The sequence below is a fragment of the Vicugna pacos genome, chromosome 24 (genome assembly GCF_048564905.1).
Source record: "Vicugna pacos chromosome 24, VicPac4, whole genome shotgun sequence".
Taxonomy (NCBI): Eukaryota; Metazoa; Chordata; class Mammalia; order Artiodactyla; family Camelidae; genus Vicugna; species Vicugna pacos.
The window spans coordinates 13,094,846-13,671,561 of NC_133010.1; the positions used below are offsets into that span (position 1 = coordinate 13,094,846).

At 40.8% G+C, this 576,716-nt stretch overlaps 5 protein-coding genes and 1 long non-coding RNA gene across 12 annotated transcripts; 2 read left to right on the forward strand and 4 right to left on the reverse strand.

Moving 5' to 3' along the window:
- Positions 1-7,957: 7,957 nt before the first annotated feature.
- On the forward strand, positions 7,958-188,186 carry KLHL14 (kelch like family member 14). 4 transcript variants are annotated; one of them, XR_012063850.1, is made up of 10 exons: positions 7,958-7,985; positions 105,064-106,055; positions 131,884-132,005; positions 167,319-167,408; positions 172,578-172,656; positions 180,214-180,404; positions 180,486-180,644; positions 183,667-183,824; positions 186,045-186,960; positions 187,823-188,186. XR_012063850.1 is itself a non-coding variant. In XM_031690320.2 (9 exons), the coding sequence occupies exons 2-9, from the start codon at positions 105,106-105,108 to the stop codon at positions 186,183-186,185; spliced, it is 1,890 nt and encodes a 629-aa protein (XP_031546180.1). In that variant the 5' UTR covers positions 7,958-7,985; positions 105,064-105,105; the 3' UTR covers positions 186,186-188,186. The 4 variants fall into 4 exon arrangements, 1 of the variants encoding a protein (XP_031546180.1); XR_012063853.1 differs by having other exon boundaries at positions 186,045-186,526; XR_012063852.1 differs by having other exon boundaries at positions 186,045-186,521.
- On the reverse strand, positions 109,457-313,360 carry LOC140688924 (uncharacterized). Its single transcript, XM_072948892.1, has 4 exons — positions 313,149-313,360; positions 312,490-312,979; positions 310,534-310,637; positions 109,457-109,537 (listed from the first exon to the last, which is right to left on the reverse strand). The coding sequence occupies exons 1-3, from the start codon at positions 313,358-313,360 to the stop codon at positions 310,614-310,616; spliced, it is 726 nt and encodes a 241-aa protein (XP_072804993.1). The 3' UTR covers positions 109,457-109,537; positions 310,534-310,613.
- Positions 313,361-313,553: 193 nt separating this feature from the next.
- On the forward strand, positions 313,554-476,212 carry GAREM1 (GRB2 associated regulator of MAPK1 subtype 1). The gene is made up of 6 exons (XM_006205071.3): positions 313,554-313,686; positions 373,152-373,292; positions 446,989-447,119; positions 458,722-459,894; positions 473,586-473,752; positions 475,115-476,212. Exons 1-6 carry the CDS (start codon positions 313,566-313,568, stop codon positions 476,007-476,009), a joined length of 2,628 nt encoding a protein of 875 aa, XP_006205133.1. The 5' UTR covers positions 313,554-313,565; the 3' UTR covers positions 476,010-476,212.
- LOC140689000 (uncharacterized) lies at positions 453,669-458,884 on the reverse strand. The gene is made up of 3 exons (XR_012063854.1): positions 458,793-458,884; positions 455,594-455,710; positions 453,669-453,947 (listed from the first exon to the last, which is right to left on the reverse strand). It is a non-coding gene; the product is annotated as an uncharacterized lncRNA (long non-coding RNA).
- A 25,457-nt stretch (positions 476,213-501,669) lies between the features above and the next one.
- On the reverse strand, positions 501,670-527,898 carry MEP1B (meprin A subunit beta). Its single transcript, XM_072948893.1, has 14 exons — positions 527,760-527,898; positions 523,244-523,288; positions 523,116-523,159; positions 520,339-520,417; positions 516,679-516,796; positions 515,771-515,949; positions 513,998-514,216; positions 513,226-513,378; positions 511,707-511,922; positions 508,641-509,084; positions 506,981-507,160; positions 505,485-505,611; positions 504,656-504,860; positions 501,670-501,796 (listed from the first exon to the last, which is right to left on the reverse strand). Exons 1-14 carry the CDS (start codon positions 527,896-527,898, stop codon positions 501,782-501,784), a joined length of 2,163 nt encoding a protein of 720 aa, XP_072804994.1. The 3' UTR covers positions 501,670-501,781.
- Positions 527,899-544,425: 16,527 nt separating this feature from the next.
- On the reverse strand, positions 544,426-569,686 carry RNF138 (ring finger protein 138). 4 transcript variants are annotated; one of them, XM_072949051.1, is made up of 8 exons: positions 569,471-569,686; positions 568,732-568,924; positions 558,082-558,247; positions 556,472-556,587; positions 548,372-548,428; positions 547,433-547,544; positions 545,805-545,912; positions 544,426-544,611 (listed from the first exon to the last, which is right to left on the reverse strand). In XM_072949051.1, the coding sequence occupies exons 2-8, from the start codon at positions 568,839-568,841 to the stop codon at positions 544,543-544,545; spliced, it is 738 nt and encodes a 245-aa protein (XP_072805152.1). In that variant the 5' UTR covers positions 568,842-568,924; positions 569,471-569,686; the 3' UTR covers positions 544,426-544,542. The 4 variants fall into 4 exon arrangements, with proteins under 4 accessions (XP_072805152.1, XP_072805154.1, XP_072805153.1 ...); XM_072949053.1 differs by having other exon boundaries at positions 569,397-569,554; XM_072949052.1 differs by lacking the exon at positions 569,471-569,686 and adding an exon at positions 569,240-569,325.
- Positions 569,687-576,716: the final 7,030 nt, after the last annotated feature.

Here is a 576,716-nt window from a genome sequence, read left to right on the forward strand (position 1 = left end):
TGTATATACCACATCTTCTTTATCCAGTCATCTGTCAGTGGACATTTAGGTTGCTTCTGTGCCTTGGCTATTGTAAATAGTGCTGCTGTGAACACTGGAGTGCATGTATCTTTTCGAATTAGAGTTTACTCTGGATATATGCACAGAAGTGGGATTGCTGGATCATAGGGTAAGTCTATTTTCAGTTTTTTAAGGACTTTCCATACTGTTTTCCACAGTAGCTGCACCAAACTGCATTCCCACCAGCAGTGTAAGAGGGTTCCCTTTTCTCCACACCTTCTCCAGCATTTGTCATTTGTGGACTTTTGAATGATGGCCATTCTGACTGATGTGAGGTGATCCTTCATTGTCATTTTGATTTGCATTTCTCTGATAATTGTCAATGTTGGGCATTTTTTCATGTGCCTGTTGGCCATTTGTATGTCTTCATTGGAGAAATGTTTGTTTAGGTCTTCTGCCCATTTTTAGATTGGTTTGTTTGGTTTTTTGGTTATTGAGTTATATGTGCTGTTTGTATATTCTGGAAATTAAGCCTTTGTTACTAGCATCATTTGCAAATATTTTCTCCCATTCCATGGGCTGTCTTTCCGTTTTATTTATGGTTTCCTTTGCTGTGCAAAAGCTTATAAGTTTAATTAGGACCGATTTGTTTATCTTTGCTTTATTTCTGTTACCTTGGTAGACTATCCTAGAACATTGCTACAATTTATATCAGACAATGTTTTGCCTATGTTCTCTTCTAGGAGGCTTCTTGTCTTATGTTTAAGTCTTTAAGCCATTTTGAGTTTATTTTAACTCAAATTCCCCATCAGGTTTCTTTATGGTTGATATTTAAGAACTACAATGTAAGCTTTTCTTTAAAATGTTTACTCTTAAATTGTTATAACTTATTTGATTAAACTAAGACTGAAATAATCAAATAAAAAACAACTTCCATGGATCAGGGTTTCAGGAAACACTCCAGACATCTGCTTTTCGGCAGACACTGTGCTAAGTGTTAGGGACGAGGAGACCAACGTGAGGCTCTGAAGTTGGTTTCAATCTAATCTGGTTTCGCAGACACTGTGCTGAGTGTTAGGGACGAGGAGACCAACGTGAAGCTCTGAAGTTGGTTTCAATCTAATGGGCGAGTGAAAAAAAAATACAGCACAATCTATTAAATGCTCTATGATATACAATCAGAGGGTGTATTTTTCCTGAAAATCAGGAAGATGGAGAACGCCATCGTGCACTTTTACACTTAGGCCAAAACCGTCCCTTGGCTCAGTGATTGGGTTTCTTTGCAAATCAGTAGAAAATAAGGAAGTTCATGCTCTAAATATAAGTAGACAAAGGTAAAAACCCCACCTCCCACACTGCTGTGTATCTAGAGCAAAACAATGGACTTCTCTTCGTGTCCTCCATGGAAACAGTACAATGTTCCTGCCTCCCTCGGAGGTTCACTGTTCTAAGGGAGATGCTACGCATTAGCAGCTCAGTGCAGCGCCTGGCTTGCAGCGCGTGCTCGGGAAATGCTAGGTGGCGGGACGATTATGGTTCATAGAGCCCAGATGCTTACTCACTTGACCTGTGCCTCCAAGAGTCAGGTGTGGACAAGGGCAGGGAACTCCCTCTGACTGCAGGACACGCTTCCCTCCCCTCATTGGAGCAGAGTGCAGTCAGAGCGCTCCTGCAGAGTTCTCACCTGCATCACTTCCCCCCACTCTCTCTCCTCATCTGATGTGTTCCTTTTGCCCACTTTGCTCTCTCCCCATCTGTAAAATTAAATTGCAGATCATGGGATGGCGGATTTGATAAAAAGCATCCACATATACTTACGGGTCAAAGTGGAAGTTTGTTCCATGTATTGCATGTGAGGTGGCCTCAGCCATGTCACGTGACAGCTTTGAAGCTCTGTTTTCTGTTTTACCCTGGAGCTGTGGTTCTCTTGTCTTTTCTATGTGAATGAGTACATTGTGCTGTTTTCCTAGGCACCAATCAGTGCATAGTTGCCTGGTCTCTGGCAAACTGCCAGGGTTCCGAGCTGAGACCTCTGGTCTCTGCATTGCCCCAGGCCCTGTGCTAAGACCCGTCCCCCCACGCTGCTCTGACTTCCCACAGTGCTGATGCCAGGTTTTCCGGTCTCACTTCCTTTGTGTCTTAGTCCATCCAGGCTGCTATAACAAACCCTGAAGACTGGCCGGCTTATAAACAGTGTTTATATCTCACAGTTGTGGAGGGTGGAAGTCCAAGATCAAGGCACCAGCGGAGTCAGAGGCTGGTGAGGGCCTGACAGTCTTTTCACTGTGTGTTCACGTGGCAGAAGAGGGGAGGGGGCTCTCCGGGGCCTCTCTTCTAAAAGCACTAATCTCATTTACGAGGACTCCACCCTCATGTCCTCATCAGCCCTAAAGCTCCCACCTCCTAACGCCATCACACTGGGGATTCAGTTTCAACACGTGAAATTCAGGGAGAAACAAACATTTAGTCAATAGTACTTCCTTTAACTAAACCATTGTCTCTCTCTCACACACACACACACACACATACTCCCCACACACTCGACTCTCCTCATCAAAACTCTTAGAGACATTCATTCAACAAATATATTTTGAGTGCCTTTGTGTGCCAGATTGTACTTAGCACCAAGAATTTAAATTAAGCCAGAAAGAACTTGGCCTTGAGAACACTGAGTGTATCCTAGGCAATAGAGGATAAGTAGCAGACAAAAAGGGAAATAGATCATAGTCTAAAATATTTTTAGACTCCGACTAGTGCTTTGAAGGAAATAAACAGGGTGCTGTACCAGAAGGTAAGAAGGGAATTTACTCCCACGATGTGGACACGGAAGATCTCACTGAAGAATGACCCAAGAAAAGACTCAAAGAATGAGGAGAAGCCAAGAAAATGATGAACAATAGGGGAAGACGTCTCAGGCTGGAGGCACAGCAAATGCAAAATCTTCAAGAATGGAAAAGAACCGGAAAAGTTTCAACAATCCTGCAAAATTCAGTGCAGCAGCTGGAGTCTAGTGAGGCTGTACCCATTGGAGAGAGGTAGTCACAATCCAGAACGTGCAGGGTCCTGAAGACCTGGGGGGACGAGGGATGGAGAAGAAGTGGGCTATGTTCCAAGCAGGATGTAAAACAAACACAGGATAGTAAACAGCAGAGAGACTTGCTTGTCTCTATCATATGAAAAACTCTAAAAGTTGAGTGGAAAGGGGGATATGGAAAAATCAGGCTTATAGCAGAGCAGCCAGTTTGGAGGTTATAGAAGCTTCCCAGAAACTAGGGTGTGAACTCAGGCCAGGGCAGGAGGTGGCTGTTGAGGTGACGAAGATTGAGTTGATTGAGGATATATGGAGATAGAAACGAAAGAACTTAATGACACATTTGGGGGGAAGGGGTGGAGGGGACAGGATGAAGGAAATGAAAGGATTTCTGATGACTCCAGGTTTCTAGACTGAGTAACGGGATGGAAGACATATTGTTTACTAAGAGGGAGGCTTGGGAGAGACAGTTTTGGGGATTGAAAGTAAGCATGTAAAGTGTAAAATGCCTGGGAGACATCCAAGTGGAAATGTCAAGGAGGAGAACCCTCCAACAGGGTCTGTGGGTCCCACCTGCCTGGTCACCAGTGTGTCAGTATGGCTTACACTGGAAAACTTAAATGTAATTGCCACCATTTTCTAGGTGACGAGTTTGATCCCTTTGGGGAATAATGCCTCTTTCGTGTATTGGCTAAATGAGACATTGATACATCAGGATTGTTCCTTACCATCAGGACCAACACACAAAGTCTGCCGTAATTAATGCTCATTACGGAGCTCAGATTAAAGAACGTCTAGCCAGGAGACTTTTGCAAAAGGCAGAAGGGATGGCAGTGCCAAACCCTTAAATCACTCAGGAGGTCTCACGATCTAGAATCTGAAAAATGAGAAGGAACCAACAGGAAAAGAGCCACTTGGAGAGATGTGACATAGTAATTGCCTATAGTATGCTTTGGTAAGCACGCTAAAGTGGTCTCCCCAGGTTCCAGAAATGTCAAACCAAAGATACCTCCTCTAAAACACAGATCAAATGGTGCAGCGTAGAGAAAAACATCGGGAGGGAGGCAGGCGATGGGAGGAAAATTCCACAGTCACATCCTTGATTCTTAGAAGGGAGGAACATCGCAACATGCAAATGTTATCAGAGAAATCTGGATAAAATGTTGCAGAACCATTCCTTTCCAATGAATATAAGATGCTAATTGGTGATGTATGTAGTCCCAGAGATGCTTGACATGCAAGGAGTGAGTGGAGTACGACAAAGCATTTGCGCGGGCCATCTGGAAGGGCATACCGCACTCCTGCATGTGATGAGGACGTGGAATTAAATAGAAACTTTGGGAACCAAGCTCTAAATATGCATGGCGCTGGATGCTTACATCTTTTTTCACTGATCAAGACCCTGGTGAGAGGCCTCTCCGTGCACCTACAGACCGTGGCGCACAATTGGAACAGAACCCAACTCTCCCCTGCATGGTGAGGATGACAGCCACCCCCTCTGCAGTCTGCAATCTGGACATTGCTTCCGTTTACCAAGCATGCAGGTTGTGTCACTCGTGTGCTTCAAATGTGAAACCTAAAGTTTTGCCCTGGATGATTCCCAGAAGCAGGAATTTGATCTCATATGAAAACAAACATACACAGTGTTGAGACTGCTAAGGTGACAATGCTTTCTACACGCGTGCGCACACACACACACACACGCAAATATTTTCTATAAACATCAAAGATCCTATGCAAAATTGGCATGTTTATTTCTGCTCTATAACTGCATGAAAGAATTTTTTAATTGTTCACCCCCAAAAAGTAAAAACATGAACTACATTTTTATTCATTTCAGCTCTGGGACTTTCAGAAATTAAACTTGAGGGTAATATCTCTTTGGGATAAAAATTTCCCTAAATTTTGTGTGAATACATGTCTCAGTCTGTGAGGAGGACTGGTCAATTTTTAAAGACTATTTGATAGCAAAGAACTGGCCTAATGCTTGAAAATGGGCCATAAAATTTGGTGATCCATTTTTAAGTTAATGATTTGGTTTCCAGGGAGGAAGCCACAGGCAGCCGGAGTTGTTGAGAGACACAGCAGGGGAGAGAGCAATTCAAGAGAGCAGAGATCCCCCAGATTAGGAGTCTGGACCCTCAGTGCCGAGTTCTGCACTTCACAGCTTGGGTTTTCTTCTGAACTCTTGGCATTTATGTCCTTGTTCTGAAGGAAAGTTTAGAGATGTCTTTAGCCCACAGCTGGTTAAAAGACAAATGAACCCAAAGCACACACACAAACACCTGAGAAATTGCATCTCTGCAATCAATCTACCTTTTCTTAAAACACATTTTGTTTCACTATCTGAGTGTAAGCCCCCAGGCAAGAGCTGTGTCTTTTTAATGTCTTCCATAGCACCCAGCATATTGTAAAAGCTGAGGCAATGATAAACAATAATAATAATAATGCCATTCAAAGGGAATGCTGACGCAAGGAGCATGGTTTAGACTTTGGAGTTCGGACGAGATAGGTGCTCAGATTAATGTATCTAATTCAAATCTGCTTCCAAAATCTGAATCGTTCGCTCCTCTGGGTGGCACATTTTAAAAACTGTGATTATGAAGGTAGTATTTGTCCATACCCCCCCCCAAAACACTGTAGGAGAGCATAAATGGATTCACCAAATATTTACTGAGCACCAACTATGTTCACCATATATTAGGCATTAAAGATACAATGGTGAACAAGTCATAGTTCCTAGTCAGGTCCTGTAATTTATGGGTGGATCATGAAAGAGTTAAGAGAAGGGGGAACTTGGAGATTTTTTTTTTAATGCATTTGTGAAAAACCTGTAGATTGTAATGAAATGTACTCATCTGAAATGGATGGTCTGCTCCTGAGAACAAGCTGCGTGGGGCAGCTCTTTGGAGGGAAGATGCAAGGCTGATTTTCTACACTCAGGGAGTAGGGCATTTATCTGAATTGTTTATCGCAGTAGTTGCCATCTCCCCAGAGGAGGAACCTAATAGAAGGAGACAGAGGATGCATAGGTTTTGATGAGGTTAATAGTGGGATCTCAGAGCCTCAAGTGGGACCAGCACATTTGTGAGACAGATACTGAAAAGAAGTAGTAAGCAGGTGCTTTAAGAATGGGATCTGGGGGAGAGTCGGTAGAGCTCAGTGGTAGAGCGTGTGCATAGTGTGCACAAGGTCCTGGGAAGAAATGTAATTACCTTCCCTCTTCAAAAAATAAACAAAATTTTTTAAAAAAATGAATGGGATTCAGAACTGGAGTTAGAAGAGTCGGGGGAACTCAGCTACCTCATCTAATTTATCCAGTTCTAAACTTGAAATGTACTTCAAGGTAGATTAGGCATAACTCAATATTCTGAAACTAAATTCATCTAAATTTGACATAATGAATTTCAGTTTACCAATCCTCCTTTTCTAACTGGAATCCTGAGTGTAATTGCCACTGTTGATTTTTTTTGTGACTCAGAAGATTCAAGAGAATTTCAAGCTATAGAGTCTTAAGAAGCCAAAATGTAGTATGTGTCACCTGAGACCTTTCCACATTCTGAATGTTGTGGACTGAATTTTTCCCCTCCCCCAAATTCATATGTTGAAGCCCCTAACCCCCAATGTGACTCTATTTGGAAGGGGGCCTGTAGAGAAGTAATAAAGATTAAATGAGGCCATTAGGGTGGGACCCTGATCCAGTATGACTGGTGTCCTTATAAGAAAAGGAAGAGACACCAGGAATGTACACATACAGAGAAAAGCTCATGTGAGGACATCATAAGAAGACAGCCACCTGCAAGCCAAGGAGAGAGGCCTCAGGAAACCAAACCTGCCGACACCTTGATCTTGGACCTCCAGACTCTCCAACTGTGAGGCTACATTTCTGCCGTGTAAGCCACCCAGTGTGTGTACTTGTTACAGCAGCACCGGCGGACTTATACACTGAACTCCAGTGATTCCCAAGTAGGACAACTGCTCTCCGTAAAGGAGGAGAGAGTATGAATATACTTCAAGGAAGAAGAGAGACAGTCCCAGCAACTTCGAGTCACAAGTAGTGATTTTCCGCAGGGTGAGCGCAGGGATGGCCAGTGCAAGGGGAGCTTCTGCACAATCCGCTTCTTCCTTCCTTTCAGAAACATACTTCTGAAGCTGATTCACCCCAACACCAGGAGGAATATAGTGAAAATGCTCCTTAATGACTCTAATACATAAGCACCCTTCCTGTTTCACCCTCTTACAAGAGTACACTCTGGCTCAGATGTTCGTCACCCAACTGCTGGATACTTAGAAAATCCAACCGCTGCAGCAGTGACTGTGGCAGCAGCTGTCTGATTATCAGGAGGCCAACCGTGAGCCTGAGCTGTGTGAAAACAGAGTTGTCTTCATCTTCTGCTCCATCTGCAATACCAAAGCAGGACCAGAGGCAACAGGACAAAACCAGAAATGGGAGATGTCTTCACAAGAGAAGAAATTGTCTACCTGTCCAGAGTAGAGCATCTTACATAAGAGATGAAACTTACAACCTTGCCTGTCTTTGGCGATGAGAATTTTAATTGTAATACTGGCCCACAAAGAAAGTAAAGCCTCCTATTGTTGTTTCGTAGTTCAATTAGGCCCCACATTTCTGTGCTTTATTTAGCAGATCTCACCCATGTCTGAATTCTCCTCTCCCTCCTAGGCATTCAGTTAGGCTGCAGCTTTCAGCCTCTTTTCCAGTTAGGTATGGCAATATGACTTAAGTTCTCACCAAAGGAAAATGAGTGGAAGTGACATGAGCTACTTCCAGGCCCACCTGATAATCCTCTTTCTTTTCCTTGCCCATTAGCTGGAGTGAGAGAATCGTCAGAGGACCAAATGAAAGTGACCCTCGTGATGAGAAAAGCCTGGCTCCTTGGATGGCAGCATAGACAGGCAACCCACCAACCCACCCAGATCCAATGGATGGACAGGGGTAAGAAACATTCTTTCATTATAGCAAGCCATTGATACTGGAGAGTTACTTATCAGAACAGCAGACTGACTCTAACAGCGCTTGTTTAATGTAGAGACAGCGGAGAGTTTCGTTCTTTTTAGCCGATGAGATTCAGGATATTTTATTTTATGGAAATGATCATCTGGAGCTAAACGTTTTCTGGTCACGCTGATCTTTCAGTAGCTCTGAGTTAATGCCCACACAAGGCTAAAGGGTAACTAAGCTGATGGACTTAACAATTTTTTGATGGAATGTAAAGCAGGGGTCACGGTGATCTTTACAGCTGAGTGATGTCTTTCCCCAGAGAGGTGTCATGTTGGATTCATTCCATAAGAATCACCCTCCTCTATGGGCCTTCCACGTAGACTCCTGTGATTCTGCTTCCTTTGGAATGAGAGAACCACAGAACACTTTGAGCAGTTACTGGATATTCCTTGATGATTATATAATCATACATGTTAGTGTATGAAAGGCCTAGACTCTGAACTATGGCAGTGCCGTTTAAGTACAGCCTGGACATGCTTGTGAGTTGGTCGCTGAGTTATAGCAAGTGTGTAGGGTTCCGGGACATTCTTTTAAGAGAGCAGTTCTACAAAGAGTGTGTTTGATTCATTTCTCAATCACAACCTCCTGCTTCGTAACCTACATGAAGGGTAGAAAAGACTGCATATTCTCCATTCTCTTTCTCTGCTCCCATCTGGGTTTTTCACACGCTCGTTGGAGTAAAGATATCTGGGAGTAGTAAGAAAGTGCATAGATTACTGATGTGTATCTGGATGTGTGTGTGTGTGTGTGTGTGTGTGTGTGTGTGGAGTGTGTTAACAGCAATGATAACTAGATAGCGGTTCTGGGAAAGGAAAAAAGCAGGGCAGGGAAGTAGCACTGGGTATATGAAAAGTCACCCAATCTCTGGCCTTTTGCAAACAAATGACTGGATAACCCTGTACCGTAGTATCACAGATATTACTAATTAGGGTGAGTCATGTTATTTGATAAATTTTATTATAAACAAGAACTTTTGGACATTCCACGATTAATAACCAATAACAGTTGTTTAGAACCGGATGATCCACAACGCACTTTGCGTAAACATCATCTCAGAGCCGACACTTTTTGTGACCCACATCACATCCACCTGGCCCACCTTTGATTTCAGAGCCGCTGCTATAGACACTTTCACGCACTTATTCTGCCACCACCCTTCCTCAAACCCAAGCAGCGACTTCTCTCCCCTTTTCTAACTGGGGACTTTCTCTAAAGCCACACAAAAAGGTCATGGCCAGGAAGTGTGGGGGTGGGGTGGGGGAATAATATCTGGGAGGCAGGCTAGAACCTTTAACTAATGAGACATAGGCATCAGTGGATACGTGCCCCAGCATCCCGTGTTCTGGAGAGACAATTCTGGGGTGCACCCTCTCCATTTCTTCAGAGGGCCGTCCTTGGGGTTAAGACCTACTTGCCCACAGCAAGAACCAATCAATAGTGCATGTGTATTATTTTTCCTACTTCTCTGTTTCCTTCCTGCTGTATCAAGACTACTTCCAGGGATCACCACCCAGTAAACTCCCTGCATCCAAATCCTCAACTCAGGATCTGCTCAGGGTGTCCTCACCAAGGTATCTCATATAGTCTTCACTACTAAGTTAGACTCCGCAAGCATCATGACATGTACCTGTTACATTTGTAGTTAAAAAGAAAGAGGTGGTTCACGCTCCATCTGCTGAATGCATAGAAGCTGCCAGTTACAGGACTGGCAGAGATGCATGTCATGTCCAGGACGGAAGTGCACGAAGCAGAGCGAAAACAGTGACGTCCCCTAAGAGTGCAGCTCAACATTACCTCACTGTCCCTCCCAGCCACCTTCCATCAGCCAAAAGAAATCACGTGGCCAAGACCAACTTCACTGGGGCGGGAGGGATTACAGGGGCACGCGGCAAAAGGTGTGGCTAGAGAGAGCAGAATTGGGAACAATAAGATAATTTACCACAACTGGTAATTACCATGAACAATCACGCATTTAATAACTTATTTATCGAGTACATGACATGCCAGACACTAGGGATTCAGCTGTGGACAAGATAAACATAATCTCTGCCCTTAATGGAAGTTACAGGTGTGTGTGTGTGTGTGTGTGTGTGTGTGTGTGTGTGCGCGTGTCCAAAAGTCGTATTATTCATAATTCAGCCTTTGTTGACTTGGAAATACACTTGATGTGTCTTAGTGGTCTCCATTCCAAACACGTGCTTATTGTGCAGTATCTAGATGACGAAGATATAAGAAATGAATTGAATATACAGTAATTCTAGGATGTCATTTTTAAGTTTCAATTTTGACTAAATCCCCGACTCCTTACCATTTTCCCCCATTCTACAATGAACCCCTTTTTTAAAAATCCAAGTTATTTTAATCTTACATGCATTTAGATTCTAGATAAATGGAAGTTCAATATAAAAAATTCTCTTAAATGAGGTGAATAGAAGGTAAAATTAGAGACACTCTAACGTCAGGAAAGTGGCATGTTTCTATTGATGAAATAAGTGAGGGCTATGTGATCATCCTCATTCTTTGCCAAATCTCCTGATGCCTTTTTTCCATCGTCTTTTATTCTCAGACAAAAGGGAGCATCCCTGTCATTTCCTCAGTGGCTAGCACAAATACTGAAATATTGTAGGGGCTAAGTAGACATTTATTGAATCAATGCAAGAATGAGTACATGACTCAATCAATAAATCAGTCAATGAGAAGAGAGAAACTGAAGGATTCCCTGCTGGTGTCCATGGACCACGTAGGCTTCCGTAGTCTAAGCTGGTTACATGTTGGGGGCACGTTATTTCTTTGGAGATGAGTTGAGTGGCCACTGACAAAACTCCCAAGTGTCACATGACAGCTTTCCAGTAAGCTCTCTTTTCTTGATGTATTATATCCAACATAGACTCTTACTATTATGAGACATGACGTCATCTACAGAGTTTACAGCAATGTCCCTAATGTTGCGTCTCCTAGGTTTCCACCAGCAGCTCTCTCCTCCCCAGCCATACTGAGCCACTGTTGCTTCCAGAACTTGCCATGCTCTCTTCCACCTGATTGGTGACTATAATGGCTTTTTTCTATTTCCTGTCTATCTTTCCCCTCCTTGAAAATCCTCCATTTCTCCAGTACAAACATATTTTTGTAGTCTTCCCGGACTCTCAGGGCAGACAGCCCCTCCTCCTCTGTGTCCCAGAGACACTTACACATGTGGTAAGTGTCTAACTCTCCTGATGTTATACTGAAATTACCAGCTCTTATCGTAGTTCCTAAGTAGGTGCTCAAATACCTGCTAAAAATAAGCAATAACAAGTTTATTCAATTGGCTAAAGAATTGTCAGCCAACAACTTAATATTAGTTTATTGGGTCAGACATAAAAATGCTATTATAGACATAACACACAGCCTTTCGCAGGCCCTCTCAAACCTTTCCGTCAATCCCACTATAAACACCCACCTCATTGCAAATTCTGACCTCATTTTATCAACAAGCATTTTTGAAAACCTGGGAAACAACAACAAAACAAACAGATGAGCAGACGAGCATGAAATATGCAAAATTCTGTGTTCTTGTTTGAAGGGTTGCATGTATTGCCCTTAATCCAGTTTACAAATTGCGAGAGTTTAGGGTGCTCACCGCCGTTTGTGTTTGATGAAGACACAACTATATATTTAAGAGCTGGCGAGATTACTGAGCCCGGCTGTGATCCTAGTGGTAATTAGACATTTTAACACATATTAGTGTAAACAGCTGTGTAAAATCCATATCAGTGTTAGAGACACAAATGATGTGGTTCAATTAAAATATTACAAGGTTGGTTTTTGAAGGTGGCTGGAAGATGCTGAGGTGTACCTGGGAAGATTAATTGTCCCCACAGAATGACCTAGGCTAACAGAAGTGAATTTAAAGGAAGCGCATTTCAGACAATGCAAACCAGAGATGATGGAGTAAACAGGAGACTCGGGGGCCAGGACTCCTTTTCTACCTCTGCCCCAGTCTTGTCTGAGATGCTCTGTGTCTTGGTGGAGCAAGTCTCACTATTACTCACAGGAACTAAAAGATCTCAGTAATAGTAAACTGGGTAAGACTGCCCATGCTACCTCAGAAAGTTAGCTACCACATTAATCAGGCCACAACTAAACTTTACCATCCTTTATAAGTTAAAAAATATCAGTGAGTAGCTCCTACGCTGGGAAAGCCTCATGACTGGAAAGAAAGCATAGACTTTGTGATGAACCCACCTAATTTCAGGTCTCTGCCCTACTCTTCACTGTCCGTGGGATGTTGAGCAAGTTATTTCAGCTTGCTAGACCTCAGTTTTCTCATCTGCACAATGGGCATAATATCTGTCGTGTATTAAAAGTTACATGAAATTATATGGCTTCTAAAAGTACGATATAAGATCCACGCGATCATGGCTGATGTGGAGAGCCCAAAGAGTATTATTAGCAAGAGACATTAAAATAGACAGTTACCCTACCACTTGATATTTTACACTACACCTAAAGAATCCAGTTCTCCATTGTTTCCACAGCCTTACAATGGTAGGTATGTTGCCAGTGAGGGCCAAGCTAAAGGGTTATCTGCATTCGCCAGCATTTTCTAATAGCACAGAATCCCTAGGGTCAGAAGCAGAATTTGAAGACCTGGATCCAGCTCTACCAAGGCCATCACTGGATAGCAGACAGTCAAATGATCCGGGTAAACCCCTGCTGCCCTTGGTGGGAGAGAGACAGAGACAGAGGAACCCTGCCATCTGTTGACCTAGCAGCATATTGTGCCATTTCTGATATGATCTAAGGGCTCTCCAAGCTCAGAAGGAGGATACAAGATCATTATTTATGGGAATGGGGTTGCTGACTTTCTTCTGCAAACTCCCACCATTCTACTGCGCTTTAAATATTATACGCAGGCTGGTGGAACCAGAGACCCAGGAACAATATTCCCTGCAAGTCCTTTCAGTGCTATCCCACTCCATTCCACCCGAATACCAACGTGATTATTAAAACAGCCATCTGTACTTCTCTGGGGGCACATTCAATAGATTTTTGAAGGTAAATCACATGAACAAAGAAGAATAACTCCAATATATGTCACTAGAAATAAAGGGCTCCCTACAGGGCACGTGGCACTTTTCGCTTTACATGCCAGATCTGTTATCAAACACACAGTATTGATCAAAATTACTATAAATGTTCAGGGGAAGCTGTAGCTCTTGTTCTAAAATATAAATTGGACCTCCGATTAGGTTGAAAACCATATCCTAGAAGTGCAGCTGTATTTCTTGAGAAAAAGAAATCAACAAATCATCATTCCCCTCTTTCTAAGCAGGATTATGTAAGTGACTTTTAGGTCGCCTCTAGTCTGTCCCATTTTTCAAGAGCTTCAGAAATTCCAGTCTCACTCTCCTTTGGGTAGCGTAGCACAGCGGCGGGCTCTGGATGAGCGCCCTTGTGCCAAGCTTCAAGCTTCCTTTTCCTGTTGCCAGTGAGGGCTGGCGTCGGTTAACAACCCCTGTCCCGGAAGAGCTCTCTGAACCTTTAAGACAAGTATTCCACTCGACATTCACGTACTTATTACCGATGACTTCCTTTGTTTTGCTGTGCTGTGTTGTGTTGGTTTGTTTTTGAGGGACTGGGGTATTTTCATCCCATTTATGCAATGAAAAAAAATTTATGTGGTGCCTGTTAAACAATGAGAAAAATGCTGAGTAATGAGAATTCTGGTGCAGTGGGTTGGATATGGCACAAGCAAATACTCAGGTGTGGAAAATGGAGAACTTCTTCGCTCTTTTCTTTATGTCCATAAAATCCCGATTTAAAACCCGCATTTCACCTAATTAAGGACATTTGCTATATAGCGCTCAGTTCGGGTCAACCCAGGACTTTTTTTCCGACCCCTCAGGGTTGTCTCCGTCTCTTTAGGGCAAACTCAGTCCATTCATAAGCCCGTCAATGGTCCCTTTCTTCCTAGAGCGGCATGAAAATTCGCAGGGGATTTATGAGAATTTGGGAATTCTTCACTCTCTGCAAGTTCTCAGCGAGAAGTCCCCATGCTATCTTGTCTCTGGTCGTTTTGCTGCATGGAGATATTTCGGGGCCCGACACAGCCACTATTCCTCAGCTTCTGGTGGTCACTTTGCGACCCCTCATCTGAGCCCCAGGGCTCCTGAGCGTCCCACCAGCCTTCCTGGTGGCATTCCACACCCCTCGTAGAAGCACAGAAACCGTGATGCTGTCCTGCACCTCTCTGGGTGGCTCAGCGTGTGTGCAGAGTTCCTGGCAGCCATTTGCTGTTTGTTTGTTTCCATTACTCTTGCCTGGGGCCACAGAGGACTTCCCCAAGGGGTCTGCCTGGGTTGCTCGTTGCTTCTCGGCAACCCTCACCTCAGGCCCCCTATCTGTAGCAAGCAAAAGGCCCTTTCATAAGGACAGAGCTAAACATCCTTCTGGGACAAGCAAAGCTCGCACTAGCAACTCTTTCCAAACTAAAAAGAATTTTCTCTACCCTAAGGGTCTGAATAATCAGGCTTTTCATTTGTTTACTTACTGTTCTTTCGGGTCCTATTGTACCATTGTACGCCATTCAATACATATCCCTTGAGGCAATGAATGTCAGTGACTCAGTGGGAGAGAAAAGGGTGGGAAATTTGGAAGGGCATTGGTGAGTAAACCAAAATTAACATCTCCAAATGTTATTCCATCACCCATCCAGAGTAATGAAATAGCTTTTCAGGAGCACACACTAGTGAGATTTCTGATTTGACCAGCCTGCAAATTACTTAACAGTCACGTAGTTCAGGTAAAATTCTACTTCCTGTCTCTGTAATTACAGGTCTGTTCCCTGGACCTTCTCCTATCTCGGCCTCCTTCCCTCTTGTGTAACTTCCATCCCTTAAATTTTCTGAGCACACTTCATACATACACAGACCAAGAAAGATGAACATTATTTTGTTCCTCCCAAAATAAGGAGGTCAATCTCAGCATTTCAGCTCCTTCTGACAAACCACACACTCTACTCCAGGGCTTAAATAATGTTTCAGATGGGGACACGAGGAGGTTTTAACAGATGGGAGAAAGAAGGACCGAGACGTATTCTGACAACCGCATTTCAGGGAGTATTACCAAGGACTTGGTCAGCCCCAGAAGCAAGTCACTTCCCGCTGTATCTGGACACTGTAATGGGGTATTTCATGGAGAGTTAAAAAGATTATAGAAAGTCCAACATATCCTCTGAGAGCTTATTTCTTTGTAGTACCCTGAAAATCCTGGAACAGTCATCAGGCTAGAGCATAATATTTCTAGTTATTTATTTTTCAGGGAAAAAGAATGCTCTATATAAGTCCACATAGTGTCTTTGTTGGATAAAGTTGGAAGAGCCTAAAAGGCTTACCGTCACAGCCTTTGATGAGGTGAGGAGGTGTATGTGATCACCCCTCTTTGAAAGGCAAGGACGATGCTAAATCCGGAAAGGCACGTGTCCACCCCGCTGACCACTGCTACGTGCCCTTGAACTAGGGTAAGCCTATGTCCCAGTGTGATTTTTCACCTTCATTCTCCCTCTCAAAAGTCCCTGTTTGGACGATAAATAGTCTGGTTACCATTGCTAGTGTCTAGTGCAGTTTGATGACCAAGGTTTCCCTCCTGTGTGACTCTGAAAACTGCTGACAGCCGTGTGCTGATGCCTCAGAGGCATTCTCCCCATCACCAGAGTGGACCTCTTCCCTTCAGGACTATTCCCGCTGCTCAGCAAACGCACATTATTACCCCTAATAAACTTCCTGTGATTTGCCAGCTTTTATGGCATGATAAAGCCTTTTTTTGAAACACCTACCTTGCTTTTTAGTTAGAACCAAAAGAAAACACGTTCCCCTAATGTTTCTCTCTCCCATGCCATGGCAAGTGAGAAATTGGCCTGTTCTCCCCTCCCCCACCTACTTTTTTTCCACCGTTCAGCATTTAGAAAACTCTGTCCAAGAATATTACTCTCTTAAAAAAAAAACACACACAAAACCATCATCTCAAAATTATTAAAATCTCTGTGGGAATTCATGATTAATTTTAAGGCCTGGCAGATTAAAATACATTATTATGTACACTCTAGTGCATCCTTTCAGATATTTTCAGAATCTGATTTTGCTCTCTTGATACACACCAATGACTCTACATGTATCTAGTAGATTGCAAGGAATAGATTAGCATTAAAGAGGCAGTATTGTGTTGTTAGGTTGTTATATGTAACTTGTGCTCATACATTAAGAAAAATGTACCTGGCATTCCCTCGGACATGACCAGGCCTCTTAAAAAAAGAGACCGAGTGAGAGAGTCATTAATACTTGGTGACAATACAGTTGTGGCAGCAGTTCGGAAATTCTGACCTTTGGAGTATTCATTGATGTTTTTATCCAGTTCCCAGACAGAAGACGGACCACAACAGCCTGCTAGAAAACGGAATACAGGCATTTGTTTTCAGAAGCTGTCACACTTCCTACTTCCCAATCATTAAAGAAAAAACTTGTCCTTTTGGCTTTTCCTAGGTGGTCACGTTTGCAGCTGCTGAGGGAAGGATAAACCTACAATTTCCTTCTCTTTGTTAAGGACAGAGAGTAAAATCTGTGAAAAACAAAAACACATACAAACCTTACCATGTCTCACTTCCGGGGATACTCAGATCCACTGACAAGGAAATGAGCTTGTCTCTTCTTCTAGGAGATGACACGTTCACCGCTTACAGCCTTCCTCCTTGCATGACTTTGAACAAGTAGCACAGTTCTTGGTACCCAGGTGCCGGTATCTGTCACTGTCGGTCAAGCTACCCACCTGCCTCCAAGGTATTCTGTGAGGTATGTGCCATTGTTAACAAGACAGAGGATTCTGACTCAGTTAAGGACTTCACGGGGCTTTCGACAATAGCAGTAACAATGGGTATGAGTGCTTTTTGATCCCAAAGCTCATACCCAACAATAAATTATGTAAAACAAATTTACATTTTCCTTTTTAAAGGAGGCCACCAAATGCACACACAGAGGTGACCTTTGGCAGGTGAAGCATCCATGTGGGACTGTGTCTCTCCCGTCCCCCTCTCCCTTGCCAGACACTCATTCTAACTACCTTCCTCCCTACTTCCAATTGTATAAGACATTTCTGATTTTTGAAAAAAACCCTTGACTTACGGGTTTTCTCTCAGCATCTTCACTTTTGCTCAGTACTGTGGATTAATCCTATTTCAACATGGGTTCCTAGTTTTCCCTCCTTTGAGCTCCCCACCCTCGCTCGCCGTCCACCATCCATCCCTCCTCTCCCTCTTCATTCCTCGTCACCATCTCCTCCTCTCCCTCTTCATTCTTCTCCCGTGGATAGATGGTCTGTGACTGAGAGGGACAAAACAAGGGCCCTCACGTGGAAGGAGTTACTTGTTTGTCATTTGCTTGATTGAGTTGCTCTGCCCCTCAGGAGGGAGGGAGAAGGCGGGGAGGATGAGGCTAGTTTACGCATCCACAAGTGTGTGGCCTGGGGAAAGAAGGGTTAAATGGGAAGAAGTGTCAGCCTGGGAGTGGGGTGAAGAGTCTCCTGGAAATTTGGAATGAACCAGAGGACAGCCGGCCTCCTTGTGCTGTGTAAGTCTGGGAGATTTTCTAGGAAGTTATATAGTATTTTTATACAGTGCGGTCCCCTCTTTTTTTGCCCCCCAAGGGGCCTCATTAACAGGCGTACTATTAATGGCTGCTTCCAGGTGTTACATGTTCGCCACGTGCACTATTCCACGCTCTTAAGTACAGTGAGGAGACTGAATCTCAAAGAGGCTAAATCATTTGCCTAAACTTACCCACCCGGGGAGTTAAGGAGACTGGTTCCGGAATCTGTACTCTTAGCCACTAGAGAGTAGCTTCCAATTCTGGAGTCTGGTGTTTGTTAATTTTCAATGAGATAACATACGAAGAAGAGAAAAAGATACCTCAGGTGTATTCTTCGCACAAGACTAGTGGCCACACTGATCATGACCGTGGCCCTAACTTGTCACGTGCTCATTTCTGGTGATGAACACTTTACACGTGACTTAATCCCCTCTGACTGTGCAGGTAGCTTCAGTAAAGAAACTTTAAGCTCATGAAAGTAAAGTAACTCGAGCCAACACTAAGTGAGGCGTCTCTGTGCCTTCGTATTTCCTGGTTTTGAGTTGTTGCTGCTTCTGGAATGCGACGGACAGTGTGCTGGTGGCAGATTCCATGATCTGGAGAGCCACTAGGGGACTGGTGGCACGGCAGTAGAAGGGACAGAAGTGCTGGGGACAGAGTGATGGTGGGCCTCTTCTTTCTGGTGGCATGCGCAGTCACGGGAGCCCTTTGACTCAGACAGCCAAGTGTCTGCGAAATGCATTAGGCCCCTCACCTGACTGGGGGGCATCCCTGGACATGCATGCAGTCACACCCCCCCACACCCACACCCACACACACCTCAGTGTAACATCCTAACTCTCTCTCCACTTAAACCTACTATTATAACGGACAGCTATGGTGGAAGACAAAAATTCAGGCCTCCTATTCGCTCGTTTCAATTTGCACAGTAACATTAAATAACAATTCGTCAAACAGACTGATTATGATGCGTTTAAGTCCAAATATATTAAGATTTCCACCTGCAACCAGGGTTAAAACCCTGCCCTGATTCTTGGAGACGTCACAGTGAAGTGGGCACTGAATTCTAAATGACCTGCAGTATTAATTCCCCTTTGTATCCGAGGCGGCTTAGCCAGCAGCTTTGGGCAGACCTGTGAGTAGGAAAAAGAAGGAGCGGGAGGCAGGAGAAGGGGGAACCACTGGTGCATGAATTGAGGGAGCTCAGCCATTCACAGGAGGATTCTGTAGTCAACATGTAAAAGGGGTTCTTTGTAAATTCCCCACTCATTTTTTTCCTATCCTTGTCACAAGATTTTATAGTTTTAAATAATGGGGAAACTGTAGAAGAGAATCACCAATATCAAGAAGAAAGTGAATAAGGAGAAAAACAATAGGTTTGGTCACTATTGGGTAAAAATTGGAGGTATTTGTAACCGCAATATCCTGTGCCAGAGAATTCATTAATTCATTTGCTGTTTTATTCAACAAATGTTTGCTAAGCAGGCACAGAGCCAGGAATGGGAGATACAGTACACACACAAAAAAGATGACATTCTTGGCTGTATGGAATTCATAGTCTACTGATGGAATCAATAAACAAGTACATGTTCAAGTAAACTTATGTTCATAAATATTAGGAAAGAAATTAACAGAAAAGGGAATAACCAAAATGTGAAGAATACCTTTGAACTACATTAAATCGGATAGCTGAGACAGAAAACAGAGCAAACCCTGTTAAAAAACAGAAATTCTCATTCAATGAAACATCTCTTTCAACAATCATTCAACACTCTGCCAGGCGTGGGTACATCCTTGGTTTTGATTGTGACCCAGTCTAGATGGGAAAAAAGGAGGAGAGATGGTCACATCATTAACCCCGAGACAGCTGCTCCCGTGGAAGTATCCATGGTATGGAAGAGGCTGGAAGAGTTGAGCGGAGCGATCAGAGAATCCTTCAAAAGAGGACACTTTCGAGCTGGGCCTTGAAGGATAAGCAAAAATTTAACAAATGGTCGTGAGTCTGGGCAGAAACCTGGAATAACATTATTGCGGTGAGATGCACGTCTGCTAAGGAAAGTTTGCTTTGTCCTATTGAGACAGGAGGGAAGGGGGCAGGGCACAGCCGTTAAAGGAATGGCATGGCAACTAGCACCAAGATGGTGAAAAGTCAACTCTCCGTAGACCTTGAGGCCCCAAATGGCGGGAGATCTGACTTCCAGGAGACCTTGAGCTTCATTGTACACTCATTGCAATATATTAGTGTGGCAAATGACACTGCCACAGGCACCAGGACAGTTCGAGGCTAACCATAAAAGGTCACAAAGTCGGTGGTAGCATCCCTGTCCCTTCCCCCAAAGTAGTTGGAATAATCGTCCCACTTGTGAGCATTTGTAGTTACCGAGCCATAAAAACTAACCACCCACATCTCATGGCCACTCTTTTCTTCTGAGTGAGACAGCTTGCACTCTGTCTGTGGAGTATGTATCTACCTTTATTTTAAACCTAGCACCCAACCTTGTACCTCATGGCCTTTCTCTTGCCTTCTGAGTCGGCCTGCACTCTTGTCTATGGAGTGTGTGTCTCTCTGAATGAATCTGCATTTACTCAACTATGGCTCACTCTTGAACTCTTTCGTGTGCGAAGCCAAGAACCCTTACTTGATGGTGCACATCCCTGGGGCTCATCTGGGACCTGGGACATGGCCACCCTCTTGCACCCCATTTTCCTGTATCACTTCGGGCAATGGGGGGCTACAGAGACTTGTAAGCAGAGGAGGGATTCCGTTACATTAACATTTCACCGTGATGAAAGTCAGAGCAGTCAGGGACAGAGCCAGGGAGAGTAGTTAAGAAGTAATCAGGTCACAGGAGAGAGGCCGTTAGCCATGTTCTCTACTGCTACTAGTCCCAGTGGGGATTGTGGGAAGAAGTAGGCTGGAGTAGAGACCACAGCCATGCATAGCTTTTGCTCGGAGGTCTGTGGGCCATTTCTAGGGGTACGTGGGCGTGCCCTCCCAAGCTGGCAGGTGTGAAAACTGTGCAAAGGGAGGTGAGAGGTGGGGGCAGTCCCTTCCCCAAAAGACTGAGCCTACATCTCCAAACCACTACGTGCCTCCGCCCGGTGCAGATACAGGAGAAGAGGCATCTGCATCTATACAGAGCTCTCTCTGTACTTTGGCCCTTACGGCAAGAAAAGAACACACCTGTCACGCTTCAGAAAGACACCTGTGCCATCAAGAATCAAATGAGGATCTTCCCACGTGTATCTAACCCTCCAAAAACTGAATTTCATCTTGAACAAACAGCTCTAAGCTAGTTATGTTTGAGTAGGAAAATAAACCTAGCAGCAGCATTGATCATCATCATTATTCAGTAGCTGTGGTCCCAATATCAGTGTATTTATTTCTAATATATATATATATATATTTTTTTAAACTGTATTTGGAAGAAGAGTTATTTTTAGACTTGCAGATGTCCTCAGTCTCATTCTGTGTCATTTCCTATTTGAAAACTTCAGGTGTGGCTTTCAGCACCTGCTCTTCTTGTCCCGATGATCTGTCACATTGGCATATCAAGCAGGACCCGGCACCTACAGGCCACTGAGACCAGCAGCCAGGAGGGGAAAGATGTATTTTTAATATGCAGAATGACATAGAGAGTTAAACAAGGTTACCCAAGTCCAATGGTAGCACAAAATCCACTCCCCTTTTCTCATTCTAATTCCTGACATTTTCATCTTTTCTGTAAAGACTTTTCTTTCATAGCTCAGTCGCCCTGTCCCCTAATAGAACACTCATGATAAAAAGTATCTTGCTTATGTGGTGGGAGGCTTGTTTTGTTGTGCAGAGAAAAACCAACACAACCACAAATCCAGGGGACACAGTTCTATTTTTTTAGGTTTACCCACAGAGGCAACACAGCTCCTTAGAAGACTGGGAAATGTTTACATCAAGTGAAATTGGATACAAACCACCTCCTTGAAAAGCCAAAGGCCAGAATTACTTCCTGAGAGCATCCTGTGCTTTGAGACTTTCAAACTTACCCCTGAAATGTGAATTATGATGTTTCCCTCCTGTAATTATTTTTCTCTAATAGCTTTTCTGCTTTCCTAGGTCTCTGCTTGCCTTCTCTCTCTAACTCAGAGAGGACGTTCCCAGATCGATCTCACGTGAGTGAGAAATAGTCACCCCAGCCTGCAAACTCCAGTCAGGGAGAAGGTCCAGGAAGGGGTATAAAATGGGTTTTGTCTTTTGTTTTTAATGGAGAGACACTGGTGGGACCTGACGTGGGATTCAATGACCCAATTCCCCCATCTCAGGAAAGGTGCTTCGGTTTACCCATCCTCAGAGGTGATCCACCCAAGGGCAAGGAAGAACAAGTAATAAGGTGTTCCTGTCATGAAGCCCGAGATTTTTAAAACACATTAACTGTAATTTTTAGATAGTCAGAATTTAGTGAACCATTAAAAGTGACCCAGTTCACTGAACTGAACTGAACTGAACAGATGGAATTCCACCCTTCCTATGCTTGAGTGACTCCAAGAACAATGCAAAGTCCTCTTTCAAATCCCTCCTCTGAGCTGCTTACCTCACTTAAGCAAACGTGGGGGATGCTTCAGTCATTTTTGTATTTGTCTATTCTTTTATCGCAGCTGGAAGCTGGGACTCAGACTACGCCAAATTGACGGGACTAAGTATTGTGTTTTGCAGGCTGTTTATATATTGTCCTTTCTTTTTTTTTCTGAATTTGACTCTGCATGTGAGGCTTGACAGTCCCGATCTTTTCTCTTGCATAACCTGTGTCAGATCCAGCTCTCTTTATTTTGTGACTCTCTCCCTTCTTTCATAGTCTCTCTTTCTTCCCAAAACGTAAAACACATAGTGAAGATGATATCCCACCGTGTCCTCCCTCTGCTGTTAGCAGCCTTCCGGGTGCAACTGATGATGGATACTTTGAAAATTGAACATCTATCCTTCAACCTCTCCTGTTAAAAAATGGAGCTGATAGGAACTTTCCCGTGCATCACAGAACGGCAATCCCTACAGATCAGAATCCTCCAGTAACAATGGCTGTACATCTTCTGTTGTTTAAAAAAAAAATCCCAAATATTCTGAAGACCCATATGATACAACCATCAGAAAATGAAAATGAAAGGCCTCTCAGAGCCTCTAGGCAGTGAGGAAACAGTGAGAATATCTCACAGAAAGAGATACATAAAAGGTTAAAATTGTGGCAAAATAAGAATAAAACCCAGAGACCAAAACAGAGCCATCTGTATCTACACAGACTTTCGAAAAATAGAGATTAGAGAGGTTTCATTATGCTGGCTCTCACGTGACCAGGGAAGCCGTAAAACAAACTGTGTTACGGTCTCGGGATGAGGTCTTGGAAGTGGAACCAGAATGGGTGCGCGTTTGTTTATTTTCATCTGTATCAGCTTTAAGTGTTAATTAACACAGTGCACTGCATTATCTCTGTGTCTGTGGAGCAGAGAGGGGACCCACGTTGTCCCCACCCCAGTCCCTGCAGAGCTGCCGTGGGACCGTTTGGTTGGGACTCCGGCCCCAGTGTAGGGCAGAGAGATGCCAACTTTATAGCCAAATGGGAGCTGGGCTCCAAATCCGGGGGTGACCAGTCAATTAACCTGAGCACCGCTAGTAGCGCTCACAGTGGTCCTGAGGACGCTCTGATTGGAAACTAGGTCAGCCGCTGCCAAAGCAAAGGTTGACATCCAAGCTTTTCCTGTCCCTTACAAATCTCAAGCTCTCTGGTCTCTCCGGGCTTCTCTCCCGCCTGCCCTCGTTCCTGCAGATAATCAAGGAAAACAGCCATGAATGCCTTTCTGCAGCCTGACTTCATCTTCTGTGTGGCTATTCTAACATCGTGGCCAGACAAGCCTGAGGCAGGATGACAACACTGTTCCTCATTCATCGGTTAAATATTATGTGTATGCAACTAATCCTACTCTTAATTACATCGAAGTATTCATTCATTTATTCACCGTCTGTCAGGCACCTCCTATTTGCAGATTCGATGGAGACAGAGATGAATAAAGCAAACACTGCTTTAAAAGATGTCTAGAGATCATCAGACTCATGAAAATAATAGTAACAATGCACTGGGTATCTGCAGTTGCTTGCAGTGCAATTCAAAATAATTTTTTTAAAAAGAAACAAACAAAAAAAGAGAAAGTTTCCTACCAAACAACTGAAGTTAAATAATAATAAATTTTCATCTATCTATTATTGCCTTTCAAAAAGTGACATGGACGCCCCCAGCAAGAACTTTTCTGAGAGAGAAGAGTGAGGGTGTTCTTTTTCCAATTATCTTTGTGTCCTTGCCTTAAAATGGTCACAACTGCAGCATCACTGATGTCATCTGGAATTTCTTCATCGTCCTCAAGCTTCAAGATGAGCGCGAGGAGCCATAGTGTGCGTTTTCCTCAGCCGATTTGAAGATTTCAGCAGGGATGCCATCAGCTCCAGATGCCTTGTTGTTTTTCATCTGCTTGATGGCTTTCCTCACCTCATAAAGAGTTGGAGGGATTTTGAGATTGCCACTGATTGGGGGTTGTGGGATGGAGTTGAAAACACTCCCACTGATAAAATAATTTCCACCGAAGACCTTGAAATGCTCTTTTCAATGTGTGTTGACATTTTCTCTCTCACTGAGCAGTTTCCAAGCACCCTTATCTTCTTGATAGCTCTTACAGAGAGCTTCAGCGGCATCAGACCTAACCCATGTGGATGGTGAATCGACTTCGCCATGACATCTCACCATCTGCCCCGCGGGTTGGAGGGCTCCTTCCGTCTCTACCTTGACTTTCAGATGTAAGAACGTCTTCTTTGGGCATCAGCGCGACAATGCCAAATGCGAAAAGATTAAGAACAAGAGCATTGTGGCAGACTTAGTTTCAAGATTGTTATGAGCATTACCAATTTGCATCTACTGAATAATATTTAAGGGAGTCAGGGCTTTAGGGAGAAACTAGCATATTGTGGCCCTTGCAGTGTTCATGTGAGGTCAGAAGATGTGCACTGACTCACATGGGAATCCATCGTTTTGATTTAAAAGTCTGTTCTCAATAGCAAATTGAGTCCAAAGGCTTCTCGTCTTGCAGGAAATCGTTCTGAGAAACTGGCTTTCCTTTGTTCTCTGAGTAGATGCCTCTCTCCTCTTTCCAGATTGTAGCTTCATTTTTATCATGAGAGTGTTACAGCCCCACTGTTGTTCTAGGGCTCTTATATTTTACTATCAGACAGCATCGTTGGGCATAGCGATCTAATGCAGTTTTCTTCCCCTTTTAATACAGGACAGGGATTGTATCCATTGCGTTATGATCACCTCCATCATGAATTGTCAGGACTTTAATTTCAGAGTGAGGAAACAGAATCCAAGAGAAATGAAGTGACAGTTGTTCCAGAGTTGCTCAGCTGAACGGTGGTGGAACCTCTTCTAGAGCTCAGGGCTGGTAGGGCAGAGTTCTTCTAGCCATGATATTCTTTCTCTCCTAAAAGAATTCCGTCTAATAAGGAATAAAATCTAAACCCTTTGTCCTCTCTAATTTCTCTTGTAAACAGTAACCAAGAAGCAGGAACTTGCTGTTATTAGTCTTCATACAATTTGTCAGAGCCTTCAATCTATTATCAATTAAATATAATCCAGCCAGGAACGTTTGGTGTATCCAGGTACGCAGCAGTGTGAAGCACTACAGTCACTAGGTGTGATAGCACTGATGTTAATAATACTTCTTGAAAATCTCGATGTTTAGGGCACTGGAAAAAAAAATACATAAAGACCACTTCATTTCACAAGGAAGAGCAATCAGAATGACTACCAGTATTTTGTTCCCCTTTCCAACAATGAGGAAAGAGCTACAGGAATTCTGTCGGTGGAAACCATAAGGTGTATGACCTGCCAGGCAACTCCCAAGATACAGAGAAGTTTCACGTGTGACAGTCTCAAAGAAGCATCAGGATTAAGAAGGGACTGGTGATCTCCCAAAGCATAAGGGTTGGTTGAAGTGTCTCTCCTGGGCCTTGAACACATTCATCGTGAACCAGCATTGTATACGTCCTGTGAGCAAGTCACAGTAATACTGCCGGAGACCATCAAAGACAGCATGAAGCATAAATCCCTGTCCTTAAGTCACTCATTAACTAAAAGGATAAACAGGACACATGTGAATCAAGGGCATGCAAGGGAGGGTCAAATTATTTCAGTGAAGAGCGACAAATTACTTAATCTTTGAAGGCTAGATCTCAACCTTTGTTCAAAGTATAGAGGGTCTTCTTCTAGGAACATGGTTGGCCCAGGCCTCCTTTCCCTTCACTCTATTTAGCACGTTAGAGCCCTCTCCCCAGCCTGCCACCATACCTCCCCACCTACCACAGCCTGGCCTGTCTCCATTCATTCATTCATGCATTTATTCTGCAAAATATTTAGTGAACATTCCCCATGTAATAGGGCCATGTTTGATATGTCAATGAGAAGGCGACAGTCCCTACCCTTGGGGGGTGTTTAAAGTCTAGTGAGAATGACAGAAAAGAAAAAGATGATTAAAATACAGTATAACAACTCCCTCTGTAGGGCTGGGCATGGACTGCTAAATCATATACAAGCCAGACTGGGCATGAGAAAACATGATATCCAGCCTGAAACTGTGGAAGAGAGAGAATTGCACATTTGATAGATTTTTGAGGATGGAAGAAGTGGAGGAGTGGTGAGAGGCTACTGGAGAATAGTAAGCAGGAGGCAGACAAGTCTAAAGGCCTTGGATGCCGATCTTACAAGGCAGAAAACAAAATGGGGATGGAGGAAGGATAGACAAGAGTCTCCTTATTATTCTCATATCAGTAAGGGAAGAGGGGATGGACTAAGCCGTCCATCACCACAACGTCTTACTGTTATCAACTGCATGCAGGTTAGCAGAGATGCTCAGGGGAAGACTTTCTTTTAGGCTGTGCTCTTCCATGGCAGTGTGCACAGAGACCACCTTAGCTCCTGCCATCTGTTTCTCTCCCCCACCAGCTTCTCAGCCACACAGGACTACCCTCCCAGTTACTTATCTCCTGGTCATGCTCCCGTGTGGACCCCAAGTCTCAGACTCCCTTCACCCCACCAGCCTTTCCCCTTCATGGATGAAAGAGGAGCAGAGAGGAAAGCAGTCCTCAAAGGTTTGGCCCCAAACAAGGTATAAAACCCCAAGACTGTGGCTGCATCTCCCTGACAGCGATCGTGCTTCACGTGCTCCTTTTCCCTGCTCACAGGTGCTGCAGGACAAGCGTCATTTTGTGATCGCTGTAGGTTTAGTCCTAAAAGGGAGCATGTGTTTCGTTCCCTATGAAGATGTGTATGGTCAAGGGAAGACACCCCATGCTGCTGGATTTTGGGTTCTGGCATGCTGCGGAATGTGGATGAGGAATAGCTAAAAATAAGAAAAAGAGATTGATTCCAGCACGAGGCATTCCTGTGCTTGGAACGGCTGTGATCGGATTTGTGTTTTCGAACCCGTCCCCTGGTGACCTCGTTGGAAATAGGTGAGAAGGGGGCGTGACTGTGGAGAAGGAAGACAGTCCAGACTTGTATTAGCTTTCTGTTGCTGCTGTAACAAATTACCACAGCCTTTGTGACTGAAAGCACAAAATGGCTAAGTAGGGCCGCATGCCTCCTGGAGGTTCTAGGGGGAGAACCCGTTTCCTTGACTTTTCCAGCTTCTAGAAGCTTCCTGCGTTCCTTGGCTCATGACCTCACCTCACTCTTACCTCTGCTTATGTTACCACATCTTCTCTCTCTGGCCCTCCTGCCTCCCTCTTATAAAGACTTGTGAACGAATTGGGCTGACCCGGAGAATCCAGGATAACCTCTCTCAGAACCCTTAATCGCACCCGCAAAGTCCCTTTGGCTGTGTCAGGGTCACGTGCTCATGGGTTCTGAGGGTTAAGATGTGGACATCTTTGTGAGTGGGTGTTATTCGGCCCTTTAAAATGTTCAGCCAAAGAAGACTTGGGCGCAGTCGGTGGATTTGAGAGATATTCAAGGAGTGGAATTACGAATTTGGTGGTTGGCTGGTTGTGGATATGGGACAAGACAGAGGGAAGGCCAGCAAATCCTCCTGCTTTGGAGCACTGTCAGCTGGAAGGAGTTGTCCAACTTTTTCCATTTTCTGAGACAGGATATGCAGAGAAGCAGGTTTGGGGAGAGAGGAGGCTAATGAGATACTAATTTCGAGATGCCGATGAGAAATGCAGGTGAGGAGGTCAGTTGTCAGGTGACTGTATGGGTCTGCAGCTTGGGGAGGGAAATGTGAACGAAAAGGTATATATTTGGAAATCATGAGGGGAAAAAAAAAGCCCAAGATAATTGACACAATGAAAGTAGATGAAATCTGTCAGAAAGGGTGTGTAAAATGAGAAGAGATAAGGCCGAGGGACAGAGAAATACCAGTCTTTTCAGTTCTGGCAAAGCTTTGATGATTCTAAAGAGAGAGAGAAAATGTGGCGAAGCTGTTTTCTTCTACGAGCCCCTATGCTTCCTCTTCCGTTTTCTTCCCCCATGGCTTAGACTCAGTAAGTACTCAGCCTTTTTCTGATCTTTAAGGAAGCACTGATTCTGTAGCACCCCCACTAAATGTGACCACTAACAGTCTTGTGGAGAAAATAACTGACATCTTCAGGGAGATGGAAAGAAGGGAGCGAAAAAAAAAAAATGCCTGGAAGAATAACATGCAATGGCTGGTGGGGTGAATGCAGACTCTGTGATTGAGACATCTTTCCTCTCCCTGCCTCCGCCTCTCACCTCAACACCTTCCTCCCTGTGGCAACCATCAAAATTACCCAAAAGAGAGAAGGGTCAAGTAAAAAGTTCTGGCAGTCCCCATGAGCAGGGAGGTGACCCCTCTGGGAGCCGTGGTGGACCATCCTCTTCATCATGGGCCTCTCACAGACCAGACCTCTCACTGCACCATAAATCCTTTGTGGTGCAACTGCTGATGATGGACAAGACTTCCATATGCAAAAGGAAGCTTATACAGGTGGCTTCTGCATGTTTGAAATGTCAGCTCATCATCCTCTATTGTGAGTTTCTGAGAGTTTAGCAACGTCAGTTGGAGGATCTCAGCTCAGGAGGCACAAGGGATGGAAGGTGCCTGCAAACACAGTGTCTCTGAAACACGAGGTGGGAAGACGAAACAGCTCCCACGGTTTTAGCAGGCTCTGAAAAATCTGAAATCAGCCTCAGGCCATAGCTGAGACTCACATCAGGTGTGCTGCTCCGCTGTCTTTATTATATGCTCAGCTACAAATCACGTGCCCATCAACAGCAGGACCCCGACCCACCGCCACCCCAGTCACAGCAGGAAAGGAGAAACGAACTTCTAAGCTCTTCATCCACGCACTCTCTCCAGACCAGGGTCATGGACCAGATGGCTGGGCAGAATGGGAAAGTGTGAGCAGCGGTGGCAGCCCCATGTAAGAGAAGTCAGGGGCAGTCAGAAGGGTTTCTTTCAGCAGCACTAAATTCTACCCCAACAGTTCTCTTCATTCACCTGCTAAGTCTCGCGCATGATCTCTTCGTGGTCCTCAGCCCTGAGTTCAGATAAAAGCAATGAAGGAACTTAACCAAAAAAGAATGCAGATGCCTGTGTCCCACTGCAGACCGACTAAATCAGGATGCCTGGGATTCGGGTCAGGCAGTGCTGTTTTTCTAAAACACCTTCAAGGTGATTTTAACGTGTGGCCAGGGTTGAGGACTACCCATCACCTCAAAAATAAATCCTTTGTGGTGCAACTGCTGATGAGTGAGGTTCAGCTCAGGGGCAGACTGATTTCTATTTTGACAGCAACAAGAAATACTGGCCGCCCCATCCCTCATCCGCTAGCAAACTCCAAACTCCACAGCGGCAACTTCTCCGGGAATATGTGTAGCTGCTTCCTGCACCGTCTCTTCCCCGGGAGGAAACACAGACAGGGCTTCTGGAACCCAGAGATATTAGAGGAATTCTCACTCAGAAACAAAAGAATGAACACAGTCATGAGAATGCTGTCTGATTTTGTGTATGTGGTTAAAACAGAAGTCAATTAATCTATAAAAATAATTTTAAATTAATTAAAAATTTAAAAACTAATTAAAAAAATAGAAATCAATTGCTTACATCCTATCTGCCATGTCTGTCATCTAAGGAAGGGCTTTGTCATCAGTCAGGATTCAAATTGTGCGTCCACCACTTACCCTGTGGCAGGGGCAGGACACAGCATCTCAGAAGCAGTTTCCTGACCTGCACCTCCAGGCATAGGCAGTGAAGCAGGTTGGTGCCTGGCACAAAGTTGGCATCCTTCCCCTACTCCAGGAAGGAAAGAAGAGATCGATAAAGCCAAAGCCCCTGCCTCAAGAAACCTCCAACTGAAATAGAAAATCAAGACAAAACATTTATGAAATGTTCATGCCCACTAAAAATTTACCAAACTATCCACTCAAGGCAGCAGAAGCAAAACTTGGTGAATGAGTTCAGAGGAGGAAGAAGACAACCCATGACTGCAAGGAGGGAGCCTTTATGAAGAAGGATGGGTTTGCTCTGAGTGTTAAAGAATGGGCAGGATTCGGATCAGCTGAGAGAAGAGGGGAGGGCTCCACTGATAAAGGAACCCCGAGAGTCAGCGCAGAGGGCCATCCTCCAGTCACAGGCCTGTTCTTTGTTACCTACTTCACTGAGATGTCATTGGGACCAGCTTCCTGTGAGGCCCACGCTCTCCCTTCAACGAACTCAGATGTGTTTTGTCATATTCTTTTTCACATCACTGTTCGTTTGTTTTTTTGTTACTTGGCCTACGGGGATCTCCCCTTTAGAGAGCCAGGCGGGCCCCAGTGAGTGGCGATCGTGAGTGGCGATCGGACCCCACTATTCTCTGACCCAGAAGTGTGGTTCAGGGCACTCCTCCCGGGGGAAAGTGTCGGCCCTGAGCCCCGCCTGGGGCCTGAGCACAGAGGATTTCAGCCCTTTGCACTGCCGGCGCCCGTGCAGCAGCGGCAGCTTCACGAAACGGTGATACTGATCCATTTCTTGACTGTAATCCCTCTATGTTTTGCCACCGCTTGTGAAGAGCTTTGTGATGCAAAATAGACAATATTAACTGACGTGGGGACGAAGACGGCTTTCGCACGCACCTGAGGGTGTCTTTCCTTCTAGTCCTTTCTCCCTCTCCACGTGATACAGACGAGGAAGACCCTGGATTTTTCGTAGTCCATCAGGGTGAGAATTCGGCAAAGCAGATGAAACCCACCTCTTTGGCCAAAAGTAGGAAGTCCTCGCCCAACATTTGGTGGGAATGGAACCCGAGGGCTGCTTCCCCGCAGAGCCCAGCTCTTGTCTCCTTGAGCCGCCCCCCCACCGCACAGCGAGGGGATTTTAGCCCATTGTGTTTCTGATTCATTTGCACTTAACTCATCAAGATATTGTTTTGTCTGAGCTGCTTGATGTCCGAAGCACCTTATGAGCCTTTTTACGACGCTTTTATCTTAGAAGCCGGGAATTATGCCTAGCCAAGAATAAACAGAGCTCAGAGGTTCAAGTTCAGTTCACAACATGGACCCTTATGTGGGGAAGGCTGGACAGTCCGTCCTTCCTGAGTGCTGCTGTGTTTAATTGGAAAGAGACTCAGAGGCATGTAAGGCCAGGGAAAAAACCAACCCTGACTCCGAAAGGCTTTGCTTCAGTCCTGGGGATGTTCGGCATTCATTAGCAAGGAAAAATGCATCCTCCTGGATGCCCAGCCTCATTTTCAAAGTGATAAGCAGATTTCATTTTGTTGTTCCCTCTGCATCCGTTCTTAATCAGATGAATGAACTTGTTTGTACTAGTTAACTTTGCTGGAGTTTAGGAGTTGTATTTAAAACAGATTTTATCCTACAGTGATATTAATTTGATAGGATCCCTGATCTGTAAACCATTGGTTATCTTGGTCTCTCCTGATAAGGAAAAAAAAAGTGCCGGGGATTTCCAGTTGGTGAGCACATTTGGGCAGAATCTTTCACACGTCACAAATTGCAGATGGGAGGCAGTGATCTCGAACATGCAGTCACATTGCGTGACCATCTGACACCTTCCATTTAGAAAAATAATACTTTCCTCCCAGCATACGCTCCCTGCTGCAACCAGCACCAAAAATTATGCCTGGGAGAGCCGTTCCTCCTAGACCAGGGTCTTAAATATTTCTTTAAAAGATTCATACTGCAGCAGCACCTAGCTCACATCCGAGTCACCCTGAGAAAAATCCCAGAAAGGCGACTTGGCCGAGATGCAGCTGACAACAATGACAACAACAACAAAAAAACATCCACAAAGAACAAAAGGGGTGGGGGTGGGGGACCTGGAAGGAGACGAGAAAATTACACCAGACACATTGGTAAGGTGATTTATTCTTGTCTTCTGTGTGATGCAAGCATATTCATGTTAAAGTCAATGGACTTCTTTGTGGGCTCATTTCTGAGCGGCTTCACAGTGGCAGAGAATTTCGCAGTCCCCAGGAGGGGGACAGGAGTCGCTGGGATTGTATATAACTTGCTCAGCCGCCAGTGTTCTGCACTAGCCCTTGCTCATTTAAGGCGAGGAGGAGCATCTCTGCCCGGCCTCCTTCCCTGTACATTTAATGACCCCTGGCAATAGCAATGGCAGTGATTTCCGACAGACATGTTCAGGCAGAGAGATTTTTAACCAGAACTTCAGAATTCTGATAGAATGTCGAAATGGGCACAGCTTATTTGCTGATTAACAAAGGCCATGGCAAATTCTGTATCCACTCTGCGCGCGCGCGCACACACACACACACACACACACACACACACACATATTGCATGACTCCACGTACAGGCACACACACACACAGACCATGCGTGACTGTTCCCCTTTCTGCCCCAGAATGAAAGCAAACACTTTCACAACCTTCTAGGTTGCTAATATCCATCTTGTAAGAAAGAAGAGGGCCTGAGTAGCTGCTGTCCCATGAGAAACTGTTTTCTTAGAATCTTCAGGCGTGATGGGGTGGGGGGAGGGGCATTCTCTCCATGATCACAGAACAAAGGTGGCCAAAACAATCAACCACCTGCTCTACAAAAAACACGACCTTCTTCCCATTTTCACACTGCCTTAGGTTTCGGGGGATTTCCCAGCAGCAGTAAGTGAATGGTTTTAAGGCTGTATTATATATAAGGGTCTACCAAAATGTTTCAAGAGAAACTTTTCTTTATATCAAAACCAAAATGGTACTTGCAAGATGAGTACCATGCTCTCTTTTCTGACAGAAAGAGGGAGCAGAGACCCTGATAATTATGTGCAATGATAACACCATCTTTCACTTTCATAATGAATAGAAAGTACTTGAAAAGTTACTCCATCAGAGACAGGCAGGTGGGTTTGTTCTCAAGAAAGCTCTAGTGTCAACTGTGGAGAATATGACTTATTTCTCTGTGGCTTTTAAAAAACACAGAAGCAAAACTCATTTGTAAAATCAGCCCCACTTCTGTATCCAAGGGACAAGAATAGCACGTGGAGGATTTTAAAAAGAAAAAAAAAATTAAAAGACAAACCTGCTTTGATCCAGAGTGCCTCTAAAAAAATCCATCACTCTGTAGGTTTTGTATAAATATGTCAGCCTGCTGTATTCTCTCCAGATCTTTTACTGATAAAGCCTGTAACAGCAATAATCTTTGTCTTAAAATCTGTTATTTTCTCTTTTTGTTTCTACTTGCATGTGGATATTCAAACACACATCTTCATACATGTGTACATGCAAGAAATGTAATCAGGTATTGCATGAAACAACAAACAATATAAAATTTCCTGCAGAGATACTCTGTCCATGGGAGCGACACATATCATGACTTTGTAGTAGGACTAAACAGTGTCTGACTGCCTGATGGTGTCATTAGGTGTCTCTTAGAATGGTAACCTCAATCCCTTTGTCTACCAGATACCTGTTAATCTTTATACCATAATTTCAACCTCATTACTAAGTCGATGACAAGGTGTATTGTATTACCCAGAAGAATTAAACAAATGAAATGCCTAATTCCTACGAACTCCCAAATAATTGAGGAAATAATGATTGGGTCTGTATTGTCCAGATAATGGCCAGTTCTCTGTTTAATACTGAACTTGGGAGATCTGTCATAAATGGGAAATAATAAGGAGAGCTCACCCTTATTGAGCACTTACCATATGCCAGACATGGCTCTAAACACTTAAAATGTGAGCAAGGTTCTCTTAGCTTTCTTTACAAATAAGGAACCTGAGACACGACGAAGTTAATTACTCAAGAGATCACGGTTAACGAGCGGAATGTCCGGTAGTCAAGCACTGGCAGACTGACCACCACGCTGGTCCCCGCCTCTGCGTGCACTGCCTCTTTGTGCATCCCCACCTAGGGGTGCTCACCCAGAAGTACCTGGGAGGGCTGCATCTCCAGGCCCAACTCTGATCAGGACGGACCTACATGGGACAGCAGCAACTTCTCACAAAGCTGAAAGGGAGTGACAGTGTACTGGTGCTAGCTTTGAATCTGTTATCTTCATGAGAAAAGCATTTTATGCTAAGAATGGTGGAGCAGAAAGTTGGAAGGAGTCTAGACTCTAAGGACATCTCTGACCCAACCCTGAGGGCTCCTTCCAATCTCTGGACTTCCAAGAAGGACCTAATAAGTGTCCTTATCATCTCTATGACTTTTCTGTTATGTTGTATTAGATTTGAAGTTGTATAGCACATGCAGTACTAGGAAAACCATAGTAACATTATCAATGTGATATGTGTTACATCCCCATAAAGAAGTGTTACTGTTTGTTAATCGACTACACTTCAATAAAAAACAAGAATTAAAGAAGTGTTACTATTTTTGTCTAGTATTTATTTAACCATCATGATATAGTAAATGGTAAAAAAAATATATACATCAGAGATTTTTAACTGTAACAAGAAAAAGCAAACACTGAGTGAATGTTAATGGGGACACTTTTAATTAGAAATCTTAGTGTTATAGTTAGATTCAGTATTTCATGTATGTCTTAAACTATAAAATTGGTTTACATGAATCAGAAAGAATCAAAAACTGCCAGCAATGTATCTTAAGAGAGGAATAGAAAAAAGTAACATATGTATAATGATTACTGTTCGATGCATTTGCCAAATCTGAAGTGTCTTAACCAATTTTGTAACATCTTTCTCAAAACTGAAAAAAAAAAACTGATGTAAACTAAAAAAAAAAATGTAGACTAATCACTTGTCAACTTTATTTTTAATTGAAGCCATTTTGTGGTAGCTTTAAAGGGATAGATCCATGCAACATTCCATATCTTTCCCTTCAATTTCTTCAGACAATCAAACACAAATCTCTTAATACTAAGTTGCGTAGATGCCAAACAGAAACCTTGAGTGGTTGCTTCACTGCCTCTTCTTTGATAAGAAAGGGGAAAATTCACCATCATTCATTCAGCAAATATGTACAGAGTGCCTATTATGTGATAGGTACTGTTCTAGGAACATAGCACTAAATGAAACACAAAAAAACACCTGTCCATGTGGAGTGTACATTCTAGTTAAAGGAGACACTATTAGCAAACAAAAACTAGTAAAATAATGAGTAAGTGAAGTTAAAGAAAATAAAGCAGGAAAGGAGGAATGGCTCTGAGAGTAGGAATTTGTGATTTTGAATACGATGGTCACAAAAAATGGCCCGTAGATGAGGTGAGGTGGCAGCCCCATGGGTATCTAAGGAAAGAGTGTTCCAGGCAGAAGGAGCCTGCAAATGCAAAGGTCCTGAGGCAGCCACAGGCATGGCATTTTCAAGCAGCAGCAGAGGTCAGTGGAGCAGAGTAAGCAAGGGAGAGGGATGGTAGCTGGACGCGAGGGCCTTGAGGTAACAGGGAGCACTTGGGCGGGGGTGGCGCTCCACAGCGTTTGAGATGATCTTGGCTTTAAAATACTCTCATAGAGGTAGGGCTTGAAAAGAACATTTCATCATGGCCATCCTTTAGTTAATACAGATTTTTTTTCTCTATCTTTCATGTGGCCCAGATCTGTTAAGTACAGCCAGGGAAATAAGACCGTTTATCATGTATCAAATTAAAAGGCTACAGTCAGCTTGAAACAAAATCTGTCTAATCTGTTAATTTTTTTTACTGTGATTCTATATAGCTTTGCAAATTAAAATGTTCTTTATGATCTTTTTTAAACTTTTATGAGCTTTTATTTTTGCAGTGTCCAAAAATCTACTGATGTTGTTATAAACTTTAATCTGATAATAATACTAAATGAATTTTAATAAAACTGGCAGAAACTTACCCTCCCCCTTCCCAGTTCTCCTTGAAAACAGGTGTTCTCTCTTTTACCTGCTTCTCTTGGTATTGACCTGTATATTTATTAATAATTTGTTTATTGCTCTGTCTCTGTCTATCACTTTTGACTTTCTGATACCTGCCGCTTCTTCCCATTTTGATATAATTACAACCAAAAACAGTTCAATCAGAATCAGTGTTCGCATTACCATGCCCTGAAGAGTGACATAATTATTATAATTACATTTCTTTTCTTTTATGATTACCCCTTCCTGAATTTTTTTTTGTCTTTGTCTTTGACTTGAATAGATTTTTAAAACAAATTTGTAACTTTTTCCACTATCCCTTTGGAACCACCATACATTTATAACTAGTTAAAAACATTTTTTTTCAAGTTCTCAAGTTCTAGCATCCCCTTTCTCCCTGCCGCACCTCTTTTTCTGGGAAGTTTCTTCCTAGAAGCTTCAGATTTTCTTCTGCATCCTGAGACTGATTGCTCTTTAGCCCTGTGACATAGACAGCATCCTGGGATTTTCACTTCCCAGTCCTCATTAAATGTACATTTTTGTCCCTGGGCCCTTGTCTTCTTTTTCTTCATTTTTTACTTCTTGGTTCTGCCAAAACACATACTTTAGTAGTTTTCTTAAAACTAATTAATCAATTTTTTTGACAAAATACACAGGAGATGCACTAGAAATGGCTTTATTCCATGTCCAAGCTCTTGATTACTAATTTGGGTAGAGAATCCTGGGTTGAAAATTATGTCTGTGCAAAGAATGGGAAGTCTTTCTGTCCCTGGGGCTCTGCCGTTCCCCACGGTTTACCCGGCAGGGTCACTTCATTTCCTTCCGTTGTGCTGAGGGCCTCGAATCTCAAGTTCTTCAGGTCAGAGAAGTTGTCTTTTTCTGGATTACTCACGCCCCTCTGCTTTTTCTGCCATGTTTCTAGATGTTAGACTTTTTGGAGTGACCCTTTACATTTTTTTTTTTAATTTTCCCATCCTTGAACTTTTTATCCTTCTTTTGAAGATATTTTCAGAATTTCATCTTGAACTCTTCTTCTCGACATATTTCATCATTTTTATAGCTACTTCATTATTCTCTTTTTTATGTCTGATAATATTTTCTGGGCAGCTTTGTTTTTTATTTTTATTTTTTGGTGGTTGTGGTGGTGGTGGCGGTTGACTGGTTAGTTGGTCGATGTTTAGTATTTTCTTCTTTTCCCAGAATTACCTCTGTTTCTTTCAAGTTTATGTTTCTGTATTATTTATAAGTTTCTCTGTCTTTCAGATTTTCATCAAAAATGGGGTTATACTTGTCTCAGTTTCTATTTATACTTAAGATTCAGGTAGTAAATTATGTTTAAGCATCGTATGTTCTTAGACAAGATTGTTGATTAGCAAGTAATATTCTGAGTCCTGAGCCTCCCTCTGCCCCTTTTTTCAGAGAATAGGCTCACAGTCTTCCACTTGGTCAAAGGGAAAGCAAAAGACGCAGACTCTACTGGGTAAGAGGGTACTCCTGGGATCTGATACTAATATACTTCTAACCACCCCTGATGTTCAGTACTATCTTCAACCATGCTCTGCACTAGACTGGGAACGCCAAGTCCCAGGTCTCTTAGAGATTCTAAAATGCAAATCAGCTCCCTTTTTCTTACTACCCACCACTGCAAGACCTTTAGGTTTTAGCTTTTTTCATGCTCATGACCCATCAAATGACATTTCCCAAACATATTAAAATCCCTTCTCAGCTGCTACCTTTTCTCCTTTTATCTTTGCTCTTATGAGTCTATTTCATCCCTTTGTTATCTTTTTAGAAGTGACCTAGAGAGAAAGGAAATAATCTGGTCACAACAGCCTTCACTGATCTGTATCTGTGATTTTTTATTTTAAACATTTTCTGATTTTTTTTCCTAAGACTTCCTTACTGACAAATGACAAATCGGAGAATATGTTGTTTTGATTTGGTTTCACATTAAACAATGCCTAACAGAACAGTTACTCATAAACATTTATTTGCAGGTAGTGAATATAATGAAAATATGCTGTAATTTAATGATTACAATATAAAAGATTGTCCACTTACTGAATCTGAGCTAATTCATAGCATCAGGGAACTATTTTACCTTGTCTAAATGAAGAAATATTCTCCTCCTTCTGTAAAATAGCAGGGGCTTTTTTCTTATGAGGCTTCTAGTTAATTTTTTTAGCTTCATAAATGTCAATCTCTTTAGTTCTGAAAAGCCATATTAAAATCATTTAAATAAGGATTTTGATAGGAGACTTGCTTAGGGTTTTCTGGCTGAAAGATGCTGTGTGGACCTAGGACAAGTTACCACCAGATTATATAGTACTATATAACATCAAGTCCCCCATGGAACTATATCCTTTTTTGGTCAGCCTGACCTGTGCTCACTGAGGTTCAGGTCATTGAAGTGTTTGTGCTAAAATCTTGCCATCAAAAAAAAAAATAAAAAAGGATCTCTTGGATTTTTTTTCTCTGACTGACCGCAGGTTGTTTAAAAAAAAAAATCCGCTAATATGGCAAATCTCAACTTGCCCTTAGATCTTTGATTAAGCAAGATAAGCAGTAACATTGACAGGTTGCCTTGATAAATCTCGGAAGCCACATGAAGCTGTTGGCTCTTGGGAATGAAGTCACTGGAGGATGTTACACTCTTCTTAAGGAGTAGTCACTGGAGATTTCCCCAGGAGTCCACAGACTGAACAAAAACTCTTGGCAAAAATAAAATAGAAGGGTGAAGGCAAAAATAAGGGGAAATGTATAACCCAGTGTTTTTGATGTTGTTTGTTTTATGACAGCTTTATTGAGATATAATTTACATAAAATAAAATTCATCCTGTAAAGTATACAGTTCAGGGAGGGTTAGTATATTCAGAGTGGTACAGCTGTCATCCCTCTCTACTTTTGGAACGTTTTTATCATCTCAAAAAGAAACTCCATTCCGCTTACTGGTCACTTTTCCTTCTCCCTTTCCCCAGATGATGGCAACTGCTAATCTACCTCCTGTCTTTATGAGTTTGCCTCTTCTGGACATTTCATATAAATGGAATCATACAGCATTTGGCCTTTTGTGTCTGACTTCTTTCACTAAGCATAATGTTTTCAAGATTCACCCATGCTGTAGCATACATTAATGTCTTTTTCCTTTTTGTCACCAATAATAATTCCATTGAGTGGCTATACCATATCTTGTTTATCTATTCATCAATTGAAGGACACTTGGATTATTTTAGGTTTTGGCTGTTATAAATAATGCTGTTATGAACATTCGTGTACAAATATTTTTGGAGACATAAGTTTTCATTTCTCTGGGTGTATTCCAAGGAGTGACATGGCAGTAGGGTTTAAAGTATGAAGAAAATGCCAAACAGTTTACCAAATGGCTGCACTGTTTCACAGTGCCAGCTGTGCATAAGGGCTCCAGTTTCTCCACATCCTCACCAATACTTTTTATTGTCTTTTTCTAAGGTATTCTAGTAGATGTGAAGTGGCATCTAATTGTGATTTTATTTGCATTTCCCTAATGAATAATGGTGTTGAGCACTTCTGTATGTGCTTATTGACCACTTATATCTCTTCTTTGAAGAAATATCTTTGCAAATCTTTTTATAATTAGGGTTTATTTCTGGGCTCTGAATTTCATTCCATTGATCTATATGTCTGTCTTTATGCCAGCACCACACTGTCTTGGTTACTGTAGCTTTTGTAGTAAGTTTGAATTTAGGAAGTGTGAATCCTCCCATTTTGTTCTTCATTTTTCAAAAGTGTTTTTTGTTCTTTATGTTTTCATATGAATCTTAAGGTCCACTTGTCAAATTTTGCAAAAAAAAAAAAACAAAACAAAACAAAACAAAAGCTGGGATTTTGATGGAAATTGTGTTGAATCTGTAGATCAGTTTTGGGTGTATTGCCATCTTAACAATATTAAGTCTTCCAATCCATAAACATAGGATGCCTTTCCATTTATTTGGGTCTGCTTTCATTTCTTTCAACAATATTTTTCAGTTTTCAGGACACACATCTAGCACATCTTTTGTTAAATTTATTCCTAAGTGTTTTATTATTTATGATACCGTGATGAGTGGAATTGCTTTCTTCATTTCATTTTCAGATTGTTCATTGCTAACATACAGAAAAACAACAGATTTTTGTATGGTCATCTTTTGTCCTGCAACCTGGCTGAACTCATTTATTAGTTCTAATATTTCTGTGGTAGATTCCTTAGAATTTTCCATATAAGATCATGTCATCTATGAACAGAGATAGTTTTACTTCTTCCTTTAAAATCTGTATGCCTTTTATTTCTTGTTCTTGCCTAACTGCCCGGTCTCAGATTTCCAGTACAATGTCAAATTGAAGTGGAGAGAGCAGGCATCCTTGTCTTAGTCTTGATTTTAGATGAAAGCAGTCTGTCATTTACCAGACAGATATTAGCTGTGGATTTTTCCTAGATGCCTTCTCTCAGATTGAAGAAGTACCTTTCTGTTGCTAGTTGGTTGTTTTTATCATGAAAGGGTATTAGATTTTGTCAAATACTTTTCCTGCATCTATTGAGATAACCATGTAGTTTTGGTCTCTGTTCTACTAACATGCTGTGTTACACTGATTGATTTTGTGATGCTAGGCCAACCTTGCATTCCTGAGTAAAACTCCATTGGGCCATATTGTATAATCCTTTTTACATGTTGCTGACTAGCAGTGTGATTTTAGTTGTGATCAAATACTCTGCACACTATTGGGAACGTGGTGACTTAATGTGAAACACTAAGTATAACAACAGTAATAATATGCCTGCCCAGGCCCATGCCAGACACGTGTACATCCACTGACTCAGTCTTTACACCAGTCTGATGAATTGGCTCCTAATTTTGTCCTAGTTTTACAGACTATAAACCTGATTCTCAGAAAAGTGATGTAGCTTGTGCAAGATCATAGTGCTAATGCATGGAGATGCAGGTGTTCTAAACCAGGTAATCTGGCTCTGTAACTGAGCTTCCAGCCACCACATCCCAGGAGTGTGTGTTGAGGATACTCTACCCTAAGTAAGAACTGTATTTTCTCTTTGTATTTTCGCTTCCACCTGGCTGTTGTGCTCAGGGTTCGAGCCCCAGGTGATGAATCAGTAGTGCTGTTTGATACAGGTGTTTGGGGGGCAGGGTTATAGGTTCATTCAATTTAGATTCAGTTGGCACTTACGCACTGTTATCTGTAGGGATGAGAGCATGTGGGATAACTGAAAACAGATGACAAATACACACTGGATTTAACTAGAAAATGTACAACTTTTTTCAGTAAAAGGAAGAATTGTGATATCTAACTCACCATATTTAATATTTGTATGATTCCTTGTTCCTGACATTTAGAAAGAATTTCCTAAGCTTGTCTTACCAGATCTGTTTGGGTCCCTCAGATAACAGTTATATTAAAGACAAGGAGTTTGCAGAGGAACAAAGTCTTAAAGAAAATATGCAAGACTTGTATAGCCTTAAAGGGAAATGGAAGTAGCACATCGGATTGGAAGAACGTTGTTTTCTTTTTCCAAAATACTCTTTAGCATACTCATACTGTTTTACAATTCAAGGAGGGAGAAATATTAAATAAGTGAGTAAATAAGCTAATTTTGAAGAAAAAAAGAGACTGAGATGATAACTTTATATTCAAATATCATTTTGAATCTTTTTTTCTATATTCTTATTTCTATTTCCCAAAGCACTTTTAATTTCTTGTATTTAATAATCTTCTGGGATTTTCCCAGAAAGTACTAAGAAATCTTAGCTGCCAAGGTGAAGAGAAGAAAGGATCTATACCGAAAAAGAATGTTCTACAGAAAATTATCATTCAAATTAAATATGAACTAACATTAATTAAAACTCTTTGTCTTTTTCCTGAGACTGTCTCAGTTCTTACCAGTAGCTAATTGATCATGTCTGAGAGTATTTATGCGTTCAGAATCCCCAGCCCCCAAAAGTAACTCAGACTCTAAGTCTGAAATCCGGGGGCTAATATTTAAGCAGCCATTCATCAGTTTTACTCATATGAATAGAATTTCCGAGAAGCCCTTGTCTATCAGCAAGAAAAGGTGGAAGAAAGGAGCCCAACTCAACTAGCCTTGCCCTAAATTCGTGTGATTCCGGCTCTGCTAGTTCACAGAACAACCCTGTGTGAAGTGTCAGCTCTGTGCTCTCCCCCACTGCCCGTCTGCAGCACTGCATGGCTTTGCATTGCTTAAGGATAAACAGGTTGTAGTTGCATATGGTTAACATTTTTTGTTTGAGCTGGTGCAGGGAGAGATTGTTTAGCATCTGCAGGTCTCACATGGTGTCACGGGCAGTAAAGGAATGACTGAAGTAGTTGCAGACAGCATGGAGTCTACATTCCTCTCTTTGTCTAAGAAATCATGGATAATTAAATTAACATGGATTGAATGCAAAGCATGAGAGCAGAGGCATGAGAAGAGAAACCCCCATCTCAACGTGTGATCGCCATATTTACCTGTATTATATGAGGCAATAAAAACCAGAGGAGAAAAGTAATAAAAGCAAAACAGTAATAAAAACTTATATTTACATAATTTCTTTCTGCCCCAGGATTCCAAAGCGTCTCAGGAAACTCATACAGGAAAACCTGTCAGGGGACATGTGATTTATACCTGGCAGAAGAGCTCATTAGCAATTACAGGCTGGCCAAAGGAACTAGAGACGAAATGCATTTTAGAAAGAGAGTCCCTGCTTTAGGTCTTCTGACTTACCCTGCTACCTTTATGACTATAAATCAGAGTGATCAATTTCAAACATACTCCTACTTGTGATTTGAAAATGGCAAGAATCATTAAAAGGGCACACATTCGCCAGATCACATCAGCCGGGAACGGTGAAATCCATGCTTACTTAGGGAATTGTCAAGTGCACATTTTATTTCCTTTCACCGGCGCCTCCCAGCGTGGAGTTAAAGGACGAGGCCTTCATCTTATGTGCCCAGGATTATCGGGTTTCCCGGGCATCTTTCCTGAGTTGAAATTCACACTGTGGTTATGAAATCAGGCCGGTTTTTGTTACGACTTTGAAAGATTTGTAAGGCACAGATGTTAGCTCCAGCTGTTTTTATCAGTGACCTGCAGGCTAAGGTGGTCTTTTGTAAGCTGTGCTCTTACAAATGCCATCAAAGTGTGTTCTACTAACACTCACATGGTGAGAACCCCATATAAAAATAGATTTGAGAGAGAAATTGTGCTTGAAGCCAAGAGGACTTTTTAAAAGATGAGGCAGTAATAAAATGGCTACTTCCACCGAACACGAGGACTTCTGTGGCGAATCTATTGCTTTTCAAACACAACAAAATCTCTTGTATGGGTCAGACAGATTCCGACTGTACTCATACTACCACTCATCATGATAATGAACGCACACAATGTATGTATTCTGTAATGCCTTTAAACATATTAATTCTCGTTTAAGCCTCAGCAACATGTTGAGGTGGGTGCTAGTTTTATTCCCTTATAAAGATAGCAAAACCAGAGTTTGGGACAGTCAAAGTATCTGTTCATGTCACATAGCCATTTGCAAAGTACCATTAGTTCCAAAATGAAGTCACAATGAAATCATTCTTTAGTATTTGCTTATCTCTAGGAGTCTTATCTCCAGATATTAGGTCCAAGAAGTGAGAGAAGATAAATGCTCTTCTCTCAGTTTAGTTGAAAGAAACGTGGAATAGAATCTCATGAAGTCAGAGATGAGACCAGAGATACAACATCAGCCCTCTAGCTTAGCTGTTAATTTCATATCATTCTTTTTTATCAATTCACCCAACAAAGACTATATACTTTTCATTGTTATGGTGGAGTTCACAACTACACTGTTATAATGCAAATCACATTAGAAAAATAAAGCATAGAAATGTCTGTTGCAAGGGTTTTTATGTTCTGCTTGGTATGACTTCATGAGACAACATATAATAAATGCTATTATCTATTTGCAAACTTCTCCAGCCCACTCATACACTCTGCACACTCCCAGCCTCAGTTTCCCCTCTAAAATCCTCCCAATGATCCCATAATTCTAAGTCGCAGTACTTTTGCAAAATTATGCTTTCTTTTATATTCATGATTTTTAGATTTTTCAGAAGACAAGACACTTAATATTAACCAAATATTCTCAAATAGCCTCGCAAACATTGGATGTTCATTATAGCAATCCTGACTCCAACAAGTCTTCATGAATCAACCTGTTATAAAACAGAGCATTCCAGCAAGGCAGAGAGATATCATCTGCTATAGCTTCTCAAAACATCCTGCATAAATGATGTTTTCTGCTGTGTGATTAGACAGCACTGCCTTAAGGTTAAACCTGTGATCATTATGTAGACAGGAAATAAACACCTCTGCATAAAATTGTGTTCATGTCACTTACAAAGCAGATGGAAAGAATCACAGGGAATGAAGCATTTTCATAACAGCAAAGAATCCTGGCTAATATTTCTCAAACCTTTGCCAAACTGCCCAACACTTGACAGGCACTTCCTTCATTTCGATTAAATATATTCAGAATAACCACCAATCACGGCTAACCTTTCTTGTGCATCCCCTCGTTTAATACAGGAACCCTAGGAAGTAACGAAGTAGGCGACTGATACTCGACTCAACATATTATTATTTTGAATCTTCACATTTTACTTGAATTATGATTCTCAAGTTTCCCCCCATTAACAACAGACAGTGGTATTTGCCCACCCAACAGCTTTCCTCCCCTTCCTCCTCCACTGAGGGAACAGTGATTGGATTGAGGATGCCGATGTGCCCGCCTAAAAACCTCGTTCCCAGCCTCTCTGAGAGTGACGGGTGCTCCTGTTACACACTCCTGACCAATAAGACACAAAAATACTAGAAACTCCTATGTATATGTATAAAACATGAATATATCATATTAGGGTTGAAATGTGTTGATAACTGTGACATCAAAGCAACAAATACTTTGAAGTAACACTTCTTGAACTGTCTAAACTAAATAAAATAATTGAAAGACTTCCGTTAAAAAAACTGGAAAAGTATTTATAACATATGACATTGAAGTTTTACTATCTTTACTATATGGAGGGGTCTTACAAATTAATTTTTTTTAAAGAGCACGTATTCCAGTAAACAAACGAGCAAGGAATGTGAATTGGCTGTAACACACAAAAAGACACGGACACACATATGCAACTAAAGATAGAGCAGGGTGAAGTTTTAAGTTCCAGTCTTGCAGCAAATCAAATAAAGGCTGATTGAATCAATGAGTTTTTAACCTAGAAATTTTACTTTAAAATTGATATTTGAGGATAATGAAGAAATGGTAACACAGAAATCATTAACAGTCTTAGTATACATTGGTATAGCTGTGCTGGATGAAACTTTGAAAAAATATATCCATTTTTGTAATCCTGAAATTGTATACAAACTATGACCCAGTAATTCTTCCTTTAAGAATTCACTGTAAGACAATGACTTATAGATAAAATAAAGATTTATTTACCAAGGTTGTTGATCAAGACACTGTTTAAAATAGCCAAACACATGGAAATAACCTTAAGCCCAACCTTAGGGAGTTGGTTAAATAAACTGTGTATACCCATAAAATAAGAAATTATAAAACCATTATGAATGAGATTGAAAAATCCTATCTAGGGAGATAGAAATTGATTCATGTTATGTTGTGGGGAAAAGTTGCAAATAGTTTATGCAGCATGATTCTTTATTGTAATATTTGTAAATAAGACTATCCATGGAAATACAGAAAAACTCTATACCACATCAGAGGTTATTTCTGGTTGATGATACTAAATGTTTCTTATTTTCTCTTTACCCTTTTTCTAATTGTATAGATCTTCTACAATGAGCATCAATTGTTGTCATAAGAGATTATTATTTTAAAATGTTAATGGGAAGCAATTAGGTAATCAAGTAGTCAAGGAATTAATGAATTTTGATGCAACATGAGAAAGGTGGCTTCCAATATGTAAGAAGGCAGTGTCAGAGCATTTAAATCCCATTGTGGGGCTGGGGAAAGCAACTGTGTCATGGAAAGAATGAATTCAAATAAAGCATGTGTGCAGAGGAAGACAAGTTGAGATTTGAAAGTGATAAAAGGGGAAAAGATGACATTGACTATTAGATAAGGAAGTCAAGAAGCAAACTTCTAGTGCACTTGAGTATTTTAAGTGAACTTGCTGTCATACAAAATAATGTGTTTTTGTTTGGTGCAAATGTGGTAATGGCCAAATTACCTTAAAACACAGACATCTTAAAGGGGAGCTAATAGAGCACTAGAAGCTGTTAATTGATCTCCAGCACGACTGGGATTTTCAGGCTGGTGTTAAGTTTAACAATCTTGAAAGGTGTTTTGGAGTTCAAATGCAAAATAAGTCCCTCCCTTGGAGGGAATTCTGTGAATTAGTTGGAGACACAGGCATTTACAGCTCACAGGTTTCCTCGTTTGCTGGAGGGTGTCGTTATCTTTATAGTTCCATGTATAAAATAGGCGAGTGTCCTAGGTCACGCCTCTTCCCATGAAAAATTGATCATGTGCTGGGGGGCGAAGGCAAGCCCAGAAAAGTCTGACAATGGACAGAGATGCAGAATACGGAACCAAACAGAGAAAGCACATCCATTTAGAAAACCCATGCCCAACCCCAACCATCAAGGAATTGTCCTCTTTGGGGGAAGAGCGTTACTGCTGAGGACTGCTCATGAACACTCCTGGGATCTTCCCGTGTTCCAGAAAAACCACCGCACAGAAAGCTCCACCACACTAGTATTCCCATTTCCTGGTACATAGGTGTATAGAATGTTACAGCGATTGGCTGCAAACTGGACGAAGGTTTTGTGGTTCATGAAACCAGTTTGCCTTGAGAAGCAGGTATACCTGGATTCACTACTGAACTCATCTTCCTTTTATATAGCAAAATTGAGATAAAGACATAGTTGTTTAGAAGCTAAAAGTAAAATTATATCATAGATTTAAATATATTTATTATATTTAATATTTTAATGTATCTACTATTTAATTTAATATTATCATAAATGCCTGGTCCACAATAAACAGTAGCTACCATTGAGACATGTTTCTTGGGCAGAGGAAGTTGGGGAGGGTGTGTTGTGAATGTATAAGACAACATACAGTTGACCCTTGAACAACACGGGTTTGAACTGCGCAGGTCCGCTTATACACAGATTATTTTTTCAATAGTAGATATTGCAGTACTACACAGGTCTGTGACTGGTAGAATCCGAGGATGCAGAATCACAGATTCAAGGATCAACCATAAGTTATATGTGGATTTTCCACCACACAGAGGGTCAGTGCCCCCAACCCCTGAGTTGTTCAAGGATCAACTGTATACGTAATTTGAACTGAAATATGTAATTACAATGGCAGTGTTTTAGTTGATAACTTCTTATCTGAAATGCCCACAAAACTCCAAAGCAAAATCAAATGCTTGGATTTATAATAAAGTTGGAAATTCATTTCAAGTTCATATTTTCATCTAGAATAGCCAGCATTTTAGCGATTATTTTGATTTTTTAGCTCCACTCACATTCTCAGTGGCAAGTATATTTGTACAATTTTTAGACAATCCTATAAATTTAGAGTAGCATATGTGAGCCAACAGGCCTGGATTAATATCGAAAGACTGGTGAGATTATTTTTCTGCTCACAATAACTAGCACATTTCTGTAGTCTCGTTCCTAAATCAGTAAAGAATAAGAAAATTATTAAGACACTGTTAAGATGAATTCCATTTGAGAATTCTTCTTCCTTTTCTTTCTTTTTTTTTCCCCCTTACCTCAACAAAGCAGGTTAGTTTTTGCCTTATTCATACGAGATTTTAGAGAAAAAAAACTTTTCAGGTGTAATAATTTTCAAAGGAAATACCTTATGCAAGCTTATTTTAGTTTATCCTTATAGAAGCAAACTTCCTGAGCCATTGGTTGCATCTTATAACCATTACAATATGGTGACATAAATGACAATGACATGGTCAGTCAGTCAGGAATACGTTTATTTTAGTTGAACAAAATTTGAATCAAGTGCTTTGGATCTAGAAGACTTCAGCCCTCTCCCTTCAGAGAGGGTACTGTTTGGCTAAGGATTCAAAGCCGGTTAACAACAAAACCTGGTTTAAAACTCAGGCATCCAGACTTAAGGTAGAAAGTAAAGTAATGGCACATCTGAGAAAGGATCAGAAGTAGATTTTAATAATCAGCTTTTAAACACAATATTGCGAAGCACAGCACACACGTGATACTGCTTAGCTGGATGGTTTTTCTTGTCATTTCCAAGGTTAAGAGTAGAAAGGAGTTGTTGAGTGAGCCGATAAATACCGTTTAATACAACAGAAACTTTTCCACCTACAAAATGGGAACAATAGCACCTATGTCCCAGGGGAGTTAAGAGGATAAAATGAGACAGATTATGAAAGTAAAATCAATTTGTAAACTATTAAAAAATGTAAAATTGCAAGGGAGTGGTATTATCATTATTAATCAGCTTACGAAAATCCTGGCTCCTTTATTGTGAATGAACTTGATTTCAGGCTCTCACAGCTTATTTCAGCAACATAGCTCTTAGATTTAAGTTATCGAGGGTTTGTTTTTTTTTTACCAGTGGGATTTTTGCTATGCGATAAGAAAATATAAGTAATTATCTAAAATAAGACCATCTAATTATATCAGGGGGTTCTGATAACAGCATAAACCATGAAAGTGGAACCTAAGTGCTTTATTATCAGAATCATAAAACAGAAAAACAATCTGTTATTGCATTATTGCAAATTCCTTATTTTTATAATATAGGTTTGAGAGAGCTTCCCAAATTGTCCTTTTTATACTCAAACACGTTCCTATTAATTTTTCATATTGATATCATTTTGTAACATCATGCCATTTTTACTAATGGATTTTTTTTTTTGGTAAATATACTGTAATTTCTACATTAAAAATATGATGGAGTTGAGGTCTCAGCTGTAGTCATTAATTCTCCCATGTAATATACCAATTAGGCCTGTATCATATCTGTAGAAACATACATGAGGCCATTTGCACATAACTCATACCCATACCTAATAATAACCTCATAAACTGCTTTCCCACCACTGAAGCACACATATGTTTAACTTGAAAATGCGTTGCCAGAAGAATGCCTTTGAAAAAAATCCCACTGCAGATGAAGCCTCGTGAATTGCTGCTTTTTTTTTTCTACTGTATACTTTATGAATTGCCTCATCATAATTAACTCCAACCACTGGAATTAATTACTCCAGATGATTTGGAAATTGGTCTTCTCGATTCTTCTGAAATTCATTGAGATCATCCTACAAAGCGGGAGAAGGGGTTTGAATAACGTGAACACTTGTCTTTGAGAAACCAAACGTGTTTTAGCTTTTTGTTTGGCGTTTTAGAAGAGAATTTGTGCAGGAGGATGACATTAGGCACATCTTATTCCTTTTTAATTTCGTAAAATTATAGGCATTAAGAGCTGAAAGTGACTGTGGTGAGTGGATGGTTCAGCTCCCCTCATTCCCTACACGTGGAGGGGAGGCTCCAAAAGCTTAGGTGAATTGGCCAAGGTCACATGTGGAGTCATAGCTGAAGCTAAGTAAGAACCCAGTGAAATAAGAAAGAAAGATGGTTGATCTCACCAGCTTCCCAGTACAGAAACCACACATGGCACAAAAGGGCTAGGAATGGTGAATTGCATTGAAAACACTTTGCTCAAAAAATCCTAGGATGCTTATTTGAGTAAGTTTTTGGTTTGGTTCAACCCATCTCGACTTTGTCCCAATTGTTTGCAGTGTTGCCACAGTCTTTCCTCCCTAAACCTGTCATAATTAGAGAATAAGCATTTGTATTCGATAGAACAATTCTGTGTCAGTGAACTGCAAAGAAAATTGGAAGATAGTTGATAACAGTTTACAACTTTTTAGTTGTCAGAGGAAATTTTGTCTTTTAAATGATATACATATTCTTTAATGTCAAGTTTTCCAAAATATTAGTGTTCTTTCAAAAAATGCTGAATTTTCTCACAGAAAGAAGTCCATGTGACCCAACCAGAATAGAAACCTGAAAGTCAGGCATTGGAAGCAAGGAGTGTCCCAGAATATGTCAAAAATTGATGATGTAAATGGGGAAAATATGAATAAATTAAAAATAATAAAAGTAGGCTTATTTATTGTTTTCCTATATCATCTCCATGAGCTCCTGATGTAATGAAGTAAAGGGTGATGCAGTGTATCAGTTGAGTCTTCCCAGAAATGGATGCCCAGACAGAGCTAGAAATGCAAGATATTAATTAGGGATAATGACCTGTGACAGATAAGGGGAAAAGGAGCAAGAGCAGTTAGGGAAAACTTCCAGACTCTAATGTGGGTTTGACATTAAGTACGAGGGAGGGAAGGAGAGCAGTGTAGGGACAGCCCCAGCTTGTGATGTGGCTCTGAGGAAGCCTCGGTCAGCCAACGGGGAGCTGCAGGATAATGAGTTCCCAGGGAGCAGTCTCCACTGCCCAGAGATTGCAAGCCCTTGTACCTCTGCTTTGCTCTGTTGTCTTCTGGGGCTGCCATGCCAGTTGTTGGTGTTGGCTCAAAAGTTGAGGTGGATCCCAAAGTCAACCACGCTTAGAGGTTGTTGGCTACACGCACTCCATGGAGCAGGCCTTCCCTTCATGGGATTGCTGAGTGGTGCACCACTAGGCCTCCACTCGCAGGCACTGATCCCTTCCAGTGGGGTTGCATGGGCTGAAATTTATGACAGCCAATCAGATCAGTGCATCAGTGTGGCCAACTTTAATTTGTATGCGTACTCTTTCCCAATAACTTACCCAATTACTTTCAGAAAGAAATCCCTTTGTGAAAAATTTCCACATCTTACCAAGTCAAAAAAATGTTATCATAAACACTTGAAACCCTCTCAGGTCAGGGACTATTTATCCAAAGATGTGCCCCAAACCCCCAGCCCCAATGAAAACACTAAATGGAAGTAACTTTGTGTTTTAGAAAACAACTAATTCTGACGTGTGCTCTTCTTATTCTGGAAAATGTATTCTCTCCCCTGAGTATCCATAGGACATTTACTCATCCTTGATTCTTCTCATTGATTTTGTCTCCCCACAGAAAAGCAACTTCATTTTTTGTCCTGCTGATTTGTTTTAATCAAATTGCTCAGTGATATAAAACACAAAATAAAGGAAGATGAGTTTTGCTTGTTCACTCTGGATGCGTTCTGGAGCAGTTTTGATTTCTGTCTCCCTCTTCCTGGGTTGGGTCTATGTGTGTGACATTCATTGCTGTTGGCCCTTGGTGGCCTCACTGCACAACCCCACACAGGGACAATGCAGGGAGCTGGCCTGGCTCCCCCAAGCCCTACTTCCTAGGTACTGAAGGGTTCCTAATGGTGTTTAAGGCAGGCTGACTCAGAATAAAATTTTTTCTTCTTGGTCAGCATTGAAATTCATGTTATTTCCACATGTATTTGAGATATAAGTGCAGTGTTTTTCATGTAACAGTGGAGGATAGAGCATTTCCAAATTTCATCTTGAGCCCTAAACTCACTCCTGAATTCCAAATTCATGTATTCAACTATCGACATTTCCATTTGGTGAGTGATTAATAGGAAGGAAATCTGAGACTTAACATGACCAAGGCAGAACTCTTAATTTTCCCTCCCAAAACCTTCTCCTTCAGTCCTTCCCCCCTTGGTAAATGGTGACTCTACCCTCTGGTTGCTCTAGCCAAAAACTCTGGGCTCAGTCTTAACTCCTCTTTTTTTCACCTTTGAATCCAATCCATGAATGTGCATTTTGAACCGTTTTCACCGTTACAACCCTAGCCCAGACCACTATCAAGTCCCATCTGGATTATTTCAAACGCCTACTAGGTGGTCCTCTTGCTTCTTCTGCCTCTTTAGTCTTTTTTCCTTTTTGCTTCTGGAGTGGTCGTTTTAAGTATGTCATCTCATTCCCTTTACCAAAACTCTTCAAAGACTTGTCTTCTCATTCTGATTAAGACCTAAAGTCTTTGCCATGGTCTCTGGGGCTTTCCATTATCTGTCCCTTGACCACTGCTCTGACAGCATCTCTGGTCACTGTCTCTCTTCCCCATCCTGAGGACCTCCTTGCTCTTCTTTGATTAAATCACACACTTAAGAGTCTCAGGGTCTTTGCATCTGCTCTCTCTTCTGCCTGGACCAGTCCATCCAGCTGTTCTCAAAAGGACAAGGCGGACAGTTTCTGGAAGAGAAACAAGAGCATGAAAGATAGAAGCAGCTCAGAGGGCTCCCAGCCAGGAGGGACGTAGCAGTGAACAGATACCACGGAAAGTGGAGTTGGAGCTTGAGTCAACTTTCCCTAAGCCTCAAAGCACTGGGGAGCTCCGGTTGCCGGCTCGGCTATACTAAAACCTGGTGAACAAACTGCCCACTCTCTGCCCCTCAGAGGAAATACTTACTGTTGGCTGTCATAAACCAAATGCCTTCCATTTCTTATTCCTGTAAATCCCCACAACAATCCTCTGGGGTACATGTGATTCTTTCACCAGTGTTTCCCTGTCTCACATATGGTGAGGTTCCATGTCACACAGCCAAGGAACAAAGGCAGAACCAAGGTCCAAACACAGTTTGAGCCAACTCCAGATCTCAAGCTTTTTGATTCCGGTCATGTGGGTTCCGGATTAAATAAGATCATTTACTACAATCCCCACAACTTCCCTGTTTATGAAATTCCATCAGAACATCCTCTCATATTCCCAGTCTCTTTTTAAAATCTGACTTGCACTTGCGGCCCAGCTCAAAGCATCACCTGCCCTTCCCCTACCACCATCCTCCCCACTTCAGATAAGAATGAGAGACTCTCCTCCCCACCCTCATGGTTTGTGGACATGGTCGGTGCCTCTCTTGTATCTTCATTGCTATTGGCTGTATGCGTGTCTAACTCCACCCCATCGATTCCAAGAAGCTGCAGATCAGAGCCATATTTTTAATCATATTTTTACCCTTCAACACAGAGGACAGTGCCTTGCACATGCTAGATGCTTGCCAAGGCATTTGCAGTTGAACAGAATTGCATGGGGTAATACTACTGAGCCGCAGTTTGCCGGTCATTGGTAGTAACAGCTAACTTTTAGTGGTCACTTGCTAGGTGCCAGGTGTTTGCTAACCCTTTACATGACCTGTCTCAGTTTATTCCTCACAATAACCTTATGACCTGGGTAATGTTATTGCTCACATTTAACATGGAGTAGAACTGAATACTACAGAGGTTAATTCACGTTACCAGCAATCTCAGCCCTAGGAACTGGCAGAATTTGAACTGCGCCCCACGAGTGAACTGGGTAACACTATCCAAAGCCGAATTCTGTGACCTCAGGAACTGCTGTAACGGTTGCCTCTGTTAATCCAGTCCCGCCCACAGCTGGACCACGTGATGCTACATTGTCTGTGCCTTGCCTGCTTTAAGCTGGGTTTCAAGGGCAGGATCCAGGAGCCAGCGAGATTCGTTTTGTCAAGGGGTGGATGTCATACGTGTGCAACGTGGCTGGAGGTTCCACATCCAAAGCACGTCCCAGAATTTGGAGTTCCCACTTGAGGTCTTCCTTGCATCTACCTGATACCACTGATGGCTGGGAACCAGGCTAACCAGACTTACTCATCCCAAAAATAAATAGTCCTTTTTTTAAAATGCTGAAGATGTGTGGAGACTCAGGAGACCAGTTAATGTCTGTCGTGACTGCGGTTTGGGGCTGCAGTGATCACCAGTCCTGACAAAAATGATGGACGCAGCTATTAAACTTCAGACAAGGGACTGACACCACGGTGCATGCTGACCACGGCCACCCAGTCTCACACCACCGCCCAGATGACAGACTTCAGCGCTGCATGAGACTTCAGCCCTTAGGAACCCCAACTTCAAAATTACTAAATCTCAAAGATCTTCTAAGATGATTGCTGAGAAGTTGACCAAAATTTGAGACTGATTTAAACATTTAAAACTAGCTTTTTTCCCCCGACTTGGGTGTCTGTTTTTCTGCGTCTTAAAAAAGGACAGATACCTTTTCTCTTAATAAATAATCACATTTTTTTAAACTGTACAAGATGGATAACTACTTAACTTGCAGGTGAAATTTAATTTCTTCATCTCAGTTGTAACTGGTTGGATTTCAGTCCTGATTCAAGCACATTCTGTATGACTCCTGCTAATATCATCAGTGATGGGTGGGGTGTTACCTCTCAGACTCGACAGTTCAGTGACAGTGCTGAGCATCTGTCAGTCACAGAGGGAACCAGGAAAGGTCCCCCTATTCGGAGGGAATAGGATTTACAAACTGCAGCACGCGCGCGCGCACACACACACACACACACACACCCCTAGAGATAATACAAGAGGGGGAAAGCCAATGATTTGTTTGTCATTTGACACAGAGCAAAGGGGAGGATCGGTATTGTTTAATTTGAGTCAAGTAGCAGAAAGACTGAATTTAAACGCAGCTCATTTGATTTTATTACCAAGTACATTTGGAAATTATTAGCTCTGTCTCTTTTTGCCCAAGCCTGCTGCCCTGCTTTTGGTCGTTAGATTATTTGACTTGACACCCACCACACAAAAAGGTGGCTCCTTCCGCTCTCTCAGGGCTGATAGGAGGAACGGAGGAGGAAGAAAGATGACACAGCTGGTTGTACAGTGAACCCAAAAATATACAGAAATGTACCAGAGGGAACAGTCATCAACACGAAGTGAACAAGCACCCAGACTACTGATTACATGCTGCTCACAGAACACCAGGCGTTTCTGCCAACTCCTTTCTACGCATACGCTGAACCGCAGACAGCATGCCGTACCTTGCATCATCAGTTTTGATGAATAATGCACTGATAAGCACTGCAGCCAGGATTCCGGGGGAGCTGGGGAGCCAGATGTCGTCTGGCCTTCCGGTAGCTTGAACCCTGGGTCTCTGACAGACACTGCTAAAAACACGAAGCGACCGCTGCAGAGTGGCAAGGCCTCTGCAAGATTCTGGTGACTATTATGGCCTTTTTGGAAAATGAATGAAAATGAGCTTTGGCACAAGCAGCGTTTTTAAGCCTGGTTTAAGCAGGGCATTCGTTACTAAGTGGCATTGATGGCGAGGTGAACTTCAACCTGAGATTTGTCAGGACATCACACACAAGCCCACACAGGAAAGGGCTTTCGAGGGGAAACCATTTTTAAAGGGCTTAAATCCCCTTGGCTGCAAATGGGCCGTTGTGATAAACAGATGGGACAGGGTTCCTCCACGATGGCATTCAGAGGGTGCTTATGACAGATTTGAACGTCGCCTTGGTGGGAGGGAGCCCAGGATCCGACTGGCCCCCTGTGCACTGCATGCTTGAAGCATTTCAGCAGGAGTGCTGCGCAGATCATGTTTTAATTCCATCATTACAGGTAAATGTTCAAAAGGATCAATTAGACACAAGGTTTCCTTCACTCGGTAACTGCAGACCTACCTCACGTTGTTTTATGAGTGAAACCTGGAGTTGGGGCAACAATTGTCTTTGCTCTATTTAATTCTTCATCTAGACAACAGATTTCTCTGACCCTGAATTCAACAGTGGTCTCTGGCTCCATCCTTTCCTTTTCCGCTCCCTTCCAGCCCTTGCTCTCCGCCACCCCGCCTCCTCCTCGCTGCGGCGCTCCCTCGGTCACGCTTTTGTCCCTCAGGCTCGCCTCTTCCAGTATGCTTAGCCTCACCAACCCAAACTGTCAGCATCAAACGCTGACACCAGGCAGATCTACTCCCATAGCTGGATGGACTCAACGATAAATCTCCAACATGGGGGATTTAAGCGACAAACAGCACAAAGCACTGGCTGTTCCTTTGAAATGGTCCCAACTTGGATGTTGCCCTTTTCCCCACATTGTCACCCACTGCACCAGACTGGATCACAGAAGCCAAGAACCGGAGGGGATCCTGGTTACCACTGCCAGGGAGGTACAGGCAAAAACCACGCCAGCTTTGGGTGGCGCTCATAAACACCCCTACGAACACGGTCACTTCAACAACATTGTCACGTAAAATCGATAAACAAGTTCATACTATATATAGCAGAGGGAACTTGATTCAGTATCCTGTAGCAACCTATAATGAAAATGAAAAAGAATATGAAAAGGAATATATGTATGGATATGTCTGACGGAAACATTATGTTGTACACCAGAAATTGACACAACATTGTAACTGATGATATGGCAACTAAAAAAAATAAATAGTTAACTCTGAAAAAAAAATAACCTCATCCCAGGCAAAACTCAGATGAGATCAAAGTCGTTTTCCAAAATCCCTAAAATAGCCCACGAAGAATAATATAAGTAATTTTGTATCTACAAACATGATAGTCTATAAACTAACATTCCCACATGAAATACTGTTATGTAGTGGAGTTTCTCCAGCACGGCAAGAAGATGACCACATGGGAAGCCCACGGTCTCCTTAGCCCCACTCCCTGCCTGTGGTCTCAGTGCAGGCAGGCTCCCCACCTGCACTGGTGTTTTGGGGGGAGTTTTGGTTTTAATTTTACTTGTTATTATTTTAAAAATTCAAACACAAAAGAGTAGGAAGAATAGTATACTGAACATCCATGTGACATTTACTGAATTGTGAAAAACATTAATTTGGGCATATTTGCTTCATCTTTTTTTTGGGAGGGGACAGAAATTGCAACATAAATTATGGATATTATATTTCACCCCCAAAACTTCAGTACCTCTTTCAAAAGAGGGCATTTTTCCTCTCATGGCCCAATTTTATTATCATACCTAACAAAATTTAGAACTACTTAATATTGTCTAGTATCTAGTCCATATTCAAATTACCTATAGGAGTCTTCAAAGCATCTTCTATAGCTAGTTAATTTGAATTTGAATCCAATTAAGCAGCATGCATTGTGTTTTCTTTCTCCTGCATTACTTAAATAGGTATTATTCCTCTCTCTCTCTCTCTCTCTCGTATTAAGTACATTCAAGTAGATTTCATTAAGCTAAAATGTGTAATATGCAATTTGTCTTCATAATATATAGAACATGACATATGTCTTAATAAAACATAGTATAACAATTTTATGGGGAAATGTGACTAAAACAATAAGTATGCTTTGGGGGTTTAATAAATATGTTCAGAAGGTTTTCCTACTCCTCCTTTCAAGAGCTAAAGGTTACTTCCCTTCCCTCTGATGTGTGGGCTGAACTTAGTGACACATTTCTAATGAATAGAATACAATAGATGGGATGGGATGTGCTTCTGGCAGATTGCAGCTTCCATCTTGAATGCCATCTCTCTTTCTTCCTCCCATTCTCTTCTCTCTCTCTTTCTCAGAAAAAATGTCCCAGTGGGCAGCCCCATCAAAATTGCCTTTTCTATTCCTCAGCTTCCCATTTAGAACCACCCAAAGCCTAACAATCCTTCTAGTCAAGAAAGAACCCTTGGTTTCATAATCTCACAGCTCAGCCACTGTTACTACTCTACTGTCGTATCGTGGTTTTAGAAGAGAAATCGGAAAGCAGCCCCTGACATCCAGAAAGTGGTCTGACACAGCTACAACTGCACGTTCTTTGAAGCTGGATTGGGGCCCATAGCTAAGCCACGTGTATCTTCTGTTAAACATAGGTAACCTCACAGACCACCAACGTTAGACAAGGTCACTTAGATAAGACAAGGGCATTTCATAATTTTGTCTAAACACAGATGAAAGCAAGGTCACTGTGCCACCCATGAAATACCAGAAATCCCCCTCTATAGGCTAATTTGAATGGTTCCTTACCAGCCATTACGGCTTTATCTTGACTCAGTGTGCCCTTCCTGCAGACAAGATTAACTGAGATACCCGACTATCATATGACTCCTGCTTTCTATCCAGTCTAAAGTGAACTCCCACTTCCTTGGACCCCTCCCCAGATTACCCAACCAGAGCCCATGTTCTATAATAGGTTCTTTCTAACCCCTCTTACTGAGACACCCTACAGTTCCCATGGTATGTGTGCTCCCTCCACGCAAGGAGTAATTAACCCAAACTTCAACTCTAGATGTGTTTGTGGTGTTCTCTGGCTGGGAAGAACTGAAAGAGTAATAATGAAATATTTCTTCTCCAGCAGGGGCACAGCCCTAGGTTATAATTCTGGCTCTATAACATATTACTTGTATGACTTTAGCTAAGCCACAAATTCTAAATGCCTCAATTTCCTCATTTGTGAAATAAGACGGTATCATAACTAATTAAGCAGTTGTAAGAATTAGATGAGATAATGTGTATCAATCACTGATCATACTGCTTTGCACATAGAAAATGCTCAATATATGGGTTTCCTTCTTATGTCAGTGAGGGTAAAAAAATTATTTTTACAAAAACTAGGAAATTATTTCAAGTTTTGCTAAAATTTAATATCTAGGGTATCTTATATTTTCTACTCACCTAAATAAGTGAAACCAATCTTGTCTATAAACACTTACCCTCCCAGGATGAGAAATTATTTCTGCTTGGTAAACTCTGATGTAATTTTTCAAAGCTTTGACCTCTATAAAGGATGATTTATTGGTTAAAATTGTTTTGGGCTTGGGCGCTTCTTCGAATTGTTTGTAAGGCTGAGTTGGAACAATAGATTCATTAAATGAGTCTAATTTCACCAGTATTTGGATGTGTCAGATCGGTGATTCCTCTAGGTAGGCAGGGTACATACTTTGGGGGTTCAAATGAAAACAGACCCTGTCCTGCTGAAGCAGCCTCTCCAGGGAAGCGTGTCTCACCTCCAAGAGCCACCCCTTCAGGCGCACGCCCTTGGTGCATTCGTTGACCACAGTCTAGGTAGGGGCTGTCATCAGCCTCGCATACTCTGAAACTCCACCTCATCTTTATTCTGGAGACCACCTAACTTCAGGATGCTAAACCATACATCAAAGCTTCTAACTGACTCACTAGCAAAATCTGAATTTTTGTTTTTAATTCATAAGGAGAAAGTTAACTGCCAAGGAAAACTTTCATATCAGCGGACTAAGTAAGCATATGTTTTCCCTGTAGACAAAGCACATAGGAAATCAAGTTATGAAAAGATCAGAGTGGAATCAGAACAAGCCGGTTATAGGATTCTGATGTTTAATAGCATTGGTTCTGAGGGGCTGCAGACAGCGATTCAATGGCGAGACAAAGTGGCCACTTAACTGAAGAGGGCCCCTCCCATGGGCAGGGCCAGGAGGGCCCTAACAAAAGCTGCTCTGCTGGCTCTCCTTTCTTTCCCTCCATGGCTGGGAAGTCATTCCCTCTGTTTGCCACTTTTTTTCTATATGCAGTATGGACATTTGGACGCAAATGACTAACCAAGAAATTTGGAGATGTATCAACATTTCACTAGTTTATGTTTACCTTGTGGGACTTTCAGGCTAAACCACAAACCTGCATGTCTAAACAAGGCTGCTCTCTTTAAGGAATGGATGTCTTTCTTGCTATTCATCCTAAGAGGGGTTCAGTGTGCTCCTATAGAAATGCTATCTCAGGGGATCAATCTTAAATGGAGGCTAGAGAATAACTGTGTGAGGCTGAGTTATTTGCACCCAGGCTACAGAGCCTGGAGAGGTTCGGGGCAGTTCTTGGTGGGGGTTGGGAGGGGGGAGGAAGGGATCGTGGTGGAGGGACAGAGTGAGCTCCTTTCTGTGGATGGCGCGTGCTGTCCACAAGGCTGGAAGGGAGGCACAGGGCCGCCAGCTACAAGACACTAGGGATGACCCAGGTGGAAGAGCTGTATCCTTTTTTCCATGTTGATCTGTTTGATTTCTCTCTAAAACATCAGTGAAGCCTCATTAGAATAAGTATGGTCTGGGTGTATGGGAAAAGATGTCAAAATAAAGCCACCTACCAAAAACTACTAACTAAAAAGGAGAGAAATTAATCTTCACTGAAACACGGGAATCGTCACAGTGCCAAAGCCCAAAATACGAAATGTCCCTGCCAAATACTGTGTAAATTGAGTTTCGTCAAATTAATCAATTGATTAAGAATAATCACATCCCCAAATACTAATCAAGTGGGTGTTTGAATAGAGAGATATGATCTAGGAGAACCAGGGCAGAGCCCATAGATGTGGGGGAAGAAGAGGAGGACCATGACAAAGGAGGGACCATCCTGTCCATCACTTTGACTGTCTACAGCCTGGACAACCATCGATGGGACAGTGTGAGGTGAAGCATGGGGAACCCACATCATGAGATCCTGCATTTCAAAGTCCCAGGTGACACAGGTGCTGTTCTGGGGACCACACTCAAATAAGGCTTTAGAAAACTAACTAAAATTATTGCTCTGTCTGAGATGCACGATTTACAAAACCATCTCAAAAATCAGTTACACAGCTTCCAGTGATCAAAATTCCCTGAACTGCTCACTCAAAAGACAGGGGTTTCAAGGGTGAATTTGAGGAATGTGTGTTGTCAAGTTCCCAGTCCAAAGGAGGATGAAGAAATGATAGTAATCATCTGGCCTGTAACTTAGAGAAAGAGCATCTTCAAAGAATTTCAGGGGGTTCTGCTACTCAGAAATGTTGACAGATTCGGATGATACAGTCATAGTTGTCAAGTCTCCAGAGGAGAATAAACAATGACCAAACGACCATTCTTTTTTAAAAACTCACACAGTGTTTATTGAGAACCCACTATGTCTTAGACCCTTTGCTTGATGTTGAAATTGCAACTGAGATCAAGACAGACACATTACTTTATGCAGAGAGCCTGAGAGGGGATGGGAGAAAACAACAGATTCTCCCGTGGCGTCAGATGCATGAAGTCTGATACAGAAGGTGGATGGACATGAGTGGCCCCTGCCTACCCCTGCAGTAGGCTGGGAGAGAAAGGGGGACCACACCTGAACTTTACCTGGAGAGAGTCTGGGCTTACGAACAGGTTGTTAATTCTTCCCCAGATTTTACACCCATTCCTTTATTCCCAAACCTTACATAAAACCTCCTTAAATTTACAAACTGGTATTTGTAAATGCTATATTGTGGGAAATTGGGGCAAAGCCTGTGCATATTGGGTACAGAATAAAACAGTGATCCTCCCCTGAGGATGGGCTGATGGCCGGTGTAGTCTCCAGTGGAGTTAGCAGCGTTAGTGGGTACAAGACCTAATGAGGGACAGTCATGTAAAATGTAAGTGCATGGTAGAGAATGAGGAGGCCAGGGTAGGAGAATCTGGGATACGCACTCAGAGAACAGGTAGAGCAGAATCTTGGGATGCTCCCTTGGATGCGGGAACCAGTCCCTCTCAGGTGACCACGTGTGCTTCATTCCTCGTGCACCGATTTTCTGGCTTGAGTCTCAGAGCGCCATCTGATTTCCCTTATTTCCAAGTTCTTCCGTGTATGCACCATGTGAAGTCCAATACTAGCTTCCTGGAGTCTTTCTGCAATTCAAGTGCAGTGTGCAAGAAATTCAGAATTTATGAAAAGGTTGAATATTCACTTCTGCTTATTTCTCTGCCCCTCGCTCCCCCCTCGTCTTCTCTGTCCTGTTTCCCCGTAGCATTCACAGCTCCATCTGCAGTGCAGACCGCGAGCACTATTTCATCCTCAGGGACAGTCCTTCTCTGCCATCTGCACCACGGCAGCAATAATTCCAGCAGGACTTGTTTAAAACAACACTATGTCATTCCGAGACAGGAGTTCTTCAAAAGGCTCTTTTAGGGTACGAAGTCTCCTTCAATGATCTCCTTTCCATCTTTCTCTCTGGAATCTGTTACACACACACACACACACACACACACACTTTTTTTGGATAAACTGTAGTGTCTCAAAAGGTCCCGCTTATTCTAGAAGTGGAATTTTAAAGTTATAATTTTAAAATGTGTAGTGTAGTTTTGAAAACTCAACTTGAGATTGTAGATTACTCAAACAGAACCTACTGACCCAAAGTCTTGCTGTCCAGGTTTAGGAAGATGCATGGAATTTAACTTGAGGGTGTTATTAGCAGCTTTGTTAATTTCAAAATTTTATATTCTCTAAAATAATAAGTTCCTTTAGTGGATTAGAAGCACTGTGTCGAATGTATATTGAAATAATGTGTCTTTTGCACAGAAGAAAGGAACCAACTATAATAACAATTCTCAATGAACAGATTACAGATTTAACAGCAAATTCGCTTTGTGGAAGTCACATAGATGGGCACCAATGAAAAAATGTAACACAGCTCGTCAGCAGAAACAGTATATATATTGGCAAGCATCTATTTGTAGGCACTCTGAAATAGCTGATAAATTGTACCAAGTTGTACTCCTGAGAAATGGGAATGTGACTCTCCCTTGCCACCCCGGTGTGTCAGCTCCAAGAGCAGAGGCCCCACTCGGCCAAGGCTTCTCTCCGGAGGAAGATACTGTTGAAGATGAGGGGTCTCTCAAGACTGGTTCAACAGCTCTGACTCAGCCCTGAGGGCAGGGCGAAATAATTTGAGGGAGGGAAAGTAGAAAGAAAATTTGTCTGCTGCAGGCCCACACTAATAGTTAAAAAACAAAAACACACACTGAAGGAAAAAACCAAACAAATAACTAGGGAAACCTGGTAAGAAAGGAACACCCAACTGTTGCTGCCAACTTATTTTACAGTAAGAGAATTTAAGGAAACTTACTATAATTCTCTAGTACTTTGTACTGGTAGCTGAGGAGCCGAAATCTTTGTCCTGAAAACTCATACACTAATATGCATTTTTTAAAGTATACTTCATTTATTTCTACATCAACTTTCCCTTCACCCAACCCTACTCTTGTACATTTTTTTCAAAAAAAATATTTTTATCAATACAGATGCGAGGAAAGTGCACAAATCCTAAGTGTGTAGCTCAGTGAATTTTCACACAATGAGCACACCACCCAGATAGGGAAATAAATAACATCACACTTCGGAAGTTGTCCGTGGACCTTTCCTGAGTCCCTGTCTCTACCTCCCTTCCAAAGATACCATCATCTCAACCCAGATGCCATATATTAGTTTTGCCTGATTTGCAACTTTATATATATATGAAATGATACAGCGTGTGCCCTCGTGTCTGACTACTTTCATTCAACATTATGTGATTTATTCATGTAATTGCATACAACAGTAGTTTGTTTGTTTTTATTCCTGTGAGGAATTCCATTATGTGAATATAACAGAATTTTATTTATTTCTTCTTTTTTTGATAGACAATTGGATTGGTACTAGTTTAGAACTGTTATGAATTGTTATAAATAATGCTGCTCTAAGCATTCATACATATATACATATACACATGTAAGTATAGTGTATGTGTATACATACATCTTTTAGTCAATGTATGTACACATTTCTGTTGGAAGGAAATCTCTTAAGTCACAGGGGTATGAATATATTCAGTTTTAGTAGATAACAATGGTTTTCCAAAGAGGGTGTCCCAATGTACCTTGCCATCAATGATGTATGAAAATTCCAGTACCTCCACAGTCTAATCAATGTTTCATTTCTCAGTCTTTTCCATTTTCACCTTTCTGGTGAATATGTAGTATTATTTCATGGTAGTTTTAATTTTAATCTTCTTAATGACTAATGATGTTGACACGTTCTCACATATGTATCATCAAATGCATATTCTCTACTATGAAGTTCCTGTTTAATTCTTTTGCCTGTTTTTCTACTGGGTTGTCTGTCTTCTTTTCTTCTTGAGTCTTAGTGTTTACATATTCTGGATGTAAGTATTTTGCTGGTTATGTATATATTGCAAATATCTTCTACTCCATGTCTTAACATTGTACTATGTTGGTGGTATGTTTTGATAAATTGCAACCTCATCTATCAGTATTGTCCTTCTGGCTTGCTGCTCTTTTGTGTCATGCTTAAAAAATCTTTACCAACCCCAAGGTCATGAATACTTCTTTCTTATTACCTGCAAGAAACGTTTAATATTCTTTCATATTTAAGCTTACAGTCTTCCTGAGATCGATTTTTCTTTACCACAGAGTTTCTCAATCTGGTATTTGGAACAAGATACTTCTTTGCTGTTGGGAACTTTACCACAAACTGTAGGATGCTTGGCGGCATCCCTGACTGGTACCCCCTAGATAACAGTAGCACTCCCCCAGCTCGCTCATGACAATAATGTCTCCAGATATTTCTGGATGTCCTTGGAGGTAGAGAGGCCAAAGTCACTCCCATTGAAAATGACTGATTTGTGGTATTAAATGGGGATCAAGATGATACCTCGTCAGCCCAGCACTATTATAGGAAAAGCATTCTTTTTCTACAGTCTGCAGTGTCACTGAATGTCACAAACCAAGAGAACACATGTTGTCAAGAGAATGTAGAGTTTTTTTTCTGGACTCTATATGTTCTGTTGATTTAAGAGTCAATCTTTATGTCAATTCCATACTATCTCATCATAAAGCTACTGAAATAAGGTCTTGGCATCTAACACCATACATATTCCAATTTTGTTCTTCTTCATGATTTATTTCCTTTCACTATCACTGCATCTTTGCACTTTCATATAATTTTAGAATCAGCTTGTTAATTTCTACCCTCTCCCCCCAAAAAACCTACTGGAAATTTGACATTAAATCTATAAATCAAGTTGGAGAAAATTGACAATTTAGTAGTATTGAGTCTTCTAATTTCTTTAAATTTTTATGCAATGTTTAAAGGTTATTTTCCATTTACAGTTAATACAAAATATTGGCTACATTCCCTGTATTGTACAATGCATCCTTGAGCCCATCTTTCACCCAAGAGTTTGTACTTCTCACTCTTCCACCTGTATACTGCCCTCACACTGATAACCACTAGTTTGTTCTCTTTATCTGTGAGTCTGCTTTTATGTTATGTTCACTAGTTTGTTGTATCTTTTAGATTCCACATTTAAGCAATATATAGTAGTTCTCTTTCTCTGTTTGATGTATTTCACTTAGCATAATGCCATCTAAGTCCATCTATGTTGCTGCAAATGACAAAATTTCATTCTTTTTCATGGCTGAGTAGTATTCCATACATACCACATCTTTTTTAGCCATGCATCTGTTGTTGGACACTTCTACTTCTTGACTATAATATGTCTACCATGTGATTAAATCTTTAATTTATCTCAGTGTTTTATGATTTTTAGTGTAAATTTCTTACATCTTTCCTTAGATTTAGTTAAAGATATTTGATTCGGTTGATGCTATTGTATATAGTATCTTTTCTTTGAAATTATTTTTTAACAGTTTCTGGTATATAAAAATACAGCTGATTTTTTATGTTAAGCTTATACTAGTTAACTAGCTAAATTCATTTATTTGTTCTAATACTTTATTTTTGAAATATTTTATATTTTCTGAATGCTTACAGTGCTACAAGTAATCACAGTTTTATTTACTTTCTTCCATATTTATACTATTTATTTTTTCCCATTTGCAGTGGCTAAAACTCCTAGTAGAAAGTTGAAGAGATATTATAATAATATGCAGTGTTGTCATATTCTGATTTCTGCAAGGAAAGCATTTCATTTCTAATTGTGATATTTAATGTAGTTTTCATTGATATCTTTTATCAAAATAAGGAAATTTCCTTTTTCATGCTTGGTTTGGTATGAGCTTTTGTCATAAATGATGTTGACTGATCAGATCTTTTTATGCATCCATTGCAATGATAATATAATTTTGTTTTGTTGTTAAAATTGATTTTGAAACATTAAATCAGTCTTGTATGCCAGGAATATACTAATTTGTAATGATGTATTATTGTTTGACATGTCATAGAAGTTAAATGAGGGTATCATTTGTTTAGGATCTTTGCACCTGTGATCATGAAATAGATGGGTCTACAATTCCTTTCTTATGAAGATTTTGTCAAGTTTTGGTATCAGGATTACTCTGGCCTCTGATAGAGGTAGTTTGAAGTTCTGGGTGTTGTCTTCTTCCAGAGATTTACTTTTGCTTTTGGCAGGTAAAGACTACAGTTTTTTAGCAAAAAAAAAAAAATTATAGACAGAAAAAAATAAAGGAAAACATAGGAGGGATCCTTTGTTCCTGAAAAGAGGCTTTTGAGAAATTCCCATCTCACAGCGTCATACCACTATTTTAAATAACATCTGCTGGAATTACTGCTCTTGCAGTAAAAACTGCTTGAGATGGTTTTTTCCTTTTTTGTATGTAAAAGTGACCCTATTTCTTCTGTAAATGTTTGAAAGCATTTACTGACAAAGACACCTTGTTCTGACATTTCTTTGTGAAAAGATGTTTTTTGTAGATTTAACAGCATTAGTAGATATAGGACTGTTTAACTTTTCTATTTCTTCTTATATCAGGTTTATTAAATTGTGTTTCTCAAGGATTTGTCCATTTTATCTGAATATTCAAATTCATTGCTTATACTTAATATTTTTATTATTTATTTACTGACTGAAGGATGTGGAGTAATATCTGTATTGCTATTTTGACAGTTTGAGTTTATTCTCTATTTTTTTCCTTTCATCAATCTTTCTAGGATTTTATCTATTTTATTAGTCTTTCAAATACCCAACTTTTTGCTTCTTCGATTTCTCTATTTGTACATTTGTTTTCTGTATGTTATCTTTTTCTTCTCTGTATTATTTATGTCTTATTTCTCAAATTGTTCGTATCTTCTTGAAATAGGTGCTCAGATCATTGATTTATAACCTTTCTTCTTTTCTGTAATATGCATTTAAGATTAAAATGTCCCCTCTCATCACAGCTTTAGCTGCAATCCACAAGTTTTAATCTATCATGTTTTTATTATCATTAAGTTAAAAATACTTTCTAATTTCCACTTTAAGTATTTCCTTGTGAATTACAGAAGAGAATTTCACAATTTCTAAATAATTTGAGATTTTCTTTCTTAAAAAACAACTTTATTGAGCTATCCTTGATATACAAAAAAGTCGGGCATATTTAATGTAAACAATTTAGTGAGTCTGGATACATGCACTGTGCACACCCCCATGGAACCTTCATCTCAGTCAAGGTTATAAATACATCCATGACCTCTAAAACTTTCCTGCTGCCCTTTGTTTTTTGTTTTGTTTTTTATTTTTGTGTTAAAAACATTAACATTAGATCTACACTCTTAACAAATATTTAAGTATATAATACTTATGTGTTAACTATAGAATATATTCTGTATGTTTTCAGTTTAACTGAAGTTTACTTTATGGCTTGCCATATGTTCGATTTTGGTAAATGATCAAAGTATAGACATATATTCTGCACTTGCTTTGAGCTGTGTTCTATGTAAGTCAACTAGGTTAGGAGTGTTAATCATGGCTTTCTATATCTTCACTAAATTTTCTTCAGGCTTGCTCTTTCAGTTATTAAAACAAATGTGTTTGACTCTGTCAATCACTGTGATTATAGACGTGTCAATATCCCTTTTAATTCTGTTGAATTGGCTTTACATAGTTTGATGCTTTACTATCTGGCACATATAGATTTGAAATTCTTATTTCTTCCTGGTGAATTGATCCTCTGATGATGATCTTAAAGTCCACTTTGTTTGATATTAATATAGCCACTCTAGCTTTTTTTTTTTTTCTTTTTGGTTAACTACTACAGTATTATCATCACAGTTTAAGTCCAGGTCCTGAACTTTCATTACCTGACTCACCTCTTTCTGTTTTGTTGATTGTTTTCTCTTGCTTTTCTGCAACTCGGTGTTTTCTCCTGGTGTTTTCCTTCTTGGTAATTTGTAGTTGTTGTTGAATACCAGACATTGTACATGGTAGTTTGAAACTCTGAATGATGTCATCTCCTGGACAGATGATTGACTTTTGCTTCTGCTGAGCCATGAGAATAGGAATAGTTTACACTATTCCAAGTTGGGATGGAGCTGAATTGAAGCTGAATTTCCATTTTTGTGAAAGCTAATTTTTTTTCACCTCTACTGGTAAAATGTAGGCTTCAGGGGTCTCAACTGAAAAACTGGCATGCTTGTAAGGTCCTGCCTTCTTGGCGGGCCCTGAATTTTCATTTGGTTTCTCCAGGACCACAAGACTGCTGAAATCTACTTGGCTCCCCATCGTCTTAGCTGAAGGTTTCTTCGTGGCTGTCCACCTTCTTTCTTGATTCCCTAGAAAATGTCACTTCTCTTCAGGACTTCGACTCCTCAAGTCCTGGCTGCCCTCACAGCCCTGAATGCGAATTTTCATCTCCCTGGCATTGTAAAATTGTCAAAAACTCTGCTCAGTTTCTCAGTTCTCAAGCCCACCCCACCTGTGAATCGGCATGTTCACTGAGAGGAAATGTGGCACAAAATGTTGGGATGACCTCAATGCAATTCCTTCTCCCTGACTTAATGGTCCCTCAAGCATTGACAGCCTTAGTAGCTAACCCTAGCCCTGACACTAACTCTAACCCTCCAATCAAAGGATTACTGCCCCCAATCAGAGATTTTTTTTTAAACTCTTTCCAGCTTTTCTGCTTGTACTTGGCAGGAGGCTAGTTTAATACAAGGTAGTCTGCCAGAACCAGAGGCAGAAGGACCACTCACACACTTCTGAAATAACATTCCTTTAGAAAATTCCAGTCTCCTTTATCTGTGCCAGGGTGAGTGGAAAACACAAAAAAGATGGCTTTGTTGATTACAATGGTATTGCAGAACGCTCCCAAGTCTGGCTAGGGTGCTGAAAAATTTGGTTCAAGTGGGAAGACCTGAAAGGGAATCTCTTAAGGGAAGCTTGAGTGTCAATGTTACAGCCGTCTCTTCCCATCTGGCTATTTTTCCTTCTAGAGCATAATGGGTATTAGAAAACATATAACTAGCACATAATGACTCTAATTTTACCGCTGCCATTGCTGTGGATTGAAACAGGTAGTGCTGTGATAATCCACTTCAGGCCAACCTCGTACATTAGATACGTAGGGATGGGGGGTCTGGATCCGGCATTGTAAGGGTGATTCACAGGGATTTTCACACTGAACAGAAAGTTTGTGATTCCAAGGGTGGTTCTTCAACTTACCTTTTCCCACACCTTCCCTCTGCCTGGAGTACTCCTTTCACAACAACGTGGCTGTTTTAGCCTGTCTGCCCTCCTTCAAAGTCCAGCTCAAAAGCAAATGCTAGAGCTTCCTGGCTCCTCCAAACACCTCATGCACGTTTCCCGCACTGCTTGCATGGAACTTGAATGTGTCTCACTAATATTGTGTTTCTTAATGAATGTTTTCTCCCACTCAGAATTAAATCTCATTGACGGCAGAGGCTGAAGTGTTTTCATCTTGGTTTCCCCTGAAGTACTTTATGTTTATAAATAGTTGTTGGCAAAATAATTATGTTGAAAAGCCTAACTATAATGAACAGCCATATGGCATTCAATGTAAATCAAAGTACGAGAATAATTCTCTCCACTTGTAGTCTTGGGTAGTTCAGTATACCAAAATGTAAAAGATTAAATAATAAAGATAAAGGTAAAGTATAATCACACTAAAACTGTGGGGTGCTGTGTGTGTGTGTGTGTGTGTGTGTGTGTTGGTAGAAACGTTATCCTTTCCAACTAACGATGGACAGTCAATTGTTGATCATTAATTCCCACAAATTCATGCTTCATTTGTAATTAGCTGTGTTTATTTGCATAAAAACAATTCAAGTAAAATCAACAGACATAATGTTTGAGTTCCTACAATGCAAGACACTGTGTTGAATATTCTAAGAACCACAAAGAAATATAATATATTAATCCTGCCCTCAAGGGGGAAGGTTCTGAGGAGTGAAGACACTAACACATTAAACATTAAAACATTGATAAGAGAATTTTAAAAACCACAATTGAAGAGATGCCACCAAGTAATACATGATGAATTGCCTGATGAATTGTAGAGGCAATCACTGTTTTAGGAAGGGGGCAGGGTGAGCACTTCCTGGGGAGGGGGCGTGATGGACGGCGGCCCCCAACTTGCAGAAGAAGAACATTTGTGTTCTGCACGAAAAGCCCACGTGGGGTGGGGGCAGGGACAGCAGAAATCCAACCCCAGCTCCACTCAGCAAGCCCTCTGCCCTCATGCAGCCTGCTTCAGAACAGAAAGGAAAGGCCTTTTTATAATTTACACAGAGATATAGTACCAGGAGGCTCTGATTGAGCGGAATTTTAGGAAAGGTGTTAAGACTGAACAAAGTCTCGGCGTGTTAGTGCACTGTGCTGTGATTCCAGCAGATGAGAAGTCCCAGGGCGTGTGGAGACCACTAGTGTCCGGGGAGTGAAGTGTTTAGAAGGGGAGTATTTTGAGACAAAGAAACGTATGGGGAAGGTGTTGTGTGAATGTCTGTATATATGAGTGGTTTTCTCCTCCAGCCAAAAAAGTATAGGATGTATTTTATAGCTACTTAGAGCCAACAAATATTTTTGAACAGGTTAAAAGTGGTTGCTGTTTTGACAACATTCATCTGATGCAGTGTGAAGTAAATTGGAGACGTGAGAGACAAGAGTCAGGGCATCTTGTTGGGCATCCTTGTACTTGTCCAGACATGATGATGAGGGTCTGGTCTAGGCCAGTGGCAACAGTAATAGAAAGAAAAATGTGAGAGCAATGCAAAAACGAAAAAAAAAGCAAGATAATTGGAAGCCTAAAGAAAGAATCTTATTTTACAATAAAGGTATTTTAGTTATTAAATGCAATATTTCTTCCTTAAGTTCAATATTCCTTTTCCAATCTTAAAGCAATATGTTCAGCAACTTTTCTTAAAGGAATTTTCCCAGGCCCCCAAAAAAGTCTTTTAAAAATCACATTTAAACTTGTATTTAAATCTCGAGACCAAAGTAATAAGGTTGCACAGTGTCGTATGATGTCTAAAAGCATAGACTGTGGAACTAGACTTCCTAAGTTGTATTGAACCTCAGCACTTGCTCCTTACATGACCTTGAAAAAGCTACTTGGTATTTCAGCACCTCAATTTCATCATCTATACAATGGGGGCAGTAACAGTTATCACCTTGTAGTGTTGTTGTGAGGAATGAAACGGCCCCGGGAACATAGTGTTAGTTCTCATCGAGGTTAGTCTTATCACTCCTTGTGTTTCTCAGACCATTTCAGCCGTATCCTCTCCCTTCCTCAGAGGCTTCTAATGGCCTGACCTCAGGCTTCACTGCTGCCCATCAGAAGCTTAGACATCGCTGATGTCTATGTATGTGACAGTGTGTCCAGCATCCACTTGTGAGAGCTCTAAAGGAACACTGTGGACACTTTGCCATTATCAGAGACACCACTGCCAGCCCCACCTGTAACACTGTCTCCAGCAGTGTCACCTCTAGGACAGGACAGCGTCCTCCTTCGCCTTATGGCTGTCAGCACCACGGCCACTCATGTCAGTGCTGTTTATACCTGGTTTTTACTGTACCTTAGAAATCGGGGAATTGTGCATTGTGTGTTCCCTTGGTCTCCTTTTTCCATGCCTCTCATTCCAAAGACTTGGGTTCACGTCCTGGTGACCAGCCCACTAAACCCTTCACATGACAAGCATGCCGTATGGAATTCCCCTGTGACTTGAAATTTACCTTTTGCCCTTGAACCTCCGTAGGAGGAGTTCTTCCCTAAGAGTTACGTTATCCAGGAGGACAGCAGCCCAACTTTTGGCCGCTCCACCTCCAACAGCATGTCAAAATCTTGGTAAACGCTATATGGATTCGAGTCGGCATTTCTTGTCCAGTTGGTTTAAAAACCAAAAAAACCCATGCCGCATAGAAAGCCCACTTTCTTAAAAAGAATCAAGTTCATAAAAATAAATATTAATGTGAGGAGATATGTTTTCCTGTAACAGAAAGCTAGGCAGTGAACAGGAGAAAAAAAAAAAGGGAAGGCATTCGAGAAATAAAAGTAGTCAGTGTGATGCAGTCTCAGTCCCCTGACAATGACTGATAGGTCACGGGAAGGGAGTCAGACGGATGCTTGTCTCTGAGCGCACTGTGGCAGTGTTCCCTCCCAGAGCTTGTGAAGCAATCAGCAGGACCAGGGGCTATTCTGGACTTAGTCCAAGGAAATGAAAGTAGGTGAAATGAATACTGCAACATGGAAGCTAATAAACCCCTAGGGGAAAGTTATCATAATATCACCAGATTGGAACACACTTCTGAGAATATTTGTGAATGGTAATAGAAGTATAAAAATATTGGAAATGTGGAATGAGTTTTTTTAAAAAAAAAGTTGATTGGAATCAACTGTTGTGCACTATAATGGAAAGGTATACAGTGCTGAGAAAGAACATATGACATTTGCTATCCTGAAATTCAATTCTCATAACAGAAGTCAGTGTAGTCTCATAAAAATGTAGTAATGGAAATCAAAAACAATTTCCTTATTTAAAAATACTACTGGCTTTGATATGGGATTGGATTCTGGAGATTAAAGAGAATGAGAGAAGTCACAAGCAAAATTCAAAAAATGTATTTAAAAATGTAGTTTCAAAGGAGGGTGTATAGGATTGCAGAAAGAACAGGGATTTGGGACCTGACTGTCCTGAATTCATGATGCTCAGCAAGTCGCTTCTCTCATTCCCTCTCTCCACAAAGGTACAAGAATGCCTATTACAATGGAACTATTGTTCACAGGAAGCCAGATCAGTCATGTGAAAGCACTCGCGTGGCTGTGCAAAGGCTATAGGTATACCTGCTTTAATGGAACTATTGTTCACCGAAAGCCAGAGCAGTCATGTGAAAGCATTTGCATGGCGTATGGCATTGGGTAGGAGCTCAGCAAACGTCACCTCCACTCCCTTCATCCCCCTTTACTTCCATCCATGGCCAACAGTGTACCAGGCATGAGTGCTCCCTTCTCACTTTCTTCTTCCTTCTACCAAGATAATAGTAGTCCCGTGGCCAGGTCAGCTCTTTAAGTCTGATGGGCCAGTGGGAGAGATGGAAGAGTGGGAATGGCCTTGAGAACTCTCGATGTGAGACTACAACGCATACATGAACTGCATTATAAGAAGTGCTTTTCACCAGGAGGTGGACACTGATCCAGCGTAGGGTAGCTCTAAAATATAAAAGAAGATCAGCAGGGGCGTGGCCTTTTTTCCCCACGTATAATGGAGACAGTACAAACATTAGATGGGAAAGACCAAATGATTTCTAATTCTCTTTCGTCCCCTTTCTTTTGACTCTAGCCAGACTGACGTGTTCTCATTAATCAGGCATCCAGGGGTAAGGTTGGTAAACCCTGGCAGCTTCCACAGGTCTGTGCCCTGAAAGGTAAGTGGCGCCCCCCGTGGGCACACATGGTGCCACACAGAGGTGCTTCTCAACAGCTACCAGAATTGCATATTTTTAGAGTGAGAGCTCTGTCCAAGCTCACTAAAAGACATACACAGTGAAATCAAGAGAAATCTATCTACCTGCTGTTTTTACCAAGCTCCACTTAGGAGGAACAACCAAAATGTAATTTTATTTGGATCTCCCCTCCTTCTTCAAAATGTCCTTCATTGTGGAGTTTTCCCCCCACCATTAAATTCCCTCTTCAACACATCCCTTTACTTCCGTGCTTACTGTTTAGAAATAGACGCTTCTAGGATTCACCTTAGGTTCAAAACAGTCCCAAATCAACGGGCAGATTCCCATTGCCAGTAATTAGGAAAATTCTGAACTTGTCTTAGAGTTTAATTCTCTCCTGTCCACCAGCTTGGCCAGTTTCAGGAGAGCTGCCTGCCACCTGGAGGGAAGGACACTGGTCTTCTTTGTCTGGAAGAGCTGGTCTGCTCCCCTTATCCTGCTCATTGGCTCTGGTTTCTGACTCCTCCTGGCCTGCAGCCTAGAGGGTTAGAAGCAGAATAGTGGCCTCCAGGAATTAGTATTGCTATAATCTGAACGTAATGCTATCTGTGTCTGGAAGATGTCTAAGCTCACTCCTTCTCTTATAGAGGGTATAGGGGCTAAATTCGGCAAGTCCCCAGCTGGTCCCCTCGAACTCGATCTCTAGTTTATGCTCCTCCTGGAGCTCCCCCAGTGCCCCACCTTGGCCCCAGTTCTCAGATGGTCCATTCTGGAGAGATTTTTCTCTGCTGGAATCCCATTGCCTCTTCTAGGCCACTTTCTTTGCCAAGATATGAAATGGCTTTGGTTATTCCTACATCAAACCCCTTTCTGGTCCCTGGGGGTTGCCTCTTTGAACTCTGGGAAGAAGGAGATGTTACTTTCTGGATGCAGCGGGGACTCACCTCTGCTCACTTGCCAAACCATCTCTCTAACACGTCTTGTCTACATCTTGTCGATTTCCTGGGGTGAAGGCAGACTCAGTCGACTCTGGGCTCAAACCCAGAAGGATAAAAAGCTCTCCGAGTGCCCTTTGTCATTCTCCCTTACTCTGTTTGAGTGAGGGCGGGCATGCCTCCAGCTGCCCCCCCCCCCTTAGGCAACATTCCCTGCGAAATGGTCGTCAAAATGCTCTCTCCCTTCCTCTCTCTTAACATTCTTACATTCCCCACGTGGGTCAGTGTTCCCCTAGGGTTAAGCTCCAAATTGGTGAAACCGGCTCTTAACCTCCAGCTTTAAAATATGCACATTTTGATTCATCACCTCCCTTTGATGTGCAGTATCTATTGTATTGTGAAACCTTAGTCAAAGCTTAAAGTTTAACAGACTATTACATATACACACGCCAAGTGCTTAAAAACACTGGGTACAGAAGAATCCACCACATTAGTATTAGGACAAAATTGCACCAAAGTATGGGGAACTGTGCAACTACACCTGAAGCACTGAGGTTCCCATGCATTTGTTCATTCATTTATTCAATGTCAGTTAAACATAGATCATTGAAGGCACCGTGCTAGGCTCTGAAACCACAGCGGTGACCCTAAAGATGGTGTGGTCCCTGATGGAGAGCTTTCAGTCCACGAGGAAGGCACCTGTCCCTATTTTTGTGTGTCCTCCTCATTTTTCTAATAGAGATTTTATTAAGCTCTTGTATTCTTAGTTCAACATTGAAGACACACCACTTTCTTCAGTGTCGGCTTGTCCGAGGCAGTTAAGTCAACATATAGACAAGACAGCTGGTTCTTGCTAAAAGGTAACTGGAGTACAGATGAGATTGTTACCTAAAGTCCTTGCCAAGGATTTGTGTCATTGAAACCTGAAAGTTCCCTTAATCAGAAGTACTTCTTGGTAAAGCACCATGGGTCAGTAGGTGAAGCACTGGCATGGAAAGGACTCTGGGAACATGAATTTTAATTTGGTTCTGCCACTGACTGTGACCTTGATCACGTCCCCAGACCTGTATCTCAGTTTCCCTGCTGTAAGGGCAGGAGGGGGCTTATAATAAAATTGACTGAGTGACGTGCTCTGTTTTCTTTACCTCTGGAGAAGGTTAAGGTAGCACTCAGTGTCTGTTTTGCATATATTGAAACTGAGCTACCAAAAAAAGAAATCAAAAGACAATTCTAGATTGATATAGTGAATGAGAAACCATCCAAAAATTGGAACTGAGGATCTGTAACTCCCTGGTCTCTCATCTTGGTAATATTCTTGGCAGTGTTAAATAAGAATTCAGGTTTTAGTAGTTCAGTTTCCATTCCCTTTTCTCTGTCTTTCACAGAAAAATTCTATCCTCATTCCTTCCCATCCTTTAGTGAAAGAAATATATAAACTGCGTCTTGAAACCGTATTTTTTTACCATATGGTTTAAGGATGACATGCACAAAGTGAAACAAAACACATACTGTAGCCCTACTATGAGCTAGACACTGCTGGACACCAAGTGTATAAACAGTATGATCCATCAGGGCTCATGGTTGCTGAGGGCTTACTGTGTAAAAAATTATTTTAAAAAACTATTCAACAACTCCTATAGGGTAACAAACAGCCATTTTACAGATAATAAAACTGTGGCTCAGAGTGGTTAAACATCTTTTCCAAGATCACACAGTAAGTGGAGGAAACGGAAATTTTATCCAAACCTTCTAACCCCAAAGTCCATATTCTCAACCACTAACTTACTCTGCCTTCCAGAGATGAATAAGATTAGAGAGAACCTCCTGTGAAGAGGTTCACGGATGAGTGGAGGAGAAAGATTCATAAATAACTGCTCTGAAAGTACAGAGAAATGTGCAATTAAATTTGCTCAGAGCTGAAGCAAATGGGTGCATGAGAAAGTGCTGCAAGCGAGACAGTCTCTGAACGTGAAGGAAGCAAATGAGGGATGAGAAGCAAGCATTCCAGAAACAACAGCGTGGCGCTCAGATACTGGAAATCTGCGAGATGTGTTGAGGAAGGAACTCTGAGCAGCAGTGTGGCTGAGCGTAGCACAGTGGCTCCTTCCTTCCGAGGTGTCCATCTACTCTAAACAAAAGACTTCTCACTAGTCTGCCTTTCAGCCCAAAGCCCACAGGGTAGGGAGAATCCGCAGCTGCGAAGGTACTGCCAAGTCCACCTCAAGCACTGAGAAAATGCCCAGGTAACCAGTTCACTACAGCTCCGTTGGCCCCCAAGTAAAAGCGTAAAATTCTCAGATAACTAATCAATAGATGAATGAATTTAGGAATTTTGTCTGATGGTAGAGCCAGCCACAGACTAATGTCCTAATTGCTTTTAGGACAATTACCTTTTGTCATCGGCATCCAAGCAGACTCCATATGACACCAACGTATAGGCAACAGAAATATATTAGGGTTCAGAAATGCATTTGAATAACGCTGTTGAGGATCAGGCAGTGGGAGGGAATAAGTAGCAAGAATGAGAATGCAAGCAAACATGATGGTTAAACAGAAAGTCACATTCAAAAACATTTCTCAAGAGCCTATGAAAATGCAGGCTTGGATCTAGGCTAGAAACCAAGGATCTTGCCCTTTATTTGATGTTATTTTAATGTTTTAAATAAAGTGTTATGGAAGCCTGTTATGGAGTGGGAAGATAACTGATTTTTTTTTTTTCCCTTGTAATGGCATCCATCAGTTTCTGCCTCAGGAGTCTTCCACATATAGCTGTTTTGTCCATAACAACTCATGGGGAGTAGTCAAAACAGAATTTAAATTAAAATATGTTCTGAACTCTTCCACAGTGGCGCATCCATTTGTTTTAAGTCCTGACCACACACACAAAAGAAAACATTATTAATTTAATTTCCACATAGGAAATCCATAGAATCCCATAAGGGCTCATTTGTGTGTGAAGTTGGGATAGTGACGATGTAAAATGCTTGCCCCGTGATGAGTCATACTTAGAACAAGATAGAGAAGGATTTAGGTCTGCTCTCCCGAGACTTCCAGTCCGACTCCTGGTGTTTCAATCAGTCTTACTAAGTGGGCACCTCTGACTGTGAGCTTAGAGAGATGTTATATAGGGATTTTAAATATATTTCCTCGTAAGTTTGTGTTACTGCTGCTTATCAGGCTTAATAAACAAAATAAGCACAGACTTTTTGAAAGAAGACTGAGTCATTGTGAAGGAAAAAAAATCAAAAGTCAAAACTGTTAACTTTGTAGAATATAATGCTGCATTCTGAAAGGGAAAAGTGTAGAAGTCCTGAATAAAAAAATAGTGAGGATTATTCATGAGGATTGTGATCATAAAAATCATGTCTACAAATAATAATTTTGCATCTATTATTTTTCAGTGTTGAATATTTTGCACTTTAAGATATGTGTCATTCTTATTTTACACTTGAAGAAACCATGGCTTTTGAGAGGTTCAGTGCCTTATACAAGTTCACATAGCTAATAAGTAGCATAACATAGATTCAAGCTCAAATCTGCAAATTCTAAAGAGTGCACTTGAGTACTGTGCTTTACTACCTAAAAATTAAATGGCAGATTTAATCTCCAGGAATATATAAACTCAGAAATCCAGATTTGCCAGTAGCTTCCCAGTTCTGTATTTTAATGCTATCAGAAAATTCTTAATTCTCAGTCCTGTCCTTCCTCTAATCTGAAAACCGCCCTCTTGCAGATTCAAACAGGCATGCCTAGCCCTGTAAGCAGCTCTAGGCTTAGTTCAGAGCCATTTGAAGGGCTGAGAGCCACAGGATCATTCAACATCAAACTCATACTTTCTGTTTACATCCTATGCCTATTATTCAGACCTTTTGAATAGCTCCTAATCTTCTGTTGTTGAGAGATTTTGACCTGGACTCATGACCTCATGTTGCCAAAAACTTCTTTTCTACCCCCTGACCTTGTGTGTTCCGGAATCCTAACCTCAGTGTCTGATCCCTGATGCCTGTCTCCCTGGTTTCTGGTCCTCTTACTTGCAAATCTCTCCCTCAGCTGACCTCTCTGGAATTAATCAATGATCCACCTGCCAGGACTTTCTGTGCCTCCCCATACTCCCAGTCCTGGGCTCTGTGGCTTTCTCTCTGGCCCATTGTCTCCCAAACCCTGTTAGCACATGATTTGAAGAAATGGTCTGATTTTCAAAGACGCAAGATCTGTTTAAAGCTTTACAAAACATGAGCCTTGAAAATAAACACATCTTCAGAATCTCGGTACTGAAGATATTGACATGCTGGTCACATGTCATCAGACCAGAGCACCAGCCAGGAGTGAAAAGAGGCAGGTGAGCCATCCAAGTGTGGATGGCATTTATTTTCAAATGCATAATTGTCTATGACCAGCTTCTCTCTCCTAAATTACTGCCTCCTGGAAAGCCGCATAGGCTTAAACTTTGTTCTGTTTTAGATCCCACTCAACGTCCAGTGTAATGCCTGACAATAGTTAGCTCTCATAGATATATATTGAATTAACTAATTAATTGACTGATGCTTAATAAATTGACTGCCAACAGCTTTTTGATCTCTTGGTCTCCTAAGACAATCTTTAGCCCTTTGATTAGCAATGCATGTCTATAACCATCTCTGTCAGTTTACTTTCCCTGTGCTGTCAGGAGTTTAGAAGCCAAGAAAGGACTGAAATTGTCTATCTTGTGGTCTGGCATTCCTCTGCACTTCCTGAAAAGAAGTGAAAATTAAATAGTAAGTAAGTCAGGCTAAGAGAATAACACGAATCCGTGTTGTTCAGGCTTATTCACACGCATACACACACACAAAATCTCTCAAGGTATCTCTGTATCTGGACAGATACAAGTGAATGACAACGCAGGACAGGATGAAAAGAGAACAAAACATTCAGCCACTAACCTACACTTCGGAGCAAATGGAAAATAACACTGGGACCTTGAAAATGATGGGGGTGGCCATGAGGATTGCAAAATGGACTGCCTTCCCTTCTGCTGGAGCAACAGCCCCATACAACCAAACAAAGAGCTGAGGGGCCACCCGCGTCCCCTCCTGAGCGCTCCCCACGTGCTTGCATCAGTGAGGTAAGCAGCCTCCAGGAGGGGACTTAAAAGAAGCCTGCGTATTGTTCATGGAGCCTTTCAAGCAGAGCAAGGGTGGAATTCCATCTGTTCAGTTTGGTTCAGTGAGCCGGTTCACTTTTAATGGTTCACTGGGTTGTGACACCGAGTAGAAATTACAACCAATGTTTAAAAAAAAAAAATCCTTTGCATGGTCGTTTATGAAACTGTGTGGCATTTGTGAAAGTTGACTTTAGAGTTTTCAGCTCCTTGTGTTTCTGATCTGTTTCCAGGGCATTTCTCTCCTGGTTTGGGGGGAGAAGAAAAAAATAGCTGTAGAAAATGCCACGGAAAGAGGGGGATATATTTGTTGAGCTCTGATTTGCAGACGGCCTTCATTTGTGCCTGATTTCAGACAAACACAGGAAGTTACCAAGCTTTCTCTCAAGGTTTGCCTTCACCTAACCGTGAGCCTTTTACACGTAGAAAGAGCTGTGAATGCCTGTCTCTGCAGCAGCCTAGCTGATACTGTACCTTAAGGAACAGGTAGAATTCCACTCTCCTCGCTTGAATGACTCGCTGAACAATACCAAGTTATTCAGGTGTTCAGCAGCAAGAAGGTGATGGGGGAGGGAGCTCCATCGGATATCTGCTCAGCGGCGTCTCACAAAGAGGCCATGTGCTTGCGTGGACCTTTGCAGGAGGCCAGGCACTGATCAGCAGTGATTATGATCTCAGTCATATCATCGCTGTCGTTTACCTAGAGGAGAAGAAATAAAGGGCAGTGATACGATGAGGTAGAGTGATGGATGGTTATTTGCAGTATGTTTTGCAAACAGTATGTTGGGTGTGATGAAGAGGAAACCTTGTAGTAAGCTCAACAAATAACGGAAGATATCCCCACTACACTTTGAGAAAGCTGCCTCATGCTGTCAGACCTATTGCTCACAGGGTGATGGACGCATGCAACCTAGTGGGAGGAAAAAAAGAGAGAAAGCCAGGAATGCTTAAGGAGGACGTCCACTGCATGCACTGGAGATCTGAAAGGAATGGAAGTAAATCTTTAAAACAGAACTCTAAGGTGCAAGGAAATGCAAAAAGGCTGACCACATCAGGCACTGAGTCCAGCCAATTAGGCCTTCATCATCAAATGCCACATCAGATGTCTCTGTCTTGTGGTGCATCGTATGCTGCAGTTCACTTCAAAAAGTAGCTCCAGCACTTTCATCTGACCGTTTCTCAGGAAAAGAGGGGTATATAAGGCAAAATGGACAAGCCATCCAAGGGTCCCAACAATAGAGAACTTCTCATTGTCAATAGTTCGTCAAATAAAAAGGATCCAGATTTCTTGCCCAACCAAGAAGCAAATACAATTCAAAAAGAGAGAGCTCATTTCAGCGATGCTTTTGCCAGTTTTTACTTATAACTTTTTGGGGTTATTGTACTTACTTTGCAGCTCATTTTACCATATTGCTCATCCTAAGACCGTCCCTTTGAGCTGTGCTTCTGTCTTTGCTCACCACGACTTCAGATGTCATCATGGCCACATCCAAGCAAGTAGGGCAGAAAAGTGTTCACCACAAAGAAACAGACTGACGGGAGCATTTGTTTTTCTAAGGTCTCCTCCTATTTCTGATGAAAGGCTTTCTTGTAGACTTTCTGGCCATCGGTTGTTGGGTGTTTTTGTCTTGGCTCTGTCCATGTGCGTGTGCCTGGTTCTAGACCCCTTACCAGTTCCTCCTCTTCCGTCAGAGTGATTGGATGGCCAGCGTGGAGGAAGGTAGGTCAACAGCATGATCTCTGACAGTTTTTAGAGCAATATCTTAGCTTATTTTCTCTTTACTAACTTCCTTTCCAAACCTTCTCATTTCAAACAGTGAGCTTTTGGAGCAAATCAGGTGAAAAGTAGGTGACTAGGAAGCAGCTAATAGATCATCTCTGTTTACTTTCCATAGCCACTTTTTTTCTTTTAGAAGAGAAAAATGTTATAAAATATTTCTCATGTTAATCACCCCAACAAAGAGTCAGCACCCCAAACCCCCTATAATTGGGACAGAATTTTTATGAAAATCTATACCAGAAGGAGATGCTTCCCTCTAGAAATGAATATGGAAAGAAAAAGAGAAAACTGACAAGTATGATTTTTGAAAGACAAGATGCTTCTGAGGCTCTGGGAAGTACAGATCAGCTGTTTGTGTGTCTGTGGGTTAAATCTTTGTTAGAAACTGTTTCAGAAACCAACCTGGGTGGCATTTAGAAAATCACAGCGTGATTAAAGATTGCTGGCATGCTTTACAAAAAGAGAAGAAGAAAAAGAGGAAGGTCAGGCCTCACTAACTCCTTGGAATTTCTGGAAGACACAACTGACCGTGAAGACAAGAGAAAAGAATGAACCCTCTATTCTTTGTATTTTTTTTTTTAAACAAAGCTTTTGATAGTGGCCTGTGTCAGAGATGATGAAAAGTTTTCCAACAGGTAAACTCATCAGAGCCTGGGGAAGAGTTTAGAAAATGTCTGGTTGTTCCCTGAAAACAAAGGATCCATTTATCCATTCAAAAGGTCAGAGATGTCAAAATGTGTGTGAAAACTGCGAAAATAGAGACAGAAAATTGGCATTTAGTGGACACCTACTGTGTTCCAGGCATGGCACACGCTTGCTCTCATTGACTCTTCATTCAAGCCTGCAAGGGAGACAAGATTGTCCTCATTTACTACATGAGGAGGCTGATGCTCCCCGAGATTAAGTAGATGGCCTCGAGTCACCCAGCTGGTAAGCGAGTGGGAGAACAGGGACTCAAACCCAGGTTTAGCCTGCACCGCTCCGGCCGCTACCCGACACGGGCTCTTGCATCCGGGCTGTTGCATCCTTCAGCCCCTTCCGGACGGGAGGGGCCTCTGCCAGCCTCTCCTTCCAGATCCCTACTGAGCAGAGATCCTGGATTTCTTCATTCACAGTAAGAAACCAATGCTCGATTGCCACGTTGGAGGTATATAGATTTTCCCCCATGTTTTCAGCCTAACACTGAAGGGATTTTGTTCTAAGAGGAAATTTGGGCATCTGCAGGGAATGACAAAAGGAGAGGCCTTCTGACTCCTGGGGACCTAGTCCTGGCTCAGCACACGGCCTCCTTGCTCATGTATACCTTTAAATATGAGCGTGTGCAGTGCTCCGTGCAGAGTTCAGCAACATCTTTTGGCTAACTAGCTGACATTTTGGTGCTTAATAAAAATGGACAGAGCCTGGGGGAGTCAATTACGATAAGGGTACTGAGCTAGAACCTCTCTGGGAAGAAAGAAGAAAAACAAAAGAATAAAGTGGCTAGAATTGAAGGGAAAGTGTAACAGGTGCGCTTCAGTAATGATTATATTAGTTCAGATCATAAGCATCGTCTCTACAGCCATGGATGCCTCTTAAAGTTTTACTGTCCACACCCCTCAGCTAGTCAATACTAGACACCATATTTATACACATATGTATACACACATACATACTTGTATGTACACATCACACACACATCTATAAGAAGCAATCGTAAGTTCAGTATTTATAAACTTTTTTTAAAATGTAAGCAAATTAACGTTATTTGATACAAAGTTTTTTTTTTTTAGTAATCATCCATTGAGATCAGTTTTTAACATCCTGAGGTATCACAAAATCAAAGTACCTTATGCTCCAGTGCTAGAAGTATTTTGGCCTTCAGAGACTAAATGCCCTGAGGATTTTACCAGAGGGACTTGCTTGCAAGGCAGAGTCACTTCTTGCGGATCTTCAGGAAGTCCATTAATGATACCCACCACCATCCGCAGGGATCCCCAGGGACATCCAACACAGCGAGGTTAACCTTGTCCTTTTCATGCCCAAATGTGACATTTGGCCAAGATTGTGAGATCTTCCTCGGAGGGTGTGAGTGAGAAGTCAAAATGTTACCAAGAGTCATTTTCTCATACATTTTTGCTTCAGGAAACTTTAACATTCTTAAAAAATATTGAGTACACCAAAGAGATTTTTGTTCCTTGGTTTATACCTATTTCATAACTACAAATGAAAAAGGAGACACTTCAAAAACATATTTATTAATCTATTTAAAAAGATGAATCTGTTACATAAATAAATCATGATTTAGGAAAAGTAAAGATTAAAATAAATCACAATTTAGGAATAGTAACTGTATTATCCAAAACAAATGAAAATTAGTAAGAATTGTGGCTTGTTTTGTTTTGTTTTGTTTTTTTGTTTTTTTAACATTTTTTATTGATTTATAATCATTTTACAATGTTGTGTCAAATTCCAGTGTTCAGCACAATTTTTCAGTCATTCATGGACATATACACACTCATTGTCACATTTTTTTCTCTAGGTGGCTTTTTAATATGTTTGTAAATCATGTTAGTATCTGGCTTACCAGCTTACAACTGGATTCTCATGTCTGCTTCTACGTTCAGTTTGTCATAATATGTTGCTCTGATAGGAACATATGAAAGTCCAGACTCACAGAGACATGTAGTTAGAAAAGAAAGGGCATTTTTGTGGCCATTTCAACTAATTTTAGATATTATTTTTTGATATTACATCAAAACTCAACAAGTGATATTTCCCTATAATCATTTGCAGTATATGAAGTCATACTAATTAACTTTGGTCCTGTTAGATTAAAATCCACTGGTCTGCCTTGCATTTTTCAGGAATCCTTTACCCCTGTATGATTTTGTATCATCAAAGTTAATATTTAGAAAATATCACTTCACTGAATTATGCAAAGTTTCTAAATGTTGGCACATATCATTATACAATATTTTTTAAAATATCGTCCATTAATGGTACAACCAATCTCATTAGATAAGTGTTTAAATCAAGTTCAGGTGGTTAATACAGGCTTTCCAAAATTCTGTTTTTCACCAGAAAGCTCAAATTTCAGCCTTGGCAAGAAAAACTGTCAGTTGTTTTTCTTAAAGTGACAGATTCATTCTGTTCATTGTCCAGAAAATTTCTGCCGTATATCCAAATCTGAAAATACCTGTCAGTCATTCTTTCAAGTCAAATCATGTTCCATGAAAAAGAAAAAAAAAGGCTAGTTTAGCTTGCAACTCAAACAGTTACACAAGAATTTTTCCTTCAGACAACCATTATGCTTTGGTAGATAGGATAACTTCCCATTTTGTCATACATATTATTAAAAAGGTATGTATTCAAGGTTAAAAGGTAATAAAATTAATATTTTTATTGCTTCATCAAGTATGTTCTTAAGTTAAACTGACAATATTTTTAAACTGGAGGTGCATAGCATTTACAAACACAATAGCTGCTACTTTAGTTTGATGTCACTGCCTCGACTCTTATCAAAACATTGATAGACCCACATCACTTCTTCCCCGTCAGTACAAATGTCAACATGGACATGTTATCTTTGTATTATTATAAAGATAGTTTTGACCTCATGGACTCTCTGAAAGGATTTCAGGCACCCCTAAGGGTCTGCGGATCACATTTTAAGAGCTGCTGCTCTACGTAAATAATCTCTTGTGCTTATAACTACAAAAAAACTTAAGGACCTCGGAGCTGTTAGAATCTCAGCAGCTTTGCCTTTAAGCCTTCTCTGACTGGTGTGCCGATGCTATTGTTTATACAGTGTGCAGAACTCTAAGTTTTTCATGAGAGCCCCTCAAGGTGATTGTGTTTTAGTTAGTGCTTTGTCTGCTGGTTGTTTTCACTCGTCTTGAGTTTTAGCTCTGTATTCAGTGATTACTCAATTCAACAATTATCCTCCTTTCTCGTAAGTCCTGCACAGTTGGATTGCTGAACATTTCCAGAGCAAATATTGTATCTTTTTTGTCTTCAAGTTCCCCCTTCAAGCACACTACACTTTGGAGGTGTTCAGGAAAGACCGGGGCTCAGTGAGTTACAGGATGACAGGCAGGTTGTCTTCCAGGCTGTTAACTATTCATCCTTATTTCACTGTTGTTCCTTTAGAGTAAGTAGTAGATGAGGATGTGGAAATTACTTAAGAACCTAAGGTGGGATTATTTTTGAACACCGTCACTCACTTTCTCTTTCATTTTTATTTTTCTCTTAAAAAACTCAGTGTCACATTCATGTTGCTGAGAGACTTGTAGACCGTCTGAATGTGCCTGTCTAGTTATTTGTCTCTTAGCGTACCAGCATTCAAGAACAGCTTTCTCCTGAATTATTAGCGAATTGTGTAATGAATGGCTTTCTCTCATACCATTTGATGGATAACTTTGGTGTTTCCTCAGATTTGCTGAGTCTTTAGTATGTGCCTGAAGAAAGTCCAACTGGTTTGAATTTATCAAATGTATGCTTGGAAGGAGTGATTCTCCAACTCTAGTTATTTTACTTTGTTTCTGGCAAAAACTAATATATCAGCCAACATTTATGCATTCTCTCATGTTTTACAACTTATTTCATGGACGTTTGCATTTTCTTTCATACTAATAACAGTTTTATAAGAATTTTATATCAAGGACCTTCTGTTTGCCATTTGCGAGGCTAGAAAATCAACACAAGTAGTTCTGTTTGATGTTAACAAAAATTCAATGAGGCAGGTATTAATATCACTCCCAATTTACAGATGAGGAAACTGAGGCTCACTGGGGTAAATAACTGGGCCTTATAGCTAGTAAATTACAGAGGCAGAACTTGAGCCCAGTTTTCTAACACGAAAGCTTGAATCTTTTCCACTAAAGCACACTCCTGGAAATTTAATTTTAAGTTATTCTTATTGAAAATACTCCAAATTCTTTATCAGAAGTTTGCTTCAAAATACTATGGTTTGGGATTTGCTGTTTTTGGAAAGCTTATGAAAAGATTAAAAGTCTCAGGATTGATGCTGTTTTTTTACAAGTCTCAAAGCTAACAGAAAATATTATCAAACCCTGAAATATTTGGTTAGGATGACAATCTTGGAATATGAGTAGAAGTATTTGACTAATGCCTTTAATGATCTTAGCACTTATCTAGGTGTTAGGTTTTTTTAAAGATGTTCTTTGTTTAATTTTCCCCATTTCCTAAAAACAACTTTTAATTTTCATTTTTAATATTATTTTAAAAAATACTACTTAAGCCATATTTCGTAAACTAATGGAGAATAACATCCCAACTTATAGGTGTAATTTTAACATGGATTCAAGAATCATGTAAATCAACTCCTAAATATCATATTTATGTTCTTGAAAAATTATATTCTCCCACATAGTAGAATTTAATAATAATACAGAAAGAAGACTGACCTCATGAGTGTGACCCAATAGCCATCTTGAGTTTATGTTTCCCGTTAAAATGTCAGTCTGTACCGTGCATCTGTAAGTCAGTGAGTATTAACCTTTGTCAAACGTCTTCATGTCTAATTATAATTAGAAAAGGGAAACTTTTCATAGTCTCTCTCTCCATTCAAATGGATTTGGCCTAAAACTCCATAGATTTTTTCCCCCCTAATTTATTAGCATACCACAGTTAAATATCATTCATTTAGATGTTCATTCATTAAATAGTATTATTTTACCAGTATAGTTTCTAATGCTAGAGAACGAGAGATATAAAGAGAAGGATGAAATGTGATCCTGCAATAGTTTGTGTTTATTACTTTTTTCCTGCAATTAGCTTGCATTGGCTCAGATGGTATATTTGAATCCTTTGCATAATGAAATGATGTTGTAGGTGTCAGCAGTTTGAAGACTAAAAAAAAAAAACTTACACCGTGTTTGGTGTTACTATTATTAGTGCTATTTTAGCACAAATTGAGTCACCTTCTTGCGTGGCCCTCTTTTCTGTAGACTGAAGATAGATGAGATAAAAGATATGATTAAATGCTCACTATCCAATATGTAGGAGTCTCTCTAAGATTTCACTTGGGTGGAAACATTAAGAAATATTAACCTTTAAACATTCTTGGTGTATTGACTTGAAGATATGGCCAGACTGACTCTGCAACAATGGTTCTCAGACTTGAATGGACATCAGAATCACCCGAGAGGCTTGTAAAAACACTAGTTGCTGGACCCCACCTCCAGAATTTCTGATTAAGTGGATCCAGGATAAGGGGCCAAGAATTTGCATTTCTAACAAGTTCTCAGGTGATGCTGTTGCTGCCGACCCAGGGACCACACTCTGAGAATCCTGGCTCTAACATAACCAGGGTCACACTGGCTGTCGGAATGTGAAATTTAATAACAAATTATAGTGCAAGCGAATCAGTAGCTGTCCTATTCATCAATGTACCTATAAAGGTAATCATCCTAAAGCACTTAAGGAAGAATGAGAGAGAAAAGGAAAAGGGGGAAACCATCTAAAAAATGATTTCAATGAGTGAGCCAGTGTCGGTGAAGGAAATAGAGAATCTTTCTTTGCTTGCCACACTTGCACATTGTCTTGACAGTAAGTGTTCTAAGTGTATCCCTGCCCGGAGATAAAGACTCGACAGCATCAGATTTGGAACAGAAAAAAAATAAAAATATTAATGAGAGAAAAGGAATACAACCTTTTCCTCTTCAAGGTAAAAGGGACACTTTAAGTAAGCTTTGAACGTCTGTAAGACACTGTGTTTCATCCATATGTAATAGTCCTAGCCTTAAGTCTGATAAAGGTTAACTTCATGGAGCATGGAGGGCACTACTAAGTGATCAATTGCTTTCACAGGCAATCCAGGTTCTCGCATGCACATCTGTCCTTGGGGCGGCCACCCTCCATAGGACCCCCTGCGGCCAACTAACCACTGAAAACCTGTCACCTTTCTGTGGACAACAGCTGGGCAATCACATCCTTTTCTGAAATTCTAAGCAGGAGCAGGAGGAGCCCCTTGACTCCCGAGCTCACAGAAACATAACAAAGTCACTATTAACATTCAGGCACAACTTTAACCCTCACAGTCCAAAAGTATGCTTCGAGGGAAAGTTGGGATCATCTGAAGGCAAAGGATCTTGCCTGGAGTTAGCTCGTGATCCTAAATGGGGTCTGGACTGGTTAGTAATTCATTCAGTTATGAATTACACTGACTCCCTCCCCACCCTAGTATGAGATTAAACACTCAGGTTTTATTCTGTCATGTAAAAGAGGTGCAGTCAGAATCAGTCCAGGACCCGTGTGGTGGTTTCATGAAACCATCAGGGACCCAGACCCTTTCCAGCCCATCAGCCTTGTCTTCACGATCCAGCATGTGCTGCTGAGGCTCCAGCTAATTTAGGCACTTTTTAGGCAGCAGATTGGAGAAAATGAAGAAAAAGGGCATGCTCCCATCCTTTAAAGGAGACATTTTATAAGTCCCGCAGAATAGCCCCTTTTGCATCTAGCTGTGAGGAAGGCTGGGAAGTGACAACTGAGCAGCAAGAAGCTTAGGTGAAAATTAAGGTTTCATTATCAAAGAGAAAGGAAAACATGGATACTGAGTTAGCGAATAGTAACTTCTGCCATCAGATCCAAGAGAATGAAAATTCTTACTTTCCACCATAGAAAGTGGTAAAGGAGTAAAACACACCAGCATTCCAACTGGAGGTCTCGTGCTTGGGGAGCATAAATGCTCCTTGGGGTGCTTGTTGAAGTTCAGGTTGCTAGCACCCAGGAGATTCTCAATTCACACTCTTAATTTTGCTGTTGTGATTCAAGAGGTACCAAGGACCACGCTTTGAGAAACACTGCTTTACGGTTTCATTACCGCTTGTCAGCCATCTGTCTGCTGCTGCCTGGACTGTTATTGATCATCCCTTGATAAAACAAATTCTGTTCAGTTCCTTTTTAACTCTTTTATTCTCTATAATTAGATCTTGCAAATGGGTTAGACACACTCAACCAAAACGTTTGTTCCATCAGTACAGCAGAGTTAGAATGATAAACAGATGGGTTTTAGCAACGCAGTAAGTCCCTCCTCAAAGGCAGGCAGTAAAGGTCTTCCCGGGGAGGAGTTAACCTGGGTTCCAGCGTCGAGTGGCAGGGCCATGCCTTTTGGCGACTCTAATGGCCGGAAGCAGTTGGATCAAGCAGAGCAGTCAGTCTAACCCTGAGTGATTAATCGCCAAGCAGAATCTCTGGAGCTTTATTCCCCTGTCCCTGCTCTGCTTCCTCTTTAACACTCAGGTAAATGTCAAAAACGGACCTGGGGATTATAGCTGACAAGGGGTAAATGCCTGCATGTTGTCCTCCAAAGGTTAAGGCTCCCAGCCTCAGTTGGAAGCCCTAATCTCCAATAACCATCAATCCACTCTACACTGGTAGGAGTGAGCATATTTATGACTACAGTCACTAAAGGGTGAAATAAAGATTAGTTTTTAGTTAGGAACGCAAAGCTTTTGAGATCAATACAAACTCACTGCTGAAATCAATCTAAAGTTTGGAATTTTTAAGTAAAGATTTACTGGCCTTCCTTGTACACTTAATTTTCCAAAGGGAAAAATCAGCCCAGGAATGTAACATAGTAATCAAACTGAGTAAACACTAGTCAGGTTGTAAACTGACCTTGGTTATGCACATAACAAATAAGTGTCTAAAGCAATAAAAATGCCCATAATGTGGATAGTAAATTTGCCAATAAACAGGTAAAACCAAAATACACATATAGATTTACATGATAAAAATTCTAGCAGCTACATTTGCCTATTTGAAAACATAAATAATCAATAGACATTAATAATGAAGTTATTCATGCGTTTCCCTATTACTGTGCATATTAAGTGTTTCAATTATTTCTACTTAGCTGATAGATAAATGTATAGCTATATTTTATGAAAGCCTTCAAAAGGGATATAGAATTGTTCTTGAAAACAAAGGCTACTGTCTGGATGAAAGAGCAAGTGGACTAGAAGGACACAGCTTGTTAGACTCTGGTGTTCATGTTTGGTGCATGTATACAATTTATTATGCAATTTCTTGAGATTTGACAAAGTAATTGTCTGGCAAACCATAGCTTTAATGATTTTTTTTTTCTGTTTCATCTGAAAAGACTGTAGGTACTTTAGGGAAATGGTTTAATAGATCGGTGTCTGTAAGTACTTTTTCGCTTGTTATGTATCTGTAGGTTGTGGAGACCCAGGGATATTTTAAGAGGAGTGTGATTCCATGTAGTAAATTCATTTTCTTCAGCAGAGTAAGTGCATGAACACTTACGGTAAGCTATAACTTCAGAAATTATTTAAGTTACCCTTGGGCCCTCATAGTGGAACTGCGTATCTTCTCAGTAGGGTACATCAGAGAGCAAACAGGAGAGCATCTCCGACGTGAAGGGGATGCTGGAAGCCAGGGACAGTCTCCCATTCATTTCTGGTCAGCCTGTTGTGACAACAGGTTGGTGTCACCTGCAGTGTTTAGAGGGGAGACTCATCAGCCACCCTCTTGCTGTTCTACAGCTCAGATTCACTTGCCACCGTTTGCTGCCTAGATGCCAGAGATGAGCTCTGATGGCCCTTTGCCTAAAGCATATTCCTTCTGTTCACTCCCTGTGCCCGGGCAGAGCTGGACGAGGATTGGATTCTGGGGACTGATGTTGTCCCCTCTGAAATATTTAGAAGGGAGAGCGAATGTATTTAGTTGCCTAAAGTTTGCATCTGCCACACGGTGCCCCGCTCTTGGGAAATATACAAAGCCACTGAGCAAACTGGTGTATATATTCTTGAATAGTGGACTCCACATGGTTCACAGGACACAGGTAATATTTCTTAATCTATTAAAGCTATTACATTGGTCCTAAAACAATATTTTAATAGATCATTCCTTCTAAGGATGGGTAAAGTAATTTGTAAGTTTTACAAAGTGCACATATACAGTAATTAGATTTTCTGTATATGTATGTATGTAGATGTGTGTGTAAATATGTGATTCATGTGTGCACATGAATGCATATGTGTGCGCATACATGTATGCATGCATGCATGCACACATACAGAATCACCATGTCCACCCTGGGATAGAGAATTGGACCGCTAAAATTGTTGTTGAGATGGTTTGATCAACAATATATCATCTTCCAAAATATTTTGGCAGTTTTTTTTAATCACTTTAATAAATTGTATTTTATTAGGAAATTCATTTAGCACAAATTCAACCTCGGATTCTGCCATTGGAATAAAGAAATTTGGGGTGGAGGTTGCTAAATTGATATCATGAATCTGTATGACTTCAAAAAAAAGCCAGGCTAGGAGTTAAGATACCAGAAGAGTGTCTAAGTTTCTGCAGATTTCAGAACCATATTGATAACTGGCAGTGTGCCTAAAGGATCAAATTCTCATACAGCACCAGTTCTGCTACTGCACAAACATCAAAGCATTTGTTCTCAGGAACAACATGTCAGTGCCGATGTCACCTTACACATAGCATTGGGTGTTTGTTGAGTGGTGTGAAGTGGAATCCATCAGCACCACTGGAACAAAGAAGTCCAAGCCACCTAGCCTCAGTGGTGACAAATTAATTATCTACGTGGTTCCAGGTAGCAAGTTGAGCCCTTGGGAGCCGCAGGATTCTTCTAGGCCAGTAGGGAAGGGGGGCCACACAAACAGAAGGAAACTCTTAAGAGGCTCGACTCTTCATGTCACAGGAGACGATTCCTGAAATGCAGAGGCTCTAAATCTATATTCAGCCCTCCATCTTTGTGTGTCAGAGAAATCCATCTACTCTCATAGCTACTTCTAACACACTAGGCAGGATTCTCAGGGAAGCAAATGTGGGGTGCATACTGGAGCAGAAACACATTCTCTGGCGCCTAAAATGACAAATGTTTAAAAGCTAGCAATAGCCCAAACATTAAAAATCCACAAAAATCACAAAAGTTTAACTAAGTAGCTGCCATATACACACCTCCATAAAACTCTTTTCCCTGAAACTTTCTCTTCATAGTCTTCAATTGCACAATGGCAAAGATTTTAATACCATTTTCTAGAGGAAAGAAATATATATGTCAATTAGTCTTTCTAGCCTTTTTTACATGATTGGTCAATTTTTTTTAATATTGTAGTTTAGAAAATATTTTCAGCTTCCCAAGTTGTATGTATGGATATTATGATGTATTTGGGAGAAACTCAGTAAGTTTCTTTCATATACAAGCTGTAAGATTTGAAGTTTTCTTGTGCAGAGAACCCTCTTAAATAATGCCACATTCTTCAGGGACATTCCTATGACAATACAGCTTCCATTCTACACTTCCTTGTCTCTATTTTGTGTGAGTCAGCATGGCGCAAAGTCAGAATATCCCTGGTGGTCATCCTTTCACTGAGAGGTGGGGGAGCAGGGCGGGGCACTAGCAACAAACTTTACTCTACTTGGTTGTCTACGTGGAAGTACAGATGGTCCTTGACTTACGTTCAGCTAACAATTTTTCACCTTTACAGTGATGCAAAAGCAATATGCATTCAGTAGAAACCTTACGTCTGATTTTGCATGTTGATCTTTCCCTGGGCTAGCGGTATGCAAACGATACTGTCCCGAGATGCTGGGCACGGACGGTGAACTGCGGTTCCCAGGCAGCCACGTGATCCTGAGAGTAAACAACCCATAAACTCACAACCGTCTGTACCCAGAACCGCTCCGTGTCTCACTTTCAGAACAGAGGTCAATGCATTACAGGAGAGACTCAACACTTCAGTATAAAATAGGCTTTGTGTTAGATGGTTTTGCCCAACTGTAGGCTGATGAAGGTGTTCTAAGCACGTTTGAGGTAGGCTAGCCTGAACTGTGTTATTTGGTAGGTTAGGTGTATTAAGTGCATTTTCCACTTACAGTATTTTCAATTTACGATGAATTTATTGAGACGTAACCCCATCGCGAGTGGAGGAAGATCTGTAATTGTGAACACATGATACATCCGACCACATCCTACTCTACCTACACTAAATTCCTGATTCACCTTCCCTTTCGCCATCTCTGAAAAATGTTCACGGGCCCTCCAACACTATCTGACATGAGGGAAAGTCCAAGTGGAACTAGAAAACAATCTTAATCGACTGCAATTAAGATGTCTTATTTTTTCAAATTTTACACGTTGCAAGGGCCCAACCCAGAGACTTGGAAGGCACCTGTGCAAGTGAGGACCCTTCCAAGTGGCCTCTTCTGATCACTGAATTGGGGCGGAATGTAACCATAGCTAAACTGAGAGACCTGTCCCTCTAGCTTACTTCAGAATTAACCCAGGCTCTGCATTCTGAACTGGGAGACCATTTCCCCTGCCTCAGTCAGCACCGCAAGGAAATAGAGATTCAGAATTTGAGTCTCCGAGCTAAAAAGCAGCTACACAGTCCCCCCTACTCCACAGATGCTGAAAATCCTTGGAAACTTAGTATGGGGATAGACTTATTTCTCAGTTCTCTTGTGAGTTAAGTATTTGGGGCTCACCAAGCTGATACTGAGTGTTTTCCATGTACAAAGCATTCTCCCATCAAATTCTCACAATGAGGACAAATGAACTCTCACAAATTCTCACAGTGGGAAAAATGAACCCCATTTCACCTCAGAGAAAACTGAATCTCAGATAAATTAAGTTTCTTGACTAAATTTGCACAATTAGTAAATTGTTTCGTTGAGGTTTTAACATAAGTGATCTCCAGAATCACGTTCTTGACCACCATGCTATACCACCTCCAGCTACCTACAGATGTATAATCTCCTCCTATGAAGACAATATAAATAATAATAGTTTTGGATTATTTTCTCAATTCACAAATTACCTTTACATATGTTAGCTTTCTTGGTCATTATACTGCTCCTAAGAAATAAATACGGTAGGAGTTACTACTATCCTATTTTACAAATGAAAAAAACTAAGACTTAGCAATATTAGGATATTTATGTAACCAAGAGTTGGTGGAGGTGATCCTCGAATCCATTCCTTTCTATTCCAAATCCCATGTTCTTTCCTCCTACTCCCACTGGGCGTTGAACTATCAGGTGAACTGTGGCTACAGCCGCCCCTGTTACGGGAACGTCCAGTCATCATCAAGATCAATGGCTTGTAGAGCAAGAGCCGGCGAGACCGGGGCGCTTTTTCTTACCTGTGTTTGAGGTCTCCCTCTCAGGCTGCAGAATCCTGACATCTCTCGTATTGAAAAGATACTGGACAGTTGAAAACATACTGGACTTCAATTGAAAAGTATTCATTTTCTGTGTGTTAAGCTAAAAACATTTGAAATATAACCCTATTAATAGTAAATCTGAAAGTTGCTTCTAAAGGATGTAGTTTATTCCTCCGTTAGAGCCCTTGGTCACATCCTGTGAGAGCTCAGTGTAGCCTCTGGTCTCATCAGCCCCACGTTAGGGTATACTTACTGTTCTGCCTGTTCTTCCTTCTCGTCTGTTTCCCATGTAAGCCGTTTTAGGTAAAATAAAGTCAGCTGGTAGTGGTTTAGAGTTGAGACATCAGTATGAATTCATGTTTGGCTTAATGTAGATGCAGATGGTGACATATAGAAACATGCAGAGATGTATGTACAGCTTACTCTGCCAGCTGGGAGGGTCTAAAAGAAATACCCCAGTAGCAACTACCAATCTAATGCCCAGATCTTTGTTCCTAATCCCATTCTCCAAAAAAGTAAGCAAGGCTCCTTGGAGAAATGGTTACTTCTAGGACTGGGGCATGAAGTAAGACGAACATGCAGTATTTTGCCATGCAGGGAAGAAAGGAAAGAAAGGAGGGAAGGAGGGAGAAAGAAAAATATATGGCAAGAAATACAGAAGCCAACTGAAAAGACTTCCCAATGGTCAAAACTGGAACAGTTCAAGCAGCAAAATAAAGTAGTATTGGATTATAACCCAAAGTACAAAATAAATATCCATAAGGGTCATTCTGATATAAATAAATAAACAGATGCGAGAATAGACAGATCTCCCTTGCGGACAAATTTCAAATCATCTGTGTAGATACTCCACCCTTGGGACCAGGAACATAACTCTCCACTCCTTATGTGTGGGCTCTGGATAAAAACCGTGTCTCCAAAGAGTATAGAATGGAAAGAGGAGTGAAAAATAAGGAGTGCCTTTACTGTGGAGAAACCTGGTGAATACTACCTCAGCAGCCAGGTGATCAAGTTTAATATCTACAGTCACGTTGATCAAATATACCCTAGATATTACGTGAGTAAAATGGGGCTTTACCCCTATGGTCCTCCTCCCCCAAACCCTCAATCCAATATTATAATGAGAAAAACATCACACAAGTCCCAACTGAAAGACATTCTACAAATGATCTGATCAGTTTTCCTAAAAACTGTCATCAAAAGTCATCAAAAGCAAGGAAAGTATGAGAAACTGTACAGCTAAAAGGAGCCTGAGGACGTTATAAACGTAATGTGGTGTCCTGGGTGGGATTGCGGGACAGAAAAAGGACATTAGGTAAAAACTAAGGAAGTTTGAATAAACTATGGACTTTATCCACATACAACGAGATAAAACTGGACAAAATATCCCTGCAGATGGGATTTAAGTCTCCACAAAAAAGCTTAAATCAGTCTTAGTGTTGGGCTCAATAAGATGTAAAGACAAAATGAAAAGGTTCCAGTTCAGATTTATCATGTTGTATTAGCAGTCACTGTGTGTTACTGTCGTATTTGGGGAAAACATATCCTTTGGTTAGTCAGTTATCCTTTTAAAAAAGTAAAATAAGATACAAAATTCTTTGATTATTTGTCACGTCAGCCAACCACCTCCCAAAATTTATCCAAACCATCAGACAGCACTTCAACAATAAAACAATATTAATTCATAGAATTGAAACAATTTGAAACTTTGCTGAAATACTCTGAAATTTTATATTATAAAACAAACAACATAATTAGAAAGAGGATCGGGTATCCTGGGGTAGGATTGAGGAATAAGGAGTTTAAGGTAAAAGGGATAAGACAGAGCAACGGAGAAATGTTCTGAAAATGGAAATTGAGGAAATTTGCTGTAATATCGAAGAAGCTGAGAGCAGAAGTAGGAGATATTTCAAGGTGTAAACAGCCCATCTCTAAGGAAAACTGGACTGCAGTCAAGACAGTATGTCCTTGTAATGATACAATAATCATTAAGGCTTACGCATTTAAGTATTTGACTAAGAAATGTAGGCATTTCTACAGTAAAAGAAGCACCTTCCCATAAACTCCAGCTCTTTGAAAGTTTTGATGCCTATAAAATAATTTATTTGTGAATGTGCTTAATATAATTTCTGTCTCTACACTCAAAATACTTTCAATTTTTGATTTGTTGTTTGTACCCGACTACTTCCGCAAAGATGACTGGGTAAACCCCTCTGGCCTCTGGGCAGTTTTCAGGGAGTAAAGAAATTTTTTTCTTCTTCTGTTATCTAAACCTTCATCTTATTGCACAAGTCACTAGGAAAGTTCCCAAATGTTCTCTGGGGACCATTCACTCTAGTTAACTTCTCAGTGCAACTCTATACAGTAGTTAAATGAAGGAAATGCTGTTTCTCTCCAAATATGCGAAAACTGAGACGTGGGGAAGAAAAATCATTTGTCCAGAGTCACAGGTGATGTCAGAGACAGGAGCTGAAGCACAGCATCTTCCTCTCTCATCCCCATCAGCTTGAAGGCCGAGGGCCAAAGAGCTGCTTTTCAGAATCCAGGAATATATTCTGCAACCTGTCATTAAATTATCATTAATGATAAATATCCTTACTTTTTCAGAATCTGAATTACTCCAGACACGTATGTGAAATACCAAATATCCCCAGAGATAAAACGATGATTTTAAAAACTAGAGGCAAACAAACTAACACAAAATATCTGAAGTGCCAAGTCAAAACTCGTGGGCCTTTTGTTAAAGTGACCAGTTGCTTCTTAAAGAGCATCATGCGTTGTGGCAACTCTTGAGAAAAGTAGATTTCTTTACTCCTTCCCCCATTCAATATTTGTAGAGCACTGGACACAATGTGCAAAAAAGAAAAAAGTCACAGAGAAAAAGAAAAGGAAAAAAAGAAAAAGAAAAAAAAAGATCTCTAGCTACGTAAGTTTATTTTTTATTTAACGTTCATATGACACCCACTCTGTGTCTGGAACTATTCTAAGCACTTTTACAAATATTTACATAAATGTAAGCATCATAAAACCCTAGGAGGGAGGTGCTCCAGTATGCCCATCCTCAAGTTAAAGAAACCAAGCTGAAAGAGGTTAGTTGCCCAAGGTCACACAAGTGGAAAGAGGCAGAGCTAGGATTCAGACGCAGGTGGCCTGCTTCCAGGATCCAGGCTTAGGAAAATGATGCTGTGCTACTTACATTTAGCAGTTTAAAGCTTCCATACAAGTAACTACTCTTTTCAAATATTCAGAGTGCTCTTCGGAGTGATGGTTGCCATAGGTGAAGGATTTGAGGGCAGCACTCACTAAGGTCCTACCAATTCTTATCTACATGCTGTGAACAGTAAACTGTATATTTCACCATATTATGAAGAGTTTATTGATTTTCAGATAGTAGATCAGTATAATCAAGAGATTGTGTGACATCACTTTAGTTAAATCCCCAACACAGTTTCTCTGATTATGAAGTAACTCTTTGTTCTTTCTGCTGTTACCCTTGAAAACTCACTTTTCATAGTCCATCAGTGTATTTATTGAATAAATACTATGGGCCAGATACAGAGCCATGCACCGTGGGGGATTTTATCAGGCGCTAGGCTCTTTCTACCTCAGAAACTTACAATCTGGCCGAGATCATAAAATATATTTCCCTAACTAAGCAACTAACAACACAAAGAAGTAACTATTAAGTGTCGAAAGAGTAAGTACTGTAAGAAAGTCAGGAGTCTGCTCCTTCCTGCCCCAGTAGTTCAGCATCATACCCTTCTTAGAGCAGTTATCACATTGTAATAACGCACTTGCTGTGTCTAATTCACCAGCCTGTCTCCTCCATTAGAATGAAACCCCTTGAAGGCAAGGGTGCAGTTTTATTCATCGTGGTATCTTCTGTGTTTACCGTGTTGTCAGGTCTATAACAAATGCTTAGCATACGCTTGACGAGTGAATAAACTAAGGTCACAGGAGACAGGCGTTGCTTTGGTGGCCAGCATAGCGGAATGGTTAAACTCTGGAGTCAGATCTCGTGGGGTCTGAATCTCAGCTCTACCTTTGAAATGCTGTGTGACCCTGAAATTTTTACGTGACTTCTCTGCACTTCATTCTGTTCATCGGTAAAATTTTGGTAATAGAAACTTGCTTTATCAGTTAATTTTACTGTGGAACACATCACCCCAACAACTAAACGGCAGCCATTTATTTAACTCAGTTTCTGCGGGTCAGTAATTCGGGCTATGTTAGCTCTTCTAACCGTCTGGGCTGAGGTCACATATACATCTGAGGTCGGTTATCAAGTCAGCTGGGGAGTGGCCTGGTCCGTGTCATATCTCATCTGCCAGCAGGCCAACCAGGGCTTTTCCCCACGGCGGCTGGCAGGGCTCAAAGGAGAGTAGAGGTATACACGGTCTCTTGAGACTCAGATTTGGAGTTGGCACGAAGTCCCCTCCAGCACATTCTGTTGGTCAAAGCAAGTCACAAGGACAACTCACATTCAAAGTGGGGTGGGGGGGAAGCGGCAAAGCCACATTCCTGGGGAAGGATGGAGACTGGGGCCACTTTTACAACCTACCAGACTCTCATAGAAGTAGCAAGAGGATTAAGAAAATGAAACATCTAAAGGCTTCAGACTAGTGTCCGCCACGCAAGCAGTGAGCCCAGTAAGTACAGGCTATCATTACTCCACTTGAGGTTGTCAGGAGAACTAGGTGGGATTCCTATATGCAGAGAACCAAGGCCTCTCGTAAGGGCATCAGCACTGTGGGTGTAGGTGGGTTGTGTTCAGAAAACAGCTAACAGTAAGCTTCCCAGAAGCACCAGAATCTTGGGAACCCAGGATGCTGGCCAAGGGGTTGGGTTTGACCAGGCGGCAACAGTAAACCGTTGGCTTTTGACTAAATGCTGAAGGATAGTGCTATTTCTTGTCTTTCCTTGTTATTTCAGATTTTTTGTTCTTTAGTAAGCTTCTTGATGCTAATGGTATTGTGATATCTCTCATCATATCTACCTAAGATTCAAGATAAAACACTAGAACCCTATGAGTTTCATCTGAATTTTGCCACTCTCTGGCTTTGGGGAGCCAAGATGTGCTTCCTTACTCAATTTTATGGTCAAATGGAATAATGTCTCTCCGTCCACCCCATTTTACAATGGTGGCAATCTGAAAGATCAGGACACAGGAAGTAGTATTTACTAAGGGAAAGAAGCACAGAGGAGGCCTGGCTGTGATGTTTATATCACTGGGGGATAACTCATAAATCTTATGCAGAAAAGTCGAAGACAAGAAAAATAAAGTTTTGATGTGGCTGCTCGTTCATATTGGGCAGCAAACACTTCTTGAGCCACTCTGAAGGTAATCTTGAGTTCGCCTAGTCTGGTGAGATGGTCCTGAGTGACCAGAGCCAGTGATGTACCTGGGTCCCCACCACCCTGGAGGCTGACCCGGCCCGCTCAGAGCTGGTGGCAGCTCTAGTTAGACTGCTCAGAGGGAGCAGACTCAGCCTCTTCCCACTGTACACAGTTTAAATGCAGATTCACTGATGAATAATTTTGATCATTCTGTCCAAGTATGAAGACAGCTTGAATGAGACGCCTACGAGATCATATTTAATTTTTTTATAAGACAATTCCGGCTTCTCTTAGACCATGTGAAATCCATCCTGCTGAGTCCTCTTGACTAGTCACGTCCTTCCTGCCATTTTAAAAACAATAGTGGCAGAGATGCAAGCTGCTGGTAGTGCTCAGCAGGACAGATCAAACACACAGATGCAATTTCTGTACGTTGAACAGTGAAGTGGGATAAAATTCAAACACTTACAGTCGCTTAGTAGCTAGCATCTGATTGCTGCAAATTGAATCTTTCATCACGGGATTTATTGTAAAGGGTGTCATATCATTTGTGAGTTCTGCAATAATTTCAGTCAAAGTGCCAGGGCAAGATAAGGGACGTGTGCAATTTACAGGATATAAATGCTAGTTTATGCAGATTCTGAACAAAAAAACATTCTATTATCAACATTCTTTCTCTAATTGCTTACAAAATAGCCATACTTTTCATTTTTCTCTGATTTCTGAGCATTCTCAAATTGGGTAACTTTAAAATCCAGAAGGAAACAGCATTGTCACTTGAACAGCTGTTTCAAAACTACCCCCTTCAACCCCCTCTTCTCCTTTCACTCTCACTGATAAATAAGCATTAAAATCACAGGTAGTTAAAATTTTGGAAATGTGGCTTTTATATTGTTTGGAAACTACAAAGGTCTAGTAATCATAATTACTGATCAATATATCCTATTAGTAAATATGTATTTTTTATATTTATATATTATATATATAATATATATTTATATATATATAAATTCAAGGCTAAGATATTGTGAGGTCTACAAAACATACCTGAATTTCTAGTTCCTTTATGATAAAATGGAATGATGGCAACAATTTAAATGATCAATACTCTTATTCACCTTTGGATTTAGTTCCAAATACTTCATTGGAAGCTCATAAATGATCAACACCCAAAGCGTACTGTACAAATTGTACTTTGCATGTATGAGAGTTTGTGACACTTCACATACTTGATAGCTTTAACTGCTAATGAAACAGAACCCCCAAAAGGCACTGAATTACAGCCACACAGTCTTCCTATTCAAGACCTAAATAAGGGGCATTAAAAAAAAAAAAAACAGTAGGGCCAGAAGATTTGGATAATCTGTTCTCTTTCTTTCCCTTGCTCTAATAAAAAAAAATCCTTTTCTATTATTTCACTACGTATTTGGGCTTTTTTAGTATAAATATGAATATGAGAATGCAGCACCCCAGCAAGATCTGAATAAAGTACTCTTACCCTCAGATAATCTAGGACCTTGATAGGGAAAAGCCCTTGTGAGGGATAAATGCTTCCGTGTGATTCTTCTTCATCCGTTTAAGAGTAAATATCCCATATGCATGTTTATGTCTAGCACTCTAAATGGGGAATTCCCTATTTCTGAACCAAAGAATTTTCAGATTTCCCCCCTCCCTTCAGCAGGTGTCTTTCCATCTCTCACCAATCAAAGACGAAGATAAAAAGGCAGCCTTTCAAGTGGTGCCCTGATGTGTATTTTAATAAGTTTACTGATCAGAGCACATAGAAATTAGAATGAATCATGTTCCTGTATTTAATACCAAACAAAACTCTATTTAACGTATGTCCAGCTTTCATCCATGTTCATTTTATTCAAGGGCATACCTTCCTTTTTCTGCTGCTTTTTTTTTCTTTCTTTCTTGGACACCTCCAGCCCCCACTGACAACCAAAATGCAGGGCTATAAATGTAAGGGCGCAATACATCACGAGATAAGTCTAGGGAACGTGTCCTCTACCAAAATGCACATGAATCTCTGGTACAGCTAAAATTCCAGAGTCATGCTGGGGTTCGTTTTGCATGCTAAGCAGGGTCAAAAATGTGAGCTCTCTGTGACCAACCCTGTATACCAGATGAGCTCCAAAGTTGAAAGGTTACATTGCAGCTGAGGTTCTTAGCACTTGATTCTACCTCCTGCAAATCGAAGACTCCTAATTGAAAGACAAATCTGACAATAGGATAATCTTCCAATAAAAAAAATGGGACTTCTGAACCCTTATTGTTGGGAAGAGCTGACAGAGAAGTTCAGCGATGGTTGTATAACCAGACAAAATGATGGGGAAAGTATGTTTTCCAGCAAGACCATAAAGCTTGAATAGTGCAGGGAAACAGATGTAAAGGGAAGGGCTGTCCTCTATTCTGTCTACCACCTCTCCTTCCACCCACCCCCCTCCCCCCGATTGTACACTCAGCCACTCATCTCTCAGGCAAGGGCTCCTGACTTCCAAGTCAGACTCAAACCCCAAATACCAAGACACTATAAAGTGGCATCGTGGCATACTTTGAGATCAGACGGTTTCTGCATTTCATCGTGAGAGGGGAGGTGGAGGGGGGGTGAAAGGGAAAAGCAGCATACCAATGTAGTGAAATCTGGAAACAACAGCACATATACAGACACACAAAAAAAGTTTGCATATTGCACAGAGCGCTTGAAGATCATAAATCTATGCATGAGAAAGATGTAGTGGAAATTTTGGGGGGATTAGAGTTTATTTTTGTCATCTCTGTGAGACAGCTACTCATTCATCCAGATCACAGCTAAGAAAAAAGCTGGTCACAGAAATTAGCAGTTTCAGCTCAGCAGCGAAGTCGCCAGCCTGTGAAGGCAGAGAGAAATTGACTAATTAGCAATGCGCACTAAAACTTGACGGTTCTTTATAGAGAGAGAGAAGAGAGAGGGAGAGAGAGGGAGCGGGAGGGAGGGGGGGCTCGCTTTTTCCCCTTCTTTCTTCCAAAGATGTTTGAAATCGCAGTCATTTACGCTCGACAATTTTTACAATAGCCTTGAGCCATAATTTTGCGAGTCTCTCCAGCATCCATCCCCCTGTATGGTCTCTCTCTACTGGCCAAGCACGACCGTTTCTCTCCCCAACCGTGGATTTCCTATTACTCTCGTTACGACTCACTGAGCCCCAGGCCCAAGGATAATGATGTGTTGTTTCTTGGTAGCATAATTTGTCACACGTACATTTTTTCTTCTTCTTCTCTTGCAGAAAGCTCTGCTCCCTCTCTCTCTCTCCCTCTCTCTCCCTCTCTCTCTCCCTCTCTCTTTCTCTCTTTTCTCCCTCTCCTACATTTTCTTGCTGTTGCTAATTCATGGTGATCAAATGATGTACGACAAAATAAATTGTAAAGAGTGACTGCCTGGAGTTGGGAACCAGAAGGTGTCCCCCCCCCCCAAGGAGAGAGCAAACCTTTAAAAAGGAAGGACAATTGATTTTTGGGGGGGAGCTTAAGTGAGCCTTGACTTTGCAGCTGGTTGAAAGCAGGTAAGTTTCTGGCCTTGTGTCTGCCTTGTGTGTATTTTGTTCTGTCTTTTGGGTAGTTGGCGGGGGGGAGGGACGGGGAGGGAGTCTTTCAGAGGGGTGGGGGGGTGGCTGTGTGGCAGACGCTCATAAAGAATAAAACTCCTATTGCAAGAAATAAGCAGATGAAGGAGAAAGGCAAGGGAAGAGAACAAGAAGGAAGGGGAGCAGGGAAAGATGGGGGGGAAGACAACGAAGCGGGGAGAGCGAGAGAGGTATGACCGGGTCCACTTAAAGGGAGAGACTCAGGGAGATGTTTCAGAAAAGCCAGAGCTTTGGGGGCGGGGGGGGGGCGGGGGTGCTGCCGGGGGAGGGAGCTCGCGGGAGATGAGGGTCCACCTGGAACGGGATGATAAAGTGAGTGGAGAGGAGCCCAGTCCGGTGTAAATAGGAAGCCGGCGATCCAGGACCGGCGCCAGGCAGGGCAGAGTGAGCCGCAGTGGAAGGGGCAGGTCCGGCGGGATCCCTCTGAGCCGGGCGGCGGCGGCGGCGGCTCTCCCCGGCCGGCGGGCGCGCGGGCGGGATGTGGGCAGAGGGTCCCTTTCTGCTCGGCCCTGGAAGGTGCAATTACAGGTTAAGGACCTGGCGTATCGATCTCCCCTCGCCTCCCCCATCCTGCCCTCCTCTGCCTAGATGCGGGCGGCTCAGACTTTTCACAGAAGTAGTTCCAGGGCCGAGGGAGTGGGGGTGCCCGAGTGGGGGGGGGCTGTGCCCAAAGGCTCTGAAGGAAGCCAGGGCTTCGGGCAGCGACGCGGGGTGGGGTGCAGAGACCTGGCACAGAACTGCGCACCTCCCTCCCCACTGGTCAGCCCCCCTCCCCCAACACCTGCCAGTTAACTTGAACTTCTCATAGTTACTGGAGTTAAAGCCACTGCGCCTGGTGCCCGAGAGGGAGAGCCGTCCACACGAGTCCCTCCGGGCCTCCTGGCTCTTGCTCTAAACCCTCCCCAGTAGCCCTACTTCTCCCCCCCCCATCCTCCTGGGCGCCCCGGGGCCAGGGCACAGGGGAGACACGCCTGAACTTCCGCGCTTTGAAATGCGGGGGGGGGGGGTCGGGGGAGCGGGGGTCTGGGTGGAGGGGACTGAAGGGATTCTCCTGCCAGGTTTAAAGGCGTCTCTGGAAAATTAGCAAAACTGAGTGGTGACGGGGAAGCCAACAGTTTGCGAAGCAGGGAAGCAGGAAGGGCCGGGGTGAGGGAAATGAGCTAGAATTGATAAGGACAGCTCCCGCCTCTGCCGAGTCCACTGAGCTGGTCCTCACCGCGCTCCGCTGCACTTTCCCGGGAGAAGAAAGGGCTTTATCTGCTTCCTCAGACTGTTAGCCTAGGAGTTTCTCGGGGCAGCACGGATAATCGAAAGGGTTCCCAGCTTTTGAAGAGCTAGGAATCGCCCGCCCACACGCTTCTGAGGCCCCCTTTTCCACCCCCTAAAACTGGACCAACTGCGAAAAGCAAAGCTGCTGCCACAAATAGACCTGGAAGCTCCGCCGACGGTCGCCTCCGCGCTTTCGGGGCACCCCCGGCTCCCCACTCTCTGGCCTTGCTCTGCCTCCGGCCCGGCATGGACACAAGCCCACGAGGTGTCTCGGCCTCAGCCGCCACTTGGCCGTCGCTGCTGTCACCGCTGTCGCTGCCAAGAGGCGAGCCGGGGTGGTTTTAGGAAAGTGAGGGACGAAGTGTGTGGGCGGTGGCGACAGAAGTAGCAGGAGCAGAACGGGCACCCGGACCCCAGGCAGGGCCCTTCTGGTGGCGCTCTCGGATCCAGCGCCTTGAGACCTGCCTCCTAGGGTCTGGGTCCGGAGGCCAAGCTGAGCACTGATTGTTGTTCTTCGCCCTCCCCTCCCCTCCACACCCTTCCCCACCCCGACCACACCCCACCCCCTCCACTACCCTTCTCCCCTCCCGCCCATCCCCCACCCCTGTCTGCCAGGTTGGAGGAGGGTTTAAAGCAGGTGCGCCGAGTCAGCTCGCCATGTCCAGATCCGGGGACAGGACCTCCACCTTCGACCCCAGCCACAGCGACAACCTGCTGCACGGCCTCAACCTGCTGTGGAGGAAGCAGCTGTTTTGCGACGTGACCCTGACGGCCCAGGGCCAGCAGTTCCACTGCCACAAGGCCGTGCTGGCCTCCTGCTCGCAGTACTTCCGATCGCTCTTCTCCAGCCACCCCCCTCTCGGGGGAGGGGTCGGCGGCCAGGACGGCCTGGGGGCCCCCAAGGACCAGCAGCAGCAGCCGCCGCAGCAGCAGCCCCCACAACAGCAGCCGCCGCCGCCGCAGGAGGAGCCCGGCACTCCTTCCTCCTCCCCCGACGACAAGCTGCTGACCAGTCCCCGGGCCATCAACAACCTGGTGCTGCAGGGCTGCTCGTCCATCGGGCTGCGCCTGGTGCTCGAGTACCTCTACACGGCCAACGTGACCCTGTCCCTGGACACGGTGGAGGAGGTGCTGTCGGTCAGCAAGATCTTGCACATCCCCCAGGTCACCAAGCTCTGCGTGCAGTTCCTCAACGACCAGATCTCGGTGCAGAACTACAAGCAGGTGTGCAAGATCGCCGCGCTGCACGGCCTGGAGGAGACCAAGAAGCTGGCCAACAAGTACCTGGTGGAGGATGTGCTGCTGCTCAACTTCGAGGAGATGCGCGCCCTGCTGGACTCGCTGCCGCCCCCCGTGGAGTCGGAGCTGGCGCTCTTCCAGATGTCCGTGCTGTGGCTGGAGCACGACCGCGAGACCCGCATGCAGTACGCGCCCGACCTCATGAAGCGCCTCCGCTTCGCGCTTATCCCGGCCCCCGAGCTGGTGGAGCGGGTCCAGTCCGTGGATTTCATGCGCACCGACCCGGTCTGCCAGAAGCTGCTGCTGGACGCCATGAACTACCACCTGATGCCCTTCAGGCAGCACTGCAGGCAGAGCCTGGCCAGCAGGTAGGAGACAACAAAGAGGAGGTGGGGGGAGCCCCAGAGGCCGGAGGGAGGGGAGGGGGCAGGGGAGAGGGGGAGAGAGGTGGGCTAGGCGGGAGGCTCCCACAGGCTGAAAACAAACGAAAACAAACAATTCGGACTGTGTGGGGAAAGTTGATTTCAGTCCCGAAAAGGTCAACAGGAAACTGGCCCCACAGCATCCCTGAGCGCTAGGAAGCCTACGTTGTCAGTATCCCTAGAGCGGGAAACGTGGGACTCCTGGACCGAACTGACAAGCAGGTGGGGCCAAAGGCCAGGCAGTTAGAAGTGCAGCTTTGGAACCCTTTCCATCCGGTCTCCCCTCTGCATCTCCAAATGAGCTTGCTTAAGGAAAAGGATTCTGTGATGAGAAGTCCCCACCCTACTCCACCTCTTTCCTGCCTTGGGCAAGCAGAAGTGCCTGGAAACGCTCGAGGAGGAAAGCTTTCCTTCTTTCTGTCTGACACTCAAGTTATTTTTTGCTTTGCAGCGACTGGGGTTTGCTCCCTTTGGAGGCTAGAGCTCTGAAGGGCTTTGTCTGTTTGGGTCGCTATTGGGAATTCTGGCATCCCAGACCCAGGCTAACTTTTCTATCTCGTGAAAAGCAAGGCCTTTCCTTTTCACTTATAAAGGGGAGCAGAGCGAGAGGTTTCAGGGTTTCGGAGTGAATCCTGCCAAGTAGCTCCCATCTCAAAGGGAGCAGTTGAAAACTGAGAGGAGGGGAGTCGGTGAGCTCCAGTTAGTTCTGTGTGCCTGCTCTGAGGTCACAAAGAAGTTGGAGACTTCTTGTTGTTGTTACTATTTGGAACGTGTCTTGGGTGTGTATTGAAAGTAGGATTTCATGTCAAAGGGGAGAGAGAAACAATGCCTTTTTAAAATGCTGCTGAGATTCTTTTTACAAGACTGTAGGAACTGACAATAGTGTTTTGTTGGCTCCAATTTTAAAACCTTTCTTAATGAGCCCTGGCAGAGGGTTGCTTTCTCTTTTTAAACAAGAGCAGAGGTATCATCCCAGTTTCCCATGATAAAGCATCATCATAAGTGCAGATGTCAGGCTACCCCAGTCTCATCCACCTAAGTGTTTTGTTAGAAAGAACATGGTTTAAAAATCCATCAGGGCCTTTTCCCATTCAGAAGGACGTCTAAAAACTGGGGTCCACTTTCTGCAGCCTCCTGGAATTAAATGTTTATTTTTCTCCATCCTGATGTTTCTACCAGACGTAGGTAACTGAAGTTTTAAGAAATTGGAACCTATCCTCTACAGTTGTTTAGGGAGCAATGGGGTTCAGGTGAGGCCTATGGGAGGCATGGGAAATCTTGAACTTAGAAATCTTGTAAGCTGATTTGTCTAATATTTGTGAGAAGCAAATGAATGAATTGTGGTATTAGAAGATGCCAGTAAGACACCATCACAAGCAAGAATCCAAACTCGTGTGCTTGCATAGTGAACACAGGCGTCCAAGTGACAACAAGAACGTGGATTGTAGTTTCATTTTGTAGGACTTTTCCATTTGTCTAAAGATCAAAATGCTAAGCTTAGTGTGATTAGTGTGACTTAGTGGGCAAAGTCACCACCTCAGTGGGCATTGGTGATTAATATTCTATTACTTTAACTTTTATAACTTTTAAGTGACTTCCAAGTATACTTCATTTAGCATATATCATACATATTCAGTTATAGTCCTAAGCATACATTTATTCATATTTTTAAAACATTTATACAATCTAGTATAAATTCAGAAACCCAAAAGGGTAATAAAGCTAAAATTTAACTTGTTCTAAGAGTAATTTGGAGGAATGAGTATTATAAATTTGACCCAGTAAATAATTTCTGAAGCCCTCAGTGCACTTTTATCTAAGAAGTATGTCCTAGGCTTCAGAGTTAGAAGACTTTCAAAATGCAAAATCCATTTTCCCACATCCGTCTGGATTCAGCACACCAGCTGGGGCCTGCTGGCTCTGTCCTGGTGGCTGGCTGAGATACCAGGCTGCCTGGCTCCGTGACGACACCTTCCAGCTTCACTGGGCCATATCATTTGAAGGATATGTAGTGCTGTCTGACCACTGAATGCTTACAAGTGTCATGGATGCTGCAAGAATCTGATACTTCTGCGGTAGGAAGAAAACTGATATTTTCCTTCAAAAGCGGAAGATGCAGAAAATAGTGTGTGTGAACCTGTTGTTGATCTCAAAGTAATTTAATTTAGATTTCGCTCTATTGTTGGTAACAGTAGCATTTTAATTTTAGGGACTAATTACATCCTTCCAATTTTAATTCACAGAAAGAAAGCAAGAATAACCATCCAGATCTTAACTTTAGTGCAGACAAAAATGCTGTAAGTTGCAACCAGTTGTATTATATCGGCCCATTTATTATAACATCAGCGTGCTATAAAAATGTTCTCTCAGCCTCACATGTAGTTTAACAGAGGGATAAATGTGTTAAACAATTGTTTTTGAAATCGCACCACTTTTATTGAAGACAATTGAATGGAAGAGCATTGCATTTATTACTTTTTATCCACCTGTAGTTTCTAAAGTCTATATATGAAAGAGTCCCTCAAATTCAGAGAAGGAGTTGGAAAATTAAAATTGGCCAGTCTCTTGGAATAAGTTCAAAATATAAGCAAATAGGATAACTTCAAAGGGAATTTATTTATTTAAGAGTATGTTAGCTATAGAAATATAGGGCTATTTATATAATAACAATATTTTAAGCATGTTTTTTCAAATTAAGTAATTTTGAATTTTTATTAATTCTAGAAAAATAAAGCAAGCCAAGCATACTTTGTAAATACTCAAATTAATTTAATTCTTGCCCTGGTTGTTTAATTTTTCTGACTATGCCGTTTATGCTTAGATTCATATTTTATTTTAGCAAACTAAGCATTAAGGATTTTAAAAAATAAGAGACTTATTATCTTATGTTCAAATATATACATAACTAAGTGAAGATAACAGGACTTGGACAAAAATTAAAATATTTGAAGTCTTACTCCTTAATTATTTTCATTTTATTTTATTGCAAGAAATGGGACGCTTAAGAAATAAGTTTTTGAAAAAGCTTCTGGGAGAGTCATTATTAAAGGCTTCTAAAGCACAAAAATAAAATTTAATGAAGTGACACGACGTGCAACATTTAGTGTGTTAAAAGTAAATATCAGAAGACTTACAGTCAAGTTTAGCTTAAGTAACCCAAAAAAGTTTTTTTATTTGTATTAAAATAATTTTTTACATAATTTAGTAACTGTCCCAAATAAATCAAATTGGACTTCATTACCTAACTTCTCTTTTACTTTTTCACTGCATCTCCCACAATGTAACAGTTAAATAAATGTTCATTGAAAGCTGAAGGAACTAAGATTCAAAAGAAGAAAGTCTCAGGCTTACATTTTACGAATATGTTCTTCAATCTACCTTCTTTTTTCACATAACAATAGTCTATTGAGGCTCCTCCAGGAAGACACCTGTAATAGAAAAGCATTCGTAAAAATAATTATATTTTTTAAACATTTAATCACCAGCCATTATAGTCCCATATACAGTCCTATATTGAAGTGTATAGTTTTCAAGAGATTATATTTTACGGAAGATAGAGGACTACCTTACAAAGATTTCCCTTTCTGCAAAATAGTCTATTTAAAGATTTCACATAAATTAATGTAAAAATCTATTCAAACATCAGGAATACTAATTATCTATTTGCTGAAATGACTTGCAGTGCTTAAAACGCCATTAGATTTCCTTAAGGCATAGTTTTAATTCCTGGTTTTGGTGCTTAGAAAGTGTTTCTTTCAATGTAGGACAATATTTTCTGTGGTTTTCTTCCTAAGACCTGAATAACAACCTTAGCAAAGCAAACTAATCTCAAATCCATGCATCCTCTAAATTGTAACTTTCCTTTATATCAATTTGATACCCTCAGATAAGAAGTTGTTATGTAGTTAGATTTCGTATCCGAAGTCACTCAACCATTCAGAATACAATTTGTTTATTATCTGAAACAGGACCATTGATTACAAAATTATGTCACAAGTATGGGAGCCAAGTAGTTACATCCTACAATCAGAAGCCAGTTAGAGTAAACCTTAGTGCATTGCATTAGCTTAGAGAACTTACTGACAATAGTGGACATGTTCAAATTATAACCCATGCTTGTAATTTTTTCCATAATTATGAACACATTGAGGCACACTCATTACCTCAGCTAATTTCGAAGTATCTCAGTTTTCTTAACTTAAAAATACAGTGAAAAAATGTTACTTTATTTACAATAGTTACTTCATATCAGGTGATACTCTAAGCATTTTACAAACATTAACTTATTTAATGCTCATAACAGCCCTAAGGGGTGGGTACTATCATTTGCTTCATTTTATGGGAAAACTGATGCACAGAGAAGTTAAGCATTTTGCCCATGATTGCACAGCTGCTAAGTGGTAGAACCAAAGTCTGAGCCCAAGCAGTGTGTCTCTTGAGTCTGTGTTCTCATCCACGGTGTTCTGCTTCTTACTGTGAGCCTCTACTCTAGCATATAACCTGGTGACTGACCTTAGAGCTACATGTAGACTTAAGATTTCCCTTTGGAAAGAAATTTGTGAGGGTTAAATTTCAATGTATCCAACTTTAGAAGAAGTTAAGGAGTGATATTATTCTGGACCAGAGGTCAGCTTTTTTTCTTTTTTTTTTTTTCTGAAAAAGGTCAAATAGAAATTGTATTTAGCTTTGGAGTCACACTGTGTCTCTTTTACAACTACTGCATGCTTCCTTGGTAACACAGAAAGAGCCATCAACAATATGTAAATGGATGAGCATGGTTGTGTTCAATAAAACTTCATTTGTAAACACTGAAAGTTCATAGAATTTTCACATGTTATGAAATAGTCTTCCTCTTTTGATTCTCTTTGAACATTTCAAAATGTAAAAGCCATTCTGTGTGTGGGGGCTGTATGAAAACAAGAGGCAGGCTGAGTTTGTTCTGTGAGTCATAGTTTGCCAAAACTCATTTTAAGCACTTGGGATAAATCAGTGAACAAAACGGACACAAAATTTTGCCCTTATTCTAGTGGAAAGAAATCCCACTGGTCTTCATGCTTCTGTTTGGAAAGAATTCAAATCTAAATGATTCTACCGTGCCAAGTTAAAATTTCAGCTTTCCATACTAAGACATAAGAAATCAAATCGTGATCCCAATAAGGTAAATAGTGACTAATTAAAACAATGAATGAGTTGCTCATTTTTTTCAAACATACTGAATATAGAACCAATTCACATAGATTGGTCATCGTTCAGGATAGGCTTTAATACCATGTATATTCTATTTAATGATTTCCAGTAAGAAAATAGAGCAGCCAGGTACACTTAACACACTGCTTTCTGAGATTGACATGCACATATCAGATAAACTAATCTAGGCATATAAATGAACATGTGAACAATTATCTTTCTAAATGTCAACCTGTAACTCCATCTGCTGTGATCAAAGGGCATGTGCTGTCTGGTCTCCTGATTTTTACGTGAATCAGCGGGACTGAGTATGTCCATAGACCCTCCCTGCCTTCTCCAAGGTGGGTACCCTCTGGAGGAGCAGTCATGCTGCCCACAGGTCTGGCTTATGGGTCTTTCTCCCCATCTAGATCAAGTATCTGGCCTTGATCCAAAGACATGAGCTCAATGTGAATTGGTATTGGTCTTAAATGTAATTGTGGTGGACGCTTAGGATTTGGTTCAGTTTAATGTGAATTGACAAAGCCAGTGGGAGATAAAAATGGAGGTAATTTTAGAGATAATTACACACACACACATACACATACACACATAACTGCTGTTTGCCAATAATAGTAGCAGCCATCACTAATTGAGCACCCACCGTGAATGAACTTGACATATTACTTACATTCGTTCTAGTCCTTTCAATCTTCTTAAATATCAGAAAATTGAGACTCAGAGAAAATAAGTAATTTGTCCAATTATCTGAATAGTGTTGAGTTGGGAGCTAGTTGTCATCCTCTGAAGAATACTCTCATTATGCGTGCGTATTGTAAATATGGCTTCTACCAAAAGCACACTCTCATTGACACCTCCCCTATCTTTGTTTCACCACAGCAGAGTAGTGATTAAAACTTTCAACTCTCTAACGCTTCTTCCAAACCACCCAACCAATGAAGAAGAATGAGAGGGCTACGGTAGAAAGCGCAGATTCTTTCCTCCTGGTCTACCATACTCAATTGTTAGTTCTGAAATCAAGGTTCTAAATAAATAATGAGATTGCTGAGATTTATCACTATGATGCTGACTTCCTAAAAACAGGTTGAGCCAGTATATTTTAAATAAATCACTAAAAATAAGAACTTTCAGTTTAACTGTGAAAAATAATTGTGAGAATTAAAAAAAAAAAAAAAACAAAGCCTTGGAGCTTGAATTTGAACCAAGAGTTTTTCCCCCTAGATTTCTGTGCACTGGAGGACTCTAGTGCTGTCGGCTTTGTTCCTTGAAGACAATGAAAAGCTATTCACGTTGGTGAAACTTACAGGTGATAAATACAACAGGTAGAAGCCAGCTTTATTAAAATGCCCATATGTTTTAAATAACATAAAATAAGATTACTCTCATTGGAAGTTTATTCTGTTTATATTTTGTTGTAAGAAAATTATTTTTTTTTAATTTTTAAAAAGTAAAAAAAAGATATAATTTTTATTGAAATACCACCAGTTACAATGTGTCGGTTTCTGGTGTACAGCACAATGTCCCAGTCATGCATATATATACGTGTATTCATTAAGAAAGTCATTTTAACAATTGCTATGCTGTAATGTTTATGCCTTCTATCATTCATTTAGAATTTCAGACAATATATTCATTGTTATGTCCCCTCCATTAACATCCAAGATAATTCATAATGCTTGAATTAGTAATAATGATTTCTCTTAAAAAAACAAAACAAACATTATCACGATATGGGCAGAAGAGTGCGTTAACCAGGGAAGGACTCTCAGTTGTGACATATAGTGAATATGTTTATTTTACTGTAAATACCAAAAGGGCTTATTTATTCACAAATAATATTTATGACAATCAGGCTAGAACAATTTGCAACATTAGAAGTAAAGCAGAAGGGTACTAGAAAAACCCTACAGTAGTTGGAAAATGAAAATAACAAATATTTGTGATAGGAAGAGAGAAAATAAATCATAGGGAAGTAAAAGAAAACAGTAAGAATCAACAGTAAAAAAATACAAGGAAATATGGGAATCAAAGACATTATTAAGGAATAAATCATCTGAAAATGAAAAAAAGAGAACAAGCAATAGTGGAGGTTGGGCAAGAAAATTCTGGAGCTTGGAGAGTAGATGTTCAATATTTGTTGGACTAAATAAGCACAGATGAAGAAGCATTCAAATCTCTACATGGTGAACATATGATTTTCAGAGTTATAGACAGAGTTCCACTATAAAAAGGGAAAAAAACCTCGTTCCTCAAAAGAAAAAAAATGTTTCAACAAGAAAAAATGGTCAGTCATGGAACCGTCACTCCTATAATTTGATTCAGTCCAAAAATTATATATTTATAATCTGAGTTAAGATGGTTCATAAATAACTCTTTGTTCTTGCGTTACATGATGCACTAGTTTCAGAAGCGTCAGAGTTCAAAGAGCACAGCCTGTTATACCAACAGGAGGAGAGGAAAATTAACTGCATTCTTCGAAAATCTTCATTTCCAGTATAACTGGAGCTGGTAGCAGACTTGAGAAATAAGGGGACCGTCACCACCTGGGGCAGCTTTGCTAAGCCCATGCCCATGACTGTGCCACACCCACAGTGGGAATCTGGGGTGATGTGTCAAGTTTACCACTAACAGAAGTTCTGCTGTGGAATAGCCCCGAATTTGTGTTGAATGTGTGTAACGGAGAACACACCAACCTCTGTGCTCCGTTCTGAGATACAGAGTTGAATAAGGTGCATTCATGACTTTATGCAGTTTACAGTATAAGGAAAAAGAGTAAATAGTTACACAAATGAATCACACTGGTAATACTAGAGGAGATTAGAAGAGTGTCATTTGCTGGGAGACGGTATAACACAGGGCAGTAACCTTGTCGGGGTAACCAGAGAATTGTTTCTCTACCGAGGAGGTTTAAGATGAATCTTGAGACATGAGGTATCCAGAGTAAGGGGTCGGGGAAGGCAGGGTCTGCAGTTGGGGGAGGCACAAGCCGAGGGAGGAGCAGGTGCATTATCACTAGACAGCAAGGAGTTTGGTACCTTCTGGAGCTGAAAGGTGTGTGTGGCTAGAGTTCATGCAGGAAGGGTCGTTCAAATCATAAGGAAGTCCTGGACCCTGCTAAGGATCAACCACTACATGGATGAATTCCAGATGGAAAAATCAGCATGTTTTTATACTTGCACTGAGTAAATGACCGATACTATATTGGAAACACTGCCATCTTTGAAATCATAAGCCTGGGTGTGTATCTTAACTCCCCTTTGGCTGAGGCTCACATCAGTAAAATGGGTTATAATTATGTTCAACTTCCTGGGGTTTTGGTAAGGATCAACTGAGAACATGAAAAAAACTCCAAAGCGAAAGTGCTATTTTAAATTAATTTTAATTTTAGAAGATACACTAAGCAGAATTGACCTGTGTACATTTTTGCCCATCAGGAAAACTCTGGACCATATTTATGATTTCCCTGATGGCCCAGAAATAGACTTCTAAGGACGTAAGAGTGAAGTCGAAGGGACCCCAAGGTGAACACAAGGGCGTCAGAGGGAAGTGGGAAAATCAGAATTTCTGATGCTCTCAGTAATTTACATGTAATTGCTCAAAGGGGAAATGATGGCCTTTTTAGGTGTAAGAGTCTTCCATTTCTTCCTTTCAGAGAGGAGAGCTCCCCCCACCTTCTTTTTAATCTCATACATTCAACGCAGGGCTTCCTTTTCTGCTGTTGGCAGAGCCTCTGGCTTGCGAGGCTGGCTCTGTGCTCCCAGAGCGCCCGCGAGCGGGTTGGTGAGTCGCACCTGGGCAGGGACCCGAGCTTCCTCCGAGCTCAGCTGGGCCACCGTATGGAGACCGGCTCACTGGAGGCTGCAGAGAAGTGAACTGAAGAATTACAGTCGGTTTCACTTCCCTGCCTTATGTGCCTTCAGGTGCCTCTGAAGACAGGCGAGGCCAGTGAAATGGAGAAGGAGGAGGAAGAGAGACAGGCCTGGGTTAGAGAAGAAAGAGTCCTTGAGAAGGTCAAGGCACTGTTGAAAAATGTGGGTGGATGGATGTGTGTGCACAGCCCCCAACAACGTGCACGTTGTTGGCTGCCAGCGGTGGCTTCTGAGATGTGTTTTTATCAGCTAAAGGCCTATTTTCGGGGGGGAGGGGAGAGGAGACGATCAACGATTCCACAGTCCAGCACTAAGTGAGGAATTATCGGGTCGGGAGGGTCAATTTTTGGCCAAAAAGACAACAGTCAGGTTTGTAAATCCTGCTTAGAACAAAGCAGCAGATGCTGTCTGGCCCTGATTTTTAGCACCCCGCAGAACCAAGCACACCAGAACATCCGGGGCAAATGGAAAGGATTGGAAGAGGGAATGGAAAACCTGTGAGTCAGACAGGGAAACTTGGAAGGAAAAACTTTAATGCTTTAAGATGCACTGTAGGACCTCAGCACTTTCTACCTCGTATGCATTAACGGGGATGTCACTGATGCTGTGAGGGATCCCAGCCAATACTGGTGTATTATAGAGGCAGAAGTGTGCGCCTCGGAGCTCGGACCAATTTGGTGGATTGGTTACTATGACAACTGTACCACTACCGTCAGTGGCAATTCCTGTAAGCTCCCTGTCAAGGTTTTCAGGAGCGTTCACTCCAAACTGACATGTGTGGGTATGAACTACAAAGTTAAGCTAGAAGATATTCTTATCTAGAGAGAGCAAATTTGGCATAAGAGGAGGTACAGATAAAAACGTTATGTTATAATGCAAACATCTTAAACAGTTGGCTCTGTTGCATAGTAACTAAGATCTAAAAGTCAGACAGATGGGAGTCAAATCCCACCTTGACCTCTTAAAAGCTGGCTCTCCTTGGTGTAATTTACCTAACTTGTGTCCAGGTTGCTCACCTATAAAATGTACATAACAACACCTCCGTCATCAGGGCAATCCTGAATGTTGGAAGAACGTATGTAAAACACTTAACATCGTGCTTGACTGTAAGTGCTTAATAACTGATAGCTTTTATTTTTATAGCAATAGTTCTGTTCATATCCAATTTGCTTTTCTGTTCACTTCTTGGGACTTCTACTTTCACACAGTGTGTTTATCCTAGAGCTGAATTCTCGCAGCCTGAGGCCCCAGGGCTGCTCTGAAAGTGACCATGTTCAGCTGACAGTGTCTGTTTTATCCCCCATTGGGAGATTGCAGAGCTTAGGCCAGCCTTGGAGTCTGAGGCATCCTCTTCATCAGTCCATGTGAGCATTTGGAAAAGTTAGAAGAGCTTTTGGGGATTCAGGTTGAACAGCTTTTTTGAGATGTAATTTGCATACAACGCAATTCATCCATTTCAGGGGTACAATCCGGTGATTTTTAGTATATTCATAGAGTATATCCATCACCCACGATTGGTTTTAAAACAGTTTTGTCGCCCCCTCCAAAAAGATCCCATGCCTATTAGCAGTCCACCCCATCCACCCCTGCCCCTTGAAGCCCGAGGCAACCACTCATCTACCTTCCGCCTCCCCAAATCCATCGATTCTCCTACCCTGGATATTTCCTATAAACAGAATCATACAATATGTGGTCTTTGGGGCTGGTTTCTTTTCTGTAGCATACATTTACAGGTTCATCCATGTTGTAGCATGTAACAGTACTCCATTCCTTTTCGTGGTGAAATAGTATGGATAAACCACACCTTATAGATCAGTTGATGGGCATTTGGGTTGTTTCCACTTTTTGCTGTTTTGAACAAGGCTGCTATGAGCATTTACGTGTAAGTTTTTGTGTGAACATATGTTTTCATTTCTCTTAGGCATGTACCTAGGAGTGGAATTACTGGGTCATATGGTATTCAGTTGACATTGAACACATTTAACCTTTTGAGGAATCACCAGATTTTTTTTTTCCAAAGCATCCTTTGGCCATTTTTAGTTGGGTTATTTATCTTTTTCTTACTGAGTTGTGAGAGTCTTTTAGGCATTTTTAGGAGGTCTTCTCATGGTTCCTAGATCACAACTGGTGCCACCTTCTGCAGGAATTGGGTGTTCTATTTGACAAAAATGAAAAGAAAATGTACGCAGATGTACAGTGGGAAATTCTGTAGATACTTTCATGTGGCACATACATCTGTAATTAAAACTCTTGGCGTTTGATGTGGCAGAGGAAAAGAGCTGTGGTTGCTTTTGATCTTGTCTGTTTTCTTCTTCGTGTGATTCTTTTGGCTGTATATTGATTGAGGCATCATATTCCTCAAGTGATCTTCTGGACTTGGGGTAGCAAATCTTTTATTCAAAGAAAAAAATATGTATGACTCCAGTAACTCAAATTGTCTTAACGACACATCAGAAATTTTTATTCAAACTACTTTTAGACAATAATTCTTTGTAGGGAAGTGAGGTAACATTCTTTGACTGCCAAAACCATGATAACTCATAAGAACCACTGCAGAAGAAGAAGAAATATGTTTAAAAAAAAAAACAACCAAAAACCCTGAAAAACAAACGCTCTCATTTGAAAGCGGATGCAAAAGTGTTCCTTCTGGGAACAGCAGGAAACAGCACTGCCCAGGATTTTCAGTCATGGCTGAGATTCAGCTGAGAGCTTCGCTACACACATCACCAAGGCAGCTTCTGACATGGAAAAGCTAAATTCATCATGAGAATAACTTGTCCGGTTTCATCTTCCCTTGCTACAGTGTCCTTGCAATTTTCCTGAGGGACCAAAAAAAAAAAAAAAAAAAAATTACTGCTCTTGACAAGAAATAACTTTTACTACCCTTGGTAGGTGAGGTTACCTGACTCACTCTTGCTTTGAGTGTGTGATGTGGAAGAATGTTCAGCAAATCATTCCCTAAGCTTAATGTTTATGCTTCTGGATGGAACAGGTTCTGTTCTGATTGCGAATCTCTTTGAACCATCAAATGCTTGCTTTCTGGTAAAAGATTCCCATGTCTATTACATAACAGAGAAGGCTCCAGGCCACCATCATAGGTCTGAGTGCCAAGTGGTCGGAAGGTTAATGTGGATTTCTTATCCGGCTATTCAGAGGGACAAAGTGTTATCCAAAGTGTGTGATGACTTTATATTTTGTAGCAGCATTACCAACAGGAAATGCTCAGGAACAGGTCTCAGGAAAGCAGATAATCGCCTAAATTTGTCACTTTGCGCATTTAATCGAAGGCAAGTACCATTTGCCTTCGGTAGAGGTCTTGGTCTCATAGAGAAGGTACCTAATTCCAGGCAGCCACTTCAGAAACCTGAGAACCCTAATAAACTTCAACTTCCACTCAGAGATTCTCACCTTCAAAATTTGGGAAGAAAGAAAGCAGGCAAAGCAAAACTGAAATAGTTCAACACCACTTCCGCGCACTCAGTGAATTCAAGATCTGTGATTTCTCCGGGGTTGGGAAGCAGCGAACAAAACCAGCAGCCAGTAGCCTAAATAAAAATCCGTTCCAGGGAAGGGGCACCCCCTGTACAGGAAGAAGCCCCTCAGGCCTTGCATCAGCCAAGTTCCAGGAAACAATAGTCTTTTTGTCCTAGAAAGAATAATCTAACCTCAGAAAGATTTTTCTGGAGAATGCATCACATTCTTTATGGCAAGGAAGCTTTAGAACCTCAGAGCATGAGAAACATTTCAAATTTCTGAAAACGCAAAGACATGTTAATGTCTACAACTTGATTAACACCGATTAGAGTCCACCACGAAAGCTTACAGGAATCACTTCTCTCCATTCGCGTGTCTGCTCTTAGCCCTCCTGGTCGCCCTCTCTCCTTTGGCACATGGTTGACCATTGACATTTACTGCATGTGGAGATGCTGGTGCGGCGCTGAGCGCCCAGCAGAGGGGGAGGTAAGGAGTCTGCCTCCCATATTTTGGATTCTCCAAAACTGTTGTGTGGTACAGTCAGGAAGATTCTTTCTCAAAGCAGTTGTGCAAGTGTGACCATCGAAGGCGCCTTCTCAAGTGTCAGTTCCCAGAAGTGAGTGTGAGACCCGCCGGCCTCTTTCTGCCGTCCGTTCCCGTCGGCTGGACGGTGCCGTTAGGGGCAACTGTTACTAGTCTGCCTGAGCTGCCGTCACAGAATAACACAGACGGGCCGGCTGACCCAGCTGGGATCTGTTTGCTCGCAGCTCTGGAAGTCTGAGATTGAGATCCAGCAGGGCTGGTTTCCGGGGAGGGCTCTCGTCCTGGTTTTCAGACAGCTGCCTGTGTCCTCGTGTGGCCTCTCCTCTGTGTACAGCAAGCTGGGGGGGGGGGGGGGCGGAGCACAGAGAGAGAGAGAAACAGAGAAGCCGGGCGAGCTTTGGTGTCTCTCCCTCTTCTTGTAAGGACACCACTTCTGTTAGATTAGGGTCCTGCCTTTATGACTTCATTTAACCTTAAGTGCCTCCTGAAATCCTCAACTCCAAATCCAGTCACACTGGGGGTTAGGCTTGGACACGCATACGAATTTGGAGGCAATGCAGTTCCGTCCATACCAAGGACCAGGAGTAAGACTCAAGGAATTATAAAGCAGGTTAGAGAAATTAGCTGAAATGTTACCTTTCAAGCAGCTCTAAACAGGCGGGCTGTTGAGCAAGTATCCAAGTCAGCGATACATTGCTAGCTCTTCCAATAATACAAACCTAGAAAAGAAAAAAAAGTGCAGATCCCCTCTCCTCGGATCCATAAAATCTTGCCTAAATCAGTAGTTCCTTTAAGAGTCAACCACAGGGCTTCGTTTGTAAAACGTATCTTCCCCAGCCCTACCCTAGAGATTCTAGGCTGGTCTGGAACGTGGGTCCAGGAACCTGCACGCTGAGCCGCATCCCAGGTGGCTTTGCTGCCGGCGGGTTTTGGACCACCCTGTGAAAATCACGAGACCAAGCAGATGCTTCTGTTTTCCAATTTGCTACCCGTCTATAGACGGTGGGAGAAAATACTGATAGCGATTTACTGGAAGGGAAGTTTGAGGAAAAGTTGTTGCAAAATTAAAAGAAATCTGATTAACTGACATGAGGGGGAAAAAGGGGAAATGAGTCTTAGGGAAAGTTATTGGAATTACAAGACTCTAGAGGATCTGTTTCCTGGTGATGAAATTTCGGTCCCCCCTGCACTGAAGTATTTTCAGAATAATTGAAGTCACACAGTATAGTGTCCACGATGCAGCTTTGGAGAATGTGGTTAATTTTCCCAGAATTATTTGCTTCTGCCTGTCAGAGATCTGATGATACGGTCAGGGATTGGCTGAGGGGTGGGTCTCAGAGGCTCCTCCAAGTGTCCTTTCCTGGGGGGACGTTGGAGGGCCTCGTGGACCCCACGGAGCCCTCGAGCTAGGGTTTACTTTAGCTCTTAGCCCCTCCAGGGTTGGTGAAGCGGCAAAGAACAGAAAGAACTGACTCCCCACAGGGAAGGGAGGAAAAGAGGAGGAGGAGAAGAGAGTCCTATTTCACCCTCCGCAGCGGGGTGTCCCTAAGCTGGATCCCACAAGCCACACCTCACTGTCTCCACAGCACACCGCCCAGGCTGCCTCGGTCCCTCACTGCTTACCTCCCCCCACATAAGGACACCCGTCATCTGTCTTAACCCTTGCATGATTTCATAACGTTATTCTTCCCCTGAAAATAAATTCTGGGCCCATTTAGAAAGTGACTCCCTTCTCTTGAAGACGGACACCTATTCGTGGCCACGAATGTCCCGAGAGAAGCCCAGAGTAGTACATTCAGTTCCTAACTAACTTTTCTCCCTGTCTCCCTGCTTGGCCACTCCTGCAGGGACTCTCTGACTGGAAACAGCCTGCCTGGCAGGAGGCAGGCTCCCGTTCCTCTGGACGAGCCCCCTACTTTCCCCACGAGAAATCTCTCCCTGGCGTTACAGGAACGGATAAAACTGGTCCCTGAGGTGGCATCTGGCCATTGCCCCACTGCCCAGCCTCCTCCTGAATGGCCGACCTTCCATTCTGGGAGTGTGATTCTGTTCAAGTATTCATTTTCCCCATTAGATCTTGAACTGTCACATTCAAGGAATTTCAGTGGGAGGTATGTTACATCCCGAACGTGGATTTTCAGTGTCATTCTGTGATCTCGTGTCTTTCTGCACTTTTTCTTGTGCAGCAGGTACCAAAATCTCCCCAGGTCAGGAAGTCACTCTTATCTCTTCAAAAAGGCAGCCAGATGGGAGAGAGAGACAAAAGAGAGAGAGAGAGACAGAGAGAAGTCTCAGTAATGAGACTGGTTCTCCAGAGGCAGCATAGTCTAATAATTAGTCTTTATTAGGGATTAAATGCAGGCTTCACTTATGAGTCCATCACTGGCATGAGAGTGATGCTGTATCTCCTTGCAGCGCGAGGCTACCCAGAGCTTGAATAGCTCCTTGGTGACAGGCTGCATGGAACCACTTCTCTCTTGAGCAAGGAGAAGGGTGTTCTCTTGTGACACAAGCATTGGCGGCCCTGCCAGCTGGTTGGGTGGCATCGGTGCTAGTGAGCAGGGAGACCCCGCATCCCACTTGCAGGCAAGGGGATTAGTCTAAAAGGTCATACTTGCCACGCAGCTCCCTCCCAGGGATGTGGGGAAGATTAAGGAGATGCTATTTCCATCGCAATGTATGCTCTTCAGAAAAAAGGCACGAAGTCCCAGGTATTGGAATTAGGAATTCTACAGGTAATCAAGCAAAGGAGATATTCAACTGCTTCTAGTTACTAAAGGAAGCTTTAATGTGGGAGGTGGGGGTGGACAGGGAAAAATGCAGTTTGTATGAAGTTGGCTGGAAGCCAGTGTCCCTCATGAAGCAAAGGACTAAGGTGGGCTGTGGAGTGCCAGGTACAATATTAAGATAGACCCCTTCTCACCCTTGAAGCTTATGGCCTAGGCCTTGGGGAGGCCCTGCATTTCATGGATTCAGATAAAGACCTTAAGGCACTTTGGTCATATTTGCCTCTGCCGTCATCAGCCAGTCTACAGGTTGGTGCCCAGAGAAATGGGGCAAAAACATGAAGTACCCCACTACATGCTGGAGGACCGGGTAACATTCTGAAATCAGTATGTGTCAGTGAGGAACTATGGAAGACCTTGGTGTGCCGCAGGGGCTGGGCTGAGAGTGAAGGATGGGAAGATGGTCCGTTACAGTTGTAACGAGCAAGGCTGCAGTCAGTGAAGATGTTGAGCTTCTTGTGGGCAAGCGTATAGGAAGTGGCAAAGTTGGACTGTGACTCAGTTTTCAGAGGTTCAGATTTTAAAATCCTCGTTTCTTCCATTTATTACAGGGTGTCCTCAACTATGGTTTACCTACCACGTGTTAGGGTGCAAGACAATTCCAGGTGGTACACAAGAAACCATTTTTTTAAATTTATTTTAATTATTAGATTACATATTACTATATTTTAACATGTATCAGAGATAAAACAATTAACCCCTGAAGCCCATGATTCATAATATAGTTGCTAGAACAGTGATTCCAATACTGCTTGCATATTAGAATCACACGTAAAGCTTACAAAGATTTTTTTTAAGAAGCACCAACACTGGGTCTCACCCTAGATCATTAACTTAAAATGTCTGAGAGGTGCCCTCACCCTAAATATTTTATCAAAGCTCTTCTAGGTGATTCTAAGGAACAGCCACTATTGGGAATGATTAGAATCGACTGAGATTAAGAATTTTTTAAGTGAGCAGTTTTAAAGAAGATATTAAGTAAATAATATAGTATGTAGCCATGGCAAAGTTCATGATGGTGCTGTGTTGTGCTAATAACTGAAATTTGGTCAACTTCTCTTGCTCATGGGTAGCTTCTGTTGTGCAAGACAAATCTGATCCCAAAGAGCAAGACGGAAAACAGAGATAGCCAGTAAAAATGATGGACGTGGTGGTGTGACAACAGCAAGACTAATGAAATATTTGGGAATGCGCAAATATAAAATCAAAGGATGAAAGACCGAGGACACTGGGGCTGCGCAGAGTGAGGGGGGAAGGTTAGACCTGGGGTTAGTCAGTAAGACTGTCTATTCTCCAATATGCCAGCCTCTCACTCTTCCATCATATGGTTCAGAAACATGGCTTTTCCTCTTTCCCTTTTGCCTTTTGACACCTGCATCACCACACCCACTGACTGGACCTTAAGACAGAGGAAGAAAATAAAATACATGGTAAGGAATCTGTAATGACATGTTCCTGGAGAGTAGGGATTGCAAATGACTTTGACTTTTTTCACCAATTTGTTCTTTTCTTCATACAGCAAGCATTTATTGAGTCCCTACTCTGTGGCACTAAGTCCTTTCCGTGTTTAAGTATACTTAAAGTTTTTCTCAGCGAGCATCATGGTCTTTACGATCTGATCTAACAAATCTTAGCATTACTTCCATTTTAAGAGAACTAAGTAATGTCCATGACTGACCAGTCGCCACACAGCCTGACTCCGGGCGAGAGGAGGAGGGGAGGCACCAGTGTCAGCAGATGAGAAGGGGAGGCATTTTTCGCACTTTTAGTCGTACCTGAGAGTCACACAGGGGCTGTGGGAGAGAGCCCCAGAGACATTTCCTCTGCGAAATGGAGGAAATAAAACCCATCCTGAGGCTCTGGAAAAGGTGCCCAAGCCCCTTTTCCTCTATTCTCTCATCTGTTAAATGGGGATAATAATACTTGCTGTTTACCTACCTCGGAGAGGCATTACCAGGTCTATTTAAAGGCCCTTCTGATGAAAGCTGCTGTGTAATTACCAAGAACAGCTATGATAAAGAAACCTAAATACAACAGCAAGTCAGCTGGAACACGTTCTCCGGAGAGTTTACTTCTCTGGAAAAATTTAAGAAAAGGGTAGCAGCTCTCTTCTGAGAACACGGGGTACCCTTCCAGCTTCCACCCTTCCAGTTTTCGAGAAAGGCTACTTGAGTTTCCTCCTGGCCACTGATTCAGGATCTTCTTCTGTTTACATTTTCCCCATTGTCTAAGAAGTTTCCGTGTGAAATTCCTCTTTCAAGTTTTTTCAGATCTAAAGTCAGAAACTCTTTCATCTCTGAAAAGAATCTCAAGCAAGGCACTTTACCATGAGAAGGAAGAGTATGATGGAGGCAGAGAGAGACAGAGAGAGAAAAGGCGGGTTCTAATGTGGGGGGTACGGGCATTTTATAGATGATAAGTAATGAGGGCGTCTTGGATAGTTTTTAAAAAGAGGACTGAAGTAATTGATCATTCATGTCAGGCTTTGCTGAAATTCATTTGCCAAAGTGTGTAAGGAGATCAGATGAGAGCAGGAGCCCACAAAGCAAGGATGCTACTATCAGGTCAGCTCGAAAGAGGACCCACCCCGCTGACTCAGGCTCCCGGCAGTGCGGCTGAAATGAAGAGACAGACCGAAGACTCCATAGGATTTGGCAGAACATTGAGTGTAGCAAGAAAATGGGAGGAGAGTTAAGATTAGCATCAAATGTGGTGACTTGGGTTTCGTATGGTTTGGGGACTTCCTTAACAGAGAAGGATGGCAGCCAAGAGTGAGTGGGGTGAATGTACGAGTGAGATCTAGACCAGTAGCACTGTATGAAGCCTAGTGGTTTTATGTTTTTGCTAAATTTGCTTATGCAGTTAATATTCTGACTGTTTTTAAATAGTGCAACCTATGGTATCTGAAAGGCTTCTAAGCAGTGAAAGAAAATGCCAAAATTCCCAAGATGGATTTGCAAATGTGTGCTCTGTAAGATTAATAACGCATAATAATAATAGTTGTCATTTATCGATTGATTACTATGGGAACTACATATATACCTTCAGTATACAAGTCAGATGTCAGCTGGTGGCTTTTCAGATCTGGTAAAGGTCCTGTAAAATTGTTACAAACCTCTCCAATCCCGTGGCCTGTGGAAATCCAAAACCCACCTTTGTATCTGTGAATCCATGGGGGTTTGCATCTTCCTGGCTCTTCCTGCCTCCCAGATCCCTGCTGTACGTCACTGCGGTACGACCAGATGGGAGATTGCCCATCCACTCACTGCCTGTATAAAATACTAAGCCGTCATAGGTTTAGCCAAGTTGGAAAGTCACAGGAAAGAGTCGTGACTTCTTCCAGCCATCTCCAGCCTCTCACCCTTCACAGCCTGGCTGTCCTGCTGTGACAGTAGTGACATTTCTGACACACGACCCACCTAGGAAAGAAGTAACTGCCGTGAGGAACAGGGAACTTATTCCTCTTGTTCGCACCACGATCTTTAGTGTTTAGAACACAATAGAAACTGGAACACAGTAGAAACTCAATTAATAATTGCTGAATGATAAATGAATTGAAACAAAGTGACTAAATCAGTAGCGGATATAAAACATTTTAAAAAGAGTCATGCATTGATGTTTAGAATATTTAACTAGAAAAAATATAGGATAGGGAAAAACCTGACTTGAAAACCTGGCTTTGTGTTTTAAAAAAAAAAATCTATGCTTGTAGCCAGCTGGAAGCTGTACAGGAACCAACAGGGCGTTGTGACAGTTAAAAGATCTTAGACATAATAAATATTAAAAATACGTCACATCACATACTGCATTTGTTATATTGTGCAGTCCTGACTTTTAAAAAAGTCACACTTTTAAAAGGGACAATGGTAGTCTAGAATACACTCAAAGGAGGTGAACAGGGTAACAAGGAGAATGGAAACTTTCTTAGAAAGGATGGAAATGTTCGACACGGAAAAGGGAAGACGTGCAGCACCCGTCTTCCAGCTCCGGAGGGGCTGTCGTGACGCGCAGACGGGCACTCGCTCTTTTTCTCGGAAAGACTCAGGCAGATTCTCAGCTCAGCATAAGGAGGAAAAGATGGATCTAACACAACTGCCCAACAACTTGCCACCATAGAGTGGATTTGAACAACTAAGGCACGTTTCAGTATAAACTTCCAAGTTGATGAGAATATTTATTTATTAAAAAAAAAAAGACTAGTGAAAGGATTTCTACGTTATGCAGAGAACTGGACCAAATCAGTGACCTCAAGTCTGGCTGTGCGTCAGAACCAACTGGAAGACTGTGAAACCTGATGGATTTTTAAGGCCTCATCCCACTGAGTCATAATCTCCTGGAATTCGGACCTAAGAATCTGTATCAAGAATCTTAATTTTTCAATCCCCGCAGATGATTTTGATGACATGCCAGGCTTGAAAATCCCTGAATTAGACTACCTCAGAGTTCTCTTCTAACTCTCTGATTTATTGATTCTTAAAGAATATTGCAGAACATTTTCTTTAATAAATAGGTGGGAATTATTTGTTATCTGTAAGACGGACTGAGCCTTTTTAAACATGGTTAGCTCCAAAGTGCCAGCAGACCCGCCGATTTCTCAAACTGGTTAAAACGCATCTTGCAATCTAGCTAATAAAAACTTTCTTTCACGTATCACAGGCAGGAAAACTTTATCTGGCCTGTTTCCCAATTATTAAGGTTCCAAATCACTGAAATATAAATAAATGAGACTTTACCGTACTTAGAACACCAGTATGATGAAAAATTTGTTTACACCAGGAGGTTTTAGGTCATCCTTCAATCATTCATCCTCGGAACCAAAGTACCTCTGCACACGAGCACACACGCACACACACGCACAGATGTGACACATGGTAAATGTTGGGCAGTTGCTGAGCTGGAACAAAGGAGACCTTCAAATCCCATCGCCTTTTTAACCTTACATTTTTCCACACAAGAATCTAGGAACTCAAAGGCATCCAAATAATATTATTAACTGATACACTCAGCTCTTGTTTAACTTTCTCTAATTATTTACCTTTTAAAGACATTACTTTGGGCCAGGTGATGCTAAGATGAGGAGGAAAAAGGAATATTTCTAAAAATATTAAGGGATTTGAAAGAACCATAATTAATTTTGGCTAAATTGGTTTCCTATGTAAAGAGCTTCTAAAACATATACTATGTTGCCATATGAAGGAACTCTTAATTATTACAATATTGTAGATTTTGCCTAATCTAAAATTAAACCTGTAAGGCTCTGCTGGAATTGTTTAGAAGAGAATAATTGAAACCCCCTTCAGCAAGTTAATTCAGATTCTTCTAATTTTACTTTCCTAGTTCACAAGGTATCGTTTTTCGTGGTGTTCTCAAATGGAAGTTCACACACATCAAATAAATGGCATGATAATCAGAGGTTTCAATATCCAATATGCATTCACTATTATCTGTCATTATTGTCATTGTCACTATTATAATTGCATGTTGTAAAAAGAACGGAAGATTTTCAACAGGAATTATTCACGTGTATTATTTTTCTAGGAGTAATTGAACAGTTGACATTGCATTTATATCAAAGTAAAATATGTGTGGGTTTTTCTCATTTGTTTTATTCTTAAGAAATAAGAAATGTAGAGTACTCTCTATTGGGTCCCTTTATTTGGATCTGGAAAGATTCACAGTTTTATGTAATGTCCAAATGTGTATTTTCTTATAACAAGACTCAAAAGATAACCAATCTAATTAAAGTGATAATTTGCTAAGAACATACAATTGTAAGATAAAAACTGGGTAGTGAAGTCCTCTTAATTACCTTGCATTTATATATATTGAGTTATAGTCATTTTACAATGTTGTGTCGAATTCCAGTGTAGAGCACAAGTTTTCAGTTAGACATGAACATCTATATTCATTGTCACGTTTTTTTTGCAGGGAGCTACCACAATATCTTGTACATATTTCCTGTGCTATACAGTATAGTCTTGTTCATCTATTCTACATACCTTGCATTTATATATATGAACCCAACAAGAATCTCAGTGAAAAATACTACTTTTTTTTTTAACTGATTAGGTTTGGCATAATGAAATAAAGCTCATATTGTATTGTCAATACTGAAGATTGATTAATAATAATTTACCTTAGATTTTATATAGAACTTTTCATTTCATTGTTTCATATGATCCTCATGACAATCCTTTGAAGATGCAGGGCAGTTATTACTAATCTTTTTAAAGATGAGAAAACGTAGGCACCACGAAGCCAAGTAATTTACCCAAAGTCTCTCTGCTGAATAGTGAAATGAGCCCAGGAATTCAGGTCACCTGGGTCTTAATCAGAATTTATGGTAAAATAAAAATTTTTTAAATAAATCTAAATTTTTAAAAGATCATAGAACAACCTAAATGTCCAACAACAGACAACTGGATAAAGAAGTTGTAATATATACATAGAAATACTACTCGGCCATAAAAAATAAAATAATGCCATTTGCAGCAACATGGGTGGACCTGGAGATCTTCATACTAAGTGAAGGAAGCCAGAAAGAGAAAGAAAAATACCGTATGATGTCACTTATATGTGGAATCTGAAAAAAAAAAAAAAAGGACACAAATGAACTTATTTACAAAACAGAAACAGATTCACAGACACAGAGAACAAACATGGTTACCAGGGTCGGGGGAGTGGGAAGGGATAAACTGGGAGTTCAGGATGTGCAGACACTAACATATATATATATACATATACAACAGATAAACAACAGGGCACCACTGTATAGCACAGGAGACATATTTAATACTTTGTAATAGCCTATAATGAAAAAGAATCTGAAAAGTGATATATGTATATAATATGTATTACTGAATCACTATGCTGTACACCAGAAATTAATGCAACATTGTAAATCAACTATACTTCAATTTTAAAAAAAAGATCATGGGCCTGGTAGAGTTAGAAGGCCTAGTTCTGAAACACTGTTCCTACCTCTTTCTTTGACTCTAGGAACTTCCTCACTTTGCTGTAGAATACTTACGATGCAGGGGTGTTTTGAGAGTCAACAGAGAAGATGATAAGAAAGCCCCTCAAATGTGTTTTGTTATTTTTATGTGGCCCTTTTTCTGTGCTAGGCTACTTCTCACATGCTTTATCCTATTTTTGGTTTCTAAGTGATTCACCTGCACAAGATAGAGTTTTAAACTTTATTTAGAATTAAATAATATTAATTCTGGGTTGGAACATTGAATAACATAAGCTTTAAAAACAAAATACCCCAAGTAAAAATGCCATAACTTGAACAAATGATGAGATAAATATGACAATGCAAAAGACTGAGAATGTTCGGTCACTAAGAAGGCGACAGGGAGGAACTCAAAGCACTGCCCCTTCACGGGACACACATGGTAGCTGAGGGGAGCTGGAATCCCCTTTACTTCCATGTAATTCTCCATCACGTTCCCTGAGGAGGCCTCGGTGGCTAGAGACTCGTCTTAGTCGATGTGGAGTCTTCCGTTGCTGCTCGGCCAGCTAGCCCTTTGAATCATGTCTTCATTGGTAGGATAGAAGGTGCTCCCATTTGCCACCTCTTCAGTGGCTTATGCACTGGTAATCTCAATCCATTCTTCGGTGACAGATGGCAGTGGCGAGCTCTCTGGGCAGAGAGGACAGGGGCTCAACATCTTCTCCTCATCTGCCGAGATGGTCCATCTAAGTAGGTGTTGACAGTCACCAATGGGATTGGTCCAGGGAAGCTGGCCTTATCAACTAATGAGACGCCCTTAACAGGCATATTTAAGCCATGCATTTCTCTCCCTTTGTTGCTCATGAAACACATTTTAAAAGCAGCATTTTTACTTAAATATTAAAACAGCGATTTAATTACATTTCTTTGGTCATACCACTAATCCACTGAGTCCTTTCCTCCGTAACTAACCATTAACATCGGTCCGTGTGCCCCACCCGCAGGCTGGCAGCACACAGATGTGTCATGTCACGTCGGTCCGGTTAGACAGGTCTGCCTCCACATGGAAACTGACAGTAGTCTGTAAAGGATATATGCGCTCCTCTTGACTTCTCTTACACTCGCCGTGTGGTTGCTGATTTGGGCTGAAACTATAGTACAGAAAACAGTGTTCTGTCAGTTCTGTAACCATGCATTTAGGGGACTGTATGGCTCATGAACTACGTATGTATTGTTTGCAAGTCAAAGAGAGGTGCTTACTGCACTGGGTTTCCTTAATCCTTCTCAGCCAACCACCCCCATCCCAGAAATCTTGAAAATATGGAGCTCTTTGCTATTGTATTCTGGTTTTCTTCCCCGACTTCTGATCTATAAGGCACATGGATTCCAAAGTTCTTTAAATTCTAAGAAGCTAAGTTTGTTTGTTTGTTTGTTTGTGACAAAATTAATACTGCCAGCGGCTAGTCCATTCAACATTCTCCAACAAGCACAGCTCCCCTGCCCATGAGTCCCAGAGTTTCTCCAGAAGGTGTTTTTCTGCTGAGGCATATGTGATGCTCTCAATGGCACCAGTGTTTCATTAAAGGAATTCTCTTGTTCCCTTCCTCCACATGGAAATGTCGTTAACTAGATTCAGTTAACTCTCCGAATGTTAGGTTCTTAACCAACAAACAGGGCTTCTCCACAAGGGCGTACTTTGCCAAGCGTCTCTGAATCAGAACGAAGGGCTGAATGTGTAATGACAGAATCAGAGCCACACTGGGCTGCGATCATATTTAAGAGGAACCCTTTTCCATTTACTGACTCTTTCCTTCAGTCATGGTTGTTTCGTTTCTTCCACCACCACCTTCAGCCTTTCAGGTAAATGAAAAGTTCAATTATACGTAAAGCGACTGTTAAATCAGCAGGCCCCCTGTGGGGGTCTGGGCCTCCCCGCCTCCCTCCAATCGCGAGTGAGCTCAATCCATTACTGTTCCCGAGGATGGAACATCCATCAGGTCGAGTGTGCCGGCCAGGGTGCATCTCGCAGCTTTTACTGCATATGAGACGTCGCAGGCCTGTTCTCAGGAACCGCCAGGCAGTCTGGGATTCACAGTCACGGTTAACAGCAGCGAATTGCCAGCTCTTGATGGGTGGGTAGTCACTCCTTTCAGTGGCTGCCCCCTGGGGGAGAAGGTAGAAAAACAGAGGGAGGGAATCAGAGTGACTTTGCACAGCTGAGCAAGTTCGTGCCGCTGGCTCAGTGGCAGGCACTGGCAGGGCTCCCCTCTGGGGAGGCTCGAAACAACCTCACGGTCTCATTTTTACCAATTGGTGGCTGCTGTGATGCCAGTGGCGCCGGGGGGGGGGGGGGGCCGGGGGAGGGGAGCCGGGAAGGGGACGAAGGCAGAAGTCTCAGCTAAATTAAACGAACCCAAAGTCCTGTTCCTACCGGCGAACCCACCCTGGTTAGCCCTGTGCTCCTAATTGTCCTAAAGTGGTGTTTGAAGTTCGCCAGGTGATTAAGGAGTTGGCTCACAAACTCTCCGCATAACCTTAATTTTTTCAAGGTTCTTTGAGTGGAGAATGGTTTATAATAATGATTTTGACTAATACGATTTTTGACATGCAACTTTAATGCTTAACCTTAGTACAACTCCGGAGCATTTCATGTGTACTCAGCTGTAAAGAGTGATGATTTAAAGGGATAATATAAGAAAAAGGTCGTTCTAGAATGAACCTCTAACAAATTGCATAAAAGGAGCTTATTATTCCTCGAGTATGGAGATATGCTGCTCTTCTGATCATTTTTCTGCTTGGTTCAAAAAAATTGTTGAGACATGAATGGGAGAAGAAACAGGAAAAAATGAAATAGAAATCTGCCAGCAAGGAACATTCTTTTTGATGGTTATGATTTTGTTGCCACTAAAAAGGCTCTACAGTAATGCGGCTCTTCATCTCCTCTTTTGTTTTGGGTGAAGGATTCGTTCTAACAAGAAGATGCTGCTGCTGGTTGGAGGGTTACCTCCTGGGCCAGACCGGCTCCCCAGCAATTTGGCTCAGTACTACGATGATGAAAAGAAGACGTGGAAAATCCTGACAAGTGAGTGTCCCTCTTTATTTACTCACCCACCTATTTATTTCAGGTTAGAGCTATCTTGATGGATTCAAAAAACATGGTGCATCAACTTAGACATTTTATTGATTGGTTTCCCTTTGGAGGTCTGTTTATGTATCGCAGAGAATTTAAAGACTAACTTAACATTGCAGAGGTGGCCGGTTTGGTAGTTGAATAGACTTAAATTAAACCTGGCCTAAAAAATCACTGAGTTCGTGTTTCTGTGTGTGCTGTGACAGTGAGGGAGGGCGACCGAGATCTTCCAAGTGGAATTCTTCAGTTACGTTGTTGCTCGTTGAAAAGCGAAAGTTTGGTTAATAGCACGGGTCAGTTTTCTCACACTGAAATGGTTGCTTACTTCACTGTCTCCGTAACTCACATACATTTTGCTTTTTAGGCATCTTTGCTTGTTCATCTTTAGTCTGTGGAACCATGTCTATAGAGAAACACCCCCTTGCGTTGCTCCACAGCTCGGATGGGCAGACTGACCCATGCATGGCCCATCCCGGCTGCATTCAATTGTGCCTGCAAACTTCCGCCCAAGATTCTTCTCTCCTCGCCTCCTTAAAGGGTGATTGTGTTTTACAGCAAACCTCTTGCCTTGGGCACTGAGGTTTGGAACTTATTGTTACATGGGTTATGGTTCCCAATCGGACGCAGTCATGGAGGCAAAAACCATCGCTTCCTGAGCGCAGCAGGCTGTGTGCGCCAGTCCCCTCGTGGGCACAGTGGCTGCACTGGTCAATAAAACTAAATTTTAACTGTCAAAATGGCCCAGAGATGTATAGATAAAATAAGAAATGAGCAATTTTGATTCATAAATCAAAGCCATATGTTGAAAATGGACAAAAGTGAAAGTCAGGTTTTCTTATGGGATATCTTTTAAGCACATATATTTTATCAGATTTATCTGATTTTTTAAAATTGTTTCCTCTCCTCTTAACTGAATGCCCTTTAAAATAATAGAAACAGGACAACAGTTTGCCCATAAAAGCAGAAGAGGAGCAAAGATATGTGAGGTGGTGCTTGAAATAATACATTCTGGAGCCGGCCTACCCCAGCGAGACCCGCAGTAGCACTGGCCAGGGACCACACTGAGAAGGCCCCCTGGACACCTTACACTGCGGGTGCAGTAACCAAGCGATGGGAAAGTCGCAGCCAGATTAAGGAGAAGGAAGAAAGGAAAAGAAGTTAGAGATGGCTTAAAATGATTTTCATCCTCTTGTTGACAAAAAAAAAAAAATACCGTTAATAGTCGTTTAAACATCTGAATGAATGACCAAGCTGAATTTTAAAGATTCATCCAAAACTCAAGCTAAAATAAAACCAAATAATCAATTTTCTGACACTTTCTCAATAGAGGAAGCCTACAGAAAATGAGACGTGGGTACCAGGAGGAGGAGAGAGGAAAAAGGGAGGACAAGAGATTCTTGATGAGAGATGACAGAGCAACAGAGGCAAAGGGACAGGGAAACACGAGACCCAAGTGATAAATGATACTCATTCACAAATCCGTCTCTTTTTCCAGATACACTCAGGCAAGGTCCAAGGTTCTACTGGCTTGAAGCCCTTCATTAAAGGCAAAAAGATTAATTCAAGCATTATGAACAATACCTAAGAAAACCTTGCTCAGAGTAGGGTGATGTTCCAATTTATTGTCCAAACTGGGACACTTTAGAGCATGAAAGGGGGATCTGTTAATTATGCTGGGACAACAGGTATGGACTGGAACATAGGGTCACTGCACTTAATGTTTTTCACGTTACCTGATTTACCTCTTTACTTAGCAGGCTGTAGTGAGAAAGCACCAGCTCGAATCAGTCAGACTTAGGTTCGAACCCACGTCTGTCTGTGACCTTGAGCAAGTCATATAAATGTCCTGCGTCATGGTTTCTTCATTCCGTCAGCATCGTTTATTTCCAAAACAAAATCGTGTTGGTGAGTCATCTAGCACACAGCGTGAACTCAGCGAACTGCCAGTGCTGTTGCTCTTGCTGTGACACCAGTACGCATGTGAGCACAGGTCCCCTCCAGCTCTCCACGCGGAGGAGAGATGAGTTGCAGCGTAACAGATACGACACGTCCACCCACGGCTTTGAAGCAGGGAGCCGATCTTCTACAGTTTTCGTGGGTTGGAGGTAGTGATCTAAACACTAAGCAGTGAAGATACGTGGGTTTCTGTTGACTCCGTTCATCAGATTTGGAATGGAAGGAAATAAAGGCATGAATGTGCAGAAAAGTTCTTATGATGGGAACCTATTCAAAGATCCTGAATCTTCTTTCCTATACTCAGGCAGGCTCCTAGCTTTGGAATAAATGTCTACTCTGCTCATACTGTTGATTTCACTGGGATTTGTACTTCAAAAAAAATGGAGTTTTATTATCTGCTGGGCTGTGACCACATGGTCCCAAGTGCAAGCATATTTTTCAGGCTTATTGGAGAAATATAGACAGTTTATCTGGATGATTTCTGCTGTTGGTTTTTATTTTTTAATTAAGACATCTTATTTGGCTGAACTGAATAAGTAAGTCAGGCAACTGGCCGATCACCACACTATTTGGGCCATCTAACAATAAATGAAGAAATGTTTCTTATTAGAGTAAGAAAATACCCAAATTCTCCTTAAATCCAATGAAACATTAGGGATTGCAGAGCTCCCCATGGTCACCTTTTTGACCCGGAAGAACTGCTCAGCCAGCTGGCAGGGAGGTGGGAATGCAGTAACTGCTCAGAAACAGCTCCTGGTGTGGGGTCTGCTTACTGGCTGAATGACCCGCTCCATAAAAACTAACAAATAAGGTAACCAGCAAAAGCTTAAAACCTGAGATTAACTAGGACCTCTGAATCTTAGAATCCTCTGGCCACTTGGCTTGAGCGAACATTCCCCCAGCCTGTCTCACAGATGTGCTCCTTGTAGAAAGATACCACCCTGCAGGCGGGACCACAGATGCCCACTTATGGGAGCCACACTCCTTACACATGTAACAAAACAAAGAATTAAAAGGGAAGTCAGTCATAATTTTCTTTAGCTCTTACTCTGTTATTTATGTTTTAGAAACACTATTTAAAGAGTACACAAATAATAATAAATTGAATGGAGTGGAGGTGAGTGGAAGTGAAAAAGCGGTTCTATGTAACATAAAGAAAACAAAATTCAAGTCAGCCAGTCAGCGGCTCAGCCTACCCAAATAGCAAAAGGAATGATTATTCCCACTGAAAAGACTATTTTGGTAACATGCTAGCACAGGCTTCATTTTTATCCTCTTCTTTGAAAAAAAAATCATTTCTATAACATTATATAACTAAGCTTAAGAATGGTAACAGAGCTCCCCAACCTTTATCAGCAAAGTATTAAAAATTCCATGTAAAAATGACAGTAAGTCCTTTTGTAAGTGTGAAGTGTTAAGTCATAGTAATAAAACTGGCATTGTTGTCTTCTTGACTGTTGATAACGAAAGGGAAGTGGAAATGCGCTTTTGTTCATTTTTATTTTACAGCACTGCTTTTCTTGCATTTCTCGCTCTTGCACGCAGTCTCCCTTTTCATTCTTGACTTATCAGAAAGCGGTTCAGGAGACATGAGTGCTAAAATGGCCAAGGCCAAAAAGCATGCCTCTTGCACTTTGCAGCTCTTAAACCCTTCCTGCAAAGATCAAAGAAAACCATCCCGGCGGCTACTATGTGCTTTTGTGACATACGGCTGACATGTCGAAGTCTGTATGAAGTGCCCTGTGGAAGCAGCTTAGCTGCCTTCCCAGGAGGCAGCAGAGCGGGGCCGTCTGTGCTTTTTGGGTTCCCCATTGACCAGGTTCTTCACTTGGTGGGTAAAGCTGTTTCCTAGGAATCGACTTTCTTTTTTCCTACATTTCTGATAAGAGCTTCTAATTACTAGGTGCTTCTTAATGCTCTCTGTGAGCAATGACAGGAAAAAAAGATTTCAAAATATAGATTTATCTTTCCGTGTGCTAATGATGACTTCCCTTTAATAACGTTAGAATAAAAATTAGATGAACTAGGTTAGAAAGGCGTGTCCCTTCTTTTGGCTACTTTGAGTTCCCTTCATTAGAGGTAGGGGGGAAATTGATGCCTTTTGTTCCTCTTCCTTTCAATTTACAACTCTGTCTTCTACCTGGTAGTGCAAGGATTTGGGAACTTGTATTTTTTCAGTCGTAGATAATAAAGGAAACCATTGTACCTCTGCATGTTTCCTGGGTTGTCTTCTCTGGTCCATGGGAGACATTGAACTTGGTCCCATCCGTGCAGGAACGGTCCAGGCATTGGGTATCACTGGCTTCTTTTAGGAGAGTCACAAAGATCAGAGGCTGGTGGCCTCTTCATTTTTAAATAAATACATGTTTCCCATAAAGAGATGAAGAAAGAGTACTGAGAAAACACATCTTACATAAGATGCTGTACTTGAGGTCTAGAAGACAAATACAGGTTTGGTGTTTATCCAATAGCCGAGCAATGGAGCACGCTTAAATTGCTGGTTATTCAGGGAATAATAAATTCATTCCACACTGATAGTCTCAATCAAACTTTTTTTTTCTTGGTCCTATTTCTTGATTTCAGTTCACTTCCATTCTTTGTGGCTACGTTGGGGCAAAAGTCAAGTCAGTCAAAAATTAATGATCATTTCTTATGATTATTTGCTTTGAAAGAAATAAAGTAAGTTTGACTGAGGGTTTTATATCTGTGGGTTGCCTTTATTCAAATTACCTTTATTACCAAGAACCAAACCCCACAGATGATTTAATTTAATCTCTAGACCGGTAAGTAGAGTGTAGATGGTGCATTCCTCATCGCAGGAGAACCTCAGAAAACAACCAGGGGCTTCCAGAGTGAGTCTGCAAATGCCTGGGCAGAGCCGAGGCTTAGCTGCAGACCTCACTCCTTTCTGGAAGAAGCACTCATTGCAGATCCACTCTGAGCTGGATGGCAGGGCAAAACGGAATCTTGACTCTTCTCAAGGACCTAAGGCAACAAATAGGATAAACTGTGCTGAGGAGCAGACGGGGGAGGCTCAGCCATTATGGGAGCACAGAAAGGGCCCTTCATCTAAACATGGGAGGTTAGGGAGGCTTTCCTAAAGTGACCTTCTGTAAAGCTGGGGGGGAAAAAAGGGTAGGAATTGCGGATGCAAAGAAGTGAATGATAAAATACTTATTTTTCATTGAAGTCTAGTCAGTTTACCATGTTGTGTCAATTTCTGGTGTGCACCATGTTTCAGCCATACATGTACACACACATATTCCTTTTCAGATTCTTTTTCATTATAGGTTACTACAAGATACTGAATATAGTTCCCTGTGCTATACAGTAGAAACTTGTTTATCTATTTTATATATAGTAATTAGTATCTGCAGATCCCAAACTCCCGGTTTATCCCTTCCCACCCCTTTCTTACCTGGTAACCGTAAGTTTGTTTTCTATTTCTGTGAGTCTGTTTCTGTTTTGTAAATAAGTTCATTTGTGTCCTTTTTTTAAAAAAAATTCCACATATAAATGACATCATATGGTATTTTTCTTTCTCTTTCTGGCTCACTTCACTTAAAATGATGATCTTTAGGTCCATTAATGTTGCTACAAATGGCTTTTATTCTTTTTTATGGCTAAGTAGTATTCCAGTGTGTGTGTGTGTGTGTGTGTGTGTGTGTGTGTGTGTGTGTGTGTACCACATCTTCTTTATCCAATCATCAATATCAGTAAGAAGGTTCAGTACTGGGAGTGCCAAAAGGCAAGGGAGAGACGGTGCTTTCTAGAAACTAAAATGAAATTGTGTATCTGTAAGAGAGTCTGAGTTTAAGGAAGTATGTGATGGGGCTGGAGAGTTGACCAAGAACCATATTATATGAGACTGTTTCAAGGAGTTATTAAGATAAATTCAAGAATTAAGAATTGTGACTAGAGATGGCCCTTTATGTTTTGTTTTTGGTGTTTGTGAATACACAGTGATCTAAAGCTTTTATGTAATAGCATGGCAGGTGTTGTCTCTTAGCTTGGAACTTTTTATTTCAGTTTGTGGAGTAATGGTTTCCATGACTTTGGACAAAGAAGAAGGAGAGAGAATTGTGTTGGGGCTTTTTAAATATGTTAGCATCTAATTTTACCTTCAATGAGCTCAATTCTAATTTGAGACACATGGCTGCACATTACTGTATGTCTTGAATTATTTGCTCCTGTATATTCATGCACCAGCGCATTAGTGGATTTTTCATAGATTTTTTTACAAAATATGTGTGGTGGTCACTGCAAATACTGTATTTCAAGTTGGGCGCCTAGAAAAACCAGCTGACTTTACTTCTGGTTTATACCTCCCTTGAATATAGCAATCGCCTTTCCCCAGAGAATAGCATGTGTGCAAATAATCCTGATGCTTTCTTTACACACAAGCTGTGGTACTTGCTACTGAATCTGGCACAAACGAAGTATGAGTCGTACGGGCTGCTTAAATTTGCTCTGTGTCACTCCCAGGCAAATTGCAGACCAAGTCTGGCACACCACTGAATGTGATGAAAGATTAAATGATCTTCTTGCCTAGCCTTCTCATTTTGCACATTAATTTCATTCATTCAACAAATATAATCGATACTATCCACGTAGCCGACACTTTCTAAATACAGAAAAAAACGACACTGAGTCAAAGCAAGTACTGTCCTGTCTTCACCAAGTTTAGAGTTGAGTGGGGGAGTCAGCATTCATAAATAATCCCAAATAGCAATAGATAATACCAAAATGTGATGGAGCTCTGAAGGAAGGGTGTACAGTATACAAGATCTTGTGATGGAGAGGATGGAAGTAGTTCAGGAGTCATGGAGAACATCACCAAAGAATTTGAGCTGAGGATGAACAGAACTGAAGGATGAGACAGAGGTGGCCAGGTGCCCAGGTAAAGATGTGAGAGATGCTCCAGGTCCATTAATAGAAAGTCCTGAGACCCTGCAGGAAGAAAGGGCATAGATGAACTCAAAGCGTGAGGGGGAGAAAGATACAACGTGTGGCTGAGACGTTAGCACAAACCAGACCGTGTATGCACTTCAATGGCAGGTTCGCAATTTTGGCTTTTACTCTAAGTGACTGAACGGGTCGCAGTGTTGTACCCGATGATTTAGTGGCAGAATGAGGAACAGAACATCCGTCTCTGTATTTCCATCAAACAGTGCTGCCTCACGTACCCCACCGATCTGTCTCACCAACAAGTGCTGTTAGTCAAGACTCCAAGCTGATGAATGAGATTTAATCTGCGCTGACCCACTGTCCCCAGGAAAATCTACATGGATCCAGTGCACCCGGCATAGTATCACGCTCAGAGAGTAGAACCAGTACAGGTTAACTGAAAGAACATCCTACTCCTAGACGTCAAGAATATAATCTTGGTTTATGGACTAAAGTGCAAATGACGATGTGTAAGCGATGAAATTTGCATGGAAGATTACTGAAGAGCCATAATTCCATGAAGATTTCTTGACATTTGGGAACACCTGGCCAGCTGAATTTTTGGTTTTGTGTATCATACACAAAATGACTCCATTACTAGGGAATGATCACTATGTGACCATGCCTTAATATTTATTAATTATAGTGCTTTTGATGAAGCAAATGGTTGTGATTCCTAGAAAATACCTTAAGGGCCTGGCTGTGTTTAGCTGGCATTAAAGAGGGTTTTGTGAAAGAGGACTGGTGAGCAGATCCTTTCTTACCTCTGTGTCTGGATATCAAGGCAAATTACTACTCCTTAACGGTGTGTGCTAATTATTAATCCCACTGACATGCCTGGTTTGGTCATTAAGTCTTAATTTCTTGAAAGAAAAAAATGTTAAGATTGAATTCCAGTTATGTAGCTAGAACAATAATCATTGTGAGTCTCAAAGGCCAAAATCTTGCACATTTTTATGTTGAGAACCGCAAAGCGCTCTCAGAAAATCCTACCGCTGAGGCAATGATGTATCACTTTCTCTTTCATTATATGTTTTTAATCAGAGCGTGACTTCACACTAGACAAAGCGATGCTTTATGCATGGTCTCACTTGTTTTTGCTAAAATCTTCTGACATGATTAATTTTATTTTAATGCTTTTGTCTTGTTGTAATGGTAAGGATGATGGGTATAAACCAGGCAAAAATACATGCTTTTCTATTATAACGCCTCTGAGCATTAAAAATACCTTAGATGAAAGGGAAAAAAAATCACAGGAGACTGGTTGGACTGGAATTAAATTTCTTGCTACCTGAACACAGAGTACATGAGATTAAAAAAAAATGATTCAGTCATTGTTTTTAGTTTTATTTTTGGTATTTTTATAGCAATTTATTCATCTGTATGATTAGATCCAAAGAGGAGGAGATTGTAGCTCACGGATTTCTTGATCTCATTTGTCGCTTTGTAGCATTTACCTCCTTCACAGTATTAAGGGACGGAAAAATTAACCAGTTCGATACAAGATGTATCTTGACCAGACGCAGGTAAAGGAAGCCATACTTTTCCATCCTGATGCCTGGCATTGGCTATAGACTAGTTTTCAGTGCTGCTGATTTTCGGTCCATAAGAATTGAACACAATATCCTTTGTCCCAGTGACAGACAAGCAATGATGTGGGTGACTTTAAGGAGAACTAGACCAGTCAACAAGTGAGACTTCCTGTGATCAGCTGTCCAAGTATCGAATCTACCATATTCACTTCTTCTTTTTTTCTTAAAATAAGTGGAGTTGCTTACCCAGTAGGACACTTTCCTTTGTCTACATAACCTGTCTGCTTGTTTTACTTGCCTCCTAAATAAATCCTGTACAATGCAAATATTGTCAAGTGCTGTCCAAGAGAACTCTGCAATGAGGAGAACGTCTACATCTTTACAACCCAGTACGGCAGCCACCAGCCCCACGTGGCTGCCGAGCACTTAAATATGGCTAGTATAACGAGAAACCGAATTTCTAATTTTATTTCATTTTAATAAGTTTAAATGACAAGTGGCTTTTGTATCAACAGCACAGCTCGAGAGAAAGTTGTGTGACGCGTTCACATTTACTCAGGAGAGCCGTCTGATGCCACGACCCTGCTGGCCCGAACCTATTCCCCTCTAAGCAAGAAAAACATTGGTGACCCCATGAGATAACTAAATTCAATGAACACCAGATGAAGCACCTCTGAGCCCTCTCCTAGAGGCTGAAATTTCACCTCATTCTCTCCTCCCACAAAGCCCCACCTTTTCATCTAAGTTACCTGCTGTATTCACGTCCCGGGGCTCCCGTAACAAAGTACCAAAAGCTGGGTGACTTAAAACAATACAAATGTATTCTCTCACAGGTCTGGAGGTTAGAAGTGCAAAATCTAAGCGTCAGCTGGGCCACGATCCCTCCGGAGACTCCAGGGGAGAATGCTTCCCGCTTCTTAGCTGCCGGTGGCTCCCGGCCATCCTTGGCATTCCTCAGTTTATAGCTTCATCCTTTTAACCTCTGCCTTGTCTTCACCTGGCCTCTTCCCTGTCACCCCACTGCGTCTCTGTGTTTAAATCTTCTCTGTTCTCTCTCTTTTATTTAAATTTGTATTGAAGTATAGTCAGTTTACAGTGTTGTGTCAATTTCTGGTGTACAACATCATGTCTCAGTCATACATATACACACATATATTCCTTTTCATATTCTTTTTCCTTATAGGTTACTAGAGGATATTGAATATAGTTCCCTGTGCTATATTCTCCTTCCTCTTATAAAGACGTCTGTCACTGGCTTTAGGGCCCACTCTAATCCAGTATGACCTCATCTTAACCTGATAGTGTCTGCAAAGACCCTATTTCCAAATAAGGTTCATTCGCAGGTCCTGGTGGCTGGAACGTAAACATATCTCTCGGGGGAGACAGTTCAACTCACTGGAGTTGGCAAATGACACACATCAGGGAAAAATATCACAAAACGAAGAGCTATTAAACACTTGCCGTGTGCAGGGCACACATTCTAGGCACTTCACTTGCATTTACTCATTCTGTTCTCACAACACTCTGTGGTGTTGGGCGCTATAATTATTTCTGCTTCAGATAAAGAAGTGGAGGCACAGAGACATTAAGTCATTTGCTCAAGGTCACACAGATGGTAAACGGCGGAGCTACAATGTGCACCCAAATAAAGCTCCGGAGCCCGCACCCTTGTCTGTTTCTCATTACTGGAGTCGTAATAGTGCAAATCGTAAAAAGAGTTAAAAGTGGAACAAGACTAGACTTCCTCATTTTATGAAGAATAAAATGGCGTATTCTCTGCACAAATGGAATATAAGAATATCCTAAACGTGCATGTTTTTCTGTCGAAACTTCCTCTACCCGCTTTGTTGTTAACTGAGCATTAAAGAAAGAAAATTGTACGTATTGGGTTATCTCCAGGTGATAGTTATTTTAGAAAGAGATGGTTTCACTTCCTGGGGCCTTACAACTCCTGCCACTGCTTTCTGTGTGGACCTCCTCACTTGCAAAAAATTAGAATTGTAAGGTCTGTGTGCCAAAATACGTTTTTTTTTAAAAAGGGGAAAGCTGTGCATTTTGTTGTCGGTTGGATCGTCTGATTTATCTTGTACTAACGACGCCAAGGTATTCCTCGGTCTGGGGTGTATTGGTAAATCTCAGATCTCCGTTTCCTGTTCATTCATAAATTCGCTTGAAGTTTTTCATTACCGAAATCATTAACTTTACCGAATATCGGTCGCTGCTCTTGGGTGTGCATAAAACTTCCTAGGATTAAATTGGTTCATCCACGTTAGAGCTTTCATTTTTTTAAAAAATGACAAGTCATTCTCTTCTATCTGTATTCTTGTCAAAAACCTAAGTCATTTTCCCCACCTGAGTGATAATCAAAAGATGTGAGCATTGATGAATTAAGGAGAAGTGTAATGGTTATTTGCTTTCAATTTTTTTATTAAATTTGGAAGGTTTGATATCCTATATTGTGTTTGTCACAAATACACGTAAGTAGGTTTCTAGATCTAATTCAGAAAACAACCCCCAATGGGTCTCGTAATTTATGCGTATCTCTAACATCCAGTTCATTTGCCAATCCCAGCATTGGGGCATCTTCCTCCATGTCTTGCTCCAGCCGGTTTCGGCCCCGAACTGAAAAGCTTGAGCACAAGATTAAGCCAGAAGGCAGGCACTACCCAGCACTTTCATTGGATGGAATAACCTTTATTGACCTTTGGAAAATTTTTAAATTTTCACCTGTGTTCACAGAGAGGGAAATTTTTTTCCAAGCCACGGGCTGAAAATAAATAATTTCTATGCCAACTTTCTCTTTGAGAAAAATATGTTCCTAGTAGTTGTCTATCCAGGAGTCAGCAAACATTTTCTGTAAAGAGCCAGATAATAAATATTTCGGGCTTTGTAGCAGTCAGGTCTCCGTCACAACGACTCAGCTACCATTGTAGCATGAAAGCAGCGTGGACACAACATACATGGATTAGCGAGGCTACGTCCCAGTAAAGCTTCATTTATAAAAATAGGCAGACGGCTGGATATGACCTGCGGGCCATAGTTTGCCAACCCTTGAGTCTAATCTAAGGACATGTCTATGTTATCCACAGATCACACCACTTCGTAATAAAGCAGTACTTGTCACGGTAATCATAAGTAACGTTTATGAGACTGACTAAGCTCTTTAAATGTATTAACTCATTTAATCCTCACAACAATCAATCCAATGATCCAAGTTCTACTGTGACTCCCATTTTATAGAAAAGGAGTCACGGCACAAAGAGATCGAATAACTTGTCCAACACAGTGAGTAACAGGCAAAGCCAAGATTTGAACTCAGGTAGTATTGTTCCAGAGATGGCGCTCTTAAATCACAACCATAATGACCTTCAGGGAATATTTTGTGACCTTCACATTTAACTTCGAGACAGACTCTGTTCTGGACATAAGTGAATCTCTCTCTCAGCCAGCAACATGGGGCAGACATTATATTCACCTTGTTAATTACCTCCACTCCCCTGCCTGGTTCTCAGGACGTGGCCCGCAGACACGGGGTAAATGCTGAGTCAAGGGATTAACTCTTGCACGTGCCAGGGCCACAGGCAAGCACCAAAAGCAGCTACATATTGGTTTATTAGCTCTGGGGCCCTCCAGGAGGTCCCATACTGCTTATGCTAAGACAACGTCAGGCTTTCAAAGGTATGTCCAGCCCTTAAGTGTATGTGGTTATAGATTTTTCTGCTTATCCTAAAGCTATCTTTGAATTTGGAAATACTTAGGTAGACCAGCCTCTCTGTGGCCTACACATGCAAAAGAAGTAAGGGATTGGAAAAAAAAAAAAAACAAGGAAGGGGAGTTTTGATTTTAGCAACATCAGAGTGGTGATGATGGTTTTTAATTGAGCACTAATTATGTATCCTGCATTGGATTAAACACATTACTATATCTTCTTTGGTGCCCTCAAGATCCCATTTTAGGGCAGATATAATTACCCTGATGAATATTTAAAAAGCTAAAGCTTAGAAAGGCTAAGTAACTTGTTCAGACTTGACAGTCAGTAAAGATATGAGTTAATACTCCAAGGCATGAGTTTTTGACTCCAGAAGCTGGATGCTTCACCATCATCCGACCCTGTTCCTTTGAGGGGCTCTCTCTCCAGCTCCTGGCCGAGGCTAACATAGATGGAGAACTTCTGTGTGCGAGAGGCTGTGCTCCACACTTTACACGGATTATCTCATTAAATACTCACAGTAGCAATGTGAGGTTGAGATTATTATTATCCCCATTTTATTGATGATGTGACTAAGGTCCAGGAGTGTGTCCAAGCTAGTTCATGGTGGAGCCAATTTTGAACCCAAGCAGTTGGCTTCAGGGCCTGCCTCTCAAATTTGACATTGCACTGCTTTTATCCTGTCACTGTGACTTTTAAGGATAAGGATGGACTTGTATTGAGGGCTTTCTAGGATAATGAAACTTGATTTTTTTATTTATTGGATGAAGTTTATCCTCATAACCACTCTGGGTTCTGTCCCTATCCAGTCCTTGCAACTGGAAAGCATTTTCAAGTCTATCATTCATTGGCTCCCCCGTTATAACCCTGTGAGATAAACAGGACAGGCATTATTATCACCGTTTGATATATGAGAAAACTAAAGTTCAGAGCGGTTAAGTGACTTGTCAAGGTCATGTAATAATTGATGAATCTGTGACTCAAACCCATGGCTTCTGACCTAATTTAGTTGAGTGTTCTTTCTATTAAGCCATGTTCCATGAAACCTTATTAAGAGTTCTTTGACCTGTAACTGACATTATTTGAACTCTTTCTAACATGGTATTTTTTTTCCAACTGGATTATTTAGAAAAGTATATAGCAGAAGCTTTTAATTCACCCCAGCCGTTTTAAATGGAAAATAATTAAATTCCTTGTTTGCAAATAAGGCAGAGGTGAGCACTCACAGGTGCCATATTAAAGCTAAAGCATATTTGGTGAAAAAACACAGGAAAGAGAAGATGTTTATTTATAAGAGAGCTACTTTGAGAGATGTAGGCAAGCACTAAGAGCACCTCAAGGAACAGTGCGCCCCCTCCCCTGTCCCCCAGTGCTAACGCAGCCCGGCACTGCCACCACCCCTAGGGCTGAGAGGCACAGGGAGGAAGAAGTTACCAGAACCAGAGACAGAGGGCAGTATTGAGATGACCATCTAATAGAAACTTCATTCAAACAAGGAAGGCAGCCCACACTGACCCAGGAGAAGGAAGCTAGGGGAAGAAATAGACTGACCGTTCTCTCCTCCCTCCATCCCTCAGTCTTTTGAAACCAAATCCAGCCAGAAGCCAGAAGAAAGGGACCCCCGAGATGTGGTCAGGATGGCCAGTGCCCAGAAGAGCCAAGCAGGGTCATCAGGGATGGAGGGGGATCTGCAGAGCCATCAGAAGGTGCCCAGCAGTCACTATTCATGATGCTGCTTTTTATTAGACACCAAACTCTGTGATGGGAAATGTCAAAATACAGATACATTTTCTGTTCTTTGGAACTGTAATATCCAGTTTGGCTTATGAAAGCACCTTAAAACCCGAGCTGTTTTTTTGTTTTTTGCTTTTTGTTTTTCTCTCCTGGGTCGAACTGGCCCACTACCAAGTAAACAGCTTGGAGTGGAGGCAGGTAACAAGGGGACAGTGTAGGATGCCACCCACCTGCCCACCAGTTACAGGTCAGGCCTGTAACCAGTATTATCCTAAGCCCGTCCTCCACAGTAAGAATGACCATGAATGTTTATTTGACTTTTGAAAGATGGATGACTTTCTTTCTTCCCCATTATCCTCTCTGCCACGATGAAAGCCGTCTCCATGGTGCACTGTTGTGCTTTGCACACAAGAGTGTGACAAAGGGAAAACTCATGGTTTGACTCCCCCTGATGGCACAAGTGGCGTGTGCAGTGAGAACTGAGACCTTGTCCTCCGCAGCATAGATGCCTGGCGGGCTCTGGGAGCCCCTGGGCACAGAGACTGCTCTGCTGCTGTCCTGTTAGTCTCCATTCTCCCAGGTTCCTTTTGGTCACATCTCTCTCTTTTCTCTCATTGTTGTTCATATCACATTAGACTTGAGGCTTGTTTCTGGTGAAGAAAAGATGCTACATGGCTGAGAGATGGCATAGGTTTGAGCTGAGTCTCTGATGGTCACTAAATGCTGAAGGAAAAAGGCCATTGCTGCTGCCAGGACAGTCCCATGGGAGGGTCCCGCTGTTTTTCAAGGTCAGATGGGTATTTGTGGATCTTAAATGGGTGAATCAGACTAGTGGGTGCACTGTGCTTGTGATCCAAAGAAGGCGTCCCCAGACTTGAATCCACTGGAGAGCTAACTGTCCCAGTATTTTCGAGATTTTCAGGCTGGTAACTGAGGAAGACCAGACCAAAAGAAGAGTTTGGTTAATTATCCATTTAGAAAGAATGTGCCAGAGTTGGGGGAGAGGAACCCTTCCTTAAGTGAACAGGAAACCAGTGAAAGTGTAAATTTCATGAGCATCAAGCCTGAACAAATGCTCAGGGGATGCAGATTTCAATAACGCATCATTTTAAAAGAGTATTACTAACTTCAGTAAAAGTCCAGTTTGAAAGCCGTTCTTTTCCTTCCTTTTACCCATTAAGTAGATGGCTCCCGTTAGGAGGCGCTTACCTCCTACTTTACAGGTGCTTGTGATGCGTGGTACCCGGCTATCAGGGCTGGCAGACAACTGGGGCCCCCCTCTCTAAAACTGCCCACTTACGTGCGGATATGTTTCAGTAGTAAATCTCACAGTGTTGCACCGCGGTGTTTGGTTGAATCCACGAGGTGGAGGAACTGCAGAAACAAAGGGCCGACTGGAAAAAGCACTCAGATTAACCCTCCGCATTGTTCAAAAGTCACTTGTACTAAGATATGCCCAGGTTTCCTCTCGGCAGGATTTGAAATGTGACTTGGCCACTTTTGCTGTCCCCTGCATCCTCATGTTAGTGAAGTGTCCAGAGTCATGGGCTGGGGGGTATAGCTGTTAGAGCAACTCAGAGATTGCCAGCCTCAGAGCCCCGGCACGCTCCTGGCCCGCAGGGGCGCAAGGAGCCTTCTCCTCCGAGAACACGCTTTGTTCTCTGCAGCTGTACTTTTCCTCTTGCCACCGTGCCATCCCGCCATTGTCCCGTGGCCCGTTTACGAAGGCCGAGGTGAAGGGGATAATCTTTAAATGCATGTGCTTCCAAGGGAGGAGAAGCGGAAACGCTTGAGGAAGAGGAGAGTCATGACAGTTATTAACACTGACCCCGTGTGAGAAAGCTTGGGGTGGGGCTGGTCTTGAAATCACGAAGAACATGGAGTGTTTTATTTGGCAACGACTTCTGATCCAGAGAGCATCCATTCGATCCTTCTAGGACCTCTAATACATCCTTCATCTCAGTGAAAATTGTATCTGTGGTTAAATCATCTTCTTACTCCAAAACATACTCCAAAATTTATGAAAAAATGTACTTTCTCTGGTACCTTCCTCAGTGCTTCTTTTTCGAGTTCCTTGATAAGTGCTAGTATTTGGCAGAACTCACCCTGAGCCCTCTTCTCATCCTGAACACCCTCCCTGCAGCGCGGCATCCAGAACAGTTGATGACTAACCACTAAACTGTATTTCCTTCCCAAACCGACTACTGCTTTTCCAGGTGCCTCATGAACATCTCCACTTGGCCTTAAAATCAATATTTTGCTTTCAAACTCAGTCTTTGTTGGTCTCTGCTGCAGGGAATGACATCTTCATCCTGAAAACCAAACTGTCACCCCTGACTTGTCCCTCTCCTCCAATCCCTTCTTCATCCTGTCAACAGGTGCTGTCAGTTTTGTCTTCTGTATCCACGTTAACCCATTTCTCCATCCCCATTCACGCTGTCAACCCCTAGCATAAAATCTTCAGTGAACTCCCAAAGCACACAAGACAAGAGCCAGCTGCTCAGCATGGCTTGCGAAGCCTGCCTCCCCGGATTTGCTCTATGCTGTGTCTCCCACCGCACACCTTCCCTCCAACTTTTCCACACTTCGTGCAGATCCCTGAGATGTGGTCCTTCTGGCGCTGAGACCGTGGCTCACGCCCTTTCTTCTGCTCGGGACATGCTTTAGTCCTAACTCCACGCACAGTTGGGCCACACTTGCTCTCTTTCAAGCTTTGTGCTTGGAATTTGGGATACAAATAAGACATGGCCCCTGCTGTTAAGGTCGCCACAGTTTTCACAGGAAGCATACATGAATCAGGTCTATGTGATGTGACAGGTCAAGATAAAAGTAGGCAGAGTGCTAAGGGAGCACGCACGTTACACCCACCGGGGCTTAAATACCCATCTGCCCAAGCGCCAGGCTAACTCCCGACCCACCGCTGACAAATAATTGGCTTCTCCTCTCGTTGTCGCAGTGCCCTGCCTGTGCCTTCCTTAGAAAGCTTATTTTTTGTTTGTGTTGTAGTGGTTTAAACGTCGGCCTTCTTCCACTGAAAGCAAGAAATACTGCGCCTTATTTATCTTTACAGCCTCTGTGTCAAGTATATGTAATATGACTGAAGAAGTGACTGGTACCTGTACAACAGCAGCTTAAGCAACCCTGGAAATCAATAAACTGACAGACATCAAAATCAGTTTGCCCTCCCATCTTATTCCCATAGTGATCGGTTTGGATGAGCGTTCCATCGAATCGGTTGAGATACACATAGAGTGTTACACAGTGAGGCCCCACCCAGGGGCTTACAGACGCTAACGATGAGAGAAATTCCAACTCATTCTGGTCTTTGCATAGTGGACTTGTGGGTTATAGACGTATCTGATTTGTAGTTCAAGTTCAAAAATTGTGGGACAGCTTTGAAAAGCTGTTCAAATGGACTGTTTATTAAGTGTCTACCACAGTGGCCCAAAACAGGCACTAAAATCTGTGGAAATAGTGTGTTTCCATCAAACTACAGCACAGCATAGTATACATTTTTTTCTATTTTTTTTTATTGAAGTTTAGTCACTTTACAATGTTGTGTCAGTTTCTGGCCTACAGCACAATGCTTCAGCCACACATGAACATATATATATTCATTTTCAGATTTTTTCACCGTAAGTTACTACAAGATAGTGACTGTAGTTCCCTGTGCTATACAGTATAAGCCTGTTGTTTATCTGTTTTATGTATGTTAGTTAGTATCTGCACATCTCAAACTCCCAATTTATCCCTTCCCACCCCCATATTATCCATTTTGATGAAACTAGCAGGCGCTATTTTTACAGAATGTCCATGAACACTAGACTGTACCAATATTGTGAGTGTATTTAAAGACACATCAAGATTAAAAATAGGATGGAGCTTACCATAGTGGACGAAAATGTTCAAATTATTTTAAAATCCTGATAAGTATAATAAATCCAAAGATGTATGGAATTTAAGAATGGGCCTTCTGTGTAAAAGAAGCTCTTAGGTAAAAACATATGGCACCAAATACTGAGGGAAACCTATGTCCCAAATTCATTTCATTCAGTGGAAATTCCCCACCTCAGTCTAGTGCCCACTGGTGTTTAGTTCCTGGCCTCTGTTGCTAATCTTAAGACCCTCAGGAAATCATTTACATGTTCAGAGCCTTGGCTCTTTCAGTTTTTAATTCTGGGACGCGATCCCTGCCTACTTCATGGAAGGGGCATGGATAAGTCGCTGGTGACCTGGAAAGTGACAGACAAATATGGCAAGTCTGACTATTCCAGGCAGAGAGAGAACAGCATGAGCCAAAGCAGAGTGTGACGCTGTGTTTTAAACTTAGGAAACTGCAAAAAGTTGCGAAGTGCTGGAAAGTGGGTTGAGAGCAGGTGTAAAGGGTCAGGGGAAAACCATTTAGATCTTATTCTGTAGTCAGTGGGGAGTCACCAAAAAATCTTTGAGCAGGGAAATGACATAATTAGAGCTTTACTGCTTTAAAAGCCAATTTAGGGTGAATTGGAAAAGGAGAGGCTGGAGACAGGGTAACCATTTATTGCGTAACCGAGGCAGGGGATAATTAGGGCCTGATTTACAGAAATGGCTATGAAAACGATGAAAGAATATCAGAATTAAAACTCATTTCATAAGCTGAATTAAACTTCATTTGGCAATACTGGGCAGTAGGTAGTAAGACACAGGCTGGCTTGATTGGCTAGACTGAGTTGATGCCTTTGCTCAGAAGAAGAAACCAAGAAGAAGATGCAAGTTTAGAGAAGGATGGAATAAGTTTAGTCTTCAGTGTTGGGTTGTGGTGTCCCTATCCATCAGACCCAGCCTTGTGCCTGGCCCATTACAGGTGTTCAATAAGTATTTGGTGACTATATCAATAAAGGAAGGCAGAATTAAAGACTGGGAGAGATTTAAGGGAAGTTATCCAGAAAGGACTGAAAAATATTGGTCTATAGGACAGAGTAGAAAGGCTCGAATTAGAAATTCTAAACTCTGCATGTAAGCAAACAGCATCGTTGAGATCTAAACGGAAGAAGAGATGGAGTGAAAAGAGAATTAAATGACTCAACTCTAAGAAAATAGGGTTATGTGTGTTCAATGCCTGGTGTAGATAGAATAGGGTTCAATAAATAAGTATTTGTTGAGTGCATGAATGAAGGAATGAATGAATACCAACTTTTCAGGAGTAGATAAAGAAAAAACAGCTGGGAGTCTCGAGTCTTGTAGTAGCTCTCTGTTTTGTAGAAGTGCTTCGTCTGAATCATAAGCTAATTCTGCAGTTCATCATCTGGCTCCCATGAGGAAATGTGAATCATATCGCCTGCATTTTAGGCACCACGAGGAATTTCTTCCCCTTGTTCTTCTCCCTTCCACGTGTTTTCATTCCAGTTCAGTGTATTTACTTAAATTCATCATCCAGCTGTAGTTGTAACCAATTGTTCTTTGCTGAAGACTGCTCATAATGTGACAGTGACAGGAACTGAAGACACTTTTTCAGGTACTAAACATCATTTACTGTGGCCCATGTGTACAACCTGTTGCATGAGAGGTTTTGGAGCAACGGGCCCAATACCTTGACCATCACTAATTAAGAAGGCCAGTGTGGAGACACCGGCACTTCAGTCTCAGTCTGAGTCTTCCTTGCTCTCACAGACCCAGCCCAGACTGGCAGGTGAGGACGCAGGATGGATCAGAATGTGTAATAACAATGTTTGATAAGAAATTAAACCTAAAGCTTGCAAGACTCGTAATGCAAAAGGTTTGCATCTACAAAAGCAATATTTGAAAAGCATTAAAAACACAAACTAGATATAAAACATAATGTGAAAAAACAACCTATTTCTCAATATTAATTATATGAGTAAAGGGATAAAATTGATTGGGAGAATTCAAGCAAACTGAAAAACCTCACGATTTCTAAAAATTTAAGCTTATCATCCCATTCCTTCATCACACACACAGACACACACAAAAAAATCAAAGTTTTTTTGTAGCTGATATATGATCAATTTATTTGCATTTACCACTGTCTTTTGGCTTCACCTACTCTCTGAAGAACTAAATAACCAAAGAGCAGGCTGAAAGGAGCTAACGGAAGAAATACTAATACTGGAATAATATATGAACCGGACCACTGGTCACTGAATAATCATGAGTTGCCTATATTTTTAGAGTAGAGTCATCATTTATCATTAGAGTCCAAGAATTCTTGTTTCTCAGTTAATAAAAAAATTTCTGTTAAAATTACTTCTAAATGTCAAGTGAATGTAATTCAAAAAATGAGAACATAAAATTAGTGTCTGTTTTCAGAGCACCATTAAGGCCTTTTGGTAATTTCACTGACTTTTTAGATTTTCCAACTGAAGGTCCACCTATAGACATTTCGTTCATCTCATTGTCGTGCAGTGGAAATGAACTTGGGGCAGTTTTTATCAGCTCAGAGACCCCCGCTGGTTCGAACAGCACTTTCCTCACAGGGCTGATCATATTGATTTGCTACAGTCATCCTTGACTATTAAGGATTCAGAAAGTTAACTGCCACTTGAGATGAGGCGCTATGATTCATATAGGACCCAGGTTAATATGACAAGAAAGAGTAGAAAACAGGTTGAAACTACTTAATCCAAAAAGGATCATCATAGTTTAAAACCATGTGTTACTTGTAAAATCTGGGGGAACACTTTAAGATAAGGAAGAGGACAGGGGAGGGTGTAGCTCAGTGATAAAGCATGTGCTTAGCATGCATGAGGTCCTGGGTTCAATCCCCAGTATCTCCATTAAAATAAATAAATCTAATTACCCCCCAAAATTAATAAAGTAAAAAAAAAAGATAAGGAAAAGGACTTTTTTTTATCATTTCAACTTCTTCACTAAAATGTTTGCTTCTTAACTGAAAGCAGTTTACTGTTTTAAAAGTGAATTCAATAATGAACAAAAGATTAATTGAAACTACTAAAAAAAAAAGTCATACAGAATTAAATGCCTGTGTATTTGTAAATACCTGAGAGAGAAATTTCGGGTAAGAAAGAGGACATTATTTATTCTTTCAGCGTCTCTAAAGTGTTTGCTTCTTAATTTAAAGCCTTTTACCATTCAAAGAAAGCCAAAATCATTTTCCCAACCCTGTGTACACATAAAGAGAAATGCAAGTTTATGTTGATGCATGGATCAGAGTTGCTTATAAGGAAAGGGCAGCAATAAATTCTATTTTATTGCATCTCTGCCACATGAACACTGCAAGACTTATCTGCAGATCTTTTCAGTTACTGGAAAATCGGGCCTATTGTAAAAATCTGTCTTTAACAGTATTAGCATAGAATGTCTCCGCTAAGTATTTGTTTATATGAGTTTCTGAAAGAGAAAATAAACTATTTATATTGCCTTCAGCACTGAAGTATGAAGTTCAAAAGTAGGTTACCATGAATAGCTGGAGAATCAGAGATAGATTTTGTCCAGCTTGGATATTTGGAATTACTTAGGAGAAATGGAGTAAAGAAAATAACGTTGATATTATTCTCTAGCTCAGCATGGTCTGCATCAGGGGAAAAAAAAAAAAAAGAACATCAGAATTTCAAAGCGATCCTCCAGATCTCGTCTTACTGTGGTGGCTTTCCTCTTTGTTTTTGTGGGCCTTGCTTAGAGCCCCATGGCTGAGCATAGTTCTTGATGCGTTTTCTGGGGGGCAAGCAAAGAACAATTTACGCCATCTACTGGCTGAGTTAAGAATTGCAGCACAAGTCCAAGAATGGCGCTTGAGCCTCGGGCGTCGGCAGGCATGGTACTCAGCAGACTTCTTCCTTCAACATTTCTCCAAGTGCCCAAGGAACGCTGAAGTGGTTACCACGAATTCCAGAGGGAAGCCTCACTGCACATAAAAAGCTTCAGCCTGGGGAAGTTAAATAGCCCACAGTTAAAATCCTACTTTATTCTGACTACGTATGAGAACTTCAATGAGAACTTTTTACTTGCCCGCTTAGTAGCAGAATTAATATTACTACTGTAATACTTTGTTATGTCAAGAAGTGAGCAACTTGGATGGAAGAGGAGATAGGTTCCATTGGTGATCAGATGCTAAGTGAATTGCTTCTCTAAATCATCATCAACCAAAGCTATGGTTGCCAGTATGAAGGAGCCGTGGAACTACAAGAACCTTGAATGTACTACAGCCACAAGGCAGATTCTCTTTAAACCAAATATATAACATCTTCTGCATACACTGGATTCACAACTGCAACTCAAAGGTAATTAGTAAAAGAGCATTACTAAATTATCAATAGTTGATTTGTTACATACTTTTTATCAATATATATTGGTATATCACACTCATCTGGGAATCTGGAAAATTATATATATATTTTTATACAAATATATGTAAATTACATAAGAGAGAGATTTTTAGGAAATACAATGGTCCTGACTCCAGCAGCCCCACTTCTAAGAATTTGTTCTAAGGAAATAATCATTCACATGTTCAAAGGTGTTCTCCTCAGTGTTGTTTAAAAGAGCAATTAATTAGAATAAAACTCAGGTGTTTGACAATTAAGGATTGTTGAGTAAGTTTTAGTTTATCCTTACTGAAAAATAGCATACCACTATTAAAAACTAGTAATGAAAATCTCCATTTATTGAAAATGAAATTACCGTACCTGTATTTACAGGTGAAAAGAGCAGATTAGAAAAGCATAAATATCATAATCTATTTTTATTTATTTGTGAGTAGGCAAAGAAAAAGTCTAAGAGGATATCTTTTATCCCATGAGAAATGAATAACTTATTTTCATCAAGCTTAATATAAGAGAGAGAAAAGAGTCAAGGATGCCCCTCAGGCTTTTGTCCTGAGCAAGTGGAAGGATAGAGTTGACCCTGACTTGGGTAGAAGTTTGGAGGGGAAAGCCGGGGGTTGGTTTGGAGGCATGTTATGTTGGAGAGTCCATATGATACCCAAGTGGAGCTCTGTTGATGTTTTTAAAGTCATGTGGCTGGAAGATCATTAAGACAGGGATTGTGGATGGAGGTGAGAGGGTATTTAAAGGCCGAGCTCTCGGGGCATGCCAACATTTACAGACTGAGTTGACGAGAAGCAACTGGCCACGAGTCAAACCAGAGAACAGCCACTCAGGTGGAAGGAGGGTCCAGGGAGCATGGTCTCCTGGAAGGACGCAAGTGAAGGAGGGGCTGATCTATGTGCTAGATGCTGTGGGCAGATCTCATGGGATGAGCGCCTAGGAATGACACTGAGTTTAGCAACATGGACATTAACAACAGCTGTTTGAGTGAAATGAGGACGCTAAAAGCCTAATTAAGAGTTTAAGTGAAAATGGAAGGGGAAAATTGGAAACCTTGATGAAAGGTAACTCTTCCAAGAATTATTTATGAAAAGGAAAACAGAGAAATGGGATAGGTAGGAAGACAAGGACATTGATCCGAGAATTTTTTTAAGGTGGCCATATATAGCATGTTTTTTTGCTGACAGGAAACATCTGATTGTGGGGGGGTGGGGATTTAAAGACTCAAGACATGATAAAATTGCTGGGGAAAATATCCTTGAATAGTTGAGAGAGAGTGGGACACGAATGGAGGGCTTGACTTAAGAAGTAAGTGTGGATGGTCCATCCATCCTTAATAACAAAAGGAAACAGAAGGAAAGGCAGAGCATAGATAATACTGATGCAGGTAATTTGGTCGGTACGATGCTGGGAGACTGTGGGAGTTCTTTTCTAAATGTTTCTATTTTCTCAGTGAAATAGAAAACAAGGTTATCAGCTAAAAGGAAATCAGCGAGCAGATGTTAGAGAGTTGAAGGGAGAGAACGAGGTATGGAATAGACATTTAGGACAAAGGTCAGAAAACTTTTTCTTCAAAGGGCAAGGTAGGAAGGATTTCATCCTTTGCAGGCCATTAGGCCTCTGTCACAAACATTTAACTCTGCCACTGTAGCAAGAAAGCTATAGACAATCTATAAATGGATGGGTGTGGCTACATGTCAATAAAACTTTATTTATAAAAACAAGTTGTGGGCCCAGTTTGGCCCATGCACCATAGTTTGGTTACCCTTGATCTAGCAAGAAAGGGATAATGAATGGTGTAGGGGAACGCAGTGGGAACTTCAGGCAACAGTAACATGAGTTTTAAATGATGGTATAAAAATCAGTTGTGTGAGGCTGGATAGAACCAAGATTTGGTTTTTCCATGCAAGTACGATGAATGGAGAAAGGAGTAAGGGAGCTGAGTATGTGTGCCAGGAAATTTTTAATTACCAAGGGGAGCCTTGAAATCTAAGCTCAGTCAGGAGGGAAGTAAGGACATGAGGGGTCCAGGGTGTGAGGGATGATGGAAAAGAGAAAAGCTCAGATGCTGTTCCTGAGGGAAGACAATTCATTAGCTATTTTATTGGAGGGTAAGAGCTAAATAGTGGTTCAGATTTTGTAGGGTGACAGTGTTAGAGTAGTTAACGTTCTGTGGGGGTAGTTTTATCAACTTGGAGCGAAGGAGAATCCAAATCGAGTTGGAAGTCGTGCTTGAATGACAGTCTCGTTTACAATAATACCTACTTTTAGTTATTAGCACTGCTCCTCCCTTCTTCCCCCAGGTTATTATAAAGATGTTCTTGCCTGCTCCCTCTCCACACGTAATACATGTATACCCACTGTCACGTTTTAGTTAATGGTCTTTTTTCCCCTCTTGATATCTCCCTCTTGCAATTTCTTTGCCTCTTAGCCTTTCTTTACACATGATTATGGTTCCCTTTTTCTGAATCAACACTTGAAGATGCTTACGCTCTTCTTTTTTCTCCCAATAGGCCTTTATCTCTTTTGTTGCGTTTATGATCTTTAAGATGACGGCTTTTTTATTTGAGCAGAAACATACCCAGGTGATGAAAGGATGTTAGCAGGATCTAAGGACAGGATCTAGTCCCTGTTCACTGGGTTAAGGCTTTCCTCCCTTCCCTAAACCTTCACGGCCTCTCTGCTGGGAGCAGTGGACTCTTTGGTACTCAAGGACCTCCATGACTGTGTCTCACGCTGCTTTTCCAACTTTAAATCCCTTTGCTTCTCAACCATTACTTGACATTCAGCCCCACAGAGCTGCCCAACAGTTCCCCAGCCCCCGTGCCTCTGTGCACACAGACGGCACTGCCTGGAGTCCCCAGGCCCCTCTCCACCGCCCACTGCCCACCTTTCCTTCAAGGGCGCAGCACAAACCTCCTTGTATCTCTTATGTTCCAAGACAACTGGAAACATATTATTCTTCATTTGCTTCATTCTTCTCTGTACTCTGGACTTATATCATCAACTACAGTCTACTTTGCATTATATTTTTGTGTGCACGTAAATTTTTCCTCCACTGGACATGAGGATCCTTCTCTGTTTTATACCCAGCATGTGTCTGATATATGTTAGGTAAAAACTAAATGAAATCTCTTATCCTTCCTCATGAAACGTGTGTTGAGAGGAAGTAGTTTAGACCACAACATACCTCTTAATATGTAGACCTGTAACACTTCATCCTAGCCACAGTCCAGCTGTGAATCTTTCAGGAACCATACATTTCTTCCTCAATTAGCCAAAAGTGTATTTTAAGTCTGTTCTATATCAAATCCGTGGTTTAACAATTTCATGCCGAGTTAATATTGCAAAGGAAGGAATTTTGCTTATTTGGAGTTTTTTTTTTTTTCCTTTGTAAAACTAAATTATCTAAGAATATTTAGAGGAGGAACTAAGGAAAGGGGACAATAAAAGAACTAACTTTTATAGTTGTTCTGTAATGAGCCTGGTGCTTTCTATAAGTTATCCAATTTCATTGAATTCTTACAATAGCCCTATGAGGTAGATATTACAATCTGCATCTTACTGATGAAGAAAATCAAGACTTCTAAATGCACACAGCTACGAGATATCAAACCTAGATCTGAATGACACTCTACCGTCTTCCATTTAAAAGGGCAAATTGCACGCAAGTCTCCTGCATCGACCCTGGTAGCTAAAGCCACATGCTTACTGAATTACCGTTTCACCCTAACCAAACTGCTTTACTTTCTCCAGCTGAAAGTTAAAAGTGTCGGCTGCCAGTTACAGAAATCCAATTCAATATAACTCAACTGTTTTGTCATCAACTTACCAAATATTTATCCGCTGCCTTCTGTATACAAGACATTTTTCTAGGCACTAGGGACTCGGGGGTGAGCAAGATAATGGTGCAGCCACGCAGCTGGTGTATGTGTGGCAACTTCTCCCTGAAGCTACAGTCACATCCTTCCTGGTGCTTCTACTGCTCTCCTCCTAGAACACGGTGCGTCCCACGTCTCCGTTCACACGCTCTCTTCCTCTCTGCACCGTGAGCTCTGGAATAGAGGAGCGGCATCCCAGCGTGTAGCCCAGCACCTAATTCCTCGCCACATACGTTTGAATGCAATGAATGAATGAATGAGTTGATAAAGATTCTTTTGACAACATCTCCGGGGTCTTAACGGGAGCCACCAGGGTTCACTTTCCAACATGGAGTATGTGTGGTCTGCACGAGAAAACGCTTCCTCCCAGTTCCTTGTTACACGGCCCGTACCTGCTTCCTTCCTCCTGCCGTCAGTAACTTGGGGCAACCGGGAAGCCACCATCTAAGAGCATTTAAGCTGCTCCAGTCATGTTCGCTGTCCTCTTGCGTTTCATCCAGTGACCTTTGGCTGTTACTTCCACGAGTTTAAATAATATGTGTTGCTCGGCGACTTCCATTCATTCACAGAGTTGACTGTTTTTTAAATGAGCCTTTGTAGGTGTAGAACAGCACAAAAGTGCAATTTCTCACTCCCCCAGGAAGACTGGATCGGGAGGACACTGTTCTGACACTAAGGAAAGAACAAACATCAAAGCACTGGCATGTTTCATCAGCGGGTCTCTGAAAACACAACACTTTATTTAATAGGAAAAAAACCCCTAATCTTTGGACAAAATTGCAAATTCATTCCCAATTTTTTTTTTTTTTACTTTCCAAAAGTGAAAATAAAACTATTTTTAAATTCTAACTAACATGCCAAGATGTAGCCAAAATAAAATAGTGGCTATGTTGTAATAACAGCCATGGTATTGGGAGATAATAGTTAAAATATTCTAATTGAAATAAAAATAGGATCTTGAAAGTCGGTTTGGCTTCAATGGCTAATAGAAGTCCTATTTTAAGTCCCCTCAGCCTCGCTGGTTGTTAGCACTCTCCTCCCTTTAAGTGCTCAGAGATAAAACTGTGAATCGACAAGGATTTATTGAAAACCTTTGACCCTGGCACTGTTAGGCCCATGGTAGTTCCTAAAGAAATGTCACTCTGTGAAGAACTTACAAACCTCCTTGGTATAACGTGTGTATTGCATTGAGGGTGACGTCTTTTCTGGAAGCCACAGAACCCAGATCTAAAGCATATCTTTCTCCCTCTCCCCCCATTCCTTCGTTGACTTCATTCCTCCTTCAGGTACCCATCACATTTTTTACATCTTCCAAAGCAAATTCCACAGTCTTTCTTCATTCACTCGTTCGTGCTACTAACATTTATTGATTCACTAATATTTCTAATGACTCTATTAGGTATAAAAGCTGTAACAGCACCCAAAGCTGCGCTGCCCTACGTTCTGGGCACGGTGCTTAGCGTAAAGCTATAGAGATGACACAGTCTGGCCTCAAAGGAGCTCATAGATCCTCTAGAGGGTGACGCACAAACGACAGGTGATGTTAATACACTGTATCAGGACTTGGCAGGTGCACAGGGAAGGCACGCATGTACTACAGTAGTTACACAGATAGATAACAAAGCAATACTCATCGTCAGGAAGACTCAGGTCCCTGAGACACAGCTTTGAATTACAAAAGAGAAACAAGCCCTTGGTTCTTGTACAGCCTCCAAAGCCTAACACATGAGCACTTTTTTTTCAGATTGATACATCTTGATCTCACTTCAATAACTTTGTCTCCAGTGGGACTATGGGAACCTGGCTCCGTGGGGGCAGAACAAGTTGAGAATGAGAGAGAATGTGTTTGGGATTAATTCAGAACCTCGACCAACTTACTCTTGAATTCAGATCATTTCAGATCATGTGGATTTCTTGTAGGATTTAATTTTCCAGACTAACTATCCATAATGATCAAATTATCCCCAAATTCACAAAACATTTCCATTTATTTGTAAGTTTACAGGGATAGAACAGCCCAAATACAACAGAAAAAAAAAATAACAGAGCCTTTTCGCTGGATTATTTACTCAGTAATTACTATCAAGCACCTGCTTCATGAAAGATGTTTTAGTACGTGTCTGTTTCTATCTCCAGAAAAGCAGTGGCCAAGTTGCTGGATCTTTGCAGAAAGACAGGATGGTAGGATTAAACTAGTAAATTTTTAAACATTTACGTTTCTCAATTATGTTTACTATAAAATCAAAAAATTTTTAGAAAAAAATTCTCTATGATCCTATGGCAAGAAATACTCATTCAAAGTCATTAAAGCGAGGCATCTTTCTTTCAGGTTGCATTTGTTTTTCAACAGCCTGTAATTGCTATTTGAATTCGCTTCAATAAGTAAATATTTCACAAATATATATTCTAGCAATACCATGCTTCCAAAATATCATCGATTTTGCCAGTTTAGATCATTCCATAGAGAAGAGCACTTTAAAAATTGAAATCACATAATTATAGGCTACTCATCAAGGAAACAAAAACCAACAGAAAAATGTAGAAAATACAAATGAGTTTGAAACATATGAAAAGGTGCCCAACTCCTTTCATAATTAAATAAATGGAGATATACATTTTAACTAGACGCCGGTTGTTCACCTACCACGTTGGCAAAGATACAATATAAAAGGGGGTAGGTATGGTGTGATGGTCTCCATCTAAATGCACCCATCCTTTGGCCCAGAAATTTCGCTTGGATGAATTAATCCTATAGATAAACTCCTGTATATGAGTGTTGTGCACGAGGACACTCAGCAGGGGGCTGTTTGTCATAGCAGCAACCTTCAACACACACCCCCTTCCCTCCAACCTCAGCACCCCTTCCTGATCAAGCCTCCACCATCTGTCGCTTGGACCATAGAAGAGCACCCTACCCCATCACCCCCCATTTCCCCCTTTTGCTCCCACAACATCCATAGAAGCCTGAGTGATATTTTTAAAACTTACATCGGATGATGTCTCCCTGCTGCTAAAACCCCTCCAGTGCCTTGCCATCATGCTAAGAATAAAACCCGCATCACTTAGCCTGGCTTAGGAAGACCATGGACCCCGCTTCTGCCTGCCTCCTGACTTCTCTCAGGCTTCCTTGGCCCTCACCCTTGGGACTCTAAACACAGAGGCTTTCTCTGTGCACCTCAAGCACATCCAGCTCATCTGTGCTTCAGAGTCTCTGCCTGGAATCCTTCTGCTTTCTCACCCTTCAAAATGGCCCAATCTCACCCTTCAAAATTTACCTTCAGTGCCCTTCCCCAGAGAGGCCTTCCCCGACCACCCCAGCTAGAGCAGTAGCCAGGCACTCACCCTCTAACACATGGTCCCATGTTTTCCCTCTTTACATAGTCCGTCATCACCTGGCTGTGCTCCTATGCATGCCGTTGTGTATTTGTTTCTGTCCTTTTCTCCCCTGTAACGCAAGCTCTAGGAGATCCGGGACACTGTCAGCTTAGCTCCCTGTGCATTGTCAGCAACCAGAAAAGTGTCTGCACAGAATGAGTGTTCAGTAAATGGTTGTTGAATGAATTAGTAAATGGCCATCATTTACTAATGGCCCCAAAAGGGAATGGAATGTATTATGGGACACTCAATCAAATGGAAAACTGTGTGGCTGTTGAAACAGAATGTGATGGTAGACAATCCAAGTGTTGTCTCTGACCAAGACTGCACCATTGCTGGTCTCAGTCTCCCTCACAGACCTCATTTCAGATCCCTCTGTTCTTAGTCTTCCTGCCGTTCTAGCTACAGTCCACACCTGTGCCCCAGGGCCTTTGCACTTGCTACTCCTGCATCTACACTTGCATGGCTGCCTTGCTCACATCTGTCAATTCTCTGCTCAAAAGTCATCTACTCAGAAAGGCCTTCCCTGACCACTGTCAAAATTCCTCCCCCTGTCCCTTCTTATCCTGCTTCACTTTTCTTCATTGCACTTATCATCGACACAAGAGTACCTATTTATTTGTGTATATCTTTTACTACGTGCTTCCCCTGACTAGAACGTTCCTTGATGCTGTTCATCATAACTTCCCCAGCAGGTAGAACATTGCTTGACATAGAGTAGCAGCTGAACAGATATTTGATTGGGGAGGAATGAATAAATGAATGTATTCTTGAGTGCAAAAATAGCAAGGTACTAAAAAGTGTGCCCATAGAACCTATGCCATTTGTATTAAGGAAAATGATGTAGATGTGGTCTCTCTGGAAGGAAAATCCAAGAAGACAGTAACAGTGACAGAGTCTGCCGGGGGGAACTGAAAGGCTGAGGGCCAGTGATAGGGAGAAAGCCTATTGTTACTGCCTTTTATAAGATTGTGGTTTTACCACGGACATTACTTTTTCAGAAAGATTAAGTATGTCATCTTTGACAGTTTTGCAAATTTATGTATTTGAAGCCAAAAGGAAATCAAGGTCTTCATAAATGTTACATGGAAATGATAAGCATTCAGTAACCATTTATTTAGCAAACCCATAAACTTGACATAGCTCTGTGCAATCTCTTATGTGGATGCTCATGCAAATTTGTGGTTGCAAAGGATACCTATACCTTCTTTTGAAAGAGGTATATATTCCTTAGATATAAAATATGGAAGGAAACAGCAGTGTGGGTCTCTAGCAGATTAAGGCCTTCATAAATACAGCAAGACCCCTGCACACCTGATATGGCAGGAAAGGGGCTTCTGTACCCAAGATACTTTGGATCCGCTTACAAGGTTGAAATGTGCCCTTGTTGTTTGAAAAAATAAAAATAAAAACTCTCTGCCAAGAGACTCTACCCATCCTCCACTGGCTGATTTGGTCAGTGTTTTTCTGGCTCCATCAAATACATAATATTGTACTTTTAAGAAAATCCACTAGCTAAGCAGGTGGATTTATAGAAAAAAATTTTTTAAGGAGTGTCCACTTGCTTTAATTGAAGGATTCCTTTAAATGTGAAAATAGTAAACATCTAAAATATGATTCTATACAAAAAAATTATACAGAAATTTCAGGAGCACCATCATTGAACACACAGGTACTCAGTAATTACTTGCTGGTTGGATGCACATACCTATTGAAAATCAGTAGAGTGAAATGGATAAGAGCGTGGGGCGGGATCCTGCTGTCCCTGTGTTTGGAGTCTATCTCTGCCATTCATTAGCTGAGTATGACCTTCAACAAGTGCCTTAACCTCTCAAGGCCTCAGTATTTCTTACAGAAATAAAATGAAGGTCTCCTTTGTAATTGGTTGTATTAAATAAAAGCTATAGGTAAATAAAATATAGACATATTTTATCATGTATTATAATGTCATATATTTTTCCCTCACACAATTTCTGCCTGAACAGAAGCAAGAACAAAACTTACATTTTCAACTATAATATAGGTAACTAGATACAAATATAATTACATATCTGTGTGTGTATATATATGTGTGTGTGTATATTTGTGTGTGTGTGTATATATATATATATATACACACACATATATATATATGTGTGTGTATATATATATGTTGCATCTGCACAGCGCCTGGCACATCGTAAATGTTTGGCAAATGATGGTTACTATTATGAAAAGTAACACAAAGTACTCTGAGGGTTTGACCCTTCATTTTTATCCACGAAGATCGATTCTGTGCATAATATGCCAGGATATTTTATTGCACTGGTACAGGGAAGGGTAAAAGAATTTGTGTCACTGAGCTTTTTAAGCCCTTAAAATTATGGGGAAACAACGAACAGGTATATAAGTGAATTGTGGCGGAGATTCAACGTGTAGCAATTGGTAACGTCTATTGAGTGTGTGATGACGAGTCATTCTGCAGAGTAAATACTGTGACTTAATATCGTCTCCAGGTTTATTGGATGGTATGGCCTGTGTCCTACTTTCTCAATTTAAAAATACGAAATGTAAATGTTTTATTGAACCCCCCAGACCAGAATAGAATGGCAGGTGTGTGGAATGGGAAAGGCAAAAATGGTACAAATGGCTTCAGATTTAGGGACTAAATGAATGCGCTCCCTCGGATGACGGAAGGTTACTTTGTTTTCAGTTTTCTGGCTTTCCCCCCCTTCCCTTCTAGCACCGCTAGTTTGTTGCATAAAGTCGAGAATTCTCACAAAGGGCCTTATAAACACGTGTTGTTCGGTTTTAAGTGCCTCTCTCCTACTCCCTCCGAGTAAAGTGACCTTTTTAAATGGAGGGAAGTGGGTTTAGATGACAGTCATGATAAATGCGGTCATGTTCACTCAATAAAATAAGGCCCAGTGCATTTGAGGATAAATCAGTGAAATGTACAGCCCCACCTGTCTGTCTCCATCATTCATTTCCACTGTCACTTTCACAGTGGCTGATGGATCACAGTTGCTGTAAAATTAGACAGCCTTTAATCTCATTTCATCCTGATTAGCTTCTCTTTACCCTTTCCCTCTAACTCACTGACTGACACGCTAAAAACTCACACCTCACACCGGCCTGTATAGGAACACAGAGTACAGACTTCTCGGATGATACCTGCTTGTGAGGGCGAGGCTGGCGTCCAGCCCTGGATGGGAGCAGGCATGTCTTCCTTGTTATTTAAAAGACATAAATGCGGTACCCAGTGCCATTTTAAACATGTTTGCTCTTGCTCACTGCCCCCTTTATTTTGCTTTCCTTCAGGTTTAATCAGAAGTCAAAGAAACGAGGTCTTTGGCAAAACTCAAGCACTGATTTCATATAGATTTTTCCCTAATAAATTTGGGGCATTTTACATGCAGAATAAATCTAAGAGTTATTTGCGTGTATTTATAGCCTTTCGATTCATGGTAATAATTCAGAAAAGACAATAATTCAGGAATGAAATTGCTGAAATAGCCAAGAAATATAGCGTATAAAGTTTTAAAACAAGAGAAAAAAATTGGTAGATAAATAAGAATATCTTCAAGTAGCCTTTATATTAGCATTTCAAAGACCCTCTCTTATTTTGAAGGTTTCAATCGTAGGTTTAGTGCAACAGTTTCCTCTGTTTGCATAAAGCATAACAATAGAAGTAATCAAATGAGAAAGAGGCTTAAGAAGAAATTATGTACTATTTCCTTCACTTAATTTCCGCCCGAATGGGAGCAAGTAAATGGCTAGAACAACAGAGTCTGTGCTGTATTACAAAGCTGGACTTCCAGTTAAAAAGAACATAATAACAGTTTTTTTCTTATTTATAAAATGGGGGCATTAAACTGACCAAAAATTTAAAATAAATACTGGAAGAGTGGTTGTCATGAAGTATGTTGGTTGTGGTCAGTGGCCTCTTCATATACTCATGTGTCACGTGAAGAGATGCTTACAGGTGACGATCATCGCTGTACGTTTGCACAGGTGCCACTATGATAAACCAGGGTAAAGCCAGGCTGTTCGTGATGTACATGATATACATAATATATGGGTAGCAGAGTTTTGTGTTCAGTAGTTTGGAACCAGCAGCAAAATCCAAACAATGGTGAGTTAATTTAAGAAAAGAAAAAAAGATGTTCAAAACATATGCCGTCATCCAATGGTAGCTGCTCCACGAACTCAACATACTCTGCCCCAGTGGGCTCTGAGAAGTGAAGTCGGCAGGAGCTGTATGTTTAAAAGCATTTTCTAAGGAGATAACTGAGGGTCAAGAGGCAGAAGGCCATTCCTGAGATGACTCCCTTAATCAAATCGATCTAATTCGTGGACTACACAAATCCACAGCACACCCAATTTCTACATCATCCCAGAAATCAAGGGTTTCCGTACCAAAGCCATCTCCCTTGTGGATATAAATTCAAAAACAATGAATATTCATGGAAAAAGTGAATACATAATAAAATAATTAAAACTCCTAAAATCCTTAAACAAGAGGCTTTAAATGATCTGATTTGTTCTTTCAGAGGCTGTGTTAAAGGTTTCAAAGCTATGCCTGTTTCTTCTTCTTTTTATTTACATATCTTAGCCAGCAAAAGTGCATTCTGAGAAAACTAAAAAGGTAATAAAAACAAAATGAAATGAGAGATATATATCATCCAAAATAAATTGGGTATGAGAGAGGCTCTCTCTCTCTCTCCCTCACCATTGGCACAAGAGTACAAAGTAAGAGCTGGCCCTGACTCATATTGATTTCCCAGTGCACTGGTTTCTTAAGTGCTCTGTTGATCCGTGTCAAGCAATAAGTTCCCTGCCTGAACATGCACATCACCTCTCCATTTGTCCTCACCTAGATTTAAGGTGCCCATATGATGAGCGGAACAAGGACATCATTTTTCCTACTGGGTGTCACTGGGCCCACAGCACTGCGTGTGATAGGATAACCAACGCCGTGTACGTTTACATTTACCATATGATACTGTAACAGCAGAGACGAACGCTGCTCTGCATGCGGGGTGGCGGGGGCGTCCTGTTCCGGTCGTGTGTGTCTCCCAAAAGACAGTGTAAATGAGAACAAATACAGAGAAACCGGGCTCTGGTGGGTTTCGGAAACATACCCCCTCCTTGCAGCCACCACCTTGGGGCAGAGGAGGGCCAGACGAGGGGAACGGATATTTGTGATGTCCCTGGCAGTTTTTATCTTTGTTCCAGAAGAGCTCTTAAGCAGATAGATAGAAAATGTGTGATTGTGCTGCTAATGACATTGTACAGGAAATTAAGCGTATACATTTGGAGAAGGCATTAAATCAGCAGGACCTTAATTTAAAAACTTAAAACTGTATGGAAATTCAGCTTGCTCATTGCTGTGGAATAGAAAGCAACCAAGCACCCTGAGTCTGTTTGTGGAAAGACTGCCAGCCAGCCGAGTTTGGGCAGAGCATCCTCATGGCTCCGAGTGTATGCCTGCTTATTTCTTCCAAGAAGTAAGCCCCTGTCCTGACCCTTTGGCAGTGTCAGTCATGGTTTTAGACTGCGATCCCCCTCATCGGGCAGGTGAAGAGGACTTACGAATCGCAAGCAGCCCGACAGGTTGTTCTTGACTAATCTGCGGAATAACATTATGTAAAATTAATCAGAAGGGGTTGGGTTTGCAGTTGCTGGGAAGACACGGTTGAGCCCCTGTGGATGGTGGGTGCCCCGCTCCGCCGCCTACATGCCCTTCTTCCTTCTGATTTCGTCTCACATTTTATGCACTTTGGTGAGAGCACGTCACTAGTGAGCCAAGGCAGCAAGTCCTAGGATGGAAAATTCACATGTCTTTTTGTTTTCTTTCTCAATTTCAGTTATGCCATACAACAGCGCCCACCACTGCGTTGTGGAGGTGGAAAACTTCCTGTTTGTGCTGGGCGGAGAGGACCAATGGAACCCTAATGGTAACTACTGAACACCTTAATAGCAGGTGCTCAGCAAGCACGTGTGTGCCGAACGGCCATGGTGGCAGCCCATTTTGTAACGACCATGGAAAACGTATTTCGAGCAGCAGGGACGAGTGAGGCAGTCGGGAAGCGGGCTGACGACGGAGGGAGGGTCAGCCGTAGAGCCGGCAGCGGGCGTCCGCAGCAGTGCGTTCACTCGCGGACTGTCTGGGGATTTGGCTTCGCCATGGCGCCCAGCCCCTCTCCTCATCCATCCCCTGAGGACAGCCACTGGAGAAGCCCAGACTCCCTAGAGGCAGGTAGCAAGCGGCAGCTATTAAGAATTCTCGCCACCTTCCCCACCCCCGTTCTCCCACGTTATCAATGTAACAACACGCAGCTTCGGTAAATGAGCGTCATCTGCCGGCGTGCGGTACGTAACCTCAGCTGCAGTTCCTTTGCAGCATCCTTACTTGAAACCCACTCCGGCTGCTGCATCTTTTGCAAGGGCTTCATCCACTGATGACCCACCATCCTCCCTGTTGGGGCGACTACTTCGAAAATGCATCAGGGAGAGAAATGAAACATTTTAATAACTTCCCAAGCCAAACGCAGGGAGAACGCTGCGCCTTGCAGAACACAGCAAAACTATCGAGGTATTTTTGGAAATCTTGCACGTGAAGGAGGAGTTGCAGTTGTAGCCTTCTGTGTAACAGAGATCATTATGACTGAGAAACCATAAAACAGCTTGCAGGTACACATTTTTACTTTAAAACCCCAGAACATCCAGCTGAAATTACATATACTGTGTATATTTTATTGGGAATGTTCCCTTTCAGCATCTGCACCAAGGCAAATTATAGAAAATTGTTACATCTGTTCATTCTAGACAGTCTTAAAGGAAAACAGGGCACTCTCCAAGAACAGTTCTTTAAAGAGAAGGGGACATTTTTTTCTCAAGATCAGCTTTGTGTGTCCATATCTTTCAGTGTCAGAAAGAAGACATTTCCTGGGCTTTGGGAGAAACAGATTTGAATTAGGAACAGAAATGATATTTAGTATCTCTCCTCTAACTTTTCTTTGTGATGACAGACTTGATATGTTATTTTAAAAAAAAAAACAAAAATAAAAATAAAACCCTGGCAGATACACAACGCACTGTAAACTCTCCATTTACTGTTTAACCTCTTCTTCCTTGGAAGTAATCTGAACTGAATGGAGCATTTGTAAGGAGACAGTGCATAGCCAGCAGGTTTATCTAAGAAAGAATCTGCAGAATGGTTTTTTTGTTTTTTTGGTTTTTTTGAAAGCCAAATTAAAACCTAACACATGACAAGGAAGACTGCAAAGTCCTGTTTATAATGACAGTGCTCTCTCAGCCCACCTCCCTTCCTAGGTAAAAGACCAGTCTTGGGGTGACAATTCAGTTTTCACAGAGCACTATGTACCTCCCAGTCCTATGAGACAGACCTTAGACAGCAACACAGAAAATCCGCTCCCTCCAGCGGGGTTCACGGCCCTCCAATGCAACTGCATTCCTCTTAACAATGTTCATCTTCATATACATTTGGAAATTAACCTTGGAATCTATCAAAAGTGACTTTTTTTTTCCTGCAGGGAAATGACTGTAAATTCTACAAAAACATTCTTACAAACATTCTTACGTGACCTTCCTTGAGCTGGAGCCTCTCTGTGGAATCCCAGTCTTTTGGGTCATACTCACTTCTGGCACTTTTAACTCTTTCTGTACATCTCCAGATAAAATTTGATTTACCACCCATCAGACCATCCGAACCGTCCCACGTGGACCTTGGAACTCATAGTCTCACATCAACAAGATCCCTGTAATCCTTAAACTCTCCCCTTAATGGTCCCCTCAAATTTCTTTTCTAATCAAAACCTGGCTGTTCTCTGACAGCACTGTTTTCCCATCACCCTCTTCAATGGGGACTGTGTTCTGTTCCCCGCCCCCGCCCTCAGACCTCATGTTATTAGAGGCATGTAGCTTTTCTACTTCTTTATCATTGCCGCTCCTGCATCCTTAAAACCCACCACCTTAGAGGATGTCTTCAGATTTTACCACCTGCTGTCCCTTTATGTGGCGGCTATCCGCGGTTATCCGGTCTCCTTCACTCTGCCCTCCTCCTTCCCGTGTGCGCCTCCCCTCGTCCTCACTTCCCCCCTTATGGAGGTTACGAGGTTACGTTCACCTGCTCCCCCCATAGTCACATTAGTGCACCCGCCAGGGCACCCATGTCCCTCTCTCCTATTATCCTTGCCTGCTAAAGCCCCAGTTCTGATTAAACCCAACCTCTCTTGCATCTTTCTCCTCCCCCTCAGCAACTAAATGTGGACCTAGAAAACCACAAAGCCACACTGGCTACTACTGACCCATGCTGGCTATGAACCAGCCAACCCCACTGAATTTCCCTGGTCAGCGCTTTCTTCCACCCTCCGAGTTAACTATTTCACACCTGCTCTCTCCTCAAATACCTCTTTCCCCAAGACCTCCCTCCTCCCTCTCAGCTGAGGGCCTTCCTTCTTAGTTTAATGAGAACAGAAGCATCAGAAGAAAAAATTGGGGGGAGGGATATGGCTCAAGTGGTAGAGCGTGCACTTAGCATACACAAGGTCCTGGGTTCAATCCCCAGTACCTCCCCTAAAAATAAAATAATAAATGAACCAAATTACCCCTGTAAAAAAAATTAACTAAACAAAAAAGAGAAGAGGGGGGAAAAAACTTTATCTTGCTGCTACCAAATCCATTGCTACCCAGACATTTTAGGTCAAATATATGCCTCTTATTAATGTTTCTGCTCCAACCTAAAGCCTAGTCCTCAGTCCCTTTTGCCTGCTCAAGGACTTTGGAGTACTTCTGAATTTAAAAACACAACCAACAACCAAATAAAACTTCCTCTGGATGCTGCATCTTCTGGCTATAATCTTTTCATATCAAAAGTCCTAAGAAGCACTGCCTACCCTCTTGCCTCTGCTTTCTTCCACCTTAGTCTCTCCTGAGGTGTCCCCACGCAGGCTTTCGTCCCTCCTGTCCACGGGAACAGCGCTTGTCACGGTCACAACCAACCCCCATGCTTCCTAATCGTATAGTCAGTTCTCCGTTGCTCAGTCCTCTTCTTGAAACCCCGTTGGAAGTGGCTTCCAAAATACCAGACTTTTCCTCCCAGCCCTGAGAATTCCTTTCTTTCGCTGGTTTTTCTTCTTCTCCCCATAGGGCTCACTCCCAGGACTCATTCTCTTCTCTTTCCATACCGTCTCCCAAGAGGGTTTCATCCCGTTCTGATTTTAAACGATATCTCTGGACTGGTGACTCCAGAATTTGCACCTGCAGCCTCAATTAGCCAGTGGCCTACCAGCCACCCACACTTTGAGATCCTACAGGCCTCTGGAGGTTAGGTCCAAAACAGAACTCGTGGCTTCTCTCCTTAACCCCCAACCACTTCCTTCCCCAACTCAGCAAATTGCAGGACATTCCTTCTAGTCACAATGGCTGAAAACCTGGCAGTCCTTTTTAATTACGCACTTTTCCTTATACCAATGCTCAATCTATCAGAAGAGTTTATTGGCCATGGCCATACAGCACATCCCAAACTTGACGGTATCTTGCCTCCACCTTCACTCGAGCCACCCCCAGTTCTTGCCAGGACGATTGTGCGGGCCGCCTCACTCCCAGGGCAGCCCTTCCACGGCCTGTTCCTTACACAGCAGCCACAGTGATCTTGGTAAGAGAGAAATTAGACCGTGTTTCTCATTTGCTCAAAACCTTCCAGGGACTTCCTAATGTTCTTAGAACAAAAGACAGAATTTGACACCAGTCCACAAGGCACACTGTGTCTGGACGTTGACATACTTCTGACTTCTGTCCAAGTCACCCCAGCGTTCTTGCTGGTTTTGAACGCCTGGCCAGCGCAGAGACTTTGTCCTCCCCTTCCCCACTGCCTGAGAGGCTCCTTCCACAGATACCTGCATGGCTTGCAGGAGCCATCCATGAGCAGGTGACCATCCTACTGAAACTGGCCTCCCCAATCAATCCCTGCTTCATTTTTCTTTCTAGAATTCCTCTTCACTTGATAATATGCATATATTTATTTCTTTACAAGTATGTTTATTTATTTATGTATTAGAAGGATGTGGACTTTTTCTTTCTTGTTTACCAATATCTTTCCAGAACCTAGAATACACAAGGCACATACTGAGTGCACAATATATATTGTGCAGTTAATAACTGTGTTGTGTATACATGCTGTGTGAGTGTGCGCATACACACGCACACATATGCCTGTTTATTCCTGTGCTGAAGTTTGGTACCTATATTTCAGTGGTTAGTTACACATGTATTAACAATTACACAAAAAAAGACTGTAAGACCTCAGGTGCTTTAGATGACCGCCATCTCAAAGTGCCACACAGAAAATGAAATCTCCTCTTTTGCTTCTATTTCTTGTTTCGGTGTCAATCTGTATGTAAAATAAGATTCATTTTAATATCTTGGAGGCATTATTGTGTTTCTTCGGCTCAACAGAGAAGATAAGCTGGTTAACCAGCTCTGAGGACTCATGTTTCCCATTTCAGCAAGGGAACGTGTGCTACAGCATAGCAGCCATGCTTCCCCCAAATGCGTGGACAGACTGACATGACGGACATGGACTACAGCTGACTTCCTAGTGCAAACTCTTACTGTAGTGATGGCTGTGATTTCCATGGAGACAGAGTGGACTCTACCACGGTTAGAATTCTTGGATCATTAAAAAAAAAAAAGAGGTTCTAACCAGAGATATCACACAAGGTAGTCCCTGGAACTGATTATTTATAGACAATAACTTCACGTTTTTAAAACACGAAAACACCAAAATCTAGAAATCTTACCCTAACTTTGAGATAAAACTGGTTTGAGAAACATACTTGCTTTTTTTTTTATTATGGTTGATTTATTTTTATTCCAACTCACACCCTGCCAAAAAAAAAACTGAAGGAGTAAAGAAGAGAAAAGGAAAGCCATTTGAGGTGGCACATAGAGTTTTCTACTGACATCACTTCTCATACCATGATAGTCCCTCTATTTAATTCATCTGCTTAAACCTGAGAACAGAAGTATTTTATAAAATACTATTAAACGTGTCAAACAACAAAGGAATCTAAGTTTTCAGTATCTCAAATATACTTTTACAGGAAAACACAGTACAAATTTTGTCAGCCGATACGATCCCCGATTTAATAGCTGGATACAACTTCCACCCATGCAAGAAAGGTAAGTGTTTATTTCTTGTGTCGGAAACATTTGTGGCTGCTTTACAAGAAGCAAGGACGCCGAATGGTTTTCTACGATGAGGTACGCTAAACGGAGCCAATGAAAGATATATGAGGCAAAACGCAAAACTTGACCTGGCCAACTCAGATTAACTGCCTTATTAACTCAATGGAGAAAAATAATTAAATAAGTCAATTATTTCTCCCAATGTAGGAAGAAAAAGATGTGTGACTTGTCTTCCTTTTTTTTTTTAAGTAGTTAAAGCTCATTTTTTTCTTGAAGTATAGTTGCTATACAATATCATATAAATTCCAGGTGTACCATATAGTGATCCACAATTTTTAAAGGTTATACTCCATTTGTAGTTCTTATGAAATATTGGCTACATTCCCCATGTGGTACCGTATATCCTTGTGGCTTATTTTATACCTAACAGTTTGTACTTCTTAATCCCCTACCCCTATGTTGCCCCTCCCTCCTTCCCTCTCCCCGCTGGTAACCACTAGTTTGTTCTCTGTATCTGCAGTCTGCTTTTTTGTTATGCTTGCTAGTTTGTTGTATTTTTTGAATTCTTCATATAAGCGATATCATACAGCATGTGACCGTTTTCTGTCTGACTTACCTCACTTAGCATAATGCCCTCCATGACTCGTCTTCCTTTTCCACATTGTATTGGGGCTCTTTTGACTAGCAGAACTACAGTCTCACAGGGCACCCCACTCTTCTTGCTTATAAGAGATTTAAATCTTATCGTTGAGATATAAATCACCATTCTCACAATGATACACATTTTGATGCAGAAATTTCAGTATGAAATTTTTCAAGTCTCACTATCTCACACACTTTACATTCGCCTCCTCAAAGAGTTTCCTATCATATATTCAAGAACAGCTGATTGGTTAGCTTTGAAACAGAAGTTTTGCAAGGTGACCTCTCAGCGTTATGGTACACAGTGTTTATCACACCCAGTTCTCCTAGCACCAACGAACAAGATGGAGCTACATTTATCCGTATTCAGTTCCCCTGACTGTTACTAGGCAGAAGGCCATGTCTTAATATGTGTACGCAAATTCACATACTAAATCTTGAACACTTGGTTCTTCTCAAATAGTATCTCGACATCCTCTTGAGCAAATTCTCCAGTTGGAACAATAAGCTACAACTTACTTCCTCTTCTCGACTAAATTAAGTAATAATTTCCCTTCTTATTTCCTTCAGGACCCTTCACCTTACCATCTCCTTTTTTTCCCTAAACACTCAGTCAAATTACACTGAGATCAAATGAGATCCTTAATTATACATTCCAAGTTAAAAGGAAATTTTCAGGTCATACCATTCACTCGGAAAGGTACATGACTGCAGAAAGAGCGTATGACTCTCTGCTATACAGAAACTTAATATCTAAGTTTCTGTTCCATCTAAGTGTATTAAAACTCTCTTTGAGGAGGCTAAAAGCTATACACCGAAAATGGTGAGGCACAGTATGTTCTAAGGACCACAGACACTGTTAGGAATGTCTAGTTCAAAGGTACCTCAGTTGCCATCATGACCAGCCTCTCAGTCCTCCTCCTGCGTACGCAGGTTGTACATGAAAGCCTCCTGATGTCTCTCTCCAGTGTCCCTTGTTTCTCTCCATTTGGGGTTATTTTTCTGGTAACATCACTTTACCCTTTAACCAGAACCCTTCCAAAAAGTTTTATTTAAAAAAAAATTTTTTTAATACTCATCAATAACATGTTTGAAATGTCAGCATCTCATCACCACGGTCCCCCTTGCTGGGGGCTGTTCACCACGATAATTAACCTTCACGCCTTGGGTTTGAGAGGCATAACTCACGTCGCGGTCAATTATCTCACTGTAGAGCCCCTAAGGATGAGAAGTATTGCTGCAAAACCTAATTAGTAATTTTTTAAAAATGTGTATTGTTTACTTGATATTCTATAATGACTTCCTCTGAGGCACTATGGCCGATCATGGCAGGGTCCTACTTAGACAATTTTTAGCAGCTCATTGACCTGATAAAAAGACCTGCCATGGTCTGTCGGTGCCCGGCAGCCACCGTTGACAGGATGGACTGTTTAACGTTTCTTTCTAAGTCATTATGGTATATCATGTCAGGTCCCTGGTAAAAGAAGTTTTTTTTTTTCAGATTTAGAACAATCAACTCGATAGACCAAATAAAGAGCTCCTTCCAGAGCTGAATGGGAAAAGGCAGATCTCACAAATGCCCAGTCAATCTTCTGGCTCCGTATCTCCTACGGGTTGGTTGACCCAGGCAACAATCTATAACTTAAAATGAAATTTTTCCTTCATTGTCAAGCTTCCATTCAACATAGCAAGTACGAGTAGTTACCAGCATGGCTTAATTGCTGATTAAACAGAGAAGGGAAAAATACCTAAAATATATGAGACACTCTTCAGATCAGAAAAGAGGTTTCTTGAGACATTTAATTGAGTTAATTTTGCACTGAACAGATCATGAATTAAACTCATCAGAAGTTTCCCACCTCCCTCCCTCCATTAGCTGCTACCCAACTCCTGAGAGATTGTTGTTGGGCTGAGAAGTTATCAAACCAATTGAGAATGCCACCTCTGGAGCCACCCACTCTTACAAGAGCTGGCAGGGCAAATTCCTAAAATATTTTCCCTAACTGGAGCTTCCAGAGGAGCACAGTCTAAGTGCAGGATACCCCCCAGTTCAGCAGGAAAATGGGCGCAAGACCTCGAGGCTTACTCAACAGTAGGTCAGCTCATGAGTTGAATGCCTGCTACCTGTGAGTTCACTGATAGACATGATTAGACAGAAGAACAATTATAAATGTAAAGCTGATGAGTTGCTTCGGTCTCAGATTTAGCATTTGATTCTCCAGTAAGAGGAGGACAAAAAAGAACACTTAGCTCAATAAAAATGCTTTGGTGACTTTAATTTTCTTTTTCAATAAAAGTAGGCACTTTAGGTATCATTCTTAGAGATCTTACCCCCTAGCTAGTCTAGGAAACCAAAAAGAAAAGAAAGGAAGGAAAAGAAAAAGCCATTTAGAGAGCACCAATGACAAAGCTTATGTTTCCCAGAGTAAGTGAAAAGCTAAAAGCAAATACATCAAAAATGTTTCCAAATTTACATAGTTGTTTCTAGCAGCCTTACAAGAAATGATGGGAGACAGTATTCTATTTGAAAAATCTGTTGTTTTTAACATGATGGTGAAAGTCAAAAATTCAAGCTGAGATAGGGTTCTAATAATTCAATCTCACCCTTTAGGATATAAACTAACCATCCTAAGGGTCAGAAAGGACTTGTAAAGACCTGTGCAATCCTCAGGTTCAAAGTAACGTTTGTAGAAGTCACTGGTGGTCTTTTTAAACTTATCTCAGTACGTTGCATATTGTCTCTGGCGTTGGGGCAGGAGATGGAGGATGGAGCAGGGAGAGAGGAACAATTTGAGATACAAATAGTATAATTCCATTAAAAAATCTTCAGCAATCTTGAACTTACTTATCCCCTCAAAATAAAACAGCCTACTCAGGTGTGCTCTTCACGTGAGGAGGAGGGGCAGGGAGCATTCCCAGGAGCACCTGGTATGAACAGTAAAATTTTAGCCCCAGGCAAATGTTCACAGTTGCTGACAGATCATTAACTATCGGCGTTTCTAGAATGCATTTCGTGAATTCTCACTTTGAGCGTACAAGGGAGTAAGTCAGAGACTCAGAACCTTCTATTAGAATTGCTACATATAAATGCACTTTTAGTCAGGAAGTGAAACCTACTGATTTTTTTTTTCTTCCCATTCAGAACCTAACAGTGACACTGTGTGGATAAAGCTAGGAGTACACACGGAGCATCAAATTAGGAACGCCTGGGCTAAAAAGAGTTCTCTGACAGACTCACTCAGGTTAAGAGAGGAAGGAAGGTACCAGATCAGAAAGAGTGAGAAAACTGAACTTTAGACAAATGAAAGGCTTTCACACTGGCAGAAGGAGATCTTTCTCTTATTCTTCACTGTCTAGATTTAATTAAATAGAGGGTTTTCATACCTGTCATGACTATCAGTTTTCTCTTCTAGACCAGAATATAGTCTGTAGAAGAATCTGCCACCTTACAACCCACGCAGTCCAAATTATGGGGCTGGCCCACTAAAGATGGTCCATTAGTAAAATTAGTAAGTTAATTATTGCAGAGGCTCCAAGACCCGTCATAGAATCATATGGAAGAGGGATACTGACCTACCCTTGTTCCAACGGTGCAAAAATAAACCTGTGTTACTTTAGTACAGGTTTTTGTTGACGTGTACTGACGCATGTCAGTTTCTCATTTAAGAACTCTTCCTATCTGAAGTCAAAGACGGTCTTCTCTCTTTGCTTCTAAATGGGTCACAATTTTGCTTTTTCACATTTAAATATTTAGTCCGCTCAGAGGATTTCCTTTTGTACGTGATATGAGGAGCTAATTTTGTCTTAGTTCCACGGGTAACTAGCATTTCAGTCCCATTTGTGGAGTAGTTCATCCTTTTCTGCTGATCTGTAACGCCACCTCTGTCAGATTTCAGATCCACACGTTTTCAAGGGTTGTTTCCAGGTCATCCAGCCTAAAAACTATGCCAACACCAACGTCCCTTTTCAATGAAATATTTGAACTTGGGAAGGTAAACGCAGTAGTTACATAACCTTGACCTATCATATTCAATAAGCAAGCAATTGAAACCTGGTTAGAGAAATGAGAGGAACCAGTGGTCTATCTGTGTGCACTTAATTTTGCAACTGTTTTTAAACTGTATTTTATATTTAGATGAGATTTTACTTCTCCATATCAGGAAATTCCAGATGTTTTAGGTTAGCAATTTCTTGGATAATCTGATTAAAAGCTTCCCCCCAAAATCTTTCTCCAAACATATTCTTCCACAAATATTTGCAACATATATATACACAATATTTTATTAAAATTTTTTTTTTACAATTTAAGAGCTTCATGGACCCCTCAGAAGACATGGGCCCAGGTTAACAACAACCCTTATTTAATGAAATCTGTCTCACCTACTCTTCATTCTTCTTCCAACCTTTATCCATCTCCCTTTTTCCCGTATTGCTCTCTTTCTAAATTTTCCACAGCACATATTTCTTTTGAAAGCATTAGAAAACATAGAAAAAGCAAACATAGCCAAAATATTCTCCAAAATGATCAACGATGCTATCACATCCAGGACTGTCCAAAAACACTGAACTTTACGATCCAGCCACCCCACTTTTGCACGTACAGTGTATCCGAAGGAAGCAGTCAGAATCTTGAAGAGACATCTGCACTCCCATGTTCACTGCTGCATTATTCACAAGAGCTGAAGTACCGAAACGACCTAAGTGTCTGTTGACAGATGAATGGATAAAGATAGTAGTGTATATTCAATGTATGCCATAAAATAGTGTACATACAATGGACTGTTTTTCTGCTGTAGAAAAGAAGGAAGTCCTGCCATTTGCCTGGCAAACGTGGATGACACTGAAAGTGACTATGCTAAATGAAATAAGCCAGACTGAGAAAGACACATACTGTAAGACATCATTTTATATGTAGAATCAATCGTATTTTAAAAGTCAAACTTAAAGAAACAGAGATTAGAATGGTGCTTGCCAAGGGACATTGGTGGCGGAAATGGAGAGAGGTCAGTCACAGGGTCCAAACTTTCAGTTATAACTAAGTTCTGAGGATCTAACGTACAGCATGGTAACTATAGATAATGATACCGTACTGTTACCTTGAAATTTGCTAAGAGGGTAGCTCTTAAGTGTTCTCACCAGGAAAAAAATAAAAAGATTGCTATGTGAGGTGATGAGTGTGTTAATTAGCTTGATTGTGTGAATCACCTCACAACGTACACACATATCAAATTGTCACATGGCACCCTTTAAGTATATTGCAATTTTATTGGTCAATTATACTTCAGTAAAACTGGAAAAAAAATAAAACTGAATACATCACCATCTATAACATATACTATACCTATATGGTTGTAAGTTGTATAAACAAACATTAACGAAGCTAGTTGTCACTTAAAATACTATTAGGAAAAGTTTATATGCAAACATCTTGATGGCTGATTTTAGAAGACTTTTTATCCAGATAATATTAATTGGCAGTTCCTGCGCACAAAAAAAAGTTGGACGCTGTGACAAGCACTTTACATATGTATTCACAACTAGCCCCCTGAAGAAGCTACCGTCGTCACCCCCATTGAGCAACCTGAGGCTGAGATGGGTTAATTAACGTGTCAAAGACCACACACCCGGTAAATCATACAGCCAGGCAACCTGATTCCAGAGACCAAGCTGTTCATCAAGATGCTGTGTCCTGCTTCCCAGAGGTCTTGACACTTTGTCGACACAACTTGGAAAATCTGCAAACAAAACAGGTTGATCTGATGCAAAACTTCTAGGACTCTTCGTTTTATTATTGACCTTGCCTGGAAGTCTTGGTATCAGTTTTTATGAAAACCAATAATTTATCAAACATAAGGTATGCTCTCTTAGAGGCTTGGCAATTCACAATTATACTTTTTCAGTTATTGGACCGCGGTATCCTTATGAAATCTGTTATTCCAGTAGCTTTGATGAAAAAAAAGAAGCAAAAGTTCAGGAATTTGCTTAAGATTTCAACCTAGTCATCCTAACTCCAAATTTTTCAGTCCTCTTCCAACCTCTTTTCTCCCTCAGCTCTCATATCTTATAAGTTACCAGGTCTTACATCTTCCTTTAAAATATTTTGCATCACCCCTTTTCATGTCTTCCACTAAAACTGTAATTCAGGTCCTCAGTATCTCGCTCCTAGATTTTATCCTACCTCCAAGTTGGCCTCCCTGTCTCCAGTCCTTTCAACACAGCTTGCATGTCTTTTCCTTTGATGGCACGGTGTGCTAATTTAATAAACAGTCTCTCTTGAAAAGAGACTTAAAAATATCCTATAGCTTTTTAAGACTCTACACCAAAATGTATGTAGGTAAAATTCCTAAAAATGGTTATATAGGAGCAAGCTTTGAACATTATATTCAGTCAAAAAGTTTCTCTATTTGCAGTAGTACTGGGGGGGATAAAAGAAAAAAAATCATAATTGAAGAAAAATTTTGATGATGTAGTTCTCTTATAAATTGGGAACAATGACCCTTGAAGGACCATAAAGAAAGTGAATGTCAAGATAATTTATTATTGTTACATTATCTACCTCATTTTTCACTTTGTCTTACTGAGCTGTGATATCCTTACAAGGTACCAAATATCCCAAACATTAGTGAACGCTTTACCAGCGTGTAAAAGGCATGATAAAAAGGAGCTGAAACAAAGAGTTGGTGAATTTCTCCTCTACCGTTCTTCAGCATCAATCATGCTAACCAGAATGGGCACTGCCCATGATTACTGCTCAAGGTCTCAGATTTAGAACATGGCTCTAGGTGGAATTTCCAAAGGTCTGCACCGCTTTCTGAAGCAGTATGTCCCTCCTTTCCCTAACTGACTGGGCTCCTTTTGTGATTTACAGTGGGTTGTTTTGTTTGTTTGCATGTTTGTTTTTCATTGTAGAAGAGCCAGTTTCTATGCATGTCGGTTGGACAAACACTTATATGTTATTGGTGGACGGAATGAAACCGGCTATTTGTCCAGTGTGGAGTGCTATAACCTAGAAACAAATGAATGGCGTTACGTGTCCTCTTTGCCACAGCCTCTGGCAGCCCACGCGGGAGCAGTGCACAACGGGAAAATATATATTTCAGGCAAGTCATCCCTCCACTTTCTGTGACAGAGCTCAGTTCCAAGGCGCCTTCTTGACTTGGGTGTCTATGCTGAATTCACAGGGGGTGTGCACAATGGAGAATATGTCCCGTGGCTATACTGCTATGACCCCGTTATGGATGTCTGGGCTCGGAAACAAGATATGAACACAAAACGCGCCATCCACACTTTGGCTGTAATGAGTGATCGCCTGTATGCAATTGGAGGAAATCATTTGAAAGGTCTTTTTTTTTTTTTTAAATCACAATAACATTTGCATCTCTTGTTTCTTGCTAAGGGGGTTTCTCGTTAGATAATCATAGTTAACCAAGTAAAAAACATGTTGACCAAATAAAATCTACTCTGTGTAAATTAGCAGTACCCTTGGGCAGGCACTTGTGTTGGCTCTCCTGCAGACAGAATTATTTTTAAGTTACCGTACACATTAAAGAAATGAATAATGATGTCTACAGAAAATAAAAAATGAGAGCATTAATAACTGAAAAGCACAATTTGTTGTGACAATGAATTCAGTAAAATAAATTATTCCTTATTGCCAAAGTTATAATAATGGATTTTTTTCCAGAAAATTGTTTTGGTAATAATCATAAAGAACTGTAGTCATAGCTGCACGAAGATGCTAATATGAGATTTTTCTTAAAGAAAACAGTAGAATTTCACGTCTAAATTTAGAATTATTTCTTTGAAGAGTTGGATATCAAACCATCTATGCGTCTCAAATTCTCTCCATTTGCTTTTTTTAAAAATAAATATCATTTAAAGTATAGTATAGTATTTAAAGTGTAGTATTTTTAGAGCCATGTTTTGGCTCCCTTCCTTCCATGTGTACGTATATGACTGCAACTTTTTGTAGCTTGTGTGCATGTGTATAACTTCAGGGGCATGTATGTAACACTGAATTTGACAGGAGAGCAGAGGGACCTGCGATGTTGACATTATTGAGCTGCTTTGAGCTTCAGTCTCCTCATCTGATAATGAAGAAGCTGGTCAAGTTGATATCTAAAATCTCCTCCAGCTCTGACTTTCCACGATCCTTGAAACTGAACAAAATGAGAAAAAGGCCATCTGCATATAGTACAGTAGGCCATTCTGTGCATTTATTTTCCAGTCATATACCCATCTTTAAAAAATGGGTTAGCTATAGACTTTTTTCTGTTTTTTTCTAATACATATTTACCCCTAAACAACAAAGCGTGGGCAAGTGTAATTTCTATGTAACTATTTCCAAGTTCATATTCGATTAAAGATGTCAGTACCCTAAGTCTCTGTCTGCTGCTCACCTTAGCATGCTCCCCAGTGGAAAAGACTTTTCTTTACTGCTTCAGACTCTACACTTTTCATTCTTTTCCCGTTCACTAGTGTTCCTTCATTTCAGTCCATACACCATCCCTTTACCTCAACATATTTGGTATCACCTTTGTAGCTTTCTACATTAAAATACAACTTCTACTCATTTCTTTTGCACCAGAGTGCCTAAATCTTTTAGGAACTTTTAGTTTTTAAGGTTATATTGGACAGAAGAGACTTAGTTAATGAAAACCTAAATAAGAAATAGCACACACATCAAAATTAGGTTGGTTCAGGGAGGCACTGCAGCCAGGAGGAAAGGGTATGGATTGTGCACCTACGCCTGGGTTCGACTCCCAGTTATGCACTGACAGTTATGTGCTCTTACTCTAGACATTTAACTCATGTCTATAAAAAAGGGGCTAATTATCCTTTCTTTGATAATTGTGAGGGTTACAGTCAACAGGTGTAATATACGCACTCGGTACAGAGAAGGCACACGTATCCTCCTACAATGCCACTAGAGAAACTTGCCCAAATCCCCATTCCAAGTATACATATGCTTCAAAAATTATCATTGAACACTGTATAGCACAGGGAAATATACACAAAATGTTATGATAAATCACAGAAAAAAAAATGTGACAATGAGTGTGCATATGTCCATGAATGACTGAAAAATTGTGCTGAACACTGGAATTTGACGCAACATTGTAAAATGATTATAAATCAATAAAAAATGTTAAAAAAAATTATCATCGAAATCTTAATAGTAAACGAAAGGGCTATACCACAGAGTTGCAATATGCTCATTGCTCTATTGCTCCCAAATCTGTGTGATTTATGTTATGTAAGAAGTTAGTGGCCTGAAATAATCTGTCCACTCCTTCAAGAATGAAAATTTTCTAACTTTTGATCTATCTTCCCAATTCCTTTGAAGAATTCAGTATGTTGATTAATTTCATATCTGCATTATGATTGTCAGCTAGCCAACATCCGCAGCGTGCGTTTAACTAGGGGAAAAAAAACGTCTTTAAAGATCTGGTCTGCTCAGTGACCCTGAAGCTCCCACCAAGGATTTTTGACTCCCTAAATGAAAAGGCAGGCTTCGATGGAGTCCCGGCACCTGCGTTGCTCTGTGCAGCCTAGTTACTGCCCCAGCCACTGAGAAATTTTACCAGAAGTGGCAGGAGAAGTCCCTCAGTGGAAGTTAACCCCCTCCTCTAAACCATGATCCTTAGTAGATATTAGAAACCATCCACACCATCACAGCTATTTATAAACACAGTCAGACTGTAAAAAAAAAAAAAAAGTAAAAGATTTTGAGGGAACTGAATATACACTTACGAAAAGCAATCAAATTGAGTCTGTAAAAGTGTGACTTTTGAAATCTGTTCTCCTGGCTTCAAATATCAGCTTATCTACTGGCTGTGTAACCTACTCAAGTCATTAACTCCCTCTGTTCCTCAGTTTCTCACCTATAAAATGAATATAATGTTATAAACTACCTATAGGGTGATTGAGGGGATTAAATGAGTTCCTTTATATAAAGCACTTAGAAAACAATCAGCTTATCGCAAACAATCTATAAAATGCTTACTTTAACTATTACTATTTTAAACCTTTTTGATACAGTTTAAGTAAATCTTCACCAATACTCCAAGGTAAATCGACCTTTACCAGTGACTTCTAGCCAGGCATTCTTGCTTTAAGTTCATCCAGAACAGCCAAGGTTGGAGCTTTGAGGGGTTTTGCTTATTTGCCTATTTATTTGTTTGATTTTTAGGTCTTTCTGACATGTCTCCCAGTTTCACCAGTAAATTTATACATGCATGTCTTCAAAGACACAATGACCTACTTCCTGGCTTAAGACATTTTTTAAAAAAGAAACTCTAGCCTTAAATTGGGACCCTGAGAGTTTATTCTTTGGTGATTCCATTTTGCTCTGCCACTTAGGTTTCTCCCACCTTGATGTAATGCTCGTGGAATGCTATGACCCAAAAGGGGACCAGTGGAATATTCTCCAAACTCCCATTTTGGAGGGTCGAAGTGGTCCTGGCTGTGCAGTGCTGGATGACAGCATTTACCTTGTGGGAGGTTACAGCTGGAGTATGGTATGTGTCCACATTTACCCCATTCCCCTCCTTTTTATTTGTGCTTACTTTTTGTTTCCCTCCAAATGTGTTGCCACCCACATATGCACCTTTTCAAAGTATCGTGTTTATATGCAAGCAGTAAATGAAGTCTTAAAATAGAGTCAGTGTGATGGCTACCGGGCTGGCTGGCTCTCTGGTCGGCTGCATCACAGGATGCGGTGGGTCTCTGCTTCTCTCCCGTCTCATCCCGTAATTTCACGACTCTGGCTTTCCAACAAAAAGTCAGACTTAAGAGCTTTTACAAATGTTCTGTTAGAATTGTTTGAGAGAGTCTGAAAAGTTTCTTACCAGCAGGGCATGAAAAATGGAAAGTAATTTTTCAATATCCACAAATTCTATTTAGGATTATGTAACTTGCCATTGCTTTCCACTTTCCCGCCACCTCTTTGTCATGAAAATTTCCAAATATACCCAAAAACTGACAGTGCAATGGATGCTTATTAAGGCACCATCCGACGTCCATCAGCACTTTTCCATACTTACTTCATCTATCCTCCCTTTAAAAAAATCTGGTTGAAGCAATTTGAAGCAAATTCCAGACATATTATTTCACCCTAAATACTTCAGTATTCCTCTAAAAATATCATTTGTTTATGTATACACACTATCAGTATCACACTCAATAAAATGAACAATTCCTTTATATCCAATCCATAGTCGAATTTATCCCATTGACTTGAAAAAAATGTATTTTTCAAACTGACATGTTCAAATCAGGATCCAACAAGTCTCACTTGTATTTGGTTATTGTATCTCATACATCTCTTACAATCTGGAGAACACCACCTGCCCCTCTTCCTGTTGCACGCCATTGACTTGTTGAGAAAGCAGGGTCAATTATCTTATAGACCATCGGACATTCTCAGCTGGCTAATGAGTTCCTTGCATTGTCATTTAAAAATAGTCCTCTGTCTCCGTATTTCCTATAGATTAGAAGTTAGAGATAAGGACTTCATTAAGTTCAGCTTTTTTCTGTTTTTAGTTTTTTTGTTATTTATTTACTATTAATTTATCTATTTATCTTGGCAAGAACACATAAGAAGGTGGCTGTGTAATTCAGATTATATCATGTCAGAACACACATGGGGTCTCGTGGTCTGCACAGTCGCTTTTTAAATGATGACTGTTCCTGTATTTTCCTATTCATATGAGTTGGCTTTGTAAGATTAATTTGGGACTTTAAGAATATTAGTTTTATTTCCTTTGCATCCAACAAGATTATTATATAAAACTTTGAGGAGCTTTAAAAAGTTATTCATTACATGGAAGTGAATACATAGTGATGTATATAACTAGATATTCATACATATGCTTGTTTGCTGGTGCAAATTGCGAGCTGTAGGAGTATTTATGTTTAGGGGGAGGGCATAGCTCAGTGATAGAGCATGTGCTTAGCACGTACAAGGTCCTGGGTTCAATCCTCAGCACTTCCATTGACATACATATATATATAATACTAATTTCCCCCTGCCCAAAAAAGAGTATGTGTGTTTGGAACCAGACACCAGGAGTACACTTTCAGAAAACAATTATGTTGGTTGGGGTTTTTGTTTGTTGCTGATGATAAAAAGCAAAGCTTCTTTGTTTTAGGAAAGGAAATATTATACAATCCCAGAGGCTGACAAAGGAAACAAGACTAAAGATGTTTTTTTCTTTCTCATGTGACTTCTTGAAAATCAATCAATCAATGTGTGAGGCAGTTGGTAAGCCTTCATTTCCAGTTTTAAACTGGTCTTGAACCCCATGTCTGATTCTCAACAGTATTAAAATAAAAATGAAAAAGGGAGGTGACAATCTAGCGTCCAATTTACTTCAATTATTTGAATATTTAAATTGTTCTTTTTCTTTGTTTTTAAACTTAAACCAGCTGGATAATTTCCAGTTTGAGGTCAGTCATCCTAAAGGATGTGTTCGTTTATCATCCAGAGTGTTCTAGGTGCTTGACTTTTATTATTAGTCATACACACATACAAAAAAAACGAAAAAAACAGATTTTGAAATCTTGCCAATCTCAAATTTTCCCTTAGAATAAAACAGTTTAAAATCCACTGCTTTCAGCTGGAATGTTTTATCAAGCGCAGAGAAACAATATTCTCCTCCCAAGGCAATGAGAAATAAGGTTGCCATTGCACTTTTGTGAACAGCCTTCCCTAAATCCTCTCTGCTGTGCAATTCCAGGGGGCCTACAAGTCATCTACAATATGCTACTGTCCAGAAAAAGGCACCTGGACAGAGCTGGAAGGAGATGTAGCCGAACCGCTGGCAGGCCCAGCCTGTGCCACAGTCATCCTGCCCGCCTGTGTCCCTTACAACAAATAACCCCAGGAAACCCTGGAATGAACAGTGCCGCATTCTAGGAAGCGATGGCAGGTGACATCACTATGATAAGAGGGACGATACATTCTCATGGTCCAACTGCCGAAACCCACTCTTGGTTTCTGATGATTTACAAGAAGCTGCAAAAGACAAAGGCCTGTTCCTGAACAGAAGCTGTGTCTGTGACTCGGATCACACCAAACTCCCTGTGGTGACAGACTCTTCCATTTCAGACTGGTTTTAACTTGTCCCAGCTTTACAGAAACTCCTCGTGCGGATCTCAGCTTTCCAAAGGAGACAGAGACAGCCCGGAAGCGTGCCCAGAGAGACCTCGGATCGGTATTGTGCGTTGTCGTCTACCTGCATGTGGTCTATGTTGAAGTTTTGGGGATATTGTGTTCATGAATGATGCAAAATTTGACCCACCCAGATCCTCACAGCACATTACAGAAATGGCCACTTGATTCTAGATTCCTAACCTGTGGCTGTTTCACAGACTCCGTAGGCAACGGTTACAGAAAATCATACAAGATTAAAGAGGAACAGTTTTGTTTCTATATAACTTCATTTCCTATACTTTCTGCCCATTGCCGCACCTCATGGGAACGGAGAAGAGAAAGATAATGGCTTTTGGAGAAATTGCTTTCTGCCCTGTAGATTCCAGGCTAGCCAGAGTCATCATTTCTGTGTCCTCAATTTTATCCGAAAGATTAAAACAAAATACACCGTGTCACTGTTCAGTTTACAGAGGCTCACGCGGTCTCATTTTGGGCAGCACGTAAGTACTGACACACCTGTTATTTGCTTCAAATGTAGAGCTGACAGAGTCACTGACACAATATTGAAGAGAGTCTGGTAATAATGCACCTGACCCAAACTTACCCCCTGATAAAAACTGGGAGATTGCTTTCAGAAATTCGGGGATGAAAAGAAAGTATAATTTCTCTTAAGAAGAATCTCTGTCCCTAAAACACACAACTTTAAGAGACGCAGGAGCTTTTCTTAGAAGCTCCTGACAAAACACCTCCCCCTCTTCCTCACTTTTGGCTCTAGAAATGTCTCTCGATTTGACTCTAGAAAAGCACATACAGACCCTCCTTCTTCCCCCAACTCATCATATTTGTTTATCACCAGAGACACCTGGGCTCAGTTAAGTGAGCCATTCCTAGCGGGCTTGAGCAGCGTGATGAATTTAGGAGCAGAAGGTCAGGAGAGCATGAGACAGTCTCAGTGTGGCCAATCCAAAGAGGAAAAGTAGCAGGAGCTTGAATTCGATTTCCAAGCTCTTCAGAGCTAGAACAGCAACAGTTAGGAGTAAATCAAAGCCTCAGATATTCTGTGAATCACCCAGAGATGTTGTTGAATCCCTCAACAAGTGTGTCATTCAAAAACAAGCACATGGGGAAGCCACAGATTAAAAATGCCCTGGGGATAAGCTTCCACTGCAGGGCACGTCAAGATGGATGGGTGTACTGGAATCCAATGCCGTTTCTACAGTAAAGTGCAATCTTTGTTGTTTTTGTATTTATTTGTATGTTCAGATCCAAAGGATCCGTTGTAAAATATATATATATATAAATATATATATCCAGTGCAATCAACTTTCATTTCTTTTTCCTTGATCGCATATGAATATATAGAAAGAAAGAAAAGTTAACAGTACTTTGTGAGAAGGTCCCAGCTGACGTCATGAAGAATACAAGGTCTCCTTCAGAATCTTTCATCGTCAACTGTCCCCATTTCTTCTGAAAGTCACAGTTTATACAAGGATATTTGCTTTCCTTGGACTTGTTCTCCATTTATTTTTTATTTCTAGCCAAAATAAAGAAAAGCATTTATGAGAACTATAAGAAAAGCTTTCTGTATTGCAGAAAGACGCAAACTATTAGAAAGTGAAAAATGAATAAATAAGTCACAGAGAATGTAAATTTTGTACAGTATTAGAATGTGTAAATGAAGCTTGCTTGGAAGGGGAAAACTTTAAATAAAAACTTTATGTACTAATTCAGCTGTCTTTCATACTCTGACTTACAAAGCATATGTATAAATCTAGACATTAAATTGTTTGAAGGTCTGTAATATGCAAATGCATAAATATTCTTATTCTGCAGGTATGCTTTATAAGTTTATTTAGCTCCCTGGCAGTATGTACAGGTATGTAGTATGAGCAATGCTAAAAATTATGGAATGTTTCCGGAAAAGTATTGTGAGTTCAGAATCATGAATTGAATCTGGTTTTTCCACTATAAAAGTGTTACAGTAAGGCATATTATACAAGATCTAATAACTAAGGATTTATAGAAATCTTTCTTTATAGAAGTCTGAAAAGAAGCCCTGCCAGGCAAGGAAAGGGGCCGTGGAAGACAATAGGGGAAACTGAGGCACACGGCTGCAGGGAGTGGCTGGACAACCTTCCAGGCAAGGAGCCTGCAGTTAAGCTAGAGAGAATTTACCTTATTGCTTCTCAGCCAGATCTACCATTCTTGATGGCTAAACCCATAATTAAAGGATCATTTGAGCCTCCCTAACAGTCCACAGAAGCAAGAGTAATGGAGTTTCTCTCCTCCACTGGATCCTCACCTCTCCATGCTGGTGTAACGGGAAAGGCCCTTCTCTATGTGGCCTCTTCCCCTGAGCCCATGATTAGTTGTTGCAGAACTTCTTCCAAAGATCCTTAGTCACCAAAAGCCCTCGTGCTGACCAGTTTCTACGATCAGTTAAACAAATATACTTGTCTTTTTCCCAGCGTCAAGGGACTAGACTAAAATTGGCTAAAACTAGAAGTGTGAACATAAGGGCCACATTTTAAAATTAATTAAGCTGGGTCTGTGGTCTTAAAATTACTACCTGCATTTGCTCCCATATTAGAGCCAAATTTATCTTTTCCCAACTCCTTGACACCTACTTCACTTAAAAAACTGCCATCTTTCTTCACATTGTACGTATTGAGTATTTGTTGAACATATCCCAAAGGCATCACTGTAAATGCCAGACTTCTGATTAAACTTGGTTCTTTAGGTCAAAATATTTTTAAACGAAGAAGCAGACCAGCTAGAATGGGGTTGGGAGAGCATACCCAAGCCAATCAATACACACCGGTGGGTATTTTAATAGAATGAGGTCCTGTAGATGAGGAAGATCATGACTGATCAAGCCTGACTTTCTAGAAGCACCTGACCTAGAGGACGTTGAAACTTGGGTGGAAAATAAAATGGCAACGAGAAACAGCAGAAAGGTTCGTAAAAGAAGAAAATACCCAGATGCTGAGCAGGTTTGATTTGTACAGTTATACGGCACTGCCCCGCATCATACGTTAAATACGGACCACGGGTTGGGTGAAGTTTCTTAATGGCGTTATTCTATATTTGCTGACGCTACAGGTTTGGTGAGATAACAGAAGGTTCAGTTCTAGAGATCAAAAGGATGTGCTTCAAGAAGGTAACACCCCGGTGTGGGAATAAGGAAAAAATCTTCTACAAATTGAAGCTGGAGTGGCTTATTCTAGTCCATTCTATTCTAGGCTATTGCCTAGCATATATTAAGGACTCAGTAAATGTCAGTTCTTAACATCAGCAGCGGTTGCCTTACCTTAGTGTTTTTAGCTCACTAATGGTATTAAGAACAAGACAGTTGGAATGAGTTGACATTTAGGATTGTCTACACAGGCTCAGAAGAATTTTATCACTTCAAGTAAAGTGATCCTTGATGGTAACCTCCCCTTCCACTTTTTCAGCTGACTCTTTCTCTGTGACCTTCCAAATCTCCTACGGACAACAAAATGACATATGGGAATAGGCAGGGGGGAAGGTGAACATTTGGCTGCAGGACCAGGTCATCCTGCAGTTAGAGAGATGACAGGCTCCTGGCTTCCAATCAAGTCACTCAAATCTGGGACATCTGGGGACTGATTGAATTAAACCAGGAAAAAGGAATAAAGGAATAGGGTTTAGTTATGAATTTGAAGTTATTATATCAGCAATATTATAACAAACAACATAACACTTCCAGTAACTTAGTGCTTCTTATTAAGTCAGGCACTATACTGGGCATTTGAACCTGTTCTCTTATTTATGCCTCTAAACAGCTCTATAAGGTAAATATTATTCATACACTAAAGTTAAGGACACATGCTCAGAAAGGGTAAACTATTTGATAAAGTCAAACAGCTCATAGGTAGCAGAGCTAGGATCCAAACCAAGACTTTCATCTAAGGCCATCTTCTAGCCACCACACTCTCCTGCCCACAAAACAATTAAAACAGCGTGACAATCATATGTAAAGAATGTGAAAACACTGAACCTTGCGCTAAAATAAATGCAGAGATGAAATACATATCAGCTATTAGGATGCAATCGCTAAGTCCAACTTCTAACCTGGCAAAGATAGCTTGAAATCTGGCTTCAGTCTCCTTTTCAAGTCACATTTTTCTTTGCTCCTCTGTTCATCGAGCAACATGAATCCTTGCTTTTCCACAAACACGGCTATGCTTTTCCTTCTTCACCCTTTTGCTTCTTTCCATAGAAAATGCCATTTCATGCTCAACACAATCTATTAAAACCCTGTCCTTCAAGGTCACGTTCAAACTTCACTGCCTTCATTAAGCCTTCATGATCACTACAGTCCTATGTGATGTTTTCACCTGACTTCCTATGGTTCTCTTACTTTATATATTCTACACTATTTGTAAGATTTGATGTCTTACTCCCTTACTAGATTCTGGGTTCCTTGAGGGTAGCGATAATTAGCAATACGTCTTTGCAAAGACCATACAGGAATGAGACATTTCTTAAAGGTACTAGGTTTTTAAATGATTAATATAATATAATCGAGTTATGGACATTTGGGGGATAAAAAAAATTACCTTTACTCTACCACGCAACACAGTAACTTGTCTTTTGGGTTCGGACCTCTGCCCAGGCTTTATCGTTTGCCCTTTTTGCATTCTGTACACCTGAATTGATTTCTTGATCTCTTAAATGTTTAGCATTTCAGAAACATGTTTCCATGTGTCTAGGTGGTGTCACAGTAATTTTTAATAATCTCATGGTATGCCGAACAAACTTTCAAACGTTAGCAAATTTTGATTTATGCACTGTGTCCCATTCGGTCCTCAAACAGCATTCTTATGTGCTCTTTCTGATTCCTTCCCACCGATTTCACTCTACCGTTCCTGTTCTACCCAAGTGCTAGGGTGGTTTACCCATAACGAACTCTGTGGACTACATGAAAGCTTCTGGCTCTCCAGGGACAATGTTTATTCCATCTCTCTGGTCCCTTTCCTCATTTAATTTTTCTATTGAGAAGTGAACGCAACTCCCCCCACCTCCAAGCTCTTCCAGAATTGGTACATTGTACTTTCCTTGTGAATGGACTTAGACCACCACCAAGATCTCACTTCAGGCCAGATGGCATTCACAGAGGTTGGCGGGAAGTTCTTTACTTGTTCTTACAAGTTTGTCTTAAATGCAATTCAGACTATTGAAACCAGCTGTAAATTTATTCACGTCTCTTCCAACATGATTGGCCATGTTAAATGAACTCTCAGAAAAGAAAGAAAAGAAAGCACTTTAAAGCCAAAGTGCTACATGTCTGACGAGCAAATGTAATCCAAGTGTCTGTCTGGGCCATCCCTTGGGTGGTCATCCTCTTTTCTAAATCTTTAGAGTATTTATTATCTGTACTGTTCACACAGCATATATCATATATTTTATTATAGTGACAGTGTTTTATGATGTATTTATGGCATGTTTTAACTAACTCCCTTGGTGTAAGATGGACAATGCTTGAAATGGTAGGTTTCCCCACAATATTTTGCCCATTGTGGTATTCAATAAGTGAGTAGTGGTTGATTTTAGAAGTATTAGAATCCCTGGAGTGGCAGAGTCATTTCCGACTTGAGAATTTTATGCTCATCATCTTGAAAATGTAAACTGTACATGGCTTTTCTTAAAGATAATTCTGACTGCTACCAATATGACAAGCCCTGCAAATAGTCTTTGTCTGTGTGTGCAAGCTAGTCACCTTTGTCATGTTAAACCATGTTTCCCCTATTTAATGACTGTGAAAGCCAGAATTTTTACGCAGAAAGCCTTGTTTCTTTGTATAAAAACTCTACTGTTATGAAAATCTTTGCCCCAGTACACAAATGGGGTCCAACTGGTGTAATTCTGATCCCAAATCAGAACACATACACAAATATTGCTTCAGAGGCAATCTCTTCACAAATGGCAAGGATCAGTATACACGAACTCTCTTGGTACCCTCAGGGTATTATTATGTTTTATTCTGTCAGTCTTTTGTTCATCTATTCCTTCCACTGTGGACAAAGCTCTATGATGTGCCCTAAGAAGAATATAAATATATGTTATGTAAGTAACTATAGTGCAAAGTGCACACGCAATAAAGACATCCAAATAAGGTGATGTGGGAGCTCCAGCAAGGAAGAGGTTATGTCCAACTAGGGGAATCAGGGAGTCAGATTCGGGCAGAGGAAGTATATAAAGTCAGTCCTGAAGAATAAGTAGAACATAAATGGATCTTCTTTCAATTAACGTTTGTAAGATAATCCCTGAAAATACAGTAACAACTACGTAAAACAACTAAGCCGGTTGCATACGGAGAACTGCTAGGTAGAAGACTTTACGACCATCTCCGGATTAGTGTATTGAATGGTGGTGTCATGGATGAAGAAAACAAAAAAAAAATGTGAGGGCAAGGACTGTTCATGTTTAGATAGAATGATTGATCCACAGCAAGCCAAGACTTCCATATTTCTCAAGGCATTAGAGAGCTACAAAAGCAGTTAGGACTAGATGAACTCAAGTTCCAGAGAGGGAAGCAGTGTTCCTAGGTGAACTGATGAGATGGCCAGTATTTATTTTCTCTGGGGATGTTTTTCAAGTCCACATATTGATGACCCAAGTGGAAGACCAATCGTGTGGGAAAGAGAAACCAGCCAACTTTAGCTGTCACACAGAATTGGAGTGACACAATGGAAACTTGAGGAACCCTAAACACATAACCAGTTTTCCCTGGAGGGGAATATTTGGAGTTCCTGTGTTGTACAGGAGGATGAGGAAGGCCAAAACTTCTAGAAAGCAGGGGGAAACTCCCACAATCTCACAGTGCTTAGGAATTAAAGACTTGCCAGGTGAAGAGAATTGCTTCAAGCGCATGACTGCTCACCCCCTTAAGACATCTGCAAATTTTAAAGCTGTGTGAGTTGAGAGGATAAAGAATTAAGTTGAATAAACCTCCTAGAGGAAAACATAGGCAAAACATTATCTGACATACATTTCAAAAATTTTCTCCTAGAAGAAATAAAAGCAAGAATAAACAAATGGGACCTAATTAAACTTACAAGCTTCTGCAGAGCAAAGGAAACCAGAAATAAAACAAGAAGAAAACCTACGGAATGGGAGAAAATTTTTGCAAGTGAAACCGACAAAGGCTTGATCTCCAAAATATATAAGCAGCTCATACGACTCAATAAGAAAAAAAAAACAACCCAATCCAAAAATGGGCAGAAGACCTAAACAAGCAACTCTCCAAGGAAGACATACAAATGATCAAAAAGCACATGAAAAAATGCTCAATATCACTAATTATCAGAGAAATGCAAATCAAAACTACAATGAGGTATCACCTCACACCAGTCAGAATGGCCGTCATTCAAAAATCCACAAATGACAAATGCTGGAGAGGCTGTGGAGAAAGGGGAACCCTCCTACACTGCTGGTGGGAATGCAGTTTGGTGCAGCCACTATGGAAAACAGTGTGGAGATTCCTCAAAAGACCAGGAATAGACTTGCCATATGACCCAGGAATCCCACTCCTGGGCTTGTACCCAGAAGGACATCTACTTCAGGATGACACCTGCACCCCAATGTTCATAGCAGCACTATTTACAATAGCCAAAACATGGAAACAACCTAAAAAAAAAAAAAAAAGAATTAAGTTGAAAATGGCTAAAGGGAAGAGCTGAATTTTCTTTGAACTTCAGGGCTGAGGAGACAAAGACCAGATTCTCAGCCAAAAGCCTGGCAGGGGCTGCCCTAGGACTAGGGACCCCAGCCAAGCTCAATCCATGGCTGTGTTGAGATAATCACCTCCTCTTTCTATCTGCAAAACAGAAAAAGAAGGAAACCTTCTCTGATGGAAGGTAAAGTTATATCCAGCCACTACAGGACGTTATTTAATGCACAAAACAGTGCGTTCAGTCCAAAACTACTAGACATGAGAAAAATGCAACATCATATGCCCTATCATCAACAGAATGAAACAGAGAATGGAAACAGACCTACTGCTGACCCAGATTTTTGAGTCTGCAAACAAATAACTATGATCAATGTGTTAAATAAAATACAGGAAAAGTGGGCAAAATAAATTAAAGGATGGAGAGTTTCACCAAAGTATTAGAATCTACTTTTTTAAAAGAATCAAACAGTTACTTTAAAACTAAAAAATTCAGTATCTTTAATTAAGAACCCAATGAATGGAGTCTGAGATTTGCAGATACTAACTACTATACATAAAATAGATAAGCAACAAGTTTATACTGTATAGCACAGGGAACTACATTCAATATCAAATAAACTATAATGAAAAAGAATGTGAAAACAAATATATGTATGTATATATATAAAAACAAATATATGTATGTATATATGTATGTATATGAAACAGGCTGTACACCAGAAATTGACACAACATTGTAAATTCACTATGCTTCAGTAAAAAAGAATGGAAAAAAAAAAACTCAATGAAGTTGACAGAAAATTAGACATAGCAGAACACAGGATTGGTAAACTAGAAGAGAGGTTAATAGAAAATACTCAAAATGAAGCACAAAGAGAAAAAATAATAGAAAAAAAGTTTATATTAAAGTGAAAGAGATTTCTGGTACTCGCTTAAAATGTCTAACATATATATCATTACAGTTCCAGAAAAAAAGGAGAGAGATGATAGGAAAACCATAGTTAAGAGATATTGGCCAAGAATTTTCCAAAACTGTTAAAGAATATCAACCCACAGTTTCAAGAAGCTCAGCAAATCTCAAGCAAAATAAATATAAAGAAAATCATACAGAACATTACAGTAAAATTCCTGAAGACCAAGCAAGGAATCTTAAAATACAGTAGACAAGAGAGTTACATTATTTTTAAAGAAACAACAATGAGACTGAACTTAGTTCTCAACACAAGTGATGAAAGCCAAAAGACTTTATAATAACGTTTTTAAAGTGCTAGAAGAAAATAAAAGCCAACTTAGAGTTCTATATCTGGTAAAAATATTCTCTCAAAATTGAAAATAACAAAAGATAATTTCAGACCAATAAAAACTGAGGCAGTTTATTAACAGTAGGTCAGCACTAAAAGAAATACCAAAAAGAGATTTTTAGGAAAAAGAAAATAATCACAGATGGAAACATGGAAAAAACAAGAAAAAATGAAGAATACAGAAAATGATACATACGTAGGTAACTGTAAGTGAATATTAATCATACAAAAAATAGTTGTGAATTATTGTGAAATCTAAAATACAGAGAAATGAAAATGTGTAACAAGAATAATTCAGAGGAGGAAGTGGTAAACAGAGTTCAATGTTTTCAGTTCCTGGCAGTATTAGAATTAATTTTAATAAGTCAAGGCATGTTATGATCTCTAGGTTAACCAAAGCAATAATAAATAACAACAACAACAACAATAATAATAATAAATGTTAAAATTAACAAATGAATAGGAGGAAAATAGAATAATGAAAATACTTAATTAATTCTATAAAAAGCAATAAAGGAGAGAAGAAAGAATATAAAACAGACCATATAAAAAGCAAAGAGTAAGATGAGAGATATAGAACTAAATATATCAGTAATTTCATTAAAGATAAATGGACTAAATACTCCAAGTAAAAGAATAAGATTATTAGACTGGTGTAAAAATAACTCATTATATAATCCTTACAGGAAACAAAATTTAAATATAAAGATATACCAAAAGAAAGCTGATGTAGCTGTAACACCAGTAGCTATATTTTTTTTAAAAAGCAGAATAAACAAAGTTCATCAAAATGAGTATGACTTCTTTCTACATTAAAAGCCTAGCATTTCTGGCCTGAAAATATTTTGGCATATTAGATGCTGTTTTACATTTTATAAATCAGTTGTAGTTAATCAGTATTTTAAGAAATTTGAGAAATTATTTGACAGGAAAGCAAAAAGGAAAGAGAAAAAGAGAGATGATAAACAAGTAAATAGACATGATTGATGGCAGATACATAACAGATAATAGATCTTCTTGCCTATTTATTTTACATTCTCCCAGGTTAATATCTGTGGCTTAAATTTCTAACACCTTTAGGCGCCCCCTCACAGTATTGTTTCTTTAAACATGTTTCATAGTCTCTAGGAGGCCTGCCCGCATGGCCCCCGATCTCTGCCCCCCACAAACACATAACTCTCATCAGTCCTTCCAAGCCAAGAGACACCACTATGGCTCCCAAAACCCTAAAACCGTTGTGGGCTAGGCAGTAAAGTAACACTGGGGGAAGGATGACACATTCTGAGAATAAAAAGATAAAAGCTTGTTCTGTAGAAAGTAAATACATAAAGGAATAATACTGTTCATCCCAAAGTGGAAAAAAAAAAAGTCTTGTTTGGGGATAAAAAGCCAAGCAATATGCCTTGGTATATATTACTATGGATGTCAGTTAACTCTGATTCAGGTTTGACTCTAAAACGTTAGCAAAGGCAGACCAAATGGATTGTGTGAGAGGTGAGTAGTTAACGGAAGAGGCAGAGAGTGTTAATAAATTCCAAAGGGCTTGTTCCATCAAGAAAGATTCCACTAATCTGCAGAAGCCTAACTCACAGGACCTCATAAGACATATTCTGTTAGTGTCAGTGTTCCACACCAATTACAGATTTCTGAAGGGCCATCAGAGCAAAACTGTGCCCTTAGTATGTAAGCCGACACTGCTGTAACTAAGATTGCAATTGGACTGGGACAAATCTCTATGATCTTGATATATGAAAATCCAAATAGATGGTTTCCATAGAAATGAATACAAACATTTCCAAATTACTTATTCAGGATTAATCCACTGCAGCTCTGCAAAGCAAATACATTTGATGAGGTTCAGTAAAGCAGCCAATGAAAAATAAACTACAGTTGTCCAATAAGGTAGTTCCCTTCACTGACAGAAAATCCATGCACGGTTAAAATGTGCTTTTAAGCAAAGTGTTATCTTTTAATTTCAAGTGTATAAATCCATAAAATTAATAACTGGAAACATCTTAAAGATTACTGAATATGGTTTTAAATGAATGAAAAAAAAACGAAGACTGTAACCACTGACCTTCTATCTAAATCTTGATTCTACTGTTTCCTAAGCTAGGTTAACTTGGAAAAGTTAGATTCTTCACTCTAAGCCTTAGTTTCATCATCTGCAAAATGGGAGTGATAATACTTCTCTCTTTTAATTTTCTAAAATTTTACATTTTTCAGATGAAGACAGCTTAATGCAGAGTGATGAAGGGTTGTATTCAAGACCATCATTAGTAAGAGAAAGAGATAAATTCAGAGTCCATGTAGTTGGCTTCACGGTTCCAAATCCATCCTCTTCTATTACTGTCCTGTTTTCTTTATGGTTGGGTTTCCATTTATACAAATAAAATCGGCTAGAAACCTGGGGAAATATCTAGACTAAATTATTTTTCTTCAAGTGTCCTGCTGATACAAGTTTACTCTCCCCCCTACCAAGTGTTTTGGTTTCAGATATCTTATATTAAATCAAACACTAAAATTTGAACCCAAGGCATATGTAGTAGGATATTAAACATAATTCTTCCTACTGTCTCAAACTAGAATTTCAGCTAAGTCCTCAAAACTGAAGACAGTTGGCTCTAGAACTTCCAGATGACCTTCTTCAAACCCTGGAGGTCAGCTGGAGGCTGAAAATCTTCCTACCCAATTCTCCTTTTTTCCCTCTCTCTTCACTGTGGTCAGACTTGAATTGCATTCCAGTGTAATGCCATTCCCATCAAAATCCCAGCAAGATTACTTATAGAGACAAGATTGTTCTAAAGTGTATATTAAAAAGCATAAAACCTAGAACAGCTAAAACTATTTTAAAAAGAAAAATAAAGTGGGAGTATGAGATAACAGAAAATAGGTATTTTGGTCTCTGCCCCTGGTTCCTGGCACTGAGCTCCTAAAATCTCCATAATTTCCAAGTGATAAGAACACTTAGAGCATCTCTTGTTCTAATATTTGTCTTTGACGTCATCCCTGACCCAGGGCCCCTAAAACCCTTGTAAGTTCCTAAGTGATAAGAGAGCTGGGAGCCTCTTCTGTTTGAATGAGGTGACTCTGGGTGAACTCCTGAATGGCTCCTAAATTGAGAGCTGGTCACCAGAAAGACCAAGCCACGATTAGAAGCTTGGAATTTTCAGCCCTGGCCCTTATTCTCTTGAGAAGGGAGAAGGGCTGAAAATGGAGTAAGGATGTGCTATGCCTACGTGAACCCCATAAAACCCCAATAATAAGAGGTTCTGAGAACACAATTTGATGAACACATCCACACTGAGAGGGTGACCCACCCCAGCTCTACAGGGACAGCAGCTCTGTGCTCAAGACCCTCCCAGGACCCTCGCCCTCTGTATCTCTTCAGCTAGCTATTTATCTGTATTCTTTATCACATCCTTTAATAAACTGCAAAACATAGGTGTTTCTCTGAGTACTATGAGCTGCCCTAGCAAATCAAATGCAAAGAGGGGGTCATTGGCACCTCTGATCTACAGCAGGTCGGTCAGAAGCACAGGTAGAAACCCAGGCTTGTAACTGGCATCTGGGTGGGGGTGGCCCTGTGGGACTGAGCCCTTCACCTGTGTGATCTGACTCTATCCCTGGGTAGAAACTGTCATAACTGAATTAAACTGTAGAACACCCAGCTGGGGTTGCAGAGAACTGCTCCATGTGGGGAAAACCCTCCTCAAATTTGATGACCAGCAGTGAAGGGTTTTATGTGAGTAGTGAAGGAGACTCACAGGGAAGACACACACCATAGGGAAGAACTGGGATTTTCCCTACATAGGAAAGAAAAAACTAAGTTTTTCCATTTGGGGGAAGAAACAATCTACCCAGTTTCAAGATGTATTATATAGTTACAGTAATGAAAACTGTGCAGTGATGGCAGAGGAATAAACACACAGATGAGCGGAACAAAGCAGAGAACCCAGAGATAACTCACACCAAGCATGCCCAACTGATTTCTGACAAAGGGACAAAAACAACTCAATAGAAGAAAAACCACCTTTTCAACAAATGGTGCTGGAGCAATTGGACACCCATAGCAAAAAAAAAAAACCTTCAGTTTTATAGATTTTATAAAAATTAACCCAAAATGAATCAAGGTCTTAAATATAAAACAAAACTAAAACTTTAAGAAAAAAATAGGAGATAATACTTGGATCCAGGATTAAGTAACGAGTTCATGGATTTGACACCAAATGTATGACATATAAAGAGAAAAACTGATCATTTGGACTTTATCAAAATTAAAAGCTTTTTCTTCATGAGAGATCCTGTTCAGAGAATAAGACAAGCTACCGTTTGAGAGAAAATAGTTACAAAGCACATATCTGGCAAAGGACTAGTATGCAGAGTAAAGAACTCTCAAAACTCAACCATAGAAACATAAACAACCCAACTAGAAAATGGACAAAAGACACAAACAGACATACAGATGGCAAATAAGCACATAAAAAGATGCTCAACATCATTAACCAGGAGAGAAATGCGAGTTAAAACCACAGTGACAGCGCTACACACCTACCAGAACAACGAAAATAAAAGGTAGCAGCTTCACCAACCGCTAGAGAGGGGATGGCGCCCTCCTGCCTTGCTGGTGGGAACAGAGAAAGTCTCAGCCGCTCTAAGAGACAGTTCAGCACTTTCTGAAAAACTAAATCTGCAACTGTCCCATAATCCAGCAAGTATACTCCTGGACATCTATCCCAGGAAAATAAAAATTTAGGTTCACACGAACACCTGTCCATGTCTACAGCAGCTGTATGCATCATAACCCAGTCCTGGAGACGCCAGGATGTCTCTCAGTAGCTGAATGTTAAATGAATTGTGGCACATCCACACCATGGGATACTGCCCAGCAAGAGAAAGGAACGGACTGTGGATACATGCCCACCCGAATCAGTCTCCAGAGAACTAGGCTGAGTGGAAACAGCCAATCCCAAAAGGTTACATACTCCATGAATCCATTAACATGATGAAATTAAAGAGTGGAGAACAGGTTAGTGGTTGCCAGGAATGAAGGAGGAGGTGAGGGCGGGAGGGAAGAGGGTGACCAGGGTGAGGATCCTCGTGGGGATGAAAAGTTCTGTATCTTGACTACATCATCGTCAGTATCCTGGTTATAATATTTCACTACAGTTTTCTAAGATGTTACCTTAGCAGGAAACTGGGTAAAGAGTACACGGGCTCTATCTGCATTATAACTTACAACTGCATGTAAATCCATAGTTACTTCACCATGAAATATGTCATGTTTATAAACCTGAACGTCTAAGAAAACCAGAAGTAAAAAAAAGAAAAAAGAAAAGAAAACCAGAAGTGATGGTTTGCTGGGGTTGATTAGATGATGTTTTTTTAATCATTCTATAGAGGATGGAAAGAAAGTAGGAAAAATTGTCCAGAACAGTCAATTAAAGTTTAAAAAAAAAAGACACAAAGTACCTGAAAGATCTTATTGTAATTTAAAATTTACAAATGCACATTCATTTGATAATCTGCTGCTATAAAGCCATGGGCTCTTTGAGTCTCAAACGTGGACAGAGCTGGGCGTGCCTGCACTCATCCCAATAGGGCAGGCTACTATCCGAGTTTGGTTCTAAAAGGGAAAAAAAGCTTACAGAACTTGAGACACGGCTAGAGTACCTCATTTCTCGGTTTCCATGGGTTTTTTGTTGTTTTTCAGTTCTTTCTCAAGTAGTTTACAGTTATCTCTCACACAGGTCTAATTCAACAGCACTTGTAAAGCAGCTCTTTGGTTCTCTCCAAAGGAACCATAAAAATGGAATGACTACACTGGCAATCCCTCCCCAGGGACAACTGCTCTTAACACGCGGTACAGATCCTTCAGTGCTGATCGAATCCCAATGTATTTTTAAACAGAGGGGAATTTTTCGATGTGCTTATTTGTATTTTCCTTCCTATAAAGTATGTTTTATTTTTCTAGTAAAAAATAAGTTGTTAATGTTCCTATTATAAAAAGTCAGGTGGGTAAGTTCACATTTTGTAATAAAAAAGTAAGTTATCAATGTTCTCATAGTCCTCCTCAGTCCTCTTTCTACCGAAGAAAAAAAAAAAAGGAAATTTCTGTCCTAGACGAATTTTTTCTCCACCTCATTTTCCCTTTGCACTGTTTTTTCTCCACCTCATTTTCCCTTTGCACTCAGTGCAATCCTGGATCACCTTCTTCCAATCTCAGCTGGTCTCTGTGATGGGGGAATATGAACTAATTTTCACCACCAGTGAAAATGAAGAGCAACTAGAGTGGGAAATATGCTGTATAGGTTTTACAAAGTAAGTACACTTTTATAGTACGTTCTAAACCTCGGTGTAAGTTGAGAGAAATCTTGGCTCTGTTGTCCTGGTGCATATTAAGCTGATGGAGACAGTTCATTCACAAAATAACTAATCTGCGAAGGTGAAAACCAAAGGAAAACATACAAGGCATTCTCATTTGGAGACTTAGCCCAATTGTTGAGTAACTGCTGTCAACCCTGTTTAATGGTAAGTAGGCTGCCCATGTTTTGAAAGTAGTGTTCAAGGTCAGCTGGGACTGTCTGTCCTGCCCTGACCTAATTCAAGCATGTCCTGTGCGGAGAGACCTGGTAACAGAGTATTGTGTGTGTTCATATATATACAAATCAGAAAGGTAAACATGTATATATCCTGGAGCAAATAAGTATGTACATTTGCATATAAAAGACTGCTGACTGTGTGTGTTGAGTCATACCACGCCTGTGCAGAAGCCTAAAGCTTTTGACTCTGTTCCACCAAGTAGCCATCACAGACCACAGGATGCACCGGGAAAGAACACTAGGAGGAGAATGTGGGAGAGCACCCACAAGCTCCATCTCTGCCGATCCAATTTCTACGCTTGACTTCGACTTCCTGCTTGGAGCTCCGATGGCTGTGCTAGCAAACTACCTGAAGACAGTGATTTCTCAGAGGACACTGAACAGGAAAGAGGAACCGGATGAAAGAGAGACAAATGCACTCAGGATGAACCCCACAAGGGAGAGCTGAACCTCGAGGTGTAGAATTTAATTTTTCCAGTAATGGTGTAATTCTGCTCTCAAGTGAACCACTCCTTATTCCATTTTATTTTGCACATATTATCTCTGAGGCACAATTTTTAATCTATAATTATCTTACCACGTAATTCAGACCTTTGTATATAGCAGTAAGCTATGCATTACATGAAACAGTCTGGTGCTAAATTGTTTTGCCAGGGTACGTCTTATTCCCATTTTTTTTATATCTCTTTATTTGGAACCCGACTTGGGGAGGTGATGGGATGTTGTAACCTGCATGATAATGGTTGTGGAAATACTAAAACAAGCCCCCAACACCTGTTAAGTCAAAGGATCAGAAAAGGATGATCAGAAAGTATGCTTCTTTCTGCCAAGGAAAGCTTAAAACACCTCCTCCTATTTCCCCCGAGAAGCTAAGAGGCAGAACCAGCATGATCGTGGATGTCAGGCAAAGCTGCAACAGGAGGAGGCAGAAGGGGCAAAAAGGCAGGGAAGGGGGTGGAAGAGAAACAAAACGAGCTCAGTGCAGAAATGTGGCACAACCTGGAAAAAGAAAGAGTAGACGGAATCAAGACAAAGAGCATTCTTTCAGTCTATGAGATGTAACCCAATTTCTTTGCCATTTCGGTCATCTCAGTATTTACTTTCCACTGTTTCCTGCAGAGCAGAGCATTGTACTTAATCATGGGACAGGTGCTCAGGAAGGAAGGAAGGGAGGAAGGGAGGAAGGAAAGGAGGAAAACTTGCATGACCCATCTTCTCTATGTTTGGTAGGAGGCAAGATCTTCTATAAGAAAAATCTTATAGAAAAAAATCTCCTACCCTTTTTCTCTGGGTCTCCAAATAAAAACACCCCAGAAAAGACTCTCCTCCCCTTGTCCTTTGCAAATTACAGAATAAACAGAATTTCATTGGAAAATTTGACCTTGTTTCAGGTCAGCCTCTCATCTTAATCATCTAGTCTACTGAAGAAGTAGTTGCACCTGAATTTTTATTAACCTGTTTTTACTTTGCCTTTGAATTACTTTGGGAAACAAAATAGCAGATTCTAAGCAATAAACTGGGCCAAATTTGCAAGTTTTGGTCCAACCTTCTCATACCATCCAAATGTATCTAACATTGAAATTCCGGCTTCAGTGAAGTGTATTAATGCATATTTTAATTAATGCCAACTGCGAGGTCTAGCAATGTAGTGGAAACATTCCCTTTAAAAAGAAAAGTAGTTCCAGAAGGATATATGGATTTAATCCACATCTATCATTTTTAAGGAGTTTATTCCTAATAAATACAGGAATGTCATGTTACCTGAAATTAAGTACCCCTTAATTAGTGACAATAGAAAAAATGTAGAATGTATTATGCCAGTAAAAAGGAAAAAAAACAAGCATCAAAACACTGAAGGTAATAATATAGTATTGTGTCTTGCAGAATATTACTCAAATAGGATTTTAATAGAAGTATCTCATATTTTTAACTGAAACTCCAATCTGAAATTCACCATAAGATTTATAAATAATAATATGTTATCCTCAAAGGCCATTTCATTCCAGCAAAAATGTAGATGCTGTTAAGAGCCTATGAACAATACTTTATGGGAAAAGTGAGTCAAAGGATACAAAAACAAGACATAAATCTACAAGCAAAAAGGTTTTCAACTGAAATAAAGGCAAACAGAACAACGTTATGTTGCAGTAATAAATACTGCCTCCCCCCCAAAAAAAAATTTTAGTGACTTAACAGAACAGAAATTTACATCTCACTCAAAATTTGCTGTAAGTCAAGGTGACCCTCAGGAATCTTTCTCAGACACAGAGTGAGGACTCTCAGTGAAGCAATTCACTGACCCAGCTCCACCTTCCTACAGCCGGACCACCTGAAGCACGTGATCTCCTGGTTCAATGAAACAAGGAGTATGGAGAACAGGACACTAACATGTATGTACCTCCATCCAGTTCAATTCTGCACACATGTCATTGGCCAAAGCAAATTTCATGGCTATGTCTTTGGGGATAAGGGAAATTTAATCTTCTCTGTGACTGGAGAGGGGGCCAGATATACGAGTGAACAAAATATCTATCACAAAGAGTAAGCAGGTTGGAGGGGAGGTCAGTTTCTCTGATTATACATAGGAGGACGCTCTTGCCAGGGATCACTTCAGGCACAACCCTGATGAGCAGGACTGAAGACTGGAGGAGAGGGAACCAGCTGCACCTTTCTGCCTGTCTGGTATGCCAACTGAATGACCGCCTCTCTCCGCGGTACTCCCCTCTCATACTTCCATCTCCCCTCATCTAAGACATTCACCTTCTCCTAGAAATCTGAAATAGTCCTCCTAGACAAGGTTAGAGGCCCCTCATCTGTGATTCATAGCACCTATAATTACTATCTGTCAGAGTGTTCTCTGACACTTTAACATGTTACGATACATAGAAATGCAGGTAAAATACATACCTAGTAAATTATCAAAAAAGTCATCATCATCATCACCATAGCCCCTAGGACTTTGCATTTATTAATTTAGCAGTCTGTCTCACAAGACTGGGAGAGCCCGTCCGCCTGCCTCGTTCTTACTCGAGGACACCTGACTCCGGTTCACTCTGCTCCCACCCAGCTCATAGCAGCCTTGACCACTGACCTGGACTTGACCCCTCACAGCCTCTGCTTCCCAGGGGTTCTAGGTACCCACTCCTTTACTGACCCCAGCATTTCTTCGTATTCACCTTCTCTGTAGTTACGCTTGGACCCTTATAGGATCCATAAGCACTAAGCCTTTCAGTAACTCATGCAAACATTAGTAAATGGTTTCATTTACAGTGAAAACTGGTATCAGGACATTACAACAGATAAATTAAGGAAGCAAAGGTTCAACAATTACTAAACTACTTTCTCCTCCCTCCTATTCCAGATAATCTTTTCTCCTACCTCTTGATCCAGGTAATCTTTTCTGTCGTACAGTGTGATGGTTCAATTGCAAATCTTATTTCTCCAACATCTTTGCATTTTTATTTTCCAATAATTCCACATCACTCATTCAATTGTTCCCCTGTCTAAAATGATTCTATCATTAAGCTATTAATTTACATGTATATGATATTTACTATACATATTGTCTGCTATACATGCATTTATCTCCTTCAATCAGTAACACGGATCCTCTTTTTAGAGTTATATTAAAATCAGTGCATCATATGATAAATAACCAGCACCAACTATTAGTTTTATCATAGAGTGGCATAAATTAGCACCTTGTTATTAGGTACATTTGTATATGCTTAATAACGTTCATGCTGGAAGTAGGTTTTATTGAAATACTCTATACATCTGGTTTTCCCAAGAATAACTCCTGGCTTCTCTGAGTGTCACAGTGTCTTCTCCCTGTAGGTAAAATTCTCAGCCTCTCATCAGTGTCAGCCATGAATAATTTTACAACCTCCCCAGGAGGTTATGTGCTTTGGAATTTTTCATTGGCCTGTGAAACATTTATTATATTCTGAGAACTTATTAAGCACCGTATAAAACATGGAAAAGATCTAGTCCCTATCCAGCGCCTCTTCATCTAAATAGCACAAGCAACCAAATAAAAATAGTGCGTCACAATGATTGGTTTCAATTTCCTTCATTTCTTTGTAGGATTATGATGTCATTTTTCAAAGACCATGTCCAGGAGCTTCCTTCTAAGGAGAGCCTGTGGTCATATGAGATTAGAGGATGGTTCACCAAAGAAATGAGTTTTGAGCAAGACCCACTGAAGCAGAATTTGGGCCATACATCAGAAGAAATGCCGAAAGTGAGCCCAGCATAAAAGAACTGAAAGACTAGCTTTTTAGGCAGAAGCATCTGCTAGATAAAACTCTGAATCTGGAGTAAACAAACGTTTAAGTTCCTGGTCCTTGCCCTCAACCATGATGAAGTAAATGACCTCAGGCAAACGGTTTTACCTCTTTCTACTTCTGTTTCCTCAGATGTGAAAAGGGGGTGAGTTTTCTGTTCTGTGCTGCTCGCAGAGGGTACCCAGATCTGAGCATTCTCAGATCTTGCTTGTGGGGGCCCGAGCACTTTGTGGTCCCTCTCGCCCCACTTGCAAGGCCAGAATTCTGCTTCTTGTCCTGGGTTTGCAGGCAGAACCAGGAGAAGAGCAAGTCTCCCTTTGCTTCTCACTTAGACCATCCCCCAGCCCAGGGAGAGACCTTCTGTCCTTGGAGCCATCATCTTGCTCCTCCCAGAGGAGAGCCCGAGGTCCCGACACTAACAGAGATGGTGTAGCCAGCGGAGACACACTCTGTCTGGGACCACATATACAAGATGGTCATGTGTCAAAGGACCCGGCCATTTGTCCCTGCTCCAAATTATGTTAACTAGCACTTACACAAGGCTTAATCACAGTCTGTCAACACTGTATTATTTCACTGGGATGTCGCAAGAACCCCAAGCGCTGTCATCCAAGAGCTGCACAGAACTAAGGGATCAGAGTCTGGAGACAGGCAGCCCTGGGTTTGAATTCCAGCTGTGTGAACTTTTGCAAAGCAGACAGTGTCTCTGAGCCCCAAATCTCCAACTACACTATAATGATCTTTAGATCTGCCTGAGATGAGCATAACCTCAGCCGGGAAGGTGCCAAGGAAATTTACCCTTTTTGCACTGAATCACTTGCTCTCCTCCTTGAAGCCACCAAGCTCTTGCTCACTTGAAATTCCCCCTTCTAAGCACCTGCATTGTTCTGCAGGTATCAGCTGATCCCCAAATCACGATGCAGGCTTGGGAAGATGCTTAATTTCAGCATGTTATTCTGAGTGTCCTGTTGCGGTATTTCTACTCAGATTGAAAATGGCCTTTTCAATAACAAAGGGCAGAGCATGTGTTTTACTGACGTTGCAACTGATGGAACACTGCCCCAAAGCTCTAGAGCTGTGCTGTCCAGCATGGTAGCCACTAGCCACATGTGGCTATTTAAATTTAAATCAATGAAAATTTAATACGATTAAATTTCAGTTTCTCGGTCTCACTAGTCACATGTCAAGTGCTCAGTAGGCAGTACTTATGGCTGCCATTTTGAACCATAGTGATTCACAGAATATTGCACTCATCATAGAAAGTTCTAGTGGACAGTGCTGCTCTGGATGGCTAAGATGTGAGTTAAAGGAATGATGGAAGCTCATAAGCTATTCCATGAAGTTATAATATTTGTTACTTTCTGGCATACAGACTGGACCCAGCTAATGTGGCCTGGGGTATATTTGCTATGCGAGTAAGCAGGAGAAAAAAAATGTAGTGGGGCTTCCACAGATGAAAAGTGGAGAAGTAGGAACCATATGAAGACAAGTGAGTAGCAAATTAGGGTGGTGGTAGGAGAATCACTTTGTTGTCCAATCCAAGGGACCCAGGCTAGCCAGGGGCTTAATTGAAGCCAAAATGAAAACAAATGGATTCTGAGAACTGACAATAGTAAGAGGATTTGAGATCTGGATGTTGGTCAGTAATGAATTCAGTAGGAGGGTTGGGGTAGTGATGGGTAAGGTGGAAAGTGAGCCCAGATAAGGAAACATCATGGTTGGAGATCTTAGGGGAGAAAAAGTCTGAGTGATATTGTATTCTAACGTGGTCTTGCCCGGGGAGCTGAAATGAAGGTGGAGATCATATTCAGGAACCCTAAGACCTGGATTTTCGAAGGGGGCTCAACATGAATTGTTTCAACTTTTTATAATGACAAACTGCAAGCTCACATAAAAGTAGAAAAATAGTATAATGAACCCCTATATATCTTTAATCCAGCATCAATTGTAACTCATGACCAATCTTACTGATGTGGGTTGTGATGTCAAGACATTGAGAGGTCTCGGTGTGAGGAAAGGAAAATGCGAATTGGTGGCCAAAACAGAAAAAGGATGAGAGATACCCTTCCCCATGGTCAATAGTGGCAACTAAATAGATGATGTGAAATTCAAAATAGGTGTGGGGCTAATTCAGGAACAGCAGAAAGCAGCTAGCACACAACAACTAGCATGTAGCAGAGACTCAATAAATAACAAGACAGAGAGGGATGGACAGTGGAGAGCAAAGAATGTCCTATTCCTTTCTCCCTCCGTCTGTGGGGAATTTAAGCAGCAGGAGACAGACACAATAATAGAGCAAACCCTTTGGGAGAAAAAACTTCAAAACCTAGGTTGCAGTAATGGATATAGCCCCCATCCATTATAATTATAATAATCCAGCCAAGCCACATTATGTCAATAAAATGTTGGGCAAAAACCACACAGCAGAGAAGCTTGCTCCCTACTGATATTTGAAAATAAAACACAGCTACAAAGATTACCCTCTATTAACGTGACTCCAGCAGGCTCTCCATTGCCTCTGCCCTGTCCCGATGAAGACCAGCATCACCTGTGCAATTTGTCCTCAATAAACACAAAACCTCTTCACGAGCCAGTGTTTCTTTCAGGTTAAGTGCGGTGGGCACAGCTGCCAATGCACAGGCCCACGATGCCTCAAAGACCTTCAGTGAGTTTTCTGTATTTCTTTTCATTTTAATAGAATTTGTGAGCGACAGAAGTCCGCAATCACATCAAAAGCTGCCTTCAGAGTTGGCCTCTTGGAGTACTCTTAATCCTAAGAATCTAAAGGCAGCAAGCAAAAGCCTGGGCGTTTGTACTTCTGTGTGTTTAAAGCAAGATTCTAAATCTGTCTTCCTTTTCCTAGCGGAAAGCACACCAAAGTCTCCGGACACCACCGCAGTTCAATGTCTGGTTTCCTCAGAGCTTTTCTGGTTCAGCTTCAGTCTGTAAGTCTATTGAGCTGGCTGGGTGGGTACCACTAATACATGTGGTTTACGTTAATGCTATTCATGATGTTTATCCTAACTCTGCAGGAAGCAGCTCACCAGATGGTATTCACGTTTGTGTGTTGCTAAAATACACTCGGAACCTCCATTCTAAAGAGGAATCCATCAGTTGCAACGTCAATAAAACACACGCCTCTGCCATTTGTTATTGAAAAGGCCATTTTCAATCTGAGAAGAAAAACTGGACACTCAGAACACAATGTTGAAATCAAGCATCTTCCCGAGCCTGCATCATGATTCGGGGATCAGCTGATACCTGCAGAACAATGCAGGTGATTAGAAAAGGGAATTTCAAGTGAGCAAGAGCTTGGTAGCTTCAAGGAGGAGAGCAAGTGATTCAGTGCAAAAAGGGTAAATTTCCTTAGCACCTTCCCAGCTGAGGACATTGTGCTCATCTCAGGCAGATACTAAGTGATGCAGTAAAGCAGCAAATTAGAAGAATGTAAATTCTTTAGCAGGAATTGCACGCAGGGGAAAAGTGCCTCCTAATGCTCATATTTGTTTTCATGTAAATAATGTACACTCTTCCTAAAATCAGACTGGCACAGGCCTAAGTAAGATGTCAAACCTGCAATAGATAATATGCCGGGCTCGAAAAATGGCAGGGACACAGTAATCTTCCTTTTTGGGTGGAATTCTTGCTGGCGAATGAGCACTCCCCAGCGTCGAAACCCAGCAGTCTCGGTCTTTTGCGTCCTCTCTCATGCCTGCGCACGTGCGTTTGTGTTCTCACCCCCTCCCTTCTCCCTTTCTTATTACACGAAATCATATGCTAATTGGTCGAGTGCTCCTGGATGACATCATTTCTGTGTTAACTGAGGTAACCGCTGTTGTTATTCCGCCCCCATCCCTCTGTTTGTCGCCTGGCGCAGATCTGGCGATGCCCGGGGTTCTGTCCTAGGTTAATCGGAGCCTCACTGTTCTACAAAGAATGGTCCAGGGTGAGCCCAGTGGGTGGATCAGAGAGGCCTGGGTTCTCCTCCGTCGTCTCTTAGGACCAGGAAACCTAGGACAAGGGCTCAAAGCCCCATCTGCACAATGTCTTTAGTTGGTTTTCCATCAGCCTCACCTTCATTCTTCTCTCCCTAACTGCTTATGGCACTTTCAGACCAGACCGCAACATTTAGCACTTCATTGTAACGTGCCTCATATTGTCCACTGGGGACATTATTGTCACGCAGATTAGGCACATTCACCCTCCCAAGAAAACTTCTCAAAGATGCCTGTTATGGAGCACAAGGCACTGTTGGCTGCCCTCTGCTCTGTCTTGGCAATTAGGTAGGTCCAGCCCTAGCAGTGAGGGAGCTCGCAACCCAGGGGCCAGAACAAAGGTGTTAACAGCGGATCTACAATAGGGCGCTCAGAAGGCAGTTAGCATGGGATGTTTAAGATGTCCTAGGAGGACACTGGTATATTTGGGGGGTCTAGGTGCTATCTCAGATAAGATTGGCATTTTGCTGATAAAAGACTGAGACGGATCATCTCAGGCAGAGAACTGAGGTCAGTGTCTGCGGGGAGATGCTGGTGGGGCCCCCAAGGAGACCAGGAAGGATGGGGAGAGAAAAACAAAGAGCTAGCACAAGGTATTCAGAGATGCTCAAGGACTATGTTTTTAGGTTGAATCATATAAAATTACCAACCTTAACCATAAATTTCTGACCTAAAAATACAGCATTTTTATATACTACGGAATTCTTAACGCTACGTTTCTCTGTATACTTCCGCACAGACAGTGTGTTTGTTAGGTAGTGTTCGTCTAGCTGGAGGGAGGGAGGTCAGTCCCCTCATGGAGAATCCCCACTCCAGGGGCAGTCAGAATTTGAAAGACTCTAATGGAAACTTCGCCCTCCACATGAAGCTCCAGCAAAACTTCAGCTATCTTTATGGCCAATCAACTCCAGAGGCTTTCTCGGTTAGAGTCACAGATACGAGAAATGATTTTTCATTGGTGAAATGAATGGTGATCAGGACATGCGTATTGACCGAGATGCTGTGCAGGCGTCCCACTCAGGCGCGAACGGGGCGTAAGAATCCGTCGAGCCCAATAGCCTGTGCAATTAGGGCCGTGCCTGAGGCTCGATGCGGAAATTGTCCTGCGTCCAGCTGCTGACTCAGAGGATTCTACTCGTCTGAATCTGGCTGGAATGTTCGCTGAATCCTGCTGCTAAATGACTGCCTCTTTGCCTCTGATGAACCGTCTGGGCGAGGAGCTGTGGGAGCACTCAAAGGGACCCACAGCTAGGACTTTATCAAGCTCGTAAAGCTCCTGTGTGTCTCCTGACTACAAATGTTAGTATGTGTGGCAGAATTTGATCTAAGCCTTGCTGTCGTTAAAACTTGGGTGTCAAGGCTGTCTCTGTCCAAGAAATCTATCACCCTCACCAAGCTACCAATATGTTCCTAAAAGAGCGTCATACTGTTGATTAAATCAGCTTCGGTCAGCTCACAGCATCCCTCTAGCGTAGGGCCCAGCACAGCAATAGCCATGCGGGGAGCAGTGCGTAGACAAACGTTCATTACACACTAAGGTATTGACACAGGCTGAGATTATAGGATTATAGTTGCATATAGACTAATAAGAGCGAGTTAGAGCTATCTGGGGGAAAGGACTTTCCTTCAAACTTCAGAGATTATCCCTTCCAGCCCCCTCAGTTAATTGCTAGAGATTTGGAGGCCCCACAATCTCACCGATAATCTGTGGCAACTGACACCACAATCCAGGTTTCTGAATCCTACTGAAGAGGTCATTTCACCAGACGGTGGCCCTCATATTTGTGTATGCATCACAATCCCCTATGTGGCTTGCTGAAAGACAGATTGCTGGGGGCAACCCCTAGAATGTCTCATTCAGTAGGTCTGGGGTGGGGCCTGAGAATTTGCACTTCAAACAACTTCCCAGGCGAGGCGATGCTGCTGGAGAAGTCCTGCCCTACAGCAGACTTAACCACCCCACATCCACCCACCCCCATCCAAATATCCCTGTTTCTAATCATCTGGGCCAGCTCCACCTCCATGACCTCCAGCTGTACACCAAACCAACTGCTACCAAAATAGCGCCCCCACTTCTCATGATACCCGACTTGAAGCCCTGCATTCACATCCCAGATTTAGCAAATGATCCATCTTCTGGGGACTACAAAGATATGCTTTGTTTTCTTTTCTTTTTGGAAACATAGGATATCTTTGAGGAACTAATACAACTTGAGCTCGGAAAATCTTGCGGCCAGATCACGTGGGTCTAGAATATCAGGTCGAAGGGAGCCAATTCCGGCCAGCTTTAGGGCTGAAAGTTCTGCACCCTGAGAAGCCCCTTAGCCCTGGGGAGACCACTATGGTTGCTCACCCTATACAGCATGGGGTTTGATTTGTGATTTTCAACAACGGAATCTAGCCATTCCTCCCCCATACATGCATGACCATGCTTTGTTCCCACCTCTCTGTCAGGCCCAGGAGACAAAACAATATACTACTGCAGACCTTCATGGTCTAATGAAGGAGGAAGATGGGTAGACAACAAATCTTGTTAGATGTACTTCAATCGAAGGTGTTTCTGCACCAAAGCCATAGGAACAGAGTTGTACTTTGAAAATACTAGGGGGCTGAAAGAGGGAGATTGAAAGAAGGAAAATGTCACTTACAAGGGAATTTTCTTCTGTAAATAGGGGATGCTACATTTGTTCATAGGCAGGGGAATAGAGGATAAATACAGAGGGGAGAGAACAGTTCTCAGTTGAGGAGGGGACAATGAACCAGAGACTGCATTATTACCTGGAAAGGTTTTGGTTTGGTTTTCATCACACACCCCTTGCCCTCTGCTGACCCTTCTTCTGAGGATCCTCAGTGCAGCAGAGGAGACTGAAGACATAAAAGAGAGAGGGCACACTTGATAGAGATGGGCCCAGAAGAGGCAGAAGGAGGAGGAACTGTAATAGGGAAGAACAAATCTGACTCCATATTAGGCCCGTTTCTTTTATTTTGACCTTTGTATCTATTGCTTTTGCTACAAGTTCATCACTAAAGGGATGTTGCCTATAAGCTTAAATTATACATAATGGCCCATGTCTGAGAATCCTACTTCCCAGGTAATGAACATTAAGCTACAATACCTTTGTTTAGCTCACAGGAAACATCCAGACCAGGCCCACCTGGGAATGTCTGCAGGAAGGAAGAAATGAACAAATCCCCTCCAGAGGCTGACCAGAAACAGGAAATGTTTGGCTTTCCTCTCTCCTCTTTTAGGATAAAAGAAGCCTGAATTCTAACTCGGGCCAGATGGTTCTTCAGGACACTAGTCCATCATCTTCTCGGTCTGCTGGCTTTCTGAATAGTTACTATTCCTCGCCCCAACAACTCATCCCTTCATTCATTGGCCTGTCGTGCAGTGAACAGGACAAGCCTGGAGTCGGTAACAGAGCCAATGGCACAACTGGAGGGGTTAGCCTTGGATGAGGGGAGCACTCTGTCTTCCTCAGAGTCCAGTAGAAGGGAAGCGTCTCTGTGAAGTCCCTAATTTCCCTGTTTGAAGCCCTTCAAATCCAGGCGCCCACTGTCTTCCCTCCTCAAAACCCAAATGGACCCCAGTCCTGCTGAGGAAGACCTGAGGAAATCATCTCGTTTCCCTGAGTCACTGTTTGCCTGCTTATAAGACAGAGAGAGCAATGGCTGCTTCAGCAGGATTTGTGAAGCCCAAGTGAGACCAGAGAAGTCAGACTTCCAGAGACGACATCGAATTTACAGCAGATGCCCACGAAGTAACTTCGTTCCTTTCACTCAAGCCTTTCTCCTCCACCCCATGCGAATTCTGTCTGTAGCTCCTTCTATCCCTTAACTGTGATTATATAATATTTTCTGAGTTTAAAAACCCCTCTAAGAAAGCTCTAGGTACTCTTCTCTCCAGAAAAATGCTTATCAGTTTTGCACATATGTCAGGGAGTTGAGTGACCATTTGAAGCCCACTCATGCATTTTCCCAGATTAAGACCTTCAGTTTTAGAGCAGGAATTTGCAAAGTAGGACTTGCCGCCCAGTCCACTGGTGATTGGGGGGGAAATGTATAATTTACATACAATTATATTTTCACTGTTATTTTTGCATTAGTATAATGTATGTAATGTTGGTACTATAGTAACTGTAAGCTTTAAGATAAAGATATACATATTTGGGGTCCTCCTCGAATTCATTTAAAGGGTACTCTTCAATTACAACTCACTGAGAGGAAATTCATATTTTAAGTAACCAGGGTTTAAGTAATAAAAGAAAGTAATAAAATTGCAAGTACATGGGAAACATTGGCAGACGGGAAGGTTATTAGGGCTGCCTGGAGGTCCCTGTGGTGTCCCTGAGATCACCCCCACTAAGCTGCTGCCTGCTTTTTTCTGCCTAGGCAGAGCCCTGAGAGGAAGGAAGGAAGGAAGAAAATGATTAGTGCTATCCTAGCCCACAAAGAAAGAGGGAGAGGATTTATTGCTGCTCAGCACTTAAGACCTCCATCCCAGCCATCATCCATCCCCCCTTAAACAAATGCCGGTTGTCATCAAAGTGATTATTATTACTCTGCAAGCCAGATCCTTGGATGAATCGAAGCTGATGAAACACTCCTCTCAAGTAAAGAGAACTAAAGTATTCTCAGGTAGCCTGATTTATTCCCTGGAAGTTGTGGTTTTCCAAGTGGAACCCTGGTCGCTGAGAGGCATTCCCTGGTTGCATTGGGATGGAAAGTTAACCCTGCAGAGTACACGCGTGCAGGTAGGAACGCAAGGGTGGATCCAGGTGTACGTGCAGGTGTCCAAAGGAGAATGTGGCAGACGATACCCCCATGGTATTGTTTCCATCAGTGTCCTAAGAATCTACTAAGGAGGGGCTGAAGACTTTCCTGGACCCCAGCCCCAGAGATTTGGATACACTAGTCAGGCAGGGTCTGTGGATTTGCACTTCCGACAAGCTCTCAGGTGATGTCTGTGCTGCGGTAGGGGGAAGGGGCATCACCCTTTAAGTAACAGCAGGCACCTGGACAGAGTCCCTAAGCAGTGTGACATCACCCCCGTCCCCACTGGTCTCTCTCCCTCTGCGCTCCCTGCTTCTCTTTGCTCTGCTGGCCACCAGAATGGTCTTTCTAAAACTTGAGTCTCTCATTCCTTTACTCAAAATAATATTGTGTGAACCCCAGGAAACCCTAAATAGAATCCAAATGGCATGTACAAGTACATAGTATAATAAGCCAAATAGGTTTGGTTTTTTCACCTCCAGTTGTGCCAGTGAGGGCGTATCCCTCTCCAGGCATTCTTTTCGCCCCGTCAGAAGAAACCTGAAGTTGCTCGGAGCCACGCCAAGTCAGCGCAGTGACACCAAACACAGGCTGTCTCCTGGGCTTACCGTCATGAAGACACCTCCCCACGGCACACAGCACCATCTTACTCACCAAAACTAGCCCATCTCAGCTCCATGATTTTTTTTTTCTTCTCTTACTTGCTTTTGATAAAATGAAAGTACTTCCTTTCCTAAGAGGGCGTTAAAGATAATGGATGGAGAAAGGAAGACATGCATTTTGTAATCACAGCCTTAACCTGGAGCATCCGAAGCAGAAGAGGCTGGTTTCTCAGTACTGCTGGTCGGCGTGCTGGGAGAACTGACAGGGCCTGAGGGCTTGGTCTTCCTATCAGAGCTACACTCGTAAGTTCTGCTGTGTATTTTGTTTGCAGTCAGTGGGCACCAGTTACCCTGCATTGATTTTCCTGTTAATGATCCTACTGTGCTGGGAATGGGAGAAACTGAAATACAATCTCAGATGTGAAGAACAAACACCATTCTGGGCTGTCCACCAAAATGTCTAGAAGGAACTCTGGATCAAAACCTTCTATTTGGGTAATCACTAAACCAACGGAGAAGGGGGCAAAAGGCTGTAAAACCAGCAGGTAAGTAGCTCAGAAATTAGATTCTCTGACAAAAGCCTAAGAAATCTAGCGAGGACACCCTTCCCAAGTGTGGCTGAATCCAGCAATTCTCATATCTTATTGCTCTATCTGTCTCAGAACTTGCCTCCACCATTCTGGCCCCTCTACTGATAATGCAAAAACCACGGTTTTCAGGAAAATTGTTTCTTAAGCTTTAGAATTTTTTTCCAAATAAAAATTGAGATTTTTTTTTCCCTTAAGAATACATTGATTAAATATCTTGGAAATCTAAGTCTATGACAGGATTTATTTAAGTGCTTATTAGAACAACCCCTAGATGAAAACTGACTCCCCCACAGACAGATAGATACGTGTATATAGATACAGATACACACACAAAACTTAATTCACGAGCTACCTTAACAGCCTCATCGGTGCTCTTTCTAATCTTTCAGGAATGGTACGCTTGGCTGCCTTTATGGGCTCATTTAGCATCTCAAAATGGGCACTTCTTTTTTAAGAAGGTTTACAGCATGACTCAGCTACTTAGTTAATCTGACTAATTAGCATTCTGTCTCCCATTAACAGCATTAAAAACAACAATGGGGCTCTGAATACTTCTCAGATTTCCAAACGGACCTTTTCAGTGTCAAGGACATTTGTTGCTCTCTGACCTTGGTGAACTTTTGGCCCAGTTCATCCCCCAGAAGAAGCCCTCCTACTACCCTTAATAGAGAAGGCATCCTCTGAAATGGCCTCCTAAATTGTCAGCCTCCTAAATTGTACCACCTTTTCAGCAATACAATTCCAAATTAAAATTCTGTGTGAGGAGGAAAACATTAACCAAATTGCAAACGTTCTTCTGAGCCTCATTGAACTCAGGTGCAGAAGTCGAGAAGGCAAATTTATATAAAGCGTGTTTTGAGTTTTGATGTTTCTCTTTTTTGGGTTGGAGGGGAGCTATATATCCTTAACTGTGGAAAGGCTATAGCTAAAATTTTAGATGAAAAATTATAAAATTAAAATTCAGCATTTGCTCCAGGGCAGTGGGGAGAAAGAAAGAGAAAGCTAGCTAAATATTAAGAAAGCAAAACTGTGCGTGGATTGCGTGCCATGCAAATGTATCAGGTTCTCCTTTACTCAAAGGGGGAATCTTATACCGCAACTTCATTGAATAAAAGCAGACTCAAATTACCTGTGAATCAAAGCGATACTTTAAGTTTTCTTAAATCCTTACTTATTTTACGTACACCTCTGCTGTAAAAATGTGGGGAAAGAAATGTTACTGCATTATCTCAGAAAAATGTTGAGAGTCACTCATTTATTCAATAAATATGTGTAGTTTGTCCTGCTCCTCCCCTGATGATACAGACAATACAGACATGATCTCTGACTTTGAAGGTTTCATGGTCAAGGGGGAAAACCATCATGAAAGGAGTGACATGATGGAAGTAGACAGAACCAGAGCTCAGAGGAGACCCACCGTAGGCAAGGGGGTTGGTCAGGTACTGTGTTCTAGGAGAAATGACTCAGAAAGTGAACTTTGGGTTTTCCTCTTTACTTCCTTTTAGAACAAAGGCATACACATCCTTTACAATCCTGTGGGCTTTCTTCTCATCTAGGCTATTTATTTAGGAGTTACTAAGTCCCAGGTACTGTACTAAATGTGTTCCATAGGTTTTTCTCAATTCTTCTTCCAAAAATTATATGCAATATTGTTTCAATATTGTATACTTTTTGTTATAAGCTGAATTGTGTCCCCCCAAAACTCACATATTGAAATCATAAGCCTCCACCCCAGTACCTCAGAATATGACTATATTTAGAAGTAGGGCCTTTCGAGAGGTAATTAAGTTAAAATGGGGTACAAATACTTCATAAATCACATGCTAGCAGAGACTGTCTGGCCCAGGGTCTCTCAATAAACAAAGATACTCTTAACAGCCTCAGAAGCTGTCAAGGGCCAAATCTTTTACTGCATGAGGATGAATGAGTTCACGTCTATAATGGCTTAGCCCAGTGCTCAGCACAAGCTACCTACTCAGGAAATATTCATTGTTGATAATAGTTTCATCTTTTATTCTTCTTTCTTCCTTACTTCCTAGGATTAGTCAGTTACCAAGTCCTGCCAATACTACTTTCTTTCTTTTCTTAAATATCTTCCCTTTTTCATACCACTGCCTTTACATGGAGTGGAGGAAATAGCATAATGATTGGATAGGAAAATACATAAAGTAAAGAAAGGAGAATTTGAAAAAAGTGCCAAATAAAACTTCTCAAAAAAAAGTAGTTTTGGACCTAAAAAGTCAATGACTGTCATAAACATCATATTAGACACAGATAAAAGAGAGAGATTCCATTCTTAATTATATCCTAAAATTTTATACATTTTTGTAAGGAAACATGCAAAAGGATCCATTTTGCACTATTTGAAATAGTGAAAAATTAGAACCAATAAGGAAAAGTATGAAAAATAATGGTGCATTTTTACAATGAAATGCTATTCAGAAGTTAAAATAAATGAACTATATTTGCATGTAGAAATTTGTATGAATGTCATTAGACATTATAGTAGTGAAAAAGGAAAGTTATGAAAAGATAAAATATTAATGGAATTTATGTAAATTTCTAAAACTCAAAATATAATACTCAGCAGTTTCCATTCATTTACACATATTGAGAATGTATGAACATGGATCAGAAGGGTGCCCTCCAGCTGCAGAATGTTCTTTACTCTAGGAGAGGAGGGGTGGGAGTTGGGGGAGGGAAGAATGGGATTGCAAGAGCTTTAACTGTATCCATTATATCTAAAAACATATATTTCAACTGGAGCAAATATAGCAAATATGCCCATAGTTCTGCAAATATGTCATGTTCTCCTTTCTCTCTTTTCCCCCCAGCACATGCCTTTGTATCAGCCAAGGTTCAACCAGAGAAGGAGAACTAGTAGAAGAGATAGATGATAGATAGACAGATAAATAGATAGTTAGATTGCACAGAATTACCATATGACCCTCAGTATACACCCAAAGGAATTGAAAGTAGGGACTTTAACAGATACTTGTGTGTCAATATTAATTGCAGCATTATTCACAAAGCCAAAAGATGGAAACAACCCAAGTGTCCATCAACTGAGAACAGATAAACAAAATGTAGTACATACATACAATGGAATATTATTCAGCCATAAAAAGGAGTGAAGGACTGACACATGCTACAACACAGATGAACCTTGAAATTCATGCTAAGTGAAATAAGCCAGATACAAAATGATAAATGTTGTGTGATTCCACTATGTGAAATATCTAGAATAGGCAAATTCATAGAGACAGAAAATAGATGAGAGGTTACCCAGGGCTCGGAAGGAGGAGGTAACAAGGAGTTATCGATTCAGGTTTAGAGTTTCTGTTTGGTATGATGAAAAAATTTTGGAAATAGTGATGTTGGTTGCACAACACTGTGAATGTAATTAATGCCACTAAATTACTAAATTATTCACTTAAAATTGTTAAGACAGCAAATTTCATGTTATTTATATATTTTACCACAATTTTTTAAAAGTAATAATGCAATCATCACAAACCATTGAACTGTATAGTTTGAATGGATTAATTCTGTGGTATGTAAATTATATCTCAATAAAGCTCTTTTTTTTTGTATTTTCTGAAGAAATGAATTTCAGCTTTATTTGTTATTTGATGGACCCTAGACATTTGCTTTAATATTTTGCTGGAATGTACAGAAATACAATTAATTAAATATTAAGCAAGCAATATTTTTCTAACAAGGTGTAGTTAACAATTCTAAAATATAATTAAATTAGACATTAAAAATGGACATGATAGCTCTTTGGCCTTTGCAGATATACTCTTCAGCCTTCTCCTCCCATTCTCCATATTGGAAGGTTGATCTTTGTGGAGTCCATCCAAAGATTCTTGACCACTGGTTTCCATTTGGGTCAGTCAATGAGAAACCCCAGTTGATCATAGGGTGATGAGAGTGAAGGCAAGATGTTTACTCCCTTGGCTACATCCTTGAAAGATTACCCTGAAGAACACTCAAGGAGGCCTTTTCAACAGAAATCTTTCCTCGCACTAATTTTTCCCACACCTAGACCATTGAATCTAGAGGTAATGTGTCTCAAAGATACTGATTTCTAGTAACTGCACTATTCCTTGAGCTCCTTTACCCTCATACACTATTTTGTAAATTCTTCAATTATAAATAAACCCTCCTCAAATTCTCATAAGTTGAGAAACATCTGTGTAAGCTCTTATTTTTAAGAAAGACATTTATTGAAAGCAATTGGCTTAAGAATGTGAAGGCTGATGATGCAAGTCGGAAATCTGTGGGGCCATCAGGAAGGGAGGCTGGAGCGCTCAGGCAAAAGCTGAAGCTACTATCCATGAAGAGAGATCTTCCTTGGGGAAGCCTGTTTTTCATTTAAAGCCTGATTGGCTCATGCCCACCCAGATTATACAAAATACTCTTTCATACTTGAAGTAACCGATGATGTATTTTAGTCACAGCTACAAAATACCTTCACAGCAACACCAGATTCATGTTTGGTTGAATAACTGACTGTACCCTAGCCAAGCTGATACATAAAATTGACCTTCACATCATGGTTTATGTTACATCCTCTTTCCCGCCCTTGACCCTGACAAGCATTCAGATTATAAGAAGTTCAGCAGGGTCCAAAAGAACTGTGGAAGCATTTTGAAAAATGTAAATTATTTTTTAATGTGTGATGTGAAAATTATGAGTATACTAATGACCCAGTGGCTTTTCATCTGTCCTAACAAAGGATGAGGATTCATGTATTTTTAAGCATCGGTCATAAATTCTGCATTTACCCTTTAAAAAAAGTCTGTGTACCAGGCATTGAGCTTAGACTGAGGATATTAAAATTAATAAGGCACAGCACCTGGCCTCAGGGAGTTCATCGTCTACTCCTATTTACCCCTCAATAAAGCATGATTCTTCCCCAGTCACTAGATGGCGGATTCCCTTGACTGTCTGGGTCCCTGGTACCACCCGCCCTGAGTCAGCTGTCTGTGTCAACAGCCTCTACTGAGTAGCCTGAGAACCTCAGAGTTTACCAGTAGGAAAATAGTAATAAATGAAAACACCTCCTGTTCCTTCAGAAAGATTAGAGCCATTTCTTCCTGGTGTAATTCTTTCCATGAAAAGCTTCCCAAGGCAGAGCTCCTTCAAAGCAGCAGAAGCTAGACATCTGTTTCTAACGAGATGTAAGAAAATACTGGTCCCAGCACCTGAGGTAGCTGACGACCCCTCCCCACCCCCCAGTGTATCTCCTTTTAATCCCTTCCCCTACATGCTAGGTCCTGGGCGTCTGTTCCACTCTGCTTTTCTACCTCTCTTTTCTCTTCTTCTGCCTTTTCACGCCTCGGGCCCCCTCATTGTCTCTTTGGTCATTGCCAAGTCCCCTGGTAGCGCTCAGAGTTAAAGGGAATGCCGTGATCCATTTTCTAAACTCAGGAGAGGGATGGGAAAAAAAAAAGAAAGAAACAAAGCAAAAGAAAAACTCTGCTCACGGTGAAATGAAAAGAAGTTGGAAGTCCTAAACTTCAGTTTTCCTTAACTTTATTGGATGGTGTAAATTTTTTTAAACCACGTTCAATAATTGTTTCATGTGGATGATGACAATGAGCTACCAATGACTTTGTTCTTTTTAAGGAACTTTATTTCATGAAAAGACGACCACTGCTATTCTTCTGTAAGGCTTAAGGGTTCTTTTCCCCTACTTTCCCCGCCTTTAATTATTGAACGTCTTTTGAAAAAGAAAATCCATACTTTGCAAACTGAAACCATACGATCTCCACCCTCACTGAGACCTAGGCAGCATACAACCATGCGTGAAGGCTTAATTGTGAACAAATCGTTCAGAATTCTATGAAAATTAATTTAATTACTCTCACCATGATCTTCTATTGATGGAATGTGCCTGTGACTCCTTTAGGACAGTCATGTGGGTTATGAAATCTAATTCATGTGAGCAAAGGGTTTTGCTGTTGTTATTGTTTAAACCGTTAAATTTCTCTCAGAAATCATTTTGTCCAAGTGAGCAGTTTCATGGCCACTGGAGAGGAGAAACTGAGGCAAATATGCCACTAAATCAGGAGATTCCTCCCAAACACTACAACAGATTCTCGTATCATCTGCCTTCTTTGCATCGACAAATCCGTGCGATGTTGTATGCGGCGAGGCAAGGCAGAACCCCAGCACTACATATCCCCTGACATTTTAGTTGAACCAATACCCAAAGGACCCTTCCAGGTGGATGTAACTTGGCTTTGGGCAATTAGTGTCCAAAGCCACATTAATGTTGTCTTCCTGAATCTGCCAGTTGACAGTCTGATAAACAATAGCACTGAGAGAGGTGTGAACTTCCGCTATTTATCTCAATGGGCTGTTAACTTTGAAACCTAATTATGATCACTTAAATGCCAACACTGTTAATCATTTCACTGCTGATCACTGTACCAGAAACAGCCAGCCACAGTAATGTGCTTCTTCCTGGGGCTGCCGGACTCAATTGCCATGTCCTGATGTGCTTTTTCAGAATGTCCTCTTGTTAGCAGTGTCAACCTTAGACTGCTTAAATGGGTGTATTCAACATTTGAACCCTTGGATAAGCAAAGTACCTATTACTCTTTTCAAAACAAAGAAAAGAAATGGGTATCTGTTGTCTCATTTTGTTCGCTGGTTTTTAAACACTGAGACGGATGAGTTCTTCCTTATGGAAATCTCTTAAATCCCATGCGTCCTTATGGGAATCTAAATCCTTTGGAATACCAGAGTCAACATGGGGGATAATGCAAAATTTGAGCAGAGAGGGTGATTTTCCAAAAGGTACGGGGATGAATTCACAGTATAACTGGTATCATAGACACCAACCTCCCATCTAAAGTGGGAGTCATTTTACACAAACTGACCAAAGCTATGCAGCTTCTCTCTGAATATTTTCCAGGTTAGGTAACTCACTGCCTCACCCAGAAACCCATTCCACTGTCTACCTAGGTTTCCTCCTTGGAAGGTTCACCCTTGTATTCAGTATAATTCTTTCTCCCTTGCACAATTGTTATCCTTTGGCCTTAGTCCACTTATCGCACAGAAAATATGTATCCTCTTGTCCATCTTCTAATATTTTTAACAATGGTTCTTCCAGATCTTCCATCCTAAATACCAACAGTTCATTTATAATGGCCTCCTTCATTGAATGCCTATTATGAGCCATGCTCTTAACATGTATTAACTCATCTAATTATCAAAACCCTGCAAAGTAGGCATTTTACAACTATTTTACAGATTAGGAAATTAAAACTCAGCAAGACTAAGCAAACGGACAGGTAAGTGAAAAGGTAGGGTTTGACCTACGCTGGCTCTCTCGTTCCCTCACTACACTGCCTTCCAGCCAGTTTCTCCAATATCCCTCTTTTCCATTGCAATACTTTTCTTTTGTGAAGCTCTCTTCTAGATGAACAATGTCATCTACCAAATAGATGTTACTATCCCTACTTTGCACCTTAAGGAAACAAGGCTTAGAAAAACAGAAGTTCCTCTAATTCCTATATTGGTTTTAAGACATTTTGACGTTTCCATATCCAATGGCTTGATCTATCCTATTTGCATATGACATTGAAGCAACAGGTCAGAGCCCACCGCTGCGGGACTCACATGCACCCACGTGCCACTATGAGCCCCAACATGGACATACCCCATGATAGTGGTCTTCCCCACCAAGCTCAAGCACCATCAGTTCATCTCAATCTAGGGCTCTGAGCAGCCACTATATAACCATTAATTGACCAAAAGCATAAACCCTGTTTGTCACGCCAGGCTATCCAACAAAGGCCACTCATCTGTTTATATTAATAATATATATACTAAACTGCATATGACAAATTTCAAATGCAACAGATCTGGCTACATTGGGATGAATAAACTGACAAAAGGACATATGATGAGGAAAACGTACAACAACCCAGGAAAAGACTGTTATTATATAAAAAGCAAGCATTTCTTAAAAGTACAAATCCAGATGGAGTCTTGGCCTTAATGGGTATGTAATTCGTCAATGGTCAACCCTCAGAAACCCAACTGTTTCCTTCTCACTCCAGAAGGAATTTAAGTGGTCACCTTTTTGCAGTTTAGAAGAGGTCTGCACAGCACACATTTATTTTGTCCAGAAAAATAGGCTAATGATGAGTGGGCGTGGCCTCACACGTGAAGGAAGAAGGTGATGGAAGGAAAACAGACAAAACGAATGAAAGACTGCCGCCGAGTTCAGTATATGTTATGGCTGGATTTCACTTTGACTTACGTAAAAGAGAAACATAATAGAAAACAAAAATCAGCAGAAGTGGCAGGAGGGTGGCCTGGGAAACCTAAGTTTATATCTTTTCTAAGGCAAATATGAAAAAAGAGCCTAAATACTGGTGTGTCCCACGAGCTCCCCATCTTAGGCCACAGGTACCGCGTGTCCCTTAGGTCTAGGGCAGCTGTTCTCAAAGCGTGTTCCTCAAACCAGCAGCAGGATCAGCATTGCTCAGGAATAATTAGAAGTGCGAGTTCTCAGGCCCACTCCAGACACTCTAGGGGTGGGTTGTGAGGCCAGAACAGCAAGCCGTCCAGGAGATCCCGACGCTCACTAGCTCGAGAAGCACGGGTCTATGGGGAGCCTACCCCGTATCAGCCAGGGCTGGCCCAGCTGCGGCCACTACTGTCGTTACTCCAAGCCATCTACCAGCTTGCTCTCTGCATCCGTCACCATTAATTCAATTGCAAAATTAAAAAGAAGGAAATCCATGCACCCGTATTTGAAATCTGCGCTCCAGTGGGCCACTGACCAGACCCTGCCTGGGAGCCCGCATATTTTGGCTATTTTTTACACAGTGTCCTGAGTAAGCCCTGTGCCTGAGCTGCTAAGCAGAAAATTTAGGGAGAGATGAGATATGTGCATGAAATTTTAAATAGTTTGAATAAAACCTTTGGATTTCAACCTTTCAAGTGCATGTCTCTTGCATACAACTTAGGTTGCATGCAACCTTCTTAAAATCTGCTGAAAACTATTGAAAACTCACATTCTTCCACCCCAAATTCTGAAAATGCACAGCATTCAGAATTGTTGTATATAAAATAAAATAATCATCCTTTGTGATCATGCTAAGGATCACTTTTCTGAACAAACTAAAAGCATAGCTTCTCTGATAAATTTCTAAGTAGTCTCAAACAGGGGTTATTTATTCCAGAATGGCTCTTTTCCTGAAATCCTGAACCTCTTGACACGAGGTTGTTCTGCCGTTGATGTATACAGAGCCAAGTGCTACAATTACAGCAAACCCAGACTGATTTCTCTGTTTATTTTTTCCATCAAAGATGAGCCCGCATCCCTTAAGGGCACCAACCAAGGCAACCCAGGAAAGTGCCCTTCTATTTTACAATCTAAAATTGGAAGCTCTGCTTCAAGATATTCTTAATCAGAACTACATTTTTCGGCTACCTAAGGAGAGTCAGATTCTCATACATTGTATTTGTTATCTAAGAGAGGGAGAACACAAGCCACCACCATGGGTATACGCCCTGGAAGTGCATCACCAAAGATGTTTGGCTCATCAGAAGGCAACTAGCTCTCTCTTAGCACGTCACATATTTTTGTATAGTGTTGCTGGACTAGGAGATGAGATAATCATACACTCTTGAGATAGAGGGAGTCAAAAACTATGAAGGAGCTGAGATTTATATCCTACTTGCAAGCTAACAAGTGAGCCTGCTACAGTTTCGTAGAAAAAGACATGAGAATCTGGGGTTAGAGACAAAGGATTTCATTACACACAGCAATAGCAACAGCATTTGTACCAGTTACCCTACCCTCATTGCCACAGGGTGATGCCACGAGGGCCAGGTAATGTCTGCACACACCGTGCACTGCAGTACAGGAGAGGAATCCTGAGCTTAGGGAATCTCAATCTTTTATAACGGGCAGTAAGCCTACTTAGGGCCCCGAGAGAGACATGATCTTACATACTGGACAGTAAACAAAGCAGCCTTTATTTTGTACTGGGACACTGTATCTCCTAAGGCTGTTTATTATTTATACTCCTTGAAAAGATAATTCAGAACAAGGCAGCCAGGCCCTCTGCTCACAAGACAAAGAGAAATGCAAGCAATCCTTAGAGAATTCTCTCCCTACAGTGACTGGAGTTACAGGCGCTGGAGGAGCCCAGCTTCCTGGGTTCAGACCACAGCTCTTGGGCACACGACTTAACCTCTCAGTCTGCTTCCTAATCTATAAAGTGGAGGTAATAACAGGAAGCATTTCAAAGGGTTACTGTGCAAAATAAATGAGATGATACCTAAAACACGTAAAGCATTCTACACAATGTCCAACACAGAATAAGCATTTAAATATTATTATTATTATTCCTGTTATCACCACAGCTGGGAGTACTGAGGAGAACATCCTCAGATGTCACAGGATTCCCATTACAATAGGATCATCAAATTTTTTTTTTATTGAAGTACAGTCAGTTACAATGTGTCAATTTCCAGTAAACAGCACAATGTCCCAGTCATGTGTATATATACATATATTCGTTTTCATATCAAATTTTCAAACTTTACAAATAAGCAACTGTAGGAAAGATTTAGAACATGATACATGACACTACATAAACTATGAAAAGCCACATTTCTATTTATTCTAATATTTAAGTGTCATACGCAATATATTTCTTACCAAAAAGGAACCAACCAAATGTAGGTACCACCTGGTGTAAAAATCAAACCCGATCACTTCAGACTGCCCTCTTCCACTTCCTTTATCACCGCACCTGATGCTACCTTAGTCTCAATATGACTCAAATCACGCAGTGTATTTGAGTTTCAGCCACATTTAATAAGATCTGTCTTGGTGTCCTCATGGACAAGATGCAGAATGTGGGTTGGAAGAAATCACAGTTTGGCAGACTGGTAGGAGGTTGAAAAACCAAGTAAAGAACATCGAAATGGTTTACTAGTAAGAGCATGGAGTTAGATGTAGAATCAGAAATCAAATTCAGTACTTGCTAGCATGATTAAAGATTAAATGTGGTAATACATGCAAGGAATCATTTGTAATAGTATATACATGGTAGATGTTCCATAAAAGTTGTTTTCCTCCCATCTCCCCATTAATTAATTGCTGTCAACCTACAGGAAATTAGGCTTGGAGAGCTTTGTCCTCAAACCCTGTCCTCTCCAGGTTTTCAGTCAATTATCAGGATGAAAGCATCAATGGCATAATTGTTATATTTGCAAATGGTACAAAGCTGGGAGAAACAGGTGACATACCGGATGGTTGAATTTGTATCCGAAAAGTTCTAAACAGCCTGGAAACTTGATCTAGTTCAAAAATCACAAGATCACATTCAGTAGGGATAACCATAAAGTCTCTCTACATGGTTCCAGATTCCAAAAGTTTAACTCCATAGACTACATGGTAGAGAAACGCAAACTTCCGTTTTCAAACAAAAGTTGACTGTGATTCAGAGTTGAATCTGATTCTGTGTTTTTGCAAAAAGTAAATTGTGCAGGCCTTTAAATACCAGACTGTGGGCCTATGACAGTCCAATCTGTTTTCCAGGTTCCAACTTTACTTAAATCCTAGCACTTTGTGGGCAGGGGAACCGTATCCAATACTATTGGAACGCTGCCTATTTTAATACACGTTACATTTGGCATGCAGTCTCCTTACATTCAGCTGGGGGAACTTGAAACAGAAGGCCTTTCAAAGGGACTCCGCTGGCATCAGGCAGAGTCACCCGGAGAGATGGAAGACACTTTCCTTCCCCTTGGGGGCTGAGCCCTCCCCTTGCCTCACAAAAGCTATTCTTATATTATTATATTAAACATTTTCATTAAAGAAATTAAATTACATCTAAATTATTGACATTTTAAAATACTTCATGTTAATAAAATCAAAGAGGAAACAGAGAAAAGGACATACTTAAAAACCAATTATCCTGACTGAATTCAATCTGACAATTTGCCTGCAATTCATAAAACGATTCCAGCTGTGTTTCTTTTGGTTTTTGCTGCTAGGAGTAATTCAGTGAATAGTCCCCAAACCAATCCTATGTCTTTCTTGATTCTCCCTAGGAATCTTTATAGCAAAATCTCCAATTTTTCCTCTCTGAAACTTCAGAATAATTACATGATAAATTCAAAAGACTTGCTAGAAATACAAAGGGCGATGGGCATGGATCTCCCCTCTCAGTGTAGGAAGTGCTGGCTTCAGATTCCTGAGCCTGGCGGCGAGAGGGGCTGCCTTGTAGCCCTTCCCCAACCATAAATTCTTCTTTCTGGTTATCTCTTCTGGATTCCCTGGTCCCTCCATCTGGTCTGCTGTATTACTGAGCAATGTTGCCCCCAAACTGCAGGCTCAGATATGCCCTGGACTCTGGGGACAGCCTGATCTTTATCCAGGGATCTGGGGCATTTTATGGCAAGACTGGAATTCTTTGGCATGAATACAGCCTAACTTCTAGTCTTTCTAGGACCTTATCTCCCAGTAACTGGGCTTCTGAATCCAGAAATCTGAAACTCTGCTGCAGAGTGTGCGTCTGGTTCCCGTGTGTCTGAATCCCTTACCTCACAGCCTGCCCGCCTCCTCAGTTCCTCTTGAACTGGACCCTGTCTTTCATTTGACAGCTAATCTCTCACCCACACCCCCAAAGAAACGGTAGTCCTGCCTCTGAACTCATGACAGTGCTGAGAGGTCCAAGGAGGCTTACAATCTGCTTCCTGCTCCAGGCTGAGCTCCACCTGCTCCACTCAGTGAATGTTCTTCATTTTCTCTTAAGGTAACCAGCGAGTTCTTCTTATTTATGAAATTTAATAGACAATCTACTCAACTCTCACTCCTTCTTCCAGTATTTCACATTGTGGAATACCCCTCTCTCACAATCCTCTTCCCTTCCCGAAGGCAATTCAGTGTCCTTCCAGCCCTCAAATCTATATTCCATTCTGCAGTTTTAGCCACATCATCTTCCTAGGGGCCCATTAAATACCCAGATCTTCCAAGAATTCCTTCCATCACTTATCTCCATATTCATCTGTCCCAAATCCTGCTGATTCTATGTCCTATGAGCCTGCCCCCTTTCTCAGTCGCCTCCATGTGGCCTTAGTTCAGGTCTCAACATCTCTCGGATCTTTGCAAGATCCTCCTACCAGACATTTCCCCACCACCTCATCCTCCATCTCATTATCCGGGAGAGCTTTCTAAGCTACAGGTCATGCCCGGGGCAGATTCAGGCTTTGTGGAGCTTGACGGTTACCCCATTTAGAATGCCCTCTGTAAAATAAACGACTTATCTTTCAAGTTTTGCAAAAAACATATGACTATGAGCACATTGCTTGGGATCTTCCCAAGGTTTTGGAAAGACCTGTGCAAATGAGCGGCCCTGACGCTTCACAGTAAATGCGTGTCTAGCAAATGCCAGCCCTGTGATGAAAACTTTCAGTGGCTCCCCACCAGCTGGGGGATGATGATATTTGAAGTATTTTATGAACATCTTTTTACCGCTTAATACTTTTATAAGCTGTTCCTGTATCTGTAATGTTTTTCCTTCCTCCTAACCTGGCCAAATCTTATGAACCTTTTCAGGAATCGGCAACTTTTACCTCATTTGTGACGTCTGCCCAGTATGATTTTGGCATTTCTTTCCCCTGGACTTGTAAAACTTTGTATTTTTACCTATATTCTAACACAACCCATTGTATTGCAGTTGTTAGATTTTGCTCCCATCACTGGATTGTGAGGAAGAGGCCATGGTTTATCCATCTTATAGTCACAACACTTGGTATAGTGGCTGTCCCATAGAGAGCATTTAATTAATGCTTAATGAATGCATGAGTGAATAAACGACTCTAGGTCTGGTGCCTCTTGCTTCAAAACTTGTGGACATGATGCTCTGTTCAGCTTATTTATGACCCCTTTCTGAACCATCCTGGCCGAGACCAACTTCCAGGATTGCTACCTACTGCCCGTCATTATACAACTTGAATACCTTTATCAATCTGGCTGGATTTCCTGTTATCAGCTGCTGAATCCGTCTTTCCACTTCCCCAAACACATGCTCCAGCCTGATGAAGATAGCTTTCCAGGTGTGTGTCCCAGGCATTGCAATGGGTGCTAATTTCTAGTTCTTACCCACTTATGATCTCCGGAAAGTAACGTCACAACAAGAGAGAGAGAGGTGACGGCTTGAAAACCTACCGTGATAATTTGTGGTGGTGATTATGATGTGACTGTAACTGTAATAGGAGCAAGTAAAACTGTAATGGGGGAAGTGACTCCATCCTGCCTGGAACAGACTCATCTTACACTTTAGGAAAGTTTTCTAGTAACAAAAGATGGAGGAGAATCACCTCTACTTTTTTGTCCATTGGCTTTCCCGGGGACGAGGTTATTTCACTGGCTTCTTCTATGCTTGGTCAAGGAAATTGCGCTGTAGGTACTGACTGAGACTGAGTCTCTCACAGCTTGCCCCTGGGAACTAGCTACATTTACGTACAAACATTTGGGAAACAACAATCCTTTGATCTGTATAATAGTAATGAGCACGCAAAGAGTGGGAAATGGCCATTCTAAAGAACAGGACAGCTCGACCCATCTGGGGCTCTCAGCATGTTCTCTTCGGGCACTTGGAAATCTCCACATAGCCTCTTATGAGCTGTGTTAATATGTGTCCAACTTCTTGGACAAGTCATTTCTTCTAAGCCTGTTTGTTCATCTGAGGATAAACTTGAGACTAAATGAGATGAATGTAAGGGACTTAGTGCAAGTTTAATAAATGTTGTTACTGTTATTAACGCCTCTGCTCTTGGCTAAACACACACACACATACACACTGCTTTATAGGTTAACTTAAATGCCTATTAAATATCAAAAATCTTTATTCTGACTGCAATTGAACAAATGTGCACAATTTAAATGTGGTGCTGTGGATTTTAGCCCCAAAATGTATGTGAAGGCAAAAGATACTAGTGCAGGAAAGGACCAAAGTATAAAATCCTAGAGCAAACACATGCGATAAATAGAAGTTGGTATTGATCATCAATCTAAAATAGCTATTAGCATATTTTGCCTGATTATAATTGTTAAACTACTGTATTTGTTTATGAACATCTTCTCAGAGAAAGTCTTCAGCCTTGCATTTGCACTATGCAAGCATAAAGGAACCCTCACGTTAACATGAATAGCAAGGTCCTATGATTGTGCAGGTGATGTTCAAGCGGGGGTAACATCCCTGATTTTCACTGTCTTTTAAAATTCTTTATGTTTTTCTCTCTAAATTTAATTAAAGATGAAATTATAGATCTACTGGAATTTTCCTTCCTCAGTACAGGGTTTTTTAAAGTAACTGTGATCAGCTGTATATTCCTCTTAATTGACACACATTCTGCATCCAACTGGTAAGATCTGGTTCTTTTGCTTTGGAAGCTGAAGCAAAGCAAGCACATCCCAAACTGACTCTATACAAGTTTTATCACTACTTTTCTAACCACCCCAACTGTGAGTGGTATCAAGTTTTCCCAGGAGATCTGCTACTTGAAAAGGCTCTTGTGAAACAATTCTGCCTGCAGGATCCCCAGAGCAGGCAAGTCAGCCATGAAAAGAGTTTTGAGATTGGCCTGCAGTTCATGATGCGACTCAAGATTTTACTGTTCAGTGATGGCTACTCCCAAAGATGCAGGTTAAACATAAACCCCAAACTCTACATAGTAAGCTACAAATTATTGTGAAGAATTTGAATATTTTGAAGAAAACCTAGGATCTTTAAAAAAATAATGAAATCCAAACTGTGTGAAAGCCGTTTGTTTTTAAATGAAAGCTCTTACCAGCAAAGGATACCCAACAGCTTAGCGGGCACTCCCTTTCCCTTAAAATTTCTCCCATGGTGTTCTCTGCCTTAAACTTTTTATGTAATAGAGCAGAGAATAAACAAATATACCTCAGAGTTCCAATGCCAGAAGTTTGGATTACATCTTTCTGAATTTTTTTTTGCAAGTCCCGGAGCGGGAATATTCAATCAGATTTCAATCTTCAAATATTTATTAAGAACATATCTTTTCTAAGAGATGATATGCAATGATTTTTCAGGGCATATTTTTAAATTCAAAAAGCAAGATGCAAAAGAATGTATATAGTATAGTTATTTTTTGTGTAATGAAATATGTAAAATAAAAACATATATAACAAGAGTATATATATATTTTTGCCAGAAAGAAACATAAGAATTATAAACCAGAAACTAGTAAGTTTGATGACCTGTCATGAGGGTGTAAGACAGGAGGTGTCAGGGAGAGACTTCACTAAGTAAACCTTTTTATAATATTTTGGGTTTTTAATTAAGTAAACATTCTACATATTCAAAAACTAAAATTAAATCAAAAGGATGAAAAAAGTGCATGCTACACTGGAATAGGAACAGAAACAAAGCAAACTAAATTTGTATCAAATTGATTTTAAATAATGAAATAAAATAACCTCACAGAGGAAAGAATCAAGTCGAGTAAATTCTGAACATAGTATTCTGACCATCAACTTTTGTACAACGTATTCTAAAGACACAGAGCTATGTTTCCTATAACAATGTATGGGAATCATTTTCTCCACACCCTTGACAGCACTTGGTGTTGTCACCATTTTTTATTCCAGCCATTCTGACAGGTGAGTTGTGAGCTCTCGTGGCGGTTTTAATTTGCATATCCTTAACCACTAATGATGTTGACTATGTTTTCATGAGCTTACTTACCATCTCTATATCCTCTTCGGTGATTTTTCTCTATTGTTTTTCATTTTCCATTTCATTGATTTTTTTACTCCTATGATTGTTACTTCCTTCTTTCTACTTGTTTTGAATTTATTTTGCTTTTCTTTTTCTAAGCTCTTAAACTGGGAGCTAGATTATTAGTTTCTACTTACAAGAAGCGGCTAGAATAGTCAAATTTATAGAGACAGAAAGTAAAACGGTGGTTATTAGGGGCTGGAACAAAATGAGGAGTGAGTGTTTAATGGGCACAGAGTTTCAGTTTAGGATGAGGAAAAAGTTCTGGAGGCACATAGCGCTGGTGGCTGCACAACAATGCAGATGTACTTAATGCACTGAACTCACAAAGAAATAATCAGAAAATTTCAGAACGAGGAACATTTTGCAAAATAATGGGCCTGAATGTTCCCAAAAAAAGCAATGTCATGAAAAATTAAAAAGACGGAGGAATTTTTCTAGAGATGGAGCCAGATTAGTGGTACAACAAATAAAATTGATGTGTGAACTTTAATTGAATCCTTGATTTCCTTTTAAAAATCTAGAAAAGATATTTGGGTGATAATGGGGGATGTTAAAAGATGAGTTGTATATTAGAATACATAGAATTATTGTCAATTTTGTGATAATGGTACTGCGGTTATAAAGGAGAATGTCCTTCTCAGGAGATGTATGCTGAGGTTATTTTTGACTTGTGGTATGATGTTTACAACTTACTTTCAAATATTTCAGCAAAATATCAACATATAGAGAGAAAGAGGGAAAGTGGAAACATGTTAACAATTGGATAAATCTAGATGAAAGGTACATGGGTAGCTATTGAATCATCTTTCAGCTGTTTTGAGAGCTTGACATTTTTCGAAATTAATTTGGGATGGGCAGTACCATTTGCTGACTGTTCATTGTGGCGGACAGGGCAGGAATGGAAGTACTCCCTCACCTTTTCTAAATATACAGAAATTCTAGACAAAGATTTTTTGTCCTTAATACCTGGCTAGGCTTGAAAGCAAGAAAAAGAAAGCCCAGCTTCCAGAAATGAATGGAACTTAGTGGCAAAGTGCTGAGTAGAAGCTGAACTAAACAGCCAAGGGACATCCCAGCCAGGAATAGACGCTGGGGGCTGGCAGGGGTGCGAAGGGGGCAGCTGGACTAAACTTATGAGCCTCAGGAAAGACTCTCTGTATTAGGAATTAAAACAAAACCAAACCGCCTCAACCTCATAGAACTGGCGTGGCTGCAGGCTGTCTGCCCAGAGAGGCGAGTGGAAAAGGGGGAGAAATCAGAAACCCAGCCCAGCCCCATGAGCGGATACCGGCCAAGTCCAGAACCTGTAAAATCCCAGCAAAAGCGAATGGGAACGAGGCCCACAGGAGCACCTCCACAATCCAACGCAAGAAGCCAGACTGGGGCACAAATGAGGGAATTAATGCTACTTTATCTGGCTCTGCTTTAAAAAAAAACAAAAACAAAAACACTCTGAGCTCTCAGTTGAATATTCCTGGAATTTCCCTTGCCTCTCTGCAGGAACTGGAGGAGAGAAGATATTTAAAGGTGATTATAGCCTCTCCTCCCCTAAGCCAGACTCTAAAAATACATTTTAACCCCAAGCATCAGATTTTTCTGCATGGCCTTAAATTACCTGATTATTAAACAATCAGTTTTATCTGGAGGAGATGTCATTTTGTCATTTACTTTAAAGTAAAGGGACAGAGGTTGTTTCCCACTGATGGAGATCTCTGGATACTTCAGTCCTCCGTGGAGACGCACTCTCTCCTCCTGCTTTGGGTACGAATTTCTGAAAATGACTTCCTCCCAGAGATCTTTCTGTCTTGTGTTCTGATGATTTACTGAAGAAGGTATTTTTCCAGTTCAATAAACTCCCCTTATCTCTTAGCATTTTCCCCTCCCTGTTTTATAATCTGCTAAGTGCTGCTTGTGGCTTCTAACATCTGACAGCTTGCAAGAATAAAGGACACTTACGCACAGATTCCCATTTAAAAGAGTGCAGCTTCTTGGTTTTTTTATATTTTTTTTTTATTTTTTTAAGTACTAGATATTGGCCTGACTGAAATTCCATTTTGGGTATGAGAGAATGAAGATTGATTTCCTGGAATAATTAACCACGACAGTCACTGTCCTGGGCTTTTTTTCTCTTCTTTCTTCAACCATGCCTCATCTCACAGCCTGTGGCCTCCTCTCAGGACCTATATTCTTTTTCCAAGTCAGTGGAAATCATGCTCCCTCTTCTAGAATCTGCCAATGCTAGGTGCTCGCCAGATGATTGTTATTATCAGGGAGCACTGTTTTGGAAGTGAGCTGAAAACTTCCACCAGTCAATCCGAACTCTGCCCTCTAGAGGTACAACTGATTCTTATGGTTTGCAGATTCATAGTTGCAAATTCACCTGCAAATCAGTACCTTCAACAGGTCCGCGAGATCTGCGAACATGTACAGCGTGGAAACAAAGCTGAGTAACCCAACACGCACATTCCCAAATGAGACCAAACAAGGCAGTGTTCTGCCTTCCTGTTCCAGCTGTCATATCATGTAGAAGTGTTCTTTTGTGGTCGATTAGGGCCACATTTTGGGGGGTTTTTTTGTTTTTGTTTTTTTGCATTTTTGTGTTTTGTTGGTGATTTCACAATTTAAAAGACCCCCAAGCATAGTGCTGTCTGGTGTTCCTAAATGCATGAGGGCTGTGATGTGCCTTACAGAGAAAATGCATGTGATAGAGAAGCTTTGCTCAAGAATGAATTATAAGGGGGGAGGGTGTAGCTCAAGTGGTAGAGCGCTTGCTTGCTTAGCAAGCATGAGGTCCTGGGTTCAATCCCCAGCACCTCCTGTAAAAATAATAAACAAACCTAATTACCGTCCCCCATCAAAAAAATAAAATTTAGAAAACATTTTTAAAAGACTGAATTATAATGTTATTGGCCATGAGTTCAATGTTAATGAACCAACTGTACACTAAATAAGGTGTCTAACAAAAAACACATATAAAACAAGGTTATCTATTGATGGGTTGACAAAAACATAACCAGAGGCTCAAAGGAATCTAACCCTTTATTTCCCCTAGGAGCAATGAGGTATTCATTAATTTAGTGTAATTGGCAACTTTATAAAACTTTATAAAACGTAACTATTGTGAAAAATAGGAACCAACTGTACTTCTTCATGCTAACACATAGTTCACATTTTATCAGAGAAAAAAAAAGTGGGTTTCACATTTTTAGAGATGGGATGGAAGGGGGAAAAATAGATATCAGTGAGGAGGAATCAGGAAAATTATCATTGGAAATTGTCTTTGAATTTTTTCCAACCTCTTCTTAGAAATACAAAGGCTCTCTCTTAGGGCATGATGAGAGTCAGAGAACAATTAGACTAAGAGCCTGCCAGCATTAACTGTCCTAGCAACCACCTCACTTACAGTGTACTTTACATTTTATGAAGTATTTCCACAGGCATTATTTCATTTGCTTTGCATTTACAGCTCCCACTGTGAGACAAGGAGTAGTATTATACCTGTTCCCAAATGAGGAATTTAGAGCCTTAAAGAGGAAGCCAATTGATCCGCCCTCACAGCCTAGCAGGGGCATCACTGGGACTTGAACCAGATCTTTTGGTGCAGCGTGCTCTTCCTATCACATCATTGTCTTTCAGGAAAGTTGTGGTTCTCCTACCTCTTATTGCTCCTCCCCTTTATTAGTCCATCATTCTTGATCCCCAACTTCATAATCCATTAAGCTAGATTATTGTTGAAAACCCAGTCCTCAAAGGAAAATGTGTCTTGGTTGCACAAACAGCAACTTAGAAGCCTCCCATTGTTCAAGAAGCATCCAGCAAGGGCAGGCTGTGTTCCCAACTCTGGACACCAGGAAGAGGAAAGTAGAGGAAGTTTTGTTTATCCAGGGAAAGAAAGTTGGCAGATATGAAACTGAGTAACGCTGGTACTGTGTAACCAAGCCATCACCACTTAAATCACCTCACAGTTGGGGCATACTGGTAGCGTACTCTGGAAAGAGTTGGGATCTGTCCACTGGCCAAGGAAAATTAAGCTTGCAGGTTGGAGTCTATGTGCACATCAGTACGTAGTACAGCCATGCCACCATTTAGGGCTGAAGAAGCATTTCAGAAAATGGAAAATTCAAGAGAATCAGCAGAGAACTTACAGAGAAACAGTCCCAACCTCATTTTCATTGACTGTAACTACAGCCTGTAATCACTCCTCAACCAGGGCTTCATTGGCTCCTGTACAGATACCTCTGTAGGCTTTAGAATTGTTCTAATGGTGTTCCTAGGTAGGCCCAGGGAGCCAAGGTACCTAAGCAGATTTGAGGCCGCATTGACCTGACCAATGATGGCCTAGAGCCAGTCAAATTTGCATTTGAACTTGCGGGACCTACTTTAACCTTTAAAATAATGCCGTTTTTATTTGTCCTTTGGAGACCATGAGATCACTTGCTATGAATTAAGAGATCATAGTAAGAAGATGGTTGTTAATGGCAAACAAAAGAATCCCTAAGGAAGAAACAAAATTAAAAGATGAGCTAGTACGTGTCAAACTGAGGAAGACAAAGCAGAACAGTCCCCCCCACCAGCTGCTCCACTGGCTACTCAAATCACCCCCAAATGAGGTGGCTCTAAAGAGATAAGGCTATATTGGATGTAGAGATTTCAAAAGCCTAGAGTTCAGCCTGCCTAGCGATCTGGTGTTCAGAACAGCCCTCTATCCACAACACACTGCTTCAGAGAAGTATCTTCCAAATTCTGGAGAAAGCACTGGGCACTTTGGTAAGTATCACCCTGGACATTGTTTTTGCTTACCTGGAGGGGAGAGGAAAATGTAAAAGAAAAAAAAAAATTGACCGCAAATCTGACCTCAAGTCACACGCATAACAGATCACATTGTCCACATCTTCCTTTTTTCATCTGGGAACAGAGGAGATATAGAGAAAGTTGGATGGACAAGCAAGACCCCCCACTATGTAACTTTCCACGAGAGCTGCAGACTCAGGAGGCCATCAGAGCACCCACACTGTTTAGGTATTTTCCTGGGCTGCGAATTCTCACTGGATGGAGCTGGGACTTGGAGGCACGAGAGGGGAAAGACTTCAAAGCCCCAAGATAATATTTTAAAGGAAAGACTAAATGTTAGTAAATTAAGAAGAGCGTCCAAGCATCAGACTCATTTACTATGTCTCAATAATTGAGAAAGAGTAAAATGCGTCCTTCATTCAGAATTAAATACTAGTTCAATGGCAGGCAAATGGGGACACTCTGCCCCTCTCTGCCCTCGGTCTTCCCTGGGCAGATAAGGATGGAGCCAATCCTTCTGGACAGAAGCCACTGGCCGCTGATACTGCTGTAATTATTATCATTATGAACAATCTCTTTCCTTCATGCTGGAAAATGTATTGACTTATTTACCTGATCAAACTGCTTGGATGTCCAAAAGCCACGAGGAAATATTTAGGGGGGAAAATGGCCCATTGCATTTCTAGTACATTCCTACGTGTAAGTAAGAGACTTTTGATTTGTTTTATGTCTGAATGAGACTGGGATTCCAGGTCTGCCCCGCAGGAGAGGGAAAAAAGAGGAGGAGGGAGGGTGAGCAGCAGGTCACTCATTTTTGCCTTCCTGACAGAAAGTGACATTTATCCTCACCACTCTGTCGGAGGCCTGAAATTCTCATGTCTTTACAAAATATTTTTCTATTTAGTTGAATCAAGCAGCACAACCACAATACGTCTTCCGTCTGGGACTGCCTTTCACAGCCTCTGCCTTCACGAGACTTAGATGAGGTTTGGGTGATTCATGGCGCTTAAACTTCTCCAGAGCACTTTTTCAATTGGAAAATTCTCCTAAACTGAATGCATCATCAGCACGGCTGTCCATGCATAAAAGAACGAGAAGCAAAACAATGAGCACCATTTTTTAAATCCTACGCTTAAGCCAAGAAAAACAGTTATATCACAAAATGTTAAAAGACCTTATTTTTCAGTTTCCAGGAACCTTTCATGGAGAACATGGCCTGTCTTTGTCTCAGAGCCCCTTATACTAGGCTTTCTAAATTACAAAGGAAAGAAATGGTTTATATTCAGTTTAGCTTGTTTTCAAGCTATTAGCATGATCTGTAACAACATAAGTAATGCCATCACCTGCTTTATTTATGGAGAACGGATCACCCCTCAGCCACGTTAATTCTTTTCTTCATTCTTTGGGGAAAGGCTTAGAATTTTTTTTTTATATTTTAAGGGGTTTTCTCATTATTACCTTTATCTATTAAATGAGAAGACAGTCTTTTTAATGTTTTAATGTAGAAGACAGTCTTTTGTGAAAATATAAGTTATGCTAATGGACCCAAAATCTTGCCTGGAACTTCTAATTAAAATACTTGCCTATATTTTTGACCCAAAGGTAATAAGCACTGGATAATAGAAAGAGTGCATAGTAGGAGATGCAGGCTTGAGTTATGCTCAATTCAGACTCAGTTTCCCCAAGTGTAAAATGGGCATCATGAAAGTTTCCCATCCCAGTGTCAGAGATGCTTATTCTTTCATTTAACAAATATTTCTCGAGCACAGCTACAGATCAGGAAGAGCAGTGCAGGACACTGGTTAAGAGACAGGCTGTGTAGGCTTGAATCCCAGCGCCACCGCTGATGAGTCACGAACATGAGTAAATTTCTCCATCTATAAAATGGTACCCACCTCCTAGATTTATTGCAAGGATTAAAATAAGTAAAACACATTAATCTGTGCCTGGCATACATAGTAAACACACCACAAGCGTTAGGCATTATCAATACTGTTTTTAGTGGTTACTAGGGATACAAAGATGAAAATACACAGCCCCTGTTCTCAGGCAGCTTACAACCTAGCGTGAGGTGGTTACAGGAACAGAGGAAAGCAATCACGTAATTCTTACATTACAGCCATATGGGAATGAAGTAAAGGTGAATTCTTATACTTCAATAAAAATATATATATACCAAAAAAATTTTTTAAATAAAGATGAATTCTTCACTTGCCAGGATCAGCTGGAGAAATTGAAGCTACTTTGTTCTTCCAAAGTTATCTTTGAATCCATAGTTCAACATATGCTGTTACATTGTGTCTGCTCTTTGCAAAACTGAATGTTTTTCACATCAATAAAAATGTTAGAAATTTTTATAAAAGGACTTGAAGTCTTAAGATATGATGTATGTTTTATTATATAGAAACAAAATTCAAATCAAATTCACAAAGAGAATTCATTGTTTCACGTAACGGAGAAATCAATGAGTTCAGTTGGCTCAGCAAGGTCAAAGTCAACCTCACTGTCTCTCTCTTCCCCACCCCCCAGTCCCCCCACATCTCTCTCTTCTTATTCTGTGTGTGCTTCACTGTCAGGGCTGTCCCCTCACACCCCCAGGCTGGCACTAGGAACCTCCAGGCCCCTGTCATCCCCACAGAGCAGCCCCAGCATGAACAAAACTCCTCTTCACCACTGGCTCCGGCAAAAGCCCCAGCGTGACTCTCATGGACCCAACTTGGGTCTCTAATCCATTCCTGAACCCATAGGAAGAAGGAATACTCTGAATGCCTGGATTTTAGCCACATACCAACCTTTGGAGCCCATCAGAACCACATGCAGTGAGATTGGTGGGTGGGTAGCTCCCATGTGGAAAAAGGATGGTGACTTCTTTCATCAGAAGGAGGGTTCAAGACTCAGCTATAACGCTAATAGCTGTGTAAGCTTGGGAGAGTGCCACAACCTTCTGGAATTTTAGCTCCAACATCCAGAAAGGATGGGCACTGAACTTAAATTACTTCTTTTACTATGGTACTTTTAGAGTTCTTTAATTCTAGTGCCTCACATTTCTAGGAAAATGACTAGTATATGATGTGTTGAAAGATGTTTAATTCTTAGAAATAAATTATTCTATAAGAGGCACTTTTTATGAATTTCCAAAAATGGATCTCTGGCATGGAAGATTAAAGATGAAATGGAGTCAGATTTAGGTCACAGGACATAACTTCCTCTTGGGGTTCTTAGACACCAGTAAAATATGACTCAGTTCATGTTACATTCCTTCTTCCTTTCAAAGGATCTACCCAAAACAACACCATTGTAATAATTATTTGATCAGCTTTCACAGATTTTTCCGTGGGAAAGTGGGATAAATCTGGCATGGATATTTATCAATCTCATTCCACAAAAAAAGAGAAACTGAAACAGAGTTAAGCCGTACACTGAAGTGATGTAATGAGCCTAACCAGTTAATGGAGCTAAAGCTAACCTAAACAGCACCAGCTGGTAACATCCCAGCAAAAGTGACAAGGTGGGATAACACAAAGGTCAGATTATCAAATCAGACGCACACAAAAGAAATACCTAACCCACAGTATCAGACTCTACTAATAACTGTAAGGATGTAAGTAAGACTGAGGGGAAGCAGGTTTAGCACTCTTAGTTCAGTTCCCCCAATTTTATTTTTTGCCACATTGGATGCACTCTGGGCCCGTATCTACCAGGTGACGTTGCTAAGTGATCCGTATGATCCCATCACTTACACAGAAGGGGCCATCTTGATCACAAAGCATCGCTATGGTGTCCTCGGTTAGTTATATCGTTTACATGACATTTTCCAGAAGTCATGCCGATAATCCATAGATTCTAGGTTGGTGCGCAGTATAAGAACGCCGAGGGCTGGAGTGGAAAGGGGAATTGGGCATCACAGACAGAGGGAGGAGATGCAAGGTCCTCAGACAAGAAAGAGTGCAGAATCTGAGGAGGCCGGCAGGTGTCCTGGAGGATAGCCCCGAGGGGTGAGACGGAAAGCTGGTGGGGCCATGCAGTGATGAGTCTTCGTGCCTCTTTCGTGAGGGACCAGTTGAGTGTCTTCTAGTAGACACTGAAGGGCTCTAAAGACAAATTTTAAAGGATGACAGGGAGAGAGGCAAGATTTACAGATTTGAGAAATATTAAAGAGACAGACAAGACAGGACATGCTCATTCAACAAATATTTATTGAATAAATATTGATTTATTATTTATACATAAATATTAAAAGGAGTCCTTGTTACCCTGAACAACTGGAAGTTTGGGTCTAGACAATGCGGAGTTGGTGGTGATTCCCGAGACAGGCAATGGTGTGATGACGGCACAGTATTTTGGAAAATCGATCCGTCAGGAGTGGATCAGACGAGTTGAAACGGAGAGAGAACAGAGGCAGGAGAGATTCATACGAGACAATCCTAAAAGCCCTGAACAACTTCCCTTAAGTATCTCACAAGGCCACACATCGCCTACACATACCGTCTTTTCCTGAAATCTCCTCTTTGCTTCTGAAAGAAAACAATGCTCTCAAGTATCCAGCAATATTTAAAATAGCAAACTTGTTTTTTTTTAATATTGTCCTCTTTTTCTGATCATGTAATTTCTCCAGAAGGCGATCTGCAGTTCAGTGTGGTCACAGCCACGCTTTGTCCTTCCAAACGTGTGTGTCAGTCTTAACTTTCTAGAACTCTGCTGGCAAAGCCGCTGCCAGCCGGCTCAGACTACGGCACTGTGGCCCCCTAGTGGGGCGACAGCAGTTTCTAGCAGAAATCAGATCGGCTGAGAACAAATGCAAACAAAATGATGATAAACCACAGTAGGTGAATATAAGAATGTCTTGAGAGACGATGAAATCGTTTCCATAAAAATCCCGTCGTGCAAAAAAAAAAAAACACCATGCACATGACAACAAAAATACTGAAGCTCACACAATGAGACTGAACACAGAGAAACTGAACACAGAGGCAGAAGGAAATAAAATTTAAAGTAAACAAAATAGAGATTAGAAGGACAACATCAAAATGGTTATCTGGACTAAATGTAGCTGATAAAACTGCCACCGTCACCAGGGGTCCTTTCTCAAGGGCTGGCTGACGGTCACAGCAACGCCTGGTCCCCCCTGTCAGATTTTCTTCCTGTGGTGTCACCACACCAGATGCTTCACTTGCTCAATCTGGGGACTTGGAGGGGAGGAGAGTGGTTGTTCTGTTAGCCCCCAGACTGACCACTTTTAGAACATTACTCTCCTCCTAGCCTCTCAGCCACAATGATCAAAGCAAACTGGAAATTGTGACACTTAGGCCTGCTCTGTTCTGTGCACTAATTAATCCCTTCCTTAACCGTCTAGTTGGGTCCAGATACAAAGCACATGGGTAGTCGTGGTGACTCACTGATCGTCACCACGTTTGCCCTACTCCAAGGAGCATTAACTCCATGAAACCTGGGGCTACAAATCAGCTGGCAGAGAAGAGCCGTTAATTCTTTCATCTGTCTCCTGCCCTGTTCTCCCTCCACCCTCCATGGGTCCCTGGAAACCTTGTTTTCCTGTTAAGAATCCTACGCTGTCCAGAGATGGAAATCCACCCTGCTAGAATGGCCCATTCTCCCTTGTTACTTCATACCGATAAATATTCCCACAGTCTGGAAAGCCTTCCTTATTGCTAACCTAAATCAAGGTGGTTTTGTACCACCTGTTTCCCCTAATTCCACCCTCAGGGAAGATGTATTAAAGCTGGCTATTGTCTTTTGTGCGAGAGCCCTCGGTGTCACGGAAAGATTAAATTTGCTCCTGATCTTAGAGAATTATCAAATGTTGGAGCTGGAAGTGACGTTAGAAACCATCTCAAACAGCTACTGCCTCCTTTACACCCCACTCTTCCCAGTATCCCCAACTTAAAACAGGAAGGACCTGAAGCCCAAAGAAATTAGGAGACTTGCGTGAGGATGCACAATGAGCTAATCAAGTTTTACCATACACTGCATATTTTTCTGCTGGTTCCTTTAACATTTTGTTGTGCATTTTTCAACCACCAATAAACTCTGAAGTTCTCATGTAAGTAACAACCCCTACCCAGGTGATCGCAAACCCTAAAGCACAAAGGGGCTCCCCGACATGAGGAAAGTGAGCCAGCGAAGAAGGAGTGGTGACAACTGTGGCAGACTGAATCTCCCCTGCAGGGTGCTGATCACTCCCTTCTTTTCTAATCAAGAGACTAACAAGGTTGCTAAGCGGCTTGTCCATCGGCTTCTAGCAGGTGAGCAGCACAGCCCGATTCCGAACCCAGCTGCAATGCCAAAGTCTGCCTGGTTGTCATTAAAAACAGGGAAGATACTAAAGGTACTTTAGAAAAAGTGTTCTGTTAATTTTTTAAAGTATTACAACGTTTTATTTGTACTTAAACCTCTGCATTAAACGCTTCAACTCTTCTTTATGTAGAAGCTAATCTGAATGCTGTCTCTTTTAGCCTAGAGGGCTGGAAAACAAAAATCGAATTTTTTAGGAATGTGCCGTAAGCAAATATGCACTGACTACATTTTATTGGTCTGAATTTGACGATGTTAAATAAAAAAAGACACATTTTCTCCAGCATCAGTATGCTCTGCTTGTGTTCATCACTGAACTGATTTTACTTTCCAACCACCTCACTCCTTGGCGGACCCAGACCCAGCCTCTAGTCCACCATCATTGCCTTTCTGCTGTATTTTACAACACCCTGGCTTTGCCTTCATGTTTTGAAAGGTTGTTTTATTTCTCCTGCATATGAACACTTCAAGTCCATGTTTCCAATCTCTCCTCCAAATGAATAAATAGGGTCACTGTGGATTCTGATCCTACTCCCCAAGGATCCGGAATTCTGATGAGTCTGTTCCGCCAAGCTTCGGAAAACGTCTCTCATTAGTTGACGTACTGGAGTCAAGGCTCTTTTCGTTACATGGAACATAGATCCTCTGCTGTTGGATCAAGAAAGTAAGAGGGGCTTATTTGGAGAGTGTGAGGAAATCTCACACTTTCCAAGGGCAGCAAGTAATGTATTATTCTGCTTTATCTGTACTTACCCTTCTGCATTTAATGCCTCGACTTTTTGTATTCAATAGTTCATCAGCATGCAGTTTCTTTTATATTATAGGCTTCCAGAAAGCAGAGGTGACACTTGGTATTTAAGATGGGTGCCAGGGTCAAATATGTGAGAATTGAAATGTGAGGCACAAAGGAGAGTCTTGATCTTTCTAGGAAGTCTTTTCTTCTCACTGGTCTTTTTCCATTTCTATCTCTTTCTCCCATGGTATCTCTGCACTTTCCTAACCATCTCTCAGCACCGTTATTATCTCTTCATCATTTCTTAGCATCTTCATCTTTCTCTCTCCACACAGGTTTCCTATCCTTGTAGATGGTCGAATACTGATGCCCTCAATCCCTGAGTCGACATGAACTCAAAGCTCCAGGATTCAAAAACGATCATCAACAGTCTCTCTTTTTCTTTATTTTTAGAGGAGGTACTGGGGATTGAACCCAGACCTCATGCATGCTAAGCATGCGCTCTACCACTTCAGTGTACCCTCTTAATCCAGTTCTCAGGAGGGACTTTGCCTGGTCACGGGGCATCAGTTGGTCTTGGCTGAGCACCCTCCCTGGTTTAGTTAGCCACAGTGGGGAATGGATGAGGGAAGTGGCAGGTGTTGGATGGTGCTGCTGCAACCACAAGCTATGAGCACAGAAGTTTCTCTAGAAAGAACCAAAGCAATGTAGTCGATCAAACGTGTCTGGCACAGCCCCCTGCCCTAGCATATGCAATTCTAAGGATATGTGTGCGTACTTAATATGCTCTGAGTATCCATATTAAAGCTACAATCACATTTACCTCCACCCAACAAGGGAAAATTTAAAGTCACATCTAGCTAGTCTGTCCCAAGGTATCTCCCATGGAGATATTCTTCTCCCACTGAAGTCCTTCCCTCCTCTAGTTCCATCTCACAATCTTAAAACCTAGGGACTAAATAGTAGATTTACACCATCTCCAAATATATATTAAAAGAGAAAAAACAAGACACTTAGAAAAATATCAGAGAGAAGGAATAAAGAAAAAGATCTACAAGATGGCCTTGGGTTAAAGCATATACATCAGGTAGTATTGGAAACTGCCTCATCGTCCCACCCACTCCAGACTCAGACACACTGTGTAGCACTGGGGTCCCTTACTGGCATTGGAGGGGAGATGATCACATTACGGTTAAGTTATAAGACAGGTTCAGTAAACCCTAAGAACATCAGCTTTGGGACACTTCCTTAACAGGCTAATTAACTGCTTTAACTCTGATATAAGAGAAAGACTCTACCCACCGGGGCGAGTCCCCTTCTTCATTGCCCATCAGTGAGAGGGCACCAACAAGAGTTCCACCTCTCTAACATGGTAGCAGTCCATTTTTATAGATACAATATATTTTGAAAATGTGATCCAGACTTGGAAATTGCTTGAGACATGAATCTCCCTAGTATTAGTCTAAGTCAAAGGCCCTTGTCTTAGCTCAAAGTGGGGTTCCCCAAAGCAGAGCCTGAGATGGGGGATTCTTGTTCAAGGCATTTATTCGGGGAGTGCTCTCAGGAGAAGGGCAGGGACCAAGTAAGTTCTAGAGATCTGCTGTACAAATTGTACCTATATTTAACAATACTAAATTGTATACTTTAAAATTTGTTAATAGGGTATTGTTCTTACTATAGTAAAAAAAAAATGTTATTAGTCCACAAAGAAAATATAAATAAATTCCATCCAAATAAAAATTACAGGAGTCATGAGTCACATTTTTTCTTATGACTATGAAATAAAATTTAAAATTAACAAACTCAGTCATTTATAAAATTCTAACTGATTTTAATAAATCTTAAAGAAGAAATAAAATTGAACTACAATATTTAGAAATTAAGAAAATGAAAGCACTACAGATCCAAACATGTACGATGTGGACAAAGAGAAAAATATATAGATTTAAATAAATTTGTTAGAAAATAAAAGAGGCTGAAAATAAAGAAGTTAAATATTCAGTTCAAGAAGTAGAAAGAAAATCACAAAGTAACCCTAAAGGAAGTAAAATGGACGAATTAGTAATAAAGAGATAATTTAACGATATAGGAAAAATTTTTCAGTAAACTTGATCAGAAAAACCAAGATCTGTTTCTTGAATTGAAAAGATCAATTTTAAATGCCTTTTGCAACTATATTCACATTATTAAGAGAAAGAGAATACAAATTAGAAAAAGCAATAAGAAGGCAAAAGGATAAATAAATACAGATATAGAGAAATGTTTGAAATAACAAAGGGCAACACACAGACATAACCAAAAAATTTTGAAAATGTATGTAGAAGACACCATTTTAAAGAACAGTACAAACTACTAACAACTCAAAAAGAATCATGAAACTCAACAGATCAACAATCAGAGAAGAAATGTAAAAGTTGGTCACATTTCTATTCCTGCAAAATGCATATCTTGGGTGACTTTACAGGTAATTACTATCAATTTAAAAAATATATAATCCCTATATTATTTAAATTGTTCCAAAGTATAAAAAATTATGTGAAGCTTTCCAACCTCACTCCCTGAAGACAGTATAATGCTGATGCCAATTCCAGGTGAAGAGAATACCAAAAAATCCTACTGATCAAAATAACTTACGAAAATCCCAAATAAAACTTTAGCAATTTAACTTCTACAGTTTATTAAAGAGTACTACTTATGGTTCAACTACATATAGCTAAAGAATAGAAAAATGACTTTACATAAGGAAACATATTCCTGTCATTCACGATCATAACATATTACAAATGAAATTACATAAAGTAATCTTGCTAAATTCCAAAAGCATTTTGTAAATTAAGCACTTATTCCTGATTAAAACTTACAATGTGCTAGAAATAGAAAATTACTAAATTTGACAAATGATATAATATAGAAATATATCACAAATGTGTTACTTAAAAGTGAAATATTAGAAGCATTTACATTAAAATTATGAGCTGGCCAACAGTGCCTGCTATTAATACTTCCATTCCACATTATTTGCTGTACCCTCATATTGCAATATTTATTCATAAGGAGACATATGCAGATGATATGATTATCTGTCTAAAAATATCTAAAATAATTAACTCAGCAACTATTAGAACTAATAAATAAAATATAATTTAATGTACTAGGTTTAAGATATAAATCCATAGTTTTTCTATATGAAGGCAATAATCAGTTAGAAACAGAAACAGGAAAAAAGAATTCATTCACAATTGCGTATGAAAAAGCAACATGCCTAGAAATTATCTTTCAATCATGCAAGAAATATACACAGGAATTAATACTTTACTGGAGGACATTTTTTAAAGTAACTTAATAAACAGAGTAGCATGCCTTCATCCTGAATGAGAAATTCCCATATTCTAATGACGTCAACTTCCTTAAAGCAATTCATAAAGTCAATGAAATCCTAATTAAAGTCCGAGTAAGATTTATTTGTGGTATCTGACAAACTTATAAATTTGTCTGGAAAAGAAATTATACAAGAAGAACCAAGATATTTTGAAAAAAGAACAATTAAGTGGAATTGGACCTACTAGTAAAAGTTACTATTAAAAAAAATACTGTAAAGTTATAGTAATTCGAATAATGTAATATTGGAGGAGACATAGAAAAAATATAAATGAACCAGAACAGAGATCCAGAAACAGATCCATTATATACATGAAAATTTAGGATATGATAAACATGGTATTTCAAAATAATGGAAAGGATATAATCCTCAAGTGGTGCTGAGACAACTAGCTACTCATTTGGAAAAGTTGATTTTACCTATCACACTAGTTTAAAAAAATTTTTTTTAATTTTAAATTATAAAAGATTTGTGTAGTAAAGAATAAATTTTACCTGAATAGAGGTCTGGTCTTTGTCCCAGCTCCTGGGATGTAACATTTAAGTCCTTAGAATTTTCTCAGTGATTAGAGTGTCCTTGTTATTCATGCGTGGGCCCCTCAGACCACACCGGATCATTTATGCTAACAAGGTGACTCATGGTGGATAACAGATTAAGGAGAGATAACTCAGGATGGGGACTGGCCACATCTCTGCACTTACTAGGTAAGAACAGTGGAATTGGTGTAGAGGCTTGGGAATCTGTACAGCAGGAGATTCTCAGATGCGTGTTTCAGTTAAATTCCATTTTGAGCAGCAGTGTTTCAGGAAGTGAGTGTTTGTCTCAGGTCACCCAAACAGTATCTGTAATCAGGTTGGGCTGTCCTTTTGTAACCAAGACTTGGGGTGCTCCCTAGAGGCTTGGCAACAAGGACATCCTTACTGGGTAATAGACCCTCTAGTTGGCTGTATTAGAGCTCGCTGAGTTTATGGGATGGATATCAATATAAAACTACTTAAGATACTTTCTTATGCAACAATATTTTTGATCGTTGAATCTTTTCAGATTATAATAAGCTGCCGCCTTAGTTGCTTTATCCAAGTACAAAAGGACAAGAAAGATGGTTGTGGGGGTGGAAGGTGGGGTAAGATTTCTATCTTGGGAAAGCTGGATACAAAAGAGAAGCAGGTTTAAAAAGGAAAGTCATAAATGTAGTTTGGGTCCTCATGAATTGGAGGTTCTGGCAAGGCTAGAAGACAAAGATTGGTAACAAAAAAGATGAAGCAATTACAACCACAGATGCAAGACATAATCATTGGGAGAACACCAAACTTGGGTTACAAATTTTAATTTCACATTTTCATCGTGTAATCAGTCTGAGCTTTATTTTCTCCACGAGTAAAATGGAAATAATGCTCACATCTTGGGGCAGTTGAAAGAACAATATGAAGCCACCCATGGGAAGTAGCCACACAGTGTTTGCTCCAAAAAGGAGACCCAAATAAACATTTCTTTCCCTCCTCCTACTGTTTCCAGCTGCCTGAGATTTTACAACCAACCTGTATTGCCACAGGGGGAGAATATGGACCATGTGTCGCTTGACACATCTACTCTCTGCTCTTTTGGGGGTTAAGCACAGTAGACGGTCAAGAGCAAGACCGACAGCCTAGACATTAATCACAAAGTCTAGTGCAAGCTCACAATGAGGTCCTTACATCCTCATAAACATGCCATGTCTTTAACAGAGCTGGAGAGCTTCAGTTGATGCCGGAGGAAGAAAGGTAGGTCACGGTCCCGTATTCCACATATGTATTGCACGTATGTAAGTGTGGAGATGAATGCTGACTTTACCAGTAAACCACCTCTCTTCTGGCACATCGACTAGAGTTTCTGTGTTCTCATGCATGAGCCCTTAAGTCTTGTTAATTAGCTAATTTAATAAATATAGTATTGACTGTCTACAGGGAGTAGATTCTTTACAGGGAAGAAATAACAATTGCTGGTAGTTTGAATTTTCATGTTACACAATGTTTGGTTTCATATTAAGAAACAAGTTGCAGATGTTTTTTACAGAATTGTAATCAATGTCAGTTTATGATGCTTAGGTTTTTTTTTTTTGAGAATGTGGAAGATTTTATCTGAAATCAGTGAGCTGTCTTAGTGTTTGCTATTTTGTACTTTTTTCCTGACCAGTTACGAAAATTACTTGAAATGTCACATAAAGACAAAGAAGTCAGGCATGCAATGGATATTGACGTGCATACTTTTCACTAATATTTGCTGGCCTTTTAAGGTCACTACGTTTTGAAGTTTACTTAACAAACCGATATAATTTATTTCAGTTTAGATTTGAATTGTTTTAAATTGCCAGAATTTTTCCTTTTTTGTGAATATAAAACTACTGCCAGAGTACATTAACATACATGTTAAAAACTAATTTCTCTGGGAATTAGAAGTGCCCTGCTTTTTTTTTTCCAAAATAATAGAAGCATATTTAAAATGACCCTTTTGTCTTTCACCCTTTCATCTCATGTGCCTTCTTTCCTTTAAAGAGCTATAATGTCTAAAAAGCTGTACAAACAATTAAGCTAAATCATTTTGTAAGCAGTTCTATGAAATGCAAGAGTGAGTTTTTTCTTAAAGTCCAAATGTGTAACTCAGCTTACATGGGCATATAAGCATATTTTGCTTAAATTACATTTCCATCTGACAATATTAATTTCATCAAGGAAGCTTAGTATAAAATTAATTATAGCTATCATTTATGTTATTTCATCTTCTCCTTCCATTGAAGCATCAATGAGAATTCATCAACTGAAGGGCACGATTCACATTTTAACAACAATAATAAAGAAAATAACCAAAACTACTTTTTTTTTCCCTTCCTACCAGAATTCCGTGACTAAAGACTTATCTCTTAATGTCATCTGAAATGTAATAATATATTTTGAGGATCAGGGGAAGCGCTTCCAATGGATATAATGGGAACACATCTAGTCATATTCTCCTGCTGACAAAGAACATTTCAGTTTCATTGACTTTGGTGAATAACCTCCCGCGATTGTTTGAGAAGCAAGTTCCAAGAAAGAATCTGAGCAGGTATTCAAATGCCATCCTGTTGGGCATGAGGACAAGGATATCTGCTCTTACTCACTCACCGATTCCAGGACACCGAGATTTGTTAAGAAAATCACCTCCACACTTCTTCTCCCCAGCCCAGCTCCCCATGACAGCTCACCGCTGGCAAGAGACTAAATCCCTCCCGGTCTTGGCCATAGGGTTTTCTTTAGGTTGCAAGAAGTAACAGTAAAGCAGGGAATGACCTCACACACCTTCAACACCCAACTGAGCTGACAGACTCCTTGAAAAGACAGACTTTCTGGGGTGGACACAGATGTGGGTCGTTGTAAGGAAGTCAGTTCCCACACCCTCAGCTTGCATTTGCGTTGTTTCCTAAAGCGGACCTGCCTGGGAACCTGAGGAAGGATTATCCTGGTTCTCCTTGCTGGGCCTCCCTTTTTACAATGACCAGGGATCCCACTTCAGGAATAAAAGTTCTGCCTTTCACCCACTGGGAACTGAACTGCAGTATCCAAACCTCCAGGATGCCAAAGATCAGGAAAATTTCAAACACTGCTGTGGGTGCAGCCTCCTTTGATCATCATACTCATTAGACGGTGGAAACGGGGAGGCAGACATGAAGACAATTTCCCTTTAATAGTCTCACCTCTTGGCCCCTACTTAGTGGCAAAGGATGCAACACTTCTGAGAGGGTAAGTGGGAAAGCAACGCAAAGAATGTGGGTTAAAACAGAAAGAGTGTCACTTTATTCCACCTAGGTGACAACACATGGCAAGATTTCCAGACCTTATCTTCTTAGATTAGTAAGTATTTGGAAAACAAAGCAAAACAAAAAGTATGCTGGAAGACACCAATTTGCTGCAAATCCAGCCTCTCTGTATTTGGATGTACTTGGTGTATTTTGGTGTCAAGATGTTAATCAGACACTTCTTGTGCCCCATCTCCATCCTCCAAGCCCACCCACTGCACACACCCATGTAACCTCAGCTGTACCTCATCTCTCACCTTCCATCCCAGGGCCTCTCTGCTGCTGCCACGTGGGACACCCACATTTGACACAGGTGCAAGTTGGGAAGGGAGACAGGGAACATCAGGAGGTGACCCTTGCCCCATTGGAACAGGACCCAGAGGGTGAAAACTCCTGTATTTCCCTTGGGTGGACAAGGTCGAGGCGCATTTCACACGACTCCTCCAAGGGTCTGTAGCGACACGGAGCTGGAGTTGCCCACAGTGCTGACCCAGCTCGGCAACATACCCTTGGGTTGGCTTTTCTGCCTTCTGTCTCTCAACGCTTCCTCTCTCCCACTGGCATCCCTTGGTATCTCTTCTCAAAATAAGCCTCCTGCATGCAGGCTCTGCTGATGGAGGAAGCCAGAATGTCCCAGCATTTTGCATATTTTGCATGATTCCAGAAGAGGTAAAAATTTCCATGATTATTTCTATGAAATGATTACTATCTTTTTATTATCATCTCTGGGTAATAGGTAGTATCTATGGGTAATAGGTAAGTTAATGCCTTTTATTTTCTTATATTATTCACCCAGGTAGAGGAAACATTTTCATTAACCTTTGCCAAAACATTAAATACTATAAATACATATTCATTTTAAATTTCCCATTTGCCTGCATTTGCCTGTATTCATTTATCCCCTGTATTTTGGGGCTGAAGATTAAAATAAAGAGATTATATTACAGATTTTTACCATAAATCATATACTTAGCAATAATATTTAATTCATCTCTTATCTGATGCATCTTTTAATTTAATACATTATTTATATGCCCTATAATTAATAGTGCCAAATAGTTTTTTGGTCAATTTTTATAAAAATATAAACCTGTAGGCTTAAAAACAGACCAACCTCTTACATGCAAATGTGAGACAAAATGTTTCTAAAATGTATTCTACAGTATAATATCTTAAATTCTAGAAAATCAGCTTCATTCAATTAGAATTGCTTCCTCTTTTGTAGATTCAAATCTGTTCCAGTTCTGTCAAATATATAGTTATTAAAAATCATGTTTCATCATGAAATAGAATTTGAATTATTTATATATAATAATTCTCAAGTATCACAACTTTTAAAGACTTTGAGATGACTTTCTAGAAAATTTAAATTTAGCATTCATATATAGATCTGTGTTCAAAAATGATGGGTGAATTCCTAAAATACAAAAGTCTAATTTTATGGGATTATTTTTTACTCCAGTTTCATGTAATTTTAGCTCCATAAACAAGGGACTTCTAAGATAAAGATGAATAGTTATCATAGCTGATATGTTGTCTTTTTCGTACACTTCCCAGATATTGAGAAATCAAATGATTTTAATGACTGTGTAGCAGATCCTTCTGCAAATCAGATGGTTCCCAATTCATGCCTTTTATAAAATTAAATGGTCATAATGAAGTCATAAGCTGCTAAATAATTTAAAATATTTTTGTTATAGATTACTATATTCTTTTGGCATGCAACTTAGAAGAACGTCAAATAACTAAGTGATATTCTTATGTCAAAACTCCCTCTATCCCCACCAACTTTTGTCAGCAAGTTTCCTCAATACCTATGTCTAGATTAAGAAAGAAAGGAGGCGGGGTGGAGGGAGAAAGAGGGCTGTGGGAGGGGAGGAGACAGGAGAGGACAGGAGGGACAGAAACCTGAAGTTGAACTCTGTCACATTCTAGTGACAAATAATATCCATCTGTAGATTCATAAACTAGGGGAAAACCCAGCTTCATCCATCTCAATAACAGATGTATTTTCAACAGACTTTACATTTTATATTTAATAATTACCAATTTTTATAATTCATTTATATTCTTCTGATCAATTTAACATAACTAATAATTTTATAGATAATTTAATGCATAAAAATTGTTAGCATTTACAAACTCATCACCAAGGATAATGAAAAAGTTTAATTTAAATTTATGGGCATACTTTTCTTGTCATAGCAGAGTGCCTCCAAGTTCCAGGCATGAGATAATTAGGTCTCAGACTGGTGTGGCTTTAACCTTAGAAAACAAAGGACAAAGCTCAGACATTTCCAAAAAGAATCTGAAAGTACAGTGACTTACAAGAAGACATTGGAGAGGAGATCGAGGAAGGAATCAAAGACTCAGAAATTTTGAGTCCAGGAACCTGGGAGAATAGGGGTGGTGGTGACCTGATTGTGCTCAGCCCATTCCTTTTATGAAGCTAATCTCGTAAAGGAGTCAAGACTAGGGAGTGTTCCACAAGACTTCGGATGAGATGGGACAGGAGGGAGCTGGCAGTTAGGGGGTTCAGGCAGGGCACGGATGAGCTTCAGATCACCTGGTGTTTTACGTTCCTCCTCCAAGCACTTAAGTAATCGTGACCGAGGCTAGCAGCCAGGCTCTGTCTACATATAATAGTCATCTCTACATCGGGATTATTAATGGCCTTTGACGTCATTTTAATCTGAAAGATCATTCTGATTTTATTCTTGCCTTTCACAACACGCACGGACTAAAAGCTCAAGCGTCAACTGTGCCCAGTTTTCTCAGGAATCTCGCATCTTCGCTGTTCTGAAGAGAATGTGCCAATTTTACTAAATCTGCTATTTTGAGTAAAGCCCTTCCCCAGGAGTTAAAATGCTAAGCCACAAGCACCTTTCTGCTTTTAGAAGTGACTCATTCTTCAACTCCAGACCTGAGAGGTTGATGCTTTTTTACAAAACTTAATGCTTTTCAAAATGTATTTTTTCAGATGTGTACACTTCTCTGGGTAATGATACACAACATGACTCAAGTTTGTGATGCATTTTTCCCTTCTCCCCAGTGACGTCTGCTTGTAACCAACTCCTAAGGGCTATTTTATTATCAAACATTTATTTTGAAGGACACAACAGCATTTTGATTTCACTTTGAAAAACTATGTTAAAATTAAAATACTAAGATGGTTGGGGATGACTTCACCACTTCAGCTGCTATAGTTTCGTGTTGTTGTTGTTTTTAAGAAAACTGCATCTCATGGAACATGAAATGGTCCGTATGTTTGTCTGTTTTTTTTGTTGTTGTTGACGTATAGTCAGTTTACAATGTTGTATCAATTTCTGGTGTGCAGCATAATGTTTCAGCTGTTAATAGCCAACTTTTCCACGTTGCCAAGTTCTACTTCCTAAATCTGCTTGACCACAGGTTAAGGTTCCAGCCGTCATTGTTTACTAGCTTTGCTGTATGAAACACTTAATGTTGACCAACAAAACTGTGCTAACCTCTGCCTCCACCAAACTCCAAATCTTACAATTCTTCAAACATATGGTAACTAGAAAGATTGCTTTGCTCCATTTTTATTTCGAATTTAAATATATATATATATGTGTGTCATTCTTTGTCACTATTGTCTCAGATGTTTTGTTTTTCTTTCATATGCCATTTGATCATGCTTTGCTGTGGCATCTTTATTCCATTTTATTAATTCAATTAATGGCACCTCCACCTATAGTTCTTCTAACGCCTAGTGTCACTTCATTCTTCTCCAGTTATCATATATATTTTTATCTATCACCGATCTCCATCCAGGAGAGATGGAGAGGGAGTGGGGAGGGAGGGGTACAGGGAGAGGGAGATGGAGGGAGACCATCAACAACGCACCTTGACAGTTATGTATTCCTCCCCATCCTTGGGCCACTCAAAGGCCCATTCAGATGGATGCCCTTCAAATCAACTGTGCCTTACTTAGCCAAAGGCATTTACTGATGACATCCATCTATACACATATTTTTCTCTTTCTTATGGTTACGGAAGTGAATTATATCTTCCTGTGCATTAGACTAGAACTAATAGGAAGGTAATATTAAAAATGATTACTTTTACCATAATCAAGACCATCTTTCACAGAGTCTAGGGTAGGCTGAAGTCCTATATATAAAGAACAAAGCTTTGCATGGCTTGGCTAACACTACAAACTGGTTTCTTGACTTTTCAGAATTATTTTAGGAATGTGGAAGCAATCAAGCTGCAGTATCTGAGACTGCATTTTTTATCTACACAGCTGACTTAAATAATGTTTTTAAAACACCGTGACTTCAGAAGTAACTTTCATGGAGATGATTGAAAATGATCATCTGAATTTAGCTTTTGGCAAAGAAAAAAAAATCTTTGGTCTTTTAATTTACATCATATTTCAAATACCTTTAAAGTTAATTTTAACCTCAGAATTTTAAATTTGCTTTTTATTGTGTTATTATAATATGTCATTTTAACAATGACAATTTTTGAGAAGATTAAATTTATTCTCTCTTTCCATACTATTTTTTATACTAAGAATCATACCATCTTAAACACTCTCGCTAACTCATTCTATTTGTTTGTCTTTGGGGATCAGGAGAATTGATTTGTCTAGGAGCCAAGGACATTCAGTACAGATGATGGATTTTCAGTGATGCACACACAAAGGCCAATCCACGCAAAATCATGAAATATTCAAGCTTTATCTCTATTGCCTTGGCCTCGTGGTTTCAATGTTTTTGAACATTTCATCTAACTTTAAAATGAACCCTCTTTCCCCTGTCAAGTGCCCACTAACTTCATGCTCACTCCCTGTCATAACGGCCTCTTGAAAGAATATTTGAGACCAGTTCACATTAGAGTGTGATTGTTTTCAAGGTGTAGGCATGGGGGCAAGGGCTATTCCAGCTGAACTGAAAGTTAATCTTTAAGCTGAAAGACTGAATTTTCCACATAAGAATTTCAGGTGTGCACGTGGAAAAAGATGCTTCAATGTAGAGGACTTCCCCATTCTTAAAGTCAACCTACATTTTCTAGGCCATTAGCTATGGTGCAGGCTAGTCCACACTGTGTAGGATCCTGCCACCTCTCTGGAAGATCCCAGCCCACATACATTGTGCCTTCTGATAAAATTGCTGGTGTTCGTCATCACTTGAAGATTTGGAATCACAAAGGAGCTATCCATGAGACTTTCTTTTTCTTGTCATTTATTCACTCCCCCCAAAATTTGGTGACCATCTACCATGTGCCTGAATGGATACTACGTGCTGCACTGCTGTGAACTGTGAATACAACTGTGAACAAGAAGTCCTGAGCCTCAAGGAAGATAAATCGAATGTGGACGGTGGGGAAATGAGCAGCTAAATTATAATACAGTATGAGAAAGGCTTTGTGGAGGGGTCAGTGGTATCCTCCAGATGCACAGAAGAGCGTCCCTACTTTGGGAGGTCAAGGAGGGCTTCCCAGAGGAGGTGATGGCTCACCTGAGCCCCAAAAGTCCAATCAGAGTTGCCCAGGCAAAAAAGGAGGAAGGAGAATATACCACGAAGAGTGGATAAGCAAAAGCTATGAGGTTGGAAGCAATCACGTTTCACCTGGAGAACTACTTCCAAAACAGAAGGTGAACAGGATGGGAGTACAAGGAGAATGGAACTGGGAGGGACATCAAGGCCGGGTCTTAGAGGACTGTGTAAGCCACTTTGAGGAAGTTAAACTTAACACTGAGGGTACCAATTGTAAGGTTTATCAACAGAAAAATGACATGACCAAATACATATGCTCCAAAGTTCATTCCAACAGCAATATGGAGATTAAAGATGAGCAAAACTGGAGTCAGGGAGGCCAGTGAGAAGGCTCAGCAGGGATGCAGGTCAGCGATACTGAAGGTCTGAGCTCAGGTAGGAAAGCCGCCGTGGAGATGAGCTAATGGTCACAGACGTGATTAGGTGGTCGGATCCCTAGGACTTGGTAACTGAGCAGATCGGGTGGTGGTCAGGCAGAGAAGAGCCAACAATGGCAAAGGACTAAAGGAATCACCCTTTGCTATGGGATTCCAGGAGAATCAATTGTTTTCAGAGGGGCAATAATGAGTTCTGTTTGGGCCATGGCATGTTTACGATTCCTGAAGAAAGTCTACTGCATCCCGCTGCATGCGGTACCCAACCACGGCGCGCCAGTCGCATGGTCTGCAATGAGAATGACCGCCCATGGAAGGGCAGTGCCCACGCTGTCCAAATGTGTCTGGTGGCCCTGGGTGGGGCTCAGGAGACAGACCCTCATTGGAGATGAAAACTTGAGGGACATCAGCACATAGATAATATTGGAAGCACAAGAATGGATCAGTCCCCTGCCACTAAAGAAAGCGTGTGGAAGCAGAGGGTCAAGGACTCAAAGAAACCCGTATATTTACTGAATAGGCCAAAGAAGAAAAACCCACAAAAGAAAATGAGAAACCCAAAGAGAACGGTCACCAATGCCAAGAGGCACTTGCAGTTTAGGTAAATTGCCACCAGGTGGAGCGTGGTCTCTTCTCTGAATTTGAAATTCCTGCAAGTGTGTTAAACTGGCAAACATAGATTAGCATATACATAGGTCATTTGGTTCACAACTCTTTGCAGACCTGTAGACAGTGGAGGAACAGGAGTTCCACTGTTTAATGTAGAGAAGAAAGCACTGATAGAGGAGAAAAGAAACTAGTTTCTAGCCCCACTTTTATGACTTTCGAATAAGAAGACAGGTAAATACCTCCCCATCTTCATTTCTACATATTTAATGTAAGGAAGTTAGGCTAGGTGTTTTAAATTCTTCCCAATATTATAATAAGAGAGAAACAACACAACAAACATGTACACAGCCCATATCGCGGCCTGATATTTCAGTAGGTGCTGGAGACACAAAAAAGGAATAGAACAAATTCAGTCTGTGTAGTCACGAGCCTAAAACTCTCCCACGTTAGACATACTCTTGAACTAACAGTCACAACGAATATGACCAGTGCTGTGATGGGTGTACACGCAGCTGTGGAAGCACAGAGAAGCAGCTAACGGCTTTCCAGTCTTCATGAAGAAGGTAAATCCTGAGTGAACTTTACCACGTATGTAGGAGACTTCAAGCGATTGTGAGGAAAGGAATCTTATGCAGATGGCACAGAGTGTGCAAAGGTCCCGAGGTATATGAGAGCACTGACTCTTTGGCTCAATACGGATGGAATGTAAATGCCTGGAGGGAAATAAACCCAACTGGAAAAGTGGACATGAACCAGAAAAGTCACTGCAGGTCTTAAAATTTACAGTGATATGTTTGAACCTTATTTAGTTAACAAACACTTCCTTTGAGATTGCTCTGTACCTGGTACTGTTTTAAGTGCATTACAAACATTAACTCATTTAATCCTCGCAAAAATTCTGTGCAATAAATGGTGCCATTGCCCCGCATTTGACGAGGAAACAGGAACAGAGGCTTCCCCTGAGCCTGGCAGACCTGCAATGCCACCAAGAGCCACGAGGTGGTGGTGGTGCCTCTTGGGGGACCCTAGGTCGGGGGTTCTTCACATCAGGGTAAACAGTCAGTAACCAAGTTCTGTTTCCAGCATGCATCTTTCCAGAGCATTATAACCTTACTAAAATAGCAGTCTCTACAGATTAAACATGAACAAGAGAATTTAACAATAAAAAAGATTTCATATATATATATATATTTGTTATATATATATATATGTTTATATATAGAAAATTTGAAAAAAGACTTAAGAAAAAGAGCTACTTAGGTACACATCCCATACCTTCCTGACTTCCCTTAAACTGTTTTTAAATTATTTCTTAACTTAATCTAATCTTGGCTTTAATTCCTTCACATTAATTTTGATTCATTCTTACGTGGGCAGAAGGCTAATAGCCTCTGGACTGTGCTTAAACCATAGCATTTGGCAAAGCACTCCATGGAAAAAGCCCCCGGTCCTTTCCAGCTGCTGAGGGATTAAATCCCCTCATTAAGAGGCTTAGACGAGCCACTCCAGCCAGTACTTACAAGAAAATCTGGCCTCTCCATGCCATTTCCGAGCTTGGCCCTCTTCCTGCTGCCTGCCTTTGTCCACACTGAAATAGAAATGCACACTGGGTTCTCCAAGCCCTGTGTGACCCTTGACTTTTAATCAAAACCCAGTTACCAGAGTTACCCTGGCCCCTGCATGGGCACCCGGACGCCCTGCGCTCACTGGGGACACCAGTCTGCACCTCCCTCCGCCTTCTCCGGGCTGCTCACAATGGGTCAGGCTTGCGCTGTTTGGTGCCTGCAGTTCCTGGGGCCCCCCTGTGCCCACTTAAGCCCCCTGCCTACAGATGTCAGACATGTTCTGTTCCTCAGCTCACACTTTTAGAGAATTTTGAATGCTAAAAGCAAAGAATGTTTCTAAACAACAATCAAAAAAATTTAAGTAGGCCTTGGGATTTCAAAATTGTAGAATAGATAAACAAGATTACACTGTATAACACAGGGAAATATACACAAAATGTTATGATAAATCAGAGAAAAAAATGTGACAATGAGTGTGTATATGTCCATGAATGACTGAAAAATTGTGCTGAACATTGGAATTTGACACAACATTGTAAAATGATTATAAATCAATAAAAAAATGTTAAAAAAATTTAAGTAGGCCTTCTAAACTCATTTTCAAAGCCTATGTGTCTTCATTCGAGAAGACCAACAAGTGTGGCGACCTCCCTTCTCTCTGCAATAGGACAACTTGAAGATTCCATTATCTTCCTAAGGAATGCAGGATGGGGAAGTAAATATCCATGAGTTATTTGGTCTGTGAATCTGGGAGATATTATACAATATTCAGTAAAGTATTTAGAACCTCGTGGTGAGGACTCAGGACACAATGTGGAGGGTCTCTGTTGCTTCAATGTTCTTCATAGAGTTGAAGTGAGAAACCATACAGGTGTAACAAAATTAATCTCAGTCTCTCAAATCCCTTGCTTTGGTTTTACTGAATCTCTTTTGGCCAGAGGGCACCCATACCCTCTGTTTTCTGGTGAGAATTTATGTTGGCCAGCTTTTCTTGGTTTGCTTTGTTTGTTAACGGTCACCAGCTGTGCAAGCTCCCTCTTGTAACATTTTTTAAAAGAATAAGACCTCAAATGCAGGGTTTCATGATAAGAGCTCAAGTTCCATGCATGCAAAGTGGAAAATTTTCAGTACCAAGGCATGGTACTGACAGAGGAAGAGTGGAGTGGGGCCACGAGACTCCCTTTGACCCTTTCTAAATCCAAAACATACCCTTACGTCCCTGCGAGGCAGGTTTCTCTGAAACTGTCACACACCCAAGAGGAGAGGTGCTAGTTGCTTTCTAACTTTGAAACCTGCATGAATCAAACCAGTAGCTCTCTCTCAGTTCTTCCTGAAAGCTTATCCAAGTGGGGCTTCCAGTCCCTGATTACATCCTTTAATACTCAGCCATTGCACTTTGTAAATAATCCTCTCTACATGCAACAGACCTGAAGATGTGCGGGCCTATGCTTTGATTGATGTGCCTTTATCGGAGGTAAGAAGTGCTGGTCCCTTGCATCTAACTTTCTCCTCCTGTTATCAAGCTGTTGCTGTTGCTGTTGGCTTGGCTTTGTTCATTCGGTTGTTTGTTTGTTTTTAATATTTGACTTCTAGTATCCCACAGGAGGAGGAGGGGAGAACTTATATTGACCATAAGCCCTGAGCTTTATATAAGTACGGTCTGTTTTGTTTCTTTTAATTTTCACAACAGTCTAATAATTTATTAGAGATGAGGAAACTGAAGTTCAAAAATAGATGCAGTTTGCCCAGGTTGAGGCCACACTGCTGTTAAATTGTAGAGCCGAGTTTCAAGTCAATTTCAATCCAAAGTTCATGGTTTTCAGTCCTACCATGTTATTTCTAACAATTTAATACAAGAGAAAGCTAGTGTTCATGGAGCACCTGTAATACGCCAGATGGGTTAGAGATACTAACTCGTATGATCCTTACCAAAACCTATTGCAGTAGGAACAGTTACCCTCATTTAAACTGTGGCTCAGAGAGTTTACATATTTGCCTAATAACACGCGGTTTGTAGATCCAGAATGTAACCCCAACTTTGTCTCCAAAACTCCTACTTTCTATCGCATCAGATGTAGTGTTTTACACATAATCACTCACAAGAACAACTGCACAAGGCAGCTACCATGATCCTTCCCATTTCATAGATGATGAAAACCCAGCTAAGTTAGGGAACTTGTCCACAAGTCTCTTAAGTGTGCAAAAGAAGAGATTACGACCCAGACAGTCTGACTTCAGCACTCCTAATCACTTAATGGACTATCTCTCTGAAACACTTTAAAAGAATCTCTACTGTAATGAAGGCAAGGGAGAAATTTCCTTAGGGATGCAAGGGAGAAAACATAATTTTTAAAAAGAGAGAAAAAAAAAAAGAAAAAGAAATTCTGTTAAGCTAGGATTGTAGGATTGGTCACTAAGGAATTTCTGGCCCCTCCACAAACACGTAGTGCAAATTATCCATTGACATTCGCAAAAGTGTCCATTAGCAAGGCGTCTCATTCCTTGTAACTGTGGCACCAGTGAAGCCTTGCAGCTTCGGAGGAAAAGGAGGAGGGTTCTGGAGTTGTATAAATCAGGAAATTGTGCAATGAACTGTGTGGGTGGTGGTAAGGCTTTTAGCATCCAGGCCTTCGGAATCTTGGGATGAGCTTGCTCATCCTCAGTGTTCTGGGTCAGGGGAGAGCTCTGCCAGATGAAGGAATGAGACATCCTTCATCCTCGAGGCCAGGGCCATTGACCCGCCATCAGGAGGGCGTGACATTGGACTTGCCAGTTCAGTAGTGGTGATGGATTTGCGCTCATCTCTGTGTGTGCCTGTGAGCTCCTTTGGCCCACTGTGAGCAGCGACAAGGACCTCTGAGGGCACCGGGATTCAAGGGGCGGCGTTGTCATGATATATGAGATTAGCAACCACCTTAGCTACCTCGGGGCTGAAGACAAAGAAACTGAGCAGGTTCCCATGTAAACTTATACCCAGTGAATGTGTGACCCAGTTCCTCTCTGGCTTTGTCTATGCAATTAAGGGAGCAGATAAGAAACTATTATAAAAAGCTGTGTTTTTAATGTCAGCAACAGCTCTTATTTCTTAAAATAAAAAAAAACAGAGCCCAAGCAGAGTGCCCTGAGCCTAGTCTGAGACAATTTTTTTTTATGGACATCTGTTAGATTTATATGCCTCCAACTTCTGTGCTTTATTACAAGGCCATCCAGCCTGAATGCCCTCATAGAGAGACAGATGCAATATTTCCTTCTGGTGGGAGGCGAGGAGGCAGAAGAAGGGAGAGACAGCCTTATTATGCAAAGGAGCCGTAATAAAGGCCCTTTTCCCACCGCAAGTGGCCCTTTGAGAAGATGAGGAGTGAAGGGGAGCGTGCAAAGGGCTCAGTGCCTATTTATCTCATAAACCTGATTACAAGCAACAGGTACACCAGCATATAAACTACCTTGGAGTCATCAAGAAAGTCTAAAGAAAGCGGCATCAAATTGCAAATGATATGCCTTTCATCTAATGATAGATATTAATTATACAGGGAAGATTGCAATAGGCCCATAAAATGGGTGTTTGCATCCTCATTATTCAGTATTTCATGCCATGATGATAAAGCAATAATGACAGAATAATAAACAAGCCTTTTATTTATTTATTTCCCTCATCGAAAACTCGACTTTGAAAAGTCAAGTCACAAAGTTTGGAGGGAGTGGGTAAAAGACTTCGAACAGCATCCTACCAGGGGCGAGCAGAGATGTCAGGAGGGGAGCAGAGTAAGGAAGAGATGAGCCAAGTGGCAGAGGAAACAAAGGCTTGTTTTTCTTCCTGATAAACAGACTCCTAAGACTGTATCAGAATTAAGATGGCAGGTCCCCCTTGCTGGGGATAGCTGCATTTTTTTGATATGCTTTTAAATGCACAAAGCCTTTGAAAGAACGGTTCTTGGAGATGACGTTGGGGGAGGGGGGTAGACAATATTGAGACGTGAGGTCGGAGGTCGCTTACACAGCAGCACCTGCCACTTCTATGACTGCTCCAGGTTTTCCCCGTTCTTAAGGCCCCAGAGAAGAGCAGAGCCAGGCTGTGGGAGACGACAAGTGGGTGGGAAAGAGCTGGAAGGGACTGAGATTGTCCACAAAGAGGAGTCGGGGCAGGAAGTGGTGGGTGGGGGGCAGGAGGGAGCGGTGCAGGAGAGAACACAGTGAGTCAACAAACCCACTGGCACCCGTGTGCCAAGAGACAGCACAGATCCTTATCATGACAGTTTATTAAATAGTACCTCATAAAAATTAAGGGCAACTGTGGAGAAGGATGCAGTGAACTGAGGGAGGTAGAGTGGCAAAGGTTGACTTAGCTGAATTCTAAAATAACCCTTTCAGAACACACTCTGCCCAAAGTACCCTGTCGGGTTTAACCCCGCAAAACTCTCCATCCTCTTGCCATCCCTCCAGCCTCCTGCCTGCCTGCCTCATCAGCATTTTTCAGTGCTTTGAGCCCTGCTCAGTTTAATGTTTTGATAGACGTATTTTTCAAAACATTGGCAAGTCTTGATTGCTATGACTCAACTTTTTTTTTTTTTTGGTCCTAATGAAGAGGATGAAGTAAAGACTCTTTTCCATGTCAAAGAAAAATTAAATGATCTAATTATTTATCCACTCTCAATTTTTCCTTGAATGCTATTGCTGGAGACAAAGGCAAAGGAGTCATATTAGGTGTTTGTAAATGATATTATTTGCGCATCAGATTCAATCTCATCTGGTTCGTCCGGTCGCTGCTGTGAGTAAGAAAACCAAACTGAAAGGCAGATGGAGGAGGAATGTGGAAAACCCTTTAAGTCAGAAACTGTGATAAATCTAACCTTGAGAAAAGTTGCCTTTCATTTATTTTTTGAAAATGGCAAGTGCATTAATAATGTAAAAATGAGTTGAAGAAAACACTTTTTAAAGACTGAAGCAAACAATACCTCACAGTTTCCAGATATCAACAACCATGCGCGTCTAAGTTTCAAATGGGCAAACTGTAGCCTATTTTTCATGAACACAGTCATGAAGCAAGTCCGGGGTAGACCATTTTTCTTTTTTAAAATTTGAACCATCCATCTTTTATTTATAAAGCAAAATAAAAAAAAAAACAGGTTTGATAGAATTGCTTGTTAATTTAAAAGCATACTCTTGATTTATATACAATATGTATGCTGCGGTACTCTGAGATTAAATTTGTCTTTAGCTTGTGTGATACCTCATTCTGGAACCCAGGATGCTATATTCCAAGGGACAAAATCACTTTATACAGGAGACTCCCAAGGTCCCTGACCTTCAGTTAGATGGCTGGAGATTAAAAGACTTAATCATCCTCTGGAACATTCGTTTTTACATTCACTTGGAGCATTTTCACAAAGACTGGTGTCAAGATGATTCAGGGTGGCTTTACATCCTGAGGAGGAAGGGGAACGACCAGCAGGACAGAGGTGTGACACTATGACATAGCTTGTTCCACCTTCACACCTGAAACACCCAAACAGCAAAGTCCTCCACATCACTGATAAAACCTGTCACTCTCTCTTCTCTGTCTAAATTGCCCAGGCGCCCACTGGCTGGCCTAGGTTCTGGAAGGTGCGTGTGATAGTTAAACGCACCCCTAATCTCTCCCAAATGTGAGAATCCAAGAAGGGAAGCCGAGGTCCCACCTCTTCCCACAAAGCCTGGCCTTGACTCACTCACTCCCGTTCACTGATTCACTTGTTGCATGAATAATTCCTGAGAACTATTACATAAATAGTAAGTAGAGAGTTAAAGACTTCGACTTCCTTCCCACTGAGACATGTATAATCTGGAGGTTCTGGGTCTGGGGATAACAAGCGAAGCAAGGTTTGAACAGAAGCAGGCATCACCTAAGACAAACGGCATGTAAGAAAGATGGAAAACAGACCTGCCTCTTTCCTTTTTCACAGGGAAGTGGAAGCAGGGAGAGCAGGGGGAAGTCACTTCTCTGCGGGGAGAACCGAGAACGCCTTTAGAGGGAACTCGGTGTTTGAGATGAATTTACAAAATTGTCTTCAGAAGGGAGCTAGCTCTCCAGGTGACAGTCACATGGTGAGCAAGGAAATTGGCATGGGAAACTGGAAATATGGGATGATGTTAAGACAGTGTTTGAAATTTAGGTACCTGAGTATTAGCCAGTGAGTTTGGAAATGACAGAGAAGGGGGAAAGGTCCAGGGGGAAGAACAGAACCCAGCTGTGCAGCTATGTCACAGACGGTGCACAAGTGTGCCACAGCGTAGCCCGACTACTGAAGATATTTACCTATAAATAGGAAGAACGCCCATTTTTCCTGAGTGCCTTTGTGTCCCGAGCCCTGTGGAATCATTTCATTGACTCCCTCACTGCCACTGCTTTGGTACGAGCTACCACTATCTCTTGCCTGCGCCACACAGCAGCCCCCCGACTGGCTCTGAAGCCCCATCCATTCTGCTCACTCCTCCACCCAGGGGATCACGCTGTGGCCAGAACAGCTTTTTCAAAACAGGAACCTGATTTTGCCATCCACTTGCTTAAATTTCTTTAATAGCTTCCCATCGCTTCACTCCTTAGCGTGGTTTGTAAATCCCTGGTGACCCAGATTCCGTTGCATCTTCCTCCTGGCGCCCACATAGGCACCCCCCCCACCCCCTGGTCCTCTCCACTCCAACCAACAGGACTTTTTTTCAGTCTCTCATACTCTCCACACTTCTTCCTACAACTGGCAGCTTGAATACATTGCTCTGTTTGCTTCAGCACACTTCCATTTTCCCTTAGCCTGCTGAGTTCCTGCACATCCCGAGATCTCAACTTAAAGGACCCTCCGTAGGAGCTGCCTTGCCGGCCTGACTGATGGTGTTGCAGCTCCTTACTGGAGGATTCCCTGATACCTCTTTCCAGAATGTCATGTCACCTGTGTGGTCAATTAACTGTCTCACTCCCCATTTAGAATTTAACCTCTACCAGGGACAAGGACCTAGTCTGTTTCTGCTCACCACTGTTTTCCCTTGGGATGGTGCTGGCCCATAGTAGCCACTCAAATATGTGCTTAATTAACTAGTTAACATGGAGAGTATTTCTAGATAGAAATGCTGATGGTCATATTTTGACAAAAAGTCAGCATGAGATGCTTCAGGGAAGTTTAGAGGACTGCGGGCTAAGAAATTATCATGTCTTTTGCAATTAGGACATAACCGATGATGGTTAAATAGATTCAGCACAGCAGTACCACCAAACTGGAGAAGTTAAGAGGGGAAGACGTGGAGGCAGGGCTGCAGATGACCCGATTAACAATGAAGGAGAAACAAGAGCTAAGAGTGAAGCTCAAAGAACACCATGATATCACTTATATGTGGAATCTTTAAAAACAACAACAGAAAAAGGACACAAATGAACTTATTTATAAAAGAGACAGACTCACAGACATAGAAAACAAACTTATGGTTACCAGGGCGAAAAGGGGGATGGAAGGATAAACTGGGAGTTTGGGATCAGCAGATTCTAACTACTACATGTAAAATAGATAACCCAGAAGACCCTACTGTATAGCACAGGGAACTATATTCAACACCTTGTAATGGCCTCTAATGAAAAACAATATGAAAAGGAATATACAGATATATAACTATATTTACATGTATAACTGAATCATTATGCTGTACACCAGAAATTAACACAACGTTGTAAATCAGCTATATTTCTATTTAAAAAATAAATAAATAAAATAAAGAGTGAAGCTCAAAGGACCAGGTCAAAGAAAGTGTCAACTTTAGAGTAAGGAAGACTTGAGCATATTTGTTGGGAGCAGAGGGAGGAAACAAAGCAGAGGATTAAACTGGAAGAAGAAAAAGGGAGAGAACAAGATACCACCACATGCAGAGAACTCGCCCTTGAAAAGAAACAGCAGCATATCTTCTCTGAAGCAGGAAGAAAGGAGATGAAGGTGAGTAAGGATACAGACATTTGCCATTTTGAGAAGATGGTTGACCTTGACCAGTCTCTCTCCTGATCCTTCCGTTACCCTCCCTCTCGTGCCTGCTCCTTGACGTTCCTCAGGTTCGTCAAGGTTCCAGGCACTCCTTGCTCTCATTTTTGGTCTCTGTGCTCTTTCTCTGCCTCTCTTCTCTTAAAGCCCATTCACTCTGCTTGCCATCTTCATCACCCCTGCCAACCAACACACAGGTAACTCTTCTACCTTCTGAGATGTCAGTGTGGTCCACAGTCACCCACTTCATCTAGTTTTGTGAACTTTATCATCCATAAGAATGATCCTTTCCACACCGGAGTCTCAACCCCTACCACTAAAACCCCCTACTGAAACTGTTCATCATTCATTTTCACTAAGGAAAAAAAATTATTAAACACCTCCTCTGCTCCAGGCTTTGTGCTAGAGTTTGGAAGTATGATGATGAATTAAGATACGGTACCTGTTTGCTATGAGCTTTTAGTCCAGCAAACAAAGAGAGAGGTTCTTCTAAGTGTTAAAAAGTGAAACAGATAATATAAAGTAAATGTGTGAACCAAAGACAGAGAAGCAGAGTGGCAAAGTCTATCTTGGAGCTCTTAGGAAAGACTTCATCAAGAAAGTGGCATACACTATATTTAGTCCCAGGGGCTTGAAGGTAGAAGTTGGGGTCAACACAAATTTCATTTTAGCCATAAGGAGTCTATGACCTGAGGATACAGTGAGGGCTCACCAGAAAGAGACAGAATTCATTCATTCAGTAAACATTTATTGAACACTTAGTGCATGGCAGACACTGTACCAAGACCATGCCTGACATGGACTCACTCATAGGCCAGTGGACATTCTGCTTTGACCCTCAGAAAAACTGTAGAAGAAAACTGTAACTCAAGTGTGCCAACCCCTATCCCCATTTCTGGGTCTTTTGCCCTCCCTCTTCATGGAGCTCTTGGTGCTCCCCCTCTCAATGCCCACTGAGACCCAGGGAGTAAGTTGGGGTGTGGGGGTGGATGGAGTTGGCTGATGTACTGCTAAATAGAAATGTTTGCATATATCCAGCCTCTGAAATCCATCACCAACAACAAAGCAAAGGAAGGCAAAAGCATCCCCATCTGTCTTCCTCAAAGAAGATTAGACTAAAAAATAATAATAATGAACATAACACACTAATGAGAACAGCGAGCACTTACTGAACAATTAACTGTGTTCCAAGCTTTGTGATAAGTGTTTTAGATGCATTATATCTTTTAATTCACACCATAATTCGATGATGTCAGAATAATTAGCTGGATTTTAGAGAAAAGAAAATTAAGCCTCATACTGCTTGTAACTAGTGCCTCAGACTTTCCTGTTTATGGCTCTCCTCCTTCCAGGCAATCAATCAAGTCCACTTTAACAGAGTTTCACATATAAATTCTGTTTGAAGCAAAGAACTGGCTCAGGCCTTAATTAGAAATGGCCCTCTCTAGATGTCTCGCCACTTTAAAGATAAACATGTTCAGATAAAGAGCTCGCTGGTGTTGTCAGCAGACAAGTTTTACTTTAGGGGGTCCTTCCAGTAGCCCCCAAAGAATCGCAGCTCATACAGAAGTGGAACTGCCCGCCCACCTGCCCATGGAGCTGACCCTTAGTTTCAGTTGCCATAAATGTAATAGATATGTGTCTCTCTTTTTTATTACTGACCACATAAAATATTTCATTTCTAATGGATTTTTAATAGATCTTAAAGACCTTCTCTCAGTAATTGCTGCTTTTTGATACTCTTCAAACAATTGCTTTCACATTCTGAAGTCATCCATTCTTAAGACACGAACTGCCTGGTGTTTTATTCTACCTAATGAACATTGGGGTAGGCAGAATAATGGTGCCCCGAAGATGCTGATGTCCTAATTCCTGGAACCTGTGACTATGGTACCATGCACAGCAAAAGAGACAAGTCAAGATTCCCTCAGGCATCCTGAAGGAACACAACCCTGCCAACATCTTGATTTTAAACCCAGTGAAGCATATTTCAGAACTTCGACCTTGAGAGCTGTGAGGTAAGAAATTTGCATTGTATTAAGCCACTAAATTTGTGGTAATTTGATACAACAGCAATAGGAAATTCATTCTTTTATTCTTTTCCTGTTCTCGATACCTTGTTATTGGAAAATCTATGTGCCATGTAAAATGATTGAACAGTTGCATTACCGTATACCAGTTGTCAAAAGGACTCACCTGATCACTTTAGAATTCAGTCCTCCATCACAGTGGTTCTCACACTTGAGCAGGTACCAGAGTGACCCGAAGGGCTTGTTAAAACACAGCTTATTGTGTCCATCCCAGAGTTTCAGATTTTGCTCTTCTAGGATGGGACCTGAGATATGTATTTCTAACAACTTCCCGGGTAATGCTCATGCTGCTGGTCTGGGGACCACACTTGGAGAAGCACTGCTCTAGTCTTTGCTGGGAGAGAACTACAACTGTAACAGACACATTGACCCTGTAGGTAAGTAAGATGCGATAGAATCTAGAGTGGGTAGGGATGACACTTAACAGTTAACTCTGAGAATGGGGAGGAAGCGTGCTATTTAATATTGACCTTAGCACTAGGCACAGAAAACAGTGCTCGATAAATAGTTCTTTATCGTCGTCATCATCATCATCATCATTATTATTATGAGAGAACTGTCATATAGTATTATATTCATTTTATGTGTACAACATAATGAATAGTTCTTGAATGAATGTCGAGACGGCAATTCTTCAAGCTGGACACCAACATATTGTGAATATAGAGAGGAAATGTGTGGTCCCATCCTCCAAGAGTTTGTAATCAGGAGGCCCAATATAAAGGATGGAGAAACCTATGCATGCCCCCGCTGTGCCCATCTTCCAATGATTAAGAACGTAGATGTAGCAGCAGATTAACATGTAAACCATTTTTCAAGAATGAACCCAGGCGCCCTGGGAAAGCCAGGGAAGGAAAGGTCACCTCCTTTCTCATCTTTGGGCCAGCCCCTTCCTGAGCTTTAAAAAAAATTGAGAGAGAAAGCTGTTTCATAAAATTTTCATTTTATGTTTGACTAAGAGTGTCTTTTTCATTTTCAAAGCTTTTCTATATGTGTGTTATTTTACAGGATTGAAAAGAAGGAGAGGAATTTAAAGAACTGAGTCACTTTGTAACTCCAGGCTCAAAGCTACTTATTCTTTCAAAACAAGTGGTTGAAAATCATACAGATCCTCGGGGCATCTTGAGGGAAGGGAGTTGAGAAGAATACACAAATTGGCAAATTCTTTAATGTGTCAGTAAAGTAATGATGGATCTAATTAAGCTGCTTGGGAGACGTGCCCCTTCCAGCAGCCTCAAGAACTGACTCGTCTGTCTGCACACGTGACTAAATACAGAGCACAGAGTGGTCTTGTTTGCACGAGTCTGATTCAATAAAGCAATTCTTGGTTTCCCCTCTGAGTATCTACATGATTAGAAATACAAAACTTCCTTTAATATACTGCTCCAGGACAACCGCCCCACTAAGAAAGATTCTTCTTGAGATCAAAGCAAACACTCACTCATCTTCTTTTCTTTTTTTAAAAAATGTGTCCCTATTTTTAGTAGCTGTTCTTCACCCTAAAATACTTACAAAACATTAGTTCTCAAACTTTAATGTGAATCAGAATCACCTGGCAAGTTAGTTATGCTCGATGTCTGTGCTCCATCCTCAGCGTTTCTGATACAAGAGGTCATGGGTGGGCCCTAAGAATTTACATTTCCCACAGGTACCCAGATGATGCTGATGCCACTGGCCAGGGGACCATACTTTGAGAATGCCTGTTCTAAATAAAATAGAGGCAACTGATTGAAACTGCTCTTGTTGATCATAATAATAACCAGTACACCAGACGAGAGTACGATGGAAACTTCTTAGTCTCTCCTCCAGGAAAAACAACCCAATCAGATTATCAGATTTAATCTTCCAATTGATAGCCCTTTCATCAGTTCCACTGCCCTTCCCTGAATTCTCCGGGGAAAAACAAAACCCTGAAAACACAGAAATTAAAATTGGACACCAGGTATTAATAAGGGCTTAAAAGACAATGAATCAAGTGGAAATGGTCTTCCTCAACTCTTGCACATAACCCAATAATTTTTAAATGTTCACGTATCAAATTAGCTCTTTAGATTAAGCACATTATTGCTTACAAAAGACCTCATAATCATTGTTCAGATTTTGCTTCATTTTCTTTTTTTTTAACATTTTTTATTGAGTTATAGTCATTTTACAATGTTGTGTCAAATTCCAGTGTAGAGCACAATTTTTCAGTTATACATGAACATATGTATATTCATTGTCACATTTTTTTTTCTCTGTAAGAGATTTTGTTTCTTTAGTAAATGTGTAGAGATAAGTAAACAGTCGACTTTCCTTTTAATATTGTTTTATCAGAACAGTTAATTTTTAAAACCCATCTTCTCAAACCACACTTTAAAGTCAGGGTTAAAAATAACACAAAAGGAAAGCAAATTTACTTTTTAACTGATAAACTAAAACGAAACGGGACTCCTACAGCAACTAATAAAGCATGTCTTTTAACATTTGTAAATTCAGTAGATGTCACTTTAATACAATGTTGAAGTGTATATTGGTCCTCAGTTCATTAGTTTTAGTATGCCCTGTTAAAATATCTTACTTGCATTTTTGTATCTGCCAAGATGTCAGTTCTGACATGACTCTCTTCAGGCGAAATGTAGTTGGCCTTTCCTCATTTTTCGCTGACACAGAAAATGAACAATTTCTTAACATCATTTAGGATAATGCTATCTGAATCATAGCAAGTTCAAGTATAAATGAGGTGCACATGTTAAGTCATCTGCAGAAAGGTACAATTTTACAACTGGCTGAGTTAGTTCAGGGCATGAAAAGTTAGCAGCCAGACTAACCAATTCCAGAAGTACATCTGACTGTGGAAAAATTTCCAAATACACAAAGACGACCAGCCTTTAATGTCCTCATTTCCACTTGCATATAACATTTGACTTTAATCTAATGTATATGCAAGTTGCTTCCTGCAATGTTAAGCATTAACTATAACGTACCCTTATCTAGAACACATTTGATGATCTGGGTTGGCCATTAAAATATTTAAATTGAGCGCTTAAGTACAGTTTAGAAAATTATATTCTCTACATTTGAAATAACTGTAAATAAAACTCTCTTTAAATTATTATGGAAGAATAATGCTAAGTGAAAAAAGCAGAATACAAAATTGAATCTACACTGTAATTGCAGCTATATTGAAATTGGTTGTGCAAGATTGAAGGAAAAAACATGGAAAACATAAGTGACTGACTTGTCAAAGAGGTATATTCTTCAAAATCCTATTCTTATAAAATTATTTGTAAAATTTTCAAAAAGAATAAAATTATTTGAGGGAATAAGTTGTGTCCTCTTGGATGGAATGTTTGTTTATCATTGATGGTAATTTAAATTACCAAGACATAGGAAAGATAGCATGAGTGTTAGAGAAACAGCTGCAATCTTCTTTCCTACAAAGAAATTTATTTTCAAAGCCCATGGTGTTACTGTAGATGTATTAATGCACATACTTTACACAGGCATTATTATTGCCATTCATCACTGATACTACAATTATCAAAAATACTAGTCTTTCAACCAGAAATAATCAGGGAATCATAATAAAGACAAATGAACTAAATTACTGATGAAGTTGAAAGTTGCAGTATTTTGATTAAACAGCCAGCAGGAATTGTCAGACTAATTAACTCAGGGTCAAGCTACTGCTGAACCAAATGCCAGAACTATCAAAATCCAATACAGGCTGTGCCCCGTTACTTCACTAAGACTACGTATTCGTACTTAAGAGTAATGATCTGATATGTTAAGAAAGTTCAGCTCAGTAAAATAACTGCTGTTGAAAACTATTTGTGCCAGGGCTGTTGTCAGCAAATCAGTCAAGTTCTGATAGTCAAGCTGGATCTTCTCAATTCTGAAAGCTAGAAATGCGTAGCATCTTTATAGGAACATACAAATGGGCTTGGGAAGGGTCGATAGCTAATGTTCACATCCCTGACCATAGCGATAGAAGGTGAGAAGCTGGGATAGCCTGGCACATCAGGAGTACCAGAGCATCCCTTCAGGAACTCGAGATGAAGCTGACAGAATATTAGCAGCGGTGCAGGGAGGAGGAGAATGGCCCCTGAAGAGGCACTGGCCAAAGGACTGAGCTCTTCTTTCCCAATTCATCCCTTATAAACTCTAACATGCATCCATAAAATTAAGATGATGAGCACTAAAACCATTCTGGTCTAATTTGTCTCTTTCGTTTCTTGATTTCCTTCATTGCTTCCATTCACTGTACTAAAATGTTAGTCCATCATACAGACATTAAAGAGCTTAAAGTTACCAGCCCAGTTTGCTAGGTTTTAGTACAATACCTTAACCTCTTATAAACAGACGTTAACTGCCCACATCCACCTCTCCAAAGAACTAACAAACAACTAAAGTAGATTTACTTACTTCAATTTAAGTGAAAGATGGGATTAACTAGCAAACCAGATCAATATAACACACATTGTGTGTGTGTGTATATATATATATATATATGTGTATATATGGAATATTACTCAGCCATAAAAAAGAATGAAATAATGCCATTTGCAGCAACATGGGTGGACTTAGAGATTATCATATTAAGTGAAGTAAGTCAAATACTCTTTTTTTATTGAAGTGTAGTTGATTTACAATGTTGTATTAGAAAAGTGATTCAGTTATCTATATATATTCTTTTTCAGGTTCTTTTCCATTACAGGTTATTATAAGATACTGAATATAGTTCCCTGTGCTATAGAGTAGGTCCTTGTTGTTTACCCATTTTATATGTAGTAGTGTGTATCTGTTAATCCTATACTCCTAACTAATCCTCCACTTTGGTAACTATAAATTTGTTTTCTATATCTGTGAGTCTATTTGTCTATAAGTTCATTTGTATCTTTCTTTTAGTTTCCACATATAAGTGATATCATATAATATTTGTCCTTCTCTGTCTGACTTACTTCCCTAGCTTCACTTACTTTCATTCCTTCAAGGGTCCTCACTGGCCTCTCACCTCCAGGTTTTCCCTTCCCAGTGCTCCTTCTCGCCGATGCATTTTGTACTGCCTACCTCTCTGTGCCTTCATGCTTCCTCTATTCCCACTCTGCCCTCCCCTCCACCTCTCTGCATCAATTGACATGAATTCCTTTGTTACTCAGGGAGGGAAAAATTCATTTTTGAAGCCATCCTCGATTCCCTGAATCTCAGTTTGGTAGCCCCAAATGTTTGTTCTCGGAGTATTGATGTATGTATGCCACTATTAGTCTCACCATCATATTAAATTGAAAATATCTGTTTAGAAGAAGTAGGTCTCCTCTTCTGGACTCTGAGGTATTTGAGGGCAAACACATCCTATTAATTTTTTATCCCTTATACTGCTCCTGGCACAAAAAATGCACACGATAAATGTTTAGCTGTGTTAACCGACAACATTATTGTAAAGGGACTTCAACATATGTTCACTGTTTCAACTGCTTGACACACATTTATCAAGTACCTACCAAGGGCGAGGTATGTGAAAAGCTACTCAACAGATCCCTTCATTCCCCACAGAAATGCCTTTTGCATGTAAAAATTTTGACCTTCACAAATATTTAGCCCAAGACTATTTTATTGCAGTTAAAATAAGACTTAAAATATTCCCCTACAATCAGCTGTGCATTAGCATGCACAAGCCTAATTAAAAAGCAAGAACTGTAACAGGAGACAGGAGATGGGCCATACAAAGACTGCAAAGAAATAAAAAGAACTAAGTCGTACAATCAAGTGGAGACATTCTATATTACAGAGGTCAAGGGAAGACTGTCAAAGTGGTTTTTCCACTTGGGCCCTAGTTACAAAATTGGAAATGTAGCACTTTTAAAACCACATGTAAATATCTCTTTCTCTTTACTTTATAAAGAAAAAAATGTTTTCAAATAATGGAAAACAGAGTCCTTTGTCAAATTGTAGCCTTCAAATAAGCCAAGACCCCCAAAGTCTTACCACTGCGCGTACCTTTGGTGGGTGTAAATAGGATCTCAGTACCTAAAGCAGGCTTGTTCAAATGCTTATATTCAGAATGGTCCTGTGATTTTGTTATTTATAAAGCTGGTTGTTCTGGAGGATAAGAAGACTGAAGCCTACTTTTTAGTCAGATTAGAAAAATACTGAGTGTCCCAGGACAAACACCTTCTTTTGCAGAAGAACCAGAGAATATGAAAGGGCTTAAAGCTTCATTTTAGGATTCAAAAATTAAATTAGTATTTATGATGAGAATCATGGCCATCATCTCCACATTCTAAAAAATTGACAGTACCCAGTGCAAAATAAGAGTTAAATTACTACAAGCTTAATTTTGGTCTTTCTATATTAAAAGGACAATCTAAGGGAATCTTGAGAAGGAAAGAGAGGTTCCCTCTTCCATACATTTGTTGTTATTCTATCCCTGAAAACCACAGCAAAAATGTTTAATCTACATATTACTATGAATATGCCAATCACCCTGCAGGTTGCACTGTTATGTGATACAGCTTTTCTTCATGCTGCATATTTGGAATATCACATTCCTTGGCATTTATCCCACCCAGAGAAATGAAAATTTATGTCATACACAAACCTGTGCATGAATGTTCATAGCAGTCTTACTTGTAATTTCTCAAAACTGAAAACAGTCCACATATCTCTCAGTAGGTGAATGGTTAAACAAATTGCGGTACATCCACACCATAGAATACTACACAGGGATTAAAAAAGGAATGTACTACTGATATACCCAACAACATGGATGGATCTCTTGAGTCAAAAAGTCAAGTCTCAAAAGGTCACTGACTGCCTGCTTCCATTCCTACAGCATTCTCAAAATGACAGAATTAAAAGGTGGGAAAGAGCTTTGTGGCTGCAGTGTTCAGGGATCATAGTGAGGGAGGGGCTGGGAGGTGAAAAGGAGTATAAAGGGATAGCAGGAGGGAGATCTCTGCGTTGATGGAACCGTTCTGTATTTGGATTGTGTGTTGGTTGCATGACTTAGCACATGTGCTAAAAGGTGTCGAGCTACATACACACATTTTACCAATGTTGGTTTCCTTATTGTGTTGTTGTGCGATGGTTACCTAAAATATGGCCATCAGGAAAAACTGGAGGAAATTAGAAACCGGACCTCTCTGTACTATTTCTGTAATTTCCTGTGAATCGATAATTTTTTTTAATGGGGGGAGGTAGTTAAGTTTACTTATTTATTTATTTTTAGAGGAGGTACTGGGGATTGAACCCAGGACCCTGTGTATGCTAAACATGCACTCTGCCGTGGAGCCATACTCTCCCCGCTATAATTATTTTAATATAAAAAGTTTTCTTTAAAACTCGAATCAAAAATGCATGGTATGAACTTATGTTTAGTTTAATATAGATGTAGATGGTTACGTATTTATAGATATGTGTATTGTCATAGGCTGAACTGACACCACACCCCAAACTCATATGTTGAAGTCTTTATCTCCAATACCTCAGAATGTGACTGTATTTTGAGACAGGGCTTTTCAAGACATAATTAAGGTAAGTGAGGTCATGTGTGTGGGGTCTAATCCAATATGGCCAATGTCCTTATAAGAAGAGGAGATAAGGACACAGATGTACCCAGAAGGTAGACTATGTGAAGATACAGAGAGAAGAGAGCCATCTGCAAGCCAAGGAGAGAGGTCGCAGAAGAAACTAACACTGCCAACCCCATGGTTTTGGATGTTTAGCCACCAGAGCCCTTAAGGGAAAATAAACTTCTGTTGTTTAAGGCACTCGGTCTGTGGTATTTTGTTACAGCAGCTCTAGCAAACTAATACATGGATATGCACAGATTCAGGCATATACACGGTTATATATTTACATGTTCACACATATATTTTCTTGCTCTGTCATCTGTGAAGACACAGAAATGATGACACCCCAGTAGTAATGAGTTTATCTAGCACCCAGTGAAAAGAACCATTCTCCAACAAAAAGAACCAAGCCACTTGCAGAAAAGGCTGCTTCTAGGACCGAGGCAGGTCCTTAACATTAATATACAAGATGATTCTGGAACGTCTTGTAACACTAGAAATCAAGGAATTTGCAAACACACACATATACACACAGAGACAGACACACGTACACACACAATGATATGCCAAATGGGCACAGGAGCCAACGGAAAGAGCTCCAAATGTCCCAAGCCAGAGTAACGTGAGCAATAAAATAAAGTAGTAGGGGATTATAAGACAAAGTATAAAATTAAAATCCAAGAGTCCATACTGACGTACATATAGTACCAGCTTTCCTGGTTCTCTAGCTTGCAGACAGCAGGTCATGGGACTTCTCAGCCTCCATAATTGCACAAGCTAATTTCTATAATATATAAAAATGCCAGTTCTTCACACATAGAACTGCTGTGTGGCTGCTGAGATCCATCCTTCCTTCCTTCCTTCCTTCCTTCCTTCCTTCCTTCCTTCCTTCCTTCCTTCCATCCTTCCTTCCTTCCTTCCATTCTTCCTTCTCTTCTTTCTTTAATAGCTTTTCTTAATCAGTAGGAAATTTATGAAGCTTAGATTTATTCAAATATAGGGAAAGATAGGTAAGATGTAGGGGTGGTTTAACATTTAATAATATATCATGATTATGCACCTAGAGACCTTAAATCTGATATGATTCTACCCAGAAAGTTGCTTCAAGTGCTTGCAAAGGAGAAAACTATCTATATTCTAAGAAACTATGAGTAAGATGAATTGGAGTCAGAAGAGGTTAAAATTAGTAAAAACTAAATTCACAGAATTTTGCAATAATGCAGATGAAAAATAATTAGAACATCTAAAATATCTTGTTTGCTTTTATATGTCTTTTTGTCTTTGACATTTACTATATTGTCATGACAGACCATATCTTCTAAATTTTCTTTTATGTCCTCATCTAAGACTTGTCCAATTATTAAGATTTAGGGGTCTCTACAACAGGCACATTATTGTGAATATTTACATGCAATAATACCCATTTAAACTAAACTTGATAAAGAGCACTTTCTTAAAAGAGAGTTAATTTGTATGTGGGGAAAGGATAAAAACTGTTCTGTGAGCCAAAGTATCATGTAACTATCACACTGCAGGAAAACCAAACCATTACTTTTCTGTCTTCTCTGTCAGATTAGATCGTAAGCTTTTGACTGAAGGGCTAATGTCTCACACTGCTTTGTACCCACGTTCACACTTGGCCTGAGGTCTTACCTGGAGAGGGTTCTCCGTGCGCTGTTGTTGATTTTGCCTTACACAATAGTCATCATTCTCAGGGAGAAAATTCAAGAATGATACTCTTAGTAACAACAACAACAAAATGGAGAGTGTATGACTCAGCATTAAAGTGCTGGGGCCAGTTAATGCACCTTTGTTCCAAAGAGTGGGATTTTTAATTGCCAATGAGAATAATTACCAACATTTAACAAAGACTGGTTACTGTGGACGAGCCACTGCGTGTAAGTACTTTACATGCACGGTATTATCTCATTTAATCCTCCTAACAGGGCTTTACGTAGCTATTGTCATTATCCTCATTTTCCAGACGAGGAAACAGGCTTACAGAAGTTAATTGTGAAATAATTAGTTAATTACACTGGATTAATGTCTTCTTTCCTGGTATTATAAAGCTTACAAGTTTATTTTAACTACAACTTTTATGTTCTTTTCTAAGAACTCAAAATGCCTTAAATTATCCAAGTTTGCCACTAAATATATAATTAAATTACTACTACTCCTCGAAAAAATTAGATAGGATTTTTCCATTCAAAAGTAAAAATTAGTCAAGAACTATTAATTCAGTTGTCCTATTAAATACAATGCCATCATTTAATGCTTTAATAAGCGTGTATCTGTGTGTATCTTAAAACAAAATTTCTGCTTGTACAAAAGCATGATTAGTTTGAAACAAATGAACATGCTCTTCCTGATTTAGGTTATGGAGTTGTACAAACCTGAATAGTTATTTAATTGTATCTTCAATACGTTTATCAACCAAATAGTATTCACACCACGGATATGGATATCAAAATGATGAATCTTTCCATACCAACGTGATGATACATCTGCACTCTGATCGTCTGATTTATATTTGCCTTGTGGACAAAAAATACTCGGGATGCAGACAAACAGACAGCCTGGCCTCTGCAGCCATCCTCACTGGTGCCCTCTGAGGAATGTGAAAGAACAAGATACTGGCCCTAGGTAGTTCAAGTGCGTATCAAAGGAGTGATTTCAATTAGCCCAGACCCTTTGCACCTTCCCATGCATAGAAAAGTGCTAAATTCTTTAACTTGAAATGTCTGGTTTTCTTTAGCTAACAGTAATCTTGTAATGTTCTGACGACCTGGTCTTTGTTGTAAAGCTGCTACAGATTGGGCTCCTTTCCTACCTCTTTGGAACAGTCCCTCAGAGTGATCTGGGAGGCTGTCATCCCGGGCTCGATGGGGTACGAATCCTCAGAAATGTCCACCGAGTGAAACATAACTCTCAACTTTTAGGTTGTGTATTTATTTCAGTCGACAGTATGAAACACTATTTTTAAAGCCAAATATCCCTTCCTGGGGATTTAGTATCTAACAGTTGATAATTCCTTACTGTGTACTTGAGGCCCCTCAGGAAGACATACTGTATAGACAGGAAACACATAATCTGAATAGGGTTGTAGATTTATGGACATATAATAAAAGAAACAGGCATTTCCTGAAAAACCTCACGTCTTCTAAAACTGTGCACTAAATATAACAATTTATATTTAAATTGGGAAAAAGTGGGATTAGGAGCAAAAAACTCAAAACTTTGTATTCAGAGAACTAATGGGATCAATAGCAACCTTTTAAAAACATTACACAGTTGAAAAAACATACTAAATTTGTAACAAACAAAATGATGCTACAGGACACTACCTTAAGAAAAAGTAAGAGTAGCCTGATGGACGTGGGTATAAGGAAGGGTCGAGGCTGCAGTAAGTTGCAGAGACAAGGGTAAATGGTACAAAGTTCAGAGAGAATCACTCTCAATAAGCACTTCCGAGACAGCGCAGGGCCAAGTGAGCAAGAGGAAAACTTCGTGTGAAATTGCAAAACTGGGCTTCCCTATTGGTTTGCTGCTTTCAACTTTGTTATTTCATGTTTGGCTGCTGTTAATTGGGAATACAAAGCATTACGTGCCCAGCAAACCCATAAACCATGGCGACCTCAGTACTTTCCTGATACTATTTCCCTATTTAGCCATCCCATATGAGCTAATTTGGCTAATTCTCTTTTCAGAAACACACATGATAGCAAAACAAACTGGACCTAAAGAGATTATCTTTGTTCCACTTCTATTCATCTCTAGACTAGGGAACAAATGATCCAGTATTGCAATTATTTAATAAATTTTAATCACTTTTAGATATTTAATTGAAGATTAAAACCTTATTATATGGAGTTATAGTTCATTTCAGCCACAACATACTTTTCAATGTGAGGTCTGAAGGAACAAGATGGCCATTAGAGTTATCTTATCTTGTCCTTGGGGTTTCTTGTGCTAAAATTCTTTCAGTGTCTGAAAAATATTCAGACACCCAGATATGTCCCCATCTTAACCCATAACTTCAAGTTTATCCAAGTAACTTTCGAACCCTAATTAAATTAGGTTTCTAACAAAAGGCTTTACCATTTTATTAGTCCTGTTATGTGCTGCGAAAGATAATTTTTATCCCACGTAAATTAAAATTTTACAAGAAACAAAAATAAAAGTGTTATATGGTTATTTTTAACTTTTTAATGTGTTTTCACACCTATTATTTTATGAGAAGCAACTACTCTCTAGAGAATCTGAAATACAAACCAGACCGAGTTCTGCTACAACTTCCTTCATAATTGGTCCTTGGCTCCTCAGGATAAAAATGATTTTTTTCAATGCAAATGACTTTATTTGAATAATTCCGTTCTCAGGCAAATTTTCTCACCTTCAAGTTACTTTAGGAGTCCAAATCTAACCTTTACGAGATTCCTTGACCTTTTAAAGTTGTTTGTTTTTTAATGCCCCCAGACAGGTATACTTCTTTTCTACACTTTATTCTCTCCTTCTCCGGAAAGCCACTTCTCTGCTTCATTAAGCCTCCCTGTAATATCCAGAATTAAATCGCATACCTCATTTATTGTTGCGGTTGTGGATTGCTTTTTTTTTTTTTTTTTGCTTTTTTTCATGCAGTGCTAGCAATGACTTTGAAAGGAATGACCGAAAGTTTTCATCATTCAATGTATTTTATTTTTTACTTCTAAATAATTGTGAAATAAGAAGTTGTTTAACCTAAAAAAGGAAGAAATCGTTCAAAGTGTTGGGGTAAGGAGGGGGCAATGATGACTGTCTCCTAATAGTTGAAGGGCTTTGTCACATGAAGGAGGGAGATGCTTTTTTCTCAGGTTTTCCAAATAGAATCAGAACCTGATAGGATGTTATACAGAAGCTCATTTCTAAGAGGCAGCAAATTACTCCCTCCCAGAAAAATACTTTACTTGGAGGATCCCTGAAATGAACAAGCTATTTCATTAAATGAGTTTATAAATCTGTACCGATATCAAGACTTCTGCGGGCCTTTGGCTGAAGACTGATTATAGCAAAACAGAACCTTGTGGAAGGTTAGAATGAAGCAGTGAGAATGAGCAACCTGGGTTCAAGTGCCAACTCTGCTGGAGACAATGGTATATTACGGTGGGCGAGAATTTTTTAGCTCTCTCTGCCTCAGTGTCCTCATCTATAAAATGGGAATGAAAATAGTGTCGGGGTTCCCTGACAATTTACACGCTTCATGTATTAAATAAAAATATTGTTATTTTGTATGGTTTGCTTCTGTATTCTTTTAAATTCTTTGGAAATAGAGAATAAAATTTAGGGTGGGCTATGATTCTGAAAACTCCTTCCTCCAGCTGTCCATACATGAAAATGCTCAGGGTCCACAACGGCAGGGAACTTTTATTTGTTCACTGAAGATTCCCAAGCATTGTGAACAGCTAGCCTGCAGCAGCTGCTCAATAAATATGTATTAAATAAATAAATGAAAATATCCAATTGTCTCACTTTTTGAAGAACAAATAAATGTATCTGGAATGATTGTATCATGATAATTCCATTCAATCTTAAATGAAGGCCTTCTTTGTCATAAATAGGTCATTCGAAAAAATTCCCCGAAGTCAGGAAACATGTCTAATATTTCTTTTTCTTATTTCTTTGAAATTCTGCACCAGAAATGATCCTTTAATAAGGCATCCATGACACTTTTCTGTTCTTGCTGTTTTAAACATCAAGATGATTCATTTGGTTGGGAGTGCAAATATTATGGGACACAAAACAGGTACAGAGCCGGCCCACGCTAAAAAGGCTCTAGAATTTCTACTTAAATACAAAAGAGATTAGTCTATACTCTCAACCCTAAAAACCATGTGTCAGGTATCAAATGGTCAAGGACTAACCTTTTTTTTTTTAACATTTTTAATTGATTTATAATCATTTTACAATGTTGTGTCAAATTCCAGTGTAGAGCACAATTTTTCAGTTATACATGAACATATATATATTCATTGTCACATTTTTTTTCTCTGTGAACTATCATAAGATCTTGTATATATTTCCCTGTGCAAGGAGCAATCTTTTTAAGTGCATTGATATTTTGGTAGATCCTGGCTTGGATCTAAGATGTGTGGTTTTCTACTGTGATTCCATGATTGAAATCTGTTCCAACTGAATTATGACTATTCCCCAGATCCCTCCCAGGCCTCAAGTCACCCTACCCACTGTGCCAAAGGAATTATGCATTTCCAAGTAAAAATTACATAATTAGTTTGACACATCAGAAGTTAAATGCGTAAACTGTACGATTTCTTCTATTGAATCTTTCAAAATTCAGATATGCCACCACAAAATTAACATTTCACAGATGTCCGAACAATTATGTTAATAGAGTTTAACACTCAGATGTTTGTCCCTGAGCAAGGGTCAAGATGGGGGTTGGGGCAGCTTAAAAAATATCAGGAAACCACTCAAAAATATTTCTAATGCTTTGGCTAAATCCTGTGGTTTTCACTATTCAGGCATTATAGCATAATGGTTAAAGAACAGACTTTTGGAATTTTAAGAAATACGTAGGTTTACTTTTTCATTTACTATGACTTGGACCAATTATCTATGCTCTCTAGGTTTCAGTCTACTCATCTGTAAAAGGAAAATGTTAACCCCACCTTACAGAATTATTATGATAGTTAAATGAAACAATGTATGTTCACAAAACATATTATTAATAACGGTACCAACCATTCATGACATTCATTAATGTATTCAAAAAATATTTAAGGAGGACCAAATATGTGCCAGGTACTGTTCTCCACCTTCGTGACAGTGACAGGCTATCCTCTGACTCTAGAAGGAAATAAACCTTTACATAAATGGTGCAATCAAGTATGCCAGGTTGTATGATATAAGTCTAGAATGGGATCATTGAGAGGACAAAACTTTCATTCTATCCCAGGAGGCAGTGTCAGAAAGAGACTATTAGTCAGGGTCCCAGCAAGAGAAATGGTACACTCAAAGGCATAAATGGCAAGAGTTTACTGGAAGGACTGTTTACAGAGTTGTGTGTACGATTAAGGGAGCCAACAGGGATAATGAAGCCCCTGAGGATGAACAAGAGTGGGAAGAAGTTAACACCCAGAGGCTGGAAGGGACGGGAAAGTCTGTTTCCTGAATCAAGTGAGAGCTGTAGCCATGGGAGCTACGGGGTTGTTTGGAAGAACAAAGCCACTGCCAAGACATAGCCCAGCAGAGATGGAAGCATGGGGAAGTGGAGGGGATAAACAGCCAAACTTCTCTGTCCTCCTGCCCTCCATTCTTTGCTGGTGCCTCTCATGGACCAACCTCAAGTACAAGCCAGCGCTCACGGGAGCATGATGATGAAGGAGCCTCCAACATCAGCCCCTGGGGCACAGAGCTGGGAGGGAAAGGGTGAGGAGCAGAGCTGGAGGGGCAGATGGAGACTGTCCTGCACACTGCCACTTGATCTGAGCCTCAAAATGTTAGTAGGTGTGGCTCAGTTAAGAGGGCACATTAGTAGATAGCACAACAAAAACAAAACCACAGAGGTGTGAAAAATAAAACAAACATGTCACACTGATGGAACTGGAGTGTGGAGATGCAGGTCCGGAGATGGAGGAGTCAGATCATGGAGGACAAGGCATTTGGACCATACTCTTCATAAGCAATAACAGCCTGTGTCCCCAAATGACAAACAGAATCTACTGAGTGGTTGAGAACACATCTTATTAAGAAATAGATTCTGTGTCTATTTCCTTGTTTAAGACTCTTCCAAACCAAGGCTGCTAATACGAATCGCGTATGTTATGGAGGACGCTGTAACATTCCTAATTATTTTAGGGTAATGTATTTAGTTACACACTAAATTAACACTAATTGAAGTTGGAAGAGGTTCAGAAAGCAATTAAATATTGCTTGGAATAGAGTGGCAGAGTGGGAAATGTTGTTCTCGCAATTCAGAATTCGTGTTGAATGACTGCGCTGAGTTAAACAGACATTTTTCTCCCTGAATTCCAGCAAGTAATTCAGCCTCCTTCATTTTTTCCAAATCACATGGAAATGAGAGAAAAGATGCTAATGTAAGTACATTTCCTTATTTAGATTTGCCCTTGCACTAGGTATTTAGACTAAAAGCCAAATTAATCTTATGGTGAAGCCTGCAAACTCTAAGTCACATATAATGAATCATCTGTTTTGCTTCTTTTCTCATCTTGTCCATGGAAATACCAGGGAGATACTTAGAAGCTTGTTCAAAGACAAAATTGAAAAGTAATTATTAAAAAGTGCCCTTAAGCACAGTGCCTATTTTTTGGTCCTGTTTATATCTTTTGTGTAAAACAGAGAGAAAATACACTAATTCTCTTTGCATCCAAACAAACATTTCATAAATTTTAAAACTTCTATTCAGAGTTTAAAGCCACAGAGCAGCATTTAGCCTTTAACTCCAGTTCCATTGGCTATTAAAACCTGACTTAAAGTTAAACTGATTTATGGATGTTTCTATGAGTGTGTTATATGTTATAATTTAAGAGATTATCAAATTAAACTGACTACTTATTATTTTTTGGCCTGAGTCAGTTATAATTTTCTATCCAGTTTTAAGGTTTTAAAAACAGCAGACCAGCTTAATTCAAAGGAAATATGTGATGCTATGAAAATTCTATTCGTTTAATGGATATAGACTTTGGAATTGGGTAAAAGTAATTTTAAATTAATTTGCTGAATGTTAAAATAAGTGTGTGGTAATTTATTTACTCAGAGTTTTCTTGAGGGTTTGGCTGGAACCTGAGGGAAAATGAAGCTTCTATAGGTCTGTAATGACTGCAAGTTTAGAGGAAGATCTGCTCCCTCTTCGGAAGGAGACTTTCTACAGGGAAAAGAAGTAAAAATTAAAAATCAGAGGAAATAACTGCATCAGAGGGAGGAAGGGAAGATTTACTCCAAAACGAGTATGATTTAGAAAAAGATCAGCTGCTCTGAAAACCCAAGAAAGAAGCAGACCATAGATGTTGAAGAACACATAGCTCATTTACTAAATATTAAAAGAGTTAAACCAACAGTCACAAAATCTTTATTATGCTTGAGACAAAAGGGATATTTCTATCCCATAAAGACTATTAAAGCCATCGAGAGGTGTCAAATAAAGTCCCAAAACGATACGTTAAATTTTCAAACAAAGTTTGGACATAATGCTGTGAGAACACAGGAGTGTGCTGGGAGCGCTAGAAGGAAGTCTGCCAGGGAGCTGACACTTGAGCTGTCATGAAGGAGGAGGAGTAGTTCACAAAGCAGAGGGTGAGTCAGCTATTGGTGCTTAAGAACCTCCCATGGGGGGATCTGTAAGTTCAGCGCGGCTGGAAGGCAGATCGCGTGGGGGAAAGTGGGGTCAGAATAGGCTGGAGAGTGGTGCTTACGTAGCAGGCCAAGGGATGTCAATGTCATTCCGTAGGTGACAGAGGGCCATGAGGGATTTCAGGGAGAGAAGGGGCTTGCTACAGTTCACCTCTCAGAAATACGACCTGGAGTAATACTGTGGCTTGATTAAAGGGGGTGAGCCAGGAAGCATCTCCATAAATTATACACAAGAATCATAAACAATATCATCCTGGAATAGTCACTATTAGCTGATCACTCTGGAGGAATAACTCTAAAGGGGTTTTTTTTTGTCTTATTTTAAAATCGAAGTATAGTTGATTTACAGTGTTGTGTTAGTTTCTGGTGTACAGCATAGTGATTCAGTTTTACACATATATTTAGTTTACCAGTTTGGCTCTTGGAAAAAAATGTACAGTGGACTACCACACACTTAACCAAGGGGAAATTCCAGTTGTGTCTCTTGATATTGAATATACTGCTGAATGCATTCCTTTTAATATCCATCAAAAAGGAGAATCAGTTCAAATTGAACTGGGCTGGACAACAGATGGTATTCACGGTCCTGTCCCACAGCTCTCCTGCTTTATCATGATAGGATCCAAGTGGACCTGGACCATCTGAACATTCCAGAGAATGTCACATTGGTCCATTATATTGTTGATATCATGTTAATGAGCAAGAATGGCCTGGTATGGTGGTTAACTATGTGTCAAGCTCACCGGGCTAAGGGATGTCCAGAAAGCTGGTAGAACTTAATTTCTGGGTGTGTCTGCGCCGTTGTTTCTGTTAGATATTGGTATTTAAATTGATGAACTAAGTAAAGCTGATGGCTGTCCCATTGCTGGTGGGCATGAGCTAATCTGTTGAGGGCTTGAATAGAATAAAAAGGCAAAGAAAGGGCAAACTCGCTCTCTGTGCTTGAGCTGAGACACCCAGGACTCTGCGTGTCTAGAGGTTCTGGTTCTCAAAGGGGATGTGTTTCATTAGGGCATATGTTAAGAGCCTCATTAAATTTAAAGCTACTGCTGGCACCTGGTCACTTTGGGAAGCTTTGTGCCAGAAGTCCAGTAGGCACAAAAGTGGTTAACACACCGGGAAGGGTAACTGACCCGAATCATTATAAGGATATAGGGTTGCTACTATATAATACTGGCAGAGAAGAATGTGTTTGCAACTCAGATGACCTGCTGTGGCAGTCGTCAGCTCAGCCTCAACAAGGGCTAGACAAAGTTGGTGAGCCTGAGAGCAGCCACATTCCTGTCACCCCAACCTATGAAGCGTGCACTGGGGTGTCTGGAGAAAGATACTAGCTGACATCGACAGAATAAGTCATCTTGTTCATCTGATTATTGAGAGCCTCTTCCACAACAAATGGCCTCTGATGGGCATTTACACGGGACACAAATATCTTCATACTCCATCCATTCCAAGAAGTCAACCACATACCTCTCCTCACTTTCACATTGAGATCATATTCCAGCAGGGATCTTTCCAAGTTCCTGAGTGTAAAAACTGCTCTTAAGTGAAGGCAGAACTACTTCTCAGGCCCTCTCTCCTCCCATGCAAAGTGGGCATCCACACGCACAGCTCAAAGTTGAGCACAGGGCTAGTGAGGTTGCGGAACAGCAGCCACCCACGTCTTCCTGAGGCCAGCATACCCTGCGGGTCCACCCACAAACTGAGCCCACATCTTTTCTCTTCTGTTAACTCATCATAGAGAGAATTGAAGGAGAGAAGGAAAAGCAGGAGGACCAGGCATCACGGGAGCCTGAGCCACTGTCTGCTCCAGCACTTTGTTGTGCTTTCTGGACTCCTTCGGTCTGGTTACATATAAACCAGGGGCTGGCAAACCACAGCCCGGGGGCCAGATCCAGCCCCCTGCTTGTTTTGTAGCTTGCATTCTTTGCAGGCTAAGAACGTTTTCTACATTTTTGAAAGGTTGGGAAAAATCAAATTCAAAACAATGTATCATGACACATAAAATGATGCAAAATTCAAATTTCAGCGTCAAGAAATAGAGTTGAATTGGAACACAGCCATACTCATTCCCTTACATATTGCTTAGGGCCACTTTTGAGCTACTGCAGCTGAGCTGAATGGTTGCAACGGAAACCATACGGCTTACAAAGCCTAAAATATTTACTATCTGGCCCTTTATAGATAAATTTGCTGACCCCTGATATATACTACCTCCATTTTATAACAGAATGCACTGTGCACATCAATTTTATGGTTCGGTGAATCAGAAAGTACAAGTTTGGCAATTTGGATATCCTGTGGTCAAGAATTCAATCTGTTCCAAGACCAGCAGGCAATTAGGATCTTCCTTTCTAATGAATAGTTGTTGGCAGACTAGAACATAGTCTTATTCGAAAACTCTAAGGTGTCTGTTGTCATCTTCCTACTGGGGCTTGCCAGACGTTGTACAGCATCTCCATCTCCCACTGACTGAAAGAGAAGACCATTGGATTTGCTTGGTCACAGGCTACCTGGAGCGGGAGTGTCGGAACGGCAGCCTGCACTATTTCGGAGCAATTTCCTATTTCAGGTCCCACTAAACACTGCCAGCTTACGGAGTTGCCTAGTGAATGGGTTGGTACAGTGTGCCTAATTGTGGTAATACGCTGCCTTAAAAAACCCAAAGAGGACCACAAAAGACAAGTGATAAAAGGTACAATAGCTTCTCTCTCACTTCAGAAGGGATGTCCCAACATGCTCAGACCACTGGCCCTCTGTAAATGTCACTGATATTACGGGGTCTTGAATTTTCACAGCGTTTTTCTCTCACTCTTTGGCAAGTATATGTCTTATCCCTTCCATAGGTGTTGATCCCTAAAAAACATTCTGAACACCAAACTACTACTCGGAGTGTGCTTCCTGGAGATCTCAACTTGTGACCCTCTGGGGCAAGGCTGAAATGGTGTACTGTTGTCCCTGCTATGTAAGTGCAAGCTGTTTCTAATTTCATGCACTGAAGAAAACAGTAAAGAAGGTATTTTCATACCAGTGCCAGAGGATCTGTTGATTTGCTTCAGGAAAGATACCATACCTGGGACCACAGCGATGCTAGGTACCACCATGTGATTGAGTTTATAATAATTTGCTGTCATTCTCCATAGCCTTCTAGCTTTTGCCCCAGCTAACAGGTGACATATATGATATGCAGTAGGAATCACAACCTCTGCATCTTTCATGTCTATTAATGATAGCACTAATATCTGGAATTTTCTCAAAAGCCAATATTGCTTTAAGTTTACTAGCTTGAAAGGTCAGTTCCAGGTTTTCCTCTATTCCTAACATAAAAGCCCTCACTCCATGGGTCAGGGAATCAACGTGGAGCTCCTGCCATTTATTAACTATATATACTTCAGCTATATATTCTAAGATGAGAGGGGAACCACAGGATAGGTCTACAGTACCACTGGACACACTATTAAACAAATTTGAGCCAAAACTCCATCTATCACTTAAATTCCATTAATTTCCATCTCACTGGAGGATCATGGCTGCATTTTGGGTCTCCAGTGATTAGTGATTAAGTTCAAATTTCTCAGGCTCACTCGTGTCTGCCCAAATATTCCTATTTCTTGTCTGAAGATCTCATCTCTTCCCTACCATAAAATCTGAGTGTAAATTCTGTCATCATGGCCACAGGTCCCTCTGAGTAAGTCTCAGGAGAAGATTCATGATATATATATATGTGTGGCCACATAGCAAGCGTCTTCTCGTAAACTGGGTCCCTCTCAGATAATGAGTTCCAGGCGTATGAACTAGCTTAGGTATAGGAAATTGGTAGCTGTTTGTCAAGACGTACAACAGTGACTCAGAGCAGATTTCTGACTCGCAGCCTTGGGATTTTCTGCCTGAGTATGTCAAGCAGCATTTGCCTATTTATTTCATTTCTAGGGACACTCCCTGATCTATTAGTCATTGTAACTAGTCCCTACAGTTCAAAACACTCTAAGTATTATTCTGTCCCTTTATTTTATTTCTGATAATTGTGCCTACCTTATCTCTGATGGTTAAGCTCGACCATCTGGCCTCTCCTAACCCAGAGTCCCATTATTCCTAGTGATACCAGAGAACTCAGTTTGTGTAACCCCCCACTATCTCCTCTGGCCTGGGAGAACGGCCTCCACAGAGCAATTCAGAGATAGTGATCCTCCTCAAAAATGCATTTCACAGTGACCCAGTGAAGGGTTCACCCCAGGGACGTGGCTAGGGAGCAGCTGATCCATGTCAACATTCCCAGGTCCATGAGCCTTCAGACTCACTCCTTCCTCAACAGTATTCCAGAGAAGCTCTGACATTTTGACTTTGTTATCTATAGGGTATGGTTCAGCACAAACTTTAATAAACCAACCTAGACAATGATTATGCCACCTCTGGGTGCTCAGGACACGTTAAGGGAAAAAAATCCTGGGTAAATAAATCTTTCTCTCTTGGTCCAACATTTCTGTATGTGTTCCTTAAGCGTCTGTTGATTAGAAAGTTTTTGTGTGTCTTCCAGTGAAGAGGCATTTTGCCTCTCCTTCCATGTTATTTTAGAATCTAGCTCTCATTATGGGCTTAGAAGGAATGAGAAGAATTGGCATCAATTTGTGAGTTTCCAGGTAATCTTAAGGACCAAAGTTTCCAGACCTGCCATGATGCTAATAGGTCCCTACTCTTTGTTTCAAAGTTTTGTTTCTTACCCAGCAGTTCCCTTATTATAACTGTACCCTGGGCTTGGTCCTCAACAGTGTCTGTCATATAACTATAAGAAAGAGGCTGCTCTAAAGATGCCATGGGGGGATTTCTGTTTCTCCACACGTATACTCTATTGAATTTCCAAAGCTTTTAACTTCCCTTTTCCCCTACATATGCTCTCTAGGGCCAGAAGAAGCCAAGTGACTCCACAATCTTTATACTTAAGATTGTTGCTATAGCAACTGTGTGCCACGGCCATTTACTGTCCTGCAGCCCTTATCTTCCACTCTCTTCACCCTCTGCCACTACCACAATTGCAATTATTGGAAAACCATCAAGACACCACATCCTACTGATTATCCATATTCCATTTCTCCCTGGAAAAGTTTTTGTTCCTCCACTCCTCAAATTTTTAAGAAACCACTCCCAGAATCCTATTTTGAGGGTCCGGTTTCTTGGGTCAATTATGTAATAAAGTTATAGTCAAAGTCCAGGCAGGAAACAGGTGGCATACACTAATTAGGATAATTCTAGGAGAAATTTAATAAAGGAACAATACACAAAGGTGAGGGGAAGATGGAGGAAAACCACAAGGGAAAACAGAACTTTGCCAGAAACTAAATGTAAGCTCTGGGCCCAAAAGGAAGAGGGGAGAGAGGAGCTCCTGGGACTCAGGGTCATGCAGAGGGCTGCTTGAGAGTAGCAGCGACATTATAAGCCCTTGTTCATTGGCTAATTGGAATATTTCCATTAAGGGACATTTTACTTCCTCAGCTATTTGGTTACTCTTAAGATGCAGTTTGCATAAAAAATACAGCATAATGCTTGATTTTTTTTCCTCTTTATTTACCAATTTTAAGAATATTAGATTGGTACCTTCTAATGGAGACCAATGAGTTTGTTCATGATGATTTACTTGATGTATGCCAATCCAGTTCAGATACTGATTTCAGACTGGCCAGGGAGAACCTATCTGGTTGGCTCCTGAGTCCTACTGAAACCTTCCTGTTAGTCTTGGATTATTTCCTTGCTTTCTGGTATGACAAGATGTTCCAGGTCCATATCGTAAAATTCTTGCCCCTATGACATGTAATCACTCGTTTTTTTAAGATACAATTCCTTCCTGTGGGAAGTTGTGCTCTAAGACCACAATCTGAGCACTAAGGGTGCTGACTGCTGCTGTGATTACTACGGTTTCTCAGCCTTTAAAGAAGACAGAGTTAAACAAACGAATAAACATGTATTTTTTTAAAGTTCCTATTGATAAGTCCTCTCAAAATCAAGACTATAGGGTTTTTACTTCACCTCTTTGATTTTACTTCTGTATTTCCTTTTCCTCACACCAAAAATCCAAGTAAACAAAGTAAGCCAGCATACTTCTGTGATTTTTCCCATGATATCCCATCAACAGAATAGCAAGAGCAATACTTCCTGGACACATTTAAAGTATGTGTTGAGGAATCCCAGAAATAATTTTTTGGGAAGCGTCTTTAGTACGCTGAATATTCTGTCTAAGCGGGCTAATGAAGAACATGACATAGGAGTTGTCAGACTGGATGTACCATAATCTGTACCCAAAATGTGGCAAGCCCAGAATAAGCAGGTTATATGTCGCTTAGATATATAAGGAGCCAAAGGCTTTAATCACATGTCTCTACATGAAAATGTAAGTGCTAAGCAAGCAACTTGCAAGTATTTTTAATAATAAATCCTTCAATTGAGAACTTACTATAATTTTTCTTTTCCAAATATATATTATTTATAAAAAATCAGCTATATAATGTTTACTTCAAAAATATGAACATTGGTGTGATATTTCTTTTGTGTTCCTAATATATAATTCTAAACTACAAAGTTAAATTATTGCTAGAAAGAGCATTTTACTAGGTGGCAGGGGGAACATGACTGGCTGATCAGGCTGATGCAGGGAGAGAACTAACGTGTCTCTTTACAGCTCACTCCAAACTTCAGTGGTGACTATGATGTCAAAGGGGATGGTTATCAAGAGAAAAGGCAAGAACACTGCCCAAGCAGTCCCTGTCTGATGGGGTACCCACAAGAGACAGGACTCCTTTCTACTAAAGGGATCTCTCTTCTATGATGAAGAGTGAGGAGGCTAATGCAGAATTTACTTATTTTAATCCCAAGATTTGGATGAATTTTTCTACCATCTTGCAAGCTGATACCTGGTATGTATAGCCTACGAATTTCTTTTCCTGTCATTTAAGCCACTAGCTCATGTCATTTTTTTCCCCAGTACTTTTTTCTACAGGACCAAAAGGTTCAGAAGTAATCTGCAAAGAAAAACATTCCCAGGCATGTGACTTACCTTGACAATATTTGTCTTCATTAGCCTCCTTGAAAGGCCATGTTTTCTTAACTTTATATCATGCTCTTTCCCCCACTCACTAAATTTGGTCTGAGTCTGTATTAAGGGCTACATTATTGTCTGCTAACTTCCAGAGAAACTGCCAAGCACTGAGAAAGAAAGCACTTAGCTGCTTTTAGTCATGATCAACAGTTTGCTCATAAGAGCCTAAAAGGATCAGATGAAGTAGAGGGGGAAGGATACAGAAAACCTCTAATAGATCACCACAGAACTTCAGTGTTTGTTTGTAATGGTGACTGACAGGTACGCTCATAATTAATGTTGCTGTAACTCTAGCTGGGGTGCAACTGTATGTATATTTAATGGACACTATCATTACGAAATTTATGTCACGTCCTGCTTTAATGCTCCTATAAACTGCTGCACAGGAATAGAAGGAAATGACATTTGTGTTCTCTCTAATCTCTGTCTGGGGCATTAGCCTCTGCCTGGGGAACGTCTCTACCCATTTGTCTCAGTATTGGTTTGGGAGTAGAACCGAGGTGGTATTAAACAAACAGGTATGAGCTAGGACATTTTAACCCACATAGACAAATCTAATTTATTGTCTTTGGATAATGTGCTTTTCTAATAATAATAGAAAAGGTAAAGGAGTAATAATAACAATAGCGGTTATAAAAATAATAACCATCTAGCAGGTGGGCACTATCTTATTTAACCACTCGTGTAGGTATCTTCACCCTTGTTTTGCAGCTGAGGAAACGGTGGCCTGGGAAAACTGAGTAACCTGCCCAAGGTCACTCAGCTCGTAAGGAATTAGAGGAAAGATTCAAGTGCAGGCATATCAGGCCACAAAGACAACATATGTGAAGAAAATTCTTCATCGTCCTCGTCACGTACATGAATGTTCACCATCAGCCTTGAATTTGCCGTCAACTCTCTCATAGATCATGAGCATTAATAGGGAGATTTGTAGCCCAAGCATCAACATCAAGGAACACTCTGGACAACGGATGGGGTTGGGGGGGGGTCATTCAGTATAATCAGGCATAATCCCTGTTTTTTAGGTGTTTGGACACTAAGAGGAGTACTCATTCTGGGAGGTGGACATGCCTCAAGTAAAAACAATGGTGTACATTCTGAAGTAAACAGTATGACCCTAAAAAAAAAAGACTCCAGTAGCGAATAAGTCATATTCTAATTTCAACATGATGTGTTTTCAGAGGCTGTGGGTGAGTGAAGTAAGACATGTGTAGACTTCATTATGTGCTCACGTTGGTTCTGGGGGGTAAACTGGGGGTTAGTTCCAAATGCTTTACTTACTGAACCCCTGGCCTAGGATGATGGGCTTAACCTCTCTGCCCTTAGTTTTCTCACACATTAATATGGATTAATAAGACATACCTTGTAGGATTATTATGAAAACCGAAAGGAAAATGTCTTTAAATTTCCTTGGAATGGTTTAAAACATAGTAGGTTTTCAACAAGTGTTGGCACTTAATTTTTACTCTTTTAAAATCCAATTCAAGAAAGGCTTGCTAAGCATTCAATTATATGGTATGCAGTAACTGCAAAGCAGAGTTAAAAAGTGAGTGAGAAATAATCCTCCATCAGCTGGAATGGGGACAGATGTGTAAGCAGCTACCTGCAACGTGACGCTAAAAGTGCTATCTTAACAGAATGAATGAAATGGGGACACAAAGAAAGGAATGGTTCATTGTTTCTTCAGGATGTCAGAAATCTTCTGTGGAAATGGAAGAATTTCAAGCTATATTTGAATGTAGGGAAAGAAACAATATTGAATTTGCAAAGTTTTGAGTGGAGGCAAGGTTATGTAATATTGATCTGCATGACATCCATCCATCTATTCATTCAAACATTCACTGAAAGCCTGCTGTGTGCCAGGTGCCATTACAACCTGCTGGGGTTATAAAAATGAGAAGACATTGTTTTTCCTTCAAGGAACTCACAGTATAGTAATTGATAACAGATACTTTGCATCTTTATTCTGAAATTGCCTGTCATTTATTTTTTTGAAAAGTGTTCATAATACTTTATCATACTTAGACATACTTGTAAAAATGATCATTGAGGCCCGTAATTCAGATCGGTAATAAGGTACAATAGAAATTCTAGCACTGTTGCCATTTTTTCACAATAAGTTACACCACAAAGGAAAAATATGCTTTGTAAATTTCTATTATTGTTTTTTTCCTTTCACCCTCCACAAAGTTAAGATTTCAGTCCAGGTCAACTTCTGAGCTTCAACTGTATGCACTAAATATACAAACCTGCACAAGGTGCATCTGCCTTCAAAGAGTTTACATCTTGTTGAGGGTATGAAATCATCTCTCTGCAGAGATGATGGCAAAATTCCTCCCAAAGATTTATCATCTATGAAAACTTAGATGGAAGATAATAGAAAGCAAAGTAGAATTGATTAAATTGTTGTTTTAGACTACCTACAGAATCATTTCTGTCCTAGTTTCTGCAGGCACACAAGAAAACCAAATTAAGTATTGGATTTATTGCCTGCTTTGGGCATCTTGACATGCTACTGTGTAAACTTACGTCTCTGTTTCCTTGGAACTGTTGAACACAGGCATCTTGCATTTCTCACAGAGGAATTTTATACCAAAGAGACACAGGAGATTAAGGCAATAAACAAACTAGAGTGGCTTAAGTAGACCAGACATTCTTCCACCATAAGACAGCTCTCCTGTTTCTCAGATCGGATTTTTTTTTGCAAATCCATTGTTTTAAGAGACATCCCTAAAACCAATGGCACAGAAACAGATAAATAAAATAGTAGAAGATATATTAGGCAAATAGCACCCAAAAGGAAGCTGTTGTAGGGTATGAGTATCAGAGAAAATAGAGAGTAAGGCAAATAGAGATAAAGATGACAACATAGTAGAAAAAAGGAACCAGCCACCAAAAAGATATGGCAAGCATAAACCTTTATGAGCCTGACAACAAAACAAAACAACAAAACCAATGCAGTGGCAAGTAGAAATTGACAAATTCACTATCTTAGGAGGCAATTTTAACAAATCTCTATCAGAAACAGACATATCAAACAGGACAGAGAACGTTTCAACAGTAAAATTAATAAATTAGCACAAATGGATGGGTATAACACTCTGCACTGAACACACAGAATACATATATACATTCGCATGTGTATTTTCCAGTACACATGAAATATTTACATAAATTGATCATAAATGAGTCATAATAGAAGTTCAATAAATTGTGAAGAACTATCTACTAAACACATTTCCTCACACAAAGTTAGAAAGCAATAATTGGAAAAAAAATAAAAAGCTCCAAGTGTTTATAAAGTTTTAAATACATTCCTAATAAGTCATCAGTTAAAGAGGAATTCACAATAGAATCTACAAAATACTTAGACCCAAATGGTAACGAAGTGCTATGTATCAAAACGTGTGGGGTAAAGTCAAAGTGGATCTTAGAGGGGAATTCAGAGCCTCTAGATAAATTTATTTTTTAAAAAATGAAAGATTGAAAACAAGAAGTTAAGAAGAGTTAAACAAGAGTTAAGAAATCAACTTGAGAGGTTAGAAGAAGAACAGAGTAAGCCTGAAGGGAGTGAAAGGTAAAGCAAATTACAAATTCATAAAATAGAAAATTAAGAAAAAGTAAATCAACCCAGCCAAAAAACCCTGGTTCTCTCAAAACAACAACAGCAGCTAACAAATTCCTAACTCTCTAGGGAGATTATGAAGAATTCAAAACAACCTAAAATGTGTATCAATGGAGACTTATGGACTATTCATGCAATGAAATGTACCGGATGTATAATAGTTAGAAAGAAGATTAGAGATTAAAGACCAGCATGGATAAATCTTAAAAATATGTTTGGCCAAACAAAGCAACTTGCAGAATATGTGTACATGCATCATTTATGCAAATGTCAAAATCACGCGAAGCAGGGCTATATTCTACTTACAGGCACACACGTGTAGTAAAAATATGGAAATGTTCATGGCGACAACAGAAACCAAAATCAAGGTAAAGGTCATCACAAGGGAAAGAGGGAACAAGGGAAATGGGATTGGGAATGGGGCCAGGGAGGGAGGCTTTTTCTGCATCTGCAACGTTTTTCTCTAAACACATCTGAAGTGAATAAAGCAGAAAGTTAATACTTGCTTAAGCTGGGTTGTGGTAGATGGGGAGTCGTTTTATTGTTCTCCATCCATTTCTATGTGTTTGAAATAGTTCATGATGAAATTTTGAAAGTAAAACATCAGTTAAATTACTTAACCTTTTGTTTCTTTTTACTCTCCTATCTTTCTTCTCTCCTCTCCACAGTCGTAACACAAAGGTCCCAGGTTTACCAGCTTATGTATCCATGGAGTTACACAAATATTAAAATATTTCACCCCTACTTGTACATCTGAAAAGCCTCAAATCCTCTTCAAGTTTCTCAAGAACTTTCCGGAAATATTTTGCCTCCTTATTCAAATCATTGCCACAAGCCTTTTGAGGGAGGCCTAGGCAGAACACCTAGCTCTGTAGGTACCAAAAAAGAGGTAGACCAGAAGGCCCCAAAACTACTTTAGGAAGAAAGGGACTTCAGATTATGATGAGTAGATGATCACCGGAGGTATCTTTCACTTCAACTACCAAAGCACCATCTCATGGATAATGAACTCCTTTTTTTCCTCTTTTAATCCACCCTACTCAAGGCAGGATGCAAGCAAATCCCCTGGGGTCATTGCCACTGATACTGCTTCCCACCCAGTCTGCTCTCTGTCCGACACCTGCCCCACCGCCTTCAGTTCCCAGGCCCAACCCATGTCCAACTCAGCCTCGCAGACAAGTGAGGAAGGTAGAAGGTCCTCTTTCCTCATAGTTCACGTGAAACAGGTATTTCTTCTGAGACAAATGTGGAGTTTCAATCCAACTGGATGTGAGTCATCGAAAATAAGACAAAAACCTACTACTAAACAATTCTTTGCAAATAGGCCAAATGAAACTTTCACACTTCTTGAAACGGTCATAAATTGTTGGTGTTGAGAATTAAAGTTATTTTACACTGTCTTTATAGACAAAGGTACTTAATGGCTATATCAATACACTTAATGACAATAACTTTAGTGTCTTCATTGCAGATGCCTTTCATTGCTTTCTTGAATCTTTGCTAAACATAAAATAAAGCAAAAAATAAGAGTGTAGGCTCTATCCTTAAGCTACTATAAAAAGCTTTTTTAAAATTGAAGTATAATTGCTGTACAATATTATATACATCACAGGTGTACAATATATTGATTCACAATTTTTAAAGGTTATACTCCATTTATAGATATTATAAAATATTGGCTATATTCCCCATGTTCTACAATATATTGTGTAGCTTATTTTATACCTAATAGTTTGTACCTCTTACTGCCCTACCCATATATTGCCCCTCCCCTTTTCCCTCTCTCCACTGGCAACCCCTAGCTTGTTGTTACCAATGAGATATCACCTCATACCTGTCAGAATGGTTATCACCAAAAAGGACACAAATAACAAACATTGGCAAGAATATGGACAAAATGGAACCCTCATACACACTGTTGGTGGGAATGTGTATTGGTTACAGCCACTGTGCAAAACAGTATGGAAGCGCCTTAAAAAACTAAAAATAGAACTACCATATGATCCAGCAATTTCACTCCTGAGTATGTATCAGAAAAAAAAACTCACTAATTTGAAAAGATGCATGCACCCCAATTTTCTTAGCAGCATTATTTATTTACAATTGCCAAGATATGGAAGGAACCAAAGTGTCCAGCAACAGATGACTGGATAAAGAAGATGAGATATATATTATACATACACACACACACACACACACACACACACACACACACAAGGGAAGACTACTTAGCCATATAGAAGAATAAATTTTTTGCTATTTGCAGCAACAAGGATGGACTTGGAGGGCATTATGCTAAGTGAAATTAAGTCAGGGAAATACAAGTATTGCATGGTACGACTTACATGTGGAACCTTAAAAAAACAACAACAAAATAGTGAACACAGCAAAATAGATGTGGACTCACAGATAAAGAGAACAAACTAAAAAGCTTGCTTTTAATCACTAGTTTAAGGCAATAGTGTGGTGTCTTTTTAGGCCACCAAAGGAGAAACAAAGGCACACGCAGAATGACTGCTAGATACATTATCTGGATACAAAAGGACTACTTAGGCAGAATGGTGGCTGTTTGGCACATTACTTTATCAAACCCCAAACAAATTAGATTTCTGGAATTTTACCATGTTAAAAAAAAAGCTAGAACAACTGTTTTTAAGATGACTTTTTACAGTAATCTGGGAAACTTAATGTTTTATAAACAAAATGTTAACCCAACCTCTCTCTGTATCGTCCGGTGTTGTACAATGCAGCCCATGTTGTTGGACCAGTAAAAGTTTCCATTTGATACCAGCGGGACAATATGAAATGTCTGTACCTGAGTAATTCAAACGGAATATCTGTAGGCTTAAATTAGCTTCTATATATGTTTGAAGCAATATTCCCAGTGGTATATATTATAGATGGTTGGAATAAATACGGCAGGAGGTCTCAGAAACCAACAATGGATTTCTCAGGACATAGGGAAAATGCATGTCCCCGTACCCACTTTCATGCCAAGAAAGGAAAATAACACTTATTAGCACAAATTTTATTTTACCTTATGATTTTCCTTCCCCTCTTCCTTCCCTCGCTCCCTTCCACTCACAAAACCCCTCCTTCATTGTCTTTCCTTGGGGTTTTCTGTTTATCCCTCCTTTACTGTTCCCATAGCCCCCAGGAACACAGTTCTTCCCCATTTCCGTAGTTCAGTCATCCCCAAGAGGCTCTTGGCACCTGCAGCTCTCCATCACCTTTTTCCACATTTACCTTGCCTTCCCATTTTCCCATTTTCAGGTTTCTCTCTCAGTCCTACCCTATCGTTTACCTTCTCTGTCTCCTAATCAGAAAGGTAATAGAGAACACATTGCCATCTTTACTTCCTGGGGAGCTTGAGATGGATTCACCCCAGAAGACGGGACTCCTATTTCTTTTGTCAATTTCCACTTTGTATGTTAACCATATAAATGTAAGCAAAGTAGAAAAACCCACAGTGGCCAAATGCACTCTTCTGTGCTTCTTTAACCCTGAGAAAGGCGGTATAAACTGCCCACTGAGGGGGTTCCCTGAAAATCAATGGCACCACCAAAGCTCACACATGTATCAATGACACCCAAGAGCCTGTAGTTCATATAAAAGCAAATTAAATACACCAATGTATATCTTGGCATCAATGAGACTTACTTGTAAAAAGAACTGTATTAACTCTTTTTTCTGGATGGAGTTATGACTAACACGAAAAGGTCAACCACTTTATTAAATGACTGCATCTTTCCCTGTAGACGTGGGATTTACTTTCTGACATGGCATAAGCAACACCTAATTTAACAAAGTTCTGAAAGCACTAGGTATATTTCATTAGGATTTTATGTTTTTCATGAAACAATCCTTAAGAAAGTATTCTTGTTCTCTGCTTCTCCCTCCTTGGTTTGTTTGATCTGATCTGGTGACACTTTTAATGGCAGAACAACAGGACATAAGTTGATACACTCCCATTTGATTTAATGTCTTTGAGTACATACAAATAATGTTGGATGATTCTATACTAAAATAAAGTTTACAAAGCAACTTTCTAGACTCCGAAGCAATTTGGAAGTCAATATTTTCTCCCACTATTAGAAATATAAAATGTTTAAATATTGAATAATGCATGCCCCAAAGAGTTTGATTCCTCCCTTCTTGGGGAGTATTACTGTACTAAAAGATCCACCCTCAAACAAATACAAGGAGCAACTGAAAACTTTATTACCTTTCCTTACAGAGAGGAATGGATCATATAACCTAGACTAAATGAAACAGAAAAGCCCTTGGAAAAGACACATGGCACCGATACTTACACTGCCTAGCAATGATGGTAATTTATTCCCTGAAAGATCTCCAAGGAGGAAAACCTGGCAATGTCTTTCCATACTTTATACAGAGATTGACCACTTTATGGTAGAATTCCTTCTTAAGCTTAATAGAAATCTTCAAATGTTATGTTATTACAAACACATTTCTGGGTTTAATATATGTGTGCATAAACCTCCTTTTCTGAGGTTAGGTTAATTTATTTAGGGCAGTTTCTTCAAATTTAATTGGTGGGTAGGCATTTGAAGTCTCATTAAAAATAGCCAAGTGCATTAAAAAAAAGATTATACCAATTTACATTTCTACTCGCAAGATATGAAAAAGCCCATTTCGTCATATCTTTGACATCCAAACTGCTCTTGATGTTTCAAAAACAAATGCTTTGCGTAGGAATAATCCACCAAGTTCCTAGCATTAAGGAGGGACTGGTGTTTTTGTCTTCCTTTCTTGAGACGTTTTGGAGAATATAAAAACTGCTAGTATTGTTACCAAGGAGTCGTGGAGGGCTGAAGAGGGCGGTCTGCTTCCCAATTCTGCATCATTTGGATTGTCTGATCCTTCGCGAATTTCTATTTATTTAACAAATCTTTGTTTATCTATTACTATGTTCTAGGCTCTGTTTTAGACTCTGGAAGCAAAAATGATTAATACACATTGTTGCTCTCAGGGAGGTTACAGTCATAACTGAACTTTTTATCTAAATAGCAGAACTTAAAAGCAATCTGTATACTGGCCTATTATAAATAATTCTAGAGAAAAGTCTTCTAAACTATCTCTGTTGTTAATGTTATTTCTAAGTCACATTTCAACTAATATTTACCAGAACCTGTCATGTGCAAGGCATGTGGGTACCTGGGAGATGGAAGGGGTACCTAAATACATGTGAGACATTAGGCATGCCTAGGGGCAGATAAATCTCCACGGGTCCCCAGGGTTTCTGCACATCTGTGAGCGGAGGCATTGACAGCTTTTGCTCTGGGCCGTCTTTTCAAGGATGTGTGCACACTGAACAGCCGTAGAAGGTAGAGATAACGTCTCCCTTTGGAGCAGAGGGCAGTTTCTGTAACGTCCAGTAATAGAAGTAACGTCTCCTTGTGGGGAAAAGGTAGGTCAGGTTGGCTTGTTAAAGATTTGTTTTTCCGGGTGTCTGAGCCATCACACAAACTCATTGCACAGGCAGAATCCACCTGGGCCATTCTGAGCCACCCCATGGGACTCGGGGGACAAGGAGAACTGCTGTGAATATGAAGTCCATGCTGCCTGATGAGCCAAGAGTAATAAATCTTTTGTCTCTGATCCAATAGTCTACTGTGTTCTGCCAGCATCCATGACATTGTGGCAGGCTAATTTGTTAGCGCAAAAGCAGATAAAATCTTGATTGTGCCATCAAGAAATTTACTATTTAATAAGGAGTTTGAGAAAAGCACACAGATAACCATGATTTATTATCACTGTGGTCACAGTTACCCAAAATTCTACAGAGAAGGGCAAAATTGTTTCTGACCAAGAGATGGCATCATGTAGGAAGTTAAAGGAAGGAACCTGTACGGGAAAAGGAAAACATTCAAAGAAAGATCACTTTATTCCTATTTCTCCAACCATTCTTTCTCAGTGTCTTCTGCTGGGTCTGCCTCTGTTGTTGGAATCCCTCAAGGTTCTGTCATTGTCCCACTTCTCTTTGCCATCTCTGTCCTTTGGGAAATTTTATTCATTCCCATGGCTTCCACTACCAAATACATATCCTTGTCCTTAATTTCTTTCCAAACTCCAGCTCCCTGCGTCCAACTGTCTACTTCACATCTGGATATTTTACAGGTGGCGCAGATTTAACACATCCAGAATTGAACCGATTCTCATCTTCCGACATATTCACAAGTCTCTCCCTTCCTGTAACCGTTAAAGGAATCATCATTCCCAGGGCCTCAAGAAAGAGATCCACGAGGAATGCTCTATGCTAGGCAGGCATGTTGTCAGAGCAAAGAAAGTCAGTTTAACAGGATCAGTGGGAGGTGAACAATGCTGCTAGAGTCTGTCAAGTATTGAGACTGTCAATAAAGACTGTCTTGATCTGGGCATTGTCCTGTCTCTTCACAGTGACTTTGCTGTATCTCCACTTGACCTAGAACGGGTTGACTTGATAGTCTAATATTATTATTTTTATTTCAAAATTCTTGTTGGCTTCTCATCCTTGTCTTTGGACACGAACCATGTCCTACCCATACTGGATTCTGTGCAGGTCTGGTTGGTGTCCAGGGGATTCATGATCATTTTTGGAGAGTTATTTTATCCCACGAAGTGAATCAATAAACAGGTTCTGAGGATTTTACCTCCTTAATAAATATCTTCTATCTGTTCACTTATTCTCCTCTCTAGAATACATTGTCCTGTTTCAACCCTTGATCACCTACCACCAGCTTCTCCGACTGCCTCTCCTTTGTTTTCTGTTTCTTTCTTTGAATCTATCGTTTATAATCTTTCCAAAACATCCTTTTCAAAAATTCAAACCTAACTAACAAATTCATTGCTGAAGACCTGGAAGTAGCTTCCGTAACTGACACCACAGATCACTTATTACAGGTCCTTTATGATAAAGTTCAAGTTCCTTCACAGGCAGACAAATCTCTCCTGTCTGAATCCTGTCTAACTCCCAGCCTCATCTCAGCCACTCCAGAGCTCAAATCTCAAGACACAGCAAAACCAAACTGATTATAGTTCTTCCCACACAATAGGCTGCTTCTCGCCTCCATGCTGTTACTCAGACTGCTGCTCCTTTTCCCTGGGGATCACGTCTTCGTCTTCTCCCCGTGTACCGGCGTGACTTGGCTGATTCGTTCTCTTGCATGCTTCTCTAGTTGGTCATCTCCTCCAAGAAGTCGCATCCAATTCCTTGCCAAGTAAGAGGCTCCCTTTGTAGTCTCAAAATACCATTACACATCTCTAACCTTTACCGCACTGGATTGTAATTACATTCATTTACTGTTTCTGGCTCTCTTACTAGATTAAGACGCTTGAGCACAAGCATTCATCTTTGCATCCCTATTGGCTTGAATAGTGCCTGGCAGGTAAGTGTTCAATAAATATTTATTGAATGAGTGGACAGATAGATGGATAGATAAATGAAGTGTGGGAGATGAGCTGTGAATATTTATATAGCAATTTAATCAAACTACATTTAAAATTTTAATGAATGGAAAAGTGGACAGACTATAGTATGGTGCTCTTTTGAAAGGGCATTAGTTACCATAATAAACATATCAACAATAGGTTAGATTTGGCTGCTGTTCCAATAATTATTATAAATATTTTTTCTCCTTCTAAACTCTGGTAAGTTAGACATATATGTAATAGATAAATTGGTATATAGTTAATATTTTCAAATTGACATATTTAGCCTTTTTTAAAAATGGTAAATACAAAGCATTTATACCTAGAACATATAAAGAGCAAAGTTTATATTACTATTACATATGTTTGTCCTTCTTCTCTTTCTCCTCCTTCTCTGTCTTTCTCTTTTCCTTTTTAGGGAGTTCATCCCCATTTATATCAATTCAAAAAAATATGACAAATGACTTGAATCCTTGGGAAAGAATGGACTGTGACTCGCAGGTGCTCAGGTATGACTCTGAAGCACGTGGTAAGGAAGGAAAAAAACTACAGAGACTAGATGACATAGAATGACAAAATATTTGAAAATAGTAGGTAAGTCTTTAAATTGTTGCTACAAATGCAATAGTGAAAAAAAGACATTTTAATCATCTGAGGTACAAAAATAAGGCAAGATAAATGTATTTCAAAACAGAATTTCGGTGAGAGTTTGGGAAGGAAAGCAGAGATTTCTTTTACAATTACAGAGTCAGAACAGGTAAAGTGAGGAGACCTATCGTTAAGTCTACATAATCATTTTAATGGTACCATCTCCCATCCACTATACTAGCTTGAACAGCTAGAGCCGAGTGGAACTCAATGGTCTCCCCACCACATGACTTCTGAGCGCCTATTCAAATGTAGCGTGATTTCAAGGGCAGATCAACTTAAGCTAGATATGTTTATCTCTCTCTATAGATTAAATGGTGAGGATGAAAAAAATTTAAGGTATTAATTTATCTATAATAATAAAGTCAAGAAATAGAAAAAATTACAAGCTCAGGAATTACAAATGTAGGTCTTGAACAGAAGCACGAAAAGCATTATCTTCATAATTACATACATAAATATTCCCCTACTGCTTCTTATTTTGATGTTTGGTGGCCTCTTACGGGTACTGCACTATTTTTTTCTGGTAATTTTCTTGTTAAATTCGACCTCATGTCATATGTAGTAATGGCTAACTATGCTCAATTTTTGTTAGCTCATAATACTTGTTTAAGTATTTTCAAAAGCTTTTGCTTAATTATGTAAAAAGAAAAGATAATGTGGACTCTTCAGTTTCCAAGCAGTGGAAGTAAAAATTCATACATTTTGGGGAAGTAAATTGGCAGTATGTATCAAAGCCCTTTAAAAAAGTTTGTACTTTCTAATACAGCAATTCTCCCTACAGGGATTTAAGGGGGGGAATCATAAATATGCCCAAAGATTTACCTACAAGAACAGTCATTAAGATGTTATTAATAATAGAAAAATTATAAGCAATAAAAATGCCAAATCATAAAGAGTTGGATAAACTATGGTATGTTCATATGTGGAATACTATACAGTCATTTCTAAAAAAACACAATTTGGAATACATATCAACATGGTAGAATCAGTGGGAAAGGCAGACTACAAAATTATAGGCTGAACCAAAGAGATGAAGAGTCATACATTGTTAACTCAGGATGATGGGATTATAGGTCATTATCTTTCTTCATTGGATTTTCCATATTTTAAAAATTATATAAAATAGACATTTAAACACCATTTGGGAAAATTCTTAAAATTTGTTTCTGAGCAGCGGGGAAAGGCACAAACCCTTTAAGAAGTGGGTTTGAGAGTGAGTAGAAAATCTACTAGAGAAATTAAGTATGATCTTCAGCAATTCTAAGTAAATTAAGGGGACACCCCAGCCTTCATAAGCCAAGACCTTGAATATGAGAGCAGTCATGGAAGACAGATGCATTCAGTTTGGACCAGTGTAGCCGGGTATCCAGAAGAGGTGCCCAGCAGAACCACACTCTTTCTCTTTTCACTGCTTACTACAAAAGAGGGGTGGAAACATATGATGACCTTTCTTCAGCAGATTTGTCAGCAGGGAGCTAAAATCTCATTATCTTTCAAGGGAGAGACTTAGAAATGAAACTGCCTCTGACACTAAAACTCCTTTCAAGCTTTAAATCGTCAGAACACAAACAACAAACTTGTATGTATCCTGTGAAGACTTTCGGCACCAAGAAATATTTAATAATAACTATTATGTAAGCATCAATGAAAACAAAATGAAAGGTTTTCTACCTGTGCTTTGTGACATTAAATACGTTTATTAAGAGAATATAAATTATGTCATGAACCATATACTTTTCTAGGTAGAAAGAATCTTAGCTTATCTCCATAATTGATCTAGGCAATTAAGCTTCTATTTCTTTAACTCATATGTTAAATGTATGATTAAAAACAAGTTATTAACATATGCAAAATGAATAATTAGTGATTAGTTAGTAATTGTGTGGGTTTTTTTTAGTAATTGTGCTTTATTTTAGTAAAGTACTTATTAAAACTGCAGAATTGTATAGCTAAACTAGGAATCACTCAACTACTCCTTTGGAAAGCTTTGCACATAGTTTACAAAAGTACACAAGAGCCAGGACCACTATTCATTACCAGCAGCTTCTCAGATTAAAGTCGTGTGCTTGCTTGGGAGGAAAAATACAATTTACAAAGAGCTATCTTCTTCATAAACCCAAACCTATAACCTGTAAAGTTACACACACACACACACATACACACACACACACCCCATGATGATCATTTTGGTAAATTCAATAATTAGATTATCACTTGCTTTTTATATTTTTGATTATTCTTGAATTTTAGAAGTTCCTACAACTTCAGCTACAATGTTCCCTGATTTGCTAAATTGCAAACACTTAATGCACAAAAAGAACTATTACTTAAAATGGTCATTTTTAACACTGTAGCTTGTGTTATGGACTGTGAAATAAAGTTAGTAGATCATTACTACTGTCAAAAAAAATTAAACAGAAAAGAATAGATTAAAAGATCAAGATTCAGTGTGCATTAGAAGTATACAAAAAGTATTACTTTGGAAAATTTTTCTTTTGGAAAACTTTTCTTTTGATTATATATGTATGTGTATACTGGTTTGCAACATGATACGTATTTTTTAATGGGGATATGTTGTATATAATGACAAAAAAGCAAACTTGTCCTATGAAATCCAATTTGCAATTTGGGATATTTTTCCTTAATATTTCTATATTGACACTGTAATATATGTATTATTTGTTGATCTACGTAAGAAAGGCACATCTTATGTCAAAAGGAAGAAAGGAAGAGATGACAAAGTAAAACTCTGAGTACGTTTTTAAATCCTTCCTAAAAGTACCTATATGGGATATGCTCCTTATAGTCGTTCATTTATCCATTTATCCATCTCTTGATAGATAGCTAGGTGATAGAGAGACAGACAGATAAAGAAGTAGGTTGATTAATCTATCCATATAGAGAGAGCTCACTATGTGCCACACACGGGGGATGCAAACATAATAAAACAAGCCCTTCTGCGGGTAAAGTGCTGGCAAAGGAGACCACAAATAAGCTAACAAACAACATGCTAACAGTCTTAGTAAATGTTGTAACTGATGGTCTAGAGGTACATTTCTAGTTTGGTGACAAAATTGCAGAACTCGATTTAAATAAAACTTAAAATTTCAGATGAATGTAAAGAATTGGGGGCCAATCTAATAGTAACCACTGTTGTATGGAATCAGAACCTTAAAAATCTTGAAAATTTCTAGACCTGATGAATATTCACCATTTATAACCCAGAGAGGCAGTGTCCTGTGAAATAATACAGAGGGAGAGGATGGCTCAGGCCACTGATTACTCAATCCAGCAAACTTTAAATGAGCACTTTCCAGGTGCCAGGCATGGGAGCAGGAGCTGGAGAAACAAAGGCGAGTAAGATCCATGATTAGCGGCCACAGGTAATTGCGGTCTAGTAGGGAAAGCCAATGTAAAAATAGACAATAAATCATAGTGCAATTAGCACAATTACAAGGGGTATTGCCAGGTATGATGGTGACACAGGGAGAGGAGGGGTCAGCTCTTCAGAGGTTTCACAGCATTTCACAGAAGAGAAAGGCAGAAAGGCATTCCAAGCTGAGAAGCCCACCTCTTCAAGGGCCTGTATTAGCGCAGCACATTTGGGCAACTACACAAAGATACTATTACTAGATTCTAGGATGTCAGAAGGTAGTCAGTCAAAATCAGGCTGGAGAGGCAGATCCAGCCACATAAAGGAAGAGCCTTTTATCCACGCAGAGGGCTTTACACTTCATTCCATTGACAATGAGGATACAGATACTGTACACGGCTTCAGGCATAAAGTGATTTTTAAGTTAGCTCTGGTGACAGCATGGAAATTAGCTGAAAAGGAGACGAGCTTAGAGACCCAGAAAATCACCAGGGCTTATGAACTTTGATATCACACTTGACCGTTAGCATATTATGTGACCCAGGACATTCCGATAAGAGGAGAACCAACATGTAATATTTTTATCTTGCAAAGCTGATAATGTAGAGAATTAACGAGTTACGTGTGTACAAACCGAAGTTTCACAGTCAGGAGGCTGTGAAGTGTCCCTCGTAGGAGTCCTGCAGTACTATGTGCCAGGTTCACTCCTGGGCTTACAGCATCATTAGGTCAGCGTATGAAGAGTCATCATGGCCACTGCACAGACCTGCTGGGGAGCAGGCCTGGCTCACTGTGGACCAATAACCCCACAGACTCAAGACTGGGCGAGTGAAGTCCCACAGCTCAGAGCAGGCATCTGGGTTTCCAGTCTGAGGAACGATGCTCTCTGCCCCTTGCCAGACATAGCTAGTCTCCCAAAATTGCATCATTTCCTCACAACTCCATGGACCTCTTTATCTCTTCTCTAAATTTTGTCCCTTCAAAATCAGAACTTCTTTTAATAACCCATAGCCCTTCCTATGTGTCAGGCCCTGTTCTAAATGCTCAACATACACGATTACATTTTCATATCAACCCTCAGAAGTGAGAACAATTAGTATTATCTTAGTCTGACTGGGCTGCTATAACAGAATATTATAAACTAGGGGGATTATAAATAACAGAAATTTATTTCTCACAGTTCTGGAGGCTGGGAAGTCCAAGATCAAGACACTGGCAGATTCGGTGTCCAGTGAGGGCCTGTTTTCTTGTTCATGACCTAATCATCTTCCAAAGGCACCACCTGGGAATTAGTTTTCAATAAGAATTGTGGGGGGAACATAAACATTCAGTCTATAGCAATTGTCCCCTTTTTTCAGAGGAGGAAACAGCAAGTTGCCCAAGATCTGAAATAGGAGCAGAGCCACCAATCAAACCCACATCATCTGAGGCTAGAGACAATATTTTTAATCACCACAAAATGCTGCCTCCCACAAATCTCCAATTAAAAAGGTGTTCACTAGAAACAAGAGACCAGCACACTGAATTTTGCTTTACAGATTTTTCTTGGAGGTTCCTTTTTCACAAACTGCAAAATCTTATGTAAGTTTTGCCCCTGTATCCAGTTGTTACGCTTTTATATACCTGGTTTGCATTGGCCCCCAAATCTTAAGAAACACACTTCCTCATACCATGTTTGGAAATGCAGTTCAGCCAGAATGAAAGATTACCCTTCTCAGCTGATTTTCTTTTTTCTGCAGTTTAACCAAAACTCTCTCTGTTTTACAAATGAGATCTTCCTCAAAGATCTTCTGCCAGGACAGGAGACTTATGTAAGAATTTGTAGCTCATTAAAATTTCTTCCCTTTAATACTCAGATTAAAATGAAAACTTTTCTGTAAGGTCACCAATAAGAGCAAATCTAATTTAAGTTCTTTACTGGTTAAAAAAAATGTACTGCTTAATCTTTTTACTTTTTTATCTTGTCTTTAGGTCATAAGTCACCAATTCTTTCGTGGGAGGGAACTACTTTTATTCCCTGAAGCTTTTAAAAGGATATAATAGTAGCAGAAAGTTATTTTTTTAAAAACCAATCTACCATATAAAGTTTTAGGACCTACTAATTGGTTGAAGGACCCCTGACTCTATCTATTCTCAAATGTTTCTTTTATCATTTTTGGAGTCTGGGCTTTATTTCCGGAAATGACTGATTATTTGGATAGAAAAAAAAAAGAACTGGCACTTAGCTCCTTATAGTTTTTAAAAAGTCTTCTTTCTGTGAGCAAACTTAGAACTTTAAGGACTTGTGATTCTGAGTAGAATATACACTAAAATCTTTTCCATTTTTTTTCCCCCAAGACTTTTCCAAAAACTTTACTGCAATGACACAAAAGTCAAAACTTTCAGCAAGAGCGTTGCGTAAGTTATCGCCGGTGCTTCAAGAGTGAGAGGACACAGAAGTGGGAGCAGAAGAATCTCCGTGTTTTTCTTCGATTGCTATGGAGAGGGTTACTCACTGGCACAGACCTAAACCAGCCCACTGAGAGGCAGCGGATGCTTTCAGGTCCCCTTGCGCGGGGGAAGCAGGTGGCTTGTTCTGCCTTCTCATGCCCTGAACACTGAATATGTGTGGGAAAATATAAAGTATTGACCTGTAACCCTTTCACCTAGCAACCATTCACCTCTGCTGGTGTACAGTAATGCTAAAAAAAAAATCAGCACATAAAAAAGAGGTGCCTAAAGAAACAGAAATGCTCCAGCCACCTTTACATTCTGAGCTCCGTCTGCAGTGAGCAGGCCCTACTCAATACTCGGGGCGGGGGGGGGGGGGGGGGGGAACAGACCGCCTGTCATGGAAAGCAGACTGTGGGATTGAATCCCAGCCCGGTCTTCTACAAGTTGTGTAATCTTGCCAAACCACCGAACGTCATGGTAGGCATATCTAGAAACGGGGAATTATTCCAACCTTTAAGATTGGGAGAGAAATGAGTGAGGAGAGCATGTGACAACAGCTGGTCCCTGTCATCTCCCAGTAACCCTTGGCGTGTCTGTGGCTGCTGGGGGCCTCATCCCCCAGTCTCCAGCAGCTTGTCCACACAATGACGGCACTAAACCGACGGTCACCCTCCCTTGTGTGGGTACTGATCATTCGTTACCTTTCTGCTTCTTGGTGCTTCGGCCTTTTTTATTCCGCCTAGCAGCCAACGTCTGGACTGGCGGACTAACTTCCAGCCGCGTTTTTCTAGAGTTGTAGGGCTGGCAGTGGGGGTGCGGGGGCAAGCTAAGGAATGCTCCCCGCCTGCCTTTCCCCTCTGCGTCTGTCCGTGGCACTCTAAAGAGATGGGCTCCAAATAGGTCTCTGCTGCGCCCTGTGGTAGCAACTCCAGTGCCAGGGTGGGGGGTGGACGGGAGAGTGCCCGACACGACGGCTGAGAAAGAGCCTCGAGCTCGCTGCGTTCCTCCAGGGCGCCCTCCGGAGAGGCCCTGGGCAGCGAAGGAGTCTGGGCGCGCGGTGGCGCCGGGCGAGGCTGCAGGGCGCCGGAGCGGTCGGACGGGGGAGCGAGAGCTAAAGCTTGCGGAGCGCGCCGAGCCGCCGGCGCCGCGGCCGGACCGTGGAGCCGGCGCCGCGCCGAGCCCGCCCGGCCGCTGGGGGCGGAGGCCGAGCGGGAGGCGGGGCGGGGCGAAGCGGGGCGGGGCGGGGCGGGCGGCGCCGGGGAGGCGGGGGCGGGGGCGGTGTCTCCCGGAGCTGCGCAGGCGTTGCTCGCACCTTGTTGATTAGTCAGTGCTGGGAGCGCTGCTATGGCGTTTCTCAGACCCGCGGCTCCTCCTCACACGCTCGAGGCGGAGGGAAGGAGGGGTAAGAGGAGGAGGAGGCGAGCGGGCGGCCGCCGCAGCTGCAGACCCGGGGCCAGAGGAGGAGGCGGAGCGGGAGCCGCCGCAGCCACCCCGGCCGCCGCCGCCGCCCGCCGCCGCGGGGCTGCTGCGAGTCCTGTCCGGGCTTGAGGGCGCGCGGGGCGCTCCAGCCATGCCCCGCAGCGGCAGCTGAGCCAGCCGCGGGCCCCCTCCCTCCCTCCGTCCCGGCCGCCGCGCCCCCCCATAGCTGCCCGCGGCCGGAGCGCCCGGCGCCCCCCGCGCGCCCCAGACCGCCAGCGCGAGCAGCGGCGGCCGCCGAGACGCGGGTGGTGCCGGCGGCGGCGGCGGCGGGAGCGCGGGGCCGGAGGAGGCGGGGAAGATGGACCCGGCGCCCTCGCTGGGCTGCAGCCTGAAGGATGTGAAGTGGAGCTCGGTGGCCGTTCCGCTCGACCTGCTGGTCAGCACTTACCGGCTGCCCCAGATCGCGCGGCTGGACAGCGGTGAGTCCCCGCCCGTGGACCGCAGTCTCAGCGCGGGTGTGCGCGCCTGTGCCCGGGAGGGTGGGACCGGGTGGGGAGTGGGCTGCCCGCCCCCCAGCGTTGGACTTGGCCCGAACGACTGCCGCAGCCCTGGCGCGTTGCTCTCAACTCCCCCAGCAGCCGCTAGAGATGTGAAAATCAGAGCCCCTGCAGTATAATTAAAAAGGACGCAAAGGAAAAAAAAATCATCAACATAAGGGAAATCTCTGCAGATAGTAATCTTGGAGGCGAGCTGTCCCTCCCCACCCGCCTGCAAGAATTACTCAACCTGGGAAACCCTGATGAGTTATCTTAGGCAACTTTCTTACAGAATAATTGTGCTTTCGGTGGCATCTTTATTTTGGATGCTCTCCTCCCCCTCCCCCAGGAGAAGCAGCAGATTTTAGGGGGAAAGCTCCTGGGTGACCAATGAAAGGGATCACATTTCTCAGAGACCTTTTATTACAGCTTGTCTGTTTTGTTTAACTGAACTGAAAGTAACTTAGGGCTATGTGTAGAAAATGTTTTCAGTAGAAGTGATGGTATGCTTAAGGTTAATTATTAGCTTAGCACATTTCTAGCCCGGAAAAAAACTGAAGTCACCAAAACCTATATTGACTTGGAACCTGAGCTCAGAACTAAAAAATGTTTGTGTTTCCTGAAATTGGACAAGCAGAAACCAGCCAAACATCTCCCAGCTGTTTGTTCTTCAGGGTGACATCTGCAAACAGATAGATGTGCATGCTGTCGAGCAAGTAGATACCTTTCAGTTTGAGAGTTGTCATGTATAATGTGGCGATTTAGGTGTGTTTTGTCCCTTGTGTTTTCGTAACAACTTAAGTTGATTTTGCCTTCCTGCGATTTCAGACTGTACGCAGAAACAAATGTATTGCTCTGCTGTGGGGCTGCTGGAAGCACCTGGGCCCAGGCTGGCAGGCAGGCAGGCAGATAGAGCTGTGGCCACTCAGGCCAAGTCAGAAGAGCACTGAGCAGAAAGATGTCATCTCAAGTCACAAGGCCTTGGGTTACTCCTCCTTTTCTGGAGTCCAGGAGTGCGTAACATGAGATGTATAAACGTCCAAAGGCATTTTTGTTCCCTTTCTTATCTCTGGGGTGAGATTAGGCATTTGAAGTATTGATGTGAAAAATAAAGGCAGGAAAGTTCATGAAAGCTGGGAAACAGTCTTGCTGTGCTTACTAGCTGGTTTGATTGGTGGTGGTAATGGTGGGCTTTGGGAATAAACTAGGAGTTTTAAAACTGGGAATGAAGTACGCATGAATTCAGGGAGGGGCAGGTGTTGTGTTGAGGCATTTCTACTTAGAGTAGGGGTGTTTTAAATATGGATGTGAAGATCTGAATCAGGGGAAGAGTGTGTGTGTGTTTGTGCAGTGTTTCATTTACTGTGCAGAATGATGTGTAGTGGAATGTTATGAATCCTCACCTATTCCAACCTTCTCTCATCTCTGCACATGCCACTAAAACTTTTTAGCCAGGCAGCGAGCATGACGCATGAGGTGTGAAAGTCACCCAAAAGTTCCATTAAACTAAAAGTTTAAAGAGGTTGAATGTCAGTTGCAGACATAACTTTTAGCTTTATTATCCGCTCTCTTTTCTCCTCCATTCATAAAAAGGATCTGAATCAGCAGTGTACTCATCCCACACTTCTTTTTAAAATCAGGACGTGGGCAGCAAGTCTTAACACTGTGTCCTTTCAAACTGTGGAATGGATTTTGATCACTCTGTGTCAGTCCAATTCTTTATTGTAAATTTTCTCTTATTACTGCTTCAGAATCATAGTGGCATACACAAATTTGGAATCCTAGCCAAATACTGTTTTCTACCTTGCTTCTTTCACTTAATCCTATCTTATTAAAAAAAAAATTTTAATAGCTGCATGATTTTCCATGGGATGATGGTTGTACCATGTATCTAGCCCTCTGCAGTGGACATCAGGCTGCTTATTTATTTGTTTATTTGGGGTTTTTTTGTTTGTTTGCTTACTATTTTTAAGTTGTGATAAAATGAATACTTTTGTACATAAATCTGTTTGTTTGGGTTAGGATATATTCCTTTCCTGCTAAATAAGCATGTACATGCTTTTTAAATCCTAGATATACATTGCCAGATTGCTTTAGAGACCAAAGGTTATACTCGTTTATATGCAAATGAGAATTGTGGGAGTACCAGTTTCCCTACAGCCTTAAAATATTAAGTACCTTAAAAACAAGCAACCAAAAAAAAAAAAAAACTTTGCTATTTTGATGGAGGGGAAAGTGTTAGATTACCAGTTAAATTTGGATAGACCTTAAAAGAGTTGATCATAGATTCTGTGCTTATTTTTCACAGCAATGCTTGGAACATGTGAAGGACATGCCACCCTATTTATAAATGCTATATGTGAAGTTTTCTCAGTTTTCGTGCAGTCCTCCTCCTGTGTGTGTCCTTTGCCGGTTTTAGTACTGCAGGTACATTTTACTCACGCACGCCCTATACTTAAGCATGCAAGGTAGTCATTTGCCAAATCACTTGTTTTCAAAGAGGTTAGGAAGAAATTGAAAAACATGCCAATAGTTGACAGTATGCCAGGAGAAAACTATTGGCTAATTTTAAGCAATCATTAAAGACCATTAAACACCTAATTTCATAACTGTTGATTATTGAATGCCTACTATGTGCTGGTACATTTCTAGGTGCTTGACGTATATTGGCTTAAATCCTTAGCACCTCATTTTAAGGACTTTGGGAACCTGAGATTTAGAGAAATTGAGCGCCATACCTAGTAAATGGTGAACTGTGCTTTTCAGCCAACTTTCTGACTTTAAAGACAGACCTTTTATCTCAAACTGTACTACCTCCTCATTACTAAATGGGAGTAGGTTCAGAGTAGGTCTGACATCTGCTCTAAATAGCCCCATTGTCTCTCTGAGAGCTGGAGGACCGGAAAGTCAATATTTTTAAAACAGTGTAGACACCAAATTAAGTGCTGGCCTCATCCATCATATTTCAAAGACTTTCTGCTTCCCAAAGGAGTGGCCGAAAAGAGGTAAGGGGCAGAAGAGAAGAGAGTACAGAATCAGAGGAAGAAGGGAAAAAGTGGGGTCTGTGGGTTTGGGGTACGTAGGTGTGTCTGTTGAGATTACTCCTCAGGACACAGCCGTTCTTAACATACTAACTACACAACAAGTAAAGAGCTTTCCAGTTCTTTGCATCATGCATGTCCCTCATGAAATACCAGTCAGATAGACGCATTCAATATTCCATCCCCAGTGGTGACATTTGTCATCATATGAGATAAATACAAAATTAGTGAGCCTTTCTGGCATTGCCTCATGAGTCTTTCTGGAGACTAAAAAAAAGTACATCTAAGGTTCTCCTTAGGACTAAGATACATCTCATCATCTGAGGTCTAACGCTAGTCCGCAGTGCAGTTAAGATCAGGTATTTAACCGCATCGTCAATCTTCATAAACTGTTGGCTGTGGGAGCAGGTTGTGTTTATGACCAAGGAGAGGGTGGAGAGAGCGCTAATCCCTACCCCATCTCCAGCCCAGCCTCACTCAAAGCTGGGTAGATGGGGAAATTGTTCATCCTCTGTCTCTTCAGTGTTTTGTCGTGGAAGGGCTCGGAAGGGTTGTTCGAATGTAGTGTTCTTCCAACTTTTTGCTCTTGTAGCACCTTAAAGATTCTGTAAAAGCCTGCGCCCTGAGCACGTGATTTTAAGCTAATTGCTAATACGTTTCAGCCTAACTTTAAATAGTTGCAAAGGGTATCATTTTTTCAGCATATTGTAAATACTGACTTTTTGAATTGTTACATCATTTTTAAAAAATTTTTATTTATTTATTTTAATTTCTTCTTGAAGGGGTGAGGTAATTAAGTTTATTTATTTACTTAAGTTTTTTATAGGAGATACTGGAGATTGAACCCAGAACCCCATACATGCTAGGCATGCGCTCTGCCACTTGAGCTATACCCTCCCCGTTGTTACATCATTTAAAAAACTCGAGTAGGATCTATATTTGATTCCCAGTGTCATTCATTTTTGAAAATGCATGAATAAGTTCTCAAAAGTTAAAATTTTTACACCTTTCCTTTTCCTCCTTAAATTCGTATTTCCATTTCCCTTCCCCTACAGAATTGTATCCCAGTGTAATACAGTTTTTGGCGTTTGTTTGATTCCCCTCTCTTCAGGAGAAGGAAGGATTTATTACTTGCAGCAAGTAAGAACACCGGAGATCTTTCCCAAAGCAGTAATATAGCTTTGTGCTTGAAGGTGTCCACTGATCACTGTGTCATACTTTCTGTAACAAAAAACACAAGTTGAAACCTAGTATTTTGTATTTCTTTTGGCCATAAGACTCTTTTTATTTAAAGATTTCAGGTTGTTTAAAACAAAGAACTGGAAATTACCTGTCTTAGAAAAGGAGTTACCCAAATGCTGGAGACTTGCACCGCTTGACAAGCATCAGCATTTTTATTTGTTCCTTTGTTAGTCATCCTGCGATCTTTACACCCAAGGTAATGCAGATTAGAAAGATCTGGTGAAGGCGATGCAGACGCCTTGCTTTTGTGAAGTGGGAGAAGAACCTTTGTGAGGACAGTGTCCACTCCTCAGGGGATGGGTGTCCCTTCATCACAGTCATGGTCCCAGGCTGATCACTTTTTAGACAAGGAAATAATTGGAAGTTGGGGCTTTGGAAATTGACTCATTTATAGCTGTGGTGGTGAACCCCTTGAGAAATGTAGGCTTTGCTTCAGACATGTACCCCACTTCAAAGAATGCTGGTCTGGAGCAGTGAAAGATGAGTTTATGGTCCTGTTTGCTGAGAGGAAGAGGAAGACCAAGGCTGCATGAACCGCCCAGGAGAGAGAAATGAAGAAGGGAAGCCTTCGAGGCAGCTGGATAGATAGATGAGCAACAGCCCCTCCCTTCCAGCCCTGGGGAGGGATCGGAGCTGAATCAAAGCCCCAGGTGTGCTCAGACTGTGGGTGCTTTGGTATTTGTTTTCTGCTGAGGTGCTGCTCTGGCTTCACCATTTCAGTGCCTCGAGGGCTGACGGAGCAGAACCGGGGACACTGAGGTCGCAGTGAGATTCCACGTGGCTGTTTGCAAATGTCAGAGGGGTTTCCAGATTCATGTTTTGTCTTTGAAATTAATCTGAGTTCCCCAAATCCCCTCCATGACTGAGGTTACTTTAATATATGTATATTAAAAATATATATTTATTACTTTTTTTTCTAAAGTAACTTCATATAAGTCTTGTTCTAGGAAAATGTGCTGTGTTTATCTGTGGCTTTACTTCCCCTGACACTCTAAATCTAAAGAGAGTACACATGCCCACGCGAGAGGGAGAGTAACGTAAAGGATGCTAGATTTGAGCCTAGCAACCTCCCTTTACGTACATGTGTTGCCATTTCATAGCCATGTGGTCTTGGTCAGGTCTCTTAATCCCTTCGATGGTAGTTTTCTCATGCAGAAAAAAAAATGTACATTATACTTGCCCTTGAATCTCATAGTTACTCATTAATTTGTTCAATAAGTAATATTTTTTGAGGTCCTACAATGCGTCAAGCCGTGTTGTAGGTGTTGGGACAGCAACACTTGACCAATCAGGCAAAAACCTCTGTACTCATGCAGCCTATATTCTTATGTATCCGCTTACTATGATAGTTAAATACAATGATACATGTGAAATACATATACACTGCTAAGCAATATACATTTATAAGATTGGCACAAAGTGGAGGTTCAGATCAGTTGAAGAGGAGGCTTCAGAGTATATCATTTAGGCAACAGAAGTCCAGTGAATAATAAATAGATTTTATTATCCTTATACAGATAAAGAAACTGAGGGAAATGCTCTGGGTAACTTTAGTCCATTTCCTTCCTTGTATTGTGGGTAACTGACCTCATAATCCACAGATTATTAAAAGATGGTGTAAGGTCTTTATCAAACTAACTCACCCAAGATTGGATTTGGGAAAGATAGGAAGTTAGGGAAGGAACTTTTAAGTTAATCCAGAATCACATGTGAGCTTGACCAAATGGTACCAAGACACTTGAATCTTCTTTTAGTATGTACTCATTGATGCTTTAATGGATGATAATTTTCAGAACACCTTTAGTTATATAACTGTGAGCAGGAGAGGCGTGCCTAGTATGATGTTATACACAAGGTGGGCTGAGAAGAAAGCCTCTTGCATATTCCCTTGTATACTGTATACTTTTACTTTCCTCTGGTCTTCTCAGATTCTAGTTGGCCATGCCTAAAAATTATGAAACAAGAATAGGAGAGGACCATGTGGAGGACGGTAGATGGTGATAAACATTCAGACCCACAAGACAAGATTTGGTCATGGCTCTTTGGATGCTCTTGCTTTTCAAGTAAGATGGCAGTTTTGGAAGTCTTAAATGAGTATCCACATGACCACTTAAAAAAAAAAATCTTAAGATGCTCAGTTCATCAAAGGAATACTGGTTTAAACCATTGTGATCGACTGCATCACAGTTTAAATAGAGAGGATTTTAGTTTCTTTACCTCATGTGGCCGCCTTACTGAAATAGCAAGTTCTAGTAGATCAGCTTGTAAACTCGTTTATTTTTGTTTGAGATTCCTGAGGTATCTGTCTTTTCACTTACTGAGCTACAGTTCTAGGAAGACTCGTAAACTCCCTCTCGTCTTCCGCAAGACTATCAATCTTAAGAACACCAGCTATTATATGCAGCTTGAAGAATAACTTCTATTGCTGGTTTATGCATTATTTTGTCATACTTGACAAAATATAAAATACCTGCTAAGAAATTTTAAATCTCATGGGATTGATTCTTCTTTGAGATGACATTTCCACATGAAGATGCTCCCCCCTCATCTCAACCCCCACCCCTATTCCCAGTTTCACAGGAATGCTGGAATTTCAGGTTAAAGGTATCTGAAATAATTTTTACTGTTTCCCAGCTTCTAGCACAATGCCTGGCACACAGGAGGCATTCAACAAGCATTTAATTAACGAATGAGCAAATCTCAGTAATAAAAATCTTAAGGTCCAAAATATCTATCTTACTAAAGCTGTCTATCACCTCTGCAAGTCTGAAATAGAATTTCACTTTTGTTTCAATTGAAATAGACATTGTGTTCTCAAATATATAAATTGGGACTAAGGTAGTAGGTCCTAAAATTAGGAGTGGGAGAAATAGAGACTAGTGGACCATCTTGATGAAATGATTCTTAGGATCATTAGTTATCAATGTTTAAAATAAATTATTTATAGACATTACAACTCATTTTTATTTTTGTTTTTGTTTTTAATAGAGGTACTGGGGCTTGAACCCATGACATCATGTAATAACTGATTTTTAGATTTTTTTTTTACTTGCTCTTCTAGTTCTTTCATTCTGAAATTAAGATACCTTCTTTACATATTACATGTAGCTATGTCGTTGAATTTTTAATCTTATATGACTAGAATGCCATAAATCTTTGGAGCTAGTCAACTCTTACTACCATAAAGAAAAGCCTGATTGGATCGCCAGCTTGCCATTTAACTGCCCATTGTCTCATCTTCTCAGGGCACTGAGGATTTTACTTCTAAGCAAAGCAAGCCACTTGGTGTAAATAGTGTTACAAAACTACAACTGCTAATTTGGTACAGTTGTCATCTTCCTAGAATAGCCCCAAGATTGACTTGACACCATAGTGTCTTAGTCCCAGACAATGAGTTTCCTTTTGTGCCATTGCAGGAGTATTACATAGTGGTAAAGGAAGAAGAAAGGAACAATGTTCCTGTGGATGAACTACTTTATACTCAGAGGGCAAGTCATTTTAACTGATTCTGCTAATTTTGTGAATATATATATTTTTATTGAAGTGTAGTCAGTTTACAATGCTGTGTCAATTTCCAGTGTACTGCATAATGCTTCAGTTATACATGAGCATGCATATATTTGCTTTCATATTCTTTTTCCCCATAAGTTACTACAAGATATCGAATCTAGTTCCCTGCACTATACAGCATGAACTTGTTTATCTATTTTATATTTATCAGTTAGTATTTGCAAATCTCTAACTCCCAATTTATCCTCTCTCACCCGATTCTGCTAATTCTTAAACCTAAGTTGAAGTGTTTAAATACTGCTTGGGCTTTGATGGCTTAAATGGTTGTTTAATAAATATCAAGTTACTGAGTTTAAAATGCAGTGTGACGTCTTATAGTTCTGGTGCTGTTAGGTTAACATTTAACATGTACAGTAAGTTATTGAAATTGGTCCTGGTTATAGCTTATAGAGGAATGTAATGGTGAGCAATGCTTCTGTATGTATCCCTGTGAAGACTGAGAATGGTTTATGTTCTGTTGTTTTTTTTTCCCACTCAGTACAGAAAAATTTCCTCAGTCAGGTTTTTGTTTTTGTTTTTGTTTTCCACGATGGCAGTTTTCTCAATACTGGACTTAAAGATGTTAGAGATGAAAATTTGCTCTTGATAGGTCATATTGACATTTTTTTCCTCCCATCAGGAAACTAGATTCAAATGTCTAAAAGTAACATCAATCCGTTCAATAAAGGTTAACGAAATGCCGGAGGAAACCCACTTGAGTAACTCCAGGACATCATCCATGCAGACGCTATATTCTGATTGATACTCACTTTGAATTGCCATGCTCTTCCCTTAGCAGCAATGGGCAAGTAAGGGATGGCTGAATCAAAGAACGAACGTGTATTCCATTGTCATTCCTGGTCCTCAGTAGCTTATGCCCTTAAATCTTCCATTTTGTTTCAGGTTAACATTTAAAGTAATGCACGACCCATTTTTACCTTGGACCACTGACCCACAAAATCAGTCAAACACCAGACCTAAGTTCAAAACAATTTAATTAGTTATGCCTAGAAAGAGAGAGAGAGTGCTCTAGAAGTTTCAGATTACTTATTTAAAAGTAAGTAACAGAAAGCTTTATTAAGATATTCTGCTGTTATTTTTTCCTGTTTATTTTAGTCCAGTCTTTGGTCTGTTAAGAGTTGGGGAGCCACTGGGAGTGTAGACAGGATCAAGAAAAAATTTTTCACAACCTCAACATGGCCAGGTACATCAGTTTAGGTTAATTTCAGTTCTACATAATAGGGACCAAAAAAAAAAAAATACTGGCTTATACACATGGAGATTTTTCTTTTTCATGTTAAAATAGCCTGAAGGAATATGGTCCAGGATGATAGGGCGAGTCCACAGAGTTAAGGACTCCAGCTCTTCATGTCTTTCTGATCTGTCATCCTCAGCAGGTAGTTTTCACTTTATGGTTCTCAGTGGCTGCTGGAGCTCTAGCCATCACGTCTGCATTCCAGACAGCAGGAAGGGCAAAAGGGTATGTCTTACCACCAGTCTTGAACTGCACTGCACTTATATCTCATTGGTCAGGACTTATATACTCCTATATGGGCAGGAAGCAAAGAACTAGAATCTTAACTGGGCACAAGGCCCAGGAATTTTTACTGCAGAATAGGGGAACATGGAATATTGGGAGCCACCTAGCAGCCTCTGCCACATGGATTTTTTGCATTGATGTCTTTACTTTTTTTCTTCTGCCCAAAACGTACTAAAACAGTCATGCCTTGCCCCCTAATTCTTTAACATCTTGTTTGAGTTCTTCCTCAGCTAAGAAATGAGGAACTTTGTGCCCCATCTTCCTTTTCTCTCTTCATCCTGCTCTGTTTCTTTTGCCATAGAGGCTTGGTGGTTGTGTGTTTTTTAAACCTTACTGTTTTCTTCCCAGATATTATTATAGAGAATTTGAAAATACAAACAGAAAATGACAGAAATGAATATCAGTGTTAATTCCAGAGGTTATATAACTTGTTATGTAATCATTATTAACATTTTCCTGTTAGCAGGTGTGGCATATAAATGGAGAATATATAGCACAATGGGACCAACTATATATAAAACTTCTTTTAAAATTTTACATTATATCATGACACTTTCTTTCAGTATTAGTATTCTTTGAAAATAAAATTGTCATGACTAAATGTGTTTCTGTTATTACAAGTTAACCGTTATTTATTTGACCATTTTCTACTGGTTAGCCATTTAGTTGTTTTTTTAAAAAATATTTTTATTGTATTATTTACTTTATTTTGGTGTGGGGGGAGGTAATTAGGTTTGTTTATTTTTGATGGAGGCACTGGGGATTGAACCCAGGACCTCATGCATGCTAAGCATGTGCTCTGCCACTTAAGCTGTACCCTCCTGCCCCCAGACATTTAGTTGTTTTGAGTGTCATGTTTTTGAGGACATCTTTAAACTTGTCAGTTTTATACATCATTTCATTATTTTGGGTTCCTGGATATGAGATTAGTATGCAAATTTTATTATTTTTAGGTTGTTGATATGTATTTCTAAATTATATCCAGGAAAGTTTGTACCATTAGCAGTGAATGAGTAATATGATTGTGCATCATTGAATATCATAGATGTTTTTTAGTCTTTGCTACTTTGTATAAAATTGGTACTTTTCCTAATTTGTATTGCTTTGATGACTAATAGTTAGACATTCAATAATGATTTTATCATATTTGTGAATTTTATGAGTTCTGTGTTCAGTTTTTTGGTGGAGTTTTTTTTTTTCAAAGCTCCTATAATAAAAATAAAGTCCTAGTGTCCTTTATTCTTGGTTTTCTGCAGGATGTTTATATATAATTTCCAGGTTTCATGTGGGTTTAATCACTTTTTAAACTTCCTATTTTTTTTCTGCTAATGTTCATAAATAAATATGACCTCTATTTCTGAAATTGAGTAGTTGTGATTTACTTTTCTTCATCAAGCTGGATAGTGAATGATTTAAATGTTGACTGCTGCCTTGTGGCCAGTCCTCTGAAAGAAAAAAGCCCCTTTCATTGTATAAAATTAAGTAATCTCATGAAAATCTTGGTAAAACCATGTTGTGTGTTCACAACTATAATTAAACATACAGTACTTGAGTTCAAGTCATGAAGAGTTCCCCATTGATATGTGATTGTTGGTAAATTCTTCTTCATTGCATGAAACTAAGCTGACAAACTAGGTTCATTGCTGTTTGGTTTTAAAGACTAAGAATAAATGGACAAGTTTATAAAAATATTTCATTATTTTTGCATATAATCTATGGCAAACCCTGAAGTGCTGCATTTGGGGCAGTTAGAGTTTTCTACGCCATTTCCTATACTCCCTCTTGTAAGAATTGTATTCCGGCAACTTGAGAGCCTGTTGAAGCTCAGAATCTGAGTGCAGATGTGAGAGAATAAATACTAGAGATTCACAGATAACTTCAATATGGGAGAGAAGCAAACGTGATAGGTTGAATGTCATTTCATTTCCTCTGTTGAATATCTGCAAACGTCGACTTCAATGTAATGGCTAAGCAGAAGGGAACCGGAGATAAGAGAAGGAAAGCCCATTTTAATTCTCTCTACATATAGGCAGTGATTGATGGGGGAATAAAATACATATCCTATTGCCAACTTGGCACCTGAGGACTCTGTAAATAGTTGTAGGTGACAGTTGCTGAAAGTGCAGTGCAAGATGGCTTTAAGAGAATCTTTTAGTGTCAAAGAAGCAGCCTCAAATTAACTTTACAATGAATCAGGTAGGTTGGAAACTGTACTCGCCCCTCCTCCCCAGTCTTTTTTTTTTTCTTGAGTTGGGAAGGTGTCAGTCTGAGCGGGCTGTATACAGTTGAATACAGTAGCTGTCAGAGGGGTTTCATCCTAGTAAGTGGAGACTAGAGGGGGAGGGGAGAGGGGAAGTTATAAATACTATTTATAGTCTATCTAGTCTTTTGAATTATCACAGTGAAACAAAACTTCATTTCCCCAAATTAGAAACATCATGTATTCATTATTAAGAATGTGAATACAAAAAGAATAGGAAAATGAATGTATGTATATTCATGTATGACTGAAGCATTGTGCTGTACACCAGAAACTGACACAACATTGTAAACTGATTATACCTCAATTAAAAAAATTAAATTAAATTTAAGTTAAAGAATGTGAATACATAAAAATGTTTTAGAACTTAAGATAATCTGAAGTCCCACCACCCTGAGGTAATTTGGTGACTGTCCTTTTTCATGCATCCTCTATTCTTTCTCTTACACACACCTAGATGCTCATAATTTTACAGAAATGAAGCATTTTCGCTCCCACTTTTTTTTTTCACTTTCTCCCTTCACATTAACCCCCATTCCTCCGTTCCAACCCTGCCTACCCACACAATCCACTTCAATAATCCAGTAGATACTTCATATTCTCTCCATACTTATATAATCCTTTATCGACATTAGATGTACAGTCCTTTCTCAGTATCTGAGGTACTGGTTCTCAGTACCCTGCAGGTACCAAAATCCATAGATGCTCAAGTCCCTAATATAAAATCATGTAGTACAGTAGCCTTCTGTATCTATGGATTCCGCATCCATGGATTCAACCAACCTTGATACAAAGACATATACTGAAATAGAATTCTGTCATTGCTTTCTAAAAATGGGATTATATGATACATACGTGGATATTATATATACTTCTTGGCTCCTTGTTTATGTCATTCCTGGGAATCTTTCTAAATCATCTGGTATAAAACAAATTCATTCTTCTTAATAGCTATGGAATATTCCATGGTATGGATTTACTCATCCTTCTGTTGATTGATATTCAACTTGTTTCTAGTTATTGGCCTCCGTGAAGGTTTACTAAACCTCAGTGTACATATGTCATTCATTTGTTCATTGTTTCTATTACAAGTCTGTGGTTCCTATCACATGTCTTTTATTACTTCTCCCCCAAAACATCTGATGGCATTGTCTTCCTGATTCTCTTAATCTCAAGTGCAAGGACCAAAATTGAGTCTTTTCAGAAGAAATGATTTAGGGAAAGTGGGTCTTCTATCCCAGTATGAGAACCCAGTTCACAGAAGTGGAACTAATTAAACAGAAGTTGCCAAAATGCTATCCAGAAAGTCAGTATCCATTCTCATTTCCCTCACTGATGTATGAGAATACCATTTCTCCAAATCTGTGACAACCATTAGATATTATAACGCTTAAAAGAAATATTTTCCAGCCTAATGGATGCAAAATGAGCTCTTACTGCTATGTTAATTTGCATTTCCCTGAACATTAGTGATTTTGCACCCTTTTTATTTATCTGTTTATCATTTAGACTTGCTCTTCTACAAATTGAAAATACCTTTTGCTGGCTTTTCTGTTGTCAGCTTATTCTTGCCAATTTCTGGATGCTGTTTGTATATTATAGAGATTTTTTTTTCTTATTTGTATTTTATCTTGTCTATTGACTTTGTTTATATTATGTGTATCCATTCAAGAGTTTTAATTTTTCACTTGGACAGATACGTCTCTTTTTCCTGTGTTTTGGCTCTTGGCTAAGAAAGATCTCCCTGACTCCTAGATTGTATATGCATTCTCTTAGATATTCTAAAAAGATTAAAGAAAAAAATTTTAAGTCTTTAGCCTATCTGGAATTAATTTTTGCACATGATGTAAGATTTTAATTTTCTCCTAGACTGTTACTGTGCCAACCCATTTATTCAGAAGTATGCTTACTAAATTAAACTATCTTTGTCAAATTTATTTTTGTTCTTTAACAGTAGAAAAAACACACTAAAGCCACACCTGTCTTTCAGGGATTACCGTGGGCTGTGATCTAAGAACATATATGGTTAATGAAATCCGAAAACAATCCTTTATTCCCCAAAGAAAAGAAGTTGTGGCTAGAGCTGTCCCTCACCTTGATTTACTCTTCTGTTCCAATTGCTGTGGGAGGCCTGAGATTTGTTTTTCTAAAGAAAATTTTAATTCATTTTAAAGCCAGTGCTACCCTGGTGAGTCTGGGAAATGATAGTAACTTGTTAAATGCCTTCTGGAAGCACAGTCCAGATGCTTTGGCAATAAGTTTTCTCCAGGGAAGAATTTGTTTTAAAATGATACTTTACTAAGCTGCTCTGTGAGTGAGTGAGTGAGTGAGTGTGTTTGTGTGTGTGTGTGTGTGTGTGTGTTTGCGTGCCTTCAGAATGTCAGAAGCATTTGCAAGTTGCACTCAACTTTACCTAATTGAAAGTGTATTTACCCCATTATTTTTTGGACAGTTCCACACTATTCTTAATGTATATGTGTGTTTATTGCTTAAAAATCCCATAATGGCCCACATCTGTTCATTTTTAAAGGCTTAAATTTCTCTTAGTTTTCCTCACCTCCCCCTCAAATCATGGATGGCACTATCTTCCTGATTCCCCTTAATTTCACACACAAGGAGCAAAATTAAATATTTTTAGGAAAAACGTAGGGAAATGTGGACCTGATATCTCAATGGCCAAGACTGTCTACCTAAAAAAAGGAGAAATATGTGAGAAGAGAACTCTTACAGAGATCATCCTTTGCGACTTTTTCTCCTGTGTGACCTTTGTGCAGAACTACAACAAAAATCTCAGTCCTGCATTCCACGAGAAACTTTATGACGTTGGAGCGGGGGTATGTTTAAAAGTTTCATCACTTCTCTTTTTAAGAATGTCTTTGTAAGCCGTCCGAGAGCAGGTATCCTGTCTTCTCTTTCGATTGCATGTTTCACAGGGTCTAATAGAACCCCCAGATGTCTACCAGATGGATCAGAAATCTTGTCTGAATGACTTTGCCACAGAGCTCTCCAGATACTCCAGCTTATCCCCAAAGTATTTGCAAGCTCTGCCCCCAGGACACACACAGGTGTACACACACTGTTCTTCACCTTCTGACCTTTTACCAAGTTCTGGGTGTGGAAAGAAGTGATAATTCCAGCAGCCACGCCTTCCTGCTTCAGCCCAAGGGTTTCAGAGTCTTTCCCAGTCTCCTGACTCCTCATTCTCTCAAGCCTAGAAGAGACTTAGTGTAGGACTGTATGTCTTATTTTAGGACTTACTGAATTATTTACATACATTAACCTCAGGAAAAGTAGGTGAAAAATATTCTGAGGCTGGGTGAAGCCAACTCAGCATTAAAGTTTTGCTGGTAGACCATTGATAATCTGGCTCTACTATTTAATCAGAAGCTGTTTAATTTGTCCTGGTATGTTATGAGAACACATTTCAAAAAAGAAAGAAATATATTGCACTGATTCTGAGGTTTGAATATCTGAGAAATCAGGATGCATCTTATTAATGATGTCTCATAGTTTAATCAGCAGTGTTTATTCTTTCTTGGCTGTTGTAAATTAATGATTGCATTACAGGTGATGGCGCCCTAAATTATATGAACTATGGTAGTTTCACGGGGTTATCTTTCAGTCGGATAATTTAAAAGTGCAAAGCGTGCATGTAAAACAAGGACTTTCAGTGGATGTCCCAGTACGGGGTAGAAGATCATCTAAACTGACAATTAAGGAATATTCTCTGAACTATCCATTTCTAATTGAGAAAATATCAGGGTTACATTTAACACTTAACAGGTCAGGTGAGTTTCCCTGTTAGATATAACCGTGGCATAATTTTCCCTCACATTTTCCAACTTAAAAAAAGAAGAACAACTTGATCCCCCCAGTAGACTGACCTCTATAGGGCAGAGACTGTCTTTCACGTTCCTCATTGTGTGTTTCCAGCACCCAGCAGTTTCCATACTGTGTCACCTTGGCAACAGGTAAGTGTTCAGTAGAGCTTTGTTTAAGTACTCTTCTTTGGCACAGTACACACACACTCACATCCACAGTGTAGTGGGTTGAGCGGTGGCTCCCCAGAAGATGTGTCCGTGTCCACATCGCTGGAACCTGTTTGTTACCTTATTTGGAAAAGTAGGTTTTGCAGATGTAATTAACAGTTTTGAGGTGAGATTATCCTGGATTACCTGAGTGGGCTCTGAATCCACTGACAAGTATCATTGTGAGCAAAAGGCAGAGGGAGGTTTGAGACAGACAGAAGACGAGGGAGAGGTCCAAGTGATCGAGCCACAAGCCAAGCTTTACCTGAACCCGCCAGAAGCTGGAAGAGGCAGGGAACAGAATCTCCCCTAGGCTCTGCCAAGGAAGCAGGGTCTTGCTGACAGCTTGATTTTAGACTTTTGGCCTCCAGAACTGTGAGAGAATAAATTTGTTGCTCTAAGCCACTCAATTTGTGGGAATTTATTACCTCAGCCAGAGGACACTACTACATACGTATGTACACATGCAGACATAAGCGCGCGCGCACACACACACACATTTTGCTAGCCTTTTGTTACAGTGGCAGATAACTTTTTAATGTTAAAAGTTGTTAATATATAACCTCCTTTTCTGGATTTTTCACAGTAATAGAGTTTAGCCTGACGTACAAGATGGGGTGACTGGGATTATGGAACGTGGTTCTCACAGTGCTGTTCACTGAACAGCTGTGGACCATGTGCCTTCGTGGTCCCAAGTGCTGGGACCACGAAGGTGGAGAAATGCAGCCCTGATGCTCGAGCTCAGAGGCTCACTGGGTAGGCAGTTACTGAGAATTAACTGTCGTCATGTAACAAGCATGGAAATACTTCACCCCGGGGGTCAGAGCCCAGAGCTCTGGAGGCAAGTTTCGCAGAAAGCACGTTAATTGACCCCGGAGCTGGTCCTAGACGAGCGGGTAGGGTTGTGGTGGGCTTACAAGAGGGAGGGTGCTATTCCTGTCAGGTTAGGAACATCCTGAACCGAGGCCTTGCAGGGGGCGGTGGGAGGTGAGACCCGAGAGGCACTTGGAAGCAGAGCAGGAAGAGCTGTCACATGTCAAAGCTGGACCTTTATCCTGTGCTTAACTGGTGGCTCTCAGCCTTCCCCCGCCTCCTAGGACACACATAACAGAGGGTGTTGCAGCAGAGTCGGCTGCAGCAGAATCCAGTCAGGCCCCACATTTTGGTGAACTTCACGAGCTACAGCAAGGTGTCGCAGCCTACTTCCCCCAGTTCTCAGACCAATAAGGAGTTTTTCCCTAATAACGTGTGAGCTACTCACATCGGTAGCCATCTCTGGAGGGGCTCGCTGTAGATCTTGGGCCACGTACACATCTTTACCCAGCTGATGACAGACGCCATCTCGTTCTGTCTCAGGAAAACCTGTTAGAGTTTGGGTGTGAGTCAGGTTTTCATAGAGGGACTTGAATCCACTCCAGCTTTTATTTTAGGAGTAAGTTATCTCACCGACTGAATAGTTCGCTGAATCCTAGTGTCAAGCAGCTCATTCTACATCTGGCCATGTCACCCCGTCACACTTGCATGTCGGTGTTCCCGTGGCACCTGGCACAGTGCTGTTTACACAAGTGCCCCTCCGGCGTTTGTTAGTGTGAACAGTGGGAGCTTTCACTATGGGAAAGGCTCAGTCACTCAGATTTTAGAAGGATTGTTCTGGTGTCATTTTGGAAAGTCACTTAGAGCAGAAAAAATCTGGAGTTGTGGAATGACAATTTGGGGAAGCTGCAGGGATAACTAAGGAGGAAGATGGCCTCCATCCACAGCTGGTTAAGTAGGGCTGTAAAGGAGGGGGTGACCCCTCAGGGATATTTTGAAGGTGAGATTTCCAGGGCTCATGATGGGATGTGTGGGAGATGAGGAAGAGAGATGCACTCCTGAGAGACTGCAGCTGCTGCTGTGGGTGCTGATTCCCTGTCAGAGACGAGGACACAGAGGGAGGGGGAGGGCATAGCTGAGTGGTAGAGCACGTGCCTGGCATGCACAAGGTCCTGGGTTCAATCCCCGGTACCCCCATTAAATAAATAAATAAGTAAATAAACTCAATTACTTGCCCCCCCCCAAAAAAAAACCCTTTAAAAAAAAAAGAAAATGTTAAAAACAAAACAAAACACAGATGGAGAAGCAGATCCCAGGTAGACTAGGTGAGGCCATGGTAACAACTTCAAAATGCCAGTATTTGGAAAACAGCAGAGGCTTATTTCTTCCTTGTGCTCCATGTTCATCGCCAGTTGGCTGAGGCTCAGCTCTGCGTCCTCATCCTCACTGCAGCCCGTGTTGTGCTTCCACACCTGCTGAGTGAGGCAGGAGAGAGAATACAGCACATCACACACGGACCCGTTAAAGCTTCTGCTCAGAAGGGGTGCCCCACACGTCCCTGTTACTGTTCGTGGCAAATCCCCCGGCCATCTCCACCCGACTTCCAAGAGCGTGGAGATGTGCTGTCTTTCTGTAGTCAGGGAGTGTGACTCCAGTGACTTGTGCTAATCTGTGGATATGTTGCATTGAGGTATTTACATAAAGGAAATAACAGTTCAGAAGGAATTAGAAATCTTGGCTTGCATCTTGAGAGAGTTCAGGGCTAGAGAAATCATACTGGAAGATTTCAATGTAATGGTCATAAAACAGGCCACAGGAGTAACATGGATCAGGAGGGACAGAACCTGGCTACTGATGGTAAAAAAGATCAAGGTTAATAAGTTTGTGGTTCCAAATATTGCCACCCGTAAGGTGCATTTTTTTAACCAGTTTAACTTTTCAATAACTTTAAGTAACTGTTGGCATAGAGGTTGAATTAATCACTTAATTAAACAGAATTTCGCTTTTTCAGACTCCAAAGTCGCTGACTTGCATTTAGATTTTGCAGTAGGATTTCAGCCAGTTTTCTGACCCAGCAGGGAGGAAGAAGTATTGCCAAGGATAGCCTCTAGAGTTTGCGCTGAAGATCGGTTTTAAGTTGATTGATACTAAGATTGCTGAGTACTCAGAAAATTAGAATACTTTATAAAATTTTCTGACTGGTTGTGCCTCAGACAGAAAGTTATGGGCTTAATCTTGCTGTAATGGTATTCTTTTTATAGCTCCAGTTACTGGCAAAGGGAGGTAGTTAATAGCACTTTTCCCCATTGGCCAGGTAAATACATAAGGAGATATGCTTTTTCTTTTTTCCATTTTCTTAAAAGGGTCCTGTGCTTCTGTCTGCCTGACCTCCATTGAAGTCTACACCTAAGTTGCTCAACTTTTAAAACTTTCCAAGTAGACGTATGTAATTACCGCATATGAACTCTCCTCCCTTGAAGATGATGCACTTATCAGGAAAATGAAAAACAAACCTGGTTTGACGCACGTCACCATGATTTCTTTGAAGGGAATTGTGCGGAATTAACGATGATGGTAAAAATGATGATTCTGGTCTTCACAGTTGAACGGGTATTCACTGAACTTCCACCTTTTGTTAGCACTGTATCATGAATGGTTACAAAATAAAAAAGAAAACTAATAAACAACAAGGAACTAGATTCAATATCCTGTAATAACCTGTAATGGGAAAGAATCTGAAAAAGTATATATGTGTGTTCAACTGAATTACTATACTGTATACCAGAAACTAACAACATTGTAAAGCAATATAAATCTATACTTTGATGAAGTAAATAGAAAAGAATAAAAAAGGAAGCTACACCTTTTTACCTTCTAGACACAGACACAAAACTATTAAAAGCAACTGTTCTTTATTCCCCAAATAAGCAAAGCGCTGGTGTTTACTTCTGGACGATAATGAATGTTTATTGAGAGTAATGATAATGCTGGTTATTATTTGATACTTTATGTACATTATTTCATTTAATTTTCACAGCAACTCTTTGACTTAAGGCTGCTTACAAGGAACAAAAGGCCGAGAGAAAGGGAATCATCGCTCCAGGTCACACAGCTGGAAAGTCAGAAGCCAGCCCCGTTGGGTTCTAGAGCCCTGCCTCCCGTGCCTTCCCTGCCTCTCCCCAGTCTCAGGCCAACAGGAAGCTTTTTTTTCGCCACTCATATTGCACATTACTGAGTGAGAGACTCTTCTGTTGATCATCTTTACTAAAACTTGAACCACTAAGAGGCAGGGTAGCAACAATAGGGCCGGTTGCTCTAATTGAAGTAAAGAGAACCACAGGGCCCCAGAGAACTGCTGGTAGAGGACGGAACTAAACTGGACCCTGGGAATTACCGACTGAGACAGGTTTTCTATTTCAAATGTTTGTTCTCTTTCTACTCCCATCTCCCCCCAACGAGACAGACTCAGGGTAGAAGGTGACGTGGAAAAGCGAAGAACTGTCTTCATTTTTCCTTCTTGGCATTTAAAATGCTTGTTCCTTAACTGCCTTCCATGGTCCATACTTACATATTTATCTATTTCTGTACACGAGCCCACGTGTATAGTCAAGGCCTTCACTTACCTTGGGGTATAACTTGATGAAACTCCAGCCTTTCCAGGGAGCCGCTTCTTCTGATACACATCTGTTGCCCAACGCAAGTTCGTGTGTCCAACACAGTGAGGCCAAACAATACCAAAACGTTAGCGTTTGGAGCAGAGAAAGCTTTGTCGCAGGACCGAGTGAGGAGAATGAGCGGCTCACACCCAGAAAACCCCAGATTCCCCGAGGGGTTTCGGCTGAGCATCTTCAAGGCCCCATGATGGGGAGGTGTCCCCGGGTCTGTGGTCAGCTGGCACAATTCTCTGATTGGTTGATGGTGATCAATCCTTAGGTGCCAGAAGGTCCGTGGGCTAGGTGCTCATGAACATAAAGTAGTTAATGTCTTCCATTTGGTGGTGGTTTTAGCATCTAAAAAACTCAGGAAATATGCATGAGGTACTATTCTCTGGGTACTTCAGAGAGGAGCTACAGCAGAGACCCCTTTAGGGTCCTGCTCAGTTACAACCGCCCTCTTTAATCAGATGCACCTCAGTCTTGAGAACAGGTGTTGGACAATAAGGGCAGTGATGTTTTGGACAGAGAGGTTAATTACAAGCTCAACGGAGGAACTCGGTTTCAGTCTCCAATCCTTTTTCATCCTTCCCCAGATCTTTCAGAGAATGGGACAGCGACTGCTCTGGCTACTTTGTGCTGAAAAGGGGCATAGTCCTACCTCGATCTGGGCGATGGACACGAAGTCGGAAATATTTCCGAGTTTGAAGTTCTGGATCCAAGTCTTGTATGATTAGGATCTCATTCACTGAGGACTTTAGGAGAATAAGCCTGAAAACCAGGCTAGACCTGGCACTTTGGGGGAGACTTGCAGGCAGGTAGCCAGTGGTCTGCCTTTATCTGAGTAGGTTACAACTTTTGATGTGGTATTAGCATATATGTAATAGGAGCGCTTGACCATGACACAAATCTTTTTCTCCTGACACTTGATCTAAAGCAATTTTACTGTCTAAAAATTTACTAGTTAGAAGCAGAGACCTTGAGGTCACAAGGTTGCAGCTGCCATCCGCCAGCAGACACTGCTTTGAGAATGGCTGGTGGTGTCCCAAGTAGGACACAGAAAATTCAAGTTCTCAACAATACGGGAACATGGCTGAAATCACGTCCACAGTGGTCACCTAGTTTTGCCCTGGATGTCTGAACCACAGCTACTCTATTGAGACTTTCAAGTGCATTCCCCTCCTCAAGGCCAAAGCAGATGTACAATGCATGTCCAGAAGGCCTTAATACAGGCCACTTGGGTCAGTAAAGTTTAAGTTAAACTATGTATAAGCCAGAATGCCTTCCCCATACCTCAGTGTGGGCAGGTTTTCCCATCATCTCCCCTTTGGATTGCAAATCTTTCAGTAGAAGGCATTGATAATCAAAATATCCATCCCTCAGTGCTGGGGTGGTGGCTTCTGCCGCAGGTTCAGATCATGTCCCTTGGTGTCAGTCCTCCTTTATTTTGCCTAGTTATTCATGTTAGAGGAAAATTAATCAGATAACATGAACAGGCTCAGAGGTGTGTTAATGAGGAAACCCTGCAGAGCATCAGCTTAACTGTCCATGAATGACAAAAGACCCCAAAAAGGCAAAACAAAAGATCCGACCACAGTGTTCTTGACAAAGAAGCTTCATCAAGTTGCTGTGACGTACAGCACCTCAAGATAAAAACCAGAACCACGACTGACAGCATTACACCAGGACACATCCAAACTTCAAGAACTTTACGCAATTTCCAGAATGTCCACACCAGTGACATTTTTCCATACTTTACAACCCAAGGAGGCTTATCACTCATGTGACAGTGCTTCCTGTGCCATTTAACATACCAACCAGTCCTAGTTAAATATTCTTGAGATGCCTCACGGGCCCTCTGAAGCACCCCAAAGTTAGCTGAAGTCAAAAGAACTTCAGTTAAAGTTTGATAGGAAGTTGGTCAAAAATATAAAAAAGTTTCACATAATCTGTTATCAGAAGCATTCTAAGTAAACGTGTTCTTTACCAGACAGGAACCAAATCCAGTCCTGCACCAGGCTGCTTTTAATAACAAAATTCATTTACCTAATTAAGGTTAATCTAATCTCAGCCCAGTCGTGCACAGAACTTTCTTCGAGCTCCCTTTCCGTAAACTTTCCACAACTTGTATTCATATTTGTTTGTCCCTTATTTTTTTTTTTTTTCCCACCTAGAAACAACCAGCTCTAGGGCCAAATCACTTTCTTTTCCCTTAACAAACGCAATTCCTGTCCTCATACCCTTTTTCACTCAAAATGTATATCCTACTTTCCGGCTGTATACTGAAATGTTTCCTTCATTATTTTTAATAGTTTTAATTATGTATTGAAATTAGAATCCTCAACTCAGTTCTTAACCTCAGCTCTTGAAAATTTTAATTTCTAGTGAAAACCAAGAAGCACGCCATCATGAGCTCTCTTTTACATTAACATTCTGTAGATTGACAAACCCCAGCAGTAATATCTACATCATGTTTTCTACATGAAAATATCTCAATGTGGCATCAAGCATATTTAATAATAGCCCTAAACACCTTTAGGTTGTCACACGTAAGCCGCGTTACTCAAAGACATCTCAACTGACCAGTGCAGGTACACACACACACACACACACACACACACGACAAACATGATCCCACAAATAAAAGATCAGACAGGGTGTAGCCCACAAATTCCACTTCCACTCCCAGAAGGAGGCCTCCAGCGTGGCCTGGCTCCTGAAAGAGAACGGACCCAGAGTGGTTCCCGGTGAGCCCAGAATGGCTCACCTCCCAGAAGGGAAGGAGCCCAGGTGGAGTGGGTAGAATTTTCCCATCCTGTGCGTGTGGGAGTGACTCACCCCAAAAATGATACACACAGAAACACGAACAACAAATAAGCTACAGTGGCAGAGAAGGGAGTTGGAGGAGGAGATGTTAAAAATTTCAATTTCACTCTCCGACAGAAGCCTCCAAACAGATGGGCCCAGCTCTCGAAAGAGAATGGACCCAGAGTGGCTAGCAGTGAGCCCAGAGCGGCTCACTTCCCAGAAGGGAATGAGCCCAGAAGGAGCGGAGAGAATCCCCAGCCTAAACAAGCTGGAGCCACGTACCTCCAGGCGACACCGAATGTGGACCACAGCTTCAGTCGTTTCTCGGCTCCAAACAGCCTCCTTCCCTGGGAGGCCGATGCCCGTCAGGGAGAGTCCCTCCCGGTCCCCCCAGAGTGCAATGTGCTCCAGCAGCTCCCGGGGACCCAGGAAAAGGGCTGTCCCTGGCCAGCGTTGGCCTGCCACAGGCACAGACTCCTAAACTGGCAGTGCGAAAATTAATATCGAACGTAAGTTCACGTGCCTGACACAGAGGCCAAAAAATACCAAAACATCAAGAGCTGGAGCAGAGAAAGTTTTATTGCAGGACCGAGCAAGGAGAACGCGCAACTCACGCCCAGAAAACCCGGAACTCCCCAAAGGGTTTCAGCTGAGCATTTTGAAAGGCCAAGTGTGGGAGGGGCGGCCCAGGGTCTGTGATCAGCTGTGCACAATTCTCTGATTGGCTGATGGTGATCAACCCTTAGGAGGTCTAGGGGCTATCAAGTAGTTAATTTCTTCCACTTGGAGATGGTTTTAGCATCTGAAAAAAACAGTAAATATGCATGAGGTACTGTTATCTGGGTACTTCCGAGAGGAGCTAGAGCAGAGGTTACGTGGGAAGGGTCTGTCCCCTGGAAGGCGCCATAGGGTCCTACTCTTCACAAAGTCCACACTTGTAGTCAGATCCCTTTCCTTACCTGAGGAATAGTGTATTTTATGATTACAGTGTGACATAGCAAGTGCTTTGGAAACCAAGCAGAAGCAAGTAGGTTGGTGCCATCAGAAGTGACAAGAAAGAACACAAGAGATAGCATCAGGGCCTATGGTGACGGTTAGACTCCAGCACTAACAGATAATCCCCTCCCCACTACGTGCATCAGTCCTGGGAAGTATTTTGTGCATTGAGTAGAACAACTTCAGCAGCTATTCTCCCTTAACTTTTTGGAGATCTGATGAAAACTGCAAATAGACGTGCGTATACACAAAGTTTTCCACATAATTTCAAATCGTTTGTTACCTGAGCACCTGTCGCCTGAAGCCAAGGGCTCAGAACGAATGAGTGTGTCCTGTCCCTGCACAGTTTGCGGACACTGCCCCACTCTGGGCAAATAGCCATGGAGCGGAGAACAGTCATGATGGTGTTAAGAGTGGAAAGTCTGCCCTCCTCATTGCAGTTTATTGGTGTATTTTAAAACCATCGATTGAGTAGACAACACTGGGATTTTATCCCGGTGGGAGAAAGGGAGGTGGCAGTGCCCTGGGGTGGGAAGTGGTAAAGAAGATTTCTCAGAAATGGAACTACGTACCATCACACAATTCGGATTTTGCTTTACTTGAGTTCCCCCACCGAAGAGCACTGAGTTTACCCAAGCAAACTGTGGCCCGGGGACCAGGTCTGGCTTGGCTGCCTGTTTAGTGAATGAAGTTTCACCAGACAACAGCCACACCCTTTATTCACATGTTGTCTCTGGCTGCTTCTGCACATGAAATTAGCAGAGTTGAGTCATCGGGCCACAGATGGTGTAGCCCACAAAGCCAACAATTTTTACTTTCTGACACTTGGCAACCCTTGCCCTAAGCCTCCTGTTCTTAACCCAGTTTCCTTTGACATCCATGTTGTTTACTTACGTAGATGGAAGTAGAGATAGAAGTCTACAGAATCTGCAAAACTAACTCATGCAGACAAACCCGTCTCGTGTACCCTCAGATTTAACAGTGTGTTTAATCAGTGGTAGAGAACTCTGAAAATGGGCAAGAGAGATCTCCGAATAACTTTCTTTAGAAACGCAGTAGAGCGACTGTTGATTATTTGTATCCTTATCTCTTGCTGAAATGGCTTAATTTTCGTCCTAGGCTGGGTTCTCCAGTGCCTTCCCAGAGTATACTTAGTCAATACAAATTAAATTATTTAGTGTCACACCACATAGCATAGACGCAGGAAAGCAAAACCACCTCAGTAATCACACATAATGAATTTCAACAACACAGAATCTAAATTGTGTGTCTCTTGGATTACCCATAGTGCCTCTTTCCATTAGTGTCACTAAAAATTGCCTACAGAAATAAACACTGCAGTTGTGGAACATGCCTTTGTTGGATAAAGCAAATGGAAAGAACAAACAAGAAAGCCCCTGCCCAGAAGAAATTTAAAACTTTGTACTTTATCTTTTCGTACTAGCATTATATAAATCTTTACAATTATTCCAGTAGATTTGGATTGTTTGAGAAAGAGAACTGAATCTCTACCAATCTAGAGAGGTATTATTAATCGTTTATTGCTTTCCTGTAAAGCAAATACGGCTTTCTAGACTTCACCACTGCATTGATGGAATATGATAAGAAAAGAAAAAGTTACATTAATGTGTTTGTTTCCTCTTTCTAAAACGCTTGCTTTTCTATAAAGCCAAGGAAAAAATTTTATGATATTAAAAGGAATGTATATCATAATACCAGTAGGGCTATGACTTAGAAATGTATTTGGCTTGTATAATAAGCTTTTAAATATGCAAACGTGAATTTTGAAAATTGAGAATTAGTTGAATTGAGAATGTAGTTGAATACAACTAAGTTAGCTGATTCCTTATTAGAACTATAAATATTAAATTCCAACCAGAAAAAAAAAATTGTCTTAAATTTGATAATACATATTCAGAGATTCTTTGGCTTAAAACGTGGAGGAGTGATTTGTGTAGTAAATGTAAATGAATTATCAGAAACCCACTCATAGCTTTTTACTGAATGTAAATTAGATGCTGATGGATGCTGTTAATCTGTATGAACCAGTTGTGACTGCTGTTTGCACATGCTTCTAATAGGGGCAGCATATATAGTTTTTACAGCAGCAAAGTTGCATGTACTCAGTGCTCTGTGGGTCCAGTACAATCAGGGCCATTGATGGCTTGTGGCAGTTGAGCCCACTGGGATGATGTATACGGTAAACATCCCTTAATAAGATACGGATGCCCAGCAATTGTTGGGAGAATGTGCTTGGTCACACTCACCAGGGCTAGATTTTTCTGTTTTCATTCAACAGTTCACAGAGTTTCATCTTCCCAGTGTCTTGAAAATTTAACTCCCACGTGTCCTTCCATAGCTTAATTATAGGAATTGCAAGGGGATTTGGGAGAGTGTTGGTGGGAGCAGTAATAGTCGGGAAGTCTCATACAAGCCATACAGATGAGCTCGTGATTGTAGCAGTGTACAAAGTGGAGAAGCAGCGCTGCTCCATTCGTTGAATTCCTCCTGATTTTTGTGGGCTTTTTGGTTTGTTTGTTTCTTTTTATTTTTGCTTTTGAAATTGTTATTCTTTGGGTTCCCAGTCAGACATGGATCTCAACCCCAGTTCCCTCTCGACCCTGCGTGTGAATTTGGGAGATCGAGGAATTGAATCTATTTCCTATGTGGAAAATCCCAGTTCGCCCAAGATAGTCCCAGTTTGCATCTCCTATCCCAGAGTAATTATTAATCGTGCCCTCTTTCACTCTCTGAAGTGCTCTGGTTTGGACAATGAATTATATGGACATCCTATTTATAGCTGAAGTGAAGGTAATACCCCCACCCCCAGCCTTGTGGTGTGTGGTGATTATATGAAATAACGTGAAAATAAACAGCATGATTCTTTTGGTTTACAAAAAAATGAAATTTTTGTTACAGTAGGTAACCTTGAATTCTATAATAATGATGAACAATTTTATTCATATATATCTTATACATACATAGATGGAGAAGTTGCTGTTTGAAAAATCGATAGAATATTTAGGTGACTGTTTACTGTGCATCAGGAATCAACACTCTGCATTTAAAAGGAATAACTCATACTGTATTTGTATCATCAGAGATGTCTACTGCACAGCTCCGTGTATCATTGTTTCAGAGTCCCCGTCTGTTATTTCAATTAATTTGAAGGCGGTGGTACCCTTGTGGCAGAGCATCATTTAAAATTTAGAGCAATTCTTTTGATGAGCAACGTGCATTTTACCTCAGCGTTACATTTCCTGGGATAACATGGTTTTGCAACTGAAATGATAATTTGCGAGAGTAATTTCTATCATGCTACTGTGATCTTACATTTCGTTGCTAGAAAAAAATGAATCTAGTTTAAGACCATATGATTTGATTCCGGGATTATTATATATGCTAATTCAATATTTGGGATTTACTGTTGGGGTTTTAAACTATTTTTAGAAAGTGGAAATAATTTGTTATGCTGTAGTAAAATGATTAATTGTGCATTAGAATCCTACAAAGCAAACTAAACATATTTATACATAGAACTTTGGCAATTTAAACTGAAGAGTCTTTAGCTTCAGCCATTCAGCCTGACTTAGTCATCTTTCATTAGAAGATTTCTGGTTTGTATTCAAAAGCAAGAAATTATTCATGAATTCTAAATATTACCATATGCAATAATTTTGACAAGACTATACTGTTCCTTCTTCCTTCCTTCCTTCCTTCCTTCCTTCCTTCCTTCCTTCCTTCCTTCCTTCCTTCCTTCCTTTTTTCTTCCTCTCTTCCTAATAATATGAGTGGTGCTTGGGGGAACATATACCTCCATCTGAAGAGGAGACTGCTGCTAGGCATGTCTGATGAACTATCTCACACATAGCTCATAGGTGACAAACTCTTTTCTGTTCCCAAAGGATGCTCAGAAAGATCTGTAACAGTTCTTTGGCCTTTATGTCTGTATGATCCTGAGTGAAAGCTACATCTTTTTTTAAAATTCTATAATTCACCCTTTTTACTGCTGAGTGTAGGTTTTCCCACCTGCATCCGTTAGTCTCTCTAGAGGATGACGCCTTTCTCCAGAATGAGGGATAAGTGAGCAGGCGTGGGGTGCGGAGTGGAGGGACTAGGTGATGAGGTCAGGGGCTGGATGAGCTGAGCTTGAGTTGCTCAAGGGACATCAGCTGGAGATGTCGCCCAGGCCATTGTTTGCTCCTATTCCTGGGCGCAGGTGTTCTGGGGCCACATACAGGCAATGGGTGCAGACTGATGGCTGGGAGGGGAGGCAGAACACACTTCCAGGAGGACGTCTTTCCTGTGCTAAACCTTGAAGGACAAGTAGGAATTAGCTAGTAAAAGAGGGCTGGTCTATTTTCCTTTACCTCTCAAACACCTCTTGCCCAATGTGACCTTCTGTTAATCTTTGACAGTTACACACTTTAAATGTCTGTGCTATAAGAACATATGCATTCAATATAGACTTTATTGAACCAGTCCACCTAGGAAAAGGAATATAGGGCATTTTCCCCTTGCTAGTGCTAGCTTAATTCATCACAGCCGGTTGGAAAGAATTGGGATGGGACCTGGCAGTCTTGGGTGGTTGAGGAGGGTCCCAGGGCAGCTTGGTTCATCTGCTTTTACTGTTTCCTTTTTGAAGCCAGAGAGGGCCTTCAGTCTTAGCCCAGGCCAAGCAGCTGACATACGTAGAAAGTAAGGCTCAGAGAGCCACTAGCCTTTAACAAGCCTGGGGACATAGCAGAGCAGGACTTGAGACCCCCTACCTCTGAGCCCCACGCTATTTGCACAGCCTTTTTTAAAACATTAACTAACAGCCTTATTAAGGAATGATTCACAAACCATCAAATACACTCTTTTAAAGTGTACAAATCCATGGTCTTTGGTATATTCACGAAGTTGTATAACTGTCACTACTATTTTTTTTGTATATATATTTTTATTGAAGTATAGTCAGTTTACAATGTTGTGTCAATTCTTGTGTACAGCACAATACTTCAATCATATAGTAACATACATATATTCGTTTTCATACTCTTTTTAACCATAAGTTACTACAAGATACTGTTATAGTTCCATGTGCTATACAGTATAAACTTGTAGTTTATTTTATATATAGTAGCTAGTATCTGCAAATCTCCATCTCCCCATTTATCCCTCCCCCTCCTTCCCCTGCCCACTCCAGAAACCATAAGTTTGTTTTCTATGTCTGTGAGTCTGTTCCTGTTTTGTAAGTAAGTTCGTTTGTTGGGTTTTTTTTTCTTTTAGATTCCACATACAAGTGATATCATATGATGTTTTTCTTTCTCTTTCTGGCTTATTTCACTTATAATGACATTGTCCTGGTCCCTCCATGTTGCTGCAAATGGCATTTTATTCTTTTTAATGGCTGAATAGTATTCCATTGTATAAATATAATTTTTACTATCACCATTATTTTTATCGCCACCCAGAGAAACCTCGTACCCAGTAGCAGTCACTTCTCACCCCATCCTCTCCCAGGCTTCTGGGAACAACCAGTCTACTTTCTGTCTGTACAGTTTTGTCTGTCCTAGACATTTGTATACATGGAATCACACAGTATGTGGCCCTTTGTGTCTGGCTTCTTCACATAGCTTCATGTTTTTGAAGTTCATCCATGTTGTATCATGTGTCAGGACTGCAGTCCTTATTATGACTGAATAATAGTCCACTGTGTGGATCTATCACTTTTATCCATTCATCAGTTGGTGGACATATAAATAAAATAGATAAACCACAAGGTCCTACTGCATAGCACAATATTCAATATCTTATAATAACCTATAATGGAAAAGAATATATATACGTACAATTGAATCACTATGCTGTATATTAGAAATTAATTACACAACACAACATTGTAAATCAGCTATACTTCAGTTAAAAAAAGAAAAGGAAAGAAAAGAAACCATTGCTTAATCCAAGGGTACAAAGATTTACCCCTATCTGTTCTTGTTAGGGTTTTATAATTTTAGCTCTTACATTTGGGTCTTTTGAGTTGATCCATTTTTAGTTGATTTTTTTTATAGATTACTTCTAAATGGTGGCTTATCTGTGTTTCCCAGCTGTTTTATCTTTAAAGTATTTCTGGTGTTTCAATCCACATGAAATTACATGAAAAGTTTTAAGAAAAACACCAGTTTTCACTCTTCTGTGTCTTATGTTTAGTCATTTGGGGGAAATCTACTTACTGACATACAGTGATTAATTTCAACTTTTTTTAACCTAATACTATTGTGAGCTGAAGAAACACATGTTCTCTTTTACAGTAGCAAATACAAGCCAGTGTAGTACTGAAGACTCTTGCTCTGTTAACCTGAACAGTTGGTCTCTGTTCTAGAACAATATCTTCATTTTCTGAGAACATTTGTTTGGGATCTTTCAATGAAAGCATCTCTCTTCCCGTCAGCCTCTTATCTGCACAATGAACAAAGCTACTGAGTAGAAAGCAAAAAAGCTTAAGACATACAGGTGATTTGAAAACTACCACATCCCATATGCTGTAAGTGCTAAAAATTTACTTCCATACCAAAAGTGGAGTTTGGGCAACTTCACGGTTTATTCTGCTCTTCCAATAATATGCTACAAAGTTTTCTTGTAAAGTCATTTATTATTTTTATTTTTCATTAAAGCATGATTTTGTTTTTAGGTCTTTACTATGCTTAGTTCAGCATGCAGTGATAATGCTCTTTTTGTAAATACTATGTTTAAATTCAAGGGTGTTAATCTCACTTAAAATGTACCATATAATTCAAAGAGCTTCAACTACCCTGAAATATCATACATTGATTAAAAAGCTGAAATGGAATTTTTATTCTGAATTCAGATAAATTGGTTTCTGTTCTTTAGTTATTATTTTGATATACTTAGCTTTTCAGGTTGTTAAAAAAATCATTTTGTCATAAAGACCTTAGTTTCATACTTTGCAGTGATGAATATAAAAACTGAAAATTATCTGTTAAATATTGTCATTGTTGGGATGTAAAGGATACTGGGCATTATAGAAAACCGTAAAATAGTTTACTTAGCAGTATTAAATAGAACAATAAAATTTCAGTACTGATTTTTATTTTTAAACAATAGATCAATAATGGTTTTCATGTAGCAGTTCAGTAATTTAGTTCAGTATTTGGCAAAGCCACTCGCAGCCGCTTCAGAGGGGTTTCTTCTGCAAAAAGAAATTAGTTTGCACCTGCCATGAAAGTGGACAGAAACAGGGTTCAGCCTCCTGGGGTTGCCCTCTGGGGCGAGTTTGTGAACTGCTTCCAGGGCTGTCACAGTGACCTTTGCAAGGAGCTTGGTAGGCTGCAGCGGGGACAGGAAGTTTGCTGTGTTTTGGAATGCAAGCAAAAATATTGGTACATTGTCTCTCGGGACGGCTCTCTGAGCACTTTCCCTTCTGTGCGGGGTTGGGAGGGTGGGCTGTGTATGGAGAGATTTGCCATGTGGGTTGGCTTGTGTCCGAAGAAGGAACCCTTTCAGATTTGGATCTGATTACAGAGACGGAGAAATAAAACTGCAGTGGAGGGTGCTTTTGTTTCTGGAAATAAGGGAAGGCCTCTGTCTGTTGAAAAAATTACCTGTGCTTGGGGGAGCAGTCATTCAATAGAGAACATGACCCAGAAGGAGCCCAGGTCAAGGTAACAGCTTTCCTCATCTGCTTCTTCCTTTTTTTTTTCTTTCTTTTTTTTTTTTTTTTGAAAAGCTGTATTTCCTTGATTGGCTATCACTGATTGAGTGTTTACTCTGTACCAAGTGGTGTGCTTTTCTCTAGTGGATGATTTAATCCTCACAGCAGCCGCACGGAGTTAAACTCTGTTATCCTCATCTTGCAAAGGATGGTAAATCAAGGTTGTCCGTGCAGTTGGGCTGCGAGAGCCCAGATTCTTTTGTAAACTTCAGGAAAAATATTTTTTAATATTAGTTGCAGTAGATACTGTTTCCATGTATTTAAATACATATTAACTGAGAACTTGCTTCTGCACCTCCAGTCTTCCTCAAAGGATCTTTTTCCCTTTCAAAGAAACTGTAGGAACTGGGGTTCCTAACCTTTCTTAAGTCTCTGAGGCAGCTTCTGCTAATTACGATTACAGTTCTGTGTTTTATGGAATCTTACAAAATTATCCATTGTCAAAGGCACTATTATTTTATATATGCATAAGTGTGTGTGTATGTATGTGTATTATATATATTATATACATATATAATATATAATATATATCCTCTAAGAAAGGAAATGGATGCCAAATAAACTGTAACCATGCTTTTTATCACCTAAAATTTTATTTTCTACTTTCTTCAAGTTGAATTATAGACAGTTCCAGTGTGTCAGTTTCTGCTATACAGCATAGTGTTTCAGTCATGTATTTTCTACTTGTTAAATAAGCTCTTTGAGACTTCCTTAGAATAGAGTTTCATTGTTGGGCCATGGAAACAAGAAAGTATATGTGAAACAAATGAAGGTATTTCTCAGTCGTCTTTACATTCCGAGTGGAACTCCTCTGCGTCGTGTTCCCACTCAGCCATAGATGTCCTTACTTTTCCACACAATATGGTCCTCTGTGCGGTCAAGAGCATTGTTGAGACAGCACTTCCTAGAAATGCTCTACCATTTGTCTCCAGGGTTTTCTTCCAAACTACAAGTTCTCACGGGTGTGCCCAGGACACGAGGATACATCACGGCCACCACCAAGCCAGCAGTGACTGTAAGATGAAGCCTAATTTTGGAGACGCTATTATAGAATCAAAATACAGTGTGGTCCTGCTAGAGGAAGAAACAAAATCAAAAGCCCAGATCTCTTAACTTCATCACCATCACTGGGGCTCATCTTTTTATCTCTTGACTGTTCTTGTGCAAATGATGAGTAATGATGACAAGAATACAGACAATGTGCTATTTACAGTATTATGTGTGGCTGGTTGGTTAATTCACTCTGGACGGTTTGAACTAGGAGACAGCAACAGTCCTGGGATCTGAAGCTGAAATATCATGGCGTGGAGAGGTGCCAGAAGCCCACCGTAGTCATGTGGAAGCTGTGTGAGCTTAAGCAAGTTACTTCTCCGCGGCCCCTTTTCTTTATCCAAAAAAATAAAAATAAAAGGATGATAGTTTCCACCTCAGAGTGTTTTGGTTTAAGGAGTTAATTTCTATAAGGCCTTTAAAACATCGCCTTACATACTGGTAAGTGCTATTTATGTTCAGTAAATGAGTGAATAAACAAATAAATGACTGATATCATCAGGAGTAGGGAGCAAGGTGTAAGCAGAGGCCAGCCAGTAGAGAGGAGAACAGAGCAGATGTGCAGAAACTGCACGGGGACCCATGCTGGCCTGGAGGACCTCCTTCCCTATTGGAGGATCCTGACAGTGGAATCCCCTGGTTGGGGGGTGGGGGATGAGCTCCCATACATAGTACTTTCCCTGAGTGTAAATAAAGGTCGTGGGGAGGGGGGTTGAGTGAGAGAAACAGAGAGAGGGAGAGAGAGAGAATGGAGGTTGACGGGTTGGTGGCTGATAGAGACAGTAGAAAGATAATCAGAAACAATGAATACCATGATTCTCTACCCAACATTGCCCTCACTCAACTGTCTCAATCACCCACCAGGAATAGTCTTACCAAAAAAAAACCTCACCTTTTGGAGTTAAAAAAATTATATTATTAAAGATAGCTTGGCCATTCTGTAACTTTGCAACTAAAGCGTTTTAACTGCTTCCTCAATATCTTTTGGTCCAGAAATGACCCAGGGTAAGACCCAACCCACAGGTTGTAAACCTACTGAGCCCTCTTCAGTTGGAGAGGAGAAACCTTCTGAGACTTTCCTTTGAGACTTTTCAGGCTCATTCTCTCAGAAGTGAATTTACCTAAGCAATCAGAGTTTCTTCCTTTTACAAACAAAAAGGTTTTGCACTTTGGGTTCTTGATGGACAAGCCAGTTCCATGCTTATCTGATGTCAGCTGGGGGCAGAACCAAGGCTCTTACTGTCACGTAATTCTGCCTTCTTCCTCCATGTTCTTTTGGGAGAAGAACTCAACTTCACTTCTTTACAACTCTTTCATGTTAAACAACAAAAGTTGTAACTGCAGGGGGAAGAAAATTGGCTTTGGAATTCTGTCACCTGCCTGGCAATCCTTCAAGCCTCAGTTTTGTTGTCTCTCAAATAGGGATACTGGTATATAGTTACTCCAGAGAGCTATTGCAAGAATCCTCTGCAATGTTGTAATGTAACCTCTTAGTTTTTCAAATAATAGTGCCAGCTCAATAAAGTCAATGAAACTTGGTCACAATTAGATATCCCACTTGTGTGTAAAGCAGAGGGGAGGATGGGACTAGGGATCAGTTGGGGCCCTTTTCCAAACAATATATACCCCCCAACCCCAACCCCTCCAAGACTCTTTACTGAAATGAGCCACCCCCTTACTCATGGTGGGGGGGCAGGGAGGGGCAGAAGTCAAAGACATGGTGCTGCTTCTCTTTCCATCCTCTGACCCTGAGGCTCTGCTTGGGGGACACCATGCCCCCCAATTTGAGAAGCTTAACACTTATTTCGATGATAATTACTTTAAGGTCCTTTTTGGCAGCTGTATATGTATATGTATATGATTTTATATGTGTGTGTGTGTGTATGTGTGTATACATGTATATATATGTATATATATATACACACACCAGAGTCAGTTCCTGGTTTTCATGTAATCTTTCCTGATAAGGATTTGACAAGCTTTTGTTCTTGACACACTTTTGTTCCAAGGTCAGGAAAAGATGGGGGGCCGTCTTATTTCTGACCCCCTCTTTCCCAGCGCAGTTGGTGGGACTGACAGCTCCCTGAGGGGGAAGAGTCAGTTTGCTAAAGGGCCCAGCTGCCTCTGGGGCAGGGGGGCCACGTGGGGGAGTGCTAGCTGTCATCATGGGAGCCAGGCACCCGGCCAAGGTGAGGAAAGTGTGAGGGCTTAGCGAGACCTTGTGGAAGGAAGTTCATGGATTGAAGCCGTAAATTCACGAGGCTGGTGGCCATCCCTAGGCTGCTAGCTTGCATGGAAGCCTAGGGTTAGACCAGAGCGAACAGACCTTCTCTGCCAGATGAAGCCGATTTCTTTTTGTCTCTTATTTAGTTGTATATTATAGGCCTTCTCCCTTCCTTATTTTTTGCTGCGAGTAGAGATGGCAGCTGAAGTTCATTCCTCTCCAAGTGATAAAAAAAGAATATAGAAATGGGGGTGGGGGGCGCTGTACATGTTTAGTTGCTCACATTTTTGGTGGGAGCAGTAGTTTGTTCAATAAATTGTTTTTACTCTAGGCTTTAAGAGCGCTGGGTTCTGGTTATTCTGAGCTATTGGACATTAGTTTGCCGTTTTACAGAGACCAATCCAATTGCTTTTGATGAAATACGAGGGTAATAAACCCTACAAAAAGGTAAGCTCAGTAGTGGGAGAAGGAGGGTATAGCTCAGCGGTAGAGCACGTGCCTAGCATGCACGAGATCCTGGATTCAATCCCCAGGACCCCCCCTAAAAATAAATAAATAAATGAATAAATAAACAAATCTAATTACCTCCCCCAACCCCAAAAAAGGTGAGTTCAGTTTGCCTAGTTTAGTGATGTGAAGAGCGCAGGAACCAAATAGAAGCGCATTTCCAAAGAAGTTAAAACGGAAACATTCTGTAAAAACATCTGTTTGAACTTGTATTGGATTTTTAAGAAGGAAGTAGATACAGTGACTGAAGCTTTTGTCCCATTTTCTGGTGTTTGATAGCCCCCTAGTTTCTGTCTTATCTGTAGGTAAATCTGTCCCCATATCCGGAGATAGGATGGCCTTGACCTCAGGGACATTCGGCTTGGATCCTGTTTCAGGGTATAATCATCATCTTTGACGTTCATCGTCCTCAGTGCTCACTTTCTTCTTGACCTTGAATCACTCTAGAAAGTCAGTTTCCACCGGCATCTCTGTTTGTGGAGTTTTAGACACCGAAGAGCTCAGGGTCACGTGTCGAAGGCTTGCAGACTGGAGTTGCTTTCTCCTCCTTCCTTTCCGTCTAGAACTCATGGCAGGCAGTTTCTAATCTCTCTACACATTTTCTCATTCAGCCCTTTCTCAAGTCCTCAGTGCCGCATGGCAGGACTCTGGAGCTAGAAGGAAGCCCTAAGGCGGTCCCACTGTGTCCCCTTGGTAAGATGGAAGAGGGGGAGGCAAAGACTGAGGTTATGTACTTGTGTCCAGGTCGCTGGCTGAGTAATGGTCGAAGTGTAACTCAAGCCCGTGTCTCCCAGCGCTGTCTGATGCTGTCTTAACCGTTACACATTACTTTGGTTGGTTAAACTTGTTTGTTGCCCATTTGTCACTTTCGTCATTTTAATGATTCTGCATCATTATAATGGTTTAAAATCCACGTGTGAAGTGAAGAGCCATGTGATACAGTTACTTTCTCTCAACCCATATTTTAAGGGCTCCCTGTGTGCAGAGGGCAGAGTTGGGAGCTTATATGTGGCAATTCTCAGTTAATTCCATGATAAACTTTAAAGTAGGTGAGGGAGCTAGGATTTGAATCTGTTTCTCTGTCTTCAAAATCTCTACCCTCTCAGTATCTCACAATTACATGTTCACCATAAATACCCCTCTCACACTTGAGGGGTTTTTTTCCATTTTCAGTCAGATGATGTCTAATCAGAATAATGTTTTTTTCGCTAAACTATGATCCTGCTTTGCTTTAATTTAGAAATAAAATTCAAGAGAAAAAAAACTCAGGAAGAACCCTTGGGATGAATAGGGTGATGCATGTGAACAGTCCTAATATGAAGCTGTTTGAAGTTACAGAAATGACATTTGACTTTAGCAACTCCATCAGCTCCATTAGTTGGATAAGAAAGGACTTTGATATTTGGCTACGAAAAGAGTCCTTGTTTTGACGCAAGCTGGATGTTCCAGCTGTTCATTTGAAGTGTTTCTTTTAGGTTAGAAAGATGTAGATAAATGTATGTCCTCTTCTTATTGTAATAAGATTCTTGAGAATCTCTAGTTTTAAAACCCCGAAAGCTTTACGAACACACATCTAAATGAGCAGTTTATGAGACTGTAAAGTTGTGCTGGTTCCATGTTCCGTGTTGTTCTGCTGTAGATTCTAGCAGTTAATATTTTATTTTAGTTATTATGTTTTTCAGCTCTAATGTTACCGTTTGCTCCTTCTTTATACTTTCTCATTTGAGGGTGAGACTTTTTGTCTATTTATTTCCTGAGTGTTCACTGTTACTTCTTAAACTGTAGTTTTAACAGCTGCTTCAGAGTCGTTGTCTCTGAAGTCCAGTATTTGAGTTGATGTCTATCTTTTCCCTTCCAAGTTCATATTTTCATATTTTCATCTCGACTCTCTGGCCGTTTGTATGCCGCATAATTTTGGTTTTGAATTGGGACACATTGAGTGTTCTGCATGGGACTCAAGGTCTTGAAGTCTCGTTTAAATTTTAAGCAGAAAATTGATTTTGGTTTTGTTTTGTGTTAGCAGGTATTGAACAGGTTAGGTTCAGGCTACAAGTTTCTGCTTGCATTTTGGGGCCGTGGTTCCCGTGTCAGTTCAGTTTGCACAGCCTTTGCAGTGCTAATTGGATCTGACTTCCTTGTGCCCCACCTCGTAGCCAGTCGGGGTCCGGGCATTGGTCTGTGCTGCAGTTCGTTCTCCAGGCATTTGGTGGGTTTTTGAAGGTCAGAACCACGTGCAGCTCGGATGTGAGCCCAGGAGTTCTGTCCAACTTTATGAAATTTCTTCTCTCTCGGGCTCCCTTCTCTTTGTGATCCTACTGGCATTTTCTGGCTCCTCAAGGCCCCTTTCCCAGGCCTCTAGCCAAGAAGTCAAAGCTCTAGTTTTTCCTCTCTGCCCTGTGCTTCCTGTAGTTGCATCTGTGTCAGGGTGATGTTGCCAGAGGACAGAGAGACAAAAAAGCAAGAGTGATTTGCCCATCTTCTTGGGACCACTAATCCCGATCAGAGAGGATTCCCCTCCTCAGTTTTAGGGACCTGCCCGGCTCCTGACACCGCTGCCACTGGACTGCTTGAAGACTCTGGTGTTTTGCTACGCTGGATTCTTATCCCCTTCCCTAGTCTGCCAGCTGCTTGCTTTTCAAAGTCCTCAGGGTCCTGCTCCACACATTCTGTCCAGGGCTTGCAGTTGCATTCAGTGGAAAGACAGAGTGACATTCCTTACTCTATCTCATCTGGAACCCCAAAAGAACCTAGAATGGCTGTGGCTCTCCTGAAGGTGCCAGCCAGGCCGAGGCTCCCTTGCTTTCAATGTATTTGCTTATTTGTTCAACCCTAGTGTGTATGTTGTGGGTGATGGGGATAGAGAGAGAAGAGAGGATTTCCGAACGGGCAGCCTGTGAGGAACAGTTAGAGTACAGTGTTCGTGTACAGGTCTTTTATTCTTCAACATTTCAGGATCGAGTCAAACACAGTTTTCAAAGCCACGAGGGTCCACATCTTCCATTCCGTCAGTGTGTTTATCTGCACCCTGCATTTGTGTTGTAGTCGGATTCATTTGGTAAGACAACATTTTAAAGGCTGGATCTCACATTTGTAAGGTACCGTGAAATGCCAGCGTAATCTACCGTGGCTGTCTTTGGTCTGTGCTCTGGGTCTGAACACATGCAGAGTTGCACTTCAACGTTAGTTGTTTCTTCCAGTTACCACTTGGCGTTCACTCAGCAACACTGTCGTCCATTCTCGTGGCGGTACTGCAGGACACACGGATATGTAGACGGTGTTCTAGGACTTGACTCGTGAGTCTGCCATGACAACTGACCTATTATGTGTTTGCTAACAGAAGAGGCCAAGGCTTCTTAGAACTGCCTCTGATATCCATCGTGTTTCAGAGTTCAAACAAAGGGACTGTGACACGCTGTTGGAAACCAAATTATTACCGTGTCATGTGCCTCTGTTTTCATGCTACTGGATTGTCTAGCACAGACCATGATTTCTGCTCTCGACTGTGTTCACCAATCTTTGTCATGTAGAAAGTGGCCAAGTATTTAGCTGTTTTTTGCTTTTTTCACATGTAATTTAGGCCAATAGCAATAAAGATGAAAGAAGGTCATTCTTCCCCTGAACCAGGAAGGGGTAAGCTGGAATGGCCGTTCGTTCAGCATTAAAGTTCACCTCTTGTTGGATCAGTGCTTTTCCTTGAAGAAGTAAAGTGTCCTTTATCCTCATAGATTAACATGTTGTCAAGAACCTGGGCCGGAAACGCAGCCGACAAACTGAAGTGCTCTCTGGCTTCTGTCAGTTGAGATCACTTGTAGAACCTGACAGTGCTGTGTTGTGAGACACAAAAATATCTTGGCAGCACCAGAATTCAAAAGGGCACGCAGCCTCTCCTTTCGAGGTGACCACGGCTACCTTTGCAGAAGGGATCTGTTTTGTTAGGAAAGGTGTAGGCTTGGTTATTGAGTGCTGGTAACAGCGATTCTGGGAGGTGGCCATAATTATGCAAAATGGGGAAGTTGTTTTAGGAACTATTTATATTGGAGTCTCATGATAGAAATAACCCTAAGTGTTGGGTCGTTGGTGTCAGAGTCACTAAGATGATTTAGAACACCGCTCGGGAGTTCTAAGAGGAGTAAATTTCTAATAGCTTTTGAATAATGATAGTCTGAATTAACTTGTTACTGATATACAAAAAGCCTCACAGTGAATACAGATTTGAACTGCGGCATCATTTCCCTTTATTCTTTGATGGAGATGACATGTGTTAACATGGGCAATGGATTAGACAGCTCCAAAACTGACCTTGTCCTTGCTTCCCCTCAACTAATAAAAGGAAGTGATCACTGCAGTCTTCGTTTTTAGAGAGAGATCTTTTCAGGGAAAGGGACAGCACACAGAGAAACATAAAATTCATTCCGTAAATGCTTTTGAAAATGTAAACTTTTGCTAGAGCTTTGCAAATGCTAAAGACAAACTCAAGCTGCTTATTTAGAAAAGAATACAGGAGTATCGTGAAATCCGAGGGCAAGAATGCAGCAAAGGATGAAGTGAGGAACTGCAAAGATGGCAAATGGTCTGACTGGCTCATCTGGGGTCATGTATCCAGCCTCGAGTCACTCACCTGTGTCCCGGAAGTTGGGCGTGTAGTTCAAATGTTGCATCTGGGGTTCCTTCTCTGTGGGGAAAGAGTGACATTTAACGGTGAAGGATTTAACTACAGAGAATCCCCCAGAGTGATCTATTACAATATCATGTTTAAATTTGCCAGCTTATTATAATTAAAGCCTCTAATGATGTGTGGCCTTTAGGAAGGTTACACAGTTTATCAAACTTGCAAATATCATAAGTTTTTCAACTATTTTCATTTACCAGCTGTCATGCTGTTCTAATAATTTTCCTCCAGGTGGCTGCTCTATCTCTCAAAGATCACCACATTTTTGATGGCATTATATATTTTTAAAGGGATGGCTTCCTTTACCTCTTACGTAATCCACCATTTTTAGAACGCTCTACAATATACTTTGCCTCCATATATAGTCATATTCTCTCATGCAGTTTTTCTTAAATTGCACTGCACCCCTTTCCTTCCCTTTCTTCATGCTGTTGTATGTTGGAGCTTTTTTGAGACCTAAGAACTTTAACTTTCAAATTTAGAAACTATAGCTTTAATACATCAGTAAATGATGTGGCATTTTTGAAAGGTCACATTTTTTATGGTTGGAAGGAAAATAGGAAATATTTGTGAGTCATTTGAGTTGTCTCAGTGAGTTTAATGCCAGTTTTTCTCTCCAAGTTTAGATGCTTAATTTAAACCCAGAGTATCACTTATCTTCCACGTGCCTGACTTTAATTTTCGTGACATGACAGTATAATGATACAGTTGTTTGCAGTCAAAACTTGCCTGTATGGTTGTGGGTGGTAAGCATGTTGCTTCTACCAGCTTTTCTGTTCGTGCTAGTGGTGTTACACCCAGACCACAGCTACCTTGGATGTCACCATTGTCCCCACTGGAGAAGTGAGCACTTGATTTGCACATCTAACTACAGGAGGCAGGCGCTACTGGTCTCTCTCCAGCTCTGTCACGTCTTAACAGAGGCACCTTGGGCTAGTCATTTCACCTCTTTGAGCTGTCATTTTTCTCATCTATAAATTTGTGGACAAGAATTTATAGAGCTATTGACCTTTAGAGACAACACTTAACACAGTTCCTGGGAAAATCATCACTGCTCACTAAATGGTGGTTACTATTAATTTTTCGTAAATGAGCTGTGCTTCTTGCAGAATGTTAACTTCACCAATGCAAAGCTCCTATCCTAGTTAATTTGATACCCACTTTGTTGCTTTGCCGTGGCAATTGTATACGGCTCTCCTAAACTTGGAGCTCCCAGCAGCTATCGTGGGAAGTTGGGGCAATGAGGGTAATAATACAAACTTAGGAGTGAACTGATAAAATAAGTGACAAACTCATCAGCTATTCAGGTCATATTAAATTGATTGAGTTGATCAAGTTGTGACAGCTCTTAGGAGAAGTACAAAGAGGAATTTCCATAGAATAAAGTAGGAACACATCTGAAGACTGAAACCCATGTGCAGCAGAAGGAAACGGAAAGAACAAGCCTGTAGACGATAAAGTGAATTATAAGTTGAGGCGAGAATTGCTGTCATGTGTGTATTTTTCTTTAGATCCTGAGATTCACATTTTAATATCAGTAAAAGAATACAATTTGTAAGAGCAGTGAAATAATCCTGCTTTGCCCGTTGTTGGCCAGGCCATCAGTCAACATTTTATTTTCTCTTCGGACGCTAGGACTAAAGACAGACAACTGGAAAGGGTCCAGGGAAGAGCGATGGCAGGAACAGAAGGGCTATAAACAATAAGGCCCATGAGGAAAGGGTGAGGGAGTTGTGAGTCTTCAGTTTAAAGAGAAGTTCAAGAGGCCACTTAATAAGTCTTCGCATGTGTGAAGGGTTGTCATGAGAAGGACCCCGAGCGGTTGGTTGTTTCCTTTCTCACTAAGAACTGAAGAAGGGGAAATGGTTCCAGAGAGACGTGGTTAGATAAAAAGAATTACTTCTTGCGAAAGAGAGCAAGGCATGGAATCGTAGGCAGATTGGCTGGTCTGTGGATCTTTGACTGGACCGGACAGCCTGGGCCCGTGACGGGCCCTTGTTCTTTTGAGGTTGGTTCCACGCATTCACCAAACAACTAACGGACCTAAAATCTCGGTCACAGAAATATCTCGTATTTCTTGACTCTTTCATGCCTCTCTTCTTTTCTCTGCTGTGAACCACCAGACAGTACAGAGCACACAATGAATTCTTGTAGCCACGAAAAGAGACTCTTAGACCTGGACAATCAGCAGACTACCAAAGCCGAGACCCCCTTCCGCAATGTCTATCCTGTGTACTTGGAATCACTGTTTACCCAAGACAGTGATAAATCACATTTAAAAATAAAAAGCTCTTGTCCGAGGGAAATCTCCGCAGCCATTAATGGGAAAAGTCTCCAAATAGAACTTTGTGCCGCCACGGCAGTTTAACGAATTGGTTACGTCACTGTGTTTCCTATCACTAAATATGGAAACGTTTCTCTTTTCCTTCTTTTTTTTTTAAGTGGGAGTTGCTGAAGTTGATAGAGTTTATAAGTGAAATATATAGAAAATCCTAAGCAGGTTTATAGTGGAGAATATATAAGTGAGTGGTAACTGATGTTTGCCAACCCGTTGGGGTGAAAATAGTGGGAGGGAGGGGCCGAGTGATGATTTGGTTGACACTTTCCTCAATCACAGACACTAAATTGGGACTGGGACAGAATTTTAAGTGCCTTTTTCTTGGGCCTTACTGTTGTGATCTTTCTTTAGAACAGCTCTGATAGACCCTTTGGAAGGCTGGCCTGTGAGGACGTTGTCTGTGCCAAATTACAGCACAGAACAAGGGGCTGTTCTGTTTCATTTGCTGAGAATAGTGCTTAATAAGTACTATTTGACAACATGCTGAATTAAGAGAATGTTATAAGGATGTTTCACGAAGGAAAATGGGTAAAACATCTGATGTTTACAAGTTCTGTTTATGTATTAAGTTGACAGCAGAATAAAGCCATACGTGAAGCTTTACTTTAAAAATTTTATTCGATATATTTGAATATGTATTCTGAGAGACAATGATTTTATCCAGTTCCAAATATACTCCATATCTCTATATTGTTAATGCCAGTTTTTTGCCTTGCTGGTTTGAAATATATCAGGCCCTGGTAAACTGATTTTATTTGAACCAAATTCATGCAATACTGATTTGTAGCCTGGGGCACATCCATGATTATTTCCTCTTTCTTGACCTTTACTTTGATCTTATTCTAGCATCTTAGTTTATAATTGTAAGTAACTATGGTCTCTTTCCTAATAATGGGATCCCAAGTAGAAATTACACTGTGTTCACATGTTTATATGTTATTGTATGTGCTAAATAAAGATCAGTGAGATTTAATGACCAAAGGGAGAAATCTTTAATAATATTTCTGTGTTGATTTCGGTGTCATAAGCTAAGTATTTATCTCAAGTTTAATGTAGCATAGATTTTAGCATATGAATGTTCTTCCATGGAACATTCAAATGTTCTATTTAGTAACAGGCAAATATAATCTATAGTAAAGTATGAGCTATGAAATAATTAACTTGTGTGTTGAAGTATAAAATCGTATAATAATTTGTGACTTTTTTTCTAGGTAAGCTTCTCACTTAAATATGCTTTAAAGACATGATAGAATTTAGATGATCCCAGATGCCCTTTGTGACTTTTGGATTCTGTGCTTCCTTGACATTGAGCTTGTGTCTGAGCATACGAGGAAGTAGCAATCTGTGTTATACAGCTGTAGGCTGATAATAAACTCGTAACCTTATTTTAAGGAGGTATTTGTATTTTGTCACTGGACTAAAACCTGGAAAAAAAAAACCTGAATTTTTGTGTATTCAAGTAATACCTACCTTTCTTTTCCTTACTTAGGATGTAGCACAATTCTAATGAGTGGAACAAGTGCTACAGTGGGAAAAAAAAGAGAGAAGGGTGTAAGGATAAACAGAACAATTAGCTAGTGACTAGTGTGTGGTGCTAAAAAAAAGCCCACGGTGTCAACTAGTACTTTACCTTAAAGTTTATTTTATTACTTTCTGGCAATCGTGTGGCTTATGATTCACTTAATGCACTCATCAACATTCTCATTTAATCCTCGGAACAGCTTATGAAGTGCCGTTCGTTGCATTTCAATTAGAAAACTGCCTCCCAGATTACTGTACTTAACTGGGATCACACAGCCTGTGTTGGGCCGGGATTCAAACTCTGCACTCAGACTTCAGAACCAGCCATCTGTCTTCCTGTTCTTCACGGTAGTCACCTGGGCTGCGTTTGCTCTGAAACTACATTGAGGTGTACAGTTCAGGTGCACTGCATGCGTGCTCCTGTGAGATCTGGGTAAATCATTTATAGAATGGGCGGTTCAGTTTTCCATTTCATCTAGTGGAATGGGATTGCATGGTTTAAGACTAAGAAGCCGGAAGTCCTCTGTTGCCACTGATGGGGAACCTTGTGAACATTTCTTCAGATGTAAAATGAAGGCAGTTGGCGTTTAGGTTTTCCAAGCTTCCTTCTAGTTCTAAATTCTAAAGTTCTATGATTCCAAATTTAATTATGACTGTTTCATTCAGATTTTTTTTTAATTGCCTCATAGGGTGAGCCCATCTTTTTACATTAACTTTCTACTAGCAGTCTATGCCAGGGGTCGATACTCTTTGAGTTTTACATTAGCAGAGGAACAGAATCCCAAACTCTGTTCTGTAAGAAATCATGTCACATGGTGAGACTCTCATTCTTTATTTAAAGAGTGAAAAATGACAGCAGAATGCCAATTACACAGAAGTTCATTCCGCAAATGTAAATAGAGCATTCGTATTAAGTACTTGGGCTGCCAAGACCTTGAGCTCCCAGCCTAACACGGAAGGTGGGCGCCCAACTATGAAATGTCATTACAATTAGGAGGACCCTGGGCAGGATGTGTACAGAGTGCCAAGAGGGTGAGAGAATGAGACATCCCCTCTGTGGGGTGGAAGGTGGAAGGAAGACACCAGCAAGGACTTCACCAAGAATGGGGTTTTCCCGGGTGGAGAAAGGATACCAGAGCATCCCAGACGGAAGGAAGCACGTACAGAGAAGCAGATCCCTTACGGAGTCTGCTCCAGAGAACCCCGGGTAGCTCCGTTTGTGTCCCATGCTGGAGGATGACATGCTGGAAAGGGAACCTGAGTCAGGCTTGCACAGGTCTTGTATGGGCTTGAGACTGTCCTCTAACATTAAGGTGGCACTGGAAGAAAGTAAGGAAGAACAGATCTCTTGCGAAGATGACAGGGGAGGCAGTGTTGGCCTCTGAAATTTCTATCTTGAACAACTAAGGGGGAAGGACATTCTAGGCAACAGGATGAAACCGATGGAGTCCTTCTTTGGAGCTCCCATGCCTCAGACCTTCCCAGAGTGCTTGCTGTGGCCAGGTCAGGAAGGGTTCCATGTTGTACTCTGTGGATTTGGGACTTTTTTCTCTTAGCAGTGAAGAGCCATTGAAGATTTCCAAGCAGGGTAATAATGAGAGCAGATTTGCATTTGAAAGACTCTAATTGCAGCAAAATGGAAGCTAGTTTAACCGGCTGCCAGAATCTAGACAGAAACTCACCATATCCCTATTGAGAGCTGGTGGGAGCCTGTACTAAGCCGAGAACGGAGGAGATGTATAGAAAGGGATGGAGTGAAGAGAGACTGAGTTAGAAAAATGACAATAACGTTAGCTAAGATTAATTGAGGGCTTACCATGTACCAGGTGCCTGGTGTAAGTGCTTTATGTTTACTCATCATTTAATCCTCACGACAGCTCCGGGAAGTAGACACTGTTGTTCGTATTGTCATCATCTGCATTTTGCAGACGAGAGGACTGAAAACACTGAGACATTCAATAACTTGCTGACTTCACAGCCAGTAAGTGGCAGTTTGGGATGTGAACTGATTCCACACTGCTAATAACTACATTCCGTTGCGTCCGAATCAACAGGCATCCATAAGACTTGAGAAGTTGGACGTAGGTGATGAGGGAGGAAGGGCCATTGGCAGTGACTGCTGGGCTGATGGGGAGGCTGAGGAAGGAGGAGCAGGGGCTTTTGGAGGAAAGATCATAATTCTGGGGTATATCAGGTTTTCAGGTTATCATGATGCATTCAGCTGGTGATATCCAGAAGGCAGATGGATGTATAAATGTGGAGCTCAAGGATGGCAACTCTAAGTGCAGCTGGTATCAGGATAAACAAATGAACTGGCAAAGCTAAATATAATTTTAGCGACCCTTTCATTGCCCTCTATCTGAAGGACTCTGGGTTGAACTTTATGGCCTTTCTGTATCTCCCCGGAAGTATTTATGAATATTTCTCTGCAACGATCCATGCGGCAGAAATACTGGGGAGGGAACTCCAGCGTCAGCATAAGTGGGAATGGTCTGAGGCACCCACGGCTGCTGGATTCTCTAATGCAGGGCAGCTCCAAGGCAGAAGACGTTCCTGTTTATGAAACCAATGCACTTAAGTACTGTGTCGCTGTCTGGCGTCCAGCTTTAGATTCCATTCATTACAATTTAAATGGAAAGTGTCCTTTACAAACCTCCTAAAAGGTGTGTGGTTTCCTGGTGGTCCTTGGAATAGACTGGCGAGGGAGGTGGTGGTTTAATCCCAGCCAGGGTGGCAGTTCAAGGTCAGCATCATGAAATCCAAAGAGCAGAGGAGTCAACAGGAGCCAGTCAGCGCCCAGCAGTAGTCGGACGCATCCCAGGAGTAGAGATGCAAGGAGTTCAAACAGGAGTGCACATTTGCCCCCTCCCCGTGTCAGTAGCCAGCACTTTCTTTTCAGAATAAAAAGGTTCTTTCCCCCTCTAATCTAGGGTTTTACTTTTAAGTCAATCAAAGGAGCATAGCAAAGAAATCTTGGGACCTAAGCATCATATATAGAGTAATAATTTTGAAACGACTTAAAGCTACGATGATTATATTCAGTTAATTTTTAAAAGCCTAATGAAATTGTTGGAAGTTATGCTAAACTTGATTCTTAAATGTAGAAGAATAAGTTTTGGCTGCACTCGTTTCTCAATTAAATTTATCTGATCGTTGGAGTCTGTTTTTCTTCAGAGTCACAGCCGTGTTCTGCTTGAGAGGGTAAACACGTAAGCAGAGCTGTGCTCTCACTTGGCCCTTCCACTCACCTTGGGCAAAAGGTGACAACTGGTTCCATATCCTAGCATCTCAAAGCATAAGTTGATTTTTGATGACTTTTACCCATAAAGTCTCTTTGGAAGAGACACAAAGTTTATTCATAATATTCTTGACTTAAATTCTGTGTCTGCTCTGTGCTGCAATAACCAGCTTTCTTCCTGGGTTACTGTCTGTGGTAGGCGGGATTCTAAGAAGGCCCCCTTGATCGCCATCCCCTAGTGTTATACCCGATGGTGCTACGTTTTATGGCAAAGGGGAATTCTGCAGATGTAATTAAGCTCCCTAATCAGTTGACTTTGAGGTTGAGAGGTTAGCTTTGGTGGGCCCAACCTAATCAGGGCAAGCCATTTAAAACTGACATGTTTTCTCTGGCTGGTTACGAAAGAGGAGGTCAGAGATACTCAAAGCATGAGAGGGATTCTGCACAAGGCAGATTCTTGTCCCTAGATAAGGAGGGAACCGCAGGGCAAGGACCTCAGAGCAGCCTTTACAAGTCTAGAGTAAGTAGTCTCCAGCAAGAAAAAAACAACTGCAACGGAATTCTGCCAACAACACAAATGAGTGTAGATGAGGACCCTGAGCTTCAGGTGAGAATCCAGCCAGCCAGCCACTTGATTTCACCCTGAGTAAAGAACTCAGCCATGCCTTGCCAGATTTCTGACCTCTGTACAAGCTGCTAAGTGTGTGGCAGTTTGTTACGCAGCAGTAGAAAACTAATACACTGTCTTTGCTCTGTTTCTCTACTAATGCTGATTATTGGTCTTCAGAGTTGCAGTGTTACCATCTCTCAAGCTTAGTGTGTTTTCCACCTGTTGCCCTCATAGCCATGACTACACTGAATTAAGTAGAATCCTATTTCTTTTCCCTCTTTTGTTTGTAAAACCCTGAGCCCAAGCTTACTGGTTATGTCTTATTGTGATGATGGGTATGGGTCCTAGCCCTTTGTGGGGAGATCGGAAGGGAGGGCCTCAACCTTTTCCATGTTGTTAAAGTATCATCGTGCTTGAAGTGACATGAGAATGTAGTTTCTGTTCCGTTTCACTTTATTGACTTAACTCTTGGCAATGGTATAGCAACTGCTATAGAAGATGTTTCTCAGGTTATCCATTGGAGTGGGTCTGTCATTCCCATTTCACGCGTAGAAGAAGGCAAAAGCATAGGACGTGGCTATCCCACAGCAGAGGTGGGATTGGGATGTAGAGCAGAAAGAGACGTGTGGGACCGGCTGGCGGGTGTTTATGGAACACAGCAACGAGGAGCACTTGACCTGACGTGGACATCAGTGTCCCACCAGTGCAGTCTGTAAGTATGCCAAGGAGAAGATACCTCATTTTGACCGCCTGACTTGGGGGGGGAAGGACGCAGGCTGTCAGTTTTATTATAGGTATGTGATTGCTCTATTTTAGTCTCCTTGGTTTTATTTGGTCCCTCTTCCTAGTATTTATTTCTCTTGCATCTCAAAAAAAAAAAATACTGAAATGGAAGAAAACATTCTCCCTCTATCTTTTTATTACGTTAGTGGAATAACATTCTGGACCCGGGTCCCCTGGATAAAATGATTTCTTGATTTCTTAGGCCAGGAAGGGAGAATGGAATGGGTAGAAGGTTATCCATCTTCATTTTTAATGTATCCATGTTATTTGGATAAATTTCTTTAATTAGGTTTGCCCTTGTCTGAAAAAAATTCAATATATTTATATATGCCTGACTATATTCCAACTGTATCTAGCTGGGCGAGTTTAGCACATTCTGAGTCATTTGGTCATGTTCACACAGTGACTCACTGATGGAGCTCGGTCGGGGGGGGGGGCCCTGATTTATTGAGCCAGACTGTGCTACACATTACTTGTTCATGTTTGTGAAAACCTTTCAAATGTTATTTAAATTGAACATAACTGAAACTTGGCGAATCGTGACCATTGATGTATAATTGCCAACATAATTTTGATCCATTCGAATCGGTTTTTAATTTTAAAAAGTGTATGTGTACATAATATAGTTGAGAACTCCTACAGCTGTATCTTGCCTTTCCTCAAGCCAACTAAATAGTCCCTGTCTCAGATTACACGTTCAGGAAATGGCCTTGTGTACGTACAGAGGATTCAGTGTCAAAGTGATTTTTTTTCTTGTTACTTTTTGCCTCGGAAATTTGTACTAATACTTTATCTGTAGACGATATGATTGGTTAGGGGATGTAAGTAGCCAATTTAATTGATGATGTCTTTCCAGCAATATCTGTAAACTCCTGGTTTGGGGGGTAGTTATTTTTTAGATTTTTTTATGAAGAAAGGGTGTTTTTTTGTTTTTTTTTTTTTTTTGGTTTGATTTGTTTTCCAGTTCTATTTTAAGAAGTTGTGCCCTACTTATCAGAGACAGTATGTACTTCTTGTAAGTTTACGATATCTTTCTAGACCTGTCTATAAAATTTGGTCATTTGATTTTAAGTTTTTGACTGTTAATTTCCAGTATTTTAATTTGGTGTTTTTTTCACGTTGAGCTTTTTTGTTACATGTATTTTAAAGTCATAGAGGTGAAGCATTGTCTAGCTTCTGCCTTCAGGGCAGCTCAGGAAAAACAGAAACTTCAGGTGTTACTTGCATTTTTCTCATTACCCCTCTTTTATGTGTACAGGGAATATTAAAATTTAGTGGTTTTGCATGTTGACATTGGACACAGCATTAGATTTTCAAGAATGGCATGTGTGTGAGTCTTTTGTTTCTTTTTTTCAAAATCTTGTTTAGTTTTCTTCTTAAGGCTATGCAGGATTTTTGGAAATCCACTCAAAGTGAGAAAATTCTAAAAACGGTCAGTATGCAATTCAAACGTTCTTCTAAGAATGTATCTTTTGGTGTAACTTATAGCAGTGAATTGCGTTTTTTAGTTTTATTCTTCAGTATTTTATATTTGTTTTATTTGTCCTGTACTAAAGCTCAAGGAACTCTAAACCACTATCGAAACTAAAAATGACTGAAAATCCTGTGAGTCTGAAATAAAACTGTTGGATTTAACATGACATTTATACCTGGTGAAAATCACCCCTTTATTTTAATAGTTGATATGAAGGATCAAATGTAAATTGTTACACTTTAGCCGGGCATTTTCTCATTAGACAGAGAAGCTGTGTTGTGTACTTGAGCTTGGCTAATAAAAGAAAGGGAGCTCATTAAGGAAGGAAATAAGTCAAAGTCGTATTTTTCACAAGCCTTCTATCTGCACAGGACTATCCTGAGCCCTTTATATATTTATCCTCACGCAATCATCCCAACTTCCTTTCAGTACTATTAGCATCATTTTAAATGCGCTAACACTGAGGCTCAAAGAAGCTGAGTAATTTACAGCCATGCAGTTAGTAAATATTAGAATCTCTATGCAAACTTAAATCTGGCTCCAGATCTTAGGCTGTTTTGAGATCCCACACCACCTTCCACCTGACATGTGGAGTCACTGTGCACTCATTTGAATTAGTGGAAGCAGAGAGCTGAGGGCAGGAAGCGGGGATCCTTGGATTGTGCCTGGTGCCTTTGCCAGCTCTCCCTTCTCCGAGCTTGGTGTCCAGAAGAGCCTGAGATGCTGCCTGCCTGTTCCGATGCTTGGTCTCTGTGTGGTTTTTTTTGGTGTGAACATTGCCTTGCGGCTGTGTGGTAAATACAGACGTCACACCTACCAGGGGCATCATCCTATGTTCAGTGTCCAACCCTGGAGGACACACAGGGTGTATCAGACTTAACGGAGAGAGGGTTATCTATGTACTGTCTTTTAATCGATTGCCAATGTTATTTTCCTATAAAAATCTGAGCCCCCTTCCTCACCTGCCAGAAATGTGATTCCGTGATACGTACACAGGCACTGTACGAAAAGACTTAGTATATTTCCAGTATTTGTAGAAATACTGATACTGCAACTGCTTACCTGTTTTTCAAAAAATCACCTGGCATAGAATTCTTATCTTTTAAATACTAGGTACAGTCCAGAATTTCAGAGCATAAAATTTCAGATTTGACTTAAGTAGGCAAACTTCTGTTTCTATTATTCCTGGTAAATCTGCCCTTGCAAAGGGAGAATTTTGTCCCAGGGTTCATCTGAAAAGAGGTAATAATATACCCTTAATCTCGCTCTCTTTTTAAAGCATCTTTCTCTTTTGTTTCATACATTCCTTTTCCTTAGATTTCACCATGAAGCTCTTTGACGCCACCACCCCTTAGTGCTTTGTCTGAATTAATCTCTATTTCCTTCTCCTCTTCTTGGGATTTCACAGTAAACCATAAAATGTAAAAACTCTTTCACTTGCTTTGAACTCAAGGTTACAGTCTTTGGACCCTTGAACAGGGTTATTTATCAAAAGAAAGGATATTAGTGGAGATTTATGGATGTTTAGTTAGGGTGGGATGAGATTAATAGAAGATACGTTAAAAAAAAAACAGCCTTTCTTAAATACTCTGCCTTCCTTGAGGGACTTAAATATTGAAGAAGACCTTAGTGCCTAATTTGTACTTAGACGTACTTAATGTGAATGTTCACCAGTTTCTACCCAGGATTATTCATTCAGAAAGCAATTGGTATATACCTATTCTGTGCCTGGTTATCTGATGGAATGCAAGCCAGAAGGGAAAGAGAGCTGATGAGCTAGCTGAGCAGACGAGGGTTCCTGGTGATTTCATACCTGTGTGCTTCTGAGGAAAGACACGTGCTGTGTGGACTTAGTGGCTTCTTAGCATTTGTTTTATCTTTCTAAACTTTTGATAGTTTTAGTCAGTCAAGGAACTGATTGGTACTTTAGTCAATAAACCCTCCTGATTGGGTTGGCATAGTATTATAGATTGTGCTTCACAGAATTAAGTTGCTTTCTTTGACATTCTTACTCATTTTCAGAGAACAGGGAGCTCCTAATCGTGGGTTATGCTAGAATTTCTACGATGCAGACTCATGGCCAAAATGAGACACAAGGGGAGGAGCTGAGAATCGGTTACTGGGTCATGAGTCTTAGTAATGGTCCAATAGATGCATAACTCATTGGCCGTGGAGTGACTTCCTCTCCATGGCACTCAGCATGGGGTACCACTGAGGTACTTGACCCTGACATTAAAGTCTCCTGTTGATGCTAAGTTCTAGGAAAGTTGCTTCACCATTTTCTTCATGGGTTTTTTTTTTTCTTGCTTTTGCCATTGATACAGAAACACATTATTTTTCTCTCCACATTAGGAATACTTGGCTATTACCAAGGACGAGGAGTGAGTGAGATATTGTGGATGTCTAGCAATCTGCTACTTTCTAAGTTAAAGGTGAATCATAACAACAAAAGCAGCAAAAAACCTGCTACAAGTTATTGTGGTTAAGTCCACAGTCATGCTTGATGTAAAGCTTCCTATTAGCCTGAAATAATAACCTGTTTTTAAAAAGAAAAAGGTTTTATGTACAAGGAGAGGTCTGAGAAAATGGAGCTGCCCTTATTTCTTACTGCAAACTATAAAACAAAAAAAGGTGGGGGGGAATACCTTCAATTTCATCTGGTAGTTAAATATATCCATTTGTGAGAGCTCGGAAATGAAAAATGACCATGTGGGTTTATTGATACCAAATGGGGAGAGGTGGTTTGTGCCACTGTATATTAATTAAGAAGCCCAGACTGCTGGCAACTGTGCAATCTTCAGCTTGTCCCAGGATCCCTCTGGGAATCAATATTCAGCCTGTGGCCAAGGAAGGAGCATAAAGGATGTGGGCAGTTTTCATGGGTAAGGCCAGGACAGGAAGTGGGAAATGTCACTTCTGCTCGCACACATCGGCTTAGCACTTAATGGCATTGCACCACTTAGCCGCAAGGGGCGTTGGAAAGAAGAGGGAACCTGCCTGGTAATCAGCCCCTGCCGTCAAAGGTATTTTTTAAAAATGTCTTAAGTTGTAAGAGAAATGCAGTAGTTTGAGTATTTTTTTAATTCTTATTTTTTATTGCAGTATAGTTGATTATAATAGTAATTTCATGTGTACAGCAAAATGATTCAATTATTCATATACATATATATATTTATTTCAAATTATTTTCCATTACAGCTCATTACAAGAAATTGAATATAGTTCCCTGTGCTATTCAGCAGGTCTTAGTTTGAGTATTTAATTCAGTAGGTTTCATTTCTATATGGAAACGATTGCAAGGTCAAGTAAACACATAATGAAAATTAAGCAACACTATTTATTAATAATGAGGAAGCACACACGTACAATGTTATCACTCGACCAGCCTTCCTTTGAACGTTGGTAAAATAATACAGCAGTGCCCAACTGTTCAGTTAAATCTGTAGTAAGAGCGACACAGATATCATAGAACCTATGAATTTACCCATTGTTGGCTAGACTTAGCTCTGACATAAGGAACAGATTATGTCCATAACAGACCAAAACAAACAAGTTCAGTAAATCTCATTCTCATTTTACATGGATCAACAAATCAAAGTATTCCAACAGAGCCATATTAGTCAGTCAACAGAGATGTGAGGACCCACCACAGATAGGGTTCTACCAGCGTCCTGAGAAGAAACCAAGCTAATCAGGGGTAAGAGCATACTTTTAAAAAAGAAAAATTAATCTGTAATATAAGTAATATATATTTTTATGCAAAGTAGGGTCAAGGAGTCTAGGAGTTAAGGATTAAAAGTGTACACCTTCTGTAGAGAAAACACCCCAAACCGTTGGCTGAGCCCGTTATTCTGATGTGAAATGCAGTACCACAAACAATGAGACACAAATGTGGAAAATCAAAAACACTTTAATTTACCAGCTGCCAAAATTTCCCAATAGAGAATTGTGTAAGATCACACATTTGTTCTACATGACATGAGAATGGGCAAAAACAGACCAACAAGGGGATGTATCTGCTTTGTTCTCTGGACTCAGCCCAACCTTAATACGAAATTCATCAGCAGTTAGTTAAAAGGTTTAATGTCAAAACGTTACCAGTTGTCATCTGAGTGCTCTCATACTTCGTCTTCATGTTTAAAAATTTGAAAAGCACTTAACAGAGATTTGGATTCTACTGTGACAGACCTTCTATATAACTACTTGAACTGATTCAGACACATTCTAAGTAATGCATGTATAAAAGGACTACCGTTATGCACTAACGCATACATTCAACTTTGGTGCATTTAATTACAGCCCAGACAAAGCTAAGATAATTACAAGCAGTGTAAAAAAAAAAACGTAAGATTCAGTGTTGGGATGGGATATTCTAAATAAAGATACATGTTATTATAGAATGCTTAAATAGCAAAACAAAATAGGTGTTTGCCTGAGGGCGGGGACTGGGTGAGTGGGTGAAATGGGTGAAAACGGGTCCAAAGGTATAAATTTCCAGTTATAAAATGAATAAGTCATGGGAATGTAATATCCAGCATGGTGACTACAGTTAGTAATATTGTACTGCACGTGTGAAAGTAGCCAGGAGAGTGAATCTTGAAAGTTCTCATTACAAGAAAAAACATTTGTAACTATGTATGGTCGGGTGATCATTTTGTGATATATCAGATGATAAATCAGATCATTGTGTTGTACTAATATAATGTTATGTCAGTTATGCTTCAATTAAAAAATAAACAGCCATGAGGCAGTGAATCTGGGCTGTTTCATTGCATTGCTGTGGATGCTGGCAAGACTGGATGATTTAGAGAGGATCTCCTCCAACAGCATTTATGGTCTTGAATAGCTGTTCCTTAACTCCATGTTTCTCAACCTTGACGGATGCAAAGACTAGTTTTAGAAGGGAAAAAAATGCTTATAATTCTCATAGTGTTCATTTTTTTTATTATGTCACTCAAATATATATGAACTCTAAAAAGTCAGTCTGAATTCCTTGTGCTCATAGCTCTAAAAGAAATTTATAACTTCAGCATAGAATATAAGCCGAGCTGCAAAATGAGTACTGTTTAAATGAGAAATATTGGGATTTGTAGCAGGAAGACGTTCATGGAGGTAGCATTTGAGCTAGTCTTTCAGGAGCAAGTAGGATGAGTAGTGAGGAAGTAGGGATTGGGAGATCAAGGCTCAGGCAAATGAAAGAGAAGGAGGGGAGAGCCCAGATGTGTGAAAATGCAGCATGTAAGTGGAACAGAGAATGGGGTTCTTTGGGCTCTAATGTATGGTGTGGGAGACATGGGGCATAGAATCTTTGCAGCTAGATCATGGGGGCCTCGAGTATTGGGCCAAGGAAGTAAAACCTCATTATGGATGGGAACCACTGATGCAGATATGAGCAGAAGAATAAGAGGAGCAGTGCTAAAGTTTTTATCTGCGGCAATATTTAAATCAATTGAAAGCGTGAAGAACGAAGATTGAAACCCCCAGCTAAGAGGATAAATCCATGAGAGCAGCTATTTGGTTCGCTACTGTATTATCAGGTCCCAGAACTGGGCTGGTCCTTGATACGTGTTTGTTGAATGAATGTGTAATGCCTGAATGACTGGCAAGGGATGTCCAGGGAGAAATGTGTAACATACAGTGTGGACTCTGAGCTCAGAGTAGAAGTTAGTAACTGGACGCATGGATTTGGGAATTGTCCATCACTGAGTGGATCCTTGAGAGATGTATACAGTTGTAAAGGAGGGAGAAAAAGTGAACAGGCTAAGGGTGAGACCTTAATTAACTCCTGCAATTACCATTAACGTAAAGGATGGAAAACTGAGAGCAGGAGTGACCAGAAAGGTGAATCAAGAGATCACGTTGCCCAGCAGACAAAGGAACAGTGTGTGTGCGTGTCCAGGTGATAAATACTTATTTAAAATTTTAAGGTTGATTTTTTTTTTTGAGCAGACTTACTTTAAAGGACTCATGGGTTCATGCTCTCTTAACATTAAAAATTTTAACGGGTATGTGAGACAATGTTGAAGGGGATCAAGGTCAAACCAGGCAAATAAAATATATCCCAGGACATGTGGGGAAATTTCAGGATGGTATTAACATATTTTGGAATTTAACACTCTGTTCTTTCAGAGTTCTTGTTACTACATCTTTGAGCTAAATATATAATTTTTTTAGTATGTTATACATAGTACTTAAACAACAGGATAATTATGTCACAAAAAATTGTTTACTCCATGAATTCATTTGAATAGTGTCTCCGGTAGTGACCTGCCCTAAGATATTTTAAGTAATTATATTAAGCTTTGCTTCTAGACAATTTTTGTAAAACTAATTTTGCCTCCAGCAGGCACTTGGTTCAGTTGTTTAAAAAAAATAAAAAAGACATAAGCTCAAAAATAGGCATTGGTTTCTTACAACTTTATGGCTTCAAAAAATCATTCTGAATCCTCTTGATACACCGTTTACTACCTCAGCAAGCAGTAGGATTTAACATTAAATTTTCATTTTGATTAACTTGACTGCAATTGTTTCTTGGCTGCCTCTTTAGGGCCCACTGTGGAATAAAATTAAAACAGTTTTTATGATTTAGCAATTTAGTTGCAGAAAACGACATTTTTCTTTTTTCTCTGAATGGCACTGTGTTTTCCCTCTGAGTTTCCTGCATACACCCCATGGCCCGGGTTTCTCCTTTCTCTCATCCATCTTTTGTAGAACCGCCAGATTAATTTTCCTAAAGCAGAGTTTTAGCCATTCTGTTTCCCAAAACTCCTCAGTGGCTCCCCATTGCCTCCCTCTGGTCTAAGCCCAACTCACTCTTCATAGAAGGATCAGCCCAAATGCTATATATTCCTGTTAAAATTTTGTCGATCTTTTCTGCTAAATTCCCCATCTCCACTCTCCGTATCTTATTCCTCTTGCATAACATTCGTTCATCTCGCCCTACCTTGCCTGAAACTACACGTGAACACACCTCACCCAGGAGAACGCAGAGACCAGGTCTCCTTTATATTTTTGCTCACTCCTCCACTGCTTTGCACGCAGAAGGTACTCAGTAAGTGTTTGTGGATCATCAAAGTATACACATTAAATATGTGACGTTCTTTGTATATCAGTTATACCTCAATAAAGCTGTTTTTCTTTAAAAAGGCAAAATAAACACATGCTTTGTTGGATAGATGAATGAGGAATATCTTAAAATGACAAACTTGCAAGTGGCCCTCCTTTCTTGTGTATTTCTGATCCCTTGTGTTTTTCCCCTAGCACTTTTCACGTTGTGATTCACAATTTCATCATTCGTTTTTGTTAATGGTGCTGTCTGTCTCCTTCCTGGTGGGTAGTGCGTGTCCTGGGGCAGGGGTGTGTGTTTTGTTTCCTGATGTACCCCAGGCACTCAGAGCAGCACTTGTCATCCTGGTTGAGTGAATGAGTGAGACTTGAAGCTGAAGATCAGTTTCTCCCTGTTTCTCGGATTATTGTTGGTGGTTTTCAAGGCAAAGGACTGTGATGTTGAAAGGGCAGGGGAGAGAGAGGGACGAGGAAGTCCGTTTTCTGCCACTTTCTAGCCGTGCAGCTTTGAGTAAGTTTCTTCCCTGCTCTGAAGGTCATTTCCTCACCTGTAGAAGGGACTGAAACTATAATGTTTATTTAAGGATTGAGTTTTAGGAAGGAAAAGCTTCCAATAAAATTAATAGCTGACATTTCCTGATTGTTCCTCATAAAACATGGACAGGCTTGTGCTACACCTTCTCCATCGCCATCACTGCATCTCTTCACAGCCACTCTGTGAAGCAGGGACCCCCATCCCAGTGAAGAGAGGATGGTTCCTGGCCAGGACCACACAGCCGTGGGGACAGAGCTTTAACTACACCAGGGCTGCTGGATTTCAGAGCCTGAGCTTCTTTCTGCTGCCTCCTGTATATGTGCCCTTCCCACTCTTCTGCCTCCTGGTGCGGAGCATGTACAGGGCTGTATAATTTCTCCTTTGGAGCCTCTGATCCAGATCTTTCCTGCCCTAATGTGCTTCAGAGATGCAAAGGGCTCATGAGTACCAGTGATCCCCTGGTGGTGTCTTAACCTGGTCCTCCCAAAGAGTGAAGGGCAGAGGTGGTTGAAAAATTCCCCCTAGGAATCAGGCCCTCCCACTCCTGCAAAGGAACCATCCAGGCTTGTCTCTTTTGCCCACCTCAACCCCTCTCGCCAGATTAAGCTTTTAACTCTTTGTATTCCCTGTGACAAAGATAAAGTACTCTTGCATTAAGACTGTTTCAAAGATTGTTGCCTTATTGGTTTGGAAGCAAATTAGATAACTTATGTTTGTAATAACTAGGTTGATAATGACAGTCTTCTCTGCTTTATTTATTGAAAAAGTACTGACACTTTTAAGAATGACTATAAGGTCATTTCAGAACACATAGTGAACTCATTAATAGTTATTTGAATTATTATGATATAATAAATAGCAAAAATAAGGAAGGCTTATTGTTTTCTGTATAAAGGAGTTAGTCTTTTCAGTGATTTTTTTCAAGCATTTAAAATTACTAAACCAGGACTAATGGGATGGATTATTTAAACATTAAAAAAGGCATCTTTTAAGTTTCAGACACTAGATTTCTCTTTGGAAATAGCTTGTCATTGGTTCAAATGCTGAAAAGTTACTTTAGAAAATATTTAAATGAAAAAATAATTTCACTTGTATGCATTAAAGCTTCAGTATTTTTAATTGATTGGCAAATTTGGTGGGAGGCCAGAGAGAACTAGCAAAGCATATAAAATTTAAAAGGAGATACAGGTATTTAATCTCAAGTGCTAAACAGAGAGATGTTTATTATTTATTTTTGGTAGTTATATTGTAGTGATTAAGAGCATAAGCTTTGTAATCTGTCTGACCGAGGCCTGAATCTGCACTTTTCTGCTTTTTAAATCTGTGAGCTTAGAATAACGTTCTGAACCTTGATTTTTCTCACTTGTAAAGAAGGAAATACCTACTCATAATGTTGATTGTATTACATGAAATAATACATGCAAAGCATTTAATTGGTGGCTAATGAATTGTTGGCATTTCATAAATGTTTGCTTTATTATCATTGAACTTTGTAACCATTAAGATAGAAAGAGGTATTTGAAAGTCTCTTTGCAAATAAATGGAAAACGTTCTTATGGAATCCTGGGTACGGTCATCAACTTGGTCTAGAATGCCTTTTTTATTGCTAATTCAGAAGTGAACTTTATCTTATCTTGGATAAACTGTCAACTTCTGCATTAGTGAAGTTTTAACTAATGAAATTTTGTTGCAGAGAATGGAGTAAACAGATGCTAATTCTAAGCTTTTTATCTAAAATTATATTTTCTAGGAGAATGCATCGAAGGGCTGCGGGAACATGACTACCTTCTGATTCATTCGTGCCGTCAGTGGACCACCATCACTGCCCATAGCTTGGAGGAGGGGCACTATGTCATTGGGCCAAAGATTGAGATTCCGGTACATTATGCAGGTAAAACTTCTCTCTAGGGGTAAGAAGAAACCAAAAAAGGGAACTTGAATATGCTCATTTTTTTCCTCTACAGTGAGAATAGGAATTGACTATAAACTAGAGAGTATAATGATTTAGAAAAAGAAGACTCGAACACTTTGTGTGTGATTATTTTATCAGCGAAAGCTCTGATTCGTTTTGTCCTAGGCATTTCTAATTAATGCATCTAGTTCAGTGCGGATTCTTGCTAGATATTTATAAAATGAAAATGTTACACACACAAAGGTCGCCTCTGTCATCTTGGAATGACGGTCAGTATGTGTAGCCAGCCTCTGGGCACCAGTGTCTTAGAATAATCCTGGGCACAACTTGAGCTTTGCATTTGTGAGTGACAGTGATGTCGCGGTTTCACAAGATGCCATTTCACGAGCAAGCCTCCTGGTTGGTTTTAAATGGATTGGATTGGAGGGCCAGATACCTGGACGTGTCCTTCTTTGCGAGGAGGCATTGAGAACCCAGGCAGCTGAGATGATGTCTCTGCTTTAGTTAAATCAAAACAATAACTGCCTGCTTGCCTCACTTGGGGCTCCGTTCAGTTTAACAATGTCATTTAACTAACTTATTAAGCACTTCCTAAGTGCCAGCACTGATCTGAGAGTTCAGGATACATCCAGTGGTTTGAATACATTTTAAATAGTGGCAGCTTATGAAATTTTTTTAATTATAAAGAATTATTAAAAATTCACTTTAATTTTTATATATACACATATATATATATATACATTCTATACTTTGTCTAGTGCGTATAGTTCATTATGTGAAGGATCTTGACTTTTTCTCTGCTCTCGTTAATTTTTCAAAAGTCTGTAGCAGGACACTTCAACCTATGAACCGTAAATTGTGTAGCTCTAGACTGCCGTCGTGTTTCTGAGGGAGACCACTACATTTCCCAGAGAGTTGTCTGTTTGGAAAAGGGACCTCGCTGTATTCCTTGTGTCCAGAACACGTGTCATATGTTCAATAAGTATTTCATTGGATGAATGAATGGTTTCGTCCGCCTTTAATTCCCAGGAGTCTCCTTTACTGGATGTAACCTAGAGATCACTAAGCTTTTCAAAATCCTTATTCCAAAAAAATTACAAAGGAGTTCCCTTGCCTAAAATCCTGTCGTAGAGTTCTCTTTCCTGGCTGTCGGAGTAGTCTTGATGGAAAAAGAGAGGACATATAGCTATGAAAGAAAGTATTATAGAAAGTATTAATGACTGTGAGCCTGAGGGCCAGGCCAGAGAGGCGGAGGATGAGACAGACCCTCCTGCCAGCCCAGCCTCTCCCTCCAGTGGTCCCCACGGCAGGTGAGATCTGTGCTAGATTTACCAGAATTGAATTTCTGGTTCCCATCCTTTGTGGAAAATTGAAAAGGAAGGTCTAAGATTGTGATTCATCAAATATCGATCTCACCGAATCTGCTGTGTTCTTCATTTTGTAGATTGAATTTTAGTCTTTCCCCCAAACCCATCATGACTAGCTCGGTCTAGTCAGTCATCCCAAGGGCGTGTTTTCACTATATCCTGTCCTCAAATCTCTTTAGAGACTCCATATGCCACCTGTCTCTCTGACTTATTGCTCAAAGCCCTCCCAGGGGCTGGTTCTCCAGACTTATCTTTTCTAACCTTCCGCACTAGCTAGATTAGTCACGTCACTGTGTCCCGGACATCCTGGATGCTTCTCCCTTTACACTATTCCCCAGCCGGAGTTGCCTTCCCTGGCTGTGCTTTTATCAGAGCCTGTCATTGCATCGGGAGGGTGCAGTGCAAGCGTCCCCTGCTGTCCCTGTGTCTTCTCCTGATGTACTTGGTGCATGTCCTCAGTCTTCATTCAGTTACTTTGTCCTGTATATACACATATCTTCAACATATCTTCACCTGCCAGCTGGACTATACACTCCTTAACAAGTGAGACCAGTTCTAAAAAAAAAAAAAACCTTTGTGAATCCTCTGGATTTGTACGTAAATGACAACAATTCTTTATGGCTGTAGATGCTCCACCTGGGACCTCAAGCTTGGCTACACGTTGGAATCACTTGGAGAGCTTTAAAAATGACTGACACATAGTTCCCATCTCCAGAGGTTCTGGTTTAATTGGTCTTGAGTGTGTGCTGAGCACCAGGACTTTACTAGCTCCTCTTGTGGTTAAATTGTGTAGCCAAGATTGGGAATTCTTTGTTCTGGAATGGACAGTCACAGTGTCAGATGATAAGATTTTCCCAAACACCTGCAAGTATTTGCAAATGTTTTTATTGTTCTGAACACTTTTTTAACAGGCATTCAGCTTTCACTGGGATAAAAGATATGATGTGTTCAACAGATTACTGTTTATCTGCAAGAAAGATGATAGTACGCTTAATTGGGAAACCAGGCAGTGTGTTGCAAATGATACCTTTTTTTTTTTTAAAGTTAAATTGAGGTGCCAAGACTAAAAGGAAACATGAACACTAAAATCACACCACTTCATGTGAAAAGAAAGAAAATACATTAAAGGGAGAAAAAACTTGAAATATATCTGTCTTAGTTCAAGCTGCTATAACAAAATACCATAGACTGGATCGATTGTAAACAACAGAAATTTATTTCTTTTGAAGTTCAAGATCAAAACGCCAGTAGATCCAGTGTCTGTTGAGAGCCCACATCCTGGTTTTTGCAGATGGTAGTTTTCTTGTTGTGTCTTCACATAGCAGAGAGAGAGAGAGCAAGAGAGAGCAGTCATCCTTCTCAAGTCTGTCCTTATAAGGGCACTAATCTCATTCATGAGGGCTCCACCCTCATGACCTAATTACTTCTCAGAGGCCCCACCTCCAAATACCATCACATTGGGGATTTAGGCTTCCACATCTGATTTTGGGCAGACAGACACATTCAGTCTATAGCAAGGACTCAATGGTTTATGAGACATTTGATAAGTGTCTCAGGTGGGGAGGGTATAGGTCAGTGGTAAAGTGTGTGCTTAGCCCACACGAGGTCCTGGGTTCAATCCCCAGTACCTCCATTAAAAAATAAATAAGCCTAATTCTACCCCCCTTCTCCCTGCTACCTGCTCCCCCCCCCCAAAAAAGAAAAGATAGTTTCAGAAAACAGCCTGGGGCATGCTTTATTTCAAAGAATTTATTACCAAGTCCAGCCTTTGGAAGAAAGAGAACATAAAGTAAATTATGGAGACTAAAAATATCATTTACGTCTCTGGTTTCTTAGTGTTCTCATTTTAATTAGTAGAAGAAACCCTTATCCATGCATAAGTTACTAATTTCATGTTAGAGTTTTATTTAGGTTGAGAGTCATCACTCATTCTTTGAAGAAAATTAATAATTAAATAAATCTCACATAGTAATAAAATCTGCCAGCTTTGTCCTCAGCCTCGTTGGATTCCTGGTTCCACCATTTACTGTCTGTATTTGGGCAAGTTACTAAACCTCTCTGACTCCTAGTTTTCCTCGTCTATAAAGTGGGGATAACTATAGTGCCTTTCTCTGCGGGTAGCTGTGAAGATTAAAAGAGGTGATGCCAGCGAAGCTCCTTTCTGAGTGCTCACCACTTACTAAGTGCTCCGTGAGTGTTAGTGGTGGTGACTATGGTCATGACAGCAGCAAAACGTTTCTAAAGATTTAACTCTTTATTTTGAAGTACAGATTAAAAATTGAAGAACTCTTCTGCTCATTGAAAGCAGGCTGAACACTGATACCCCTCCAAAATTGTTGTGGCTGCTGGGTGTTTTTGTTTTGTTTTGTTTTTGTCTGTTTTTAACTTTTTATTCTTAGACTACAATAGTCTAATATATTCCCTAACACTATTTACCCAATTTTACCATCATTTTGCTGTTTGTTTTATTATTCTTTCCCTCTCTCTCTCTCTACACACACTCCCATGTTATTTGTTTATTCTGAATCGTTTGAGAGCATGCGTCCCCCTTACACTTCATTATGTATTTCCTAAGAATGAGGATATCCTCTTATGTAGCCACAGAACTGTTAGCAAATTCAGGACATTTAATACTTTAATCTACAGCCCTTGTTCCAGTTTTATCACTTGTCCCAGTAATGTCCTTCACTGCATTTTTTCCCTCCAGGCCAACATCTGGTCGAGGACCACTTACTGCATTTCCCTATCATGTCTCTATAAGTCTCCTTGAATCTGGGACAGTTCCTCAGCCTCTAGTGTTTTATGACACTTTTGAAGAGTATAGGCAAGTTGTTTTACAGAATAGCCCCCAGTGTGGGTTTCCCAGGCTCTTCAGGATTGGATTCAGATTATGCGCTCTGGGCTGGCTGTGTCCTTCTCAGGGAGTCACATCTGCGGGCACAGATGTCCCTTTGCCCCTTGTCGGTGACGTTGGTTTGGGTCACTTGGTCAAGGTGTTTTCTGGTTTCTCTGCTGTGTAATTACCATGTGCTGTGTGGTTACTGGGAAATATGAAAGGCGATTCTTTGAGATTCTGTAGGTGTCCTGTCCCTTCTCTAATGCCCCCTCCTTATTATGTAGCTACTGATGATTCCTGTCTGATTCAGTATTTACTTTGAAGGTAGCAAAATGGTGCATTTCTAACTTCACTCCACCATTCCTTTTTTCTTTTTCTTTTTTTTTTAATTGAAGTACAGTCAGTTTACAATGTGTCAATTTCTGGTGTACAGCACAATGTTTCAGTCATGCATATACATACATATATTTTGTTTTCATATTCTTTCATTAAAGGTTATGACAAGATATTGAACATAGTTGATTAAAAACAAACAAGTTTTTTCTATGTGGCATCATTCCTTCTTACATTTGTCATCATTCTGCTGGAAGGAAGAGCTTTTCCTTCTCTCCCATTTTTTATTTACTTACCTACCTATTACTATCAGCATGAAATTATGGATTCTTACTTCTTTCATGGAATTATAATATATTCCTGTCCTTTTTTATTTTGATTCTCAAATTGTCCCATATTTTGCCCTTTGGGTACAAGCTGGCCCACGTATCTTTATGACATGCCCCCTTCATTTTTTCAAGCATGTGCTTATTTTCTGGCATAAGCAGCAACCATTCTTCTCAGTCGGTGTACTGTTCCAGTCAGGGCCACTGCACTGTCCTGTTCCAGGCAGCGCTCCTTACTTTGTGGTCTCTGTAAATGAAGCCCCTTGGAGTTGTGCAGTGCACAGCCTGGGCAGCCGTATACAGCTCTATTCACATAGATTCTGGAAAGCAGTATAACTCAGCATTTTTAGAAACATCAGAATCCAGAGTGCCTTTTTCGTATTCTTTATCAGAGATTTTCATGAAATTCCTCATGTGAAAAAAAATAATTTCATAAACTTTCCGGAAAAGAGAAATAAGACTTAAGTTCTTATCAGAATTACACTCTGATGGGATGATTGTAAGAATCTCCTTATTCTGAATTCTGAAATTATGATATGTGCTTTGAGAAAAAAAAATAATGACTTATTCTGACAGAATACGTTTTTTTTTATTTGAGATAAAAGAAGTCTTCTTGGTTTAACAAACAGTTGATTGCACGAATATGTTCAGTCAGCATCATATTATTTTGCTAACAGCAGAGAAACTGCTCAAGAAAAATTGGCATAGTGTTTAGAAAAGTGATTGCTGCTTTCACACCAGTTTTATTCAAAAGGCCTCACAGATAAATTTTATCTAAACTCTAACTTCCTGTTGCTACCAAAAGGGCAAAGATTTCCTAAGGAGCGTACAAGATAGAACTCAGAATTTTTCTGCATTCTGCAAACTCAGGCCATCTAAATTACTACCTGGGACTTTATCAGACACTGCTAACTCACTCTGCACGCCTCCTGCCCCCTTAATTTATCCCGACTTATTAAACCAAAAAAAATCCATTGTTAAAAAATTAGAAAAAGGAACCCAGTGCAACTTAATTATAGCCACTAGTTTGTAAAGATGAATGATTTTCATTTTACAGTTAACAGGTCTGTTCATCAAATTCCTTTTGTCTCTGCAGCTCGGAGCAGTCGGTCAAGCTCACGCCATTGGTTACACTACTGTGCGGGTCTCAGGGTTTGTGCTGAACCCTTCTAGGGCCTTAAACCTAATTTGGTATTGACAGTTTAACATTCTACCCTTTAAAACGGATACCAACTTCAGACTCCACAAAAAGCTAGATATGCCATTGCCTCTGGAGTTTTATTTGCCCTTCTAAGCTCCAAGTTTCCAACCTATAAAATGGAGATTTGCGATAGAAAATGCCGTGAAGATTCTCTGAGATCTAACTTAGGTCACTGACTCAACACTGTCCCTGTCACAAGATGAGTCCTGTCATAAGCTTAGCTCCTCCTTGTCACCTCTCCCATGAACACCAACCAGAAAATTCTTCACAGAGACACAGCTTTAAGAAACCAGTGGATCAGAGTGTGAGGTGTCTGCATACCCCAGTCCACCGTTTGGGGAAGTATGGAATTCTAACCGGGCTTGTGAACATGTAAGTCATTCGATGGCACCTGTGGTTTCCTCACTGATGAACGGATTGCTACTTGAACATAAGCATCTGAGATAAACTCCAGCCACAGTTTGGCTTCTATTTTTAAATTCTTATCCTCCTGCAAATCCAGTGAATCTTTGACAAGCTAAATGATCTCAGCACTTCCCTCCTAGCTGCAAAATGTACAGAAATAAGGAACCATGGAACCCAGGGTTGGTTAGAATTGCTTAGGAAATCAGCAAGTCCCTTACTCAGCAAGCACCTGGGCTTATACCAGCAGTGCCTGCTTTTTAAAATGTGGGATGTACAGTGTCTGTCTCTCGGGCAAAATTACAGTAACGTGGTATCTAACAGAACCTTGAGTTGTAATTACTGAACAAAAGGAGATGTCGAAACAAGCTACTTTGATTCTCCTGGGTTGCGAGTTTAATTAGCATGAATCATCCGTTTACAAAAGTAACGACTTGTATAGAACATTTTGTGTACTTTCTCTATTACATGGGATAAAGCTTAGATGATAAAATGGAAAGTAACCAAACTTTCTTTGAGAATGTCTAATAACCATTTTTCATAATTGAATCTTGAGGTCACAGCGGTAACTCAAATTTATTTAGTGCTTACTATTCTCCGGGCACTTTGCTAACTCAGCATGTACTTTTATTTCTTCATGTAACTTTCACAACAAACCCATGAGGCAGGTTCTATTATTGTCTGCATTTTTGCATGACTGCAAACCGAGGTTTAGGGATGTTCAGGATCCTGTAATAGGATGCAGCTAGTAAGTGTGATTTGAACTCAGGATGTACAGCTCCAGAACCTGCTTCCCTTACTGCTGTTCTCTGGAAAGTGCTGGATGGCACTTCTTACAAGGAAGACATTCTGTCACCAAGAGGAGGGATACGTTAGAATTAGCTGGTGCGCTGAGTGAAGCTTTTGCTGTTCTCTGCTTTCACACACAGCTCCCCACTTGTATTCAGACTCCAGGGAAAAGCTAAGGAAACATCTATTTACCTTGATCTTTTCCCAGCTCATAAGTCATCTGTGTCCGGGTGACATGCTCACCTCTGAGTTAATTACCAGGAAGAAGCAAGCCTCCAGGGGAGCCCCTTGGGTGTGGAGAGGACCCTGCATGGCATCCGGGAGGGCTGCTTATCCCAGTCTGGAGGTCTGGGGAAAGGGTCTTTGAAGTGTGACTGAGGAAACTGGTGATCTTCAAAAAGGCCATCTGAATGAATAAATGGGAGGGAAATTAGACTGCATAAGGGGGCTAAAAATGAGTAGAAGAGGGGGAGGGTATAGCTCAGTGGTAGAGCACATGCTTAGCATGCACAAGGTCCTGGGTTCAATCCCCAGTACCTCCATCAAAAACAAATAAATGAACCTAATTACCCCCCCAAAAAAATAAAGCTTAAAATTTTTTTAAGTTAAAAAAATGAGTGGAAGGTGAGACAGCAAGCAGGGATCAACTATTTTTGTGACAATGTATTAAAGAGAAACTAACAGAGAGGACACAGGAGTGAAAAGCTTCTAACATTCATTTTTTTAAGAACAAAGGAGTCGGAGGACTCTCAGCTAGGGGGAGTGACTCAGAAGAGAAGAGAGGGGAAAGCTAATTAAGTAATACAATAGCCTGGTGTCTGGGAAGTTGTCCCTGCCACCGTTTTCCTAGACAGGCATCAGTTACCCGCTCCCTCTCCACTTCTTTACTTCGTGCTGTGACTGGTGTAGATACCGTACTGCAGAGTTTGTGGTCAGAGGTCAGGTGGATGTATCTTTCACACTTGGGTGTTCACCCAGATGTTTTAACTCAAAACAAGGGTGAAGAACTTACGTAAGCATCTACCTTTTTTTTTTTTTTAATTCTAAGTTTTTACTGAGTCGCTTTACAATGTTAGTTTCAGGTGTACAGCAAAGCGATTCAGTTATACATACACATATATTTTTTTAAGATTCTTTTCCATTACCACTCATTACAAGAAATTGAATATATTTCCCTGTGCTCTACAGGAGGTCCTTGTTGTTTATCTATTTTATATACAGTCATGTGTGTCTGTAAGCATCTACCTTTGATGGAAGAATAACTTGAGAATTGTCACCAGCCTTTGGGACAGTTTGCTAGTTTCACTTCTAAATGCTTAAGAATAGTAACCCAAGGAAATTTGCATATGAGTGATATTTATGACGAGATGATTAGGGAATTATCTTAATTTTGTTAGCTGTTGTTGGGTGTGATACTAGTATTATAGTTATGAGGGAAAATATCCTTTTTTTAGAGACATACTGAATTTTGGGGGGAATATGAGTATTATTCATAAAATATTCCAAAAACAAGCAAACACAGACGATTATAGGGCAGACTGTTGAAGTTGTTCAGTTCAGATGAAGGGTAGATGGTGTTCATTTTCTGTATGTTTTGAAAATTTGTCAATAAAAAGGGAAAAAAGTTGACTTTCTGAAGCAAGTAGCAGCAAAGGTAATCGTCATGTCTAACTCATTAGCGACTCTTACCCGAACCACTTCTGCCTCAATCCTTGAATCCTATTTATAGTCTTAAGTAATTTCTGTAGGGATGAAAGTTCACCTTTCATGGGGTTGTTCTGTTCCAGTGTCAAGTGTGGAAACAACCCCGTGAAAGGTGAACTCAGAAAGAAACGGTTCCGTTTTCGCATAGGGGAACCATCCCAGGTTAATGACTTCCTTTGGAGATGCGGTTGCTCCCAGCAGAGGCTGGTCCCCAGGGGCTGACCCAGTTGGTAGTAGTGATGTATGTTTACAGGGGGAAGGAGGTGTGTGTGTGTGTGTGTGTGTGTGTGTGTGTGTGTGTGTGTGTGAGTGATTTGGGAAGAAAGGAAATTCTTTTTTATTAGTTTCTCCTTAAAATCAGAGCTTTATGGGCGATACAGAAGGGAGGACATGAGCAAATCCAGCAGAAGGTTACTTGGCGTCACACTGTGTGGCTTTTCTTGGTCTATAGACGCTGGTAAAATAACCTTAATAAAAATGTAAGAACCTCTCAACTGCTGTTTTCACATTTCTGCCTATTTACTCTCAGAATCCTTGCAAGTCATATACCTAATCTACACTAGGATCCAAAAAAAATAAAACAAAAACAGGGGTGGCACTTGGGGTCCCAACCTCCAAGGCTGCTATTTTCTGGGGGTTTTTTTTCCTACTTGTATGTCAGTACTGAATGGAAAGTTGGTACGTGGAAGGGATAACTCCAGTTCAAGTCTGATTTAACCTATGAGATAATGTGATTGACATCAGGTGGAAAGTCTGAACAAGCTGCCTGTAACCACACTGTTAACAGGGTGTTTATATTATGGGTGGGAATGGGTTGGTCTCACTTCATAATTTGATTTCCATGTTGGATGGGTACCTCCGAGAGGTAGTGTGACCTTTTGAAAGGTTCTCTTTCAGCTTTTAGGAATTGCTTTGAGCTTTTTTTTTCTTTGCAGAAAACAAACTTAGTATGTTCCCAAATTGATCGCAGCGCTGGCAAATCTTCCTGAAGTCGCTCCACTCCAATTCTTAGAATTGGAGTCACCTACCTCTGTGACACGCTCCAGCGCAGTCGTGTGCTGGCCTCTTCTGTCAAACCACACACCCAGCTGGGTAGCTGTCAGGTGTACTTGAATACACAGGAAAACAACAAACCACGTGTACCATGTGAACTTTTCTGACATTTAGGGCAAGAAGACAGATGATTCAAACACTTGCATGTGCGCTTTTCATAAGGTACACATTACCAAGGCCTCTGACCTGTTAGAACTGGTTCAGAAAATATCATGGGGTTTGTCCCTAAGAGTCAGTCAGGCCAATGAGTGAGCGTGAGACAAAGCAGAGTCATAGAGCACTTTTATCTTCTAGACATTAAAAATCATTGTAGGTAAATGAAGAGCAGTAGGCATGCTGGTGTCTGAAATATCCCATCTCTCCCCTCGTGCCTTTTGCATCCCACGAGCTTAACACGCAGGGGCAACTGTTTTTCTGTACAGCCCTTCACACCACTTCGTCATCTCGGCTTTCTCCCTTATGGGAATGAAGCCCGTCGCCCTGGTGGGGATTTCAATCTGTCCACCGCATGCCCTTTCCTCTCTGCCCCTCAAAGTCATTGTGTGCCCAGCCTCATTGGTGCCATCTCCTCAGCGCCTGCCAAAGCTGCTCCCCCTTCCAACCTGCTCTCACTGTGTCTCACCTGCTCTAAGGACCCAGGTCCCTGTTTGCCACCCCCCATCAGTCTTCAGTGCTGTTGTCAGGTTCTTTTTCCCCAGCCAGGGCTGCCATTTCACCACTGGCCAGGGCGTTTCAGGGGCATTCCCCAGGTGAGTGCAGACTCTCTCGACCACAGGGCCCTTCTGAGCATCCATTCAATGAAGAAAACTGCTTGCTACCACATGACCCAGCAATTCCACTCCTGGGTATATATTTTAAAAATCCAAAAATACTAATTCAAAAAGACACATGCACCCCAGTGTTCATAGCAGCGCTCTTTACAATAGCCAAGACATGGAAGCAACCTAAGTGTCCATCGACAGATGACTGGATAAAGAAGACATGGTATGTATATACAGTGGAATACTACTCAGCCATGAAAATGAAAGTTTGCCATTTGCAGCAACATAGATGGACTTGGAGGGCATTATGCTGAGTGAAATAAGTCAGACAGAAAAAGACAAATACTATATGATATCACTTATATGTGGAATCTAAAAAAGACATCAAGCTAGAAATATAACAGAAAAGAAGCAGACTCACAGATACAGAGAACAAACTAGTGGTTACCAGTGGGGAGAGGGAAGGGGAGGGGAGCAGTATACGGGTAGGGGGTTAAGAGGTACAAACTGATAGGAATAAAATAAGCTACAAGGATATATTGTACAATATGGGAATGTAGCCAATATTTTATAATAACTATAAATGGAGTATAATCTTGAAAACTTATGAGTCACTATATTACACACCTGTAAGTTACATAATACTGTACAGCAACTATACTTCAAATCAAAAAAAAAAGAAGAAGCCAAGACTCTGGGATCTTAGCCAAGGTCCTACAGTCCATAGGTAGGAAAGTCGACCTTCAAACCCAAAGCCATCCAGCCAGGAGGCCTGCCCACTCGGCCTGCAGCCTGCGGCTGGGGCCAGACCGCAGTGTGCTGAAGGGCCTTCTGGGTTTGGCTTGCACGCTGTGGGCAGTGAGCTGTCTCCCATGACACTGTGTTTGTGTTTTAGAGATAACCCTTTGGCTGCAGGTGGGGACGGCCCTTGGTGACTAACAAGTTGCCTGAGTCAGGTGGAAGTAGCAAATAATACATTGCATTGTTCCTGGGGCTGCTCCCCAGCAGGTCCGGGGCAGGCTGGGTGAATCATGAAGAGAAGGACATTATCTCAGGGATGAGAAAGCATTTTGATTGGGGCTATAATTGTTCTTCTTGTCTTCGCATCTTTCCTTTACTCTTCATGCTCGTCAGCCAAATACACACGTAGTGTTCTGTCCCCCTGGCTCTCCTCCGTCTGCTCATTTAGCAGGAAGAGCTCACAGATTCAAGAGCTTCTTATTCCTCCTCCCAACCCGTGGGAGCACCGTGCACGTAGGCCTTCTCTGTGTTGTGCAGGTGTAAACGGGCTGGGGAAGGAGCAGCCCTTTGAGCAGTAACCCCCTGTCTGGATTAACAGGTCAGACAACTAGGGAAACTTAAAGAATAAAGACATTTAAACTGAACTAGAGAATTCCTGGCCTGTGTAACTTCACTGCATCTGAGCCCCGCTCTCCCCCTAAGCACAAACACACCTACGCACCATGTTACATGGCGAGTTGAGTCTTTTTTGTGAGGTTGTAGAAGGAAAACAGCTGGCGCGTTTTACCTGTTGCAGGAACCATTCAGAAATCGTATTCTCTTTGATGATGTGGATCTAGTGTGTTTCTATGTGACAACCGTCCAGCAGGCTGCTGTGTAGAAAGACGGTGCCCACTAGTGCTGCTGGTGTCCAGTCACCCCCGGGCCGCCATTTTCGTGTTTGACCAGCCCAGCACTGCCATCATAGTGGCTCTGCGGTAACTCTAGACCTTGAATGTCATGGGCTCCAAGACACTGAGGTGGGAGGAGCCATGCTGGGTCAGCTCTGTGATTCCCAGTAGACTCGAGTTCATTGCCTCCTTCCTGATGGCAAAAGCCAACAATGATGTGGAGTCAGGAACGAGATGAGGGTTCCTGCTTTCACCTCTACTCTTCTGTGGCTGTCTTAGTCCATACCGGTCACTATAACAAAGTACCACATATACTGGTTGGCTTGTAAATAGCAGAAATTTATTTCTCACAGTGGTGGAGATGGAGAAGTCCAAGTTCATCATGCCAGCGTGGCCAGGTTCTGGGGAAAGCCCTCTTCTGGGTTGCAGGTGGCCGATTTCCTGCTGTGACCACTCATGGTGGAAGCAGCTAGAGAGCTCTTTGGGGGGTGGTCTCTCTTATAAGAGCACTAATCTCATTCTTGAGGGTCCGTCCTCATGACCTAAGCACCTCCCCAAGATCCCACCTCTTAATGCCATCACATAGGACTTTAGGATTTCAACATACGAATCTGGGGTTGGGGGGGACACATTCAGTCCATAGCGGTGGCCTGACAAATTGAATTTTTCTCCCCAACTAGAGTACGTATTGCACCAAAATGACAGTAAAGAGAGGAAGTTCGTTGATCTGGCTCAACCTCTTAGGGGCTGTGTGATCATTCACATAACCTTCCTGTGCCTCAGTTTCATCACTTATAAAATGGGGAAATAATAGCTACCTCATATCCTTGTAGGCGAAGTGCCTGCGGCGTGCGCTGGGTACCGTGGAAGTGTCCTGTGCTGCTGCTGCCGCTCCTGTGTGGGTGATGTAGTCAGACAAGGCAGGAAACAAGGTTGCAAGCACTGGGAAAGGAAGAGGAAAATACTGCATGATTCTCTCGCTAGAAAATCCAAGTAAACCAACTGTACCAAAGATGATAATTAATACCAGAATTTCATGGTCAGAGAGGAGATTGGGTTATAAAAATCAGTCGTGTTCCCCAGTATAATGGAAATAACCAAGTGGAAAATGTAGTTTTTACAAAGTAGAACAGAGCAGCTTCCAGAACGCATTCTTGTTTCCCCTGCAAAGACCTTCGCTTGATCTAAACGAAGATAGTTAAGCCCTGAGATGTCGACACATCTATTATTCCATCGGAAGACAAGTGATTCTTTGTTGGTGTGTGAAAACATGTTAAATGTTATGTACAGATTTGTTTTAATATTTAAAATGATCCTCCTGCCTTCCCATGGAGGATCTTATTTACATATTTCCTCCAAAAATCTACTTTGAGATATCCTGATTAGTTTGTACCATACTTTTAATTTTAGTCACTTGTCTAAACATGATGAGATTGTCTTAAAATCATTGTCCAGATTTCTTTTTCAAATTCAACTAAGTATATGCAAACCCCTTGTTAGAGATTAAGGTTCCTCCAGCTTTGTTCTTTTTCTTCTGTATTGCTTTGGCAATTCTGGGTCTTTGGTGATTCCGTGCACCCCTGTGTTTATAGCAGCAGTATATACACTAGCCAAGACATGAAAGCAACCTAAATGTCCATTGACAGATAACTGGATAAAGAAGTTGTGGTATATTTATATAAAGGAATACTACTCAGTGATTAAAAAGGATAAAATAATGCCATTTGCAGCAACATGAATGGACATGGAGATTATCATTCTAAGTGAAGTAAGCCAGAAAACTACTATATGATATCACTCTTATGTAGAATCTTAAAAAGAAAAGAAAAGAAAGAAAAAAGAGGACACTGATGAACTCATTTACAAAACAGAAACAGACTTGTAGACATAGTAAACAATTTTATAGTTAGAGGGGAAAGGGGGTGGGAAGGGATACATTTGGGAGTTTGAGATTGTGGCAGTTCTTGCTCTGGGATGGCCATGTGAAGTCTCAACAAAATCTATTTGATCACTTTACCCAGGGTAGATATAAAGTAGGTTGAAGAGCCAGGCATGTACCATTGTTTTTATAAATCTCCTCACTATTGGAATCGATTCCAAATTGCTGGATCTAACTTCCAACCATTGCCTTTAATCACATGCTTGCAGTTTGACTGCCTGTAGAGTGGCTGCATACCTAGCAGGACGTCACTCTAGCTACACGAGACCTAATTCGGGGAAGAAACACTCCAGTTGGCAGCTTTTGAATATGGTTTGGGTTTCGAAGGTGATTCTTTGACTCAGTTTCATGGGTCTGAATGCGTCATATGCAAAGTCCTGCAAAAGTCAGACGATCCTGTGAAAAACCCGCATAGCTTGGGATTCGCAGTCCCACCAGTGTTAAGAATGTGACTTCCAGGTGTGCAGACTCAGGAAGCTGTGTGGGGTGGAATGAACTTCAGACTTGGAGTCAGAACTCACAGATCCTAGTGCTTGCCTCTGCAATTTGCATTACCAGCTCCGTAACCTCGAAAAACTGTTTTTACGCTTTCTCAGTTGCCAGATTTTTAAAATAGCAACCTTTGTGAATATTAAATATATTGAACACAGATACTTTGTACACTTAAAGAACTATCCCTTTGCACAGCATTACTTTTAGTAGATCAGGGTTTTCCTGGTCCTTCATCTACTTAGCACCTTCTTTAGGAACAAGCGAGTGTCTTTTGTGCTTAGAATAAACGATACCTGATCTTCAAGCCATTCTAAATGCCCTCACCTTAACCTTGCTGTTGGAAGGGCTTTTTCTTCTTGTAAGTTTCATAGCCCTTCATTGAAACCATGTCTGGCATTTCAGTACCCATGGCCTTTGTATGTATCTGCTACTTTATTGTGAGCTCTTCAAAATAAAATTGCAATTATTCAATTATTTAACACAGTATTTATCTTTGCCAGGTACATAGTATATGCTTGAATGGGTGAACAGTTGAATACATGATCAAATATTAAACTACTACCTGTCTTACTTACCATTTAAGAGTTGTTCTCAAAGGCACATATTATACAGAATAGTTTTTTTTTAATTGAAGTATAATCGATTTACAATTTACAGCATTACAATGTTCTGGTGTCCAGCACAGTGATTCAATTTTTTATATATACATATATATATATGTATATATATATATATATTCCTTCTCTTATTCTTGTCCATTATAGGCTACTGTAAGGTACTGAATATAATTCCCTGTGCTATACAGTAGGACCTTGCTGTTAATCTGTTTTATGTATAGTAGTTAGTATCTGCAAATCCTGAATTCCCAATTTATCCCTCCCTACCCCTTCCCCCTCCATAACCATAAGTTTGTTTTCTATGTCTGTGAGTCTATTTCTGTTTTGTAAATAAGTTCATTTGTGTCACTTTTTTAGATTCCACATACAAGTGATCTCATATGGTATTTTTCTTTCTCTTTCTGGCTTATTTCACTTAGTATGATACTCTCTAGTGTGGCAAATGGCATTGTTTTGTTCTTTTTTATGGCTGAGTAGTATTCCACTGTATAAACATACAACTTCTTTACCCAGTCATCTGTAGATGAACATTTAGGTTGCTTCCATGTCTTGGCTGTTGTAAATAGTGCTGCTGTGAACATTGGGGTGCATGTATCTTTTTGAATTAGAGTTTCCTCCAGATATATGTCCAGGAGTGGGATTGTTGGATCATACAGTAAGTCTATTTTTAGTTTTTTAAGGAATCTCCATACTGTTTCCCATAATGGCTGCACAGAATAGTTTTCACTTTCAGAATCATTTAGGCATTTTCCTTTTGCCTTTCATCCTCTATTTTCCTCTCCTCTCTTATCACCTTGATATTTGATTTTTATATATAAAAGTATGTCTAAATGTATATTTTTTTTCCTCCAGAGGTACTGCTTAGAGTTAATACAGAGTTTACTAGCTTTTGTTGGAGCTGTATTGTTTTGCTTGAATCTAAGGAAGGGTCTTGCATAAGTTGAGTAACTGATTATCAGTATCCATTTGGTTTAAGCTAGAGGTGAAGCAGTATTATATGGGCACATGCCATCAAGGAGAATATTACTTGCAAGGGAGGTAGAGAGTTAAGTCATGGAACCAAGAACACATAAAACTTGTATCTAAAAAAATCAACCTGCAAATTAAAGGAAACACTCTGATCGTCCCGAGCAAGAAATGGAGTGGTAGGTCATGAATGAACACAATGTGTGACACTGGCCAACTGCCCAGGAGAGGCATTGTTGGCCATGTGACCTCACTCTGCCTTCAGCTGACTGTCTCCTTTCTAACATCTCCTTGAACGTTCCTCATGACTTTAAAGACTATGCTCAAGGCATTTGATAAGAAATAAAGAAATACATAGCGTGAACACTAGGTTCACCTTCCTTAGTGGAAGCTGAAGCATTTCGCATCTGAGAACTCGACCTGGTCTCATCACCCTTTATGAAAGCTGCTGAAATCACACGCTAGGTTTTAAGCTTCAAAGCGCCAGGTCAGTGTGTTGGCAAAATGAAATCTGTTAAGTAAGTACATTCATTGTCAGTAAAAACACTAGGTGTCTGTAGTTTATATAAATGATACCAATGTGTTCATTTTGCCAGGAATTTCTGTCTGTAGCTTTATAAGGGCTTGAAGACAAATGTATGAAAATAATTGAACTTCCCATGAACGGACACTGCTGAATCCAATCTACGTTAAAGCGTATGAGGGAAAATTACCAGGTTCATGTATCTCTGAGGTTGAAAACAATCAGGATGGCGTATAGTGTGAACCTAGTGACCTTCTCATGGAAGGACGTGTGAGCAGCTGGAGTACACTGGGGGACAGCTGTTCCATTTTGGCACCCCCTTCCAGGTGCCTTATTTTCAGGTAGGTGGCTTCACTGGTAAGGATATGCCCTGAAGACCTGAAAAAATGCATTGTTGTCACTGTTTCTTATCAGAGTCTTCTTGGGAAAATGTGAAGGAAGAGAAAATAGAATAGTGTGTTCTGTGGTTCCCTGGAGAACTCAGTCAAGGGAAACAGGAAGCGATGTGTCCAGCATGAAGCACCCATTGCTGTCCCCTCTGGTCCCCTGAAAGAATGTGTTGCTCTGGACTTAATTCCGCACAATCTTGTTGACTGCATCCCCCCAGGATTCCGTTGACTTTATGCCTGTTCCATGGTTGGTGGTGGAAAGAAAGCCCCTCTACCCCAAATGCAACCCAGTTTTCACCAAAGTGGATAATGTTTCCTTTTATTAAAACATGTCCAAAAGGAGTTTGGTTTTGACATTATAAACGAGAAGCAGGATATCTCCCAAGTCAGTAAAGCTGCTGTGTGTCCTCTCCAGCTAAGCTATTTGACTAGTCTTTCCTTCTCTAGTTAAAGATAAAAATTCTGATATGTAGCTACTGTATTTAGAGATACAGTATTAGTGCTTTTCACTCTTTCTACTGGATGCAGACTAGAGAGAATGATTCACACAGAAAAGCTTTATGAAGCATGTGTCTTCTGATAACTTCTGTGGAAGGGAATTGGCATCAGAACAGGGAGAGGAAGGGGTGAGGGTGAGAAGAGACAGAGCTGCTTGAGAGCTGCCGTGTCTGGATCTCTCTACTGAAAAAAAAAAAAAAAACCCATACAGCACCCAGTTTTCTGCAGTAACAACCCACATCCCGCTGTCTCCTTTGGAAGTCTTTGGGGGCTCCCTCTTCTGTGTTAACGCTTCTGACCTCTCGTCCCATTTCCAAGTAGAGTGAACCCAAGGCGAATCCAGTGGCCATTCAGGTGACGGGGCCAGTTGAACCAGTATTCCCAGCTCTGTTGACATTGCAGCACACTGGAGAGCTTTGTGTGCTGTTCCTCCCCACGGTGGTGAGACAGAAGGCAGGTGTGGAGGCTTCACAGGGTGGAACTTGCCCCTCTCTGATGACTCACTGGGCGCTGCTCTTTGGGTGTATGTCAGTTCCCCCCTTGCTAGGAGGCTGCTTGACCTCAGAGGTATTGCTTCCAGGGCTCCACTCATACGACGGTATGTCTAAACCCCTGGAAGCCTTCCAAGTGGGTAATTGCTCTCTGCCTTCTAAAATCAATGGATTGGGTGTGTCTGTTTCCTAGGCTGACTGATCCACATTGAGTTTCTCAGAAGCGAGAACCAGATTTGTTTCGTCAGAGGGTGGTGTGTGTCACATAGAGATCTTGGCTGTTGATTTAGAAGAAAGACTGTACTTCTTTTATGTGTACGCTTGTAATTCTGATCATTTGAAGAGTGTGTTAGGGGTTAAGATACAACCAGCTTCATTAGTACAGAATAATTTCATGGACAACAAATGCTCTTCCTTGTGTCTGTGCATCATTAGGGACGTGTATTTACGTACAGGTAACCCTGTGTTAATGTGCTGCACAGAGAGTGTGTCTTTTACAAATTAAAGGCTTTGGGGCAACCTTGTGTTGAGCAAGTCTACTGGCATCATTTTGCCAACAGCATCATTTTTAAATTAAGGTCTGTGCATTGTTTTTTAAGACATAATGCAAACGTACATTTAATAGACTACGGTATAGTATAAACATAACTGTTATGTGTAATGGGGAACCAAAAACAGCGTGTGACTCATTTTTTTTGTGATATTCACTTTATGGCAGTGGTCTGTTATCTCTGAAGTACGCCTGTGTGTGCGTGTGTGTGTGTGTGTGTGTGTGAACAGGCACAGAGAAATGCATGAAAAAGCCAGTCACTGCAATGTCAATGTTGGCTATCTGTAGGTGGTGAGATTTCAACTGATTTAAAAAACAAACCAGCCCGCCCTGCCTTTAACCCTGTTTCTGCGTCTCACAGCTCCTCAACCAAATCTCTCTGCTCCTTAACCTCTCATTCACTTACTTCATAACTCACTGTGGTTTGACTTTTGTCCTCATAACTTGACTGACAGAGCTTTTCCTGAGGGCCTTAGTGCATCCTGCTTTCTGTATCTCATGGGTGTTTCCCATTCCTTTCCTTGCTGGACCACATGTGAGGCCATTGTTTGTTTTTCTCCTCGACCCTGAGGACCTCTAGACTGCCAGGACATCACCACTCACCGCCGGCTCCTCTCCGAGCTGTCTCTCTGTGTCACCCTCCCCTCGGCACTCGGTGACACCCAGAGGAGCATCCTCGGCTCACTCTTAACCCTCCCTGAGATACGTGTTTACCAGTGTCCCACTCAGCCCCGTAGAGCTCCCTCTAAACTTAACCACCCGCCCTTAAACCCGCTCTTCTTCCTGTATCCTGTTTGGTGGCTTTACCACCCAAGCCAGAAATCTGGGAGTCTTCCCACGACTTCATCCCCCACATCCTGTGATTAAAGGTTCGCTGAGTCTATCTCCTCTGCATATCAAATGCGTCCTTTTTTTTTTTTAAACCCATCTACTGCCCTAATTGAAATCCTCTTCATTTTTCATTTATTATGGCCTTTCAACTGCCTCCAGTTTCATTCCCCTAAAATTTGCTACCCACATGGTAGCCAGGAAAGTCCTTGGTATTTAAGAAGCACAGTATTTTTAACTTACACACCTTATACCTTCGCTTTAAATCCTCATGGATCTGCAGGCCAACAAGAGAAAGTCAGTATGACACATGAAGGCACTGTCTGATTTAGGTCCTGCCTGTCCAGTTCTGCGTTTGTGTGGGTCCCCACATCTGCCATGTCTTTCCTTTGGTCACTCTCTCCTCTCCACCCGGAATGCTCAGCCATTGCCTAGGAAGCCTCCTCAGATGCTTCCCTGGGCTTCTCTGCCTCTGACGTCCCACGTCCACATTTATCACTGTCTTTCCCCCCCCAGCAGATCCTGAGTTCTCTGAGGGCAAGTACACATCTTCCTTTGTATCTGTAGTGCCTATCAGAGAATCTGACATGTAGTAAGATAATAAATATTTGGATTAATGATGTGCTTAAGCAGTTTGAATTGCTGATGGTAATAAGGATATATAAAGATTGTCAACAGCAGATAGTTTGAACATAATCTTAGTGTTAGTATTACCTTGGCTTCTATTACTGATAGCCAGCCTAAGTGCTAAAGCTGAAGAGGGTTGAGCTTGCCCGTTTTAAAGTGGCACACTCAGTATTTAAACTTCCCATACGAACTACTGTGTATAAAATAACAACAAGGTCCTACTGCATAGCATGGGGAACTATATTCATTACCTTGTAATGGCCTATAATGAAAAAGAATGTGAAAAGGAATATATATATGTATCAGTGCATCACTATGGTGCTGTACACCGGAAATTAACACAACATTTTAAGTCGACTATACATCAATAAAAAAAGAATAAATAAACAAACAATCCCCAATAAATACATAAATAAAATATTCAAAAATATTTAAACTTCCCTTGTTATATGCATTGTACAAGAAGTAATTTATTTTGAAATTTTAAATACAAGGCTGATAGAAATTTAGGAATCTTTAAAAGAGTGTGGCTTATAAATTGAGGAACATTGGCTTACATAATTTTGCAAAACGTGATTGCAAATGGTGGGAGTCATGCCAATGGTAAAAATTAAGCTTACAGTTTTATGAGCAGGTTGATATAAAAGTCACATTTAATTGTCACAAGGTATAGTGTGTGCACTATGGGGCAGTTGAAAGTTTTATAATTTTCTTCATCTAGAATATAGATATAAAGGCATACATATCAAATCTTGTCTTAACTTCTTTCTGGTGATGCTTATAGCAACTCACAGCTCAAAAGGAAGGGTTATCTTAATTCATCCCCCAGATTTCACAGTTGAAGGAAATGAAAAACACACACACCCATGTCCAGAGGGAGAGACATCAAAATGATGACTGTGTCAGAGTAATGTTAGAAGAATTCACCAATGTTATATTTAATTTATTTTTTTTATTTACAAGGTGCCCCATGATGTGGTTTAATTAATCAGAAAAGAATTAAATACAAAGTCTTTGCTTTAAATAGTATCTGACTCAACCCTTACCTCCCCCTAAAAAATCTTTGATAGTTTCAACTTAAAGTATTGTTTATTAGCAACCGTAGAATTATCATTCTCTCGTTTTTAAAGACTCCATGGGGGCTTGAAGCAGGTGTGTGTGTGTGTGTGTGTGTGTGTGTGTATTTAACTTGCAACAAAAAACATTATCAACAAAGTGTTTCTTAGAGCTAAAGTAGAAAGAAAGCATTACAGGTTAGTAAGCTTTAAAAACCGCTCCACAAGGCTAATTTATGAACTATCTCTTCTCTAAAACATGCCAAGAAATTTATTTAACATATGCAGACTTCCAGTCATTTGGATCACCGTCCAAATTCACGATGTGAGCGTCATTCTGCATAGTTTAAAAAGAAGCATATGGGCCCTGAAATGTGAATCTACGTTAGGAATTGGTTTTGTCTTTCACTCACTCGTTCTCAGGATGTCTGATAACATGTAGCTGTGCCAGAATACAGTCATCCTTAGAGCTTCTGCGTGGGAAAGGCAGTAAGATAAAAGGAACCTTCGGATGCCAAAACTGGTCTGATCTGCCCTCGCGGGGAGCAGTGGTGTGGGTGTACCATTCAGCTCAAACATAGACCAGTTGTCCACTTTCTAACAGGATGATTATTACATTTCACGTTGACTTCCCAAAGCAGATTTTCCTTGGTTAGCGACGTTTAAATGAAAGTGATGCCTGCTGTTTGTTTCATTTCACTGTTATTTATAATTGATAGGGAACCAGGTTTCTCAGACTCCTGATCTAAACGCGGAGCCCATCTTTGAAAAGCCACATTTTTATTGTCTGTGCATGCATTGAGTGGAAGGAGAGGGGAAAGGGAGGAGGAGAGGAGGGACATGGGAATGAATGGTTCAGTGTGGCCAGGAGTGAGCTGGAAAAGTAGCCAGGGCTGGGTCTTGCAGGTCCCCGTCCACTCATTAAAATTAATACTTTACCCGCTTACTACTTAGCACCAGGGTGTGTGGAAACTTTACGACCTTAATGTATAAAAGATAGAATTTCCACGATCCAGAGGTTATCAGTAAGGCAGCGGAGACAGTGACTCGGAGTAGAAAAGGAGAACGATGTTTCTACCAGCTGAAGAAATATCGAGACCTCTCTTTCAATCCTACTCCATGGCATTTTTTGCCTGAGAGTCCATGAAAATTACTTGACTGTCACCAACTGGTGACACATACTAATGGATGGGAAGAGCCATGGATTCACAAAAGTTCTGTCAAGTTTTGAAATAATAGATAGCTCAGTTTTGATCATTGGTCCTCACTGGCAAGAGACATTCATTAGGCAATTTTTCCCCTGCAGAGGGCCAAGCACTGGTGATCCAGGCAGTGAAACTACTCTATGATACTGTAATTAATGGTGAATACACATCGTTACACATTGGTCCAAAACTATACAATGTACACCACCAAGAGCCAACCAGAAGGTGAGCTGTGGGACTATGAAAACGAATATATGTATGTATATGCATGACTGGGACATTGCGCTGTGCCCCAGAAATTGACACATTGCAACTGACTGTCCTTCAATTTGAAAAAAAAAAAAAAAAGACAAGCTATGGGCTCTGGGTGATTATGATGTGTCAGTGTGGGTCCATCAGTTGTATTAAATGTCCCACTCTGGTGGGGATGTTGATTATGGGGGAGGCTGTGCTTGCATGGGGGCAGGAGGCATTTCAGAAATCTCTGTACTTCTGAGTTTTGCTGTGAACCTAAAACTGCTAGAGAAAAAAAAACTTTAAAAAAAATAGATGGATTCGTCAGGAGTAGGAGGTTATTTTTAGGAGTGAATACATCACATGTGTCATAGTCTTTGGGGCTCTTCCTTAATGTCCTTCTCCCCTCTATCCCTCAAGCCCCAGACAAATGTCACCTCCCACACAGAGCCTTGCCTGACTCCCTGGGCAGCTGGTAGCTGGCCCTTCTGTAAGCAAGCTTGCTCTTCCTTACCACACAGCCCTTCACCTTGTATGATCATTACCTTTCACGTGTGTCTCCCTGGCTTGCTGAGGATTGGGGCTAGACCCTGTTCCTCATCCTTAACATCCCTAAAACCTAGGAGGGTGTCCAGCTTGGAAATGCTTGATGAATAAAATGAAGCAAAGCAAAATAAAATAAAAATTGGACTTTGGCAATGAGGAACTTATTGAGGTAATCTGGAATCTAGGTGAAGTGTAAGAAGTGTCTCCAAGGAGGAGTATACTTTCTGTAAATCACTAGCAATGGGGTTATCCCTAGATGTTATAAAGTTAAATGTCTTAGGAGAAGAAAAAAGGCTTAGTCTGGGTCGTAGGATCAAAATGTAAACTTAGCCTAAAATGACCAGTTTGTTGGCTCTGAATTTAGAGTAAGGAAAAGCCTGGTACCCACATCAGCTGGCATTAGATGCATAAACGTATCTACTAAGCAGTGTTCGTCCACCACTCAGAAATCCGTTGCTATGCATTATCGCTATGCGTTAAAAATTTTTTAACACTGTTCAAAAACACTAGTTGGTCAGTTTTATTTTAGTAGAGGCTGTTTTCTTGGGCTTTGCAGAGGAGAAAGGGGTTTCCATAGATACATTTGAAAAGAAAGTGAAGTGTTTACTGCTTTTATTGGGTGTGGGCTTTTGTTGTTGTTGTTAGTGCTGTTGGTTTTGCTTGACATGGATCAGATTTGAAACTACGAATGGCGAGTTTATAAATTAAGAACAGTAACACTGCTAGAGACGTAGGGGAGATTATCAGGTTGTTCACATAGATCCCCTCCTTGCCCATCCTTGTAGCCTAGCATTGATAACTCCTCTGAGTTAAAAACAAAAAAAAAATTTTTAATAAAAATTCCGGTTAGCATTCAGAGTGTTTTTTTTTTAAAATATGCAGGGTGTTGTTCAGCATGATGCTCTGGACCCTAGTATGATGATAACTTGGTTTCTCAATCCTACATGTCACCTATTGACAATGAAAGCTGTATTATCACTGAGAGCCTAAATTCCACCCACTGGTTTTTCCAGAATATTTGTAGGACTGTCTCAACCACTAAGAGCTGCCAACCCACTTTTGGTATGTAGACCTCCCAGCTAGCCGGAAGCAAAAAATAATTTAAATCACTCTTCTTTGTTGCATAACTGCCGGTTGACTCCGGTACTTAGTTTTCGTTAATGACTTTAATCAAAGTTGATCTCGTGTTATGAAGTAATGGTTAGACTTTCTTGTAAAAATGGATGAGGAAGATGATTTAAAAACTGCATTGGGGGGAGGAGGGTATAGCTCATGCTTAGCATGCATGAGGTCCTGGGTCAATCCCCAGTACCACCTCTAGAAAATAAACAAACAAACAAACAAACAAACAACCTAATTACTTCCACCCCCTCCCCCCAAAAAAAAGAAAAGAAAGAAAAGAAATTAAAAACTGCATTGTCCTAGCTTCCTAGCCTCCATCCCTTTAAGTTTTTGAATTGGTGAATCTGAGTGAACAAGAATGTTAATTATATACAGATCCCTTCCTATAAATATATATTGGTGTCGTACACGATTTAAAGACTCTTCTCTTTCTTGCCTTCTCCTGGGGCAGCCCTTGCCATAACTTTACAGATTCATTTGTGCAGCAAATATTCTTTGCCAAGCACTGTACTGGTCGTTGAAGCGCAGGGAATTACAAGCCTGCCTGTGTATCGCCGTGTAAGTTAGCAAGTACTTCTCAAGAGGGAAACACAAGGCACTTTACCATCTAGAAGAGGCTCCAAACTAAACTAGGGTAGAGTGAGGAGACCAAGATGGTGCTGCTGCTGGGTCACGGACTGTGGAGAGGAGATGGCTGTTACAGGCAGGGAGAGAGAGCAGTGTGTTGCCGTGAAATAAAATTATGCATTTGAAACTACTGGAGCCAATGATTTGAAGAAGGGAGACTGGCGAGGTAGAGCTGAATTAGTAAACAGAAGTCAGGTCTGGGGGACCAAATATGGTTTACTAAGGGCTTTCGGCAACACCTAAGGAGTATTGTTTGAAGGGGTTCTGGAAATCTTCCACCACCTCCATAAATCCTCCTCTACCTAACAATGGAATTCCTCGCTTAACTTTTACTTATCCAATGCATGACCTCCAGGGGTTTAACTCATACTTAAAAAAGAAAAATCACGCTTCTTTTGCATTATTTTAATGGCTTTCCTTCTAAGACGAGCCTGAGGGAGTTAGGATTAGTGCTCAGAGGAAGGGCCTTTTGATGAGGTCCTGGGGGCAGAGGTGGTAAATAAGCAGAAAGCCTGAAATGAGTCTTGGGTGGGGTGAGGCAGGCAGGCCGGTGGGAGTGGAAACAAGTCAGGAAGTGTGTTGTCACTGTCCTTAGAGTTTTGATCAACCCCACCTCCTCATTTCCGCTTCCCATTTCCCCATCACAGAATATAAAGGACATTTCCCTATAGTGTCATCACCTCCATATTTTTTGAACCAAAAATTGAGACCATGATCTTACAAAAGATTTTTGTATCTATCTAAATATCTGAGATATTTATAGTCTTTATTGGATTTACAGGCAATCTCCATGATATGTTTGTACAGCGAACAGAATATTTGAAATCAAGATGGTTCCTATTGTTCTAGTATAGCTGTGGGTGTAGAATGATGGCATTCCATGATGGTGTGAATGGCTAATTTTTTTTCTGTTAAATATACTAAAATATCTGTCATTGTCAGACTAGAGCATCAAAGTTAAAGGCAGGTGGAATGATGTTTATTGTTTCCCAATAAAAATAAAACACATACATACATATATATATGTATTTGAAGGTTCTGGTTAATATTTTTAATTATGATTCTCTACCAACATTCTTCATGAAGGCTAGGAATGTAAATTCCACCTCACTGCCCTTTGCCCATTTTTAAAAGTTCCTATAGGTGACTAAGGGCACAGGTTTTAAAGAGCCTTGGGTTTGAGTTTTTACTTTGCCCTTCAGTACTCTGATCTCATTAAGTTAACACTCTGGAAATCAGTTGCATCCTTAATTTAGTTCTTGTGCTCTTAAATGTACCTGGTACATGGTATATTCTCAGATTTTTCAACTCTGGTCTAATTTATCTTCATCTTGTGTACTGGTGTACTTTTTCCATGTTTTTCATTTTTTTGTTTTTTACTGCTGTTAACATTTGCTTTATATTTATTAAGTAATTTTCTGTACATCAGTCCTATAAGCTAGATTAGAGAATTTTATCATGTATTTTGCTAACATTAATGTAGTCACGAGATGCAAAATGTTTTTGTTAACACTAGCACATCAGACTTTTATAAAATCCATAAATATAGTTCTTGCTTATGGATTTTGCTTTTCCACTGCACTTGCTGTTTCTGTGTTGCATGCTCTGTGTGGGGGAAGGAAGGGCAGGGGTAAACACTTAGGGCAGGGCGCTGTTGAAATTGTTCTTTTCATGTATCAGAAAGATGACCTTGACCAGAGTATGCCTTGGAGTCAGATTGGTCAAGGGCTTCTCCTGTGGTATTTCGGAAAGTTCCAGGAAGTCACCTGAGCCTCTTCAAAACAACCCTCCCCTCTACATGTTGATGACTGAAAATCTACAAAGGCTTTTTCTCTTGTGAAAGTTCAGAATGTTCCAGGGTTCTTAGATTGAGTGAACTCTTGAAGCCTTTTCTAATTTCTGCATAAATTTTCAAATCCTTTATTGGAGCCTGATTTGTCAAGAATGAAGCTTGAGACCTAAGCTTTCAGTGCTTGGATCAAAAGGATCTCCTACCAAGAGTTGAAAATGTTGAATCAAGGAAATTCTAAAGGAATTTTATTTCTTTCAATTTTACTGATTATAAATGACACATAGATGATCACTGATAATTCTAACCAAGATGGTTAACTGTGTAATTATGACATTATATTTATTTTATAAAAAAAAAACAGTGGCAAGGTAATGTCCAGAAAGTAAATTTACCTTTACAAAGAAATGGAGCCATGATGAAAGTTAATGGTTAGGCAATGGTTTTTGATTTCCTAAAAATAATTGGTGTTTTAAAGGTTTTCTGTGTTCTTAAGTTAAGTGTTTCATGCTCCCCAAAAATTTCTTTCTCTTTTCTATAATTTGTGTTTACCACTGATGTATGAAAAACAGAAAATCACACATTCCATTTGTTCATCACTGATGAGCTACATATATTTAGCAACTGAAGGCACATTATGGTTTCAAATATTATTTGTAATTTAAAGTACATTTAATTTAGGAATACAAGAGGAGTTAGATCCTTATTAACCCACTAAAATTCGTTAAAAGGCATTTACAAAGGATATGAAAAGGTCTTCTAGAAAACAGCATGCTCAAGAGAGATCACTTGGGTGCCTGAGGGTAAATGCACCAGAATGGAAAGGAAGTAGGAATAGTGAAGACTGATGCAAAGATGGGGAAATGAGAGGCTGTATCCTGGGATGGGAATTCTGGGAGTTGGAACATCTGGTGTGGGAAATACTGAAGATCATAGCTACTTAGTCCAAATACTGAGGATCTGCATGTTTGATTGTTGTACCTCTGTCTTGTGCCTTCCCATGCTCCTTGCCAGACCGGCTGTGGTAGATGCTAGTAGCTATTGAAGGTGGCAGAAGTGGCTTATAAACTTTTATTCTTGTATGACTGCTTGACAGTAATCATTGTTAAGCAACACATATAGATGATGACATTTACAATGGAAACACACTGATGTAAAGATGTGCACTGTGCTCAACCTTTTAATCATTAACCTGGCACATAGATCTTCAAGATGTTTGAGTGAATGGTTTTCATTCCAGTTCCTACCTATCAATTTACCTTACTGATGCTGACTTTATATGAGATAATCATAATACATTTTATAAACTCTACTAGGAAATATAACTGCTTTACAAACTTTTTTTTTAATAATTTGCTTAAACAGGATATTGGGAAATTATCAAATACTCATGTAAAGTCTTTCATAGAATGTCTTAATTCCATTTCCTGTTCATGGCATTGGGGAGGAGGATGGAATGTCAAATAAATACTTTGAAAATAATTTTCCATCTAAAATCAAAACTTAAAGAGAGTTGGCTTATTCACCCAAATGAGCTGGTGGTTAATCACGCTATTAAAGTTAATACGATCTAGTTGTTCACAAGGAATATTTTGGTTGGATTCTTCCTTCTTAATTTCATTGAAGGGAAACAAATATTTTAAAATATTTTAATTCTGGTATATCATTTTATTTCTGATTGATTTTTGCAGCCAAAATTTGCCTTCCTCATCATGCTTAACTGGCTCTAATACGAAAAACAGCCAGAATCCTTAGGCTCCTGCCAACAAAAAGTGAATGAGGAAGTAGGTCAGGTGTGTGTGGTGGAGCAGGAGCGTGTGCGGGAGGTAAGGAGCCAGTCTCCGATTTCAGAATTCTCTCTCTGTGATCCCTGAATTAGATCATCTGCATATGAGTGGGTTCCTGTGCAGGGTGGTGGTGGTGGTGGTAGTGATGACAGGGTGGAAAGAAAAACTCATTCCTCTAAAAAGACCTGGCAGGACTGTGCCTGGGGTAAGGCTTGCATGGCAGGATCTAGTGAGTAAAGATCAGAATTCTGTCATCTGTGAGAATGTCAGCGTTTTAAAAAGAATATTAAGTGGAAATATATTTCCACCTAACTGGAAACGCTGCCGTCATAACAGTATTTTTGTTTGAGGCCTGACGCAAAGGGAGAACTCTGATTAAATGTACTGATTGGGCACCAATGTTTAGTATTTGCTCCTTCCCCAAACCCAGAAAACAAGAAGTGAAGGACCAAGTAGAGTAGAGACTCTTAAGAACAAACAGAAGAAGGGAGGACATGATGGAGAATGAAAGATACTAACAAGTCTCTGGAGTAAATTATGGAAATTTCACCCATAATGATCGAATTTTCAGTAGACTGGAACCATAGTGAGGATAAGACGCCAGTATTAAGAACAGGAGTTCTGTGAAAGTCAGACCCCCATTGTAACCCCCCCGAACCCTCCCTCACTTGGCTTTGAGGCGTCTGCTGGCCAGTGTTAACAAATCCAGGCAGAAGGATTCTTTTTTGGAAAGGGCCTGTAGATGCTAACATTTGGGGATTCCCTAATGATGCTCCCCAGCCAATCCACCTACAGTGAAATCAGCCAGCCCAGCTCATTCACATGCACAGAACTTCCCATCCGTCCCAGTTTTAGTGCCTCCCTCTTAGGTGAGGACAGGCCACCGAGGAGCATCAGACTTGCGGTGAGTGTCTGCAACAGGACTGTCCAGAGCAAACCACACGGCGGAAAAGAGAATCTTGGCAGAAATGTCATTCAAGAATCAAAAGTGAAAAAGAGGATCTCTGGCCCTCTGTGGGTCTGGCGCCATGGGCTCACCCATGATGCATCCTGTGCGGTCACCGGGGCCCCACACTTGGCAGATGCCCTGCTGTCACTGGTCTGAAATTCTTGATAATTTAGGGACAACGGGCTCCACATTTTCATTTAGCCTTCAACCCTACAAATTATGTAGCCAGACCTGCTTCTGATAGATACATGGTCTGAATTCTGGCCTGACTGAGGTTTGCTACTCCTTCCTGTGACCCTGACCTTCCTAGTGGCCTGTTTTTATACCCAGGCATTCCTGTGGCCACAAGGATTGGAGTCAGTGCACATTCCTCCCAGCAGAGTTTGGAAGTCATGTATTTCATGAACCCCTAGAAAATTGTTCTAGTGTCTTTTATTAGTTAGTTCTTTGCCCTTTTAAAGAAGACATTTGACACCAAAAGATTGTATTTTGGGTTTTGTTCTTGTTTTTTTTTTTTTAATAGACTTTATTTTTTTAGAGCAGCTTTAGGTTCATGGCACAATTGAGGGAAAGTTACCACTTCCCGTAGACTTCCTGCCCCTACCCATGTATGGCCTCCTCTGCTATCAACACCCCCCACCAGAGTGGTCCATTTGTTACAACTGAGGAACCTGCGCAGATCCACCCTTATCACCCGAGTCCCTGTTTACAGCAGGGCTCACTCTTGGTGTTGGCTTCAGTGTCTTCTGGCTGATACAGCAGACTACCACAGACTGGATGGCTTATACGCAACAGGAATTTCCTTCTCCCAGTTTTGGAGGCTGGGAAGTCCAAGATCAAGGCACAGGCCTGTGTCCTCGCTGTGTGGAAGGGGAGGGAGCTCCGGTCTCTTTTATGTGGGCACTAATCCCACTCATTAGGGCTCCACCCTTAAGACCTGACCACCTCCCAAAAGCCCCGTCTCCTGATATCATCACATTGAGGACTGGGTTTCGAACATGTGAATTGGGGGAGAGGGGTGGCGGGAAGACACAGATATTCATTCCGTGGCAGTGTTGTATGTTCTGGGGGCTTGACGACTTTGTAATGATGTGTATCCATCGTTCTAATGTCATCCTAAGAATCGTCTGTGCTCTGCCTGTTCATGCCTCCCTGCCCCGGGCCCTGGTTGCTTTTAATCCTGAACTGTATACTGAGCAAGATGGTTTTCCTAGGAAAGGATATCAGGGCTGCACAACAGAGAAGTGAGAGTCTAAGTTCGTGGCACCATTTGGGTCCGTGGCACCATTTGGGGAGGGACTAAAATCGGGCCCTTCAGGGCCAATTCTGAGGCCTCAGTTGACTTCTTGTGGTGAGCAGCGCCCCCTGCAGGCAGTTCTTGTTTCCTGGCCGGTCACCACATGGCAGTTGGTGCCTCCCACCTGTGTTACTGTGGGGCCACTCTGGGGAAAGCATGCATGTCTGATGCCCTCTGAAAGGGTCTCTTCTGCCCGCTTCCTCCACAGACTGACTGAACCCATTAAATCTGCTGCAGATCTGTACGCTTCTGGCCCATGCACATCCTCATGCTCAGCGGTGGGGGCTAAACTGAGTGCATCATGTTTATACAGAGGAGGGGACAGACAGTGCCAACTGAGAGACAGTGGCTTGTCACCATAAAGCGAGGAGGCCAATTTTCCTGTTTGGTTAGTAAATTCATTTTAAAGGCAGTTACCAAAGAGGAGCCTTAGAAATGTCTAGAACAGTGACAGTCACAGTAGTCTCTCTGCAGCCCTCAGAGTGATGTATCTGAAATGCATTGCTAATTTGGATATATGCCTTCTGCCGTGTTTACTTAAAGTTTGTTATTTATAGTTGTGTCTTATTTATTCATTAAAATTATTTGAAATTGCAATATTCTAGAGATCACTGTTTAGTATAAGGAAATAGGCATGACTTGTGACTTAGATGAAATTTTTTCTTTTCCCTTCTCTCCCTTCTCCTCTCTCCTCCTTTCTTTCTTCCTCTCCTTTCTTTCCATTGTAGATAAAGCAGTTTTGTACAGGATGGACACTCCCATGCAGGTACCATTACTTCCTGCATGCCTTAGAGTGCCAGGCGGAGCTGATGAAACCATCAAAGGCGGGCCCTCCCCCCAGTCTTTAGTGGCTCTTCTAGGTACCCGTTCAGGTCATGTGCCTTAGACTGTGCTAGAAACTGAAGATGCGGGGTTGAACAAGAGACAATCAGACAATGTCATCGGGGAGCCCACAGCCCAGGGAGGCATGTTGAGATAAAGGCTATAAATGAAGAGGTCAAGGTGTCTTCAGAGTTGAAAAGGAAGAGCTAATTTGAGTTCAGGAAAAACCTTTCTGAGGAAATGACTTGTGAGCTGAAACCTGAGCAATGTGTTATGGGAAAAGAGTATGGCCAGCACAGGGAACAGAGTGTGCAAAGTCCTTGAGGCAAGAACAAGCTCTTTGTGTGAAAGGAACCCACAGAGGGTCCGTGTCCCTAGAGCTCAGAATGGAAAGAGTAAGGCAGCACGGCACTGAACTTCCAAGACAGGGAGGGACCACACAGCCAGGACCCAAAACTCCGTTAAGGTTTTTATTTTAAAACCAGACATATAATGGAAGCCATTAATATGTGGGGAAAGGTTTAAAGAGCGAAACTGTAAGTCTTGGCTCTTCAAATATGGTCAGAATGATGGTTCTCTTAGGAGAGATAGTTTTCACACCTTACTGGAGGGTTTTGGCTCAGTCAGATAAACCTGGGTTCAAATTCCGGTTTTGCTCTTTGCTAGTCATATGGCCTGGGCCAAATGGCTTAATTAAGCGAGCCTCAGTTTCTTACTTGTAAAACTGGTGAGGTGAGACCGTATACCATAGTGGAGATTGAAAGATGTACATAAGGCACTTGTACAGTATCTGCTGTCTAGGAAGTTTTCAATATTTGGTGGTGGTGGGAATAGTAGTCATCATCTTTGTTGTCATTATTATGTATTTGAGAAATATAAATAAGTATTAGTGAGCAGAAAAGCAGAGTAATAAATCATAACTAAACTATCTGGCCGTTAAGTAGGAAAGAAATGAAAAGAAGAGTATGTCCCAAGAATCGAAGAGAGGACCCCCGCAAGATTCCATTTTTGTTACTAGCTTTGCGATGGGAAAACTCAAACAGCCTAGCAGTAGAACTTGAATAATTTCACTCTTTTTTCCTCCTGGTCGCTTTTACTTTGCAGAGTCATAAAGTGAAACTGCTTGTAAGAGTTTAGAAAGCAAACATGGGAGATGAACGTGAATGGTCGTTAGACATGTTTGAAAATCCCTGATCTATAATAATCGGTGCATTTTGAATTAGTCATTTTCTCACGGAAAAGTTTTTGGAAACTGTTACTTTTTTTTTTTTAATAGGAAAGAATTGCTAACCTGACCTGCCCCATGGTGATTCATTCTTTTCCCGTTTTCACTTCTTAAAACAAACCAAGAAGCCAGATGTTTAGTTGCCTAAGACGAAAGCCGTTTCCTTAGAAATCCTGAATGAAAGAAAAGTGCTTCTCTAGAATGGCAAGGTCTGCTTTGGGGTAATGATGACCTGACAAAATGTGGTTGTAAGACTGTTGCTCGTAGCAACAAAGAGCACTTAAAGATACGTTCATTTTCTAAAATAAGCCTTCTGTCCTAATAAGTGTGTATGGAATTTTCCTTTTCACTCTACGGAGTGTTCTTTCTTCCAACAATTGTGTGAACTTAAATCATACTCAGTTTGGTAGGCTTATAATTTTTTGATTACTTCTGTTTGCTTGAAAAACCTCCATTTCTTTTACAGACTATTTCTTTACCTGCTAACACATTTTTCTCTGTTCTGTCTGTGAATTTAAATCAAACTTAAGAGTTTCAAGATAGTACGGAAAAAGCCTTTCATTCCCCTATGTTTATAAATATCAGGATGAAACCAGTAGTTTTTAGTTGTCATTATTTAAAAAGATAAAAATGAAATAAATTTCTGATGTGTTTATATGTTTGTTGAATTTTTTCCTTCTAATCTTGTTTGGCTTTTCTTTGGGGGAGCGGGTAATTAGGTTTGTTTATTTATTTATTAAGCAAAGACACTGGGGATTGAACCCAGGACCTCATGCATGCCAAGCACACACTCCACCAATTAGCTATACCTTCCCCCTTTTCCTTCTATTTTTATTAGTGACTGAAACATTGAGTTGTAAAGCTCTGAAACATGGCTGGAAAGCCAGTAATTTTGACCACTTTCCTCTCTGTTCTTGATTTCTTAAAGTAAAATTGATAAATAATTATCATACATAGAAATCCAGATAAAAGGGCTGTATCTAAACCATATCTATTCCAAAGATGCAAAATAAGAAAATTTTATTTATTTATCCAAAGATACAATGCTAAGTGGCATTATTTTGTTCTTCCCCATAAACTTCTTGTTTTGAGAGTCTTTTTTTTAAAGGAATTAGATACAGATTTGTAACAAAACCTTAGACTATGTCATCATTACACATAAGGTCTTCAATATGGATAATGATCTGGGGGCTGTTGTCTCTTAAAAATTTTTTTCTTCTATCTCTGACTCCAAATTTTCATTCTGTTAATGGCCTATAAACACACTTTAGTGTGGACTTTTCTGAAACAGACCCCAGTGACACAATGATCTCTGTGGTAAATTTATCATCAGGCAAACACAGTAGCTTCTTCTGTCACTCCCTCTTCACTTATCTTGCCCATAACTTCTGCTTTCTCACAAAACATTTATTTATACATGGTAAAGAGTAAAACACTGGAGGGAGGTCACAGGACTAGAATTCTAATGGCTGCTCTGCTCTGTGACCTCAAGCAAATCATTTAACCTCTCTGGGCCAAGTTTAACCAGTGAATTGAGGGAGTTGGCCTTTGCTATCTCTGTGGTCTCTTCTAGCCGGTTCTGGGATGATCAAAATGTCAATCCTGCTTTTGCGGAGGTTTAGAGAGAATTATAGCTTGTTTCTCTCTTAGCTACAATGTGTTATTAAAGTTTTAAACTTGCATTGTAGATAGAAAAGAAGCAAGTTTTTATGTGGAGATAAGCTTTTAGAGTTAACTTCGGACTCTCCCAGATGAAAACTAAATTCTTCCAGCCATAGCTATCTCTTCTTTATCTTAATGTTCATTCAATCATGTAACAAGTATCTGTTGACCTGATGTGTTGGGTACCAGGCACTCTTTAGCCACTGAAGTAGAGTGTATTATATAATACAGTTGTCTCAAACTTGGCCCATCTATATGCTTTATGATTTTTTCATACTTTTAGACAAAGCTGTTCATGTTTAGAAGTGCACACAAAATCTAGGAAACTCTTTCACAGAATCCTTTGCTAATGCTGCTTTGCTTATATTGTTTAACAGCCTTTTCACCACTAATAGGGATTTCAATATAGGGGACACAAAACATAACCATGGAGCGGAAAAGGCACAAAGTCTGGTACTAAATTATTCTCTCCTTTTTTCTGCAATCTGATAATGCTAGTGCATTTGTGACTTTAGATTACACAAGATTATTTATACCTCATGAATGTTATCTATGGTTTCTTTGGCTTCCCTAATATTCACCAGTTTCTCAGCATAGACCTCTGTAGAACATCATTTGTAATGGTTCGTTTCTAAGTAGTCAATATAGTAACAACAGATTTTATGATCTTTCTTTTCCTTCCCCCTTATTGCCTCTGTTTCTTTTGTTCACAGGTTCCACTACCTCCTCTTCTTCCCTATATTAATTTCTTCCCAGCTCTCTTAACGGTTCTTAATCAGAAAGATCCAGATTCCATTGACCAGTATTTCCACACACTCACAGGACAGCATAGAATCGTTTCATGATCAAAAAGCACCTTAGCATCCACTTGCCAAGGTGGTGTGATTTCACCGTAGTCAAAGTGATTAAAAGATCATTTCTCCTTCCATGACTCATCTTTCTCTTATCCTTAACCTACTATCAAATCTTAGGTTGTTTCTAATGTACATTTACCTAATGTAACTCAAAAGTTAAAGCCTATAGGTAAAGAAGATCCTTGTATAATCAAAGGAAGAAATTCAGTAAGCTGTGACAGTTACTTGAGAACTTACCAAAGTGTGACAAATTCTCTTAGCCCTTATAGTTGGGCCAAGGTCAAAAAAGTTGGCCATACTTTTAACAAAATAGCTGTTATGTAAATAAATAGTGGTGCTCACAGGCCAGCTAGTAATTGAGGAGATACTTCTTTTATGTGGCAAAACTGTCACTAAGAAATAAAAGTAACATTTTAGGACTTCTGACCCCACATCCTTTACACTGAGAAAATATCTGACACACAACGAAGATTTATTGGACAAAATGCTTTCGATTTCATTAGCACCTGATTAGAATTTGTTTGTACGTTTCTTTATGTGAGGACATTTGAAAATATTAATTTAATGTAAATGGAATGAAAGTCAGTGAAAAAAGATGTGCCCATAAGTTTTCATTCTAAATGAAAAATCAATATAACTTTTCTTTCCATATTAACATCAGGCTCTTCTAAAAACTCAGTGCTCTGTCAGAAGCAACAGGTGATCTAGATGGCATATGGAAATGTATCATTGAAAGATTCAGTGCGAGTTGGTCTCTTATTAATAAAAAAAATTAATTGAACTCTTTTGTTATTTATATTCTAAGTCCCTTCGTGTTCTCAGTTTTTACCTCGTACATATTAGCAGCAGTTCTAGAAGGGAACTCTTCTATCCCATGGCCACAGCTGGGGTTTCTTCTTCTACAGACCCCAGGTCAGCCTAGAATTCTTTGTCCTCCATTCTTATCCTTCTAAACCCATTTTCCATGGAGATTCTTGCCTTGCCTCATAATCACAGATGCTCACAGATCTGGTCCTGGGGAAAGAGAAAGTTGATGTGCAGAAAGGAGGAAGGTAGACTCTGGCTCATACCAATCCTCACTAACCTACCCCTAGGCCCTGCCTCCCTTCTCTTTCTCTTTCAATTTCTACCCCATCTCAGCTCCCTACCCCAGCCACCTCCCCCCATGGCCCCATTCAGCTTGTCTTCCCCTAACCCATGGGTCTGCTCCTTGTCTGAAACTGTGACCTCTTAGAGGCTACACCCCAGACCTGCCTTACAGAGGATACTCCAAAAACCCTCCAACAGTGGAAGTGTTCTGCACCCACAGTGAGAAAGATAGGATTCCCCACTCTCAGGCCAGCACAAGAAGATGGGGTTCCTGCCACCCTAGAGGGGCTTGGCCTGGCATGCATTTTCCCAGTGTTCTATAGAACTCTTGGCCTTGTCTTAGTATTGTTATGTTTTAAATGAGATTTTCTGTGCTGATCTGGCAACTTCATCCCCAACTTTAATCTTGTTTCTCTGGAAAAATGTTGAATTTTTGAAGAACTGACTAGTAAGTGAACTTTTGGAAGACCGTACATTTGTAAATTGGAGCCTGCCTGTTTTCTGATAAGGGTGTATCCCGCAGCTGCTCAGAAGGGCTCTGTTTGGGGTGGGGATTGAGAGGGAAAAGAGGGTGCTTGGTTTGACTTTAAACATTCAGAATGTTTAGCTCTAAAAGCATTTTCTAATCATTTTATTATTTTTCCATTTAAATTTGGGCATTTCAGACGAAACGTGTTTGCACAGAAAAACATCTATTTCAGACACATGTAATTCCGTAAATCTACATATCAACAGCTGTGTACCTACCCTGAAGAAAAGATTCCCTTTCACAGGCATTTCTTTATGGCATGGAAACTAATATTTTAATCCATCTTTTCAAAGAATGTACTGAGAATTTTAATATAGGGTAGCTGGTCAGACTTGAACTGTGGTATCCAGTCACACTGAGCAACGTTTGAGGTTTTGTTGGGTTAGCGATGTTTTCTGTTTTAGAAAGAGGCCTGGAAAAAAGAAATACTTACATTTTCACTTTTCAAGATATTACCTAGAATATTTATTAACCGGGTTTCCAGGACATTGACTATTTAAGGTCATCCTTGAGCTAATTATCTCCACACTTCTCTTGGCTAAACTCAGCTAAATGAAGCATATATTCATGAACTTGATTGAACTGTGTGAAACTTGTGTTATGCAGCCCCTTCACTCCCTACTGTAAAGCTTTTCATGGAAAATGTCCGAACTTTTATTAATGTACTATTTATATCCGAGTTAAATTAGGGCCAAGAAGTGTAATTGTTGTTCTTCTACTGGCATCAATAGTTTTACATAAGTCTTCTCTACTGATAAATTTGAGTCAGATTAATGAGTAATAAATCTAAAGATAACCTTTTAAAACCACTGGAGAGCCAAGAAAGTGAATATATAATTGTGATTAAAAGGGACATATGACTAAGGCACTCAAATGCATTTCATATGGTGCCTGCGTCCTCCTTTCTAGTTTAACGTAATTGAATTCAAATTACTTCCTACTTACATTAAGACAGTATCATTGATTACTTTAAACTTTTTTTTTTAACGATGTAAGGAAATCCAATAGTGCGCCAGAAAATTTAAAGTTGAGAAGACAGAAGTACCAAAAGTTTAACCAAAGGACCAAGAAATTAATAAGATACAGGTTCCTAGAAAAATGCTTGCGTCAACTTTCTTGCAAACAATTCTGCTAATGTTTGCTCTCTTTCTAGTTAGAAATAGGGATATCATTCAAAAGCAAAGTACATTAATCAAAAAGTAGGAACTTATCTAATAAATTGCAATTTTATTGAAACATCATGCTTTACATTCCTGATAGGCCATAAAACTTAATGTGGAACAGAAATACAAAACCTTGACCATTGGGGTTTCATGTGTATTTTGAAACCAGAGGGTCATCACTACAGTATGAACTTTGGTGTTTTTAAAACTCACATTATCTTTTTATTGTATAAAGTAGAAATGAAAACTCTTCAATTTATAGTTTGCTAAAATAAAGAAGGACAAACTTTAAAACGTGATTCACAACCTACAAGAGTTTTTAAAACCTCATTTAAAAACTCTTCAAATTTCTTAGAAGAGGTCTATTTTATCTTTAGTTTGAAGCAATAACAGTGGGGCTTCATGTAGAGTCAGCAATATTGACATCCACAAGTTTGAGTAGAAATATTTATCCTTCCTTATACCGAATTTAAATGTCGTTGGGTCCATGTTTAGTATCTTAAAGACCCTGGCTCTATTTTTAAAGCAATTGGGACAAAAATGTACCAATATTAGCCTAAAATCCTAATCAGTGTAGTTCTGTTGAGTTTGAACTCTTGTGGGTTATTTTATTCTTACTTTCCAAACTGTTAAGTGGTTATATTACTTTCATAAATAGGCTTTTTAAAAGTCTTCATGTGTGTATATATATATATATATATATATATTTAGAGAGGAGAGGGACTCTGAATGACTCATTCTGAAAAGCAGAGGCGTTGGTGGGGGGCCAGTTTTAAACTTTTCAAATAGCTTTCTTTTCTCCTTTTCCGAAACTTGCCAGTTACTGTACATATAAAAAGCATTCCCTTTCTTTTAACTGCCTCTGCTTGTTGCCAAGGTGTAAATCAGAGAGCCCGAGTTTTCTTTCTCCCACTTCATAAACAAGCCTTGGTTCTGCTTCAGACACTTGGAGCCCGGCCAGAGCTGTCCTGATGATGTCAGTTTCCCAAGAATGTTCACATTTCTCAGGCTGTGTTCCACATTCCCTGGGCTCGAGCAAATGTCCTTTTAGAGTTCATTGAAGTTTTAGGGCTGGATTTTTAAAAGCATGCCTTGTTTTCAGTACTTCATGCTACCTTTTCAAAATCAAGGATCCGTTTTTAACAGCAGGACAGTTTACAAGCCCACACAGTCCATTTTTGTATTTGCTGATTAAGGAAATACAGGATGACACAGAGTTTATCAGGTGGTGAAACCGTAAGATTTGCTAGTTGAGTAAATTTAAACTTCATTCATTTAGTACTCCCTCATTCAGCAACTATTTACTTTACATCTATATTTATAATTTACTATGCATTTTAATGTTTATGGATTTTTAAATGTTCACAGGTATCAGTGGTCTCCACCTGTGGTAAGAAAGACCTATGAAGGCATTATTCAGTGTACAGAATTCTTAGATAGCTTGCAATACTTCTTAGGTCTTGGCCAGCTGATTGGAAATCATTATAGTGTAGCTGCTTATTTGTAATTATTTAATAAGAGATTTTTGGCCTCTAAGACATAAACATTAGAAAAACCTGAAAAATTTTAAAGGTTAGTTAGAGGAATGGCTGCATTCATTCGTTGATCTTTATATATACCCTGTCCTGGTAAACTTTATGGACAAGTTATGAGGACTCTAAAGAGTTTAGTCTTCCCAACATTTCAAATGTTTGTTTGTTTTTGTTTTCATTTGTTTTTTGTGAACAACAGTTTTACGAACTCTCAGAGAACAAAGGTTTAAAACAAAATGTGTTCTGTTTTATATGTGCTACGTTTGATCTCGTTATCTCATGTAATCCAAAGCAATATCTAGAATTTTAGTTTTGAAATGATCCTGAAAGAACTAAAATTTTACAGGAAAGGCCTAGATGACTAAATGATTCTGGAGAGTTCACACGCTAGGAAATGGACTAAATATGATCAATTCTATGAAACATATCTGTCCCCAGACAAGATTCTTTGCAAACACCAGACAGATGGTGTTTTACGTGAGCGTCTTACAGTTAGTGTTTATTAGTGACCTAATTGGCCTAAAATATAAAATACCAGTTGATAGCTATTTATATTATAAATATATTTGATTCTTTTTATATCCTCTTATTTGAGTTGGTAAATAACACGTTTACAAAGTGGAAAGGGGATTTTCCTTAATATTAGTGCTTAAATTGAGCTCTGGTTTGCTTTCTGGGCTGATGTTGCCTGCTGCCTACTTTTCATTTCTTTTATGATAATGTGAGGTGTAGGTGGTTTTCCTGTAACCACCCAGTTTTGACTCATTCAAAATAATGGAACTTCTTGAGACAGATAGACGAGGCCAAACCCTGGCCCTCTCTGCCTTTCTTTCCCATCGAGGGGTGTAATGTATCCTTTCGATAATTTCTAGAGCATTTCCTTGTGGCTTTTTACAAAAGTTTCAAAGCCAGTGTAAACTAGGCAAATTCAAATCTAGTTTGAATACAGAGATTTTTAAATCTCTATTTTAAGAAATAATTGCAGATTCCAAAAGTAGTTTTCAAATGAGCAAGGAGGCCTCAACCAATGTTTCCTTCCTGTGTTAGAACTCCTCGTCACGTTCTCTGGAATGTCAAGGGTGAATCTGCAGGGCTAGAAAGGAACCTAATGTCCAGCCAGGTCAGACTTCCTGATCTTACCTTCCCAGACATTAATTCATGGCAGTGACAGATGACAGCTAGTGAATTGCTCAAAGCATGTTTATATAATGGAATACAACAGAGGTCTTCAGACTAAGGAGACGGCTACCTGGCATGAAAGGACCCCCAAGATAAGGGTCTACTAGCCACAGTGTCTGTTGCGCTGTTTTAGAGATTATTCTTATCTCTATGGATAGAAACTGTCTTATAAACCCTGTTGTACAACTTGTCCCTCGTTTTTTCCATTGCACAAAATACATAAATATTTTTAACAGACATTGATTTGGCCTTTCTGTGATTTTAGTTAAAGTCGTTTATTTCATACCTCTGATGGCATTTCCTAAAAAACAGTCCCTTTCTTCTAGAAGTATCCACAAATGGACCCTAACTCATCCTCTGTTATCCTGATGGTACAGTTGCCTCAGTTCACCTTTGAAAAGATTGTTTTTCTACATTTCGTTCCATTTCATATTTCTCTCGTCTCCTTGTTTCCAATACGAGCTCCCTTTTGTTTCTTTTGTCCACAAGCAGCCAACTGGGGTCTGGAGGGGATCTCATTCCGCAAGGACAAGAGGCTAATTCGTTGGCTACAGAGCAATGCTTTCCACAGGCCAGACGGCACTGTGTTCCTTGGTTGGTTGTTTTTAATGTTCTTGCTACTAAACTTTAATCTTTTGTTCTCTCAACGATTTTCTTTCTAACGGTCTTCAAGTCACTTTTTTGTTGTTGTTGTACACACACTGCTAGCAATTTGGGGACACAATGTAAGCAGAGTTCCATAAATTAAAGGACTCAAACCTGGCTCTCATAGGGTCAGTTTACATGCAAACTTCTGCAGATTCTCTTTCCAAACAGAACTGTGGTGTGAACAAAGCTGAGGCCAAGATCGAGTGGAACCAAGATGGTGCTGACACCCGGTCTCCTCCCTTCTCCTTAACCCTGGTGATGACCTCCTTCCCTTTTGCGGGAAGTTCTTTCCAGACCTACTGCCTTCTGGAAGGCGTCTTCTCCCCTGCAGTTCAATGCCGCTTTATAAACATTCTTCTAATGTTAAGTTTGTGTTTGGGGAACCTTAGTAAAAGTTCTTGAATGATTCCACATCTCTTCACTTTTCAACATCTGAAACGCACTAGGAGTAGTAAGTTCATCTTTTTTCTGATTCCTTTAACATTAATGCACTAAAAAAAAAAAAAAAGCAGAACAATAAACCATTTGTTCTCCTTACACCAAAGGAGAGCACCCAAACCCTTTGGGTGTATTGGAATTTATTTTTACATGTGGTCTGAAGCAAAAAAACCGCCAACCAGGGCTTGCAAACATTTTCATATAGTACGTTACCTCTAACAATATCTATCTATCATTTTATAAGAGGATTTGCTCTATCCTGTTGAAACATGTGCAGAATACTTTTAAAAATTCTCATAAAAGGATGGTCCAGTTTAGGAGTTTGTTTTGGTAGATCTAAGCCAATGGAAGTCAATGAATTTATTTTCCATGAGGGGGCCCCTATCTAATTGCTACGTTTAAAATCCTATACTCCCTTGACTTTGCTTCTTTTTCTGCTGTGTTTAATCTATGCAATATGTTGATATAGGTTTCAACCTTTGATAAACATTGCAGTTTATGTGGGGACTCCCAGACTTTAACCCGAATCAGAGTTAAAATGAAACCAGCCCAGAGGGTACCATAAAGTAGACAATATAATCTTAGTAGAAAGCGCATCAGTGTTTAGACATGAGATAATTAACTGCTGCTCCCCTTGTGATCTGCTTTTGGCTCTCCGGACCCTTCCTCTGACCACCTGTGTCACTGGTACCATCATCTGATTCTGAGACTCAGACCAAGTTGCCCATGTGAATCCCAGCAGAAATTCATCGGTTACTTTTCACCCTTAGAGTCAAATAAACATTTGCTTGTTGAAGCAAATTTAACCAGAAACCGCTGTTTCCTGTGCTCATTGCCAATTTCACCAAACTAGCCTTGCCTTATCAAGGCTGTAGTGAGATGTCCCGAAGGTTTTCCTGTTTTTCAGTCTACTTGAAGAACTCAGTGTCGATTAAAATGGAATCAGTTTGTCCTTTATCTTTTTTCATATAATAATTGTGTTCTACTAGTTGATCATTGAACAATATTTCAAATGATCAATTAAAATTTTTGGCAAATTTTATTGCTGTGTTAGATTTCAGCAATTAAGTTCGATGAAATGTGATTGCTAGAGAAGACGGCCCATGTTACGGACGTAATGCTGGATCCCTGACAGTGATCTTCTAGTGCATAGTTATTTCACTTATTTGCAGTCATTTTAACCTTTTCACAAATACCATGACTTTGCAATTAATCTGTCCCTGGATAATCGAGAGTTAACTGTACACTGTCCATGTATTTGATTTGCTCATACATGTTACTTGTCTGGTTTGCTTATAGACTGTAGACTGTTTTATTGTAGACTATTAATGAGCTCTCTGACCTGTCACTTTGTTTGTTATTACAAATTTATGTCTATGTATATCCATGTGTTTGATCATCTGGTAATGTTTTATTTTGAAAATGTTTTTGATATCAGAAATCCTTAAGCTTAATTTTTTTTCCCCATAGGATTCAATTTCCAAAAATTATTCACTTAATTAGGCATCTCTAGATATAGTAAATTGCTGTTTAGTCAGCATAGTGAGTGGTTACTTTTTTCCCCGTTTGGCATGATTAGACATAATTATTGATAATTTCTATGAAAAAGCCAGCAGTTACAGGATCACGTTTCAACCAGAATGTAACCTGTTCAGTCTAAGTCCAGTTGGATATCTGCGTCCAAAAAGAGATCAAAATCCAAAAGAAACAGGCTGACAGGTGGGGTCTGGAGGTGGGATGGGGGAGGCAGCACAGCTGTGTGAGTATAATGCAGAGGTGATATTAATACCAGTTACCAAGCTGGGCATTTCCAAAACTTCCTTCAGGGTAGGATGTGAGAAGACCAAAGCAGGATACACACAGATGCCTGGAGATCTGAGCCTTGGCAGAAACAGAACACAAGATGATACAAAGACTGTCAGTGTGACCAAGAGGGGATTGGAGAACCACCTGCCCTGGCCCCGCCCCATGCTTGGGATGGAAGGGAACCAGGCACCAGCCCCGTGTATTCAGGCACTGGGCAGAAGAGCTCTGAGCGGGAGGTGCCTGTGAATGTCCTGGGCTGCTGCCCTCAGCAGGCTGCCGGGGAGTGGGCAACTTGCTGACACTTGGCTGTACATTCTAACTGCCAAGAGGGGTCTAGACAGTGCTAAAGATGGCAGCCGCTGTTTCCTATGATGATGATGTAAAGCTTGTTAAGCAAATGAAAATATGTTACACTTAAATATACAGTAATCTGGAACATATGAGATTGATTATGTGAAGTACAGGTTTGGTTTGGTTTTCTTTTAAATAGCATGTTTTAAAGTATGCTTGTAAAAAAATTCTGAAATTCATATGGAACCACAAAGGACTGTGCAAAAGCCAAATTGGGCTTGAGAAGGAAGAAGAAAGCTGGAGGGATGACAGTTCCTAATTTGAAAATACATTACAAGGCTGCAATAATTAAAACAGTATAGTACTGACATGAAGACAGGCATAGAGAGCCTAGAAATAAACCCACACATATACAATCAGTTGACCTTGGACAGGAGTGCCAAGAATACACAATGGAAAAAGTATAGTTTCTTCAACAGATGGTACTGGGAAAACAAGATATCTACATGCAAATAAATGAAATTGGACCTTATACTATATGTAAAACTCAACTCAAAGAGGATTAAAGACTTACATAGACCTGAAACTATGAAACTCCTAGAAAAAAAAATGGAGGAAAATCTTCTGGACATTGGTCTTGGCAATGATTTCATGGATATGACACTAAAAAACAGGCAACAAAGGCAAAAATAGATAAGTTAGATTGCATCAAATTTAAAAGCTTCATCACAACAAAGGAAACCATCAACAGAGTGAAAAGGCAGTGTTTGGAATGGGGAGAAATATTTGCAAGCCAGATATTAATTTCCAAAATAAATGAAGGACAAGAAACTCCTACAACTCAATAGCAAAAAACCTGACTTAAAAGTGGGCTAAAGACTTGAATAGGCATTTCTCCAAAGAAGAAATAACAAGTGTCCAAGAGGTATATGAATGTGAATATGACTCAATATCACTCATCATTAGAGAAAGACAAATCCAAACCACAGTAAGAAATCACCTCATACCTGCTAGAGTTGCTCTTATCAAGAAAATAATAGACAGCAAGTTTGGGTGAGGATGCAGGGACATTGGAATCTTGTACATACTATTGGTGGGAACGCAAAATGGTAGAGCCGCTATGGAAAACAGTATGGAGATTCCTCAGAAAATTAAAAGTAGAACTACCATATGATCCAGCAATCTCACTTCTGGGTTTTTATCCAAAAGAACTGAGATCAGGATTTTGAAGAGATACTAGCATGCCAGTGTTCATTGCAATATTCACAATAGGCAAGATGTGTAAATGTTCATCAGAAGATGAATGGATAAAGATAATGTGGACATATATATATAAATACAATATAAAGAAATATTATTCAGCCTTTAAAAAGAAGGAAAGCCTGCAATATGCAGCAATATATATGCCCCAGGATTGCAGGAGGCGGCTCCTAACAAGTTGCTTCTCCCTTCTACCTTGCCCTGTCTTGCCCCATCCCCACTCTATAGACACACAATGGAATATTACTCAGCTATGAAAAAGAGAATGCCCCAGTCTCATTTCCTGCAGCCTGACCTCTGCGCACCTTGCAGGTCTCAGGTCAGGGTGACATCTCAGGAAGCCCTTTCGTTGGCCCCTTCAGCAGGACCAGATCCCCCTGATGTCATAGAACTTTTTTTTTAACAGCATTTATCCAAGTTGTAATTACCTGTTTCTTTGAGTGATTGTTTAGTAACTGACTCCCCATCCCTGGAACTCTAAGAGGCTAAGATTGTCTGCATTCTTCACCATTCTATCCCCAGAGCCTAGCACAGCAGTTTGCCAAACTGAGGAGGAAAACGATGTGCCACAAGACCAATCAGATCAGTGTGGAGAGACCCTCGGCTCCATGGGGACCCAGCAGAAGTGACACTGGAGGGACAGGGAGCTGCTGCAGTTGGAAGGATACTGTCATTTCTGCCAAGGATTTTGAGTTGTATCCAGATGTCTTGGAGGAGCTGGTGAAGGATTTTAGCCAGGGCCATGATTATAGGATTAGGTTGCATTTTAGAGCGGTCACTCCAACACCAGTGTGGTGGATGGGTGAGGAGGATACAGAGCCAGACTGTAGTTCGATGCCGAGATGAAAATTGTTCAGAATTTAGGCAGCAGACATGAAGCAGAGGAAGCAGCTTTGAGAAATACTGGGTTGGAAGGACTAATACTGTGTGATGAGGTGGAGGTGGAGCCATGTTGGGATGATGAAGAGAATTTCCAGGTTCCTGCTTTGTATTAAGTTATGGACTGCAATTTTCATTCAGGAAGTTAAGAAACAGACGGTAAAGATCAGATTTAGAAAGTACTACAATGAAATGAGATTTGTGTATGTTAAATGCCTGTGAAGCATCCTTGAGGAATTGTCCAGTGGAGGCTTAAAGCGGACTAAACTCGACAGACACAGAGACACAGAGAGATTTCGGAAATGTGGGTGTGGATGCTGATGGTATGGATGGGTGGTCCAGGCAGCAAACTTTCCCATAAGTTCAGCCCAAGCCCATTGTCTTCTGTAAAGAAATTTCAATCCATAGAGATGCCAGTTTTTCTGCCCATTTTGCCCAAATTACACAGCTGTGTAGCTTAGAATATACTGACTTGGGCTCTAGATATTTTATAAATTTCCTTTGCCCCAACAGATAACTCATCAAGAATTTTTCTATTTTGGAAGTTTTTCTCAGAGGCCTACAGAGAAGCTCGTATATACGCAAGTGTGATTTCTGCCCTCTGAGATCTCCCTGCGGCACTGGGACCGTGTTTTCACATAGTAGGGATGCAGGCATCATAGGAGGTGTGCCTCTTCAGCCATTCGTCAGGGGCTGCAGGGCCAGCACTCACATCAGCAACTGGTGTGGAACCAAAGGAAGATATACAACAAAATTTTCATGGTTTACTGTTAGAGAAAATCAAGAAGGGTGAAACCCAGGATATTATTAAGCTTCTACAGAGAAAAAGAACCAGTAGGATGTGTGTGTGTGTGTGTAAAATAGAAGAAGACTGGTTGATTGATTAATTTTAAGGAATTGGCTCACGCAGTTGTGGAGGCTGGCATGTCCAAAATCTGTGGGCTAGAGACCCAGGAAGAGTTGCAGTTTGATTCCAAAGGCAGTCCATTGGCAGAATCCCCCTCTCCTCAGGGAACCTCAGTCTAATTTCTCAAGACCTTCAACTGATTGGGTGAAGCCTACCCACATTATGAAGGCAATCTGCTTTATTCAAAATCTGTTGATTTAAATGTTGAGCCCACCCCAAAACATACCTTCACAGAAATATCTAGAATAATATTTGACCAAACATCTGGGAACCATGGCTGAGCCAAGCAGACACACACACACAATTAACCATCATACCCAGCAAACTGCCTTTCTCTCTGCCTTAGCCTGCTCCAGGAGAGCTCTGAGGTGCTGCAGGTCTGTGAACGGCAGCCTGATCATCTAGCGCTTACATTTAAAGTGCCCAAAACATCCAAAATTTTGAGAGCCTTAAGGAACCAGAGGCTTTTATTATTTACATAAAGTTCAAGAGCTTTGCTGTTGCTTTAGAGGTATTTAAGCATCCTGCTTTCCTTGTTTTGTTTTGCAGTTCACGTTGCCTTTCAAAAGCTAAGTGCATGCACTCACACCCAGAAACCAGCATTTCACATGGTTTTCTTTTTTCCTACTCTACAGATGAGGAAACTGAAGCTCCGGTATTAGATTTCATGCCAAATTGATGCTCTTATGTGGTTGGGTTGGAGCTGGGTCTTTTCATTTTAAATTGAGCCTTTCCCTCTCTCACTTCCCCTTGTTCCAAAAAAAACCTTATTTCTAAAGGAAAAGGGAAGAGGAGAGAGAGAGAATATGAATGAATATGAGAATAAATACATATAGAACTCCTACCTGAATTCAGGAGAGGAGAAGTAAAATATGTTACCAGATTATATGCTTTACGTAATGCCTCTGAGACTGGCTATTTCAGGTTGGAGGAATTTAGGTTTGCAGTCCATTCCTTTCTAGTTCTGCCTTATGGGTGACTATATCTGTGGACAAATAAGTGTTAAAACTCTAAAGAAACCACCTCCTTCGCCCTCTGGGTTGCCCTCCCTGCTGCCCTGTAGTATTTAAGAGTGTTTTCGCAGTCATCACATCTGCCAGGTTTGGTCCGTATGTTACGCCTCCTCCAGTGTGTTTGGTTAGTTAGCTAATGTGTTTTGCAATTCAACCAAGGAAATTCAAAATACTGTCTCCAAGAGAGCCAGCGAGGGTAGAAGTGCCGTCCAACTTGAGAGTGGTAGGCTGGCTGAGTTCTCTCTGGGTGATGATTGAGCAAACCACCCACTAATTTTCAGCTGGGAAAGGTTGGGGCGCAAATTGAGTTTTCAATAGAAAATAACGTCCCGCGAAGACATTCTCTAACCCTTGGAAGTATTCTCTGGCTGTCTAGCTCTTGGCCATTTTGAAGGCTCGTATCCCTGCTCATTATCGGATTAAGTGTGGTGAAGACTTGAGTTTTGAAAATGTGACTTTCTGCCTTAGATCAGCTAGATCTCAAAGATCATGAGAGCAAAGCTTGTCCTTCTTCCCCGTGACTAACAGAGATGAGAAGCAGTGAACCTCAGGCGGTGATCTCACCCCTAGGTGGGTAAGCTGACTAGTAGCACACAGACTACAGGATTCTCCTGCGTTACCACTTTCAAGCTTGTCTACCAGATGCTGATGTAGTGCAAAATGTGTATTCCTTAGCCACACATACATATATAGTAACTTTTCAAAAAAAAATTTCATCGTTAACATCATCTGCCTTGGTTGCGTTCATAGCCAAAGCTCCATTTGGTCTTGCACAACAACATTGCATAGGGCTGTGTGAGTCCCAGTTCTGGCACCTTTTGGAACTTTTTGCAGCTAGAAAACAGGCCATTAAAAATAAAGCGTATGTTTTCCAGGGATTGATTTCCCAGAGACAGTACTAAAATATAATATATGTTTTTGCCTTGAATATAGAGGCAGTATTTCATGCCCAGTAGTTTTGAACTTCTCCCTAGATTATCTCATTGGATTTTCATGATAAATCTCTGCAGTAGGTAGAACAGTGGTTTTATAAAATAAGTGGAAACAGAGGAAGAGCATTCACCTAGAGACCCCTGGTTTGTGCATTTTCAGCAATTATCATTTTCAGTCATCTATTTTGAGTCGGGGAACTGATTCTAGCTGGCTGTGTTACATACTTCTACTAACGTTACTTAATCCTCATAACAACCTGTGAAGTCGCTGGTAGGGTTCTCACTTTATAGATGAGGAAGGTACATTTCAGGGAAGTTAAATAATCTCTCCAAGGTCTTGCTGCCAGTCATGTAGGGCTCTTCTGATCTGAAGCCTGTATTTTTTTCTAGTCTTCAAGCTTCGCCTCCTTGCAGTGTTCAGATTGATGTCATGAAGTTCTATGGCCATTTGTGAACCTGTATTTGATTTTTAGCTCATCAGAGGACTTGAGTGAGGAAAAGGTCGGAGCCAATGCAAATGTGCCTTGTTTGGTCCATCTTATGGTTGCTATATGCTAACTTGGATGATGAAATGCTATAAATCCCTGTGTTTGCATGTTTTATGGCCATCAAGGTGTTTCAACTAAGAAGAAACTATAATGTGAGGGGATTAAGATGCTTAAATTCAACCATTATTTCTAGAGTACCAGCATTTGCTAGATGCCGTGTGGTTGGTGCTTGGATGGCGTACTATTTAATATGATTTTTACAGCATTCCAGCAGCAATTAATTATTGCTAGTTTACAGATAAGGAAACTTAGCTTCAAAAAGATTAAAATGCTTGGGGAAGGATACACAACTAATAAGGGGAGCTGGGGTCTCCTAACTTCACGTCCATTGCTCTTTGTCCCGTGTTCATGTTCACAGATTCCAACACGCTCTGTTGCCACTGTGGTCACTCTGCTATCACTAACCCGCCATCAGCCCAAGCCATTCCTGTCCATTTGTACACCCTCACTTGTGAACCTCAGATAATTCAGGCCTAGGAAGCACTTCCTGAATTGTAACCACAGTCGTTTGTGGGAAATCATGCATCTAAAGAAGGTACCGGAGGATGCAGCCCTTAGCATCTGGCTGAGGAACCTGTGCATTTCAGAATTAATTTCACAGAAGGCAGTGGCATTCTCTGTCTCTGAGAAATAAAGACAAGTGATGGAGACGTGTAGTCCAAATCAGGACAACTTGCTACATCCGCAGCGGGTCGTTAAGGAGACCGGAGGTAACTGAACGTGGTAATTGTGTTGCTGTACTGGGAAGGTTTCACTGACACTTGTTTTGCCTGAGCCCATAATTACGGAAATATTCTCCCATGGTGATTAGTCCCCAGTTCAAAATAGACTGTTTCATTAAAGGAAACTCCATGATGAGACCAGTGAGGACCAAGCTGTGTGCTTTAAGGATGGTAATTCCCTCTTCCCTTGCTGCCTGACCACGAGCGCAGAGAGGATGTTGGTCGAAGCCTTCGTCTCAAGTCCTGCTTGAACTGCGAGAGAAGAGGAGGTCAAATTACATGGCCTTTACTGTCCCTGCCAGCATTAACATTCTGTGATTCTTTGGAATATTTACCAAATGGAGTTTCAAAAATTGATTCTGCTTTCACACTGAGAGGGAAGAATGCCCACATCTGAATAAGAGATTAGAAGCTGTGGAGAGGAAATAGTTGTCTTGAGTGAGTTCTTTTATTGGAAATCAGCCTTGTACTCCTGGACAGGAAATTAAGTTCTCGCCTGGGTCGTTAATCATTATGCCGATTTGAAAATTAGCAGCAGGCGGAGGGGGTGGGTGGCTATATTTGAGGAGGAAGGAAGGAGTGGGCGCAGAGAGCGATCCTTAAAGCTCCCCCGGCGGGGTGGGCATTCGCTGGCAAAGATACAGTGATATCGGCCACCCCTGGCTGGTACAGGTGTCCCCGGTATTTCTGTCAACTCTCCCGATGGCTCTCACACATCTCCTACCCCAAACTGTTCCCCGTTTCTGCCAGGAGGAGGGAAATAGAAAGAATTACAGGATTTTCACTGAGAAAACGCAGGGAAGTATCAACTACACTTCACTAAAAATTTTCTTTAAAGATAATAAAATAATTCAATTATCTTTTTTTAAAAGGCAGAGAAGATGCTCTAACAGGAGTTATATTTCCCTGTTTAGCTCAAGAGAGATGTTATAAAGGAGAAGGGAGACAAGACTGAGATAGCCTTAGTTCCTGTCAAAGTTGCATTGCTAATAGCCCCGCCCCCCCAAAAAATACAGCAAAAATATGAGCAATAAATTATGTCATGTTAGGACAGCCTGTGTCCTCCAAAACAGCTCCATCTTTTCCCATCTCCCTCTTCCCAAGTGGAACCCCACTCAAAGGAAGTTGTCTGCTGCCACGTAAAGTGGGAGCTGTCTTCTGTGTTACCTGGGCTAGAAAAGTGTCAAGACCATCCCGCTTTCACTTTGCCATCCTCCCCCGCAGCATGTCACTGTTTTAGGGTATTTGCACTTTTCTATGTATTTTTCCTTTAAGGTGAGAGGTTTGGGTAAATAAAAACTCGGCAGCAGGTTTGATTTCCACAAAAATAACAATTCTGACATCTCAGGGTGTCATCTGTCTCAAAGCTGTTCCCAGTGAGTCTAAATATACCACTGGGCTTTCTCATCATTCAGCAGAACTGCCTCGGAGATTTGCACCCCTGGGGGCCTGGTTGACTAAGCCGTCTATAAAGCTCTCCCTCCTCTTACAGATTTTTCTGATGGGAAAGTGGCTGAATTAGGCTGGGAGCTGAAGCGTTTGGCTCGGTTACAGCTTGTGTGGGGCTTTGCTCTTTCTCTCTCTCCAGACACCTGCTTCTTTCTGACTGTCATTTCACAGTGTTCCTAACTGCTGGGTGTACAATATGGTCCTCAGCATCCCTGATGAATCCTGCCCTGAGTTGTCCTCCGAGCCCTGCAGGGGCCGGCCTGTGTAGTTGTGGCTCTCAGGCTTAGGGGGAACAGAAATAGACTTCTCCCTTCTCTCTACAGATCACACTCCAGCCTACACAGAGATTGGAGTCTTTTCTGCAGACTAGTCACAGCTGCTCCCCACCCCCATTATTTACACCAGTGATGAGTACCTAGAAATAATTTCCAAAATAAAAAAAAAAAAAGGAAACTAACACCAGGTGAGGTGTCATTGTCAGCCCAGGAAGAGTATTTAAAGCAGCTAATGATGCAAAGGATAGGCTCTATTGCCATGAGCCAGCCGCCTGGCCACGGAAAGTCACACAGACATGCAGGATTTGGGGCTCTTCTGAATGAAGAGCAGGCTAGGTTCCCACTTTATTGGAACTTGTATACCTAGCTGGAGATGTAACGTGAATTACTCAGGAACTCTTGAAGTTCTGACTTGGAGAAGTGGATCCCAGCAATGCCTGTAGGGGCCTTGGGCCTCTCAGCCTGCACCCCCCAGAGCCCGGCTCTTGAAGTCATAATGACTTGCAATGGTCAGAGCCCTGGTCTTTTCCGTTTCTGCTCCGTGACTCTGTAACACCAGCAGGAACCGTCCTTGAAACTCTTCGTCCAACTCTCCGTGGCTGTCCTCTCTCCTGGCTTCTCCACTCCTTCTTTGTCTTCTTTGGTTCATCCCTGCTGTGTGAGCCTGAAGACTCAGTGCCTGTTTCTCTGTCTCTCTCTCTCTCCCTCCCCTCTTCACAGCTCCCTCTCTCTGTCTCCACAGAAAACCCAATCTTCACAGCTTCCCCTGTCCCCTCCCACAGGTGACTCTTTACTCTTGACCTCTCTCATCCCAAACTTCCTCAGCATGCTGAATACACTTCCACTTTGTTTTATTAATATCTCAGCTTCCATTTATCGAAAGAAAAAAAAATTTCCCCCTAAACCATGTGGTGTCTGTTTTTGTCATAGTCACTTCAGTCCTTGTCCCAGACCACCATGTTGGTTGGACTTTTTCTCGTTTGTGCCACTGTTCCCAGGGAAGGGCTCAGGCAGACTTCCAGAGACATGTATGAGGGACGAGCGATAAGGGCTCAGAGAAGGTGGTTTCCGTGTGTGAAGCACTCAGTGCCACGCACCGCGCTGGACTCTTTTTCTAGGCGTATTCCATGTGGCCCTCACAGCCTACTGCCCAATCAGTGGGAGGGACCATGCTCAGCCCACAGGTGGGACCTTTCCCCTCCTCCTCTCTGGCCATCCTAGGACTGACCGTGCACTTTAGGAAGAGGGAACGGATTGTCAGTCCAGGTTGCCTTGTGAGGGCAGCTCCCTTGGGGATTCTGTGGCTGGAGACTCGCGTGCCTTTCCTTCTTCTTTGCTCCCCACTTTTTGGAGTTGCAATACTTGGTTCTGGAATGCCTTCCCTGCACCGTGAAACCTTGGCTCTGCCTGGGGGAGGAGTGAGAGATACTTGGCTAGTGTAGGCCTTGGCCCTGAGTCTAAAGGAGAAAGAGAGACTGGGGGCCGGGGGGAGTTCACTGTGCCCTGACCAGCGCACAGCTTGGGTCTGCCGTCCGGCGCTCATTCATTCGTTGTGTCTGTCTGTACTGCAGAGGAGCGCAGGGCAGCAGGCTGGAAACGCAGCCCCAGCTCTCACATGTGACTGGGAGGAACGCGCTTTATACAGCTCCTTGTATAATTCTCACTTGATTGGAATTGTGATGAAGTGCTACGAACGTGTGGCGGGCAGCCCAAAGCCCTCATCTGCCAGGGCCCTTGGCTGTGCTGTCTCCCGGCTCTGTGTGTGAGAAGTCGCAGTGCAGGGTGAACACCGGGCAAGGTGCACACCCCGTGGGCCGGGGGGATGTCCATCCAGGGCAGCAGTTTGTTCCAGTCCGTCCTCGGCTCACAGCCTGGCAGTAGGTCGAGTCCACCCACCTGTCTTCTCCCCGTCTCCAAGCCCGTGGGGCTCTCACTGCCACTTGTCATTTCCATCCACGGCTCCGTGCTCAGGTGTTCTCAGCATCTCCATGGTTCTTCGCCTCCCTCTCCCACCTCCACATCCTCTAATCACCCAAAGCCCAGCCCACGCTCAGAGTCTCCCCAGTGCCCCAGTTTCTCCTCTACCCCAACAGAACCTTTGTGATCACTCTCTCCTCTGATAGTTTATACCTATTCTGTCCAGAGTTGTTATGGGGTTCTCAGCCTCCACGTGAGCAGAAGCAGCACCACCTGGAAACTCAGAAACAGAGTCTCAGTCCTCAACCCCAGCCACTCATCCACCCCCTGCCCTTCATAATCCAAGCCGTGTTTATCAATCCACTTGGTGATTTGATGCACACTCGTTTGAGAACCGCTGGTCAGGTGCCTCCTTTAGACTTTAATGCTGTGTTGCCTTATTTTCTTGTTTCATATTCCATGTATTAATATTTTACTTCCACAAGTCCACTATTTTGCCCACATTCATCTTCTTACACAGTGTTAAGTTTAATATACACTTGGATACGTCCCTGAAAGCCGTATCAGTTTTCACCAATTTCCATATGACTAGGAATTTCAACTTGGTCGGCTTAGGAATCCGTGGTCCACATAGAACAGTGGTAAATTGTTCACAGTCTCTGAAACCAGTTGAGAAGTTCTTATTGGTATGGAGAGCGTAACACAGGGAGGGCTGTAACCCCAACACCATTCTTTATGGGTTCATTGTGGGAGAGAAATGTTCTTGAAATGATTAGAATTTTGCTACCCCCAAAATGAATGGTAATAGAATTGACGAGGGTGGAGGAGTGGAAACCTAGTATGACATCAGTCTGATGAGAAGGAAAGAAGGAGGCACAATTTTTTTGTGAGCTAAAGTGCTCGATTAGGTTGGAAGGTATTTCCCATTCACCTCAAAGGCTGGGTTCTGGTTACGTCAGAATGTACCTCTGTGGGGACCTGTATGGAATTTTGAAGAGCGGGCTGGGAGGCAGCTGTTGTTTCAAGAAAGAATATTTTCATGTATTGATCAAACCCAATGTTTGACCTGTGAGACATTCACACTTTTCCCTTCTTTTCTTCTTTCTTTTTTCTTTCCCTTCTTTCCTCCTTAGCTCTGTCCTTTATCCTTTCCTTCCTGATACATTAAACAAGTGTTAAAAAAAACAAAACACTAGGGGTAGAGTTTTCTCTCTAAAACTAAAAGTGTGGGGGAAGAGTTTATTTTATCCTGGTTCATCCTGATAGTCCTTTACCCTCCCACCCTCCCCTGTGCAATCATTTAAATGGATTTATTGTCCCTTTTCCTTCTAATATGTTTTTACAGAAGTGCAATGGTTTGTGTGCAAATATTTTAGATTTACATAAGTTGTACTGTTTTAAATCTCGTTTCTTTTTTTCTTCCCACTCGGCACTGTGTATTTATTTATTTATTGAAGTTTAGTCAGTTTACAATGTTGTGTCAATTTCTGGTGTGCAGCATAATGCTGCAGTCATACATATACATACATACATATATACATACAAGTTTCATATTCTTTTATATTATAGGTTATTACAAGTTATTGAATATAGTTCCCTGGGCTCTACAGAAAAAAATTTGTTGTCTGTCTATTTTATATATGGCAGTTAGTATCTGCAGATCTCAAAGCACTGTGTTAAAGATCCGCTATGTTTTTAAAGTCCATTCTTGTTTTACGATGTGTTTGGATGCTCTCCCAAGGACGGGCAGCAGGAATCATGTTGCTGTGAGGATCCTCATGCATCCTCCTTATGCTCTTGTTTGAACATTTTTGGAGGATAAGTGCCCAGGAGTGGAATTACTGGGCCTTAGAAATATGTAGAACTCATTTGACTATCTAGTGCCAGATCACCCTCAAAAATGGCTGCCCCAGCCTGACTCCCACCACAGTCCAACAGGATTCCTTGCCCACGTTAGGAATTGATCATTTTTGTCTAATAAATGTGAAGTAATATCTCTTAACTTGCATTTATTTGACTCCTCAGCTTCCTGCCGCATGCTTGCTAGTCTTTAGAGTAGCTCCCTTAGTAAATTGTTCATTTTCTTGGCCCATAGTTGTGTGGGCGGTGGTGTCTTCTTTTAGTGATTTGCAGGATTTCCTCAAATAATTCAGATTTAAATCTCTTTTCAGTTTTAGGCTTTGCACCATCATCTGTTCTGTCACCTCTCTGTCAACTTTTCCCACAATATCTTTTGTTGAACAGAAATCCTTAGTTTTGGTGTAATCTTTATTTGGCCCTTTGGTTTCTGCTTCTGAAGTCCTTCCTTGTCTACAGGCGGTGTCAGATAAGGATTCATTTTTAGTGTTTCTCTGTACAGTGAGCCAGTTCTACCAACACCAAAGGCTAAATACCATTTCCAGTGTCTGCGTCATGTAATATAAAGATGCCTTCCATTTCCCTAATCCTCTCAAATTTCACTCATTCCTCAAAAATGTTTGCGTAAGTCGAAATGACTCAGAAGGCTAGGAGAGTAAGCTGCTTCTCAGTGACTAGAAAGAATAACACTCAGGAAAACAATGTCAACACACCCTTAATTCTGGCCTTGGAAAGTTTCAGCTGGACTCCAGGTGGAAATAAGAGTGTAATTGCTGGGAGAAGCTATTTGTTGACATTATTTGTTCTACTTACAGGGAGTTGACCGTATCAGCCAGTATAAATTCAGGTCCCATCCCACTATATCCTATAGTGATTAGGTGTATCAACCATCTAGTCATTTTAGATTTATGAATTATTTACAGAGCATGAGAAAGAAACATGCAACCCTACCTAAATTAGCCATGTCTTAAAAATTGGCTAGGCATTGGAAAAACTCAAGTGTACGTAAGTAAAAGACAAAGAAACATAGAGACTTCTAAGTATTTTTCTCCCCTGTAATCTTGAGTGCCTTAAATATCCTTAGCACTTTGCACACTGCCTCAGAGTAGGAAGTAAATAAATCATATTCTTTGAACTGTTGTATTAGTTTGGCTAACAGTTGAAATAGGGAGAGGGAAAAGAAACTCAGCCCTTATTCATAATATGTATTGAATCCTGATGATACAGGAAAAAATGTGGGGCGAGAGGATGGCTGTGTCCCAGGTCTCGATTGAGCCCCTGGGACGTGCCCCACCAAGTGTAGGTCCTTGGCTTCGTGCAGGAAAGAATCCAAGAGTGGGCCACCGTTGAGTAAAGGTAGATTGATTCAGAGAGATACATACTCCATAGACAGAGTGCAGGCTGCTTCAGAAGGCGAGAGGAAGGCCACGAGGTGTGAGGGTTGTTAGCTTTTATGGGGTCGGTAGCTTCATATACTAACAAGTAGAAGGATTATTCCAGTTACTTTTGGAGAAGGAACAGGTATTCCCAGGAATTGGGCCTCCACCCACTTTTTGACCTTTTATGGTTAGTCTTGGAACTGTCATGGCGCCTGTGGGAGTGCCATTTGCCATGTTAATATACTGCAGTTGGCATATAATGAAACTCAAGGTCTACTGGGAGTCAAATCTCCCGCCATCTTGGGCCCCAAGGTCTACTGGGAGTTGAATCTTCCACCGTCTTGGTGTTAACCGCTGTGTCTTGAATGGCTGTGCCCTGCCCACTTCCTTCCTGTGTCACTGACAATAAGAAAAACACTGTTGATCATCTTACTATTAATCGAGTGCGCACTGCTCTTTGCTGAGTATTCTTGTACACACACGGTTTAATTTAATCCTTGCAACAATCCTATGGAGTAGGTGTCCGTTTCAAGTATTCCAGTTCCTGTTTGTTTTCACTGATAACCTGTTTTCTTCGTTGTGAGATATCACCACCTTAGTACAGTGAATTTTGTATAAATAGTCTTGTTTTCAAGGCTAAATATGGTTTTTATCCCTCTTCTAGGGGCCAAATATTAATGAAGACAGTGCTAAGCCTCTGTGTCAAGAAGGGTATAATCTACTAATTTTCTGGTGATTGCATGTCTTATTTCATTGATAGATTTTTAGCCATCATTTCCATTCAGCATCTATATAGGTTCTTAAATGTTATAAGTTCTTATAATAGCCTTCTAACATCCCTGGCACTTTAAAGGTTTGGAGATTTTATTTTTAATAAAATTCTAAAACCAGACAAAGGAAAAAAATCGAACGTCCTTTTAGTTCAGTTTCAGAAATCACAGTTGCTGACTCCTTATTGTTCTTTTTAAACTTTCCCCGGGGATTTAGGTTCATTCAAAGCCCGATCTGACATTAGAAACAAGAGTATTTTATCTGAAATGTATCTCTGTGCTCTGACAAAGTCACTCCCCTCTGTAAGAGTCCTTTTTCTCTCCAGCCTTGTTTATCCCTTCAGACATTCCTGCCAGGAGAAGCCCTGTTTACATAACTGCCCTCGTTGGACGGAATATTTTCCTGAGCGCAGCCCTGCACTCGCACCACGGCCTGTTTAACATGGAACAGGGACAAACCTGAAAGGCACTGGAGAAGGCTCCCTAAGCTCCATCTGCGGTGGCTAAAAGTGGAGGCCTTTGGATGAAATGAAGCGTCGGAGGCAGGGAGCCAGGGCAGGGGCATTTTGTCCCCAAAGACCAAAGCAAACGCGAGGAGGAAGAGCAGTTCTTTCTCGTGAGCGGGTGGCGGGGAAAACCTTGCGCTAGTTCTGGAGTGTCGGACAGAAGCGTGTATTTACCGTTTGAAAGCGGGCCCTTCGTGAAACACTTGCACAAAAATGGGGCCCCAGGTCTCAGGGCAACAGCCTGGCTATCGCTTCTCCATTTTTTTTTTTTTAATGAAAAGAAAAAGGTTTAACAAGAATGAGGGGCTCTGGGTCATGCAGGGCTTTTTCCTTTCAGTTTCCGTTTTTTACTGCAGTGTTGACTACTTTCTAATAAGCGTGGGTCTCTCATCTGCAGTCACTGTGGTCACAAATATATTAGAGTGATTGTATCCAAAGCTTGAGACATTTTAATTGGAATTGCTCTTCATTGAGGAGAAGGTTCAGTAGGCAGCCTGTCATAGAAACGGTAACATTTGCTAACTCCCATCCGCTGTGTTTCCCAGAACCGGGTCTCTACCTGTTCAGCAGAGCTCCACCCAGACCCCCCTATCTTCTGCATTTCTTTCTCCCCTCTGCTTCCATCTACTCGACTACCAATTGTGCCCCTTTTTAAAGCTTCATCAAATAATGCTTTATAGTGGATCCTCCTCTGCAGGAGTTTTGCCAGGATTAATATAAGGAGTTAACACTTTTTTCCTAACCAGGAACACACTCAGAAGAATATCATGATTACACTCCTTTTCACTCTGACAAGTGTATTTTCATCACATGTGACTCCCCTCTGAAGTTCACTGAACCCTTATCCTGTGCCACTCATCACATTAAGCCCTTTATGTATGTTTAATCAACCCAGGAGCTGATGCTGGGGTTACCGCCCTTGTATTATGGAATTGGGAGACAGATGGAGGTGTAGAAGGTTATGACTTGAGCAAAGTTGCACAGTCAGAGGGAGAGCCAGGATTTCAACTCCAGAAGTTCATGCGCTTAACCATCGCGTGAAGACATAGAGGCAAAATGATAACCAATGGGTATGTGTCAAATCAGGGGGTCACAACCCTTGGGCTGAGCCATGAGAACAGAGCGTGCCTGGCTCTGGCGGGGGGGGTGTCACGCCTTAGCTCTGCTCTTGTATCAAATGCAAGCCTTTAAGGGAGGGGTTGCCCTGCTGGTACGTGTGTATGTATGTATGTATGTATGTATACACCCATACTATTTTTATTTTTTAGAGTAGTTTTATTTCCACAGCAAAATTAAGGGGAAGGTACAAAGATTTCCCATATACCCCCTGCCCCGACACATACACAGCCTCACCCATCATGAACATTCCCCACCAGAGTGGTACCTTTGTGAAAACTGATGGACCGACGTTGACACATCATAGACTCATACACAATCTTTTCACTGCCCTCAAAATCCTCTGTGCTGTGATTGTTCATCGCTCCCTATCCACTAATCCCTGAAATCCACTGACCTTTTTCCTGTCTCCATAGTTTTGCTTTTTTCCAGAATGTCATACAGTACAGAGCCTTTTCAGATTGGCTTCTTTCACTCAGGAATACACATTCACGTTTCCTCTACGTCTTTATACGGCTTCATTGCCTTGCTTTGGGTAGCTAAAAAATTTGGTGAAAATGTACCCCTAACCTTTTAAAGAAATGCAGTTTTAGGACCTATGTGCTATGTTTTTATTTTGTGTCTTTGTTAGCTTTTCCATCTTTGGGTCCATGCGCTAAAGCCAAGGTGGGTTTATTTAGGTAGTTCAGTTTATTTATTTATTTAAATGGAGGTACTGGGGTTTGAACTCAGGACCTCGTGCGTGCTAAGCATTCACTCTGCCACTGCACTGTTCCCTGCCCCCTACATCAGCTTTTAAGAAACCATTCGTGTTTCTGTACATGGCGTTTTAATCACTTCAGTTTTGGCCTGAAGGTTCAAAACTCAATCCCTTATAATCAAGCCCCCCCCTTTTTTTTCCTAATGAAAACCACAACTTGAGCAGCTGCTTGTATTATGGTCTGTCCTCTGTGGTCCCACTGGTGTGTGGGAGTTTACTGTTGGACGGTGGAAAAGGGAGCAAATGAGAATCCAAGAATGGGGTCATGTTTCAATAGAGGAATAATGATGGAATGTTAGAATCCTTGAGTGATCTCCTGGCCCTCCCCACACTTTGGACATGCAGTTTGGCTCTCTTTTTCTTTTTTAAATACTTCCATCAGGCATGGAAGAGAAGCATGTATCGTAAGACCCATAGTGTTGAAAACTCCTAGACCTCAACTTTGAGCCTCTGCAGAATGACCTTCATTTTTGCCTGTAGTTGTAAAGTAACAACACAGCTTTAAAGTTTTGTGTTGTGTTCGTCCATATGTTGTCTGTCTGCATTGGGGTGGCCTTCCTTTCCTTTGTCTGGGTTGAAATTGTATTTATCTGTGGGTAGTGTTTTTTTTTTTTTCCTTGCATCAATTTCTATGTCTCATTTTCTTTTTTCAATCCGTTTCCATATCTCCTTTTCCCCTCATTCTCTTCCCTGCTTACCACATTCTATGAACCTTTGTTTTCCTCTTCATTTTTTATCCTGTATGACTTTTAAGTTCTCCAAATAAAAATCAAAGTTTCAGTTTTGTCCTTCTTAAGTTTTTATTTAGATAGCTAGGTCATTTTCTATTTCTCTAAAAGGATCTTACCTCAAATAAAATTGCTTTTTACTTACTACAACCTTAATTTTTTTTTTAATAATGTGGGGTTTTGATCCTGAAAGGAGGCAGCTGCTTCATCCTGGCAACTAGTTCCAGGGCCAGAGATGAAAGAGAGGAACTGGGTTCTGTTTCCACTGAATGGGTGAATTATCAGTGACACCATGCACTTTCCCTGCATCAGTCACCCCAAGTTATCCTGAAGTGAAGTTTATCACGTCATCCATTGCCGGGGTCACTTGGGGGATTAAATGAAACCATCTAAGTAGCCCTCCAAACCTCATCAAAGAAGAGTTCATGGGATATATAAATAGTAAATAATGCTTCTTCCTCCTGACTTTGAGAACTTTTTTCAGAAACATACAAGGCACGGTGAGCCCCTCACCCCGTGGACCTCTTCCTGGGGAGGGAGGTGTTGGCGGTTTGGGGAGGCAGCATAATAAAGGTGCGCTTGGGGATGAGAACACTTGAGTGACAATGCTGGACTTGCCGTTGACTTGCTGTGACCAAAGGCGTGTTCCCTAATCTCTGACAGCTTCAGTTTCCTCTTAGGTAAAGTCACCAGTCATCCCCGCCCAGCACCGTGGCTGGCTGAGCGAGAGAGTGTGTGTGTGTGAAGGCCTTTGGAGTGAAAGCAGGCTGGGTGTGGAGTCACCCAGACCCAGAGATGGCTCTGGTCCAGAGGCCAAGGTGCCTCTTTTCTCTTTTGTCTTTCCACATACTGTCGAGCCTCTTTCTTAAGAAGCCGGTCATTTGGTCTGTGATGGTGTCTTCTGATTCTTCGTCAGCGCTGGCATTTAACATACTCTGGCCTTTAGAGTCAGGCAAGACCTACCGGTATCCATTACCATGTTTAGGCTGAATATATGTGGCTGGCCAGAAGTACGAGCAGCTCCAGGTATGTGCAGGTAGAAGGCTGTCAACTGTATGGGTCTTAAGTGAGCTTGCCCATAAGGCTTATGCTAAAAGCTGTAAACAGAGGCCTCCCGCTCAAAGTCATCGTTTCAGTTTAAGGGAGTAGGAAGCACTAAACTTCCCACCTAAATTTCTGGACCGTTTCCTGACTGGTGTTTACCCACTCACATAGCATCACATCAGTCAGTACTGTTCCAAGCCCTTGCTCAGACCACAGCTACTCCCTCCTTTCTCTCAGAAACCCAAGGTAGTCTCTGGGTCACGTGAGATTTTCATTTGCGCGAACCATTAAAAACCATTAATAACTGGATGTGTTTACATAAAAAGCCTGATTTCCTGCCTTTGGAAATCAGCATGCGTTGGAGCTGTGAGGTTACCATACTCACCTTTTTATCAGTTTTCCAGTTCGTAACATTCCTGGCCATGTAAATATTTCATTTTGAGACTCTGGGAAAAAATATTTTATTTTTTTATTTTTTTTTTATTTTATTTTATTATTAATTTTTTTATTTTTTTTTATTTTATTATTAATATTTTCTCCTGCTTTACACACCTATTCTTGAAATCAGGCATTTATTAAGTTTCTGGCAGGGACTCAAACTGAGCTGTCAGAGAAGAAGACGACGTGATTCCTGCTGTCAGGATGCTTGTGGTCTAACTAAGAGAAAAATACAAAAAACAAGTGAAATAAGTAGGGACTAGTTACACATTAAACTCTGGTAATAAACGCGAACAAAGATCAGCATGGGCGGAGGTTGTGAGGGAGAGCTTCATGGATGACACTGGACTTGAGCTGATACTGAAATTCATTCCCTCATTCAGCTGTTAGTTATTAAGTACCTCCTATGTGTCTCGCACAGTCTTGGGCACTGGGAATAGAAAGATGATTGACGTATCCTCAGCTCTTTTTTTAAAGACAGATTACTGTTTAGTTTACAAATAAGAATGATAAAATATACATGCTTGGATAAAAATCTGTAAATAGACAATGAGATCACTGAAGAGTGTGATCAGTTATACACCTAAGATAAGATTTTTTTACAGAGTAGGTGATGAGTGAATTGGTTTGGGGTGAATAGCTTGGCCAAACCTGGGAAGAGAGGAATGGCATTCCAGATCTTGAGTTTGGTATAAGAAGAGGTGTCATTCACTGTGGATGGCTCTAGATGGGTTTTAGCATGGTGAGAGGAAAGTGGGGGTCAGATCTTGGAGGGCCTGTGTATTCTCTATAACGTCAAGTTTTATAGGGGGTGGAGGGCCACCAAAGTCCTTTAATCAGAGGGTGAAAGGGCATGTACCCCCAATCCGTTCTCCCCACTGCCTCCACCCTGCTCCACCCCAGAAGCTGTCTGGTAGGGCTAAATCAGCAGACTCTCATGCCCTTTGAGTCCCAGCAAAGTTCAGCCAGTGGATAGACAGCCCCAGCAGGACACGGGCAGGTCGAGGGAGGAAGCTGGTCAAGGTCTTTACATTCTCCAGCTTCCTCCCTTGAAGGATCACCAGGGAATGGCTACATCTTCCCTTCTCAAGATGACCTTATTTACATAACCTTCACCTTCCAGCAGCTAGTCCCTCCCCTTGGCCCCACAGGCCTCCGGTGGTGACCTCTCTCCGCTGCTATCCCTAGTCTCTCACCGCGCTTCCCCAGCAGCCCACCCACACCATCGTCGGGAGTCCTGTTGTAAATAAATCCTCTGCAAATTATCTCCATTTAAAATATGATTAGAGTTTAATTTTAAGCAGTGATGGAAAGAATAGTTTCCTGGAATGGAAGTCAAGGGGCAAAGCGATCAACTGGTAAAACTGGCCAGGGAGAGAGATGATGTGGTTGGAATATGCAGAGGTGGTGGAGACAGAAAAGGGGATGGAGTTGACTCGACACCAGTCGGATGTGAGAGATTAGGGAAAGGGAGGAGTCGGGGTGACCACCCAGGGTTCTGAACTTGGGTGGCTGCTTGATTCAAAAAGGAAAGGATGGGTTCAGTTTTGCTTGAGTTGATTTTGAAATCTTTGTGGGAAAACTGTTGGAGATACGCTCCGGGTATTGGGTAGACCAGTGTGGAATTCAGGAGAGATCTGGCTGGAGGGAAGGCTGGTGTGCCATCAGCTGATAGCTAGCCCTTGAAACCAAGGGGATAGAGGAGGGCCCCCAGGAGAGCCGAGAAAGCGGCAGAAGGAAGACAGTCGTGCAAAGAACTTACACGGGCACTAGAAGGATTCAGAGTTTTGCACATACTGAGAAAAGAGCATGAGCACAGGTGAAGGAAAGAGAAGGAGTACTGATTACACAGGTGGGGGGGGAGTGTTTACAGAAGCTGAGTGGAGCCAGATTACAGAGGGACCTGAAAGCTAAGGCAGAGGAGCCTGGGCTTGGTGGTTAGAAATTAAAGAGCTATTATACGTTCATTTTTTTATTCATTTCTTCTACACGTGTGTATTGGACACTTAGGTTCTTAAGTGAAATGAAAGCCATTCAGGTTGTATTTCAAGACAAGTAAAGTGATGGTAGAAGGGCAGAGATGGAGATAGCCTTAAAATCTGAAGCAGTAATACCATTATGAAATGATAAGGGTCGAAACCAGAGTAGTAGCTGTGAGTGCTGAGGGCAAAGAAATCTCTAGGAAAGAGAGGGAAAGACTTAGGGAGAAATGAGTAAAGGAGAAGAAAGATGAAGCTGGCTCGCACCTTCCCATCGTTACATGTTAGCGAGCATGTTCAAATCCGAGACCTTTTTAGGTTCCTTCTCATTTATGATGATTGTGCCTCATAAAATTTCTGATAGTTCTGAAGAAGCAACTGGATGCAATGAGAAATACAGTTTTCCCAATGAGAAATACAATTTTCCCATTTTTCAACAAATAGGGAAATCATTTACATGGTGTGAGCTGGCTTGGCTGGTTAGAGTATGTGTCCCAGCATGAATCAGTTTTGAATCCAGGTCTAGTTAAGTTCAAGGATGGAGTTTCAGAATTGAAAGCACGGGTCTGACCACTTGTTTTGTGGAGATTGAGATGGTGTGTGATGAAATTCATTATTTTTTGGTTGATGATTTCTTTCTGTTCTTTGGCTTTAATTCCTATCTCTGTCAGTTATACGTTTGGAGCCGTTGTGCTGAGATTTGTTCTTCCCCTGTCTTTTTGTCCCAATTCCACTCCCCTCCACCAAAAAAAAAAAATCATAATTTAGGAACTAACTAGAAGTGATATCAGGAATCAGATTGTAGAATAAGAAATGCTGTGTGTATTTCACATTCATGTTTTTGTTTTTCAGTTATGCTTAAGATGAATAGACATTTCAAAAATTGGTAATAAACTGAACAGAATATGAACTATAAATTATTTAATTATCATAAAATAATTATATCTACCTTTATAATAAAAATACAATTAAAATCTCAATGAGGTACTATTTTTCACCGATCAGATTGGCATTGATGATAAGAAAGAGTCTGGCGATCAGGTGTTAGGGACAGATATGAGGAAACACACTGGCCGTGGGGGTATCACACGCTCTATGAAGGTGAGCTTAACAATATCTATCAAAAGTGAAAACGCACTTACCCTCTGGCCCAGCAATTCCACGTGGAGGCATTTTCCCGCCAATGTACTTGCATTAATAAGCACGCCAAGCCTTCGGTACAAGGTTATGAACTTCAGCATCAATGTGGCTGCACAAGATTGGGATAAATCCGGATGCCCGGCAGTAGGGGACTGGTTAAATTAGTTTGCACAAGGTGGAATACTGTGTATCTCTTACAAAGAATGAGTCCGGTTTTTACGGAATGATAAAAGAACTATATGGAAGCCTACTGTTTTGAAAAGAGCGGCATTATGTGTGCAGACGGACTGTATCGGATACTATCTCTAGCGGATGTTCAAGAGAATTACAGTGCTGTGTCTGGGAGAAGAGCTGAGGATAGGATTGGAACGGAGACTTAATTTTTACCCTATACTCTGTGGTACTATTTAATGTTTAAGTGAATCTTTAAAACTCTTCACATCACTCAAGAAAAGGGAAGCTAAGTGGTTCACCAACACCAACTGCATTTCCATACATGGCTGGTGGAAGTGAACATTTCCATATGCTTTTTTAAAACTCAATATATTGGCTGGTGCAGTTCAAAATAACAAAATGCGTATCTTTTACCTGGCCTTCCGACTTTCACATTTCAATCCTGTAGAAATTCCAGCTGGCATGCATCCATAAAGTTACAAATGCAAGAGCATCTGTAAAGTTAGATCTTGAGTGTTGGGTGTAGATTCCTGCCCACGTTTATTTACTTCTTGAAAAAATGACAGCTGGTTTGTTCTTTCTGTCACCTGAGAATCCTCATTTCTTCCCATTGAGAAAAATGGCCCAAGTGATTTTAAGGTCCAGTTATTGGAACCATTTAGAACATATTTCGTTTGCACAACTGACTTGAAACCATCTAACTTAACGTTGGCGGGCCGTCTCTAAAAGAGGTAAGAGATGAAAAGTAAGAATTCCTTCCTTCATAAGTGCCTGCTTGGTGTCCTTGGGTGACAGGACGCTGGGTACTAGGTGGAGTAACACAGTCACGGCCGTGGCACTTTTAACATTCTGGGACTCTGAACCATTTTTGTTCATTTTAGCCATTTCGGAGTTGCTTTGACATTCTGCTGACATTTTTGTTGCTTTCTTTCTTATGTTATCATTTTATGCCGGTTTCTGTGACGTTTTCCCACTCCCGGGAGAGGGAAGCGCCAGTGAAATGCCGTTGTTCATTTGAGTTATGGGCCCACAGGTGGATACAAGAGGCCTGGGCTCTCGTTTTGTTTCATTTTATTTTATTTTATTTCCACACAAAGCCAGCCATGGTGCGGAAGGGAAGGAGAGCAGTGAAACCAGAGCCTTGGAAAGAGATTTACCCCAGCAGCCGCGATGGGGACAGGGAGGTAGGGATCACGGGGAGACCACGTCTTCACCAGGAACGCAGAACTTACTTCCCGCTGACCTTTGACCGCAGCTTCCCAGCCAGTCACAAACGGGACAGACTTGAACTTGACCGTCTCTGACTTGCTTTGTTATCTCTACACTTCTCAGCATTGCTTTCTCTTCTTAATTGGCAAAATTTGTTTTTATTTTCCATTTCTGACAAGTGAGATTTTCCCTCTAAAGGAGAGTGTGTGTTCCTGTAGATCCTTGAGCATCTTCTCGGTGCTGGAAATCTAGTCCCCTCAGCTAGGACCTCGGGCCTCTCAGCTGTGCATAAGGCATCTTCTCTACCGAGGTACATCACCGTGGTTATCTTGAGGGACACACACCGAAAAATGGGTATTTAATGGAAGACAGCTATTCCTTGCCAACATGTTAATTATGGAATGTAGCTTTGGAAGCACATCGTGAAAGCAGTGCAGTTATAGCACCAGACTCTGTTTTCACATATTGCCCTCAGTTTACTTTCAGCTGTAATCGATGATGATCATGGTGTTGGATTTGTTCCTGGGAGTTTCAGGGTCCTGCAGACAAAACAGCCCTTACAATGGAGATGTTGTATGAAATTATCAAAACTGTTGAAAGACAATGCAGTTTCCTCCCCCTCTGGGAACAGGGTTTTGACAGTAACATCCCAGAACAGATGTTTCGGCAATCTCCAAATGTTTTTATTTGGTGGCACAAAGACTCTGTTATTCACGAAACGGTCTGTTAAAAAATTAGTTCCTCCGTGTGGGGGTGGTGGGAATATGTGTTATGTAAATTGATTTCACATTTGGGCGGGTCACTGGCTCTTAACTCTTTAAGTTGGCTCCAAGATTTGACTCTGACAAATTGTGGCTTCCAGGCTACAGCAGCCACAGAGAACAGAACAACACAATAGCTCAGCATCGTTCCCAGAGCCCTGCAAGTTGACTCATCCTAGAGTGTCATGTTCTTTTACAAAAGAATAGATGCTAAGTAAAAATTCATAGAAATTTGGCCTCATAAAATCCAGTGAGAGGATGTGGGCGTGTCTGCTTTTCTTGCGTGTTACTTTCCTAATACAATCCCCGTCTGCAGCTTACACGTCTTGGTTTCAGACTTACATTTAACGGGAAAGCTGCCGTTCTCAGATGAACATGGGGTCAGCTGAGGCTGTGGTTTCTACCACCTTACAAAGGACGTCACTGCAACTATTTAGGAGTGTTGGAATAGAAACAAGAAGACTGTTCATTCTCATTTCTCACGTCTTGTCTTCTCACCAGTACCCTGGTCTGTGCTTTCCTCTTCTTCCGTCAGCACGGAGGTCAGCAAACTGTGTGGCCCTTGGGCCAGATCTGACCTGCTGCCTGTTTGTGTCAAGTTTGATTGGAACACAGCGGCTGTAATTCGTTTACGTATTGTCTGTAGCTGCCTCTGAACCCCATCGCCGGAGTTGAATGACTGTTAACAGAGACCACTTAGCCCATGAAACCAAAAATATTTACAGAACCAGTTTCCCAACCCCTTCAATAGGAAGTTGCATATATACTGTGACCCAGTATTTAAAACATTGCATTAAGACATTTGATATATTTAGATTTTAAAGGTATTTGTGGGGTGTAAGAAATGTAAAATAATTGTTTGGTTTTAGACCATTAAACATATGACAGGAAAATGTTTAAAATAATAATGTATGTTCACAAAGAAACACATAAACTAAAATTTTCCAGGACAATGTAAGAAACTATATGGAAAAGAGGAGAGAGAAGTTAACGGACTGGATTGGATATTCAATAAACCGTTGAAAGAATGAATTGAAAGTCATCAATTTTTCTGATGTACAGTATGTTCAGATATGAAAACATTGGTCATATTTAGCTGCTGCTTGTGTGTGTGTGTGTGTGTGTGTGTGTGTGGTTTAACACCTTTATTGTGGTCTGGTTCCTGTACAGTAAACTACACATATTTCAGATGTACAGTTTGATGAATTTTGAAAGATGTGTACACCAATGAAATCATCACCACAATCAAGATAGCTAACATTTCCATCACTCCCCAAGAGGTGCAAATTTCCAATTCCCAACTTATCCCTTCCCACCCTCTTCACCCTCTGATAAACATAAGTTTGTTCTGTGCGTCTGTGAGTCGGTTTCTGTTTTGTAGATAAGTTTTTTTGTGTCCTTTTTATTTTAGAGCTGCTAATTTAGTTCTTAGTCTTTCATCTGGGTGTGTTAATTCTTCTCAGAATGGTTTCTTATAAGTGCTCCCATGCGTGTGTGATTCTGAAGTCTCCCTGTCCAATGAGATGACAAACACGGGTGAGACTAGAAGGTTCGAATTTATTCAGCTTTACTACAGACACAAGGGCTATACCAAACGTGATTATTCATTTGGTCCCAATGCCAAAATATATTTGAGGCTGCTAATAGTAAAAGATCACAGACACAAGAGAAAAATAACTAGAGAATGCTTTAAGAACAAGCGCCCAAATTGAGAGAGAAGAAAAATGGAGTGAAGGGAATAGATGTGGTTTATATCAGGAAACCCAGGCTCTATTATTTGAACCAAAATATCAGTGATCATGATACACAGGGCAAGAAAAAGAACATATAAGAGTTCTAAAGCTCTTATTTCATGAGAGGAGACATCCTATTTTGTCTCTGTTGCATGATCTTTTTTAAGGACAGTAACAGTATCTGCAGCCAATTTTAAGGGAACACAGAGATGTTCTGGACCCGCAGGAACACAGCAACCACTAGCCACACAGGCTCTTGAGCCCTTGTCATGAGGCTAGGGTGAAGGGAGGCATGCTGAAAGTGTAAAGCACACGGGATTTAAAAGACTTAATGTAAAAAAAATTTTAATTAATGATTCCTCTAGTTCAGATGTATTGGTTTAGACAAAACATATTATTAAAATTAATTTCACCTCTTTTTGTTCTTTTAATGTGGCTATTAGAAAACGTAGAATTGCATGTGTGGTTTGCATGGTATTTCTGTGAGGCAGCACAGTTCGATAGGGTAATGTCTCATTTAATACAGAAATGTTAGGACTTGGTGGCACATCCTTGGCCTTCCGGGGTGTGTAGCTTTCAGGTAGTCTGTTAGCTCAGAAATTGAGCATCTACAGACCACTTAATGAGTGCTGGGCAGACATACAGATTCCCCTCGTCCTAGGAAAATTTTTCTCAAATATTGATCAGAAATTTAAAATAAACTATTTCATACTCATGGAAAGAGACCCTGTAGGCTTTCCTAAACTATACTTAGTTTGATGATAGCTTGAATTGGTTCAGGTTCCAGATCTTCTAACAAATGAGAAAACATAAATCACAATTACAGGTATTGGACATGTTGGCAAACATCTGATGTCTCTGTCAGATGGTTCTGGGTATTCCGACCAGATGGACCTGTACATGTGAACTCTCAACGCTGACTGCTTTGGTTCCCTTGTATATTACATCCCGATGCTGAAAGACCCTGGAAGATAATTTCAACTGCTTATCTAATCTGTTCTTTGAGTGGCTTGGTTCCTGAAAACTATTTCTTGAAGTTCTGAACATTATTCATATTTGAATGATTGTTAGGCTCACCATTGCTTTCTTTCTCTGTTGAGTGAAAACATTCATCTATTGTTCAGAAACAAACTTCGTATACAGTAATGGAGTTCACATTTTATTTACATCTTTGAAAACCTGCAATTACTTCTGTGTTGCTTCATTGTTTGCCAATCCCAGGACTCAAGTAATTTTCTTGTATTCAGTAAACACTTATTAAGTACCTATTGCCTGCAAAGATTGTGCTTCCCTGAATTTAGACGTGTTGAATCTGGTGCTAATGGGACTTCTAAGTATAAATATCCAATATCCAGGCTCTTCAATATGTCTGTAGAACTGAAAAGAAATGTTGACTATGTCAGATATATTTATTATATAATTATACAGACATTTGCACAAGAAAATTTCAAATGTTTAACTTCACTGATCTTCAAAAAGATGCCAATTAATACAGGAAAGAGATACTATTTAACACGCATTGAATTTTAAAAATACTCAGTGATGGCAAGATTGTGTTCCAACTTAGCCTCTTGGTAGATGTATAAATTGGTTTAGGTATTTTGGGAAACTATGTAGCCATGCACGGTAAACATAAAGAATTGTGTGGTACCCTTTGATTTAGTAATCTCACTCTAGAAAATTTATCCCCAGAATGTGAACCAAACGACAGAAGAAAATCTCTTCATAGGCCAGCAGCCCTGTGAAATGTCCCCACTCTGTATTCCCAGTTCTCCTTTCTCAGGCTCTTTTAAAGCCAGTTCAGTCAGGCTTTGGCCCAGCTATTCCACGGCTTGTATCAAAGTCCCCAATGAAATACAAGCTGCTTAATCCAGAGGTTCTCGGGTCTCATTCACAGTCCTGGAGGGAGCGACTGACATCACTCCCACTTCGTCTCCTTGAGGTACTTGAATCACCTGGCTTCTAGAATGTACCACTTCTGGGTTTCCCTCTTACTCCCCCGGCCAATCCTCAGGCTCCCAGGGCTCAAATCTGAGACCTCTCCTCAGTCCACATTGAAGCCAGTGGTCATCATCGTTCAAGTATCGTGGCTTTAAATATCATCCGTGTGCTGATGACTGCCAGATTTAATTATTTCCGGCCAGCCCTTCCTCCTCGTCTCCACACTCGTATGTCCATCTGAGAGCTTTCAGGGTATCTCCATTTGTATGTCTAATGGACGTCTCAGACTTCACCTGTCCAGACGCAGCTCCCAGTCTTACCTCCAGATCCAGTCCCTCCAGACCTGCCCATCTCACTTCACGGCAGCTCCTCTCCTTCAGTTGCTCAGGCCAGAGTCTGGACATTTCCTCACGGCTCCCGCAGCCCTGCTGTCTCTTACTTGGATTGTTGCAGGGGCCTCCTAACTGGTGTCTGTGCCTCTGTGCCTGGCACCTTTACAGTGTGTTCTCCACATGGCAACCAGAGTGATTCTTCTGTGACATTGGTTAGATCACCTCTTCTGCACCCAAACCCCCGGAGGGCCCCCCAGCCCACTCAGGCGAAGAGCCACCTGTTCTTCAAAGCTGTAAACAGTGCAAAACCCCCATTATTTCTTCAAACTTTCTTTCTCTTTCTTCTTAGCTTTTACTCAGCCCACTCCAGCCACACTGGTGCCAACTACGCACCAATCCCTCCTCCTGAGGGTCTCTGTGTAGACTGCTGCCTGTGTTTAGAATTGTGAGAGCTCACGGCCCAGCCCTGTCAATGTCACCTTCTCAGCCACGCCTCCTCCGGCTGCCCCGCCCTCCCCAACACCCACGCTCTATTTTTAATAGCACTTCTCACCTTCTAACGTACACTCTACTCGTTTATTGTTCTTACCATTTGTCTCCTGCTGAAGGCCAGAGATTTTTAACTGGTCTATTTATTGATTCATCTCCAGCATCTGGAATAATGCCTCTACCTAATAGATGCCAATATATATATATATGTTGAGAGCATAAATGAAAGTATGAAAGTTTCCCTATGACTGCCTCATCCCCATGGAAGCGTGCAGAGATCTGCCTCATCATAGTTTTCGTTCCTTTTCAACTTCCTCAAGTGTTGTATTGTAAACAGCATTCAGAAAGTGACCACCCAGAAACAGTGTGTCGTGGACTTGGCTGTTCGGGGTCTTTTATTCCAAACTGAAAACAACTGCTCTAGAATGCAGCAGCAGTATCACAAATATTCAAGCAGCTTAATAGATCCTTGGCATCTTTAGGAATTTGTTCTTCGGAAATCCCCCATATTATGGATACCGCGAGAGTATGGTCTACGCTCGTGAATTTCATGCACAGCAATAAAAAGGCAAGAAGGAAGCCACGTGCCTCTCCAGATGCTGCGTGGCTCACTCGTTGGAAGGGAGCTCGTCCCCCGGTCAGCCTCCTCTGCTCAGGCCCCACGCGTGCGTCGCGGCAACATCGCGAATTAGAGCAGCTCCCGAGCCATCAGCCTCACCCGGGTATTCTTGAAACCAAGGGTACCTGTGACAGCTGAGGGTCCGCTACATTGTATTATGTTTGCAAATTTTTTGAACACTAATTTTTAAAAAATCAACTCCCCCAGGTCACTCGACCTTGGTTTTTAGAATATAATATGTGAGGGCATTATTACAACTAAATGACAGCTTGACTTACCGTTAAAAACAAAATGTTAAAATGCTTATTTATAACATTAAGTTTTCACGTCCAGATCATGTCGTGAGTAGGCATCCATTCAATTCAATACTGAGCCTCTGGTGACAAAGTCTGAATGTAAGCAAAAAAAGAGAAAAAAAAATCTGCTTTCATTTTTAAGCTGATTCTTAAATATATATCCTAGTTCAAGAAAACCTTTTGCCATGGTGACTTTTTTTTTTTTTAATGATAACACTCAGAAGCCTTTGACAAAGCAGAGTGGGAATAAGGAAGGGGGGATGCTGTCGCCATGGTGACAGCTGTCCAGTGTAAACATCTCACATCTCTTCTGTTTATCGTGTATTTTAGGGCAATTCAAGCTACTGGAACAAGACCGAGATATAAAGGAGCCAGTGCAATATTTCAACAGTGTGGAGGAGGTGGCTAAAGCATTTCCTGAACGCGTGTACGTCATGGAGGAAATAACATTCAACGTGAAGGTAGCTCTGAAAGAAACAAATATTTATCCTCACTAAAATGATTTAGCTTTCAGGTCATTGTGTACACAGTAAGGACTCATCTGTGCCAATTAGGAGGTTCCATCTTCCTAAAAGGTTGGTGTCAGTGGCCAGAACTTACTGTAAGAACTATGCTGTAGCCGAGCTGACCCCCCACCCCCCAGCTTACTTAGTTAGCATTAGTTTTTGCTAGAGTAACTGATAAGGCAGATCAAAAGGTGTTTTTTTTTTCTTTTTTCAAGTTTGGATTTTATTCCCTAATATATAACAGTGTTTTTGCTAAATCCTCTGTGAGGCTAGATGCTCTGATTGTAGAAAAAAAGACATATGGTGAATCTAATACCAAATACGTGCATGCCCTGACATCAGCATATATTCATTCTACTCTTTGTTCTAGTCCATATCAGTGTACATAGGGACATGGGTGTATCGACTGTTGCCCAATAGGTACTTATTGATCCCTGTTCATCACAGAAAAGCTGAATAGTGTTTACTGGGCTGCGCTGGTTTTGCCTTCTTAAAGGGACAGTTCCGTCCCCTCCTATACAGTGAGCAGGCTCCTTGACTAGCCTTGCTGTTTAAGAGGGACTAACGAAAGAAGCAGTGCCACCAACTGGGTCCAGCCTTGTTGCCCAGGAACCCATTGCGTTTTCTTCAGCCGCATCAACCACTACGCTGACACATTTGAGAAAGTGTTTACATTGAAAAGATTTTCCGTTTAAACCTCATTTCAGGAGGAAGTCCAATTGAGTCTCTGTTTTGGGAATATTTCAAGATTTAGGGGGCAGACACTGGTTTCTAGGACTCTATGTGAAAAACAGGCTGCACAACATCTGGGCCCAAGAATATGACAGTGTCTTCGCGGGTGGGTGTCTCCAGTGCACTCTCAGGGAGGGGGGACATGCCCAAGACATGTCGTTACTGAAGAAGGGATCTGCCCATTTAGCTGGCTAAGCTAAGTCATTCTTTCCTCCAGTTCTAAAACACAGCTGCCATAGTCTACTTCCTTTAGTTTTATTATTAAAATGAGTGAGAGTTTGTATTTTGTAAAATTCTTCACTAACCAAATTATGCTTGTGTTCAGAAATATTTATAATTTTTAACTCCTTTGGCTGTCCAGTCTGTGAGACATGAGGATCACGCATATTCATTTACCTTGAAGACTTGTGAAAACATACTCATTTGTAAACTTTTTAAGATTCGTTGGCCATAAATTAATCAAATCCTGTTTCATTAGTGTCTTGATATGATTTAAATCTCTCCTTAAAGCTTAACATTTAAAATTAACTAAATGAAAAAAAAAAGTTGTTTAAAAAGGAAAAGTTAATACGCTAAAAGTCTCCTGAAAACATTTCATGTGCTGGTAAATGATGAGGATTCAAACATAAAAAAAAATTTTGTTATTTTTTTAATTTCCTGAAGTATTAAAATCTAACATTCAGTCTTTGGTGGCATATTGTTTACATAAAAGATTTTTTTAAGATGCCTCTAGGAGCTTTTTTTTATGAGTTTGTATTAAATCAGCAACAAATGAAACCAATACATCTTGATAGTTTTTCTTCTCACAGAATACTATGTTTGGCGACATTGATTAAAATGTCAATAACAGAGATGCCATTTAAAAGTTTAACACAGCATTGTGAATGTACTCAACACTACTGACTCATATACTTAAAAATGGTTAAGATGGTAAATTTTAGGTTATATATATTTTACCACATTTTTTAAAAAGCAAAAAAAGGGAGGGCTTCAAAGGCACAGATAAGTGTAGAATCTTATAGCATCCAGAGAACTGGTCGGATTTGGGTTGAGTTCTGTGCTTTGCATACATAAATATTTAATACCTCTAGTCTATTAGTCATAAAGTTTTAAGATACCATCACATCCAGCTGCACTAATCATTGACATCATTCACTTTATTAAAAGAAGAATCAATAAAGAGACTTCAAGAAATTTACGTAAAGTAATACATGAAGGTCCAAGTGCTTAGTGAATAAACACCCACGGATATAAATAAACTAAGAAGATTTTGGGGAAAGATGTCTGGATACTGCCTGGATTTTTTTTTTAAATGTTGGATGCCATGGTCTTCTTTAAAAATTGATTGCAGTGTGCAGTCTATGCAGAGCTTAATTCGAGAGCTAATCAGAGACAAGAAAATGCTATGTTTGGGTATTACGTCCCCTGGAGAGGGAGAGAAAAAATGAAAAACAGTACAACCTATTCACAAATATAGCTGCTATAAGTATTTTTAAATGTCATGTGATGTGAAGTATTATAAATATAGTTATTATCCAGGAAGCAATTTTTTAAAAGCTAGGAGAATTCAAACCTCGTCGGAAAACTTCATCCTCTGCCTCCACTTCACATACAGCGTAAATCAGACCTAGAGGCCAGACAACTAAAGAAATGACTTACATTTAAGAACGGGCAGCTGACTGGTATCATGACAGTCAAAATACGCAAGTATGTACATATAGTCATATATATTTACAAGTGCAGAATGCAATGAAGCATGATAAGGGAATGGAGTAAAACAGAAGTACTGAAGGAACAAGAACTCTCATTTTGTTATTTTCCAAAACTGGAACAAAGTTTTACTCATCAAGAAAATAAAAAAAGAAAAAAGAAGAAGAAGAAGAAAATGGAAGAATGCATGGGCAGGTAACCTCTCACTGATCATCTGTGTACATTTCCTCCAGTCCCTCCTAAGCTGATGGCATGCGGTGTTTTTACAACAGCACTCACCTGCCTCTTTCACCACTTTTTCCCTCTGTAATAGCATTCCCTTCTTGGTTTCCATGGTGAGAATTTTGTTTTTGTTTACTTGCTTTCTTGCATATTTGTTTTTTAACTGTTATAGGCATTTCCTTAATTATCTCTTTAAGTTTTCTCAACAACTATCTATTCTCATGTTTACTTTCAAAGTCAGAAGATGTCTTAGTTCTGAGTTGGTCATTCCAACTGAAGGCTCATTCCTCTACCCTTTAATTTAAAAAAAAAATAAAGCTGCACCAATGATTTTCAGTATTCCGTCTTTCTTTAAACAAGCAGCCAGGGTCTAAGGGGCACCTCAGACTGCGTATTGTAGCTCAGGCTTTGGATTAGGAGCTGAGGTCAGACGTCAGCTCCAGGCATCGACTATGGCCATGGTCAGGTCACATGACCCCTATGCCCAGGTGTCTTCACCTGCAAAATGGGCAAAATGGGAGGTGAGACCACATACCGCATACGTTTGTCATGAGAGTTAAATGAAGTAATGCACTCACGTGCTTTGCAAGCATCTAGTACAGGGACTGGCTAACTACGGTCTTGGGACAGGGCACCTATTTTGCAAATAAAGTTTTATTGGAACACAACCACCCCCCTCCACTTAGTGTCGTCTGAGGCTGCTTCCACGACACAGCGCAGAGTCCAGTGATGGGAACAGAGACCATATGGCCCACAAGCCTGAAATGATTACTCTCTGGCCTTGTAAGAAAAAGTTTGCCAAACCTCTGATTCAAAACATAAAATCCAACCAAAAGAAAATTCCCAACACAGATTATTTCACTTACTCTTTAAAAAAAATTTTTGTTTCCTAGCACAGATTATTTCACTTACTCTCTTTTAAAATAAGATTTCCCAGCACAAATTATTTCACTTACTCTTTTTTTAGTACTTTGTACTCTGTGCCTGAATATTAAGGACACAGTGCATATGTTGTTTTTGTTTCAAAACACCCTTTCACCTCAAATACTTTTTTGGAAACTTATTATACAGTACCTAGTGAATTATTTTAAATGTCTTTCAGCCTTTTAAACCCAGCCCAGTCATGATGAGAAATTTTCCCACGCATATAGTTTCTGCCATCAAAATGATGACAAACAAATTAAGTCTTAATGTAAGTTCTGCCTTTCCTGTGACATTTGTGGAAAGAGGTGGGGGGAAAGGCAGCCTTCTACTTGGCGCTGGGCGACTTGCAGCTCTCCTTAATGGGAAAGAGGCATCCTGACCTCAGTGCTGTCGCCCGGAACCCTTTCTACATTAAAATTACCTCTCTGGAGTCTCGGGGAGCCCAGATGCGCTAATCTGGACGCTGTAACGGTGCTATTCTCATTTCAGTTAGTGAGGTCCAAGCTTTCAGCTCTTCCAGCTTAGATTTCCCCACAGGCAAAATGACAAGTTTGCATTGTCTCCACTGGGGAAAGTGCCCCGCTCAGGAATTGTGAGATTTCAGTCAAATGTGGAGTGTAATCACGGCTTCAGCCCACACAGACCTCTTAAGAGCCATTACCCTGTGGGCTGGGGCGGAGCTCAGGTGACGGTCCTGTCACCTGCACATCAGCTCCAGATGACTGGGTTTGGTACCTGTTTTTGGCAGCATCTTGCCACAGAGCTGCCTAGTGTAGGGGGAAGGATTTCAGGGTCTTTTTTTTTTCATAAGGTAAAGAATCATAAGATTCAGAGATCTGGGGTGATGCTAAGCTTCTCAATACTGAGAAGCATGACCAAGAATAAAAATGATAAAACATTATAAATAAGCTAGCAGGACTGGGAAAGTTATAGACTTTGAATTCTGATAATCGTCAGGTTTTAGATCTGGAAAGGCCCTTTACGCATTGCCTCGCCCTACTTCTTCTTTTAACAAATAGGAAAACTAAGAAACAGATGTTAGCCGACTTCATTGATTCATACAGAACCACAAAACAACTTGGCTGCAAAGCCAGGTCACCTAATTTAATCCAGTCATCCCCTTACTCTGTCCCATTTTGTTTGTGGATCTGAGATAAGGCTCCCATTGTGATCAGAAGATCCTTTCACACTGACACCATGGCTTGCACAGTAAAATCATTTTCTTTTTTAAAAATCTAAATAAACGTGCTCAATAATTACTGCCTACGTAGATCCTTCTGTCTGTTTTATTTCTGAAACGCTTAGGGTCTGACACAGGATTTGGGAGCTTTTATGAGTATTATATGTGCCGATTTTTAGATCTTTTTTCATTCCAGAGTATGATGCCAATATTTAAAAAATAAAATCCTACAAGTTAACTTGATGTTTTCCATCAGCACCGGTGCCATTTCTAATTAGACAGCATGTGTAAAAACGAGCCCCTTCAAAAATGCTACTGTAACGTATTAATGCAGAATTTTTTCAAATATTAACAGAAACAAGATGAGTTCTTGCATTATTGCTTGAGGCAGTGGTAAAAATACAACAAAGTGGCTAAAATGCATCATTGAATAAATAAGCAGGAGCTCTGAAGTTTAATATGATTTGTGCAACTGGATGCTGGAACTCTGGATTTTTTCCAAAGCTTCCAACTTACTAAGAATCAGCCAGTTTCTCCCTCCGAGTCACAGATTTGAGGCCGTCTGTGTGCCTTTTACCTTAACGTCTTAGTTCCCCCTTTTCAAGTGGCCATCTGCAAAAGTGCTGAAGAAATAAAGATCTTCCCCCTCTGCCAGCCAGTTAGACTGTATTTTATTTCCACAGCCTAAAATAGTTACCATATTGCGCATATGACTTAGATTTCTTTTTTGCCTCATTTTAACAGGACACACTACGGACAAGGCCTCGAAAATGCATTAATGGAGAGTTTGGGCTGCTCTTGCTTCGAACTCTTGTCGTAATTATTTTACTCCCTGTTGTCTTTCTGATCCTGTTTGTCTTCTAAAATGCAAAAACAGCTTATGACCTGACTTTGTTCCGCAGCCATCCTGTGGTCGTCCTGTGAAGTAGCACAACATAGTGAGACTGAAACATTAGAGTTCTTGCAGAGTTTTGGGGTGGTTTTGTTTGAAGAGTGTAGTGCAGACGCGATGGTCACATCATTCCTCATTGAAAATACCATCCCTACTTTCTGTCTTGACAATTCTGAAAAGGCATCCGCCTCCTGTGGAAAGTTTACAATGGTGTCAGAGAGGTGGGTTTTTTCCCTGTGATTCTGCAGACTGGATAAAGATCATTTGCCATGACATTTTTTACCTCCTCTGGAGCCTTTAGGGTATGAGTAACTCTAGGTAGCCAGCTTTGGGGATAGCTGTGAATTGTAACAAAAATTCTGTCCAAAATGACTATAATTTCCTTTCGGTTTCCTAAAATAGATTTCTTTCTTTCTGCCATCTGAAAGAGAAGTACTTGCACAAAATTTAAACTTAACCTCATCTCCTGAGATGTGTATGACTCTTAACTTTATAGAGAGGGACACTGCGGACCTGAGAATTAGGTGTTTTACACTCATTTAAACTGCTCACTTGTTGCCTTTAAGTTTGTCAGAATACCTTCCTTACCAGTCTGTATTTCCAGTTTTAATTTCACTTCTATTCCGCTGTGAGCTGGAAACTGCTAACCAAGGTGGGTCACTTTGAGTTAAGGTCCTCAAAGCCTTCTCCATAAGCCCTAACTTCACATCTTCTTGGTGGCTCGGAGGCCTTTAGCTCACTGCCTTGTTCTTGGCTAAGTTCCAGAAGGATCAGAAATCATTGATTAGTATACAACCTGAATTTTGTCAAGAGGGAAGAATGAATTTTAAAAATGAAAAGTGAATGAATTTAGAGGCAGCCAATTTTTATTTGTATATTCCAGTTTTTTTTAAATGGCATCTCTTCCTTACCATGAGTCAGATGTCATTTATTTTCACGATTCATTCAGAATGATAAAATTGGATACAGTGGCGAGGCCAATTATTTCAGTGTTTGAAGACAGCCCAGTGCTTTTTTTGTCGTCTGAGGTTTCGAGACCTCCTCTGAAAAACTACCAGTTGGCAAGCCCTCTGCTGCGCCGTCGCAAATTAAATCATGGCCGTTGTCATCCTTGCCCTATTTCCTGTTTAAAAAAAAATAAAACACTCAGGATTGACATTTATCTTAACTCTTCAAGGCCTTCCTTTCTCATTTTCTGCCATTTTCCTGAAGGAAAGAGAAAAATTGACGTTTGGGGGGAAGTGATCTAACAATCAAATATTGTCTATTTAACCAAATATCAATCAGATCAATCCTGCCTTTTTTCCCCCAAGAGTTGAAATTTTTAACCTCTGTTACATGTTTGATCTTTAAAACAACTGTTCTTAGAAAATGGGTTGCCTGTTGCCAGAGACAGAAAGAAGAGGGGAGAAAGAAGTGTGTGTGTGTAAATTTTACATCAGTGTTTTTAAATGTTGCTTGATCGTGGGGTATTCATTCTGAACGGTATTATGAATAGCAAAACCCTGATAGTTTCCTGGATTAGACCTATTAAAGTTGTTTAGATAACACGCTTTGAATGACTTCCTCTCAGGAAACATTGAAACTGGAAATGTTAACCAGGCACGCATACTCAGGCGCTTAGAACGCATTGTTTCTTCTGCTATTAAAAAAAAAAAACTTAAAGGAAAGAAATTATGCAAATAAATCACATCTGTAGAAACCAGAATAGACTGTTTAGTTCAACTGCCAAGGGAAGAACACTTATTTATGAAATTCTTTATCTGTCACTGACAATGACCACAAGACGGGTCAGTACGTTCGTCTCATAATCTATGCAGAGCTAATTGCTAGCGTGAATGATGACATCAGAGTTGGAAGCGTGGAATCACAGATTGTACTCACATATGTTATGCATTTTGATGTATGGGAGTGGGGGTAACTTCCTTTAGAAGTACAGACATGCACAAAAATGTAGACAAAACTGTGGACTGCACCCAGAGAGTGACACTTAGTGAGGATAGTTCTGATCTGTTGAATCTGTGCGTGCACCTTCTGAGTCATGTCCCACAAACTGTGTGGACACTTTCTTTCAATTCATTTGATGTACGTTCCTCACCAGACCTGTAATTTCTTCATTCTGGAAGGTGTGTGTTTCTAAAGGTAAATAAGGAAAAATATAGTGAGTACTGATGTAAAAGAGTTGGAAAGAGCCATTTCTTCTTGTTTTTCCTTCATGTTTGAGAAGCACTGTTGGCTCCCTCTATGTTCACTGGAAACAGCTTGTTGTATGAGTGAACTTGTGTGTGTTTCTCAAATCTCATGAGAACCCTTTCTCTCAACATCCCTGTCTCCATCTTGGTCCAAACAGATGAACTGCCAAGTTTGTTTTTTTTTTTACCAAGTTCCAGTAAAAAGGAAGTAGAGCAATGCATCTGAGCATTTTGGAGACCAGTTTATCCTAGAACAGTATATTTTGAATCATTTCAGTATGTTCCCTCCCTTTGGAATATAACTGTATTGATATTTCTGGCCCTATTCTGACAGTAAGTTTTATTCTGGGATAACATCTTCAATAAAAATTTGAGCAGCTCCTCAGTACAGAAGGAAGGGTGATGCCTAGAGGTAGTGGTTTGGGCTTGAAAACAGTAGTGCATGAAAATAGAAAACAACATGAAAATGCAGAGATGTGAAAGGGAATATGAAACAATTACAAGAATTAAACTTTCAAGAATCATTGTTAATAAAGGTAATAATAACAATAATGGTCTCCATTTGTTGAGAGCTTACCACTGTGGGAAGTTGTTTGCATACGTCGGTTAAGCTTGAGAAGTAGCTGATGGTGTTCTCATTTTATCGATGAGGAAACTGAGTCGCAAAAAGGCAGAACACTTCGTCTGAGGTCACCTAACAGTAAACAAGATTGAGACTTAGCTCGTAGTTTAGTTATTAGTATTGTACCATTCGTAGTATTGTGCCAGTTAATTTCCAAAGGCCATGGTCCTTTTCATTCGTCTGTACCCGGGGTCAGCAAACCTTTTCCGTAAAGGGACAAAGAGTAAATAGTTTAGAGTTTGCCGGCCATACAGTCCTTCCTGCAGCTCTGCACCTTGCCATCAGAGAGTGAAGGCAGCCAGAGACCATGCGGAAAGGAATGGGCATAGCGATGTCCTAATAAAACTTTATTTACTAAGTCAGAGTCGGGGCCAGCATGGACTGTAGGCAATAGTTTGCTGACCTCTGATCTGTATTGTTATAAGCTTAACTAGATACTCACTGCAAGTAAAAGCCTTAGGGATAAACCAAAAGTTAAAATGAATAGCCAATAAATCTTTTCTGAAGACCTTTGGTGACCAAAGTCAGGAGAATAAAATAACTGAAACCTTGAAAGTTAAGGTCCTGTAGGAAAAGAAAGACAGCTATCCCGTGTGCCAAGTATTGTCCTGTATAAATTATGTATTAGCTTAAAAAAGCCTTGCTCTATATTCTCCAAAACTGTGAAGGTCATGAAAAACAAAGAGAGGTCAAGAAACTCACAGAACAGAGAACTGGTTGCAGTATGATATCCTGGTTTGGTCCCAGAACAGAAAAAAGACATTCGTGGAAAAAACTAGTGAAATCCAAATAAAGCTTGTCATGTGGTTAGTAGATTGTACCATGTTCATTTCTTAGCTTTGACCATGTGCCACGGTTTTGTAAGATGTTAACAGGAGAAGCTGAGTGAAGGGCATTACAGGTACTCTTTCCACTACCTTCACAACTCTTCTACAAATCTGAAATTATTCTAAATAAAAAGTTAAATTGTACTTATTTATTATTTATTACTGAATTTAAATTCCCAAACTTATTCCGATGTAGAAGTCCAGGTGAATGCCGAGACTGAAACTAAACACAGTTAAGTTGAGGTCTTGTTGAAAAAAAATATAGTAACAATACTTACCTGAGTCACCTAAAATGGATTTTAAACCTTAGGAGCCCTGAACTGCCCTTAAATATTGTGCTGCCATTTATGTACTAATAACGCCTCCTTCAGACAAACTCCCTTCACTACAGAGACGAGAGAACTGTTTGTTTTTTATAGCACTGATTTTGATTGACAAATTCCTTTTTCCAAAGATTAAAATTATATAGAGATGACCCAGAAGAGGTAAGAAATTATTTACAAGGATTGTTACCACCTAGTTCTGTAAATGCATATGAGGGTGACTACCCAGTAAGTCATCTGAACATTGTCAGTCACTTTACCCAAGATGCTTTTTTATTAACATAAAAAGAAAAAGTTCATCTCAAGCTTAATGTAAGCCTGATACTAAAACCAGGTAAAGATAACATAATAATAAAACTGTACTTTACTCTCACCTGTGGCTAAGATACATAGATCATAGATAAATACTGTCAAGGAGAAACATGCCATGTAGTTTTAAGTGTGCCATGATCAGGTAGAGATTATTTCAGGCATGTAAGGTTTTTTTTTTTTTTTACTATTTGGGAACCTACTATTATAATATGAAATCTGTACCTCAAAATTTAAAATTAACACATGACTATCTTATTGGATACAGAAACCATTTGGTAAAAATAAAAAATTAATCTCTTTGTGGAAACTTTTAGAAAACTAGAATTGGAAAGACTAATGTGATTTTAAAAATTCCATTTCAAGCCAACAAATTTCTCATAGTTGACATTAAAACACAGGTGATATTCACAATAAAATGTGAAACAAACACTCTCACCACCACCGCTCTGTTGTGGGAGAGAAAGGGTGAAAACTGAAAAAATGAAAGATATGATCACTTAGGAATCCAAAGAAAATCAACTGGAAAGAATTATTACAGTAAGATTACTGGACATAACAGAATAGCAACAAACTGAGATCCACAACAATAGATAGAAACATGAATAATTGTAACATTGATGAAGTACCATGGGCAATAAATATTAGACCTTTCAAATACACATAGCTTTGTCCATGCAATTCCACTTCTCAGTCTTTATCCTAAGGAAATAATTGAAGTGCAGAAAAGTTTGTTGCGGTACTATTATAATTGCTAAAAATTGGGAAATCCCATCTGTCTGACAATAAGGAACTGGTCAAATAAATTAAGGCATATCCATATAGAATGGAATACGTTAGGTCAGTATTACAATTGATGGAGTGTATACACAGGAAAATGGATACGTTATAGTGAAAAATTCAGCAGTAAAATTCGGTGTGTTTATATATAGCTCTGAGATAGATTGATAGACTTTTTTTTTCTATTGATACAAAATTGTTAACAGGTTATCTTCAGTGGTCAGATTGTATAGAATTTGTTTTGTTTTGTTTTGTTTTAATATCTGTATTTTCTGCTATTTCTTCCAATGAATGTGAGTAGTTTGTATAATAAAATAAAGGAAGGGGGAGAAATAAGACATTTTTAAGCCCTTTGTCCCAGTTCCAGTTTTAGAAAAAATTGGAAATGTAATAAAATTATGTTAAAAAATAAGCAGAGTTTTAATAGTTAAAGAATTTTCTACAATGGTATTCATGAAAGTATTTTTATAACTGAAAAAGATGCAGTGATAATATTAATGTCCCCAAATAATTACCCATATGGTAGACTACATAGGAAAAGAAATTGAAAGGATGTTTATCAAATCATTAAGCGTTTCTATCTCTGAGTCAGGATATTATTTTATTTTTGTGTTTTTCTTCTGTATTTCCTAAAGTGTTACTAATGAATACAGAGCACCTTTTTCTTCAGGAAAAAAACACGTGTTTTTAAAAGTCTAAGCTAACATCATCTGGTTATCGTTAACCGCATAAATATTATAAAAGAAATGGAGTGTCTAAATTTGGTATTAAAATAAAACAGCATTTTTCTTTGTGTGAATAAACAAAAGAAAACCACCCTAAAATTTGATCTGTTCTGTGGTAGGTTGCTTCAGGTGAATGCAATGAAGATACAGAAGTTTACAACATCACCCTATGTACAGGGGATGAACTCACACTAATGGGCCAGGCAGAAATCCTGTATGCAAAGACTTTCAAGGAGAAGTCACGACTCAACACCATCTTCAAAAAGATTGGGAAGCTCAATTCCATCAGCAAGCTGGGAAAAGGCAAAATGCCGTGCCTCATTTGCATGAATCACCGGACCAACGAGAGCGTCAGCCTCCCATTCCAGTGCAAGGGCCGGTTCAGCACGCGGAGCCCCCTGGAACTTCAGATGCAGGAGGGCGAGCACACCATCCGCAACATTGTGGAGAAAACCAGGCTTCCCGTGAATGTGACGGTGCCCAGCCCTCCACCGAGAAACCCGTACGACCTCCACTTCATCCGCGAGGGGCACCGCTACAAGTTTGTGAACATCCAGACCAAGACCGTGGTGGTCTGCTGTGTGCTGCGGAACAACAAGATCCTCCCCATGCACTTCCCTCTGCACTTGACCGTCCCCAAGTTTAGCCTCCCGGAACACCTGGTGAAGGGGGAAGTGTGGCCCGAAACCCTGGTCCATCACTGGCTGGGTATCTGCCAAGAACAGTTCGACATCGATGAGTATTCACGGGCGGTCCGCGACGTGAAAACGGACTGGAACGAGGACTGTAAGAGTCCCAAGAAGGGCCGGTGCACTGGCCACAACCACGTGCCCAACTCCCTCAGCTACGCTCGCGACGAGCTCACCCAGTCCTTCCACCGGCTCTCGGTCTGTGTGTATGGCAACAATCTCCATGGCAACAGCGAGGTGAACCTCCACGGCTGCAGGGACCTGGGGGGAGAGTGGGCCCCCTTCCCTCATGACATCCTGCCCTATCAGGACTCGGGTGACAGTGGGAGCGACTACCTTTTCCCAGAAGCTAGTGAAGAATCGGCGGGCCTCCCGGGGAAGTCAGAGCTCCCTTATGAAGAGCTGTGGCTGGAGGAAGGCAAGCCCAGCCATCAGCCTCTCACGCGCTCCCTGAGCGAGAAGAGCAGGTGTGATCAGTTTAGAGGTTCTGCCCGGTCCAAGTGCGCAACTTCTCCCCTTCCTGTCCCCGGAACTCTGGGAGCAGCAATGAAGTCTTCAGAGATTGCCCTACCTCCACCTCCAGTGCCTCCCAAATCTGAAGCCGTAAGTCCTTTCTGTTTTTGAGTGATGTGCTGGTCCTTCTGGTCTTTCTGCCCAGTCACCTGCTAATTTCTTTTCTTTCTTAAAAAAAAGAAAAACTCCCCAACAGATGATTCTCAGGATGAACAAATGTGTTTAATTTGCAGTGATACATGAATAGTAGTTTTCCTGTACGTTTGACAGGAAACTTGGAGGGTTCTTACTAGAAGAGGTTTGAACACGCTGCCTAGAGAACGGATAATAGGGGGAGAGTGCAGAAGGCGGAGCTGAGAAGAGGTATGAACACGGTGACGGAGGTATGAAACCAGGATGCCGTGAACCATAGCAGCTGGTCGCCGCAGATGGCGGGGGGAAATGAGCCACTTCGGAACATGTTTTAGAGGTGGAACCAACAGTATTTACTGATAAATTGGATGTGGGTAGTGAAGGAAAGAGAGAAATCAGGAGGAACCCTTAGATTTGCAGCCTGAGCAGCAGAGTGGATGTTAGTGCCACTTACACGGATGGGGAATGACTGAGGAGTAGATTTATTTGGTGGGAGGGGGCTGCAAGAGACACGAGCATCATTTGTAATCTCTCCTGTACCCTGGAAGTTACACTGCGATCAGAGCATTGTGGGTGTGCTCAAGTGCACGCCACACACACACACACACACACACACACACCACAGAGCAGAACTAGGTGCTAGCGTGGTTCCATTTACCTCCTTAAATATAATTCATTCAGAGCTCGGGGGAGCGTCTATCAAATTTTAATGTAAAGTGATCATACAGGACAGAAAGGGCCCTCTGTTTTGACCATGTCCTTTGATTGACAGGCACTCTGAACCTTCGCAGCTCAGTTTTGATCACTGGATTTCTTTCTATCTAAAGGGAGAAAGTGTTCAAGGCATAGGGTGATTCTCTTTATTTATTTGACACTGTCTATTGCAGTGGTTTCCTTCTTTCTTCTACCTCCAGCAGAATCCTTAAAAAAAATTACACAAATCCCAATAAATAGAAGAATTACCATCCAAACCCACCTGACTAAAGCACAGATTGGAGGGAAGGGGTCTCCCCATGGCCCTGTGCCCCGACCGGGTGGCCTGTCTGGAACCCTGGGGCTGTGCAGAGCCTCATTTCAAAACCACGGAATTACTGGGCTAGATGCTAGGAAAGTCACCATCAATAACCCCTGGACTCTGGACTCTAGTACCTTTTTGTTTTATAGAGAAGGGAACAGATGAAAAGAGAGGACAACTGTACAGGTTAAAACGTGGGAGGGCTACAGAGGTCATGTCGTGGAGAAGGGGGAGTCAGAGGAGAAGGAAACCACTAGCTGGGCGATGAATGAGGGAAGCTTTCATGGAGAGGATATTTCAGATGAGCTGAGGGAATATACATGGACGGGAAGAGCGGAGAGAAAGAAGGGCATTGCAGACAGAAGGGTGTGAGCAAAGGCTGGGGCTGATGAGGAAGAGCCCAGAGTCCTGCTGGGCCAGTGGAACAGGGCTGACTAAGGAGAGTGAAGGGCAGTGGTGGCCTCCAGGCTGGAACCAGGTCATGGACAGCCGGGCAGCCCTCCGTGCAGGACAATCGTGGCTAGCTGTCCACGCAGAGCCCTCACTGCTGCAAAGCGTTCCTGAGAGAAGACCCACCTCCAGCGTCTGTCCCATGACACAGAAACTCTCCAGAAGTTGCTGGTCTGGACTTTTCCCTGCTCTTTCCAGATTCTTCCAGGGACCTTAAGACACAAGCCCAGAGAGCCCTGTACCCAGTAGGGGTCGTGGAATATTTGGGGGAAGTCTTGGTGGAGTCAGAGTCCTTGGTTCTTCTATTCATGTCAGATGGTGTTCCCTCCCTCCTCCCAAAAATAGTAAAAGGTAAGGGGACACTCTTAGTAAGTACTGTAGGCAGTTTTAGGAATGTCTCAACTCAGCTATGCCTTTGATATTGCTTGAGGCTTGGGGTACTTATCTTCAATAAGAATATGACCACATGAGCTTTTCCTAGAGAACGTTGGTCCCACTGGCACACAGTGGGGACTCATTGACTCATCCCAGGTGGTCACACCCGGAGTCATTTATGTCACCCCGTCTTGAGGTAGGAAACTGGCAACACTTCTTTGCACTGTGGCTAATGAAAGATGAGTAAGAACATAAATATTAAGAGGCCCTGTCTTGACCTTGGTACTAAAAGAAAAATGTTAGAGTTAAATTTGAAACTAAAAGCAAATCTCACAGCGGCAGAAAAGGTTTTGGCCTCCTGTCGAAGCTGTAATTTCTTATGACATAAGAGAACCTTCTCGGAGCATGTTCAGTGTTTATAGAATGCTCTAGTCATAAGGACGTTGTATAAACACCTGAAATTACTTAATTTCCTTTTTTTAAGAATTAGGCATTTCAAATGAAGTCATATTTTTTTATTGGTTCTACGACCACGAAATGAATTTTCCATTTTTAGCCTGTGCGTGGGATGCAGAGAACGTCATGATTGTTAGATGTGGCTTCAGCTCGTAATTTTCAAAAGGGAACTTTAATGGGGCATAAATTCAAGTGCTCCCACAGAACTAAACAGAACTGCTTCGGATAGTGACCGTGGGCGGGACCTGGGAGAGAGATGGGCCGCGTGTCTCACAGCTAGTCTGCCTTATAATTAAAGACAGAAGTAAGTTTTCAAACAAGGCCACTTCCAAGTGAGACGTTACCTGGGAAGGTGACAACTCCTACCAGGTCTTCAGGAACAGAAGATGCTGGAGACGTGAAAAAAAACACGTCTTTCATAGCCAGGGAAGGAGAGCTGGTAATCAGAGAATGAACTCTGCTTTGCCGCAGTCCATGGCCCAGTCATGTTAAATTCTAGAGGGACAGTGACATCACTGCTGTGTCTGTCAGCCTGTCCCATTTTCTCCTCATTCTTTTCTTCTCTCCCTGCTTCAGGGTTCTAAGTCAGAGCCAACATCTGTGCTCTTCCCCAGCAGATTGTGACGATCTTTATTTCTTTCCGTAGGAAGTGAGACTAAATCTGTCTCCATCCACGATCGCATTTGTAGGGTTCCCAGCAGTGGGCTGCAGCCCCAGCAGCATCCCAGTATGCCTGTCTACCATCCTCCCCGCATCCTAAAATGGAAAACCAGGCTTTGGCGCTGAACAGAAAATCTTCAGTGGGGGAGTATCAGCTTAGCCCTGTTATTGTGCTCTGTCCCTAATGTGGCTACTTAGAATTATGCTTAGTCCAGATCTTGGTAAAGAACATTTAATTTTTTTTTTTAAATACAAAACCCTGCCACTCACCTTTCCCGAGTTTAAGAAGCCATCCCCTGGAACGTCCCAGGGAGGAGGGAACGGCTCCTGTTTCCGGGCACGGAAAGGACGCAGCCGCTTGTATCCTTTAAAAACTCACTGCAGAGGAGCCCAAGCCAGGGAGCCGCCCAGCTCGCTAAGCGGTGACACTTTCATTCTGTAAAATTTTGCAGAGTGCCCTCAAATCAGAATGACCTGACGGTTTCTCTTAAGTGGGTTATCCTTTTTGGTCCATATGTTTATTCTAAACATATCCTCTGTTTCGTAACATTGTGGGCCTCATTCCATAATTGTAATTGTCTGCCAGTTGGCTGGTAATGTGTAATATATTTACCCAGATACACTCTACAAGTGACAGTCTTCAAGAGCTGCCTTTTTGAGTATTTTTCCCCCTCTTTGGAGGATGCCATTCTGGAGAGCAATGATGAGAAGGCTTGATACTGCATGAAATTCTGTAAGTAGAATGTTTGACTCCCAGATTACTCTGGGCTGTGCGCTGAATTACAAAGTCAGTATCAAAACCACAGGATCACAACTCTTCTAAAGCTATTGGTACAACAGTATCAAACCTGAGGATCCCAGAACCCAGGGATTAATTAATGTCCCCTGTCTTCAGTAACAGCAAAAAAAAAAAAAAGGTTGGATGTTAACATTAGCAATTCCTGAGATTTGTGAAAAGAAAATCATAAACGGAGCTCTAGGTTGTAAACCGCTGGTTTAAGCATGTGGCAGCACAGTAGGGACGGAGAATTTGTTAGCCTTCGGGATGGACAGGGACGCCCCCTTGGGCATAGGAGAAGCAGGGTGTGGGGGCTGAGCTATAAGATGGATTAGCTAGAAGTCCACTGTGGATAAAGAGCCTGTAATGGAGCACTTTATGTTGCTGTTGTGGACGTTTGAGAACAATAAGATGTAAAGGGTGAACTTAACGCCAGATTTCAGGCTGGACCTAGTTCAGGAGGTGCTTGAAAAGACTGACTGAGCTGTACAGCAGTCAGGCAGGTGTCTGAATCTGCCTCAGACAGACTGAACAGCTGATGGGAAAATGGAAGGAAACACTGAGCATCCTGGGAGCCTGCCTCCCCCCTCTCCGTGGAATGTAACCGGAAGCAGAGAGAGGCGCTTCGCCACACTATGTGGTAGACAACTCGAAGCACAAAGCATCGCGTCTAAGAACCACGCGTGGATTTGCATCGTCGCTCTGCCACTTGGTACCTTCCTACCTCGGGCAAAATATTTAACCTCCTAAATCAGTTCCCAGGGGAATGAATAACAGCATCTTCACTGCATTATTGTCTTGTACAAAGTGCCTGGCACCTTTCCCTGGCGCTCGGGAAGCATTCAATAAATAGTAGCAGTAACTTAATATGGGATGGATTCTTTTTTTAGGGTCAGATAGAAGATAATTTTTTGGAAAATATTTCCTGTGTCCTTCCTTATTAACTAAGGCACCAGGCCTCTCCAAAGAGTCATGAAAGCTCATGGGGACAAGGACATTTGCCTGCACAGCCAGGCCAGCAGAGAGCCCTGGCACCCAGGCAGAGGCCAGTCACCCCCACATTCCCAAAGTCCATGTGATAGTTTCCTTTTGCTAGGTCTCTAGATATCCCAGAAACCTAACTGGGTTTCAGAATAACAAAACATTCTCTTCATGTGACTTTAAAAATACCTACTTGATAAGCGAGCTTATGTTATATTTGCTGTATATGCATGTATGCTATATATGTTATGGTTACCTCGCTGTGGAGCCAAATTTGTAATCATAAACCAAAAAAAAAAAAAAAAGGAGCTTAATACTTGGCAACCTGTGGACCCCAGTAACGCATAATCCTTTCGTTGGGAGGTTGGGGGTTTTGTAGAACTACAGGGTACCTATAGAAACGCCATATGTGGCTCGAAGCCTGCAAATACTGAAATTCCTAGGGAAGGCTGCAGAACTGTTAAAGCTGAGAAGTTGCCTTGGCTAATTCCGTTACGCAAGGCTAGGCTGGGTTGTGACACTGCCAGGTGCCACACCTGCATGTGGCCACCCCACAGAATGGGGGGCCCTCACAAGACTACCCACGTTAAGAAAAAGCCATGAAAATATATTGTTTAAAAATCAAGAGAAATGGCTCTAGGAATTGTTCTACTCTGGATGTTTATTTTATTTTGTCTTTGGGCTTTCTCCTTCTATTGAATATTAATATTAGAGAAGGCCTTAAAGGGAGAGATTTTCCTAAATGAACTTGACATATTCATAGTCCAGTGTACGTACTAAAAAGATTAATCTGGAAGTGATTATTTACTTTTTCAAAATAATTGCTCTGCAAAAGGACTCACTCGGGATTCCACTAATTAATGAGATCTCCTAAGGCATCTGACATTTAATTCATTTTAATTACCACTTTTGAGGAGTACTCTGTAAGCAAGCCATCCCAAGGTCTCCCATTTGTTAACTGAAATAAGAATTGAATTATTACTGTGTTTTTGGTAATTTTGGAAACTAATTGCCTTCAGTTTCGTGTAGGTTATTTGTTTTTAAATGAAACCATCTAGATCACAAATTGTCTTCTCCTGTGTCCACTGAAAGTCTCAATGATTTGAATGTTAATGGAGTCATTGAAATAATTCTATGGGATTGCTCTGGCTCCAAATCTGCACTCTTAGGGTTGGCATTTGCACAAAGTGACATTAATAGGAAGGTTATATACTATTTAAATGTATCTGTCATGCATTATACTCCTTGCTCAGAAAAGGTCTTTATTCTCTGGCCCAATGGCATATTCTTCCTTCAGAGTCCACGGAAGCACCCTGGAATCTAAACAAGTATTCTTTTCAGAACTGCATGCCCTTCTTGCCTCCGAGTAGCGGCCTCCTGTGCCCTCCGCCTTGACTCCCTCGCCCGAGGCCTGGAGGTTGGAGGCCATGTCAGCCCCAGGCCTGCCTTGGGTCCTTATCATCAGCTCAGACAATGGGAAAAAGGAACGTGCGCATCTGGGAATCAGGACTCCGACTGTAAATCACATCTGCCCTTGCGTAATTCATCAAATAGACCTTCATTTATTGCCATCTTGTCATTAGAAAACTTTAACTTCTACTGGGCTGAAAATATCGCTGATGGGTATGTGACAGGGTTGTGACCTCTTTGTATAAAAGCCTCTTTATAAATAAGATTTCTTTAGGCTGGAATGATTTTGTTATCGAGGAGAGGGAGTGTGGGAAAAAAACGTAAAATACAGGGCAGAGGCCTTGCAGTGAAGGCAAAGTTACAAAGTTCAGGAAAGCATGGTTACAAAACTCCTTTCTTTGGAACGCTGACACTATCTCAGAGTCAGCTTTTTTAGAGAAGGAAACTCATAGTAAAGGTGAGTCCAGTCTTCAGTCAAGCTCATCTTGCATATATGTTTTATGAATTGTCATCAACAGGGAAACAAAATAATCCTGAGTCTGCCCGAGGATGGCAGAATCCCTAGTGTGATCTGAGACCCGAGATCTTCACCCACAGGCATGAGAGGGTAGACTTTAGACTGTAGACAAGGAAGTGGAAGGCCTCATTGGCAAGTATCTCCAGATCCAATGCCTTGTGTTTAAAAGTTGAGTAATCACTGCTATGAAATTGATTCCTCCTCCCCCCTAAAAAAAATAGTGCAGGAAAGAACATATCATAGTAAGTATTCCATTTACTTTTCTTAAGCTGTCTCCTTGGTCCAGTTAGTGAAGTGGTGTGAAAGTGTCACTTCTTCCACAGAAGACAAGTAGGGGGTTCCAGGAAACTAAGGCTTTCCAAGAAATATTATACCAAAATGCCCCCATTCCCACACTATGCTGTTTCATACGCGCTCTGTGTGTCTTTTATTTGTTGTATTCATTTAATTCCTAGGAAGTGTCCAAGAAAGATAATGTCCCAGGAGAAAGAAAATGTTTCATATATATATATAAAATACTCCAGTTGTATGTACTGTTTGGATTTTTGTCCTCTAAACATCAACATTTTACCCTGTTTTCAACCGTGCAATCATGAGCTTTGTACCTATGATTAAATTTCTCATACGTTACCTTTAACATGTGGCTATTTAGGGGGCAGACCTTGTTTCCCATTTCCCATAAATTATTGGTCCTTCACTCCCTGCTCAGTTCCCTCCCAGCTAAACAGAGTCACAGCTGGGAGGACTGGCGAGCAGTGGTGGGGAACACACGCTCAGATGCCTATTCCAGGGGTCAGGAAATCAAGTTATACTTTCTGGCGAGGATTCTGAAAATGAAGAAAATAGCCCCATTCTATGGTGCGTGTGATTCTGACCACAGATGGGAGCTGGGTTTTGACTTTGTTGACCACCTTCACATTGAGACAGGAAGCTTCCTGCTGGGCGTGTCCGTCTTTGCATTAGCTGTGGGAGAATAAGCTACCAGGGATCTCTTTGCTAGCTGTCCATGCCCATTGCTGGCATGGCGAAGGCAGAGAGCAGTGGGAAAAATGTGTTCTCTCCTTTTTTTAAAATAAAGGAGAGCCCAGACCCCTGGGTCAGTGTGCCCTTGACCGCCAGGTTACATGCCTGCGTGTACGTATCCAGGCACATTTTCAAATGTCTTCCCAGTTAAGAAGAAAGCCATGCCTCCTTCAGTCCAGTGCCCCTTTCTAATCACTGCCTCCCCCTTCCCTCCCAGCCAGTATTCTTTTTTTTTTCTTAATTGAAGCACTATCAGTTATAATGTGTCCATTTCTGGTATACAGCACATGTTCTTTTTCATCAAGTGTTATTATAAGATATGGAACATAGTTTCCTGTGCTACAGAGAAGAAACTTTTTTAAAATGTATTTTTGTATATAGTCCAGCCAGTATTCTTGAAAAGAGTGGTGTGTCCTCGCTAACCCACCCTCACCTCCTGCTCTGGTTTTGGGTCCCTGGAATCTGCTTCCTTGGTGGGATCCGCGGGGACCAGCTGGCTGTCTCACATCTCCCGACCTGCCCTGACTCCCTGCCGCCCTGCCGTCTTCCCGCCGCTGCTCCCCTACGCCGTCCTCCCCACCCTCGCTTCTCTGACACGCTGGAGCCTGTTCTGGGCTCTGAGTGGTGGATGCGGTCCCGTGTGTGTCTCCTCCGTGGCCTCCTCTGCCCGCCCCTTCAGGGCTCAGCCCCCTTCCCCCCTCTTCGGGGATCTCACTGCCGCCACGACTTCAGGCTCTGTCAGCAGAACATCAGGCCCAGACTCTGTCCAACACTGGACTCCTCCTTGGTCTCTCCCAAGCGCTGCTCTTCCTTCTCAGTTTCTGTCTGATAAACGGCACCAGGACTTATCTCATCCTCTAAGCCCCCAGACCGGGGGTCATCCTGGTGGACTTTTCATGCCCATGTACCGTTTGTCCACTCATAATTCCTTCTCTCTGGAGACTGTCTCAGTGTACTTTCCTGTGAATTTGTTCTCCTCCTGCCACTTCGAATAAACTCTTGCTGCTCCCACTGACCCTCGCCCCACCTTCTGTTATTCCATGACCGACTTTCATCTCACTCCCGTGTTTGTCCCCTTCCCTCCCAGCTAATGCCAGGAGCTACTCTTTCTTGTCTCTTCTACACAACACCAGCTCCATGAACACGCGATAGGCGCTCTGCATCTGACAGAACAAATCAGAAGCGAGGGGAATTCATGTCGTATGTAGCAAAAGGGAAAGCGAAGGCCATGTTCTTCAGACTTTCAGGGGCAGTGGAAGTAGATGATCCCGGCCATTGGCCCCCAGGACAGAGACCTTTTACAGCCTAGCTCCAACTCCCACTATTCAATTAAGTCAGTGTGTCAGATGGCAGTCACTTGAGTATGCCTCCCTAAGAATATGTCTCATAGACTGAAGTGACAGTTCCAGAAAGAGCAGAACTCACCCACTTCGGGGGGAGGGCACAGCTCAAGTGGTAGAGCATATGCTTAGCATGCATGAGGTCCTGGGTTCAATCCCCAGTACCTCCATTAAAAATAAATTTAAAAACCTAATTACCCACGCCAAAAAAATAAAATAATACAGAAATAAATAAAACATTAAAAAAAGAACTCACCACTTCACCTCCAGTTGACTTCCTTGTTAGCCTGGGTTAGCAGTCAGCTGTGTGAACACTGAGGAGAGGTGTCTTCCTCCTGGGTAGCCATCGAATCTTGTCTTTGATAAGACAGAGTCATCGAGCAATTCTTTAGAAAAGAGGAAGGCTTGTTGTAACGGGAAAGGATGAGAGTGTTGTGCTGGAGGTAAACCCACTGGAAAGGAAGGCTTTAGACCAGAGAACCGCTCATGAACCAGGCGCTGGGTTCGGAAGGGACCCCGCGCGCCCTGCTGCCCTCTGAATCTGTGCTGTGGTCGCTGACCCTGTCATAACCCAAGCTACTCATCACCAGAAATTACCTTCCGGTAGCCCAGGGTCGCCCATCGTCTGTGATGGGTGGTAACACCGACCTCAGACCAGGATGCCATCCCCTGACTTAGCACCAGCCCTGGAGGCTGATTCCTAATAGTCCAGGAGCCCCGCCCTCCCTGCGCTGCCAGTGGTTCAGTCTTGAAGGCTGCACTGGGGAGGACGAGAAGGGCATCCTCGTTTAGAACAGCCGTTACCCGGGGCGGGGTGCTGACAGCGAAGCCACGACAGTGCCCGGGTCAGAACTACCATCATCTCTTTCACTCTGACACTGCGTCATGTGTGGCAGCGGCAGACTTGACAGTGGTCGTAGGTACCGGGTCTGCTGGCCCCTTTGCTCTTCTCAAGTGACACCAATATGAGGACACATGCAGCCCAAATAACTTATCCTAACAGTTTCCACATAAAAATACAAAAGGCATTCCTATGGTATGTGTTTAAAACTAAAAGTGCCTTTTCACTGTATTTTTTGGTTTAACCTCTGATAACCTCCACCCGGCATTCTGTGTGACCTGTTTGAGCCAGAGAGGACAGCTCCCCGAGCTCTGCCATCCCCCAGGGCGCTGATAACAATGAGGGCAGTCCCTAGCATTTCTACTTTCGGGCTACTTGAATATACATGGAGAGTAAGTGAATTTCTGCAGTGCGTTAGCAGAGTTCAGAGCAGTGACAGGTATACCAGTGGCTACTTCTGATGCTCCCAAACCCGACCCTGTAACGTTCAGGGCTGGGCTTTGGGAACCGACGGTTAAGAGGGGAACGGGCAGTAAGAACTAAAACCAAGAAAGACACGAGAAAGCACAAGATGTGTTCAGGTGACACTGAATCTGCCCCCATCGGATGGACCTGTGTGTTCATAGAGAGGAGTGATGGGAGAAAGAACTAGAAAGATGGAATAAAATGGAATAACTCTAGCTGGAAGTCACTGGAAAGACTGCAGCGGGCCTCAGCCAGAGGCAGGAGAGGCTGGACTTCAGCCAGTAGTCAGAGGGGCCGCTGGAGGTGGGGAGTAACGTGATGAAAGCCGCATGCTGAGACGTTTAGAAGGAATGTGCTGAAAACATAGCAACTTTAAAAAGTGAAACTGGATGTGAGGGAAAACTGGAAATAAGGCGATTGGCCATCCAGTATGTAAATTGCCTTTTATTGTCACGTAACGTTTCTTTCAAGCCACAGCTCCGTTTCTCTGGGATAGAAATGTCCCAGGATGAATCGAGTCAGGAAGCAAAGGAAAGTGGAATGAGTAGAAGGGTGTAAGAGACAGGAAGTCAGGTGGCCCAGTAAACTCTCACGATGGGTAACTTCCGAATCCCAAAATGTGTAATTTTCTCCCTAAAATGCAGTGAACTATGGCTGCATTTGAGCGGCCACACATCGGCGGCAGCCGGTTGACAGGAACACGCGGAGAGGAGTCAGTGGGGCCGTGGGCTGCGCTCACCACCAGGGCCACCCTCACGCACCTGCCTCTGGAACACAAGCTCTTTGCTTACAGCGGAATCCTTGTCGTGGGCAGGGTCCCTTTGAAGTCGGTTTCTGTTTTACTCTTGACTACCTTTTCTCCAAAAGGGGTTTCAAGTAAGCCTAGTTCTTTGCCCTTCAAGTCCCACCCAAACTACCCTCTCATCACAACGGAAGGAAACGTTTCTCCAGCCTCATATTAGCATCTCCTCAGTGACCACATCCCGTCTCCTAAGGTCTCTTGCTCGCACACACACACATACGTACACACACACCTGTGTTCTTTATCTCCTTTCGGGAGTCATGTGGCCACCTCAGATGCTTCCCATATTTCAAACGCTATTTGGAGTTTGCTGGAAACACTCCCAGTCACAGAGCTCACCTCCCTGGTCCCTGTGACCTACACATGCTGCTTTGTACTGCTCTTCCTCACTCACCTCCTCTTACACGGGAAACCTTTGGGGAAGCTCTTTAGGACCAGCCAGCTCTGGGAGGAGGAGGCAGAGCCAGCTGTCGTTGACCTTGAGTCCCTGGGGTTATTAAGAAGAGGAAGAAACGACTTCCCAGAGGTCACATTCGACTACAAGTGGCTGCTTTTCTGTGTTCCGAGCCCTGGGTCAGCCAATGGTCCTAACCTGAAATGCATGTTGTAATCGACATTTCAGCCTGTTATAGCTGACATCTGGGTAAGCAGTCCCTCGTGAAACGTCGTATTTAATAACTAATTCTGAAATTTAGAAATTCCTGAATCAAATCCAGTCTTAACCCTGTTTTCCTAACCCTGTTTTCCTAACCCTGTTTTCCTTGTGCTCCACTCTAATCCAATATTGAGAATTGACTGTTTATTTTCAAAGTTGAGAAGTTAACCGACAGACTCCTCATCTTCTCACGTTTTCCATGATTCCTGTTACTCTGAGCATAAACAGAACCAAGCACATCTATAAAAGTTACACCCATCCATCCTGCATTCTATAGACAGTCCCTGAGAAAGCAAAGAAACACGGTTGGCTTCTGACAATTCCCTGACAATTCCCTGACAAGACACAATATCTGACTTACTTGGTAACCAGTATTTACTCCCAAAAGCCAAGGAGTGGAGTGACCCAGCCAGGACTTTTCAGTGTCTTGGTTGGTTCTCAGCTTCTTAAGAAAAGAAGACCCCAAAGTGGGGCAGGAGTCCCCTTTGGCCCGCTTACAAGCCTCTGTCTTCTTTATCCAAACCTCATCTACTCCACCGCCACCACCATCTTTTAAAAAGCTCAAAAGTGGAAAGCCTGCAGCTGTTGGAGAGGAGAATCTGCTGCTCTGAATATTTTCTTTTATCCTCAAAAGAGCTGCTCCAGATGAAAAACTGTGATCCAGCGCGTCACAGTAACCGGGGCGGTGGGTCCTCTGGGCAGGAGCATTGCCCCCCAGCCCCAGGAAGAAATGCAGTAGGTGAGACTCTCAATGGCTTCCATTTCGCTTAGAAGTGGGGTTTGCTGGGTCACCTAGGGTCACGTGACTTTTCTTAACATCTGGTTTTCTCTGGAAAGTGAATCCGGGCTGGGAAACCAGCTAGAGGCCGGGTGTGCAGCCGTTGAGACAGAAAGGTATTGAAGGCAAAGGTGACAAAATAGGTGAGAACACAGTCTAAAAGCAGGCGAGGGTATTTTTGACAAAGTCAGAATTGGCTCTGTTTTTCCCTATGTGTTTAAGGATAGGCTAGCTGAACCAAGTACAAACTGCCCCCTGCTGTCTGACACGGAGAACTACATTAAAATGTTGGCTTCATTAAAAAGAATCCTATTCTGAACGCCTGCCACGGAAGGAAAACAAGCTGGGGTGATGGCAGACTGAGGACGTCACAGGTCACCTGTCTCCTCCCCGGTGTGAAGATAAAGGATGAGAGAGGTGGAGGCAGCCTCACATAAGGACTTTTTTGGATTTGGAGAGCTGCCTCATTGCCCCATCTGCCGCCTGGTTTCTCGAACTGCAGTCGTTGACTGGCAGCATCCGCACCACCCAGTAGCTTGTTAGAACTGCAGAATCTCAGGCTCCACCCTGGGTCTGCTGAGTCAGAACCTGCCTGTAACAAGATCCCCAGGGAATTCATGTGCACGTTTACCTGTGAGAAGCCCTGAACCTGACCTCAGAAGGAGCGTTTACAGTAGAGAAGGTCCACCATTCCCTAAGGTTTGCATCAAATCGAATTCAGTTTGAACAATGAAAAAACCCACCTCCCCCGGAAAACGTAATCCTCTTATTAAGACCATGATTGCTTACGCCCTTATTTTCCTTGTTTCCTACATTCTCAGCGTATCACTGACTTCTCACCGTACTGTCACATTACTTGCACATTTCAGCAGTAATTGCACAAACATCTTCTTTGAAAATCGCTCTGTCCCAGCACATCCGTGGCGGGTTTCGTCTCTGGCAGCCTCGTGTTTCCTATCGTCCTTGTTTGCGCAGGTCTTCTCTCCCCTCCCCCCAGCCCCGCTGGTGTCGCTGTAGGAGTAGCCACTTGACCCTCCAGGAGGGAGCTGGCCCCCGTGCGGTGTCCGTGTGTTGCTAACCCCGAGTGTTCTTTTCTGCGCCAGGTCAGGGAAGAATGCCGGCTCCTGAACGCCCCACCTGTTCCGCCCCGAAGCGCAAAGCCTCTGTCCACCAGCCCCTCCGTCCCTCCTCGCACAGCCAAGCCGGCGCGGCAGCAGACTCGCTCTCCCAGCCCCACCTTGTCCTACTATTCTTCAGGGCTGCACGACATGTAAGTCCTACCGCCAGAGCCCAGGTCACCACGGTTCCTCTTATCAGCCAGGTCCCCAGTTCTTGAGAACAGTGTCCAGGAGCCGTCATGTAGGGTGGTAGAAGAGGAAATTTTCTTTAAAAAAAAAAAAAAACTTTTTTTTTTTTTATAATTTTACTGGAAGAGCTTGATGTGTCCCTGTTGGTTTTGAGCTAAGATGAAAGCACCAGTGACCTAGGAAGATGCAGAATCTGAGGAATTCAGCAGTCAAGGCTAGCATCTGGTTCTCTCCACTTTGGCGTCACGCAAGCAGATAGCACCTTCAAGGAGGAAATGGAATTGCAGGGGTCCTGTGGGCTCTCGCACTGAGTTTCCACCCAGCGCCAGGATCCCTTCCTGACCATCACTGTCAGGCAGTCTTCTGCTTCTGTCTGGGTCCTTCCAGTGCCGTGAGCTCATTCCACGGTTGGCACACGCCAATAACTGTTTATAGAAATCTTTCATTACATCCAGTTGAAATCTATCTCCATGTAACTTTCAGCTATTTCTTATGTCTAGAAAAACAAACGTAGGTCTGTCCCGCTTCTCTTGGCCAGCCTGTGAAAACGTGAGGTCAGCTAGGATGGAAGTCTTCTCTTCTCCAAAAGGGACAGCCTCAGTTCCACCAGCTGTCCCCCCGTCACCCACCTCTGAGCACACTCCGTGGTCTCTGTCGCTCTTAAGATGTGGCCCCAGAGCTGAATTCACTACTCCGCGTGTGATCATGACAGGTCAAAGTAGCTCTCCTTCACGTGTCCTTGTGTTCCCTGGACAGTTAAATCTTTATGCTGATGTTACGTGATTGTACAGAAACCAAGGCAAGCATAATTATTGTATTCAAAGCATTTCTTCCAGCCTCAGACTCTTGGCTGGTAATAGGGTCATCAGTGGCAGTAATGTAGTCCTGTCACTGCAGCGAGACACCATTTACTGCTGTCACTCCACCCTTGCCGGCAGCAGACATCACTCATCATCCCCTGTGCCTGTTGGTGATAAGCCCAAACAGGGCTTAAGAATTTGCTTTTCGTGGAAAGGTAGAGAGGGTATAGCTCAACCAGCAGGGTGCATGCTTAGCATGCGTCGAGGTTCTCGGTTCGATCCCCGGTACCTTCGTCAAGTAAATAAGTTAAACCTAATTACCTCCTAAAATAGGTTTTTTTTTCTTGTCTTAAAGATCCAGGCACCCACTAACAATGATGTTCTTGTTCGTTAAATTTATGCTGTTTTGTTTTTTCTATTTGCCATCTCTGCTGTAGCATGTTAAAACCCTGTGTTCATAACTATAATTACCTATTGAGCCTTTGTTTTCACTCATCTCCCTTTCTGTGTTTTGCTTTTGAGCAGCGTCACTAAAAGTGACACGAGCCCCCCCGAAAGTGCTCCCGTTTCCTGCTACCCGTGTCACCGAGTGAAGGCGGATGCCGGGGACCCGAAGTCCCCGTTTGGAAGTCCGTCTGCGGAAGCGCTCTCGTCGCGCCTCTCGTGGCCCAACCATTACTCGGGCTCATCGGAGACCCAGACCAGAAGCGACTTCCTGCTGGACCCCAGCAGGAGTTACAGCTACCCGCGGCAGAAGACGCCAGGCACACCAAAGAGAAACTGCGCGGCGCCCCTCGGTCGGGACGGCTGCGAGCTGGGGGCCAGCCCGCCCCGCGCCGCCGCCGCCGAGCTCAGCGGCAGCGCCCCCGGCTGCCCCAAGTCGGCCAGCTACTCCCTGGAGAGCACGGACGAGAAGGCTGCCGCCGCCGGCCGGGCCAAGCAGAGCGTCTCCTGCCCTGCCTTACCGCCCAGGGCCCCGAAGCCGGTGGAAGAGAAAGCCGCCTCCGAACCTTGTCCTTTGCCTCTGAAAATCGATGGTGCTGAGGAAGAGCCCCAGTCTGGGTCCCCGGACCTCTCCGAGGACCCCTGCTTTGTCCCAAGGGGCCTGCAGGACCTCTTCTCCGTCTCCTACCCCTTCTCCTCCCCGCTGCACCTCCAGCTGGCCCCGCGGTCCTGCGGCGACGGCTCCCCGTGGCAGCCGCCCGCCGACCTGTCGGGACTGTCCATCGAGGAAGTGGCCAAGTCCCTGCGCTTCATCGGCTTGTCCGAAGACGTCATTTCCTTCTTCGTCACCGAAAAGATTGACGGGAATCTGCTGGTTCAGCTCACGGAAGAAATCCTTTCGGAGGATTTCAAATTGAGCAAACTGCAGGTGAAGAAAATCATGCAGTTCATTAACGGCTGGAGGCCCAAAATATAGCCGGATCACCCCGGCTAGCAGTGAGCAGAACTGAAAAGAGTGCGCGCCAGAGGGGGCGGGCTGGGACCCAGGTTCCTGTTTTTTGCACTAAAAACCTTCTCTGTAAATAGGGATAAGAGAAAACTCTTACTATGCAGATTAACGTTTTTGAATGGTGAACAGGCTATTTTGTACATCAATAAAAATGCTGTACAGAACACTTACTTAGAGGTGTGCCTTGTACGTCACTCAACACTCAACAGCTGCTAAAAGACAAAAGGCATGTTCAGAGAAATAATTCTTACCCAAGTAGGTTTATGTGAGAAGGTGATATTTATTTACAAAATAGCCAAAGCTGAATGACATCAGAATCTTTAAAACAAACAAAAAACAAAAAACAAACAACCACTTTTGAACAATTCCCTCCTTTGGGAGAATCATCTTTCGATTATTAACTCTCCTGTGCTCTGTTGTTTGGATTGCTCAAATGCTAATGTTTGACTCTTGTGCCTGAAAATGTTAGTGATATGAAATGACACTTCAATGTTATGTGCTCAGTAGGGATCTTTTTATCAAAAGACGTTTTCCAAAAGTCATGTGCTGGTAGAGGATCTGTGACGTCCTTAGAAATAATACAGATCATGACCACAATAATTTACCTGTAACTGCTGCTAATTTTATCAAGCAGAGAAAAAAACAGAATATATACATGTAGGTATATATCTATACACAATACAAACGTATATGTTTTAAACATCATTATGGGCCTGATATTTTAGGTAACATCTGTTCACTTTCAAATATCCACTGAGGTTTGGGGCTGGTAATTAACTAAGCTGACTCTTTGAGGAAGAGTGGACAGAATGATTCCAAAGATTCTCATAACCCTGTCCCTCGGAGCGCAGTTTTTCAGACTTTGTCATGGCAAACTTGGAACAAATCAGTACAGAGTCTGTAGTGAAGAATTAAATTTGATTTTAAACCTATTATAGGCTGAGTTTTGCATAGAATATCCCCATGCCGATGTCTGGGGAAATGACAGTTTCTGCCGAGTGATAATTCTCCTCTGGTTTAAGGGTCTTATTCTCCTGGTGTCTGATGGTGAGGGGTCTGGAGAGCGGTTCTCAGAGCCTGTTAGGTGTTCACAACGTGCTTGGTGTTTCAGGAGAGCTCAGAAATCAGATGCACCATCTTCTGTTATTAGCTGTGCTACATCTGTCGAGTAATTTTTAAAGTATCAGTGGGAGGTACTTGTTTAGTTCATACACCTCTTCTTCCCTCTCTTCCGAAGAAGATACATGAATGCTATACTTCATTCCAAGAATCTCAGGACCCAGTCTGACAGTTTTTGCCAAACATGATTAAATATTCCAAAATATAATAGCATCAACATTGTTCTTGACTTTTTAAAGGAATATAAATCGTAGACAAGTTTTAGTTCTCTGAGCAGGGTATCACCCATAGCCTTGCCTCCCCCTGCGGAGTCTGTCCCCACAATCCGGAGGTACAGACAGCCAACCAGGTGTCAGCATGACTTGCAGGACTGACCCGTAGGTTATTTGTCCTTCCTGCTCACCAAAATAAATACCCAGTTGTAAAGACAAGACCCACCAGTCTAGTTTTGCAGACCTGTTTGGTATGGCTTCATTTCTCAGCATTAAAGATATTTTTAATCCAGCTCATTGTTTAGAATTCAGGTGAATTGATACCTATTCTCATTTTCCGTCTTAAATCTTTTTTTTTAAAGGCATTTTCCCCCAACGTATCTCCAAAAGTGTAAATACTATACTCTAGGTTAGAAATGCCCCCATAAACAGAGTACCCCATAAAACTTGTCCAAATCGGGTACCTCTTCAAAAGTAACTGACAGATCTATGGAGAAGCTTCTGGTACTGGACTCCATGACTCGCATGCTAAGAAAGCATCCTTCTATGTGAGGGGCAACTCCCTTAGTAAAGTTAACCTCTCAGAACTTTCCTTTAAAATAAAAACAGATATGGTTGAAAAGTTGCAAGGTTTCTTTGGCAAAACTTTGCTGAATCCGGTTATGAATACTTAGCCCTTGGACACAATTCTCAAATTCCAGAGAGGAACAGGGTTGGCTTGAGTTTCCTATCAAGGTTGCCCCACATAAACAGCTGATTACTTTTATCTTTTTTCTTTTCACTTTTTCTTTCGTAAGAACTTGACACAAGGTCATTTCTATTTTTTGTCTTGGCGTATGGATGTTGGGTTTATATTGGTGGCAGTGTGGGGACTCCTGAGGACAAGGACTATGGCCTTTCATTCACGTACTCAAAATTCACTGAGCACCTTCTTTGCGCTGGGCATTAAGCTGGCACGACTTGCCGGTGCTGGAAAAAAAGACACAGTTCTCTTGGAACTCATAATGTTTATATTTTAAATCACAGTTGTTGAGACTGGGGATGTGTAAGAGAGACGTGAAATCTTCTGGGCAGTTGGATGTTAAGTCGGAGAGTTAAGTGTGGACTTTCAGGAATCCACAGACGAAGAAATAGTATCCTCTATTAAAGGGATAAAAGAAACACCATAAGACCATTAAAACTTGGAAAAGTGTCAGAAGCAGGAAATATCTCTAATGCCCAGTGGCTAGTGTTCTTTTTTACTGATTGGAATTTTTAAAATTGGTAATAAATATCTTCTGGCATGTCTAAAGTCACATTGCACCCTGATCGATAGCGCAGGCGTAGTCAGAGAATGATGACGAGAAACACCACATGGGGAGAGAGCGAACAGCCTTTCCCTTCTGAGAGCTGTGTTTTGCAGCAAAAAGCGGTGGATAGAGATCCCCGCAGGCAGAACCTTTTCTAACCAACCAGGCCATCTGGCAGCTTCCCTGCAGTCTGTGTACTGACCCCTGTGCTTGGGAGAAAGTGTCCAAACAGGACTTTTCTGGGTCCTTAAGTTCACGGCTAAAACCATGTTGACCCCCATCAGAAAAAATCAGCAATAAACCAAACCAAGCAGCTGAAATGTAAAATGTGGACCCGACTCATGTTGGGAGCGAGAACTCAAAACACTCAGATCAATTCCTTCTCAGAATCTCGTAAACGCCTGCAAGTTCTCTCTTTTCAGTTGAGCTGCTCAACTTTATGAACTGTGAAATTTACATTTAGACGCTTTGAACCCACATACACCATTCAAGCTTATGAAGTTGCAGCGAGCTGCCCATTCGACTAAATTGCAGTGTTTATTCTTGTCTCATGTAGAAATGAAACGACGATCTTACGGGGAAATGTTATGACTGTTCATTCCAACTGTTTTCCAACATGTGTGTAAACGCCCTCTGCTCACATTCCAGAACCACCTACACATCGTCCACACGGCTCCTCCAGACGTTCAGCGGCGGGGGGGGGGGGGATCAACTGAGGGTCCTTCATTTTTCCAAACAGTTTGTGTAATGCATCGCTGCTCATCATGCCTAAAGAGTGTGAAATTAACGTTTTGAATAATAAACTGGAAAATGAGACAGTTCTCCCAAGACCCTTGGGAACTGTTCAAAGAAAATTCCAACGTCAGTCCACCAGAAAAGTGAAGTGTGCTGTTGGGCACACAAGACCTTCAAAAACTATGACCATTATATCAATTCCCACTCTTTCTAGTAGCAGGAAGGCACCAGGCTGCTAGGGCTAAGAAAAGTAAAATGCCCAGGATGCCAATGATGGAAAGTAAGACTGTTATACTGTGGGCTTGTAACGTGGTGGAATTCTTACGGCCACTTCTCATTGAATCATATCATTTCGTCTTCAAAACATGGTGTTTTAAAATGTGTCTCATTGTGAAAGCCAAAAACAAAGGGTAAACGTGATTCCTGTTAAAACTAGGTAACAATATCTTCTGTCATTTTGCTGCTCTGTCGAATTTTTAGGCTATGAATTTTGTAATGAGCTTATCAGAGGACGAATTTCCTTCATTTACAATCTCATGTCATAGGGCTCGGATCACCTCTCAGCTATAAACCCCTTCTCCCACTTTCATATGAAGTTCCATTTGAAATAAAGCCTAGAAATTGAACTCACGTAATCAAACATTTGGGAGTTTTCCTCGACTTCTATAAAAGTGGTATATTCTTTTCCAAGGATTTTGTAACCATCTTTACAGTCTCTTTGCTTGGAAAACTGGGGTTGTTCACTACCAGTTAACAGTTGCATTATTTCCAGAGCATTATCCATGGGCCCATTGTGTACCTCAAGATAAACATGGTATGTTATGTCTAAAACAAAAACTGTTGTTGATTTAAATGGTTCTGAAATGTCTATAAATAAAATGTTAAAAATTGCTCTTCTTGTAATCATTCCTCAGTGAGTAGGACCTAGTGCAGAGTTTTCTAGACCTTTTCTTTCCCATCCTCATGAAGAAGAAAATTTGTCTGAAGGACTGTGAAGACTGCAAAGCCACTCCACATTAACAAGAGAGTGAAGACATGGCTATCACAAATGAAAGAAACTGGCATCCAGGTCACCTGATGGCATTCAAAGAGAATCTAGTGCCTGTGTGATCAGCAGTTAGGACGAAAGGCAAATAGAGATGGACTATAGGTGAGCTTTAAAAAATTAAATTAAGGGGAAGAGGGATAAATTACAAACTTGGGATTAAGAGATACACACTATTATATATAAAATAGATAAACAACAAAGACCTACTGTACAGCACAGGGAACTATATTCAATATCTTGTAATAACTTATGATGGGAAAGAATCTGAAGGTATATATATAACTGAATCAGTTTGTTGTACGTCTGAAACTAACAATGTAAATCAACTACAATTAAAGTTTTTTAATTTTAAATAATTACACGTGTTTGTATAGAGAAAAGAAAGATAACAGAAATTCGTATCTCTTTGGCTTATGTATAGTTTAATTGATGTAATTACAGTTAGCGTAACAGTGAGCAGAAGTGGTCGGGGGCACTAGAGCAAGCCACGAGCAAGCGTTCAGCACACTGCAGCAGCCACCTGTAAGTTTTACAGAGACGTTGGCAAGTGGAGGTTCGTTAAGAGAGCTTTTATTGTATTCAAAATAGCATGAAATTGTTTCAAACCATCTTACTGAGGGCTCTGGGGGAGGGTTGAAGGGCTGGCTTATGTCTTCACTGTTATATCTTCAAAAGTAATGCTACTCGGGGTGCTACTGAGTGACCCTACGAATGCCATCAGGTTCCTGGTGGCCATCAGCCTTTGTGCCATCAAGATCAAGACCCTGCAGCCTGCAGGATAACAAGCAAAGAGAAGTCAAAAGAATGACAAATTAAATCTGTATTCATCATAAAATCTCTAAGGAGACTAAAAGAGAGCAAGATATGAACTTGTTTATAGAGATCTCAGATTGAGTCTGCATCCATTGCCGATGAATAAATTTTTCTTCTAACAGTTTAATTAGGCCAAAAGTTCAGTTTTTTAATGGGTATAAAGTGAACTAGAAAAGATCAGTGTGTTTCTGTAGGTTGACTCAGATATTGGCTCTAAGAGACACAGGCAATTGAGGAGTGGTAGATACGGTTGAGTGACCTAAGCTAAGAGTGATATCAGGACCAGAGCCAGTGATGGATAGAGATAAACGGTTTCTTTGTGCTCGGAAGCACAGCTGGGGAGGAGATATTGTGCAGGACATAGGAAATACTATCCGTGGGCTGATGACAGAAGTTTAGAGCCAGAGGAAATGATCTGGTCCAATCCCCTAACTTTATAAGAATGAAATCCTTGGAGGGTAAATGACGACCCCCCCCCCAGATTGCCTACATTTTGTGACAGAACCAAAGCTAGAATCAAAATCTGTTTCCCCCTTTTTGTATTCATTCCACTACAACACTGTCTCCCAATTTCCTCAACTTTTAACTTTTAAAAATGACACTTACTGGTTTTCTTCAGCACATGGAAGACCCTACCCTGGTCCTCCAACTTCCTTTCTTTCTTCTGAGGCTAAAAATAGTTGATCTTGAACTGACATTCCTAGTCAGTTTTAGCTGGAAATCAAAAGAAACCTCCCTTGCTTATAAAATGGAGACTCTGCGCATGTCTCCTGCTTTTTGATCAAGAGCGATGACTCAGTGGAGATACTGAGATGGTGTAAGACGAAAAAATGTTTAAAAACAAAAAATCCACACGTAGCATACACGCAATTCATCCCACCGTATACATGGTGTCTCCAGGAAGAGTACAGACTCGGGCACATACGTGGAGAGGTAGGTGTAGTACTAAACATGGCCACAGGAGGTCGGGCTTTCCCAACCAGCTAATAACTGTCCACCGATTGCTCGTCAACTCGATGAGTCCAGGATTAGTAGAGATAAATTTTAAATCCAGCCATGTTGGTGGTCTCTATATTCCATTAATCACTTCTCCACTTTCATTAGCTATCCAAAGGCATTTGAACCCTAAAGTTAGATAAACAGATAGAAGTGGCTCAAAAAAGACAAGGAATTCAAAAGTGGGGCATGGTACAGTTTTTTCAAGCCATATTTCCACTAAGAAGAGGAGAGAGAGATTCTCAAATTGCAAAACTGACCTGCCAGATACCTTGCTCCTTCTGGGTCCTGAGTCTCTGGAATTTTGAAAGTCACTGGTGCAAATCAGAAGCTCTTGCATAAAGAAAGTTGTGCTTTTTTTTTTTTTTAATTCCATTGATTCGTTTTTTCAGTAACAAAAACCCTCAACCAAAACCAAAATTTATCAAGTATCTTTACACTGCAGTTGACTTTCACGGGAGGGTATATCTCAAGTGGTATGCACGAGGCCCTGGGGTCCACCTCCAGCACCTCTATTAAAAAAGAATCATATCTATCAAAATTTATCAAATTGTACATCTGAAATATGTGGTTTATTATACAGAAATTATACCACAATAAAGTTGTTTTAAAAAAAATAATTAAATGAACTTAATTACCTCCACCCCTTCCCGCAAAAAAGCATTAAAAAAAATAAATGAAGTTGACTTTCAAGTGAGGATTGAGAAAGTACATTTCTCTCAATCCTCCTCCACCTTAACAATCAAACCATGAATATCCCTAATTGATCCTGGAAGGGAAAACAAAGAAAAGATGGATTCTAACAAAGAGAACGTCAAACTTCAGTTCTGGAGTAACTACATTTATGCTTCATTCTCTGTGCTTCTTACCACTGCCAGTTTTTGACAAAAGGGTCTCTTTTCAACCCAGCTTTTAAGGAGATGACTGACTTTCCGAATCCAGCAAACTATCAGTAATTTCAATTTAATTTCAGTTGAAATTTCAGTTTCAGAGTTTAGGTTGCCATCTTGAAATAGTACAATTACCAATTAAAGTTTTCATATAACCATACTTACCTGTTGTTATCAGATTTCAGTGATTCGTGGATCCCATGGGAAAATGGGGTTATTCTGAGAGTGGTCACCGGAACACTGTCCTTCACGTTGTGAAATGGTTGATTATCCTGGTTCCATGTTTCTGTTTATGTTACTCCCGTCCTACACAAGAAGGGCCCTCACTTTAGGTCCCTGGTCTTCGTGAAGACAGTAGACTTACGCTGGTTCTACACGTGCATCCTATTCGCCCTGCCTGAAGTTGAAAAGTCTAACCATGTAAATTATCACTGAAGCAAAACCGGAAACCAGGATGGCCCCCATCTCGCAAGGTGAGGAACAGTGTTTGTGTGACCTGTGCTCCACTCTGAACAATCTCATTTTCCCACAGGATTCACCGATCACTGAAATACGATGAAAAGAGGTACGCGTGGTGCACGCTGCGTACACCAGGTGTCTGGGGCACATTTGAAGGTAGTAAGGTCTCCCTGTATTTGTCATCCTGGATGATGGAAAGATGTGGAAGTTATTCGTGCTGGCAGACGACCTGTGGGAAAACCACTTATTACAGTAACATGAGGTACTGGCATCCATGCGTTGGTTAATAATTGATAGCTCATTTGGAAGGTTCCAATAACTAACTTACCTTTCACAGATAACAACAGCAGCAGAACATTTTGAAATATGGAATGGGAAAATGAAGCACACGTTTCCTTACTCGGTTAGCCATTAGGTACGTTATTATTTAACCCAGGCTGGCTTCTCTGAGAGAGGTGTGTTTGTTTTTTGGTTTCTTTGTTTTTGGGGGGTTTTTTGCTTTACCATATTGCCAAAATTGGTCATTTTTAGAGCATCCATCTCTGTCCATTGGCTCCGTCCCCTCCTGACTGTCATTCAGTGTCAGTGTTAGGAAGAGGGTAAAGAAATCAGTAGTTGTTGCTAGAGATGAGCAGGTGATGCCGGCTTGCCCCCAGCAATCCTAACACCCTGCTTCCAGGCTGCGGGTTATCCCTTTGCAGACCCGGTGTCTCCCGTCCTGACTCAGCTGCAGGCCTCGGTGGTCCCTGAAATGAAGCGCCCCACCTGCCCTGCCCTCCACCCCCCGTCTGGGTTTCTTCTCCCACCTCTTTCCCTGACTTCTTGGATCTCCACCCAGACTTAGCCCAAATTTCACATTTCCCCGAACTCCCTTTTTGCTCCCTTTCTACCAGCCCATTCTGATGCCTGAAAACATTCTCTAACCTGATTTTCATAAACATGTTCTTACTCACAGCCTGAGCCGTCCAGGGGAACCACCGTGGAGGGACCGGACGGATCTCGCAGGCAGGTGGGAGGAGGAAGGGCGGCTGGCGTGCGGCTGTCTGGTTTGTTAATTGAAGTAATTTGCGGAACCGGCCTCCTGTCATTCTCAAGCAGTAAAAATTTGCCTTTCCCTTACTAGCCGCCTGAATGCTGAAGACACGGCTGAAAGTACTTTTCGTATCAATCAAATGTTGATCAGCTGGCCCGTCACCCTCTGGCATGCCTCTGACCGATTCCCAGGGTGTTTAGAAGACAGGGTGGCTCGTTTCCTCTGAGGTTGACAAACACCCAGTTATTCTCTGATTCTGAGCCCTGGCACCGCACCCAGACGGTCATGGCCACCGGGTCACTTCCTGTTACCTGTCATAACCTGGAGCTCCCGGGCACGGCTTCTGATTCCACAGCCGGTCCTGCAATCAGGCTCCTCTTGAGATGTGCATATAGTCTTCTCTTGTCCTTCTGGAGAGGTTCTGTGTGCAGCTGCTCCATCAATGAGAGGGACAGAGGTGCTCCCTTACAGTCCGGTATCCAGCAGGTGTATACCCTCACACCCACACCTCTGCCGCAGACAAACATCCTCTCGAAGACTCACAATCTAAACCCATGAGGAGATGGACCCAATATGGAGCCACAGACCTCTGCATCACTGCACCCTCAGCTGCACAGACGCACAGCGGGAGCCTGGAGATGTCACCCATACAGGTATGATTGGACTCCCACCCGGGCATCCACACTTTTCTTCAGGATACATCCTGAGGGAGAGTTTATTTTTCTAGTGACAAATATTTAACACCTTTGGAGTTGGCCAGTCCTGAATCTGGGTCGCAATTCTGCCCTCTATTACCAGTGTGACTGTAACATCATTCTCTTACCTATAAAATAAGAAGAATGACATCTGCCTCTGAGTGTGCTTATGGAAACTAAATGCACCGATATACATGAAGCTCTTAACAGACCACTGGGTTCAAAGAAAGACTTAGTTCTTTCTTTGAAATAGAATTAAGCCCCTTTAAAAACGAGGGGAAATGTAGTGTGGGAATAACACCTATTCCTTCTAACCATCCATTCATTCAGCAAGTGCTTTGCGGGGCAGACATTCAGTTTTCTGCACAGACTGGGTACTAACGCTACTCTAGGTGAATAAGACACAAGCTGATGGCTTACAGATAGTCCACACAATAATAAAGTCATTTATTGAGAACTTACTCTGTTCCATTCATTGAATATAGGAAGTCATTTGCACCACCATCTCATTTAACTTACAGGGAAGTCAGAAGAGGTAGCTATGACTGCTATTCCCATTTTTTTTCCATATGTACAACCATTAATTACAATAAATATAATTTTTATTGTTAGTGGGCACACAAACACATGTGGATGGAAATATTTTGCAAACTGTAGAACATTAACAAATACTACTTATCATCATTCACTAAGCAGGTAGGGGTGATACTGGGCAAAACATAAAAGGCTCTACTGTCAACCATTATTGTAACACAATTCATCCTTCTTTCATGTCAACATTCATATAAATGGATTAGAATTCATTGGATACAATGTCAGTCTTCTTACACTGGAGCAAATCTACTTACATTAGACTATGATTGCTCATTTCTATTGTCTCCAAACCAGATTATGAATTTTTTGAAAGCAGTGATGGGTGTGGCATTAAAGACAAAGCACTGAATTATTCCTGTTTTTATACCTGAGGGAACTGAGTCTAAAAGGGCTGCAGATGGGGGAGGGTATAGGTCAAGTGGTAGAGCACACGCTTAGTATGTTGATGGTCCTGAGTTCAATCCCCAGTACCTCCTCTAAAAATAAATAAACCTAATTACCTCCCCCCAAAGTAAAATAATTGAATAATACAATAATAAAAGCGTCACTTACTTGTGGCCCATTCTGGATTCAAATCCAAGGCCTTCTGGCCCAGGGTCCATGCTCTGATGCTAGGACACGTGCTCTGGGAGCTCACAGGGCAGAAGGTCACTGTGACTTAGAACCCCTGGATGACCTCCTGTAACTCTCTGGGATCACATCCTTATTCTTGCCTGTATTTTCAGTTGTCTCAAAGCCCTCAAAATTTTTTGAGAAATGCTGCATATTATACTGCACCTTCTGGAGGTGCCTAGTGTACGTTAGCATGTTAAAGGCTCTGAAAGATTTGCAATGAAAACCTGTTTGACTATATTTAACCCGATATTTCTCCAACATTCCTCAGACCATGCTTTGGAAATGCTGGTGGGGGCTAGCACCTTGAGGTCATCTAGGTTCGTTCTTCATGGCCACGTGATTCACTAAGAGTTAAGCTGTTGCCAGGGTATAAGAAATATGGGGTCCGCACCCCATATGATAGTAAGTACAAGGCCAGTTTCCTGGACAGGCAACCTATGCAGTCACACAGCCCTAAATACTCAATCCTGTTACACCTCCCGGGCCATAAAGAGCTAATGAACCAACAAGGTTGGAACCTTTTAACCAGAAGGAAAGAGCTGGGATTTAGTTTCCTTTTCTGAGTCAAGAGCTGGGTCTTACTCCTCTGTGTGTCTCCTCCGCTGACCCAGCACAGCAATGCTGGTTTAGCGCGTGTTCAGTAACACCCGTTGGTTGTTGATAGGTGAGTGAGTTCCTGGGTTGGTTAGTGGATTTAACCTCTCCTTTCTTCTCTGATGTTACAGCAGCCTTTTGCTCATTCTCCTGGTCTCTGTCCCGTGAAGGCCTTCCCTGGCCCCGTCCTCAACACTGTTGGAACTGCGTGCCCTCAGCTGGGTACCACAAGGGCCATTCTCCTCCAGAAGGTGATGTGGGGTCTAAGCTTCTCATTTTGTCCCGGAATTATAAGCTCTCACATCTTATTTATCTTAGTCCTGGTCCCCTGAGATCCCCCCACCCCTCCCTCAGTCTGTCCCACCCTGGTCAGGTTCCATAAATATTTATGTTGTTGGACTGGTGAGTAGAAACTGAGTAACCATTCCAATTGTGCTTTTGCAAACAAACTCGTCTTTAAGTAGAGAATATTTCGAAAAGACAATAAATGTTGCCAAAAGTTAAATGTCTTGAGATACTGGTATTTATCTAACCATTGAAGAAATCTCTTTTTTTATATTTACAACTAGAGCCTACATTTCGTCTTACAATTGACATCTATATTTAGTATTCAGTCCAAGGAAATAATCTGTCAGAGCTTAAAAAAATCCAAGGCACCCAATTTTCCTAGCTCTTTTTAGTTTTTCCTTTATTTTCTCATTGAAGAAGTCTACAATTTAATGAATGTGTAATTCCCACTAAATTATAATGTGATTTACTTCTTATGGCTTGAAGCATTTGCCTCCATTAGGTTTCCTTATCTTCCTACGAGAACAACCAGATGCAGATTCATGCCAGATTTGTCTCAAAGCAGACAGAACATCAGAAGTTATTTTGAGCATCTCCTACAGGCTAGTTCAGAGAAGATCTCTTTACTAGTTCCTTTTCACAAAAGTTTTTAGAGAGCACAAGTCTAAAAAAAAAAAAGTACACAGTATAGTGTTCTGAGATTTAGAGCAGACAGGCAAAGGTTAACAAAAATAGAAAGTTAACTCATTCCATTTTATTGAAAGCAATTTCCAAGTAGCTTATCTGTTATGAAGATAACGTCATCCAAGCATTTATTTAATAGTTAATTAGCAGCATCTCTTAAAAGATTTCTGCCGCCTGGAAAACACAAGGCCATAATCCCAGCTAATAATATCAACCGATGAACAAGGACACAGCACCTTCGTTTTCAGCTGATGATGTGGCAAAGATCATGAAATTCTGCAAAACTCAATCTAAAGTGAGGTATAAATCGCACAAATCCCGGCTAATGGATAATGAGATTCTGTTCTAATGTTGATAATGTGCAATGCAAGTGTTTCCTGTTTCTTAAATAGGGTATCTCTGACCATTTAAGCAAGTCTTTAGCACCAAGCATCCACAGGCATGAGTATATTAAAAAAGCCATTTTGTGTATGCTGCTTGGAGGTAATGAGAAAACGCTTCTCAATGGGACACGCATAAGAGGAGACATCAATGTCTTATTAATAGGTAAGAGCATGCAGAGTTAATAGTGCATTGATAACTTATTTTTATTGTCCCCTCCTCACCACGCTTGTGTGACTCAGTGATGGAATATTAGCAAGAAAACAAAAAGCCAAACTAGCACAATTACTGTGTCATCATTTTCTTGTGTAAAAATGTGCTTGCCTTTTATTGAAAACATTTTTTATCCTTGAGAACATTATTTGACCTTTTCACAAATATCCCGTGTCCAATACATCAACCCCCAACCCCAAGTTCTCCACATAGCTCCATACTACCCCTCCACTTATCTATCCCTAAACCCCAACTTTGATCAAAAATTCAACAAACATGTTAAAGAACCTGATTGTTGCTTAAATCTGACTCTAACCTAGGCTGTTCCCCCGTCTTTCCATTTTACCCTTTGAGGAAAGGTCAAAGCTCATTGGGGATCTGAGCAAAGACTTCAGGGTGCTTTCACATACAAACTGCCCACTGGCAGAGCTTTACCCACCACTGACTCTGTCCCTCTTGATGCTGGGCACCTGGGGGAGTCACAAATACATGGGACATCATATCTGCCTTTCTGTCTAGCTGTAGTGATGAGACAAATAAATTCACTGAACTTGCATTTATTAAATACTTACTCCATGCCAGGAACTGCCAGCCACAGGCAAAAAACAAAAACAAAAAGTGGAAAACACATATTACTCAGCCATAAAAAAGAATGAAACAATGCCATTTGCAACCACATGGATGGACCTAGAGATGATCATATTAAGTGAAGTCAGACAGAGAAAGATAAGTATCATATGATATCACTTAAATGCGGAATCTAAAAAAAAAATTATGGAGACTAGGGTAGAGCTCAGTGGCAGAGTGCGTGCTTAGTGTGCCTGAGGTCCTAAGTTCAATCCCCAGCACCTCCATTAAAACAGTTAAAAATAGAAATTATAATACAAATGAATTTATTTACAAACCAGAAATAGACTCACAGACATAGAAAACAAACTGTGGTTACCAAAGGGGAAAGAGCAGGGGGAGGGGTAAATTAGGAGTTTGGGATTAACATATATACACTACTATATATAAAATAGATAAACAACAAGGACTTACTGTGTAGCACAGGGAACTGTATTCAATATCTTGTAATAACCTATAATGGAAAAGAATCTGAAAAAGAATAGATATGTATATATAGAACTGAATCACTTTTCTGTTCACCTGAAACTAACCCAACATCGTAAACCAGCTGTACTTCAATCAAAAATAAATAAATGGAAGACACAAAGATTGTCCTCAAGACGCTTACGGAGAAAACAGGAGGACAGACATGAAAAGAACTTGGTGCATCAGAGCATCGATGGCAGAAGTGTGAGCAGCATGTGTAGAGGACAATGGTGGAGACGTTTCCAGGAGTAGGGTGTCAGCTTTCAACCCTTCCCTTGAGTGGGCATTTCAAGAACTCATTAGAAGACATTCCTGAAGCATACCTACCTCCAGGGTAGTCCTCAGTATCTTCCACGTTCCATATGTAATTTATTCCAGTTCCCACCTAATTGTCACCCTCAAGAGACTTAACCAGACTTCCCAAAATAGTATAGCCACACCATCGCTCTCTTATATTTAAGCTTATTTATAATCCTTTGATGAACATTTTTTCTTATGGTTTTCCTGACTGCCAGTAAACTCAAAGAAAGCCGTGACTTTGTTTTGTCCCCTGCTGTGTCCCCAGCACCTAGAACACAGACAGCCTGCCACCAGCAGGGTCCACAGTAATATTTCTGAAGGGATGAATGGTCGGTGCACAGGATCTTCTTAGACTGGCCTCGTGGCCAAGCCGTATTCCCTTTCTCGATTTGTCATATTCTGCCCACTTTTCCCCCATCCACGTCAGCCCTGAATCAATATCCAGGATTGTTCCACAGGGCAGTCAGTTTTACAGAACACACATCACATCCTCCCTCAGGCCCTTCAGTGTGTCTGGACACCTTAGACAGGATCACAGCGGGAACCAAGGCCCGTGACAATTGTGAACCTCTGTGCTACATCTGTGTAAATATCCAAAGGTAATAATATGATTTTGAAGCAAGAAATAGTATAAAATATATTAGAAAATGAATTCTGTATGATAGCACTATTACCTTTTTGCCACAAGTTTATATTCTTTTAGTTCAAATTTCAAGAGGACTTGGAATTTGGGGTGATGTGTTCTGCTCACTGCCTAACATTGTATGTCAAACGGAAGGACCACTAGTCTGCAAAGATGGAGGATGACACCATTGTATTTGACAGGCAAGTGAAAAACGTCCCCTGAATATAACTTAGACCTAGCAAGCAATTAATAAGGAGCCAAACGAGATATTGTCTCTGTTTTAAAGCTTCTTTCTAAAAAACGATTCTTTGAAATGTGTTGTTATTTTTTACTAGGACTTTGATTATGCTAATCTATTTAATTCAATTCCACAAATATTAACTGAGTGCTTTCAAGCATGGTGGGCAGAGGGTAGAGGGGGTAGGTAAGTGACAGAGAGATTCAGGGAAGGCCAAGAATGTTATAAAGATGAATAGGAACCCCAAGAGTCCTACAACCCAGCCTCTTACTGTTTATTCTAGGACATTCTTATACAAACATTCCACATTTTGAAAGAGCTTGCTCCCCTTCCCTTTGTGTTTTCAGTACTCAAAATGGGAAAGAAGTCAGAGAGAGCGCCCCTCCATCACAGAAGCATCTCTCGCAGGGCAGGCTCCCCTGCCTGCAAAAGTGGCTCTAGTTTTCCCGGTCGCCTTGTCTGTGGAAAACTAGCAGAGCATCTGTTGCACTGAGCTCAGAAACAGAAAAGGTCCTCTGCTGCTCTAGGAGAGAACACCCACAGAAGGCTGAAAATTAAAATTAAAATAAAATAAAATAAACAGAGGACTGCAGATTGTTCAAATTAGGCTACATGAAAGCCAGAGGAATAGCCTGTCATTTAGCTGTTAAATAAGATTGCGGTTGCCGCTGATCTGGGAGGTCGGATGACTGGATGACAAGTGTTAACAAACGCAGGTGGAAAGAGGGATTCTGACAGCCAGGGCTGATCGGGTCCAGCAGAAGGGTATGGAGCAGGAAGTCTCCCTCCCAGGTACCTGTGTGGTTTTTTTTTTTTTTTTCTCTTTTACTGTACAATTGGATAAATCATTTTTAAGGAGTTTGTTTAAGTATAAATGACATATAAGGCTATATTAGAAGCTTCTTCAAGTAGAAAAGAGGATAATTAGTGAGTCTACTTCCATGGTCAGCTGCTTAAGGAATGAAAACTGGCCTGTAGTGTAATTGTGTAAAACATAATCGTACCCCCCCCTTTTTTTTTTTTGTCATCCCAACAACCGTCACTTGTAGCAGGCACAAAATAGAGTGGGCATCCAATCCACGGAGATTTCCCAGCAGCCATTTCACCACCCCCCAGGCCACTAGGCTGGGCACCGAGCCAAACCGGGCCAAACAGGACCCCTCCCCACTGGCCACCAGAAAGCACCACATCCCGTCTGTGGCAGAGCTGTCAGGACCTGAGTCTGGCAGCACCTGCATCACATCCCCTTCACAGAGGAGCTGGGTTGGTAGAACAAAGCCAGCACACACACAGAGGTGGAAACGGGACAGCTGCGGATGAGGCTCGGCGGCACGCTGGTTTCTGATTCCTGTCATGCCTGGAGCCACCTCCAGCCCCAGCCAGCCTTTGCAAAATCAGAATTTGCAAGCCAACGATGTCGTTGTTTGCTTAAGCAAACTTGTAACTTCTTCCCTTATCAGCCAAGGAATCCAGAATTATACAACCTAAAGTTGAGTGTCAACTCAGCTGTTTCTGGAGTTTATCTTTCTCACTTCTCTGCAATTCCATTGGGATGTCTGTGACTACATAGCAGTGATGGTGCTTCCTTAAAGCCAGCTACAGTTTCCTTCTCATTTCTCAGACTCTGCTGGGTAGCGGTGTTTAAATGCCTGGGCTCTTGAGTCAGAAGGTCCTGGACAAATTGTTACCAGAAAACTGATTCAATCCTTGGTGGCTGTCAAGCCAAAAGACATAGCCAAGCCGCAGATCAGGTGAAGGAAGGATTTATTACTTGCGGCAAGTGAGAACACCAGGGTTCTTTCCCAGAGCAGCAGAACTGGGGAAGTGCTAAGGCAAAGGTATATGCATATTCATGAAGGGGGTTGGTCTGTGTATGCATATTCATGAAGGTGCTCAAGGAGAAAAGAATTCGGCATAGAATTGGGGCAAAGATTGCCAGAGTCCACGCTTTAGGTGACTAAAGTCAAAAGGGTCAGAAAAGGTCAACACCATCATCTCTTAGGTTACAGTCATTCTGGGGTCTCAGCCTGAAGTTACCATTTTCGACCTGGTTGGGGTTTTCGTTCCTGCAGAGCTCAGATGTGTATCAAATCGGTATGTATAGCGGAACTAAGACTCTTTTATCGATGAACTGTTGTTTTTGACTGCTTTTTTTTTTTTGTTCCTGAATTCCCTCACTTCCCTTAAGATCGTTAATTTCTGAGACCTGTTTGAGGGCAGGCAAGCATGCAGCCAGGCCTAGGTCGCAAATGACTTAGGTCAAAAATAGCTTCTCTTATGTCAAGAGGGCCGTGATTCGTTTTCTTTCTCTGGGGACCCCCACCCCCACCCCGTACCCTATCTGCTTACAAAATCTCAGCTCAAGGATTTGCTAGTTGAGGGATCAAAGCCCAGTGGTGACACCTGGAGGAAGCAGTCTGTTTCAGTGGGTTCTACTAATGGGGAGTCTATTTTGTGGGCTACCGGCAGGCTGGCATATCACAGAGTTCATGAAAGTCACTAGTCAGTGGACGCTCATAGCATTATCTAAAGAAGACATTCCCATCTGTCACTTGGGGCCATCATTCTTTAACTTCTCCTTCCTCCCCTGTTCCTTCTTATATTGTTCTTACAAGTGATCCAAGAAATTATAACCAGAGGCAGCAGCAGCCAAAAGAAGACACAAATTGGAGGGAGACTAAAAAGATTAAGAATAGAAAATAGGTAAGTTTCCCAGGACTGTTAGCGTTTCCAAGGAGAGAAATGTGTTCAGTTCTTTTCTTATATTAACTACCTTTTTTAGAGTTACCTTAATATTAGCTTTGGAGCTTTTAGACTCTGAAAATTAATCCATGAACTCCTGCCAAACTATGGAAGCCGAGAACACCCTCGTGAGTAGGGTGCCCCTGTAGCCAAGGTTTACAGATAAGCGAGTGTTTGCTGTATGTGGTGACAGTGCAGCTGTCAGTAATGAGTTCTCACACCATCCTGACAAGTCCATGTGCTCCTTATGCTCCTTACACGTGACAGTTTTCCAGGGCTCCACCTCAAAGGAAATGTTTCCTAATCGTTGATGCTTTGGGGGTGGGGGGTGAGGGAGGGGTACCAAACCACTTTTATTAAGGTTTATGATGATTGAGTCATTCCCCAGAAACGGAACACCTATGACCTAAAGCTACTCATCCAGAAAAGGTAAGTTCTTGAAGACTTTGGTTTTATTTGTTATACAATTATCAGAAAATGATGACAAAGAATTAAATCTTTTGATGGTGACCATTAGTGAGTCAACGTGAAAAGAACATGTAATATTTGCAAATACTTGGAAAAGAAAAAAAACAAAAACAAAACCCAGATATCTAACTCCACAGGTTATCTGAACTATACACACCTGAGGTAGTTATGTGAAAGATGTACAAATAAGATTCCTTTTTAAAAAATTCTCAGTTTAGATAGAATACAAACTTGTGGTTGCCAAATGGGGGGGGGGGTGGTGGGAAGAGATAGACTGGGATTTCAAAATCGTAGAATAGATAAACAAGATTATACTGTACAGCACAGGGAAATATATACAAGATCTTATGGTAGCTCACAAAGAAAAAAATGTGACAATGAATATATGTATGTTCATGTATAACTGAAAAGTTGTGCTCTACACTGGAATTTGACAAACATTGTAAAATGATTATAAATCAATAAAAAATATTAAAAAAATTCTCAGTTTAGGAGGAGGGTAATAGCACACTGGTAGCGTCTGTGCTTAGCATATATGAGGTCCCGGGTTCAATCCCCAGGGCCTCTGCTAAAATAAATTAATTATTTAATTTAATTTAATAAAAAAAAAAAATTCTCAGCTTTGATGTCCTAATGTAGTGGCCGGAAACCTATAAGCAATTTAACCACTTACAAAATTAAAAAGAAAAATATTGTCCTCTGCCTGTCCTTCCTGCTCCTGCCAGTGCTTCTGTTTGTGTAGGGGTCCACATGCGTGGCTGGAAAGGGAGCAGGGAGAGGATCTCAAGATATTCTTGGACCCTGTTACGGCCACCAGCTCTGGAACAGAAGGGCTTCCTGAATTTCAGAACCTGGAACCCAGGCCTTAAGTCTTAGGGAGGCCAAGAGCCGTGAAAAGCAGAGATGAGGAAAGGCCTTAGGTCTGAAGCCTGGTCTGTGGACTTGGCAGGTCAAATAATAAGTTCCTCTCTCTCTCATCTCTCTCTGTCTCTCTGGGCAAAATAAAAATAAAGTGAAACACATTAAATTTAAAATTCTTTAAGAATCTCATAATTTTAAAGCTAGTGACCCACATGAACTGAAATCTGTGATTATGCTGTAACCCCAGGGCAGTGCCATTTTAGCTGGCTTCCAGAAATACCCAGTATCCCTTGCCAGTCAAAACTGGTAGAAGCAAATGGCATCACAAACTTGCAATCACAGGCCTCCCACGTGGGACTTGACGGCCATGCCGCACGGCGCCGTGGAACCACAGAATGATGGTTCTTCAGATGATCAAATCCGATGCCCCCGTTTCATAGGGTTGAAACATTCCATTAAAGGGACCTCCACTCTGCCCTCAACATTCTTGAACTCCGCCCACTGGAGAAGTAGTTGGTTAATTATTACCTCAGGACTCGTATCTAAAATAACCACAGGGAACAGGGGCCATAGAAACAGGAATTAAAGAAAAATGCCCTGCTGTGAGAATCATGGCAGGTACTGGATCATGACAGACTGGTTCCAATTCCCCTCTCACTTTAAAGAAAACTGGGTGTGGGCGGGGAGTTTTTATGTCACTGAAGAAGAGGAAACATTTATGTAAACTCTTACGTGCTCCAGTTATGATCTTTGGAAACCACCATAAAGCAAAAATCCATTTACTATTAAAAAACCTAACGTCTGAGATTAACAAGTAACTAAAATTTGGACCCAGGATGGCTACATGATACTAATGAATGGCATTTTACTAAAGTCTAGGCATACCTGCTCATTCCCTTGTTCTTACCGTATATGTTCATGTACGACATATGAGTAATTCATGTACAGAAAACTGGAGAGGTTCGTGTCTTCTGGTCGTAGAATAAAAAATATAAAATTCTCAAAAACGTATCTCAACCTCCATTTGGGGATTCCTGATTATCAAGCAGTAACAGCTTGTGCATCACTTGGTGGTGTTAATTATCCAAGAACCACCCTGTGGGGCACTAACAACGTTTGCAACACAAACGGTCATGACCCTGCACCAAAAACAAGAGTGAGATCAACTTTTGAAGGGCGGAATTTTCTTCACCGGGGTGTTTATTGTAAACCGCCATGAGCACGTGTTGCGGGGGGACGCACATATGCCGCTACGAAACACCTGCTTTTAACTAACGCCCCGATCCTACCCCTGCCAGTTGGGAGCTCCTCCTCCTGCTTTCTTACCCTCCCTTTCTATCTCCCCTTTGTATTTCCTCTTACAACAGCAGCAGCTCTAACTTACATAGTGGTTGTGATGGCCCAGGCACTGTTCTAAGCACTTCACATATATTACCTAGTTTATCCTTGCAACACTGTTACGAGCTAAGTGTTGTTACTGCTCACTATAGAGATGAGGAGATTAAGATTAGAGAGATTAAGTAACTTGTCCCAGGTCACACAACTAGTGGGTGGTGGGTTGGAACCTGCAGTCTGGTTCCAGGGTCTACACTCTTAACCACCAGCGTGTGGAAACAGCTTCTCTTTGGTCACTAAAGTGACTTAATTCCTACAACTTCCTTTTAGTAGACTGACCACACATCCAGGTTTGCCCAGGACAGGCAAATTCTGTAGTCATTAACAATTTTTTGTGGGGGGGTGGGTCGGGAGAGGGAGGCAATTGGTTTATTTTTATTTATTTATTTTTAACAGAGGCACTGGGGATTGAACCCAGGACCTTGTGCATGCTACCACTGAGCTATACCCTCCCCCTCATCTAGAATCATTTTTGACAGCACTCTTTTCACCCTGAAAATTATCCTTTGTTTAGATAATAAATTAGGTCACACTTATAATACTACCTCCTTTTCATTGCTACCATGTGCTGAATGCTCACTATTTTTATGTACCCAGCAACTTACACTAATTATCTTATTAACGGCATAAGAATTCCTGAGGTAGTGATTGTCCCATTTTACAGCTGAGGACACAGAGGCTCAGAGATGTTAGGAAACTTGGCCAAAATTACCAACTAGTACTTACTGAGGAAAGATTCAAATCCAGGTCTGTCTGACACAAAAGTTCATGGCCTTAATCACTACACCACCTTTGCCCTTATGGCAAGCAGCCAAGAAAACACACCTGAAATGTCACTAACTGGGTAAAGAAAAGTTTGCCCTTACTGCTTGCATCCGGTTCAAGTAGGGCAGCTATTCTCAAAGGGTGGCCCACAGACCCCTGGCAACCTCCAAGCTCCTTTCATGGGGCTCACTGAGATAAAAATATTTTCATATTCATACTACGATATTATTTGCCTCTTTCTATGTTGACGTCTGAACTTACAGTGCAAAAGTATTGGTGAGCCTATGATGAGATGCCACTTCACAACCACTAGGATGATTTTAATTTTTTTTAATGGAAAATAACATGTTTAGGGGAGGGTGTGGAGAAACTGTTACCCACGTTTATTGCTGGTGGGAATATAAAATGATGTAGCTTCCATGCAAAGCAGTTTGGCAGTTCCTCAAAACGTTAAGCAGAGAATTACTAAGGGACCCAGCAATTCTACTCCTAGTTATTTTCCCAAAAGAATTGGAAATAGGTATTCAAACAAAAACTTGTACATAGTAGTGCTATTCACAATAACCAAGTGGTGGAAACTACCCAAATACCATTAACTCTTGAATGGATAAACAAAGTGTGGTATATTCATACAGTGGAATATTATTCAGCTTTGAAAAGGAATGATGTACTACAAAATAAATGAATCTTGAAAACCTCATGCTAAGTGAAAGAAGCCAGACATAAAAACCAGACATTATACAGACTGTCCATCATAGGCAGACCCCTAAGGACAGAAATCAAATAAATGCTTGCCAGGGGCCAGGGGGTGGGGTGAGAAGGGTGGGCAATAACTGCTTAATGGATAGAGAATTTTCTTTTGGGGCTGATGAAAATGATCCAGCACTAGATGGTGGTGGTAATTATATAACATTGTGATGTCCTAAATGCCACTTTAAGATGATTAAAATCGTGAGTTTTATACTTTTAAAATGTTTACCACAATTAAAAAAAATTAGAAAAAAAAAGTAATGATGGTTAGAACTGTGGGTGTCAGCATAAATCAAGGTGGTGGTACCAAACTGTACTAGTAGGCATTGTAACCTTCACTGTCACATGCTGGCAGTAAATAAATGAGTAAATAATTTTAAAGCCAGTTTTATTTATGAATATCCTTAGTGAAACAGTAAACATTATTAACTTTATGAAATCTCAACCCTTGAGTATACATTTCTTTTACATTCTGTGTGATAAAAGGGGAAGTCCTAATAAAGCACTTCTACTGCGTAATGAAGTACGATTAACTTAAGGAAAAGCACCTATGAGATGTTTGAGTCATGAGATGAAGTGGCTGCTTTTTTCATAAAACACCATTTTTATTCTCTTTGTTTTATATTTTTGTTTAGAACACTATTTTTACTTTAAAAAAACAATTGAAGGATAAATAATGGTTATTCATACTTTGCTATTCAGCAGATTTTTTTCAAAATTAAATGAAGACTATGATTTTATATACACGTATAATGTAATATATAATATATATAAAGTTTGATATGTTACAGATGATTTTTAGTGTGTCTGTATGGCTTTTATAGTGGCTGCTCCACGTATTAACATTAGATACATAGTTATAAATTAATAAATTATTACATTATATATAAATTACTCATAATTATATATATAATAATGTGATACAATTCAATAGAGGAAATATAACCTTTTCAACACATAGTGCTGGAGCAGCGGACATCCACAGCCAAAAATTTAACTTCAGCCTAAACCTCATGCCTTTTATAAAAGTTAACTCAAAATGTATCACTGAGTTAAATACAAAACAAAAAATACCCAAAAAAAAATTTCTTAAAAGAGGAGGAAATATTCAGGATCTAGGGCTAGGCTGAGTTCTTAGACTTGACACCAAGAGCACAATCCATTAAAAGGAAAAACTGATAAACTGGACTTTATCAAAATTAAAAACTTTTGCTCTGCAAGAATACCCTTTTAAAAGAATGAAAAGACAAACTGTGGAGTTGGAAAATATGTTTCCAAACCATATATTCAAAAAAGGAATAGATTTAGAAATACACAAAGAAATCTCAAAACACAACAGTATAAGAGCAAAAAAATCCATTTAGAGCACACATAAAAGATATAAAGAGACAGACCATTGAAAAGGACATACAGATAGCAAATAAGCACATGAAAAGGTGTTCAATGTCATGAGTCATTAGGGATCTGCAATTAGAACCACAATGAGATACCATTATATACCTAATCAGAATGGCTAAAGTAAAAAATAGTGACAAGTGAAAGACGCCAATCTGGAAAGGTTACTTACTGGATGATTACAACTAAATGACATTCTGGAAAAGGCAAAATCATGGAGACAGTAAAAAGATTAGTGGTTGTGGGGCGGGGGGAGAATGGGCAGAGCAGAGGATTTTTAGGTCAGTAAAACTATTCTGCAGGACGCTGTTGTAGTAGATACATGTCATTATACATTTGTCAAAACCTATAGAATGGATGGGTGAACCCTAATATAGACTGTGGGCTTTCGTTGATAATAAAATATCAATGTAAATTCATCGGTTTAAACAGTAAAAAACAAATTTACCACTCGGGTGGTATGTTGATGGTTGATGGGGATGGAGAGGCTGTGTGTATGTGGGCACAAGGGATATTTGGGAAATCTCTCTAAGGTCTGCTCAATTTTGCTGTGAACTAGAACTATTCTATACAATAGAGTCCATCTCACACACACACACACACACACAAAATCACAACACCAAAAGTTAGCAAGGATGCAGAGAAACTGGATCATCACTGCTGGTGGGGATGCAAAATGGTACAGCCACACTGCAGATCAGTTCAGCGGTTTCTTAAAAAACAAAACATGCAACTACTATATAACCCAGGGCTATCTTGGGCATATATCCCAGAGAAATAATGAATTAACGTTTATATGAAAACCTGTACATGAATGTTTATAGCAGATTTGTCTGTAATAACCAAAATCTGGAAACAACCCAAATGTCCTGCAGCAAGTGAATGATGAAACAAACTATGTGCATGAATACCACGGAGTCCTATTCAGCTGTCAAAAAGGAACAAACTGTTGTACACACAACGAGAGCCTTTTTAAATGAGACCAGTGGTGATATTAACCAGCGTTATGTTTTGATACCGTATAATGAAATTTGCCAAAATTTTTAAAGCTACGTAACTCAGGGAACCAATATTTTCTAAATAACCCATGCACAAGATGACAAAATCATGCATAAGCATTAAGATCCATTCAAAATATAAGATAGACCAATGGATTTACTGGATGGAGTATCCAAATTCATTGCTATGGTTTCAGATTCCAATTGCATCTAACGTTTAAAAAATTCCCATTTGTTGACTTTTAACAAAGGATTCAAAAAGAAAATCCACAATCACTTGGAAAGCTATTCAGCTATGCCTCCCTTTTCCAGCTATGTATCTGGGTAAGGTTAGATTTTCTTCATATTTCTCTACAAAAATAATATATCACAACAGACTAAATGCAGACACACATGAGAGAATTCAACTGTTTTCTATGAAGCCAGACATCAGAGATTTGCAAAAAATGTAAAACAACACCCCTCTTCTTGCTAAATTTTCCTTTGGTTTGGAAAATAGTTATTTTTCATTTAAAAATGGTATTTATAAGATGAATAGGTTTATTATTTTTAAATGATTGATAAAGATATAGTTTCACATTTTTTTTCTTTTTTTGTAGTGAGGGGAGGTATTTAGGGTTACTCATTGATTTATCCTTAGAGGAGGTACTGGGGACTGAACCCAGGACCTCATGTGTGGTGAGCATGTGCTCTACCACTTGAGCTATACCCTCCCCCTACACTTTATTTGTTTGAATTTCTAATTCAGTAAGAATTGGTCAATGTAATATCCATAAACAAAAGCTCTCAGGGCCCTCAATAATTTCTAAGACTTTTAAAGGCTCCTGAAACCCGAAACTCTGAGAACTGTTCTTGGAATTTAAAGTTTGCTTGTTCACTGTAGTTGCATGTTCTAACAAATTCTAAAGCAAACCCACATACCCAAGGACTTCTGTAAGAAAACAAGAGAATGGCCACTTTTAGGGGGAGGAATACATGCCCCCAGGGAGAAAAGGGGTAGTCCTCTGCCCCTCCCTACATCAGGACAGGACAGCCTGGAACTGCTGAGATTCCACATGGAAGCTCCTTCCCGCTGGCTGTTTCCAGTGAGATTCTAGGGAATCACTTGAGAGGCCACTAAGCTTGGCCCCCAGAGAGAAGGATCAGTAATTTGGGAAGCTAGCCCTAGTTTTTGCTCTCCGTCTTACAGACAATATTATGCTTCCAGAAGAATCTGAATTGCCTCCCCTCCTTTATATATTTTTATCTTTAATTCCCCTCCTTTAAAAACGAAAACACAAGCACCATTTCACCAATCAGACTTTTACCAAAATAATGACTTCCAGTATATCCAGCTATTTACAGAGAAGACCCACGGAGAGAAGGATGAGGTGGCTGTAATAGTTTGCAGGTGAAACCACGATGAAGACTCTCTCATGTCTTTTGCCGGCCGTGTTGCTGAGTTAATCTTCAAAGTGCGTATTGCTAAAAGGGGGAAGGACGATTGATGACTTAATTTCTAAATTTAAAAACTGGCATTGAAACGAATCACAACAAAACGGTCTGATTTTTAAATGAAGTGCCATTTGCGGTCTCCTGGCACTCCTCCCAGCCGGCAGGCAGCCCCAGCCTCCGTCTCCAGGAAGATGCGCTGGACTAGCCAGTCATTCAGATGCTAAAACATTAGGGTGAACAAACGTGTCGGCCTCAGAAAGAAGGTCATTCTGGCTTAAGATCTAAACGCGATCTGGAGGTTCTGTGATCAGTGAGTTAGCTGTAGCAATGCCTCAACTAAGGAAAATGTAAGTTGATTCCTTGCTCTTGGGAATGTGTTTAAACGACCCAGAGGCGAACAGTTATGTTGTGATATTACAGTGGGTGTGGGTGTGGGTGGCTGTTTCCACTTAGTGGCCCTACCATGTCCAACAGTGAACTCCTTTATTAAATTAACTTCCTTCTCTTCTCTTAGTTTTATCATTTTCTTTAACTCCAGTTTTAGCTCGCTAAGTCAGCCTTTGTAACAGCACTTACATCTTCCAGTTTCCAGGAATATCCTGGCAGTCCCATCCACCAGCTAACTGGTCCTCCCTTCCCTAACTACTCCTTCATCTTCCCTACCCCAGCCAGATATTAAATACAGTCCCCTGTGCTATACAGTAGGACCTTGTTGTTTATCTATTTTATATATAGTAGTGTGTATCAACAAATCCCAGACTTCCAGTTTATCCCTCCTCCCCTTCCCCCCCAGTAACCACAAGTTTGTTTTCTATGTCTGTGAGTCTATTTCTGTTTTGCAAATAAGTTCCTTTGTGTCATTTTTTTAGATTCCACACATAAGTGATATCATATGGTATTTGTCTTTTTCTGTCTGGCTTACTTCACTTAGTACAATAATCTCCAGATCCAACCATGGTGCTGCAAATGGCATTATTTCGTTCTTTTTTATGGCTGAGTAGTGTTCCATTGTGTATATATACAACAAGATTGTTATCCAGTCATCTGCGAATGGACATTTAGGTTGCTTCCATGCCTTGGCTGTTGGACATGGGTTTTTTTGTTTATTTATTCTCTCTCTTTTTTTTTTGTTTTTTTTTGGGGGGTGGTTATTAGTTTTAATTGTTTGTTTGTTTGTTTGTTTGTTTAATGATGGTACTGGGGATTGAACCCAGGACCCTGTGCACGCTAAGCATGCGCTCTACCACTGAGCTATACCCTCCCCTCTGGGCATGTTTCTTCTTCAGTTTTGCTAGTAATTTTCAGAGACTCTGTTTTGAATGAAATAGAACTGAAAGGATTTTTAAGTTTCACTTTTAAGTGAACAGATGTTATGCTATTTTCTTCATGCTCTTTTGTGAGTAAGAATATGAATCTGCTTGTGGAACTGCGCTCTGAGACTGGGGTATGCAGTGCACCCTGGGGCTCTCTGCTTAGTCCTGCCCTTCAGGATGAAGGCTTTCCTGTAGGACATGCCCTTCCCACACAGCCTGCCGCCTTGCTTAATCTTCTCCTCCCTCTCTGGGGATAGCCCCAATCCAGTGGCTGTTGATGTGGGAAGGACAACGGCCTGGCCCCTTGCTTCAATTCAGGACACCCTAAGGGGCCATCCCAGCTCCAGAGCTCCCTTAGGGGGTGCCAAGGTGTCAGCTACAGCCATATCACAGTCCAGTCTCACCCCCTGCCTGCCAGCTTCCCTCACTCCATCACAGGTGTTCCCAAGAGCACGTCCAGGTAAACATCTTGCATGCAAATATTCATCTCAGAGTCTGCCTCCCAAACCCATCTGAGATAGAGTACTTTCAAGAGTCTGTTGCTGTTGCGGGGGAGGGTATAGTTCAGTGGTATGTGCTTAGCATGCACGAGGTCCTGGGTTCAATTCAGTAAACAAACAAACCTAATTACCTCCCCCAACAAAAACTCGAGAAAAAAAAAAAAGTCTATTGCCATTATAGAGAACTTCTGAGGCAAGACTAAACCTTCTACTTGAAAATCTTGCCTTAGATAGCTACCACGCCTGCAGCCAGAATAGGTTGGAATCTTCTTTAATGGAAAAGCCCTGCACGTGCCTAGCACTCCCTTCCTACAAGCCTGAGCTCGACCCTTAGAACCAAAACATTTACAGGTCACCTCTTCCCTTAACCAGGAAGGTTGAAACGTGTAGGCAAAATCAGGTTAGACTTCAGGAGGGTCAGGGACCCCTACCCCAGAAAAAAGTGCGCACTATACACAATTCTGAATTCAGTTCTGAGAGGATAATAAACTTTCCCCCCAAAGCCTCCATGGATCCCAATTTAAGAACCATTGATTTGTAGTAAAGGTTACAGGCACTCATAGTCTCAAAGCCATTGTCCCCAGCGCATAAGAAATAAAGAGTTTGTTTTTGTTTTAATGGAGGTACTGGGAATTGAACCGAGGTCCTCAAGCATGCTAAGCATGTGCTCTACCAATGAACTATACCCACCCCTCCTCCCAAGAGTTTTTTTTTTTTTTAAGATATAAAAAAAAATCCTGGAGGATGGGAAGGGTCAGACTGGGATTTCAAAATGTAGAATAGATAAACAAGATTGTACTGTGTAGCACAGGGAAATATATACAGGATCTTGTGATGGCTCACAGTGAAAGAGAATGTGACAATGAATTATACATGTTCATGTATAACTGAAAAATTGTGCTCTACACTGGAATTTGACACAACATTCTAAAATGACTATAACTCAGTAAAAAAAAGTTTAAAAAAAATAAAATAAATAAATAAATATAATAGAAAACAAAATTTTTAAGTCCTAATTTTTTATCATATGATTTCATCAATAAGTGTTGAATTACCAGATATCAGATTCAACTTACATTTTCCAAAGTCGTATTTGCTGTGTTTGAACTTGTCTTTGTACGATACTTCTTCCGGGTAAAGTAGACACTGATGAGGGTGATTATCAGCATCAGGGCAAACATGGCAGCCGTGGAAGAAACAGCAATAATGATGGTGTCTCGTCTGGAGCCTCTCTTTTCACACCTTTCTCCCACGTACCACCAGTCTTCCCCCGACGGACACCTGCACATTCCGAATGTGACCCACAGTTATGGGTTGATACTTAAACCTGAAAATCTCCACAGCTGAAGAGGTGGGTCAACACTCAGGTCATGAACAGATGGGATTATTTGTCATCGACTCTGGACTAGAGGGTTTGGTTAGTCTAGCACAGGAGGCCAGGCAGGGCCAACAGAAAGGAACAATGGAATTACTCCAGTTCTGGGACTTAAAACTGCAGCTCCAAGCTGGGACAGGAACGGAGCGTCAGTAGTGGAGAAAATTTGGTCCTCAGTGTCCCAGTCCCTCCATGTCCCAGCTATGACTGTGGCCAAGCTCTTCTCAAAGCTTAGGCATCTCCTTCTAGAAGATGGGGATAGTCCCACTTAACTGCACTAGACCTTTGTGAGGACTTAATAAAACAGGTAACTCATGAAGACTGTTTCAAGCAATTAGAATATGACATGCTACCTGTGCATAAATAATTTCATTGTTCTGTGGCTACCTGAAGTCCCACATGGAGAGCAAAAAATAAATATCCTATGAATGGTTTTGAGATGAAAATCAACTGATTTCATTCAAGCGGAATATCAGTACTGAATCCTACATTGTGGGAATGGCAAAAAGTCGAGCAACTCTGATCCTTACCTGCACTCAGCATTGCCTTCTCGGACAATGCAGATACCGTCATTCTCACATCGGAAGCTTGCGCAAATGTCATCGCTGCTGAAGGTCGGGACTGGCTGACTTTGTGTAGAATTAAGGTGGGATATGTCTACAGAGGGCGGGAGGAGAGCATGAAGGGAGATCAGTTTGGACGTTAACAAGCATTTGATCTTTAAGTTTCAAAATAGATGCCCAGGATTCAGGCTTGTGAGAAACTCAAGTCATCTTAAAGCATCATTTCGCAACATTCATAGGCAGTGAAATAATAAACAGGCAGGTTGAAATCTCGACACAGTGGGGAGCTGGGTCAGCCAAGGGGACTACAAGGGAACACATGCTTGCCTGGGCCTGGGCTTGCCTAAGCTTGAAGAAATGGTCCACACCCGCATTCCCAGCCCTAAGAGACCGACAGGGAAACCAAAGCTCAGAAATGCAAGGCACCTGAGGGGCTTGCCCAAGGTCATGAGTCTCTTGCCTGGTGGAGCAGGTTGGTGGATATTTGGTCCCCTAACGACCAGGGTTGCACTCTTGGTGGTGTTTTCTGTTACTTCTGGTCCAAACACGGTCCAAAAGACTTGATGAGTATATGACTTTGTCCCTGATACATTTTTTCCTCCCTTGGCAAAAGTTATTTCTGAATAATTTTTTCCAAGATGTATCGCCTAGATTTACTCTCATTGACACTGACATCAAAATTCATGGGTTTTATTCACACCATCTTTCATCACAAAAAAGATTCTGATTTACTGAGATGCAAGTGGGTCTCTGATAGGAAATGAGTTAAAATCCTACCACATAAAAGATGAAAAGCCACCAGCATTCCTGGAAAATGTATTTTGCGGTTGCTACGGCTAAGAAATTTTAGAAGGCAATAGATTAATGTTATTACAGGCAAGATATATGTGCGTGCACATCTGTGTATGTATACATATTTGATAAAGACTGTCCATTTCCAGTTTAATTTTAATGTGCTTGTGTGATATTTTTACTTCTGGAATCCTAAATTCTAGGGTAAAATGGCTATGCTTTTTTCCCTTTTGTTTTGGGTTTTTTGTTTTGTTTTGCTTTTTGGCAGGGAGCTGGGGGAGAGAGGTAATTAGGTTTATTTCTTTTTAGAGGAGGTACTAGGGATTGAACCCAGGACCTTGTGCACGCTAGGCATGCGCTCCACGACTTGAGCTATATCCTCCCCCACAAAATGGCTTATTCTTTAAGTTATTTCTAAAGAAGTTTTCTGGGCTAAAGCTTTCCGCTATTGCTCTATGTAGTGATAATTAAATTCCTTATCCTGGAGCTGTCACTGTTTCCATTTAAATTATTTTCATATTGTTTATGATTCATACCAAAAAACAAAACCCACTCATACCCATTTCCTCCCACATCGCTAATATATCTAAAAATAGAATCCAGAAAAACACAGAAAATAATCAAGGGTCACCAAAAAAATAGCTTAGATAAAACTATTTTTATTGACATACCTTCCACTGTCAGTAGGATATAAACATCATTTCCTTTTATAAAATCTCTGCCTTTCAGCTGCTCCAGGGTCATAAAGGTACTGGATCCATAGCCCCCACCTCTTCGAAACTGAGTTCCATTAGAGAAAAAAGCTTTTCCTCCCACTTTGGAAGGCCTGTCCCAAAAATAGTTTCCATTACCTGAAAAAGCAATTTATATTAATGGATTGTATTTAACGTCATCATAGCTTTTGGTGGTAGGAAAGCACAGGCAATGTGAAACACAATTAGGATAGAGCGCAAAATAATTAAATGATGCTATGGACCTGTGATGTATTCCCTGGCCAGTCACAGGAGCTTGTTCACGTGTTCTGTCCTAAAGGAAATGAGATTGTGTGGCAGCGAGGACCACATTCTGGAATACGAGTGGAGTGGTACCAGAAGTTTCCTAGGTGGTGACCGACCCGTGTAGAAACTCTTCTGCCCATTAGAATCATTCTTCAGTGGCCTTCTGAGTTACAGAGAGTCTTTGTAACTGAGTTAAATCAATGTGTTACTGAGAGAGTTTTTAATATTAGTGTAGAAAAATCTATCTCATTAACTGAATTACTCACCTCATAGAGCAAAGTCCTTCAGGGGTAGAAACAGTGAGAGGCAGTGCTTCTGAGAAAAGGGGTGACCCACCCAACCCCAAGCGCTTCTCAATGTCATTCAGGGAGAAATGTTTTGGAAAAAAGTAAAGAAATTCTGAACATCAAATCCCTACAGTCCTCTTTGTCAATATATATATATATTTTCCTATCAGATTAGGGCTTTTTTTTTTTTGCCCATGTCACTTAGGTCCATTCTTTTCATATACAGAATTCAGATTTGGCAATAATGTTCACCTTGCCATAATTCTATTTTTTCCTTTATTAGGTGCCCAGAGGGCAAAGGATTATTACAGTTAGAAATGTAATCATTGCTTTCTGTTTTGAGACTGGAAAGCCAGGGAGTGATGTCACCATCGGCAAGCCCTCCAGAACTTCTTAATAAGAAGTTACGGCCCATTCTCACACCCTTCCCAGCACTACAGAGCATCTACTCAACATCTTCCTTCTGATCACAATCTACCCCCCACGACAAAAGCTGAACTGTTTCTGACCATTCCAGGGGCAAGACCAGGACCGCATGGCTTAGGAAAACTCAACATCTGAGGGTGTCTTCACATTCAGACCCTTGCACAAGCTTCCACACTTGATCTGCAGAGATATTTAAAACACGTCTGTGGGGTTGTTACTACTGCCTCAGTTTTACTGCTGAGGACACTGAGGTTCCAAGGGATTACCTGCTCACGTTCACAGAGCTAAGGAGACACCAAACTTGGACTTGATCCAGGCGTGTCAGGCTCTAAAGCCAACCCTCCTTGCAAATCCTGGAAATTCAGGTCCCGTCATCAATCCCCAGGAGTACAGTCAGTATCTTCCCAGTGTGTGGGCATCCCTGCTGGCTTTCCTGACAGCCTCCTGCCTGGGAGACGCTGTCCACAGCTGCTGAAGCCTTTCCCCTAGCTATCTTCCGATCCTAAGATTTGGGGCTCAGAGTTCCCTAGGTACTGACTCTGCAGCTTTCCATGCCCAAATCACGCATCCCTCTTAGAGCAATGATTGTGTGTGAGCAATTAAGAAGATGAGTCACGAACCGCTGATCATAAATGGCTCTGTCGTGATACTCAGCTCCCTGGACATACGCCGTCGAATGTCAGGGTTTTGATCCAAGATTGTCATCGTGGCTTGTTGCCAAGGACATGGCCACTGTAATTGATCGTCATTGGCTCCAGAGATCAAGTGGAAATATATTCCTACGTTAGTCAAATTCGTTAGTTTCAGGGAAACCTGAAAGGCATAACCTTTAGAAGAATAAAATGGAGGGCTGAAGAGAGAGCTATTGGAACTGTTGAGGAGCTGAGTGAAATTCCTTATATGCCAGGTGTGATGGGGGCACTGTGTTTCCGAAAGATTGATGTCATCAATAGACAGGCCACCCAGTGAGGCCCCAGCACCTCTGACCCCTCCGAACACCACTCGAAATTTGTTGGTCACATTCAGAGTTACGTGGCGAAGTTGCCAGCTCCCAATGGGTATATCTGCAAAAGAGACATAATTATTTCAAAGAAGGCAAAGGACGATGAATCATGTGCCAATCAACAGGCTCTCACCTTCACGGACAAATGACCTTCCTGGGGCTACTGCTTCCTGCAGGTGCGAGGGGTGGATTTCTCACTCCTCCAGCCCAGGCCTATTTACTTCGAGGTACTTCTGTGAGGCGGGGCCGCTCCCTGGAATATCTGGATGTTGTTTCTCAGAGAAGTCACCCTTTCCCAGAGAAGGGTGAGCAAACAAGAACACCTAACTCATGAATACTCCGTGCCCTCCTGACCAGTTACCTCCCATTCAGTTAGTTAAACAGACAAGCAAGCTCAATACCCTACCCTTGTGGCCCAGATTCCTGTGATTCTCAGCCAAAGCCGTCTTTAAACGATTTATACTTTGATGGCAACACTTCCTTCACATGCAAAATTCTCAATCAGCTTTTGGGCAGTATTAAGCAGGAATTCATCAAACCCTAGAAAGTCCACATCCTCCAATTTACTCTTTACACCACTGGCCAGGGACTCAACATTACAAATATTTATCTGATATTTGGTACCACCTCCTTTCTCCCCAAACCACACTTCCCCCTCCACTATGATCCCCTACCCCTAGCTAGCAGCACGTGGCGTGCCATCTTGTCGTATTTTCTTATACCATGTACTGTGGGAGCCCATGATTGGGTTAATACATTGTAACAGACCCCAGCCGCTTGTGACCTTTAGGAAAAACAAATGTGCTTTGCTAGCCGGCGCCTATGTGTCCACACTCCTGTCTCCTTGCTGTAAAAAGCAGAAGCAATACCTTGCTTGTATAGTTGAGGTTCTAGCTTAGGGCTGCTTCCAATGACAAAACCCACAATGTACCTCAACAAGTAGCAGTCCATTTAAAATTTTTCAAAAGCCCCCCCACTCTGGTAGAGAATAGCTCAGGAATCCATGTCAAACTAGTAGTTGACATAAGGGCTTAAACATACTGGTGCTCAATGAGAAACGCAATTGCTTTTGAAAATAAGTTAGAAATATCCAAATTACAGAAAATGCTGTTATTGTCCATGGAAGGACTCTAGATTGAACAAGAACCTTTCATGAGAGCTTCAACTTCACCTTTATCAGTACTTGCAGTTTAAATTCTGAGCTCCTCAGTAAGTTTCTTAAGTACCTTTTGTGCCACTGTCGATCAGTAATAACACCCACAGATTGCTAATGCAAAAGGCTACACGTGGTGGGGAGGGTATAGCTCAGTGGTAGAGTACAGGCTTAGCATGCACGAGGTCCTAGGTTCAATTCTCAGTACTTCTGTTAAAACAATTAATTATCTAAAAAAATGATTAATTATTTTAAAAAGAGAAAAATTAACAGAAAATTATTTTAAAGAATAATAAAAAGATTATATATGTATAATCATATATATGTATACTATGTAATAATTTAAAATGTAGTCTTATAATCATATATATTATATGCATTAGATACATATAACGCTAGTGTATAATGTGTGGTATTTTATAAATGTATATATAAAACAAGATTAAGAGCCTCAGCTTGTAGGTGTTCATGAAGGAAACTATCATCTATGTTTCTCATTGTTAAATGGGGGGAAATGGCAGGACATATGGCATAAAGTGGATAGGCTTTATAACAGATTTTAGTCAATTCATTCAAACCAAGAGGACCATATGTGCAGCAGACAGTGATACAGTTGCCACCTCACAGCCCCTCCCTTCCTCGGGGAACCTTCTGAACCAGCTGCTTGAATTGGTGGTCAGCCTGAGCCACCTCCCCGACACGTGACTGGAAGGAAGGGCACGCATCGTCCAGTCGCAGTGGTGCCCGCTCTCCACTCAGCACCTTCTCCAGAGCCTGCATTTGACCCAAGTCACAGCAGTGAGAATCCTTCACTGGGTTTTTTTTTTTTTAAGCCAGATATTAGAAGAGTCCCTTCTCCAGACGGATGGCACATTCGGCAAAATGTAAGCTAGGAAGTGAAGCAGCCAGAGCATCAGTTTTATGGACCAAGCCCATCTGAGATAACAGGGAAGGTCCTGCCTGAGGCCACGTCCTTTCTTATCTTTTCTACAATTTAGTTACATTGAGCCAGTAACTCTTCCAATTTTGCCTAAGCTAGTTTCCATTGTATATTTTTTTAAATTGAAGTACAGTCAGTTATAATGTGTCAATTTCTGGTGTACAGCACAATGTCTCAGTCACACGTATACATACATATATTTGTTTTCATATTCTTTTTCATTAAAGTTAATACAAGACATTGAACATAGTTCCCTGTGCTGTACAGAAGAAATTTTTTTAAATCTATTTTTATATATACTGGCTAACATTTGTAAATCTCAAATCCCATTGTATTTTTATTACTCTCCAAGAACTGACCTCCTCAGTGCCAGAGACCGATCTAAAGTTTCTTCAGCGAGTGTCACATATTATGTAGCACAGAAGGGACTCTCATTTTAGCTTCCTAAACACAGCATAAAACAAGGAGGATCAAGTTTTAAGTTGAAAAGCGTAAGTCCATAGCCCCTACCCTGTCGTGAGTTGTTGCATTAAGGAAAGCGTTAAGACTGCCTTGCTCTGAGCCCAACAATAAGAATGTTGACATTGCACCTTTTATTTCTTCCACGAGGGTTAGAGTGCCGTTCACGCTGGCTGCGGAATACTCCCTGACAAAGATGTTCAGCCGGTCACCTTCACTCCCACTGTTATGCACATAAAATTGCAAGCACTGAAACCCTCGTTTAGGGTATAGGGTCCTGCTTTCCAGCAGTGCTCTGGCCCCCTCATTTACGGAGCTCCTGTTGAAATGCATGAAGAAGCCAGCACCTGTCAGGAAGACAAAAGCAGACCTGAGGAAACAGAGACTGGCTGCAGGAGAGCGTGTCTTTGGACACTGTATTTCCACTTATTCACCACTGTCTGCAGGGCACTGTCTGCAGGGCATTTAAATGCAGTTCTTGGAGCAGGTAGTTTATGAAAAAAGCAACACTCGATCACCGTTTTCTTACTATAGACGTTAGTTTTCAGGCATGGAAAAAAGTGTCACCTGTCTATCCTCTCCCTCTCTCTCTTTCTGTCTCCCCTCCCTCCCTCCCTCCAGCCTTTCCTCCTTCCTTCAGGACCACAATCCCCTACTCAAATCTACATTTAAAAAATATATTTTATTGAAATATATGTGGCATGTACCACTGTGCAAACTTAAGGTACGTAACAGGTTCATTTGATACATGTATATAATGACATGATTGTCGTTGTAATAATGATTTGCATTTCTATCACGTTACATAATTATTTCTTTTGTCAGTGGGATTAATTAAATCTAGTCTCTTAGCAAGTTTGATGATTATAATACAGTATTGTTGTCTATATTCACTGTGCTGTACATTAGATCTCTAGGGCTTATTTATACTTGTTGCAAGTTTGTACTTTTAAACATCTGTCCTGTCCTCTCAACCCCTCAAAAAATGAAAAAGGAAAATCTCACCTCCTTGCTATTAGAGACCTCAGCCCCTGCCCAGACCATCTGAGCTGTCAATCAAAAGCCCTGATTTCTGAAGTCCTGTTTTACATATTTGCTGCCACAAATGTGCATATAAATAAACATTTGGCCCTCGTAGCAAAATAGATGACTATTTAATTCAAAACAAAATTTCAATGGAAAAGAATACTCCTCTGAATAAAATTAAATAAATTGTACTTTCTACCTTCCTTTTTAAGCATTTTTGTGACAAGAGCAACCAGCTGAAGTTCTGAAACTGATTGAGTCACAGCCTGGTGCTGTTCACTGGCAAGTCTCTGGGATTCCACAAGCTTCCAGAAAACCACCCCACTGCTCCAGAGATAAGAGTCCTTCAGGGAGGGGCAGCCCCCTCCTGCTGTGGGCACCCACGACGGGTGGAGGCTTCACGCAGCCCAGTTCTGATGTGTAGGGAAAAAGCAAACTCAGAGAGTAAAAGCAGAGAAATGAACCACATCCTTCTAACACGCAGAACCGATTCCTGAGTAGCGCCGGATGGGTTAACCTTAATACTTCTGATAGAAATGAGCACTAACATCCCAGTATTTCACAGGGAAAACAAAACGCCAGAGCCACTGACGGTAGGATCTGGAAGTATGTCATTCCTGTTACCTTTGCACTGGCCCATGTTGGAATAATCACTCTCTGGGCCCCCGGGAGCCTCGGAGACCCTTCGCCAGTCAGCAGTATCTTCTGAACTTTGAATCATACCACACACATTTTCCAGTTCAAAATCACACGAGTCCATAAAGCTCAGGGAAGAGGCTGCGAAAGCAAAAATACAATTATCGACGTTCTAGATAAAAGCATGATAATCGGAGTAATAAAAACGGAGCTCATCTAGAGGAACTGGGAATTCCAAGCTGACAATACAGGGGACACCTCGCTGATTCTGGGTGGCGGTGGCTTGAAGACCTCTTGATACCTGCAGAGCCAAGACACTGATCAGCTCTGTAGCTCTGAATAAGCTGCCTGCCCCAGGTCTTTTTTTTTTTAAACAAATTAATTATTGACACCTAAGTTTACACAGTGATTCAGACTAGTAAACCACAACCCAGATTATCTGATCCCATTTATACTACAACTGTACCCCTTATTTTGGGTGAATTAGTAATAGCTTCAAAAGTTTGAATGGGCATGGAGCTACAGGACTCAATCTGTTTGTATATCTGAAGGCCAGACCTTGTAAGAAAAATCCCTGTCATAGATTGGAATCAGGTGTGGTTCTGCATTGTTTTTATTTTTTCCTGAATATCAAACTATGATGATGAACCTATAATTTCAGAAAACCCAGCAAGGCTAGGCAAAAATGGCACAGAGCAGGATTTCTTCCCACACAGCATAGAGAAACAGAAGTCATTTCAAAGAAGTCATTGTCACATACTACAGTTATACAGTCGATTCAACTTTAAGATATCCGAGTCACTGAAGTCCATTCGTTGGCCGATCACATCCATGAAGTCCGGGGTTCTCGTTACAATTGTTGGCTCTGATCCATTTTTGAAGGCAGTTTTACTGTAGTGCATTACTGAATTGTAATCGTAGGGAACATTCAGGAAGTCCGATTCTTGGTCATTACGGATGATAAAATTGTGTTTTCTGTCTAAATGATAGAAAAAAATCTCTAATTACTTGAGGTTCACAAAATTTAGTTTATTTAACATCAAGACCTCTTAATTTAGAAATAAAGACTTTACTAACTATAGTGCAAACTTGCTACCAATGAGCTATGGTATTTCAAGAGTATGTCATACATTTCTATCTTAGTTGTAATATTCAAGCTTAGAATTGTGATACCAGCCGTCATGCTAAACTTATCTAAGGTTTCATTACAGCCCGAAGTTGGACTTTAGAATTTGGCCGAAGGTTCTAAGAACTGCTAATGGAGAGAAGAATTCTAAAAGGTGTTGTTGAAATAGTCACGGTCATTGGTAGGCAGTGATGGAAGGTGGGGGCATCCACAGCAGATGGAGATGAAGGCAAGAGGACCTTGGCAGATGTGGTGGGATGGGACCAGGGAACCACTGACAGTAAGAGTGAGTTTTTTCATTGTCATACATACACATACAGTCATTAGAAAGGATTGACATCATCAGCGATTTCATGGTTACTGGAGTATATGTAGATGTATGTAAGTAAAGACATTCAGAGAAGATTCCTGACCATTGAGCCTCATACTAATGGGCAACTGGTTGCAATTTGAAATCGAATGATTTTTGTGGACACAGTAAGGTGTATTTGATTGTTAAAGCATATCGATGAGTTATCAAATCTAGGCAGAAGTTTCTAACAAAAATAAGACGTTGGGACGTCTAAAGAGTGAGTTTAAAGCTAAATATTTCTCTTGTTCTAGAAATCTTTTAGTCTGCTTCAGAGCTTCACCCCAGCTGACATCACCAGACTGAGTGTGGGCGGGGGTGGGGGCAGGTAAGGGGCATGAGCAGCGCTGTTAAGCTTGTGACGTCAGGGGGCCTCCGCACCTAGCAGCCCTCCCATGACAGCCATGCCACGCCTCCTCCCCCAGACCCTGCAGAGGCAGGAGAGATGGGGAAGCTAAGTGTCTCTGTGGAAAAAATACGCAAAACATGGTTATTAAAACCTTTCTGACTTGGAGCACAAAGTCACAAAGAGTTTGGAGCCCTCCAGCCACTGCAGTGTTTCTCAATGTGAGCTCTATGGAACAACAAATCTCATTACTCTACAAAAAGGGGGGAAAAAAAAGACCATGATCAAGTCACATTGGGAAATGTTCCTCTTCTTGCAGATTCACAATTCACATTAGTCTAGCAAAGGCGTCAAATGGTACAGCAGTGTAAATAATGCTAATTTCTTTTAACCTAGGATTTCTCAAACTGATTTGACCATGGATTCCTTTCCACACAACATCTGTGAACAAACTGTGGGATGGAGCTCCACAAATCATTCTCTGGGAAACACTGGTTTGTAAGCTCACCTCCAGCTCCCACTGGGGCTCTGGAACACCCCAGCAACCTTCAGGCACTTCAACTTACACTGAGTTAGAGCCAACAGAAGTAAGGCATCAAAACATCAGCGTTTTCCCACTAGTAAGAGTCGGCGCAGATGGCAGAAGAGGGCACGTGTTTAGAAATTCAGTATTTAAACCTAACAACAGTGTAAGAAAACAAGAGAAGTGTACTTGTCATAATTCTGTCCCAAATTATGCTGACGTAGTCATCCCGATCAGAACGCGACTGTTCATGCCAGAATCCCAGCGCGTGGAGAAACTCATGTTGAACTGTTCCAATTTTGTCACAGTTCTTCCCGATGGAGAGTTTTTGCATCCCAACACGCTGATTTCCCACTGAAGACGAGCAGCTTCCAGGAGAGTTTACAGGAGAAGGGGGAGAAGGGATTACAATGATGCAGGTTGAGGTCTTTGTGCAAAATCCCTAAAGCCTAATTCACTGAGTTAGCACCTAGATCCTTCACTTATGTCTGGACACCATGCATTTCTCTCATAACCCCGGTGAGGTATGAAAACAACCTTCCAGACCAGATGATCTTTGGAGAACGTGGGCTGACACCAAACATTACAGAGGTGTAAGTCATCCTCCAGTCAGCCAGGTCCTGATTTTTTTCTGGAAATTTCAAAAGTTTCCATATGGCCTTGGTATGCTGATGAACATTAATAAGAGTCTTAGAGATACGGCAACCACTCAGAATTGCTAAACTTGAGTCAAATAACCATCATCTCCTTAACCCAAGTAGTCGGAGTTCTGACATTAAAATAAATCTAAATACATTCACGCACATGCGTGTGCACTCATGCTTTACTTGAAACGAGGAGTCTGTAAACTACAGACAGGCTGAAGTTCACAGAGTTGTGGGATGGATGGCACGTGAACCCGCCCTCCTTGTCTTACCATTGGCAGTCTGGTTGCATGTGTGAAAATACTCTGTTTTATGGCTAAAGAAACTAGATGCAGCAAACAGCCATGGAAGCCCTCACTCCCCTCAGGGTCAGGGTCTAAGGCAGTTGCTGGGCTATGATGCCCCGGCCTCAACAGGTCTCATCGGGACACAGAAGACGACTCTTCCCCTTACCCGCTGCCGTTGTACACTGATACATAGTTGGCTTCTCCAGACCAAGGCTTGAAGTCAATGCATGTTTTCAGGCGATAGCGTTCAAACGCTTTGAGGATAACTCCCTTGGCGTTCATTCCTGAAGGAAGAAAGCAAACACAAATACACTCATTAAAATTCTCATCATTGAACAATTCACCATGGAAACAGGCCATGCCGTATCTTGTTTATTATGAGTCAGTCTCTTCATGAATGCTTAGTGTTTTATTTTTATAAAATGTAGTATTCAGCACCAATTAAGTATCACGTGCAAGTCCTTCTTTAGATGTCTTACTTCCTCCGTATTTATTTCTTCAGAGCCATTAGAGGCGCATTTCCAAACAGCCAAAGGGGGTTTCCCTACCTCAGAGAACAAATATATTGGTTTACAGCAACCAAAATGAACATCAAAACATCCAAGCTTTCCCATTATTAATAGTCAGCTAGTCAGCTTCACCTAAGAAGCTCACAGTAGAGTTCTCAGTCTGAGGACCTTGAGATGAGAGGGCCCTTGAATGGGCTAAAATAGTATACACAGTGCTATGTCTGTATCTATCCCTACAGAGTGCATTTTCTGGGGAGAGCGTTCATAAGATTTGCAAGTGAGTTCGGGGTCCAATGTGGGAATAAGAATCATTGCTTTGAAATTGAGTGATGCTAACAGGTTAGATAGACATGGGGCTCAAAGAAGGCAGAGGCATGAGAGCAACAGAGACATGCAGGAAAAGAGGCTCAGAGAGCGACCTCTAGAGGAAGGGGCTGTATCAGATGCCCGTGGAAAGACGGTCACAAATGCGGTCAGGTATCCGTGAAGTGAAGGATGGTGGGAGACAGTATGGCACAGAAGAAGGTGCGTGGCCTTTGGAACCAGACACACCTAAGTTCTCCCCTGTCCTCACCACTTACTTTTGTTGTACAACCTTTGCCAATTTAAGTCACCTTTGGAGCTTTAGTATTATCATCAGATCCATTGCATGGGGAATGGAGATCAACTTTGCAGGGATGTTGTGAGAAGCAGAGAAAGTAGAGGTGAAGTCCCCAGGACCGTAGTCCCCCTTATCTGTGGTTTCACTTTGTGCAGATTCAATTACTCACAGTCACCGAGGTCAGAAGTATTAAATGGAAAACTCCAGAAATAAACGATTCATAATTATTTAGTCGCACACTGTTCTCAGCAGCCTGATGAAATCTCATGCCATCCTGATTCATCCCACCAGGGACAGCCAACCGTGAACATCTGTATTCTGCTCCTCATACCCAACCATCAACACTGTCACGGCTCCATGACCCGGTGTCACCTGAAGCAGATGGTCCCCCTCCTGACACATCGTCAGGTCAGTGTAGTCCTAACGCTTTACGTCCCAATGCCTACGTCATTCACCTCACTTGAGTTCATGATGTGGGCATTTTATCGTCTCATATCATCACAGGGAAAGGGGTGAGTATAGTACAGTAAGATATTCTGAGAGAGAGACCACCTTCACATAACTTTAATTACAGTTTATTGTCATAATTTTTCTATTTTATTAATTACCATTGTTAATCTCTCACTGTGCCTTTATCCCTTTCCTCCTCTCCCCATCCCTCACCTCAAATCCAGCTCCCAGGCAAAGAATTGTAATTCATTCACAGGAAGCTATTATGGCCACTTCTAGTGTTACACCTCTCAGGTAGGTTGCATCTAACAGCCAAATGACACCCAAGGCTTAAGCTAAAAGTCTAAAGTCCTGCTGGTGGAATTTCACATGTTGGCTCACCAGAATCTGAGTAACAGTGATCTCTGATCTTTCATGGAACACAGCATGAAAATAAAGCTGATCTATGGATCACCTGTTATGTGCAAGGCACTGAGTGAGAAGTTCATTCGTACCCATGGCTTTAACCATCTCCTATACCTTGAATAACTCCCTGTTAGATTTCTCCATTGTGAATGACCAGACCAGACACCAAGCTCTTATATATTCCTGCCACAGTGAGCTTGCTGCATTTCAAATTCTGCATGGCACACACTTCTCTAACCCCTCCTCTTCCAGACACATCCCCTGTTCCTGTTAAAGGCACTACCGTCCACCCATTTGTCTAAGACAGAACCTTGGGTGCTAGCAGCTCTTTCCCCAGACCCACCTTCTTCCTGACCTCTTGCAGTCAATCACCAAATCTAATCACCTCCTGGGTCTCTTTTAGCATTACCCACTCTGTCTGTCCTCACTGAGAAAGCCTTGGTTCAGAAACTCTTCAGTCCTTCCCTGAATTTCTTCAAGAGTCTAACTGATCTCTCTGCTTTCTTGTTGCCCCACTGGTAGCACGTCTTCTGTACTGCAGCCAGAGGGGTAGCAATGCCATTTCTGCATTAAAACCTTTGGCGGCTCCACATTACCACTCGTATACACACCAAGTTCTTTAACATGGGAAACACTCGAGTCTTTCCCAGTCTGGATTCTGCCTGCCTGTTCAACTTCATTATCTCCTCACTCTCAACCTAAGTCCAGCCAGAGGGTTTCTCCCTTCCCCTAGCCTTTGCACATAGCAATCCCTCTGCCTAGAGCACCCTTCCCCTGCTGTCCGAGGCTGCACTAGCCCACATGGTACCTTTCTGTGAATCAGAAAGAGCCACCTCATCTGGCAGACGCTGCAAGTGCTGGCTTGGCAGGTGGATGAATAGAACTTCATGCAAAGAAATGAATGTCTCCTGACGAACAGAATGCAAACTTCATTTCAGTCCCACTTGTCCCCCTCCCAGGCACCTATGTGTGGAATACAACTTACACAGCCTTCATGGAAGCCCTACTGTAGAGTATCCCCTGCTCCCTAATGCATGTGACTTTATATCTAGGCTGAGTTAAGTGTCCTCCACCACGCTCCCATAGCTCTTTGAACATATCATGAATCTTATCGTTTATATAATTCTATTATAATTAGATTTTTAAATTAAATTTTTAATTTTATTTTGGGTGGCTGGGGGAGGTAATTTGGTTTATTAATTTTTTTTACTTATTATTTATAACAGAGGTTCTGGGGATTGAACTGTTGGTCAGTGATATCGTTTCTGTCAATCCACAGGTAAAACGAGGGCCATATTTAGAGTTTTCTGTTACAAAAAATTCCTAATATAGGAAAGCTGTCCTTTCTTTTGGAAGAGATTTTTCTGACTTTTTAGGATTAAAAAGATCATTTATTCTATGAAAAGAAGATGATAAAAGATAATGGGTTCTTGTTTAAGTTCCTGACTTGGTAAAGTAAAATGCTAGTAAAACAACGCCAGTTTCTAAAGTTTTGTTTGGTTGTTTTATGTTTTTACCTCATATGTAAAATCTGAAAATATGTGAAATTACTGCTTTAAAATAAAGGCTAGCTCCGTAATCTTTATGTCCCATGCATCCAATACAGAGTGGGCTCTCTCCCGTAAATGTTGGTTGAATTAATCCCTTTATTGGTCAAAACTCAGCAAATATTTCAGACGAAATAATTTAGATCCTTTTCATTGTTCATTTTGCTTTTTTTTTTTAAGGAAGTGTACATAGCCACACAAAGCAACAAACAAATGAAACCCTTAGAGACCGTATGAGTCTACCCTTGGAAAGACTGTCATCACATTCTGTCAGGACATACACGAGTTGAGGATATTCCAAAGTGCATACAAACCCAAGCTGTCATCCAGGACATATGGAATAGTATGAGGCCACCTGTAGTTTTCTCCAATGATGGAATTTCTTTCTTGCACCTGTCAAAAACATATGAGAAAGGGTTACCTGAATGAATCAGGCAAAACTTTATGAAACAATCAATAGTTAATCTAGAAATCAAGGAAGTTTAAAGCTCTCCCAGCCAGCATGTGTGCATCCACGTACACATTGCGTACCCCTACTTTTATATTATAACAAAGGTTTTGTGAGGAAATCACTAATTTCTATCATTAATTTTGTTGCTAACGTTGAAGAAGGAATCATGCAGAATCATGTGAAGAATGACTGTTGGAAAACTGAACTATAGACATGGTAGAAAATATACAAGAAGAAAGTGATACCAAACCTCAGTGACCTTGATCTCATAACATCCGAAAAAGTCACACATGAGCTAGGCCAAAGGTTTCAAAAATTTTTTAAGTATTTGAAATTTGTATAATAGAAAACTAGTAATATTTCATTAATGCATTCATCCAGCCAACGCAATGAACACTGTTCAGGAGAACAGAGAGCCACTGCTAACAAAAGGACCAAGGCCTGTACTTTCCTGGAGCTCATCTGTACTGGAAGAGACAAACAGCATGCAAGAAGCAAATACGATTAAACAGAATACCTGTAATAATAGTAGAGGAAATTTAAAAAGGGAGATGTGGGCAAGAATAAAGGGACGGGGGAGTGCATTAGATCAAGGGGTCAGGACAGGACTCTGAAAGATGACATTTAAAGTGAAATGGTATATTCAATATCTTGTAGTAACATGGTGAAAAAGACTATGAAAACAAATATACGTATGTTCATGTATGACTGTAAAGCATTGTGCTGTGCACCAGAAATTGACACAACATTGTAAACTGACTACACTTCAGTAAAAATATAGAGAGAGAGAAATTTAAAATTTGAGAATTGAAAAAAAAGAAATAGTCTTTCTAATGGAAATTAAAATGGAAAATAAAAACCTTTCATACAAAAATAAATACATAAATAAATAAAGCGAAATGGGAGCGATAAGAAAGAGTCAGGACTGAAAGGGGCCCTGGAAGGGCCATTCCAGACAGAAAATCAGCAGTTGTTCACCTCTGAGGTGGGACTATGCGTGGTCTGTTTTGAGCATGTTTTGAGGCAGTGGCCTCGTGAGTTGGGAGAGAACAGAGATGACATAAAAGGAGAGAGGACATGGGAGGAGAGGTAGGCAGGAGTTAAATGGTGCAAGGTCTTGAAGGCTGAGGGTAAATCTGGATATTATTCCAAATGCAGTAGGAAGCTGTTGAAGAGCTTCAAGCCAAGAAGTGAAACGGTGGCATTGCCTCAGTTGAGGACACGTTATACTTGAGGTATCTCATCAACATTCCAATGAAACTAACAGACTGGCATCGGGCTAGACCAGCCGGGAGCTCCGAGTTCCACTTTTGGAGTCATCAGTATAGAGATGATATTTAAAGCCCTGGCACAAGGTAGGATCAGAAAGAGATGTTCATAACAGCACTAGTTACTAGTTACAGTAGCCAGTACATGCGAGAACCTAGATGTCCATTGATAGGTGACTGGATAAAAAAATTGTTTTATATATATATATATATAACATATATAAAGATATATATATATATTTATATTCACAATGGAATACTACTCAGGCATAAAAAAGAATGAAATCATGCCATTTGCAGCAATGTGGATGGACCTAAAGATGATCATACTAAGTGAAGTAAGTCAGACAGAGAAAAACAAATATTATATGATATCAGTTATATGTGGAATGTAAAAAATTATACAAAAGAACTTATTTACAAAACAGAAACAGACTCACCAACATGGAAAATAAACTTATGGTTACCAAAAGGGAAAGAGGGTCGGGGGAAGGGTAAATTAGGAGTTTGGGATTGGCTGATACAAACTACTAGATATAAAATAGATAAACAACAAGGTCCTTTTGTGTAACACAGGAAACTACATTCAACATCTTATAACTACTTATAATAAAAAAGAATATGAAAAAGAATATATATATATATGTGTAACTGAATCATTATGCTGTATATCAGAAATGAACACAACACTGTAAATCAACCATATTTCAGTAAAAAAATAAATAAATAAAAATTTTTTAAAAGAAGGAGAGAAGAACAGACCTAGGACTAAACCTCTGACAGTGCAGTTTTGTTTCTTGAGTTGAAGTTCACAGCAGGGGTTTAGAGGTGTTTAAGCTCATTTAAGCTATATGAAACGTACCTGTGTTCACCTGCATGCCACGATGGCTAGGTAAGAACCGGTACTCTTTATGAATAGTTTGGGACAATCTTTACTTGGCAACACTATTTTCAGCTGTCAGGATAGAAGTCACAAAATCTCTCTCTTATGGTGAAAACCCGGATTCGCTGAATTTGCAAATTCAGTTTAATTTTGCTTCAAGTAGATTTAATCAGTGAGGTTCTATCTAAAAATGAGAATACCATATTGTTCCAATAATGGAAATCAACCAGATCAGTAAGACCAAAGCCTACAAGGTGAGTGACAATGGCTTTAACCACACAGACATCTGAGTAATGGCTGGTGAAGACCCTATTATATGAGTCCCTTAGTGTATAATGTACTCATCGAATAAATGTGTCAACCAGGATTCTACACCCTTAGAGACAGTTGAGCTTAAGAAAGCCCATGCTGTCTGATCGTTTTCAGATACTCTGTATTTTCACTTGCAATCGTTAATAGAAAGTTCTTCCTTGCATTATTTCAACTCACCTCATCAAGGCTGATGTCTCCCTCAAAAAGATCCAGTCCCAGCTCTGAGAGGGAAGGTAAAAATTCATATTAGCGAACTGCATTCAATCTTCCCACTTAATAAAGAATGTAAAAAAAAATCCACAAACCTTCATTGATATCAAATATATCCCGGTCCATTCCACCATCTATATCTTTAATAAAAATAACAAAGAAAAACACATTGAACATTGTGTTTGTGCAAGAAGGAAATCTTTATCAATTACTGATTAGAAGTAAGCAAAGTTCTTTTGCCTCAGATAAGTGAGTACCAGGTTCTAATTCAATATACACTGATTGACTGATCAATCGACCAATCGATCGATTGACTGATTGAGCACCTCCTGTAAGCCAGGCATGGGTCTCTGGGACTTTTGCATATATTCTCTTGTTTTATCCATGTCCCTTGAATGCCAAATGACTTCAGGGATAAGAAATTGATCACCCCATATAATATTAAGATTAATTTGAAAGACTAGATTAAATAAGAAGAAAATATTTAAATCTGGTTAAACCAGCCTGATCTACCCATATATGTATATCCCTTGCTAATAGCGTACCTTGGAAATCTCAAGGAAAATTCCTCATCTATCTTTGAGTTACTCTTTTAAATTGCAAAGGGGTGGATAATATGGCCAAGTCTCTAAATGAACAACTGAATAGGACAGACATCAGGTCCATCTGATTTGGCACAAAATAGCAAAAAATAATAATAATAGGCATTTATAGGAGGCCAACGTGTCAGTCACTGTGTTTGGACTTACACCGCCATCTATTGTTTTTTTGCTGAGTATGTGGAATCCTAGGGCAGAAACAATAAAACACTCCTCGAGAAATCGAAAGAAGCCAGTGTTTGATCAAAGTTCAATGCAATTATGCAATTATACATTGTGCTTAGCGTTAAATGTATCCTAAGTTCTTCTGTTCTGTTGTTCTACTGTTCATGTAACTTTCTTTCACTATGACATAGGGCAAAACTCAAAGTACACTCACCAAAGTTTTCCGGAGTTGGCTGGGAAACAAACACATGAAAAGAAAATTATTAAGATGCCCATGACATAAATGTTCTTATTGGTTCCAATTTATATCTAACCATTTGAGGGGGCTTCTTTTTTTCATTAATATTATGGGTTACTTCCTGGCATATATTCAAGAGAGCTGAGTTGGAGTCTAAGATAACTTTTTGATCCAAGGGTCTTCTCACTTCATATTAAAAAAATGAAACCCTGTTGTATGAATTCGAAGAAACAAAAAACCAAATTCACAGATTTGAAAAGAAGGCAGAACCTAAGACTCAAACCTTCAAGTAAGTCATCCCTTTAAACTTGATTTTCTAACGGATTCGTGGCTTTGTGTTTGAAAGACCTAATAATTTATTCTCAACCTTGAAATATTATTGTAATTTATAATCTATTATTGTAGTGTATAATAATATTTATAATCATTCTAAATATTATTGAAGACCTCATGAACCATGGTTTACTTTTGTATTTCTCTCAAGACTCTGCCTTCAAAGACAACAGCAAATGTTTAAAAAAAAATGGCAATTAAAAAAACTTCTGAAAATAGATTGTCTATAGGTGACCAAATGAAACTCAGGCCACATGCACAATGGAAAACATTAAGTAAACCTGAGATTTCTTAGTGAAGTCTAGTTTCAAAAGCCCATGGGACTGACAGTGGGTCTGGGTTATAGTCCTGGTTCCACCAGCAGACAGCAAGTCTGGTCTCCTTCCTGATAATCTGAGTGTCTGTGCCATATGGTCAGTGCCTGCTTTGCCTAAGTGTTGTGAGGGTTACGTGACGTAACCTGAAAGAACTTGGTTAACTATTAAAAAAAATGTCATACAAATGTAAGATACAGTCCTACTAAAATATAGCTTATGTCTCTAAATGCTGGAGTCAGCTGGAGTGTTTGGCAAGCAGTGGGAACAAACTGGTTGGATGGCTACCATCCTGTTTGATATTAATCAGTGCCTTGATTGTCTCACACTCCAGCCACACACAGCCGCACATTCACGGAGGAATGCCGAGGCTCCTCCTGAAGAAAGTTGTCGTGTATTTGTTCACAGTTACAGTTTCAATATGTCTTAAATGGTATCCCCGTTCTCACTGCTCTAGCTCTGTTCACAGATTACCAGCTCACCATAATAATTGTTATTTTTAAAAGTCACAACTGAAGATTCCCCCCAAGTACTTGAAACTTCATTTAAAACCTCGGGGTGGTGTACAATCCAAGCTGCCTGTCCCTGTAGAAAGATTGATCTAACCTGATGAGGAAGCAGAAGGAAAATCCCCCGCCACAAAACTTGGTGTTTGCTGTGCCTGTGACATTCACCCCTCACTCCCCTACACCTCATTCTACGGTAATAGCAGTATGCATCACATTTCGCAGTAAAACTGGAATGACTTTTCAGTTTCACATTTTCCATCTTATCCAGAGAAAACTTGGGGGGAGAGTACAGCTCAGGGGCAGAGTGCGTGCTTAGCATGCACGAGGTCCTGGGTTCAATCCCCAGTACCTCCATTAAAAGTAATAATAATAAATAATTCTAATTACCCCCCCCCAAAAAAAAGAAAAAAAAAAGAAACGGAAAAAACAAATTAAAAAAAAAAAAAAGAAAACTTGCTACACAACAATGAAACTGAAGGAAAAACATGACCTCATGTCATTGTCCCTGACTTTTCCTCTGGTAGGACTTCTCACGTCCCGTGCCCTGCCTGTCCCTGTCTGCCCCTACTCGCCAAAAAGAAACGCTTCTGTCATTAACATTATTCCTTAAAAAACAAAAATCATACATTATTTTCCATACATTGTTTCCTTACCAAGCCAGAAACCAGGAGGAGAACACCAAAGAACAGAAATGAAGACAGACCCCAAGAATCCATGCTGTCCCTTCCAGCTGAAAGTTGCAAACTAGGAAATTCAGAGATGCATTTACTTTTTAACAGGCAAACATCATAACGTATAGCCTTTGATCTCAGCCATTCACCTGGCACATCAGCTCCCTGCAGCAGTAAAACCTCCAATCAAAAAGTTAAAGTCCAGGATCCCCAACACATTCTGCAGAGTTCATTGGCTGGTTTTTGTGTGGATCTTTTTTTTTTTCTTTCCTGTGTCAACATTCAATTGCCAAGTGCCTGGTTGAGACTTGTTCATGAAATAAGTTCTCTAATGTATAATACTGGTCCCCAACATTATTAAGTGTCACGTAATAATAAATAATAAATAATGTAAATATTTGGGAAGCTCCTTCTGCCCATCTAGCCCTGAGCTGCTCTAATATATCCACTTATGTCCCTGGCTGTTTATTGTTCATTTGTTTAGTAAAAATGTATTCAGTTACAAAATCCAATAATGTCCTAGAAATCTGGCCTACTTGATAGTCACATACAAAGTAGCAAACCTGCAACATATGTCACTCCTGAAAACTCCTGCCAAGCAAAGTCGAGTGGGAGTTAAAGGCGAGGCATGGTCACTGATGTTTCCGAAACATTCATCTATCTGTTCCCAATCCATCTCTCAATTTTTCCTCACTTTATCTTTCTTTCCTTAGGATAATTTCTCTTTAGAAACAGCCTATTCTCTCACTTCCTATGGTTTCACCCTCAACTTAAGTGTGATTGATCCAGGATTCTGTTTTTGAAAGACTCATTTTTGCCCCCAGTATTTCCTTCCCCACCCTGGACGGGTCTTGGTCCCATTCCGTGCTAATGGGAAGATTGAAAAGACACGTCGCACAGACTGAGGACTTGGGAGGATGCTTTGTGAAGATGAGCAAGTCAATCCTGCCCTCTGAGGACAGAATGAGAGTTAAAAGGGAAAGTTAAAAACGGCAGGGGTGATGGATTTCTCACCTGCTCCCTGGGACCCCACAGATAGTTTACAGGATCCAAAAGCAAACACACCTATTGCCTGGCAAGAGATCCAGGGAAACAGCCACACTCTACAAAGGAAAGCATGTCTTCGGAGGGGGAGAAAAGCTCCTATGAGGCCGGGAGTGGCCCAGAAGTATCAGAGAAAGCCACCAGGCCTGAGGGGCCATGTGGATAGTGATCGTCTCCACAGCAGCTGCACAGACTGACAACCACGGGCCAGACAGAGGGATGGACGTTTCCGAGGGTGCTCGTGAGGACAGATGACATTGGGATGAGCTAGGGCCTCGGGCTACTAAGCTAGGGCACGAGCCTAAGGGTAAAAGATGGAAATCCTGAATTGGCTGCAGTTAAGTTTCTCCGACTTCTTTGGATAGGGACCCAAAATAATAATTACGGTCACAAAGGTATTTATGCTGTACAGTGGCTTTTGTGAGCTGAGATGTGGAACTGAGACTCCAGACTGCATTCGATGTGCCAGGACAAACAGCTCACATTCGAAGTCAGGGAATTGGAAGCAGGGAGAGAGGAAGTACCAGTTCCTAGGACAGGCGGAGCCTATTTGGAACCCTAATTACAGCATACGGACAGAGCCTCACTCGGAATCCCACAGGGAGGCACTAAGACACGGCTCAAATCCAACCATAATGTGTTCCGACTACAGTTAATAGAGAGCTTGACACGTCCCTCTTTCTTGGTTGTCAACGAAGCTCTTTAAGGCAGAAGATACACTGGGCTGGTCTAACATACCCCCAGTCCCCGTCACTGTATCCCAGCCCTGGGAAACTTTTTCAAGCCTCATCGTGGAACCTGGAGCTGGATCCCAGGAAAACGTCTCTGCCTCTAGTTGCTGGTCCTCCTCTGGTCGTCCTTTCTCCCAAGAATTCATGAACAGGCAACCCAGTGCTTGAGATTCTCAGCCTTAGGGATTGCTCTGAAAGCCCTTAAACCATCAGGAAAGCACAGTTCACTTAGGAATGTGACTCTCAAGATCCCCATGGAATAAGCACATTGTAGAGCTCAGTGTAGCAGATCATGAGTGCAAAAAACTTTCTAACAGGACACAGTACAGAGATTGCAATAAAGATCCGAAAGACTTTGTATCTTCCTCCTTGTAGTGCCTGTTCCCTTCACCTCATTCTTCTTCCAAAAAAAAGGTTTCAGAAACAGAGTTATAGGTACAGAGAACAAACAGGTGGTTCCTAGAGGGGAGTGGGTAGGGGAAGAAAGAAATAGGGGAGAGAGATTAAGAGCTGCAAACTTGCAGTTGCAAAATAAATGAGTCATAGGTACGATGTACAGAGCTCAGGGAACACAGTCAGTCACCATGTGATATCTTTGTATGATGACACATGGTTAGACTGATAGTGATGATCACGCTGAAATATATAGAAGCATTGAATCACTATGTTGTGTAACGGGAACTAACTCAGTATTGTACGTCAATTATATTTTAAAACAAACAAACAAGCTCATAGAAAAAGAGATCGGATTTGTGGTTACCAGAAGCAGAGGGTGGTGGGGAGGGGGAATTGGATGAAGGCTGTCAAAAGGTACAGACCTCCAGTTATAAGATAAATAAGTACTCAGGATGAAGTGTACAACATGATAAAGATAAATAACACGCTGTATGTTATATATGGAAGTTGTTAAGAGAGCATATTCTAAGAGTTCTCATCACAAGAAAAAAAATTTTTGCTACTTCTTTAGTTTTGTATCTATACGAGAGGATGGATACTGTGATAATCATTTCATGATATATGTAAGTCACATCATCATGGATGTAGTCAAATCACCTTAAACTTACACAGAGCCGCGTACCAATTATGTCTGAATAAAACTGGAAGGAAAAAAAAAGTTTTGTAAGTTATTTCATTAGTTTCCCAGTACTAGCTCTTTATGAAATCTTATAAGCTCTTCTATAACATATTGGGGAGGCACATATATTTAAATTAAAATTAAATTAAATGGATCTATTTAAGGAAAAAATGGGGTGTGTGTGATAACTAAAGGGATCCCTGAGCAGCTAGGGGAACACAAATTCAATAGGGGTCCAGCCAAGTGAAGGGCAAAAAGAGCCCCTGAGACATCTGCTTCCCTGGCATTGAGCAGATTAAATCACGTTCTTCACACAGATCGTATAAGCCTCTTCCCCAAATTACCATCTATTACCCCATTTTTCAAAATTGTGGTATGTTACTGTATCATTCAGAGTTCTCCAGAGAAGCAGAACCAATAGGATGTGTATATAGATAGAGAAAGAAATTTCTTTTCAGGAATTGGCTCATGTCATTGTAGAGGCTGGCCAGTCCAAACCTGGGCCAGCAGCAGGTTGGAGACCCAGAGAAAAGCTGAGGCTGCAGCTTGAGTCCAAAGGCAGTCTGCTGGCAGAATTTCCTTTCATTTTGGGGAGCTCAGTCTTTTGGCTCATAAACCCTTCAGCTGATTAGATGCGGCCCACCCACATTCAGGAGGGTAGTCTGCTTTACTCAAAGTCTACTGATTTAAATGTTAATATCATCTAAAAAGTATCTTCACAGGGACATTTAGACTTGTGTCTAGATGTCTAGATACTGTGGCTTAGCCAAGTTGACACGTAAAATGAACCATCACAATTAACTTTTTTGCTCTTCTTTTATCTGCAAGACTCTTCACGGTCACCTGTTTATGGGATGATCACAATAGAGGTGGCTGCTGTTGCCACTTCATGCAACTGGCTTGACTGTCAGCCACACCCCTGGCTGAAGACAAAGATGCAATCTATTATAGTTCTCGGGTACCGGGAAAATATCAAAGGACCCAGAGTAACCCTTCACATTTCAAGAAGCCAATTGGCTGAATCAGTGAGGAGCAACTCTAGTCCCACATAGGATGATCTGCAAAGCTCTTCTGCAAAGAGGCAGCTCACAAAGAAACAGTAGGGGGGAAACTGCTGCAGCATGATGAGATAAACATCTTCCTCCCACCACGACAAAAGGATCTCCTGGTAGCTCCCAAAGTTTTGCAGCCCTACTCTAGCTCCACTGGTGATGAATGAAGAATTCACTCCAAGCTAGGACAGGTCCAGAGTGGGCATCTGCTGACTCTGTGATGGAAATGGTCACATTTGAGACGGCACCTAAGTTGATATCTCTACGTCTACTTCATGGGCCTGTTCAAGAGTTTTAATGCCCTCAGACTCAAGTCCAGTTTACGACCCCTGTAGTTCAGCCTGCAAACACCTGGAAGAAGGGATTAATCACTCTTCTGTGCTTTGGTTACACTTCTTATGGTACTCATCACCCCAGCTTATAGTTATTTTTTCCACATCTTCCCCTCCCAAGTAACTAACAGAAACCATGGGAATTTGTAACTCTAGTTCTCATGGGAATTGGTAACTCCAGTTCTTGGCACTTAATAGGTGCTTGGTAAACGTTCGTTGGAAGAAATGGAAATGAACTATTGAAAACCAGTATCTCGAAACGGCTCCAGTTGCTATAAGCATACCCCATCTCTCCACTAGGCACATAGCTTTTTTTTTTTTTTTTTGGCACAGAGGCCAATAAAACCACATGCTTGTGTCCTGCATATTTTTGTCCAGTAAGAACTAACATTTCCCACTGGAAAGTAACGCAAGGCTTTGTTGTGATCTATTGTTCTGGGTTTCCCGTGTACACATCAGTGCTTCACGGTTTCTTTGGGCCAAATCAGACTTACGTGCAGAGTGACAAAGGAGACTTTCCAGAGGGTGGGCTCATGTGCACCCAATACTAACATGGTTTAAAAAGTCACTCACTGATATGAACATATTCAGCATATGCTCACTCCATTCATTTTCAGGAAAATTTCTCCCAAATGCCTAATAACCATAGTTTGTCAGTTGTTCTTTAAGTAAATATGGTGTTGTGTTTTTTTTTTTTCGCGGAATGAGAAAAGCAGCTAGTTCACTTCGCATCTCAAACAATCACATAAGAGCTTTTCCTGAAAGACATGTAAGTTGAGAGCATGCATCAGTGGCTACCTGGGTCAGTTAAGGTGACACTGTTATAGGCCCTTACATGCAATCACTGAAGCTTAATTAATCTGGTTTAACAGCGAGCAGGTGGCCCCTTCTAGGTGCCCAATACAACGTGCGTCATCCAGCCTGTTTTCCTGGCATTGGCTTTTTGCTTCACTTTGTTTTACAGTGTTCCTGCGGAGGTAAGCCACCCAGATGTGTGCTCCAGTGACAAATACTTTACAAAACTGTGTCAGCGATACTACCTGCTGCAACAACGGGAAGAAAGCAAAAGGTAAACAGGGTCCCGCGCATCAGGCAAGACTGGACTGGCGCCTCCGGGGATGAACTTGAATTTGCTGTGGCGTCGCTGAAGTGTCTGGGCGCCAATGGCCCTGTTTAAGCATTTGCTGCTTCTGGGAGGGGAAAATTTGCTGGACAGAAGCAAAGATTTGAGAAGTTATTCTTTTCCTTTCCTTCTGTTTTCTGGGCTCCAGGTTTTTTGGGGTTTTTTTAATTGAAGTATAGTTGAGTTGACAATGTTAGTTTCTGATGTACAGCAGGGTGATTCAGTTTTACGTATATATATTCTTTTTCACATTCTTTTCCATTATGGTTTATGACAATATATTAAATACAGTTCCCTGTGCTATATGGTGGGACCTCGTTGTTTATCTATTTGATATATGGTAGTTTGTATCTGCTAATCTCAAACTCCTAATTTATCCCTCCACCCCCTTTCCTCTTTGGTAACCATAAATTTGTTTTCTGTGTCTGTGAGTCTCTTTCTGTTCTCTAAATAAGTTCATTCGTATCATATTTTAGATTACACATATGTGATAGCATATGATATTTGTCTTTCTCTAGCTGACTTCCATTAGTATGATAATCTCTAGGTCCATCAAAACTTTGGGTTCCAGCTTTTCACTGTCAGTAACATTCAGCCTGGGCCACATTAATCACAGAAATTGTTGAGAAAGAAAAGATTGAGTGTAGGATTCACTTCATTGTTGTCAACTGTGAATAGAGAAGTTCTCCAAAGCACTCAGGTGTGTGTCTGGGTCTCGCTCCTTCCCGTAATGTATGTGTTCCTCTGCAGCTGTCCCCAAATTTTTTGCCCTGAACCCCTTTTCATTCTGAAAAATGACTGAGGGACCCCCACAAAGAAATTTTATTGTTCTGAGTTATCTATCAACATTGACCTTATTAAAAATTAAAACTGAGAAAAAAATTTAAACATAATTCATTGAAACATAACAATTTAAAACCTAGCACATGTTAACATAGATGATACACTAATGAAAGATTAGTACATATTAAAAAACAAAAATAAATTGGTGAGAAGGGTGGTATTGTTTTATATTTTTGCGGGTCCCTCAATGACTGGCTTAATAGCAGACAGGTGGATCCTCAGATGTGCTTCTGCACTCGATTTGTTGCAAATATTGTTATGATTAAAGTATATGAAGAAAATCTGGTCTCAAACAGAAATGTGGTTGAAAGAGGAAGGAGTGTTCTAATAGCTTTTTTGGATCATTCTAGCTTTTCTTCTCAAATACTGCACCCACTTGACAAGCTGTAGTTTCTTAAACCACATCAGTGAACTTTTCGCACTCTCTCGTATGAAAATCCATTGCTCTGTCTTGCATTTCAAATGGGTCCTTTATCTATATGTGATTTGTAACGTCATTCATCTTTTAGAAAATCTAGATCTTCCAAATGTTAACACTTTTCATTTTACCTTATTAGATGAATCTCTCTGTTAATGTCACCATCAATCTCATCAGAAACGTTTATAAGTATTTGGGAAACTGTCAAATTCATGATGGCAAGATAGGTGTTTACCGCAATTCTAAATTTCTCTTGAAAGCTCAATTTTTTTATCATTGGCAATAAATACTGTTAGCTGGTTTTCTGGACATTTTAGGCTTGTCCCATTCATTTTCCAACAAATTCCATAGCCATAGTTTTGTCTGTCAGTTGTTCTTTAAGTAAGTATGGTGTTCCAGGAAAAAAGCAAGCTCGCTCAGCTCACAGTTCAAACAATCACACAGTGCTTTTCCTCCAAAGGTCATGTTTGAAATGGAGCAGAAGTGCTCTGTGTGAACCTCCGTTTTTGTCACACATAATATTAAAAAGATGTGCACTCAAGGGTCTAGACTGAACAAAGTTACTTTTTATAGCTTCATCAGAACATTTTACAGGGAGACTGTTTTGTTGAGGCACATGGTTTTTATAAAACAAAACAATACAGAAAGGTTTTCTACTCAGTTCTGCTGTGAACCTGAAACTGCTCTGAAAAATAGTCCATTAATAAAAGAAAAATACAGAAAGGAATGGAAAGCAAAAATATTCCTTAAAAAAATTTTTTAAATAAACAATTAAAAATTATATATAGGAAGCCACAGTCTGGAATATAAGCCAAACTAGAGCACATACCGGAGACAAGTATGTAAGGAAGCTCATGAACAGAGGAAATAACTGAAGAAAACTAAAGTATTCTTTCATTAACACATCCATGCATCTGTTTCAAAATATTGACAGAGAGCCGCAGCCAGACAGTGTGCTAGATGTTGGAAATATAGAAACAAATGACATGATCTCTGCTCTTAAGTAGTTTACAGGGGCACTTAAATCAACTGTAAGGATTCAATCTGATGACGGTTATAAAAGAATGCATGTACCAAGTACCAAGGTCACGCAGCGAAGTACTTGCTTAGAGCCGACACCTGGATTTAGGAAGCCAGTTTAAGAGCCAGCGGAGATGGGCTCCTGGGCCAGTCCTAGTGGAGAAGACTAGAGAGAGCCCGGTTTTACAGGGTTTACTGGTCTCCAAAGTCACACTAAGAGGGGGAGAAGGAGCCCCATCATTCTGAACTACAAACTACGCCCTCGGGTGGGGAAGAGTCAAGGAGACAGCGTCCGAGCACCGGATGCTCAGGTCCCTGGCGGTGTCGTCACACCGATTCCTCACACACACACGTCGTGGGAACCTTCGGATGCGGGTCCGTAATGCTCCGCTGTTCTATGAGCAAGGACTTCGGCTTTGACAGCTATCGCTGTGGGTTCCAGGCCCTTGTGTTGTTGCGAAAGGGGCCAGAAGGGGAAAATGTGCCTGGAGTAGGGGAGAGGCGATTCATTGCAGGTTTGGGTCAGAATAAAACGAAAGAACAACATTTGCTTCAAGTGTCACAATTCAGGTGTTACAGTGGAAGCTGCTGGTCAGTGTTTCCATGGAGATGGCTCCTCGGATCAGAGTTCTGAAGGGTTGTGCCCAGACCAGGGACACGAATGAGTGACGCCTCACAGACGCAGCAGGTTAAGTCATCATGGTTTTCCAACAAAGCAGATGGGATGTACAGGCTACTGTTCCATCTTCATTGGAGGGAAGAGAGAGGAAAAAGAGAATGAGCCCAGTTGTGGGAAGAAGTGTCATCTTATTGAGTTGTCACCCTCCAGCTTTACAAAATCTCCCCAACCCTTGGGAACCCTAATCTCCTTTCTGCCTCTATGGATTTGCGTATTCTGAACTTTTCATATAAATGGAATCATACAATACGTGGTCTCTTGTGTCTGGCTTCTTTCTATTAGCATAATATTTTCAAGGTCCATCCGTGTTGTAACACGAATCAGAAAGTCATTTCTTTTTATCGCCAAATAGTATTTTACTGTATGAACATGCTACATTTTATTTAACCAACCATCAGTGGGTGGGCATTTGGGTTGTTCCCAGGCTTGGCCTATTGTGAACTGTGTGGCTATGAACATTCCTGTTCACGCTTTTATGTGGATGTGTTTTTTGCTTTCCTTGGAAATACACCTAGGAGTGGGATTGTTGAGTTATTTTAAACTTTTGACGATCTGCCAGACTACAGTGCATATATTTTCCCATTACACAAGTGAAACTGTGGGTATCATTTTTCCCCCAAAAAGGTTTTGTGCTGCAGTTAGCTGTAGATCTGGAATGAGACAATTTTATTTTTCTCACATTCAGTCAATTTCCAAGTTCTGTCAAGTTTTTGAGACAGGATTTTGAGAATGAGAGAATGTTTGATTCAAGTTAACTGGCCCTTCAATTCCCAGTCACAGTGCATTGCAAATGCCCTGCTGGCCGCAAAGAGCCCCTTTCAAGACCCAGACTCTGCCCTCAGCACTCTAGGTGGGGTTTGGAATGTGACTTCTAGATAAAGTCAGGGTCCCTTTTCCTCTTCACTCCTGATCCACTCCCCAGTAACATCTTAGTTAAAAAATAGTGTATTTAAAATAGCATGGGAAGACTCGCAAGTTTATTTTGTCATCCCATTGTAATTGTGCCATAAATCAATTGGCTGTAATATGTTTGAACATTTATATATGCGTGAGAGCTACAGATTGTATTTTACGGTATTGGCATGATCTAAAAAAATGAATAAAAAGCCATCTCAATCTCTCATCATAACCAAACCAATATACACTGCACAGTATTTCAAAAGTTCAGCCTCCACCAGACCTTCAGTGCTTTGAGCCTGGCTCCTAGATTAGACTCTTGAGGCAGAAAGAGGCTCCGTGAGCTTGGCTCCCAGGAAGGCTCCCACTTCCCCATTGGAGTCCCTGTCTTATCACCTGCCACACCCTCCATAAACTGCTCTGTCTACTCTGCTCTCCTCACCGCCTCCGGAACACACCTTCCTGCGCCTTTTTCCTGGCACTCTGCCCCGGGAATACTCCCCGCTCCTATTACAATCGAGGTGTAACTCACCTCCAAAGACCAAGTCAATGTCGGTCTGCTCTTCCTTGACATCCACAAGGTGATCTCTCCCTCCTCTGAGACGCATCAGAATTTATTTTGCCATACACCACTGGAGATGTTTTTGTGGAAGTCTGCCCCTTCCTCTTCCTGGTAACTTTATCTCGGTTTCCCTTCAGTTCAGCTCAGCAAACATATATTGAACATCTACTGTATTTGAGGCAGGATGGGACGCACTGGTTCCTGATTTATCAGTATATGTTTTATGTCTTTATAATATATGAGATAAATGTTATGTAAAACATCTAGACATTTATATGTGTATATTTTTATAAGCAGAGTAGAGTAGCCTTTATTAAGAGGATTAGGTTCAAAAGTAAATGTATCAGGTGAAAAACCAAATAAAAGAAAATTGCCCCCCAGAAGTGCTCAAATAGTCTATAGACCCCACCGTAAGAGGTACAAAGCCCACTTGAGAAAACAGCCAACTTGTACTTGAAACACCTCAGACTCCGTGGGGTTTCTTGAGTGACCCATGTTAAGTGTGAAGGTGATGAGACTTTGCTGTGTATGAGCATGCACTTGCATGTGCCTCTCCTTTTTTCTAGGAAAAACAACATTAGAAAGATGTGTGCAGCAAGTACTACAAATCACAGCCTCTTTCTCCCTTCCCTGTTCGAATTGCCCCAATATGACTGTCTGGCCACACATATCCCAAGCAACTGGTCTGTCAAGGTTCTATCCGTAATGTCACGGTTCTAGGCTGCCACCTCGTGGCTGTTACAGATATGTGTTTTCACCAGCCTGATTGTGCCTCTTGTAATTTGATGCCATTTCCAACACCTTCTACATTTTCATCCCTACCACTAACTCCACCCTGCTTTTAGGAACAGCGTGTTCCTTATGGGACAGATGAAGAGTAGAAATATGTCCTTCCTTCCCCAGAGCTGCCAGTCTTCCTGTCATAGACTCATAAAAATGGATTACAACACTTTATGTCTTTCAGGGTAACAAGTGTCCCAAGGGCTTAAAATCATGGCAAGGTTGCACGTTACATTAGAGTCGGGTTATAATTATGGTTTTCTCCCCCAAATTACCATGTAATTTTTTATTTTAGAACTCCAATATTCCACGAGCCATAACAAATTCCTTCCATGAGAATTTCTGGAGCGCCAGTTAGCCACTGCCTGGAGGAGCCCCAGCCCCATGAAGAGACATGAGGGACCGCAGGACAGTGCTGTGATGCAGTCTTCTTACATTGAAGATCTTCATCCACTGGGAGCCTGGGAAAGAGCATTTGAATCTCTCTGAAGGAGTCAGGGATGTCTTAAGGCTGAGGCTTACGCCAGAAGGTCAAAGGACCCAAGGTCAGGAGGAGGTTAGACATTCCAGGCAGAAGGAAGAGCAGCACTGTTTTGATGTGAAGCACTGGGACTGTATTCCCAGCTTCTCCAGCCCAGGCAGCACTCCAGGATCTTGGTTTTAGCAGACTTGTTCAAGCATTCCTAGGAGAACCTTACATAATTTTTTTCTTTTCTAAACAGAATCTCACACTGAACCATAGGGTATTCCTGAGATACAGTTTGACCAACCACTGTATCACCCGATGTTTGTTCTCTCTTTCCTCTACCCGAGTGTCCCATTTCACAGTCACTTATTCAAAGGTCTTTTTACAGCTCATTCATCCCTTGAAACTGGACCGGAAACTGGCTGAGACTGACATTTCCAAGAAGTTACCAAAAAATCACCTTCACTACCTAGTAGGGGATGGAAAATGGGGAAAGAAAGTCCTGCTTTCTCTTCTCCCGGTAGAAGTGCAAGCAGATAGGTCCCCGGAGAAAGAGACCCAGGCATGGCCCTCTTGACATGAGAAGCCATTTTTGACCTAAGCCATCTTGGGATCTTTGCCTGCCCTTGAACAGGTTTCATCATCAATGGTCTTACAGGAGTGCAGAAATACAGGAACAAAGGAAAAGCAGTCAAGAAATGATATTTCAGCATTCTAGCTCCTCCTCAAGGGATCTACCTCACAAGCTGATGGCGGTCTTTGAGTTGCAGGGAGTAAGGCCCCCACTCAGACGGAGGATGGACTTATGATGTTGCCTTTCCTAAATTTAGTCAACTAAAACTTGGACTCTCTTGACCTTGGGCCCTATTCTATGCTGTGTTCTCGTCTGCTCAAGCCCCTTCATGAATATGCATATATCCTTAGCTTACAACTTCCTCAATTTTGCTGTTCAGAGACAGTGTCTAGGGGAAGAGCCCCAGTGTTCTTCTTACTTGCTGCAGGTAAATAAATCCTTCCTTCTCCCAGTCTTTCCCTTGGTTGTGTCTTTTGGCTCGACACCCACCAAGAGGTGAACCTAGTTTTTGGGTTAACAGCAGATGCCCACTAATTAGCTCAGAGATAGACAATCCATAGTGAGACAGGAAGGGGGCAGGGCACAGTCATTCATGGAATAACACAGCAATTAGCACCGAGATGGCAGAAAAGTCAACTCCCAACAGACCCTGAGGCCCAAGTCGGCGGGAGATTCGACCTGCAGGGGACCTGGGGCTTCATTACACACATTATAATGTACTAGCATGGTGAGTGACACACCCAGACACCATTACAGTTCCAGGCTAACCATGACAAGTCGGAGTGGGTGGTGGCCTAATTCCTGGGAATCCCCGCCCCTTCCCCAGGGTAGTTGGAATAATCCCCACTTGTTAGCATATAAAAACCAGCAACACAGCACCTTGAGGCCTCCAGGTTGCTCTCTTGCCTTCTGAGAAGACCTATGGAGTGTGCATCTCTCTAAATAAATCTACTTTTACTCAACTACGGCTCTCTCTTGAATTCTTTCCTGCATGAAGCCAAGGATCCTCATTTGGTGGGGTGCATCCCAGGGACTCGACACAGACCTGGGACACAGCCATCCTCTCATGCCCCATTTTCCTGTATCAATGAGACAAGCTCTTAGGAGCCTTAGGAGATACATAATTAAATCTCTATCAAAAGAATTTAGGCTTCTAGGTCATTTCATTCACTACCGGGCTAGCTTCCTGTATATAAAAGACCTAAAGGAATCATGAGAAAGATTTTCTGAAGTACCTTTCATCGACTAAAGGTAAATCCTTTAGGGAAAAACGGTGGATCCCTGTGAAGTTCACTGGGTTATAAGCCAAGGCAATGTTATTTACTGAAGAGGAAACAAAAGTAGGAGAGAGAATTATTGAGCACAAAAAGCTAACCAAGTCTACCTTTAAACTTTCATTGGGGAAAGAGGGTACAGCTCAGTGGTAGAGCGGGTGCTCAGCATGCATGAGGTCCTGGGTTCAATCCCCAGTGCCTCCACTACATACATACATAAATAAACCTAATTATCCCCCTCAAAAATAAACTGTCATTAATTTATTTAGAATTTGGGAGAACAGTGGGGGCAAATATCTTGTCCTTTGCAGTGAACACTAAAAAAGGTAAATGAATGAGTTAATGATTAGTCAAAAATAGACCTGAATGAATCATAGATTTATAATAAATAAAATTTATATATTTTCTTTAAAAATAGGCATAAATGGGATGTGATTATTCATTGATATTAAAAAAAATTTTTTTTAATGAGGAACCAGGTGAGAAAACAGAATTGATTGAAAAAATGCAAAATTCAACACTGTAATGGTGCAGGTACACGCAAGATTAGTGGGGGCAGGTCTGTATTTTACCAAGAAAGGACTTATTAAAGTGACCTATTTTAAAAAGCATTTGAATATTAACACAACACTGTTCAAACGTTGTAAAAATTACTACTTTTTCAAAGCAAAACATGCTAACACAAGCAAAAAGTGGATTTCCTGGAAACTTAAATCCACCTAAAGTAGTGTGAAGTATTTATTTATCTGCAGAATCCTTAAAACACCTTTTTGAAGCATCAAAAAAAATCTAAACCACCAGCTAGCACACAAAAATAAAGTTTCTCACAACAAACAGGTAGCTAGCTAGAGAGAATGGACAGATTTATGGATGAATAGATCAAGAGAAAAAGACTTACGTACGAAGTTTTTAAAAGAAACTGCATACAGTGTTGCTTAGGGATGTAACCTTTGTAGGAAGTTTGTTAGCACTCTTTTTTACAGGAATAAATTTGCTAGGAAACAGTCCAAGAACTTGCTCATATTCTAGATGAGCAATAAGCAACCCATACGTGGGAAGTGTGCTGATTCTCCAATAGTATTCTCTATGAATATTTTTCTTAATGTAGTCCAACTATGTAAATGTTTAGAAAATTATTTTCTTACATTTAGTATTATATGCTGACAGTATATTTTTAATACCATACCATATTCATTATGGGCTCATTAAATGTTATATGAGATTGCTTTTTAAAAGAAGTTCTACATTTAAGAATGTACATTTTTGAAGGATAAAAATCATATAATCATTTCAATAGATGCAGGAAAAACATGTGACAAAATTCAACATTCATCAATGATAAAAACTCAACAAAGTGGGTACAGAGACGACATACTTGAACATAATAAAGGCCAGAAATGACAAATCCACAGCTAACATCGCACTCAGTAGTGAAAAGCTGAAGGTTTTTCCTCTAAGATCAGGAACAAGACAAGGATGCCCACTCTTCCCACCTGTATTCAACAAGTAACAGCCTCTTCAATAAATGGTGTTTTTAAAAAAAACTGGGCAGCTACATGCAAAAAAATAAAACTAGATCACGATCTTACACTATACACAAAAATTAACATTAAGTGGATTAAAGATTTGAATTTAAGACCTGACACCATAAAATTTCTAAAAGAAAACATAGGTTTTCTCGGCATGGGTCTTAGCAATTTTTTAAAAAAACCTGACTCCAAAGCTAAAGGAAACAAAAGCAAAAATAAGTAAGACTACATCAAACTAAAAAGCTTCTGCACAGCAAAGGAAACCATCAACAAAAGGAAAAGGCAACCCAAGGAATGAGAGACGGTATTAGCAAATCATATATCTAAAAAGAGGTTAATATCCAAAATATACAAAGAACTCACACAACTCAACAACCAAATAATTAAAAAACAGGCAGAGGATCTGAATAGATATTTTTCTAAAGACATACAAATTGCCAACAAGGACGTGAAAAGATGTTCAACATCACAATCACGGAAATGAAAATAAAAAGCCATAATGAGATACCTACCACCTCAGAACTGTTTACTATAGCCAAGATATCAAAACAGCCTAAGTGTCCATCAGTAAATGAATGGATAAAGATGTGTTACATATATACATTGGAATACTGGCCATAAAAGACATAGCATCTGAGACACGGATGGACCTTGAGGGTATTTTGCTAGGTGACAGACAAACACTGTATAATTTCACTTATATGTGCAATCTAAAAAAACAAACAAAATAAAAGCAAACTCATAGAACAGAGAACAGACTGCTGGTTACCAGAGGCAAAAGGAATGTGGGGGAAGGTGAAATGGGTGAAGGGGATCAACTGCCTGGTGATGGAATAACTAGATTTATGGTGGTGATCACTTTTGTAGTGTATACAAACATCGATTTTCAATGTCATAAACCTAAAATTTATATGGTGTTACACACCAATCTTACCTCAATAAATAAAAAAGAATGTACCAAATGTTTTGCAGAAGCCAACAAGTAGATCCTAAAATTTATATGGAAATGCAAAAGACATGTAATAACTAAGAGTTTTGACAAAGAACAAAGTTGGAGGATTTCTTATGGATTTCAATACTTACCATAAATTTGTAATTATCAAGACAGTGTAGTGCTGGCGTAGGGACAGATACAGTTCAATAGAACAGAATTCTGAGTCCTAAAACCCTTCTAATAAGGTCAATAAATTATCATCAAAGGTGCCAAGGCAGTTATTTGGGGAAAGGCTAGCCAGGTGTTGGCTATCCACGTAACTCTGTTCCATTTCCCATCTTCATTCAGAATTGTACTGCATAATTACACTGCATACCCAATGTTATCACAGAATGAGTACTTTACTCGTACTTCTAAGTTTTATACTACATGTATTTACATGTATTCTGGGCGGCACCTTTTCTACACATTTCACTGCCTCCACAAAGGGTTTATTCTTTGAGTAGCAGCCTAAAGAGGTTCCTATAAAGTTATGATTCACTGAAGACTAGTCATTAATAGTTATTAAGCACGCAACAGGTGTTATGACACTGTATTTGGCAATATATTCTTCTAACCCTAATATCTTATTTAAGGGTAATATTTCCACTTTAAAATGTCTGTTAACCAGTTAACTAGCTTTCTGCCTGGCCGCTAGCAAGGCTTAAAAATCCTGCTGCGTGAACACTTGACAAAACAACTTTGTAAGTTGACTAACGTTTGAAATAAAGATAAAATAGGTTTATAAAGTTAAACCCAAAATACAGCATCAGCATGTGGTAGCTTTCGACTACCTACTTTTTCAAGTGCAAAATAATGGGTTATCTCCTACATGTCTTTCAGGGTGAGTTACGTGAGTTAAATGTTACCATGTTTGCCTCTAGACAAAATTTTAATTAGACACACAAGTAGGAGAAAACCACGTTTAATTGAAAAATAAAGCAATACATCTCAAATAAGATTCTGTTTAACAACATAAACTGTAATTTGTTGAGGGTAATAGCTTTCCTAAAAGTATTATGAAATTTAGGTAGAGTTATCAATACAGTTTCCCTCCCTTATCCTAACTCAGCTATATGCATATTAAAAACAAGGAATTTCTCATGAATTTAAACTATCTGTAAAGGCAATCCCTACTCCTAATTCATTGACAAAAGGATGGGAGGTTTTAAACAAACATTTGCATACTGAGGAGTTCCCAAATAACAGCAAATAAAGTCAGTATTTTCCTTATGAAAAAACATCTATGAAAGACACACGACTATTAATGATATTTAACTAATCCACAAACTTCAAAACACAATTTCATCAAGATGATCCCTACAAATTTCCTTTAAAGAAGTTCTCAGATCTCAGAATGGTTTTAACTTGACATACTGGAAGTACTAAATTTTGAAAGAAAGTACTAAAGTTATTGCTTTAAACTGGAAAACCTTGACCTATGGTCAAGTCTTTAAAAAGAGTTTGTTAAACAGCTATCCTTACAATTACACTCACGTAACTGCAGAGAAATGTTCAAGCACATAGTAAACATCACTATTTTGAATGACAAAACCAAGGCATATGTTCACATGTATGGCTTTTTTGGTGACTGTTATTACTACCCATAAATAAAGTCATTACTGTTTGACTGAAAAAGGTTTTTACAAAACTCCACTTTCAAAATTAACATTTTTTATTAAATCAAGTTTAAAAAATGTTCACTGTAGAAAAGTCAACAAGGGTTTTAACAAAACCAAAATATACCTTTTTATACAATATATGTATATATTAGCAGCAAACTACTTCTGAGATTTTCTTTTGTTTAGTTATTTATTTCAAAGAAAGAATAAACAATGTATATTAGTATGGAATGTCAGCTAATCCACCTTTCAACTTTTATTCTGGGATTTGGACCTTCTAGTACAAGTTATTTTGTTTCTCAATGAATACTAAAAACAAACCCAGTTCTGACTAAAAAGCAGTGAGACAGAATGGCTGGTAGAACCTGTCCCATTACTGCAGTCATACATTATCTCTAAGATAACAAGTGAGCACCATATGAACAGGTAATTGTGTCGGTGTGTAAACTCAATTTTTAAGGTATAACAGTAGCCAACTGGACGACTTAGCGTGTTACTACACTTTTTAAAAATTTGGTGATATACAAAATTTTAATCCAACCAGATATTTACTTCAATCCTATATTGCTTGTCCATTTAAAAAATCTTACTAGAAATTCTGTATATGACCTTACAGCTGCATGCATACTTGTGTGTGTGTGTATACACATACAAAAGTGTATGTATATACACATAAACATCTTTAGCTTCGAATGAATTCCTAAACTGAGATGAAGTCAAATCTCTCATCTAAATATATATGTAGAATGTAATATCACTAACTGAAAGCTTAGTTTCATCTTAGCTAACCAGAAACTCTAGCAACTGAAAATTCAGAGGCCAAAGAGCTGTAACTCAGCTCACTGTACTTTAGGCTTAAAAATTATTTAGCCAAACAAAAAAGTTTTGAAATTATCTACTGCCCATCAAAGTAAAATTTTTCTCTTGATACTTCCTTCTAATAGTAAAAAGGAAATATCTATACAATGAGCTTTTACTTTTAAAGAGTTAAAATTATTAAAGAAATCTCACTAGTCTTCAAAAATACTAAACGTTATATAAATACAATTTTCTTATAGTTCAATTCTTCGGCTAGAATCTGTATTAAAAAAGTTTCCTTTGGATTGTTTTGTTTAGCACTTCAAGTCTCCATTCTGCAACTCAGAAAACTGGCTCAGATTTGTTAGGTTTATATCCAACGCATCTTTCAGAATTTGGTATTGTGTTACCTGTGCACAATAATATCAGTGGGAGGAACTGCACCAAATTTCAAAAGCAACGTAAGGTAAAATTCAAGAATATGTAATACAGAAAAGGTTAAGTACAACAAGGATTCCCTTTTCACCATTACATTAATGAAATACAATCCTTTTACTGCTTTTAAAGATAATGTCCTAACTTTCATTTCTTAACTTATCAAGAGGATGAAGTTTTTAGATGGCCCACCTTTATTTTTCAACTGAAAAACTAAAACAACACACTGAATTACTTTTATTAATATACATATCAAGTTACTGAAACGGTGACTTCATGTAGTTTTCTCCTTAAAGATGGCACTTGCAGGTACAAAGATGCAGAGATGTTTACAGCCTTCAGATGTTTACTTGAAAAGATTCTTCAACAGCAGTTTGATATTGGGTTTCCTCATCTAGCTGAAGATTCTAAAAACAGTAACATTAACATGTCAATAGGAAAAACATACTCAATTACTCAATACTTTACCCAATAACTTACATATCTTGATTCACATTACATATACTTCAATTTGTTACATTATATACTATCCTTTAAAATACAAGAAATTAAAGACCTGAACTTTAATAAAAAATTAAGCTCAGCTATAATTATTTAGCAATAACTGATAAACCAGAAAGGTCAGCAGAGCATGAAATGTGAGAGTTACAGTGCCTCATGATAAATCATTAGCTGGAAGTAGTATAGCAAAGAGTAACCCACAATCAGAAATGATAAATTTTGTGTCATCTCTAGAAAAGAATGCCAAATAGTCTGAAGGTAAATTCATTTTAAAGAAAATAAGCATTTATTACATTAAAAGAGTTGAATTAACAATGTCTTAATCACTACATAAAGCTACAAACTAAAGCTCACTCAATCTGGTTGTACTACTACTCCTTAGCTTAAAAAATTCTGTTTTCTTTCAATTAGGTCCATGGATTTGCTTTAAGATAGACCTCCACTGGACAATCTCAAATAATTAAAATTACATATTCATCTGTGGCAAGGTAAAGCAATCTGACAATTGGATTAAAAGTGGTTCACAAAATATGTTTTATTTTTCCAAATACATAGTTCTGTTCTTACAGTGAGAATTTAAGAATAATCTACAATTATGTCACAAAAATGATAAAATGAGTAAATCTGAATTTTACATACATTTGAACTATTTTTAAGTAGTATGACTAAAAATGCAAATTACACTATCAAGAATGGTATAATTTCAACACTGGAGAGCAAAGAAAATGTAAATTGTTTATGCTGTTGTTAGATTTGCCTGTGCTAAATTAAACTGGGAAACAAGTATGAACCACTCTTTGTCAGGATTAATCTTGAATTAGACAAGGTTTTAATTCACTGAAGATAAACAAAAAGATGCAATTTCCCAGTTAATAAAACAGAAGTCATCTTTTTAATTATCATGACACATTTGGGAAGTAGGTATTAAGCTCATGCTTTGCCAAAGATAACCTATATTATACAAACAATAGAACATGCTCTGTAACCATCCAGTATGATATAGTATCTCTCCTCAAAACTCAACTGTAGATTGAAAAAGTTAGTTTAACTTTAATATTTAAATGGTATTTTCTTACTTAATCTTGAAAAATTCACTTACCACAAATTCTCCATAATCAAACTGATGTCTTTGATTTAGATGACTAACGAAATTTCTGGTAATCTGGCTAGGATCTCCCCAAGGAAGAGACACACAAATAGGACATGTCTATGAGAAACAGAATGTTTTAAATAGAAGATAATGAAAATAATCAAACACTGTAATTATTGAAAGTATTAAAATAACATGGGTTTATGTTACCGAAAACATCTACATAAATGCATTTTCTAAGGGCCAAATTTCATGACTAGAGAATTTCTAGACCAAATTACCTTAGAGAAATCACACTAATAAAACACAACACAATAAAAAGAGCGATCTTACATATTCTTCTTCTTAAATCTGATTATTATATTGTTTCAACAGAAACATCACATCCAGCCTTTACCAACTATAATGATAATTATCATTAACCAGTATGTAATCTCATTAGAGCCACACAATAACTGTGATTAGCTTAATTTCATTTAGAAGTAAAAGAAGCTTTAAATTGTGTCCTTAAGGTTTCAAATGAAGTACATATTAAAAAGTAAATGGATTACAGACTGAAATGAAATAACAGAACTTTACTGACTATATCAGAAGTCTGTGCTATACTGAATAATGCCATGTAACAAATGAAATCTCTTAAATATGAGATTTCTCCTGGAGATGTCTCTGGCACTGCATATATTTATTTAACAGTAACTGACCCTCTCCCAATGAGCAAGGTATACGAGAATTTAAGGGCATACTGAGGCACATTCTTCCACGACTTTTTCTAGCACATCCACTTAAACTGCTTAGATTTATCCACAACCCTTATTTTATCTGCAACATGTGCCTTCTAATTTCTGAAGAAAATATTTATACATCAAAATGGGAAGTATCTCGGGGGGAGGGTATAGCTCAGTGGTAGAGCACATGCTTAGCACGCATGAGGTCGTGGGTTCAATCCCCAGTGCCTCCACATTCCAAAAAATGGGGGGGTGGGGAGTATCTCTACCAGCTCAGTTTCTCCTGTTCCATCCACAGTTGAAATTGGAACCCACGTTCCAAAACAGGAGTTGTAGGACCATTAACCAACCTTGGAATCCTGCACTCTGCTTATCTTCCTCAATCATCCAACAGGTCTTACCACTTTCTTACACACCCTCAAACTGGCATCAAAAATAAAAGTAAGACTCTTTTCCTTCCTTGCTTTATGCACTCATATACTAGATTCTTCAAGAATATAATTTAAAATATCTACTGACTTTATTCTTACTCATAGGTGTTTTCACCTACTGCAGATTCCCTGACCAGATACAGGCTACCTGCATCCTACAGACCAAGAGACTAAGAGGCCCCAAGAGAGTCCGGTTTCTGCCACTCCTCAGAAAGGAGTCCCCAGTCCAGCTTTCCTTACTTCGCTCTTTTCCAGGATATTCTCTTACTTTACTCTCACAAAAAGCATCTCCCTTTTTATAAGTTAGTTACTGGAATTTTAAACACCTTATTTTGCTCCACAGTTATCAGTCTTTTGTTGACAAAATCTACTTTACTGATAATGCCCCATCCAAACTTAAATCAACTACTTTCCCTTGTACACATGAAGTGAAAAAATGGAACAGCATACCTTAAACAGAATCTTAAACATACGTACTTACCACAGGGACTATCTGAAACAGGTGGTTACTGTTACAGTGATCCAGTAAACGCTGTCTGGTAAAATTTGACTCTTGACACAAGGGACACTTAAAGGTGGGATGTCCAGAAGAGCTACAGAAAAATTTTAAATGAAGCATACTGAATTTGAAATCGTAACATGAAAATGATGCTCTCCTATTTTTTGAACTATTACTTTTAAAAAGTTATAATTATTAGACTAATCAAAGATTCTCTCATTTGGGAAAAAAACCGTGTTTTCAATAAATAATCTACAACAGACGTTCCCAAACAGCATCAGTTTACAGTACCCTTAGTGTCAGTAAGTTTTTTCATGGTGTTCCTAGGCCTAAACAAACAAAAAAACCTGGTTGTTCTATTTATTAAGTAATTAGGGTCAAACAACTTAATTTAGTCATTTCTGTAACCAACAGATGTCAGTGTATGTTCCTTGAAATTTTTAAATATCCCGTGGTGTCCCAGGTTTGCAAACAGCATATCTAGAAAATTAAAACTTTTAAAAGATTCCCATCAATATGGTATCTTTAATTATCCTAGTTACTAGGAATCTAACATACAAAATTCATAGGAAAAGTGAAAAACAAAAGTATCAATCATCAGAATGATCAACATCTCAAAACATTTTGAGGATCATGCATCACTGAGATTTAATACCTCTGAGTTTCAGCAAGGGACAGTTCAATACTGACAATTCTACCTGAATTATTTATGGAAGAAACCCGACCACAGTGAAAGAGGAGAGCTAAACTCCTCTAATTTAATGTGATCTGTAAAAGCAGCAACTGCATCATTTAGATCTAAACTGCTAACTTCTAGTTTGTCTGATGATTTAACTGAATTTTAAAAATTTAATTTAAAAATCCATTATTATAAAGTGACAGGTATTATTTACTAAAGTAGAAGAATTTTCAAAAGCTTACCTTGTATTCTCTTGATAAGCTTCTGTGTTATCAGATGTGGATGTTTCACTCCTATTACTTAAGAAGCACGGGGTAGGGGTACAAGTTAATACCTCAAGTAATAAAGCACAATACAGATTCATTAACTCAAATTGTAATGAAGACAACTACTCTGAATTTGTTTAAAAAGCCTGAACTTCAAGTAGTTCTGAACTATGATGTAATTATGACATTAATTAACTTTTCAAATAAATTCTGATAAGAAGATTGCTTATGAGGTCCTTATTCACAGCCTTTAAAATTAATTTATGCCCAGTAACAAAAGTATAGAGGATACAGAATTTTGTAGAATTATCTTAAATCCACAGCATGAATATTTCCCCAGGCCTTTCAGACTTTCAAATTAAGAGACTACTTTACTTAAAACCAGACTACTAATTTTTGAATGCTGGGGTAGAACCAAGAACTTGTGAACTTTTTGACTTCTAACTAGGATACAGTTAAAGGTTGTAGCCTCCAAAATGGAGTAGGTTAAGAAAATATTTGAATGTTCATTATGTTTATACTTCCCCCAAAGGAACTAGGCTTTCCAACATTTAATATACAGAATAATTTGATGTCCTCCCTAGAACCCCATGCCAAAATTATATGTCGTATGCAGCATTAGAGGAATCCTGAGGGAAAAGTGGGCATTCCATATGGGGACTGTCACTTATGCATTACAGAATTTCATCAATGTAGTCAATTTTATAACAAGGCCTTCCAATAGCAGAAACATTAAAATAAAAATGAGATAGGCAATGGACAGAAAGTTTGTACCACACAGAGCTTTGCTCTTACATCTCAATACCAGAGTTAAAAGAGCTGTGAAACTTAAAAACCAATTATTCATTTTTTTTACAAAAATCGATTATTCATTTCTTTTACAGACAAGCAGTACTGTATCATCTACCTAAGAGATGTGCACCAGTGACACTCACTTCCCTTCTATGACAATGTTATGTCTCCACACGTAATTTTATGCAAGTAAGCTTTCCTTATTCCATACCCAAATAGGAGACTATTAAACCATTATTTTGCACATTTTTGTCAGATAATAACTTGTCTCTGCAAGTAAAGTGATATTTTAACAATGTAGAGACTAAAAACCGCTTTTTAAAATAAATTCAAACAATGGAGAGTGCATTTATTAAAGGGATATTATGACTATTACCAAAACAGTATCATCTGTTTTTTAAAATTTCTTATCTATACACTGAAACATGGTAACAGATTTTTCTAATCAGTTTTTAAATCTTCCGAATAAATACCACCATTGGGTTTGAACATGCCCTTATAAAGCAGTATAACAACTTCCAGTTGGTTTGTAAGAACAACTAAAACATCATCAGGGAGGATGACAATTTTAACAAAAGTCTTTTTGATATTTATCGAATGGGACTGAAAAATTTAGGAATCTCAACCTCTGACAGCTTCCATTTCGATCTATATTTTGTATATTATGTAGGTATCTTTTTCAGCCATGACAGTCATCAAGACCAAGTATCAAAGTAAAGTAAATTTAGATCCAAATCTTTAAATTACTGTCACTGTGTTAAACCAAGATTTTAAGAAACTTTAGAAACCACAGTCAACAATACTGTTTTCAATGAAAACAGTAATAAAAGTTAAAGAATGAAAATATTTTATACCACTAAGTACAGCAAAAAAAATTTTTTTTGGTCTGCATCCATTTTACGTAAGCCAAATCTTTTTAAGACTGACAAAGTTCATAACATTTTGTAACAAAGACAAAGGAATACCACTGACTGACAGCACAATCATAAGGCATTTTTTTTTAATGAAAGAGATACCATATTTCTAGGTGGGAAAAATCAGGATCATATGATAGCAATTTTCTCCAAATTAATTTATGATTTCAATAAATTCAACTTTTAAAATGCTCCTGATAAAAATCTCTACAGGAATTTTTGGGAAACTCAAAAGTCTGATACCAAAATTCATATGGAATAGCAAAGGGCCAAGAATAGCAGAAACAATTTTTGAAGTAAAACAAGAGGGAGAATTTTCCCTAACATTAAGACCTATTGTTAAAGTCACAGTAATTAAAACAGCATGGTACTAGAGAATAAATGAAGCAATAGAACAGAATAGAGACATATAGGACCAAAATGGCATTATAAATCAGTGGGGAAAGAATGGACACCTCAATGAATGGCACTGAGACAGATGCTTATCACATGGGGGAAATTCCTCCCACCTCACATTATACATCCAAAATAAATGTGGGAAGAACAGCTTTAAAATGTTAAAGAAAATATCTTCTATAACTTTATAATGTGGGAAAGAATTTCTCAAGCATGACACAAAAAGCAAAAAGCATAAATAAAAAATATATATAAATATATAATACCACTGTATGTCAAAAGACACAGTAAGACTAGCCAAAGACTGATCAAAGATATTTGCAATCAGGCAATGAAAGCAAAAATAGGAGGAACTGCATCAAACTAAAAAGCTTCTACACAGCAATGGAAACAATCAATAGAGTGAAAAGGCAACACATGGGATGGAAGAATGTATTTGCAAACCGTAAGATCTCTGAAATACATAAGGAACTCCTACAACTCAACAGCAAAGAAACTAATGACCCAACTACAAAATGGGCTAAAAATTTGAATAGACACTTCTCCAAAGATGATACACAAATGGCCAACAGGTATATAAAAAGACTCTGAATGCCACTACATCAGGAAAATGTAAATCAAAATGACAACGAAATATCAACTCACATCTATTATGATAGCTATTCTTAAAAAAACAAAATGAGGATATGGGGAAACTGGAACCTTTGTACACTGCTGGTGAGAATGCAAAATGATGCAGTCGCTATGGAAAATAGTCATAGGAAAGTTCCTCAAAAAAATAAAAAATAGAACTACCATATGATCTAGCAATTCCACTTCTGCGTATTTATCAAAAATAACTGAACTTCGGATCTTGAAGAAATAGCACTTCCATGTTCACTGCAGCACTATTCACAATGGCCAAAATACAGAAAAAATCTTGTGAAAGGATAAAGAAAAAGGTGTGAATGAACAAAGAAAATGTGCAAAAAGAAAACATACATGCAATGGAATATTATCCAATCTTAAAAGAAAAGAAAATCCGCAAACGTGGTAACATAAATGAACCCTGAAGACATTATGCTAAGTTGAATAAGCCAGTTACAGGACAAACATACTGCATGATTCCACTTATATGAGGTACCTAATAGTCAAGCTCACAGAATCAAAGCATAGAATGGTGGCTGCCAGGGGCTGGGGAGAGGGAAATGGGAGTTGCTAATCAACATGTAGAAAATTTCAGTTATACAAGATAAATTCTAGAGATCCGCTGTACAACACTGTGCCTATAAACAACAATACTATATACTTAAAAATCTGTTAAGAGGGGAGATCTCATGTTAAATATCCTTACCACAATTCAAAAGAAAAAAAACAACTGTGCATGACTATGTCATTTTATGCTGTGGTATTCTAGAAAGCAGTTTTTAAAATACTAGCATATCTCATTTCTAGTTTTTTTAAAATATGAAGAAAAAACTCAAGTTCTATGTCTACATGTTTCACAAAACAGCAAAAAAAATTGTTTTTAATTCTTTGGGAAAAAATGTAAATATATTTGTACTGTACATAATAAAGAATTATTATCCAGAATATATCATGAATGCCTGTAAGTAAGGAAAAAAACATTTTATCTAATACTTACACCAGACTTCTTAATAAACAGTTACTTAGCCACTTAAAATGTTCAACATCTTGGAGAAACTGTTAGGAACATAAAACTATTTGCAACTTTCATTCTTTCAGTCTTTGTGAAGAGTTGTATTTGGACTAAACTGTTATGAGCCTACTGACATTCAGTTATTAATGTTTATAAAGAGTCAAGATTACATGAAAAGCCTGCAAACAGATCAAATAACTTCCAAGGAAGGTAAAACAGACGTGTGCTCTGGTATCTTAATGATTACATGCAACCTCCCTCTCCTCCTCCTCTTTCCTAGTAGCTAAACAGAAAGACACAGTCTCACATGTTAAAAGCAGGATTTTAATTGTTATGAACTAGAAATGGCCTCAGTAAAATAACCAGCACTGCTACATAATTTTTATAAAAAACTACCCCATACCAGTTTCATTAAACATCCACCAACATTTATTGGTTTACTGTAAATAGTTTTACCCTGACTGATCTGACTGAAACTGGTGCTGGTTTATTTCGGATGACTCAACCGGAAGCTACAGTGCTTACAGATGGAAAAGCGGACTGCATATGCCTTACCCATTCCTGTATATTCATTAACATGTAGAGTGTGCCCAGTAGTTCAGAAGGCGCACTAAATGTATGTTGAATTAATGAAATGATCTAAGGGTTTTATTCTGATTTTTTTTTTTTTTACTACTGATAGGGGCATGCAAATACCATTTTAAGAATTTCCATAGCCACAGAGTTCAGAATTTAAATCACCCATTTGTATTTATAAGGGAATACTGTGAACTGTATTCTAAGAAAACATGGGCTCTACTCTGAGGTAGTCCCTGGACTTTAATAAAGCAATGAATTTTCATAAAATGCCACCAAATCCTGCTCAGCTAACTATTATTAACTATATGGACCTGTTTTCTTTTTTAACATTTTTTTATTGAGTTATATATGGACCTGCTCTAAATAAGCAATATAAAATAAATCTGCTCCCCAGATACATGACAAAGAGTAGAACCCTAAATTCTCCCAACTGAATGCTTATTAAAAGCTTAACTGCCAGAAATAATATTCACGGAGAACTGCCCGAATGTACAGAACCACCATACCTAGATTAAGCCAGATTATCGGAGAAAAGCCCCTGGAAGAAAAGCTTTAATAAACTGCAATAAAACACTGCGATAGCCTACACTGAAAGTCTTTGAAGTACAGCCCTATGTAACTCGTTCTGTGTTTAACCACAGGAAAGATGACGTTTTTACTGTGTTCATTTCTTCCTTTAAGGACCTATGGGCAAAGCTTCAGTACCCTCTCTTTTAGTATCAGGAATAGCTGTGTTTCTCTTTAGGAACTATTTGGTTTACAGTATCACAGATACTGTTAATAACAGTGGGTGTTTTCTTCTCTGTACTAACTACTTGGAAGCTGTGAAGCACAGTGTCTGGAATATTACAGTACATCTGGGTATCTTTTGTCCCTCTAGATCTCTTGTCCTTCTATTTTTCACCATGCTCTGTGTACTGAGAAACTAACCTTCATCAACAGGTTCCCTTCTCTACTTCCTAGACGGGTTCAGCCCAGCAGGAAATTTAGAGGAAGTAACAAGAGGGAGGTCAGGATACTTATTTCCCAGACTCATTCCCAGCAAGACTGCCTTGACTGGTTGCATCGCTCTTCAACTGCCCTCTCCACACAGCTTTCTTTCTCCAAGTTCTGGTGTCTACTTTCTCCCCTCCCCTCCTTTACACAGACCAGACTATATCACTATTCCTTGTGACTTTCTATACCCTGCTTACATAGTGCACCCAATACTCTACTCTTTAAAAATAGTCCCTTCACTAAGTTCTCGTCAAATTATCTAATTTGAGCACAGTATCTGTTTCCTCCCAGGATCCTGACTATACTCTGCCTTCATATCTTATATTTCCTACTCTTTTTAAAAAAATCTTCTTTTCCTCCTTCAACAATTTCCTTACCAGAAATTCATATACAAACTCAATTTTTCCATCGCAATTAGAATTTTGCATAGGATATAAACACGATCAAGACTAGGGAGCCTATTCTAGATAAAAAAGACAAGTAAACAGAAAAGACTTCAGAATAGCTAGTACTTGGTCTACGTCTTCAAAGAGAAGGAAAAATCCACTAGCTGCCAAAGTGTGAGTTGGAATGGTGGAGAAAATATGGAGGTGAGGAAATGATGATGATGATGATGATAATAAAAAACTAACATTTACCAAGTAAGGTACTATTCAATATGCTTTACCTGTATTTACCTATATATTGACTCCCAACCCAATGAGGTATTAATAGTATCATCACTATCCCCTCCCTTCTTTTAAATAAAGGAGAAAACTAAAGTACAGTTTTTGCCAAAGTCATACAATCAGTAAATGAAAGAGCCTGGTACCCAGGCAGTCTGGCTCCAAGCCTTCATTTTTAACAACTAAGCTATATTGTTTCTCTAGGATGGCAAGGATATGGTAGGAATAATTCAACATGGCTAAGACATACGATCCAACGATGGGTAGCCAAGAAATACAATGGCTAAAAAGAAAGGCAAGTGCCAGATCAGAAAAGGCTTTATAATTAAGTAATTTTGTCTTATTAAGCTGGTTGTTCAATTAGAGCATGGAACTCCTTGAGAATCTTGACATCCTCTCTCCAGAAAAATGCACATATAGTATACACAAAAAAATCAGGCAGTTTAGGTAGTTCACAGAACTCTGACTGGCCCAACTCAGAATGCAACAGAAAGTCACTGACAAGATACAAAAAGGAAGGTATAAGGACAAGGAAAAAGAGGTCAAAATTGCACTTCTGAAATATCACTTTGGAAATCGTATATAGGACAGATTGAAGGAGGACCACCAACTAAAAGAATACTGCAATAATTCAAGTCAGAGAAGATGGGGACTTGAGCGAGGAAGTGACAACAGGGATAGAAGAAAGCACAGATGAGGAATACTGCTATTGGGAACAACAGTACCTATGACCTATTGGATCTGAGAAGTAAGAGGGAAGAAGGCACGTCTCATGAGAAGAAACTGAGTCATTTAAAAAGCAGTGATTGCCCAAATCATATATACTAGGAACTTTGCTAAGAGCTGGAGACACAGTTGTTGAACAAGACAAACATCATCCCTGCACTTCAGAATAATCTGTTGGGTTAATAACAAATTGTTGAGTAATTTCAATACAGTACAAGACAATAATGAAAAAAAAAAGCACAAGGGATGAATCTAAGAGAACTTAAAAAAATCACAAGATAGGAGTAACCAATTTTATCCAATAACAGAGTCAAATAAAACAAGAACTTAAAAGAATTTTGCAGGCTAGGCAATCAGAAAATTACTAAAGACCTTTACCAAATTCAACTGAAGAGTAGAGAAGATGCCTGACTGCAGTATACGTGCTTAAGAGTGGTTAAATTACTGAAAATTAGCAACATGTGAAATGAAATGCTACTAAAACAAAATCTTAAGAGACTGCTTAACATATTGTCTCCCGGGAGCCATTCTATATTACTGCCACTGCTGCCTTTCTTTACACAATTTTGTGTGTGCTTCCTTATCAACTTTTTAAAAATTAAACATTTCCTTTTTTAGAGATACATGTATTGGTGGTAATACTATAAAGGAAAGCTAAAGAAAGAATAATCCAAAAAAGAGGATAATGGCTACTTCTGGGAACATGGGGTTCAAACGGGCATGAGATCACAAGGAGATTCTGAGGTCCTGAAAAATATTCTATTTTTTGACCTAGTTGGTGGGAACTGGGTATTTGTTTTATCACTATTTTTTAAGCCACACATATGTACTCTGGCCATTCTTCTGTGTAAAATACATTTAATAAAAACATTTAATATATATAAACCTGAGATAAAAAGATACAAACCAAGCCAAAATCTAGCTTTAAAAGAACTGAGACTAAAACAGAACTAAGAATTTAGTAGTACCAAGTCTCACTTTTACATGACATTTTATCAAAATAAAAATTTCAAACAATTATCCCTTACAGAGTAAAAAAGGTTCTAGTTTGCAAATACATTATGGGAAGGGATTTTCTCTAGTTTTTCAAGTAATTTCAGCTGCAAAAGAAAATGCCTTCAACTCACAAATCTATTTTTTTATTCGGATTATTCGGACATGTAAATTTTCTTAGAATGATTTTTAAGTAACATCAATCTCCCAGATGCAATTTTACATGCATCAAACAAACTTAGGAAGATAAATGAAGGCAATTTACTTTAAAAACACAAACACACATAAACAAAACAAAAACACCTTATCATACAGTCCCTCCCAAATTTCCATTTCAACTATAAAAATTTTCTTTTTAAGAATAAATATTGCTTACCTGTTCCCTACTGAATCTTGAGAGATCTGAAAGTTTGGAATGATAGAGGAAACACCATACTCATCTTGATACTTCTTACAAGATTTGTAATGATGTCTCATGCGATAAAATTTAATCTGTAAATTATTGATTAAAATGTAATGTGACTTTCAAAAGAACAAATATTACATGATTCTATTTATATGAGGTACACAGAGTAGGGAAACTCATAGAGACAGAAAGTAGAATATAGGTTACTAGAAAGGACATGGTAACGGTAAGTTACAGTTTAACCAGTAGTACACTTTCTGTCTGGGATGATGAAAAAACTCTGGAAATGGATAGTGGTGATTATTACACAATGTTGTGAATGTACTTAACGCCACTGTATTGTTATTGTGTACTTAAAAACAGTTAAAATGGTACATTTTATAGCATATATATATATTTTATCATAATAAAAAGTCACAAAAATATATTAAAATTTTTTTAACTTTTAATTTAAAATGGAACTCATAAGTCTTGAAATATTGTCAACAAAAGGAAAAAATAAGATAACTACATATTCCATTTAAATAAGAGTTTTTTTAAGTAAATGATTTAGTTCTTGAGTAGGAGCTGAAAATAAGTGGTAAGTTTCTATTCATTAAATGCAGAGACAATGGAGATGAGTCCAACTATCTGTAAACTCACTGAAAATTAACAAATAATTTTACACTTAGAACAAAAAATACTAATAATAGACAAAAAATTAAAGTATTAAGAGGTTTCCCCATGGCACTAGGCATCCTTTTATTCCTCAACTATGGCAACCTGACAAATTTAGGAAGTGCTTAAAAACACCAAGTTCCCAAGTTAACACTTGGAACATTTTTCAGTTTCTCTCTGAGGGGTAGAGCCGGAATCTCTCAAGTGTATTTTCCAGTTTCACTTCATTGCCCTTGTCAGTTAACATCACCCTCAACAAGATGGAAAAGCAGGTATGCCTCGTGTGAATACATGAAATAGCAATTGGTTTTGCTCATTGACTCTATGATGTTTGAAAGCCTAACGACTTCTCACCATTTCACTCCGTCTCCAAATGATAGAATAAAATCCAGATTGGAGAATTAATGCCAGTTATTTGCCAATACATAATTTTCCCACTTGTTCCTTAAAAAGTAAGTAAAGTCTTCTTCAAATATTTTGTAATTTCTTAGATAAACACATAAAGCACAGCAGGCAGTTAGAAAATTCCTCGTGGCTACATAAATCCACCTGGTCCATTTCTACATGCAGAATTGCAACGATGCTACCACAAGAAAAAAATACTTGGGGGTTGAATCTGTACCAGGATAGGGTTTAAGTGAGTTAAATGCCAGTTTGTTCATTTAGTTCATTTAGTAGGTAATCAATGAGCGATTATTTTGAAAAAAAAAATACTACACTAAAATTTATGGCAAAATCAGACATTTATCTTCCAGTCTCTATTCTCAATAAGTTTATAATCTAGTAAGATCTACAGCCACAGCTTTTCTGGCCTTTTCTACCCAGTTCCCAACCTAAATACAGTACCCATCAAGAAAAGTCAAACAGGAATTTCAGAGTAAAAACTTAACTTTCAAAGAAGAACGATGTCACATTTACTCTACCTGTTTTGCACAGCATCTGCAGCTACCAGAAAACTTCCTCATGATATTCTCAAGGTCTAAGGCCCGTTCAGGACACGCTCTCTCTCTTCTCGTCACATTTCCACGACAGAGGGGACAATGTATTCCACTTTCTCTCATTGCAGTCAGGAAACATTTTCTACAGAAACTAAACCAAACATTTGTGACATGTTAACTACTGAAAAAAATATTCTTTTCATTTTGGTGATTAAACACAAGCAGTTATGCATATGTAATCATGCTAAACAAGTTAGGCTATTTCTATGTCCATGAGGCTAGAATTTTAAAAAAGCATAATGTATTTCTCAGCAGAAGACTAATGACTGGACTAGATCGGAATATAAAAGACTGTTTTACAACTTTTAACATAATATAAGAAAAATAAATAATATATAACATTATCAGAGGAAGCATGGTACAAAGGAACGACTGGATCTCATCCTGACTGTGTTATTTAGCAGCTGTGTGATGTCAGGCAACACACTTAACCACAATGGACTTCCATTTCCTCCCTTTATAAAATGAGAGAATGGACCACACATCGGCTTTTGTCTCAAATTGAGGTACTTCAAGATGTTGTTCCATAAAATATGAACAGGTCTCCTACAGAACAGCATCCAAATTGATTTTGAAAATTTAAGGATTATTCCAAGTTACTAAAGTTTCTCTGATAAAGAAAACAAGTGTTGCCCAAATTTCTGTAATTCCCCCAACAGTGTGCAGTGGAACATAATGAGAAATACTTAAGAATCCTTCCAGCTTTAAATACCTATAACCAACATTCTAATTGCAACCAAACTCACCAAAGTCTTTATTTTTCTCCCCTAACCCAAACAAATACCAAATGTGATCACCCAGCTTTCAGAAAAATTGGATAAATCATAGCCATCTATACCTGGAATCTAGAATAAAAATACATTTAATACAAACCCCTATAAATATATCAATCTTCCACATCTATACTAACAAAAATTGAGCGGTAATAATGTAATAACACATCACAGAATCTGAATTTCCTATCTGTGTAGCACTGAACAAGTAACTTTTCTCCGTTAAATCAGTTTCCTCACCCATATGATAATAAAAGTATCTATACTTGATAGGGTTGTTCAGAGAATTAAAATAAGTAATGTAGTAAAATGCTTATTACAGTATTTTTGACAGGAAAGTGCTCAATAGTAGCTAGTATCACTAAAGTAGCATTAGAAGTGATTATCAATACATTAAAACATTAAAAATATTCAGGGCAGGGATACCTCAAGCAGTAGAGCGCATGCTTAGCATGCACGGGGTCCTGGGTTCAATCCCCATTACCTCGTCTAAATAAACAAACAAACAAATCTAGTTACCTCCCCCCCACCAAAAAAAAAAAACACACCTAAAAAAAAATCTAAAAAAAAGATTTTCTAAAAAAAAACCCACAAAAAAATTTAAAATATTCATCATAACAAAGAGTTAAAGAAATGCAAAGTAAACAAGACATAGATACCTTTTACCATTGTCAAAAAACTAATTTAAAATAATAATAATAATAACTAGTGCTAAAGGATATAAAGAAGTGAGTACACTATATTTCTGAATAGCAATCAGTCAACACTCAACAAAATCCTTAGTGTCCCAAAACTCTGAATACCACTTTGAGTTTTAATAACTTTAGAAGTATAAATACTACAAAGTTACAAAAATCATCATCTATAAGTTTAATTGTTTAAATTAAAAACTGAAAGTCAGGGGTCGGGTATAGCTCAGTAGCTAAATGTAAAACATTTTGGAAAAACTTTTAGAAAAATATAGGAGAAAATATTCACAACACAGAGCCATACAGAGTTCTCAGACAACATTAAAAGCACATTCCATAAAAGGAAAATTTGATAAGGAGGACTTCATAAAAATTTTAAATGTTTGCCATGCAAAAGACTGTTAAAAAGACAAAAAGACAAATCAAAGATTGGAAAAAAGTATGTGTAAATCATGTATCTAACAAAGTAGCTAGACTACATAAAGAAGTCTCAAAGCTCAATAGCTAAAAAGCAAACAATCAATTAAAACATAGGCAAAAGACATTAAAGAGACATTATTTTACCTAAGAAGATATACTGACACGAAATACGCACATGAAAAGATGTTCAACATCACTAGCCATTAGTAAACTACAAATTAAAATCATGAGATATCACTACACAAATTGAAATGGCTTAAATTTTAAAATAACAACATGAAATGATGGTAAGGATGCAAAGAAATGATCACTCATACAGTGCTGGTGAGAATGCAAAATGGTACAGATACTGTGGAAAATAGTTTGGCATTTTCTTAAAAAACAAATCAAGCAACCATCATATGACCCAATAATTGCATTCTTGGGCATTTATCCTAGAGGAACAAAGGCTTAAGTTCACACAAAAACCGTACATTGAATATTTAAGGCAACTCTATTTGTAATAGTCAGAAACTGGCTATTTCAGACACCCTTCAATGGACGGATAATGAAAATGTGGTACATCCATAACACGTATGGATGTATATTTAGCAATAAAAGGAACTAACAGACAACCCGAATCTCCAGAGAATTATGCTGAAGGAAAAAAGAAAGCCCAAAAAGTTACATATTGTTTAATTCCATTTATGTAACATTATATAACATTCCTTTTTTGGTAACAGCTGTATTGAGATATAATTCACATACCATACAATTTACTCATTTAAAGTGTACATTTCCGTGGTTTTTACTGTATTTACAGAGTTCTGCAATACTTAACATTCTTGAAACGACAAAATTACAGAAATACAGAACATGAGAACATTAGCGCGTGCCAAGGGCTAAGGAGGGGTGGGGCAGGATGTAGAGGAAAGTGGGTGTTGCTATTAAAGAGCTATGAGAAGGACCTTTGTGGTGATGGAAATGTTCTGTATATTTATCCATGTAGATATCTTGGTTGTATTTACAAGATACTACCACTAGGGGAAATTGGGTTAGGGTACATAGAATTTCTGTATTATTTCTTACAACTATATGTGAATCTACAATGATCTCAAAATTAAAAGTTTAACTTACCCATATATTATAATGCATATTCTCTTGATAAATACATGGTAAGTACTTACTACATAACAGATACTAGGAATATAACAAGGAACAAAAGTGACAAAAAACCCTACCCCAATGGGGCTTATAGCATTGTGTGCATGCATCTTGTGGCAGGTCTGTGTGTATATACTATATCCAAAAACATTTAACGAGTCATATTATACTGTGCTAAAAATAGCAAAAGTAGTTTATGAAAGTGAAGATTCTTCAAATAATCAAATTATTTTAACAATTCAAAAATACTATAGAGGGAGGGTATAGCTCAAGTGGTATAGTGTCATGTTTAGCATGCACAGGGTCTTGGGTTCAATCCCCAGTACCAGAGTAAGTGTTTACTTACTCTAACAGTAAGTAAACAAATAAACCTGGTTATCCTCCCGATCAAAATCCAAAAATACTAAACAGATTTTTGAAACAATGGAAGAAGAATGCCCTCTAAGAAATGCTGAGTCAACTAAATAAGATTGGTAAATTAATTAAGATTCAAAAGCACAATCATATATCTCAGTAGATTCCAGGTAGGTCTAATAATAGACAACTATTCTTCTAAAGATTCAACAAACTAAAAAAATGAACAGCATTATAAATTTAGATAAAAAGAATCAAATATGTCAAATCTGAATGTATAAGATACAATAATATATAAAACCAAAAAAACTGATAGGAAAATAATGTAAAATAAGCAATAAATTATAAAGGACTATTATTAAAACATAGTCATAGAAATGATTACAAACGTACCTAGAGCATACTCTTAATAGTAAAATTATAAATTAATATATAAAAGTTTAGTATGGAAAAATGCACACAGCCTTGTTGCAACTAAAGAAACAGATTTTAAAGTGACTTCTAGACACTATTATGAACTGTATTAAGCTAACAAAACACTGCTAAAAAAAAAAAGCTGGCAAAAAAAGATGATGGAATACAAATATGCTTTTATAGTATTAATGTCATTGTGCAAGTTAGCCCAATTTTGTGGAAAGCAACGTGACACTTATATAAAAAGCTGTAATTATTTATTGAGCACTTAATATGTGCTAGGCAGGGTTCCAGAAACTACATTCATTATCTTGAATTCTTAATACATAAATGTTTTAAAAGTTCCTTTATTTTATAGATGAAGCAACTAAGGCTTAAAAAATAAATAAACCTTTGGGGGGGGGAGGGTAACAGCTCAATGGTAGAGCCCAAGCTGGGTTCTATCCCTGTACCTCCATTAAAAAATACATCTCTAAGAGGCTGAAGGCAAGATGCTTCTTACTTGAAAAACAAGGCCTTGTATGCTCCCTCTACCTCAGGGTCTTTGCCCAGAATGTTTCCTCTCCCCAAAATATTCTATGCACAAACACAGCCCTCCACAAATTAACACCTACCATCACTTAAATTTCAGCAACAATTTCATTTCCTCAGGAAAGGTCTTTGACTAATTAGCCATCCACCCACCAACCCACCATAGATCTGGTCCCCTTCTTATACTCTCTCTCTCTTTGAACCTATGAGTTTTTAAACTTTTTTAAAATTTTAATTTTTTTCACTCCATGACATGTTTTGTTTTGGGTTTTTTGAGGGGGAGAGGGGCAGTAACTGGATTGACTGATTGAGATACTGGGGATTGAACCCAGGACCTCATGCATGCTAAGCACACACTCTACCACTGAGCTACATCCTCCCCACTGAATCTATGAGTTTATAACTGCACACTTATCTGAGTGTTTATTTGAATTAAAATGTCTCTCACCAATGCCAGCTCTGATGGCAGAGAACATATCTAACTGGACATTACTGCATGCACAGCACTGTAACACAGAGCTGGACACCCAGTAGGCATTCATTAATATTTGTTAAAACAACGAATGCTAATTTACCTTAATCTAATCAAAAATCTTAACCCAAAGATATAATCCACAATCCTCAAATCAAAACCATGAGCACCTTCCATGTACAACACTTCAACAGAGCTATAATCCTCCTTATGACACAACTGACAAATGCCTTTGTATTCACCCTTTGACCCAGCAATTCCACTTGTGAGAATTTATCTTACAGGAAATACTCTGACATGTGAAATGGTATTTATACAAGTTTAACCATTGTGGCATTATTTGTAACAGCAAAAGATTAGAAACAACCTAAATGTTCATCAATATGAGACTGGTTAAATAAATACTAATACATCAAACAATGGAATACTGTAATACCAAACATGTTCCATGGTGTCAGAAATTGCTGTCTGGTTTGTTGAATGCTAGAGCCCTAGAATCCTCGACAGTATTGTTGGCACATAATGGACAGTCAGTGTTGGCTGAATGAATGAAAAATCTACAACCACACACACGCACGTGCGCGCGCACACACACGAGTAAGGAAGCCCTTTATATACTGATATGCAATAACCTCAATACAGTAACATGAAAATAGTAAGGTATGCTATTTGCTATATGGTAAAGAATGCATACAGTATGCTGTTCTTTATGTGAAAAACAAGAAAATTCTATTTACAACTTTTATACATATACATCTGGAGGAATATGTAAGGTAACGGTAATTGGGGAAGAAAATCATATTATTTCCTTTTGTACTTTTAATATTGTGAATCACAATAATACCTTTGATATTAAATAGCTGGACAAAAAACTTGACATAGATTCCTTTCTGTTTACAATAATAATCTAGTTTTTGTGTTACATGCTGTAGTTATTAAACTAAATACAGTTGTATATTTTATGGATTTCGAAAACTATAAAACACATAATACAAATTATTACTCTTATTCACAAATATCACCTCATTTAGTCCTTGCAAGAACCCTGTAAAATAGGTTGTTCCCACCCATTTCATGGATAAGAAAACAGGCTGGAAGGAGTTAAACGACTTGACCAAGTGATACAGCTAGTAAGCTGTAGTCACCCAACACAAACTCATCATTACTTTATTCAATACCAAATGCATACAGTAGGCTCAGGTAAGAAGCAGATCTAGGTTGCTGCATTTTAAGACTTACAGTCTACCCAGTGAGAATGACATCAGTCAAATCACCTGATTCCAAAAATATTATGATTACAAACTGTCATAAGAGGTACAAAGGAAAGTTATTCAGGTCTTTTAACTCCAATTCTTTCCTTCCTCTGTACCATCAAGCACATTTCTTATTCCTTATCTTCCTTTTGCTAGACTAGTTGAATCTGCTAGATAGAGCTGTTTTCAAAACAAAGTAGAAGGGGGAGGAAAAAAGGGGCAAATCAAGATTACTAACTATTTTGATGTATCAAAGGAGACTGCATCTCTCAGATGGTGTACTACTCTGAAACAATTGTAAAGGTTATCTTTAAGTTTCTCCCAACTTTCAACTAGCAAATGCTAGATGAATTTCTCTTCTTACCCATTCTCCAAACAGGCTGATCAACAGACACGGGGAGAGTAAAGCAACCTTCCCATCCACCAAGCTCCTGCTTTTAGTATTAATTTAAAATCTGGTAACTTTAATCTTCCTAGTCTGTAATCAAAATCATTTCCCCAAAAAACTTAAAATATCTGATTTTTAAAAAACTTTAAGTTAGTCTTCAAGACAAAATCAAATCAATCTTGTTACATAATTAAATTAAAAAATTATACCACTTTATAAATAACCATTTTTCAAAAGGATTTAGATAAGGTCTTAAAAATCTTAAGAAAAAAGATGGCTTAGAGCAGCATCTTTAAATCAGCAAGAGCCCACTGGAGCCTGGCTTCAGAATTACAAGTCTGTAGGAAAAAAGAAATTTTGAAACTATATATTTAAAGCACAACTGCTCAAACAAGATATCAATAAAGTTGCTAAAATTATTAGAAACATTAAGTGAAAATTCAAGGACTGGATAATCCAAAGCAGGTCAATAAAGAATCACACAGATGTCCAAAAGCAAACAGATTAGATACCCGTTTTTAACATCTGGCAAGGCATCAACTTGTCATTACATGTAACTTTCATTGTGATGGAGCTTACTTCTAACAGTGTACAGTTACCCCCTTAACCATTCAAAACAGAGAAGGGAGGTTTGGCTCAAAGAGCCTCTGAAGATTACAAAGGGGGAAAAAAAAGACATAAATACCTTACCACTATGCCAGTCTGTACCTTCTGAAACATTACTTTGAATACCTGCTCAACTTTAATATTCTTAATTCGTTTTGACATGTTTTTCAAAACATTACATCTGACCACTCTAAGGTATCTGATGCTGCTGACTACAGTTCCTTAAAATTTTTTTCAGTTTGACCTGTCACATTCTATCCTGGTTTTCTTCCTATCTTGTCTATTCCTTCTCAGGCTGAACTTTTCTCCACTGCACATTTAAATATAAATTCTCCAGCACTTTGTACTACCTAGACAGCCCTCTGCTATCTTTCAATTTCTTTTATACCTCCCTCAGCGGCTACATTTACACTCACAGCTTTAGCGCCATGTATTCCAGATCTAAGTACATACACTTAACTATTGGACATACAATCATCAAATCTTACACAATCTCCTCTAAATGCCAGGAATCTCTTCTCTCTATTCCCACTATCATTACCTTGGTTCAGGTTCTAATCCATTTCCCTCTCTGACACAGCAATGAATGACCTCTTCACTAGTCTCCCCACTACCAAGCTAGACAAGACTACTAAAGTAAATTTTAAAATTTAAATGTGACCATGGTGCTCCGATACCAAAATTATTCAACAGATGAGGAAAAAGTTCAAATTGGCTTACACAGTAAATTCCTGCCGACATCTCTAAGCTCCATCTCCACTACACTCATCCTTTGGCTCCAGCCAAACTTTGTAGTCCAGATACAGTCATCCTCTGTAACCCCTCCTTGCCTCTGCATATGCTGTAAACCTAATCAGGATATTCCCCAACAAACCCTGTATACCAATTCTGATTACTTCATCCAAAACAGCTTTCCTATACTCACAGGCTGATTTAGGCACTTGCTCTCAATGCTTACATAAAAATTTCCTCCTCAATTTCTTGCATACCCATCACATTCATGTACAGGTCTTTTCCATTAGACTATTAATGGTCTCCAGAGAAACAGAACTCTGTATTCCCTCTACACACCACAGAGAAAGCATTCAACAATTGCTGTTTGAAGGGATGAACGAGGATTAAATGCAAATTTCTATTTTGGTAAAGTTATTCTAGTGATCATGAACTTGCTCCTTTTACTAGAATGGACAAATACTTCACTGTTGCTGAACTGGCAAAGAAAACTTTATTTTCTAACACACCAATAGGAGCACAAAGCTCTTATCACCTCATCTCTCACTCCTCTTGAACAAAACACTGATTTTGCAGCCAAATATAAATTTGTTTAAAGGCACAGGTTTGTCTTTTGTAAAAAGGAAAGAGCAAGTGACATTCTAGATTTTTTTTTTAAAATTCTATTTCCCCACCAAACTCCTTCTAATCAAGACCCTGTTCCACTATTACCACCCCTTCCAAATAAAACTTTTCCTCCCTCTGCCTTAATTCATTGCTCAGCCAGAACCTTAGAGCAACTGTGTGTGTTTGAGAGGGAGCAGTGCTGGTAAAGGAGAGGATGGATGGAGGAGAGTAATTTGAGTAGTAGAGTAGTAAGTGTCCATTCCTCTTTAAAAAATCTACTATATTTCATTTCCACATTCCAGCCCAGTGAGTTGTTTTGAGAAAAGCCCTCAACAATCATCTCTACTCTCTTTTCCATAGCCTTGAGGTCAAGCCAAACTACAGTCTGGTTTAATAAAATGTCCCACAGCAGAAGTGAACTAGAGCAAACTGCATGGAATTCTGAAGGGAACTAGAGATTACAATGAGTTCTCTGAAGTCAATGACCCAAATGGCAACTGAAATGATTCTATCCAGAAAAGACCTACTTCTTCACTTTGACCTCCTTGCCTCCCTTCTTCCACCCACCGCCATCCCAAGCACATCAAGTCATAATAATGAACACTGACAGACTAAAGACCAAAAAGTATACATTGTGCCCAGAACATCTCAAAATATTTTTCTAACAATCCGCACTTGTTGCACCAAATAATAAAGGAATTCCAGATTGTCATTCATCTCCCATAAGCAGCAAAAACATAACTGGCTTTACTTCTATTATAAAAAGTCACATATTCTTTGGGCTTGCACAATCACGACAGAATAGAGTAAGACAGACAGTGTAGTTAAGACGGGATCTGAAGCAGGGGGAGGGTATAGCTCAAGTGGTAGAGCACATGCACAAGGTCCTAGGTTCAATCCCCAGTACTTCCATTAAGAAAAAAAAATTAAATAAGTAAACCTAATCACCTATGCCCCCCTCAAAAAAAGACTAGGGAATCAGAGTGAGAAGAGTGGTTATCAAGAAACAACTATAAGGAAGTTTGTGATTAAGAACCCCAAACTCAACAACCCATTCTTTACAAAATTACAGAACTTACCGCCAAGTCGAAGGAGAAATTGATCCTCTTCAGCTATTTGCAAGCACACAGAACTTTCAAGCCTGAGTGTATTTTTTCAAATAGAGATTTCTAGGCCTCACCTGCCAGAAATTCTTTCGTAAGTTTGGAATGGAGCCTGGGAATTGGTATGTTTACTCTGAAAGTTCCCCAGGGATTCTGATCAGCAGCCAGGTTTGTCAGAGTGCTACACCTTCACAAGAAGGGTTCCTTCTAACCCTTACTGACAGCTTAGCAGTCTATAAAATTATCGAAGTTCTTCCTACAAATATTCCAAATCGAACAGCACCAGGCCACCTCACCGACTCCTTCTGCGGTCTCCATCACCCCTAGAGTTACTGTCTTCATTTCAGTTCATGCCTCACAAGGGCAGTCTTTCTCATCACCACCCTTATAGTAACCAAGTAATAAGCAAAAGGGTAAAACAAAAGGAACCTATCACTTCAATACCCGGAAATCCTGTCAGTTCTAACATTTGAGGGAGCAAACCCGTTCTAGGTCATTCTAATCTGCGCTGAATTTTGCACGCGTCGAAAATACTTTAAAGGATGGTCTGTGAAGCAGGGATGAAAGGTGAAGTGAGATAAGAGCTCCTGGATCGGGAAAGGGTGGGCCAAGGTTCTGAAAGGAAAAGGAAAACTTGGGAGCGGGGCGGGTCGCGGAGCGGGGCGAGCGGGCCGGTGCGGGCACCTCGGCCGGTTTTGACACTCGACACCCCAGCCTTCGCTCAGGTTGCTAGGAAACAAAAAGGCTCCACGTTCCCTGCAATTCCTCCCGGGCCTGCAGGAGAGCCGAGGGGCCTCGGGGCCCGAGGACGCCCCGGGGACAGGCCTGCGCATGGCCTGGGGGCGCGGAAACGAGGGAGACCCGAGGTCCGGGAGCTCGGGCTGAGGCGCCGGGCGCAGGGAGCCGGCCGCGAGTTCGGAGGGCGGGCGGCCAGGGCTCCGACCGGCCGGGGATGGGCCCTCGGCACCAAGCGGCGCTCCAGGAGGCCGCGGCGGGCTCGGCCCCCGCCAGGCCGCAGCCCAGGGTCCGGGTCGGGATGTGGGGCCTAAACGACCACCCGGCTCCGCGCGGGGGAGGGGGCGTCTACTCACACGTGCTGACAGGCCGCGGTCCGCACGGGCGTTTTGAGCACCTCCTGACAGACGGGGCAGTAGAAATCGTCTTCCGTGTAGGACGTGGCCGCGGAGAGCTCCTCGGCCATGGCGGGGGATGCGGGATCAAGGCGATGGCGGCGGCGGCGGCGGCGGCGGCCGAGGTGGCGGTGGCGGCCAGGGGCCCGACTCCCTGCGCGAACCCGGAGGGGGCGGGGAATCACCTCAGGAAGCGGCTCGCGCCAGGAAGGGGGCGGGGCCCTGGAGGGGCGGGGCTGAACGCCGAGACGCCGCGGCCGCACGCGCCGGGCGAGGGTCGAGCCCAGGGCTGCTCCTCCCGCAGGGGCAGGGCGGGAAGGCGGTGCCTGGCGGGAGGCCGCGGCCGAGAGGCCGGTGATTGGCCTCACTGTCGCTTCCATCGAAGGCGGGAGCCGCCCCTCTGGCCCGGGAAGGGCGTCCCCAGCCCGTCCTCAGCCCACAGCCAGCCCGCCCCAGGCCACCCCCTTACCTGGCTCCGCGACGCAGCCGCGGCTCCGCCCTCAGCCTTTTTCGGTGCCTCCGGCCTCCCTTTTCCGGGTTTTTCCGTTCCTTCCCCCACCCCCGCCACCCCGCCCCACCCCCACCCCCACCCCCGCGCAGCCGTTTTGCGCCCCGCGGCAACCTACTCTTCTCCGGGGCTGGGCGCCCCGCCCTGCCCCGCGCTGCCCCGCCCCTGTACTCCGCCTGCGTAGGCGCTCACTTAGGAGCCCCGGAGCCTCGCGGCTGGTGAAGCAGCTTCCCCGGTGAGCGCAGGTAGAGAAGCCCGGCGCCGCCCTCGGGCTTCTGGTCTTCCGCTGCTGCCTTCGCAGCCGAGGCCGGGAGGGGAGTGGCGGTGGGAGTGCGCAGTGCTCATCGGCCCGAAACCGGGCCGGGCCCGAGGCTCATGGTGCTCCGGGATCCCACCGCCCGCTCCAGCAGCTCTCCCGTGGCATCGCGCTGCGTGCAGCCGGCGCGGCCGGTCACCGAACGTAAGGGGCTGCGAGCGCGGGGCCGAGGAGTGGGGGAGGGCGGCCTCCGTAGCAACCGGCGCGTGGCACCTGTCCCAGGTTGTGACATAAACAGCTGGGTGCCCACCTGTACACCCACAGCATCCCTACTGCAGGAATTCCTACTCCTATCAAATATATTGGGGTTTTCAGGAACTTTTCTTCAGAAAATGGCACTAACGTTAAAAATTTGGTCCCTACTGTTTGCCCTTGTCAGTATGTTTTGACCATGTGGAGATGTGTTATAAACCAAGTACTGTTACGGGATTTTAATCCTATAGAGAGGAGAAATTAAAAATAAGCCCCTTGAGAAGGTTTCAGCTTTCGCCCTTAACACAATGTGACTGACGAGTTACAGTCACAGATGCGTTTTTCCACCAATACCTTTGCTTTGTTGTTTGACGGCTTTGAAGAAGAATGAGATAGAAGCATGGATCTAGGCGTTTCACCAACATTATTCACCAGTTTAAACGTTTTTTTTCAACGGGCCCTTAGTTCTCAGTTATGTCCACACAATTGACAAATCTATAAGTTGAGATCACAACCACCTGAAAGGAGCCAGAGAAATATGGAACATGATAAAGCATTCTCCGTTCACTTAAGAAAAGAAAAAAAGGTTTCATTACCATGCTTTGTTAAAGCTTTCCACTATGGACTAAAAGATTCATAAATAGAAGCCACTGAAGGGCCTAGTTAATTCAATTCCATCACTTATTGTCCATATTGTCCGCGACACTAGGTTAAATGTTATGCATGTATCATGAACTTTGAGTTCTAAATTCATTTACACTCTTGGGTGTCTAACAAAATGAAGGGACAAAAAATGGTGTCTGCCAAAGTATTAAATTTTTCTTTAGTGGTGACTATCGTCAGGATAGGAAGTAGAATGATTGGATTTGTATGGACTTAGAAAAAAACGTTATGGAGGAAACGACAATTCCTTCTTAAAATGACAATTCCTAGAATAATACCAAATTATTTTCCCAGTGAGCAACGAATTCCCTCCACCAAAGTACATTTTGTATTTTTGTCCCGTTTCCTCCCTTAGCAAAAACAGTAGAAGCAGAGCAGAAATGCTAATTTTAGCTTCAGATTTCTTGGGAGGAGGAAGAGCACTTGATGGGAAGGGTACCTAATAGCAATAGTTCAGGTGCTTTTCAAATTCTCTTGTAAAATTTAACTTCTTGGATTCCAAGTTTCACATCTTTGATAATATATTCCCAATCATATTTTACTTACTTTTACCACTTTAGGAAGTAAATCGTATTTTCTACTCAATAGAATCTTTCCCTTAGTGAGAATCCTTAACCAGAAAATTAATTTTGTGACTTTAATTTTATTTGCTTCATTTTATTCTCTGTAATGGCAGCCTTACTCATACCCTAATCCAAACATGTTTGTATTACTTCCTCACTTACTCTAGGAAGTTACTTGGCATACATGTAAGCATATAGTTGGCCATATGTGGAAATCCATCAAAAATGTGGGTGTAAGGAAAATGCAGTTACCCTCTGAGAGCTAAGCTTAGAAAAATAAACCTTAAATGCCAAAAGACACAGTCTTCTGTCTTGGCAGCATTTCACGTGAAAAACTACTTGATATTTTTATGGCAATGTCACAGATTTACTTAAAATACATTCAGCTGAATAAATAAGACGTCCTCAGCCTTGGGGCAGTTGGGTGAAAACTCTAAATGTTAGTCCAGTTTGACAAACTTAGTCTGTTGCAATAATTTAAACATTTAAGTTTAGATTAAAAGTCTCTTAATATTTCATCTCTCTCAGTTGGTTCCCCTCAGAATGATATTGGAGAAGATAAGAGGGAGGTCAGGGATAGCTGATATGAACTTGAGATACCACTGGGGAATCTTTGGTCCAGAGATCTGCAAGGTCTCCTTTGAATTCTTGATGAACTTTTCTGCAGAAAGGATCATTTTGGCTGCTCTCTGAGATGCAATGAGTCTTGGACATTCTGCTTCTGGTACCTGCTGGTGAGGGCTTCACTGGCCTCTCAGCTGGGTGAAGGTCCTGTGGTGTGCCCTGGTTGACTCAGTCTCACCAATACCGTGAACCACGTGAATCTCTGCTACAATCATCTTCCAATTCCTTGACCCTCAACACGGCAGGCTTCTCATTCTCTCAACATAACTAGTGTCCATGGCATCCCTTGGGGCCCTCCCCTCTGTCACTCTGGAAGACCCATTCCTTCTAAACATTCCATGTCACTGAATTTGCGTGAAGTGCTGACCCCTAAGTTGGTTCTACACAGCCCAAATTCAGAGGCAGCAGTGCTTTCAGCCCCGGAGCCCTGGGCACTCCTCTCAACCTGCCTAACACACCTTTCTTATACTCTGTCTCTCTTTTCCAACCACAGTCCCTTGGCCAGGAAAAAATGGACCTTTGCCCTCACCTTTTAGGGCAGACTGGGTGCTCCCATATGCAGAACTCTTCAGTCAAGTCCACTAGGCCAGGAATTGATATGCAAAAAGGGGAGAGAAATGAATTTAGAAAATTAATTTCTTTCTTGACAAAGCCTGGCTTTGTCTCACTACAGAACCTTAAAAGCCTGCTTGGCTGGTAAAAGAACTTGCCTTTGAGGAAGTGGACAGGGAAGCTGGGAGATGGAATGGGAGAGAGGCTCGCATTTGGTTTCACTGTATACCCTTTGGTATCTCTTTAAATTGGTACCATGTGCAGTATTGACATCCATCGTCTGTCCTGGCTGGCCAGTGCCATTTGATTTCAGCTGTTAAATATTTTCAGTATTACTCCTGGCCATGCACATAAATAACCTATTCCCTGAAGGCATGTAGTTTAATTGTTTAAGCCTGTTTTGGAAATGCTCTCAAAAAAAAAAAAAAGAAAAGCAACATTCCTGTTGAATTAATACTGATTTCTTCTTTTCCCCACCTCAACACAACACGTGCATACACGCAGGCAGATGGATGCCTCAGACTGAGCAGGAAGGAGTCCAAGTGAACAAAATGTGAAAGGAAAACCATAATAGACACCATGTTCCTATCAACAGGCATTCACAAACCCCACTTCCATCCGCCACTCTAACAAATGATTTTTGTTTAGGTGTCTCCTCTTTCTCTCTGAACCATGTCTTTTGGGAGGCAACCCACATTCTTGACTGAAGGGGAAAAACCATGATGGAAATGAGCCAATCTGATTGGGCCATTGCCTCTTGCCAGTGGCTTAGACCCGGGCTTGTGACTCAATTAAGATCAAAGAAATGTGACAAGAATTCTTCCGAGGAGCTTCACCAAGTGCTTTTCTTTGCTGATCAAAAAAACCCAAATAGGAATAAAAAAACTCCGTGCTGCTGCAGGATGTTCTCTGATCTATCTGGGCTGCCTGGAACTCTGCAACCATCATGGAATCATGAAAAGAAGGAGTGGGAGGATAAGCCAATGTGTTGAAGAGGTGAGAGCTGAAAATGGAAGGAACTAGGTCCTTTATATAGGTGAGCCATTCGATTAATCTAATCAATTCTGCAGCTACCTTACCTCCTATTTGTTAAACCCTAAGCCATTCTCAGTTGGCTTTTTTGTTATTTGTAACTCAAGTATCTGAGCTAGGCATTTGCTTAATGCCTGTCAGATCCATTTCCCCCAGTGGTCCGCTGTTCTGTTCTGTGTTGCTGGAGCTGACCCTTGCAAACTGTTTCCCATTTTCCCTTGCCAGCTGACTTCTGGCTATATTCAGCCAATGGGAGGCACTGATGAGACACTGGAAAGAGGAAGGAAGAAGCCAAGATATTTCTCCCTTTGTGATTTATCATAAGAAATATATATTTGGTCTTTGACCCAGTTTGGGGCGCAGACCTCCTAAAAACCTTGGAATTTCCTAATTGATAAGAGAGCAGTAAAGGTGTCTTTTGTTATGTTAATAAAGTGACTTTTGGAAAGCCCCAGAGGGTGGAGGCTGGTCCCCAGGCAAACCAACAGTGTGATTAAAGGCTTGGAACTTTCAGTACCACTCCCAGACCTCCTTCCCGGGAGGGGGGGGGGGGGCGAGGGTTGGAGGAGGGGTGGTGAAGATTGTGTCCAATCACCAATAGCTCGTGATTTAATCAATGATACCTATGCAAAGAAGCCTCTAAAAACCCCGAAGAATAGGTTTTAGAGCTTCCTGCTTGGTGACCACATGGAGATTGAGGATAGTGGCATGCTTAGAGAGCATGGACACTCCACACCATTTGCCCCATTCTTGATGTACACATCTCTTCATCTGGCTATTCCTGAGTTCTATCCTTTGATAATAAACCAGTAATCTAGTGCGTAAACTGGTTTCCTAAGTTCCGTGAGCCACTCCATCTGGCAAATTAATTCTGACATCTTTGTCATTAGTTTGCCATGTAAAACATCCTCTTTTGAACTACTTAAGAGAGCTTTCTTTCCTGATTGGACACTGACCTATTTTCCTAACTGAATCAACACTTCAGAAGGATGAGGGGAAAGCAGAGGAGAAAGAAACACTGCAAAAGCAGTTCTCTTCCCAGAAGAGTAGGAGTTGAGTTACTTTCCATTGCCAAGTTTAAATTCTCTCCTCACACCGCCGCAAATTAGCACAAAACGGAAACTCAAAAGTGAGATCTAATTAAGTATAGAAAATAAAAGAATTTGCCCTTTTTTAGTCCACCCCAGGTTGGGACAAATTTCAGCTCCTTCATAAAAGTCATTATACATATGCATTTTCATGCTATTTACATGACATTTAATCTCATATCGGCAGTATTTTTGTGTACTATTATAGAGCTATATTTTAAATAATATTCCTGTTAGTAGCCCATTGGTCCTGTTTCATCCAGTGGAATACAGCCTCCAGGTTACAACTGATTCACATAAAGGTGTGTATAGTCCCAACTTGTGACTGTCACACTTTTAAGAACGTGCAACTGAGACCCCTATATTCCAGTCAGTCTCCATTAAGTGCATTCACTTGGAAGGGATGTTATCAAGAGAGATGGGGCAGTCGTCTCCTTCCTTCCCCAAGCAGAGAATGCCAACCAGAAGAGAGCAAACCAACAGTGAAACAGACATTCTGAACGCAGCTACAGTTGTTTCACTGGATAAGCTTTGCTGTCCTCAGAGGCAGAGCCATGGACTAGACCAGAAATGTCAGTAGATTTCGACCAATCACCTCACATTCCATCTTTTTTTTGATGTTCTTTTATTCACATTTGAGAGAAAGATTTGATTTGAGGATAAAAGATCCCTCTTCCTGTCCTTTCCCCTCGCCCCTTCTCAATTCCTCCTCCTCTATTTCCTTTTTCCTTTTTCCTTTTTTTCTTGCATTGACTTCACACGTGTATAGACATATTCTGGACCTTGTTCTGTCCTGGGCTCAAGGCCAGGACAAAGGCAACTATCACAAGATGAGTTCTAGTGTAACAGTGGAGGCGGGAGTTTTTAAAAGCAAACAAAGCCTAATTTTTAGAGAGCCTCCAGCACATAGACACTCTTCTTTCTGTTCACGAAGTTAGTTATTCCAGTCATTTCCCCCTCAATACATATGCATATTATGTCTCAAAGGGAAACAATCTAAAGCCCCCTCTAGCCGTGTTTCTAGAGGCAATGTCATGACTACTATTTTTCCAGTCCAGTAGCTCCTACTTCTTCCTTTAGTTGAGTCTTATGTGGTCCACTTTTAATATCTCATGAGCCTGCAGTCTTAGACTGAACCATAAGTGTAATTCCTATCAACCACCTCTTACGTACTGGAAAGCAGAACAAATACAACTACAATAAGAACTTCCATTTAGAACGTGGAGAAAGGAGAAGAAACCATAGGATATGTACTGTCTGCTGTTGGACAGAGTTAATGAAGCGGAGCAGAAAACCACTGAGTCTTGCGGGCATCATTTGGTTGACTTGACAGTGGTGAGAATTCCATTATCAACGAATCTGCCTTTCTGATATTGCCCGCTGGGATCATTGCTATTGCCAGGGGAACACCTCAGAGGACATCAGAGTAGACTGCCCTGTCTAAGGAGAAGGGAGGGGTGTATCTCATGTGCAATTCACTTTTTGTTGCAGGTATTAAGGTACAAAAATGAGACTCTTCCTGAGACTCCTAAGGAATTAGGACATCCTGCCGCATTGATTCCAATGACTCCCAGGCCTGTTACACAGGTTGGGTTTTTGCTAGTGCTATGGTTCTGATAAAACTTTAGTCACCTGTCTGTCAGTTTCATTTTAGGGAAACTTTCTAAATGTAAACAGCAAAAACTTTGCCAGGGCTGCTAAATTGAAGAGACAAGGCTGGGCTATACTCGTGAGCAGTGTCTCTGGGGAGAACACATACCCAGTGCACCCTGTTTGACAAACTGTCTCTCAGGACAGTGTGAAAGGAGAAACTGGCTGGGCTGTCAGAGACCTCTTCTTCTCTATCTTCTAGAATATCACTCTGCCCCAAACTGAACTCTGGTCCAGTATACGTGCCATGGCACTGTCATCCTGTTCTTCAGCAGGGGAGCCAGCGTGAGGCTTCGTGGGATGGCTCAGGGAGTCACAGTACCCCACATCCTCCATTAATTCCTCCCCAGTTGCCAAGATCTCACACTTTCTCAGTCAGCATTTTAATCTTATACACAGAAATCTCACTACACAGAAAGGGAAGTGAATCAGGGAACTTGACTTCTTCACTTTAGTCCAGCAAATGATTACTTTCTTTTTTTAAAAAAATAATTAATTTATTTAATTTTTAAAAGGCTTTTTTTTTTTCGGTGAGGGGAAGATAATTAGGTTTGTTTACCTACTTTTTTTTTTTTTAGTGGCGGTACTGGGGATTGAACTCAGAACCTCATGCATGCTAAGCACACAGTCGACCACTAAGCTATGGTCCCGCCTCTCTGATTACTTTCTGGATTTAGACCTCAGCATTCTCACTTCCCAACCCTTCTTTTTCTCCTGTTCACATCCAGGAACATCTTAGGGAGCATCCAAGTTTCTTT

Bases quoted from the DNA above. Each gene is read 5' to 3' on its own strand.
- KLHL14 (XM_031690320.2), top strand. From the start codon at position 105,106: ATGTCCAGATCCGGGGACAGGACCTCCACCTTCGACCCCAGCCACAGC. The intron at 172,657-180,213 runs GTAAGTGTTTAT...TTTTCATTGTAG, and splicing joins CTTCCACCCATGCAAGAAAG to AAGAGCCAGTTTCTATGCAT. The intron at 183,825-186,044 runs GTATGTGTCCAC...GTGCAATTCCAG, and splicing joins GAGGTTACAGCTGGAGTATG to GGGGCCTACAAGTCATCTAC.
- MEP1B (XM_072948893.1), bottom strand. From the start codon at position 527,898: ATGAATTCTTGGGAGAAAGGACGACCAGAGGAGGACCAGCAACTAGAG. The intron at 520,418-523,115 runs GTGAGTTGAAAT...TGTTTTTGACAG, and splicing joins GAGACATCAGCCTTGATGAG to GTGCAAGAAAGAAATTCCAT. The intron at 515,950-516,678 runs GTAAGGGGAAGA...CTCTCCTGGAAG, and splicing joins TCAGTGTACAACGGCAGCGG to CTGCTCGTCTTCAGTGGGAA.
- GAREM1 (XM_006205071.3), top strand. From the start codon at position 313,566: ATGGACCCGGCGCCCTCGCTGGGCTGCAGCCTGAAGGATGTGAAGTGG. The intron at 313,687-373,151 runs GTGAGTCCCCGC...TATATTTTCTAG, and splicing joins GATCGCGCGGCTGGACAGCG to GAGAATGCATCGAAGGGCTG. The intron at 447,120-458,721 runs GTAGCTCTGAAA...GTTCTGTGGTAG, and splicing joins AAATAACATTCAACGTGAAG to GTTGCTTCAGGTGAATGCAA.
- LOC140688924 (XM_072948892.1), bottom strand. From the start codon at position 313,360: ATGGCTGGAGCGCCCCGCGCGCCCTCAAGCCCGGACAGGACTCGCAGC. The intron at 312,980-313,148 runs GTCTGAGAAACG...CTCCGCCCCCAG, and splicing joins CGTGTGAGGAGGAGCCGCGG to CGGCCGGGCGGGCTCGGCGC. The intron at 310,638-312,489 runs GTAACGAATGAT...ACTAATTCCCAG, and splicing joins AAGCACCAAGAAGCAGAAAG to GTGGTGCCTTTGGAAGATGA.
- RNF138 (XM_072949051.1), bottom strand. From the start codon at position 568,841: ATGGCCGAGGAGCTCTCCGCGGCCACGTCCTACACGGAAGACGATTTC. The intron at 556,588-558,081 runs GTAGAGTAAATG...AATAATTTACAG, and splicing joins GCAGATGCTGTGCAAAACAG to ATTAAATTTTATCGCATGAG. The intron at 545,913-547,432 runs GTAAGTACGTAT...TGTTTCTCATAG, and splicing joins TGTTTCAGATAGTCCCTGTG to ACATGTCCTATTTGTGTGTC.